The sequence below is a fragment of the Lissotriton helveticus genome, chromosome 1_1 (assembly GCF_964261635.1).
Source record: "Lissotriton helveticus chromosome 1_1, aLisHel1.1, whole genome shotgun sequence".
NCBI lineage: Eukaryota > Metazoa > Chordata > Amphibia > Caudata > Salamandridae > Lissotriton > Lissotriton helveticus.
The window spans coordinates 1,841,933,829-1,842,510,544 of record NC_136057.1 but is presented as its reverse complement, the minus strand read 5'-3'; the positions used below and the strand labels follow the sequence as shown (position 1 = coordinate 1,842,510,544).

Genomic DNA, 576,716 nt, shown 5'->3' with positions numbered 1-576,716 from the left:
GACAAAACTGACCTGACAGTCTTGTTTAAGTCCTGTGAGGACTTTTTAAAATCCATGCCTAGCACTTTGTCCAATATTTTCATGTCCCTATTGATTAATAAGGATATTGGGCGGTAGCTTTCACATTGTATTGGGTCTTTATTGGGCTTCAAGATGAGGCTAATAAGAGCCCAGTTACATTCTGGGTGAAGTCTGTTGTTTCCGCCTCCGTGTAGACTTGGTAGAGAAGTGGTACCAGTATAGATTTGTTTAATTTATAAAACTCAGCAGGAAAGCCACGCATACCAGGGGCTTTGTGGCAAGACATGGTTGAAATTGCAGTACAGTCTCCTCTTCATTAATCTCACCCGCTAATAACTGCCTACGATTCTCCGACAATGTTGTTAGAGGAATCTTTGCGATGAACATATTTGCAGAAAGTGGATTGGCTACGGGAAGCACCAGTTACAGCGGATATATCGCATCGCGCTGCCATTGCAACGCAGCTATTACATCGCGCCCGTCAACGCATCGCATGTCTTCAGGACGCATGCAAGTACATCGCAATAACATGTACATCGTGAACTATTACATCGTATTGCACAATTCAATGGATACATCGTGAACTATGAGCACCGCGTTAACGATTGCTATAAACAAGCGTATTAAACAAGCAGCAGAATTGTGTTTAAGCATGAGAATTGCGTAATTAAACAAGCGGATTTGAAGGAAAAATGCAAATTAAACAAGCAGCAGAATTGATAGGAGAATTGTGTTTATTTAATTAAACAAGCTGATTTGTGTCTACTTTATTAAATATTAACGTATTCAAGCACTTAGTAACTAATTAGAATTGTGTTTATTTCATTAAATATTAACGTATTCAACCAGCATTCGTGAACTATGAGCAGCACAATTGTGTTTAAGCACCGCGTTAACGATTGCAATACTGCAACAACAGATGGTCTGACGGCCGTGAACTATAACATCGTATTGCACAATTGAATGGATACATCGTCAACTATGAGCATTATTTTATTAAATATTAGCAAGAAAAGCAGATATTCAGCAATTACAGCGTCAATAACAGATCGTGAACTATGAGCGTTTTTATTAATTAGAATTGTGTTTATTTAATTAAATATTAACGTATTCAACCAGCATTCGTGAACTATGAGCAGCACAATTGTGTTTAAGCACCGAGTTAACGATTGCAATACTGCAATTATTTTATTAAAGGACGTGAACTATTACATCGTATTGCACAATTGAATGGATACATCGTCAACTATGAGCATTATTTTATTAAATATTAGCATGAAAAGCAGATATTCAGCAATTACAGCGTCAGTAACTGCACCAACAGGTGGTCTGACGGAAAGCTAGCCAGACTTTGGTGCTGTCAGACAAGGCTCGAGCCTCCTATCGTCCCATATATATCTTATAATTCATAGCATGAAAAGCAGAATTGCGTATTCAAGCAAAAATGAAAAGCTGAATTGTGTTTAGTTCAATAAATATTAACTATGAGCAGCAGATTTGTGTTTAAGCACCGCGTTAACAATTGCAATATGCGATATTCAGAATTGTGTTTATAAAATGGGGAGCAGAAATGATTACAGCGTATGGAAGCAAAATTGAGAAGCAGAAATGTGTTATAATTAACACATCAGATTTAATAAACATCTGCTACATATATATGTAACAATTACAGTGTCAATAACTGTAACAACAGGTGGTCTGACGGAAAGCTAGCCAGACTTTGGTGCTGTCAGACGAGGTTCGAGCCTCCTATCATCCCTTCATGTGAAGAGCATATATATTTTATAATTAACAAAAATATACATAAATGTGTTCAAATTCACATATCATAATTCATAAACATCTGCTAATGTTTACTTTTTTTTGCAAACCTACTATCATCCACTCATATCAAGATAATATACTTATTTTGGGTGGGTGGGCGGGATGGGTGGGTGGATGGATGGGTGGGTGGATGGATGGGTGGGTGCCTGGATGGATGCTTGGGTGGATGTGTGGCTGGGTGGATGGATGGGTGGGTGCCTGGATGGATGGGTGACTGGATGGATGGATGGGTGGGTGGGATGGGTGGATGGATGGGTGGGTGCCTGGATGAATGCATGGGGGTGGATGTGTGGGTGCCTGGATGGATGGATGGGTGGGTGCCTGGATGTGAAAACATTAGGCAGGAGGGCACACAAAAACGAGGGAAACAGAGGGCTGGGGTGCACGAAAAACGAAGGAAACATTAGGCAGGAGGGCACACAAAAACGAGGGAAACAGAGGGCTGGGGTGCACGAAAAACGAAGGAATTTGGATGTTTTGTGTTTTGGTGTGGTTGTCCTGTTAAATGAGTGTTGGGGGAAAGGTTTGCAGTAGCTCGTGTTGGGTATGTGGAATATATAATGGTGATTGTGAGGTGGGGAAGCAAAATGCTGGATGAATGTTATAGTACACATTGCAGTGTTTGTCAAAGCTCTGGTAGATAAAAGATCTGAGGTGGCAGTGGTTGCATTACAAACAATAATGTTTTTAAAACGTACATTCAAATTTGCTTAGGCTCCTGCTTGTAAATGTTACACAATTACTTTATTTTAACTGCAGTGCAGATACAACAATGGGAATTTGTGGTTAACCAGAAAAATTATTAATGCAGCCCAACATATCCCTACTAAGAATGTGGGTCTTTGGTGGGGGTGACTTGCACGCGCATGGTGGCGGTCGCATATGAGACGAGCTCCAGCGCCATACCACCTGTGGGGAAATTATTCGTACTTCCTCCCCCAAGGGCACCTGAACCCTAGTGTCTGGGAGGAGTGGTGGTGAAGCCTACCTCCCCTCGATGATGGAAGGGCCCCCCTATACGAAGCAGCTCGGCCCGGCAGCCGGAGAGAATAGCCCATAGTGAGCAATGTTGAGCAGTGCAGGAAGTGTGTCCCCCACCCCCCTTTTAATGTGGACGGCGGGGAGCGGTGAGGCTGGTACCGAGGTCCTCCTAAGTTGGCTGCAACACCGAAGTACCAGCAGATGCAGAACAGCAATCTCGGCACTCGTGCACTAGCTTAATATGTGTAAAGCTAAAGCGTGAGCTGGCGTTATAAAAAAAAAAAAGAGAGCAAATAAAAAATAAATGTTTGGCACAAATGGCTGCAGGCACGGCGGGCAACACAATATATAGCCCCCACCGCCCGAACAACCCATTGGCTATAACGAATTTGAACGTGCGGGCTAAACCATCGCGTTGTCATGTCGCGCGATGTAAGGTCGCCGATGTGACACGCGATCCTATTGCATGGCCGCATTTGCGTTGCAACGTCGTGCGATGCTAAAATGGCGATGTGACTGCAATTGCGATGTAGTGACGGCGATGTAAATTACCGCGATGCGATTAAGTGCGATGGATCGTCATACAACCATTGGCTACTGTTTCTACACTAGATAAATTCCCCAGGAATTGAGCAATGGTCTTGGCAATAGCAGTCGGATGTGTGATCAGTTTACCTTGCCGGTCTCTAATTGCTTAGCCTTGCCAAAAGGCTTTCAACTTAAGTACTCCTACAAGTTAGATGCACAAAATGTTCCATATGCTCACATTCAAGGGGTGGGGGATAGAGTAATACCAAACATGAATCGCAGATTAGGTTTAATTCTAGCTGCACACAAGTGTCTGACACTTCCATTGGTTGTGCATCCGGACGTGGATGTATTGCTGGACTCTTTAAAGGCCCACGTAGTGCAGTTTTCTCAGCGTATTTCCATGTTCATGTCGGCATTTTTGGAGCAACCACGGGATGCTTCCGCTCCTGTTGGATTGAACACCGGCTCTACTACAGGCACACAGGCTTTGGATGTTTCAAATGCTTCCTCAGCATCACTGTGGGGACTGAAGAAGATCACCTTGGCCGGATTGACCTGATCTGTGAGGTGTTACAGGGACCATTGTCTGCAAAGACAAGCAGCAGTGATGTTACGTCTCCCACGAAGGATACATAAATATTGGGCTCTCCGTGTGTGGGAAGAATTTAGCCTTTTTTCCAAAACGACCAAAATTGGAATTTTAAAACAATTAATTTTATTTTCTCGCTTTTACTGAGCACCATGGCTTTCAGGCGTATTCAGATCTGTGACTGGGGGTGAGTGTCTGAAATGTTTCAGAGCTCCCTCTATCATCTCCTTGTGTTTGCTTTGTTCGCCCTATGTTGGAAGGGAATGCCCATATGTGGGTCCCTTGCTCACCTTGCCACTGAATTCAAGCTAGCCTGGCTGATGAGGGGTATTACTCCGAAACCGATCCCAGCATACCTGTTTCCAGTCCAGGGAAGACCTGGCTTGGCAATTCGGGCTGGACTGTTCCCATGAGTGACAGGGTCAAGACTGATTTGCATATGGCTAGGTCTGAACTGGGGTGGCGGAGTGAGCTAAAGAATGATGATGGATTCAACCCAGATCTGTGACTGGGGGTGACTGGGGATGAGTGTCTGTTAAGTTTCAGCGCTCCAGCCATCATCTCCTTGTGTTTATGTATGGTCTATTCAGATATTTTAATTTTTTTTCAGATTCTTTGGGAACTCACATACTACATGTTAAGCCAGTTCTGCAAAGATTGAGCTCATCGGTAGTAACTGAGCTTATCTTCTGAAGAAAGATAAGAAATGCGAAGTTTGAGGTTGTTGTGTACTTTAGGCAGAATGTTGGTGAGCAGGTTGGTTTATGAGATTGTCCTCTCTTGTATGCTTTAGTTTCTGGAATAACTAGATTCATACCAAAACATAGAGATATATAGCTAAAATATATGCTTCCACACTGATGGTTAGACGGGCGGCTTCAACAGCTTGTTGCTAAGAGATCTTCTTTCTTCTTAAATACCCACTTCAACCTGCTGATATCAGTGCCCTGCAGAAGCAATGAGTCAGTGTGGTGTGTTCAGTGTTTCTTATCTCATTTGCCTTTCCCACTATTTGCCCACATATTATTGTGGTATGTGGTCACTGGTGGGTGTTGTGAATGAAAGAATGGAAACAAAAAATGTGTAAGCACAACGTTCGCTAGAAGGCATCTTGGCACTAATAAAGATGATAAAAGTATTAAAGATAGGTATAATCTCAGACAAAATCTATATAAACTACAAGAAAGTGCTCATATACTCTACTCAAAAAGATAAATTTCAGATTTTTGGGAAATGCTTTATGGTCTGATATATTACAGAGCTCCATAGGAAGTTGGTTAATAGAGAATGATTTTCATCCTACAAGATTGCTTAAAATGATGAACTGAAGCCATGACCTGAAGACCAAAGGAAAGGAGAATAGACAGGACATACCTAGTAATTCAAACCTGCAAATCTCCGTTATAAACTGTTTAAAACAGTCCCTTGCTTTGAATTAGGGAACTGAATGTGAATAAATTACAACACTTAAGTTAAAGCCATTCTTTATCAATGCCGATAAAGCAATACGATAAAGCAAAAAATACATTTTAAAGTCACAATATACTGATTCATTCACAGAATGAGAAAGAAAGTAGAAGGGAGAAGCAGCTGTCACAGGTGATCAATCTGTGACAGACAAATGTCCACATACGCTAATCACAATCATTCTTCAATTTCATAGTCAATAGGAAGACTAAATAAAAGCTGTAACAACCAAGTCTGACATTTTAGGCATGCATGATGGGGATTATTAGTCAGATTGCATCAAAATATTGTTAACTCCATCTCGTTATTGTGTTAAGCGAGAGTCCATATACAAAGGATCTGTTGAATGAAGTTTATAGAAATCAATCAAATTGATTAGACTCTGGCAAGGTAATGACTACTGTAGCGACCCAACTGGTGCTCTGTGTCTTCTTTGAATGTTTGTGTAACCACTGAAAGGCAAAGAAATTTATGTTGGGCTTCAGTGAAGTGGTCAAATTTACGCATCCCAAAATGTTCTGGATTAACTGCACTTTAGAAAACTACTTTGCAGACAGACCTATGTAGCAAACATTCACATAATCCAGCCTAGAGAGGATAGTAGCTGCCACCAAAGTCTCTCAGTGTTCTTGGAAAAATCACCATTAAACTTGTCCTTAAAAAGCTACATTTGATGGAAACATGCAGACACAACAGAATTTACTCTCACTTCAAGTCGAAGCTCCTTGTCCAGTCTGAACCCAAGACCTTTTACCCTGTTGGCAGTAAAGGAGGGGCCCACAGTTTACTGGAGCAAAAAGCAGCACTACAAAAATAATTTTGCCCACAGATAAGCATCTCTTTTTTTGTCAGGGTTCAGTTTTAGCATATTTCAGCTCTTTCAAGATTAAATTACTATTCGGGATTTGTTTGATCTCCATTGCACAGTCAATTTGATAAAAAAATGGATGGTATATGCATAGGCAGTACAATCCAGATCAAAGGATCCAATACAACTAAAAAGAGGTTGCATATTGATGTTGATTAAGATTATGGACAGTAATCATCCTTGGAGGATTCAGCAATCTCTTCATTAAATATAAATGAAAAGGAGGCCCTAGTTAAGTATCAACAACAATCTGTTGAAAAAGTAGAGGACCCTACCAGAGCGGTGCCTCCAAGTCCCAAGGCGGCCTGACTGTCAACCAAAATGGAGTGGTCAACCATATTAAAGACAGTATAGAGGTCAAGGAAAATGAGACCCATGAAATGGCCACTGTCGAGGCTCACTCTAAGCTCTCCGAGACAGATACCACTGCAGTCTCTTTGCCTGTTACCAGGGCAAAACCCAGCGTGAGCTATAGCCGCTATATTATACTAGACACAGTGATTTGATAGCCAGATATTTTCCTCTATTTTCATAATGGATGGATGGAGGGAAGCAGTGATTTAAGACTATAATTTCATATCAAACATGGATCTAGATTGAGGCTCCACAACACTTTTTGCAGTCATTAGTGACTTTACCAGAAGAGAATTAATTATTTAAGGAGAACTTAAGTGCAGAAATAACCACAGGGGCTAAATCATGTTAACTGACAGAGCAAATATTTTTGGGAGATCATGACTTAATGGACAGTTCCAAAGTAAGAGCCTTGAACAAAGTGAATAGTTTCAACTATGGGCACTTTCTGCAGAACACTAGCTGGATCTACCAAGTCTTCTTACAGTCCCAAGTTATTTTTGACATTATTAAATGCTAATTGGACTTTATTAAAAAACCAAGTAGAAAGTTTATCACATAGGACATGGGAGACTAAATAGTGCATGGAGTAGTGAGAGACAAAAGAGAGCATTGTTCAAGGTTTATCCTGAGCACAAGGTTAGTGCTTTCTGACAGCATTGTATCCTTCCTTGCCAAGCCTTGCGCTTCTCTTCAGCGGATATACTGGTTATCCCCAGATCTGGCAAGACCAGTAAAGGCACAAGCAGATTTTCTATGTAGGATACCACAGGAGAGAAAGAGTTACCCATTGTGTTGAGATCCACTGAATGTCAGAGTGTGTTTAGGAGTCTTTAAAACCGGACATGCTTGTGAGGCCTTTTAACAAGTTGTTTATTTGCCATCTAATCTAGCATAGGAGTTTGATTGGCAGCTCTTCTCTTTGTTGTCCTAGTACCAAGAAAACATTGGTAAACAAGGGCCAGATGTAAGACCGTTTTTTTGCGGATGCAAAGGGGAAATTGGGTCGTTTGCAACTGCAAAATAGGTCTGCCCTATTTACAAACCCTATTTTGCAAGTCGGTAGCCTATTACAGACTCACAAAACCGGGTTTGCGACTCGCTATTAGGAAGGGGCGTACCAAGGGCATCCCTTTCTAATAGCGACTCCTACTTCAATGTAACATTGATTGGCAGCCGCAAAACACTCGCAGTTTACCACCCATTTCAAATGGGTGGTAAGCCACTCGCAAATGGGAAGGGGTACATAGGGGAACCCTTACCCTTTGTGACTGGCCTTGAAAATATTTTTTAAGAGCAGGCAGTGGTCCTTCCGACCACTGCCTTCTCTTAAAAAATGAAACAGTACTGTTTCTTTTTTCTTTTTTAAATGCATCCTGTTTTCCTTTAAGGAAAACGGCTGCCTTAAAAAACAAGCATTTACAATGCAATAGGTCTCGCATTATTAAAGTTATATTTGTTGGGTTTGAAACTGAGTGTTATTGTAAAAAAAGATATCCATTCATGCAGATGACATGGAATATATGATATATAAAGTTGTTAAAAGGATGAAAGGGACTAAACAATATATTTAGTGATGACATTTTTATTGCTAAACAAAACTTTAATTTTTAGTAGCATGATATCGCTGTTACATTCCATAAAATAGTGAATATGACATGGTTATAGGTTTCACCGTAAAAACTGTTAGTCTGCTGTGATTTATCTTGTAATGTTTCCAATTACATTATTGCAGATTAAATTTGTATTTGTTAGCAAAACTTTTATTTTTTATTAGCATGATATTACTGTTACATTCAATAAAGTAGTAACTATGATATGATTATAATCTTCACCATAACGTTATTGTGGTGTGATTTCTTTTGTAGTTTCTGTCATTGCGTCATGACAGATTACATTTTCATTGCTAAGCAAAAGTTTACATTTTTATTCGCATAACATTACTGTAATGTTCAAAGAAGTAGTAAATGTACCATGGTTATATTTGTCATTGGAAAACGTAATGTTACATTCAATGGAGTAGTAAATGTCACATGGTTATACTTTTCACAATAAAAACGTTAGTCGAATGTGATGTCTTTAGTAATTTCTGTAATTACATCATTGCAGAAAATGACTTCTAAGGTTCTTGGAAGAAATGGTAATAGTTCATCTGATAATGCTTCTGCATCTGTACTTATCCCAAAGTAGTCCATCAAAGTGTCATTGTTTATCTTCATTGACTGATAATTATCACTATGTAAATAAGTGTAGTTAATGTGCAGGTCTCTTGGTCGGTCCACTCAATGCCATATATTTCAAGTTGAATAGTTTTCGAGGGAGGTTCTGTTACCTGTGAATAGATTGTAAAGACAAGATTATTTGCATGTAACATCAACAGTGAGGTAATAAAGTTTCTATATGTTTATACTTTGTAAGTAGTATTATAAAGGAAGGTGACATTGTAATGTACCAAAAGCTGAACTTTTTTGCTGATATTGTCATTTGACTAGCAAAATAGCATGTTAGAATATACATTCTCGATTTTTCTAGCTTATCGCTTTTTATTGGTTTTAGGTAGATGAAAGTTTTTTGAGAGTCGGCTAAAGTTAGCTTAAAGATATATACAGCAATATAGTTTAACTATGTGTTGATCAGGAGAAAATACATAAATGAAATCAATAATGGCATGCAAAACAAAGAGAAAGTACTTAAGAGACTTTAGTATTTCAGTTACTGCAACATCTAGTAAATAATGGCATATTTACAAGAATAGTGATAACATTATTTCTGCTTTGGTGGCAGGTAACTGCTGCTAAAGTGATAACAGGCTTGTTAATAGTCTCTTGAGAATTGTACACAATTTAAATAGAAGCTCAGTTTTACACTGGAACCTTGGGTTCTATTTGAATTGTGTGGATTTTGAAGAGCATATTATGAAGTCCATTATTGCTGTTTTAGTGGCACTTTTTTGCAGTTATACTGGGGCTAATGTTTAATGCTGTGTTTGTAAAAATGCTCTTAAGAAAATAAATAGGTTAAATATTACTTCGCATTGACTGGGTCTCGTTGTGTTCAAACCTTTTTCACCATTGAACTCATGTACATTCACGTGAGTTATTTTCACATATTGTCCAATATGTATTTTGAAAAAGTAATGTATTGAGGTGGCATAGAGTGGGGAATGCAAAATTGGCTATTAAGAACCTATAAATGTATATTAAAGGCAGGAGTTAATTAGACATTTTTTAGAATGATGAATAAAGTGTTTTAATATATAGAGTGTTGGTTAAAGTACTGCAAGATAGTAACAGAAGATCGCAATGTTGAACTAAAGATAGAAATGAGAAGATGTGTATTAAAATAAAACATTGAAATATGCATTACACAGAGGAATACCTTTTAGAGTAATTGTTGTTGCAGTACTTATCTGAACAACATAGAGTGTATTTGTTTTACATATCGCAAGTAAAAAAAAGGTTAGAAGTTATGTTTGTAGAGTAATTTATGGGACGTGTAACTAAAGATGAATAGTGTTTTAGAAAAGTGTACAGCACAATGTTTAAACACCACAAAAGAAAGTATGAATCCTTTGTGTAATAAGGAATATAATTGAGAGTAGTTGAGAAAATGATAATAGAATGTTTCATAAAAGTAGGCTAAAATTGTGGGTTGTAGTGGATGGGTAGGGCTAGTATATAGAGTAGTCGCTTGAAGTTGTAACTTTACGACTGATAAATGCAAGTTGTGGACACCGTAGTTATTAAATGAAGGATTTTTTTAGGTTCAGAGTAGTAAGGTACGAGTTTTAAGTTAGGAGTAATAAATGCTTTCTGCGAATATTGACAGTTTAAAAGTTGGGATTGTTGTTAGTTTAGGAGTACTAAAGTTAGGAGTTTGCAGTTTCTGACTTTTAGATGCTTTCTGTGCATATTCAAAGTGTTAAAGTTAGGATTTTATCAGTTTAGGAGTAGTAAAGTTAGGAATATTAAGTTTACTACTGTTAAAGTGAGAAAAATGCTAAGTTTAGGACTTTTGGTATTCACAGAAGGCATTTAGGAGTTTTTAAAGTTAAGACTTTTAATTTTACTATTTGTAAACTGAGAAAATTTTAACTTTAAGACTTTTCTTATTTGCAGAAGGCATTTTAAACGTATTAACTTAGTTTGGAAGACAGTTAAGGATAGTTATTGTTATGTGCAAAGATATGTGAGCTGTGCTTGCTATAGTTGATTTTGTTTGTATAAAAGGTAGGTTTTGTTTGTGTATATTTGGTGATATGTATAAAAGTGATGGGTGTCATGTTTGTAAGGAGTGATGGCTGTTGTAAGCATCATATATGTATGTGTATATACGTACCTCTGTTATTGTTCTGCAAAAAGTCATCATGGACTTCAATTGCGCTCCTTTTATTTCTTTTAAGGGTGATGCTGGAGCTGGTGGTGGTTGTAAAATCTTTTCTGCTTCTTTGATGATAAAATCTGATAATGTCATTGGAGTAATCTTTGTAATTTTCGTCTGCTTCGTAATTATAACCGCGTTGTTTTTTAGCACAAAATTCCTAATTAGCAATCCATTCTTGTCTTTTGTTTGGTCGTAAAACTCTTCATTATAGCATGTTGCTTTAATAGTCCCTGTTGGATCTGCCAATGTTCAATGATACAAGACTTTGTCGTCTTCCTTAGCATTTCTGTAATACGTTTTTTGGGAGCATTTGACAACGTTGACTTTTAGCGGTTTTTGGTATGGCTTGCTGTCTTCTGTTGGTTTATTTATGATGTCTTTAATAGTAAGCATCTGCAATATGTAAAAAATGGTAAGATTTTAAATTAAAACCCATAATGCTTTGTGATCACTATAATAGGATTCTATAGTTCCAAAGGCTTCTAGCTGTGCATTTGTGTATATGTGGTCTAATAACGATTGGTAGTTTGTTGTGTACGTGTTTATAAGTTGCTTGCATTGCAATTGTGTATTCATACACTGAAGTAGTTTTGTGTTTTTTGGGCATTTATTGTTTAAGTCTATATTGAAGTCTCCCATAATAATATATAGATATCCTGGGTAGAACTGAGTTATGCTTGTTATTGCTTCTAATAATGTCTGTAATAATACTTGTGGTGGTTTGTAAAATATTATCACTAAGTAGTTTTATCATTAATGTGTAGTGTGAAATGTAGAATATCAATACCTTGTTGTGTTTCATAAAGTGGTAGAATGAAAATGTTTTTTTTAAGTAAAATATAATGCCATGAGTTGTTTATTGATGATGGTATTTATCAAAAATCACATAATGATATTGTTCAATAAGAAAGGCATTCTGTGCTGCTGTTGTTGTAGTGTTTATTTCTGTTAAACAAATAATGTCAGCGTTCATAATGTTTGTATCTGATGTTAAAGATTTAAAATGTTTCTGTAGTGAACATATATTTTGTACAATGATATTAAAATGTTAAAATGTGTGTTATATATTCTTAATAGTGGTACAGATATTTCTAATGGCATGTGTGTTCTTAATCTATGCATTTCTTCTGTAACTTTTGGATGTACTATAATTTTGTGTTTGTTAAAGTTTTGAATGTATATGTTTAATATAGACTTAGCTCTGCTTAAAGCAACACAATGCAACTGACGTATTTTGCTGTTGTTAAAGTGAATATAAAGGGGTTCTATTGTTTCACCTTGCGTTCTACGTATAGTTCTTGCTGATGCTTGCCGTAATGTAAATTGCTGGCATATAATTGTAATAACAATTTTTGTAAATTGGAATTGCCTTGTGATTGCTTGAATGGATGTCCATTCTTTGGAAATATGTGACTGATATAAGTGTTTGTTCTGCTGATGTGCGTTTTTGCCAACTGTTTTATTATCAAATGCAACCCAAACTATATATGGTAAACCAATAATAGTTTCTACTAATTCTACTAAACCTGTAGCTCCATTAGTTAGGCCATCATTAACATCAACATTACAAGTTAAATCATAGCGTAGCTTTAAAGTTATGTGTAATGTGTGGGCAAGCCCCATAGTTTTTGTTGGATCTTTTGGTAATTGTTGTGATATTGTTTCTTTTACTTTTTGTGCTACATCTGAACTAACAGTGTCTTTTGCTATTGTAGTATAAACTTGATATTGCTGGCTATGTTGCATTAAAACTTTTTGATTTACTGCATTTACCTCTTTGTTAGTTGATTTTATATATGGTATATATTTTGCCATGCTATCATCTGGTTGTTTTTCACCTGTTTTATGTGTGATATGTCATCACTTGTATGTTTCCCTGCTCTCAGTCTGTTTAATAATTCTGCAAATACTAGGTCATGTTGTTGGCGCATTATTTTAGTTAGCCATAAGTTAGTTCCTAAAGGTACATATAAGTGTTTAGAATTTTCAAAGATATAGCTGTCAAACACTGGTTTTATTTCTTGCAGTCTGTTATGTATAAAATTGAAAATATTTCTTCCAACATTGATATTTCATCTATTATTAGTACTTTCAAATGCATTAATTGAGTTTGCAGATTACTTCTGTGTTTATGTGTTAGTGGTTTATAAGTCAAATTCTGTGACATGGGTATTTTGAAAGTGCTATGTAGTGTTTTGCCATTAACATTGTGTGCTGCTTTTCCTGTTGGAGCTGTAAGTAATACATAAATATTGTTAGGATTTTCACCAGCTGCGGTATTGTAATACTGTAGCAATGTTTGATAAAGTGCAGTAATTAGAAAGCTTTTTCCTACACCTGCACCACCAGTGTAAAATGTATAGCATAGTGTTTCTTTTGTTTTTATCCAGTGCAAATGATGATAAACAAAATGTAGTTGTTCTTCTGTTAAATTATGCATGATCTCATAATATTTGTCACCTGTTAGGATACATTGAGATAATGTTTAATTTTCAGCTATGCTTCTAATACCTATATCTAGAGAGGCTATATTGTAGTTGGTCTTCAATATTTGCAATTTCAATGCTTGCTGATTCTGAAGATATTATTGTTGAGTCTAGATTTCTATTTAGTATTTCATGTTCGGTCTTATCAGTAATTTCAGTAATAATTTCGCTGTTAGTATTATAATTATTATAATGTTATCTACAATTTCTTTCACTTGCATATATCTTTCATAATATGTAGGACTATTTAAGATTATTTTGCTCTCTTCTCTCCATGGGTAGTGAAGCATTAATAATTTGTTTTTGTTAAATCTGCAGTATCGTATAATTTTTCTAGATGAGCGTTTAGCGAAAGTACAGTTTGTATCTGTGTAGATACTTTGTGTGTTTTGCTGTATGGTTTTTATTTCAACTTCCTCTTCATCTGAACTATAAACATGTGTTTCAGTGAGTAAATCGTCATTGTCATTTTTACTCTGCTGTACATTTTTGTGGAGTTTGTAATTATAAGTAACAACAAAGTCAGTCAATGTACACTGTTCTAATGACTTTGGTAGCTTGCAATATTTTGCTATGATATTTTCGCATTGGATATTAGTTGATGTATCTGGTAATGAATTTATAGTATCTACATCTTTGAGTAAATAAGTTCTTTTTGCAGGGGGGCTAGTATTAATAAATACAAATGACCGAGAACTTTTCCGTAATGGAATTTGAAGTATCAGATAAGCTGCTTCTTGAGCACTTATTTCTGAACAGTGTAGGAATTTATTGCCTATGTGCCTCAGTTGTTCTTTGACATTGGTATTATGAGTTACTTCTTTTGCAGCTTGTGCTATTATTTTGCTCATTCCTCTTTGTGATTTACTGATATAGGAAATGATGTAGACAGCACAAGCATATGCATCTAATATGTACTGCAAATTTATGTTTGCTCTCTATGCTTTAAGAAGTATTGTATTATAGCTATTAATAAAGCATTCTGCTAGTAATCTTTTAAAAAAAATAGTTGTTTTATCTTTGAAAAATCTTAGACATGTAATATATTGCTTATTATCCATTTGGATTAGTTCTAAGAACTGAGTAAAATCTAGTGTATGAAACTGTGGACTATTCATTGCTTCATGAATAGTTTCAATATTTGTTTGCATCTGTTTGTCTGCAGGATCATTTGGTAAAGATTCAAGTATCATAGTTTGTGACATTGGATATCTTGGATATTGATATTTGCATGTGCGTTGGTTTTTTCTTCTGTAATTTTTGGTGTGTGCATGCTTTTGTAGAGGTAGCAATTTCTCTAAATCTGGTACTTGCGATTTACTGCAAGTTATATATCTGTCTATAAAGGTAATGACTTGTGGTAAGTTTGCTTTTCCATATAATGGTGCATTTTCAATCCACAATAATGCATGTATATTTGGTGAACCTCTTTGTTGCAATTCAACCCTGTAAAAGAAGTCTTGTAATTTTCCAATGGGGTTCGTTTTGTCCATTATCACGCAATTAAATAATTTTCTTACTTGAAAATCAAAATGCCTTGCAGAGGTAATTGGATCGTCCTGTATTAATTTACATTTTGTTTCCCATGACATTTCTTTAAACTCTTCTTCAGTGCATTCATGTAGATTTTGCACTCTTAATAATATAATAATGTGGTGCCATCTACTTTCTGCGGCAGATAAAGTGAGGAAAAATGTTGGTATTCCAAGTTGTCTGATCATTGCAAAGAGATCTTTTTTGCAGTGCTCCCAATATGGTGGTGAACTGCAAATAGTTTTTAATATTTTGTACCCTTCATTATATTTAAAGATGCTTTCTAAGTTATGTTTTATGTCTTTGGCAGTAATACATTCACCATTGTTGAAAAATGTCCTTAAAGAAATATTTACTTTCCCTTGTATTTGCTTGATGTGCAATTTTCTTAGTTTAAAGAAAATATTGGTAATAGATTTAGCTACTCTTCTATCATAGCTCCTTAATTCCCATTGCCATATTGTACTATCATGTACAGGTACGTGCCTATCATTATTATTAGGTCTTCGAGTGCCAACAAATATGGTTGGAAAAGCAAAGAATTCTGAATCTTTGTCTTCATATAAACCTCTAGGTGTGTTATGTTTAGCAGGTGCTAAACATAATACAATGGGACTATCGGTTGTGACTGTTTCATTTAATAATAAAGTATCTACATTTCCTGATTGTATGTTGTCTGAGGAGCTTATTGAATTATGATCTTCAGATGATCTACTACAATAATTTATTTCTTGTGGTATATATTCCCAATCTGGATTAAAAGTGACTCCATATTCTTTAAACATGTCACTGTTTGTTGCTAGCCATAGTGATGCTTTTTTGACTATGTTTGGTCTAACATTTTCATAATTGGTAAATGATTTGAAAGCTAACTTTCTTTTTAGTTTTATTGGAATTGTCATTTCATCATTGATCTGCCTTCGTAAAATTGTAACTGTTGTCATAACATCTGCAGGTACATTAACAACTGCCCCTTATAATGACTTTTGAGAGCCACGAGGTAATGTTCTAATTTGCTCAAAAGGAATCCGTGGAAAAAGTAATCTTTCTTCTAAATTGTGCAATTGTAATTGCATCGGTATATGTTCAAATTTCATTCCATTTATATATGAGCATGGTGGTATTTTATCATTGCTAATATGTCTATAGCAAGTGATACATATATAGTTTGTTTTATTTACAGTAATGTTACATTGCATAAATCTTGGATTTTCAGCAATACTGTTAGTATTTTTTAGTGATTACTTATGCCATAATTGGTTGCAAATAGTACAAATGTACTCTGGTACATACAAAACGTCTTTAAGAAAAGCACTTATGACTTCCATGATAAGTATATTTGTTTCTATATCTATACAATTGTTTACTTCATTCTGTCTTTTGTGTTGTACACATTGCTTTTTGGCTAATGGTATTGTTTAATTTACAGTAGTTGTGCATTTATTTTGTTGGTTTAAGCATCTATTACTGTCTACACTATTAATTGTTGTGACAAGAATATTTGTTGTTTGTGCAGGCATTGTACTTGATGGTTTGCTTAAGCTGTCAATGCCGTTAGTGCTAGAGTTTGCAGTACTTATTTGCCAACTATTAGTAAAGGGCATGGTAATATCAGGTATTACGTCTATAGTCTTTTCTGTTTTATGGACATACAGTGCTTTGGTTTCTTTTAATTGTACTACTTTTTTGGTTTTCTCTAACTGCATTTGGGAGAGGTTTTTTAGCTATTGTTTTCATGTGTATTGGAGTTAATTCAAATGCTACATGATTTTCATGTGGTGCTTTTAAATTGTTTGCAAGTTCTATAATCTACTCTACTAGGGCTTTAAAAGTGTTTTTTTCAATAGTATTGCATGTCCCATTAGGGTGAGGCATTCCTTTGTTATCTTGGCTATGCGAATCAAAGACAAAGTATGCTTCTTGATTTTTAAAAATTTGCAATGACATAGGCATTCATACAGAGTAAATTGCCAGTATTACGATGTATACATATATTTAGTGCATTTTGGATATATGGGTACGAAGGAGTCATACAATGTAGCATGTCACCATAATAAGGTTCTTTTAGTGATAGAGAGTATATGTAATTATTATGCTCTATCTATTTAGGTAAGTCATCAGGATGCATAAATATTTCATTATTAATAGAATGCATTTCAGCATATAAAGCATCCTAACTCCATAATAAAATGCAAATCATTGAAATTCCATGTATTCACTGGTTTACAATTATTATGTATAATAGCAAAAGTACTATTTGGTAAGCATTGTTTTCCTCGAGATATACTATTAAATTGTGAATGCCCTTGGTGATGCCTAGCTTGTAGTATTCTATCCATATTATATGTAATTGCTTCTATGTGTTAAGTATTATATTATATACTTGTTGAAATGGCTATTGCTGTTTAATAGCGTCTTGTACTGTATATACAGGTGATATCTAGTGTTAAGTAATTTGTACAATAATTTCTTACCTTTTATGTATTTCGTTGCCTTGATTAGTAGAGTAATCTGTATGAAAGGAGACAAAAAAGGATATATATAAACTGTTAATTTGTTAGTTAAATTCATTAATATTAAACTGTAACTAGTGTATGTAAAGATAGTAATTATACAAAAGAATAAGCATTTTAGTGACTTGTTTTATGGAAAAAGTAGCAATACTTTGTCTTATTATTACTTTTTGGACTGTGCTCACTGCAATGTAGGTAGTGGTAGGTTCAAACTTATAAAGTGATTTAGAGTTATTTACAATGTACATTGGAAAGCTTTAAGGGACTTAAAAGCTTTGAGGAGAGATGTGAATTTTGGTACCTAGCTGTTCATGTATTACTTTGCTAGCTTGTGAATGTTTGAGTGGTCGTAAAGGCTGGGCAGTTGTTTTATTTGTATAGATTTTTTAAGGAGACAGAATTAATGTACACTTTGTACTTGTGCAGGTAAAAGCTTTGGAAAGTGAAATTGTACAATAATGGTTTAATAATACTTTACTTTATGTAGCAGTAAACAACAAAGTGTTTAGACTGTAATCAACACTGTGTAACCATATCACAGAAGTATCTTGTGATGTTAATTATTATTGTTGGTTTATAGGGAATGGGGTGGAAGTTATGGGGGCTAGTTTTATTGGCTTGCGAAAGAAATAGAAACTGGAGGTGCAGTGTTTTATTGTACTAGTTTTGGTACAGAATAAAGAAAGAGGTCAAAGTGAATTATTACTAGTAATGACTGGAATAAAGTACAGTGTTTAAACAATACATTTTACAATTTAATCTGTGAAATGCAAGCAATCATGGGAACTGCAAAGTATAAGTTTAAACACTTATAGTTTATTAAATTAAACATAGGAGAAGATTTTATATAGGACACATATTGAAGGTATGTATTTGAAGGTCCTCGTATGTGTTAATTTGAGAAAAAGGAAGAAAAGTGAAATAGAACATTTGCCTAGAATTACACCATTTGGTTAAGTTGAGAATCTATGATTAGTTCAAAGCTTTTCGTTTCACATTGTACAATTCTGGAACTAGATGTATATGCTTTGCTTTTAATACAACCACCTTACTGACAAACTTTGAACATGAACCAGCTGGCATTAATGTAGGCATTGGTTACATCACACGCTAACCTTGTAGCCGTTGGGAAAGTTTTTGAATGAATACATGCATTAAAATATGACATATTGCACAATAGGTGACCAATTGAGAATAACAGAAGGCACAATTACTATGGGGACACACGTATGTGTTAGACAGAGTAAAGAAGACATACACTTTAGTGTTCTACAGTAATTTGAAAAATTTGAAATCCTGAGTCCTACACAATTAAATGATCAGATTTAAGAACAGTAACAACTATGCATACACGCAGAAAAGATTACTAATGGCAATAAACAATATAACTATTTTCAAACTCTTTAAGTAGGTACATGTTCATGTGTTCCAACTGTTCACTTTTATATATCAAAACAAGCAGTGTGCTAATATTATTAAAAAAAAATGTGAATGTAATGTGTTTTGTTTAGAATATGTTGTATGAACAACTAAGATTCAGATCTTACTAGTGTAAGGAATGTATAATAAATTTTATAAATTATTGTTTTATATTATAATAATAAAAACAGCTAAAAGTGGGTAATTTGGCAAAACATTTTTGCATATGTAATGTGTGTTAGGTGTTAACACCTTCAATTATGGATACAAAATGATTATAGAACTAGGAATGTGGTGTATTTGCTCCTGTAAATTGATTGATTAGAAATGTTTTAGATGTATTAGATGCTAGTATGTAGATATGCTGTAAAAAGGCAGATGCAAGGGTACTTGGGAAAAATGTGCATGTAGGTGAACTCATTTTAAACAGTTGACCGTTTATGTCTATAAAGGGTCAGAATATAATAAAAGTGGTGACCAGATATGAGACAGAGCACAGAAAAGGATTTCCTATTGGGTAACATATTTTTTGAGGAATTACATTTATTTTTTAACACAAATTAGCAAATGCATCCTCCTATGTTTGTATTTTTAAATTATTATTTTGCACTAGAGATGTACTCTGCATTGTTTTGTACTATCTTGGGTTTTATGCTTGTCCTTGCAATGACCGTATACATTAAAGAATATGGGGTAGCGAGCGATTAAAAAATGGTAAGTTTCTGAAAAAGTTTAAGTTTACTTCATGTGTGGCAGTATGCTAATATTAAATGGAAACTAACTAAATAAATGTAGCTAATTTTGTTAAATCCTGTATATTTCATGTATTGCGAATGTGATGCTATTTGTTTTTAATATGTGCATGTACTTTGTTGAAACTGAAATTCTATTTTTTTCTGTCCTAGCTTCCTGATTGTACCTGAGAAGTGATGCAACATGAAGGAGCATTGATGGAAGGTAAAGGTAAGTTTGGCCATTATAAAATGTTTAACTTTGTGCTATTTTGTTTGTTTAGCTATACAAAATCTCAGTGTTCTTTTAAAATTGATTTATGCTAAGTTTGGTTTGATGTTTCTTCTTTTTGTTACCAGAGTAAAGAAAATGGAGCAGAGAGGGACAGCATAGGTAAGTTGTAAAAAAAAAAAAGTTTAGTTTCCTTTATGTGTGGTAGTCTGTTAATAGTAAATAAATGGTATAATTAATTTAATGTGTTATATATATTTGTTAATACTGTCTATTTTAAATGTTTTAAATGTAATGCTATTTGTTTTTTAATGTGCATGTAATTTGTTGAAAGTGCTAATGAGAATGTTTTTGTTTTGTTCTAGCCTATCAAGTTGACTGGAGAAATGAGGAGACGGGGCACGAAAGAGCATTGAGGGAAGGTAAAGGTAAGTTTTATTCTCATAAAATATTTTAGTTTGTGCTATTTTGCAGGTTGTTAAATAAAATGTAAATATACTTTTTTTATTGTTTTAAGTGGTAGTTTGTTATTAGTAAATAAATGGTATAATTAATTGAATATAGCATATATTTGTTAATACTGTGTATTTTATATGTTTTGAAGCAAATGCTATTTGTTTTTTAAACGTGGGTGTAATTTTCGAAAGTGCTTATGAGAATTTTTTTTGTTTTGTTCTAGCCTATCAAGTGGACCGGAGAAGTGAGGAGACGGGGCAAGAAGGAGCACTGACGGAAGATAAAGGTAAGTTTTATTCTTATAACATTTTTTTTTTGCTTTTTTGCTGATTGGTATATAAAACGTCAATGTAGTTTTTGTATTGCTTTATGTGGTAGTGTGTTATTAGTAAATAAATGGTGTAATTAATTTAATGTGTTATATATTTGTTAATACTGTCTATTTTAAATGTTTTAAATGTAATGCTATTTGTTTTTTAACATGCGTGTAATTTTTTTTGGCTTTTTTGCTGGTTGGTATATAAAATGTAAATATACTTTTTTATTGTTTTAAGTGGTAGTTTGTTATTAGTAAATACATGGTATAATTAATTGAATGCAGCATATATTTGTAAATACCGTGTTTTGTATATGTTTTGAATCAAATGCTATTTGTTTTTTAAACATGCGTGTAATTTGTTGAAAGTGCTAATGGAATTTTTTTGTTTTGTTCTAGCCAATTGAGTGGACCGGAGAAGTGAGGAGACGGGGCACGAAGGAGCACTGACGGAAGGTAAAGGTAAGTTTTATTCTTATAACATTTTTTTTTTGCTTTTTTGCTGGTTGGTATATAAAACGTCAATGTAGTTTTTGTATTGTTTTATGTGGTAGTGTGTTATTAGTAAATAAATGGTATAATTAATTTAATGTATTATATTTTTGTTAATACTATTTTAAATGTTTTAAATGTAATGCTATTTGTTTTTTAACGTGCGTGTAATTTTTTTTTTGCTTTTTTGCTGGTTGGTATGTAAAATGTAAATTAATTTTTTTATTGTATTAGGTGGTAGTTTGTTATTAGTAAATACATGGTATAATTAATTGAATGCAGCATATATTTGTAAATACCGTGTATTGTATATGTTTTGAATCAAATGCTATTTGTTTTTTAAACATGCCTGTAATTTGTTGAAAGTGCTAATGAGAATTTTTTTGTTTTGTTCTAGCCAATCGAGTGGACCGGAGAAGTGAGGAGACGGGGCACGAAGGAGCATTGACGGAAGGTAAAGGTAAGTTTTATTCTTATAAGATATTTATTTTTTTGCTTTTTTGGTAGTTGTTTTATAAAATGTAAATATAATTTTTGTATTGTTTTAAGTGGTAGTTTGTTATTAGCAAATATATGGTATAATAAATGTAATGTGTTATATATTTGTTAATACTGTGTATTTTATATGTTTTGAATCTAATGCTATTTGTTTTTTAATAGCGCATGTAATTTGTTGAAAGTGCCAATGTGAATTTTTTTGTTTTGTTCTAGCCTATCGAGTGAACCGGAGAAGTGAAGAGACGGGGCACGAAGGAGCATTGACGGAACGTGAATGTAAGTTTTATTCTTATAAAATAGTTAAGTTTGTGCTATTTTGCTGGTTGCTATTTAAAATGTAAATGGGATTTTTGTATTGTTTTATGTGGTAGTGCGTTATTAGTAAATAAATGGCATAAGTAATTTAATATGTTATATATTTCTTAATACTGTCTATTTTAAATGTTTTAAATGTAATGCTACTTGTTTTTTAAATGCACGTGTAATTTGTTGATAGTGCTAATGAGCATTTTTTTGTTTTGTTCTAGCTTATTGAGTGGACCGGAGAAGTGAGGAGACGGGGCACGAAGGAGCACTGACGGAAGGTAAAGGTAAGTTTTATTGTTATAAATATTATTTTTTTTACTATTTTGCTGGTTGCTATATAAAATGTAAATATAATTTTTGTATTGTTTCATCTGATAGTGTGTTACTAGTAAATAAATGGTATAAATATTTCAATGTGTTATATATTTGTTAATACTGTGTATTTTATATGTTTTGAATGTAATGCTATTTTTTTTAAATTGCGCGTGTAATTTGTTGAAAGTGCTAGTGAGATTTTTTTTTTTGTTCTCGTCTATTGAGTGCTCCGAAGAAGTGAGGAGAAGGGGCACGAAGGAACATTTACGGAAGGTAAAGGTAGGTGTTATTCTCATAAAATATTTCAGTTTGTGCTATTTTGCTCGTTGCTATAGAAAATATTAATATAATCGTATTGTTCTATGTGGTAGTCTGTTATTAGTAAATACATTGTATAATTAATTAAATGTGTTACATATTTGTTAATACTGTGTATTTTATATGTTTTGAATGTAATGCTATTTGTTTTTTAAACGCGCATGTAATTTGTTGAAAGTGCTAAAGAGAATTTTAGTGTTTTGTTCATGCATTTTGAGTGGACTGGAGAAGTAGACGCAGCACAAAGGAGCATTGAGGGAAGGTAAAGGTAAGGTTTGTATTTTAGTAATGTTTTATGCTAAAATGATTATTTTTTTTAAATTAAAAAAACATCACCTTCAAGATCACTCTCAAGCACAGTAATGTCGGTTTCGAGGCGTACAAGTTCCTCACATTTAGCCTGCTTGGAAGCAGCAATCAAAGACAAAGAATGTCCACGGATGACCGTCTTGAAGGCCTCCCACAGTGAAATAGAAGAAGAAACAGACCCCTCATTTTCATCGAAGTAATGGTCAATAGATTTCAGTAGTTCAGAGCGGGTTTTAGGATTGCGGAGATACCAGGGATTAATGGGAGCCACTCTACCCTCGCCACCCACTCCAGCCCCAACACAAAGCCACAGGGGGGAGTGATCAGAAATACCCCATGGAAGATGACGAATCTCTCTGATGGAGGATGATTGCGTTGCTGGCATTAAGAAATAATCTAACCTGGAGAGACTACCATGGGCCCCCGAATGAAAGGTGTATTGTAGCTGCGTAGGGTGCAGTAACCTCCAACTATCTATAAGGTCAAAGGTCTCCAGCAGGTCAGCCAGCCACAGTTGAGACCTAGCTAAATCCCTAGGAGGGTAGCGATCCATAGTGCCAGAGACCACGGAGTTAAAGTCCCCACCCAGGATCAGAAGACCCTCAGGAAGCCCCAGTAAGAGCCGCCCTAAGTCAGCAAAGGTCGACGCCTGCATGCCTGGAGGGACGTACAGTGTGAGTATGGAAAGTGTCTTACCCTCCCATCTACCAGTGAGCGAAGCATAGCGCCCCCTGTCGTCGAGTATTACCTCATCAATTTCAAGGGGGAGAGAGGACCGGATTAGAATACCCACCACTCTGGAGCTGGAAGTGAATCCAGAGTGAGCGACCAGTCGGTAGCCACGTCTATTCATAGCCTGGCATGCGTTACCAATTAAATGCGTTTCTTGCAAAAGAACAATATCAGGGGAATGACGTCTAAGGAACTGCAGCACAACCCCTCGTTTTATCCTGTCACCCAGACCATTGACATTCCAGGACAGCAGTCTCAACTCACCACCCCCCATCCCCGGGAAGGAAACAGAGCACACCCCCAATGATCGACATAGACGAGAAAACAATACGATGCCTTGTGAACAAAAACAAACACACGAACACCCCCCCACCACCCCCCAACTCAAGCCCGTTACAACACCCCCCACCCTGCACCCCTGCGTACGACTCAAAAGCCACCCCAACTTGCAGTGTGCCTGTCGCCCAGTCAGAAAACTAATCTACACAAAGAACCCGGAGGAGGTTTTATGCTAAATTTGTTTATGCTTTTTCTTGTGTTTTACAGAATAAAGAAAACGGAGTAGCAAATGACGGCAAGGGTAAGTTAAAAAAAAGTTTAGTTTACTTTATGTGTAGCACTCTGTTAATAGTAAATAAATGGTATAATTACTTAAATGTGTTATATCTTTTTTAATACTGAGTATTTTATATGTTTTGGATGTAATGCTATTTGTTTTTAAACGCACTTGTAATTTGTTAAAAGTGCTAATGAGAATTTTTTTTCTTGTTCTAGCCCCTTGACTGGAGCGGAGAAGTGAGGAGACGCGGCATGAAGGAGCATTAAGGGAAGGTAAGGGTAACTTTTGTTGATATAAAATATTTAAGTTTGTGCTACTTTTTTTGTTGCTATATAAAATGTAAATATAATTTTTCGATTGTTTTAAGCTAAATTTTGGTTTATGCTTCTTGTGTTTTCCAGAGTAAAGAAAATGGAATAGCTAGCGTCGGAGAAAGGCAAGTTTTGAAAAAAACTTTGTTTACCATATGTGTGGTAGTCTGTTAATGGTAAATGGATGGTATAATTAATTAAATGTGTTATATCTTTTTGTAATACTGTGTATTTTATATGTTTTGATTGTAATGCTATTTGTTTTTTAAACGTACGTGTACTTTGTTGAAAGTGCTAATGAGAATTGTACTTTCTTGTTGTTGCCTCCTGACTGGACCGGAGAAGTGAGGAGATGCGGCAAGAAGGAGCATTGAAGGAAGGTAAAGGTAAGTTTTGTATTGTAGCAATGTTTTATGCTAAGTTTGTTTATGCTTGTTATTGTTTATTTATTTATTTATTTATAAGGTTTTATATAGCGCTGCTGGACCCAAGAGTATCAGAGCGCTTTACAAGGTAGGTAGAAATGTTAAAAATATTAAACAATTTACAATGTGCAGGAAGATTCACAGAAAGGTGAAAAACATTCACAGACAGGTGAAAAACATTGAATTGAATACGTGCAGTGCCTTCAATACCAAAGCAATCTTTGAGGGTGTTAAGAAGAGTGGGATGGTGGACAGTATCAAATGCAGCCGAGAGATCAAGGAGGATTAATAGAGAGGATTCACCTTTGTCTAGAGTACGATGAATATCGTCAGTAATATTGAGCATAGCAGTTTCGGTACTGCATCCTTTTCTAAAGCCTGATTGGAAAATGTCAAGGAGATTGAAGGAGCTGATATGGTTATCTAGTTGCGATAGGACACTTTTTCAAACGCTTTAGAGAAGAAGGGAAGGTTAGAGATAGGGCGCAGATTGCTAAGGTCATTAGAATTGTGTTTTACAGAGTAGAGAAAATGGAGCAGCGAGCGACAGCAAAGGTAAGTTGATAAAAAATGTTTCTTTTACTCTATATTTGGTAGTCTGTTAATAGTAAATAAATTAAATTTGTTATTAATCTTTTATAATATTGTATTTTATATGTTTTGATTGTGATGCTATTTGTTTTTAATACGCATGTGTAGTTTGTTGAAAGTGCTAATGAGAATTTATGCGCACGTGTACTGTACGGGAATTTCGATTGTTAATGCTATGCGCACGTGTACTGTAGGGGGATTTCCAATGTTGATGGTATGCGCACGTGTACTGTATGGGGATTTCAAATGTTTATGCTAATTTTCTGATGCCCCACCTACGTAATCGGTAGCGAGAAAGAAGGCGCTGCAAGGGAATCAAAAGGTATGTTTTGTTTTCTTTGGTTGTTACAACTATGTGTGTTAATTATTTTTCCTATTGTAAATGTTATTGGTAGACAATACATATAGATTTACTATTTATGAATGTAGTATTTTATTACGTTGCGAATCTGCTGTGTAGTGTTTGAATGTTATTTACAATAACTGTCAACGGTGATTTAATTGTTATGATGCTTAACGTGACTGAACAGAGCTGAAAAGAAGAGGGACCAGTAAGAAGAGAAAAGTAATTTTTTTTATTTTATGTTACCTCTAGTTATGTATTAGGTATGTGAATACTGTTAATGTATTTGTGCTATTTCCATTTTTAGTTGTTTATGTTATTGTTGTTATGCTGTATCATATCCACTGCATGCGGTATTTATTAATAGTGTACGTTGTAGCATTTTGCAAATGTGCTGTGTACTGTTTATTAATACGCACGTTATTTATGGTACATGCTGATATAGACATTATTGAACTAATGACCTACCCCAAAGAAGATGTAACCGAGTGAACTAAAAGGTAAGATTTTTACGGGAGTGGCATCATTTGTTGAAAAAGGAAGGAGGAATGAAGTGGGAGTTGATTGTATAATGGACATAAGCAGATACGATGACAACAGTTTTGAATTGAACAAAGAGTGCAATATGTGTGCAAAATATAATTACTAGAATGTACTTGCTTTGTGTTTGCATTATATTGTGTGGCAAAGGGGGATGCAGAGATAACTCGCTGTTAGCATAAATGTGACTTACATGCTTCTTAAAAGAGGTATTTGCTATGGTGTTTGCTTTTACAGCAACGATATTTTAATTTGTACCTGTGAATATGGATATCACTGTTTTATTTGTGTTTTGTAAGGGTAGAAGCTATACTGTTTTGGTTTCTACAAAGTATGAATATGCAGTCTAAAAAGTATGTTTTTACATTGCAAAATGTCTTATGGCTGAGGAGACCAAAAATGTGTTCATATGTATAAAAATTGTTACATGTGAATAGAGATATTTATAATTATATGGTAAACAATTCGTTATGCATATTAGTGTGTGTTTTTGAGATAAACACGGCAATGCTTTTTTTCTGTGATACTTTAATTAATGTACAATACTTTGTTACTTTTAACACACAGAGCTGAGTGTATTTTTTATAATATAGTGTGAACGTGTTACAAATACAGTTTACAAATAGTAGCAATTGGTGGTGGGCTTAGCTGTTGAGTAGTTATATAGGAATAAGAAAGAATAAGGTGGAGGATAGTAATGTTTGTATTATGGAGGGTGACAAATAAGTAAACATATTAATAAATAAAAATGAATTTTATTACGTGTACTGCATGCTCCAATGCCATGCAGTGCATGCATTAAAATTTGTTGTATTTATTTGTATATGTTTACTTACCTGTAATTCTATGTAGGTAATAGATTATTAACTCCTATCCTACTATTGTTTCTCCCTACCTTACTGCTGAGGAGTTACTTTTACTAAGAACCACTAATGTGTTCCAAGTATCATTTAGATGAACTAATACAATAATAATGCATGTAATTATAGACTGAGGTGTGTTAGTAATACGTTTATATGTTGGATAGAATATAGTGCATGTTGATTTGTATGTTTTAAGTAATGCACTGCTATTTGTGAAACTTATTCCTAAAAATATTTGATTAGATGATGTTTGCTAGGAGGTTTTATAGAATAGTGTGTTTTACACAAACAGTAACTATACACTGTCGCTGGTTAAAGGAAGTGACGTTAATTATTGAGACAAAAGGAGTATTGAGGTAGAAGCCATATTGTTACGAATGGTAACTGGAAGGATGTTAGGACTAAATAAGCATGATAAGTTTGTAGAATTGGATTACTGTGTGTTTGTATTATAATATGTGGCTGTAGGAATGCTGATTTAGGCTACAACTTTATAATGTGATAACTGGATGTTAAGTTTAAGTGCTACATGTATGCACTGTAAAGGATGTATTTGGTATGTTGTTTAGTGTTTTATGAGTAGGCAATGCTATGTATTTCGTACTTTATAATGTGGTCATTTTGAGTTTTTGTGCTTAAATGAGTAAGGAGTTGTAGTGAGTGGCTATGTATATTATGAATGTTGACAGTAAAGATTAGGTTTTCTTTAGTGCAAAAGTAATAGGTAGCTGCAACATTTTCTTTACATTTACTATAATTGTGTCCACAATCTCAGTAAACACTTATTGCACAGAGCAGGTACTTTAATACAAAAATAAGCAATAATATGCTAATATGTGTTTGTTATATCTATATGTGTTTAGTAAGTTATGATGCATGTTAGGTATTGTACTTTGAGTAAGGTACTGTCATTAATTGTAACATTTTTAGTAGGGATTGTATATGAATTTGTACAATACTAAAGCTGTAGTCTATGTGTGTCTATTTTGTGAGAAATAGACATATTGTTATTGTATTTAGAATTGCAAAGTAGTATAGTGTGCACACGTAAAAGTAAAGTACTTCATATGGTAGATTTATTTGTAAGCATTATTATAGAAGGTGATTGCTAACTGCTGTTACGAAGCAGTGTGTTTTTAGCTAGCAGTTAGTAAAGTAACTTGACCTGTTCGAAAAATCACATTAAATATTTATAGTAAAGGAGTAGCATGTATGTAAAATAGCAGAACTGTTGCTAAGTAGACGATTACTCTTAAAGGTTGCATGTATAAATATAACAAAAGTGGTGCTGAGTACACCATTACCCTTAAAGGTGCTATGTATGGGGCATAGCAGAGGTGGTGTCTAGTAGACCATTACCCTTAGAGATAGCATGTATAGGCAATAGCAGAGATGGTAGCAAGTATACGATAACCTTTAGAGGTGGCATGTATGGGGCATAGCTGGGTGGACTTTCGTGGCCTGTCTGTGTGTATTTGTTTGCCTCTGTTCATGTTTCTTTTTCAAAATGTGTGTCTGTGTTTTTTTGTTTGTAGCTCCTCCTTTATATATAGGGTTTACCCACATATAAAGAAGCAGCTACAAACGAAGAGACACACTTTGAAAAAGAAACATACATGCAAAGAATTGAAGGTGATGAGTGCACATGATGCTAAATAGACTATTACATTTAGAGGTGGCATGTATGGGGCATAGCATGGTGGTGCCAAGTAGACCATTACCCTTCGAGGTGGCATTTATGGGGCATAGTAGAGATGGTACTGAGTAGACCATTAATAATAATATAATAATTTACCCTTAGAAGTGAAATGTATGAGACTTAGCTAGAGGGACCTTGAGTAGACTATGTGTTTCTAAATGTCTGCTTTTGTCTATGTTTCTGTTTGAGAGTGAGTGTGTGTATTTGTGTCTGTTAGTTTGTAGTTGCCTATCTATATGTACATTGTACCCACATATAGAAGACCATTTACAAACTAAGAGACACAAAGACAGAGGAGCACTTTGAAAAAGAAACATACATGCAGACAACTAAAGGTGATGAGTGTAGATGGTGCTAAGTAGACTATCACCTTTAAAGGTGGCATGTATGGAGCATAGATAGGTAGGACGTTGAGCAGCTTGTAGGTTTGTATATATCTACCTCTGTATGATTGTTCTTTAGAGTGTGTGTCTGTCTTTCTCTGTGTTAATGTGTAGCTGCCCCTGTATATATAACTACATTTGATGCCTAGCTATACGTTTCTCTTCACTCAGGGGCAGACACACATAAGAACATGCAAACACAGACCTAATTTAGTGCCCATAAGAACAAGCATAACCTAAAGTAACATATGCATGTTTATTGTGCGCTCACATAGTCCCTCACACCATTATTGTTTTAACCGTGCAATAATAACAGTTGCAAAACGCATAGTATTTTTGAAGAAAAGTGCTCCTTCGTCTCCGTGAGTTGCAGCACGCCCGTCTTGTAGCAAGAACGGGAAGACCTCACTGATGAAGCATGACATCAAATGAGTATTTGGTGTGTGAGGGGTATCCTACAAATACACTGTGTATTACTGAACATTGCACTTCTGTGTTTGCCTCTGTCTATGTTTTTTTTCAGAGTCTGTGTTTGTGTTTGTGTCCCTTGGTTTGTAGCTGCACCTCTATATGTGAGTAGGTTGTGTGCTTCATTATATATTCCTGTTTATGTATGTGTCTTTATATATACATTTCTGTACGTGTCTGTCGGTCTGTGTGCATCTATTTCTTTGAGTATACATCACTGTGCGGGCATTGTGAACACATGGCAGGGTACGAGTCGCTGTTTGGAAAGGAGTATTTAAAATAGAGGATGCAAGTACAGCTGAAGGTAATGATTGCAGGTGGTACCAAGTAGACGATTAGACTTACAGGTGGCATGTATGGGGCATAGGAAAGTGATGTTAAGTACACAATTACCCTTAGAGGTAGCACATATGGGACATAGGGAGGTGATGTCGAGTACACACTTACCCTTGGAGGTGGCATGTATGGGGCATAGAGAGGTTATGTCGAGTACACAATTACCCTTAGACGTGGCATGTATGGGGCCTAGAGAGGCGATGTCGAGTACACAATTACCCTTAGAGGTTGCATGTATGGGGCATAGTCGAGATGGTGCCTAGTACAATATTTCCCTTAGTGGTGGCATGTATGGGGCATAGCAGAGATGGTGCCAAGTACTTATTACCATTAGAGGTGGCATGTATAGGGCATACGCAAGATGATGGCGAGTACATTATTACCTTTATAAGTAGCATGTATGAGGCACAGCTATCAGAACTCAAAGTGACGATCTCCTTCCAAGCAGATGACTTTTCACCAACTCCCACCGTCTGCTGCCAGCTACCGCAAATTATGCTGCATCTGACTCCAGATCGGGGGAAATGGGAAGTGGAATGACAAAACAAGAGAGACTGCCTCAGGTCACAGGTCTTCTTCTGAAATTCTCCTTAGAACATCCTAAAAACAAGAATTACAAAAATTAACTCCTCCCCACACTATTCGAATACTGATTTGTATGTTTTTTTTAATTATCTACCTTTTACCTGTGTATGTCTGAGATGCGCTCCTCTCTATCTGGTATGTCATGTAGTATTTATTTGATCAACTGTAAGAACTTCTGTCATCAGATTATTTGTATATAACTTCTTCTTGTGACCTTTGATATTTTAGTTCTTATTCTAAATTCTCCAGAGTTATTATTAACAATACAGATTCCTTGTAGCGTTCTACTGAACTCCTGCTCAAATATTTTTTGGTTGGACTCTTTGGAGCGTTTAATATTTTCTAATGCGTAAGTTATTTCTTTGTGACTTTGAAATTCAAAAATGCAGATGAACTGATGTTAAATAGAGTCTATTTTCTTCACAGCTTCACCTAGATACCTACAGCATCTCTAGCATCTCCGTTGCTTGCCGAAGAAAATAACCAAAATGAATACTCTTACTTGAGAAGGCAATTATAGCCGGCTTCTCTTCACTGAAGCGCAACTTAACTCCTCATACTTCTTTCTCTGTTAATCTCCAACCGAAGAGACTTGGATGCGAGCGCCTTTTCACAGCATAATGCTTTCATACAGCTGCACTCAATACAAGATCACTAAAAAAGAAGAAATCATTATAATTTTCATTCCGAACTGAAAACTAAGTATCTCGCTTACTTCCCTTAAGGAACTGGAACAAGAACTCGAATTCTATCTTCAACGCATTTCAAAAACGGGATCGCTGAGGAAAATCCAACTGCTTACTGTGACTTCACAGTTGAAGTGCGCAGAGCGAAGCTCGAGCATTGGAGACGCTGCAGCATCTCGAGCTCAACAACTAGACCGCGTACCTTGCTTCAAGGAGTGCACTGTCGGAACATTGGACTTTTGATGGGGAGCTCGCAATCCAAACAAAATGGATCCAGGGAAGCTCTCCAACGGAGCCCCATTCGCCGCCAACGCGGATATTTAGCCTGCTGTCTTCTCCTACAGGGAGCTGTCTGGGAAATTACATTAGCGCTGAAACAGAGATGAGAGTTCCTGACAGTACTCCCCTCCAAAGGACATCCCTTCATCTTGGGCTTAGGAGGATTAGCCTTGTGACAGTCTCGAATAAGTCTTGGAGCATGAATATTGTTATATGGTTCCCAAGACCGTTCCTCAGGACCAAAGTTCTTCCAGTCGACTAAATAATACAATTTGCCCTTTCTCCGAGTTGAATCCAAAATCTTGTGAACCTCATATTCATCCACTGAATCAAGCTGAATTGGCTTGGGAGGTGAACGAATTCTCAAGTGAGGGGGGCTTCTCTTCAGTAAAGAAAATGGAATACCAGATGTACCTTTAGATAAGCGGGCAAGTGAATTTTTACGGTAATTGGATTTAACATCTTTTCAACTCTAAGGGGACCAATGAATCGAGGTTGAAATTTACCATTTTCTTTTAGTTTAAGATTTTTAGTGGACAACCAAACTTTATCTCCGGACTTAAAGACTGGACTAACTCTCCTTCTCTTATCGGCCTGAGTTTTGTAAGATTTCTTAGCCTTCACAATATTTTCTTCTGCTTGAGTTAATGAATTCTGGATGTGTCATACAAACTCCTCTACTGCTGGTACTGGACATTCCTCCTTATCTATTAACAAGCTTGGATGCCTTCCATAATTTAAATAAAAGGGAGAAAATCCAGTAGTTGAATGCTTAGAGTTATTATAGGCAAACTCAGCAGCCCACACCAACTACGACCACTCATTCCTCTGATCTAATAAATTGAGTCGTAAATATTTTTCTAAATCTTGGTTGACCCTCTCAGTCTGTCCATCAGTTTCCGGATGAAAACTGGTGGAAAAACGAGCATCTATTCCCAATCTTTTTGTGAATGCCTTCCAGAAGTGGGAAACAAATTGTGAACCATGATCTGAAATGAAGACCTTTGGAATTCCATGCAACTTTACTATGTGTAGTGCAAACAGTTGTGTTAATTGAGGTGCTGTTGGTATACTTTTTAAAGGAACAAAATGTGCCATCTTAGAGAATGTATCTACCATGACTAAGATTGTGTTGTAACCCTGACTAGGAGGCAGGTCTACGATCAAATCCATTGATACGGTGTGCCATGGATGGTGTGGGCTGGGCATAGGCATTAGTAGACCTTGTGGAGCCATGCGATCAGATTTCCCCCCAGACATAATTCACAAGTGGTTACATACTGTCGTATCTGTGATTTCATGTCTGGCCACCACAAATTTCTTTCTACTAATTCCATAAGCCAAGATGGTAAAATCGAGCTATGCCAGAGAGGAGTATAGTTGGTATATTTTGGAATTGCTAGATGCTTCGATGCACGTTTCCAGATCTTCCATGAGTCAGTAATAATTTTAAATTTAATTATTTTGAAATATGAAGGCTCTACTTGCCTTAACAACAGCCCTCTAGCTTTGTCCCCTAATGCCAGTTCATATATTGATGGTATATTATATTCTAATAAAGCAGCTGGTGTTGGCTTGATGTTAAATAGAGGGACCATTTGCTGAAGGAGAGTCGCCCATAGGTATAGAGTCCGATTTGGAATGGCTAGCCCTCCCCTATATTGTGGTAGAGTCAAATATGGCATCGCCCGCCTGATTTTCCCATAGCTCCATACAAATTTAGACATACAAGAATCCATGATTTTAATAATTTTGTCATCGACCATCAGCGGAATTGCCCGAAATAGATATAATATTTTAGGGAAAACATTCATTTTGAGGTAATTCCCTCTACCTACAATTGAGAGATGGAGATTGTTCACTCTTGAAAGATCTTTTTTGATTTTCTTTATCAGTGGGTCGTAATTAAGTTGGTTGATATCTTTCACCTTAGAAGAAATACAAACACCGAGATAAGTGGCCTGATTAACTCTATATGGGCTTTTAAAAGAGGTGTTATCTGTGCATAGAACCATTGTCTTGTCCCTATTCAGGGAATATCCTGAGTAGGAACCAAAAGTCTGAGTAATTTGTTCTATCTCTTGGATTGCTTCAGTAGGGTTTGATGTTAATACCGCCACGTCATCGGCATAAGCCAGAATTTTGGTATGAAATATACCAACTGTGATGGGTTGAATTAGGTTGGAAATGAGGAGTTTTGAGATTAGTGGGTTAATGTAAAGGGCGAATAGTATTGGGGAGCACGGACATCCCTGTCTCGTGCCTCTTTGAATATTAATAAACTCCGATTCGATGCCCTTTATGGCAAGCCTGGCCTTTGGATCAACATATAGAGCTTTGATGGATTTAATGAAGCGCGGTCCAAAGTTATTTAATTCCAAAACTTGCCATAGAAATTGTCAAGAAACTCGGTCGAAAGCCTTCTCGGCATCAAGCAGGATCATCGACATCTGGCCCCCCGATACTCCTATGATGTCAAAAAGGGAGATGGCTCTACGGGTGTGATCTGTGGTGCCTTTTCCGGGGATAAAGCCATGTTGCCACGGGGAGACCAGATGTTCGATAATCCTGCTGAGCCGGTTAGCGAGAATCTTGGCATAGAGTTTCGAATCGGGGTTTATAAGAGAAATAGGCCGATATGATGATGGGAGCTCAGGGGGTTTTCCTTTTTTTGGGAATATGGCTATATTAGTAAATTTCCACGATTCAGGTGGGTTGCCGTGCCATTGTACACCAAGAAACAAGTCTAGTAAATAGGGCAGTATTTGCTTTCCAAGTATTTTATATCGATCCAGGGGAATTTTATCTGGACCGGCGGCTTTGCCGTTAGCGAGCTCGGAGAGTGCTAATTCGAGCTCGGTAAATGAGATCTCTTTGTCCAGATCTTCCTTGGTTGATCCATCAATCATCTTAAGTGAGTCAGAATCGCCTAGCCAGTCCCTTAGGAAGTCTTTAGTGGCTACTACTGCAACTTGGTCCTCATTCTGATAAAGCCTTTGATAATAACATTGGAAAGCGCCTGTGATATCTACAGGTGACGTGTGTTTCTGCCCCTCAAAGTCAATAGACTGTATAGCACTATAAGATTGTTTTTGGCGTGTACGGAGGGCAAGCTGTTTTCCCACATTTTCCCCATTTTCATAAACATTGTTTTGGTTTACCAGAAAAATTTCGGCTGCTTTTTGTGTCAAACCACTATTGATCTCTGTTTTTAGAACCAGTATTTTACGCAGTGTGCTCTCACCATCCTCCCCACAGTGTATTTGCGTGGCATGTTTTTCTTCTAGATTTATTAATTCAGTGTTAAGTTGTTCTCTTGCACTATCCTGGTCCTTCTTACGTTTGGCAACAAAAGCTATAGTTCCCCCCCTTAAGGCTGATTTAAAGCAATCCCAGACCACCAGTCATGGGGCACTATACTGATTGTAGTCAAAAAATTCCTGTGCCCAGAGCGTTATGTATGTTATGTACTCCTGATTTACCAAAAGCTTCCGGTCAAATGACCATTGAGAGTAGGGCCTTTTATAGTTGGTAATGTCAAGGGTAAGAGTGAGTGCGTTATGGTCTCACAATGCTTTGGGGGATTTAGTTCTGGCCGCGGTTATAGAGTTCCCTATAGATGTCATTATATATGCGATCCGGACATATTTATTGTGGGGAAAGCAGAAATAAGTATATCCGCGATCATATTTATTTTTCAGGTTCCAAATATCGATTAGGTTGTGACTATCCATAAGTTGCCTTAGTGCCCTATAGACTTTAGTCTTACGGCCCTTATAGATCTGCTGTAAGGATGCATTCTGTAATAGCCCGAGAGCTATATTAAAGTCACCACAGACCACTAATGAACCTGGCCAAGACGCAAGTTCTAACTCAAGATCATGGAATATCTGAGGATCGTCTTGGTTTGACCCGTACAGTGAGCAGATGGTAATGCCCAGTTCCAGTTGGACTATTGCCCACCTGCCGTGGGGATCAGCCAATCTACGTCTGGGTTGTGCCAAAGCGGTTTTTGCTAAGATAGCAACCCCTCGTGTCTTAGATGTTTGTGTTGTTAGAACAAGGACGTTATATCCAGGTATCTTCAACAATTCTTTATCTCCTACAGAAATGTGGGTTTCCTGTAAACAGAGCACATCATATGACCCTTGTTGAATTATCTGTTTGAATTGTGCTCTTTTACCCTTATCATTGAGACCTGCAACGTTCCAGCAATAAAGTTTTAGCTTCCCCATCTTAGATATCGAACAATCAACCAATCAACTGCATCATAAATCCCTATTTGTTTAAATAGAGAAAACATCCAACTCGGCTTTTTATCACTCCTTAAGCAAAATTGCATGCTTTTTGTATTTGGTTTTTGTATGGTCTTAGTGCATTTGAACTTGCTCTCTTTTTTGTTTTTTTGTTGCCACAACACCCCCCTCCCCTTCAGGGCCCACCCAGCCCTGTACCCCCCCTTTAGCCCCATAAATTGGGCAATGAGACTCTGTGAGAGTCTGTGGTGATGGAATAGTGTTACCTAACCGGTGCTCGATGGACTTAAAATAGTGAAAGAGGAAAGGAAAAAAATAAAAAAGAAGGAAAGATTACTACACAGGTATAAGAGAAACAGGTGGCAAGATCAAGATGGAGGGGGGGATAAGAGGAGGGGAAAAGAAAAGGAATAAGCGCAGATACGATATAGCTTCCAAAGTTGTTCTACCATATCACAACTATACATTTATTATTTTTCTCTATTAGGTACAGTTTCCAATCTATTCTCTCTAGTTCTCAAAGGCCGATAGATTAGTCTTAGTTACATTAAGCTTTAGAGGGTAAGAGAAAAAAAGGAAAAAAAAGGAACTAGTACACCACATACAACAATGCTGACGATCATAATGTAGAATTCTACGTGTACCTCTAGAGAGAAATATAACAATGCTACCCCCCTCTTGCACCCCATCCCCTCCCGATTCTTCAGTTAACCCAGGCTATCCAAATATTCTTTTGCCTTAACCTCAGAGGTAAAAAAAGCTCGTTTGACCCCTATAAACCACTTTCAGCCTGGCCGGATTGTTAAGATATGCCTGTGCATTTTTCTCTACAAATGGTTTGATCAATTGTCGAAGGCGCCATCTCCTCTCAACTGTGACGTGGCAGAAGTCTGGTCGAACGAAATATGAGATAGAATCTCTGCTACGTCGTGCCTCAGGCCTAGCTCTTTATAGAAGATGGCTTGCCTTAGGAGAAAATTCCTGAAGTACACAAGAATCGCACGGGGGTAACCCCCCGGTTTTATTGCAGATTTTAATGTCAGTGGAACTCTATGGGCACGTTGTACTTCCAGGTCCCAACACCAACTAGAAAGTTTGGGGAGAGTGTCCCGGAATAGCTGAATGATGAATGATCGAACATCGTCCCCTCGATTTTTTCGGGAATACCTAGGACGCGTAGGTTATTTCGACGTAAGCGGTTTTCACAATCTTCCAGCTTCCATCTTACGTCCTCTAGTTCTGCCCCGTGGGAGTCGACTCGTTCCAGGACTAGAGCGGCCTCAGTTTCGTTGGACACTATACGATCTTCCATCTCAGTCATCCGCTCATTAAAAGTGCCCACAGTTTTTGCTAGCTTGCGCACAACCCCCTAAACTTTGTGCAGGGCTGCCTGAGCCCTACGCCCATCTTTAGAAGTCTCCTCTCGATGTGAGGCAATGGCCTGGAGAACAGTGTCCATAACTGAGGTCAGCGTGGTCCCTGGTTGATCCGAATGATCCAGTGAAGGTAACGGTGGTCCAGAAAAATGGGAAAGATTGGCTTGATTTATAGCCTGCAGTGTTGGAGAATAATCCCAGGCCAGGTCTGTTGCGCCGTGATGGCTCTTTTTCTTTTTCAAGACTTTTTTCCAACCAACCCTGGGGCCATTTTCTTTTATATTTTGATCACTTTCGGTGGTAAAATCAACCTCAGGATCATCCACAAGATCCTCTTCGGTATCAGCCGACCAACCAGCATCCTCAGAAAAAGAATAGAAGTCTGTAGGGTCTCTAGCAGTCTCTACTATCTCAGCAGCTGTTTCAACAATACTAGCTATGCAAGGCCCGGTGCCACCTAAACACACCAATTTGTCACCTATTTCCTGACTAGCAGGATTAGCCTCAACAGCATTTAGCAGCTCTGAGACTACTGGAGGCTCATGAATGTCAGACTGGTGAGTAATATCGTTTGTTTCATTAGATATAGTGGCAGTCTTTGATAAAACGGGTTTAGGAAGGTTTGTTAATTGAGGGGTCATACCTTGTAACTGTACCGCTTCCCCCTCACCATCAAGCACCAAGACAGGAGCCTCCAGTTGATCTGTGGCAGCAGTAGTTGGAGAAATTCCTGTAGAGGCAGTATTAGCTCCAGTCCGCTCCTCCGCCGGTATTCCAGTCCTGGTTTCCACCTCTTCCTGTGCAATCGGCGGAGTTTGTGTGACAGGCCGAGCACTGTCATCGAGAGCAGGCAGCTTCAAGGGTGTTTTTGCGGTGGATGATCCGGGGGGTCTGCGGAGCAGATCTACGACTGAGGGGCCGGGCGTCACTACCAGTTGCTTGGTCCTCCTTGGGGTAGGAGTCACGCCTGCATCAAGCCCGCCTGCATCACCACTACCGATAGCTTCACCGCCGCCTGCCCGCTTCAACATCATCTCCCGATCTCGCAGAGCCTGCTTTGCTGCTCTGGTCTTCGCGGCTGCAGCCGCCAACGCCGCGGCGTTTTTCGAGGCCATGCCTACGCCGTCACCGTCAGTCTCAGCGTCCGACTTAGCGCCCAGGTAAGAGTTGTTCTCGCTGTCACTCCGCTGTGCAAAATTTCGGGCCGGCTTAGTTGTTCGCGGCCCCCCGAGCAGTCGAAAAACTATGATGCCAATCAGGGATGTAAAGAGTGAAAGCTGGGTTTTTAGCGCAGCCCTGGTGTCGTTATTTGTAGTTGCGAAGTTTTCCAGGGGGAGAGGTATTACCATTTTCATTGTATCCAGTTGGTTTAATTGTCATTTTCAGTACAATGAGCAGCGTCACCAAGATTCTTCTTAATTGGGCAGTAGTAATCCTTGATTTTGCCTATAGTCTCATTCCGTAATCTTCACTACCACCAGCACCGGTCAGGACGCACCTAACAGCGGTCTAGCAAACCGCCGCCATCTTGCCTACTCCGTCGCTTTCATCCCTTTCTACTAATTCCAATGTCTTCTGTATTCCTTTATATCCAGCTCGCAATTCATCATGACAGGACTTCAAGGCTTTTTCTTGAAGATCTTTAGTAGGCAAATACAGACAATCTTCATGATATGGAAGACCTCCACAAACCTTTCTCTCTGGTTTCTGCTTAACCCATTGAGTCATTTCTTCTGTAGTCAAGGCTTTTTTAATTTTACTAGAAAGATCGGTACTGAGCGTTGCAAGAGCAAATTTCTCCTCTGGAATTATCAGCTGTTTTAGTGGATTAGTTTCAGAAAAATCTAAACTTATTCTGGAGATAGCATCAGCCTTGACATTATCCATTCCGGATCTGAAAGTGATTACAAAATCAAAATCTGCAAAAAACAACGACCAACGTAGTTGTCTTGCTGTTAATGTGCGAGCTGACTAGAGAAATTGTAAATTTCTATGATCGGTGAATACTGTAACCTTGTGTTTTGCTCCCATCAAATAATGGCGCCACTCCAAAAAGGCGCACTTGACAGCCAACAATTCTTTATCTGCAATTGAATAATTGCCTTCAGGGGGAGTCAATTTTCTAGAATAGTACGCAACTGGATGAAGCTGACCCGTGTCCTTGTGCCGTTGAGACAAATTCCACCGATAGCAACATCAGAAGCATCTGCGTCAACGTAAAAAGGTTCTTCTGTTCTTGGGTGCAATAAAATCGGGGCCTGAGTAAATGATTTCTTTAAAAATTGAAAAGCTCTTTCTGCTTCCTCATCCCAAACAGCCTTCACGCCCTTCTTAAGTAGTCGAGTGATGGGACTCACTTTGAGGGAGAAATCTGGAATAAACCTCTGGTAAAAATTTGAAAATCCAATAAAACTCTGGATCTCTTTGACTGTTTTTGGGGAAGGCCAGTCTTGAACTTGTACATTAAATGCACATTTTTCCAATTTAACATAGAGATGATTTTCAAGTAGCTTGGATAAAATGGATCTCACATGAGTAACATGCTCTTCAACACTATCAGAGAAAATCAGAATGTCATCTATGTGAACAACTGCAATTCTGTCTTGAAATTGTCGAAGGACATCATTCACAAAGTGTTGAAATGGGGCTGGGGCATTGCACAACCCATATAGCATCACCTGGTATTCAAACAGACTGTAGCGAGTTCAAAATGCCGTCTTCCACTCATCTCCGGGAGCAATTCGGATCAAATGATATGCACCACAAAGGTCCAACTTGGTGTATATTTTAGCATTTTTCACTTGATCCATTAAAACAGAAATTAATGGATGGGGATATCGATTTTTAATAGTCACTTGATTTAATGCTCGATAATCAATGCAAGTTCGAAGATCTCCATACTTCTTAGGAATAAAAAATAAAGGGGAAGATACTGGAGATTTTGATGGACGAATAAATCCATTTGCCAAATGTTGATCCAGATAAGTCTTCAAATATTAATTTTCAGCTTCTGTCAAAGCATATATACGACTACAAGGCAAAACTGCACTTGGTTCTATATCTATCTTGCAGTCATACGGCGATGAGGAGGAAGTTTCTCCACTTCTCTTTTATCGAATACAGATGACAAATCCTGATACTCTAACGGAATCACCTTCGTTTCCAAGGAACAAATTTGGGCAGGATGACTTGCCAGACTTCTAGCTGAAGATTCTCCCATCGGTCTGGGATGTTCACCAAAACAATTTTCCAAGCAATAGGAGAATTCATCACCACCGTCCTCTTGCACCAATCAATACAATGATTGTGCTCTGTCAGCCACGGAGGCCCCAAGATTAACTGAAACTGAGGGGTGTCAATTTGAATGCTATCAATTCAGTGTCTCCATTCAGCCCAGAAGACATATTTGTCCCATCTACTGCTCTGACTGTCGCAAACGTTTCCTGTAGCTCCTGAGTCAATCCTTACAGGAACTCCATGAGCTATTTTTTCTTGAAATTTTGCTGAGAAGGTGACAACCAAATGAGGTGCTGAAGACTCCTAAGTATTTGCCACTTGCTGTGAAACTGGAGCGGACTTCAAATCTGCTTTCACCTGTGCAACTCCATCTACAGGTGAAGCTGACCTTTTCCCGACTGGGACAATTTTGGTTTCTTTTGGCAATCCTTAACAAAATGGCCTGCTTGACCACAATATAAACATAGTTGACTAGTTCTGCGCCTCTTCTTCTCTTCCTTAGTTAGAGGCCCTCTAATAGAACCAATTTGCATGGGCTCTTCTGAAGAAGCGTGCTCCACGGATCTATGACCATCTACCTTAGCCCGATCAAAACGAGGAGGTAGAGTTCGGAAATCCCTTTTCTTTTCATTACGTCTTTCACTCAAGCGATGACCAATTTGTAGAACTAAATCAATAAGTTCTGAGATTTCTGTTGGCCTCTTAGGGATTTGTGCCAGCGTATCCTTCAGCTCATCTCTCAAGCCTCTATAGAAGATTGCCGCTCTTTTTTCCTCTGGCCAATTTGATTCTACAATTAACTTATTGAAATGGGCTAAATACCCAACCAAACCCTTGTTGCCTTGCTTGAGCTCCAGTAATTCGTTATCTGTTGCTTGAGAAGCAAACCTCCGATCAAAGATCCTTAAAAATTCAATTTTAAAACGGTCAAAATCATACAACACTGGATCATTTTGAGTGACCAAAGACATGGACCAGGCGGCAGCATCACCATTTAAATACAACAGCATGAATGCCACTTTAGATTGATCTTCTGCAAAAATGACTGGTCGACACAAAAAATGTAACGAACACTGAGTGAGGAACATTTGAGCCTTTTGTGGGTCTCCACTAAATCTCTCTGGAGCTGCCAGAGGAATAATTGGTGATATAGAATGGATAACTTGTGTGGCAATATCTGAGGGAGATGAACCACTAGACAACCCCTGCGCACTCTTAAAGGCTGAACCAGAAACAGCTGAGGCCTCTAGTTCACTTAATTTCTGCCTAGTTTGAACTGATTCTAAGGTTACTCTTTTAACTTCTTCTCTAAGAGATGTATTGTCTTCTAAAGCCTTAGTTAGCTGAGATTGCATTCCATCTAGAATGGTTGCCAAAGTTTTTACATCAAATCCTTCAGCCATGCTGCTCAAAAGGAGATCTTAAGTCTCAATTAAGAGTCTTAATGTTATGGGCACTTCAATCTGTCAGAACTCAAAGTGACGATCTCCTTCCAAGCAGATGACTTTTCACCAACTTCCGCCGTCTGCTGCCAGCTACCGCAAATTATGCTGCATCTGACTCCAGATCGGGGGAAAGGGGAAGTGGAATGACAAAACAAGAGAGACTGCCTCAGGTCACAGGTCTTCTTCTGGAATTCTCCTTAGAACATCCTACAAAACAAGAATAACACAAATTAACTCCTCCCTACACTACTCGAATACTTATTTGTATGTTTTTTAAATGATCTACCTTTTACCTGTGTAGGTCTGAGATGCGCTCCTCTCTATCTGGTTTGTCATGTAGTATTTATTTGATCAACTGTAAGAACTTCTGTCATCAGATTATTTGTATATAAGTTCTTCTTGTGACTTTTGATATTTTTCGGATGGACTCTTTGGAGCGTTTAATATTTTCTAATGCGTAAGTTATTGCTTTGTGACTTTGAAATTCAAAAATGCAGACGAACTGACGTTAAATAGTCTATTTTCTTCACAGCTTCACCTAGATACCAACAGCATCTCTAGCATCTCCGTTGCTTGCCGAAGAAAATAACCAAAATTAATACTCTTACTTGAGAAGGCAATTATAGCAGGCTTCTCTTCACTGAAGCGCAACTTAACTCCTCATACTTCTTTCTCTGTTAATCTCCAACCGAAGAGACTTGGATGTGAGCGCCTTTTCACAGCATAATGCTTTCATACAGCGGCACTCAATACAAGATCACTAAAAAAAAAGAAATCATTATAATTTTCATTCCGAACTGAAAACTAAATATCTCGCTTACTTCCCTTAAGGAACTGGAACAAGAACTCGAATTCTATCTTCAACGCATTTCAAAAACGGGAGCGCTGAGGAAAATCCAACTGCTTATTGTGACTTCACAGTTGAAGTGCACAGAGCGAAGCTCGAGCTCGAGCGTTGGAGACGCTGCAGCATCTCGAGCTCAACAACTAGACCGCGCACCTCGCTTCAAGGAGCGCACTGACGGAACATTCGACTTTTGATGGGGAACTCGCAATCCAATATTTAACAACAGAAGAGTGACTGATAGAGCAACCTAAAAGAGGTCGCTTTGGGCAAAGAAAGAAAAAGGTGAGAACAAATTAACATAACCAGTGTTTGTAAAAGAAACCCTCACTCACCCATGACATGCTTCATCATAGGGTTCCACCAGAGAAGCCGAATGCTTCTCTGGTGTGCTTCTACGCCTGGTTTACAGCGGAGCAGGATATTCAAAGGGCGTGTGTGCACTAGTGATATAAGTAAAAAAGTGAGGTTAAAAGGTGTTTGGTACTGGCCGGTCAATTACTTTATTAAAGGCTGACCAAAGACCATTAAAAGAAGTGAGACGGACGTGGACCAGTTCTGTAAAGTAGCTGGTAACATCCGATTTTAGGTGTATCAGGAAGTGGTCAACATGTTTCTGCTTGTAGGCGCTATTTAGCAAAGCATTCGTCAGGACCTATACAAAGTACCACGGCGGTATGCGCTCTCTAAGGCGCACCCTAACCTGTGGAACAACACAATGCGGTACAACTCACGGTTATACCGAGAAGGTCTGGCGTGTTTTCGTAGACCTTTTGGAACCTGTAAAAAAGAGGGTAGAAAGGCATTTATGCAATTTAGGCCGTGAGGCCAAATTCGGTGCTCAAAATACAGGTTTTTGAAAAATCAAACATACTGGAAATGGCTTAGAACAACAGCTGCAAGGCACATCGGCTTAACTGTCTCGGTGATATGTCACATAATCGTTATTGGACTATGGTTGTTTATTAAAGTTAAGCTTGCTTGTGGACAAACTATTTTTAGGCCTATTGCGATTGAGGAACAAACAGCATCTAACTAATGTGCTAGACGGTAAGGCATATCAACCCACGTACACGTGTGTAGGGTTACAAAACGTTTTCAATGAACAGCTCAAGGACTTTCTTATTCTTTACAAATTACTTTCCAAGCGACTTAAAAATAGAAGTATCAAGCGTTTCTATCCCTTAGCACGGGCCAGGACAACACTGGTAAAACTAATCACAACAACAGCAGTGAAAAAAAGGCTTACGTTAATGGATGAAGTCAATTACTTCATGGGATCGTCAGGGAAGGGAACCAACACCCGGGTATCTAAAAGAAGGTACGATCGTGAATAAACGGCTCCAAAATTATCCTCGAAATTGTATTAAAGGAAAAAAAAGGGGGGCTTGGGGGGATCCTCCCAAAAGCCGACTTACTTCCCGTCTCTGTGATTCCAGCAAGGTACCTAGTCGAGTCCTCTCTGGCCTGAATATTGTCGGTTGCCGGGGCTTCCAGGTACTAATGCTGCTTCCGGGACACTTCACGACGTCAAAATGTGTGACGCGGGAGCGTGGAAGGGCTGAGGCGGCTTGTCGCTCGGGCAGCTACAGCGCCGACCTGGTTAGGTGTCAAGTTAAAAAAAACTTTATTTAACAACAGGCACCCCAGTTTTTGATGGGATTACCAATGAAGGTCCATACGTTAGAGTGATCAATAAAGATGTTCAAATTAGCCTAAAACCCTTTCTCTGAGTTTCATGAAGAGAAACGGACTTCATATGCCCTCCTGTTCAGAAAAGCTGACTTTGTCTTGCGGAAATTATTAGAAACAGCCCCCGTTATTGTGTGTCACTTCGGCATACAACTGTAATGTCAACAGTCGGTTGTTGTAACGTTGTTGTTGTGTGATCAGACATTTAGAAAACATACATATATATATATATTTATATACACAGAAAAAGTTACTATATATGTGTCTATATATATATAATAAACTGAAATCTCTCTGTGAAACCATGGAGGCATAGGATAGACGGGCACACTATATAATTGTGGAATGGTTGATTTGTGCTCATTTACACGACAGGTGAGAGGTAATTCTCTTTCTACTTACGATGATTTACCTCACCGCACCGCACCTGGTGCTTTTTAAGGAGATATATCAGAACCACAATGAGTAGGCGTCAAATCAGCGTGCCAGGACCGTGCCCCAAGGAATATTATTGTTTAATCCTACGAGGTTGGTGGACAAACAATAGATCCACCTTTGTTCCTTTTCGAATAGTGATTGCTGGGTGGTAGTACCAGTTGGCAAGTGTTCTATAACAGTCCAATGTAGATCGTTGGGGGTATGCTGATGATGGAGGAAATGGTCCGTCAGCTTTGTGCTGTTTTTCTTGCAGCGGAAACTGCTGCAATGCTCGCAAATGCGTTGTTTAATTTTGCGAGTGGTCATTCCCACATATCTCAGTCTGCAAGGACAGGTGATCAAGTACACCACGTGGGTAGAATTACAGTTAGTGTGTGATTTCTGTAACATCACTTTTCCTTGTTCCAGATCAAGATGTTTTGTGGTGGTTGTCAGATGATACACGCTACAAGAGCCGCAGGGGAAATGTCCCACCACTGGGGGGAGACCCTAAGCGTTCAAAAAAGTTGGTTGTTGATCAGATCGGTCAGGTTTGGGTAGTGTATGAACCAAAGTGTCTTTCAGGCTGCATGCTCGTTTGTATGAGAAGAGAGGTTTTTCCCAGTGATGACTATTGCTCTCCAAGATTCCAATCCAAACAGAATGGATCGCAGGGAAGCTCTCCAACTGAGCCCCATTTGCCGCCAACGCGGATATTTAGCCTGCTGTCTTCTTCTACAGGGAGCTGTCTGGGAGATTACATAAGCGCTGGAACAGAGATGAGAGTTCCTGACAAAAGCACAGATGGCGCCAAGTAGGCAATTACCCTTAGAGGTGACATGTATGGAGCATAGCTGGGGAGACCTTTAATAACGTGTGTGTATGCATTTGTTTGCATCTCTGTATGTTTTTTTTTCAGAGTATGTGTCTGTGTTTCTGTCTTTTTCTTTGTAGATGCCCTTCTATATATAAGTTGTATCCATATATAGAGGAGCAGGTATACACTAAGAGACACAAATACAGAGAAACACTCTGAAAAAGAAACATAAATGCAGAAAACTGAAGGTGATCAGTGCTGGTGGTGCTGAGTGGACTATTACCTTTAGAGGTGGCATAGCAAAGGTGGTGCAGAGCATTGCCTTTAGAGGCTACATGAATGGGGCAAAGTGAAGGTGGTGCCGAGTAGAACATGACCCTGAGAGACGGCATGTATGGGACATAGCAGAGGTAGTGCTGAGTTTACTATTACCCTTACAGATGGCATGTCTGGGGCAGAGGTAGTGCTGAGGACACCATTACCCTTAGAGATAGCATTTATGGCGCATAGCAGAGGTGGTGGAGAGTAGACCATTACCCTTACAAGTGCCATATATGGAGCATAGTCAGGGTAAACGTTCAGTAGCCTGTGCGTGTGTATATGTCTGTCTCTGTGTATGTTTGTTTGTCAGAGTGTGTGTCTGCCTTTGTGTGTCTTTGTTCATAGCTGCCCCTGATTTGTGAGTACATTTTGTGCCTGACTATACGTTTCTCTTTAGACAGGGGCATATATGCAGAAAAACATGCAAACACATGTGGAAAAGTAAATTGTGCCATGTTTTGTGTCCCTACGAGTCCTCCATCATATGTTATCTGTGCATGATTAATATGCTCATGTTCGATTAAAGACGCAATTATAGTTGTGTCCACCTTTAGTATGTCAGTTTCCAGTTCTCGTGAATACTACGAATATCAGGCCTATGTAAAGCTACGTTGCCATGTTTCTCAGTGTGCACGTTATTCCATTGTAAAATCTCCGTTTCTAGGCCTCAAAAGGGCCCGGACACCAGATTCAGCTCCTGTCTCCTGAAGCCTCGCTGAGGAGCGATACAGCCCCCGCCTGTATCCTCGACCCTTCACTTACTTCCTGCCTCGCAGTGCCCGGTTCAGCCTGGCTCTGCTTCTGAGTCTGCCAAGAGTATGTTATGATTCGAGTTATCAGTACAGCCCTCCTTCTCTGCATTCCTAAAGCTACTGAATCGCATCAATAGTTTCCGTCATTGTCTAGCCTCTACGTCTCCACGTTAGAGAAATACTGTATTTAATGATCATTTAATATTCTTCATCACGCACTACATGTAGAATAATGCATGCTCCAGTCTTAGAGTCTGTTCGCCTTTACCCCGATAACATTTGGATTCTATCAACATGTTCTCTAAACATCAGATACTAGATACTGCTTAGGTACATGTCGCCCTGACTCTCCAGACTTCAGTCTCTGCTCCTAGCACAGAGTTCGAAGCCCCCAGCTTCTCCTAGTAACACGTCATTGCCAGCTTGCGCGCACCATCAGGTTAGAGGTCCCGGCTCCTTAGGTAGCCCCCTCCATGGTTTCCACCCCATTCATGACATATTCTGTTACGTTTGCATCACATGTCTATGTATACGCCTCTGTTACACCTACTTTCACCCTTATCTTTCGCGACTGCTACGCGTCACGCCTATTGCTCCACCCACTGCTACGCCTATCGTATGTATTGTAATGCAACTGTTTTAGTATATATGATCGTGTATTGTTATTAAATGTTAGCGCGCTCATCCCAGATCCAGCCCCAGCAGCTGCTGGGCCCTGCCATCCTATTCCTATGCAGGTTGTCCTGTTCCTGTCCTTTATGCTGTAATAAACCTGCAAAACTCCTACTACCTCGAATCTTGACTCTTATTTATTGAGCTACCTGTTATTAATTTATTCATTAAAAATAGATCCGGTATTATTTATTTATTTACCACATAATGGCGCCCGAACAGGGACTTGCCCTTTCCCCACGCGTCGGTGAAGCCACGCCGACCCCCTGACCCTCTGCAGTCGTGACGGAACTCTTCTGCGCACCGGCAGATATTTCTGCTTCAAGTATCCCTCAGGCCCACGGAGGAGACGGAGGAGGCGGTCCAGCATCCAGACGAGACGGTGGAGGAACGCGGCGAGTCCCGACCAGAGCCCAAGCCGAGAGTCCAAGGTCCGAGGTATCCGGAGGCCCACCCGTAACAGAAGTCCGAAGTTCGTCCGTCCGGCGTCGAAGCAGTCCAGTCCAGTCCGAGGCCTTCCGTTCTTACTGCCCGGTGAGTACCATTACTGGGGTAGTATCTAGACAGGGTCAATTTAATTGACTCTGGTCCGTGGGTTGGTGGTACACAAGCCCACAAACGAAGTGTCCACTTCGGTGGATGCGGGTCCTGACGTGTCTCTTTATGAGACCGGTAAGTTTCGTACTGTTTCAGCAGTGCATCTAGTTTCTGTTCTAGTCAGTTCTGTTCTCGAGAAAATTCATGTATTCTGTTTTCCGTATTCCAGGTAGTATTCTGTTCGAACTGTTATTCTGAATGTTCTTCATGTATCTTGATGTCGTGGAATGAGTGTGAAGTAGTTATCGTGTTTATTGTGTATCGTATTGTGTCCAGATTATAGTTCAGTCATGCCGCTCTTTTCAAAACTGCGTCAGTTGAGAACTAGAAAAGGTCTGCTAGAAGCAGCAGTTCCTGTCCCGCCTAGGGACAGTCCAGGTCATTTTATGTATCAGAAGCATGGCATAAGTGCCATATTATATCTAGATTTATGGGTAGAGTATACCAAACAGTTAGAAGAAAAGTATAGATGGCCCGTATCGGGTACATGGGATGCCGAGTGCATCATGCGAGTAGAAGAAGCATTATGGAAAAAGAAAGCCAGACAGTCACAGAAAGATGCCATCGAGTTATGGCGCAAAGAATCTCATAAAAGAACCGAAAAAGAAATCAGAAAGTCAGAATTGAGTAGAGAATCCTTGGAACGAGCCCAAGAAAGGGAATTAATCGAGATTGGTGAACGAGTTAAAATCGAACAGTCAGACAGACAGAGGCATGCCCTTATTAAGGGTATGTATCCTCTTCTTGCCGAGGGCTTGCCAAAAGCGACCCCAGAGGCATCCAGTAACTTTCCGCCACCATTAGTTCCGACCAAGCTACGTCACAAACAGACCGCAGCTGATATTTTCATTTCGTCCTATTTGGACGACACAGTCCCAGAATATGCAAATCCTGTTCGCGCTCCGCCAGTCCCTGTAAATCAGGCACTTCCCGCTCCTCCAGACACCGGAGTACCTGTTACGGTACCCCCGGTCCAGCCCGCCATACAAGTCCAGCCTGCATTTCCATTTCCCACTCTGCCAGGACGAAGAGGATCAGTCGATGATTCTAGTTCAGGGGCCGCAGGAGGAGGTCCTCCTCAGACCCCGCCGCCACATAAGCGTTTAACGACAGCCGAATTACACGCACAAGCGTCACAGCGTACGCCCAGACATCAGTCTGTAGCAGAAATAAGAAAAGCCCTTAATGAATGCGGCTATGATCCAGTCCCAGGCGAGGATAATATGGTTTTATATTCATTACGTGTAAGAAAGGTGGCCGAGTATCTAGTCACCCTACCGAATATGAAAGAAGATCTAGACAGAATATATCGTTTCATCCGTACAGGGGATGATCCAGAAAGCATTGGCGAAGTCATGTCTCAAAGGAAAGCCGAGATCCAGCTCATGATACTAAAGTTTTTGATTAATTGTTTAATAAGAGAATAAGATTACCCGTCCAAAGATCAAGCCGAAATGAGAACCCTGACAAAGTGGAGTGATAATATAGCCGAGGGTAAGCACAGGACCATCAGTGCTATGGAAAGTATGTACAAGAAAATCCGTAAAGAAATAATAAAGTTACACGAACAGCGTAAAGCAGCACAAGTAAGCGAGAAAGAAAGTAACTCTGATACTGAAGAGGTAGACGACGAGAATCCCGCCAGAATAGCGTATATAGGAAAATCTAGATTTCCAGATCGCCATTTACGCCTAGAACACAAGTCTATTTTTCATCATCCAGCACCAGAACAAGGTTCTCTAGAACAAGTATTTCAAGCTACCGATCACATTCTGAAATCACGAATCGGTTATAGTGAGTTAAGTACTATGCATGAACAAGAACTGGTCCGATCAGCAGTCCGATGGATTACTGATTCTACCACTTTTCCAGACGAAATAGTGGCACAAATGTTTCTGAAAATGCCCCCAGCCGAGCAACGACTGGCGGGTATGTATATGATCCAGCACCTCATTACATTGTATGAGGGTCAACATTCTGATCCAGGTCCGTTACACGATGTCCTGAATGAGTTACTCCAGTATAAATGGAAAGGTTTAGGTACCGATTTAATTAGTGTCATTCTAGAACAGCGTCATAAATATAGAACGTTTTTGAACCCGCATTTTGTTCATGTCTCACCCCCAGAAAATAAACCATTTTACATAGAGAGACAGAATCCGTTACGAGAAGTCCACCCAGTTAGAGGAACGGGTGGCGAACTAGAACGAGTGTTTGTTTACACCCCGATCACAAAGATGGAACTCTTAGAGATGAAAAAATTAATCCCCTGTCATGATAAAGATCCAGCAGGGTTCCATCGAGAATTAAAAGACATGCTCCGTATGGGAGAATACACGTATCCAGATATAATTAAAATGTTAAAGGTCCTGCTGCCCGCAGGGGTGTATGAAAAGCTCAAGGAAAAAGAATGGGAGGTGGGAGAGAAAAAGATCGATTGGGCAGTTCTAGAAGCTGAAGATAAGGCACGAGTACCAGGTACCGGTCTTGGAGCGAAATGTAAAGAATTACCTGAATTATTGATTCAAGTTTTACCCAGATTATTAGCAACGAAAAAGGAAGACTGGGATGAAATCTCAGCCTGTAAACAGAAACAAGACGAAGACATTAGTGATTTTTATTCTAGATTTGAGAAATGTTTTAGCATCAACAGTGGCCTCAAGACAAGTAGTGAGTCATACCCTCATCTTTTTGTTACTAAATTAGTCGAGAATTCAAGTCCACAAATTAAAAATCGAGTTTTGAAAGTCGAAAGTACCTGGCAAGCTAATACCCCGTCCCAGATGTTACAGATGCTCCAATACCACCAGAATAGAATCAGGGAAGAACAAGAACACGAGAGAAAGCGTATGAAAGATACGAAAATGAAAGTACTAGTTGCACAATCTGTTCCTCAAGACAGTCAGAAGAGGGGTCCAAATCAAGCCAGTCATCCTGCAGCTCCCGTTAAAGGGAACTGCAATTATTGTAAACAGCCAGGTCATTTTATAAACGAGTGTGCAGTTCTGAAACACAACATAGCTACTGGTAAGACTAAAGAAAGACCACGTCCGCCTAGACAAGAACAAGTTTCACAGATTCCTCAGCCACAGAATGCACCACAGACAGTTACAGCACCGCAGCCCATCGCTGCAACACAGCACGTTACACAGCAGATGTACCAGTATGCACAGTCTGAGTATCCAGAGTACCAGCAGTATTCATGAAACAGCCTAGAGAGGGAGGTAGGCTTGCCTCTCATCGAGATACCTGTAGATCAAGAAGGTCCCTATGTTCACAGTCAAGTACTAGGGAAAGACAGAAAGTTTTTGATTGATACAGGGGCAAGTAGGACCACCATCAGTCACGCCGAAGTTCCAGGGGCTCCGCTCTCAGGCTCAAGAAATGTTTCCCTTGGATTTTCAGGAAAACCCATTGTAAATGAAATATCAAAGCCAGTTACTCTAGAAGTAGGTCCATTGTCCCGTACTACTGACCTGTTACTTACTAAGTCATGTCCAGAGAATCTATTAGGTATTAAAACACTGAAAGAGTTAGGTGCAGTTATATGCTGTTCCCCAGAGGGAATACGATTGTTCCTGCGTGACTTTAAGGGTCACTATGTATTACGAGATTTTGATCCCAGATTGTCCAATGTTCCGCAGCATCTATGGGCGCAAGGTCCAACTGATGTTGGTTATATGCAAATCACACCCCATCGTGTGACTCTCAAGCCAGGTGTAGTGTTACCACGAATCAGACAGTACAGATTGCCACCTGAGGCTGTAGCAGCCTTATCCAAAATTATTGACGAGCTCATGGCTCAAGGAGTGGTTGTAGAAACTGACTCCAATGTATGCAATTCTCCGATCATTCCAGTCATGAAACGTACTGATCCCAATGCACCCCCAGTATATCGATTAGTGATTGATCTCCGAGAGCTTAATAAATGTATTATTCCCCAGTATCCAGTTGTCCCAGATATCTCTTCCCTATTAACAGCCATTGATTCCGAAGCTTCATTTTTCACTGTCATAGACCTCAAGAACGCGTTTTTCAGTGTCCCCATTCATCCAGACAGCCAGTTCCTTTTCGGATTTTGTTTAAATGGAAGGAGCTATATGTTCACACGAGCTCCTCAAGGTTTCACAGAAAGTCCTAGTATTTATAGTCAAGCACTTAAGAGACAACTAGACAACATTCACATGCCAACTGACACAGCCCTGCTCCAGTATGTCGATGACCTCCTGATCACAGCCCGTTCTGAACGTGCTTGCGAGCGAGCATCACTCACAGTTCTGTATTTCCTAGCCGAGATGGGGCACAAGGTGTCCCCTTCGAAGCTTCAATTCTGTGTCCAGCAAGTGGTCTACTTAGGACACTTACTGTCCAAGAGGGGTAGGCAGTTGACACCTGACCGTATCCAGTTAATAGCGAGTCTTCCTCAGCCCAAGACCCAGAAGGAGGTACGTGCTTTTATCGGCCTTACTTCTTATTGCAGACAATGGATTCCTCAGTATGCATTTCTAGCCAAACCACTGATACAGTTAACGACACAGGAGGCAGCCGTATCGACTGTCCTCCCTTGGACATCTGAACATACACTTAGTTTCAATGAGTTAAAGAAAGCCCTATGTCAAGCTCCAGTTCTAGCTACACCGAACTACAGTAAGCCTTTTACACTTTTCGTCACAGAACGTGAAGGTACAGCATTATCTGTTCTCACACAAGATCAAGCAGGACAATACAAGCCTTGTGCTTATTTTTCGAGCACATTAGATCCTGTAGCCCAGGCTCTGCCTGCGTGCCTCAAGTCAGTTGCAGCCACAGCATTAGCTATCAGACAAAGTGATTCCATAGTGTTAGGACATTCCCTGACAGTACAAGTTCCACACTCAGTGGAAGTTCTTTTAAACCGAACACAAACTCAGCACTTGACAATTGCACGTTTAACAGGTTATGAATTGACACTGTTTCAGCCACACATAGAAATCAGACGCTGCAACATCCTGAACCCTGCTACACTGTTACCATCAGTTACTTTAAGTCCGGACACACACGACTGTGTGGAAGTAGTTAATATTACGACAAAGCCAAGACAAGATCTGACAGATATTCCATTACCAGATCCCGACCTGACACTTTATGTGGATGGTTCATGTATGAGAACAAGTACAGGAGAACTAGTCGCCGCGTATGCAGTGACTACCGACACCGAAGTTATTGAAACAGACCGCATTGACACCCTGTCCGCTCAAGCAGCAGAGCTAGTTGCTCTGACTCAAGCCTGCATACACGCCAAGAACCTGAAAGTTAATGTTTACACAGATTCGCGCTACGCATTTGGAGTCGTACACGACTTTGGAGTGCTATGGCAGGAGAGAGGTTTCATGACTTCTCATGGAACCAAGATTCAGCATGGTCTCCTTATTCAAGCTCTGTTAGATGCAATACATTTACCGACATCCATTGCTATCATGAAGTGCAAAGCACATACGAAAGTTACTGACATTATTTCCCAGGGTAACGATCTAGCAGATCGCACAGCCAAGCTTACAGCACAGACTCCAGACATTCCAGTTAACATGACACACACTCCAGATCCGACTACATGTATGACAGTTAAGGACCCTACTCAAGATGTCATAGATATCCAGTTACATGCTACTCCCGAAGAAATCAAGAAATGGTCCGAACAAGGAGGGGTCCAGACAGATCAAGGATGGTTAACGAAAGGAAAAGCCACTTGGTTTCTCCCCGACTCTATGGTTCAAGTCATTATCAATACCGCACATAGTCCAGCACATTTAGGAGAAAAAGCTATGTTAGACAGTATCCAGAACATTTGGTTCAACAAGCATCTACGAGCTGCAGCCAAGCAGAAAGTCCGTACCTGTATGATATGTTGTCAGTTTAATCCAGGTAAAAGTGTCCCGGTGGAACAAGGTGGATTCCAACCTCCTGACCACCCTTTTGAAGTCCTCCAGATGGATTATATTCAGATGGAGCGATGTCGAGGTTTCAAGTATGTCCTTGTAGTTGTATGCGCTTTGTCCAGGTGGACAGAAGCATATCCAGTCCCAGATTACACAGCCGCGACCACTGCCAAGCAGTTGGTTCGTGAGTTCTTCCCCCGTTATGGACTCCCTAGGGTCGTATATTCTGATAACGGCCAGCCATTCTCCTCAGAGTTAATGAAGCATGTTTCCCTTTTGTTAGGGTACCAGTGGAAGTTCCATTGTGTACGCCATCCTGAAGCAGCAGGTCTCGTAGAGAGACATAACCAGACCCTGAAAATCCGCATTGCCAAAGTATGTAAAGAGAAAGGTGTGGACTGGCTAGTAGCTCTGCCAGTTGCCTTGTTCTATATGCGTATGGTCGCACATTCCAGATCAGGTCTGTCCCCGTATGAGGTCGTTTTCGGCCGCCCCCCTAACATGTGGGGTACACCCAGACCCCGAAGTATTACCGATGTTTCAAGTAATATGCTGACAGATTACCTAGCTTCCTTGATGTGTGCCCTCAACTCTTGTCGTTCACAGGTTGCCGCCGCATTTCCAGACAACACCGAGGTGGCACCGCATGAAATCGTTCCAGGATCCATGGTCCTTGTCCGGAATTTTGACCGCTCAAGTCCGCTGGAGCCTCGCTGGAAGGAGCCCCGACAGGTCCTCCTCGCCACCCGTACAGCCGTGAAGTTGGAGGGACGCAAAGGCTGGGTGCACCTTTCGCACATAAAGAAGTTTTATGGACTGAAACCAGTCTCAAAGAACATTTCCCAGGATTCAAAGGACTGCCAAAGTATTATTTTTAAGGACTGTCCCGCAAAAGACATTGCTACGAACCCTTCCCAGTTAGAGAAAACTCCGCAGCAGGAGTATAAGTTGAAACTCCGGTCTAGTAAAATAAGTCAGCCAGTTTGATTGTCTAAGTCCTCCCCTAGGTGAAACGGTTAGACTGTTTCTGACATGTATAAAATAGACCCCCATAGTGAGAGAGTTAGTCAAAACTCAATCCGATGTATCGTTTTTCTATGTTTCATATTATTTCTCAGTATTATGATTTCCTGCACCAGTTATGCGTTTTACCTGTATTTTCCAGTCTCTCATGTAAATACGTCTTCTAATGTTACAGTAGAGCACACGTTTAGTGATCTGCCTCCTCATGAACTCTCTTACCGCCTCGCTATGCGAAATAATTCTTTCATCCGCATGTTACATTATTCACACCAGACCAGCAATGCCACTAATTGTTGGGTGTGTGGTCGACTCCCCCCTTTTCAGACACCGAAGGGAGTTCTGCCACTCTTTCCTTATCCTTTTTCACATAATGGTTCGTGTGGAGCATGGTCCACGTTAACGTCATCCTCAACAGATATGTCTTTTCTTAACGGTACGTGTTTTCCAGACAAGCAAGGTCTCCCCCACAGAACCGGGTTAGATCTAGAAAATGAAGTGTATAATTTAGGTAATTATTCTTCGAATTTCATGGTCCTGAATGTTCAGTCTGATACTACTCCAGACTTACCTGCTATTTCAGTACTACCAGTCAAAGGCGAATTATGTGTCCGAAATAATGGTTCCGTACATGTAGGACATAGTGATTGTACTACTATTGTCAAGTATAGTGACAGTGGGTAATCTATTTTCAAAGCTTCACGTCATTCTTATTTTATTTGTGGTCAGACCGCATATGTTCGTCTGCCCCTCGATTGGGAGGGAACCTGTTACATTGCCTTCCTACTGCCACCAGTTTTCCTAGCCCCACCTGATTATCATAGAAACACACATCTAGTACACATTAGACATAGAAGGGAGATCGAGTCCCCAATTGTCGATTATACTGAAACTGCTCTAGAACAGTATACAGATTTCAATAGAGGTTTCTTCTTCTTTATAGGACCTATCCAGAATAGTAAGCTAATCCGTAGGTTAACAAGAACCCTTGAAGTAGTAGTCAATGAGACTGCCTCTGCTCTAGGTAACTTAACCGAAGAGCAATCTGCTATGAGATTTGTCGTTTTACAGAATCGTCTCGTCCTTGACGTCATATTGGCCGATAGGGGCGGGGCCTGTAGAGTCATCGGATCTAGTTGCTGCATTTTCATTCCAAATAACGCGCCGTCTGTTTATTCAGCTATAACCAGACTCCATAAAATTGCCCATCTGTTACACCAAAATCCAGGCACCTGGACATGGTCCGGTTGGTTCTGGGATATAATTTCCGCTTGGGGATGGAAAGTCTTGTCTTTTCTAGGTATTGCAGTAGCGATCATATTTAGCTGCTGCCTCTGTATACAATGTGGCCCTGCGATTTGCGGAATTTGTGCTACCTCTTGTATTCCTAGTCCCAAGCCCCGTTCTAAAACCCGTTCCAAGAAAATTCGAGACGAGCAAATGATACTGTATGAAATGATAGATGGTATCATGAATATTGATGTTTCCTGAAGGAAACGTAGTGACAAGGAGGGAATGTGGAAAAGTAAATTTTGCCATGTTTTGTGTCCCTACGAGTCCTCCATCATATGTTATCTGTGCATGATTAATATGCTCATGTTCGATTAAAGACGCAATTATAGTTGTGTCCACCTTTAGTATGTCAGTTTCCAGTTCTCGTGAATACTACGAATATCAGGCCTATGTAAAGCTACGTTGCCACGTTTCTCAGTGTGCACGTTATTCCATTGTAAAATCTCCGTTTCTAGGCCTCAAAAGGGCCCGGACACCAGATTCAGCTCCTGTCTCCTGAAGCCTCGCTGAGGAGCGATACAGCCCCCGCCTGTATCCTCGACCCTTCACTTACTTCCTGCCTCGCAGTGCCCGGTTCAGCCTGGCTCTGCTTCTGAGTCTGCCAAGAGTATGTTATGATTCGAGTTATCAGTACAGCCCTCCTTCTCTGCATTCCTAAAGCTACTGAATCGCATCAATAGTTTCCGTCATTGTCTAGCCTCTACGTCTCCACGTTAGAGAAATACTGTATTTAATGATCATTTAATATTCTTCATCACGCACTACATGTAGAATAATGCATGCTCCAGTCTTAGAGTCTGTTCGCCTTTACCCCGATAACATTTGGATTCTATCAACATGTTCTCTAAACATCAGATACTAGATACTGCTTAGGTACATGTCGCCCTGACTCTCCAGACTTCAGTCTCTGCTCCTAGCACAGAGTTCGAAGCCCCCAGCTTCTCCTAGTAACACGTCATTGCCAGCTTGCGCGCACCATCAGGTTAGAGGTCCCGGCTCCTTAGGTAGCCCCCTCCATGGTTTCCACCCCATTCATGACATATTCTGTTACGTTTGCATCACATGTCTATGTATACGCCTCTGTTACACCTACTTTCACCCTTATCTTTCGCGACTGCTACGCGTCACGCCTATTGCTCCACCCACTGCTACGCCTATCGTATGTATTGTAATGCAACTGTTTTAGTATATATGATCGTGTATTGTTATTAAATGTTAGCGCGCTCATCCCAGATCCAGCCCCAGCAGCTGCTGGGCCCTGCCATCCTATTCCTATGCAGGTTGTCCTGTTCCTGTCCTTTATGCTGTAATAAACCTGCAAAACTCCTACTACCTCGAATCTTGACTCTTATTTATTGAGCTACCTGTTATTCATTTATTCATTAAAAATAGATCCGGTATTATTTATTTATTTACCACACACAGACCTAATGTAGGCCACATTAAAAAAACATAATCCAAAAGTAACATTTGCATGCTTGTGCGTTCGCATAGTACCTCACACCACTATTGTTTTTACCATGCAATAATATCATTTGCAAAATACCTAGTATTTCTCATAAAAAGTGCTCCCACGTCTCCGTGAGTTGCAGAACGCCCCGTCCTGTAGCAAGAACGGGAAGAGCCCAATGATGAAGCAATACATCAAATGAGTATTTGGTGTGTGAGGGGTATCCTGCAAATAAACTGTGTCTAATTGAACATTGCACTTATGTGTCTGCCTCTGTGTACGTTTATTTTTCAGAGTCTGTGTTTGTATTTGTGTCCCTTGGTTTGTAGCTGCACCTCTATATGTAGGCTGTGGAGTTTTAGGTTTAAACCTATAATAACTGATAAAACCCCACTGAAAGAAAAATAGCCCTCACCAGTGAAAACATATAAACACTGAAAAAAACACCTGCAATACCACAAACTAAATGCCATTCAAAGAAAAGAAAAATAGAGTGAAAGAGTCATTTTTTTGTCTTCCTGAAGGGGCCAATACAATGTAACTTTGTTATACAAGCTAGCAGTAAGAAAGACTGGGCTAACATTATTCTGCTTGAGTTTTGTTGTTTAGGGATGCCACTAAAATATTGCTTCTTCTTCCTTCTGCTTTTTTGTTATATGGTCTTTGGTCTAAAGATTTAGGGTATAGAAGCATGTTTTAGGACTTGTTAAATTATGTTATAAACTGTAGACAATCAGGAAATATCAAACTCATATTTGATATTTCAGCTGCATTTGATTCTTTCACCGATAGGTAAAATGGCTGGTTTCATAGGAATCTTTACTAAAATGTGTCATCACATTTACCCACAGAGAATGGGTAAAAACCCTTAATACATCCGCCCCCAGGTTCTAGTGGGTCAGTATTGATAGTAGGTGAATTGCCAACAACGCAGGCTTTAAACATTCAATGCAAGGTATAATGACAAGTATATGTTAAAAGAGCGCTATAATGACAAGTATATGTAAACAAAGCGCTATCACCAAGCATCTGGGATAGTGGTGAAAACATGACACCAGACTTTTGGCAAACATGGAACGCAGTGTCACTTGGAATGCTCTGCAAAAAAGATTCTTCCAAAGTTCAATGAAGATTGGAGTGATATTGTTTATATTTGCAGTGATTCAGCTGCGTATATGAAAAAGTTGTGTGATGACCTGTCAAAATTGATACCCGAGCTGGAGTCATTCCCTGTAAGAGATCCTTGCCACAGATGAAAGCGTCTTTACAATCTTTAGAGTTAATGAGGGATACTATTCTTGTGCACTGTTTTCTTATGCACAGGAACTAAAACGCAAATATTTATCATGTTGTGCTTTGTGTGGCATCAAAGAAAGAGTCATCACAACTGTGCCCCTTAGCTGATCCTACTCAGTCCAAGGGGCTATGAATGCTATATTATCCATGTGGCAACCAATTACAAAATTTCTGCTGAGTGATGATGCCAAAGGCAAGAAATGTGAGGATCTTTGGTCGCATATTGATAGTGCTGTTTAAAAATATCACTCCGCTGCATGTTTAGATTTTTACAGGAAAACATAACTGCTGTAGTGGACATAATCAAAAAGCTAGAGTCTGAAAACACCCTTGTCTGCAAGGTGTTCAGCATAATTGGTGTAGATGTGAAACTTCTCCTTGAGAGTAGCCTGGGCGACACCTTTAGTGACTTTGGCACTGCAACATGTTCCATGTTAGAGTGCTTGCCACTTGGTAAGCAAAGCAATGTTGAAGAGCAATTCAGGAACGTTTATTTTACTAAGTAACAGAAACGGCTTGCAATGATGCATAGAAATGTCCCTTCGCCACCAATGGCATTTGAAGTCAATGAAACCTCTCTGTGGTACTCTGTACAAGTTCTAGATCCCTTCAGTAAAAGGGAATTTCCTCCGTAGTTTCAAAAGTGCTACTTCATTTTTGACCGCTTCAATAACTCTGAGGGCATAAGCGCCCAGCTCAACGCAAATGTTGCAGAACCTGCCCTGAGAATCGCAATCTTCAAGTGCACCAGTATTGGCATGGAAAGCTATGTCAGTGGCCAGAGTTAACAAATTGTGTACTGGCTGTTTTGGAGTTGCCCGTCCCAAGTGCCAATGTTAAGAGCGCCTTTTCACAGACGTTTACATCGGAAAGAGCGACCGCACATGACCAAAGACTCACTGAAGAAGTATTGTATGGTATAATACTATAAGCTTAATTTGCAGAAATCTATTTGGACCTCTTATAAAATATACATGCACTGTCTATATACCATGTGCTATCAGTGCAGAAAGCAATCAATAATAAAAGAAAAACGTTCCATAAACACCCGAAAAACACTTTTCCCGTTGTTTGTAGTGGCACGAAAATGTGTAACCACTGATAACTGTTTTTATAAGGTATTGAAATCACTTCAAAACACTGAAAAAACCCCACCAGAATTTACCAAAAATAGAAACTGAAAACAAGAAAGCCTATCTATATGTAAGTAGGTCGTGTGCTTCATTATACATTCCTGTTTATGTGTGTGTCTTTGTATATACATTTCTGTAGGTGTCTGTGTCAGTGTTTGTGCATCTATTTCTTGGAATATACATCACTGTGCAGGTACTGTGAGCACATGGCAGTGAATAGTGCACTGATCGGAAGGGGGTATTTAAAATACACGACGCAAGTACAGCTGAAGGTAATGACTGCAGGTGGTGAAAGTAGACGATTACCCTTAATTGTGGCATGTATAGGGCATAGCGGAAGTAATACTCAGTGCAACATTATCCTTAAAAGTAGCATGTATGGAGAATAGCACAGCTGTTGCCAAGTACACGACTACCATTTAAAGGTGGCATGTATAGTTATAACACAGATGGGGCCGAGTACATTATTACCCTTAGAGGTGGCATATATGGGCATAGCAGAGATGGTGCCGAGTACATTATTACCCGTAGAGGTGGCATGTACGGGGCATAGCAGAAATGGTGTCAAGTACATTAATACCCTTACAGGTAGAGGTATGAGGCATAGCACAGATTGTGCCAAGTAGATGATTACCCTTAGAGGTGACAGTTATGGAGCATATCTGGGGAGACCTTCAGTAACTTGTGTGTATGTATTTGTTTACCTCTCTGTAAGTTTCTTTGTCAGAGTGTATGTCTGTGGTTGTGTATTTTTCTTTGTAATTACTCCTATATATATAGGTTGTGCCCATATATAGAGGAGCAGCTACAAAGTAAGAGACACAAAGACAGAGACACACTCTGGAAAAGAAACATAAATGCAGAGAACTTAAAGTGATGAGTGCAGGTGATGCTGAGTAGATTATTACCTTTACACGTGTTATGTATGGAGCATAACAAAGGTGGTGCCTAGTAGACCATTACCCTTACAGGTGGCATGTATGAGGCATTGCAGAGGTGGTGACGAGCAGAGCATTACCTTTTGAAGCGACATGTATAGGGCATAGCCGAGGTAGTGCTGAGTACACCATTACCCTTAGAGATGGCATTTATGGGGCATAGCAGAGGTAGTGCAGAGTACACCATTACCCTTAGAGATGGCATTTATGGGGCATAGCAGAGGTAGTGGTGAGTAGACCATTACCCTTACAGGTAGCATGTATGGAACATAGCCGGGGGAAACGTTAAGTAGCCTGCGCGTGTGTATATGGCTGCCTCTATGTATGTTTGTTAGTCAGAGTGTGTCTCTGTCTTTGTGTATCTTTGTTTATAGCTGCTCCTGTATATGTGAGTACATTTTGTACCTGACTATACGTTCCTCTTTAGACAGGGGCATATACACAAAAGAACATGCAAACACAGACCTAATGTAGTCCACATTTGAACAAACATAATCAAAAGTAACATTTGCATACTTATTGTGCGCTCACATAGTCCCTCAAACCACTATTGATTTCACTGTGCAATAATAACAATTGCAAAACACATAGTATTTCTCATAAAAAGTGCTCCCACGTCTCCGTGAGTCACAGCACGCCCCGTCCTGTAGCCAGAACGGGAAGACACCAATGATGAAGCATAACATCAAATGAGTATTTGGTCTGTGAGTGGTATCCTACAAACACACTGTGTCTTATTGAACATTGCACTTCTGTGTCAGCCTGTGTGTTCATTTATTTTTCAGAGTCTGTGTTTGGGTTTGTGTCCCTTGGTTTGTAGGTGCATCTGTATATGTGAGTACATTGTGTGCTTCATTATACATTACTGTTTACGTGTGTGTCTTTGTATATACATTTCTGTAGGTGTCTGTGTCAGTGTGTGTGCATCTATTTTTTGGAGTATACATCACTGTGCAGGCATTGTGAACACATGGCAGTGAATAATGCACTGATAGGAAGAGGGTATTTAAAATAGAGTATGCAAGTAAAGTTGAATGTGATGAGTGCAGGTGGTGCAAAGTAGACGATTAGCCTTACTGGTGGCATGTAGGGGGCATCGGAAGGTGGTGTCGAATATACTATTACACTTAGATGTGGCATGTATAGTGCATAGCAGAAGTGGTGCTGAGTGCACCATTACCCTTACAGGTAGCATGTATAGAGATTAGCAGAGCTATTGCCAAATACACGACTACTCTTAGAGGTTGCATGTATAGATATAACAGAGGTGGTGTTGAGTACAAAATTACTCTTAGATGTTGCATGTACAGGGCATAGCAGAGGTGGTGCCAGTACATTATTACCTTTAGAGGTGGCATGTACGGAGCATAGCAGAGGTGCTGCCGAATACATTATTACCCTTAGAGGTGGCATGTATGGGGCATAGCAGAGATGGTGCCGAGTACGTTATTACCCTTAGAGGTAGCATGTAGGAGGCATTGCACAGATGGTGTCAAGTAGACGATTACCCTTAGAGGTGACATGTATGGAGCATAGCTGGGGAGACCTTCAGTAACGTGTGTGTATCTATTTGTTTGCCTCTCTGTATGTTTATTTTTCAGAGTGTGTGTCTGTGTTTGTGTGTTTTTCTTTGTAAGTGCTCCTCTAAATATAAGTTGTACTCACATATAGAGGAGCAGCTACAAACTAGGACACAGAAAGACATAGACACAATCTGAAAAATAAACATGAATGCAGAAAACTGAAGGTGATAATGCAGGTGGTGCAGAGTTGACAATTAACCTTAGATATTGCATGTATGGGGCATAGCAGAGATGTTGCCAAGTACATTATTACTCTTAGAGGCAGCATGTATGAGTTATAGCAGAGATGGTGACGAGTACATTATTACCCTTAGAGGTGACATGTATGGAACATAGCAGAGATACTGCTGAGTACGTTATTACATTTAGAGGTGGCATATATGGGGCATAGCAGACATGATGCCAAGTACAATTTTGACCCTTAGAGGCAGCATGTATGTGGCATAGCAGAGATAGTGCAGAGTACATTATTACCCTTAGAGGTGGCATGTATGGGTATAGCGAGATGGTGGCAAGTACATTATTACCTTTAGAGTCAGCATGTATAAGGCATAGCAGAGATGGTGCTGAGTACATTATTACCCCTTAGAGGTGGCATGTATGGGGCATAGCAGAGATGGTGCCGAGTACATTATTACATTTAGAGGCAGCATATATGAGGCATAGCAGAGATGGTGAAGAGTACATTATTACCGTTAGAAGTGGCATGTATAAGCCATAGCAGAGATGGTGCCAAGTACATTATTACCCTTAAAGGTGGCATGTATGGGACATAGCAGAGATGTTGCCGGGTACATTATTACTCAATTAGAGCCGGGTACATTATTAACCTTACACGTAGCATGTATGAGGCATAGCAGAGATGGTGCCAAGTAGACGATTACCCTTAGAGGTGACATGTATGGAGCATAGCTGGAGAGACCTTCAATAACTTGTGTGTATGTATTTGTTTGCCTCTCTGTATGTTTCTTTTTCAGAGTGTGTGTCTATGTTTCTGTCTTTCTTTGTAGGTGCTCCTCTATATATATGTTGTACCCATATATAGAGGAGCAGCTACAAACCAAGAGACACAAAGACAGAGACACACTCTGAAAAAGAAACATAAATGCAGAGAACTGAAGGTGATGAGTGCAGGTTGTGCAGAGCAGGTGATTACCGTTACAGGTGGCATGTATGGGGCATAGCAAAGGTGGTGCAGCTAGACTATTCCTTTTAGAGGTGGCATGTATGAAGCATAGAAGAGGTGGTGCCGAGTACACCATTACTCTTAGAGGTGTCATTGTAGCATAGAAAAGGTGGTGCAGAGTACACCATTACCCTTAGAGGTGTCATGTATGAGCATAGTTGGGGGGGCGTTGAGTTGCATGTGTGTGTGTATATGTTACTAATTTACTTGCAAGTTTTTTAATCTTGCTAAAACATTGCTATATGTACATAAGATAACTTTAGTCAGTAATGTACTTACCAGAATTCTTATATTTTTTATAGCAGTGTTTCAATAGTTATCTGGAAGGACACCGTAGTGCTGTCTGTCGATAGTTTCTTGAGCTGTAGATTTAGATAAATAAACAGTGTTTATATATCAGAAAGTAAAAATAATTATAAAAATGCTGTCAACATTATTTGATCAATGTAAAATGCTAATATTTATATACATGGACAAATGCACAAAAGAAGTATAGAATTGTTAGCTAGCTAACGTTTTAAAAACAAAAGTTATGGAAAATGATATAACTATATAAAAAGATGCTTGTAAAGATAAAATCCACTTACTGAAATTCTCGAAGTATGATGTGCTTGTCGAAGTAGGAATTGCAGAACTGCCACGACAGACTTGAAGATCTGTATAAACTCAGCTTTTAGGAAAGATGTATTTTAGGGAGGTTATATAGATGAAAAGCAATTAATTTGCTGTAGAAGGAGTTGCTTAGTGACAAATAATGAACAAACTACAGGGGTAACCCATATAACCCATAGGCTTTTGGGTATCTAACAAGGAAAATAACAAGGTAAAGCCTACGGAAGAGTAATACATCTACCTGATTGTAAGACTGGATACTATCAATTATCCATTCTTGGATTAATCATTCTCAACCAAATTAATTGAGATCTTTTTAGATATAGAGTTTCTCCAATTGATAGCCATAAGAAGAGAGAAATGAATATCAAATGTATGGCTCAACTATTTCTTTTAAATAAACCACATTTAACCTTACATATTGGTCTCTCACATTGAACTCAAATATACAAAATTCATATATACAAACAAAACACATATATTTCTGATTTAACATATATATATATATATTTTTTTTTTAACCAAAATAACGGTTCTTTTGCCCCACTTTTTTGAACAAGGATGTCTATGTATAATTAATTCGCATAACATTCCTTCTCTTTAGATCACCAAAACAAAGACAAAGGGAGTGTACAAGGTTTAACCGCTTTTAACCTCTCTCCATCTAGCACTCTCTTTAAAACATTATTTCATCAACAAAACTCAAACAGGTTTCTTGTTTTGGAGTCTTCAAATAATGTGTGTCGACGCGTTTCAGCCTCTGTTTAATCCAGGCCTCATCAGGACTATGAGGGCAACTAAAATAGAACCCAGGTCCGGACCTGCTGTAGCCAAAATTCTGGATCCAACTTCTTACACAGGCAATTTCAATAGTAAGGGCTTTTGACTTGAACTCCTTCAAATTGGGCAATCACCCCAACGGAAAAGAAAGCCTCTTGAATCATCCTTAGGGTCCTCACACTCTCCACGACGGTAACATTTTTTGGGGGATAACTATTCCTTGTGACCCTTGCCACTTGGCTCAGAATGCCGTTCGCGTTTCCTGCATGTAAACAGCGATAACGGACTGCTTAGTGACAAATAGGCAATGGTAGCAAAGAGAAATAAAAAAAAAATATAAGAATAAATCACATGATGCACAAATGGGCGCAAAAAAGTTACTGTTTGCAACAGAGTGTTTAATGAACAACACTTTTACTTTATTTTTTTCTCAGACAAAGCTTGAATGTCATTAGTTTTACTTTACTTTCAGTTTTGCGATAATGCTTTGCATTGTAAGACGTATTGATTTTGAAAGTCAGATTTATTTATCCTACATTAAAGAATATGTAGATTGCATCGTCTAATTATTTGATAGGTCTTATATGGAGATGCAGTAACAGAAATAGACAGCCAGATACGTACAGACAGCCATGCATTGACTAATCCATTTTAAAGATGTAGAGACTGAGATGCATATATATAGATGCATACACAGTGACAAACACCAGAGCAAATTTTAAGTAAATCATTTAATTTTTTTTATAAGGTAGCTTTCGTTTTGTATATATTTTATTGGAACTAATGGATATATCCAACATTTTGAGAATTTTGTAATTTATTTTGTTTTAGGATGACATGTATTTATCTACGTGCTTCAGTGTATATTATTACTTGTTTAGTAGGTAGCAATAGTGTACGTGTTAGCATTTTGGCCCCAAAACTGCTAGTAGTGTGTTAATTAGCAACAGTTCCTGACACTGCGGAAGGAAACCTTAAAACATTGTTGCAAATATAAAAGTAACAAGTAATAATGGACCGGCAAAGTTGGAAAAACGGTAATTAGACACATCCGGAGGATGGAAATTTAATACATTGGAAGTAAAAAGAAGATTAGAAAAAGAAACAAATAATAGCGACTGGGCTAAGTAGGAGAATGGTAATTAAAGACATCCAGATCACAGAAGAGGTTAGAGAAGTAAAAGTGAAACCAATAGCGTTATTAGTTCCACAATGACTAAATTGGAGCCTTTTGCACGTGTTGTTCTTGTTCATGATTGTCGATGTTTAGCATTTTGTTTTTAACTATTTAATTACTATTGTGTGCAAAATAGCTTAAGGTGATGAATGCAGGTGGTGCCAAGTAGATGATTACCCTTACAGGTGGCATGTATGGGGCATAGCAGACTCGCTGATGAGTACACTATTACCCTTAGAGATGGCATGTATGGGTCTTAGCAGAGGTGCTGCCTAATAGACCATTAGCCTTAGAGGTGGCATGTATGTGGCATAGCAGAGGTGGTGCCGAGTAGAGCATTAACTTTAGAGGTGACATGCATGGGGCATAGCAGAGGTGGGGCAGAGAAGAACATGACCCTTAGAGACAGCATGTATGGGACATAGCAAAGGTAGTGCTAAGTACACCATTACCGTTAGAATGGCTTGTATGGGGCATAGCACAAGTAGTACTAAGTACACCATTACCCTTAGAGGTAGCACGTATGTGGCATAGCAGAGGTGGTGCCGAGTAGAGCATTACCCTTAGAGGTGGCATGTATGGGGCATACTAGAGGTGGGCCCGAATAGAGCATTACCCTTAGAGGTGGCATGTATGGGGCATAGCAGAGGTGGTGCTGAGTAGAACATGACCTTTAGAGGCGGCATGTATGGGACATAGCAGAGGTAGTGCTGAGTAGACCTTTACCCTTAGAAGTGGCATGTATGGGGCATAGCAGAGGTGGTGCTGAATACACCATTACCCTTAGAGATGGCATGTATGGGGCATAGCAGAGGTGGTGCTGAGTAGAACATGACCTTTAGAGGCGGCATGTATGGGACATAGCAGAGGTAGTGCTGAGTAGACATTACCCTTAGAAGTGGCATAGCAGAGGTGGTGGCGAGTAGACCATTACACTTACAGGTGGCATGTATGGAACATAGCCAGGGGAAACGTTGAGTAGCCTGTGCGTGTGCATATGTCTGCCTCTGTGTATGTTTCTTGTCAGAGTGTGTCTCTGTCTTTGTGTCTCTTTGTTTATAGCTGCCCCTGTATTTGTGAGTACATTTTGTGCCTGACTATACGTTCCTCTTTAGACAGGGGCATATACACAGAAGAAGATGCAAACACAGACCTAATGTAGTCCACATTAGAACAAACATAACCATTTGCATGCTTATTTTGCGCTTGCATAGCCCCTCACACCAATATTCTTTTCACCTTGCAATAATAACAATTGCAAAACACAAATTATTTCTCATAAAAAGTGCTCCCACGTCTGTGAGTCGCAGAACGCCCCGTCCTGTAGCAAGAACGGGAAGAACCCAATGATGAAGCATGACATCAAATGAATATTTGGTGTGTGAGGGGTATCCTACAAACACACTGTGTCTTATTGAACATTGCACTTCTGTGTCAGCCTCTATGTATGTTTATTTCTCAGAGTTTGTGTTTGGTTTTGTGTCCCTTGGTTTGTATCTGCACCTGTATATGTGAGTACGTTGGGTGCTTCAGTATACCTTCCTGTTTATATGTGTGTCTTTGTACATACATTTCTGTAGGGGTCTGTGTCACTGTGTGTGCATCTATTTCTTTCATTATACATCACTGTGCAGGCATTGTGAACACATGGCAGTGAATAGTGCACTGATGGGAAGAGGGTATTTAAAATACACGACGCACGTACAGCTGAAGGTAATGACTGCAGGTGGTGGCAAGTAGACAATTACACTTAGAAGTGGCATGTATGGGGCCTAGCACAGGTGGTGTTGAGTACACAATTACCCTTAGAGGTGGCATGTATAGGCCATAGCACAGGTGCTGGCTAGTAGACCACTACCCTTACAGGTGGCATGTATGGGGCATAGCAGAGGTGGTGCTTAGAACACCATTACCCCTAGAGATGGCATGTATGGTGCATAGCAGATGTGGTGGCGAGTAGACCATTACCCTTACAGGTGGCATGTATGGAACATAGCCGGAGGAAACGTTGAGTAGCCTGTGCGTGTGTATATGTCTGCCTCTGTGTATGTTTGTTTGTCAGAGTGTGTCTCTGTCTTTGTGTCTCTGTTTATAGCTGCCCCTGTATATGTGAGTACATTTTGTGCCTGCCTATACGTTCCTCTATAGACAGGGGCATATACACAGAAGAACATACAAACACAGACCTAATGTAGTCAACATTAGAACAAATATCAGCAAAAGTAAAGATTGCATTTTTATTGTGTGCTCGCATAGTCCCTCACACCACTATTGTTTTCACGGTGCAACATTAACAATTGCAAAACACATATTTCTCACAAAAAGTGCTCCCACGTCTCCATGAGTCGCAGCACACACGGTCCTGTAGCAAGAATGGGAAGATCCCAATGATGAAGCATGACATCAAATGAGTATTTGGTGTGTGAGGGGTATCCTACAAACACACTGTTTATTTTACAGAGTCTGTGGTTGGTTTTGTGTCCCTTGGTTTGTAGCTGCACTTGTATATGTGAGTACGTTGGGTGCTTCAGATTACCTTCCTGTTTATGTATGTGTCTTTGTATATAAATTTCTTTAGGTGTCTCTGTCACTTAGTGTGCATCTACTTGTTAGTGTACACATCAGTATCTCCATGTGTGTATAATTATATTTATGTGCGTTTAAGTTTTTCCTGTGTACACATTTCTGTTTCAGTGTATGCATTTTGTCTTTGCATTTTTATCTTAGTATGTCTCTCTATATGTGCATCTTTGTGCGTTTTTGTATGTCCTTCTGTGTATGCACATCTCTATTGCTTCGTCTCTTTCAGTGCGTCATTATCAGTGCGTCGTTATTCCTACATGTCTGTTACTGCTTCTAGCTTTGTGGGTCTGTGTGTGTGCGTGTTTGCATACCTTCATTTCGCTATTTATTTCGACTTGTAATGCCTATTATATATGTATCTCATTATTTAAAGCCAAAAAATCCTAATAGGTGTTTAATTCCAACCCTGCTTTAAATAACACTTCGTTCACAAGTTCAATTACACCTTCCCTAATGTTTAACAAAAAGGTAAAATTATGCCGAGCAACTACAAACTGTAAATGGCATTCGTTTGCTTTTTGTTAAAGCACGCCGTCATTTCACTTGAAACTGTTCACAAGTATAAGCGATAGCGATAGGGCAAATAAACAAGCTCGGAATTGGTAAATGCGCGCGCGCCACAGCAAAGCATGTGATTTCTATTAGCATGCCCGTAGCTGAGCACGATAATTGTTGCTCCTCCCACGGCCTATTGGTGTCTGTTATGAGCTTGGTGCGCATATTAGACACCAATAGGCCATGGGAGGAGCAATGCGCCCGCCTAAGGCCAATAGGGTGCAGTCTTTTATTATAAGAAGCACGCGAAGGCCAATGGGGTAGCACAAAAGGAAAAGCACACGCACAAGCATGTGCGATTCCTAGGTCAGTGATGAAACCCCGTTTTTCAACTACTAAATGCCTCGCGCGTGCACTGCTGCGCAGTGCAACGCTAGGCTCGAGACCTAAAAACTGCTTTATTCAAAAAGCAGTCACAGACATGGTGGTCTGCTGACCCCAGCAGCCCCCCATCCCTGGTATTGCTAGCCATTCTCAATGGGGTCGCAAATTGCACCTGCCTCATGCGACTCACAATTTGGAAGGGTCATACATCTGTCCCCAGATGGAAGGGTCAAACATCTGGCCCCAAGTCCTTTACGAGAGACCAAAACATAACTTAAAATGTTTTCAGCTAAATACATATTCTCAACTATTGCTAGGGAGGATTGGATTCGAAGTTTGGATTGTATTCTTTAGGCCTGACTTTGGACAAACACCTAAATATGCTAGACCACATTAGTGCAACCACCAGAGGAGCCAATAACTAACTCAACACATTAAGGAAACTCAAACCTTTCCTGCCGCCTGATGACATGCAGCTAGTAGTCCAATGCTAGTCATTTCCCGCCTAGACTTTGGAACTGTGACCCTGGTTGGGCTACCTAAAGTCCATCTGGCCCCCCTCAGAACTACACTGAACTCAGCCGCCAGGCTCATAACGGGGTCAAGAAAACGCAATCACATTACACCAGATCTAATTGAACTAAATTGGCTTTCTCTCGAAGCTAGGATCCGGTTCAAGAAAGTCTGCCTGGCGCACAAAGCACTTCATTACAACACTCCAACTTACCAGGCAAAAAAACTCGAACTATCTGGTCTGAACCGGACCATAAGATGCTCTAACCACAAAAATTCAAAATAAATAAACGTACAACCGCGCCTTCTTTCGGTCTTGCTCCAAGAATTTGGAATGCTCTTCTGCCTGAAATCAGAGCTAAACCTTCGACCGCCGCATTAAAAAACTAAGTCAAAGGTCTATTCTTGAAAAACTTCTTGCAACTATAGATCTGAAGTCACCAAACTAACTTTTGCCTCTTGTTCAGCATTGATCTACCTCTCAACTATGTAATGCTTTGACTCCATAAACCTAATATGATTGTTTAACTTCCTCTACGGTTTTGCCTATATGTACAGCACTCTGATACCCTATCAGGTCTTGTTCGCGCTTTTTAAAACTTTTCAAATAAATAAACCACCTGAATTCACAACTTTGCTTTTAAGTGAAAAGAGCACAACAGTCACCACTCAAACTCTGCTGGCTACATCTGAAACATAATTCTCAATGTTGGAAGTGTAAAAAAAGAAGCGCAGGGCATTTCTACATAGTTGTTAAAATGTGTACATTAGAATCCGGAAGAAAAAGATCATTTATATAGAGACACAGCTTTGTCCTCCTACCTTAATGCTGAAAGACCTCTCCTAGGTTACCAAATGATTATAAATTTCGTAATTGCTAAATTCCCAAAAGTCTGGTTGAGGTCAAGACAATTATCTTAATAATATGGAAACATTATAACAGTTGCATGTAGATGATTAGGCTAATGATTAACCAAAGAAGTAGCTCTAGAGAGACTATCCCATGGCCTCCAAGACGGTGAATCCTCATTTAACACCGCATGGCACAAATACACGAATCTACATTAGATTGTGCACTTAACCCTTGAGCTAATATGGGCTTGAATTGTAGTGGTATTAAACATATTCTGTTTTGTATACACACCAGACAAAACATGTTATTACACCCATCTCTGTGTTTACTGTGAACTAGAGGTTTACGTTGTTGTGTTCACATGTAATCTATCCTACTTTTATTATGTTTTGCTTAATCTATTGTATATATTGTTTTGTTCTGTTTTCCCTGCTTTAACAAACTTTATTTGTTAAAAAAGTTGCCTGTGCCATAAGAAATCTCACCTAATATCCCGTAAACCATTTTCAAATAAAAGACCCTTTTATCAATTCCACAGACCGTTTCACGCTGAATTAACACTCCCAATGATCACTTGAGCATCTGGTGAGATCAGGATAACCACATAACTGACTAAACAGGGCAGCCATTTTTACTTGTCAATTTGTTTGCAATCACCATTGCTCTGGCTAGTGTTATGAGCAAATCAAGGTAGTAAAGTACAATATTTAACATTCACTGTACAACTTTATATGCGAGTCTAAACATTTATGAAATGTTTATATTCTCAGATGTTGATTTTATGTATAAATGCAGTCTATATACTTTTACAGTTTGTCAAAAAATATTTGACAAATATGTCCTAGTGATCGGTGTATCAAACATGTTAGTTTAAGTATGCCTACTTTAAGTTAAGGTATTGATTTTTGACAACATTTGAACACTTCCCTTTCTTTCTGCTCTCTGTGTGGCATGTAGGCGACTCGTCTTTAAAAAGGTACATATGCTTTTTTGCCATTCTATGCCTGATTTTTGGCACCATGTTTGTGAGGATGAACCAGATAAAAGGATAACGACACTCACTACAAGTGGCCCGATTATTTCCAAAACGTTTGGTTACTCCTATACATATATTGGGATTATACATTTAGAGGTCCTTATTACACCTGGTACATACTCTGTGTGATGAAAACCCCATCCCTCATTAAAATTCGGCAGATCAAACCTGGCAGAATTTAAAGACAAAAAGAAGCCCGGAAAATACAGGGACATGTGGATGTTGACGCTACAAGCAACAATCTTTACGTTATGCTCTATTTTAGGGTAAAAACTGTGCACATCTCCTCTAAAGGTTAGTGGTTTATTTTTGAGGAGGCAAGCCCCCCAACCCCCCCTTTTTTATTTTTACCCTTTACCACACATGCCTTTACTACGTACATCGTAGTAAAAGTATGCGTGGTAAAAGCTGTCGTTGTAACCACGCATGCGTTGTAATGCATGCGTGGTTATGGTTTTCGTTGAAACTGCCTCGTTGTAGTGTTTTATTTTTTTTTAATTTTAAATTTTTATAAAAAGTTATATATATTTTTTTTTTTTCAAGTTTGTATGATTTTACAACGATAGTTGTATGTAACAACATAGTCGCTAGGCATTTGGCGCAAAAAAAGGGAGGCGACCCCAGGGGCAATAAGTATGTGACTATTTTGACTTCATGCAAACATATGTGGACTAAAACGTGGTAACAATGATATTACATATGTTTGCACTTTTATTGGCTTGGTATAGCGGTTAGCCTAAGTCTCTTAGTAACCAGAAACATAATTTCTTTCCTATATTAGTTATGCGGTTTTGTTTCATGACATGCATTTTTACGGCGTGACTCTAATTTTGAGAAAACTGAAAAAAATAAGCAGTAAGACAGATACCGCAATCTCTCACTTTGGCAGACAGTTCTAAAGTAGACTCTAATTGTGCGATAGCAAATTGATGAGCGAAGACGTAATGCTATTTCAAATTTACGCTACGTCGGTGAGACAAATTTGGTTACCGCACGTTTCTTTCATGAGAGCACATCTCTAAATGAATACCGGAGTAAAGCGTGGCTGTAAGGTTCAGAGTAAATGCTTGGACAGAAAGCATGCATAATATCCGAGTCATGATCATCAAAAACATATTTTATTGCATTTCAAAACCAAAACTTTGTACACAAATATAATACACGTTTGAAATTTGCCTTTGAGGTAAGGGACAAAGTAAAAAACCAAAATCCCTTGCACAGTGCATAAATTAAAGCAGAGAGAAGCACTCTCAACGTTTGCACTCTCGATTATTTACATGTTGAAACCGCAGCTTGTTCCAGTTTCCCTTTTTCAATCCCTGTGCTTAAAACCACAACTCTCCTGTGCTCATACAATTTTAAACAGAAAGGACAGTTGCGATTGGTCCTCCTTCTAAAAGCAGAGCTTACATTTTGGATAACTGCTACCCCCATTTTACCGTATGCAAACCCCCTGAATACTTTACAGCTTATTTCATTTAACAAATAAAAAATGATGTTTTAAATCAGGGGTGTCCAGTTTTTCGTCCACTTTTCAAGATCCACGTAAGATGTTCAAGGTAACCACTGACAATTAAACTGATTTATATTCAGAATAATTTGTTGTACATTTAGTTTATGTGGAGAATTGGCCTGAAATTTCGGCATTGCATGTACTAGGAGTTATACAACTTAAAAACCAGAAGCATCACTCATAATAAAAACCTTTCACGTTAAAAAATATACACCTATTCTAGAACTATGAAATGACAAATAGCAAAGCAAATAATTTATAATGTTCAACAGCAATGGCTTTTAAAAATCATCTTAAACTTGGGGACTGATTATGACATAGGCTGTTTTACCACCAGCCCACAGCAGTGGAGGTCGAGAAACCACTGTCAAGCCGGTGGCATCCTGACCGCTGTATTACGAGTTTCCAGTGAGGCTGGGTGGCGGAGTCATGCCGGCAGCACGTTTCAGCTCCAGAAATGAACTGGAAGCCAATGCCGGCCATACTGCAGTGCCTCCAGCCAGTCGGGCCCACTGATTCCTTGATTTCTGAAAGATTGCACACATCCGACTGGAAGGCTTTGGAGGGCACTACATGAGCACCAGCTACATTACACATGGGCACATTCGCCCTCTAGCCATTAGTGGTAGAATCATTTGTAAAATCATTCATCTGTGTAGGCACCAGCCAAAGCTTTCTAGGTGTTTCATAGAACAAAGGAACAGGACATTAATATATTTGACTTCTCGGCTATGTAACAGGAACATCTTCTGTGAGGGTTATTAAGACTCATCAAGGATTAATTAAAATGTGGCAGAAGGAAACTTGCCAAGTCTAAACTTCATGAGTAAGACATTGATATTTGTTGGTTCTAGAACGTCATGATAGTATTCTTTTCTTTCCCTGGTTAAAGTTGACGATCCAAACAGTCCCATTAGATAGTTTTGGTCTTTGAACTCTGTAAGGCACCTTTCTTGACTTGAAAATAAATGCGAATTTAGAGCCTCACCCAGATGTTCTATTGACTATTTTTAGGTAGAACCAAACCTTCTCTAGCCCAATGAAAACCTCGGGAGGAGTAATACAGTAACTCACCAAGGAAGGATGCCCCCTAAGTATGAAGAACATCGGAGTATACAGCACAGTAGAGCGCGAGGCACTCGGTAGCCAAATCCTGGACTGATATGAGTGGCCTGAATGTTGCACTGTGACCTATTCCTTTGGTAGTCAATTCTAAATGAAGATGGAGCATAATTGGGCCTGGGACAGGATACATATATTTATATTTTTAATAAGGCATTTTATTTAGTTTACAAGACCTTTACAAAGGTTTATATAACCCAGATTTCCACCCCACCTGTAGTGCAGAAGAGAACCCATGGATGGTAACCGTGGAATGCAATTTAAACATAATTTACAGAGAAGTAACTCTTGCTGATTTAGCAGCAACTTGGGAAAAAAAAGGAGTTTCCGGAGTACCAGGTGAAATAACCACTGTTTAGCCACTGCCCCCTCCCCTAGCAACAAGGTGATTTTTCAGTCCATGTTATTACAGTTTGGAGCACTCTTTCTGACTCCTGTGGGGGAACTGTAAGAAGCTGCCAGAGTGGTATGGTGCCAGAATATCATTTGAGATAAATATCATGCCCTAAATATTTCCTATAAAGTAGCTCCTCATTGGATTTAGTAATCAAGAGTCCATACCAAACAGGATAATATTTTATTTTCGTAAACAATATGTGGGACATGATATTTATGTCAGATAATATTTCTGTAAGAGATATTCTGACATACAACCACTATAACTCCCTTAAAGTAGCACTAGTCCTGCTAATGGGTCAAATTTAAAGCAGCCTTCTCCAACTGGGAAACCACCCGAATCTTAGCATCCATCACCATGATCGACTAATCACAGGGATTAGACCTTTCCAATGGTTTTCTGTTAGACTGCCTAGAGAAACCCGTTTGTGTGTTACCTTAGTCTTAGAAGTTCTGATCCTCAAACCTCTATGTTGGCAATACCCAAACAAGCATTGAAACTGCAATAGGTCTCGCCTTTGATTAAGTTAAAGCCATTTGCTTTGCTAATGGTATTGTATAACAAAGCAAATGGCTTTAGCTTAATGAAAGGCGAGACCTATTGCATTTTTAATGCTTGTTTACTTTAAGACGTTAATGTGGTCACTGACATTCACATAACTGTTACTTTAACCTTTTTTTTCAGAGAATATATGTACACACAAAAGTATGTGGATGTGCAGCACACAAACTGTTGATGATGTACATGACCTGACCAGTTTGATCAGTAAACCGTTGTAAGCAACACTTAAAACCCTATCCACAGACTACATTCATAGTATGCCTGTTAAACCCCCTTACTTGCTTTCCCCAAATTCCCTAGCCTTCTGAAGAAAGCACGCTGAAGGGGGGGGGGGGGGTGGAGGGGAGGGAGTTCCATTATGAGGTTAGAGTAATTGCTTACAATGCATTTCATGGATTGTAGTCAAACCTCTGTAGTCAGAACTCAGCGAAATTGAGGTAGAATAATTATTAGGAGTAAAGGTTAAACAAATATATAGGCCTATCATCTCATCCAAAATACACATCATTGAATCGTGTTGTGTAGCCTTTTTGTCTCTATCAGTTGTAAAATCTATTGTAAAGGGTAGAGCAACTATATTGTTGCTAAGATGCTAAAGGGCCATAATATGGCGCTGTCATAGTAAATTATTTTCAGAAGTGTGGAGAGCACCAAGCTACTTCCAGCTTTTGAGTGCCACTGTTCACAACTGCAGCAGCAAACAAACAATGGCATTATATCTACATTTGAATTACTTGAGAGCTTGGCTAAGTACCCACTCTCTACATTTTCAAGGGTCAATGATTGAGTAAATCATTTCAGTTCAGGTTTTTGATTTGCACTCCAGGTACTCGTAATTCTGATTTTGTAACGGGATATGGCAGCACTAAAAGTTACAGAATGCATAGCAAAAGCCTGGGCTCGATGAGGTACTCACTCGTAGACCTTGGTAACTAGAGTTTTCGCCCAAGCAGCCGCTCTCTCTAACTCAGACTACTGTGTTCCCTCAGAGTGGCAAGTAACATCTTGCCTTCTGCTCCGGTTCTGAAAACATCCCAGCGACAGAGTCTAAGGAGCAAAGCGGGAAGAGGTGAAGCAGGCAGGCAGAGTTACAGCAGATGAGTTACAGCAGATGCACAGAGCGGGCACAGCAGAACCTTCAAAGCAGCACGGAGTCTCAAGGGCTGATCCCACACAGGCTGCGGCGCAAAATGCCAGAACACTGGGCACGCCACAGTCGACTTGGACTCACCGTAAAATCAATGACACAGCTCTCTGACAAACGGCGCGACGAGGCACAGCAAGGGGGGCACCCATGGCTGCAGACAGCATGCCAGGCAACAAAGAGGCAAGGCTAGGTCGGAGGGCCATGGCGGCTGGCGGGCTGGGAAGCTCCTCCAAGTTATGGGAGAGAGGCAAGAGGCGAGGAGGGAAGGAGGCGGGCTGTGCGGGAAGGCAGTTACAGAGGGGAGAGGGAGGAAGAGGCATGGTGTGAGTTAGAGAGGTGGATCTGTATCGGAGGTATTTGATGCCATTTTAGAAAGTGCCGGGAATAAAGCGCCCGGTTCCGATGGGCTCTCTATTGACCAGTTAAAATGTGAGCCCGATTTCTGGGCCGCATTGCTTTGCAATGTTTTTAACAATTTGACGGACGGGCAAATTCCGGAAACATGGTCACGTAGCATTATTGTCCCCATTTTTAAAAAGGGCGACAGGCTGGATCCAGGGTGTTACCGTCCTATTTCTCTAATAGATAATACCTTGAAAGTTCTGGGACGGATCATATTTAAAAGGATTAGAACTTGGACTGATGAGAATAATATCCTACACCCTAGCCAGCTTGGGTTCCGTAGCAGTGTCGGAACGGTGGAACAATGCCTGAACTTGAACTTGATCATGGCAAAATATAACATTGCTAAGAAATCCCCTTTATATTTTGGTTTCATGGATTTGAGCTCGGCTTTTGATTTTGTTAACCGCTCCCGCCTCTGGTCTACCCTTCTTGAATATGGCCTAGATGACCATCTGGTACACTTTTTAGCTTTTTTACACCGTGATCTTAAAGCATGTGTACGTGTGAATCAAACGGGTGAAGTCTCTGATGATATTAGCATCGGTAGGGGGGTCAGACAAGGGTGTGTGCTGGCCCCCCTCCTGTTTATTTTGTATATCAATAAGCTAAGTGGCTCTCTGAGTATTCTAACTAGTGATGTACCTTACATCAATGGAGTCCCCATACCCACCCTTCTTTATGCAGATGATGCGGTCCTGATGGGCCGCACTCCCAAGGCACTCCGTATTTTAATTTCAGGCTTTGTCCTTTTTATGGCTGATTTAGGCCTAACAACTAATTTTAAAAAATCATTGATCATGAGCTGTGGGCCTAAAAATCACAAAATCTCACAGATCAACTCAGGGTCAAATGTCCTAAAAAGCACCAGCACTTTCCCCTACCTAGGGTTGCTATTTTCAAACAGTGGTACGTGGCATGCACATGTATCTTATGCCAGGAATAAGTTGGGTAAGGCTATTAACTGTGTAACCTCCCTAAGACAACCCAACCAAGCTGATGTAATAACTCCCCTGGTTAAGATATATCAAACCCAATGTATGCCAACTGGCACTTATGGGGCAGAAGTTTGGGGTTATACCAACTGCTCCCATATTCAAAGAGAAGAAAATAGATTTTGCCGTAAGATATTGGGGGGGGTTATTTGTTCACCCAATTATGTATGTCATAATGAATTAAATATTCCATACATAGAGGATTTCGTGAGATCTAGACCAGCCCTATTCTGGATAAAGATATGGAATAATACGGCTGCTACCCTGACGCGTGAAATTATCTTGGACTGTCTAAAGTGTGATAGGGGACACCACATACCATGGTTGAAAGCAGTAAAAGAGTGCCTTGTAAGTATAGGGTTGGGCTCTCTGTTTACATCACCAAACTTAATAAATCGCTCCCATAAGACCATCACTTTAAGGGCATTGTATGATTTATACAGTGAAGAGCGTAATAGAAAGAACCTGACTAAATGCACTGTTGTAAAATACTTGGCCTATTCTGAACCGCACACTAAACAACCTGGCCTACCGTATAGATATTTGCGCCTGCATCTTGGCAGATGGGTTAGGGGTTTACTGTTTCGTTTCCGAGATGGGAGTATAGTTAATCTACTGAACTTCCCGCTGGGATATAATAAACACCTCAAAACTTTAAATTGCCCTTGTAACCCTGACATGAAGCAAAATCTTATGCATTTCTTGTTCTTTTGTGGTTTCTATAAAAAGCTCACTGGACATTATCTTATGCCCTATTGCAGAAAAAATGGGTTGACTAACTTTAAATTAGCATCTCGGTCCCTCTTATTATTGGGATCAGATGAAGTTATTTTCAGGGTGAGCTGTTTCCTTAAAGCTGCTGTTAGACTGAGAACCACTTTAAATACTGAGGTATAACCTTTGCACACTGCACTTTCGATTATGTATTTTAGAGAATTTTTATCTGTCTGTTTTATCTTGTTGTAATAAAAAAAATTTTCATGTGTATGCAGATAAAATTTATGATAATGTGCTAGCCATCCTTTTTTTAATCATGGTTTTTAAAATTGTGTTCTTAATAAGTGTTTTTTAAAATAGCGTTTTTAAATAGTGCTGTAAAATACTTTCTTTTCCTTTTTATGAAGGGACAAATTTTGTATAGATGCGAAATTGTAAATGAAATTTGATCATGCCCGTTTGTCCTCGGATTTATTCTCCAATTGTCATTATTGAATTGAATGTTTTTAAATGTATTTTGTTTGTACTTTTATGGATGTTCTTTTATTCCGAATAAAGAGGGAATCTACTTGGACTTTTGCAACGCCACGGACCTCGGACCACGGACCTCTCTGAATCCTGCCTGCTAAGCCGCTGCTGCTCGCCGGACCCGCTGAGCGGGTCCCGCTTCGCGGTTTTAGCAGTGTGTAGGAACTTTGCCTGGGGCTTGTTGGGACACCGGCAGGGCTGCGAGGGTAGAGCGGGTGGACTCTGAGTTCCAGGAGTCCCCGCGCGCCCGTGTCAGCTGGGCTCCTCTCCCTGCCGGCCGCGCCCCCAACACAGCGGTACTTAATTACCTCCATCCCCCACACCAGCGGGAATCTACTTGGACTTTTGCAACGCCACGGACCTCGGACCACGGACCTCTCTGAATCCTGCCTGCTAAGCCGCTGCTGCTCGCCGGACCCGCTGCGCGGGTCCCGCTTCGCGGTTTTAGCAGTGTGTAGGAACTTTGCCTGGGGCTTGTTGGGACACCGGCAGGGCTGCGAGGGTAGAGCGGGTGGACTCTGAGTTCCAGGAGTCCCCGCGCGCCCGTGTCAGCTGGGCTCCTCTCCCTGCCGGCCGCGCCCCCAACACAGCGGTACTTAATTACCTCCATCCCCCACACCAGCGGGAATCTACTTGGACTTTTGCAACGCCACGGACCTCGGACCACGGACCTCTCTGAATCCTGCCTGCTAAGCCGCTGCTGCTCGCCGGACCCGCTGCGCGGGTCCCGCTTCGCGGTTTTAGCAGTGTGTAGGAACTTTGCCTGGGGCTTGTTGGGACACCGGCAGGGCTGCGAGGGTAGAGCGGGTGGACTCTGAGTTCCAGGAGTCCCCGCACGCCCGTGTCAGCTGGGCTCCTCTCCCTGCCGGCCACGCCCCCTAGTTCACCCTTGTACATCTTAAAAGAAGCAGTCTTTCCCGCTGCGCAGGAGCGCGCGGGAGAAGCCCGGGACAAGGGCGGGACCGTCTGTGGCCGTCCGGGGCCGGAGGAGGCCGGGCAGGGCCTGACCCCTTTTATCTTGTAGTTCGGAGGATAGTGTTTTATCACAAGTTGGTTATGGCAACAGAAGAGGTTACTCCGGGTAAAAATCCTAAATTACGCAATGGCTCACTGGAGAATTACTTTCCTAAGAAGAGTGAGGGAGAAAAGGACGCTATTCTAGCAGAGCGTAGGGCAGAGCGGCGCCGCTCAGTTGAGAATATGAAATACAGACCCCTCACCGATAGTTTACTTGTATTGAACCGGGAGGGAGATTCGACTGATTTGATTGATTTGAGTGAGGATAATGCAAGCCAAGACGGAGTCCCTTTACTGTTTCGTGACTTTGTAGCCACTCCCTGTTTGCCCTCGGATGATATTGTAATTTCCTCACCTACCCCTAGCTGTAGCCGCGTTATTGAGACTTCTAAATCTAAGCAACAGAAAGTTAAGTCCTTACCTGTAGCCCAGATCCACCGCCCTCCCCCTAGTAAAAGAAGGAAGAAACAAAGGATGGTACCAGGTACAGCCAAAACATCGCACACCGACTTTGGTAAAGGGATAAAAACTCTCCTTACAACCGAGACCCCATCAGCTGCAGAGCAGGATCATATACCACAGGGTGCGGTTTTACCGGTTCATTGCCCTGTTGTAGTAGCCACACACGATGTGGCTCCAGTTAACAACGATAGAGCCACCCCATCCGCTACTACACCCCAACTTCTCTCCTCAGTGACAGGGAACTTGGAATTTTTGTTGAGATCTCTTCTCCTTCCTATCAATGAGTCTATTAAGAAGGTTGAAATTAGATTAACCATATTGGAAGCTGCCATAACTAGTATGTCCACTCCTACCATTAATAAAGGAAGTGGGGCGGAGCATTCTATACCCCTGACAGGGCCCCCTCCCACTATACCTCAAAAGAAATCTGGAATTTCATCTGTCCCTGTTCAGATTAAGCAAACTAGCCAGCCTCAGGGTAGAGTTGTTCCCCCTCCACAAAACACATCGCCGCCTAGACATTTAAAAGCCCCAGCTACTGTATCGGGTGCTGTCTCCACCAAACCAACCTTAAAGGCCTCGACTAGTAACAATCAGAATGCACATGGGGATGGTGAAAATAGTAGAACATCTCATAAAAGGGTCCCACAAGTAGAGATCCCCCCAGAAGCTGTGCCCTATGTTGTGATTCTAACGGGGGTGCCACAGTTAACAGGAAACAAGAAGGAGGGATATGTTGACCTTAAAAATAAAATCATCCACTGGTTGAGGTTGCACAGGCCGATAGCGCCAAATATAGATGGGGACATAGTTCATGTTAGAAGGATTAACTGGCTGGGGAATACTACGAAAAATATAGAGGGGGATCTAGTGGTGGTTAACTTTAGAGACCCTCGGGCAGTTGAGTATATCTTAAACTGGCCACCTGGGAGCGGGGAAACCGGCATCACCCCACGGGCTTTAACATACTTCTACCCCAGGTTAGAAGTCACTACCACTAAATACGCAAACAGACCTCAGTCTTCTAGGCCGTCTTTTACACTACCCTATATTAACAATCATCCCCAGTATGGGCATCAGTCCACCAGGATGCCAGATTTACACTCCGCTTGGTCCATGGTTCCTTATAGACATACGTTGAACCCGGGCTCAAGGATGAATCACCTTATACCTTTTACCCCGCTGGATTCTTACAATCGGTTTTCCCAGCTGTCAGGGCTGGAAGACTGCGATTGAAGTTTGGGGCCTGGGGGGGGGGGATAATGAACTCCATGGAGTAGAGGATCCTGGACTACTCCGTGGGAATTTAGACGCAGGAGAAGTTAGTTTACCTACAGCCCTTATGGCCACCACCAATGACCCCATTGAAGATTCTAGGCTAGCTGGGCCTCTGAATATTACGGTTGGTTGCTCTGCAACCTCCGCTTCACTGGTCCAGGAGGGGGAGAGTCTTACGAGCAGGGTGGTTAATGAGAGTGTGTTTGTGGTGGGTAATACTTCTATGCCTAGAGGACGGCGGGTAATAAACCTCCTTTCTTGGAACATTGCCGGGTTAAAGAGGAAGCTCGAAATTCCGGAGTGGCATACATTCATTGAGCAGTTTGATGTTTGCCTCTTTCAGGAAACATGGAGCTTAGTTCCGTTATATAAATCGGGGTATACCACCCACTTTGTGCCTGCTGTAAGCAAAGGAAAGGGTAGACCAGCGGGTGGGCTCATAGTTTGGCTAAAAATAGATCTGAACTGGGTGGTTACATGCCACAATGTGGAGTGTAATGATATACTCCACCTTTCGGCAAGAGGACGGGAGGATGCCGTCAGGCTTGTCCTTTTTAATGTGTATGCGAGAGGGACACCGGGCGACTCCACCTCTTCGACCCTAACAGCTCTTGACTCGGCCTTAGCCAATTGCTCTTGTTCGGCTAAAATCCTTGTGGGGGGTGATTTTAATTGTACTTTCGAACCCCTCCTTGGAGATGATCCCTTAGGAATTGAAGAGGAGGATTCGAAATGGTCCATTCCAACGCTCTCCCTTCCCCCTATTAAGAAGTGGTCACCCAGGGTCATTCAAATTAATGCACTGACTAGGGACTACAATCTAAGAGCCCTTAATGGCAGGACCATATCCGACCAGTCAGGGGCATTGACCTTTAATAGACTCTCAGGGCCGTCCCGAATAGATTACATCTTAATGGACGTTGGATTCTGGGCGGACCTTATTGATATGGAGGTCTTTCCAAGTCAGGATAGTGACCACAACCCCCTGTGCTGTAAGTTCAATTGGGGTGTTTCTAACGTCAGGCGGGCGAGCGTCTCCTTAAAAATAACTAAAGAGGTGATCCCATCCAATAACAACCGTAGATTAAAATGGGATAAGGCTAACCTCAAGGAGGATGATATAGGTATCATTAAATCCCTGATTGAGGATCTGACTTCTAATTTAGAGATCTGGGAGGGAGATAATCGGATCATTGACCCTCAACACCCCTCACTTGACTCTGCCTACAAAGCGACAATAGATCAAGTTGGCCAATTCTTCATCTCGAAAGGGAAAGGTAATAGGGCTACCGCTATACCCTCTACTCTTTGTAAACCATGGTACACTGATCATTGTAAGAGCACAAGGAAAAATCTGACAAGAGCCTTGCTTTCAGGGGACCCTTTACTGGTTAGAGCGGCCAGGAAGGATTATCTGAAAGCATTATCACTGGCCAAACGGGAGTGGGAGGAACGGCACTGGCAGGAACTCTCCACGGCTGTGAGCAGTAGGAACCCGAACCTCTTTTGGGATTTGATTAATAAAACAAGGCAGAGAAAATCGCAACCATTGGCTGCTCATATAACTAGTCAGCAATGGTTTACTCATTTTTCATCCCTATACGGCGACTTAGAGGAAACACCTAGACTTGGGGTGAATGGTATGGGTGAAGGGGTCCATCTAGAGGACAATGCTCTGTTATTTTCGTCCTCAGAAGTAATGATGGCGATTAGACATCTAACCCCTAAGAAAGCCGCCGGGCAGGATGGGATCCCTGGAGATTTGTTGATGGCGGAGCCAGAGGCCTGGGCTAAACTAATTGCTAGAATAATGAATCTGATCATGAGGGGACACCAGGTACCTGACTCCTGGAAAGGGGCCGAGGTAGTCACCGTGTATAAGAAGGGGGCAAGAGATGACCCTGCGAAATACAGACCTATCAGTCTGATAGACATCATCCAGAAAGTGGTCGGCAGGGTCATCATCTCAAGAGTTGGCGACTGGATAGAGGAGGCTAGTATCCTCTCCCACTTACAAGCGGGGTTCAGAAGGAAGGTTGGCACGATGGACCAGGTCTTTCGTTTTTTTGCAATCTATTGGAAGGCGGTTACCATCAAGAAAGGCAGTTTGTATATGGCCTTCATAGATCTCAAGACTGCGTTCGACCTGGTCCCTCGTGCAAAACTTTGGCAAATACTTGGAGAGATGGGTTTTCCCAGCAGTCTTCTGAACCTAATCGTGAAGCTGCACGAGGGGAATTATGCGAGGGTTAGATGGGGATCCCAGGGTCAACTAACAGATAGGATCCCTGTGCGGAGAGGAGTACGCCAGGGTTGTGTCATGGCTCCGACCCTCTTCTCCCTATTCGTGAATGGAGTGGTGGACCATCTGAAGGGGGAAGAGACGGATGCCCCATCCCTGGCGGGGGAGAGAATCCCCACACTTCTCTTCGCGGATGACACCCTACTAATTTCTAAATCCCCGGTGGGCTTACAAAAACTTTTGAATCGGTTTAGCTCCTTCTGCACCTCCCGAGGCTTAACCATCAATACATCGAAAACTAAATTGATGGCTTTTGCCCCCTCAAAAAGATTTAAAAATCACTTTGTGCTTAATAATGCCCCCCTCGAGCTGGTCACATCTTTTGACTATCTAGGAGTCCGGATAAACAGCCGTATGACCTGGAAGGATCATCTTTCCAAAATGCTACTTAGTCACCGTAGAGTATCTGGGGTGATGTTGAAGGAGCTCCGGGAATCAAGTAGTAAACCGGTCTCTCCAGTCATGGCCATCTATGAGGGACAGATTCTTCCGGCAGCACTTTATGGCTCCGAACTGTGGGGGTTCGAAGGGGTCACAGATGTGATGGTAGCGGAAAACAATTTCTTTAGGAAAGTGGTAGCCCTCCCCGCTTCCACCCCAATGATCCCTCTAAGACTAGATCTGGGCAGAAGAACATTAAAGGACTTGGTGAGGTTACGCCCGTTGCTTTTCTGGTCCCGACTAAGAAGAACTGAGGAGCTTGCAAAGTACGCAGAAGGCCTGGACGATCTACTCCTGCTGGACACATCTAATAAAATAGGATGGCTAAATAAACTGAAAGAACTGGCCTTTAATTTGGGACTAAGAGAGGCATGGGAGTCGCAATCTCCGCCACCCAAAGCTGTTATTAAAAAACTTTACTGGGATTGGGTACAGAGTAATGCCACGAGGGCTATGAATGTGGGCTCTCTCACTGACCAATTTTTGTCAATTAAGTGTGTGAGAAAATTGGAACCCTTTCTAGACCTGATAACTAAACCGTTGGATCGAGCGCTGTACCTAAAATTGCGATATGGGACGCTCCCGGTGCATGACTTTACGGCGAAATGGTCGAATTCTGATGCCCTCTTGCGTACATGTCCTGGCTGTGCGGCCCCAAAGGAATCAGTGGCTCATCTGTTTTTCGCTTGTCCAGCCTACAAAGGGGCGCGGAAATTCTGGTTGAAACCCGTCTGTAGGGAACTAGGGTTGAGGTGCCACAGCCAGGCACTACGTGTCCTCTCTACAGATTCTTCATCTGTCATTATGATCTGTGGGGTGGCCAAATTTTTGGGCAATGCATGGTTGACACGTTCCCGCTTACTAAAACTGCTCCTGGGGGGTCTTACAGGTTGAGGTGGAACTTTTTGTGTAGCAAATTGTTGAAATGAGGTGCCCTTGCTTTTTATTTGTATTTTATAATCTTTTTACTGGTAAATTGGAAATGTACATATATATGTATTCTTTTATGGTGATAAATTGCCGAATAAAGATATTTACAATAAAGATCTTTTGACTTGACTTGAGGTGGAGAGAAAAGAAACTGGAGATGACAAACTGGTAAAAGGAGGAACGCGCTGCAGCCGATTTCTTGTCTTTATGGGGCCATGTGTTTTGAACACATGGCCCCAAAAAGATAAGAAACCTTTCAAGACACACGGAAGGCAGAGAGCCCGTCCAAGTGAGCCGTCTCAAACAGAGAAAAGAACACGTCACAAAGAGCTCTTTTCCAATGGCTGGCCACTGTGGAAAAGAGGGGCGGGGCTTAAAGCCCTTGACTGAAACTCCTCAGAAACATAAAATCGTGCGAGCGAGCTGCGCATGTGCGCAGTCACGCTAGCCAAGACCTAAAAAGAAAATAGGCACCTGTTGAAGGCACCTCAGAATGTTGAGAGACAAATGTTGCATTAACAGCAAGTTGGAATTTTGATGTCTATTCATGATCTTATATTGCCAACAGTTGTATAGCACATTTATACCAACACGATGGTCCCATTCTGCTTTTTAAGTCTGAGTGTGATATATGTTTTAGAGATTGCCTAACCACAACCAAAAGAGGCAAATGAGCCAACTGTTTCTGCCTCTTCTTCACATTCTCACTGTGCTTAGAATGAAGAAGAACAGCATTAAAGGCATTCTGGTTTACAGAGCTTATCTCAGCATTCCATAAAGTGTGCTAATAATAAATGAAAACAAGCTGTGGGCAGAGACACAATACTGTCAGCACACTGAGTTACTAGAAATCTTGAGTCACCTAACTAGTTGCTCATTCATACTTAAATACAAAACAAACACTTCATTACACAACCAAAAGTGGATTATAATCAGACAAATGAAATATACAAGGGTACGCTTCAATAACTTGACATATTCCCCACTGTAGTAGATGCAGCCAAAAGGCTATATCGATGGTTCCTATGCCTTGGCAAAATTGAGACTGCAATCTAGTTGAAAAGCAGCCATCTTCAGCCACATCTCATCACTCCTTAATTATAATGCTTCAAAACACTTAATAAGGCATCAATAAGGGATATGGGGCAGTTGCTGCTGGGATCCTTTTTACAGGCCATAACGATTTGTGCACCATTGCATGTTTCCAGTATTCTTCCCCCTCAAGATCCACTTTCACTATTTTTGATGTTATGGGTCTCATGTGTCTGGTTCACCTAAAGATACATCATATAGCATTGTAGTCAAATCAGGGGAGTAAGTATGTTTCTGAGCTCTAAAGAAATGTCCAGCTTCCCCTAAGTACAAGGGTCCACACCTGTGCTGATTTCATGACTCAACACCTAGGAAAGCTCTTAATCAGGTGTGTCCAGTCTAGGTTCAGGAGAGCCAGATCCATGGACCATTTCAGGAAATCTACATAATATACATTTAAGGAATACTGGCAAATGGTAATTATTTACATAGTTAGTGTATACTATTAAAATCTGTCTTGGATCCAAACTTCTGGAACTACGATGGACACCTTAGCTCTGAATCAGGACCAAACGGGCTGTAAAGTGATGATAAATAATCAAACCTGGCCTGTACTTGTGTTTCTGGTACTAAAACAGCTGCCATGCCACCCACAGCAGCACACTTCCATAACAATTTCTGACATTTAGTACATACTGCAAAGTTAAGAACCTGCAATTCTTATGTTCATTATTTTTCTTGCTAGCCCTATAGGTCTGCGTATAAGTGGAATCAATCAATGAATATTTGAAATTAAATAGGTTTAGAAACTATAGGAGGTAATGTTTTGCCAATCTGCAGTCACAAACAAATCATGCTGGTGGAGCATTGTTATCATATGCTACCCACCCATGTTACAGAGTCTGCTATGTTTCCAAATCAATTTTTCAGCCCTCTTTTACTACTTCCGTAACTGCAGACATGAAGTCAGCTCTGTTGTATAGGTAAGCCTGTCTTTATTTTTGTGCTAGTACTCAATCAGTTTGGAGTCTTCTGCAGACAGAGAGGGCTTGGGATCAGTAGGAACAAGACTAAATACATGGTATTGAACCCTTACAAGACGGCCAGATCACACCTAGTCCTCAATGGTATCCAACTGGAGAGAGACCACACCTTTGAATATCTGGGGCTTAATCTGAATGAGCAATTTAGCTGGTCACCCCAGGATTAACAAGTCCAAACTTAGATTAGAACATTATAGTAGTGGCTTTCTTAAAGGGGTCCAGATATTGTCTGATGTCACATGCATTGCAAATTTACAACCTGCAAGCCTTGCGGGTGGGAGGGGGTCTCTATATGGTGGGTACCTCTCGGGGCATGTTATGTCAACGATTTGGAGTTGCCGTAAAATCGTTTTCTCCGACTCCTCACCAATGGCCCGCAGTACTCCTTTGGTAGCACTTCATTTAGATCTTGGCATTCGCGCACTTATCCATGAAGTAAAACTCAGACCTTTGATGCACTGGAGGAGGATCTGGTCCTCAGTAGATCTATTACCCTATCAACAGAGCTTGGGGCAGATCATGAAACTACCCAGGGCCATTAGAATTCCATGGTTGGGGTATAATAAGAATTCAATCGAAGAGATCGGGTGCCGCAAAATGTGGGCTCATCCGGCATCTCCAAGTCTATGCTCAAGGAACGGTATTGAAGACACATAGACCGTACATTGCACCAGAATGGGGGCAGGTACTTTATTCTCTACCTTTTTTGGATTTTAAAGATACTTATCTTCTGGAAAGGTATATGGACATAATTGAGCCTACGGTGCTAAGACACTTTATATCAAGTTCCGAATTGGGACTTTGCCACTTAGATCATTTACTGCAAAGTGACGGTGCACCCTCGTTGATGCTGAACTTGACCTCAGCTGCCCGTTTTGCCCAGAGGTTAAGGAAACTATAGATCATGTCCTGTACTTTTGCCCACAGTATAATGTGCATGGGAGGAAATGGATCCTGCCTTTATGCTGTAACTTGGGCACCAGGGACTACAAATTAGGAACTAGGGTATTCAGGGCAAACACAGCTCAACCAATTGTATTTGCTGTCTTCGGGTTTCTTCTATGCATGTGGAGACACAGACAGAAAAAGACTGCCTCACTGTTGCCCAGCACATAGTCTGTGTAACAGTAGATAATCAGTATAGGAATTGTTGGATGGAATTCATTTTTGCATCTTAAAATTGTTGCGATGTTCCCCTATTTGCTGCTAGTTTTAACTGTGTTTTTAAAAAAATGTATTTCAATGATTTTACTTACATGCCATGTTCACCCTATATGCTGCTAGTTCTAATCGTGGGTTTTATAAACATCTTAACTATTTTAGATTGTACATGTTGTGTTTTTATTTCATGATCTTTATAGTTTTAACCTAACGATTTTGCTTTTATGGCAATTGCCGAAATAAAGCTTTGTATGATTTTGCTAGTACTCAATCGTTGTTTATTAGTATGCTGTAGCGTCCAGTTTTTTTTCAAATATATTTTTTATTCTTTTAGAATATATGGTCCTTTGTCAAGGTCACCATATGACATGTAATACCATTTCCACTGATGCCATCAAGTGGCAGTGTGTGTGTGATGTTAGTTTTGCTACTGCAATAATTTGTTAACCTTACACTGCTGCCCAAATATCAATACTAACAGGAATGTGGCAGAAAAAAATGGTCACTAACTTAATTTACAAGAGAATACAAGGAGTTCTGCTAGGAGAGGAAGAAGAAAGAATCTCCTTGTAATGAGAGCACTTAGGCCCTTAGATTACAACTATTGAGGTGACTTGTGTGACATAACATGATCTTTGAGCCCCCCTGAAAGCTTTATTGGGGCAATAAGACATGACCTTTGGCATTGTAGGTAGTGGACAAAAATATGTTAAAAGCAAAATAAAATCTATATAGAACTTTCAAATCCCACAGAAACTGGTGTCAATAATCAAGGGCACAAGGAGAATCCTAGGGTTCTCCTTTGCAACTCCTGGTCACCGCGGAAGTCACTACCATCTGAGACTGTAAGGTTAGTCATTAGTTAATTATTTGGTGCTTCTGGACTATGTGCAAAAATTGACACACATTTCTGCTCATGTGTTTGACTGATTGTAAGAAGACTGCGTATATGAAAGTTGACAGTCTAAGACATGTACCAAGCCGTAGGGATTTTACAAGGTCTCAGCTACAACATGGTCTTCTCTGCGATAACAGGCAACTACAAAAAGGCATCCATAAAAAGGAGTGGCTCTGCCTGGAAATGGAGAGCACAATGTGGGTACAGAGTAACCATGGAGAGATGCGATAATTTGATCTTCCTGTGAAGCCTTAATATTCCACATTAGCGCCATGTTTATTAATTTTCTTTCTAATGAAACATGGATATTTGCCATAAAGCTACCCTAGAGCATATGGATCTGTGAGATGCATTATACTCATACATTTCTTAGCCCATTACAGAGAATTCACAGTATTTGGTTCAGCATTACCTACTAGTTAATAACCCTTAACTCAATTAGTAATTTTAGGTATTTTATGTCATATTGAGCCTTACAAGCATAGTTCAGAAGACTGATTTATTTTGTACTTTTATGCTTATTACAATTTCTCCCAAAAAAGCACCAATGTAACTGAAACAGGGCTACCATGGCACGCTGAAATGAATCTGGCTAAGGAAGGTTATGTTAAATACCAATGCTTCATCTGTAGTGCCTTTATATCCTTAATCACTGAATACGTGACGGCTGGGTTCAAGCTGTAAATACAATAGTCGCAGCGGTTCCTTACAATGTACACAAAGTTTGGTGAATGGTCTCCATCGGGTTAGACCGCTGTTCCCCAAATATTTTACATTTTTATGTTTTCAGAAATAAACTCCAAAAGTGGATGGCTTTTCTGTCCCTCACTGCCACGTTTTCCTGGAGATGACGGACAGAAAAAAAAATTACACCACCCTAAATAGGGCAGGAGGTTTAATGTTCTTCCTTAGACGGTCCATACTCTGTTGGGTTGTTGGAGGAGGTTTTCCTTCAACAGAGCCAATGAGGGCACCGTCAACAGAAACCTTATGTCCACCCATCTATAAATGAGGCTGGTGGAGAGAGGGTCTGGCGGGTAAGGTACTCTGTCACATTTGCAACAGAGTGCTGTGTCCGCCTTACTCTAAATCAGGCCCATTGTATGTATTAAACTTATATTTTAGATTACTTAGGTTAAGTGAAAAAGTCACAAAGTGAAAATAGCACTGTGCTTTGAAGTGCTGGTACAAGCAAACAAGATAGAGCATTAATAAACATTGGTAAAAATAACTGGTGACACAATTATATACTGTGTGCAATGCATTTGTATTTTTGACACATCACTGAAAGGTTTGGGGACTCAATAGCCACTGTATATCAGTGGATAATGGTGGTAAGAGTGCCAACTTATTTTTTTCATTTTGTGGATATTTTAACTGACAAACATGCCATGCTTGTATCAGCCTCATTTGTATGTTGCACCACTGTGAATCTTTACTGACGTCTTCCTATAACTCATAGTAACTAATTATATTTCCACCCTTATTCTTTTGACATCAAACACTGCCATTTTGAAATGTTTCTCAAAAAGCATTACAGGTTTATGAATAGACATACTTCTTTGTGAACCACTCAGATGAGAAATCATTTTACCATTGCCATTCTGTACAAATTACCACTGTTTTCCACTGTGGGATAAAAAAAACTTTTTCAGTTTATTTTACAATTCTTTTTGAAAATCATATTTTTTCCAGAATTTGACGATTTTCATTCTTAATTGGTCCTATTTTAAAATATAAGATCTGTCCCCCTTTTCCAGAGACTCATAATATTATTGTATGACCCTCCCACATTTTTTACATTATAAAAAACAGATATGCTAGACAGACCAGAACCATTGTGAAGGAACAATTGACCGTATTCATTATTTTGTCTCCATTATATCTTCCATCTGTCCTTAATAGATGCTCAACAACTATCAGTCCTGATATGGACCAAGTATTTTTGCACTAAGCTTGATAGGCGTTCAGCTGAGATCAAGTGGCCATTGATTAACCAAATCATTCAATGACGTGTAAAAATACAATTGTATCACACATTGTCCATAAGTTTCTCATCACGTTTTCAACATAGTGCATACTTGTTCAACTAGTTTGCTTGCAGCAGTAATCAAGATCAATATCCTGCCAAGACTTTGCAAATTTTTCACAATAATTATGAAAGCTGAAATTTGGGGGGCGTGACTAACCACCTAAGATGACGGACGCCCTAAGCACTGGGATACTGCCGTTGCAGCCTCCAGAAGAGCTCCTGCGATTTCTGCCCGTCTGAGTCGTGGCTGTACAATCGATCTCTGCCACCCACCTGAGACCGCGGGGATTGCGGCCTACCCGTGGTGTGTGACGGAGCTGGAGGGACGCGCTTATTCCCTGCGCTCTGCGGCCTGGGACTCTGTGCGTCTCACCGCGAACCCCGGCTGGCTCTACCTGAACAGCGGGTTGTGCCAGCATTGTGGAACTGCCGGGCTGAGGACTGCCACGACGGGGCCTGAGTGGCAGAGCTTATCGACCTGGGGCGGAAGGGAGCTCAGGACAGACAGAGAGGGGGCGCCGCACGCCGCAAATCCTGCCTACCTCCGGCTGCCCAGGGTTTTGTGCCTCTCGCCGCGAGATACGGCTGGCCTTGTTCAGAGGGCGGATCTTACCAGCATTGAAGTCCCTACAGTGCTGAGAACTGCCGAGACGGGGCCCGGGCAGCGGAGAGGATGGGCCTGCAACACTGAAGGCTGCAGATAGACGGTGAGAGGGGGTGCTGAGCGCTGTAGCACTGAACTACATGGGGTTCGGTCTCTCTCCCCCGCCATGTTGATGCTTATGCACGGAGGAGTGTGGAACGGTGGAGACCCCACCGTGGATGCTGCTCTCGTTTACTGCGAAGAGGGTGAAGAGGTCTCGATAGACCGGCTGCTGCCATTTGGCGCCCGCTGTCTCGCTCTGCATGGTGCCCAGCGCATTACCTTGATACCGTTGGTCATCGAGGACACCGTGGGCAGAAGAGCGAGGGCCGCTGGGTCCTCGGGGCAGCGAAGAGAGTGAATCACTGATTCCAGCCTTACCAAGCGGTGCGATTGCTTCCAGGAATCGAAGTAGGCCCCAAGGGTTGGTCTTCTTTGGGAACTCAGGGCGCTGGAGCGCGGAGTGATAGTGGGCCACAGAGAGTATTGGGCAGCATTACACCCTGCGGACCTGCAACACAGACACATTCAAGCATACTGGGCCAGCCATCAAGCGCCACTGAGGATTTACCATCAATCGGTAGAGCTGCAGGGTGAGCGACATGTGGCAGACCCGCTCCCTCGGAGGATGTGACCTGGGGCAATACTAACTAAAATAAAAGTCATATCGAACTGTAATACGTGGTTGAGGCCTGGGTAGGCAGGCCAGGGAGTATTAGTAGCTGCGTCCTCAAACCTCCCGAGATTGACTAGTAAGACCCCATCACCATCAGTACACATATCCTTCAGGACAGCACCGCTGGGTTGGTGCGGTGTTGAGCGGCATCCCCTCTGCCGCTGCCACCCCACACATACTACCTGTACCCACCAGCCACAGGCAGCCATCATGGGAAGACTTAAGGGGAAGGTTCTGGACAGCACCACAATTGCGGGAGGACCCTTCGGGGCACCCGAGGGTACAGCCAGGCCTCCATCGATTGGCGCCTCCGCCTCTGAGTCAGGCGTATTATCCCCTGAAAAACTCGACCTGGTCCTAAAAGAGGTCAGAGATTCACGTGAAGCCATAGAGCAGCACATTGGGACCCTCACAACTGGCCTCACCCTCCAAGCGGATAATGGGAAACTAGCTTACACTACACACTAGCAGGAGCAAGCACAGTCCAGCATGGAACCTAAACTTGCATAACACGATACACAAATAAAGCAGCTGCAGCAGCAAGTCACCGGCCTTCAGGACAGAGTCGAAGAATCGGAGGGCAGAAATCGTCAAAATAATATACGCGGGGGAGGAGCCAAGATGGCGACCGGAGCAGACCTGTAGGCTCCCGGCTCCGCCAGTCCTTTTCAGCCGTGCCGATATCCTATTTCTGATCCTGGCGGAATTGACGGCAGAGTGGGTGCGATGCGGCGCTGATCCCGGCGGTGCTTTCCCGGACCCTCGACCTGCCCGGCAACCGGAGATAGCCACTTGCCAGTCCGTAGCCCTGGACCCCGCTTGTACGGGCTCATCCTGCCGTGCCTCGGAGACCTGCTGTCGGCCGGAGTGCTCCGTCGGCGCTGGCTGCTGGACCACCGGCGTGACCCTTGAGAGGCGCTGCCTGAGCCCAACCACCTGAAGGGATTCAAAGCGGGCGGAGGGACGGCGGCGCTCACGAAGCTGCATTACCCCATCGGAACGGCGCCTTTGTTTGAGGCTGAAGGTACGGGGAGAAGATTGCCCGGCCATGTTGGATTGCCCAGGACTGCCTGACCCCATGCCTCTCTATCCGGGATTGTCAGGGGGCGCCTAACCTGCACTGCGTGTCTCCCTGACACGGCACATAGCACCCCGCCAGCATTAAAAGGGCGTATACTAGTGCTTTAATTATCCTGGTGAACGTCCCGGGGTTTTGCCATAATGGCTTTGTGTGCTGACATGTTTTGTGGGGAGATGCGCCCGTCCTCGCCAGCGACCTGTGCTGCCCCGCCTGTAGGTGAGCCCGAGGTTCGAGAGATTCCCCCGGGACCTGTGGGACAGCCTATATTTTCTCTTGGCACCGTTCTGTCCGCTCTGTGCGACCTCCGTGCGAAGATGCACCACTGCTACGGAAGATTGGGAGGCAAGCTAGATGACATGGCGTCTGCGCTGCGGTGGGACAATAACGATCTGGTTCCGCAAAGCTGCCGCCTGCCCCCGCCTACACTGCACGAGGACACAGCGCTTTCTCCGGCCTGTTGGACACCTGAGCCCGCTTCCTATTTTGTTGGCACCCAAGATCGCCCGCCTGACAACTCCACCCGGGATACTTTGTTTTCCCTTACAGTGAAGAGTGATACATTGTGGCTGGACTTATTATCGTGTGCGCCTCGGGATCTATCTGTGGCATTGCTGGTTCTACCGTCTGCTCCTGTGTTGTGCCCCCTGACTTTGCTGCCTACAAACTCGTGTACTCCTGGTGTCTCTGTGGAACTTTCTGCTACATTCGACGGATTTCCTGGTGACTCTTTGCGGCCATTTTGCGCTCCCATATTGCTTTCGTTCTATCTCTCGCCATTTTGCTTCTTTGTTCTGCGGTGGGTGGGCCTCTCTGGGGAAGCGCATCTGGGGGTGTATCCACGTTCGGGCCAGGGCTAGGCTGCCTTTCCTGTTATCGGCTTCTTGGCTGGTTGACCGGGGTCTGGGATTGGTTTTTTTTTTTGGCATCCAGATTACTTGACCGCTGTGAATTGCTGTTTCACCTTTTCTCGCCGGCCATATTGTCTCTTTGTATCCGAGGGGATGGGTTTCCCTGGGGGACTGTATGCAGGGTTGCATCCACGATTGGGATAGGGCTAGGCTGCTTTTCTTTGCCATCGACTACCTGGCTGGCGAGAACGGGAATGGGACTGTTTTGTACATGCCTCGAGCGCGCACTGCGTGATGACTTTCTCCGCCTGTATTAGTGTTGCTATTTACTACTGTACTGGGTGTTCAGGGAGGAAGGTTTTGTGGACTGCGATCTTACTACCCCAGCCCTACTACGATGTCTCTTGCCCTAGGCGGCCAACAGCCTCGCCCTCAGCATTCATGGAGCCGCTGCTACAATAACTGGTTATCCTGGCCGACTGCGCCTATTCTGTGATGTTATCGATAAATTGTACTTTGCAACGCACTGATGCTTTGAATGCGCAGCTCCTTTTGCTTGATGGCGCTGTTTGGGAACGGTGGCGTCCATTTTGTCTAGGACCATCTCCTTTATGTTGAGTACGGCCATTTGGTCTCTTTGTTTTCAGTGGGGGCGGGCCCTCTGAGGGAGTCATGTTCTGGGATACGGTTGCGGACGGGCCAGGGCTAGGGGGCATTTTTTCTATGGCCGTGTGCTTGATTGGTGGGTGGGATTCGGGCTGGGGCGCTTCTTCATTGTGTGTCGCTGTTCTCTGTGCTGACTTTCCCCACTCTCTCGTGTGCTTAGGGCTGTCCTGTTGTGTTCGGGGTGGACGATTTACTTGTGGCCGGGGTGACCGAGAGCATATAGATTTGGCCCTCTTCTTAGTGAGGCTATGCCTGGGGGGGTTTTGTTGTACGGGCCGGGGCTGTGGGTGTTTTCCCCGTTTGTTTTGCTAGCCCGGCTGTGGGGGACCCAGATTGCACAACATTTTACTATGTTTCTTGCGTTGAATGTGCTGATTTTCCCCACTTCAGTTTGTAATTGCTATGTCATGTTCTTTACTCTTGCTGATGGGGGGGCGTACTTTGTGCTGGCCGGAGATCTGAGTGTGACTGATTCTGCCATTCTTTTGTACCTATCTCTTCCGCATCTACTGCTCTGCACGGCGTGACGGTTTTGTATGGCTGGGAGTCCGGGAGATCTGGTATTGGGTGGGCTCCTCCCCACCTTCTCTTTTTCTGGGAGTAGTGGATTGGTTTATTCTTTTCTCACTCCCTATATTTCAAGTGTGAGGGGTTTTCTTTCCTTTTTCTTCATTTTTCTTTTTCTTCCTTTTTTCTTGGTCTATATTTCAGGTTCTTTAATGGGCGACAGACACTTTGCCGGGGGGGGGGGGTAGGCCGTAGCCTCCGCATTGGTGTAGGGTGGGGGGAGGGTTTTATTTTTCATTTAGTTTCTATGGGCCTTATTTTTCTATGTTTCTGCGCTTTCTTGGTCTGTTTCTGTTCTGGGTCCGCGGTAGGGGTTGATGGGGAGGGGGTGGCGCTGTAGGTGGGGCGTAAATGCTGGCTAATTATCTTGTTGTTTTACTTTGCACCGCCATACTGTCTGTGGTCTTATTTTCCGTTGTTGTTCTCAATGATGATGCCACCTGCCTATGTTGTGATTCTAATGTGTGGACTCAGTTCCCCTTATCTCTTATTCTTTACTGATTTATGTTTAGATTGGGAACGAACTTAAAATTAACCTTTAATGCTCCTTTTCCTCGGTGACATGATTCTATTCAGTGTAACGTTTATTAATTGTTGCTATGTCATCCGCTGCCGCTGAGGAAATGTATTGCTTGCAATTGTGCTTCAAAGTGTCGTGGCCGGCCTGACGGTTGTGGGCCCGTATTTGTTCTTTTTCGTGCACAATAAAGGTTTTAAAAAATAAATAAATAAAAAAAAAATAAAAAAAAATAATATACGCGTCATTGGACTTCCGGAACGTATCGAAGGCACCAAGCCGGAAGACTTTATGGAAACATGGTTCCGAGAATATGTGGCCCAAGATGGATTATCCCCATACTTCTGTGTGGAGAGGGCACACAGGATTCCTACTGGGGCGCCAAAAACAGCAGATCCAATTCGAGAACCAGAAGATCTCGCTCTACCCCGATTACACCATAATGGTGCAGTGCCAACGGTCCTCTTTTCAAGTAGTCAAGAAACTACATGCAGCTCAACTCAAATATGCATTTTTGTTCCCAGCCCATTTAAAAATCATTCACAACCGGAAAACTAATTTTTTCGACCGCCCCAATGATGCAGAGAAATGGCTGGAAGTGATGAGTCTGGAATCAAGTCAAGACAGACTATCGGGCTCATCACGACGTGGTCCCACAAAACCACAAAAACGCGGCACTCAGCGTCAGTGACACCCTTGTCCCTAAACCAGAGGAACTATACAAGATGGCCCTAGATATCGGTCATCTACCACAATCCACCATGCAAGCTCTGGTCGTCTCCCTCCCCAAACTGTGACGAGATGGCACTGATTTATCTAGTTATCGACCCTTATCACAACTAGCGACTGAATACAAAATCCTCAGTAAAACCTTGGCTAACCGCCTACTGCCCGTCCTAAATACCCATATACACAGAGACCAATGCGGATTTCTCCCTGCATGCAGCACTTCCCTAAAAACTAGACGGTTACACCCACCATGTCATGGTGGCTACTCCGGCGGAATATACCAATGCGGGTTGTCTGGCATTGGATCTACGCAAGGCCTTTGACTCCATCACTTGGAGATATATGTTTGCAGCCTTACGAAGATTTGGCCTCCCTTCAGGTTATCTCCAATGGGTGCGCCTGCTCTACACCAATCCCACCGCCAGAGCACGCACTGGGAAGCATAGTTCCCATGAATACACTATACATAGGGGGTGCCCTCTATCCCCCCCTGCTGTTTGTCTTGGCGCTAGAGCCCCTAGGGATAGCCTTGAGGCAATCGGCCAAGAGAATGGGGATACCGATAGCTGGCACCGCGCATTTAATTTCAATTATGCCGATGACATCCTCATTTATCTACGTGACATGACAGCCGGGGCAGAACCTCTTCCCAATATATTCTCCATCTTTGAGCGTCTCTCTGGCCTAGCCATCAATAAGGGAAAGTCAAACGCCTTTTATTTTCGTGACGGACCACGTCCAGACATGCTTCCTTTCGGCACCTACAACCTGCCTGTAGCGCACAACACTTTTAAATATTTAGGGATCCAAGTATATAGGGCGCAATCTGTTCAACTTGATGGTAATTTAATGAGGGCAATCACCGCTATACGATCAAGTGTATCTTTCTGGACATCCCTACCATTATCAGCAATGGGGCGGATTGACATTTCTAAGATGGTGATGCTCCCCAGTCTTCTATATTTCTTTGTGAATTTACCCCTGGTAGTCCCACAATCCATATTGCGTACATTAGAAGTACTTCTCCTGGAGCTTATATGGGGGAAGGGCCGACGCAGCGTTAGCCTCAAGAAATTACCACTAGAGCGCCACACAGGCAGACTAGGGGTCCCAAACTTTAGGGCCTATTACTATGCATGCCAGCTGCAAAGGCTATCCTTCTGGACAGCAGGCAGGAACCTACAAGAAATAGGCTACAAAACCCGTGACCTAGAGCGTGGAACCCTGCACAGGATACTGATCCCCAAAATTAAAATTCCGCCGCATAGGCCTCCCTTGCTAAAAACCGTGCTTCATTGTTGGAAGAAGGCCTTACACTATACCTCGGGGGCTATCCCATATGCGAGGAATATCCCGGTATTGGGAATACCACTTCCCGGGGGAGGGCTAACGAAGGTATGGCTACAGGATTGGGCGGAGGCTGGAGTGGAGGAGGTTGGATGGCTCTTCGGCGATGGCACACTACTAGACCATGACACTTTTGTGCAGACCACGGGAGCACCAGATCGCCATTATTTACTATATGCTGCAGTCGCCCACTATACTAGGGAGACATGGGCACCCAAGCGCATTAAACCTACACAACATGAGCTAGTACACTTGGTTTATTATATGGGGAAGGGTGGCCATCTAGTTAAATGGCTGTACACTGGTATTAGGGCACAGGCATCTGTCACACTCACTGACCTCCGAGCAAAATGGGCAGAAGCCACTGACACGGATATAACGGACAAAGCCTGGGCGAGCATCCTAGAACATCCCAAAGGGGTATCCCGTATTGCCAGGCTTAAATTTATTTAAAAGATGGTACTACATAGGTCCTACTTAACCCAAAAGAGAATATAGCGTATGTTGCAAGAGGCACAGCACTGCTGCCTTCGAGGCAGGACAGAGGAGACGGACTTTATCCATATGCTATGGGCCTGTCCCCACCTCGGTGACTACTGGGGAGAGGTCCGGAGTGCACTCGGAGACGTTTCACATTTAACGATCCATGACAACATCCTGGAATGTCTGCTGGGTCTCCGCAAACATACCAGAGCCCTGAGAGTCCAATTGCGCTTCCTAGACTTGCCCTTATATTAGCCATAAGAGAGATCACCATGAGATGGAAATCTCCTAGATGCCCCCCATTAACTATGTGGCAGGAAGATGTGATCCGGTGGTGTGGGGCCGAGAGTGCGGCACTTGGACGTGAGGAGGTGAGAGGACTAAGGAAACACCCTAATTCCATGGAATGGGACCGCATGCTAGAGGATTTTAGAAAGATAGACCTTATACCTGGACATGTCACCCGACGCCACAAAGTATACATTTAATTTCATTACATAACACGCGACACAGACTTCTTATGGGCCAAATCAGCACAGAAATAGCATATCACCAGCAACTGGTAGCAAAAGGTATCTAGTTAGATGTACTGTATTAGGCTGAACGTCATACACAAAATGGCAGACCAGGAGGAAGGGTGGAGGGAGCGAAAGGGGGGGGGGGGGTCTAATTAACGGAACTGTTCAAAATGTATTTTGAAATGCAATCATTCCAAGTGATAACATTGTACCTTGTAAGCACACATTACTTGTCTTACAATTGTATTGATTGTACCATGATGTATTGATATCCACACCCAGACGAACTAGTCTGCAAATAAGAAGATGTTTGTTTAAGATGGCAAAACAAAAACCGAAAATGCCGTAATGTATCTGGCAAAAAAACATTGCAGTCACCTTTTGGTACTCAATAAAGTTTGTTAAAAAAAATGAAAGCTGAAATTTGATTAACAGATAGGTATCGTGTAAGTGTCTGTCTTTGTTCTAACCCTATAGTGCGCTTTTACCTGGGATCCAGACTTCAAACATTCAATGAAGCAAGTGTTTAGATAGAAACCACAGTTTCCTTTGTACGCCGAATTATGTGCTTAGCATCAATTTGAAAACCAGATGAACCACTGCTATTTGCCATAACAGCAACAGTTTGCAGATATGTAGAATTACTATATATTAAGGAGGTTTAGTAATATGGTAAGAGGTAAATGCTTCTGTTAAGCTGAATATTTTTGAAAGACATACATGGAATGGTGAAAAAATACTCTTAACAATCTGCAGAAATTACTTCGGTATTTTTAAGGACAGGAGACCTCTAAAATCGATTTCAGATTAAAAACAACTGTGCAAGTTAATACTCAAACAAAACTTTCAAAATGCAAATCAACTCATAATTGGAGTAATTACTCTTCAGATCAGGAAACAAAACTTGATTCTGCAAGGACGATCACTTCATGATAAGACTTGGAAAAATTAGAAAATAATTCGGGCAACTGTTTGCAGGAGATTAACATGTGCATTACCGTAGAAAATGTCAAGCAAGTATCCGCCAAACTACAAAAGTTGTTTCAGTTACAATGCATTTTCATAGATGGGTACATTCTCGCTGTATGCCACTTTTATCCATTGGCCACATTTGCCAGACAATGGTGAGGTAAGAAAGAGCTGCAGTATGTTACACCAAAAACCATCAACCAGATGATGGTATCACTTAAAAAAAAGATGTGTTCCAATACCATTAAAGTGGTAAACAAGAGGAGTGGTAAACAAGAGGTGGGCTATTTCTTTTGAAGTTAATAAGCAAGACAAGAATGGCGCTTGTTTTCTTGCCCTCGAGTAAAAGAAAGGCCAGCTGTGGAATAAAGGATAAATTATATCCTGCGAAGTACGATTCTATGGCAAAACCGTGCATGCGTTCCACAGGTATGTGATTGTTATAAGCAAATGTACTTGTTCCAGCGCAGGTTCTAGTCAAGCTTTCCGTTCTCCTCCGTTTTGGTTGGCTGCTCTCCAATGAGCTGCAAAACCTTAAGGCAGCCCTTAGCCATTTTAATCATCCACATAATATTCATGATGTCCAACAAAATGCTGGAGATGATCCAGGCACTCTGGGCACCAAGACCCAGTCTGATGAAAGCCTCTGTCCCAAAGGTGGAATACACTCGCCAGTAATACATGGGCATGACTGCTATCCTCACGACGAAGAAGGCGATCGTCATCAATACGCCATTAATGATGTTTGATTTGGAGGATTTTGCATACCCCAGCACTTCAAGAAACCACCTGGAAGAAAAAAGCATTTACAGGAGATTAATACTGTTGATATGGATATTTACTATGTTAAGGTAGTATAAATAAATGAAAGACCTCTTGGTGAATTAAATTCATAATAAAAGTGTAGTCAAGGCCAGATGCCTTAGTAACTACCTGCTTTGAGAAGTCATCTTAACTTCATTTAAATAGGATGTCATGGGAACTATTGTCCTGCTAGCCTCAGAAAACATGAAGACTTTTTCAGTAGTTCAGGAGCTGTGGCCTGGGGGAAACAATGACCACTCATTGCTCTTGAATATTATTATCAGTGTAACAGTTTGATAACAAAAGGTGCTGAATATAAAAGAAATGAAAGTATTCTGTAGGAAAACATAAGTTTGTGTCAGTGAATTATTTTGTGCTCTGTAGCCCTGATTCATTAACTCAATGAATAAATAAAGAAGGAAAGAAAATGATACGGAGCTGTAACATTTGGTTTCAATCTTGTTCAGTCACATGCTGTGCAACACTTACTGTGTCTCTAGGTGTGGGGATGGAATACAACTTGCAAATGTCTATGGGCCTGATTATAAGTTTGGTGGTGTGGGAGCGGGCTGCCATGCCACCACCTGCTCTCACACCGCCGAACCTCACTGCTGGCCTTCAGCCAGAGTACGAGTTATCTTGTGGTCTGGCAGGTGGTCCTTAGGTGTTCCAAGGGCAGTCCCTGTAAAGTCCATGCCGTGCAGCATGTGTCCCCCTGCAGGCACCTCATGGCCTTGAGGAAACAGAGGGCCCTGTAGGGCCCCCTTTGTTTCCTCAAGGCCACAGTTTTCATGGTGGCCTCACCGCCATGAAAACTCTGGCGGTGAGAAAACTCCTAATATGCTCGGCGGTGCCGCAGCGCCACAGCCAGCATATTAGGGCCTCTCACTGCCGCGCCACCGCTGCGTGATCCATGATCCGCGGTGGTAAAGGCGGGCCTGTGGTGGTCCCACTACTGTAATTGTAATATGGTGGGTGGACCACCAATCCGGAGATCTAGGGACTATCACCACGGGCTTCTCTGACCTCGTAATCGGTTCCTAAGTCTAATGTTGAAAATGAGAGTGTCAGAATGTTGACTGCCTCATGGCATAAAGCTGTAGAATCTCTGCTGCCTATAGTATTGTCAGAATATTATTTCGCCTAATTGATTCAGACCTTGACATTGCTGTAATTTTCCAAACTTGGCAGTCTGCAATGACTAGGTGTTTGATTCCCTTGCAACCTCCAGAGAGGATGGAGGTTGCATGAGCATCTACAATACTAAAAGCATCACACTGATTGCTACAGGAAAGTGACAATTTCTATGAGCAGCTTGTGTTGCTATAGATTATATATTAAGCGTAAACTGGAAAGTAGAACCCGTTCTAAAATAACATGGGTGGTGGGTACAATAAAGTTGCAGTGGCAGAAATCTGTACACCGGTGTTTGAAATCTTATGATTATGTATGTACTGATTATAACAGAAGCTGCACACCTGGGCACCTGGGCAGCAACATATTCTGTCATAAAAGCCTGCACTGGGCCCTTACGGAGCACACCATATAAAGGGTCTCTTTAAATGACAAATGCAGACATTAAAGGAACCCAAACGCCACGGAAGTTAAAGTGAAAATCAAGTTCCTGCTCAGGTGCTAGATGGTGATCTTCATCACATATGGCAGGGTTGGGCTTTGTATTAGCAGTTTACGTTCATATAAGAAATGTGTGCATAATGCAGCGGGCTATCTGGCAACAGCAAGTGCTTTTGGTTGTAAGTATGATACATTTTGTCTATGCTTAACAGTGAACGAAACAGTGAGAAAGATAGGAAGTGAAGGAAAATAACAGCTTCATTAAAATTCGGTGTAAATTGGAACCCACTAATTAAAGTACAAGGATAAGTTTCAACGGTTAAAGGTCAGATGTACGACACACCAATTTGCGACTCGCAAATTGTGTGACATTTGCGACTCGCAATTTGCGGCTTGCAAATTGGGATGCACAACAGTGTCTCAGACACTGTTTGCGATTCCTAATGGGGTCGCAAATTGCATGCCTTATTAATATTAATGAGGCAGGCGCAATTTGCGACCCCATTAGGAATGGCTAGCACTCCCAGGGATGGTGGGCTGCTGGGGTCAGCAGATCACCATGTCTGTGACTGCTTTTTTAATAAAGCAGTTTTTTAAAAAATGCAGCCCGTTTTCCTTAAAGGAAAATGGGATGCATTTATAAAGAAAAATTAAACTTTTCAGTTTCATTTTTTTTTAGGACAGCCAGTGGTCCCTGGGGAAAAGATATTTTCTCACATAGTCACAAAGGGTGCGAGTGGTTTACCACCTACTTGAAGTGGGTGGTAAACTGCGAGTGTTTTGTGCATGGGTTTGTATGACAAAGAGTAGGAGTTACCCAGATCAATCACTGTCAAAACAATGACTTGAACTATGTAAATACAAGGATAGACCTCTTTCAATTTTATACTTAAACTCAAACTGCTAAAAGTACACAAAAGTGTCTGACCTAAACAAATCTGAGATTTCTCTTGTGACTGAGGATGAAGGACCTTGGAAAGATGTGAACAAAGAGGGGCACTGCACTCCTTAAGATTTAAATTTAAAGAAAATGAAAACCTTGATATGTTTGTTTTTACTGATTTAAAGAATGAAAGCCACATTTTTGATACTTTAAATAGTATGGGCATAAAATCTAATGTGCATAGTAGGAGTGGCTTTAAACCCAGATCCCATACAGTTCCTAAAGTGCCCCTTGATTCTACAGATGTATTTCGTAACCTGATGGTTAAGGAATTGAAACACAGGAAGTGTGAACACTTTTCTAAGGTCAGGAAGAACCTTACATGGTTCCAGTATCAAATACTAAGGAGACTAGGGAATGATCCTGGGTTAATTATTTTTGTGAATTCTTTTTAAGTGGGTTATTGCAATTTTTTGCACATTTTGAACATAAACAGACGGCAAGAACTCTGTGGGAAACAAATAGAGGGCAAGACACACTTCTGTTTACCCAGTGCTGGTTGCCACTCTGTTGTTTAAGTTAGGACCAACTTACCATCGGTAATTCAATCATTCAATCAATCACTGCATTTATATAGCGCACTACTCACCCGGAGGGTCTCAAGGCGCTAGGGGAGGGGGGGGTCCGCTACTGCTCGAACAGCCAGGTCTTGAGCTGCTTCCTGAAGGCGAGGTGGTCCTGGGTCAGGCGGAGGTGGGTCGGGAGGGAGTTCCAAGTCTTGGCGGCCAGGTAGGAGAAGGACCTTCCCCCTCTGGTGGCTCTTCGGAAGCGGGGGACGGCGGCGAGGGCGTGGCCGGTCGATCGAAGCTGGCGTGTGGGAGCGTAGAAGTTGAGGCGGCTGTTAAGGTATCCTGGGCCTTGGTTGTGTAGGGCTTTGTGTGCGTGGGTGAGGAGACGGAAGGTGATTCTCTTGTTGACCGGGAGCCAGTGCAGGTCTCTCAGGTGTCCGGAGATGTGGCTGCGACGGGGGATGTCCAGGATGAGTCGTGCTGAGGCGTTCTGGATCCGCTGGAGTCTCTTCTGGAGTTTGGCGGTGGTACCGGCGTAGAGGGAGCTGCCGTAGTCCAGACGGCTGGTGACGAGGGCCTGGGTGACCGTCTTCCTGGTCTCGGTGGGGATCCACCGGAAGATCTTACGTAGCATGCGCAGGATGATAATGCATGACGAGGAGACGGAGTTGATTTGTCTGGTCATGGAGAGGGAGGAGTCCAGGATGAAGCCCAGGTTGCGTGCGTGGTCTGTTGGTTTGGGTGCGCTGCCCAGGGCGGGGGGCCACCAGGAGTCGTCCCAGGCGGAGGGTGAAGATCCCAGGATGAGGACTTCTGTCTTGTCCGAGTTCAGTTTCAGGCGACTGTTCATCATCCACTTGGCAACGTCTGTCATCCCTTCGTGTAGGTTGGCTCTGGCGGTGGTGGGGTCGTTGGTGAGGGAGAGGATCAGCTGGGTGTCGTCGGCGTAGGAGATGATGTTGAGGTTGTGTTGGCGAGCGATGGCTGCGAGGGGGCTCATGTAGACGTTGAAGAGGGTTGGGCTGAGCGAGGAGCCTTGAGGAACGCCGCAGATGACTTTGGTGGCTTCTGATCTGAACGGGGGGAGGCGGACTCTCTCTGTCCTTCCGGCGAGGAAGGAGATGATCCACTCCAGTGCCTTCTCCTGGATTCTGACGTTGCTGAGGCGCTGCACTAGGGTGCGGTGGCAGACAGTGTCGAAGGCCGCGGAGAGGTCTAGGAGGATGAGGGCCGCTGTTTCTCCGTTGTCGAGCAGTGCTCGGATGTCATCGGTGGCTGCGATCAGGGCAGTCTCGGTGCTGTGGTTGGCCCGGAATCCAGACTGCGAGAGGTCGAGGGATCCGTTCGTCTCGAGGAAGGCGACCAGCTGCTTGTTGACGGTCTTCTCGATGACTTTTGCAGGAAACGGGAGCAGCGAGATGGGGCGGTAGTTCTTGAGGTCGGCTGATGGCTTCTTAAGTAGAGCGCTGAGTTCGGCGTGCTTCCAGCTCTCCGGGAAGATAGCGGTGTCGAAGGAGGTGTTGATGATGTCCCGCAGGTGGGGTGCGATGACAGCGTCGGCCTTGTTGAAGACGTGGTGATTTGTTAGTTTGCTAATAATTTTGGCACAGTTTGACTAATCTTCATGAAAAATTCCCAAAAAATAAGTCTTTCCGCCTCAGCTTCTTCCTGGAAATTTTAGGATGATCCGTCAAGCAGCGATCGAGAAAAAAGGGGGTCCTAAAATGCAATTTCCTCGTGCCATTTTCTACAGGAAATTTGGCAGAAAGCAAGGTCTTAGTCCAGAAAAAGTGCTTTTTGTGATATGGTGTTGATCTGTTCTGTCATTTTTTATAATTTAAGGTTCCAAAGCTTTGTATATCTGGAAGGTCGGGTTCCTGGGAAGTTTGTGAGAGTCACACAATCATGCAACTTCAAATAATAGATCAACCTTCTTGGCCACGGGGGCTTTTTATCCATCATTCACTCCGAAATCCCATGAAAGCTTGCCCTCTGATTAGTTGACCGCAACAAGGGGAAATAATGCTACGTCCATTTCAAAGCAGAGGGGCTGAATTAAAAAAAGAAAAAAGAAAATGGTATAAGGTGCAGGGTAGGAGTACCTTGATCCCCCAGGACCTAGTGGAGGGGTCCCAGAGAGACTCCCCCTGGGCCAAATCAAAAAAATATGTTTTGGGGGTTTCTGTCATCCCGCACGGGCGCAGGAGTCCCGTAGGAGCACTGGGTCTGGTTTGTCTCACGAGATAGTAAAAATATAATAAAAAAAGGGGGGGGGGTCAGGGACTGAGCATCTACAGTTGGTTGCCATGAAGAGGAGAAAACCATGCGCAGTGGGGGGCTGATTGCCGCAGGTGGGTGACCCACGCCATGCATGGCTAAAGGCAGGGGGTTAGCCTAGCACACAGCGGTAAAAAAATAGCACTTTCCATTTTTTTTAAAAGCCTTGAAATTCAAGGTAACTATAACTTGAGCCTTCGCCATGCCCGGCTTACAACACTCATGACATGTTCTGTGACACCAATGATAACATTACTGATTGTAACTGAACTGACATCACAGGCGACAGCACAGGCAACAGCACTGCGCATGGAGAGGGTTCAAGTTAAAGTGTCTTGAAATAACCATAACTGTTGAATATGTGTTTTTTAGTTATAAACGTTATGTTTAAACTGACATTTTCACCCAACTATAACGTCACTTTAACCTTTGTTTTTTTCAGTGTAATTGTCATTTATTTATTTAGTGTTTACTAGCCCCGATGAAGCATTGAATCACTTTTTGGCAAGCAGCATGCTACTACGGAACCCAAAGTGGATTAGCGGTGGATTAGTATAAGAAAAATACATTTTTAATTTGAGTGGTGGACATGTTAGTTTGTTAGTTGGATTGCATAGGATAAATGGGGGATAGAGGAGGTAAGAATCTAGAAAATGTTACTAGGAGCTCACAGTAGTAAAATGAGGTTTGGGATGAGTCAAAGGAGGGATAGAGAAGGGAAGAGTCTAGAAAGTGTTATTTGGGAGATCATAATAGTAAAAGGAGGTTTAGGATGAATCAAAGGAGGGATAGAGGAAGGAAAAGTCTAGTCTTGTCTGAGATTATCTGAGATCTAATTTCGCATGTTGACTGCTCTAGCGCTGGGAGGCTTCCGGACAGCTATGCGTTATAAGAAGACTCCCGGAAAGAATCGAAAGTGTTATTTGGGAGATCAGAGCAGTAAAGAGGTTTGGGATGAGTCAAAGGAGGGATAGAGGAGGGAAGAGTCTAGAAATGGTTATTCGGGAGCTCATAGTAGTAAAATGAGGTTTGGATTAGTCAGAGAGTAGTGGTAGAGGACATACTGAAAGAAGCTGTCCTTAAAGACATGGGAATTCCAATCAAACTGCTCTATCTGGTGTACGGCTTCATGAAGACAACTTCGCCTGGTTGAGGTGGGGCTTACAGGGGCAACTCACAGACCGAATTCCAGTCAGCAGGGGAGTATGTAAAGGATGTGTACAGGCGCCCATGCTCTTTTCCCAATATATAAATGGAGTAGTGCAAATTGTCTCCGAAGAGCCGGACGATGCTCCAACCTTAAGCGGAGAAAAGATTGTGAACCTACTTTTCGCAGATGACACCCCTTTGGAGTAAAAAACCCCGGGGGGAGCTACAGCTACTCCTAAAGTGATTCAAAAACTTCTGCTGCATGCGGGGGTCTTGAGATAAATACGTCGAAAACTACATTTATGATCCTAAATCCCCACAAATCCTGTAGGGGCAGACTGACACTGGGAGGGGCACCTCTGGCAAGAGTAAGCACACTTGACTACCTAGGTGTAAAGCTATCAGAGAAATTGTGGTGGAAACCCCACGTAACTAAGATGGCACAGAAACAAAAGCAAATAACAGGGGCCTTGGGAAAGAACACCACTCCTCTTCTAGCAGACCGGTTGCCGCTGTCCTGTAACTCTACTATATAAAAGCAGTTAGTTATACAATGTACAGGTCAGAATTGTGGGGTTTCAACAAAATAGAGGAGCTTACTCGATCAGAGCACACATTTCTTAGAAGTCTAGTGATGTTGCCCCAGAGCACCCGACATCAGCCCTTAATGTTAGACATAGGACGACAATCCATTACAGATATATCTAATCTTCGCCCATTGCTATTCTGGGCTAGAATCAGGAGGACCCCAGAACTTTCGTCATATGCTGATGCCATGGCGGAAGTAACGCGTCTAGATAATTGTAACAAGATTGGGTGGTTAAGTAACATAAGGCAGCTTCTTTCAGGCATAGGGATTCCGGGAGCCCCTGGGAAAACTCCAATCTATCCCTGCTCCAAAGAAATACAGTAAAGAGGCACTATTGGGATTGTGTCACACAAGTAGATTGCTGCAGGTCCTCTTGGAGGAAGCTAACAACAGAATATTTGCTTCACAAACAGGTCAGCTCATTGGAGCCCTACCTCGACTTAATACAGACACCACACAACAGAAAGCAATATATTCAGTTCAGGATTGTCCCTCTCCCTTTGAACGACTTCCTAGGAAGATGGCACAGTAAAGCACCAACATTACGAAATTGTCCCGGCTGCAAGGCATTTACGGAATATGTTTGCCTGTCTGGCCAATCCTGTCCCAGATCGAAATGGCTAAAAACAATTAGTAAACAAATGGACACATACAACTGTCGGGAGGCCATGAAAATTCTTATCCCCTTCCATGCTGCCGTCGGCCATTGGCCGACGGCAGCACTACCTGCCCAGTGCTGCCGTCGGCCAATGGCCCACGCGGCCCGCTTGTTATGCGGAAGTGACGCACTTCCGCAAAATCGCGGGCGCATGAAACGGGTTAAAACAGATACTAGACCATTGTTTGTCTGTGCAGTCGCCAAGTTTCTTGGTCATATGTGGGGCACTAGGAAAAAGGCTCAAAAAGGAAGATCATGACGGGGGCCGGCGTTTCTTGTTTATATATTTTATTTTGCCTCTTTTTGTCTCCGATATAACCCTGAACCAACCATTAGTAACAGAACTAGGACACAAGTGAGAGTCCTACATTGAGTATTAGGTAGTGCTGATTAAATCGGTGTATTTAACCTAGAAGAGAGGTTGGCTCTGACAAACAAATGCTATCAACCAAGGAGGTTTGAATGTGTATAATCTGGCAACATGACTGTATTATTTTTTGTATATATGCATTTTCTAGGTCGTAAAGCATTTTAACCCCATAGATGTCACAATCTAATTTTACCATATTATTATTACTCATTTAAAGTCAAAATTGTGAAAAAAGCATTTTTATTCATGAGAATGTATTACTAATGATGGATTATTTTCTAAGTGCTGTGTATGAGAAAACGTTTATGGCATGTATGCCGAAATAAAGTATTTGGTATGAATTGAGTAGTGAATTGGAGAGAGTTGAAGTTTTTTTTCCCCTACAGTGGGAGTAAAGTAATAAATACATAGAGATACATAACCACATAGAAAGAGATATGTGTATATGGAAAATATTAAACAGATATAACGTATTTACAAAAAGTCCTTTAACCCCTTTAATGCTGCGCACGTTCAGCGGACGTCGCGTGCACTACCTCGGTAGTTGCTGCGCACGTCCGCTGAACGTCGCGGCCCCACCCGCGCAATAGAACGTTCCGCACCAGCGTGGATTGTTCAGCGCAGCAGAGGGGTTAAGTACAAGAATGGATAGTTATAGACTAAGACTTTCAAATGGTGCTGTACATAAAGCTAATTTATTTATGTATTTTTCATGTTATAATACTTATTTTTTTATTTATTTTTATTATAGATTTCGCCCCAGTATTTAAATAGTGAAGTACTTATAGATGCAATTGTTATGATCATGTTTACAGGTTGTGATATTTAAAATAAGACAGAGACCCATAAGCATATAATCCAATAACTTATATAATTTATCAGACATTGCGATAGATAAAAAATAAAACTGAGACCGTTATGCATGCAATCAAATAACTTCTATGTAAACTTTGAAGTGACCTACATACATGTTAAACATTATATCATTATATATATTGGGAATTTCAGGTACTATAACAAATATATTGTTTTGGTGATTTTATATTGGTTTGCATAGGATTACCATAGGACATTTCCAACTTCACATATTATTTTTGGTTGTTTATACTATATTCATGCAGCTGAGCTAAGTACCCTTTCTTCAGCGTTAAGCTGTTTTTGGCTTTACTGTGCTTAAATTGTAATTGCCGCTTAACTTTTGAATTGTGTTGTTTTAATTTGTTGGCGCAGAGCTGCCGGGCTCATTCTGCTGCTTTTCTGTCAGCGATCGACCGTGGGAGCGTTTTCCGCTCCTACGCGGTTTTCTTGATGCGGCTCATGGTACCAACTTCCCGCCGCTAGAGGGCGCTGGAGGCGGCGCGAAGCAGAGGCGCGCACGTTTGAATTCCTCTCAGAGGAATTCTCTCGGTGCACATTGATTCCCGAACCCGGTCTGAGGTGGACGCCCTGCTGAGGTCTGTACTCCGTTCGTGCAGCTTTCAAGATCAAGGCCGATCGGACCTTGAAATTGACGCTCTTCTGCCTGAAGCACAACAAATGTTGGCAGCAGACTCAGTATTGTGGAAAAAGACGCCCTTTGGGTCAGTATATTCAGGTCCCAGAGGCCTGCAGGGAAACTTTCCAGACCAGTTCTGCCTTTTGAAAAATATTTTCACCAGCTACAGTGTCCTGGGGCTGAGAACCCCCTGATTTGGCAACACACTCGCCCCATTAGATTTAGGTTGACACCCAGTCCCCATAAAAATGAAGGCCTGTGACCTTGATTTGGGCCTGGTGGTCTGTCACCTAGCCCCCCTTTATTGGTCCCCGACTGCTGGACTAGTTCAACACTTGAAATGGACTTCGAAGACAAATCCCAAGGGATGGAAGACCCTCTGGCCGACCTCCCTTGGGATGATTATTTTTACGAGGCGGTAGACGACTCCATTTACCGAGCAGTGGCGGAGGCCATGACTCTGTTAGTGGAGAGGCTGTCACGCCAGATTGCTCAGGCCTTTGAGAAGATGCAATCTCACCCCACAGCTCCTTTCCCGCTTCCCGAGGCCTCGGGTGTCACCGATGGAAGAACCGGCACCTACAGTACACATTTAAAGGCAATGATTTCATTGTAAGCATATGATATGATATAATGCTAACCAAATGAATCACAAAATTACATTTATGAAATGGCTCTACATACAGAAAAAAGGTCAAGACCAACCCATAACAGAATATATAAGCTAGTCTGATTCGTGTATTGGGTTTTTCTAGGAAGTGGATAAAGAATTCTTGTTCTCTAAGAATAGTTCTACTTTAAGCAGATTACTTTGTGCCAAAGTTCAGTGGGTTTGGAAAAAAGTCAAATAAATCCGTAGTGGAAGTAGATTTTGAAACTTTGGAAGCTTTTGTTTTGAAAAAATGAAGGTCTAATTTCAGAGTTCCGAAAGAACGCTGTGTGATAATTTCAAAAGTTATTCTCGGTGTCAGGAGAAAACATTAAGTCATCAAGGCTGGCAAAGAAATCATCTACCACAGTAGGTGAAAGTTCGACCACTTCATTAAGAAGGTTAATTGTGCACAGATGTGAAGCATCGCCATCAGCGTCAGCCGCGTTAGCAATGTTCATAGGAGATGGTACCTGTGTGCCTGTTGGTCCGCGTATCACACCTCCAGTCGGATTTGCCCATGAGATCTCAATGAATGCCGTCATCAGGATTGGTAGCCGTTGGGGGCAACACAACACATGAGCCGTAACAGGACCCAGTAATGCATCAGCATCCATTGGCATAACCTATGGTAGTGTTAGACAGATTTCCAACACGCATTCCTCTCCACAAAGCAGGCATCGTAGAACAGGTAAGATGCAATCTTGCCAGATTGGTCTGAATGACAGGAACCATGTGGTATTCAGATCTCTCAAACGAGACAAGCCAAGGATCTGTGTTATGCGTTCACGATACCTCATGGCCTAGAGCGCATCCTCCATTCTGACTTGGGTATCGCTGGTGGGCGGATTTGCCATAACGAAGCAGGAGGAATAAAAATAAGATCCCTGCTACGAGTCCCAAAATGAGAGGCCGGCCGCCGAAAACAGAGTGTACAAAATTAGGAAAAATGCCCAGGACTGCTTCAAAGGGTGCTAACAGTCTCGAAAAAATCGTCTTAAATACATTTGCAATACCGCAGGTATCAGACATGTTAAAGATACGACCTAACATTTCTGCGAAATGTATTGGGCAGTTTGTTGATAATAATGCATGTATCTCTGCAGAAGTCCTTGCAACTTGCAGATCATACGTCTCTCTGGACGAGGTCAGTGGCACAGCTTTTTGTAAAAGAATGGCTTTCATTCTGCTTAAAGTGTCAATTTGTATAGAAGAGATGTTCAGGGAAGGCCATAGCGGCGACTCCCCATCTGTCTTAGTTTTAGGAAACAATACTTGCATACAACAAGTGACCCTGGCTGACACACTAACGAGATAGCCTCATTCCACAACAGCTGTGATCATTTAACATAATGTAGCTACCATTGGAAAGCTGCCTGAAAATTGGATCTATCACCGCTGTGGGCGAACCTTGCAGGTGGCAAGAAAGGTTATTGGAAGAACCTTCGCAGGCTCCGTGTAAATTAATACATTGACACAATAGTGTACCGCTTAGTGAGTTTTCACAATTTTTACCACTAAGAAATACCTCCTTTCCCCCACTCCAACATTTGTGTGTGTATGGTAAATCCCAGGTCGACTTAATGTATTCTTTACCCAACCTTTCATACAGGCCTGCTGGTATGTGTTTTAAGCAATATTGAAACTGGAAAGTCGTCACTGGTATTGTGATGGTGCCATGTATGATCCATTCAACTGATGGTTTCAAAGAAACGGTCAAAGGTAATCTCTCCAGTTTTTATATGCTCAGCACCGTATAGTCTGCTCCCCTTTGTGCCAATGAGATTTGTTTATCTGTAAGGTTAAACACAGTAAACAATGACGTAGTATTGATTAAAGGCCAAGGCACATAGCCAGAACGAAGGTTTTGTAACGTCCAGCCTAACAGCATTATAGAACGTAATTGAGACTGGCCATGTTGTAACATTAGCAAGTCCTGTTCCATTACGTCTATGGCAGAGGATACAATGCTGTCCAAAGAATATATTCTGGATGACAGAGTTGTTAACCCATTGTCAACTACAGAGAGTGATTTCTCTAAATTAATATGATTGATTTCTCGTATTCTTTCAGCTGTTTCAATTTGCGTGACTTTCCATGCTTCATTGTATGCAGCGTATATACCGGCGAATATGAAACGTTTATGACGTGGATTACGAGGTCCCAGTAAGAATTCTGGTAAATCAACGCCATCTTTAAGCAAAGATAAGTGTTGTTTTATTTCTGGAAGTGTAGATTTCTGCAGCCACTCAAGGCATAGTTTACCTACACTATAAGTTGTCATTATCCCTGGATGTTGTCTTTCGATAGATCTTAGATCTGGCCGAGTTACTGTGAACCCTTGTGTCTTGTTCACAGTAACTTGTGTCTTGTTCAGGAATCCATCTTGACAGTTATTCGTGTCTGTGGGCCAGATTAACCATTTTTTCCATTCAGGATTTGTTCTGTTCTGTTGTAAAACATGGTTTACGTCTACCTCTACCTCCTCACTTGAAGTTAAATTACTATCAGGTGTGGGCGTAGGTATGGACGGTTTGTTTAAATCTTTTTGTTTAAATCTTTTATCTTAGCAATGCCAAGACAAGATGTCTGTTGAACTGTGTCATTTAAAAACATAATTTGTTCTGGGATGATCCAGGCTCTGAACAATGCTTCTAAACCGTGTACCTGCCAGTCCTTTGTGCCCCAAACAGTTTTTGTCTCAATGTTGTCTTTCCAAAAGTTAAAGCCTAAGGTGGACAATTGAGCATAAAAGGCCGCAGAATAAATTTGTTTAGTATTTGTCAACATACTTTTCATGCCGGTCTTATTAACATTTTTAAAAGTAAAAAACTTTCTGGGTTTGTAAATTAAAACCTGTGAAATATGGAAATTTTCCAATAAATGTTTTCGAACTACCTTTTGGAGGTGTTGGACAATGTTCCCATTGATTATAAGTTAAAACATTTCTAGGGTTTGCAGATTTATGCAAGTAATGATGGCCAAAATGATTAAAAGAATACATTTCTTCATAATTTGATGAACCTTCTAAGTATTCATGTTTTGTAAATTTTGCTGATTTCTAAGTCTGCCATCATGTTATTAACAGTTTCAAAGTCCCAATCATCAGAAAATGTGCTGGGTGAAATGAAGTAACTCAAGGAAACCTTAAATTGGTGTGGAATTTTCAGCAGCTTGACAGGGCCATAAATGTCATAATCAGTTGTATCCCAAGCTATTCCACCTGGTAGAGGAACCGCTGTGATGTTCACTGATGACAGGTCTCATTGTTTACGATGAGATGATTTGTGTGGCTTCAGGAGCAAGTTGATGTTCTTACTTGCTGTGTCCATTTTAATGTGTTTTCCATCTATCAGCTTTCCCAGACTTAAAAGAATGAGCCATAGCAGGAGAAAAAATACACCTAACCCAATCCAAAATTCAACCCATGGTGAAACCAGATATGTTTTAGCAAGCTCTTGACCAAGTTCCATTAATTTTTCCTTGAAGGTTTTATTTGCTGGCGTAGTTTCGGGTTCTCTGGGATCCTCAGAAAAGTTATCAAAGTTGATAAAATAGCCAGAGGCAGTTCTGTCAATAGTTGGTATTGCATCCGGATTCTTTAAAATCGCTGGAATAGCTTGTTCCCTTGACATGTTTGTATAGTCAGATGCTACATCATTGTAGACGCGAGTTTCTTGACAAACTGTTATTTGTGTTTCAAGAGGCACAAGTTCCATGGCTTTGTTGCATAGTACTTTTCTCACTTTAGAATCTTCAAAGGTGATGAGTCTTTCAGTTTGAACCTCTTAGATGGTAGCAAGATTTGGTCGTTTGCTACATCTTGGGAGCCCACTGGGCCTACTACTTATTATCGGCAACATGGTATGGTTTTACCAGGTCAATTGATACAGACCGGTTCTCCTTTCTTCCAGCAAGGGGCGGCAGTAGCACTGTTCTTGATCCGTGGATTGCTAGTACAGGTACTGGCTTTCTGTAAGAAGGCCCAAATTCCTTCTTGTCTGCTATTTTCTCCCTGACTAGATCCCCAACCTTTGGAATCCAGACAGGTCTTTCTGGGACAGGTGTTTTTCTTCAATGGTCGTTGGCTTTTCACTGGGGTTGCTTAGACTTCTTCTTGTTTCATTTAAGTCCTGTAAAACAGCCAAACGATCTTTGATATCAAATGGTTTTTGTTCCACCACTGAAGTGTGACGATCGAGGTCTTCAACCAACATTCTAGTACTAAAAAGGAGTTCATATGGAGTGATTCCACCCAGAGAATTTCTCGGCAGGTTATTAAGACTACGTTGAACATTTATTAGATGTTTGACCCATCCATCACCCGAACCCAATATCCTAGCTGTTATATACTGCTTTATGTCACGTTTTTTTCTAACCACAACCGAATTTCCCTCAGGATGGAAGGGACTCGAAAATCGCAATGCAACGCCCAAGCTGGCCATGGCCTCCTTGTAAGCCCTAGAGCTAAACGCAGGACCCTGGTCAGAATGTAGCGTGCCGATTGCGTATGTGCCGATAAAGACTCGCAAATCTTTGATAACAGTTCGGGCGTCAGCTGAGCGCTGAGGCCATATCCAAATGAATCTTGTGCATGAATCCACTGCAACCATGATGTATTTATAGTTGCCATCCCTTTGTAAGGAACCACAGTGGTCCAGGTAAACACATGCTAATGGTTTATCTGAAATTAGAAGGGGCGTCTGTGCCGGGCGTTTCACTGTTGAAACTTTCATTTTCTGGCAGATTTCACATTCCAAAACATAGTTCCTGGTTTGTTTCCTCATGCGCGGCCACCAGTATCGTTGTTTTAATAATGAAACTGTGGCAGAAACACCTGCGTGTGCAGAGGCAAGACCTTCATGTGCTACTAAGATTAGTTCTAACCTGTGTTCCATGTTTGGGATTGCTCTATCCCCCACTCCAGGGATTCGAGCAAACGGAACATTATTCACATCAGTTATATAGGAGTACTTGAGTGGATAGCCTTTTTGTAGTGTTTTACCACAGTCTTTTAGTGAAGCAGTGACTGCTTGCATTATTTCGCTGTCTATTTTTGTTTTTGAACGAGTAATTGTAGCTACGGAAGCCATTTGCACAGCTGCCTTTGCGGTTTCATCAGTCAATGAATTCCCTTCAACGTGAACGCCATCACGCCGATGACTCAGTGTATGGATCACGTGAGTCTTTTGTAGTTCTTTCTGCAAAAGAACTACCTGTTCCCAAAGCATTTTATGCTTTATTGTGCCACCTTTTGCGTCTTTAAAACCATATTGAACCCAGTTCTGCAGATATTCATTGTAAAATTGGACGCAGTAATACGAATCGCACACTATGAGTGTGGGAAATTCGCGAACGGTATTTTTAAGCGCCATCTTGAAAGCTTGGAGTTCAGCTCGCTGAGCTGTACAGTCTCCTAGAGATAGTGTTTTTGTGACCATAGGTCGGAATTTACCATCGTGCCAGCGAACTTTAACAATCACGCACGCTGCACTATAAGCTTGTTTACCCCCAATCGCGGGCTGTGCTGATCCGTCAGTATACATTATACAGCAATAATGTTCTAGAGGTAGAATTTCAGTAGGCAGAGTACATTCTTGTTCGTACTGGAGAAATTCTTGTGTCTTCAAGTAAGGGTCAAAAACGTATTCAACGTCTGTTGCAGCAAGAGAATCAACCCATTGTATCCATCTTGGAAGTAGAACTTTTGCATTTGGAATGCTTGCCTTTGTCACTGCCTCTAAGGCAGGTACAGGTGTAACAACTTTTACGCGCTTACCCTGTGCGAGGGCTCTCTCCTTTGCTACAGCAGTCTTAACCGCTGTCAGATTTTTTTCTGGTGAAGTGAATTTCATTTCAGCTTGTGAGTACAAGTGATTTGTAAGCTATTGGTACCTTTTCACCTTCATTAAAGGTTAGGTATGTGAATCCGCATCTCCCTGGGATGATTCGGATTATAAGGTTGCGTACATTGTCGTGTGTTTGTAAGTGCTTTGTTGCAAACATGTCTGTTTGTACTGAACGCAAAATTCGTGTGTTTTTGAGTCCAATTAGTTGGTTTGAAATCAGGTTTGATTAGTTTGTAGAGACGTTTAACCCTTTCTGCGTAATTCAAAATGTAAGTTCTTCCGAAGTTTAGGAATCCTAGAATTGACTACGTTTTTCAGCGTATTTGGAGGTTGGAGCAGCGCACATTTTTCTAAAAAGTTTGCTGCTAGGCTTTTGCCTCCACATGAAAGTTCGTATCCTAAGAATAGGACGTTTAGCTAGGCATTCTTGATTTTTTAAAATTGAATCTATACCCTTCAGAGGCGAATCCAAGTATCATGGTGTTCACCCTGTTCAAGTGCCTGTCCAAATCATCATCTGTAAGATAGATGTCATCAACATAAGGTAATGCCTCATCATCATACGTTTGTAGTAACTCTGTTACTCTGGCTGACAATAATCCAGGACTGTTCTTGAATCCCTGGGGGAGACGACAAAAGTGTAGTTGTGTCCCCATTATTGAGAAAGCGGTCAAATACCTGCTTTCTGGTGCAATGTTTTGACAGAAGAAACCGTTTGAAATATCTAATGTAGTTTTATATTTTTTGCGAACAATGTTATTCATCAGTGCTGTACTGTGTGCATTATGTACTGCAAACGTTTTGCAACAAGAGTTTAAATGTCTGTAGTCCAAAACTAGACAATATGTATTGTCTGGTTTGGAGACAGGAAACAAAGGATTGTTCATTGACGAGGTGCATGTTTCAATCACCTCTTGGTATTCAAGTTGATCTAAGATCTCCCTGGCTTGTTTTTTAGCATCCTACTTTACTGGATACTGCCTCTGAGCAGTAGGTTGATTTTTCGACTGGATTTTATGGTGAGGAGAGTCCTCATCCCATCCCACATGATTTTTATATAATGCTGGAGCCTGGGCCACAGCCCATTTCCTGGCATAGGTATATTTTTTATGAATAGGAATATGATTAGAGAAGGCTGGCATAATTATTTCTTCGCCATCTGGGCACTCCCTGACAAATTCAGGTGGCCAGTCTCTTTCAGCCAGAAGTATGTCATAACCCTTAGATAGTTTTTCCCAAAAGAGTGCTTTTTTTCTAGTTATGGTCCCCTATATCCGGAGTGTTACTTCATATATCTTATGGGGTACACTAATCCTGGTGTCAGCCGTTCCAACTTGAATGTACTCATTCAAGTCCACTATCTCCAGATGATACTTCAAGATCTTGCGAGCTATGGTGACCTCTGCTGAGCTGTATAGCATTGTCTGGGCCCACTCCCCGTTCTTGAGTTGTGTCCTCAAGATCCTCGGCATGTCTGATTTTAACACTTGCTACCTTCTTTTTGGAGAATTGACTTTTCTTATTTTTGGAACATTTTGATCGTCTTTGGACTTCACGCGTTCTTCTTTGTGTTCTGATCGTCCTCTTCTTTCGGATTTCTCAGAGGAAGTCTGAAAGGTACGAGATGATCGTGTATCAGTATCTTGATATCTATCAGGTTTTCTTAAATTATCCCTATTTCTAAGGTTATACCTCTTTTCAGAGTGTTCCTTTTGAGGAGATCTACCTCTGGACTGAGAGCGCTTCTCTTTAGGAAGTGGCTGTCTACTATTTTCACATTTCCTTTTAGGAGTAGTTAGATTATTTTTGATAAAAACTTTTTCAGGATTTTCTGTTAGTTCAGGCTTTACAGGTTTCCCTCCCAAACTATCTCTTCCTAGTTCTTCATAGGATTTTGCAATAATTCTGGCAAGTTCATACGGTTGCTCAGTAATATTGAGTTCTTTTAATTTTTGGCGGATTGCCACTGATGCTGCTTCACCTTTAATGTTAGCTAATAAGATAGCTGAGACCTGTTTGAAATCTTTCAGTAATTTCATACCAAGGTTCAAGGCTGGTTCTGGACCGTATTCATTTTGAATCTGTCTCAGAATGTCTGGTATTACCGCCATAGACGGGACACCATGTGTTTTTGTGTAGATTGAAGCAAAGGCTGTACCCTAAGTGTCACAGTCCTCCACGTGTGGTGCAATCCCCATTGGTAAACAGATTGTTAGAATCCTGTGTTTTTCATGAGATGTACTATCGGGAAATACTGCCTCTATTTGAGTAATTTTCTGGGCTAACCGGAATGGAATTTGTTCCCTTTTGCGGGCAATTTACCAATGACTGATTGTATAGTCTGTGGTGTGATTTTGTTTGTGTTCCCCTGATGAGGGTTGTGTTGTGGAATTCTAATAGCAGGTTGGACCGTTAAGGTCCGCATGACATATTGTACCAATTGCCTATGTATTTTAATTAATTGTTTTAGCTGAGCTAACAATTCTACATCTGACATTCTTTCAATGTTAGGATGTGGTGTATAGCTGGCTAGTACCGGCCATGTTGCTCCTGGTCTACCTAGTGGACCGAGCCTGGTAATGTGATTTTGATGTTGTAGGGCGCCTTTAAACCAGAGCTGATGCTCTTGGTAAGTTAGTGGAATTTCAACGTCCTCAAAAGGAACGTATTCCGCTGGATGTTACTCCATCTTGTAGAAGTGGAACACATGTGTTGTTGGATTTGCTTGTGGAAAGGCAATCCATGAATAGAATACCTCTGTTTGCCGATATTCATGTGCATCTATGACAAATATAACCGTACCACCTCTCGGTGATAGGCCATTTTCTATAAGCTTTATAGCTATAGCTTTTCTTACGTTTTCCGGGAGGACTATAGCATCCGGGTCATTTTGTTGGAGACCTGCCTCATCTAAACCCGGTCGGGTAATAGTGCCTGCAGGTCCACCGTTCTCTTCGTCGCTATCTTGCATTGTGTTGCAAGTTTTGCAGAGAAAGTTTCAAGGAATAAAGATAAGGTGCACAATATTTTGGAACACTGTATCCTTCAACGTTGAACAAACCAAAAACTAATACATAGGATTTTCGTCCTACTCAGTTATGGCGGATATTTTATCCTTTGACCCACTCCAGACGTCTATTGGAGTATTTTACGGGAAAAAGGGGTCTCTGTGAAAAGCACGTCTGAGTTACTCTAGTATCTAGCGTTAAATTAGTGCCTTACCAAACGTTGGGCGCCATGTAGTGTAGTTCCTATATTCCCAATAGGCTCTGCGCATTGGAATAATATATCCTATAGATTAGACGTAGGACTGAGGTCCACTAGGTCTCTATCGAATATACTAGACTTAATTGTGAGTGCCAGCTAGCTCAGAGGTCACTAGAAACGTTCTCGAATTCACAAGAAGGGATTTGTTTCTGACAACCGCATAAACATGACAACGTTGTTTCCCCAAGATAAAACTGATCATCAGAGTCGTGGAAACAATAGATATATATTTCACTCGGTCAATCGTGCATGCCTCGTTCCACCAGAGTTGCAGAGAAAAAGATAGACGGGCGTTTTCAATAAAAGGATTTATTGAACAGTCTTCTTTCTCAAGCATAAGAAATTAACTGCTACAATCGTAAAACTGGTTGTAAAATATAACGCATTCAGTATAAAAAGTAGAAAAAAATAATACTGTAAGAGCATTGTATGGTTCCTAAACCATAGAAAAATACATACATAAATAACAGAGGCTAAAAGTACTCAACTGGTGCTTCTAAAATACGCCTTCCCCGTTGTACCTAACCTAAGCTTAGTACGAGGGAGGAAGTAAGTGAGGTGTAGCATAAATGTAGTATTCTTTTGCCAAGAATCTGCCCAAGATTTCTCTACGGGTCTAATCAGCTCCGTACCTTAGTTTAGAATGGAGAAGGCTGGTCTCGGGACTCGATTTTCCAATAACCCGCAAGGGTAGCTTGGAAACACTGGAGCTGGATTTCTCGGCAGGAGAAAAGACAGCGTCTCTCTCAGTGCGTCTGCTGGAGGGTCGGCTTCCTTCGGCACTTGCTGTAGCAGAGTGCGTCGGGCAAGTAGATAGTCGAACTGCTCCAAACCACCATTTGTTTGCTTGGGCGAGTGTGGGCATATTCATACCTTGAAGGTGCCGAGTTTGACGTACAGTTGGACATAATAACGTCATCAAAGAGTCTCAGTTCTTTGAAAACTCCATGAATTCTTGGAAAAATCAATATTCAAACAAGGGGAAGTTCCCGACTGCTGAAGGCGGATTTTTCCAAGAAATCATTGTGGATTTTTGGAACTAGTGGACGTAGCCCTGCCGTATTTGGACTGCATGAGCTATGCCTAATATGGTTATCTATGCCTATATAAGGATATGGTGATTTTTACCTATATAAGGCATGAATCAGGAAACTTACAATAGGGTCCTAAAATGATACATAACACCCCAATATCCAGCTAATTGTCCCAGCGTTGCACAGGTATGACCTCAGGTCTTCACGGTGTCAGATTATCTGGTAATGCAGATCCTCCTGTATTCTTGCCCCATCCATAGGGTGCGCGCTCCCATTCAGCCGCAACAAGGGCTGCCACACAGCCCCCAGGGCCCACCGGCTCCCGCGGTCTTCACCCCGCACCTGCCCAATCCAGTGTGCTGCGCTCTGCTTCCCACCACGTCTCCCCTCCACAGCTATCAGCCAGGGTCAGTGGCTCTCCTCAAACAGCTCAGGGGGCGCCAAGGCATCACACAGCCCTCCCAACCGGTCTCTCTCCTCTCACCTTCCACGCTGCAGCAGGTCGGTGCATGGTAATGCCCTCAGCAAGGACCGCATCCAGCAGCAGCTGTCGCTCAATGTTCGTAGTGCCTCGCACCGCTCTGGTTGTCCCCCAGCCAGGGGGTCCGAGACTTCAGCACCAGCTCTGCTATGCTGCACTGTGCAGTCCAAGCCACTCAGGAAGGCCTACTGGCTCCCGCCGGCCTTTCACCGCATCTGCCTAGTACTGGGGCCCACGCACAACTTTCTGCTGCGGTTCCCAACAGTATTTGCCAGTGTCCCCCGTAGTCTCTGAAGCACCAAGAGCGTCACTCAGTCCCCCAAGCCAGCCTCACTCCTCTCGCTGCCTATGGCGCAGCAGTCCAGAGCACTGTAGTACCTTCTGCAGGGGCCACCTCCAACAGCAACTGATCCCTGCCGTCGATCTATGGCAGCAGCTCTTCACACCGTGTCACACGGCCCCCATCCAGGAGGCCCGAGAGCCCAGCGCTTCCTCAGTCAGGCTCCGCCACATATCACACTCCGCCCGGCCAGTGTTGCAGCAGGCTGCACCCAGGGTCGTCACTCGGCCTCCCCGCCTGCCAGTAGTCTTCAGGTCCCCCAGACCTCACGGGCTGCTGCCGACCGTAAAACAACTGCCACCAAGCCCCCACAATCACTGCTGATGAGGGACCGGACCTGTCCCGTATGCCTCCGTCTTCCGCTGAGTCGCCATCAGCCTCGCGGTCAGTGCCATCAGTCTTTTCTGGCGGCTTCGGAGCCCCCTCTTCTGCCTCCGATGGGCTTCTTATCGCTCCTCTGGGTGAAGGCGCTGCCAGCACCCCCCCGCAGTCCGCTGCCAGCCGGGTCCCAACCACAGGCGATTCTTCTGCCCGATGGCGTTCGCTCTCCGATGCCACAGTAGGGCAGCCGTGCACAGGCTTAAAATGCCCGTTCTGTGCCTCTAAGGGCCCCCAGAGACCTCACCAGGTCTGCAGGCTCAGTCTTGGGACTGAATGCCGATACGATGCCGGATAAATATATCGGCTTACAGAGATGTATGGCAGAGCAAAGCTAACGCACATCCACCATGCTGCCCCTTCAGGCCACGCCCCCTTGCTGAGACCTCTTTGTAATGATAGGTGTGCATAGTAGGAAGTGGGGAGGGACTGGGCTCTCCTTTCAAATCTCTCTCCAAGATGACGGGTGTGCGTACTAGGGTGTGGGGATGGGCTGCCTTCAACTTTTAGACCTCTCTCTCTCTCAGATTACGGGTGTGCATAGAAGGTTGTGTGGAGGGACTGGTCTCTTTGAAGAGACCTCTCTCTGTAATAATGGGTGCGCGTAGTAGGGGGTGGGAAAGGACTGGCCTTTCCTTTCAGACCTCTCTCTCTCTCTCTCTCTCTCTCTCAGATAATGGATGTGCATAGTAAGGTGTGGGAAGGGACTGGCCTTTCCTTTCAGACCTCTCTCTCTCAGATGACAGATGTGCATACTAGGTTGTGTGGGGGGACTGGCCTCTCTGTTGAGATCTCTCTTTGTACCTACAAGTGTGCATAGTAGGGTGTGGGGAGGGAGTGATCTCTCCTTTTAGACCTCTCTCTCAGGTGACAGGTGTGCATAATGGGGTGTGGGGGGACAGGCCTCTTTGCTAAGGCCCCGCTAGGACTAAACAGTAGCGGAGAACTGGCGATTTATTTAGGAGACTAAATACATTGGTTTTCATGTATTCCGGTTTTTATTTCTGTGCAATATTAGGATTCTGAGAATATGTCTGAATTTGAATATGCCCATGAATGTTTCTCATATTCCGATAGATTATTGATTCTGATTTTGTTTCATTCCTTACTCTGAGTTTTTTGGTTTGAACCTCAAAGTTGTGGTACTTGAATGTACCATATTGATCAATGATGTTTGGTTCCTTTTGATTTATCACAATGAACTTTTGTTGAATGTTTTGAAATTATGCTCCTGAATGAACTTAAGAGAATTTTTGAATTGTATAAGGTTTAATTATGAATTTACATATTGTTCTGCTTTGTCCACCATCTGTATGTTAATGTAATGAATTCTTTTATGAGGCAACAGTTCCATTCCCCATGAGGCTTCATGGGTATGAATATCATTTTGAAAGCCCAACCAGGGCATGATTGGAGCAATAGAGCCATGGTTTTACCAATAGGGGTTGTCACTGTAGTATTCAGAGGTGCATGAGCATGCAACAGCTCGTTCAGGGCGTAATTTGATAAAATCTGTATTTACAGACGTTACGGTTGATGAAACATTATTAAATAGTTTCCGTTGTGATTAGGATCAATACGCGATAATTATCGTATTTACATCTAGATATTGCGAAAGCTGTTTTGTGTAATTTATCCCTGTCTGTAAGCTCTAAAAACACAGTGGTATGGCGATACGATATGTATAGTAGAGCCTCTGGAATATAATCAAAATGGTGCTGATATTAGCAGTGGTTTGTTCACTCGTTCCCATGAGGATTAGTCCTTTGTTAGTGTTGCCTCAAGAAAATGTGACGTGTAAAATGGTGAATGGCCTTTTGCGGGAAACATCGACGAAGGCTGTTGCCGAAACGCGTCTGTGCCTGAGGTTCCTTTTTATTTTTAAACAAATTTTTATTAGTTTTGTCACAAAGCATACAGCAATAATAACATTGCCCCACAATCGTGCGTTACCCAGTCCACCCAAAGAAGTGCTAGGGGGTGCCATCCACGATGACCTGGCCATCTGGACCCTAGCCTGCTAGACCGATCTTATCCATGCATTCGTAATGTGCAAGATGGATACAAACTTTAAACTCAACTCCCCTCCGCCCCCCTCCCCATCCCCGCCATCGGTGCGTGTAATAGGACAGTCGTCGTGGGTCTGAAGCATGGACGTTGTCAGTTGGAATGTTATGCAATGTACCTGTCGTGCCTTAGGGGTACAGTCCGGTTATAGTGTTAATCCTCACGGTCCAGACGTACATCATAGTCCCGTAATGTTTGCACCAGAGCCTCCCACGCCTGCGCTGTCTCTAGAGCCTTGTCATTCTGCAAGCGCCGTGCCATTTCAAACCTCAATGTGCTCTTGCCACCCGCCCATTTAAGGAACTCATGTCGCCACTTAGTATCTGCTGGGCCCGTCTGTGATTTCCAATGTCGTGTGATTTCGCGCTTCGCCAGGATAAGTCCCATATCAATGAATTTGCTCGTAACCTTGTTTTTAGGGGTATGCGGAAACCAATGCAGGAGCCCTACAGCCATGTCGAATTATAGTTCGCGCTCTGTCACTGCTTTGAGTGTGTCTCCTACTTTCCCCCAGTAAAGGCCTAATCCAGGGCACGCCCACAGCATGTGGTCAATCTCCACCCCAACCGCCTTACATCTGGGGCAAGCCGCGGAATCCGCCGCAAAGTATTTTTTTTATCTTCCCCGGGGTCAAATATGCCTGGTGGAGGATATAAAAATGAACTAATTGAAATCGCGCATTGCGCGTGCTCTTCCAAGCTCGGCGCAGCAGCTGCGCCCAAACTGTCTCGGGAATTCCTTTCCCTATATCCGCCTCCCACTTATTCTTAAGCGACTTCAGTGGGGGCAGTCCCTCATTAAGCATTCTGGTATAAAGGCACGTGACCGCCTTAGTTGTACCAGCCGCCATCATAGTATACTGGCAGGCCATTGTTGTGCGCGGCTCAGCAAGCCCTTCCTTCCAGTGCGCCTGTATTGCCCTCATGAGCGCCGGGTGCAGCAGGAAGTCTCATCTAGGTAGGTCATATCGGTCTAAGAGCACTGGAAACGGCAGCAGCACCCTGTCTTCATACAGATCACCTAATATTTGTCCCCGCCTCCTCCCAGCTTTGCAATCTCGACCAGTCTCCGCCATGTGGCAATGCTGTCAGCATTCCCAGTGGAATTTCCCGGGTATATGGGTGTCTCACTCCCGCTCTACGTTGTGTTCGGTTCCAGCATAGTCTAAGTGTGCGTTCTTCCTGCGTGAGATCATTGAGGGCTAGTCTATGCTGCTATATAGGAGAGCACATGTCTAGGTATTCCAAGGCCCCGTCTATCTTCTGGTCCTCGGAACTCGCGTGCTACTTCCTGGATATAAATCTGTAACTGAGCCGCTAAGTAATACACTTCAAAGTCAGGAACGGCCAGCCCCCCTTCAGGTTTGGGTCTCATTAGTGTTGCAAGGGCGACTCTGCGCCGTCCCGTACCCCAGAGAAAAGCCACCATCAATGACCTCAAGAGCCGAAAGACAGCCGGAGGAATCCAAATGGGGAGCGTCCTGAAATAATACAGCAGACGTGGGAGTGCCACCATCTTCAGCAGCGCTATCCGGCCCGCTAAAGATAACGGAAGGGTGGCCCAGAAGGACATACTACCCTTCAGTGCTCTGATGCTACGAGAAACGTTGCCCTCCAAGAGGTCCGCTGGGGAATGATAGACATAGACCCCCAGATATTTCAGACAGCTGGGTTCCCACCTAATTGCCCTCGCCGTGGTGGGCTGAGTCTCTCCCTTCCGAACCGGGAATAAGCATGTCTTGGACCAGTTTACTCTGAGTCCAGATATTTCAACAAAGGTGGTCAATAACCTATCTGCTCCTATCAGAGCTCTGTCAACATCCTCAAGAAAGAGCAACAGGTCATCAGCATACAGAGAAATGAACTGCTGCCCCGTCAAGCCCCTCAAACCTCTGTAATGCGCTCCTGTGCGGATCGTCATCGCAAGGGGTTCCACTGCCAGCGCAAAGAGCAGCGGGGATAGCGAACACCCCTGTCTCGTGCCACGCTCCACCGGATATTGTGGAGATATCAGCCCACCCGATTTTACTCTGGCCTTTGCCGAAGCATATAACATAGATGTCCACTGCAGATATTCTTCTCCCACCCCGTAGTGCCTGAGCACCTTACCTAGGTATTCCCATTCGAGACTGTCGAATGCCTTTCCCAGGTCAACCGACAAGATCATGGGGTGGGGAGCTTCCGCATGGTCTGCCTCCAGTAGTCGTATTAGGCGGCGTATGTTCATAGTGGTGTTGCGTTTAGGTATGAAGCCCGCCTGGTCTTCATGTACTAGCGTGGTCATGTGCGCTAACAGCCGGGATGCCAAGATGCTACTCAAGATTTTGTAATCTGTCGTGAGCATCGATAACGGTCTATATGATGCTGTATCGCTGCTCTCCTTATCGGGTTTAAGGAGAGGGATAACTAACGTTTCGCGCATAGTATGTGGTAGGCGACCTAGTTCCTTTGCCTCTCTGTAGACTGTCAGCAGTTGTGGAGCCAACAGATCAGCGTATGTGGCATAGAATTCAATGGGCAAACCGTCCAACCCCGGAGTTTTATTGCGGGCCATGTGTTTTATGGCGCAGCGGATTTCCCCAAGTTCAATGTCTCTACCTAGGTCTTTCGCCTGTTCAGGGTCTAATGCTGGAAAGGGGAGGCCCTCCAGGAATTAGTCTATAGCTGGCGAGCCGACCATCAGTTTACTCTGATACAGCGTCTCATAATAGCTTGTGAAACAGCGCAGGATTTCAGGTTGGGTAAATACTTCAACACCCGTTTCCGCTCGCATGGATACGATAGGGGAACCACGTCTCGCAGGGTTTGCAAGCCAGGCCAACAAGGCTCCTGATTTGTCTCCCTCCGCGTGGGACCTGGTTATATATGTCTTGTGGTCAAAACTACGTAGTCTTTCTACCTCCACTGCTACTGCTTCTTTCGCTGCCACGCTTTGTTGTTGTAGCTCTGGGTGTCCAGGTCGTGAGAGCTCCAAATCTCGGAGTTTCCTGTCTGCCTTATCAAGGTCGTCTAACAATACCCTACGTATTCCTACCTTCTTAGCTATGCAAAACCCTCTTACAACCACCTTTAAGGCATCCCATTCCGTCGCTCTCTCCCCTGTCGTACCCCTATTCTCCTCAAAGTATTGTGTTATCCTTTCCTCCAATTCTTTTTGGAATGGCTGGTCTTCTAGCATCTCGGGACGCAGACTCCAGGTCGGGACACAGGAGGCGCCCGGAAATCACCGCACAGTAATCAGTAAAGGGTTGTGATCAGAGATCGTCCTAGTCAGATATTCAGTTTTTGCAATGGCTGGTAGCAGTGTGGAGGAGCAAAGCACCGCATCCAGCCGCACATGTAGTTCGTGCATTGCGGAGAAAAAGGAGTAATCTCGGGTGTGCGGATGCTGGGCGCGCCATATGTCAGTAAGGCCCCACCTTGATTGCCACTCCAGTCTACCTTTAGCTATGCGATGTGTTGGGGAGTCTGCCAGTGGGGGGTGTGACCTATCGAGGTCAACATCTAGGACCGAGTTGAAGTCACATCCTAACAGTAGGGGTCCTACCAAGAAATGGGCCAGTGAGCCCGACAGCGTCGCAAAAAATGCCAGCTGGTCTACATTGGGTGCATAAATGCTGCAGATTGTAACGTCTTTGCGTCCCAGTTTCCCCGCTATAGCCACAAACCGTCCTTCCAGATCTACCAACTGTTTGCTGACTTGAAAAGGGATTCCAGCCCTGATCCAAATCAGTGCGCCTCTCGCATAAGCTGAGTATGTAGTGTTGTAGAGCTGGCCTCTCCATCTGTGCTGCAATGCTATCCCCTTCGCCCTTGTTAAGTGTGTTTCCTGTGATAACGCTATCTGGACTCCTCTACGTGTTAAATAAGCATGTACTTTGTGTCGTCTCGTCATGGTATGTAGTCCCCGCACATTCCAGGTAATGCATTTCAAATTAGACAGTTCACCCATTATCCCACAACGTATAACGCCTCCTCCTCTCCCCCGTTTCCACGTGTTTCAAATGTAAAAATGCCCCAGCACCGATGGCGTACCCACCCTCCAACAGCATAACAGTTCCCAAGCCCCCCTCCTCCCCAGAACAGGACCCAAAGATCGCAATCTATTTCCCATCCAAACACTCCCAAAGGAAACAGTCATCTAGACTCAACGGTAGTCACCGCAGGTGTGCCTTATGGGCAATAAGGGGGTTCGAGCACCTACGGGAAGCCACCCTCCACTCGGACATCCTGTGAGCGATCGAGCCCTTAATAGAGTCATACAGCGCTAAGCTTCTCCCTCCATCCGCCCTTAAACTACTTATCAGGTCCCTCCCTCAGTGTTCAGCGATCAGTTCACCATTGTTTGTTCCCCAGCCGCAACAGCTCACCAATAGTCCTCACTGTTCATCTAGCATTCCTTCAGCCGTTTCCGGGGTGACCGATGGTAGCGGCACACTGTCGGTTTCCGAGTACTCAGTTTCGGAGCGGTCATCGCCCCTGCCGGACTCCGCACCCTCTGTCGTGGGAACATCCTGCGATCCCGATATACTGGATACCACTTCCAGAACACCTCGTCGCTCAGCCGCCGTTTCCAGCAGCGAAGGTCGCCCAAGTCCTCTGCGTCTGTTGTGAATCCGTCTGGACTTCCGTCGCAGCTGATCCTTAGGTATCTTTGCAAGGTGTAGACTAGGACCGTCTTTGCCAGCCCTGTACATTTCCAGCCAGGTGCATGTTTCATCCGGCGTATCGAAGAATTTGGTGGCATTATCTACTATTATTCGCAGTCTGGCCAGGAATAATAAGGAATATTGTATGCCCTCGCTTCTCAGTTCTCGTATGATCGCCAGAAAGGAGGTCCTTTTACGCTGTGTATCATACGTGTAGTCTGGGAAGATGTTGACTTTACTGTTGTCCACCTGGAAGGGACCGTTCCGCCGAGCATTTTGAAGCAGTTTGTCCCTATCCCTGTAGTGCAGCAGCCGCGCAACCACCGGGCGCGGGGGGCAGCCCTGCTGTAGCGGCCGGGACGGGACCCTATGCGCCCTTTCCAGAGTGTAAAAGGTGGATAATCCCTCCGGCGCCATCACTGTTCTGAGCCAGTCTTCGAGAAAACTAATCATATCTCCCCCTTCAATTTTTTCGGGCAGACCTACTATTCGGATATTGTTCCGGCGGTTAAGCCCTTCAGCGTCTTCTGCCCGCTTCTCCAGCTCTTCTATGCGACTCAATACGTCCGCCATCGTGGTGGATAGGGCCTTCTGCGCCGGCTCCAGGGTGCGAACTGTGCCCTCCATCTCTGTGACTCTATCAGAGAGTTTACCATGATCTGCTCTGAGTAATCCGAGCCCCGTTGCCACCTGCGCTATGTCCTGTTGGAGGGCCGCACGCGTATCCGTTATCGTCGTCAAGATTTTGTCCAATTGGTGTTGCAGGCACGGATCCGTGGTCTGTGCCTGAGGTTCTTACTAAATCTTTGAACCTGCCTCCAGCGACTGCTGTCCTCCTTGGGAGTGTTTCCTGGAGGAGTGTGTAGCATTATGGATATGTGGGAGCACCCTGGCATGATCGGCACCCGTCCACGAGCGCACCGAGCTGGTGCCTGAGTGGAGCAGTAATATATATTTATGTATATATAATTACCTAGTGGCAATTACCACAGTTGCTACTGGGTACTTCTAGTTAGGATCGTTTTTTTCATAGGAAATGACTTTTTTTGTGTTGCTAATAACTTTGGTGCCATTTGACAAATCTCACAAAAACTTCCCAAAAATGTCCTACTTTTACTGGTTTTCGCATGGAAACGTTCGGGGTGATTCGTCAACGTGGGTCTGAGAAAAAGAGCGTCCCAAAACATGCTTTCCTCATTCATTTTTCCATAGGAACTTTAGACATAGCTACAGCCTAAACCGCTGAAAGGTTTTACACCGAATTTGGCAAAAAACTAGATCTTGTTAGGTAGGTCGCTCCCCCTCCGCACAGCATCGCCTGTGCGCCCTGACCCTGCACCAGCTGCCGCTGCTGAGGAAAGTAGAGGCCCTCCTCCACCCGCAGGCTACCATCTGCGCCTCATCCCTGGTGACCAGTGGTAGGCCGTAGGTGTGTTCTATTGTCAGTGTCATTTATTGTATTGCCCTTATTGTTTTTTTTGCTTTCGCTGTCTGTAACTGCTATTGTCTGTCTTCCCCTGTGCCTGTATTTTCTCCTGTACCCTTATTTCCTTCTGTTTCCCATTGTTGCCCCTGCGATTCTGTGCCCTTTTTACTTCTGTTTCCCATCATTGCCCCGTGATTCTGTGCCCTTTTTCCTTCTGTTTCCCATCGTTGCCCCCGTGATTCTGTGCCCTTTTTCCTTCTGTTTCCCATCATTGCCCCGTGATTTTAAGTCCTCGCTTTCTGATCCCTTCGCCGCTCCCGTTCCCGCCGCTGCGTCCCCGCCCCCTTGACTGCCCATTCACTGCCCCTGCCTCCCGCCTCCCAGCTGCTCCTCACTCCCACCTCCCCATATATGGCAGACTCTGCACGGTGAGGAGAGCGACCCTTGACCTTGTTAGGTAGGTCACCCCCCTCCGCACAACACCACCTGTGCGCCCTGACCCTGCCCCAGCTGCCGCTGCTGAGGAAAGTTTAGGCCCTCCTCCATCCGCAGGCTACCACCTGCTCCTCATCCCTGGTGGCCAGTGGTCGGCCTTAGGTGTGTTCTATTGTCGGTTTCATTTATTGTATTGCCCTTATTGTTTTTATTGCTTTTGCTGTCTGTAACTGCTATTGTCTTTCTTCTCCCTGTGCCTGTATTTTCTCCTGTACCCTTTTTTTCTTTCTGTTTCCCATCTTTGCCCCGTGATTCTGTGCCCTTTTTCCTTCTGTTTCCCATCGTTGCCCCTGTGATTCTGTGCCCTTTTCCCTACTGTTTCCCATCGTTGCCCCTGTGATTCTGTGCCCTTTTTCCTTCGGTTTCTCATCGTTGCCCCGTGATTCTGTGCCCTCGCTTTCCGCTCCCTTCACCGCTCCCGTTCCCGCCGCTGCGTCCCCGGCGGCCCTGCCCCCCTAACTGCCCATTCGCTGCCCCTGCCTCCCGCCTCCCAGCTGCTTTTCCCTCCCACCTCCCCATATATGGCGCTGGTGCGCCGAAGGCGCGCCTAAGGCATGCCCGTCTGCGCCCGTCCGCGCCTGGACCGCGCCCAGAACCCCTGGTCCCCGCGCCCACCACGACAACCGCCGCCGCTACGATGCCAGCACACTGCGCGCTCTCAACTCCGGACGGACACACAACTGCATCAATGCCACCCCTAAACGCACACATGATCCCTTCACCTGCCGGAACGGCAGCTACACCAGCCTCAGAGCCGGTGAACCACCCGCCAAGAAAGACCTCAACCACCTCCGATGCATCCTACTGAACACCCGCTCTGCACGCAAACACGCCGTTGAGCTCTGGGACCTGCTCATCACATCATCCCCGGACGTCGCCTTCCTTACAGAGACCTGGATGAACGACTCCTCCGCACCCGACATTGCCATAGCCATCCCAGATGGCTATAAGATCACCCACAGAGTCGGAGGAGGAATCGCCATCGTCCACAAGAACAGCATCAGGGTCTCGACCAGCACCGACGACACTCTCAGCACTGCCGAACACATGCATTTTCAGATCCACACAGACCCCAACACCACCCTCAGATGGCACCCCCGTCTACAGACCCCCAGGACCACAAGCCCAATTCAGCGACTCCATCGCCGATTTCATCAGCACGCACGCCCTGACCTCCACCGACTACATCCTCCTCTGAGCCATGAACTTTCACCTTGACTGAGACAGCTCGTCACAACGCCAACCCATTCCGCCGGCCACACGCTCGACCCAGTCTTCTCCTCAAGCTCCCACGTCTCCTTCAGCCACACCACCGAACTCCACTGGACCGACCACCGCTGCATCCACTTCACCTTTCGAAACCCACCCCACACCACCGCACCCAACAGATTACCCGCCGCTGCTGGAGCAAAATCACAGAAGACCAACTACGTGCAAACCTTGCTCTCAGCCCACCCTCGCCCTGCTGGAGAAACCCACCCGCAAAGAAACCAGCAAGAGAGCCAGCTGGTTCACCCCAGAACTCCTAGCCTTCAAACGAACATGCCGGAAACTAGAGAAGAAACGACACAATGAAAAGACACCGGACAGCATCGCAGCTCACACAGACGCCATCCACAAACACCATCACCTCATCAGGTCTGCCAAGAGGACCTCTTTCGAAGACCACCTCGACAACAACGCACACAACAGCAAGGAGCTCTTCAACACTCCAACACCAACGACATCCCGCCGTCGCAAGCCCTGTGCGATTCCCTCGCCACCTTCTTCCACCGCAAGATCACGGACATCCACGACAGCTTCAACACCCAGACAGCCCCAACAGACACGGACACTCCGGACTCTTCGCACACCATCGACCACGACCCCCTGCCAGCCTGGGCCAATGTGAACATCGATGACACCATCAAGACCATGAGCACAATCCACTCCGGCTACCCGTCAGACCCATTCCCGCACCACATCTTCAACAAATCCTGCAGCTCCATCACACCCCACCTAAGCAATGTCATCAATCTCTCCTTCAAAACCGCGACCTTCCCAGAGAGCTGGAAACACGCCGAGAGCGACGCCCTACTCAAAAAACCCAAGGCGGACCCGAGAGACCTCAAGAACTTTCGGGCCATCTGCCTACTTCCTTTCCCAGCTAAGGTCATCGAGAAGATCGTCAATAGACAGCTAACCCGATACCTCGAAGAAAACAGCATACTGGATCCATCCCAGTCAGGGTTCCGCAGCAACCACAGCACCGAGACGGCCCTTATTGCTGCAACTGACGACATCAGGACACTGCTGGACAACGGTGAGACCGCGGCCCTCATCCTCCTGGACCTCTCTGCCACCTTTGACACTGTCTGCCACAGCACACTACACACATGCCTCCACAACGCATGGATCCGAGACAAGGCCCTAGAATGGACAACCTCCTTCCTCTCCGGCAGAACCCAGAGCGTCCGCCTCCCCCCATTCCGATCCGAAACCTTCAAGATCATCTGCGACGTACCCCAGGGATCATCCCTCAACATCTACATGGCCCCGCACAAGTCGCCCGACCTCAACATATTCTCCTACGCTGACGAAACTCAACTGATCTTCTCCCTCACCAAAGACCCCCTCACCGCCAAATCCAACCTCCACGAGGATTGAAGGCCGTCGCCGACTGGATGAAGATCAGCCGACTGAAGCTAAACACGGACAAGACGGAGGTCCTCATCCTCAGCTCCAACCCTTCAGCCTGGGACGACTCCTGGTGGCCTACGGCACTGGGGGCAGCCCGACACCCACCGACCACGCACGCAACCTGGGAGTTCTCCTCGACTCAACACTCTCCATGACCAAGCAAGTCAACGCAGTCTCCTCCTCCTGCTTCAACACCCTCCGCTTGATCCGCAAAATCTACAGGTGGATCCCAACAGATACAAGAAGAACAGTCACCCAGGCCCTTGTCAGTAGCAGACTCGACAATGGAACGCCCTCTACGCCGGAGCCCCGGCCATGCTCATCAAACGACTGCAACACATTCAAAACGCCTCGGCACGCCTGATCCTTGACATACCACGCCACAGCCACATCACCCCCCACCTGAGAAACCTGCACCGGCTCCCCGTCAACAAGAGGATTTCCTTCAAGCTCCTTCCCACACGGAGAAGGCACTCCACAAGACCAGCCTAGCCTACCTCAACAGACAACTTTTCTTCTACATTCCCAACCGCCAGCTCCGCTCCGCTGACCTCGCGACAGTCCCTCGCATCCAAAGAACAACCACCAGCGGCAGATCCTTCTCCCACCCCGCCAAGACCTGGAACACCCTCCCACTGAGCCTACGATAGACCCAAGACCTTCTGACCTTCAGGAGGCTACTCAAAACCTGGCTGTTCGACCAGTAGCGCCCCCCCCCTTTTCCCCCAGCGCCTTGAGACCCTCACGGGTAAGTAGTGCGCTCTACAAGTTCTTGAATGATGGATTGATTGATTGTTCCAGAAGGAGTGCTTTTTGAGTTTTGGTGTAATTTCGTGCAGCAGTTTTGGTGAAATTAAGATTTTTTTTTTTATAAATCACACCGTGGAGGATCAGCGGAGCCAACAAATCTCTAGCTGAGATCTGATTTACTGTCGCCATCTCAACCATTAAGCAGTGACAGCTATCTTAGGACTCGGGGCTCAAACCAGAGTCCTAAAAAAAACGCAACCAAAAAACATAGGGATAGCCTGACCCCCCTCAGGCCTGGTGGTGGGGTCTCAGAAGAACCCTGTGTGGGGCCTACAACATTTTTTGTAAGGTTTTGCTGGAAATTATCAGAGAATCTGCAAATCTGCAGCAAAATAAAAAAAAACAGTGGGACCCATGCTTGTTTAATTAACCGCTTCGAGGGGTGGGCTACGGCACGGTGGGCGATGCATGTGTTTTTTTGGAGCCTAATAAGGCCCTGAGAACCCCATCCCCTTGGGTTGAAATGCTTAAAAAAAGAGAAGGGGGCCGTTGGCCCTCCTCCCCAAGCCTAGAAAGGGACTGGGAACTCCATCCCCTAGGGCAGAATATTTACATATAGGGAGGGGAGCCTACTTCGGCCCTGGGACTTTATGCCCCAGGGCAAATATGTATAAAAATGGGAGGGGGCCACCCGGCCCCTATCCACGAGCCTTAAAACTAAAGTCCCTGGGGAACCCATTACCCGGGCCATAATTAAAACAGAAGGGAGGGGGTCCCCCTTGCAGAACCTTTAAAGGCTCAAGGGGACTCATTAGCCAGGGCTCACTTACTGTGACCAAGGGAGCCCAACCCCGAGGCACAGTCGTTTTCCTGTACGCACTGGTGCCAGCAGGTAAAAGTGTGTTTAGTTCTGTCTGGCGGGAGCATTTTTAAATATCCTGTCAAATGGGAGCAAACACACAGTTGTGCCCACGCCATGCACTGCTAATTAACCCACATATTACATCACCCATGACGTCTTCTATGACATCATTGTTAATATCACTGCAACACTTACAAGAATTTACTGATGAAAAAACTGTGCATGGAGGGGGCATGAGTTATAGTTACCTGAGATAAGTATAACTGTAAATTTCTGTGTTTTTTAGAGTTTAAAATATGAGATTGTTCCTTAACATTCCACCTAACTATAAGTACGAGTTACTTACCTTTGGTAACGGTGTATCTGGTAGAGACGATTCTACTGCAGATTCCTTAACGTAGGATTATCCCCAGGCGTGAGACTGGATCCGGAAAACTTTTTGCCACAACATCCTTGCACGCCAGGGGGACGGCATCACACGACTCCACCCAGGCATTGTCCGCATACGTGACGTCAGCGAAGTCACATAAGTCCCACCCCGGCGCACCTAAGTCAGTTTTCTTTGGAGAACTTTTCCGCGCCACAAAGCGGAGCCCGCAGGCAAAATTGTGAGAGTATAGGAACAGTGTCCGAAAGAGCAGAAAAAGGAATGGTGAGGAACAACACCATAAAGAGCAGTGCCAGGCACTGCAGTACCCAAAAGCAGGGAAAACAATAAAGAACAGAGCCCAGCCCTGAGCAGCAACCCTGCCAGTACGGAGATAGCCCCCCTTGGAGACAAAGAACGTATGTAAAAAATGTAATGATAACATGTAGCAGGACACTAACCCCAACCACAAACAATGAAGGGGAACCAGTCCGGGACAAACCAGGAACGGCCAAACTCCAAGACAGCCCCATCACAGAGTGTGACAACTCTCATAAGGAACACAGGGCCGAGGCACAGCCACAAGACCCCAACCTAGAGTATAGCAGAGGGCCCAGAACCCTAGTAATAAAGGGGAAGGGAGGGGGCGGGGTGGAGAGTACGCCCCAACCTGAAGCTACTAGAGCATAAGTAAAGTCCACATTTGTAAAGCGCACAATCACCCGTAAGGGTCTCTAGGCGCTGGGGGCCATCGGGGAGATTAAGCGAGCTATTGCCCAGAGTCACATGGTGCTGGGCTAACCTGCCGCCGGAGCCGGGGATCGAACCGTGGTCCCCAGATTCCAGCGTCAGTCGCCCTGGCCGCGGCGCCACACCTCTCCCATAGGGCACCGAAGTACCTATCCCCTATATGCCAAAAGGAAAGAAAAGGAAACAAACAGGAAGATCATACTGACAGAAAGAAGGAAAGAATGTACTCATAGAAGACACAGCCGCCCACAGGGAGGCGAGGGCAGAAGATCAAGCCAACAGTCCTCACAGACCGGGAAGGAAGGGCGGGCCGCGAAGGAATCTGCTGCTAGAATCGTCTCTACCAGATACACCGTTACCAAAGGTAAGTAACTCGTACATCTGATAGAGACTACTGGCCGCAGATTCCTTAACGTAGAATAGATACCCTAGCCATACTCAGAGGGGAGGAGGGTCTGCAAGAGGACCCCACCCGTTTGGACATAAGAGTCCCACAGGGGACGATTCAAGCGGACAGGGTGAAGAACCCCATCCCCCCCAGGCAAGGGGAACCCCTACACTTAGAGGACCACCGACCCCAGAGGGGATACAAGTAGACAAGAAAAGAGGTAACCCGTCCTCACTCAGCAGAGGCAAAAAGGGCAAGGCGAAAGGAGGCCAAAGCACCCCATGCCCATACGAGGCAACAGAACCTCCACCAAAGGTCACGACAACAAGAGGAGCACCGAGGGTGAAGAATAACCTAGAGACTCCAAGGAAAAGAGGAAGAGCAAAGGCAAGCCCCCCTCCCCCCCCCCCCACCGGGTACACACCCAGTGAAGAGAACGGCGCCACCAGCAATAAGCAGGCGGAAGAAGACAGGGAAATCCGAGGTCACCCAAGAAGAACCATCCAACCCTCCAACCCTCCGCAGGGATAGACTGCGCCCGAAAGGGAGACAAGAACACAAGAGCCATCTCATCCCCAGGGAGGAGAGGCAGAACTGAATGAATGAGGGCCCACTGGAAGAAGCGGACAAGGAAAGGGTGACTGTCCCACTAAAGCACCAAAAAGGCACAATGGTGCAGAAAGACAATAGGTCGGCACCAAGCCGAGAGCACCATGGAAGGGTGCACTCAGGGCAAACCAGACGTCAGCCGAAGACAGAGAGCAAGAGGGCAAAGAAGGGTCCGGACACACTCCAGGGAGGAGTCCACACACACAGCCCAAAAAGAAGTGGAACCAGACAGAGCCAAGGCGCCAGGCCGCAGACAGCAAGCCAGACCAGGTGACCAGCGCAGTGACCCCGGAGAAGGACACCCTGGGGCACAACTCAAGCCATTCCAACAAGAGGATTGCATCCGCAACATACCGTAACGCCACAGAGAGCAGTGGACCGAAGGCGACCACAGCTCCCCAGCGCATGACAGAACTATAAACCAGCTACCACTGCCCAACATAGGGCATGTTAAGTCCCAAGACATGGGAACCTCTTTAGGAAAAACGTCTGCAGCAGAGGACAAAGAAATACCCGCGGAAAAACCCGCAGAAGGCTTGTCAAGGAGCCAAAGAGAAAAATACAGAAGGCCTAGTCTCAGGGCCAGCATGGTGTAGAAACCTAAAGCAAAAACACAATCAATAAGGGCCGGCCAGCTGCCAACAGAACCACATTCGCAACAAGGAAGACTCAAATGCACATAAAGCACAGACCACACCACTGGGGCGACCCGCCCCAACGGAAGAACACCTCCCAAAGACCAGATCAACTCACATGTCACTGAGGGGGAGAAGGAGGAGGAGGAGGCCGAAGCCCCGCCAAGATCCTCTGAATGGCCGAGTCCGCAGGGGCATGGAACAAAAGAGCACCATCAAAAGGAAGTTCCACCAGGCGTTCCCGAACGTTCTCCGGGAACACACTGTCCCGAAGCCAGGCATGGCGACGAAGTGCTACCGAAGAAGCCATAGCGCGACCAAGCACCTCCAAGATGTCAAGAGCGGAGCGAAGAATAAACGCCGCCAGCTTTGGGCCATCCAACACATGGTGCCTCAAATCAACACAGGCACCCTCCTGAGAAGCGGCAGATATAAGGGACTCCGCCGAGTCACACAAGCAAGAAGTGGCCCTAGCCAAAACACACAGCGTGTTAAGGGCCTGCAGAGCCGCACTGGTTGAGGCGAATATATTGCGCCCCCAGGAGTCCAGCCAGCGAGCCTCCCGTGACGGGGAAGACAACAGAGGGAAAGGCATTCTGAAAAAGAGGGCCTCTGGTAGAGGGGTGGAGGGAAAGACACAACGGATCCCACATCGCTGGATGGTGGCGGTGCAGAAGGTGTTAGGGCACTGGGTCCCCTGTGGCGAGACAGACCCAAGTCCTCAAAATAGACTAATGGAGCGAGCGTTTGAAGGGAAGCAGCAGCTCCCTACCACCAGAGCCCTGATGGAGAACCTTCAGAAGATGAACCGCGGGGAAATGGGCAGCTGGATCACCCATGCGCAAAAGTCCCACTGCCGTGGAAATAACGCAAGCGAAGGCCGCACCGGCCTCCGTAGGGCCCCGCGGTGGGGAAAGCAGCTCTTCAATAGGCGACAGTTGCAAGCTAAGGCAGCCGTCCCCCAAGCCCACCGGAGGAAGGCAGGGCCAGGTCCGGAAAGGAGGAAGAGGGACCGAGGAGTGGGGGACCTGCGGCGCCTCCGGTAAAGACCGCGGCGACGGCGAGGAGCCTTCCTAAGAAGACGCCGGGGAAAAATCCACGACGCGTCGGCCCGTCCCCGGTGAGGATGACACCAGCAAGCGCCGAACCTCTGGAGAGGAGGTGTCCGAGGATGAGTCAACGGGCCAACGTCGGCCTGGCGCCGTAGTGTCCGCAATCTGAGGCAGGACATCGTCGTCCGAAGCCAGGGGAGATGCCGGAACGACCTCCGCCACAGCGCTCGGCACAGGAGACCGGGGCTGCGCAGGAACGGCACCGGAAAGGCGATGACCTGACCTTTGACGAGGCAGCCGTCTGCGTGGAAGGGCGAGAGGGACCCGGGGAAGGGCGAGGGGTCCCCGCCAACCTCGGCCCTTGACTGTTCAAGAAGGGCCCTCCGCCAGCCCCTGTGGCGCCGCCAGGGCCAGCAGCCACGGGCACCGAACACGAGTCCCCTCGGACGAGGCCACGACCTGTCCCGAGGACCGAGTGGGACTCAAGTGTGCGACCCGAGTCCCGGCGACCTCCCGCGACACCACAGGGACTCCCGCAGGAGTTTGCGGCGAAGCAGAGGCTCCGTGGGCTGAAGGAGGGACCCCGAAAAGGCCGCACCCCAACGGCACCACATCCTCCGAACCTGGATCCGAACCAGCAGGCGCCGGAGCCGCTGGCAACGCTGCAGAGGGCCCCGCACACTGCAAGGGATCCGCCAACGTCACAGGAGGGGAAGAAGGAGGAGAAGCCAGCGAGGCCTGCAAAGCCGCCGCATGTGTCTCCATCTGGGCTCTAGTTGCCCCCACCCCAGGAAATGGCGGATAGGGGGATGACACGCGGGGCCGCACCACGCGCGGAGAGCCCGCGCCCCCAAGGGGCCGAGAACCAGCCCTCGGGGACAAACTGCGACACTTACTGACAGGTGAGCGACGCTCTTGAGACCTAGGAGTGGGACGATGTCGAAGACTGAGGCGACGGTCCCGAAAACCCTCCGCAGGGGCCGGGCGTGGTGACGCCGCCGATCTGGACATGCGAGCTGAGAACTTTCATCCGGCGCTCCCGCTGGGACTTCGGGTTTATCTGCTGGCACGCCTCACAATCAGTGGATTCGTGGAGTTCCCCCTAACACCGCATGTAGATGAGGTAAGGATCCGTCGCCGACATCTGTCACGCACTAGACGAGCACGTCTTAAAGCCCGAAGGCATTCGCACACTGTTCCCACACACAACGCAATAAGCGAAAGGGAAAGGCCTGAACAGGCCCAGAGCATGAGCCGGATCCGCGTTGCACGCGGAAAAGGTAAAAAACTGACGTAGGCGCGCCGGGGTAGGACTTATGTAACCTCGTTGACGTCACGTACGTGGACAACGCCTGGGCTGAGTCGAGTGATGCCGTCCCCCCGGCGCGCAGGGATGCGGTGGCAAAAAAATTTCTGGATCCAGTCTCACCCCTGGGGATAATTCTACATTAAGGAATCTGCGGCTAGTAGTCTCAATCAGATCATTACTTTAACCTTTGTCTTTTTTAGTGATATAAAACAAACACTAAACTTCAACAGCTATAGCTCAATGAACTAAGTATAACTTGTGCCTCCGACATGCACTTCTTACGATCTCACATATCACAACACTCAGGACAATTTTCAATCACATCATGGATGGTATAGGTATAGCCTATGGCTTGTAGAGAAGTCTTCATAGACAGTCCACTCCTCCGGAAACTTTAACCCTTTTAGGTGGTCAAGCCTCAACTACGCACACTGTACTTATTGTACCCATTTTTTTTACAGAGCATGCTCCCTCCACATATTCATGTTCCATTAGTTGAGAAAGCCCGTAAAATACACAGGGCCAGATTCATAAAGGGCCTCCGCATTTGTGGTAGAGGCCCTGCAGTTATGGCAGGATCTCTGCAAAAAGAAGGCCCTTTTTTAATTGGGCCTACAGTGTTTGTCCTGCAAAGTTGTGTACAGAGAGATCAATTCCTTACTATAACCAAGCCCCATTATTTAGGCGAGTTCCTACTCTGCAGACTTTTTACTTTTGAGGAAGAGGTTAGAGAGCAAAATATGTTTTTTTAAATGTGAAATTGGACCTGCTGGATGCCAGCTGGACAAGTTAAGTACCCATAAAAATGTGTTATTTAAGGAAAAGAAATCAGAAAAGCCCTTATAACCAGCCGCCTGGATTATGGGAGTGTGTTCCTGATAGGAGTAAATGACACTCAGTTAACTAAGTTGCAAGCAGTGCAGAATACAGCCACATGGCTTATATGCAAACTTCCCGCATGTTCCTCCCTGGCCCCATTCTAAGGAAATTACACTGACTACCCATCAGAAAGTGGGTTGTTTTTAAACTTTGCTGTCTGAGATATAAAGCTCTTCATAAGGCTCGCCCAGCCTATCTGTTTTTGCTGACCCAGTGCACCCACACTTCAAGATTAGGTGGTAGATCTTTCTCCTATACGGCTGCATATCAATGGAACAACCTCCCGCTTCATCTTCGTACCTGCACAGACTTTACGAACTTTAAGAAGATGCTAAAAACCTGGCTGTTTTAGAATGTGTCTCTCCTTGTCATCAGCAAAAACACAATCAAGAAGGGCCGGCCAGCTGCCAACAGAACCACATTCGCAACAAGGAGGACTCAAATGCACATGAAGCACACAGACCACACAACTGGGGCGACCCGCCCCAACGGAAGAACACCTCCCAAAGACCAGATCAACTCACAGGTCAACTGAGGGGGAGAAGGAGGAGGCCGAAGCCCCGCCAAGAACCTCTGAATGGCCGAGTCCGCAGGGGCATGGAACAAAAGAGCGCCATCAAAAGGAAGTTCCACCAGGCGTTCCCGAACGTTCTCCGGGAACACACTGTCCCGAAGCCAGGCATGGCGACGAAGTGCAACCGAAGAAGCCATAGCACGACCAAGCACCTCCGAGATGTCAAGAGCGGAGCGAAGAATAAACGCCGCCAGCTTTGGGCCATCCAACACATGGTGCCTCAAATCAACACAGGCACCCTCCTGAGAAGCGGCAGATATAAGGGACTCCGCCGAGTCACACAAGCAAGAAATGGCCCTAGCCAAAACACACAGCGTGTTAAGGGCCTGCAGAGCCGCACTGGTTGAGGCGAATATATTGCGCTCCCAGGAATCCAGCCAGCGAGCCTCCCGTGACGGGGAAGACAACAGAGGGAAAGGCATTCTGCAAAAGAGGGCCTCTGGTAGAGGGGTGGAGGGAAAGACACAACGGATCCCGCATCGCTGAATGGTGGCGGTGCAGAAGGTGTTAGGGCACTGGGTCCCCTGTGGCGAGATGGCCCCAAGTCCTCAAAATAGACTAATGGAGCGAACCTTTGAAGGGAAGCAGCAACTCCCTACCACCAGAGCCCTGATGGAGAACCTTCAGAAGAAGAACCGCGGGGAAATGGGCAGCCGGATCACCCATGCGCAAAAGTCCCACTGCCGTGGAAATAGCGCGAGCGAAGGCCGCACCCGCCTCCGTAGGGCCCCGCGGTGGGGAAAGCAGCTCTTCAATAGGCGACAGCTGCAAGCTAAGGCAGCCGTCCCCCAAGCCCACCGGAGGAAGGCAGGGCCAGGTCCGGAAAGGAGGAAGAGGGACCGAGGAGTGGGGGACCTGCGGCGCCTCCGGTAAAGACCGCGGCAACGGCGAGGAGCCTTCCTAAGAAGACGCCGGGGAAAAATCCACGACGCGTCGGCCCGTCTCCGGCGAGGATGACACCAGCAAGCGCCGAACCTCTGGAGAGGAGGCGTCCGAGGAAGAGTCAACGGGCCAACGTCGGCCTGGCGCCGTAGTGTCCGCAATCTGAGGCAGGACATCGTCGTCCGACGCCAGGGGAGATGCCGGAACGACCTTCGCCACAGCGCTCGGCACAGGAGACCAGGGCTGCGCCGGTGCGGCGAGGGAACGGCACCGGAAAGGCAATGACCTGACCTCTGACGAGGCAGCCGTCTGCGTGGAAGGGCGAGAGGGACCCGGGGAAGGGCGAGTGGTCCCCGCCAACCTCGGCCCTTGACTGTTCAAGAAGGGCCCTCTGCCAGCCCCTGTGGCGCCGCCAGGGCCAGCAGCCACGGGCACCGAACACGCGTCGCCTCGGACGAGGCCACGACCTGTCCCTAGGACCGAGTGGGACTCAAGTGTGCGACCTGAGTCCCTGCGACCTCCCGCGACACCACAGGGACTCCCGCAGGAGTTTGCGGCGAAGCAGAGGCTCTGTGGGCTGAAGGAGGGACCCCGAAAGGGCCGCACCCCAACGGCACCACATCCTCCGAACCTGGATCCGAACCAGCTGGCACCGGGGTAGGAGCCGCTGGCAACGCTGCAGAGGGCCCCGCACACTGCAAGGGATCCGCTAACGTCACAGGAGGGGAAGAAGGAGAAGCCAGCGAGGCCTGCAAAGCCGCCGCATGAGTCTCCATCTGGGCTCTAGTCGCCCCCACACCGGGAAATGGCGGATAGGGGGATGACACGCGGGGCCGCACCACGTGCGGAGAGCCCGCGCCCCCAAGGGGCCGAGAACCAGCCCTCAGGGACAAACTGCGACACTTACTGACAGGTGAGCGACGCTCTTGATACCTAGGAGTGGGACGATGTCGAAGACTGAGGCGACGGTCCCGAAAACCCTCCGCAGGGGCTGGGCGTCGTGACGCCGCCGATCTGGACATGCGAGCTGAGAAGTTTCATCCGGCGCTCCCGCTGGGACTTCGGGTTTATCTGCTGGCACGCCTCACAATCAGTGGATTCGTGGAGTTCCCCCTAACACCGCATGCAGATGAGGTAAGGATCCGCCGCCGACATCTGTCGCGCACAAGACGAGCACGTCTTAAAGCCCGAAGGCATTCGCACACTGTTCCCACACACAACGCAATAAGCGAAAGGGAAAGGCCTGGACCGGCCCAGAGCATGAGCCGGATCCGCGTTGCACGTGGAAAAGGTAAAAAACTAACGTAGGCGCGCCGGGGTAGGATTTATGTAACCTCATTGACGTCACGTACGCGGACAACGCCTGGGCTGAGTCGAGTGATGCCGCCCCCCGGCGCGCAGGGATGCGGTGGCAAAAAGTTTTCTGGATCCAGTCTCACCCCTGGGGATAATTCTACATTAAGGAATCTGCGGCTAGTAGTCTCAATCAGATCATTACTTTAACCTGTGTCTTTTTTAGTGATATAAAACAAACACTAAACTTCAACAGTTATAGCTCAATGAACTAAGTATAACTTGTGCCTCCGACATGCACTTCTTACGATCTCACATATCACAACACTCAGGACAATTTTCAATCACATCATGGATGGTATAGGTATAGCCTATGGCTTGTAGAGAAGTCTTCATAGACAGCCCACTCCTCCGGAAACTTTAACCCTTTTAGGTGGTCAAGCCTCAACTACGCACACTGTACTTATTGTACACATTTTTTTACAGAGCATGCTCCCTCCACATATTCATGTTCCATTAGCTGAGAAAGCCCGAAAAATACACAGGGCCAGATTCATAAAGGGCCTCCGCATTTGTGGTAGAGGCCCTGCAGTTATGGCAGGATCTCTGCAAAAAGAAGGCCCTTTTTTAATTGGGCCTACAGTGTTTGTCCTGCAGAGTTGTGTACAGAGAGATCAATTCCTTACTATAACCAAGCCCCATTACTTAGGCAAGTTCTTACTCTGCAGACTTTTTACTTTTGAGGAGGTTAGAGAGCAAAATATGTTTTTTTAAATGTGAAATTGGACCTGCTGGACGCCAGCTGGACAAGTTAAGTACCCATAAAAATGTGTTATTTAAGGAAAAGAAATCAGAAAAGCCCTTATAACCAGCCGCCTGGATTATGGGAGTGTGTTCTGATAGGAGTAAATGACACTCAGTTAACTAAGTTGCAAGCAGTGCAGAATACAGCCACATGGCTTATATGCAAACTTCCCGCATGTTCCTCCCTGGCCCCATTCTAAGGAAATTACACTGACTACCCATCAGAAAGTGGGTTGTTTTTAAACTTTGCTGTCTGAGATATAAAGCTCTTCATGAGGCTCGCCCAGCCTATCTGTTTTTGCTGACCCAGTGCACCCACACTTCAAGATTAGGTGGTAGATCTTTCTCCTATACGGCTGCATATCAATGGAACAACCTTCCGCTCCATCTTCGTACCTGCACAGACTTTACAAACTTTAAGAAGATGCTAAAAACCTGGCTGTTTTAGAATGTGTCTCTCCTTGTCATCATCAGCACACCGCCCAAATACTCCTTCGGGAGTGAGTCTTGCGATATATCCACACCAAAATAAATAAAAAATAAATATTATCTTCCAAATGGATCTTTGTTACAGCAAGGTTCTTTTAAATTCCATTCCTAAATATTTAAGTTGCTTTGCCTGCCATTTAAGCCCAGATGAGCCAAATAGGCTAGGGTGGCATAAACCATGGATACGAAATATTTAGTTATTGAGAAAGCAATCGCAGGTGCCGCTAAATCAGCCTCTTATTTGGACATCAGTTGAACATTTTATCACTATATACGATTAAGAGAGGTTTTTGATTGTTTGTTATAAAACATTAAATGGAAGATTCTGATGAGCATATATAAATGATGTTGATTTGAAAATGTATTTGTGTTGGTGCTGGTAGAATGCTTATATAAAACTGTCACAGATTTTTGGGGTGAAAAGGTGGTGTATAGCGACTACCTACTTGCACCATTCATAACACTGTGAAGTTTATCAGCGGTTTGATTACCGAAAAATGACCCACTATATGATGCATTATTAGTGTTTTTTTAATGCCACAGAATGTTGTAAGGGTTTCAAAGCTTTGAAATCAGAAAATGCATTACAGCTATTAAATGTAGACAGATAGATGGTCTCTTATAAAGGAGCATATTTTTCTAGTGTAATGTGTGGCGAGTTTATCACAATGTTATTTGCTTTCATGCGTGCTTCTTGATATTTTCTCTCCTGTGTTTATTTCACAATTTGTGATGGTGTGTCTACTCTATCCAGACACCGAAGCCCCCATTAGGAGGCCATGTCCCTACTATGCAGAGTTTTTGCCCTGTGCAAAGCACTTCAGAGAGGCCAGTACCTCCGGATACACAAGTCCTATTGGTGGACAGTCCCCTACTATGTACACCTTAACTGTATACAACTCATTGAGTACAGTCCACTCAAACCTCATTAGGTGGACAAGCCCACATCAAGCAAAGCGTTCATCCTGTGTACAGATCTTCAAGGAGAGGCCTGTCCCTCCACACAACTATGTTGCATTACATTGCCAAGCACTTACTATGTAAAGCCTTTTCCGTGTTTCACAACTCTTCATGGGAAGGCCAGTCTCTTCAGATCCTCAAGCTCAATTATGTACAGTGTTATACCGCTGCACAGCTCAGTCACAGAGAGACCAGATCCTTTAGAAACACATGCCCCTTGGTCCTCCAATGGGATGCATGTCCACATGTCCCATTAGAGGACTTAACCTCTTAAATGGACAGCTTTCCCCCTGTGCAGGGCATCTTCATGGAGAGGCCAGTCCCTCCAGAAAATTAAGCCCCATTAGGTGGCCAAGAACCTATTATGCACAGCCTTCGCCCTATGCATGTTTACAGAGAGACCAGTCTCTTTAGACACCCAAGCCCAATTATTCAGCCATGCCTCTACTATGCAGAGGCTTCGTCCTGTGTAAAGCACTTCACAGAATTAAGAACCTCCAGACAACCAAGACCCATTACGTGGGAAAACCCCTACTATACACAGCCTTTACAGCCCTTCACAGAGTCCAGTTCTTCCTGACACTCAAGCCCCATTAGGTGGGCAAGCCCCTACTCCTCAAAGTGTTCATCCTGTGTGCTGATTTTCATGGGGAGGGCAGTACCTCCCCAGAACAAAGCCCCATTACACAGCCAAGCACCTACAATGCACGGACTTAGCCCTGTGCAAGGCTCTTTATGGGGAGGCCAATGTCTTTAGACACCCAAGCTCTATATGTGGGCAAGCCCATAGTAAATACACTGCTCCTCTTTGCACAGTAGAGTAAAGAAGAGGCCAGTTCATTTAGACACATGCCCATTAGATGATCAAGGCTGTTCAATGCACAACATTCTCCCTATGCAGTTCTTCTTCAAGAGTTTCACCCTCCGCAAAGCACTTCAGACAGGCCAGTATTTCTTGACACCTAGCAGTAATAGGCGAAAAAGCTCATAGTACATACATCCTTTTCTTTGTGGACAGCTCTTCATGGAGAGAGTACTCCCTTCAAGAAATGTTGCCCATTAACCTGAGAAGCCTGTACTACACACAGTGTTTGCCCTGTGTACTGATCTTCTAGGAAAGGCCAATCCCTCCACACAATTACGCCCCTTTAGATAGACAAACACCTACTATGCACACACTTTGCCCAGTGCACAGCGTTTAATGGAGAGGACTGTCCATTGAGACATCTAAGTCTCATTACATTGGCAAGCTCCTAGTACGTACAGAATTCTCCCTCTGCACAAATCAGTCATGGAGAGGCCAGTCTCTCTAGGCACACATTCTTCATTAGAAGGCCAAGCCAGTTCAATGCACAGCTTTCTCCCATGTACAGTTCTTCAAGGGGAGGCCAGTCCTTCCAGACAGGGAGGACCAATAGGGTGATGTCCTTAATGCAGATAACATTCAATCTGTTTACAGTTGTTTAAGGAGAGGCTCTCTCCAGACACCGAAGCCCATTAGATGGCCATGTCTTTACTATGCAGAGTCTTCACCCTCTGCAACGTACCTCAGAGAGAAGACAGTTACTTTAGACACCCAAGCTGTATTAGGTGGGTAAGATCCTACTATAAACTGCCTTTACTCTGTGTACTGCTGTTCACGGAAAGTACACTGCAAAAGGGAATCATGCCTCATGAGATGGAAAGCCTTTCCCACACAGTGTTCGCCCAGTGTACAGATCTTCATGGAGAGGGTAGTCACGGAACACAACTAAGCTTTATTACATAGCATACAGCTACCACACATACATTTCACCCAGGGCACAGCTTTTCATGGAGAGGTCAGCCACTTAAGACACCTAAACACCATTACACTGGCAAACTACTTGTACTTATAGTACTCTTCCTCTGCACAGCTCAGTCATGAAGAGGCCAGTTCCTCTTCACACAAAATCCTCATTAGATCGCAAAGTGTCTTCAATGCACCGTTCTTCACAAAGAGGTCAGTACTTCCAGAGAATTAAGAGTCATTAGCTCACCAAGTCCCTACAACACACATTTTTCACATTGTGCACATCTATTTACAGAGACCAGTCTCTCCAGACTATCCAGGTCCTATTAGACAGGCAAGCCTCTAATATGTACAGCATTTATTCTATGTTCAGCTCTTCATGGAGAGTGCACTCCTTCTAGACACCCACGTCCAATTCAATAGCCTTGCCCCTACTAAGCATACTCTATACCTTGTATAGTTGTCTTCACTGGAAGTCCACTTCCTACAGACATTGATGCCCTATTAAGAGCTCAAGTCCTTACGATTTAGACTATTTGTCTTCTAGAAAACTCTTCACAAAGAGCCCACTACCTCCAGATACCAAAGATGGTTACGCCCCTACTATATACAGCATACAAATTAAACATAACTCTTTATGAAGAGTCCGCTCTTTCCATAGACCAATGTGGATTTATCACCATGTCAATTGGTGAAAAGCTTGAAAGACTAGAAACATCAGTTTTCAGGTATAGCTAGTTTAGTAAAATTTCGAAACCTCGAAGGATATTGCAGGATAAACTTGTAATGTAATTTGAACGTAGAGGCGGGCCTAGTCAATGGAGCCATGGGAAATTAGTAAGACGTCCTCACATATCCCAATAAAATTGAATTTCTTAATGGTTTTGATCAGGTCTAACCATAAAGAAGAGCCAAAACAAATAGGTAAGTGCAGTGCCAAGTTCCTTTCACTCAAAAATCTCTGTTTGTGGAGAACAATGTCCTTTGTGTTTGGCCTATGCTGTCACCATTCGTAAATCACAAGGATTAAGTCTGGATGCACAATCATAAATATAGACCAGAAAGCTATTAAAGAAGGTATGTCTTATGTTGCACTGATGTGCAGCAGGTCACCTTCAGGGTTGTACCCTGAAGGAATTTGATGAGAACAAAGTAAATGCAGACAGCTCATGTGTTAGAGAGTACAACTAATCGAGAAGTCTGTATGCTCCTAATGTGGGTCCAAACCCAATCAATGGAAAACATGCTAGCTGTAACAAGCGTACTCTTGATAAAACCCTTGAAGGCAGGAATGTCACAAAAATTGGAAAGGTGAAGCAGGAACAAACGAAAAAGTTAAAAGTGGAAGTTATGCAGGATATGGAAGGGTCACAATGTTCATACTTTTTAGGAGTGAACTGTTACAGCAACAAAGTTGTAAATGTAGTATTTCAGTTACCCTCACAAACGGAGAAAATTAAGGAAAACACAGACAAGCTTCAATGCAGAACTATAGAAAATCAGCGTAGGTAATACATTTAAGCCTAAGTCTTGAAATATGCATTCTAATTTATGGTTACAGAGGCACCTTTTCATGTACGCTGCACAAAAATGGAGAGCATATGTCACAAAAATAAATAGTGATATCACCAACATTTAAGCAGGTTAGATATCATGATATAGAAAAACATACACTACTGCCGCCATCATTTTCCATGAGGGAGAGATTATTAGATCAGGTCACTCACTACACAGTCTACTTGATGCACAGTTATGGATTGTCTGAATGTAACAACACTTGCCTTACATTCAAAGAGATTTTGCCAGGGACTATACCAAGCTCATACCTCCTATTTCTGGAACCAAAACTCTAGAAAATGTACAGTCAGAGGTAGCTTTATAGTAAAACACATTATAAATATTGTGGATATACATTGTCATGCAACCTGGGAAGCATGACAATCCCTTTAGGTCTTAAATTTGTTTTGAGAAACACCTCAATTACTTTTCAGTGTTAAGTTAGGACACTGTATATAGAGCTGTTCAAGAAATGATGTCCTTTTAGCTACTTAGAAATAAGCAAACTTGTAGAGAAAATGGTGTGTGGCTAAAAGTGATGTGGAGGATCTGCGCTTTCTAGTTTCTATTCTGATATACCCAGTTGTTGTGGTTTTTTTTCTTCAAAATACAAACAATTTCTTCCCCAATAGTTCAGGGATGACAATTTCTTTGCAATCTTGACAGTGCTAAGCACAATTGGGCTCTTACAAACAGCACAGTTTGGGAACACAAACAAAACCCTTTAAAGTATTTCTAATGTTTAAATATAATACTTGTTGATAATAAAGTTAAACACACTTTTTAAAAACCTGCCTGATATTTTTAGATAATATTAAGATCATTAAACTGTTGTTTTCTCTAGGTTGAAGGTAATCACAGCCACAGTAATTAATAAAGCACACTTTAACTCCTTGAGGCGCGGTAGCCCTAACTACACACAGAATTTGCTATGTACATGCAGGCAAATTCCTCATCACACCTACACCCAGTTACGTGTGTGAACCCCTACTATGAACATGATACAGCCTGAACAGAGCTCTATTAAGTGGGTAAACTCCTGCATTGCAGAGACTTTGGTCTGTACAAAACACTTCACAGAGACCAGTTTCTCAAGAAATTCAAAGTATAACATGTGAGGAAGTCCCTACTACACACAGTCTTCATCTTGTAGACTGCTCTTCAAGCAGATGTCAGTCACTTATGGGAGGAGGGTCCATCGACTGGTGCTATATTAGCGGGGTGATGCACCCATGCCACAGATCGCACCTGGGTCAAGAGCAGGCCATTTGAGCCTGCCTGAGGCAGGGCTGACCATCTTTGTTGTTCGAGTTTTGATGATTGGATTAATTCTCCATAAATAAGGACCATGGTAAAGAGGGAAATCCACAGCCTCTGCAGGTAAAGACTCATCTATTTACAATTCTATAGTGAATTTTCTACCAAATCCTATGGGTGCAATAAATCAGGAAATTTACTCTGTGGAAGAACGTTGATATACAGCCATTAAGTCAGCCCCTGAAAAAGCATCTGCTAAAGCTAACAGCAAACTTGTTGATCTACCGCTGTTATACCCATTTCTTCTACAGAAGAGTAGAGGTCTGAAAAGTGAGCCTCATGCCAGCCCCCGACTGTTCCTTGAACATCGTAGAGGTCAGAAATTTGAATTCCAGTCTTAAGGGAAGGTGTGAATTGGCCTGTTCTTCTCCAACAGACAAATAAAAAAAAATAACGCTAAACACACCCAGCGTGGGAATAGGAAGCTCAGGTCAAGAGACTATGAGGGGGCTAAGGATCTCACTTCAGCCGGTACCAGATTGGAATCTTTAGAGGGCTAGTTAATAGCTTTCATGGACTGTATTATCAGCCAGTCAGGCTCTACTGGATCTCAAATATTGAAGCTGCAGACAAACAAGGTACATTCTATCACTATAAATAAATCTGACCCTTCTACCTCAACACCTATGGATTCGACTGATCTCCATGGACAAAATAAAGAATCCTCTACTCAGAGCTTGCATATTGAGAATGCTTTAGTCTTCTCTGCTCTCGGCTTTTGAACAGGGAACAATCCATCTACTGCCCCTTAGCCGCCCCACCTAAAAAACTCAAATATTACATCTTCCGCCTGAAGCAACCCCATATACCATCATCTTGTAAGGATTTCCAAACTGAGACCGTTTCAGGTTGAGATAAAGGACCAGCTGGTCAATACGGAGGCACCTTCAGTTATTGGGAAGAACTGGTGCTACATACTGACATATCCATGGTGCGAAGGATTGCATGGGTTGGAAGCATGCCGAAACAAAACACCCATGACTGCATGGTGATCAGTTTCAGAAATAAACTTGTCCGTGTCTTATTATATGAGCTTCTTTATTAGATTCCCCGAAACTGTAGTAGAATTCAAGCACTCCACCCCTTGGGTATTTTATTGTCTCACATAACAAGTGGTGGGACCTGATAATGCACAAAATATGTAGGGAAAAGTCAACATATTGCCCCACTTTAGTATCCCAGTTGTGTGGTTTGCAGCCTTAGTCCAGTGTGAATCTCTAGATTGACAATCGAGTATGGTGGCAGCTTCATCAACAAGGTATTAAATGTGGGTAATATGTCCTGGGGAAGGACATTACAAGGGTGAGGCCCAAAGATGGTCTGCCTCCCGCTTTGACATCTGTTATTAGTAGGCCTACAACTTGTCGGGACACTGGACACATGTGGTGTGATACTGTTTTTAAGTTTGCAACATGGAATATTTCAGGATTAGGGTCAAATCTGAATAACCCAAATTGGTTGTTCCTCATGAAAGGTCATGCAAGTATCTGCTGTCAGAAAACAGGGACTCTAGAAACACAATATACAGATGGATACAGCTCGTTCTTTACACCTGTGCCCCCCTTACAAGCGAGCAGAACAAAAGGAGGCCTGTTAACAATGATGTCTAAAGTTCTCTGGGAACGTTGTATGGTCTTAACTATGATCCCCATATTTTCAATGGTTGTAGTTTATTTGCAGACCAATTAATTTTATATTAACCAATTTTTATTATAATAATTTCGATTCACATAATGGGGGGGGAGTGCTCGGACCTCAACTCTGTTACAACAGTGTGCCGGGGAGCCTCTGCCATAACTCTGCTCCCGCCAATGCTGGGGAACTGCTTTGCCTCATCGCCCAGGATCATATCAGACCAACAGGTGGTGAGCCGCTGCATTATACAGCCACTGGGGGTCCTTCTCCCAGAATCCCCTGTTGCACCACCAGTCTGCAATATTGTCTATTTAACAGCCTCACTGTGTGGGCTGCACCTTGGTGAAGCCAGGGCCAAGGGCGAGCTATCCGCGCCCATCAGAGACCACCAAAGGCTGCCCCCACCCCCTTCTTAGCCCAAGCACTGGAACAACTCAGGGAACAGTAATTAGCATCTTAAAGGTTCTGTCAATGGGCATAAGTTCAGTTAGTGACTGGGTGCAAGACGTGCTTTGATGCATTTGTGAACCTTCTGTTGTGTGTTACAAGACTGAGAGACGTGGACACGTTGTGCTGTTATTTTTATATTTCCACTGTATATTTCTGTGTAACCTTTGTGAGTTAGTTGAGATCAGTTCCTCGCACCATGGGAAACGTTAGGCCATGGACCAGTCTAGGGTACTGCAAAGCATTCTAAAAACGCAGGAAAGTCAGATGATAGTACCCTCAAAGAAACTGATCACTTAATAGATGTTGAATCCCTAATTGGTCCTGATCCTCTCACACTTAATAAATCTATGGCTGACACTAAAATCAAAAACGTTGCTAAGCCACGTACTCCCACGGGGGCAATTCCTAAAAAGAAGAGCCATAAGAAATCACAGGACAAAAGAGAGTCATCACCTTAACAGGCGAAAAAGTCCAATACAATCTCAAGATATTTTGGTTGTTCAACAAAGTTAGTCCTAATATTGCCCCTAACTGTGCCAAAGACCCAAGTAACGCTACGCCCAGTCAGCTACCAGGCTTCCTTCCAATTTCCTATAGCAACCAATATTCATCCTTACCCAATTTGATCCAGACTACGGCACACCCAGAGCCAGCTATCAAGCTCACACTCACATCCCCTCACGCATCAGGAGGCATAGCTCTACTGTGTGAGCACATTAAGAAACTCAGAGGGGAGGTTGAGCATCTTAAGACACTGGTCTTATGCTTATCTGTCACACTAAATTGAGTAAAAGTAAATGCACCCCATTTTGTAGACAAACACTCAGGTTCCACTGATTCAGTGAATGACTGGTCCTCTTCTGGGTAACAGAATGCCATTGAGGTCAGGAGTTGGAAAGCATGTGGTGACATCACTTGTGACCCCTCCTGTAGGAAAACTCAGAATTGATGCTCAAACCTCACACTTGGTAAGTACCAACATATGCTTTAAATATAGTTGCCTTGAGTATGTACTCCAATCTGGCCTATACGCTCCTCTGGGTCAAGTTAACATAGGGTCACCCATCCGAGATATTGACTGACAACCACTGTGGCACCTGCTTGAATGACTCCCATCTTCTATTGCCAGTGAGCCCCTGTTGACACATCGCCAACAAATGACATGCTCACCTATACCATGGATTTGTTTGCCAATGGCCAAATGTGTTTGTGTGATATCCGGAACCCCCAAGCCCCTGCTACCATCCCTCAACCTTCTATCCTATCCCAAGTCAAACCCCTGACATCCATGATCTCAAGGAATGCAGTTGAACTCAGATCAAAGGTTGCCCTATTGGACTGGAACACCTTTATTGATCTAGATGTTATCCGTTTGTTCCAGGAAACCTGGTACACTGACCCACTATTCAAACCTGGATATTTAAATTTGTTTGTCCCTGCAATAAGTGGCTCTGTGGGTCATCCTGCAGGAGGAATGGCAATGTGGATCAGGCAAGGGATAGATTGCAAGATTCACGAGCTACACATCAGTTGTCCTGATGTCATGACGATATGCCTAGTCATCAATAACTTCAACAAAATCGACATTTACAACGTTTATGCCAGAAGAATAAGAGGAGGACTGAAATCCAAAACAATTATGTTTTTGGAAGAATATTTAGGAAATCATCATGACCATCCCCATCTAATAATTGCAGGGGGTGTCAACTCCACATTTGAGCCCCTGGATGCAGAGGACATCAATCTAGCTTCAGAGGAGGATGAGAAGTGGGGTGTCCCATGTTTAGAAATGCCAGCCATAAAAAATGTACAGAGGCAGTATTACAATTTAAGGCATTTCCCTCAAGTGGGGACTTAGGGCAGTCAATGTAAGATCCAAATCTGATAGAAGCAGGGCTAATAACAATAGCCATCGCGCCTGTCACATTGACTATATCTTATTGAACCTGAGGCTGTGGCCATTCCTTGAAGATACTAATGTCAAGGAAAGGCTGGAGGGTGATCACAATCCCTTGTGCCTCGCCATGGAATCAATTTGTGTGAAAACTGCAGCAAACCCTCACGCCTTAACCACAACCAAGGACTTACATCTATCAATTGATATGTGGCATGTTAAGTGGACTCAGGTCATTGACTCAACAGACACTATACTTGCCATAAAAGAGGACATCTCATCCTGCTTAGTAGAGAAGAGTTCATGGCCATAAAGTCATGAAAATCAAGGGTCAATTACAGATTTACAGGACACCCTTTCAAGATAAAGAAAACATATTTCCGTATCCCTGTATCAGCAGGACGCAAGTGCCCCCTGCCCAAAAAACCTGGTTCAACGAATGTAGACCCACATGCAGTTTATTGGTAATGGCAATAAAGGTCAAAGACATATCACAAATCCATTCAGCAAGGATATCTTACAAATCAACTCAGGATCAAGCTTTTTTTCGAAGCGGCAGGCACCGCCAAGCATTTCTGTGGGCTGAAGCCGCGAGCCGGTTTCCGAAGCGGCAGGAGCCGCCAAAACTTCTCCGCACATGGCTAAATGCGCCGAGCCCATTTCTATAATGGCAATCCTCGCACAGCGGAAGCAGTGAACGCTTTTCTCTATAACAGCAGAGGCAGCAAGTGAATCCCTAGGCAGAAGTTGAAGGAGTCACAAGTACAGTGCCAAACCTGGACCACGAGCGTGGTAGCTTTATCTCTTTCAAGAGGGGCACGGCAGGAGCCGGCAGCATCGCCTCCTACGCGAGGGTCCTGTTTGCTTCTGTTTGAGGTTTTGCGTTCAGTCAGAATCGACAGACAAAAGGAGTCGTTAGCACCTTTTCAGTCACCAGAGCACGAGCACGGGCACGGGCGCAGAACTCTGTTGCAAGCCAACTAGTAAAGGGCAACAAGAGAAGGTGGAGCGGCCGGAGCTAACCGGCACCATCAGTGTCAACAGTCAGCCACAATAAAGCGGCGAAGGAGCACCAGTACCACCAGCACCACCAGCGGCATCAACCATAAGAGAGGTGAGAGAGCGATTTGCCCTATTAGCAGCCACCCGTAAGCCCTAAGTTGCGGGGCTAGTCAGTGTAGGGCTGTTTTTTACTGAAGCACTGCCATCTAAGAGATCATCAAGTATTAGTGTTAGTGGAACTTAAGGAAGTCAAGGAAGTGCAGGAAGTGTACTCTGGCCGCCAGCACCCGGTTGCATGCAAAGAAACATAGCGCCGGAATTCTGCACAGATGCGATCAGGCACCATCCGCCAGGAGGCCTCAGCAAGACCGCGAAGGAAACAAGAACAGAAAAACAAAAACGCAAGAGGAGGAGGTTTTACAAACCTACATCTGGACGCAATAACAGTGTTATTAATAAAAAAAGAAACTCTAGATAGGCAGAGTGACACACAAAATCAACAAGTCACCTGCCACCGTAGCCCGATAATAGAGAAACTGGCTACATTACCGGAAATCCTACAAGACGTTTTAGGGGCAGCTAAACAGGCATTAAAACACCAGTGCCAAGGAACACCTCAAAAACTAATTGCGCAAGAGCAAACCTCCCACTTAACTAATGTCAATAACGAGGAAGAAAAAAATAAAAACGACGCTCAAATAAACTCAGACTTGGAGATGAATCTAATCCAACGCGAGGATCAAATATTGTCACCAGTGCCAATAACAAAGGCGGAAGTTAAAATTACCAACTGGGAAAGAAAGCGCGCAAGGAAGGCTAGGCTAAAATACAACAAACAACAAAACCCTGCCCCGGTTAAATTATTTCCACTTTTTACAGCACAACCTAAAACGGAAACGAAAGTAATATCTCGACCCTTATTTGAGGCAGAGAGCATAGAAAGGAATCAAGCACACTTTTCGCAGTCCTCTCTCGCAGACTGCCAAGACCTTAGGCACAAGGCAAAATCTTTTTCTGAGTCTCAAAACAAACATGGAGTCAGAAGCCCAGTTCGCGAGGATGAAGCGATTGGTAAAGAAACCCGGGTGGTGCAGCAAAAGAAGAATATAAAACTAGATGAAATCGAATCGGAAGAAGTAGCACACATGGAAAACCAGCAACTGCCGGGACACAGCAGCCCAAGGGGCGACAAAATACAAAATAGTCAACAATCAGCGGAGGAGCCAAGATGGCGGACGGGACGGACGTGTGAGCTCTCGGCTCCACAAGCTTTCCGCTCTCGCATTGATATCCTGACTCTTATCCTTGCCTACGCCGTGCTGGACCGGAGACATGAACGAGCTGTTCCTGATTGCGTTCTTTTGAAGTCACCGCCGGCCGTTTTGGTGCAGAATCCGCAGTGTTTGCCGACCTCCGCTGCTGCTCGTGAGACCTGTGCTGATCGCCGCTGCCGGACGCTTCGGGACGGAGCTGATGGGAAGAGCTGGAGTACTACTGTCGGCTGGGGGGGCATGACCGGTCACGGCAGCGGAGGGCGTAGACCTTCTCTATTATAGTGGGACTCCCTCTGCCTCCGGAGTGTGTGTTTGCCCGACGAGAGCCCTTCACACGGCCCTTCCCTTCACTACGCTGCTCGCACGCTGGACGGACTCCATTTTGGGGCGCCTCTTCGGCCGTGGTCCACCCCGTAGTCATCAACGGCGAGGAGACTCTCTCTTAGCGCGGCCCCCCTGACTGGGGGTCGCGTTTCCTCCGGTGGTTCTGAAGCTTGTTTTTCTTTGTACCGAAATTGCCCCCCTTCCTCAAAGGTGGACTCACTGACGGGGTGATAATGGCGCCTGCCTTTCCCGACGGAGGGAGGGCTCCTTCCTTGTCCCTACTATGTGATGTCCTGCCTGTCCCCGAGACGGAGGCTGCTCTGAATGCATCCCTGCGCGGTGCCGACCGATTCACGTCGCAGCGCGACCTGGCTTATGGGGATATCCTGGTTGCCCTTATTGACCTGGGGGCAACATGGCGGCGAACCATCCATGAGTTGATATGGAAGATTGAGAGAGCTTCGTTTGGCATAGCGCGACCGGAGCTGGCTGGCCCCCTGCTGCCTCTAATTACTTCTGGAACGGATACAGTGTTGCAGCAGGAGAGGGTGGAGGAGCGATGTGTCCCTGACAGTAATTTTGGATGTTTACGTATCGATGAGACTAAGGCTACAGTGTTTCCTTCCACTTCGAAATCCGGGACTTTGCCTGCGCAATGGCTACTGAGGCTCCACTTATTGCCAGTTCGTTTGGCAACCCCTCTTGTTGTTTCTGCCTCTGGAGCCTCTTTCCTGCAGTGGTGGTTTGTGTGTCATCCTGAGGTGGAATTGGAGTTTATCGTTTCGGACACTGACAATGTGCTGGACTGGGAACGTTCATTGCCTCCCCCTCTGCCTCTTCTTTTTCGGGAGCGGCCATCTTACTCCTTTGTTCAGCCTGACGCGTGCTTGCGGCAGGGGCCGTGTCTGAGGGGATTTTTTCGTTCTGGCCAGGGCTGAGGGTCTTTTCCTTGTTAGCTTTGCTTGATCGGCTGGCGGTGACCCGGATTGAACTGCATTTTGTTGTGTTACTTGCATTGAATGTGCTGATTTTCTCCACTAAATACTGTCATTGCTATGTCCTGTTCTTTACTCTGGTTGAGGGGACGGCGGGTTTGGTGTTACCCGGGATCTGGGTGTGACTGATTCTGACCCTCTTCTGGTTCTCTGTTTTTCGAATCTATGTACACGGCGTAGTAGTTTGATATTGCTGGGGAGTCCGGGAGATCTGATTTTGAATGGGCTCCTCCCCACCTTTCCTTTTTCCGGGAGTAGTGGATTAATTTATTCCTTCCTACTCCCTATATCTCAAGTGTGAGGGTTCTTCTTTCCTTCTTCTTTCCATTTTTCTTTTTCCTTCTTTCTTTCTTGGTCTATATTTCGGGTTCTTTACTGGGCGACAGACACTTTGCTGGGGGGGGGGGGGGGTAGGCCGTAGCCTCCGCATTGGTGTAGGGTGGGGGGAGGGATTTAGTTTTCTTTATTTAGTTTCTATGGGCCTCCTTTTTTCTATCCTTCTGCGCTTCCTTACTCTGTTTCCGTTCTGGGTCCATGTTAGGGGTTGGTAGATGGGGGATTGCGCTGTAGGTGGTGCGCAGATGCTGGCGGACTATCCTGTTGTGTTACTGTGTACCGCCCTTTTTGCTCGACGTATTGCCTTCCGTTGTTGTCTCCAGTGATGATGCCGCATGCCCGTGTCGAGCAGTTATTATACGGACTCAGTTCTCTTAATCCTTCAGCTTTATTGATTTCTATTTTGAACGAAAAACTTTAAAATTAACCTTACATGCTCCTTTGCCTCGGCGACGTGATTCTATATAGTGTAACGTTCATTGATTGTTGAAATGTCTCCTGATGCCGCTGAGGTTCACATTGCTGCACTTGTGCTTCAACAGTATTGCGGCCAGCCTGAAGGTTGTGGGCCCGTATTTGTTCTATTATTCATGCACAATAAAGGTTTAAAAAAAAAAAAAAAAAAAAACAATCAGCATGGCAAGAAGCAGAGACGCAAGAGGGGCCCAACCCAGCAGAATTGATGCAAAACAGGTCAGAGGGATTATTGTCAACCATCCCTCAAATTCCCCTGAAATCAATTGCTGTAATTCTAAGAGGGAAGGATCGTCACTGCAAGCTCTTAGTTCAGGAGCAAGTGGACCTACAAAAAAAGACGTCGACCCAAAAATATTCGGGCCCTCCAACTGCTAGGCTTGAGGGAAAAATTAAAAATCCGGCAGAGTACGAACGTGGAGGCAGGGGAGAACCTCTGCAAATCCTCCCAGAGCTAGGAGGAAGAAACAGTAGCGTTCCACAGTCTTCTGGAAAGCAAGAAGTAAAAGACTCGTGTGAACTGAAGCTGTCTTTTATCCCGGAATACTCATCAAAAGGTACCCAGGACACGCTCAACAGGGGAAACCTCTTGAGACTTTTTCATGAAATCCCTGAACTAAAAGGAATCTGTTCACGTGATTTAATTTCAGTGGAATTCAGGGAAACACCCCGAAGGGGGGTGGAGGAGTCCCTGACCACGTGGGCGTCCAAGGACCTGGTGGACAACATCATAGCAATGAGTGGAAGATTTGAGACATGGGGAATCAGGCTTCAGGCAGTGCAACGCCCAAGGTACCCGCATCCCTTCTTAACCAAACCAAATGAAGAGCAAAGCCCACGAAGACATCAGCACACATGTCTACGCGGAGCACGTTCTAATTCACCAACGACATCCGTGCGAAACATTAGGCACCTCAAAAACGACAGTATGGGTATACCTGGGGAAAGCCCACAGGACCTTAAGGATTGGGCCTGGATCGCAAAAACATTGAATGATAAGTATTCCTAACAAAGGAATACAAACACGGGAACCGGAAAGGGAAAACAAGGAATTAACCAACATCTCGCTCTGTTCATGGAATGTGCACGGCTTCAGGGACATGGGCCAAGACCAAGATACAGTAACTTTCCTAAATCAACAACAAATAATCATGCTTCAGGAAACATGGAACACGGGGCAACCACAATACCTGGTTTCATTGAACACCACTGCCTGGCAGAAAGACACTCAAAGTATGGCCATCCAAAAGGGGGCTTATCAACCTTCATAACCCAGAAACTGAATTGGGAAACCGAAGAAATAGATACAGGGGCAAATTGGATCCAAGTGACTAAGGTAATAGGCAAGGAACAAACTATAATTCTCCTCCTAATAAATGTTTACATCCACCCAGAGAGAAAGAAGCAAAATGGTAAACTCATAATTCTAACAAATCTGCTAAAAGTATTGCAGAAAAGCCACACAAATGCTCAACTGGTGATTGCCGGCGATTTTAATACCAATCTTTTGGCGACCAATCGGGGAAGGAACCGTAAAGTACCGAACGGTGCGTTGGAATTTGTCCGCAAACTAGAAGCACTCGACTTAATAATCATGAACGGTAAGGCCCCGTGGGACTCGCCTCCAGTGGCAACACACCTGAGTGGAAAAGTCGTTTCGACAATAGACTTTATTATTACAAGTACTAAACAGCCTTCAGAAATAAACAGTTTCAGAATAATTACACGACCTGAAAGTGATCATCTGCCGTTAATACTGAATCTGAAGAATAGAACAAACTCCGCTCAGAGGAACAATGCCATCACGCAGTATCCAGAAACGTTCAACCTGCGCAAAGTAAAATGGCGAGGAGAGGCTCCTGAACTCATAGTGAACAAAGTAAAGGCCTTTATCGAAATCCAAGGCCCAGTTCAAGAACGGGCGCACGTAAGCCACTGGGAGCAAATGGTCGAGTTTTTACTTCAAACCTTCCCGGTTACCAGGCCACAGAGGCCTTTTAACACAGCCAAAAGGGACCCATGGTTCAATCACGATCTCAAAAAGCGCAAAAGAGAGATCGCGAGAGAACTGCGACGTCTATCCCGAGAGGGAGAAAAGGAGCTAAAACAGGAAAAAATAAAGTTGCAGACCCTAAGGAGTGCTTACAGAAAAAAGTTGGAGAAAGTAAAATCAGAGTATAAAGAATCAATCTGGCAGCAATTACTAAAAGCTAGCAAAAAACCCAACAGTAGCGATTTTTGGGGGATTAATAATTCGTTAACAATGGGCCCAACACTTCAGCAACAGGCAGGAATCGGTGCAGACATCTGGACAGACCATGTAAAGACCTTGTTCAACCAGCACAGGAAGGATCTAGAACAACAACACCAGGGGCAACATCACGACCAAAAGGAGGCACAAGCCGAACAGAGACATGCAATTCCAACAGCTAATTCAGCCCATTTAAACTCCTCTTTTGAGGAGCAAACTCCGCTGACAAATGAGAAAGAACTAAAAATCCTCATAAAGAAATTAAAGTCCGAGGGAGCGGCAGGGCCAAACGGCATTCCAAACGCAATCTTCAGGAATAACCCAGAGTTATGGTCTAAAATCCTAACACCAGTCTTCAACGAGATTTATGTAAATTCTAGCATCGCAGCTTCCTGGAGGGGTACCGTCATACACCCCATACACAAAAAGGGATACCATGGTAAGCCAGGGAATTACAGATTAATCTCCTTGATTGACGTGGAAGCCAAACTATACGCGTCGTGCCTATTGAACCATCTGCAACGTTGGATGGAGGAACAAAACATCATACTCAACTTCCAAACAGGATTCAGGCAAGGCATGGGCACTCAATCGAACCTTGCAACCTTAGCTCTATTGACGGAACAGACGCAAAGAAGAAAAGTCCGCCTTTTAGCCTGTTTCGTGGACATCAAATCTGCCTTTGACAGAGTGAGCAGGAATCACTTATGGAATAAACTTAAAAGATGGGGCATACCAAATGCACTCCTCACCGCCATTGTAACCTTGCATACAGACACCTGGACAAGAGTCAAGCTGGGAAACGGGTCGAGCACCACCGGAAATATTCCTACACAAAGTGGTCTGAAGCAAGGCTGTGTCTTGGCCCCAAGCCTTTTTAATCTGTATTTATCGGATATCGCCCAACACTTTGAAAACCCAGACTGCCACCCCCCGAAACTGGCAAACAAACCAGTCGCAATCCTCCAATATGCAGACGACATTGTCTTGTTAAGCCAAACCCCAGTGGGACTACAAAGATCAATAAATAACCTGGCATACTACCTGGACTCGGAACAGCTAGAGATAACCAAAGACAAAACAAAAATCGTTCGTCTGGTTGACAGCAGGAAATTAAAGTTCAAATGGAGGGTTAAGGGCGCCCATGTGGAAGAAAAAAGTTCGTATAAATATCTGGGCGTAATAATCGGGCAGGGCACAAGTCACAAAGAACATAAAATGTCTCAAGGCAAAGACTCAGTCCCTGATCTACGCTTATAGATCCTTGCGTAAAAAATTGGACTGCCCTAACCATTCGCATTTGTTAAAAGTCATGGCTGCCCAAATCCAACCAAGTTTGTCATACGGCCTTGTCCCCTGGTGCGGCAAAGATTTGCATCTCCAGAACGTATTGCAGTCAAAAATTTATAAAGCAGTTTTTGATTTGCCAAAATGTGCTTCGCCCGCCCAGGTCAGACTGGAATTTGGTCTTCAGGATCTTAAATACAGGGCAATGAGTAACTTTATTAAATTCTGCCACACCCTCCGGCTCTCCGAAGCGGAAACTCTAAATAGACTCTGCTGGGACGAAGTAAGGTCACAGAATGAGCAAGATACCCCAAATTCTTGGGGGAGTTATTTGAGCTCATCTTTGGCCACTTTGGAACTCCAACCAGCTTGGGACAACAAGATGGACCGAGTGTCCTTTAATAAAACTGTGAATGTCGCAAGCAAAAAGAAATCTTTATTGGAAGATAAATTTGCGCTCACAAAGAGACGGCACGGATGGACAGTCATAAATTCATACAGGTCTCTAAAGCCACAAGCCTACTTATCTGCCCATTTTAGTTCCTATTTAAAGATGTGCTTTCTAAAGTTCAGGATGGGGGTGTATGTCTCTAAGGATTTATCCCCCTCTTGGGTGACAGGTTTTAACTCAGAACGTTGTCGCTTATGTGGATTCCAAAAGGGAACCTTGGCCCATTTGTTGTGCGCATGTCCAGCCATGTTGACCCAAAGGAGACAATACCTAAAGGCGATCTTTATCAATCTGAACATTCGCTCTAGCAGACAAGCAGTGATAAGCTGGCTGGAGGACTCGTCATGTATCTTGTCTTGCCGAGGAGTTAAGTTTATGAGATTAGTCAACAGCTGTCTATTGCAAGCGGATGATCTTTAACTATAATTGCATGTAACATATCCCCATAATTTTAATTTGGTTGGTATATAATTTTAACTCTTTGGTTGTAATCTGATTTAAACATAGTTTTAGAATGATTTTATAATAACAGAATTTTATACACTTGAAATGTATGGGAGATAGAGTACGGATGTAAAATGAGCACTTGCATAATGATATTTCTCGCAGTTTGAGTATATGAATCTCACTTATTTTATGTAGGGGGGTTTGTGATGATTTTAATTAATCAAGCAATAAACATTAAACTTGAACTTGAAACTCAGGATCAGGCAGAATGTGCCTGGGATGATGAGAAGTGGCTAGAGCTTAAAATGGCTTGCTCTGCCTAATACTCAGTTACTTTCTGGTCTTTAGTAAAGTGGGGTAGTGGAGGGCAAGCGCCACCCCCTCAAAAACTTAATTGCCCCCAAAACATGGGTTGACCATTTCTCACACTCATACTCTGGGACGAGCCATATGAACTAACTGACATTTGCCCCCAGCCCGACAGAATTGTCATTAAAGATGGTCTCTGTCCTTTCTGCACTTGACGCAGTCAGAGGTGGTAGTGCACAAGGCCCAGATAGTATACCTATTGATCTTTTCCTTGAGGATAGAAATAGTTGGCCTAGATACATCCTTGCACTGGCTAATGCTATAGTTAGTGGCGCCCCGATAATGGACTCTTGGCGTGGGGCCGAAGTAATTTGATATTCAAAAAGCAGACAGATCTCTTGGCCGGGAATTACAGACCAATTAGCTTAAACGATTTAATACAAAACGTTTGTACGTCTTATAAAAGCAAAAATCCAGGAATGGATCACAGACAATTATATCCTCTCTGCCCTTCAGGCAGGCTTCCGCGAGTGAGCACCATCAACCAGGTCCTTCATTTTTTGCTCCTCTACTGGCAGATTGTAGTGATCGGCAAGGGCAGCATGTATGCTGTCTTTGTCAACCTTAAATCAGCTTCTACCTGGTCTACTGCAAAAAGCTTTGGCTAGTACTGCATGAGCTGGGTATGCCCTTGGACTTGCTATCCCTGGTATTCCACTGCACACAGATAATCCTGCCCGGATGCAATAGGCTATCCAGGGCAAGCAATTGTTTCTTAATTGTATAGTTATGTTTCATTCCTCTTACACCCCCAATGCCCCTACACTGGATGGTCTGAAAATTCCTATACTGATTTTGCGGAAGACAGCCAATACATTTTTTTTAAAATCCCCAGCGGTCTGTAGAGCTCGCTACTCCAATGAGGAATTCTGTGGAGTGCGAGGCCTTGTGACGAATACTGAAAAGACCAAGTACATGTTGTTTAAGCAGCACAAATCCTTTAAGGGCACCGTAATGTTGAGGGACAAGCCAATAGAGAGAGCAGAGGTTCTCAACTCCCTGGGTATCACACCCGGCTTGAATATGTTATGGGAACCCCAAGTGGAAACAATGGCCATTAAAGCCGACAAATTACTGGTACACCAAATAAAGAGCTCAGTATTTCCTACTCCAAGCCAGTTAGCCCGGTCCCACAGATCTATGATGCTAAGACCTTGGACTCAGTTTTCTATGGCCCAGAATTATGGGGCTTTTCGAACATATCCACCCTCACTACCTCAGAAAATAAATTCAGTAGAAACGTGATACACCTCCCACCAGGTACACCTCTATAACCCCTGATTTTGGACTTAGGAAGGAAGGTGATAGCCAACACAGCAAGACTCCACCCAATACTATATTGGCGCAGGCTGTGGTCTACCCCATAGCTGGCCAATTATGCTACAGCCCTAAAAGATATCATAGAAGCTGATCGATATCACAAAATTGACTAGCTCCAACAAGTCAAAAAGACACTGATTGACATAGGAATGTGGGAACTATGGGACAATCCACCTGACGCTCTTATACCTTCCGCAGAACAACTGAAAAATCACTATTTGCTATGGATATCGCTTGATGAGCTACGAGGGGTGGCGGGCCCAACTTTGACTGGGAGGTTCCTGGAATTCAAATCACGCTGTTCCTGGAAGCATTTTGGGGCATTATATCTGTCCCACTTGATAGGAAGCTTTACTTCCAATTTAGGGTAGGATCATTAATCCTACGCAGACAAATGGGCCTCAGGAATGGGTGGCGTATGTGCCTCACCTGTATTGACTCTATGAAAACCACAGCCCATGTCTTGTTTGTTTGCCCTGCTCACAGAGGCCAACGTAAAAAATGTATCAAACCTAGAAGCAAATGCCTGGGGACAAGAAGTAACATCACAGCACTGAGAATTTGAAGATCAGATTCCCGGCCACTGTTTGCATGCTCAGTCGCCAAGTTCCTGGGCTGGATGTGGGTTTTAAGATCCAGGAAGTTAGCTTTGTGTTGAGCACAAGACCTCTCTAGACATAATCGACCTTTGACAGAGCAGTGCCCGCTATATTTGGAGCAGCGTGGCTCAATGGTTAGAGTGGCAGACCCTGATGCAGAGGTCTGGCCCGGGACCAGGGTTCAATTCCCGCCTCAGTGGCTCTTGGACTCAATTTCCCAGACCTGATAATTCACCCTCAGTGCCTAGTCTAATCATGGGTCCCACAGCAAAGCTGAATAGGTAGATTGTTATTGGAACGACTGGAGTCTTGGGCCAAGGATAACCAGATTATGTCTGATTTACAATATGGTTTTACCTAGGGCAGGGGCATAATTGAGCAGTGTGTCAGTTTTTGTTTTCTAATTAACAAATATAGAGTCATGTAAGTAGGATCAGGTTACATTGCATTAATGGATCTTAGCTCAGCCTTTGACCATGTGAATCGCAAAAAATTCTAGAACATTATGATAAATTTAGAGGTGGAAGCTGATACTATAAACTGTCTGAGACAAATGGATAGCAATGTAACAGCCAGTGTTAGATAAGGCCGAAATGGGGAGACAAACTTTTTCAGATCTCAAGGGAAGTCAGACAGAACTGTGTAGCGGCCCATTTTTTGTTTATTTTGTAGTTTATTTTTGAATTTTTTACTGAATTCTACCATTCACGCACTATGTATCAGTACTCTTCCCATACCCGCTCTGATTTATGCTGATGGAGTTTTGCTCAAGGGCCAGACCCCACTTGGGCTTCAGAGGTTGCTGGGCAGATTTTCTAATTTTATGTTGGACCTTGATCTTACTATAAATCAGTCACAGACCAATATCATGGTCTTCAGCCCAAAACATAACTTCTTTGTTGCAAATCATTCTAAGATCAGCGCAGTTTCCACCTTTTCTTATTTGTTTTTTGTATTGCACGATACTTGTGGGTGGTCCCCTTTGGGCCGCATCAGGGTGGGTGCGTTTGGGGGAAGTATAGAGACTATTTATATTTGCATCAAACCTGGGCTGTAAACCCATTCGAGAACTGATTACGGTTTCAAATCCAAGAGCCTCTCTATCACAATCGATGGTGTAGGACTATGGGGCAACCAGAATTATGAAATCATTTAGTGGAAAATAGAGTTGAGAAGTTTGCTGGCAGTCTCCAAGAGCGAGATTAGATTAATGATATTATCAGGCTTCTCCCAGCTCTTTTGTGGCTGTCTATCTGGATTAATACACAAATGTCTTTCACATGGCTGATACTGAAATATTGTGTGGGTCTGGATAAAGCTATGAAAATTCCGTGGCTAGCATATATTGCGAAATTAAGTTTCAGCTTGAATATATCAGAACCTTTTGATAACCCAGATGTTTTGGTTGGTTTTTATAAGAAAGTTTTAAAAGATGCATTTTAGATCAATTTCAAATCCAGAGATTACAGACTGAGATAAAAATATTACTGTGAGCAATTACATTTCAGTCACCACCAGTTCTTGGACTGATTCAGATCGTATTTGGATTCCGTGGAGCTGCCATATATATTTACTGGCACTTGTAAGGTTCAAAACTGTGCACTTTATGGTCACTTTTCCTATGCCAGTTTCTTACTTTGAGACTTTACTCATCTGTCTTTGCGACTAGTGTTCTCTCCAATTTACGATGCACCTTTTGTTATTCTGCAAAGTTTGTATAAATATCAAGGGAATCCTTGATATTTATACAAACTTTATCATCAATACATGTCTGCCGGGCAGTAGCGAAATATCGCAAGCATGCTATTAAACTAAGGAAAGTTTTGAGATAATGTTTTCCTTGCTCTTTCAGAACCTGCTTGTTATAGATACGTTAGTTGACGGAGATTGAACTGTGAGCCAGGGTGGTGCTTTATGGTGTTATTATTGGTGCGTGGCAATCAATTCATCTGTTATTTTAATAGTTGTAATCAACTGGCATATAAACACTCGGATGTTTTGGCAATTTGTAAGTTTTTGTATTAAAGTAGTACAATGGCTACATTTTTATGTATTTTTATTATTTCTTTTAAACCGAATATGATTTATACTGGCTGACGAATCACTATGTTATAAACCAACTAATGTGTTATAAATAGAAATAGAAATTTGCATTAAAGAAGTAACACAAACTATTTTTTAAAATGTAAGCTAAATCTATCTTCTATTATTAAAAAATAGACTGCTGTAGCAGACTAATATGATATAGAAACATGCCCTTCTCCTGTTGGAGGACTTGAGATAATACTGTGTCCACTGGTCCAGCTGATGGTCCTGTGCCAGATGTGGATACCAGTTCCTCGTCCTCCTGCTCTTGGCCTCAGAGCTCAGCAAGAGCAAAATGCCAGGGATGCATTACCCTCGTGTGTTTTCTCAAACTTGATGTGCCAAACGATTACTTCTTGGCAGTCTCCTGCTATACTTTTTGTTGCACTAAGTATAGGTGGCAAACCTGGCAGACACCTTTTATTTTTGACCAGGTGGATGTTGATAAAATTCAGACTACTTCAGTGCTTTTTTGAGTCTCCTCCTCTTCCTCTGTATCCTCTGGCCTCGCCTGCTGTAATGCCAGGTTTTCATTAATTAAAAACCCCTCAAAATCTGGAAGCAATCAACAAAAAAACACTGGCAGGGCTTAGCATAGCAAGTGACTACATATAGGCGTTTCTACGAAATGAGTTTCAAAGGGTGGGATCTTCCTGTAAATAAAGACAGGGATTACAACCAATCAGAAATCTTTTGTGCGTGTCATCGATCTCACTGTAGTGTCACGATATCACGAAAAAGAAATTATTTTTATACAGAAAAACTGAAGGGATCCTCACACTCTGGGGACTCACCAGCATTTCGGCAGCAGCTGGCTGTGTATTCAGGAGCACTCCAAATCCCAGGGGACTTCGGCACGACTCCGACTGACCCCTGCCCCCACCACGTCTTCAACAAGGCCAACTCCACCATCGCACCCCAACTCCGAGACGTCATCAACACCTCCTTCGACACCGCCACCTTCCCGGAGAGCTGGAAGCATGCTGAGCTCAGCGCACTACTGAAGAAACCAACAGCGGACCCCACCGACCTCAAAAACTTCCGCCCCATCTCGCTCCTCCCTTTTCCTGCCAAAGTCATCGAGAAGATCGCCAACAGACAGCTTGCCGCCTTCCTCGAGGCGAATGGATCCCTCGACCCCTCGCAGTCCGGCTTCAGAGCCAACCACAGCACCGAGACCGCCCTCATCGCAGCCACCGACGACATCCGAGCCCTTCTCGACAACGGGGAAACAGCGGCACTCATCCTCCTGGACCTCTCCGCCGCGTTCGACACTGTCTGCCACCGCAGCCTAGTCCAACGCCTCAGCAACACCGGCATCCAAGAGAAGGCATTGAAGTGGATCAGCTCGTTCCTCGCTGGAAGAACACAGAGAGTCCGCCTCCCCCCGTTTCGTTCCGAGGCCACCGAAGTCATCTGCGGCATCCCGCAAGGATCATCACTCAGCCCCACCCTCTTCAACGTCTACATGAGACCTCTCGCAGCCATCGCACGCCAACACAACCTCAACATCATCTCCTACGCCGACGACACCCAGCTGATCCTCTCCCTCACCAGAGACCCCGACACCGCCAGAACCAGCCTCCACGAAGGGATGAAAGACGTCGCCGAGTGGATGAAGAACTGACGCTTGAAACTGAACTCAGACAAGACGGAAGTCCTCATCCTTGGACCATCACCCTCTGCCTGGGACGACTCCTGGTGGCCCCCAGCCCTGGGCACCGCCCCCAAGCCGACAGACCACGCACGCAACCTGGACTTCATCCTGGACTCCTCCCTCTCGATGACCAGACAAGTCAACGCCGTCTCCTCTTCATGCTTTCACACCCTCCGCATGCTCCGCAAGATCTTCCGACGGATCCCAATCGAAACCAGGAAGACAGTCACCCAGGCCCTCGTCACCAGCCGGCTGGACTACGGAAACACCCTCTACGCCTGAACCATAGCCAAGCTACAGAAAAGACTACAACGCATCCAGAACGCCTCCGCCCGACTCATCCTGGACATCCCTCAACGCAGCCACATCTCCGGCCACCTGAAGAACCTGCACTGGCTCCCCGTCAACAAGAGGATCACGTTCAGGCTCCTCACCCACGCACACAAGTCTCTCCACAACCTGGGCCCCAAGTACCTCAACGACCGCCTGACCTTCCACACGCCCACCCGCCAGCTACGGTCCGCTAGCCTCGCCCTCGCCGCCGTACCACGCATCCGAAGAGCCACCGCCGGAGGCAGATCCTTCCCCTACCTGGCGGCCAAGACATGGAACTCCCTCCCCATCCACCTTCGACTGACCCAGGACCACCTCGCCTTCAGGAGACAACTCAAGACCTGGCTGTTCGAGCAGTAGCGGCCCCCTTCCCCCAAGCGCCTTGAGACCCTTCCGGGTGAGTAGCGCGCTATACAAGTGTTATGATTGATTGATTGATTGATTGACTTGCTCCCACCGTCTCGCGATTTAAAGCGCGCCTCATACTTACACAACATGGGGCACACACTGGCCACTCCCGGGTCAAGGGCAAGCCCGTCTACACCCGGTGGAGGCTAGGCAGGCCCACCCCCTTAGTTTAACTCCTAAAGGTATACTGTTAACCTCAACAGCAAGCTATTTTTAAGTATCATCTGTGCCTGTAATTGACTGCCAAAACGATCTAAATCCATTTTGTTGGGTACCAGGACCTCCCTGTTTGCCTACAAGTATAGTAGGATGTTTAAGTGACAGCAGGGTCCTAATATGGAGGGTATAGGTGCAAAAGAAAAATCAGTACGTTAGATGGGTATACTGAAAAGGTTGTGGGTGTCATCAATAAAGAAAGGCTGATTGCACAAAGGTGGTAATCAATTGTCACTTTGCCCAAGGACAGTCGGACGTCATCTATTTCATAAGCTGTACCCATGAGCCAGAAGGCTGACAATCCCGATTTGGGTGGAGTAACCTTGACTCACTATATGCTAGGTCAGAAATGTGTGGGTGGAGCCACCACTGACAAATGCGTCTCTCCCCCTAATCTGCAAGCTGTTAAATCAGTTATGTCACCTCGCACCAAACGAAAATGAGGGGCAAACCATAAACAAACAGCCAATTTAAGCAAGCCCAGACCCCCAGGTTTCTAAGTGTCTGATACTCACTTCTAATAAAGAGACCATTGAGGGTTATGCTCGCTCACTTTAGCAATGATGTTGCAGATCTCCTGGATTACAAATTACAGGGGCTGTATGAACGTCTGGGGTAATTGAGAAGAAATGAAGTGAACTGGACTTAAGGCCGGCTCAAGGAATAGTAGGGAGTGGAGGCTGACAAGGAGCCACAGCCCCTGGATGGGAGGAGGAGGCAGCAGCTTGTTTGTGTGCTAGGTGGAGCCCTTGTGGACAGTCCAGCTACACCCAGCTTCCTGAGGGTCTCTGAAAAACCCGGATTAAAAGCTGGGGCCCCTAGGACTTAGAGAAACACCCAATTACCTTCTAAGCAGGTGGGATCGGCAATAGGGTACGCCTCTAGATGTGACCTTCCTTCAGCAGCTTGCCCTTATGTTATAGTTATAGCAACCGTCCCAATCCTATGCCCAATGTAACTGAGACTGCAGTGAAGTTAAGTAATAAAACTACATACTGGATTCAAGGAAACATTAGGTGTCAGGGCAAAATAATCACTGAAGTCCTCATGGTGAGAAAAGTGGGTTGGATTGGAAATATGCACAAAGAATTTACGGGGGATTGTGTTATTGTCACCTTTAGAAGCCCCAGGATTGCAGGTGACTTTATTCGGGACTCTTACAAAACTCAGAATAAGTTTGGCAACATAAAGATACTGCCCCTTGGTTATTTCTATAGAGATTTGGTTAATAATGTTCAAGTACGGGAGGGCCTTCATTGTTCTATTTCAGCCCAGTCACTCCTGCACATTCCCACTCAGAATTGCTTTAATCCTTTGGGTGACCTGCCAGATAATGACTGACAAAGTGTTTGCGAGGCGACTGAGGTGACCCTCGTCCGTATGCCAGTTGTGGAGTAGGCTAACCTGTTGTCTGGCTCAGCCCTCCTCATGATTCAGCAAACAGTGGGTGCCTAACCGTTACTAAATCCAAAGCATGTACCTTAGTAACAGGAGCAGTGAATTTAGCCAATCCAGTTGACATTGCCCAAGAGGTTAACGTACTCTTAAGGAAGAACGCTGGTCTTGCTAGTAAAGTGGGTAGCGAGAACTGGGGAAATTGTTTACGCAAATATGATATCATCTTTTTCCAAGAGTCTTGGGGAACCAAACTTATCAGCTTGGACGGCTATATTTCACATATCGTCCCAGCGATTCCATCTCAGTCGGGCAGGGCGGGACTAGGGGCCTGGTTCAAAGTAACCTTGGAGTGCAAAATAAACTAAGTCCATACCAGTAGTGATCTAATCCAATCCTTAATATATATGTGACCTAATGGCCTGAACATTGTACTAATCAATTTCAACAATGGGTATTTTGAGTCTGATTGTAATGCTAATTTTAATATGTTATCTGATTTTATCTTAGGTCTTGAAATCAACCTTGCTTCCATGCACAAAGGGTACCAAATTGTTCTAGGTGGAGATTTTAATGCTAAACATGAATTAGCCCAGGAGACTGGTGCACCCAGCAGGATAAACCAGTGTATGAGCCATAGGTTGCCCCACCAAAGATGCCAGGGTCTTGTGCAAATGGCTGGAGGCTACAGAGGGGAGCAATTGTGCATTATAACAGAATTGTACGAATACTGATTATTATTTCCTTGTGTGAAGTGCATAATACCAAGTTGGTGCTGCTACTGTTTATAAGTGATTTGGTTAGGGGGATGTTTCTCCTTTTTTATAATGACCTCGACCATGACCTGTTGTTTTCCAAAAAGAACAATACAAACTTGTTTATCAAACAAAACACAGCAGAAAGTGAATGCACTATGTTTCATACCATTAATATAGGCTGCGAAAGCCAGCCCAGGGACCACAGCGGCCATGCTCGTTTTCAACATATTAAATTGTTTGATCTCACTAATGTTAGTGAACTCTTTCACCCATTCTATTCAGCTAAGGCCACATGTGAAAGGGGAGAGTCCTGCTCAGTCATTGAGTATACTTTTGGTAACCAAGATCTGTTGGCTGGGATTCCCAGGGGCAAAATTGTAGAAAGTATATACAGTGATCATAACCCTTTAGGTATTGGCGAATGTATCTCAAGGATGGGGAGAGGTGACAAGAGAGTGGACACACAATCTTTAAGTTGATAAGACTCAAGGTCTCCGCCTGGTATGGAGAAACACGACCCAAATTGCCTTACTGCTACCGATGACCATTGGGCTATGGCCAACTACTTTGCCTAGTTGGGCTTAGAAATGAGTAGTTTTCTCATGTAACCCATTAGAGTCAGAGATCACGAGGTTAAGTGATTTGATCAACCCTGCAGGAAGGCTTCGGCGAATTTACATGATGCACTGAAGTAAAAACCTAAGGATAAGATCACTACACCTCATACCTTCATTTCAAGGCCCCGGGCCAGGGTAGGTGTTTCCCTGGGGTTGAGTACCACCCCGTGCATGCATCCGCACTTCCTATACCCTCAATAGACCTCTCCACATCCTCTTCTGGAATATCAATGGCCTCTTCGACCGAATCAAGCTCGCGGCTGTCCTCCGCTCTGCCCACCGCCAAACACCGGACATTCTGTTTCTCCAGGAGACGCACCTCATGGGCTCACAATGCAATTTCCTAGCCCGCTACGGGTTTGACAGGGTCTGGCAGTCTGGTTTCACGTGGGGCTCCCGAGGGATGGACATTTTACTTAGAAGGGGCTTCCCTTTACCCTGACTAGGGCTGACACCGATGCGCAGGGTCTGTACGTGGCTATTTCAGGGATGATTGAGGGACACCCTCTGAACCTCTTGTGCACTTATGTTCCCCCCGCGCTCCTGACCTCCACCCTTCGCCGCCTCACGTTGGTGATTTCCTCCTTTCCACAGGGCCGGACTGTTGTTGGGGGGGACTTTAATGCAGTCATGCAGCCTTCACGTGACGCGACAGGCGCTCCGTCGCTCACTGTCTTGCCTCTGCGAAGAGCCTAACAGGTTGGTCGTCGGCCCTGGGCCTGTGTGACGTCTGGAGGGTGTGGAACCCTCGCAAATAACAATACAGTTACACCTCGATGGCTCACCATACCCACTCCCGTATAGACCTAATCCTGATGCCCGCAACGGATTGCCAGCTGATGTCTGGGGCTATTATATTGCCCAGGGGGATCTCAGATCACTCCCCCGTCTCTCTCCGCATTGGATCCTCCAGTGTTGGCCAACGGGCGACCTGGCGGCTGAACGCATGGTTCCTGCAGGACTCTGCGCTGGTGGAGTCTCTTGGGCAGGAACTACGCCACTACTTCTCAACTAATACGGGCTCTGTTCCCTCACCGGGGATGCTGTGGGAGGCCGGCAAGGCGGTCGTGCGGGGTGTGGCCAAAAGGCTGGTTCGCGCGAAACGGGTGCAGCAGTCCGCCCAGCTTGCGCCGCTGGAGGCTCAGGCGGAACGGTTGGAAAGATTCCAATTGACAGACGATGGTGATTACTCTTCTCGGCAACTTGCAATGGTCCGCAAAGAGATTCGCCGGATCTCGCTGGAGTCCGTTAAAAATGCTCTGGCGCTCTTCGGTGGCCCGTATTTATGGATGGGGCGATACAAATGGCATAACCTAGTGTCCTTTCCCAAAGTTAACCGCATTATTCCCGAGGTTCGGACGGACACTGGGGTCCACCAGGTGACATCCGCTGCCATTGCGCAGACCTTTGCTGGATACTACGAGACCCTATACGACGCGCGCCCTCCGGGTACCCCCCTGGCGGACTTGCTGGAGGAGACCGGTACTCAGTTGCCGTGTCTCCCACAGGAGATCACCGAAACCTTGGACCACCCCTTTACCCTGGAAGAAATACATGGAGCGATCTCAAAGCTACACCCAGGCAAGACGCCCGGGCCTGACTGCTACCCCCAAGAATACTACGCGCCTTCCGCGATAATTTGGTTCCCCATTCCCCATTACCACTATCGTCGTCATTCCAAAGACGCACCGCCCTCCCTGGATTGTGCGGACTACCGCCCAATCTCCTTGATCAATACAGAGGTCAAGATTTTTGCCACTGCGATAGCCCAACGGCTCCGCCCACTCCTACAAGACTTGGTCCATCCTAATCAGTGTGGATTCATGCCCGCCAGGGGAACCCGGCATTGCATTCGGCGCCTCCATCTGGCTATGGCTCACCGTCACCACCTGACCCTGTATCTGGCGCTCCTATTCATCGACTTTGAAAAAGCATTTGATACGGTGGATTGGAGCTACCTTGAGGAGGTGCTGGAACTGATGGGATTTGGTCTTCCCTTCCGCAACATGGTCAAGGTCCTCTACAGCAACCCCAGGGGCAGTGTCCTCATTAACGGTGAGCTTTCCAAGGGGTTCCCAATCCGGAGAGGTACCGGCAGGGGTGTCTGCTATTGCTGCTCTTATTTGCGTTGGCGATAGAGCCCCTGGAGGCGCTCATCCGCCAAGACCCTCTCATCCAGGGCTGGGCCTGGGACCAGAGTCAGATTGACAAGATAGCTCTCTATGAGGACGAAGTCCTGCTTTTTCTAGCGGACCCGGTTCGTTCTGGCCCCAGATGTCTAGAGGCCCTTTCTGCCTTCGAGCGGGTTTCTGGGCTGCGACTTAACCCAGCCAAATCAACCCTGGTCCCTGGTCCCTTTGCATCCCTCTCGGGCATGCTTTGATTGGCAGACAACTATCCCTCTCCGGAGGCAATCCTTCAAATTCCTCGGTGTATGGGTTACCCTCCTGTCGGAGCATGAGTGGGCCCTGAACATTACCCCAAACCCTAACCCCCTGGGCAGGAGTGCGCACTTTAAAATGAGGATCCTTCCCGGATTTCTCTACATGTAGAATTTCTCTACATTCTACAGAATGGAACCGTCCACCTCCCGGGTAGCTGGTTCCGGGACTTGGACGGCACTCTTACCCGATTCTTGTGGGGAGGAGGAAGGCCGAGACTGTCCCTGGCACACTGTTGTATTCCCCCCTTTGGCGGGGGCATGGGGGTGACCAATCTTCACCTCTACTACCTGGCCACGAAACTCATCGTGATCCACGATTGGTTTGCAGGCGGCTGGTCCGACCGAGCATACCGGGTGGAACTCAGGGAAATGGAATTCACGCAGATCCAGCCATTTCTATATGGTAGCCCGGTGCCGCAGGCTCTTCCCCCTGTCACCAGGATGGTGCTCACGGCCTGGAGTACAGCCCTTCGTCATGTGCAATGGGACAAGAGGCTTACTAGGCAAACGCCGCTGTGGAGTGGTGCATGGCTGCGGGAGGTCTCGTCCTTGCTGGATTTCCGTTGTTGGGACCTAGTTGGGATCTTGTTACTGGGAGACGTGTGGGTGGGAGACCACATTCGGTCCTTTGCTGACCTGCAACAACGTCACACCCTTCTTCCTTCCCAATTCTATAAGTACCTCCAACTCAGACACGCCCTCCACACTCACATTCCATCCCCCACCTCTCTCCCGGAAATCAGTCCCTTGGAGGCCCATATGATGATGGGGAACCTCTGGGGGGCCCTCCCGAATATACCGGTCACTGGTGAATAACGGTCCTGCGTCCCTGAACCGGATCCGGGATCGCTGGGATGAGGCGGATTGGCGGGATGCCCTTATTGCACCCAAAACCTTGACAACATCCTCCAAGTTACGCCTGGTCCAAATGTACTTCCTCCATGCAGCGTACCTCACTCCGGCACGCCTTTTCCGGGCCCGTATGCGACCCTCCCCAACCTGCGCGCTGCGAGTCTGTCTCAGCAGATTTTTATCACATGGTATAGCTGTGCCTGGCCCTGGAGCCGTTCTGAAGAGGGGTAGAACTCGAACTTACACAGGCCCTCGGATGGGAGGTTCCCCATGACCCGAAGCGCTTGCTGTTGGGAGTGTTTACTGGCCTTATTGGCTCCAGGGCTGACAAGCGCTTCCTGGGGACAGCGGTGGCGGTGGCGAAGAGAGATATAGCCGTGCTATGGTCTCAGGCTAAGGCGCCGACTGTGCGGAGGTGGAGGAGCGGGGTGGATTGATGTGGGGCGCAGGAAGAGCCTCTCTTTGAGGCCCGGGGGTGCTCTGAACTATTCGGTAAGGTGTGGGGCAAATGGTTCAATATGCTGCCTGTGTGAGGGTCCATTAGAACTTGTGCATGGCTAATGTTTTGGGATTGCCGCATCCAGTTCAAATGGGCCGACTGCAATGTTTGTCGAAAGTATATGATCGAATTTCCTTAATTGTAACGCTTGAACTGCTACCAATGAATTTCTTTGTTTTTAAAAAATGCCAATAAAGTTGATTATCAAAAAAAAAAACTACGGATATCTGCAATAATCCGACATTGCAAAGCAAAGTATCAGGCTGCCCAACGAAATAGGTGTAAAGAGACACAAAATGAATCTTGTGAGAAGCTGGTCATGGCAAGTAGAATGAAAGATATTTCGGCTTTTTGAGCTGTGGCTAATAATATTAAATCTGTGAGTGTAAAAACCAATTATTTTATCACCACCATAGACCTGAGGACTGGGCAAATCATTTCAAAGAAGTATATGGTTCTGACAACCCCAATCAGCACGATAAGGAGGAGGAGGTGGTATTTCCCCTTGCCTTGGAATTCACCCTTGATGAAATCACAGATGCTACCATTAAGAGCCCATCAAACAAGGCACCAGGACCAGATGAGATGTCCATGGCCCTGTATAAATCCCTCCTGGAACTGCAGGCACCCTTGTTGTGCAATTGTTTTAATGTCGTCTCCAGATCAGTACTCCCAGAATCTTGGCACACTGCCATCATTATGTCAATCGTCAAAAGAGGCAACCGCTAATCAAGAGGTGGCTATCGGTCAATATCCCTGTTGGATTCAGCATTGAAACTGGCAGGAAGAGCTGTTTTGGAGTGCATCTTGAATTGGGTCAGGGAAACAGACTTGTCCAATGTGCAGTACGGATTGTGTGAGGGACTTGGCATCGGGGAGCAATGCCTAAATTTGTATTTTGCTGATTAGCAAATATACCATTGCAAAGCAGGGCTCCATCTACTGATCTTCATTGCCCTGCGCCTTCGGCAACGTGGTAAGATCTACATTGTGGGAGATCCTGATTGACATAGGTGTGGATAGCGACTTAGTGAAGCTCCTATGAGCCCCTCAATATGATTTATCAGCCTCAGTAAGGTACAGCTCTTTAAGTGAGCATTCGGATAGTCGACTAAATATCTTTTCCAGGAGTTTGTAATCTTTATGGGATCACTCGGTCTGGCTACCAACCAAACAAATATTTTTATTATGTATTGCAGTCTTAGGCACCACAAGATGCGAGGAGTACATTTACACGGTCACCCTGTCACTTCTACTCAGGAATGTTCTCATTTGGGTGTTGTTTTTGATGTCAGGGGTAACTGTGGACACTGTACTGCCAAAGTGCACCAGAGATTTAGGAGTTTGGTTGGGTATATTTTTAATTTAGACTCCTGAATTGGGAACAAATGGTGGCTCCTCTGCTGGAGGTGTACAGCAAAAAAGTGTATCCGTATTTATTTATTTATTATTGCTATTTATTAAGCGCGAACGAATACCCGTAGGCATCTCGGCGCTAATGACTGACTACAGGGTCTCTAGAAGATACTTCTGGAAATTATTGGTTAAAGAGCCATGTCTTCAATTGTTTGCGAAAGAGCCTGAGTGTGGGACTTGTCCTAATTGATTGAGGTAGTGTATTCCATAACTTGGGAGCAGATACCAAGAAACGCCGATCGCCCCAAGAGATTGTTTTTGTGCGAGGAACCACTAGTTGATTCAGAGTAGTGGAACGAAGTTGTCTGGAGGGGGTATAGGGAATCAATTGATTCTTAAGAAACTGCGGTCCCTCGTTGTGGAGTGCTTTGTAGACTATAAATAAAGTCTTAAACTTAATCCGATTGCGGATCGTCAGCCAGTGGTAATTCCTTATTATGTCTGATATAGGTTTGAATTTAGGAGTTCTCGAAAGGACTCTGGCAGCCGCGTTCTGTATGGTTTGCATTTTATTAGTAACACGGATCTGAGCATTTGCAAAAAGACTGTTACAGTAATCCAACGAGGATAGAACTAAGGAGCTTACTAGAGTTTTTCCGGCTTTGTCAGGTAAAAAAGGGAGGATTTTGCTTACCAATTTTAATTTGTGACAGGCTGTGGCTGCCGTTTTATTGGCATGGGCCATAAAGTTAAGGCCCTCATCAAAGACCACTCCCAGGTTTCTTACTCTGGGAACCGGTTTAGGAAGCGCGCCAAAAGATGGGGGCCACCAAACTGATGACCAGGCTGGCGAGAGTGGTCTAAAAATGACCACCTCCGTTTTGTCGGAGTTAAGCTTTAAACAGTTGGAAGCCATCCACTCTCCAATTGCTAGCATACCTCCCTGAAAACGTTCTGCCACCCTGTCTCCGTCACTGTTTATGGCTAGAACCAGCTGCGTATCATCTGCGTAGGAGGTTAGGCTCATCCCATGGGCCAGAATGACTTTAGCCAGGTCCGACACATAGATATTAAACAGTGTCGGACTTAGGGATGAGCCTTGAGGAATCCCACACGGCAGAGATAGCTGAGGTGATTGAAAAGACCCCAGGGTGACCGCCTGCGTTCGCCCCGCCAGAAAAGAGGCCAACAGGTCTTTAGCCGCCCGTTGGATACCCATTTTTCCGACACGGTCGACCAAGATCTTGTGATCGACCGTGTCGAAGGCAGCGGATAAGTCAAGCATCACCAGGACTGCTGTACCTCCTTGATCCCGGATGACTCTGTCGTCGGCTGCTTTTATTAGCGCTGTTTCTGTACCATGGAATATACGAAATCCAAATTGGGTACTGTCCAGCTGATGGTGTTTCTCGATGAAGTCAGAGAGCAGTTGATTCATGGCTTTTTCAGCTACTCTTCCTAAAAATGGGAGGCTCGCTATGGGTCGATAATTTTTTAGATCGTCCTTGTCCAAAAGTGTTTTTTTTAAGAGTGGTTTTAAAAGGGTCTTTTTCAGTATATCGGGGTAAATCCCGGATCTAAACATGGAATTACAGACTTGTGTAATAAGCGTAACAAGAGAGTCCATCACTGGGGGCAAAATTTTAAAAGGGCAGGGGTCCAGGGCTGAACCGGATTTAATGGATGTAGTAATTTCCAAGGTTTGATCCTCAGTGAGATCGATAAACTGAGTCAATAACGATTGAGGGGGAGAGTTACAGCTAGCGTTTGAGTTGACATCTGTTCCAGAAGAAAAGGCTTGGTATATTTCGTTTACTTTCGTAAAGAAAAAGTTTGCAAGCGCATCACAGAGTGATTGGGACGGAGGTGGTACTAAATCTGGAACATTTCCAGCCAGCTGATTAGTGATCTCAAAGTTGCTTACTGGAGTTTTTCGCCTTTTCAATTTGTTTGGTAAAGAATTTCTTCTTTGCCTCTGCAATCATAGCTTTATAGATTGCGAGGATTTCCTTATAATTAGCTTTACTCTCTGAACTGTAGGACTTCCGCCAATGCCTTTCCCTGTTCCTACAGAGTTGTTCCTGTTTCCTTAGGTCATCGGTAAACCATGGGGCCGATGGAGTGGCTCTATTTCTTGATAATGTTTTTGAGGGTACAAGTGAATGTGTGGCATACCCTAGCCAGTCCTGAAATTGTAGAGTGGCCGTGTTTGGATCAGTAGATAAGGTAGGACGAGTACTGTCCAGTAGCTCTATTAAATCTGCTTTCTTTATATCTGTCCAGACCGTAAAAGATTCTGGCCTGGGAGTAGTTGCTCTTTGAGAGGGGCTATCTCTAATAGTAATTCTACCTATAATAGCATGATGGTCGGACCACGGCATAGGGAGGATATCTGTTATGTGCAGTCCATCCAGGTTGGAAAAGATGCCGTCCAATATATGGCCGGCCTCGTGAGTAGGGGATGTAACCAGTTGGTGAAGACCTAACATTTCCAAGTCCGTGAGTAAGGAAAAAGTATCTTTATCGTCAAGTTGCTCTAGATGGAAGTTCCAGTCGCCCATGACTGTATAGGACTCTTCGGTTACTAATGACTCCAGTATCGAGCCTAAATTAGAGAGGAAGCCTGTACGTGCTCCTGGAGGTCGATAAAATAACACTCCTTTAAAATTATAGGAAGGCGTTAACTTAATGACAAAGTGTAAGGCTTCACAGCAAAGGGACGGGATAGACGAAGTCCTTACTGTGTAGATGTCTCTAGCAATTATAGCTAACCCACCCCCTCTTTTACCCTTTCTATCTTGACGGTAAGCCTTATATCCTGGCGGAACCGCAATCACAAGGTCCGGATCGGACGCATCGTCCATCCAGGTTTCCGTGATTAAAAGGATGTCTAATTGCCTGTCTGTAATTAAGTCTGCTATTTCCTGTCTGTGCTTACCCAAGGACCGAGCATTGATAAGTGCTATACAAGTATTAATCGATTTTAGATTGGTCTTAGAGTTGGGGTTATCCCTTCTATTATTGATCGGGATAGAGGTATTACAATGAGGGCAACTTAATGAGGTAGCATTTATGGCAGATTCCAAATTATGTATTCTACAATGGGGTGAAGGGGATGAGCGTAACTCTTTCAAATCTGATCCAGAGTAAGTTAGCCGGTCGTCCAAGGCCATCGGGCGAAGGTTGGTGGCCCTTGGCCCGGTGCGGACGGGCGCAGACGGGCTTGCCTTTGGCGCGCCTGCTGCGCGGACGGGATGAGGAGGGTGGGAGGCGGCCAGCTACTAGAGCAGCACCCTTTCCTTCCCCCAGTATGGCGGCTGCTCACCCTCTATTCCCCGGCGTCAGCACGTAATCTGCTGCACTGGGGAGAGCGTGAGTGTGGGCAGGTTTCTGCAGGTAAGGCTCTGAGAGTTAAAATGACCAAAGTTGGAAAATCAATATTACAAAACAAGTAAAATGCACACTTTTTAAAATATCGAGCAAAGGCCCCGGCTTCCGCCTCAGGGGTGAGACTGTAATTCAATCAGCGCGGTCGCGCTCTCAGAATGCTTAAATAACCAAGGAGGGCGGGAGGCGGCCAGCTACTAGAGCGGCACCCTTTCCTTCCCCCAGTATGGCGGCTGCTCACCCTCTATTCCCCGGCGTCAGCACGTAATCTGCTGCACAGGGGAGAGCGTGAGTGTGGGCAGGTTTCTGCAGGTAATGCTCTGAGAGTTAAAATTACTAAAGTTGGAAAATCAATATTACAAAACAAGTAAAATGCACACTTTTTAACATATCGAGCAAAGCCCCCGCTTCCGCCTCAAGGGTGAGACCGTAATTCAATCAGCGCGGTCGCGCTCTCAGAATGCTTAAATAACCAAGGAGGGCAGGAGGGCGGGAGGCGGCCAGCTACTAGAGCGGCACCCTTTCCTTTCCCCAGTATGGCGGCTGCTCACCCTCTATTCCCCGGCGTCAGCACGTAATCTGCTGCACTGGGGAGAGCGTGAGTGTGGGCAGGTTTCTGCAGGTAAGGCTCTGAGAGTTAAAATTACCAAAGTTGGAAAATCAATATTACAAAACAAGTAAAATGCACACTTTTTAAAATATCGAGCAAAGCCCCCGGATTCCGCCTCAGGGGTGAGACCGTAATTCAATCAGCGCGGTCGCGCTCTCAGAATGCTTAAATAACCAAGGAGGGCGGGAGGGGGCCAGCTACTAGAGCGGCACCCTTCCCTTCCCCCAGTATGGCGGCTGCTCACCCTCTATTCCCCGGCGTCAGCACGTAATCTGCTGCACTGGGGAGAGCGTGAGTGTGGGCAGGTTTCTGCAGGTAAGGCTCTGAGAGTTAAAATTACCAAAGTTGGAAAATCAATATTACAAAACAAGTAAAATGCACACTTTTTAAAATATCGAGCAAAGCCCCCGGATTCCGCCTCAGGGGTGAGACCGGAATTCAATCTATTGTCGTATTGTCACCTATGGGTTGGGTATATGGGCTTACTCCAATGTCAACTCCCTCCAGGGAGAACAAAACAGGGTGCCCAGGCGGCTCGTGGGTGTTCCACCTTCATGTTCAACTTTTATCACGCACCAATAGCTCGGGTTGACTATGTGGAGGATATTATTAAAATGGCCCGCTGGTCTTGTGGTACTCGATCTGGGAGAACCCACAAGCCTCATTTAACAGGGAGATCATCACTTATTATCTAACATGTGATCAAGGAATGAGAATCTATGGCTCATTATATTAAGATGGAACCAACAAACCTAGGAATTCTGACCCTCCTTTCTAATCCCATTGGTATGACAAAATCTGATATGGTTTGGGTGAAAACACTTTTAAAATGATGAGGTGTTGTTGAAGGATGGAAATTGAATCTCCAAAAATTACTCTAAGAGAGCACACTACGTTCCAAATTACACCAGCCGTGGAGTCATATCTAGAGTGGGTAGATAGTACCTGGAATAGAATGCTATGAACCTGATTCAGGCTAGGCTTTCTAAGATGGCACCTTGGTTTCCCACTTGGCAAATTCGACCCAACCAAAATATTATTGCCATGTGATGAATCCTCCCCACAGAGTCTGCTTAATTTGACCTTCTTCTGTCAATTCAATTCTGTCTTTACTATAAGGTTTTTAATTCCAGTCATCAGGAGTATCAGAAGTTGTGGTACAGCCCTGGTTTATTTGCAACAGCTCAACTCCACATTTAACTGTGTAAATATATGTTCCTTTTTAAAATGTGGACGAGTACGAAGGGACCTCATGTGATCCCTATCAAGCTGCACAACCAAGTTCATGACTCAATGAATCAAATAAATCGAATTGATATGTTTAACCTTCACTTTTTCACTATTTACTCCGTTTACTTTTCACCTTTTCTCCTTTGTTTAATCGATTTGTTTTACTAATTTCCAGATTAAGGCAAAGTTTTTCATATAAGCACAGGAGCAAAGCCGTTTCCACATTTCACGTCTTTATTTAAAAGTCACCCAATTCGAAGTCAAAGTAGTCTTTATTTTGATAGTTTCAATCACTAAAGATACAATAAAATACAAGACATTATTCAATAATCACCACTATTTACATATTTTAGTAATACAAATAGTAAAGTGAAGTTAAAAATATTAAAATATTTAAAACAAAATAATTTAAAAATTGTTTGGCATTTCATGGTATAGCACTGATAATCCCTAATATAAGGTAACAGCCTTAGATATGAGTTTTTCGAAATCTCAGCAGATAAAGGGAACAGACCTAAAGTGCCAGTGAGTCTCAAGATAAGTTTAGCTCCAGACCTCCCCAGTTTGCAGAGACCATAATCCCTTAATTATTACAAACAGGGTCTGCATTCATAACACCTAGTTTATTCATATTATTTCTGTGAATGTCCCACATCAAAAACTCAGCCATTGCTATTACTATATCTTCCTGCAAATTTGTTTTCAGAATGCGGAGTGCAGTTATGCTTGATCTTGTGCCAAGATTGGAACAAATCAACTTTAACCATTGATTTCTGGGGCATTTATAAACTGGGAATACGAACAATATGTGCATTATAGACTCATCCATCAAATGGCAGGAAGGGCATTTAATATCTGTTGCATTTTGCCATTTTATCGTAAAAGATTTTATGGTTAGTGAGCCTACTCTGAATTGATGGAACAATTTCCTGTCACATGGCCTGGTAATAAAGTCCCAATATGCTTCAAACCTTGTTTCAAACTTATGATCCAGAAAAATACCGGTAAGGGAGGTGTTTTGTATGAGTGACAATGACTTAATGTTCACCATATTCCAGTAATCTTTTTTGGGTGGGAACATACTACCCGCTGAATCCTCCCACAGAGGGCTAAACCCCATATAGGCCAGCGTGCCCTTTATCTTTTGTAGCCATTTAATTTTACCTGACAAGTCAATTTCTTTTACATATTTCAATGCATTAGCATATGGTAACAGCTCCGGCGTAGTCCAGAGCCTTCTCCAATTCGCTCTGGGCCTATAGGAAGCGGACTCCTCCAATGCGGTATAACCCAGATCAAACAAGAGGGGTTTAAAAGGCCTTGATTGTGGGAGACCTGTAACGATCTCATAAACTTGTTTTTGGCTATAGCAAGCGATGTTACATTTTCAAAGCCCTAAAGTCCAGCACCATACAATTTTGAGGCCCTGGTCTTCGCATTATAGATCGTTATTGCCGGGTCCTACCGGCTTGCTTTGTGAGAGCCGATGCTCTTTTAGTAGGACACCTGCAAATTGAGCATGCCTTAGAGCCAATAGGTCAATCTGGGGTTTCCAATTTAACCTTTTTTCCCAGGGTAACTCCCAGATATGTGAAGGTGTCAGTTTGTTCCAGTAGGGCATTCCCATTACTACTCTCCCTTCCAATGGTTTATGTCTATCTAAGACCATGAATTTCGTTTTATCTACATTAACTACTAAATCGTGGTCTTTGCAGAAGACCATAAATCTATCCAAGGTTCATTGCAGACCTATTTGTGTCTTGGATAGAATCAAGCTATCGTCCGCAAACATTAGTAGTGGTACCTTTGAACCAGCAATTGAGGGTGCATCTGTTGGATATGTTAAAAAATAAGTAACAACCCTATTAATAAATAACGAAAAGAGGGTGGGTGCCAAAACACACCCAAATATTATTGCCATGTGATGAATCCTCCCCACAGAGTCTGCTTAATTTGACCTTCTTCTGTCAATTCAATTCTGTCTTTACTATAAGGTTTTTAATTCCAGTCATCAGGAGTATCAGAAGTTGTGGTACAGCCCTGGTTTATTTGCAACAGCTCAACTCCACATTTAACTGTGTAAATATATGTTCCTTTTTAAAATGTGGACGAGTACGAAGGGACCTCATGTGATCCCTATCAAGCTGCACAACCAAGTTCATGACTCAATGAATCAAATAAATCGAATTGATATGTTTAACCTTCACTTTTTCACTATTTACTCCGTTTACTTTTCACCTTTTCTCCTTTGTTTAATCGATTTGTTTTACTAATTTCCAGATTAAGGCAAAGTTTTTCATATAAGCACAGGAGCAAAGCCGTTTCCACATGTCACGTCTTTATTTAAAAGTCACCCAATTCGAAGTCAAAGTAGTCTTTATTTTGATAGTTTCAATCACTAAAGATACAATAAAATACAAGACATTATTCAATAATCACCACTATTTACATATTTTAGTAATACAAATAGTAAAGTGAAGTTAAAAATATTAAAATATTTAAAACAAAATAATTTAAAAATTGTTTGGCATTTCATGGTATAGCACTGATAATCCCTAATATAAGGTAACAGCCTTAGATATGAGTTTTTCGAAATCTCAGCAGATAAAGGGAACAGACCTAAAGTGCCAGTGAGTCTCAAGATAAGTTTAGCTCCAGACCTCCCCAGTTTGCAGAGACCATAATCCCTTAATTATTACAAACAGGGTCTGCATTCATAACACCTAGTTTATTCATATTATTTCTGTGAATGTCCCACATCAAAAACTCAGCCATTGCTATTACTATATCTTCCTGCAAATTTGTTTTCAGAATGCGGAGTGCAGTTATGCTTGATCTTGTGCCAAGATTGGAACAAATCAACTTTAACCATTGATTTCTGGGGCATTTATAAACTGGGAATACGAACAATATGTGCATTATAGACTCATCCATCAAATGGCAGGAAGGGCATTTAATATCTGTTGCATTTTGCCATTTTATCGTAAAAGATTTTATGGTTAGTGAGCCTACTCTGAATTGATGGAACAATTTCCTGTCACATGGCCTGGTAATAAAGTCCCAATATGCTTCAAACCTTGTTTCAAACTTATGATCCAGAAAAATACCGGTAAGGGAGGTGTTTTGTATGAGTGACAATGACTTAATGTTCACCATATTCCAGTAATCTTTTTTGGGTGGGAACATACTACCCGCTGAATCCTCCCACAGAGGGCTAAACCCCATATAGGCCAGCGTGCCCTTTATCTTTTGTAGCTATTTAATTTTACCTGACAAGTCAATTTCTTTTACATATTTCAATGCATTAGCATATGGTAACAGCTCCGGCGTAGTCCAGAGCCTTCTCCAATTCGCTCTGGGCCTATAGGAAGCGGACTCCTCCAATGCGGTATAACCCAGATCAAACAAGAGGGGTTTAAAAGGCCTTGATTGTGGGAGACCTGTAACGATCTCATAAACTTGTTTTTGGCTATAGCAAGCGATGTTACATTTTCAAAGCCCTAAAGTCCAGCACCATACAATTTTGAGGCCCTGGTCTTCGCATTATAGATCGTTATTGCCGGGTCCTACCGGCTTGCTTTGTGAGAGCCGATGCTCTTTTAGTAGGACACCTGCAAATTGAGCATGCCTTAGAGCCAATAGGTCAATCTGGGGTTTCCAATTTAACCTTTTTTCCCAGGGTAACTCCCAGATATGTGAAGGTGTCAGTTTGTTCCAGTAGGGCATTTCCATTACTACTCTCCCTTCCAATGGTTTATGTCTATCTAAGACCATGAATTTCGTTTTATCTACATTAACTACTAAATCGTGGTCTTTGCAGAAGACCATAAATCTATCCAAGGTTCACTGCAGACCTATTTGTGTCTTGGATAGAATCAAGCTATCGTCCGCAAACATTAGTAGTGGTACCTTTGAACCAGCAATTGAGGGTGCATCTGTTGGATATGTTAAAAAATAAGTAACAACCCTATTAATAAATAACGAAAAGAGGGTGGGTGCCAAAACACACCCTTGTCGTTCCCCTTTACTTACTGGAAACCGTTCTGTAACCTTTCCCTGAGATCGCCTGCGGACATAGTTAGACTCATGCATCTTAACAATCAAGAAAATAAGTTGTGAAGGCATCCCTCCTTCCTTTAACGATTCCCATGATTTGTTTCAGGGGACTAGCTCAAACGCAGATTTGAAGTCTATAAAGGCTGCGTATATAGTTCCCCTGGCTAAGATTATGGTTCTCCAGTAAATCATAAATCTAAAGACTTGATCTATGGTGCTAACATGGGGACGAAAGCCAGCTTGCAGTGTTGATAGAATGTCACATTCACCTATCCGTGTATTTATTCGACTCAGTATGAGCCTGGCCAAGATCTTTTGCATCGTATCTATTAAGCTTATTGGCCTATAATTTCTTGGACAGGTGGGGTCCCCTTTTTTATAAATTGGTATAATTTCGGTGCTGCGCCAAGAATCAGGGATAGGAGCCCCTCTGGCTATAGCATTTGCTAATATATAAATGTATTTAAGCCAGTTAGCTTTGCCATATCTAAATAAGTTGGCTGGAATACAATCCGGACCGGGCACCCATCCGGTTTGGGTTGCATCCAGGGCGATTTCAACTTCCCTGATCCCAAAGGTCAAAGTCGTCTCTGGGACTATTTCAAAATTTGTATTGGAGTTATCTGGCGGGGTGGAAAATTGTGCCTAGAAATAAGAAACCCACTGTTCTGGTGCTACATTGTTGACCGGGTTTGCATAATTTCACCACTTCCCCATTTTACTATCTGCCAGAATTTCTGCATGTTTTTCCCAATACTTGCTTTCAATAGTTCATTCCATCTTAATTCGTCAAACTACTTTTTAGCTAAGTATTGGGCTTTTTTATACGTAGTCCGTGAAATTTTAACCTCCTCTAGTGCTTTCCCCCTTATATCCTGAGACAAATGCATATACGCAACTCTACAGTCGTTATTGTACCACTTGGATGATTTTATAAGAACTCGGCTGCTAGGTTTTTTAATCTTAATGAAGAAACTTTTGAGCTTAACAAAAAGCTCTTCATGCGCCTTTGTGATCGCAATATCGCGGTCTACCTTGGAATCTAATGCTGAAATAGCTAATAGTGTGTTTCCACTGCAATCCTCATCTGCTCTAAGTTATAATCATTTCCCAGTACTGTTGAACAAGTTACTTACCTTCGGTAACGATATATCTGTAAGAAACAGTAGTTAGTATTAGATTCCTTACCTTAGAATATCCCCAGGCGTCAGACTGGATCCGGAAATTTTTGCGTAGCAGTACCCATGCGCGTCGGTAGGCGTCGTCTGCGGCTCCGCGTCCGTCGTCGGCGTCGGGATGACGTCGCCGGAGTACTTAGACGCCGCCCTCGCGCGCTGACGTCAGTTCTTATACACAGCTTTTCCGTGCCAGAAACGCAGAGCCATGTTAAAAACCAACACTGGTGCCATTGAAACTAGAGCCCTGAAAGGGGATGACCTTAATCCCAGATATCGGTTCGCAGAACGGGGAGGATGGGTGGGGCGGTAAGGAATCTAATACTAACTACTGTTTCTTACAGATATATCGTTACCGAAGGTAAGTAACTTGTTCATCTGAAAGAAACAGGTTAGTATTAGATTCCTTACCTTAGAATAGATACTCCAGCAATACCAACCCCGGTGGTGGGTCTGCGAACCAATAATCGCACCAGAAAGTCTGGAGGACAGAACGGCCAAAGAAGCTGTCCCTCCGGACTTGGCTGTCCAGGCAGTAGTGTCTTGCGAACATGTGCAGCGAGGCCCACGTAGCTGCCTGACAGATGTCCTGCAAGGGGACTCCCCGGCCCAGGGCAGTGGAAGCCGCCGTGGCCCGAGTGGAATGGGCCCTCAGCCCAACAGGAGGTTCATTCTTAGCCAAGGAGTAGCATGCCTTGATAAACACCACGACCCACCGAGAGATGGTCCGCTTGGTACCGCCCGTCCCTTCTTAGCGCCCACGTAACCAACAAAGAGTTGGTTATCCACCCGGAACTGGCGTGTGCGATCCAGATAAAACGAGAGCGCACGTTTTGGGTCCAGACGGTGGAGCCGCTCTTCCTCCTTTGAGGGATGCGGAGGCGGAAAGAAGGTGGGCAAGGTGATGGACTGCCTGATGTGGAAGGCTGTGACTACCTTGGGCAGGAAAGAGGGTCTTATCCGCAACACAACCTTGTCCGGATGGACAGAAAGGAAAGGAGGTTTGGAAGAAAGAGCCTGGAGCTCACTCACTCTCCTGGCAGAGGTGATGGCAACAAGGAAAGCAGTCTTCAGAGTAAGAAGGCGGAGAGGACAGTTATGAAGTGGCTCAAAGGGAGCGCACATCAGATAAGTAAGTACAAGGTTCACGTCCCACTGAGGCATCACGAATGGAACAGGAGGGAACATGTGTGTGATGCCCTTCAAAAACCTATTTACATTTGGGGACTTGAACAAAGATGGCTAATCAGGTAGCCTTAAAAAGGCTGAAAGGGCAGAAAGGTGGCCCTTGATATTGCCCAGAGCAGAGCCCTGCTGGGCAAGAGAAAGAAGGAAGAGGAGAACCTCAGAAAGAGGGGCAGAGAGGATTCACAGCCTTTGCTGTGCACCATGCCACAAATCTGTTCCACCTGCAGGCATATACCGACTTTGTGGAGGGGCGCCTGGCTGCCAGAATCACAGTACAAACTTCAGGAGGCAAGTCAAATGGCCTCACCTGTCGCCGCTCAATCTCCAAGCATGGAGGTGGAGACTGGACAGGTTTGGGTGGAGGACCGACCCCTGCTGCTGCGACAGAAGGTCCTCCTGAAGAGGCAGACGAATTAGGGGATCGACAGACATACTGAGTAGCTCGGGATACCAGTACCTTCGCGCCCAGTCCGGAGCCACAAGGATGACTTGGGCCCGGTCGCGCTTGATCTTCTTCAGCACTCTGGGCAGAAGTGGTATAGGCGGAAAGGCGTACAACAGACCGCAACTCCACTCGCGACGAAAAGCGTCTCCGAGTGAGTGCCGCCTTGGAAATTCCAACGCGCAGAACTGATGACATTGCGCGTTCTCTTCGGTGGCGAATAGATCTAACCAAGGCTCTCCCCACTGCAGAAAGAGGCCTTGCGCCACGTCCGAGTTCAGACGCCATTCGTGATCCATCATGCACCGTCGGCTGAGTTCGTCCACCCTGGCGTTCAGAGAACCTGCCAGGTGTTGAACCACCAGGGTAACGCCCTGATGTTCCAGCCACTGCCAGAGACGCAGAGCCTCCAGGCAGAGGGTCCATGACCCCACCCCGCCCTGTTTGTTGCAGTACCACATGGCAGTGGTGTTGTCCGTGAACACCTTCACTACACTCCCCAGACAGAGGGGAGGAATACCTTCAGTGCTAGACAAATCGCCCTCAGCTCCAGAAGGTTGATATGGAGCCGGGACACCGCCGGAGACCAGAGGCCTCTGATCTCCGCCTCTCCCATGTGGCCTCCCCAACCGAGGAGGGACGCGTCCGTCACAACTACGTGCTCCAGTTGGGGTAGGGAGAGGGATCTGCCGCTGACCCAATCGCGGTCCGCGAGCCACCACTGCAGCTGTCTCGCAGTGCCCTCCGAGATCAGGACATGGTCGGACAGGTTGCCCTGATGCTGGGCCCACTGAAACTTCAGATCCCACTGCAGAGCCCGCATCCGCCACCTGGCGTGATGCTCCAGAAGGATGCAGGAGTCCATCAGCCCCAGAAGCCGCAGCGTCAACCTGACCGGGATAAAAGCTGAAAGATTGGAATCAGAGCCTGAATATCCCGAACCCGCTGCTCGGGAGGATAAACCCGAAACTGCGCCGAGTCGAGAACCGCTCCGATGAAGAGGAGCTTCTGAGAGGGACAAAGGTGTGACATCGGCACATTGATGGAAAACCCCAGCTGGTGCAGGAGGTCTGCCGTCGTCTGGAGGTGGCTGACGACTGTCTGGGTCGAGCCCGCCTTCAACAACCAGTCGTCGAGGTAGGGGAAGACAGAAACCCCTAACCTGCGCAGATGAGCTGCGACCACCGCCATCACCTTCGTGATGCTGGTAAGGCCGAAGGGGAGCATGGTAAACTGAAAGTGCTCGTGGCCTACCGTGAACCGCAGGTAGCGCCGGTGGGCCGGCAGGATGGGGATGTGAAAATAAGCGTCCTGCAAGTCCAACGCTACCATCCAGTCCTGAGTCAGTGTCAGCATCTTGAACTTCTCTTTCCGGAGGAAGCCGTTGACGTTCCGTAGGTCCAAGATAGGGCGTAGGCCCCCTTTGCCCTTCTTGGGTACCTGAAAGTAGTGGGAGTAACAACCACACCCTACTTCTGGCCCAGGAACACGCTCGATGGCCCCCTTGGCCAAGAGGGCCGTAACTTCCTCTCGTAGAAGTTTCAAGTGATCCCCCGACACACGGTGGTATTGCGGTGGCATGGCTGGAGGGGTCGTCTCAAAGGGGAGGGAGTAGCCCCTTCGGACGATTTGCAGCACCCACCTGTCCGAAGTGACGGTGCGCCAGTGGAAGTGGTGATGGCGAACCCTGCCCCCCACTGGCGTCACATGGGCCTGAAAGCACGGACTAGGAGGGCTTCGAGGCAGATGCTGCAGGGGAAGGTGTGGACTGGCCTCGCCGTTGTCCCCGACCGCCGCCACGGCGGTTTCCACGGCCGCTACCGCGCTGGATGTTAGGCTGCGGTGCGTGGCTGGTAGCACGTGTGGGAGCGCCCCTTCCTTGGCCACGAAAGGAGCGAAAGGCACCCGTTTGCTGGCGCGGGGCCGAGAGGCCCAAGGACTTGGCCGTAGCCCTGGAGTCCTTAAAGCGCTCAAGCGCATGGTCTGCCTTGTCGCCAAAGAGGCGACGGCCATCAAACAGCATGTCCATAAGGGTGTTTTGGACATCAGCCGAAAAGTTGGCGGACCTCAACCAGGCGTGGCGACGAACCGCCACCGTCGTTGCCATCACTCTGCCCAGTGAGTCTGTGGTATCCAGCCCACACCGGATAGAAAACCGTGCCGCATTTCTACCCTCCGCAAGTGCTTGGGCGAGTTTAGTCTGGACCTCGCTGGACATTGTGGCAGCACGTCCGCAACCGTATCCCACAGAGAGTGGGAGTAGCGGCCCAAGTGTAGCGATCGCCCATGGTAGGGCAGCCTGATGCATCAGACATCGTGTCACACACCCCCTACGGAAAAACTACCAGTCCCAGAAGGCCAAGCGGCACTGGAGTTTGACACAATGGGAGGATCTTATATAAACTCCGCCCCTAGAATGAAACGGGGCTTGTCAATCTAGTTCCTGGTTTTCCTCATGTGTGTTTGGAGTTTCCTTCCATGGAGCGTCCGTGACTCGCCACGACGACGAAGAGCCTGGTGGTCAGTTTCCCTTTGATTCGCCACGACGACGAAGAGCCTGCGTGGTCAGTTTCCCTTTGATTCGCCACGACGACGAAGAGCCTGCGTGGTCAGTTTCCCTTTGATTCGCCACGACGACGAAGAGCCTGCGTGGTCAGTTTCCCTTTGATTCGCCACGACGACGAAGAGCCTGCGTGGTCAGTTTCCCTTTGATTCGCCACGACGACGAAGAGCCTGCGTGGTCAGTTTCCCTTTGATTCGCCACGACGACGAAGAGCCTGCGTGGTCAGTTTCCTCTGTGCATCACCGCGACGACGAAGAGCCAGTGCGGTCAGGTTCCTTTGCAGTGAGAGACGCTGTATACTGTCGGGTAGGAATCCTTGAAGAGAGCGGGCTCGCTCTCTTCCTCTACACGTTATCTTTATTTAGTTTCGAGAAACGTTTAGAACATTGTGCTGATTGCACCTTCCTTGTTTGTTAGACTTTGGGATGCAAACCTAACCTTCTCCTTATCAGAAGCCTTCTGGTATTCATAACTATTTGTACTCACAAGGAGTATTGTGGGTCTGTCTAGCAACGGTATCTTCCTAAACGCTTCGCGTAAAAAAAAACCTTATCGGCTTGCCTTGGCGGTCAGTATTCGAGAAGTGGAAGTAACTTTTCGACTCGTGGGCAAGACTCCCCCCTCACCAAGTACAGACTTCAGAATCGTTCACGGAGTATAGAATACAAGGAAGTGGTGAGTCTAGAAACATAGGGGAAGGGAGAAATTCTTTGACAGGACGGACCTATATTTCTCTCTCTATCTTTTCATCCATCTACAGGGAGGTCTTATCTGTGAACCGTTGAGGGTATACCTAGACTTGAAGATACCTGACGTACACCGCATCCCTACGTCAATTCACCTCGCGGCCTCTGGCTGTGCTCATTCCAATAGTGGTGGTAGTCCCATTGTTGAGTGTTGTACGGAGAGAGGTTGCGAGGACTATCATCTCCTCGTCTCTGCTGGGCATCGGAGTCAGGTTAGTGGCGCGTGCGTGTTCTTGCGCTGCTTTCAATCGCGACAGATTGACAAGCCCAAGAGCAACACCCAGCCCAGACTATGGATACTAATACCGTACTTACCTCCTTATTGGAGAGTTTCTCTGAATTACAAAGCGAAGTCCAGACATCCCGTGCAGAGAATCAAGCCTTATACAAGGAGGTGTCTGACTTGCGCAGAGAGATGTCCGATCTTGCCAACAAGGAGCCGAGTGTCAAACCTTTGATTAGGCCTGCTACCTTGCCCCCGCCTCCTTCTTTCCAACCTGGAGGTACGTTTGCAGCTCCTTCCACTTCATCTGACACAGCTCCAACGGTACATATACTTCAAACCCATGGCATACCTTTAGCCCCTCCAGAAAGATATTCCGGAGACCCCAAAAAGTTCGAGACATTCCTGAATCAATGTCGTCTACACTTCCTATGCAAGCCTCAAGTCTTTCAGGATGAATCATCCAAGACAGCCTTCGTAATGTCCTATATGGGAGGCAATGCGTCCAGTTGGACCATTCCTTTGTTAGAACGGAATGATCCCGCATTACACGATTTTTCAGTCTTTTGTCTTGAATTACGAAAACTATTCGATAGAAAGTCCCACATGATGTCCTTAGACCGTGAGTTGATGACTTTACGCCAAGGATCACAGGACTATTGTCATGCATTACAACATTTAATCGACTGATAGTTGAAACGGACTGGCCTGCTCAGAAACGGATTTCGTTGTTCTATCAGGGCCTCCGGGGAGAATTGAAGGATGTGTTAGCACAGGTGGTGCAATTGCCTTCAACTTGTGAAGAACTCATCGATTTGACAGTACAACTGGATCACAGGTTGTTAGAACGGAAAGGGGATAGAAACAGAGGAGACACTAGATACTCCTATCCCCTGGTCAGACCCCGGCAGGGGGGTGAAGAGAAAACCAAAGCCCAAGAAGGGCCTGAACCCATGCAAATTGGAGGAATCCGGGGTCCTCTCACCAGGGAAGAACGGGACAGGAGACGGAGACTCAAACTATGCCTGTATTGTGGCAAAGGCGGACATTTTATCAATGAATGTAGAGCTCCGAATTCTACTCCTGGAAAGAATACTTTTTCCAGAACACAGGCCACCATTAAGATGGAGGAGCCGTCGGAAAACTGAAGGTCTTGGATCAGAATGAGACCTCCGATTCAAGACTCCCGCATACTACGGTCTCCCCTTTTGTAGCAAACACCCTTCACCCAGCAGTCGCTCACATGAATAACAGCGTGTCTCTACAAGCGAAGAATCAAGAACCCTTTCGAGTCGACGCCTTATTGGACTCAGGGGCTACAGGGAATTACATCGATCAAGCATATGCGTTCAGAATGGGAATCCCCTGTGAAAAGAAACAGACGCCCGAAACCGTCAAAGCAGTGGATGGCACAGTCCTTTCGTCAGGGCCTGTGGTATATCACACTCTCGCGTTGTTAATGGAATACGGAGTGAATCACTATGAATACATCCAGTTTGATCTCATAGATGCCCCTCAATTCCGTCTTATCCTAGGTATGCCTTGGCTCACTTTGCATGATCCTTCGGTATGCTGGTCAACACGCTCGGTCAGTATGTCGTCAAAGTATTGCGAAGAACATTGTCAAAATAAGACTATTCTCACCATTTCACCTGAACCCTCACCCGCCACTTACTTGGCTGGGTCATGTGGTGTTGACAGGTTTTGCTGTGCCACGGCATTACCGGTTGAGTACCATGACTTTACTTCCTTGTTTGATAAAAAAAAGGCCACCCATCTGCCTCCACATCGGGCATACGATTGTCGTGTGGACCTTGTCCCGGGTGCGGATCTCCCTTGCAGTAGAGTGTATGCCTTGACTGAAAAAGAGACACAGTATCTTAAAACCTACATAGACGACAATTTGGCTACCGGGTTTATCAGACACTCCAATTCTCCTGTCTCATCACCCATGTTCTTCATACCAAAGAAGGATTGTGATGAGTTGCGACCACGTATAGACTACAGAGCCATTAACAAAGTGACGATCAAGAATCGTTATCCGCTGCCCTTGATTCCCGTTTTAATGGATCAATTAAGGGGGCACGTTATTTCACCAAACTCGACCTTCGCGGTGCATACCATCTTGTACGAGTAAAGACCGGGGATGAGTGGAAGACCGCTTTTAGAACCAAATTCGGCCTCTACGAATACCGAGTCATACCTTTTGGCCTTTGCAATGCCCCTGCCGCCTTCCAGTATTTTATGGATGAGGTGTTGCGGGGGTGTTTGGAATCCTTTTGCATCGTCTACATCGACGATATTCTGGTTTATTCGGCCACGCTCCCCGAACACATCACGCATGTGAAGAGAGTGCTGGAGAGGCTACAACGAAACTCCCTGTATGCCAAGCTCGAGAAATTTCTTTTCCACGTTCAACAGGTGGCTTTTCTGGGATATGTGATCGATGCACAAGGGTTTAGGATGGACATGAGGAAGGTCGAGGCCATACTTACCTGGAAAACACCACAGAACGTCAAATCCGTTCAGAGCTTTCTTGGCTTTGCCAATTACTATCGGCGCTTTGTTCAGGATTTTTCCAGGATTATACATCCTATCACGTCCCTCTTGAGAAAAAACGTTTTGTTCAGATGGGGAGAAGAAGCAGATAGAGCATTCCAACTCCTCAAGGAGAGGTTCACCCAAGCACCTATCCTTCGACACCCTGACCCACAGCTACCTTTTATTCTTGAAACAGATGCCTCACAATACGCTCTTGTTGGGGTTCTGTCACAGCGTCATCCGTCCACAGGACAGCTCCATCCAGTGGCGTTTTATTCGAAAAAGCTCACACCCTGTGAAGTCAACTACACTATCACGGACAAGGAACTCCTGGCGATTAAAAGAGTATGTGAGGAGTGGAGACATTACCTCCTGGGGGCAGTGCATACCGTGGAAATCATTACGGATCATCGTAATCTGCTGTTTTTGAAAACAGCTAAGGCTTTGACGCCTCGTCAATTGAGGTGGACTCTTTTCTTTTCGGACTATGACTTTGTAATCAAGTATAGACCCGGTTCACGGAATGGTAAAGCAGATGCTCTCTCCCGGCTGGGGGAGGAAGAAACATTACGGCCCTTCGAACCCCCTTCTATACTCCAGGGAATCGAGTACTCAGAGGCATCTATTGCCTTGATCACTTCAGACGACTTCCTAGAGGACGTCAAAATCGCCCTCACTGATCTTGATATACCTTCATGGGTCAGTGAAGAACCCACTCATCGCTGTGTAAAGGATCAACTAGCCTATCATTACCATGCCTTGTACATTCCCCGAACTGAGCTGCAAAACAAGGTGTTAGAATGGGCTCATGATTCTGTACTGGGAGGACACATGGGTATTTACAAAACCACCGCTAACGTGGAGCAGTCATTTTGGTGGCCTGGTGTCCGAACCGATGTCAAAGAGTACGTTAAGAACTGTGCGATTTGTGCTCAAGGGAAGTCTTGTCATGCTAAACCAGCGGGATTGTTGCACCCTTTACCGATTCCACCCAAGCCTTGGCACACCCTGTCCATGGACTTTATTGTTGAAATGCCATCCTGTGAGAAACAGACAGTTATCCTAGTAGTGGCAGACCATCTCACTAAGATGGGACATTTTATATCTTTACCAGGCTTGCCTACCTCTGGGGACTTAGCGAAAGTGTTCCTTCAAAACATTGTGCGACCACATGGTTTACCGAGTGTAGTGATAACAGACCGGGGAACGCAATTCACTTCTAGGTTTTGGAAGGCTCTATGTACCATCTTACAGATCGACGCTCGTTTATCATCCAGTTACCATCCACAAACGGATGGTAAAACAGAACGGTTAAACCAAACCCTAGAACAATATCTTCGCTGTTTCACTTTGCAAAACGCCACTGAATGGCCCACCCTTTTGTGGTTGGCGGAATTTGCCTACAATAACGCGGTACATACCACTCTGGGATGTTCTCCCTTCTTCTGCCTATACGGTTTCCACCCCAATATGCTTCCTTTTGAGTGGCCTGCTGAATCCCTAGTTCCTGCCATTCATGAACACCACGCTCATCTCCGGGCCATCCTGATTGAGGCTCGGAATAGTCTAAAAAGGCTCAAGACGCCCAAAAGCATTTCGCTGACAAAAGAAGGTCCCAAGAACCCGAGTATAAGGTGGGCGATAAAGTCTGGCTTTCCACACGCCATCTACACCTGAAAGGAATGAACAGATTGAAACCTAAGTATGTAGGTCCTTATGGTATCTGTGAGGTGATAAACGCGGTGGCCATGAAACTCTCCTTGCCCGCGACATGGTCTATACATCCCGTGTTTCATGTGTCGCTTCTGCGGCCTTGTCTACCGAGTGTCCGGTTACCAATGCGCCCGGGCCCTGAGGAAGTGGAGGGCCATGAAGAATATGAAGTTGGGACTGTCCTGGATTCTCGTATAGTGCGGGGCAGAGTCCAGTATTTAGTCGATTGGAAGGGTTACGGCCCCGAAGACCGCACCTGGGAACCCGTAAATCATCTTCATTGCCTCGATTTGGTTGCACGTTTTCACGAACTCAACCCTGGTAAGCCGGGACGACCGCCGGGACGGCTGTCCTCGAGAGGGGGTTCTGTAGCGATCGCCCATGGTAGGGCAGCCGGATGCATCAGACATCGTGTCACACACCCCCTACGGAAAAACTACCAGTCCCAGAAGGCCAAGCGGCACTGGAGTTTGACACAATGGGAGGATCTTATATAAACTCCGCCCCTAGAATGAAACGGGGCTTGTCAATCTAGTTCCTGGTTTTCCTCATGTGTGTTTGGAGTTTCCTTCCATGGAGCGTCCGTGACTCGCCACGACGACGAAGAGCCTGCGTGGTCAGTTTCCCTTTGATTCGCCACGACGACGAAGAGCCTGCGTGGTCAGTTTCCCTTTGATTCGCCACGACGACGAAGAGCCTGCGTGGTCAGTTTCCCTTTGATTCGCCACGACGACGAAGAGCCTGCGTGCTCAGTTTCCCTTTGATTCGCCACGACGACGAAGAGCCTGCGTGGTCAGTTTCCCTTTGATTCGCCACGACGACGAAGAGCCTGCGTGATCAGTTTCCTCTGTGCATCACCGCGACGACGAAGAGCCAGCGCGGTCAGGTTCCTTTGCAGTGAGAGACACTGTATACTGTCGGGTAGGAATCCTTGAAGAGAGCGGGCTCGCTCTCTTCCTCTACACGTTATCTTTATTTAGTTTCGAGAAACGTTTAGAACATTGTGCAGATTGCACCTTCCTTGTTTGTTAGACTTTGGGATGCGAACCTAACCTTCTCCTTATCAGAAGCCTTCTGGTATTCATAACTATTTGTACTCACAAGGAGTATTGTGGGTCTGTCTAGCAACGGTATCTTCCTAAACGCTTCGCGTAAAAAAAAACCTTATCGGCTTGCCTTGGCGGTCAGTATTCGAGAAGTGGAAGTAACTTTTCGACTCGTGGGCAAGACTCCCCCCTCACCAAGTACAGACTTCGGAATCGGTCACGGAGTATAGAATACAAGGAAGTGGTGAGTCTAGAAACATAGGGGAAGGGAGAAATTCTTTGACAGGACGGATCTATATTTCTCTCTCTATCTTTTCATCCATCTACAGGGAGGTCTTATCTGTGAACCGTTGAGGGTATACCTAGACTTGAAGATACCTGACGTACACTGCATCCCTACGTCAATTCACTTCGCGGCCTCTGGCTGTGCTCATTCCAATAGTGGTGGTAGTCCCATTGTTGAGTGTTGTACGGAGAGAGGTTGCGAGGACTATCATCTCCTCGTCTCTGCTGGGCATCGGAGTCAGGTTAGTGGCGCGTGCGTGTTCTTGCGCTGCTTTCAATCGCGACACCAAGAGGCATGCGGTGTTGGCTGACCGCAGTCCCAAACTCAGGGAGGAGAATATCTTTTTACCGTATTGCTCATACCTCTTGGATTCCCGATCGGGCGGAGCCGTCGGGAATGCGGTCTGGGAGTTAGAGGCCTGGATGACCAGACTCTCGGGGGGAGGACAGGAAGCAAGGGTCACCCGAATCAGGGCGGTGGCGTCTGGCCACGTTCCTATCTACAGGCTGACCTGTAGCGGGCCTGGACCAAGTGCCCAAAAGAACGTCCGTCAAGGCCTCATTAAACGGCAGCAGAGGCTCGGCCGAGCTTGACTGCGGTTTAAGGACCTCAGTGAGGAGGTTAGTCCTCACGGCCGCGATGGGGAGCTCAAGGGCCAAGGCCTTGGCTGCCCTCATCAGCACCACACTGTAGGTGGCCCCCTCCTCCGAAGCCACGGTAGGAGGGGAGACAAAACCAGTGTCTGGCGAAGTGTCCAGACCACTGGCATTCCCAAGCTCACCTGCCCAGTCCTGCTGAGACTGACACTCTCGTGTCAGAGGGTCCTCAGACCCCTCCCAATACTCCACGTCACCCATCTCCTGATAGTCAGGGTTGTCAAAAGGATGGGGCCGGTTCATTGAAGTAGAAATCTCCAAGCGACGTCGAGAGCGGCGCCAGAACCGAATCGAGGGAGGCATCGGGGACGGCGCCGCCCGGAGACGGCGCCAGAGGTGACACCCTGGGGGTCGGCGCCGGTATGGTCGTCAGGTCGACCGGCGACGACCCGGATCCGAAACCGGATCCAGTGGGGCTCTGCAGCGCCGGGACCGAAGTCGCCGGCGGCGTCGGGGCCAAAGCACCCGACGGCGTCGAGGCCGCTGGGACCCCCAGATGGGGCCGCTGGGCCCGAAGGCGTCGCGGAACCCGACGGAGGAGAGAGCGACCTCATGGCCATGAGGAAGCGCACGATCTCCTCTGGCGTCGCGTCCCGCCCAGGGACCGGTGGGTATGAAGCAGGCCGCGACGCCTGCGACTCCGACGGAGCCGCGTGGGTGGTGTCACCCGAACCCCCGGCCGCATTGCGCGAGCGTCGGGGGGAGTCGGAAGAGCGATGATGCCTCTTTGAGTTCTTGTGCTTACCTGAGGACTTCGAGCCTGAAGACCGATGACGACTCCCGGAGCTATGGTGGCTCCGACCCCGCGACTGGTCCCTCGCCCTCTGTCCGGACCGGGACCTCGAGTGGTGCGGGGCCGACCGCCGGAGCTCGCGCTGCTTGCGGGACCGCTCCCGCCTAGCTTTGGTCGTCAGGGCTCGGCAGTCGGGACAGGCCTTGTCGTCGTGGTCAAAGCCCAGACAGTGAAGGCACCAGCGATGGGGGTCGGTAACCGACATCAGTCGGTCACAGTCTTCGCAGCGTTTAAATCCGGGCATCTCTACTAGCACCGTTGGAGCCGAGTAGACTTCGAAAAGGATCAAAAATGATCGAAAAACTTTAGTGAAAAATTGACTAAGGGTACCACTTTTTCCGGATCGGCGCTTGCTGGCGCGGAAAAAGAACTGACTTCAGCGCACGAGGGTGGCGTCTAAGTACTCCGGCGACGTCATCCCGGAGCCAACGACGCCGGATGCGGAGCCGCAGACGACGCCTACCGACGCGCAAGGGTACTGCTACGCATACATTTCCGGATCCAGTCTGACACCTGGGGCTATTCTAAGGTAAGGAATCTAATACTAACCTGTTTGTTTCAGATACCCATTTTACCCTTCGCATGTCGTTTGTCAGAATTACATCTGCAATCACTATCTCAGTCTGCTCTGCCTGATTACCCAAACCCATTAACTGTAAAGTTAGCAGTATGGGGTTGTGGTCACTCTCAATTCTCGGTTGTTTTGCCATATCGATAAGTCGGGGCCATAACTCCACATTAAGAAGAAAATAGTCAATTTGACTACTTCTTAACCCATTATTGTAAGTATGCTGGCCCTCGCTATCCTATAAAGTCCTTCCATTTGCAGCCCTAATACACTGCTCCAGACACAGGCTTTTTAACTGGAGTGCAGCCTCTGTCCATTTTTTTTTATCGGTGGTAAAGTTAAAGTCGCCTGCGATAACCATACAGTTATTTCCCCTAAGGTTCTCAATAAGGGTATCTAATAGGGAGACCGTATTTGAGAGATTTCCGCCCGCCATCCCTCTTGCGTAGACATTAATCACTATTATGTCTAAATCATGTTGTGATCGTAGTATGATAGCCAAGACTCTATACCCTGGGTTTTGCCTTACCCAGATAGTGAGCCCCACCCCCCGAGGGTCTTCCCTTTTGACCAGTAATAGCGGGTTTTGCAAAGTTGAGGAAACCTGGGCGAAAAATTGAATTTTGTGTCCATGTTTCCTGAAAGACCCAGATATCATGCCCCTCTATCAAAGATGACCAATCTGAGGATGCAATCTTAGATTGTAGGCCAGCAATGTTGCATGGTGCAATAGTTAATGATTGGCTTACTGGCTCACCATTAGGGGAGTCAATGCCTTCCTGATTTACAATTCCCTGCATAGTAGAAGGGTTGCTCAATTTCATCCCCTTTACTTCAGCCACCCCTGGCGGCAGCTGCGGGGAAAGTGACACTAAACAATCGTGGTTTTGCTGTGTGTATAACTGATTTTTTAAACAATGTTTTAAGTAATTTCTCATTATATTCCTAAGTCCTGCTGAATGCCACATTTTGAGACCCCTGTAGTTTATTAGGTGACTGTAAGCTATCACCAACGATAGAGACCGGAAAGGGCTGATTCCCTCTACTCTCTGATTGATTTGATGGTACTACCTGTGCACTATCCCCAGTGAACGGGGCTACTGGAGACTGGCTTATGCTGCTCTCAATGTAATATAGTTGTGCTGGCTGTAGTCAGTCACATGCTTCTAAACCAGAAAGAGGGGCAAATCTATTTTCACAGCTTAGATTAAATACCCTGGGTAAATCTCTTGAGGCCGCCCAGGTCTGTCTCTCCAATGTCAAACATTGTTGGAGGGTCTCTGGTAATTGTTGGATGGATGGTCTAAACAAAAGGCCCAGTGGTAGCACAGTGATATTAGGATTCCTGTCTAAATCGGTACCCGAAATATCCAAAGGGAATTTTACAATAAAACCATTATTAACATTTAAAACCATACAGTCTCCCCACTTTTCTTTCCTTGTAGGCCCTATCCAAGTCACTCTCCTAGCCATAATCAATTGACTTTGTATATCCCCATCCCACACCCCACCCCCCTCAACATTTGGTCCACCCAGTGCATGGCTTTAGTCCTTACTTGAACTGTGGATTCAGCCTGACCCTCCCGCAATAAAGGCACATTTCCCAGTACCACCACCAAGGGGGCAGCTGACGGTGGCAGATGCAGAGTCAAAGTCTGAGTACCTGTCTTTAGTGTGCCTCGGTTGGATCTTTCAATTTTCGTATTAACTCCTGAGCTTCCCTGCCCTGAAGGTACTATACTCTGTCCAGTAGTTACGCAGTCAGTGTTGGCCATTGGTGGATTATTTAAATCAGCCACTTTATTTAATCAGTTGGCATCGGTTGGACTTGTAAAGATTTGGGCAAATTCGCCGGATGTATCAGCTATGATGTTAATTTCATCCATAGTCTTGGCTGAATTGGTATCTGAGGGGAGTGCCGAGCTTTGGGGTACAGACTTCGTCCTTGTGGGTATAGATGGTTTCGCAATAAGTGCCTGTTTACTTATCTCTTGAAAAGGACCCGATTTTAATTAGTAAAGCCTCTGTAGTGCGAAAGTTTGACTTAGCCTGTGATTCAAGACCATTTATCGTATCTTCAATCTGGGCCAATCTCAATGTAATGGGGTTTAGCATAGTAAAAACCAGGGTTTCCAGCCTCTGCCACAAAACTTCGTCAGTGGCCAGACAGGATGCTTGGGGAATGTCAGTGTTCGGTATTTCCGCGAAACTTGGGACTCCTCTAACATAGTCAGCTGTATCCTTCCCCCCTCTTCTAGACGGCCTTGCATATTTTGCATGTTTGGTTCTCTGCTCCCCCCCCTCTTCCTCTTCACAACGGGGTCAGGAATTAGTCCCAAGCTCGAGGTTTTAGTCATTCCTGATGCCCTGGTTGAAGCTCTTTGGATGGTATAGATTGGCTCTAGCTTGGGCACACACTCACAGGGTGTCGAACCAGTGAGTATTTCGGGGACTGTATCAGAGACTACATCTGATGCTATTTCGCTTACTTGATCAGTGCTAAGTCCGCAATCGTGACTAGTGAGGGGAGCCATACTCCCAAAGGAAGATCTTGTATTAGAAAAAGGCTCTTGATATCGACTTCGCACTATCTCGTGTTCAAGTACGGAGGTAGCCCTAATCAGAAATTGATCAAGTGTCCCCACAATACTCCCACCCGGCTGCACGCCCTTTCCCTTCCCCTCTCGCTTGTTCATCTTCGTGTTATGTTACTGTGACAAGAATATAGCGAACAAGGAGTCGGTGCTGATAACTCAGTGGTCTTAGAGGTGATATATAAAGTAGAGGAAACATCCACTGTACCTTCTTATGATGCAGATCTCGGGGAGGGGGGCAGCCTGGACTCCTCCGGTCTTGGCCCGGGCACACCCGCGCGCTTCCCGGGCTGCGGGAACCCGTGCCGTCTTTTGAGCGCGTCCTGGCGCTTCCCAGTGACGCAGATGATCATGCGCCACGCCGGGGATACTGGGAAATATAGTTTTCCAGCCGAGTAGACTGGGACAGTGGCGGCAAAAGCAGTAAAGACTAGTGCGTTGCGGTCAAACAGGCAGCGTGTGGCGTGAGAAAGTACGTTTAATGGGACCCAATTTGATTTATTTGATTCATTGAGTCATGGACTTGGTTGCGCAGCTTGATAGGGATCACATGAGCTCCCTTTGTACTCGTTTAATACTAAGCGTAATTTGGCAAAGCGGGAAACAAGCGAGCACACCTTTACAGTTCTTTAAAGTGGAGCATAGTTTACCTGGAGTACATCGGTGTGCATCTCCCCACCCTGGTCATTCATTGCCTTTTTAAAAGGAGCCATCAACAGAAGAAAAACTATGTTGTTCTAATTAGTTGGGATTTTTCTGTTGGGTGAGCACTAGCACATTAGCACATTAGGGACATCTTGTGGCTGCTTTTTACCTATGAAATTATTTTGTGTAGGTTTCGTGGATTTTATATCTCTGTTTTATATTTAAGTTCACATTGGGCCTTTGGAAACTCATTGCTACTCGCTGCTTGCACTTTATTATTACACTATTTGGAAGAAGGAAGGATTCCATAAGGATAGTTCTTGGTTTCAACTAGATATGATGGCAGACCCAAGAGGTTTTTTATATGTTATCTCTTACTGAGCCTATGCTATGTATTTGCTCCTGGAGTGTTTACATGTCGTATTTTGCACAATAGACTGGTATGAGCATATCAACGATGTGATTTTGAGGCACTTTTATGGTTACTAGTGTAACCGATGTAACGTTTTTGGCTGAATGACGCAATCTGATCCAGTTAAAAAACCTCTAGGCCCAAAGTCAAATAATAATCAGTCTTTCCTAAAAAACACAACCTTTTAAGTTTTTTGACAGGCAGGAAGTAAAACCCTCTTGCACAGGGCTGGACAGACTACCAGGCATTTCAGAGGGGTGGCAGAGTAGGGGCCCGTTTTGTTGCTGGGGACCTGCCAGCCACATCCCTACTTGCGAGCTTCAAATAAACATTGAAAAGAACTGGTTTTAAAGCGTACTTTGAAACCACTTGTTTTGTATTGTTTATTTAGAATGAATGCCTGATAGATTCTATACTATTATACATCTGCAACTCAAACTAGTTACGCTCAGTCTCTACCTTGTTTAAATGAAGTACCGCGTACACTTAAAATTGTGCTAGTAGTTCAGCTGTGCATCATATAAATTTGATGATACTGAATCACGCTTGTCTCCAGGACTATGCTATTTATATTTCATAGATGAACACATGTACATATAGTGAATGTAGCTGTATATATTTGTGGGTACTTTATTATTTACTTTCTTTTCTACAATGATCAATCAGTTTATTGAGTAATTGGAGGAGCAGTAACTTGGATGGAGTCATTAGTGATGTCATCAATTTTGTCATTTGAGAACTACTCAATTATGCCATTTACTTTGTCATGAGTGTTGTAATATGTGAGGTCATATGTTGTACATGGAGGGGAAGCAAGTAACAGTTATCTGACTGAACTGCAACTGGCAAATTTCAGTGTTTTTCGTTTAACTGTTAGGTTTCAACTCTCTTCAACACCCAATTATAATATTACTTTATACTTTTGTTTTTTGGGCGAATTTGTAGGTTTTTTCTTAACGTAAGTGTAACGGCATAGACCCGCCGTATACTCCTGTTTATGACCACGGAACATTGCAGGGGGTCTCACCACCTTCAAACCCCCTCTTCTACCCTTCACAGCCCATCGATACCGGACCCAGCACACAGAAGGACGAAACGATACACTGGCCCTTTAATTTTGGTGCAGCTGAAGAATGGGCGGGTCTGTACGATGAGGCGGAGACGTCTTATACGGAAGAACGCCAGAACAAGGTGTGCTTGTTCACCCGGAGCGAAGAGGAGTCAGGGAGGAAGAGTGTGGGGGTGCGGAGCAGAGTTGAAGAAGAGGCGGAAAGAGCGGAGGACATCGAGAGCGGAGGAGTAGCGGCGCCTGTGACGGAGGAGAAGCCAGGAGGCCAACGTCCACACGAGTCGCCCTGCCACACACCCGGGGGAGGTGTGTGGCTAACCCAGGTACGCAATACCATCAGATGCTGGGTGGGACATAAGGGCGGTTCCACAGTATAAAATTGGTATCCCCCTGTCCCGGTTTACCCTTCCCCGAGCACTTCCCCTCACATTTGGTACCTTGTACAAAAGAGTGTTGCACGGGTTATTGCTTCCTCACACCTTTTCCCCATCATCTGTACATTTCCGAACACCACTCTCACAAGACGTTATCTTTGTCTGTTTGTCTCGAGAGTCAAGACGGACACGGAGGAAGCAACGCCCCGACGGAGTCCTGAAGGCTATCGTCGACTCGACCCAACTAAGCTTCGCCATAGGAGGTCCAATAGAAGTCGATCTCCACGTCGATCTGTGTCCCTAAGGAAAACGTGTACTGATCATCTGTATGATACAATAAAACCCGTTCTAACTAAGACCCGCCTATTTCCCATTTCTCTCGAACCCCTCACAGTAAGCCTTGATTTTATTACCATAACTAACTATAGTGTCACTTTAGCCATATTTTTTTCAGTGAACATTTGTTTTTATGTTAGGCAAGATCATTTACTATACCCGACTACAACGTCTATTTATCTTTTGCTTTTTCACAAATTTCTAGTTTTTTAACAAATTCAGTCAACACCTTCACTGCACTGTTCATTCCCAATAGGTGGTTGGCACAAACCGCCCAGTGTTGGTGGCCAACCCACTGAGGCCTGCCCTCTATGGCTAGCCTGTTACTGCTGATCCTATAATGCTTTCCTTCTGTTTTCTATCTGTGTGACCTTGCCTGCATCTCCTGCCCTTGTTTGCTAGCTTGCTACCACTGCTCCCCTCTAGCCTGCTCTTTGTTCTCGGTCTGCTTGGCTCAGCCCCTCCTACCTGCCCTCAGAGGTCAGCTTGCTGTTGCCTCGTGTCCCTACCCCCTCTTGCATGCTTTTGTGGTCCACTGAGCAGCTCATGCTGGACTGCTATACATGGCCAGCTTGCTCTCCTTGTCCCGGGGGCAACTGGAGTGTTAACATTCTATATTTATGTCATACATTTGGCACACCCAAAATCATCTGGATGGAATCAAAACTGTAAAACTTAAAGTATGTCCTTTGAAAAGCAACAAAATAAGTGGTTCTTTTCCTCATAGCTTAGTATTCTAGACAGCTCAAATGAGGACACCTTTTCGGAGTTTTTTTTAAAGAGCGACAAAGCGCTCTTAAACTGATTGCTATTTTTATGTTTATTAGCCAAGTTATAACTTAATTATTTGCTGCAGAAGTTACTATAGTTTTTGGAGCACTATCACAGCTATATTTGGGGTACAATTGGGCCCTTTTGTCTGGTGTCACCATCTTGGGCATTTGTTTGTTATCAACCTCCCTCATTTCTAAATTTACTTTATTATCCTCTGTAGGAAATGAGTTCAGTTTTACAGCTTTAATTCCATCAAGATGGTCTTCAGGTGTACCACTCTTTTGTTAAAAATACAGAATCTTAGCACTCTAGTTGCTCATTAGAACACAGTGGTAAAAGTGCAGTTGATCACCAGTGAGTTAACGGTTGGGCTGCTGTTGGTGTTGAAAGTGTATGTCCCACTTTGCATGTCAGAATATTTTAATGAATTGGATGAGGAAGATATTGGAGAACGCAGCGAAAATGTGTTCTAATTTAGCTTTCTACAGCACTAACCATAATTTATATGACAAAATAAACCCCCTCATTTTGTTTATTTGTAAAGGAAATATTTCATGTTTTACAGCTGTAATTCAAATGCTTCAGGTTTGCAATACTTTTGTCATAAATAAGAATGTGAGTACTTTCGTTGTTAATTTTCACACTGTAGGAAGCTGCAGGAGAACACTAGGAATCAACTGATAGGCTGCTACTTCTGGTGGATTTGTGTTTTACTCAGGATTTCAGACTTTATTCTCACATGGCTGAGGAAAATAGTGTGCATTTACAGAAAATGTGCTCACCTTTTAGCTTCTCGAGCACCTACCTTAACCTCTAGGAGAAAATTATGAGAGAAAACGGTTTTCGTTCAAACCTGGTTCATCAAATCCCAGCAGAGGATCAGTATTTTAGACAGGGGAAAATTACCTTAGAGTTCACCATCATTTCTAATATTAGTACAGTACCACTAACAAATGACGTATATTATGACTAAAATCTGTTATCACCTTTTATATGTGCTACTTTGTGCTACCATGGCAAACAGGATTTCTCTACAATGTATTTCAAGAGGACCCTGCCCGAGAGTCCTGTAAAGGTTGGCACAACATGCTGTCCATTTTGTGGGTAGCTAATCAAGGATGGGGATCCCCCATGTGCCCTTTAGGGTCAGGGTATGCCTACACTACCCCTTATGTATTTATTGAATTAATTTTCAGGACACGGGGACCCAGTCCCGAGTCCTCCAGTGACTGCCACAACATATTGTTTAGGCTGTAACCAACTAATCTGATTGACGAGTCCCTTTTAAAGTGGCCAATCAGAACAGATGTGACCCAGACATCTCTATTTTAAAAACCTTAATTTCTCAAAAAACGGCTGAATGTATTAGCACAACAATCACAAAAAGTACATCTTCTGAGTAAAGATCTTGCTTTCTGCTTAAATTTGGTGTAATTCTATCTGCAGTTTTTGAAAAATACTCACTGGATAATGTCACCGGATCAATTTGAGATGTCATTAAGTAGGTCATAGAACGTGTAATGATTGATGTAATATGTGAGGTCATAAGCAGTGCATGGCACGGCACAAGTTATGGCTAGCACTAATAACTATAACTGGTGAATGTAAGCGTTCTTTTCTTAGTTTAAAACCTTACATTGTCTCTGAAATGTTCATAGTTTAACCTTTGTTTTTGCTGTGTATTTTTACGGTTTAAAAAAAAAATGTGAAGTAAATTTTATTTTTAACCATAACTTTACTTGTGTCGGCCTATGCTGACGATACGCTCTTGTATGTCAGAGTCCCAGAGACGAATCTGTCCCCGGTCCTGGGTGAGGTATGGGGAACTCTCTAGCCTCAAGATCAATTAGGCTAAGTCAACTATCTTTTCCTTGTCTCCGGCCATGATGCCTATTGAATTAGATTACCCCCTCCTGTGGCTTGCGACCCGGTGTGCTTTCTGGGCGTGCAGGTCCATATGGATTCAGAGCTGGTTCTCAGTGAGAACTATGGCAAGGCAATTGCTAGGCTAGAAGAGGAAGAGGATGAGGATTGATGGATTCGCCTGCCTTTGTCATTATTGGGGCGCATATCCCTTATGAAAATGGTGGTACTTCCAGGTTTTTATTCTAGTTTTTAAACATCCGAAGGTGCTCCCCAGGCACATGTTCAAGGTTATTCATTCTCTATTAGCGAGGCTGGCCTGGGCCGGCAAACATCCACACGTCAAATGGGATATTCTCACATTACCCTACTCCATGGGGAGATCTTGGGGCCCCGGATTTTGGATGATATTACAGAGTGGCGCGAAGCTCACACGTATATCACTAGATTCATGACCAGCTAGGCCTCTCACTCTTGCACTCTCTTCTACCACTACTGTTGTTTCATGCCCCCTCTAGGCAGTCTGGTATTCTGGACTCTGTTAACCTATTTAAGAGACAGGTGGGCACTGTCCTGTATTTTCCCTTGACTCCAGTAGAGTGGTGTCACTGGTTGCCGGTCTGTAGGGAAAGGGAAGTGGTACATGCTCTTGCGACATTTAATATCACTAAGGTCAGCGATCTGTTTTCGGAGGGCAGAGCCCGCGGGTGGGCCAAGATTGAGGTTGAGGGGTACGCTATAAATCACTTGCTCAGTTTCATTTTCACAGGGTGAGGCATGCTCTTCGCAAGATGCTTGGTGAGGATATATTGGAGCCACCTGAGTTTGGCTTTTTTCTTTCCTTCTGCACTCCGCCTCCCCCAGAAGGATTGTTTCCATTATTTATGACATGTCACGAGACTACAGAGGAATAATTTTACCAAGGCTAAATTGGAATGGCAGAATGATCTGGGGGTGGCTCTCGATTATGCCACTTGCCAGTACTGTTGTGAGGTTACATAATAAGTCTCCTTGAAAGGGAGGCATCGCCTTATCCACTTTAAATTTCTTTATAGAGTTTATTACACACCGGAAAGGAGGCATCACAATGGCCTGCGGGACACTGCGGATTGTAGAACTGGGTCAGCTGGGTGCTTGCACACTGCCTGGTCGTGCCCAGAGATTATGAAGTACAGGTGCAGATTATTCAAACATTGAGCAAAATCACGGGCCTTTTGCTGTCCCTGGACCCGCAGCTGCCCTACTGGGTTACACTGGGCAATTGCAGAAAGACATGCAGCGATTAATACATATGGGTTTGCTGCTTGCTAATTGTAGGATTGCGATACCATGGGCCTGCAGACCAGCGCCGTCTGTTGCAGACTGGTCCAAATATATGGTGTATTGTAATTAATGCTCCCTGTTTTCCGTTTTTACTGATTTTTACAGATAAATACAGACAGAAAACTATTTATTTTCTTGACTGTATATATTTTTTAATGTGGATAAAAGCGGAAATTGGGTGCTTTTTGAGTGATTCTTAATACACTTTGCCATGAATGCCAGGCCAATAACTTTGTGGATTGATAGGTAAGGAGGTTAAAAAAGAAAACAATGTGCATTGATTTATCTACTGCGGGTGTTCATATCACTGAAACCTGGCAGCACTGGCGTAACGAAAATTGAGGGGGCCTCCCTACACGGGCATGCAGAGGGGCCCCCTCCAGGCTCAATCAGGAGCTCTCTAGGCAGAGTGCAGTGCTGAGGGGGCCCTCTGGAGCTTAGGGCCCCCCCGCACTGCGGGGGACCTGTGTTACGCCCCTGCGCAGGCATTCAAGCATGACTGCATATTTATTGGCTAAATAAATGTGGAAATATATCCGTTTCAGCGTTATTTTTTCCACAAAACCCATAATAAATATGGATAAATACAGATAAAGTTGACAAAAAATAAATATGGATAAATACAGACGGAAAAGTAAAAAAATAATAATAACATAAAACCGGGAGCCCTAATTGTAATACACAATCTGAACTGTATAATGGTCCATTACACCCCCAAAACCGCCCCAAAAGCTTCTGGGGTCTCTATCTGCATTACCTGGTTGGGAAGGAAAAGGAAGAAGCTGAAGGTAATGATCCTGCTTAATCTTGTTAATTTGGCTGATGTATTGCACCACATTCTGGGTTGACGCTGGGCTGGATGGCTGACAACTGTATGGTTTGAAATTATTAATGTTCAATGTTACATTGGGTGTAGTTCTAGTACATATGGCTGCAAGGTCAGCTCAACTATTGCGCCCCTGGCAGTGTTGTTATATTCCTGTGTTATAAGCTGGATAGATGTTCTGTAACTAGCTCATGATTTTGTACACTGCAATGCTAATGTATCACTGTAATTCTCTTTTATTTCCAATAAAAATTTAAAAAATAAAAACTATAACGTTGCTTTAAACTTTGTTTTTCGTTGTGAATTTCTTGCTTTTTTTTCGTTAAATATGTTATTGGCATTTAAGATATATGTAGACAATCAAGCAAATACATCAGTGCATTATTCAAAGGCGTATACAATAGATGATATAGACCTATTTAGCAGTGGTATATCTTATACATCAACTTACAGGTTTCACGAACCCCTTGGTGTTTGTTGTAGTGTTATGCGTTGTGGCACATGTCCTGTCATCCCTTACTTTACTGGTTAATCGCTATCTTCTGATACCTGTTCTTCTAGAGGGGGTTCACAAATATCACTGAGGAATCGATTCCATTTTCCCCATACCGAACCCATTTTTTGAGACAACCCCGGTGAACATATACTGATTTCTCAGTTATCATCGTGCGGTCCATATCCCAGCTGATGTGACTGGGATTTATTGCTTTTTTTAACGTAAAGTATCATTTTTTTTATTAAACGCAACACCTAGAAGCACCTAGTAATTTTGAGAGCTTCATTGAAAACAATGGAAGTGCAGCAGGAAACTCGGAATAAACAACTAAGTTAAACCAGAAACAACGAACTAGGAGAAAAAAACAGTTTGGGAGGACATTTATGTTCCAGATCAAGCTTGTCACAAACTGTTTGGCTGAGCTCACGTAAAAATAATGATTGTGCTGAGCAGGCAGCATTATATTACTTTATTAAAGTAAGCTATGCTGGTATCAGCTTCCTTTGTTTCAACCTGTGGTGGTGTAGGGCGGCCTGGTTGTGCTCCTGCTGGTGTTCCAGAAGTGGATACTCGCTTCTCTGCAATTAAGCACAAGCTAAGCATGCTGAGTGCACAAAGTTTATATGGCACCACATTCCAGTGGTGCCAAAGCTGTACTGTGTTTTTGTGCCACAGGAAATCTCTCTATGGTGTAGCTTGCATACTACATGCTTGACAGCGAGTTTCTTTGTTCTTGGAGCAGTCCTTTTAATTATACAGTGACTACATATGTTTTCTCAAAAAACATAAATAATAGATTATCACGATACATTATGGGGGGCGTGGTTACGTGCCACAGCTTGATGGTCGCGTTTTGATGTACCTCCGAGCCCTCCGGCCTAAAACCCTTCCATCCGCAATACATGTTCGAGTCCCGAAGGTGGGACTGGCTGCCTGAAGTGACTGGGACCCAGCAGACCCGCTTTTTGATCCTGCCGAACGCTGCTTTGCGGAGCGCTGTCTGCCACGGCCTGGGGCCTTCCTGCAGCTTGAGGCCGCGTCCTGAGGTGATTGCTGGGGCCGCTGTGACCGCGCCTGAGTGCGGGCACGTGGCAAATCATCGCCGCGGCTGGCGACCTGGTCCGCGAGATCCCAAACGAGTGCGGAGTCAGCGGGGGCTGTCTCTCCCCTTCCTGGAAGTCGGAGATGCCTATCTTGAGTGCGGTGAGTCCAGTCGCCCGGGGGAAAGGATCAACGCAACTCGGGCCCTACGCCTCCATAATTGACCCCCCCCCTCTCAGCCCCCCCTGGGGCAGATGACGCGGTGCAGAGAAGGCAGTGGATCCTGGGGTGCCAAGCACTTATAATGATGTCCTGAAGTGATGTGATATGACCCTGAAGGACCTGGGAGATGGTTATGATCAGGAACTGCGGGCCTCTTGGCTTTCTGGGGGATACATTCGCCGCCTGAGTGGGGCCCTGTGCCCACCTGATCGTGGCAAGGTCTCCATTGATAGATTTGGGGGGAACCTGATGGTTGAGAGAGATACTGTGCAGCCTGAATCTCCCAGAATCAGTCGTAATGGCGAGCGTCAAGGTTCCAAAAAACATAGCAGCAAAGTAAACTGGATAAATATACCTGTCCCAGGGGAACGCCCCTCCCGGGTGGAAACTGCTGGTGGGTTGGACAGCAACACCCCTGAACTTTCCCTAAGAGACGTAATGGAGGCCATTGCGGGGGTGCGCACCTCCATGGAACAACGCACCGGCGCCATCACTGTAGAAGTGACTTATCAGGGCAGACCTCGCTAAAACACACGAAAAAGTCAAGCAACTGGAGATCACCACGTAATCTTGTAGAGGACGTCTCGCATCTCCAAACTGAAGTTCAGGCCCTTCAGACCTTTAAAAAACGAGCACTGGAGAAGCTTGATAATTATGAGGGGCGCTCTTGGAGGAACAACATTCGCATCCTAGGTATTCCAGAAAAATCCAAAGGGGAGAAACCAGACTTGTTTGTTGAAGACCTTGTGCTCAATCACCTCAAACCGAAGGGCCTTTCGAAGTTGTTTGTAGCTGAGATCGCCCACCGGGTCCCGGGGGGACCCCCATAGCCGGGGCCCCCTCGCCCGATTCTGGCGAGACTCCTTAACTTCAGGGACCGGGATGTAATATTACAAAGTGCCAGGATCTCCCCGCTGCTCCGGTTTGAAAACTCAACTGTAACCTTTTTTACGGATTTCACTCAGGCCGTGCCAAGGCAGCGTGGGTCGTTTCTGGCCATCAAAAAGACTTTGAGAGACAGAGAGATGAAATACGCCATGCTCTTCCCTGCCAAACTGTGAGAAGAGGTGAATGGAAAAACTTGGTTCTTCGATCATCCAGAAGCGGTGGCGGACTGGCTGGAGGGATGGCGAGACGCCGGGGAGCACAACCCACGCTGATCCTTGTAATTAGTGACACTACTTGTTGTGTCGAACCTAGCGTCAAATAGGCCCACTCTGGGGGTCCAGTGTAGCCTGATTATTTTGGTCCCGGGCCTGGTTGGTTGTGCTGCGGTGCGGAACTGTATACGCTGAGGTTGAGGACTCCGTATCCTTGAATGTTGAATTATGGCGGCCGCCCAATGGAGGACTAATTTCTTGTATTTTCTTCCCCCACCCCCTTTTTTTGAGGGGGAGGGTTTGGGGGTTAGGGGCCTTCTACACCGCTTTTGACTAGTGTTGGTTTTTTTTGGGGCAACAGACACTCTGCATAGTTTGTTTAATGGGCTGGTTGGTGCCCGGGGTGCAGGGAGGCAGGGAGTGGGGTGTTGGATTGGGGGTTGGTGGTAAGGGGTGGTTCGTTATTGTGTTATCGGCTTCACTGATGAATATGGCTTTGGGTTATGGAATTCCAGCTACTCACAATCATGGTTACGCACTGGGACAAAAGTTTTACCATAATCAGTTGGAATGTTAGTGAGCTGGGGGACAAGGTAAAACACACTATTGTCCTGCAATATATAAGGCGGCACTCCACAGCTGTCGTTTCCTCCAGGAGACGCACCTCATTGGAAATACGTGCAAGATTTTAAATAGGTGGGGTTACAGGTTCTTTGCGCATTCTGGCTTTACCTCTGGGTCTAGGGGAGTGGGAATCATGGCTAAACACTCCTTTCCCTTTTCGGTTCAGTCCACGCACACTGACGATCGTGGCAGTTATGTCGCAACCACGGGACAATGGGAGGGAAGGGCATTGACATTGGTGTCGGTGTATGTCCCGCCTGGGCTGCAGAGTCAGACTTTTGCAGATCTGGGGGCTCAGCTTCTTTCCCTAACGGAAGGCTTACTGCTGGTGGGAGGTGACTTTAACACTGTGCCATCCGGTATGCTGGACCGACAACCCCCCGTGCGATGGGCCCTTCAGGTAATTGGCTTCCCGACTTCCTGGAGGCGTTCGGCCTCTCGGACGCTTGGCGGACATTCCACCCCGGGGACTCACAATACACCTTTTTCTCGGGCGCTCATCGTAGCTTCTCCCGGATTGATTACCTACTCCTGCCCGCCTTTCAACTCACGCACATCACAGAGATTCGCCACCTTGCACTTGACATATCTGACCACTCTCTGGTGTGGGCCCGGCGGGTTCTAGGAGACCAAAGAATTGACATGGTGGCACCCATCAACCCTTGGTTCTTGCGACACCCAAGTGTTCGCAAGGACCTTTTGCAGGCGATTGACTTATTTCCAGGAGAACCCTGGCTCCGTTGTCTCCCCCAGACCCTTTGGGAAGCGTTCAAATCAGTGAATAGAGGGGCAGTCCTCTCTTTATAGCGGGAGTCAGGAAGGAAAACTCCAAAGAGCTAGACGAGATTGAACAGGAGGTCATCCAATTAGAGTCTGATACTGGGAAGAGAGATACCCCGGAAACAATTCACCTCTTGCAACTGAAAACAGATGAGTATAAAGCCATCGTTACGGAACGGGCCAAAACCTGGGGAAAGGAGAGAGATGGTAGAGTGTATGAATGGGGCAACAAAGCAGGCAAACTAATCGCCGGGTTGGACAAGAAGGAAAGGGTCAATTGCCTGGTGCCCGAACTGAAGGCTGACTCAGGGGCAAGGTTAACAGATCCCTTCCACATTGCCGAGGAGTTTGCTGCACACTACAGAACCGTTTATAGGTCGCTGTCGTCCCTCTTGGAATCGGACTCTGCTGACCTCCTTCGAGACATCCACCTCCCAATACTCCCTAAGGAAGACAGGAGTTTTTTAGATAGTGACATAACCAACGATGAAATTGCACAGGCAATCAGGCAGCTTCGACCGGGAAAGGCAGTGGGCCCCAGCGGGCTACCCACTGAGCTCTATAAACTGCACCCTGTAGGAGGAGAGTAGGAGAAAGGGAGAGTTACCGCCTGATCAACGACTAGCGTTGATAGTGATAATTCCAAAGGAGGGGAAGCCTAAAGATAGATGTGTTTCTTATCGGCCCATCTCCCTGCTAAATGCAGACCCGAAAATTCTTGGCCACCCGCCTCTCGCATCGGATTAATGCCTTGGTACACCCGGACCAGTCGGGCTTAATGCCCCACCGTAATAAGGCCCTGAACTTGCGGCGAGTGCATGGAGTGATACGGCGGGCCGACACTATCAGAGAAGACGCAGTGATCTTATCCTTAGATGCATCTATGGCTTTTGACACTATTGAGTGGCCCTATCTCTTTGCCGTCCTTCTCAAATTGGGGTTTGGGGCCTAAATTTATATCATGGGTCAGACTCCTTTATTCCGCCCCGCTAGCACAGGTGATAGTAAATAACAAACGGTCCGCCCCCTTTACTCTCGGTCGAGGTACCAGACAGGGGTGCCCACTGTCACCACTGCTATTCGCCCTATCCTTGGAGCCTCTCGCCGCCTGGATCTGGCGTGACTCGGCCATGCGAGGACTGCGGTGGTCGGCGGAATGGGAAGATCGCATCTCGCTTTATGCGGATGACATCCTTCTGTACCTGACCTCCCCAAGGAAATCGCTCATATGTGTCTTAGACATCTTCATATCCTTCAGTAGGTTTTCAGGTTATTCTATCAACTGGAATAAATCCCTGCTCTACAAACTGAGTGGCGAAGCTCCGGCTGTCCCCCGTGGCTGTCCAATACAGGTTGTAAAAGATGGGTTTCGATACTTCGGGATCTTTGTCACAGCAGACCCCAAGCTCCGTTATGAAAAGAATCTGCTCCCGCCCCTACAGCGCCTGCGTCGAGACGTAGCCAGCTGGAAAGCGCTCCCTCTCTCGCTGCTGGGTCGAGTCGCTCTTTTTAAAATGATGGCCATACCCCGCTTCCTGTACGCCTTACAAAACTATCCTGTTCTGGTGAGGTAGTTCAAAGACATTGAAGTTACTGAGGCAGTTGTTATGGGAGGGGAGACCGAGAATAGCGCTTCATAAACTAGTCCTTAACGGGTACGATGGTGGTATTAGCCTCCCAGATATTAAAAATACTATTGGGAGGCCCACCTTGCCGCCATTAACCAGGGCACATATCGCACCCCGGGAGATCCGGGCTATGCCATGGAAAGGTGGCTGCCGCTGAGCGGAACATACAGCAGAGCTCTCTATGCAGATCCCAAGAAGCTCTCCTTAACCGGCCCCGCCATGCATTCGGTCCGGGTCTGGCATTCCGTAAATAAGAGTCTGGGTTGGGACCGTAAACTGACACTAGCTACCCCACTGTGGGACTCAGAGAAACTTGGTAGCTTATATTCCTCCGAGGGTTTTGATAAATGGGACCTTATTGGTATCTCTCGAATTGGTGATCTCTGAGTGAAGGGTGATGTGCTAAGCTTTGACCAGCTGCAACAACAGTACGAGCTCGAGGTACTGAATACTTCCGCTATCTGCAGGTCCGGCATGCCCTCATCATGACCTTAGACAGGCTCCTCCCTTCCCGAATCATCCCCACTAGAGGGCAGATTATTGGATGGGCTGCTCCCGCAGAGAGCCATCTCGGTCACTTACAAAAAACTGGTCTACAACACACCTGACCCCCTAGTTGCATTCTGTGTGTCTTGGGAGAGGGATGGCTTGCTGCTTGACGATGAGGAGTGGAGGGAGGCAGTGGCCTGCCCTCGAGAGGTGACAATTTCCGCTCGTCTTCGACTGGTGCAATTAAAAATACTCCCTAGAACATACATCACCGGGCCTCAGTTGATCCGTAGGAGACGGGGAGAGAGTGCAGAAGATAATGTGGGCAGGTCGCCACCCTCAAGCATATTCTCCGGGAGTGTGAGCAGATACAAAGATATTGGAGGGAGATACACATAGTCATGAGGGACGTCCTTCACAAAAATATTCACCCGGAAGCTAAGAGATGTTTGCTAAACGTGTGGGAACCCACTGACTTGACAGGGGCTGGGAAATTGTGGGTCACCCTGGGAGCCGGTGTCGCTAAAAGAGATATCGCTCAGCTCTGGGGAGGGACCTCAACCCCTACTCTTGTCAGGTGGAAGACCAATCTTGATTGGTGCACGTTTAGGGAAAAATCAGTTTACGTGGCAAGAGGCTGCCTCCACAAGTGGGCCCGCGTGTGGACCAAATGGAATGCATATAGGGGAGAAATTTGTGTTCCACCAGCGACTACAGTTGAGGATGAGCCTGTGTCCCCTTAACGACCTTCTGCATCCAAATGCTATACGACTGTAATTGATTATGAATCCCAATGAAATGCCATATTAACTCATTTTTTGTGTATTTTTATGTGAAATGCCGATTGTTTTGTTTCTATTGTTAAAATGTATAAACAGATAATTAAAAAAGATACAGTATGAACAAAATATTACTAATTTAGTTGATTTACAATGCCACGAGCATCCCGTGAGACACGCGCAAGACTGCAAGAGTTTAAACACACCCATAAAACACATTTGATTGGTTAATATCAATGTTATGAGGGTTTGAGTTTGATCTTCATACGTAAAGTTATGCTCCTTTATACTCTTCCCACCGCCCGTCTTTGACTCAACGGCCAAATCTTCAATCCTATCCCTATCATGCGCGGCACGCTGCAGGGCTGCCCGTTGTCGCCAATGCTCTTCGCCATCACAATGGAGCCTCTTGCGGCTCGTCTGCACCAACATATCCCCCAGAGGGGCATCAGCTTCACGTCTCGCGCTCTTATGGTTTCTACGTTTGCCGATGATGCTACTTTATACGTCCGTCTCCCTCAGGAGAATCTTAGCCCTCTAGTCCATGAGGTGATACGCTTTGGTGGATACTCCGGCATCCAGGTGAACTGGAACAAGTCTGTACTGTTTCCTCTCACCGATGCTACATTGCCCTTTGATCCGGATTTTCCTTTTGTATGAGCTACTGAGTCTCGAGATACCTTGGGATCTGGTTGAGAAGGACGTTGACGAGCTATGAAGAGCCAACTTTGGACGTGCGGTGGATTGGTTGGAATCTAAAATCACCCTCTGGAGTTAGGCAGTCGCATAGCCATTGTCAAGAAGGTGGTGCTCCCGAAGTTCCTATATTTACTCCTCAATATTCCCATCCTCCTCACCGCTCACTTTTTTTGCAAACTCCGCTCCCTTGTGATTAATGTAATTTGGGCTGGCAGACAACCCAGAATTGCATATAATGTCTTAACTGTTCTGATGTCAAGCGGTGGTCTCGGCGCCCCTGACCTTAAACTTTTACCCTCAGCCCCCAGGCTAGCTTTCTTCACTTCTGGCTTCACCCCACTTTGTTCCAGCCCCATGTCGCGGTCAAGACTGACCTGACCACCCCGTCGCCACTCACCACCACCCTGTTTGCTCCGGCGCGTCCCCCGCATGCTGAGGTCGACACAGTCGAGACCCTTCGCTGGGCTTGGGATGGGCTCCGGACATTTTCGTGTTCAGACACGCTCTCCGCAGCTGCAATGCCCATGGCTCACCACCCAGCTTTTCCTCCTCTCCAATCTTCAGGGATGGCGAAACATGCGCTCTTCTTGGGCTCTCCTCCGTGTCTGACCTCTATCCTGAGAACACGTTCTATACACTTGCTCCAGATTCTGGCCCTTTGGACACTTTGCTGTATTATCAGCTCCGGGCGGTCTACAGGAGGCTCCACCCCACCTTTCCCCAATCTCCCCCCTCGATGGCCACTCTAAATTTTCTTTATACATCCCCTTCACCTCAGAAACTGGTCTTCAAAATGTACACCTCCACACTGGCAGCTTCCCCCATCTACACTGACAGGGCGCGCTTGGTGTGGGAGGTGGACCTAGGCATTGGTAAGGCCAAGTGGCTGTACTGCTGTACACAGATCAAACGCATCTCCCCCAACTATTGTCCGCGCCTTATACACTTTAAGTACTTACACAGGCTCTATCAGACCCATGTACAATTACACAAGATGGGACTCATTGCTAACGACAGGTGCCTGCGCTGCTCTGCACCCGCGGCTGACTTTTCCCACCTCACCTGGCTTTGCCCCAAGGTTTCTGCTTTCTGGCGTGAGGTATGCGCTATCATCTCTGAGATCACCTCCTTCCCGTTCCAACCTGACCCTCTGTATTGCCTTTTAGGCTTCGTCAAATTTTGTCCAAATGCCTCCCGCAAACTCATCACTATGCTTTTGGTTCTTGCGCAGCGCAGGATTTCCATGTGCTGGGGTCGCCGGCCCACGCCGAAGGTGGCCCATTGGCTTGATGACGCCTCCCGATGCCAAACCCTCTTGTCCAAATTCTGTGACCTATGCCTGCTAGTTCCCGCCCATTGGATATTTGGGTCCGCTAGTCTCCTACCTCCTAAGTCACAATACCCAGCACCCGGCGACCTCTCCCGCGCTCCCCGCTGGCGGCCGCCACTGGTGAAGGTCAATGAGTCACCTCCTCTCTGCTCCCTTTCCTTTCCTGTATCTCAGTGTCCCCCCCTCTCTGTCACACATGGTGCTGTGCATGTCAATTTCTCCGCATAGGTATTGGTGACTCCTCGACCTATTATAATGTCTTTGATTATGGTGTACGTATGTGCTATCTTTGGAACTTTTATGTTGGATCGCAGTGCATAATATTTTGTTATGGTGCAACTCTGTAATTCCGTTTTGTCTCAATTTTACTAAAGATTTTTGAATTAAAAAAAAAAATGAATCTTCATGTTCAACCAGGAGCTAGAAGATGGCCAAGTAGTTTTTTTCTCCCTTTTGTGGGGTTTTCTCTGAACTGGAAGCCTCTAAAGTTTCTTAAGTTGACACCTAACACCTTTTCTGTATGTTATTCTGTGCAGGATGGTGCACTGGCTACTGGTAGGTCCCGCCCTTTCCTCAAGCAACCAAGAAGGGAACTCAACAGACCGTTTCAGTGTCCAATTGTTGACGATCCTGTGTCATTGTAAAATATTTACTCTGCCTCCGCACTATTGCAAAATAGAATACACAAACCTGGAAAACATACGATTGTAGCAGTATTGCAAACATATTTCTGGAAAGCTTTGTGAATTCCTACAAGGAATCCTGCTGGTGCAGGTATATGGTTTACTATGTGAACTAGGCCCATATTGATGTATGATGTAAACAAAGGGGGTGGCAATTCACAAAAATAAACATCAACCACACTGGAAAACAAAAAACAAAACAAAAAGGAAGAATGTTATGATTTTTACACAAAGTACCCTCTTGATTAATATTAATGTCATGATTTTTACACAAAGTACCCTCTTCTCCTTTCCTCATTTGAGAAAGGTTTTTGGCTTCACTCATAGCTACTGCTGGGACCAGTCATTATCTTTTCTATCTATCTCCTGGAGGACATTGTTGAACATGTCATGTTTGTCAGATTCTAACGAGTAAGAACAGCAGAGCCTACCAAACCTAAGAAGGCATTCCTTGCTTGGCAAATTTTCGATATTCTTGCTGGAGCCAAAAAGGTGTCTGCAAAAGTTAGCACCTGCAAGCTGTGCCATAAAGAATTATTAAGAGGCACAAAAACACATTACAGCTTTGACACTAACGGTAAGGGGCGCCATATGAAGGCAGTGCATCCAGCACAGTTACTTCATGCCGAAATGCAAGAAAGTGCAACGGTGGTATCGACTTCTAGTGGAACAACTTTTGCACAAGCAGGCGATCAAGTACCTCCACAAGTACAAGCTTGGGAGGCAGACTGTAATCCTGCCTACGTAAACAAAGTACTGTACTGCCGCCTGTGCAGCACTATTATGTTTGCCTCTAATCTAAGCTGCGCTGCATGAGAGAAACTGGTGCAGGATCTTTTGCCTCTAAGTTGAGAGCGACTACGTTTTAAGAAGTTCTATTTTTTAGATTTCTCCCCATAAAACCAAAAACAACAAAAACATTACAAAACAATTCTACAAAACAAAAAAGCCTCCTTTTTAGAGCTATCCTACATGCTCAATATCCGACTTTTATGTTACAACTCTCTTCTCCAATTTTATGTAAAAAATAACACCTGCGGGAGAGTGAGTACCCAAACGGCCCCCTTCTACATATATTTATCCAACACCCGCAAGAGTCTTGCAAGCTCATACATCTCATCTCTAGTAACTGGCTAAGCAAAGTACAGTGTGGGAAGAGGCTGGCCTCTCTGCAGAGACCTTTTCCCAGTATGACAGACATGCACCATAGAGAGTTGGGAGGGAATTCACACCTAGCTTAGACATCTCCCCTGAGAAATAGGTGAGCCTAGTAGGGTGTGGAGGGGGACGGACGTCTACCCTGAGACCTCTCCCTAGGGTGACAGCTGTGCATACTAGGGTGTGGAGAGGGTCGGACCTCTCTACTGAGACCCCACTCCGGGCTGATGGGTGTGCATAATAGGGTGTGGGGAGAAACTGCCCTTTTCCCTGACACCCCTCCCAAGAACAACAGGCATGTGTAGTAGGGTGCGGCAAAGGACTCAACTCTCCAGTGACACCTTTCCCCCAGGTGATAAATCTGCATAATATAGTGTGAGAACAGACTGACCTCTCCGCAGAGATCCCCCTCCCCAGGGTTGCAGTCAAGTGTAGTAGGGTGCTACTGGCCTCTTTACTGAGACCTGTCAGTGGACATGTGTAGTAGGGTAAGGGGGAGAGACTGGCCTCTCCACTGATACCCCAGCCCACACTGAAGGTTGTGCATAGTAGTATATGAGAGGAGACTGCCCTCTCCGCTGACACCCCTCCCCAGGATAATGGGCATGCCAAACCTAACATCTCCACTAACACCCCTCCCTAGGTGGCAAGTGTTCACAGTAGGGTGTGGGAGTAGACTGGCCACCCCATTGAGACCTCTCCCCTGGGAAACGGATGTCCGTAGTAGAGTGTGGGGAGAAACTGGCGTCTCTGCCAAAACATTTCCCTTAGGTGACGGGTGTGCGTAGTAGGGTGTGGGGAGCTACTGGCCTCTCCTCTGAGACCCCTTCCCAGGGTGATGTCATGCAGAATAGCATAGGGGGGAGGGACTGACCTCACCACTAGGCAGCACAGTGGTCCACTGAGATCAGACCCCTCATTCACCTGGAGCTCACACTAGTTCTGTGCGATTACACTCTACTACAAACCGCTCTAATTCTCCTTCCACTATAGGAGGCCAATGAGATAGTAAACCTAAAATGAGTAGGATAAGCAATCACCCACTGAATGTGAAAAAATATGCTCTTTGTTCCAGTAGATAAATATCGGTTTATAATAATGCTTCAAATATTCAGATGCATTTAAATACATTAAACAAAAATAAATTTAGGAATATCTTAAACTTCCTTAGGTATCCACCTACCGTTGGTTTACAAAAGGTGTGGAGAACTCTGCCAGGAGGCGGAAATTCCCAAAATATGGCAACATCCCTTCTCCCTGAAAAGAAAAGGGCACAACAAGGCATGATTTCGATGAGTTGAGAATAGTCATTAGCATTCCATCTACGGATACAGCACCATGTCTACGTCAGGCACACTACACTTTATTGACATAGGGACCCACAAACTCCCAGCTCTTTCTTACTCTTGTTATAAAAGAAAACAACATAAAGTTGTTGGGTTGTAGGAATGGGTGATATGGTAATTTCAGATGCAATATTTAAACACACGTTGCATTTTGCTTTGGCTGCAGATTAATTTACGTAATGGGAAACCATTCCTTTGGGATAAAATGTCTGCAAAAACAATTCAGACATTGCACACATCTTCCAGAAAAATAATTTTCTATTGAGACACCTTCCAATAAAGGTGGCTTTTTGCTGAGATTTCTTTCCACAAGGTTTTTTTCCAAGCTTTATGAACTTTGCAAATCTTTCAAAGCTTTGAAAGATCTTCATGAAGCTTCCAGTGGAAGAACTCTTAGTAAAACCACAAGCGAAGGCATGATTAACATGTGGCTATTTTCCCTCCAGATAATACGTTTGAGCACTGTAAGTGGAAAGTGAACAATTTACGATGATGCATAGAAATCAAATTTCAAATTTATGTTATGTGTGTCAGCATTTTACACAACATAATGCAGTTCAATTTACTTGTACTTCTACATACTTGTAAATCCACTTTCTAACTGGGAACATATTCAAGATGTGGTAGAACATTCCATTACATCAAATATACTCAGGCTGCACAAAAGTAATACAGAAATCTATCAAATCTATAAAAATGGCATTCTCTCTACTTGAGGGTGGTAACAATATTAACCTTCCAAAACATACACATTTCTGCTTTGTGCATTAAACTGCTTTAACTTGTATTGGATTGCAAACCTGCTCCACGCAGGTTTTGAGATATACTTTCAAGGATGAAAGAACTTAGTGTTGTTTTTTTTAAATGTCATTGTTTTAAATACTCCGAGAATGCTGAAAGCAATTTGCTATATTAGTTTTCAATTAGATATTGGAAATTGCAGGTCGGCAAAATCAGAGCCCAGACTGGAGGAGTTGTTGTTCCCTGTTCTCTTCCATAATCTTCTCTTGTTAAACTGTGAACTAATTTACCATTAGCTTTAGCAAAAACGGTTTTACAGTACACAAATTACGTTGAAGGTGAAGAAAAGCAAGAAGAAGTAATCAAGATTCTTGAATTAAAGTTATTCAAAACGTCAACAGAAAAACAAGGTCACAACAATACACATCATAAGAAGCAATAATGCAATCATTTATATAAAAATCAGTGCAGTTTGGGAGAAAATAGCAAAATGAATAAAAAGTCTTACCTGGCGAGTGCATTTGCAAGAGAACAACTCTCAATCATACTTACATCTCTTCTGGTGCATTAAGGTCTATGAAATAAGCATTTAACACAACATACCACAAGGCCAGTTCAATTTGCTTGTACTTCTACATACTGGTAAGTCCACATTCTAACTGAGAAGTTATAATTGCCCAGCATAAACCAACAGCATCAACAAGAGACAAGACAGGAGTTATAGTGGTTCAACTGAATCATTACATTGACTTTGTTTTGCTTTTAGGGGATATGTTTTGAAAATCAGTCCATAAAAGTTTAGAACATATGTGTTCACAAATTATTTAAGAAAATAAGATTTTGTACATGGCATCTTACAACATTACATTATAGGGTATGTTGTCTAAGTGGCTATGCAAATTAGCAAATTCCTGAAGTTAAAGAGTTGCAGGGACATCTGAATAATTTACTTAAAATCACATTTCAATAATCTGCCCAAGTCCCATTCCTTGTATGTGCTAAATGTTGACTGATATAGATATTTGCTGCAACCTAGTGAAATGTGTTACAGATGTGCATCTTGATATATTTTTACAGTGACTGTCACTTGTTCTATACACATAAAGCCAGGACTCTGGTTATGCACAACACACTTACACATGTAATTTGCACTTCTATGTTTCTGAAAACGGGCATCATCGTCAAGAGTAAAATACATAATAGTGAGTGTAATTAGTTTTGCAAAGAATTGCCAAAATGTCTGCAATTAAACAGGACTGTCTCCTGAAGTAAGTATAACCTAAAAATATTTGTGACCCGGAACCTTCAATGTTTTACTTTATGAAAGATATTCTTATGTCAAGTAACAGGTGTGTGAAGATAAAATCTGGTTGATACTGCAGAATAATGGATCACTAACAGAGAAGGAAATGAATATGAAAGGATTGGTGGGGGATGCTCCAACTGTGAAAAGTCTTGTGAACACTCACAAACTCACAAAGGTTTTCTCTGATGTTTCCCACCCCCGAAGCACATAGAAAAATACTCCTGCAAATGAATGCACAGCTGGACTTCCAGGGTAGGGAAGACAATGTAACACCTCCAAATTGTACAGGGGAGATAGGGAAGAAGTTGGTGCTTAAGGAAAAATATTTTTCACATGGAGAAAACTAGGCTTTACAGAATAAAATTTTTGTTTTTACAAACATACTGTAAACCTGGTCCAGGAACTGGTTAAGATTAGAGTGTGGATGTAAAGTTTATATTTGGAAATGTACATGTCATACAGTTGTGAGTGCAATCCACTGGAATTCTGTTAATTATAAAAAAGCAAACCTAGACCAAACATAGATGTAAGTCTCCACATCTGGAGTTACTTCCTAAAGGAATTACCATAATTAGCCTCCTTAACATGGACTCCCCCTTTAGACCATGCCCTGGTAAATCTTTATTCACATACCTTCCTTAATAACTTCCTTTAGCCTCTAGATTCACATTAACCTCGTTCAAGGGCCTTGTGTGTGATGCAGTAAAATCACATCAATAACCCCAAACCAGGAAATACAGAAAATAACCGTAGGTACTGGTGTTTATGGTCCAATTCCAGAGTGTCTTTCCCTAGTTCTAGACCCATTTCCCTTCACATATTAAATGTGTGTAGAGGGTAACAGTCAGGAATGTGGTAGTCCTGCACGTTTTGTGATTTTGATTTGACCTGTAACTCTAGTAACCAGCCAAACTTTGATTACCTACCAACTTGTAATGGGGGGCTTATTAATCTCCTGTACTCGGAGTACTCTTCTTCTCACCTCTTGATTTGTGTCCCTTGTTGCCATAGCCTTACTTTCCGGTAATAATTCAAAAGTCACCTCCCCCCAAATATGTTAATGAATGAGGTGTCATATCAGATAGGTGATCATTCACAATCGTACTCAGAAGATAAACTTACTTTAAGGTTTCTACTGATTGAGCAATAATCACACCCATGAAGTCTTACAGCAGCAGTTCCTTTGGATGAACAGAGGATGGTTTATTGTGTGGCACCGTTTAACAGCCCATTAAAAAATGAAAAATGTGCAGGGTGTTCCATGTCTCCACATGATTTGTGTGGGTGTAGGGTGAGTCCAGACAGAAACCGGTCTGCATAAGGACATGATGGCAACTGCCATCTTTTCAAGGTACAAACATAATCTCTGTGGATGTTTGCTGATCTGACAGTGGTAACTATGCTATATGCACACCTTCATTGAGGCACCCTCCACCTTTATAACGTTTATAGTATAATTTCACCTAGCATACAATAACAACAATAACAATAATAATAATGTTAAATAGAACACAACTAAAAACAAGCCAAAAGGTCTACTGAAACAAACATTATGTCTGCTATTTTAACTTGCCAATGGAAATACTAATAGTGGAAATGGCTTACTAAAACAGAAGTGAGGTACTATTCCATGAAACAATACCTGTTTTGGGGATTATACAAATTCTCTTTTGCACAGAACTCGCTAGCCTTACACATATTATATTGCCTGCCTGCACATTCCACTTGAAAGCAACACATCAGGATTAGAATTAATACTTGGAAAATAAAATATGAAATACTTTTTATGAACTACAGTGATTTTGCAGAAGACATATTTAACAACGTTTCTTTTAGGGAATACACCCTAAAGAAAATGTACTACTGATTGAAAGTGCTATTTTTTTCATTTGTTGCTCTGTCCAACATATATAAACTATTAGTTTATAAAACATAAATGCAGCATGCTGTTATTGTGGAAGAAGGAGTGACATGCATAAAGAAAGGCTATGCCACATAAAACACATGCATTCGTTTTATGGGATGCAAGTGGCTCAGACCAATATAGTACTCCATGCAGTCATAACACATGCCAAGTCTGTAAGTGACCAAGAGTGAACAGTGGAGAAAGTTAACATGTTAAACTCTATGAAAGCTCACTTCCCCGTAAATACATGTACAAGAACAATATTGGCATGATTTCCCATAAATGTATGTACAAGATAACTATTGGCATCATCAACCTTACTTTAACCATGAATTAGAGAAGTGTGAATCAACAGTTGATTCCTTTTTTTAACTAAATCATACAAACATATTTTAGTCAGGTTAAAAAAGTGCAAATGTTACTTGGCAACCTAAGGTAGGAGTCTGTCTGTGTGAGTTTAAATCGCTCACAGGCATGTTAAGTGATATTATGGCAGACATGGATTTCCTACTCATTGCTACTTGTCAGGAAAAACGTGACTGATTCTTTTAAAAACAGGCAGGAACTAATGTGACAGCAAGAGGAGCAGTGGTAGCTGTGATCTATTTTAAGAAGCAGCATGAGCTATTATAGACTGTAGGATGTTATAGGGAAACAATAAAGGAAAACGATAACAAGGAAGCCTCTAGAGCACAAGAAAGGACATCGAAAAACAGAAGCCTGTAAGGGGAGAGTGATTTAGTTGAAGGAGTGTGGGTTTCGAAACTAAACCCTATTTGAAAAGATTAGCCAAGGACACTGAGGGAACAGAGAGTGTTTTGCAGCCACAACTCACTCCTCATACCAAGACATTACCAATACCAGTTTCATGTACCAATACAAACTTTATACTTATTTCAAGGCCAATTCATGTTCACTATTCATCACCCATTGAATACGACTTTGGTGTCTTTTTCCAAAATTCTAATTGAGTTGTTACTCTTTTTACATTTCTTAATAACCCTAATGGAGAGATACTGTTGTATGTGCATTGGTGGGTACTTTTTCTTAGTATAGGCACAACAAGCCGGGAATAGTTTGCCACGTGTCCTGGAGAAGTGTACCCTCTGATTTAAGGAAAAATATAACACATGATTACTTTAGACAAATCCTCACTTAGAGCTTGATAATGATGGAAAATCCTTTCATTTTTGGTGGAAACGATGAATCAGGCAAAATTGCATTGGTGGACTATAAGTCACCATGGCATGTTGCTGAAAATTCCACGGGTTGATATTCCTCGGAACTTAGAAGTCTCTCAAGAAATCTAACCTATTTATATGCAATTTTGTCAGTGCCATGAAATCTTTTGGAGGTAGTGCGCTTTACAAAAGCAGAAATAACAATGATTGAAAGTAGACACTTCTGACCCAAAGATAAGTGCAAAGGGTGATTATATGAATTTACAATTCACCTATCTCCATTATGTCCCTGTTGTGTCAAAGAAAGAGCACAGTCACTAATATGACATATAACATATAGCAGCAAAAGCAGCCTGCCTATTAAGTCCTCTGGACAGAATTTTAAGCAGACAGGATATATGGGGATTGATATGCCTATGCCAGTCCCTGTATTTTTTGCTAGAAACATTGATACTTAATAGTTAATGCTGACCCTCTGGTGTCTTTGAATGAAAGGGAATGGAGTGTCTGCGGTACTGTGAAGCCGAGTAAGAGACAGAGAGCTAAAGAACAAAAAACGTTCTCGCCGGGGTGCCTGCTACCTAAAAAGATATGTAAAGGTGTGCAACTGGTTAATCAGCAAATATATCTCTTGAAGCTTGGCAGTGACAAAGATTTATTCCTTTGGGAGGGCGATAGCAGCTGAGCTCTGGAGTGAGTCATTTTAATGGTAGTACTAAGTATAGTCTAATTGTATATTAAAAAAATATATATTTTGAAAGCGCATGTTTTGCCTTAAGCACGAAATATGTTTGCATATTTTGTGGCAGCCTCTCTGTGTGAATACAATTTTTAAATAATGACAGTGCTTTCTGTCACAGGCTGGGACCGGGTGGAACTATAAATACACAAGTCAGTGTACCTTATTGTGCCAACCAGGGTTCAATTCGGTGAGTCTCCGGTCACACATATAGGCATCTGCAGTTATTGCATTAACTAACTGAGGTTTCATAAAACAGTGCATTTTCACCCAATTACTTTAAATTTTATTATTTAGGATTTATTTTTTATTGAAGGAGTATGTATTGTTTTACATGCAGTGACCTGAGGGTAGAAGACCAACAAAATAGTTACAGAATATTTTGTGTTTTTTAAGTCACATCTTTGAATCCTGTATATCTCAAGAAGAGGCAATTGTCTGGTGGATTGGTTGGGGTCAAACGTTTTAGTAACAGAGATCACAGAGATCAAACTAAATGAGAGGAAACAATAACTGTATAGGCATAAAATGGGTAGCAGTAGCACTGATATGTTTAGTTAGAGCACAATAATGGGTGTAGGAAAGCACCGGATGAAGAGCTGGTGAAAGTTAAACAATTATGAGAAACGGGTAGATATAAATTGAGGTACCAAGAATAGATGGTTTGGCGTTCAAAGGTATGGTAGGTGAAATTGTGTAAGGTGTTAATAGGCTCAATTTCAGGAGAGCAGGCAGTGCCTGCCCTGCCGCTACTTGAAAATCTAATGCGGTTATCACACGCAGCGTATATAGCAACGAATGTCATGAAAAGAAAGCTATGTGTTACATTTGTGGCTCGGAAGATTGGGCATGTGCTAAACGATTGTAAAGTTAATGGAAGAAGTGACAAGGTGACAAGATAGTGGCCACTAAATGAGGCTTCCAGTAAAGGCGTGGTACAAGTCAGTCTACGCCATTTCAGCGCTATTGCACAGATTTTGGAGAAGGACTGAATTATGTGTGGGCAGTAGCGCAGTACCATTCTAAATATGTGCAGAGGCATTCATAAAGGGTTATGATGCTACAAAAAGTGTACCTAATGGGTTGAAGAAGAGAGCATACAGAATGATCAAAGACTGTGTGCAACTGGTGAAGGCAAGTAGATTGTCAAGTAAAACGTGGGTGTAAGAGATACTAGGGCGTGTTCTACAGTTGCTCACCTACTGCTAAGTGTGAGGCCATGACCAGAAAGAAGAAACCTAAGCCATGGTTGAATCCTGGATGTTTAGTTGAGGAAATGGACCAGGATGCTGGGAAGAGGAACACAGAAAGAAAGCAAATTGGATACACAGACTACTACAATGTGTGTGTGTGAAAGAAGTGCATTACAAACAGGGTGATATTGTATAAGTGCTGAAACCTGAGAGGGTGCCAAAGGGCCAGTCAGTACGTTTGTAATGTTGGGGGATACATAAAAATGGGAAGGGGTAAATGGTGTCATAGAAAGAAGTACCTTGGAAAATAGACTGGCTTGTGAAGGTACACAAGGCGGGACAGTGTGTGGGCAGGTTAGATTAATTGAATACTTTAATAAAATACTTAGAAAGTGGTTCTCTCTCCTCATTTGAACTTTTTAATTGATGCTATTCGTGCATATGTTCATTGTAAAATGTATTCGTATTAGCGATCTGTTTTGGTGTGTGTTCAAGGGGGACGTCTTGTACTTTGTGCTTGATGAATGTAAAAGTTTGCTCCTTTGTATGAAGACACCATATGAAGCTGTGCAGCATTCCATTTAGAAGCTGTGGCAGTTGAATGAGTAATACAACTGGGGCACACAGCTGGTTTGTCCCGGACTGGAAACTGGGACCCACAGCTGCTATGTCCTGGACTGTGTTTGCCCAGTCAAGTGCTTTGTAAACAATTTCATGATAAAATAAATTCCTTACTTCCATTGAGCTAGGCCTCTCGCAAGACTTCTCTAGAATGAGGCATCATTTGATGTTGAAATCAGGTTCTTACATAGGTATTGCACACAAAGTGCCAAACAATATCTACTCTATTTGTGTGTTGTTATTCTCTGAGGCGGAAAGCCGGAGAACTGTATTTCAACTCTGTGTATTTTAAATATTTCACTTGTGTCACTTTACCTTGATTTTAAACCTCGCTGAGCTCACCTGCAAAAAAGCCCGATCTAAAGGCGCTTTACAGCCCGTCACGACCACTCCTGAGACAGCGACCCCGCGCTGAACAGGGAAACGCCCAAAGGCGGTAGCCACGCCCTCTGCGAGGCCACGCCCCCTCCCAACGAGTACAAAACGCTGACTGGAAGCGGAAATCACTCGTGTGTTGTTATTCTCTGAGGCGGAAAGCCGGAGAACTGTATTTCAACTCTGTGTATTTTAAATATTTCACTTGTGTCACTTTACCTTGATTTTAAACCTCGCTGAGCTCACCTGCAAAAAAGCCCGACCTAAAGGCGCTTTACAGCCCGTCACGACCACTCCTGAGACAGCGACCCCGCGCTGAACAGGGAAACACCCAAAGGCGGTAGCCACGCCCTCTGCGAGGCCACGCCCCCTCCCAATGAGTACTAATGTGCCGCCCATACCAGCGCAGCGGACGAGCGCAGCGGGAGCGCCGTTTGCGCGCCGAAGGCGCGCCCAAGGTAAGCCCGTCTGCGCCCGTCCGCGCTCGACCGGGCACAGGGCCAGAACCCCTGCCCAAAGCAGCCAATCCTAAAGTAAGGTACTCACGCAGAGATCTCCTATGTCTCAGACCCCCTTCGCCCTCTTGCGAGTACACCCATGATCTAAATGGACCTTTTACTCGCTGCTCTCTATGTAAGCCAGTTCAGCTCTCGCTCCCCTCAAAACCGTACAAACCCGCAGCCCTCAAACTGGCCTCACTAAACTGTCGCTCACTCCCTAAACATTCAACACAAATCAACCATCTTATAGAAGACCTTGAGATAGATGTCCTCTTTCTCACGGAAACGTGGATTACCCCCCAATCACAATCTGACATGGCACTAGCAACCCCACCGGGCTACTGCATCCAGTCCCTACCCCGCCCGCTAGGCAGAGGCGGAGGTGTCGCCATTATCCATCGAGACTATCTCCACTGTAAAACCAGTGAGGCGCAGATCACGGACTCAGAAAGCCTCCACTTCACTATTAAACTGAACCCCACTAACTCACTAATAGGAATACTTGTGTACCGTCCTCCCGGTCCCCCAGGTCCCTTCGCTAGCTCCCTTCTGGACTCTGTCACAACCCAGGCTAACTCCCTATCCAACTTTATGATAGTAGGTGACCTGAATATACATCTGGAAGACCCGGTAGACACGATGGCTAACGACCTGATCCTTGATCTGGCGGCACTTGACATCCACCTACTCAACTCCGGAGCCACCCACATCAGGGGTCACCTACTGGACCCGGTGTTCACCAGCTCCCCCGCGATGCAAGCGAAGGAGGCCCTTCCCCTCCCCTGGACAGACCACTTCCTAGTCCTCTTCCAATTACCTGATACTCTCAGGAAACCCCAAAAACTCCCCACTTTTAGCAAGGACAGGACCTGGTCCAGACTTTCCACGGAAAAATGGGCCAATATTCTCGAAAGGACTACCCCTACTCATACAGAAGACCCGGCCATCGCAGACAAAAAGTTCAGGGACTGGATTACTTCCTCCCTGGACCTAGTACTCCCACTTAGAACTAGGGAAAACAAAAATGGCAAACCTGGGTCAGCCCCATGGTTCACCGCGGACCTCCGCATACTACGCAAAAACTGCAAAAAAGCAGAGCGGCTCTGGAGGAGAAACTGGCAGCATGCCGACAAAAAAGCCTATCAGACCACAGTTAGACTCTACAAAGAGGCCATCAGACAAGCTAAAACCTCGCATTACGACACGCGGATACAGGAATCTGCTAACTCAGCCAGAGAATCCTTTTTAATTGTAAAGGGGCTGCTTAAAGTCCCCATCACACCCTCTCCCACTACCCCCATAGTCGACAGAAGTAATGAGCTAGCGAATTACTTTAACGACAAAATCACTCGTATCCTAACATCCCTCCCCCCCTCTGGTTCCACCAGTCACATGGAAAGCCGCTTACCCCTAGACCAGGCGGAAAGTAACCCTCGACCCATACTATCAACTTTCCGGCCAGTAACCAGCCTAGAGGTTGAACAAACCTTCACGAAAATAAAAAGCGGATCACCTCTGGACCCAGCACCACTCAGGTTCCTTAAAACCGTAACCTCAGTCATCATACCCACTGTTACGGAACTCATCAACAGCTCGCTCGCCCACGGATCTGTCCCTGACAACTGGAAGAAAGCTGTGGTAAAAGCACTTCTAAAAAAACCTCAGCTGGACCCAGCGGATATGTCCAACTACCGTCCAATATCCTTACTCCCGGGTATTAGCAAAATAACCGAGAAACTGGTAAATACACAATTATCCCAGTTCCTTGAAACCAACAATCTGCTCAGACAATCCCAAACCGGTTTCCGCCTGGGCCATGGTACAGACACCGCACTTCTCGCCGTCATTGAAGAAACAAGGCGCATATTGGATTCAGGAGGATCAGTGGCAGTGATCCTCCTGGACCTAAGCGCAGCCTTCGACACGGTTAACCACCGTGTCCTTCTCAATAGACTGGCGGATGCAGGGCTTACCGCGACGGCACTCAGTTGGATTAAATCCTTCCTTACTGGGCGCACATTCCAAGTGTGGGATGAAAACCACCACTCATCCATCCTTCCACTCACAAGCGGTGTCCCTCAGGGCTCCTCCCTGAGCCCGACGCTTTTCAATGTATACATGGCCCCTCTTGAGGACGTGGTAACACCATTCAACATAAAAATGGTAAACTATGCCGACGACACCCAGCTGGTCGTCTCTTTGTCCCAACTGATCGACCACCCAGAAAACCTGACCAACTGTCTTACAGGAATCCATAACTGGATGAATCACTCATCCTTAAAACTAAATGGGTCAAAAACGGAGGTGATGCTCCTAGGAAAACAATGGACGACCATCCCTCCAGCACTTTGGCCCGACGTGTTTGGGGAAATCCCTCCCCCGAAACGTGAAATTAAGACACTCGGTGTGTGGCTCGAGCCAGAACTTACTATGAAAACTCAAGCAACCAAAACCTCGGGTACCTGCTTCGGGCTGATGCGCACGACCCGCAAGATTCTCCCCCTACTGCCACCTACCTCCAGGAAACTACTTATCCAGGGACTGGTATTGTCCCGCCTGGACTACAGCAACCTGGTCTACCTGGGAGCCCCTGAGGCCACACTGACGAAGCTCCAGCGGACACAGAACGCGGCGGCGCGCCTGCTCACCAATACCCCCTCCAGAATGTCCGCCAAGCCGGCCCTCAAGGCCCTGCACTGGCTCCCGGTGCGCCAAAGGGTGCAATTTAAAGCGATGTGTACTACACACAAGCTGATCAACGGATCTGGCCCTGCGATCCTCAGTAAAATGATCACTCCCTATACAGCAGCCAGACCCTTACGATCCCAGAATGAAAACATGGCTAGCGTTCCTAGATTCAAACGATCTCGGACAGGAGGACGACAATTCTCCGTTCAAGCTGCCGCCGGATGGAATGCTCTTCCCCGCTCCCTGAGACTGGAACCCAATTACTTGCCATTTCGCAAGAAATTGAAGGCACATCTATTCCCTAAATAGAATCCCCTCTAAATATCTCTCCCCTCGCCCTCCCCCTCATCAGGATCACAACCCTCACAGCGCGGGGATGCCCTTGGGTCACCAGGCGCTTTAGAAATCGCTAAATAAATAAATAAATAAAAATACATTTGGCTGTATACTGAATTTTTCAAATTAAGAATCTACACAAGGGTAAGTTCATTACCCAAGTTCTTTTTGCCTTCATGGCAACCAATTTAATTTAAAATATCGGAAATGCCTTCCATTTCCTCTACTCTTTGTGCTCACAGTTTCTCCAGTTCTACCTCATACTGACCAAGCAATACACATTTACCCTGATGTTGTCAATAACCAGTTACTTTATCACCTTCTTATTCCACCTATATTCCCTTCTCTGTCATTTCATTGTGCCGTTTTAATCTCTGTTGAATCACATTTTTCCACTTACTTATCCACACTGTGCTTCTACATTAAATCACTTCCAATCTACGAGTTTCTCTTTCTAGCCCTGTCCATAAATGGAAGTCTGCCACTCAACGTGGCCTGAATTTCTCTCAGTATTCAATTTTGTAGAGTCTGCATAGATTGTTGTCAGCTGCACAGTTAACATATATTAGTTATAATTCAATAAATAATGCAAGGTTTTAGGGAAATAGGGATCTTTCAAATAGAGTATTCTCTTGTTAATTTTAACAAGTTCTAGACACTTGCTATCAACTCTACCTACACATTTGTATGATGTTTTTATGGTATGTTCAACTTCTTTCCGTCCTTGTCTGTTTTTCCTATTTTTATAGTCAGTTCACCCTTGGTCACTGAGTCCCGTCTTGTCTGCTTGTTTTGCTATCATAAACACAGCACTCACCAGTACATAGTAGTAAGCATATAGAGCTGCCAAGTGATGAGTTATAAAATATTTATCACCAATCGCTTTCCAGTAGTAAACAATAAGTGACAAATCTGTGGAAAAAAAGGATATAAAGTCAATATCGTAAAGGGAGGAGGGTGAAAAGAAAGTGCATTTTTTCCCCACTCTAAAATAAAGTCAATCCAAATGATATAATATCACAGTTTACATAACAGATTTGAAATATGGCCAATTGAAATAGAGCATGGTTGTAATACATGATTTGTTTGAAACGAATCTCTTAAGAGTATATAGTTATTACATGAATGAATGATTCTCATCTCATAAACTTCCATGTGCCACATAACTTATTTGTTAAAGGACATAATGTCTGAGGTTGTTTTGGCAAAGACATTAAACAGAAAAAGAGAATACTGCCTATTTCTGAGAGAGCATTATTCCTGGTACGAAAGAAAAAAAAACAAAAGAAAAAGCAGGGAACTAACAACCACGTGTTAATTATATTTGATTTCTTTCTGTTTCTGCTGTTTGTATTTTAGTACTTTCACATAAACATGTATCCTCATGCACTATACATTTTATCATGCACCAACTATTACCTACCTTAGTGAAAAAGTGTCAACAATTTTTACATTAAACAGTAATTTACAATAGCAGTTTGTACCCCTTATGGTACGTATTAACATCGGGTTACTCCTCCCTTCATCTCTTAATATTAGAAGACTTACAACAGAACCAACAATCTTTACTGGAACTTAACTACTGATTCAAAAGCCCAAAACTTCAACCTCCTCCTCTCTCCATAGTGACAGTCTCTACTGTGCCTCCAAATTCTCACACATATGGTCTTAACTCTTTATCCAGAATTTGGTCTGTTTCATCATTCTATAAAGCAGTGGTTCCAGAACTTCACAAAACCACAACCCACTTTTTAAAACGGCAAACTTTTGTGAACCACTCACCTTTAATGCATAAGAGGAGGATCGATTTTGGAATTTAACTAAAGCATTGGGTGGTAGCACATTGTTATTTACAGACAGTACATTTTCATTGAAAAGACCACTAGCTTTGCAGACATACAGCTTTACTGATTAAACTAAATAGTACACAAAAGATAATATTTGGAAATTGGGTTTCTGTGAATATTAATCATTTGTGCATCATCAAGTAGAGTTTCTTTATTTGTTTTGATTTTATTAAAATCTCTGTTTCCAGCACACTTCAGAATTACACTAAATGTGGTACATTTTTGCTGTTCTAACTGCTGAATGCATACAGTTAATTTATAGGTATTTGTATTTTGTTGTGTGTTGCGAAGAAAGGACATCCTACAGCCTTTCCTTTCACACTCCCTGTACTCCAGCAAGATTGTCACATAATTCACTTTAAAAGCTCTATTCACTTTGCAGTCAGAGAAAGAAAAGAGGACACCAATCTCCATCAGCAATTCGTCAGAAGACGTAGCCTAACATTTGACCTCTGTCTCTGAAGCACTGGCAAATGTGACAAGATAAACACAGCATTTAAACGCATCTTTATTTATTGCTGGGACTTTCCCAACTCACCACAAATCAGCTTGCGACAATCCACAATTTGGTAAATGCTGGTATGAAGGATTCAACTCTAGTCAAATAAGTACACTGCTCTTAATCTCGGGACATGTAACTTATCTGCATTCATTCTCCATGTGTAATAAGTCTGGCTGCAAAATGTCTGTAAAGTTATCTCTTTCACCAGATGGCTTTGCAATTTCTCCATTGCCATGGTTGGGCACATTTTTGTGTGCAAGTGTGTTACCAATGGAGGTGTCATTCTCCTCCAGTTTCTGATCAACACAATTTTGGTCTCTTCCAGTAACTGAAAGATATGTTTACATTCTCTCACCATTGACTCCCAGGTGTCAAGTTTTGTCGCAGGGATTCTGCTCCTACACAGAACTGTGCATAGAGACGTAGAACCTCAGTGAATTAGGGTGTACCAAAACTCACCTTAGTATCCAAAATCCCCTACCAGACTAGCAATCAGTGTCTCATTGGTTCTTCCATACCCCCAATGATTAGACAACCCAGAACATGGACTTAGAACCCCTCAGGTAACGTGGAACACATGAACCCTCTTTTGTTATACCAACATGCCAGTCCAGAACGAGGAGTAAATGAAGACACGTGCAAGTTTGAAATATTTATTTCTAATGCCGTGTTCTCAGGCGCAGTATCTTAGCTAATACAAGCAAACATATTATAAGCAACAAGGTTATCAGCATAATTACTATTCCATAAAATACAACGGGAGAAAGCATGTTAAAATGCTAAAGGAAAGAAGGCTAAATGTCACCTCAGTCTTACCCTCCCTTGCTAGTATATTATATTATATCTACAGAAGGTCTCTTTGGGTTTTAGAAGGGCGGCCCGTTACCTCTGGTTTTAGTAGAAAGGGATCACATCATCTTCTACACCAGCTCTCTGCATGCAAATATTCATCAAGTGTGAGTGCATGCTCTGCGCAGTGCATTATTAAATGCGCCAAAAACCAGAGTTGGCCACAACTGCATATGTGTTATGTCTAGGACGTGCGCTGATCAGACCGAACAACAACCACTGTGTTGAAATAACCTTGAAGGCCTCGGCACTCACTGTTCAGACATAGTTTACCGCTGATACAATAGTAAAACGTATTATTCTCGGGAGAAGCAAAACATTCTACCAGGCTCAAAGCATTAATAACAATATGTGCTATGTGCAGAAGCAGCAGATAGGAAAAATGGCGTTTAAACTTCTAATAAGCTCATGCTAACTTAACACATTGTGAAGACAAAGCCTATCTCCATGACACCCTCCCTTGATCTGAGCACGGATAAGTTAAGATAAGGGGCAAATTTTGGAAAGCAGAGTTCAAGAAGGACAGTCAGAACCAGTTTCAAATTTGCACAAGGGAAAAAATAATAAGAAAAAATGTTGTCTTTAAAAATCGTCATAGTCCAAGAAGAATGCGAATCCAATACATTTAGTCATTGGCCGTAGCAAAGTCAATAGGCCTGGGGCAGAGAAAATTTTTTGTAGAGGCTTGAAAAATTTTTTTTTCAATATCCAATAAATGACCTCAGTTATGGGAGAGAGAAGCGATGACATAATTCATTCTAACAATGAATATGCAAAATATGCAGCAACAGCCTCGAACAGGAAGTCACTGTTCTCATCCGAAAATAGTTCAGCCATCCAATTTAACAGTGGGAAAGAACATACATGTTCTTCAATTATCGGAGCCTCTAGCACCATCAGAGGGCAACTCGGTGGGTTTTCAATGAAGCTGTGTGCCAAGAAATCTTGCGCCGCTGCGAACACATTCCAACGACCCACAACTCCATGCATCGCTGCAAATGCCATAATCCCTCCGTCAGAACAAAGCAATTCATGAGCAATTTAGGGGCTCATAAGCTGATTATAATCCACATGGGGAGACACCGTATTGTAGAGACACAAATCCAGGGCCCAGGCGAAATCGCAACTCAGGCAATGAAAGACAGGCTGGACACATGTAAAGTAGGAAAATCGAAACGATAATCCATAAGCTGTACTCAAAGTCGCAAGAGGCAGTGCTCCATAGTACTCAAGCATTCTGTTGCGAAACAGCGCCAGTCGTGACAGCTCGTCTCGAAACACAGGACGTGCATCCATTTTGAATTAAACAAAACAGTAAAAGAATGCCTGCAGCTAGAGCCAGCAGTAAGGGAAATCCACCAAATAGGCTGGAAAAAAAATCGAATGAAAGAAAGCAGGGAAGACACCGAATATAGTTTGAAAAGAAGTCACAAGGCCACTTTTGGGGTTTCTGGTGTTAAGAAGACTACTCCATTGATTGGGGCTCACCCCTCTTTCTAAAAGAAGGACCTCCCAGAATATGGCTACCAATTTATGCACTGGGTCTCCTTTTTAGGTTTCGCCTGTCGAAAGCTGCGCACTGCGCATCCTTTCGCGCAGGGGAAATCTTATGTCTACAGTATGTGTGCGTTGTCCCGCCCCTCTGTTCCATTGGCTAGCTCCATAAATGGAGGCTAGCCATTGGAACAGAGATCTGTTCTTCAATGCCGGAGCAGATTCGTGGGCGTTCCCGAGAATTTTAGGCTTTTGCCCACGTCATGCGGCGGTGGGCGTGTTTATTTATTTATTTATTTTTGGTCGTCATGTTAGGTCATTTTTGGAGTGTCTTTTGCAGGAGTGGGCTGCACGATTGTAGTCTCCGTGGCGTTTCTGTCTTTGCGAGCTCCTCACCCCCCCCTCGTTGCTTGTGTTCAAGGATAGAGAGTGATCGCATAAGGCCTGCCTGCATCGAAAGTAGAATTATCTGTGAGGACCAACGTCGCGCAGGCTCTGGAAAGCCGTACTGATGGCAGGACGTGCTCCCTGAGCGGAGGGCGTTTCTAGATACGACGCTTTAATGCGAGGAATGCTGCCCACGACCCAGCTCTCTGTACATAAAGAAGTGCCATGAAGTTGCGAGGGTGGGGGGGAGTGGGGGGCGCCCCTCCCGGGATGCCAGGCGTTCTTGGGCTTTCAGCTGTACTCGCGAAAAGCTGCACTAATCCACTGGGAGGCTGCACTTCATTAAAGGGCACGAGCAGCCACGCGACAATCCGGGTCTATAAGCAAGCATCTCGTGCACGCTTTAAACAGCAGTCCTATGCTCTGCTGCTTTATGTTCCATTGCGATATGTTTAAAGCGCTAGGTTGCTTCACGGCACTTCTTGCAGTTGTGAATGCGAATGGAGGGGCAGGCTTAGTTAGCTGGGAAAAGTGATGCAGGAGTCGGTTGAGATATGGAAACGGTGCAAGAGAACCTATGTCTGGATGCACAGTATGCTCGAAGCGCTATAAGTGTCGATTTGTTTATATCGTTTTTCTTACCAACCCTTAGCCCATTTCTGAACCTACTCTCCGTTTTCAGAATGGGAACTGACTTATGGGAAGAAAAATTACCCAAGACCACACAATGCAGCAAATGGGACACAGGATTTTAGAACTCTTGTTTCTTGAATACTGTAGTCATTGTTTTTGCAGTCGGACCAAACATGAAAGACATTGTCATCCTGCCATTTCTCCTTACGTCCTGAACAGGATAGTAAACCCCCCCCCCAACCAATCCTGTTCAAAACACACCCCACTGCCCTCCCCACACTTACAGTGGTGCACTTGCCCCTTATACTCTCGCTCATAAATCACCACACTCGCGCAGACATAGCAGCACTGACCTTAAGCTGCAAAGACGCTTTGTGTTGAGCACGTCCCTTGTGGTACAGTAAGCGCCACGAGGGAACGACGAAAAGCGTATACAAACACAATAAAACAAAGGCAGACTCTGAGCCGTGTCTGCAACGGAACAGTGGTTGGATTTGGGAATTAACTAAAAGAACAATCCCTGGTTTAAAAGGGGGGGGGGGGGGGAGTCCTCGGACTGACCTTTGCAGGCATGTTTTTTGGTATTTATTCTGGTGTAACAGCGACACTGTACACTAACACTTGTGTCATCAGACCCCGGGAGCCGAGCTGTGTTTCATTCTTCCTTCAGGCGGTTCCTTTACTTATTACACCCCCCCACCCAAAAAACCCCTCCTTCATCCCGGTTTATCCCTCTAGTTTACTTTAGTTACAAGTTTTTGCTGCTTTCTAAGACACCTGGGACACTTGAATGCAAGCTTACTACTTTTAGTTATTTGCCAACTACTTGCTGTCCAGCACGACTCACACTCACGCATAGCGATCTCCGCACCCGGAGACAACGCAACTGTGGCAGAGAACTCCGCACACCTAAGCATAAGGAGTCGTAAAACTCCGTATGTAGTTCCTGAACGCCTACAAGTATTACACTTACAAAAACGTGCACGTTTACCTTTGTGAATCAAGGGGGCAAAGTCTGTGATCCGATGTGTAGAATTGACGAGGAGCCCCCGTATCTCACATATGTTTACATGCTTTCCACCGACTGGAGCACCCCTGAAGGTTGCCTCCCCCGCCTTCCCTCGTGGGCTGCATGGGTATGCGTTATGTTCCTGGTCCCAGCCCTGCAGAGCGGTGTATGTACACCTTTGTACAGCGCAGCGCACACCCAGGTTGCTTTAGGAGCTATAGATACGAGTTTACTCAGTTAAAGAGACTTTGCACACGCATGCTGGCTATTTATTGATCTTTATATGCATGGCACCGGTTGCAGCCTCTCGTTCCTCCCCCTTCTTCACAGTTTCTGCCTGTTCCCCCTGTCCCTGTTTGCTTTCCCCATACCGCCCTGCCCATGTTTGTGACTGCACTCACTTTTACCTGCATCTCCGCTCTTCTCTATTGCCGACTCTTCGTGATGCCCGACTGCCCCCCCCCCACCTGTTCTCCCTCTCCCTATTTATTTCTTGCTATTCCTTGCCCTCTGGTCTCCGCCTTCTCTCCCGTGTGCTTGCATCTTCCTTTCTTCGCCCTGGGTGTTTTCCATGTGTGTGCCTTTGTGTGTGTGTGTGTGTGTGTGTGTGTGTGTGTGTGTGTGTGTGTGTGTGTGTGTGTATGTGGCTCTGTGTGTATGTGTGGGAGCAAATGCAATAGGTCTCACATTTGCGAGAGATTTAGCTAATGGCAATGTAAATGACAATGCCATTTATTTATCTGTTTTTAAAACCAACACATAAATACAAATTTTGTCATTTACAATGCCACTAGCTCTAACTTTTCCAAAGGCGAAACCATTGCATTGTAAATGCTTGTTCCTGAATCCTTCCGGCATCTATCAAGATAATCTGGGGATATTTTTTGTAGCCTTTCCGGGGTCATGTACCAGCCCGTCATCATCTTAATGATCTATTCTCTATGTAGCATTGATTTGTTGTTAGTAAATATGTCATGCCAATCTTTCCAATGCTTCTTGACGTTTTTATTTCCCCACTGTGCGGTCCCACTTGCTTTTGTATTTCCCTTACTTTTGCTCCTTTGGTGTAAATATTAGTTTATATATTGTTGTAACTAACCCTTAAATGTCTGTGCTTGTATGTATGTATATATCTATGCATATCAATCAGGGAATTGTGAAGCTCCGGGTCAGTCGAAGAGCCAGGTATTGAGGCTCTTACTGAAGGTGTGCAGAGTGAGGGCGCGTCTAATGTTGATAGGGATCTAGTTTCAGGTCTTTGCTGCAATGTAGAAAAAGGCTCTTCCATCCATTCGTGCTCTGTGTATGCGCAGGGTTTCGGCGAGGGCGAGGTAGGTGGATCGGAGGTTTCACTTTGGTACGTGGATGGAGATTCTTTTGTTGAGTTATTGGGGTCCGGTGTTGTGGAGGCATTTGTGGGTGTGGGTGGGTAACTTGAAGGTTACTCTCTTCTCGACGGGGAGCCAGTGGAGGTGTCGCAGATGCTGGGTCATGTGTTCATGTCGAGGGATGCTGAGGATGAGTCTGGCTGCGGTGTTCTGAATGGTCTGGAGCAAGCGGAGCAGGGATTTATTGATTCTGGCGTAGAGGGCATTTCCATAGTCCAGTCTGCTGGTTCGGAGTGCGTGGGTGACGGTCTTTCTGGATTCAGGGGGGGGGGAGGGGGCTGCTCATCCAGGAAGGGACATCCTTCATTGCTTTCTGGAAGCTGAGTCTGGTGGTGTGAGGGTCCTTGGTGAGGGAGAGGATGAGCTGGGTTTCATTGGCGTAGGTTGTACATGATGTTCAGTAGCGCAAATCTAGCCAAAAGGTGGCTATTCACTGCGAGGAGTCAACCGTAAACATAAAATCAGCGAGTGATAGTAGAGGTAACTGAGTTGTGGATGCTGAATTGTGACATCGTTTTTTTAAAGAGGTAAATCTTCAACATTTTTCCTAACTTGGAGCTGTGTTGGCCGGCCCTGATCAATACATAGATGTTTCAGATTCTGGGTAAATAGATGAAAAAGGCTTGCTGGTTTCATTTTTCTTTTTTACACTTCTTATAGGGTGCAGTCTGATGGTGTCCTTTCTGTAGGTGTACTGAGAACCAGCAGAGATGGTGAGCTTGACTGTAAGATGAGGAAGGATGCTGGTCACGAAGGATCTGTAAATGATGCAGGCTGGAAAGGGCAGCCAATGGAATTCCCTCAGGATGGAAGTGGTGTGATCATATTTAGTGCAGGCCCTGGATGAGACATTATGCAGCATGTACGATGCCCTTAAGGGTGCTAGTGCAGAGTCTAGTAGGCTGGTTGCCAGGGTGATTTACTCCTTACTATTGCTCTTCTATTTTATTGGTGCAGCGCCCAGTATCTAAGCTGATAATTTTAGAATCTTACCTTCTCTGCAATCTTAAATTCTTTTTACAGCTCTCAAATGAGTAATCTGGTCTTCTTTACACAGATCTGCTAGTATTCGACAATTTACTTTCTTCAAGACTGAACTAGTTCAACTATTATTGTCAGTATGAAGTCTGGGTTGCCATCTATTGATGGTAAATGGGGTTAGGAAAGTCAATGATCCAATCCAGATGGCCACTGCAATCTAAATCTTCAGGACTCATATCAGGGGCAGCTGGTACACTTTCAAAGAGGTGGGGGCAGGTGGAGTGCCTTACCATTTCCCAAAAAACAAAATAAAAATCACCCCCACCTCCAAAATCCCAAAGTAAAACACCTTTCCTCCAAAAGCCTAAAATAAAATACCCACCACCTCCAAAAGCCCAAAATAAAACCCATCCCTCCAAAAACTGAAAAAACCCAACTACAATAACATTTTAAATAAATTAAATAAATGGTACTTAACCATAGATGCACGTCCAACTTGGTGCTCCACTTCTGAATCTGCAATTTCATGTCGAAGTCGAGCTCCCCTAACCAATCCAGACACTGCTCTCATGCTACTGACCAGCAACTGGATTGGATGGAGGGGGCTGGTTGGATGATCCTTCAGGCCCTTGAGGCCTGTGCTTGGTCTCCACACAGCTGCCTTAACCAGCTGGGTAGGGAGCTTTAAAGTGCGCATGTCACTTTGGTAGGCGCAACACAGTCAGCCAAAGTGACATGCGCAATTTGCAGTGTATGGCCAGCCACTGCTTCAGTCCACCATGCTGCCAAATGGCGGCAGAGGGCACACCCAACATGTCTCTGGTCTCAGGGTAGACTGGCTGCTGCAGTGCGCACATCGGTTAAAAAAGTGCAATGAAATCTTTTCTTTGCCATTTTATTTTTTCCTGCATGGCTCACAGCGGACGTGGGGGGGTGGAAAGGGGTTGACGTTCCCCCGCACTCATGAAGAAACCACCGCTAATTCATATGCTTGCCTCTTTGGTCAGTTTCTTTTTTATTGCTACATTTTCCTCCATAGCATTGATCCTGCCACTGCTCCGTCCATATGCACACAGTCTTTACTGGTGCACCTCATCAAGTATTCACCTACAATTATCAATTGGCCTCCGTGTGGAAACTCCAACCCTCTGCTCCCCAACTCATGCGGCCAGTGATAACATTGTTGACAGATATTGATTGACTGGACTATCTATACTAATCAGAAGGTCCTGGAATACTCATAATAATTTAGGTACCATCATACTTTTTATTGCTGTGATTCAACTTAACCATCAAACGAACAAGTTACTTACCTTCGGTAACGCTTTTTCTGGTGGATACAGTATCTGCCTGTGGATTCCTCACCTTGTGAATATCCCCCTGCGTCAGCAACATTCGGAAATTCTTTTTGTAGCTTCGCGTCGACGTCACAGAAGCACGGCATCGCGCGCGGCTCCGCTGACGTCACCGACTGCATAATAGGCCCCCGTTGGCATGATGACATCAGTTCCGCCCTTTTTTCCGTGCCCTCGAGGCACACGAACGGATCAACAACAGTAGATATACATACAAAGTACACAGTACCAAATAATCAAAATAACACACACCGTGTGTAGTCAATGCAGGAAAGTAATAACATCAACACATCTCCTTTGACAATAAAATATTAAAATTACAGTAAAACAGGTATAGAAGAGTGGACAACAGGGAGGCGGGTGGGCCAGTGAGGAATCCACAGGCACATACTGTATCCACCAGAAAAAGCATTACCGAAGGTAAGTAACTTGTTCTTCTGATGGATACATCTGCAAGTGGATTCCCCACCTTGTGAATAGAGTCCCACAGCAGTCCCGCTCCCGGAGTTGGGTGTCCACTCTCCTATACCAGAAAATCCTGGAGGACAGAACGCGCAAAGTGGCCTTCCCTCCTCACTTCGGAATCTAAGCAGTAATGCTTCGTGAAAGTGTGGAGGGAGGCCCAAGTCGCCGCTCTACAAATGTCCTCAACAGGTACACCCCTAGACAAAGCAGATGTAGCAGACCTTGCTCTAGTAGAATGAGCTCTTAAACCTTCAGGAGGTTCCTTACCCGCTAGAGAGTAGCAAATCTTGATACACAAGACAATCCATCTTGACAGCGTGCGCTTGTGCACCGCCTTGCCTCTTTTAGCTCCAACAAAACCAACAAAGAGCTGGTCATCCACTCTGAAGACTCTGGTTTTGTCCAGGTAGAAGCTCACCGCTCTCTTAGGGTCCAAGCGGTGAAGTCTCTCCTCCTCCTTGGAAGGGTGAGGGGGAGGATAGAAGGTAGGAAGGGTAACGGACTGCCTTAGATGAAAGGGAGTTACCACCTTAGGCAGAAAAGCGGCCCTTGTCCTGAGAACCATTCGTTCAGCATGAATTGTCAAGAATGGGGGCTTAGAACTAAGAGCTTGAAGCTCACTTACCCTCCTTGCCGAGGTAATTGCAACCAGGAAGACCGTTTTTAAAAGATAACAGTCTCAAGGGACACTTGTGCAAAGGTTCAAAAGGTGAACCCATCAAGAAAGTAAGTACAAGGTTCAAGTCCCATTGAGGCACAATAAAGGGAGTAGGAGGAAATGTATTTGTAAGTCCTTTTAGAAACCTCAAAACGACCGGAGATTTAAATAAAGACGGCTGATCCGGCAAACAGAGAAATGCCGATAGATAACCTTTGACTGTAGCTACAGCAAACCCTTGCTGAGCCAAAGAAAGCGCAAACTGAAGAATGTCAGATAAACGAGCCCTCAAAGGATCGGTGGACTTCTCTCCACACCAAAAAACAAATTTAGACCACCTATAAGAGTAGATAGACTTGGTGGAGTCACGCCTGGCCGATAAAATGACATCCACCACATCATGTGGGAGAGAAAAGGAATTCAGGTTGCCCCGTTCAATCTCCAGGCATGAAGGTGTAAGCTCTGGAGGTGGGGGTGTAGAACCTGCCCCTCCATCTGAGAGAGGAGGTCTGCCCTGAGAGGGAGACGGAGCGGCGAGCACGAGGAGAGCTGGAGAAGATCTGTGTACCACACCTTTCTTGGCCAATCCGGGGCGATCAATATGACTTGGGCCTGGTCTTGGCGTATCTTCCTCAGAACCCGAGGAATCAAGGGTATGGGAGGAAATGCGTAAAGGAGTCGTGAGTCCCAACTCAACTGAAACGCATCCCCCGACGCTCCCTGCATCGGAAACTGGAGGCTGCAGAATAACGGGCAGTGAGCGTTCTCGTGAGTGGCGAACAGGTCCACCTAAGGAGTCCCCCACGTCCGAAAGACGTGACGAACTACCTCTGGATGAAGCCTCCACTCGTGGTCGGCTGAGAACTGCAGACTGAGACTGTCTGCACGTATGTTCAGAACTCCGGCCAGATGATTTGCCATCAGACAAATGTGATGGTCCTGAACGCAGGACCAGAGACGCAGAGCCTCTCTGCAGAGACACTGCGACCCCACTCCTCCCTGCTTGTTGACATACCACATCGCGGTAGTGTTGTCAGTCAGGACTTGAACAGACTGACCGCGAAGGGAAGGGAGGAAGGCCTTGAGCGCCAGAGGTATCGCCCGCAACTCTAGAAGGTTGATGTGAAGCAACCTTTCCTCTGGAGACCAAAGACCCTTGATCTCCAGATCCCCCAGATGAGCACCCCACCCTAGAGTGGATGCATCAGTTATCACCGTGGCCACCGATGGAGGTAGGTGGAAGGGCTTTCCTTGAGACAGATTGCCCTCCACGCTCCACCAAGACAGATCCGCTTCATTTTCTCTGGAGATCCTGATCGACTACCTGAGATCTCCGTTGTGTTGATACCACTGCCTGCGGAGGCACCACTGGAGTGCCCTCATGTGCCAGCGTGCACGGTTGACCAGCAGAATGCAGGAAGCCATCAGACCGAGCAGACGAAGGACCTTCAGGACTGGAACGACCGCTCCATTGTAAAATAAAGGAATCATTTCCTGTATGTCGCGAATCCTTTGAGGAAGAGGGAATGCACGACATACAGTTGTGTCCAGTACAGCACCTATGAACAGGTTGCACTGGGAGGGCACCAGGTGAGATTTGGGCACATTTATCGAAAAACCCAACCTGTACAACAACCGAGTTGTGACTTACAGATCATGGAGCACTTTCTCTGGAGATTTTGCTTTGATCAGCCAATCGTCCAGATAAGGGAATACTGGAATCCCTGACCTTCTGAAATGTGCAGCCACCACAGCCATCACCTTGGAGAAGACTCGAGGCACAGTAGTAAGACCAAACGGAAGGACCGCAAACTGGTAGTGTTGCGAACCCACCGTAAAACGGAGATACTTCCTGTGCGACTTCAGGATAGGGATGTGAAAATACGCATCCTGCAAGTCGATCGACACCATCTAGTCTTCTTCCAGCAGCGCTTGAAGAACCTGCGCAAGGGTGAGCATCTTGAACTTCTCCTGCTTCAGAAAAAGGTTCAAGATCCTGAGATCCAGGATCGGACGAAGTCTGCCATTCTTCTTGGGGATCAGGAAATACCGGGAGTAGCATCCGTGACCCCTTTCCTGCACCGGAACCACCTCTATCGCACCTTTTCTTAACAACGCCAGGACTTCCTCCTGCAGGAGTAGCAGGTGGTCCTCTGAGCAAAACCCTTGACAAGGAGGGTAATTCGGAGGGAATTCCCGAAAGGGAAGTGCATACCCATTCTCCACGAGATTGAGAACCCAAAGGTCCGATGTGACCGATTCCCAATCCCGTAGAAAATAGGTAAGCCGACCCCCTACAGGACCCGCATGATCCGGAATGGCGGATCTAGGGCTGCTTTGCTGATGTTGAAGGGGATTGGCAAGAGGAAGAGGAGGAGGAGACTTGACATCCTTTCACAGTTCCTCTGGACTGTAGTCCCAAAGACCTGGCTGTAACCCTGCTGTCTTTAAACCTCTCCAAAGCTGCATCAGCCTTTTTTCCAGAAAGACCTGAGCCATCAAAGGGCAGATCCAATAAAGCAGCTTGGACGTCCGCAGAGAAATCAGAAGACTTCAACCAGGCTGCTCTTCTTGTAGCAATTGAAGTCCCCATAACTTTCGCCACCGAGTCAGGGGTGTCTAGTCCACTTTGTATGACTTGACGTGCAGCAGCTTGAGTGTCAGCCAGCACCACATTAAAATGTTTCCTGTCCTCCTCTGGAATCTTAGGGGCCTCCCCAAGAGACATGTGGCATTCGTTGACTTAAGAGCCATACTCGCCGATGAAAACACTTTCTTCGCAGTTTGGTCCTGCTTTTTTGACTCTTTGTCCCCATGCACCTGAGGGAAAGCTCCCACAGATTTCTTTGAATAGGCTGCCTGTATTACCAAGCTCTCCGGTAAAGGGTGCGATGATAAAAAGTCCGGGTCACCAGGCGCCACCCTGTATCTCCTTGCAACACCTTTAGCAACAGCAGGAGCAGTGAGAGGTCTATTCCATACTTCCAAAATAGGTTCCGTCAATGCATCATTGAAAGGAAGCATAGGTTCCACAACAGAAGACGGGGAATGGAGGACTTCTGTCAACAAATTAGACTTGAACTCAGCAGTAGGAAGACTTAAATTCAAAAGTTCTGCTGCCTTTTTGATGACCACATGGTATGGTGCAACGTCCTTTGAAGGGGAATCCGACACAGAGGATAGCTCCCAGTCTGGAGATAGTTTCAATCCGCTATCCTCCCTCAGATCATCAAAATAGTCATCCTGCAGCTCACCTTCTTCAACCTCAGCCTCTCTTTACCTCTGTTTTTCGAGAAGACGCTGAGCACACGCCTCAACCTCTCCTTCAAGAGCAGCGTCGGCGGATCCGCGATCGACTCCAATGGAGCCAGAGCCGGCGTCGAGATTGGATCCGGAAGCACAAGTCGAAGCTCTCGAGGTCGGGCCGGCGACGAAGGTATCGGCGTCAAAGACCCCGGCAGCGACGAGAAATGCCAAGGCGGAGTCGGCGCCGGCATAAATGGCATAGACGGAGCTGAAGCATAAGACTGGGGGACTCCCAGGTTGTATGCCAAAGGACCCATGGGACCTGCCGGTGCTCCAGAGGGGTACATAGCTCTCGAAAAGACACCATACATGGCGTTTAAAAACTGTGTAGGGTCTTGACCTGGACCTGGAAAAGGAGGGTAAGGACCCACAGGTTGCCCTCGAGGAGGCACCGGATTTGTCTCCTCTTCTTCGGGTTGGTGAGCCGGAGTCGTCGAACCCTCAGGCAAGGGAGCCTCTTCTTCCTTTTGAACAGGAGATCGAGACGGCGCCGGAGAGGGATTCGACACCGGAGCCGGTGAATGCTCCGGTGACTCCACAGGCAAAACTTCACCTACCGGATCCACAACTGGAGAAGGGGATTTCTCTTTACGACGTCTCCTACTTGGCGACTTCGGTCTCGAATCCGAATCCTTCCCAGTGTGATGTCGTGATTCGTGCTTTCTCTTCTTGTGCTTCTTCTTTGCTGATCTAGAAGCATGCCCCGGCGATGACTTCGAAGGCAACGCCGTGCGACACCTCGACCGCCTCGAACGCGACCTCGAAGACTTCTCCTCTTTTTTACCTTTCAATTTGGCAACCAGAAGCTTCGTCTCTCTTTCACGAAGGGCTTTTGGGTTCATCTTCTTGCAGGAAGAGCACCCTTGAACATCATGGTCCGAACTCAGGCACCAAAGGCAATCCTCATGCGGGTCAGTGAACGACATCTTCTCACATTCTCCGCACGGCTCGAAACCGGTCTTCTTCGTAGACATCTCGACAGGAGACAAAGAAGCAAGAAGACACTAATGGAAACAAACAGTAACAAAGTTACTAAACACCTACAGAGGATCCCTTGAAAACCGTTAGCGTCGACGACGCGGAAAAAAGGGAACTGATGTCATCACGCCGACGTGGGCCTATTATGGAGTCGGTGATGTCAGCGGAGCCGCGCGCGATGCCGTGCTTCTGTGACGTCGACCACGTCAGCGCGAAGCTACAAAAAGAATTTCCGAATGTTGCTGAAGCAGGGGGATATTCACAAGGTGAGGAATCCACTGGCAGGTGTATCCATCAGAAATGCAAATGTTTACATTTGTTCAAATCTTTTTTTCTATCCTCAAAAAAAGAAACAATGTTAGCTGCATGGAGATCTATTACTTTGGATATGATATTTAGCCCAAAGTTCCTCATGAATCAATGATACATCCTGATGGGAGTCTGGATCTTTATAAATTCTCTTTTGGCTGCTTCTACCCCAGAGGCAATAATACAGATTTATCAGTGATCACCTAATGCTTTAATATTTTGACAAATATTCCTAGTAGTGTCACTTGGTGGTATATCAACTGCTATGGGTTAGTTATGTATAAAAGTATGCTGTCTACAAAAAGAGAGAGCTTATTTTTGGATACTGCCAAAGTCTAACGCCTTGATTTCTTTTTGCCTTCTCGTAGTCATCGCTAGAGATTGCATCGCTAGTATGAATAGTAAGGGTGACATTGGGTGTCTCTGCCTCGCTCCAATTTGGATTTTAAAATCTTTTGAATATTCTGGGCCCACTGCTATTACCATCTTTATCCAGATTTCTCCCATACCATATCTTTCATGCACTTTCCTGAGGAAGGACCAGCTCACCTTTTCAAATGCTTTCTCTGCATCCAATGGCACCAGCAGCTATGCTATCTTTTTTGTTAATTTTGTGGACAAGGTGAACTGCCCTTCTGATGTTGTAAACGGTTGTCCATTTACTACAAACCTAGATTGGTATTCATGTTTGATGTCTGGTAATATGGACACCAGAATAATGTCCAATAATGTGCTGTAAATGTTATGATTTATGTAATGTCTTTATTTGAACGGGAAGCAACTAAGGTCTAGATGTGTTCTATACTACATCAGTAACAATTGTATTGTAAGCACAATGCTTGAAGTGACTATAACTTTATTTCAAATGCTATGGTAACTTATTACAACATATTTTGTTGGCCTTTTACCATAATCATGTTGCTACAAAATTCAAATAAAATATCAATTATAATACCTGAAATGAGGTAGCCTGAGGTTACAGCGACGTTCAGTTTTACCAGGAAGGGGTCCCCCCTAAAAATACATTAACACAGAAGGGCAATTATATGGAGTGACATAGATCTAAACATGCAGTATGTATTACACATATTCATTACACAATAATCTGACTCTGTACAAAACACAGAGAATTTGACAGACAGTAAAACAATGGCATGAAAAAATGGAAGGACTCACATTTCCACAGCAGGATCAAATTCTCAGTGTAGCTACGTGGTCCTTGACCCATAAAGAAGAACTTGAGACGTTTGCAGCTTTTCACAAATATCAGATCATTACACCTATCCTCAACAGCACAAATGACATACTTTTGTGGACAAACGTGTTAAAATAGGAAAACAAGAAAGGTGAGGCTAGCTTTGAAGGGCAGATTTTAATTCAATGCACAGTCATCTACGTGTTTATAACACTACTTCCTTTTATTCCAAGTGTGTAGAGGAATGTAAAATTGGAGACAGATTACATTAGGCCTCTGGAAAAATTTCATTAGGTATTACTTGAAAGCACCAGGAAACACCCAGGTGGTTTTACCACATGATAATTCCGACCATGTTAGAATGAAGCTGCATCTGTGCTTATGTATTTTATATATTGGAAACCATGCAGTGATTTGATAACAGGGCACGAGGACAGGTCTCTGGGTTGGGTATGTTTCAGAATTTTATACAATAAAGAGAATTTCTGTTGCTGGGCTAACAGCCAGAGGAGCCGTGTGGCCCTGCTTGAGAGTCAATGCAGTGTTCCATGAAGAGGTGAATTTTAAGTTCCTATCTGAATGATAGGAATGATGGTGCAAGCTCAATGGGAGAGGAAATGCTGTTCCAGATCCTAGTGTATAAAAAATAAAAACCGTTGCAGCATTAAATTCATAAGCAATAAAATGAAAGTAACATAAAATCTTTATTCAGTGTGTTACACTTGATCATTTTTATTGTATTATCTTTGAGTAGTCTTTCCAAATTAGCACCTTTCTAAGTAAAAAGCAATTAAAGGCACAATAGATTTCTTAACTGATATGTGCAAACTTAACATATAATGAAAAAAGTGATACAATATGCATTAATAATACATATTAATGGATTCAGCCACAGGAATGTATAAACAGTATTAATACAGGAAATTGATGCATTCACAAAATAAAGATACAGTTCATGTGGTACCTATTGAGGGCAATGTATTTCTTTGACTCGAACACCATTTCCCACTAAATTGACAACAGATATAAAGTTCATCCAATGAAATCATGCTCCGCACAAATTATGATGTGCAATGCATTTCAACCTGCGATGTAAGGGACAAAGTTCAAACAAAGTCTTCCTCAGGCCAAGATAAAGTTACCTTTCAGGACATTTTGTGCAAAACTAAATCTAATCAATGCTTTTGTTCATTAGAACTACTCTAAGAACATATGTGGTCAAGTAACTAATCATTCATACCGGTAACCATCCTTTGGATGGACCACTGTGGACAGAAGCAAAAATAATTCCTTAATTAGCAACCAACTTTCTGTAAATATTTTAAGGTGCGAGACCCACCACGTGCAACACTTGTAATTCTATTTCTTAGTCTTACCTGGGCACTTTAAGACTCAGAGCTGAAATGGCTGAAAAATAACATACTGTATATGTGTACTGGAACTTACATAAAATGAATACAATGTTCCCAATGTGGGGTTGTTCTCATGTGTACCTGTACTACTTGCAAACTTCTACAGGCCTCTGTTCTGGAAGAGGTGTGGCGCCGCGGCCAGGGCGACTGACGCTGGAATCTGGGGACCACGGTTCGATCCCCGGCTCCGGCGGCAGGTCAGCCCAGCACCATGTGACTCTGGGCAATAGCTCGCTTAATCTTCCCGACGGCCCCCCAGCGCCTAGAGACCCTTACGGGTGATTGTGCGCTTTACAAATGTAGACTTTTTTTATTTTTTAAAGCCGCAACATACGGAAAGGCCCCCACGTTCCTTTGTGAGTGGTCAGAGTCAGTTGCCCAATGTGCAGTCAGTTGTGTTCTGTGTTTGGGGTGAACAGAGTAAAGCTCAGTTGCCCGTCACAGTCCTCTTAGTCAAGGGTGTGGACAGAGTGCCTCAGCATTGCAAGTTGTCACATATTGCGTACCAGTGCCAGTCTACGTTACTGTTTGTGGACGTCCAATGTGATAATACTTGTGCATCATTCCACTTGGTGAGGTATGCCAGTGCCGTTTGGCCAGGGAGTATCTTCTGAAAGATTGTGTGTCATAACTCAGCTCATTGGTGGGTTTCATACACTATGGGCGAAGAACACCAGCCTCTAGCAATGGAATATGGGGCCCTAGTCATCTGCTGCTGTAAAAAGAACAGAACAGAGTGCACGTGCTGCTATCGATTCTCTTTTGCCTGAATGCTTTTGGCTAAAACATCTGAAATGAAACCAATGTTTTATGTGCAAATAGTCACTTTTTATTTTAGTTTTCTTGCGTCAATTATTTAATTTTTGACTTTTTTGAAAATTATTTCAAACAACGTTTTCGTTTTTACGACCTTATGTACAACACAACAAATATTTACAATATTTACTGACAATTTTTCATCATTCAGACGACAAACATACCTCTTCCATACAATGCACTATATACAACACTTGAATTCCAAACAAACAAAGAAGAAAATATAACAATTATTTTCAGTTGAAACAATGAATTATTGCAACAAAGCCATATACAATTTATACAAAAGGATGAAAATTTGTACAATTTTTATGTCACTCTAGATTTTTTGGCTTTTCCAGTCTACGCGTTTCGAACTCGTGTATCTATGGAGTTCTCATCAGTTCTTAAGAGACCATACTGGATTCAATTGTTCCCGTCGTAAGAAATGGACTTATTTAGCGGACCTCTTTTTTGTGCTGTACTGTTTTTTCTATCAGTGTACATCCACTAATGGAGAAATCAAGCTCCGTGGACCTTAGGGTTCTGTGCGGGTGTAGCGTTCTGTCTCCCTCGTTAGTCAGCCGCGTTCTCAGTGTGAACGTTTCCGGGTCCGCAAAGGATCATGGGGCATCCTTTGCGGACCCGGAAACGTTCACACTGAGAACGCGGCTGACTAACGAGGGAGACAGAACGCTACACCCGCCTCGTCCGAATCAACCAGATCGGACAAAGGCACAGAACCCTAAGGTCCACGGAGCTTGATTTCTCAATTAGTGGATGTACACTGATAGAAAAAACAGTACAGCACAAAAAAGAGGTCCGCTAAATAAGTTCATTTCTTACGACGGGAACAATTGAATCCAGTATGGTCTCTTAAGAACTGAGAGACTACGGTCCTGATGAGAACTCCATAGATACACGAGTTCGAAACGCGTAGACTGGAAAAGCCAAAAAATCTAGAGTGACATAAAAATTGTACAAATTTTCATCCTTTTGTATAAATTGTATATGGCTTTGTTGCAATAATTCATTGTTTCAACTGAAAATAATTGTTATATTTTCTCCTTTGTTTGTTTGGGATTCAAGTGTTGTATATAGTGCATTGTATGGAAGAGGTATGTTTGTCGTCTGAATGATGAAAAATTGTCAGTAAATATTGTAAATATTTGTTGTGTTGTACATAAGGTCGTAAAAACGAAAACGTTGTTTGAAATAATTTTCAAAAAAGTCAAAAATTAAATAATTGACGCAAGAAAACTAAAATAAAAAGTGACTATTTGCACATAAAACATTGGTTTCATTTCAGATGTTTTAGCCAAAAGCATTCAGGCAAAAGAGAATCGATAGCAGCACGTGCACTCTGTTCTGTTTATAAGTAGCTTGTGGCAAGCTGTGCTGTTGGGTGCCCAGACCCAGTGGTGGTGTTAGTGTAAAAAGAACAGAGGCCAGTAGAATTTCACAACTTGTACAAGTACACATGGCAGTCTCCCCATGTCAGTTTCAATACACTTCTACAATATGCACATTTTTCAGCCATTTTGATTTTGAGTCTTAGCAGCTGTCCAGGTGAGACTACCATAGGGAATAACACGTGTTGCACCTTGAAGGGTCTCACACCATAAAATATTTAAATAAAAAAGTGTATGCTAATTAAGACACCAATCTATCTTCTCCCCACAATGTTCAAAGTCAAAGCAAGGTCAATGTTATTAATGGGTAATTACTTGATCATATATGTTCATAAAGTAATATTAATGGACAAAACCATTAATTACGTGTTTTTGCACGAGGTACAGCTCATTTGAACGTTGTCCCTTCAGATGGCAAAATGCATCAGTAAGTTATAACTTATGAGGAGTAGGATTACATTAGATGGACTTCAAACCTGTTGTCAATTTAGTAGGAAACAAAGTTTGAGACAAAGAAACACACTGCCCTCATTCCGGACCACATGAACTTGTGTATGCATGTGATGCTATTAGGAACAGTACATTGACCATCGATTATTTTGTATAACTGAGGGATGAGCGCTTGGTGCTTTTCACAGAGTTGATACTGTTTTTGAAAGAGAAATGTCCTGAATGTATAGCTCTGTCTCGGTGTCAAAACACGGAGGTGTGGGAAGCTTCCGTCTTGACCTCGACACAGACTGGTAAGGTCAGCCTTGGTTTTGCAATAGATGAAGGGAGAGGGAATTTCTAGAAGTGTCTCTTGGTGTTAGTGAAAGGTATTAAAAGGTGGGAAACCGTGGCGCTTTAACAGGAGCTCGATGTGGAACAGACGTGTTGCTGCAGGGAACATTGAGGGTCCTGATCAGTACTTCTGCTTGACTGTCAAGGTCTCCTCCAGTCCCTGGCCAGAATGTTGACTGATCTTGTTGCAGGGATTCTGCTCAGTCACAGAACTGTGCACAGAGACTCAGGACCTCAGTGAATTAGGGTGTGCCACAAACTCACCTTAGTACCCAACATCCCCTACCAGACTAGCATCAGTGTCTCATTAGTTCTTTGACCTATAGCAAAGTCACCAATGATTAGACAACCCACAACATGCGACTTAGGATACCTCAGGTGAGGAGGGAAACCTGAGCACTCTTTCATTATACTCTCATACCAGTCCAGAACAGGGAGTAAAGGGAGACACGAGCAAGTTTAACATTTTTATTTTAACGCTGTGATCTCAGGTGCAGCATCTTAGCTAATACAAGCAGACATGTTACAAGAACTAAGATTGTCAGCATACTTACTATTCCATAAAATACAAAGGGAGAAAGCATGTTACAATGCTAAATGGAAACAGGTTATATATATATACCTATATTTCACCCTCCCTTGCTAGTAGGTTATTTTATAACTAAAGAAGGTCTCTTAGGCTTGCATAGGCTACCCCATGCCTCAGAGATTAGCAGAATGAATCACATCGAGTTCTGCACAAGCTCTCAGTATTCGAATGTTCTCCAAGTGTGTTCAATCATGTCTACACAGTGTATTATTAAAGGCGCCAGCATCTGAGCTGTCCACAGCTGCATATATGGTATGTCTAGAACGTGCGCTGATCAGTTCGAACAACAGCAACAGTGTTGATAACCTTGAAGGCCTCAGCACTCACTGTTCAGACTAAGCTTACGAAGCAAGTCTAGCAATGTAGAAAAACAAGTTATTCTCATGTGAAGCAAAACACTCAGCCTAACGCGAAACAATATCTAACGTGTGTGTCGTGTGCAAAAGAAAGCAAAAGGTAAAATGGCGTTTAAACTTCTAATAAGCTCATGCTAACTTAACACTGTATGAATGCAAGGCTCAACCCCACTACAATCTTTAGGTGATGCATTGTGGAGAAGTGTGGCTCAGGGGTTAGAGGCAGCAGACCCGGAAGCTGAGATCGGTCCTGGACCAGGGTTCAATTCCCCGCCTCGGCGGGGTCTTGGGCTAAAAATTCCACGGACTCGATAATTCTCGCCCCGGTGCCTCCTCGACTCACGGGTTCACACTCTGCGACTCTGGGCAATAGCTTGCTTAATCTCCACAACGGCCCCTCGCGGCGGGATGCCTGACTTTCACCTTGTGGATACCCTGCTATCTCACAGGGGAATACCAGGAAGGGTTCCCTAAGCAAGCGCCGGGAAACCCACTGCGGGTAGCTGTGCGCTATATAAGCTCAACTACATTTACATTTACATGCATTAGTTTTATTTACCTCATGTATATAAACTATACATTTCATTATTCTGTGTACACATTTCATACTACTTTTATCTGCTTTCTCGTGAGTGTTTTATTATTACTTATGTTGTTTCACCTGTTTCATTTGACAACTGGGAAGGTCTTTCTGCTAGAGAGTTTTGTATTAAGAAAACGGATTGCACTGGCTGTCGTTGGTAAGATGAATAAGGCACTGGTGCAGTACAATTAGAAAAAGAACTCAAAGCTGCAGAAGAAAAATACAACATGATGAGGGCTAGATCTTACCTTTGTAGAGAAACGGTCCTTAATTGAGTACAGTTATAGCGAACAAATCTGAAAGGGCCCTATTATTATTGAGCAGGAAAACTTACGAATACAGCAATAAAGGACATAGGGCTTGATGTACAAAAGTTAGGAATAGTGATTTCTTAATTGTGATTCCCTACGAATCACAATTAGGAAATCGCTACTCCTAATGTACAAAACGCTTTTCAGTTTCATTAGCGATTCGAAGTGGGTTGCAAATAGACCTACCTCTGGAATATTAATGATGTAGGTCTCGATCTGTGACCCACTACAATTTGCTGCCATCGCATATATGGTGGCCGGCTGGGGTCAGCAGAGCACTATGTCTGTGATTTTAAATAAAGCAATCTTTTGTCAAAACGCAGACCGTTTTCCTAAAAAGAGACCGGGATGTGTTTAAAAAGAAATAATGATAAGTTTAAGTTTCATTTTTTAAGAGCAGGCAGTGGTCCCTTGGGGACCGCTTACCATTTGCGAATGGGTTACCACCAACTTTGAGTTGGCAGTAAGGTGAGAATATTCTGCGACCATATTTCGGCCTCAAAACATTCACATATACCAGTGTGAATTGTACCGGTGTGGATCGGTATTTGGAAGGGACGCCCCCAAATACGCACCTCCAAATACCGATTCGCAAACCAAAACTGCGATTCGGTAACAGGTTACCGAAATGCAATTAGGGCTTTGTACATTTGTAAATCCTTTTTTGCGTTCGCAAACAGCCTGATTCGGCAAATCAGGCAGTTTGTGACCACAATAGGCTTCATACATCTAGCCCATATTCTTTTAGTTCGTCCCCCGCAAACAAAACACAATAGGGAATCTATTCTGGATATTGTGAACGAGAAGGATAAAAAGAAATCTTCAGTGAAAGGGAAAATGGAGCAGCTTTTCATGAAATCTACCAAAAGCTTCATATGTGGGATGGGGATAAATCAGAGGATCAACTGGCAATCCTCACAGGGCTATGGTACCCTACTCTGACAGAGGAACAACAAAGTTGCCTCTCCAACCCTTTCATGATTGAAGAGGCGCTGACAGATGCTAATGCTGTTAAATGCCAAAAAATCTTATGGTGCCAATGGTTTTAGAGGAAAATTCTGCAAAACCTCTGCAAACTACCTGACACAGGGTTTCCAGTCAATGGCAGATTTCAGGAAGGGGAGCGCAAACTGATTCTATTTTTGTGGCAGACGTGGTACTGCTACTAAAGCCAGGTAAAGACTTCTCAAAGTGTAGGTCGACTGCATTAATGAATATTGACATTAAGCTATATATGGAGATATTAGCTAACAGATTAGCATGGGTCTTACTATACTTGACACATGAAGTTCAATCAGGCTTTATACATGACAAACAAACATTTACTGGTATCAGAAGAACGGTGCAATTAGTCAGAAACTCCAGGAAAAGATAGATACCACAGATCTTGTTACTATTAGCTACCAAGAAGTCCTTTGACAGGGTGAGCGGGTCTTTCCTACAATAAGTAATGCGGAGGGTCAGGCTGGCAGAGCACTGGCTCAGTAAGGTAATGGCTCCTTATGCACACCCGAGAGCTAGAATTATGTATAATTTTTTCCGATAGTTTCTGATATGAAGCGGAACAGACAAGTGTACCTGAGGTAGCCACTGCTATTTGATACTGCAATAGATACTGTGGTGCTAGGAGAAAGACAATATTCAGAAATAGAAGGATTAGGGTTTGGTGGGATGGAACATAAGATTTCACTGTTTACAGACAATGCTCTAGTGTATTTAACTAATCTGACAACCACTCTTTAAAGCAGTTTGGAAAAGCATCCATATTTAAGGTTAACACAGACTAGTCTCAGATGATGGTATTGCAGACGGATTGGTGCCCCAGTAAATGTCTAAGGACACCTGTAGGCACCTGGGCACCTAGCTTGCCTCTTGCCAGTGGACTGCGTTCCTGCTTGTTCCATCCTGATCCAGTTGCCGCCTTTTGACCGAGTGACACTGTCGCTGTCTGGGTTTTCCCGCCTGAGTTATTCCGATCACCGTTCTTCCCGCCCACAGAAGCCCCACCTACCGCAGGACCTACATAAAGTAGGCCGTAGCGCAACCACATTAGTAGGCAGCTGGGCACCTATCTTGCCACTCCACAGCCCTCCTCAACATCCTAACTCTGACTCACCCAGCTCATCTAAGGACTAACCCACACAGCAGGCCACATCCTTGACCCTATGTTTTCTCCCAACAACAGGCTCACCACCACCAACACAACCCAACTCTCATAGTCAGACTGCTGCAACATACATTTCAAGAGACCCACCCACCAAGCCACCCTACCAGAAAAACCTAAAGCACCATCAGGACACTGGGGCAAAATATCCAAAGGAAATTGGACCAAGACCCTACAGGAAAGCCCACCCAACCATACCTGGAACCTCGATGTCGACACTAAGCTCTTCAATAAATGGCTCACCAACTGAACCAACCACACTGCTCCCACCAGAAAGAAGACCTACAAAAAGAACAAACAACCCACCTGGCACATGGAAAACCTCAGGGAGTCCAAGGGCCACTGCAAACAACTTGAAAGACTATGGACACTTGAAAAAACACCACCGCAAAATCCACATACAAAGCTGCTCTTAACCTCTTCCACCAACAACTACAAGACACAAAGAAAACAACATCATCCCATCCAAAGCAGTCTGCAACAACCTCTCAAACTTCTTCGGCAGAAAATTGCAAAGATCTACAACACATTCGACCTACAGCATACCAATAAAAACTCCCCCAACCAGCCAGACACCTTCTTCAACACCAATCAGCAGCGAAGCCACTAGAAACCCCTCTTGAACGAAAAAAACACAACCCTAAGGAATACCATCTACTCAGGAGACCCCCTCAGACCCATGCCCCCACTTCATATACAACGTGGAAGAATCATTATGTTCCCTGTGCTTACTGCTATCATTAACACTTCCATAACCCCTGCCACCTTCTCGTCTTGCTGGAAAAATGCAGAAGTCAACACCATATTGAAGAAACCAACAGCGGACCCCAACACCCTCAGCAGCTACAGACCCATCTCGCTCTTGCCTTTCTCAGCTAAAGTCATGGGAAAAGCCATCAATATCCAACTCGCAGTCCACCTAGAACGACATTAACCCCTCGACATCTCTCAATCAGGCTTTTGCACCTCCTTGTGGCCATCGATGACATCAGAAGCATCCTTGACTGAGGAGAAACGGCCACACTCATCCTCCTCGACCTCTTCGCTGCTTTCTATATGGTACTTTTCATGTCACTAATCAGAAACCTTTAGTACTTGGGTATTTGCGTACTAGCCCTCAAGTGAATATCGTCCTTCCTCACAGACTGAACTCAATGAGTTAGATGCCCCCCTACACCTCAGAACCCAAGAAACAAATCTACCATGAAAGGATTGTCGCTCAGCCAAACACTCTTCAACGTCTACATGATGCCCCTCGTGGACATTGTCAGAGCCCATGTAATCAACATAGTATCCTACACTGATGACAAAAAGCTCACCCTCTCCATTACTGACTCAACCAGCACCCGCAAAGAAAACTTTATCAACAGCATAAGCAACTTCACTGCATGGATGAAAAACAACTACTTCCAGCTCAACACAGACAAAACCAAAGTCCTAATCTTCAGCAACACCCACTCCCCCTGGCACCGATCTTGGTGGCCCTCCGAGCTTGGCACACCACCCACCTCTACGGACCACGCCAAGAACCATAGGGATCATCCTGGACACCAACCTCTCCATGAGCAGACAGATCAACGCCGTCTCCTCATCATGCTTCCACATCCAGGAAATGCTACACAAGATTTTGAAGTGGATCCCACTGAACACCATACAAACCATCACCAAGGCTCTTATCACAAGTAGAGTTGATTGCAGAACCACCCTCTACAAAGGAATCATAGCCCATGTACAACACCAACTCCAAACCACCCAGAAAGCCGCCAGACTCATCCTGAGCATCCTGCAAAATAACCACATCTCTCCACAGCTCCACAATCTCCACAGGCTCCCAGCGCAGGAAAGATATAAGTTCAAGCTACTCACCCACGCCTATAAAGCGCCACACAACACCAGTCCAGCTTATCTCAAACACTGCCTCAACTTCTACCAATCCACCAGACACCTTGTATCTGTGTTTCAAGCAAAAGCACACCTTCCTTGCATTAAGAAGACCAGAAGCGGAGGACGTTCCTTCTCCTGCCTCACAGCCAAGACCTGAAACGACCTCCCAAAACATCTCAGTACCCCCCTCACTTATGGACTTCTGAAGGAAGACATGGCTCTTCCAGATAAAACAGAAATTATCTCCTCTTCCCCCCTCAGATCTGCCATACTCAGAGCCTGGATACCCTTACAGGTGATTAGCGGCGCTCTACAAATTCACATAACATAACATAGCTTTCCCTTCAGATGTCAGAAATGTACTGTGAATATTTTGGCATGCATATTACACCCCAAATACCTGCCCTTTTTGGAGCAAATATAATGCTACTCTTGAGAACATAAAGACTCGTGTGTGGTACAACCATCACATCTAGTAGTGATAACACTAAAGCTTCCTTATCCTGCTCAGCTTTTCCCAATATATGTAGATGGGGAACTTTTTAGACGTTGCAGAGGCTTTTAGATGTTCTTGATATGGCAGAAGATAACCACTAGGCTCTCGAAGAAGCGGCTTTTGGAATCTACAAGAATGGGAGGTAAAGGAATATTAGAAATCAGATACCAGTATAAGGCTGCACAACTATAGATACAATGTGAATTAGCACAGCAGGCAGCCAGTAATCACTAGGTTCATATGAACAGAGCATCAGCTGGTATGCCTATATGGCACATCTTCTGGGTCCCCAGGCATGCCAGATCATTGAGATTTGCCTGGCGTATAATCTCTAAGATGGTTGTGAAGATTTGAGATTCAAGAGCAGAATCAAGGGTACTAACAATATTTCCTACACCTATTTAAAGCTATGTAAAAGTTACCCCAGCTTATGTGGAAACCTGGTATAAAAAATTGACAAGACAAGGAATGTTAATTATTAGCAGATATGCATAAAAGGGGTTACATTAAATTGTTTGAATAGTGCTACACCTTTAGGGTAACAGAAAAGTAAAGATCCAGACATTGTCTAGTGAAGCACTTAGAAAGATTGGTGACAACCTTAGAAGGTTCCAATGGTATAGTAACACAACTATGTAAAATCCTTGCTAATCTGGCAGCACATGGACAGTGGAACTACATGAACAGGTGGGAAATAATAAGGAATAAAGATATACCACAGGTCGCATGGAAAACTTTGTTGAAAGATAAATATGTAAACAGAAAATAAGAGTTCCCAAGAGAATCCTCCATTAGGATCATGATGAGTTGGTATCTCCCAGCAGGCAAACTTCACAACATGTTCAAAAATAACAGTGACAGATGGTGGGGGGAAAGTGGAGAGGAATGCAACCCACTTCACGTACGATAACATTTTCCTGTACTTTCCATTTTTTTGTGAGGATGTCCTATTGGCCATAAAAGAAATTATGAGGTTCCCAGACCCTAATGACCCAGGAGCTTGGGCGGTAAGAGGGTTAAGATGAAATGGGAATCGAATTCCTACAAAACATAGACTGGTCATTGATGTTTCAAATAATGGTATCAGCGAAACCAGTAATAAACAGAAAGCAAAAACAAAAGGCAGTACCAATGAGGAACTATCCTGTTATCTTCCAAGAACAACAAGCAAGAAACAGTCCAAACCTGGCTCAATGAAGATGGCTTCACATTCACCTTTTAGCCAAGTCATTTGGATTTATACTGGATACCATTCTCACCCACAAGCAACACTCTGCCAGGAAAAACTAGACAGCCTGGAACTAGCTCGCTCTACTAAGGAAAGTGAAATGTTCGTTCCAGAAGGTTACTTCAGAACTGTTGTTCAAGCTGGTGCCCTCTTGCTTCTAGATGGGGAAATACCCTATCTCTGGCCTCCACACTGGCACTGTTTTAAGGGCATCATATGTGTTGCAGTTTATCTCATTCATGAACTGAAGAAATATGACCACATCCCTCCATGCTGGTGAAACTTCAGAGGTTCCCCTTGCTGACCCGCGCCATCTTTAAAGCTAGCTGCGTCATTTACAAAGCCATCACAACAAGCAACTGTGCTTAACTGACCGAAAAGCTCCCCTCATCCAGGACAAACTAGAGTCAAAGATGAGTAAAAAGAAAAAACAAGGTAAAATGCACTTTCCGTCAAGGCACCTTGTCTATATGGAACAAAAGACCTAAATAGAAGCAGGGTTGGAGTGCTCCTGATGCCAAGACTTGAAAACACACCTCTTTAAAGAAGACTAAGTCACGAGGCAGTAACAGTACATTTTTGCTTCCAGAAGTCAGTTGCCGCTCCAATTATTCAATGCTGGTATCTTTGCTCTAGACCCTGTACAGCAATCCACTTCCTTTTGGCTAGGTTTGCACTTTACAAATAACACATACACACATAATACAAACACATTTATTTGGCTGCCAGCTTTGAACTATATGAACAAAGATTGTAGAGCGGTCTCATGCCCTTCACGGACGAGAGGTGTACATCGATTTGATTAACCTTGAAAGAAATATGCTAAGACACAGTCTCACAACCGATCATCTAATTGGACTACAATAAAGGCAGTGTATAGAGTCAGCTAGCCTAGCCATAAATGTATGGACGGTCTGAAAGTTGTGGGGCGTAGCTTAGTTTTTCCTTGCAAAAAAATCTCTGAATGTAACTGGGCAAAATGGACATCATGGTGCAGAAAAATATGAACTTTTTAATAATATCATCGAAGTACAATTTAAAAGAAAACAGCATAGCCGAAGCAGATTTTGCAAATATTTAAAAAACATATATTTCTGATAAACTGATCATAAAATAAATGTAACTTGTGTGGAAGTGTTTGTAAAGTTGTGGCCTAAGATGATTTTCTTTTCCAATAGAAGCTCCAATTTAAAAACTTTACTTTACTACAGAATAATGACCATATTAAGATGTCATATTAGTTATTCATGACCAGGCATCATTAACATACACTACTTTATGTTTAAGAAAACTGATATGTCTTTTTTTGTTTCATTGGTTTCGTTTAGGCTGGAACACTTGGAAGAGTGACTAGTTTACCATACCAGCACTTTTTCAGAAGCGCAGAAAGATGGATACTACACTGAAGCCTGGGTCAAGTGTTAGTAAATAAATTTCTTTATTTATTCCTTAATTTTTTAACAGCACCAACATGTTGCTTTCTAGCGACTTCATGGCATCTGAAAGTTTAAAGGTGTAAAAAATGTGAATGACTTCCAGTTAGCCTGACCATTACCTTGGTGATCTGTCGCATCTAGGCTCAGTTGATGTGCCTTCCATTGATGCTGTGCGGTATTCTGTTGGGCCAGGTCTGTTCACGTGGATAATTTGGGAGGGATCATCCTCTTCAGAGGAAAGCACTCTTCAGTAAAGGCTAGCAACTCTTCTAGGTGGGAACAGGTAATGAATTTAGCAGTGGAATGGACTGAACGGCTTGCTTTGTAAACAGCCCTCAGAGTTTTTATAGAGATAGTTTACATGGCTTCTAGTGGTAGCTTCAAAAGGAGAAAAACGGGGGGCGGGGTTTCGGCACTGTACAAGATGGCCACCTGAGGGGGGAGCTTCGTTCCATTGGAACTTCTGAAGATCCGCTGGTGAGTTATTTCGCACCCTTTCTTCCCGTAAACCTCTGCTTCTAAAATCGGACAATGTCAGGATTCCGGTGAGCTGTTTCCTGCGTCAAGCGCACTGTGCTTTCATTATTTATAGCCGTGGATGACTTTTCTACAATGCGTCCGCCATTTTAGGCGTTCGCCGGCTCCTCAACATTGCTTCATATGAATTGCCTACGTTTTACCCCTTTTTCAGCGCTCTGTCCCTGAATCATAGCCCTCATGCCTGCAGCCAATCTCTAGAGGGGAAAATGCATTATACCTTCTGACTCACAGCGTTGGCTGACATCTACCCTGTTGTTTTATTCACCTCAGAGCACCCTCCATTTTGTCCTCAATGTTCTATCAGCTGCTTTATTGAAGGATATGCAGCGCTAAGTTTTTCAAGATATCTCTCTTTTTTTCAAGGATTCTGTCATTCTTATATGATTTGTCTGACTGGAGTTTTGCTGCTTTACATTTCATGTTATAATTTTGCTTGCATCATTTTTTGGCACTCTTCAGTCAGGTTTGTTTTTTTCCAGCTACAAGTCATACCATGCCTTCCATCTTATGACAAGAATAAGCAGCATTTCAGTTATTTCCATTGGTCATCTCTTCTGAATGTTTAAATATCACGACTTTTGTTAGTTCGTGCAACGAACTCTGCACTACTTTGGCGACTCCTATATATGAGTATACTGCATAAGCCGCAATTTGTCTTTGTGCCTAAAAGACGTACCTTATCAACATCTTCTCTTCCTGGACTCACCATTTACCGCAGGATCGATGGATGGGGTGTCTTCCAATCACTCTTCCTCATCACAGTCTTCATCTAAATCATCTACACCGTCTTCAGCTTCTAAAATTCTGAAGCAGGGACCTCCTCCCGACAAGGTGTCCCCTCCCATCTCCATGGAGCTGCTGTTGGAGGAAATTTGCGCCTTGCGTCCGTTTGTAGAGGAAACAAACAGCAAGATGCAATTCCTGGAGGAGAAATGGTCTACAATGGAAACTAGAGTATCTTCAATGGAACAGCAACTTTCGGTGGTCCAAGGCGACTTCCAGAGACTCTCTTCTTTAGAAAAGGAAGTCCGTAATTTTAAACAACATACCGAAGATTTGGAAAACCGAAATAGGAGGAAAAATATACGCATTCATGGTCTGCCTGAAGCTTTGGAGGGTGACGATCCTGTCTCCTTTTTTACAACCTTCTTGCCGAAACTCTTAGACATGCCTTCTACCACATCCCTCAGCATTCAGAGAACACACAGACTTGGTCCTCGTCCTACACTCTCTCAGTTTCCGGTCAGACCAAGAGGAGTCAGCATCCCTTTCCTAAAATTCACAGATCTGCTTTCAGTCCCCTCTGCAGCTAGAGCTAAGCGACAAATTTCTTGGCTTGGTCAGATTTGTTTCTTTCTCAAAATGTCTCCAACGCTACAGCAGCTAGGAGGAAGGAGTTCCTAAGTCTTCGTCCGCCTCTTCGATCTATTGGAGCCAGATACGGCATTTTTCATCCCTGCATATTTAAGGTGATGTTTCAAAATCGAACTTGGTCCTTTAAAGAGCCTGCGGAACTTAAAAATGTTCTTCAATCTCACACTGCAAGCAACACGGACACTGCTGGCCCTTCTTTTTTTTTTCACAACAAATTTTATTGGTAGGATCAGGCAAGGAATACGCGTGGCTCCCCACAGTCAGGAGAACACCACTAAGCATCATGTTACAATCGCAGCACAGGACCAAGCGTCCAACCAAGCAGTCAAGAAAGACAAATATAAAGGAACATCACTATGCCTTCTCCCACCCTTATAAACCCCAACTACCCACTCCTCCCAACTCCACCCCTGTGTCCCACCCTACCCCCTTGCACGCGTGTAGAAATCGCCGTTGTGTCTCATCATGATATAAGATTCGTAGCATAATGCAAGAACTTGCCAAGAACATAATTCTAGAGATCTTCCTCCAGTTCCGCTGGAGGGTCAAGTGTCAGCCCCCTATACTCAGCCCACCTCTTCCATATCTTGAAATGTTTGCGAGGGCAACCCCGTGCTTCAAAAATCTGTCGTTCCAGGCCCATGCAAAAGTCCAGTCCGGCCTTCCAAGCACACAGGGGGGGGGCCCTCACATCCTTCCAAGCCCGGGCCAGGTCCCTTTTGGCTATCACCAGTCCCAGGAGCAGCAAGTGTCGTTTATATATGTTTCCCCCAACCCCCTCTAAGATGTGGAGTAGACCCAGGCGATGGGTGCGAGGAAGAGTCCAACGCAGTACCTCCGACAGGCAGCCCCATACACCCCTCCAGAAACCTACCAGCCTCGGGCACGACCATAACGTATGGAGCAAACCGCCCACTGCATTCCCGCAGCGCAAACATTCCGGGGACCCAATCAAGCCAGCCTTCCACAGTCGTTCACGGGTGAAGTAGGCCCTATGGAGAATTTTGAATTGGATTAGTCTAAGCCGTATAGCAATGGCTGCTCCCTTAGGGGACTCCAGAGCCTCCCTCCAGTCATCTTCGTCAAGGGGGCCAACATCAGCTTCCCAAATCGCCTTTAACGGAAGAAGGGTGGAGGAGCAATGAGTGACCAAAGTCTGATAGATGCGGGAGACTTTCTTATCTCCCAGATCGCCCATAAAGACTTTTGCCTCAATGGGACTAAAATCGGGGAGGGGAATCCAAGTTGGCAATACTGGCCATCAGTGCGTGTCGAAGTTGTAAATACCGAAAAAATTGGGACTGGGGCATATTGAACTCAACGCTAAGTGCCTGAAAGGACTTGAGCGTCGTTCCGGACATCACATTTCCCAGTTGCGAAATCCCAATCGCATCCCAGCCGTATAATCCTGATAAGGCCGACAACTCGGGTAACAGACCATTGTGCCATAGCGGCGTCTCAGCGGTCAGGCGACCCCACCAGCCCATGCGGCGCAAGGCCTGCCTCCATATGGCAAAAACGAGGCACGTGACCCTCGGCAGACCCCGCCGCAAGCGGGCCGAGTAAAGGACCGTGTGGAGCGTGTTGTCGCCCATCAACGAGCGTTCCAGGGCATAGGCCGGATCCCCTCTGTCGCCATACCACCAATTGTTCAGGATAAGCAGATGAGCGGCCTGGTAATAGGATAACAGGTCCGGGGTGGCCAGGCCTCCGCAATAAGTGGACAGGAAGCACGTACGTAGTGCCACTCTGGCCGTCCCCCCAGCCCATAGAAAGCGGCCCAAGATCGAATTGACCTGTCGGAACCACTGGGGTGCAATCGGATAGGGCTGATTCTGCAATTGGTAGAGGAGACGTGGGAGTGCCACCATCTTAAAAATTGCGGACCTGCCAAATATAGAGAGGGGCATTTGAGACCAAGTCTTGACATCTGACTGTACTCGATCCCAAACTGGCACTACATTGCGCTCCCAAGCAACGTCCGCCGATCTCGACAGGAACACCCCCAAATATTTCAGGCCATGCGTAGCCACCTGCAGCCCCAGCATCCAGGGGTCCGTCACGTCGTCTCCATCAAGCACCCAGAGGGTAGATTTACGCAGATTCAAATAGAGACCCGAGACTTCCCCAAAGACTCGCATAATTTCCAGTACACGCGGCCCCGAGCGCTGCAGATCGGTAAGAAAGAAAAGGACATCGTCCGCGTAAAGCGCAATTCTATCCGTTAAGCTGTCGTTCCATACAAACCCCCGCATTTGCGCATCTATACGTACCCAGGCAGCCAGCGGCTCCATAAGTAGAGCAAATAGATAGGGGGAGAGCGGGCATCCCTGTCGAGTCCCTCGACCAATTTGAAATGTCTCCGATACCGCCCCTGCAACCCGCACCGAGGCCGTATTGTCCGTGTATAGTAGCCTGATATAGGACAGGAAAACCGGGCCTAGGTTTAGACGGGACAATAGTGCAAACAGGTATTGCCAGCTAACAGAGTCAAAGGCTTTATTAATGTCAGCTAGCAACAGAGCCGCCCGCTCCCCTGTGGCTCCCATGGCGTCAACCGCCGCCTGTGCGCGTCTGATGTTGTGTCGCGTCGCTCTATGAGGCATGAACCCGGCCTGATCCGGATGCACTAGGTCTACTATATGTGGGGACAAACGATTCGCTAGAGCTTTAGCCAGAACTTTAGCCTCAATATTAAGTAATGAGATGGGGCGATATGAGTCGTGCCTCTCCGGGGGTCTACCTGGTTTCTGAAAGACAACGATTTCGGCATGTCTCCCGTCTCGGGGCAGCGTGCCCTGTTCACGCGCAGTCTCAAGCGCGCAGTGATAATGGGGCCCCAGCTGTACATGAAACATTTTAAAGAACTCACTCGGGTAGCCACTCGGGCCAGGGGCTTTCCCGGTATTAAGCTGTCCCAGGGCATCGCCCAGTTCCTCAGCCGTAAGGGGCGCATCTAGGGCCTTCCTAGTTTCCTCAGACACTACCTTGGGGGGCAGGTCCTCGATAAATTTAGTCACCTCGTCAGCTGACAGGCGGTCGCATGGGGCGTATTGGGTAGCAAAGTATGCGGCAAAACTCGCTGCTAGTTCGACTGGATCAGTAAGGACCTCACCGTCGGTGGACGTGAGTCCTGGCAGCGCAAGCGGCTGGAGGTGGCGTTGGCAGAGTCTATGAAGCATCGTACATGACTTGTCCCCCCATTGGTATATTCTACTGCGAGTGGCCAGCCACGCCTGTTTAGCCTCATCGAGCAGGACAGATGCATAGGCCTGTTGAGCCTGAAGAAGTAGTCGCAACCCGACGTCATCCCCCCCCGCGCGGTTTTGCTCTTCCAAAGTTTCTACCTGCGTGGCCGCTTCTGCGATCAGTTCCCGCCGCTTCCGACGCGCCGCGGCACACCACGCAATGTCCACTCCACGGATAGTGGGCTTCATGGCCTCCCATACCACCCCGGCATCGATGTCCCCTACGAGATTCTCCCGCCAATATAGGTCTAACGCTTCCCGTAAGTGGGTCACGTAGGCAGGCTGCTGGAGATGCCACGAGGACATCCTCCATCGAAACGGTTGGCGTTGTCGGCGGAGTTCCACCCTAATCGATACCGGGGAATGGTCGGACAGACCCCTAGGCAAGATGTTAGCACTCTTCACTCTACACAAGCAGCCGCTAGGCACAAACACACAGTCCAATCTCAAATAGGAGCCATGCACAGCAGAGACATACGTATATTCACGTGTGGTAGGGTGCATGTGTCTCCAGGTATCCGACCAGCCCAGTCCCTCAGTCATAGCATGCAGTCTGGTGTGGGCGGGGGGGGGGGGCAGCGTCAATCACTTCCCGACGCCGCCGGCGGTCCACACTCGCATCCATCACGTCATTCCAATCACCACCAACTATCGCCAGGGATTCGGGGATGTCCTCCCACACTATGAAAAGTTTCTCAGCTAGGGCCCATTGCAGGGGAGGGGGGGCATAAACACTCCCAAAGACCACAGATTCAGTGCCCACCATGCCCTTGACAAAGATATAGCGACCCTGCGGGTCAACCCACTGTTTTTCATGAACGTATGCCACCCTGCGATGTATCAGAATGGCCACTCCCCCAGATCCCCGGGAAAATCCGGCATGGAACACCTGGTGGTAGCCAAACCTCTGTAGGCCCAGCACTTTCGAGCCCATCATGTGGGTTTCTTGGAGCAAGAAAATGTCAGCACTCTCATTTTTTCCCCATCGCAATACTGCACCACGCTTTATCTTGTCAAGCATCCCCCTGACATTCCATGTGATCACCCGCAGAGACGCCTCGGGGAGTCTATGAGTCCTATCAGCCATAATCCAGTGGGACCCATCCAACAGAACGTCCTCGCCATTGCCACTTACTACGCACAGGAAAGAACACTACAGCAAAACACACGTGCAGTCCCACCCTCCCGCCCCAGAACCCCAAGAGAACACGACGAGCAACTCTCGTCCCACCCCGAACCCCAGAACCAACCATCAACTGAATGTCATCATTGTCTTGATCAAATTGCAGTCCCAACTCAGTGGCCCTGTCTCCAGCCACCCGCACCCCACCACCCCCCACCCTATACCTCAAAAAACCATGAAGTACCTGTCGCGGCATGGGTGACCCCGAGTCCAGAACAGAGAGCCCTGAGCCAGCCATGCCAATGGATCCCAACTCCCCAAGAAACAGTAATCTCATCCCTCCTCCCCCTAAACCTCCCACATTCGCAGGAGAGCAGTAGCCCCTTATGTGTAGTCCCCGAACCCCCACTCACAATTCCCCTTCCCGTTCAGTGATCAGTCGCAAAGCAATCCTGAGGCAGCTATGATGCCACCAGTCCATCGAGCCCCAATTGCCCGTACTCCTGTGGCCAAAACCTGCAGTGACAAGTGTTCAGAGGAGCGCAGAATCATCAGATCTGGCCATTATCCACCTCAGACTGGTCCGATTCTTCGGTCCTACCACTGGCCTGGGCGCAGCTGAGGGAGGCCGACCGCTTGCGTGACCTGGATCGTCGGTTCCTCTTGGGCTTGGTCCGCTCCTGTGACGACCCTCTCGAAGGCCCCGGATTCAGCCCCGGCTGGGGATTCGGCCGGACCCTAACCGTCTCGTCGGTCCATTTGAAGAGGTCCTCCGGCGTATCGAAGAACAGTGTACGTGATTGGAAAATCACCCTCAGGCGCGCTGGGTACAACAGAGAGTATTGGAGTTTAGGACCTCGCAGTTTCGCCTTGGCGTCCATGAAGGATTTGCGCTGCTGCTGTACTAGCTTCGTGTAGTCGGGGAAGATCATTATCTTACGATTTTCATAAAGAAGGGATTCCCTGGTTCTCGCTTCTCTTAGAATGACATCCCGGTCATGATAATTCAGCAGTCTAGTAATCACTGCCCTAGGCCGTTCACCCTCCGGTGGCATCTGCGACAGGGCGCGGTGTGCGCGTTCAATAACAAAGCAGGTAGATAAAGCCTCCGGGGGCAGCCAGGTCCCCAGCCACTGCGTGAGAAATTGTTCCATGTTACCCTTCTCACATCGTTCTGGAAAGCCAATGAAGCGGAGGTTGTTGCGGCGTGTGCGCCCTTCAGCGTCCTCAACGCGAAGCGCCAGGCCTCGTTGCGCCGTCTCCATTGCCGCCATTTTCTTCTTAAGTGTGCCGACATCATCCTCCACAACCGACACCCTGGATTCAGTCTCCGTGATCCGTGCCACAGCATTCCGCAAGTCTTGACGCAAGAGGGTGACATCTGCGCCCACCGCTCCTATTTTGGCATCGAGCATATCCCTTGATTGGGTAATGGCCGCCATTAGTGCCGCGTTGTCCGACCCTGCTCCTTGTTGCTGGCCACCACCTGACGACCCAGGGCCCCCACTGGGCCCCGTGAACTTGTCGATCGTCACCTGCTTGGTGGGGCCGCCACCTCCCCTGGTCATGGCTGCAAGTCTCTTGCGTACTGTCTACCACGTATGTGGGGACGGCCGTTTAGGGACCTCAAGCCCCTTCACCAAGTATAGCAGGGGAGGGCCGTGTGAAGGCAGCTGGTCCCTCAGCGGGCCCGGATAACTGTATCTGCGGTGAAGCCCTGTGGCCAAGCAAAGTCCAGACAGGCCCCGAGACCAGCACTCCACCCGCTGACAGTCAGAGACCCCCAATCCCCCGTGGGCTGTGTGGCGTCCCTCTCACACCATTCCCGGGCTCCTCAGCGTCAGCCCCAACTCCAGCAGAGCCCGGGGACCCAGGGGGGGGGGGGGGTACTCACGGTTTGTCCATGGGCACTTGGCCAGCCAAGATGCTCCGAGCTGTTCGCCGTCGTCCAGCCACCGCCGGGGCTTCCAGGGCAGGCGTGCTCCGAGCACCGCAGGGCAGCAGCAGGTGGAGGCGCAGGCTCAATCGATGGGGGTGCGCAAAACTCGAGGCCGCGGCTGCAGCCCGATCACAGGGCCGCCGCAGCGGAGCATGCAGTGCTATGGCACCAGGAACGCACACCTCTCCCGCAGGTCCCCAGGAGGAGAATCTCCGATCGTCCCTCAGCCCCAGGGCAGCAGAAGTTCAGCGGCGAGTGGCGGGCCAGCCGACCCACCCATAGGCCGTTCAGCCGGGGACCGCCAAAATCGAGGTCCCGGCGCCTCTCCGGGATACCAGGCCGCACTCGTCCGTCCCCCGTCTCCGCGCGTCCAAGCACCAAGGGTCACTGCCGACGGCACCGGAGGATCCTCGGCGCCACCAGGAATGTCCGCCCCACAAGTGAGTGAGCAGTGGGTACGGGGACTAGGATAAATGTGTCGGATGAAGTGCGGGCCGGCGGGAGCTCTAACAAGCTGCGACCGCCATTGCCGCTCGCGTAGCCACGCCCCCTGCTGGCCCTTCTAATGGTTGATTAGTTTTTACTTCTTTAATTGTAATGGTACTTTTTCAATACGTTTGAAATGTTTTATGAAATGGTTCATTCTGTTGACTTAGTCATGTAATTTTTGGAAGAAAAAAAATTCTGGTTTCCTAATGGATGGTGCCGATCCTTCCCAGGATCGATTAGTTGTCTCTTCGCTGATCTCTGTGTTTCTATTTATTTCTTTATTTGTTGTATCTCTTCCAATATTGTACAATTAAGATTGTACCTGTTGCTTATGTTTGTTTTACTTGCCTATATATATGATGTTTACCGTTTTTCTTTCGTTTCCCCCTATAGGTCCTGTTGTGTGTCGATTTAGATACTGCATATAGGTTTCCCGATTTATGCCCTTATAAAAGGCACAATTCACATTGCCCTTATTTAGGCATAGAAATCCTACCGTTATTTAGGCATTATCCATGCAAACCAAATACAGGCATGGCCACCTACATCCGTCCATCCCCGTCACAACGAGTTCTTGGAAAACCAGACTCTTAAGTCTTTAGGACTTCCCCTTGCTTATTGATTTTATTGATTTCTCCAAGAACTCATTCATTATGCATGAACATCTATTCCTTAGGGGTTCATTCATGACGTTCCTCTGCCCGATTGTTACATCAATACTGGCATTCCTAAACACCTTCAAGGTGTAAATATACCTACACTTGCCATGGCAAACCACGGTACAGTTCGGCTGCATACTTGCACGACACGGCTTGCCACTTCAAGTTCGGAAGGAAGTTGAGTTCCCGCCTGACGCACTGACCAGACGCTGTCATCCTCCTCGCAGAGAATCTAGCTCCAGTGTTTCTGACTCCCCTTGCGGGGTGTTAGAGATCGAGCCCCAGAAAAGAGATTCCAACCTCTCTCATTCTAAGGTATGGAGCGGACTAGAACCTAGATGGACTTTTGGCAAATCTTGGCATCACGAATCTAAACTATAGCTAAACTAGACCATAGACAAACAGCACCTACTTCTTACCTCGCACTATACGTAGGTTAGGTACACTGGGGTAGACCTAGCTAGAAGCACCAGATGAGTATTCACATTTTAGCCTGTTATTTATGTATCTATTTTTATGAATATATGTCATAGCTACAAACCATGATATTGCAGTATTATTTCATCTTACTGCTAACACTGTAGGTATTATACTTCGCATTCTGTCTTACTATTGTAGCAGTTCATATCTCTTGCACGAGAAATAAGACTGTTCAATAAACCCTTTTTATTGAAACGCCCGTCTATCTATTTCTGTGTAACTCTGTAGAAACGAAGCATGCACGATTGACTGAGTGAAACTGTTATCTATTGTTTCCACGATTCTGAGACTGTTCCGATTCTAAGGGAAACAAAGTTGTCATGTTTATGCGGTTGTCAAAAACTAATCCCTTCTTGTTTATTCGAGAAGTTTCTAGTGACCTCTGAGCTTGCTGGCATACACAAGTAATTAAGTTTAATGTAATCGATAGAGACAGACTGACCTCAGTCCTATGTCAAACCTAAAGTGTATATTATTCCAATGCGAAGAGCCTATCAGGGATATAGGAACTACACTACAGTCCGTTCGTTCGTGTTCCATAACATGGTTCCGTTTCCCTTCTCTTCCTTGTACCGATGTGGTTCAGACTCCCTGTGTTCGGGTGTCCCATCTTTTAATGTGTCGTTCATACCCCAGTTTTTTTTCGCTTTTTGTCCCTTCATGTATGTTCTTTCATTCGTCCTTTTTGGATATGTACTGTCTCTTCTTCTTGTTCTCTCTTCTTTTTCCTTTTCCCTTATACTCTTCTTTTTTCTTCTCTTGCCTGATTCTCTCTCCTTCATATCCTGTCTCCTTTTTTCTAACTACCTTCTGTTTTTTCTTTTACTGATGCTGGAAGATTTTGCTATTTTCTTAACTTTCCTTTATTTTCCACCATTCTCATTTCACTTCTTTACTCTTTACCATTTCATCTTATTACTATTACCTATTTTTTCAATTGCTCATTCTGCATTTTATGCTTATTTGCATTTTTTCTCAATATTATACTGTTGTTTTTACGATGTTAATCTTTTCCATTCAGAGGTATTATATGGAATGTAAAAGGTTCCAATAATCCTATAAAGAGGCAGCGAATTCTCTCACATCAAGCCTCATATAAACCTGATTTAGTTCTGTTTCAAGAAACTCACTTATCTGAGGCTGAAGCTCTCAAACTTAAGCGTAATTGGGTTGGCTCAGTATTAGTCTCTCCTACCAACACAAAAAAAGAATGGGGTTGTTATTTTATGCCATAAAAAATTTAAATGCACTGTTACACAAGATACTGACTCCGATGGAAGGTGGATTCTGGTTAAACTAATAATTAATAATATTCCTCTCACTGTGTTTACCTCTATGGTCCAACTCAACCCGATTCTTCCTTTTGGCCCACTATCACAGACAAGTTTTTTCAAAATAAAGATGACTTTTTTATACTTGGAGGTGATTGCAATCAAGTTGCAGACCCTTTTTTTGATCGCAAATCTCAGGTACGTTTTATCCCCCACAAAACCCACAACAATTTCTGAACTCTATCACACAGACTCAATTGGTCAATGCCTGGAGGCTATGCAATCCAGACCAATCAGAATTTTCCTTTTTTTCCCCCTCCACATGGATGCCTATCCCAGATTGAATACATATTTCTTTCTGAATCCTTGGCCCAAAACCTTGTTTCCTCCTCGATTGAGCCCATTTTGATTTCTGATCATGCTTCAGTGGTCGCTGACTTCGATTTACTTCCTCCTCACTCTAAAATGTCTAGGTGGAGATTCAGTAATTATCTTTTACAAGACCCAGTTCTTTCTTCTTCTTTCACCTCCTTTGCTTAAGAAATTTTCTCTATTAATGAAGATGCCTCTATATCTCCAGTTTCAGTGTGGGATAGTTTTAAAGCCGCTGCTCGAGGTTTTGTTATAGATTTTGTTTCTAAGGAAAAGAAACAGTCCTCTAATAAACAAAGCTTTATTATCTTCCATTAAACACTTAGAACATCAGTTTTATACTTTTTCACCGAACTCTACTCTGCAACAACTTATCCATGCTAAGATGGAATTTAATAAAATTTCTACTGATAAGGCCTCTTTCACTTTGCTTCGTAGCAGTGCCAGATACTATGGTGGTCGAAACAAGGTTGGCTCACTTCTTGCTAATTATTTAAAATCTGGAAAAGAGAAAACATTAGTTGAATCCATTTAATCTACTGACGGTAAACACCTTTTCAAAGATAAAGATATATCAGCCGAATTTACAAAATGTTATACCGGTCTATACACACCTGAGTTGCCCCCAACTGATACACTCATTAATGATTATCTTAGTACAATTCCTCCTCCTTCCTCTTCTGATCTAGATTTCACCTCTCTAGATACAGATCTATCATTACAGGAAATCTCCACCTCCTTGAATTCTTTAAAGAAGAATAAATCCCCTGGCCCTGATGGTTTCTCCGTAGAATTTTATCTTCATTTTTCCAATCTGTTATTACCAAAACTTTTTAACCTTTTCCAACATTTTTGCTCCACAGGTGCAGCAAGTGGTACTTTTCTAGAAGCTTCTATTTGTCTTATTCATAAGGAAGGCAAGGATCCAACATTTTGTAAACACTATCGCCCCATCTCTTTGATAAACGTTGATTATAAGATCTTTGCTAAACTCTTAGCATTGCGCCTTGAATCCTTCCTCCCTCATTTGATAGGCCCGAACAATGTGGATTTGTTAAAGGTAGACTAATCTCTGATAACTCTTGTCTATTTTTCAATGTTCTTAATAAAGCTCCTTCTTTATCTTTTCCTCTCGCAGCGATTTCCATTGATGCGGAAAAAGCTTTTGACAGGGTAGATTGGTCCTTTTTGTTTAAATCTCTTCGATGGCATAGTTTTGTTACTAAATTTATCTCTCTTATCTCTTTTCTTTACTCTACCCCCTCTGCTTCTACTATCATGAATGGTCAAATTGCGCAACATTTTTCACTCCATTGAGGTGTAAGACAGGGTTGCCCATTATCCCTTTTGTTTGTTCTTTCTCTTGAACCTTTTTTTTCCCGTATTCGTCAGAAGCCCTCTTTTTTTGGATTTCCATATGGAGATCACTATCTGAAATTATCTGCCTATGCTGATAATATTTTGCTTTTAATTTCCAATCCAGATTCTTCTATCCCTTCGTTATTACAAGAAATCTCCGATTTCTCACCTGTATCAGGCTATAGGATCAACTCTGATAAAACAGAAGTTTTACCAATTAAAACAGTTTGCCTCAAACAACAATTTGAATCTACTGGCTTCCATTGGAACAGTTCTAAAATCAAGTATCTTGGTATTTGGATTTCCATCTCTATTACAGACTTGGTTAAACTGAACATGAATGTAGCCCTAGATCGTATCTCCAAACTCTTCTCATCCTGGAATCCTCTTTTTCTCTCCTGGTGGGGTCCTCTTGACTCCATTAAGATGATGAATACTCCTATTTTATTATATTATTTTTCAATTATTCCTATTCGTATCCCCGTAACCTTTATACAAAAAATAGACTCTTCTTTCTCAATTTCTAAGGAAGAACAAAAAATCTAGAATTTCTTTTTTTCATCTCAGAAAACCAAGAATTGTAGGTGGGGTAAACTTTCCAGATTTTCGATTATATCTTAAAGCTTTTAGCTTAAAACAAGCTTCTCATTGGCTTCTTACGGAATCCTCTCCTTTTACCACTCTAGGGGTCACTATTGAACTTTGTATGTTTACTCCTTTCTCGACCAATGAAGTTCTTTCTTTTACTGCCAAAATTGCCCACACATCCCTCCCACTATTTAAACACACTTGCTCTTTGTTAAAACCCCATTTTCAGCCAAAATTAATATCCAGAAATACACCTTTCTACATTGTCATTTGTGGCATAATCGTCTTATAACCATTAATAATAGACCTCTGTATTGGGCCTCATGGAGAGTTAGGGGGATTGCCTGAGTTAACGATTTATTTGATGGCACTTCTCCTTGATCTTTTCCTGATTTTCAAGCTACATTCAATGGACCTCGTTCTTTTTTACATACATTTTCCATACTTATGGAATTACTTTTTAGCATTTTTTATTCCCTCCCTTCTGATGAAGCTTCTATCACTCAGGACTCACTCCTTAAAATCTTAGCATCTGTTCCAAAAGCCTCCTTTATTTCATACATTCTTTTACACCACAAATCCAGAACGAGACAAGACAAGTTGGAACTGGCTTGGGAATCAGATTTAGGTTTTCAGTGGAACACTGACATATTAAATAAGATTTGGGCTCGGTAACTGAAGATTTCAAGATCCGCTTTCACCACTCAATCTATGTTTTTTCTATATCACAGATTATATTTCACTCCCATTTCTATAGCTAGTTTCACACACATAGACAATAAGAAATGTTGGTCCTGTGATTTTCCATCAGCAGATCTCTCACATCTCCTTTTTTCATGTCCCCCGGCTCATTCTTTTTGGACACAAATCTGGGATCGATTGTCTAAAAATTTTCGGAACCACACACCACTTTCCAATATTCTTCTCTTTATGGGAAGACTATCAGAATCCATTCCTTTACCTTCCTATGAAAGATGGTTGTTTGATCTTATGTTGGCTTTAGCGTTTCAACAAATTACAATGGACTGGAAAGGTTTGACCAAACTTTCAACTAAGTCATTGTGGAATACTGTGTGTCAATACCAGAGGTTAGATGTGGCATATGCCTCCCAATGCAATGTACATGTAAATAGAGATGTTTTTTGGTTGCCATTAACTACTTATTTAAATATGGTTTCTAACAATAATGTCTCTCGGCATCATTCTGAAAATTTCCAACCCCCTTGAATTCCTTCCTCTTTGTATTATCTCTCCTCTTCTTTTACTATTTAGCGAAGTTTTTACTCAACAGTTATTTGTTCTTCACATTTTACAATTCTTATGAGCATAGTTTGGACGTCTATTTTAGTGTTTATGATTATAAATATATTTTATACCCTGTCTTTTACTTTCCCCTTTTTTCCTTTCCCTTTTTCCCCAAAATATAAATAGCTTTCTACTATGATTTACTGCCTACTCTATTTTGCTTAAAAGATATTCTTACATTGTTATTCTCTAGGCCTTTAATGTATGTTATTGATTTTTTATGATTCAATAAAGCTTAATACACGTTTTAAAAAAGGAGAAAAAACATGGTCACCCAGATTGAAATATCTCTGCGTGGGAAAAGATAATCAAGAGGGAATTCTTGGGCAATGGTACTGCATCATAGTAAGACTCCAAGGAGCCAAAAAATGAACTAAAGAAGAGGCAGGATTCAGAGGTCCTCCTTTTTCAAGAAGGTTGCTTACAAGGGTCCACAGTGATTAATTAGCCTTAACACCACATGAAGTGCTGAGCGTTAATGCCTAGGATAAACAGTGGGAAGCTGGTAGGCAGAAGGCTTATGGGTTCAAGATTGTGCAACTAGATAGGGTACCTCACAAGAAAAAAACTACTGCAAAGAACTAGTAAATTTGTAACTGGTAGATAGGTTTTAGGACATTCACAGACAACAACACATGAGTACCAGGAAAATAAGTAATGTCACAGTAATAAGACTACTATAGTGACATTGTATATCTATCTGTACATGAAGACATTATTGATAATCTGTGGTTAAAAAATTATATTTCACTGTACAGTTGTGATATTTATTTACAAACCACATTTGGTATTGGTGTCAGGAGTGGCGTATAAAAGATCGCAGTTAATAAAAAAAGAAAGTCATTATAAAAGCCAAATCCTTCAAATAGTATGATTATTCCATCACTGGGACACCGACCAAAGAGGATACCATTAAAAGAAGACACAATATAAAAATATAAATTGAAGTAGCATTTCTTACCATACCGGGTCAGCATTCACAGCATCATCAAAGCATAAAATATATAAACAGAAGCATCCAACCACCAATGCATGGAATGAGGACACAGTGCTGAAAAATAAATGCAGTGGTTAGGACTAATGTAATTCGTAGTATTACAAGTAGTGTGTGTATAGAATATCTGCATAAATATTAAAGTCACAAGTTAGAAAGAAGCTATGCATTAGTGGCCCTGACGCTAATCTACTGTGGCCTATATACTTGTAAGCCACAATTACTCACACCATATCAATGAAGAGCTGTCCCTCATACTTGCCCCTGAAACCACTGCCCCTAAGTTTCAAACAGGTGGCTTGTGTTGTCTCCCTATACTTGATCCGTAGTTCGCAGTAGGGAACCAGAGATAGGCGCAACATCCACATCACAAACAAGGTTATCCTTTTTCCACTGGTCCCAGTGGAAAATGTGCGTATTACGAAACGCTTACAGATCCTGTACAAGAGTCCGCACAGATTTCTCTGCAAAGCTACTGAGGTACCTCTTCCTTTTTTCTTTTTTTCCTGTTTCCTCTCCTTTTTTATTTCTTTTTACTATTTTCCTTTCTGTGACGTGTTCTCCTAATTTAGACTAACCTCCCCTTTATATATATGTGAAATTATGTACTGACATAAAACTGCTAATTTGACTGTAATATTACAATCAATGGATATACCACGAGGTCTCTCATAGATTAAGGACATGGTATTAGCCTTCAGCCAGAACAGTCTATAAGGATTTCCATTCTTAGATGTGTTGCACATGGTCTGCTGAAAGATCATCAGTCTTAGATGGGGAGCAACTGTGACTAATATTATCCCCGCCCTCCCTTGCCTATTGACTTCTATTTTTGATCAGCTTTTTCAAATCTGATGTTCAGTTCTCAGTTTTTGCCATCTGTGCTAGAAGTCTACTATTCTAAATGTATTGTCCTCTCATTCACCATTTTGATATCTTACCTAACTGTTCTCAATTCTCTCAAGGTAAAACCATAGCCACTCAGGTGATGTGTGCCTAATGACACATGGTCATCTATCTTCAGTGTTTGCTTCTGGCCTCTCATGACAGACATCCTCTCTGCCCTCCTTCTTAATGTTTTCTACTTCTGGTTTTCCAAGGCATGCTGACACAAATGTGTCACTAAAATATTCAAATTCTATGCTCGAGCCTTCTTGAATGAATTATTTTCACTTCATGCTCTCTGGGTCGCAGTGTCCAGCTGGAAGGGGCACTGTCATGAGAGAAAACATTTTCTCTCCAGGGAGAAATATCATGCCAGTCAAACCCACAAACTCTGGTAGTCTGTTCCCAAAATATTCCTAATGAGCACAATAGCACAGATTCCTCAGTCCTCCCCTCGATGGGATGGCTGCTCTTTCTAGTTGAGGTCACATTCCACCCTCATGGATTTGGCATATTCTCTTTCAGGCAATGTGGTGTCCATTCTCAGGAGAGCACAGGAAAGGTCAGAGGCAAAAAACTGATGTGCAGGATCTAACAGGGTATGGAGGCCCATGGTGTTGAAGGAAGAGCCCCTTCCTAGAGTGAACAGCCCACCACTGCCCCCAAGCCCATGTAACTCTACCTAACTTATCACCAGCATTCCCCAATCCCTAACGCACCATGCACGTTTCACAATTAGCAACTTTAAGTCAGAAATGTCTCAGTAATGGGATGCTCTGTCAAGTAACTGTCCTCTGGTCAAACAGTTCTGGATAGCCCTCACTCAATGCCCAGCAACTTCCCAGGCCAGGCTGCCCTTCAAGCACAATCAGCAAGATTCTTGCGGAGAATGCAGCAGCTTGCAAATCAAACCTCTTTCTGTTCCCGTTTGAATCTTGTCTGTAATCTTGCAATCATTGCGACTTTCTTTTTTGCCTTAAATGCTGCTCATGTATGACTTGCCCAGTCATAAGAATAGCTCAGGTCTGGAGAAATCTTTTTGTTGTTTTGTGTTGGATTGCACAGTAAACAAAACAAACCTACAGCACTGAGCAGTAAAATGTAAAAAACAAACAATGGTAAAAAGAATACATTGCTGGTTCACCACCAAGTAATAATTTACCGTGAATTCCATTCAATTTTCTGCTTAGAGTCCAGCCTCTTAAATCCAGACGTTAAGCGAGATGAAATCCAAGCGCTAACGACATGGAACAGTAGCTGAAACACCACAAAGCTTGTTACTGAAATGCCAATTGTAAGCTTACTGAAGGTCGGCATGATTCACAAGATCTGAAACTGAAGAGAAGATATACTCAGCGTAAGAAGATTGTGTCAGCAAGCAAATCATAGTCACAACCTTCTTTACTATGCGACATTAATGATTCTCTTGATCAACATTGAACGTTTTGTTTTATAGAGGAATGTTGTTGACATGAGAACCCAAAGTTTAACTTTATTTGTTGTCTATTGCTATCCATCATAAAAAATATAATACATTTTGTGTCAGCTTAAGTCACTTTTACTATGTTACTTCTCCAACTCTTAGACTGTGAAGTCTTTTTAACAGATTTTAGTCCCACAATATTTGTATTTACTAAGACCCAATTAATAGCGCCCTGGAGGAAGGTGAAATTTTCATCACACCCAATAAAGTCCGAGCCCAGGCATTAATTTGGTGCAATAAATAGCCCCTATTCCTAGGTTTGGGGAATAACAAGCAGATATTGGTGCTTTCCAGACCAAAATCCTCATGTCCCTGTATGTACCGACATGTTTACTCTAGCAAATTTCAGCAGATTTGATCTGGAACTATGGGGATGGGGTGCTTTATATGTGGAGTTTAATATGCAAATTTTATTTGCATACAAAATGCTTTTACTAATAATGTGCAAAGCTTATGTTTAAGTAAAACATATGCTAGATGCAAAATTAGTAGTAGGTGATCATACTTAAATATTGTAGGCCTAAAATGAATTAAAAGTGCTGATTTAAGTTAGCCTAAATATCAACACCATGCTAAATGAATAATACATTACCATTGAAAGGCCTGTTTTTCACATTGAATAGTTGTTTGTCCACAATGTGTTTCTCTTTTTTTCTAATGCTGTACTTTTTCATAAGCCTCCTATTAGCTAGTGATTAGGTGTTTGTTTTGTATTAGACAACTGATAGTGAGTTCTCACCGAGAGAAGAGGTGACTGGAGGAATGACTCATGGGAAGAGCTGTCTGGACCGCAAAACATAAACAATGTAACTTTTTAAGTTTTAATATCTGAAAGCCTATTGTGCACCCTTGAAAATATGGGGAGATAACTTATTCTCAGGAGTTTGAAAAACCCCCTTACAAAGAGGGAACGAAAACGCTTGAGGAAAGCAAGGAAAAGTAAATTAAATAAATCCTGCCCACAAACATCATTGATACCCATCCAGATTGGACATAACAAAGAAGAAGACATTTTCTGGGGTGCAGCCAGCACATTTGACCATAACACCTTAACAAAAGAGGCTGTCGTTCCAAGAAATCCTAAACCTCAAAAAAATGAAACCCAACCAAAAAGTTAAATATATGATATATTCAAACCTCGGTTAGGCAGGAACCTAGTAACATAATAGGCAACAACATTCAAATAATTAGCACAATTCAAGCTTCACATGAAATAAAGACAAAACAAGTGAAATCAGTACTCAGGATGCTGATATCAGTGGGATTGGAGCAACAGAGGAACACCGGAGCAACAAAGAATCCAAAACAAGTTTACAATCCCTTAGAGACAGAGAGGCAGTTGAACGCACTGAACAGAATCAAGTTGAACAACTCCATTGAGTGGCATCATATCAAGAAGGTCCAATGGAATAATCAAAGAGGACCCCAATTGACCGAACAAAAACACAACCGATTGCTTCTTATACCAAATGTCATGAACAGATAGAGCTGGTCCCACATTATATCTCGAGGGGAGCCCACAACGTATTAAACAGAAGCGCAATATTAAGGCTACTAGAAACTCTCGTAGCCCAGAGACACATTAAATCCAGAGACATTAAAAGAATGGATTTCAAACCTAATCCTAATCGAACAGGGTCTGAAACCACAACAGCAACTTGGATAGATCACTCTAACAGATTCTGAGGCACAAGGAGACCTCTGCAACATGGGGAGTAGTATAAAATGATACCTATCGTCACCATTCATTTTTTGACAGGTGGGAATGCCCCCCGCAAGAGATGTAGGAGCCAGAAGTCCCGCCCAAAAGTCCCGCTCCGGAAATCCAGGGCCGGAAATCCAGCCACTGAGGGTCGGCCCCTGAAGGGCAGCCCCTAAGGGGTCCAGGTGAAGTGCGAGTACCCTGCACACTGGAAATAATGGATGTGTAGGTGTGTCATAGGTGTAGAGTGATGGTGTGGGGTGCCTAGGGCTAACTGCAAGGCAGGCAGTAGGGCCTACTAGGGGTGTTTAGGGTTGTGGGATGAATGAGCAGAGACTTACCTGTGTGCGCCATGTTTGTTGGGCAAGCCGGGACATGTCCGGGCATGCAGGGACATGTCTGGGCATGTTCAGCGCGTAGTTACGGCTGCTGGCTGGTGTTGCTTGAGCTGCGGCGATGTTCATCTGTGGAATGGGAGCCCTAGAGTGTTGCTGGGTCTTTTTGGAGGTAGGCCAGCCCCCTAGGAGGCGTCTCTGATGCCTAGGGAGTTCCTGAATGGTGGCCTCTGATGTAGGGGCATAGCATAGCAGGCCAAGGGCAGGAATTCCATTGGCCCAAGAAGTGGCGGGAAGCTAGACTGTTGGTTTGCTGGGGCAGTAATTTTGCCGCCTAATTTTTAAAGGTCTGGACTGTGAAATGCCAGTAGTTATGAAAATAAAATAAAAATTAAAGGCATGTGTTGTGCAATTATGGCTTCTTTCTACGTGGGAGTAATATGTTAGGGATGATAAATATGGACAGTATGTAAACCAGCAGATGGGGGCCGTGTAACATGCCTGGGCACTGCTTTGTAACATGGGGGATTGTGCTGCAGCAAGCCTAGACATGTAGTTTTCCAATGCAATATTTTGCACAGCCTAACTGTAAAGTCTCTGGTGTAAAATGATGCCAGTTATGAAAAGGAAAATAAATAGAATAAAAAATAAATGAAGACAAGTGTTATGCAAATGTGGCTTCTTTCTCAGAGGGAGTAATGTGTTAGGGGTTATAAACAGGGGCCAGAATGTAAGACAGCTGGGGGCTGTGTAACAGCCCAGTGCATGATTCTTTAACAGGTTAATGTGTTGTCACATACCTAAACAGTAAGGTTGCTAGTGCAACATCATACACAGCCAAAGTTGAAAGTCTCTGATGTAAATGACACTAATTATGAAAAGAAAAAATAAATAAAGTCCTGTGTTATGCAACTGAGGCTTTAGCTCGACGTCTGAGTGTGGGGACATGGCTGAGAAACATGGCATTCTTATACAGCAGGCGTTAGTGTTCAGCAACATGTACAGGCATATTTTTGTAACGGTAAAATATGCTGCCACAGCCCAGAAAGGGTTGGATGGTGCAAGTTCCACAAAAGGCGGCAAACCAACCAGTCATGGAGATGTAACAGGGCGAGAAAAAAATGCTGCTGCAGCCCAGAAAGAGCGCGACGAACCAGAGTTTCATAAGAGCTGCAAAACTAAAATGTAAGTTTGCTGGTGTAACATTTTTAGCGCCTAATTTTAAACCGCCTAAAAGACTGTTATGACACGAAGAGGCTTCTACGTGGGAGTCAGCTGTCAGGGACTGATAAGAACGACCGTCTTGTGAAAGAGTGGCGCCAAATGTGCACATGGGACTCTTAGGCGGGGACAGTGCATACGAGGGGCAGTGAAAGTATGACATTTTAAAGGCGCTCTTTTACATCTAGGAGTGTGCAGAGGAAAAATTTAAATAGGGAGGTAACTACACATGCACTCTGAAATTTGTTGGAGCACCTAATTATATCTTTGCGAGTAAACAGGCTTTGGCAGAAGACTACAGAGTTAACATGGAGCAGAGGGGAAACAGCCACGCTGATGAAGCACACTCAATACTTAATGTAAGTATCTATCGATTTTGTTTTTATTCTATAAGGCAGTTCTGGTATTTGATAAAAACTTTAGACAAGGAATAACTGTAAAATAAGCATGCATATAGGTATTTTTGTAGTACTATGTCATAGAGACCTAACAGCTTTAAGAGGGTAAAAATTACAAAATAAAACAATGCCTTTTAAACACATACCTTAAATGTTGGTGGTCTCCGGCGTCTGCTGTATTACAAGGGGCCAGTTGTGGTAGGTGCACTGGCTGCTGCTCTGCGCACTTGTTCTACCCCAGACACTACATTTTATTGACTGATTGCCTTCTCCTGCTGCATCTTCTGGGAGCACACTCCTCAGCATACTGATACACGATCTTTACGTAACACAGCTAGCATTCCAGTACTTGTAGTGCTGGCTATTCTCAGTCTCATACTGTTTAGGGGCAGTATAGTAATGTTATTGGGAAATCGACAATGACAATACTTCCTTTCAGCATTCTATGCATGTTTGCATTCATTTGAGAAGACTACTGATGTTTTCAGGGTGAGTGTGCCATGATGCTGTTAGTCTAATACATTTGTATTTTACAGAAGCCAGGATACAAAGTGCACATCCGAGTGCTCAGACAACACCACTGCATTTAACAATTATAGACATGGCATTACATTCCTCAGCACCCTGCCAATGTATCCCCTTATTTGGCACCGCTGATAGCCTCCTCGTGATTGCCTTCTATTCAATCCATTGCAGTATTGACAACACTTGTTTATTGTAGTTTTACTGCTTTGACTCCATGTCTCATAGATACACAGGTTTTGCTCTCTTGATCTCAGTTGCAAAAATTGTACTCGGTCGACCATTCTTTGCAGTGGTTAATTTGTAAAAAAATAAGTGCTGGGGCTCTTGTCAGGAGGCAGCTTGTACCAGCCCATTTCTCCTTTTAGCACCGCCTAAAACAGAACCAACTACCAACCACGAAAGTGGGGAGAGGGTGTGGCGTAATGACCAGAGTTGCTGACTTCGGCACAGGGGATCCAGGTATGAGCCACGGCATTGGCTCAACATCCTGCGATTCCGGACAAATCACTTAATATCCCTATGCATAAATGAATGTGTCCTTAACTGGTGCTAATGAAAAGCACTGGTGTTGATGATTAAGCGCCAACTGAGCACTGGAAAACAACGGCTCAAATTAAGCACTGCTTCTTTGTGCTAGAGCTAAAACATACATGAACCTGTCTATCTGTGGAAGCTATTCCTAAATTAAAGTGCCTTGAAGTACATGAACTGAGGCAGGAGGACAGATCCATACTCCCATACACAGAGTATACTCATTGTGTTGTACATTCCCAAAGGTGCCATCCAGTGTAGATAGAAAAACACAAACCTCATTTTGTCCACACCTATATCACTCACAATTACCAACAACTGGTGCCCCGGGTGTTGGAACTAGGGGTGCAGCAGGTGCTACAGCACACCCAGACCTGGAAGGAGTTAAGAAAGGTGATGGAAAACAGTGAAGCCTTTCAATTTGTGAAATTTTCAAACAGCATTAGCTGTGTGCTCAAAAGCAGTGAAAGATCAAGGGAACTTAAGGAGAGCCCAGAGAACAAAGGTATGCCACTCTTTTGAGAGGGTGATATCAGATTACAAGAACGAGCCACATGAAAGGTACTAATGTAACCAATAGTTCCTTTTTAAAGTTTCAAAAAAGAATAACTGGATGCACAGCAATTCTCGTAAAAGCTGTTTGAGCTTTATGGTGCTCCGTGCTCCGGGGTAGCGCCCTCCAACTGAAGGCGTAATGGATCACTGTCTAAGGTTGCATTTCCCTGTTGGGAGGTGTCCCCCGGGCTACACACTTGTCCTTAAATAAAGGTTTCAATTGCGTCTTTCCACAGTTTTGTTGACTAGGTAATAATATAAAAGATTACTCGTTTACGTTTTCATCTTGTTTTATTCACAAGCGTGTATTTTCTTATTATTTGTTTATTCCGTCACAATTCCAAATGAATGCACTCTTATAATCCCAATGCATTTCGGCATGTTTGAATGCCTTCTTCTGGGGATATATGTTCTATAAATGAAAAAAGAAATATACTCGATATACATGTAATAATCTTCAAATTATGTCTTAAAGTATTAGCAGCTATCATATAGTTCAACTTATATTAGAAAGGGAAAAATTGAAGCATTTCACCGTGTGGGAATCGCTATCATAAGTGACTGGTCCTGACAGGGTAACGTGCTGTGGTGGCGTTGTAGCGAGATATTGAAGCGTGATTTAAAAAGTGATGTGACCGAAAGTGCTCGAATGCTGATTATTTGGTCAATGTGCTCAAAAATCAAGTAGACCACAAGAAACGCGAGTTAAAGAACCAAAAGTGCTTATATTTAAACGTGCTCATGCTTACAAGTTCCAACACCGGTATTGTAAACGCGGCGACGGGAGTCTTACCGTGGCGTGCAGACGCTAGGAGGTGAAAGTGGGTGTGGCTCGATTCTGTGCCGGGTTAGAGCATGGCTTAACCTCGGAAGTGTATTAAGCTGTGTTGGTTGCTAGGAAACGTCGGATTTCTCGGCTAAGAGGCGTGGTACGCTGGTTAATACTGCCGTGATGGGATGCGTGTAGTAAACGGGTAATGGTGAGTGTTAGTATTAGAAAGAGGCGTGTTAAAACAAGAGTGGTGAATGTTGATCGAACCGGTGTGTGTGTACGTAACTATGGATCACAATACTATATGGCTGACCATTTCATATAAAAGAACGCTAGGTAGCATACAAGTATATACGATTCTATCGAACAAAAGAAAATTGACATAAAAATTCAACATAAAAGAATAAAAAATTAACATAAAAAATAAACATGAAAAATTATCCATCAGTCGCATGTAAGTCCATGAATATATTGTGTTTTATAAATAGCATGAAAATTCCACACGGTCATTAAGGCCGAATGGTTTCATGCTTGAAAGCAAAAAAATCCAGTAATTTTCCCTTTTGAGTAGTTCAGTGTGGTTGTCTTTGCCTTCTTGCTTGACGATAGTTTCCAATGCGCAAAAGCGCAATTGGCTGATGCCATGCCCTGCTTCCAAAAAATGTTGTGCTACAGTGGATTTGATATGCTTGTTTCTTATGTTGGACTTATGTTCATTAAGACGTGTTTTGAGCTTTCTCTCAGTTTGACCAACATAAAGTTTGCCGCATGGGCATTTCAACACATAAACCAAGTTGGATGTGTCGCATGTTGCTGTTGCTCTGATCTTTATTTGGTGTCCTTTCATTGGATGACTGATGGTTTGTCCTTTCATCACGCTGTTGCAATGGTTGCAATTCCAGCAGGGACTAGTTCCTTTGAATTTGATGATAGTGCGATCAGAGTGTTTGATAAGCTCTCCTAGGTTTTTTGCTCTTGTGTAGGCGAAGGTGGGTTCTATGTTGAAGATGTTATTAAAGTCAGGTTCAACTCTGAGGATATCCCAATGTCTCTTGATGATTTGCTTGTATTTTTTGCTGGCAGTGGAGTATTTGGAAACTACCGTGATGGATTCTTTTTTGGGAACGCTAGCACTTGTCAATAGTTCACTTCTGTTTTTAAGTGTGCAGCGTTGTTGGGCCTGCTCGAGGACTTGGCGTGGGTAACCACGCAACTTGAATCTCTCTGTCATGATTTGCATCTCTTGTTCAAATTGAATGGTGTCAGATGTGATTCTCTTGGCTCTGATTAGTTGACTGTATGGCAGATGATTTTTAAAAGGCTGCGGGTGGAAACTTGAATAATGTAATGTATTATTTCTGTCTGTTTGTTTCCTGAACAAACTGGTTACAAATCCAGTGGTTGTGTTGGTAATCCTAACATCAAGAAAAGCTATGGATGTAGTTTGAATTTCGTGGGTGAACTGTACGCGTTGGTCGATGGAATTAAGTAGAACCAGTTCCTCTTGTAATAATTCTGATGATCCTTGCCATATTAGGAAAATATCATCGATGAATCTTACGAACAGTTTCAGATGGTCTGTCCACAATGGTTTAGAGAGAATGTGATCTTCTTCAAATCTATGCATGAAAATATTCGCATAGGCAGGAGCTGCCGAATTTCCCATTGACGTACCTGTCAATTGTTGGTACCACTCTTCTTTCCAGACAAAGTAACTGTGAACTAAAGTAAATTCCAATAGTTCCATAAGGAAGATCTTAAGATCATCATCCAGTTGCGTTCTTAACAGACAATACTCTATTGCTTCTATACCCATGGAATGGGGAATGGATGTATATAGGGATGTCACGTCTACCGTGCACAATAGAATGTCACTGTGGTCTTCAATGGTTACAAGATTGAGTTTGTTGAGGAAATCAGAGGTGTCTCTTATGAAGGTTGGTGTTGCAGTAACTATGGGTTGAAGGTACTTATCCAGAAATTTTCCTACTGGCTCATGGATACTTCCGCAAGTAGAGACTATCGGCCTACATGGCGGTTGATGTAAATTTTTGTGAATTTTGGGAACCAGAAAGAATTTAGGACTCTTGGGATGTTGGGTGGTAAGGTATTTTTTAGTTTTGTCAGCAATCACTCCTTTATCCAGTGCCGTGTTGAGAATTGCATCTAGCCTCTCTTTGAATTGTGTAGTTGGATTGAATTGTAGTTTAAAGTATGTATTTGTATCCGCGAGGTGGAGGGATGCCTGGTTGTCATAATAGGTCGTGTTGAGAATAACAATTGCACCGCCTTTATCTGCCTTTACGCATGTTATTTCTTTTTTGTTTGAAATGGACTTCAAGATATTGATTTCCTTAATAGTGAAATTTTTGTTCCTCGATCCAGATTGGCAATTGAGTTTTATTAAATCATTCTTGACTAAGGTTTCAAATGTGTCCAGGCTTTTGTGTGAAAGCGGAGCTAAGAAAGTACTTTTTGGACGAAGTCCTTTGAGTTGATCATCTTGAGTTGAAATGGGCGTTTGTATCACATTCTCAAAAAAATGTCTTAGCCGTAATTTCCTCATTAGTTTGAAGAAAGAAATTTCGAGTTCCAACTTGTTTGTTCGAGCTGTAGGTATGAATGACGTGCCTTTTTGTAAGGTGTTGATTTGTATTGGGCTAAAATGAAAGTCTGAAATGTTGATGACCAGGTTCATGTTGTTTCCCCTTGGTTTTCTCTTTCTTGCTCGTCATGTTCCGTGTTTGAGGGGGCTCTTTGGTTTTTTCTTTTTGCCCTCCTGGGTCTTCGTGTAAATCTTGGCCTACCTCTAAAAAAGACTCCGTAGATGTAGATGGTGTTTCAGATGAAATTGCGGTGGTCTGAATGTTACTGGTTTGTTTTGGTGGAGGAAATCGTCCTCTCCTTCCCTGTTGATTCCCTGTGTCGCCTTCCAAGGAGGACGTGTCTGTGTTGGCAGTATAGGGTTTATTTTGACGGCGTTTAGCATAGATGTCTGCCCATGTGTAGACCTCTCCCATCTTATAGTCAATGGTGTCTCTACTTAGTTTCCTTGCTTTTCGTTCGCTTACCTCAGCTGAGTGTTTAGCTAGTTGTTGCTTGATATCGTCCATGATTTTCGTAAGTTCCTCAGCAGAATAAGTGCTTTCCAATTCGGTTTTTACTATAGCTATGTCTCTGGATAGTTCTTCTAGGATGCTTGACAATTCCTCAATTATCAACAATATTAGATCTAAACTGCATTTGTTTAGGATGGCATACCATCGGTCTTTGAACTTCTGAACGTTTTTACATAAAGAAGGCTTAAGTGGTATCCTCAGGCCCCTCGGGATCCTTTGTGCCTTGTGGTACTTGACCATTGTGCTCGCATGCAGGCGTTGGTTTATCATCTTTTTGGACAGATATAACAATTGTCTTACATTTTGTTCTTTAGTGCGACTGGTGGATAATTCCGTGGTTTCTTCATCAATGAGTGCATAAATTCGATTAACTTCCTCGGCGGTGTAAGCAAAGGTTTCTGCTCTGGTATCCGTAAGATTAAAGATTTCATCCATGTTTTGGGTGCGTGCTATCCGGTAAATGTCAGATAAGTAGAATGATCAAAAAGGAATAACTGGATGCACAGCAATTCTCGTAAAAGCTGTTTGAGCTTTATGGTGCTCCGGGGTAGCGCCCTCCAACTGAAGGCGTAATGGATCACTGTCTAAGGTTGCATTTCCCTGTTGGGAGGTGTCCCCCGGGCTACACACTTGTCCTTAAATAAAGGTTTCAATTGCGTCTTTCCACAGTTTTGTTGACTAGGTAATAATATAAAAGATTACTCGTTTACGTTTTCATCTTGTTTTATTCACAAGCGTGTATTTTCTTATTATTTGTTTATTCCGTCACAATTCCAAATGAATGCACTCTTATAATCCCAATGCATTTCGGCATGTTTGAATGCCTTCTTCTGGGGATATATGTTCTATAAATGAAAAAAGAAATATACTCGATATACATGTAATAATCTTCAAATTATGTCTTAAAGTATTAGCAGCTATCATATAGTTCAACTTATATTAGAAAGGGAAAAATTGAAGCATTTCACCGTGTGGGAATCGCTATCATAAGTGACTGGTCCTGACAGGGTAACGTGCTGTGGTGGCGTTGTAGCGAGATATTGAAGCGTGATTTAAAAAGTGATGTGACCGAAAGTGCTCGAATGCTGATTATTTGGTCAATGTGCTCAAAAATCAAGTAGACCACAAGAAACGCGAGTTAAAGAACCAAAAGTGCTTATATTTAAACGTGCTCATGCTTACAAGTTCCAACACCGGTATTGTAAACGCGGCGACGGGAGTCTTACCGTGGCGTGCAGACGCTAGGAGGTGAAAGTGGGTGTGGCTCGATTCTGTGCTGGGTTAGAGCATGGCTTAACCTCGGAAGTGTATTAAGCTGTGTTGGTTGCTAGGAAACGTCGGATTTCTCGGCTAAGAGGCGTGGTACGCTGGTTAATACTGCCGTGATGGGATGCGTGTAGTAAACGGGTAATGGTGAGTGTTAGTATTAGAAAGAGGCGTGTTAAAACAAGAGTGGTGAATGTTGATCGAACCGGTGTGTGTGTACGTAACTATGGATCACAATACTATATGGCTGACCATTTCATATAAAAGAACGCTAGGTAGCATACAAGTATATACGATTCTATCGAACAAAAGAAAATTGACATAAAAATTCAACATAAAAAAATAAAAAATTAACATAAAAAATAAACATGAAAAATTATCCATCAGTCGCATGTAAGTCCATGAATATATTGTGTTTTATAAATAGCATGAAAATTCCACACGGTCATTAAGGCCGAATGGTTTCATGCTTGAAAGCAAAAATATCCAGTAATTTTCCCTTTTGAGTAGTTCAGTGTGGTTGTCTTTGCCTTCTTGCTTGACGATAGTTTCCAATGCGCAAAAGCGCAATTGGCTGATGCCATGCCCTGCTTCCAAAAAATGTTGTGCTACAGTGGATTTGATATGCTTGTTTCTTATGTTGGACTTATGTTCATTAAGACGTGTTTTGAGCTTTCTCTCAGTTTGACCAACATAAAGTTTGCCGGTGTTGGAACTTGTAAGCATGAGCACGTTTAAATATAAGCACTTTTGGTTCTTTAACTCGCGTTTCTTGTGGTCTACTTGATTTTTGAGCACATTGACCAAATAATCAGCATTCGAGCACTTTCGGTCACATCACTTTTTAAATCACGCTTCAATATCTCGCTACAACGCCACCACAGCACGTTACCCTGTCAGGACCAGTCACTTATGATAGCGATTCCCACACGGTGAAATGCTTCAATTTTTCCCTTTCTAATATAAGTTGAACTATATGATAGCTGCTAATACTTTAAGACATAATTTGAAGATTATTACATGTATATCGAGTATATTTCTTTTTTCATTTATAGAACATATATCCCCAGAAGAAGGCATTCAAACATGCCGAAATGCATTGAGATTATAAGAGTGCATTCATTTGGAATTGTGACGGAATAAACAAATAATAAGAAAATACACGCTTGTGAATAAAACAAGATGAAAACGTAAACGAGTAATCTTTTATATTATTACCTAGTCAACAAAACTGTGGAAAGACGCAATTGAAACCTTTATTTAAGGACAAGTGTGTAGCCCGGGGGACACCTCCCAACAGGGAAATGCAACCTTAGACAGTGATCCATTACGCCTTCAGTTGGAGGGCGCTACCCCGGAGCACCATAAAGCTCAAACAGCTTTTACGAGAATTGCTGTGCATCCAGTTATTCCTTTTTGATCATTCTACTTATCTGACATTTACCGGATAGCACGCACCCAAAACATGGATGAAATCTTTAATCTTACGGATACCAGAGCAGAAACCTTTGCTTACACCGCCGAGGAAGTTAATCGAATTTATGCACTCATTGATGAAGAAACCACGGAATTATCCACCAGTCGCACTAAAGAACAAAACGTAAGACAATTGTTATATCTGTCCAAAAAGATGATAAACCAACGCCTGCATGCGAGCACAATGGTCAAGTACCACAAGGCACAAAGGATCCCGAGGGGCCTGAGGATACCACTTAAGCCTTCTTTATGTAAAAACGTTCAGAAGTTCAAAGACCGATGGTATGCCATCCTAAACAAATGCAGTTTAGATCTAATATTGTTGATAATTGAGGAATTGTCAAGCATCCTAGAAGAACTATCCAGAGACATAGCTATAGTAAAAACCGAATTGGAAAGCACTTATTCTGCTGAGGAACTTACGAAAATCATGGACGATATCAAGCAACAACTAGCTAAACACTCAGCTGAGGTAAGCGAACGAAAAGCAAGGAAACTAAGTAGAGACACCATTGACTATAAGATGGGAGAGGTCTACACATGGGCAGACATCTATGCTAAACGCCGTCAAAATAAACCCTATACTGCCAACACAGACACGTCCTCCTCGGAAGGCGACACAGGGAATCAACAGGGAAGGAGAGGACGATTTCCTCCACCAAAACAAACCAGTAACATTCAGACCACCGCAATTTCATCTGAAACACCATCTACATCTACGGAGTCTTTTTTAGAGGTAGGCCAAGATTTACACGAAGACCCAGGAGGGCAAAAAGAAAAAACCAAAGAGCCCCCTCAAACACGGAACATGACGAGCAAGAAAGAGAAAACCAAGGGGAAACAACATGAACCTGGTCATCAACATTTCAGACTTTCATTTTAGCCCAATACAAATCAACACCTTACAAAAAGGCACGTCATTCATACCTACAGCTCGAACAAACAAGTTGGAACTCGAAATTTCTTTCTTCAAACTAATGAGGAAATTACGGCTAAGACATTTTTTTGAGAATGTGATACAAACGCCCATTTCAACTCAAGATGATCAACTCAAAGGACTTCGTCCAAAAAGTACTTTCTTAGCTCCGCTTTCACACAAAAGCCTGGACACATTTGAAACCTTAGTCAAGAATGATTTAATAAAACTCAATTGCCAATCTGGATCGAGGAACAAAAATTTCACTATTAAGGAAATCAATATCTTGAAGTCCATTTCAAACAAAAAAGAAATAACATGCGTAAAGGCAGATAAAGGCGGTGCAATTGTTATTCTCAACACGACCTATTATGACAACCAGGCATCCCTCCACCTCGCGGATACAAATACATACTTTAAACTACAATTCAATCCAACTACACAATTCAAAGAGAGGCTAGATGCAATTCTCAACACGGCACTGGATAAAGGAGTGATTGCTGACAAAACTAAAAAATACCTTACCACCCAACATCCCAAGAGTCCTAAATTCTTTCTGGTTCCCAAAATTCACAAAAATGTACATCAACCGCCATGTAGGCCGATAGTCTCTACTTGCGGAAGTATCCATGAGCCAGTAGGAAAATTTCTGGATAAGTACCTTCAACCCATAGTTACTGCAACACCAACCTTCATAAGAGACACCTCTGATTTCCTCAACAAACTCAATCTTGTAACCATTGAAGACCACAGTGACATTCTATTGTGCACGGTAGACGTGACATCCCTATATACATCCATTCCCCATTCCATGGGTATAGAAGCAATAGAGTATTGTCTGTTAAGAACGCAACTGGATGATGATCTTAAGATCTTCCTTATGGAACTATTGGAATTTACTTTAGTTCACAGTTACTTTGTCTGGAAAGAAGAGTGGTACCAACAATTGACAGGTACGTCAATGGGAAATTCGGCAGCTCCTGCCTATGCGAATATTTTCATGCATAGATTTGAAGAAGATCACATTCTCTCTAAACCATCGTGGACAGACCATCTGAAACTGTTCGTAAGATTCATCGATGATATTTTCCTAATATGGCAAGGATCATCAGAATTATTACAAGAGGAACTGGTTCTACTTAATTCCATCGACCAACGCGTACAGTTCACCCACGAAATTCAAACTACATCCATAACTTTTCTTGATGTTAGGATTACCAACACAACCACTGGATTTGTAACCAGTTTGTTCAGGAAACAAACAGACAGAAATAATACATTACATTATTCAAGTTTCCACCCGCAGCCTTTTAAAAATCATCTGCCATACAGTCAACTAATCAGAGCCAAGAGAATCACATCTGACACCATTCAATTTGAACAAGAGATGCAAATCATGACAGAGAGATTCAAGTCGCGTGGTTACCCACGCCAAGTCCTCGAGCAGGCCCAACAACGCTGCACACTTAAAAACAGAAGTGAACTATTGACAAGTGCTAGCGTTCCCAAAAAAGAATCCATCACGGTAGTTTCCAAATACTCCACTGCCAGCAAAAAATACAAGCAAATCATTAAGAGACATTGGGATATCCTCAGAGTTGAACCTGACTTTAATAACATCTTCAACATAGAACCCACCTTCGCCTACACAAGAGCAAAAAACCTAGGAGAGCTTATCAAACACTCTGATCGCACTATCATCAAATTCAAAGGAACTAGTCCCTGCTGGAATTGCAACCATTGCAACAGCGTGATGAAAGGACAAACCATCAGTCATCCAATGAAAGGACACCAAATAAAGATCAGAGCAACAGCAACATGCGACACATCCAACTTGGTTTATGTGTTGAAATGCCCATGCGGCAAACTTTATGTTGGTCAAACTGAGAGAAAGCTCAAAACACGTCTTAATGAACATAAGTCCAACATAAGAAACAAGCATATCAAATCCACTGTAGCACAACATTTTTTGGAAGCAGGGCATGGCATCAGCCAATTGCGCTTTTGCGCATTGGAAACTATCGTCAAGCAAGAAGGCAAAGACAACCACACTGAACTACTCAAAAGGGAAAATTACTGGATTTTTTTGCTTTCAAGCATGAAACCATTCGGCCTTAATGACCGTGTGGAATTTTCATGCTATTTATAAAACACAATATATTCATGGACTTACATGCGACTGATGGATAATTTTTCATGTTTATTTTTTATGTTAATTTTTTATTCTTTTATGTTGAATTTTTATGTCAATTTTCTTTTGTTCGATAGAATCGTATATACTTGTATGCTACCTAGCGTTCTTTTATATGAAATGGTCAGCCATATAGTATTGTGATCCATAGTTACGTACACACACACCGGTTCGATCAACATTCACCACTCTTGTTTTAACACGCCTCTTTCTAATACTAACACTCACCATTACCCGTTTACTACACGCATCCCATCACGGCAGTATTAACCAGCGTACCACGCCTCTTAGCCGAGAAATCCGACGTTTCCTAGCAACCAACACAGCTTAGTACACTTCCGAGGTTAAGCCATGCTCTAACCCGGCACAGAATCGAGCCACACCCACTTTCACCTCCTAGCGTCTGCACGCCACGGTAAGACTCCCGTCGCCGCGTTTACAATACCGGTGTTGGAACTTGTAAGCATGAGCACGTTTAAATATAAGCACTTTTGGTTCTTTAACTCGCGTTTCTTGTGGTCTACTTGATTTTTGAGCACATTGACCAAATAATCAGCATTCGAGCACTTTCGGTCACATCACTTTTTAAATCACGCTTCAATATCTCGCTACAACGCCACCACAGCACGTTACCCTGTCAGGACCAGTCACTTATGATAGCGATTCCCACACGGTGAAATGCTTCAATTTTTCCCTTTCTAATATAAGTTGAACTATATGATAGCTGCTAATACTTTAAGACATAATTTGAAGATTATTACATGTATATCGAGTATATTTCTTTTTTCATTTATAGAACATATATCCCCAGAAGAAGGCATTCAAACATGCCGAAATGCATTGGGATTATAAGAGTGCATTCATTTGGAATTGTGACGGAATAAACAAATAATAAGAAAATACACGCTTGTGAATAAAACAAGATGAAAACGTAAACGAGTAATCTTTTATATTATTACCTAGTCAACAAAACTGTGGAAAGACGCAATTGAAACCTTTATTTAAGGACAAGTGTGTAGCCCGGGGGACACCTCCCAACAGGGAAATGCAACCTTAGACAGTGATCCTTTTTAAAGTTTGCCAACATCGCAAAGAAGAATCATTTGAGTCTTTAAATTGGGAAATGTGGAGACAGACATGTGTTAAAGTAGGGTGCGAAAACAAACCAATCCACAAATTATTTTACCCTTGCATACATGCATGGCTAAAACCACTCTGATTTATTAATGGTCTCTTCTAACTAACTCATTTCTTTAATATATTTTTTTTTAAATAAATTGACACAATGTATTCACATGTTTCATAATATCGCACCATGATGCAAACTGAACCACATTTTCACTAAAAAAGGTCTCCGACTATCATTCACCCTCTTCCATCCCTTCAGGTCCCCACTTAATACTTTTTGTCATGCTCATTTGATACACTTACTTGTTCAGTAACAGCAGGATGCTCTTAGAACACCTACAGTTTTAGCGTGCTGAAGCCCCTGGCCAGCATTCTGAATCAGAAAAGTGTTCTAGCATCACTGATGGCTTTTCAGAGCTCATGTGACATTGTTCACCAGATGACCCCTTCCAACTTCCCTGGGAAGCAGATCCTACGTTGGTTTAGGGCGTAGAGCACTACTGCGGATGAGTCTAGACCTTCCACATTCTAGATGACAGAAGATTTTTGTTTTCCAAATCCTTGTGCAATTAAAAGTGTCTCAGACCAAGGTAGACATCCCTCCATCGCAATAACGACCTTTAAAATCTACATACTTAGTGTGTCAAAATAGGACTTTCTATGGTGTATTGAGCCGAAGAAGAAAATGGACTTTGATATCCAGAAAGTGGGGAAGTACACCTGATACTGTGTTAGTAGCAACCGTGTAAATAGGAAAGAACTCTTTGTTATGTTATGGTAGGTGTTTTTATTTAGCCACCCTACACTGTTTACATGGTCTGTTAACACCCTTAAGTGTTATGGCAGTTTGCTCTCCAACAGAAGGTTCATTTATTGGGGAAATCAGACTTGGGTATTCCTGATTTGTTGTCAGTGTGTTTGTGGGGGCTTTGCTCAATTTGCACGGTGGTGGTGTGTCTCTATCCCTGAGCCTCGAGTTTATTGTTTGTCCATTTGTGGATGTAAGCAAGTAGATGCCTCTGGGTGAGGGCTGTGTGGTTTGCATTATATTTTTATATTATACTACAGCTCTGTTTGGCCCAGCAGTGTGAGGTTTTGCTGGAAGAGATTTGCCATAATAGATAGATGGTTTATACTAGATGTTGAACACCCTCATTTTCTGTGTAAGACTTCTGTCTTGTTGTAACTTGTGTAAAGAAGCAGGTTGGTATGGTTTAGACTGGTTGTTGTTGCAGTGGGTGTTGTAGGTTGGTGTGGCGAGTCAAGTGTGGTTTTGGCTATTGTACTACAATGAATTGTATAGTAATTACATTGCAATTTAGTGTGGTAAGGTAACATATGGTGTTATGAAGCATTTGGTGATGTGGTACACAGATCTTTAAGGTGAGATGTAATGATATGGTATGCCAAGGTCTGAGAAAGTGTGGCATGTTGTGGTATTGAGTGTGTTGAGAGTGGTGTGGTACTGAGAGATGTGGTGTTGAAAATTGGGGCCGTGACATGATGGCATATGTTAGTGTATGAGCTGTAGTGAGGTAGACTGAAGTGGAGTGGTGCAATACGAGATTGTCTTGTGTGGTATGTTGGTGTTCGATGGTGCGGTGTGGTGATATGTACTGAGTGAACTTTGTTGTTGTATAGTTCTGCTGTGCTGTGATGTGCAATGCAATTGCTCTTATATGGATAGTTGTGGTATTGAAGGGCACGTTTACTGCATGGTGTGGTGTAGACTGATGTGGAACCATAGGGAACGATGGGAGGGGTTGATAGAAGGGTGGGGTGCAATATGATTGCCTGTGATGTGGCTTGGTATAAAGTGTGGGATGTTGTAATCTGGTATAAGTATACTTGTATCCGGTGGTGCAATGTGTAGGATGTTGCATTTTGGTGTGGTGTAGATTGGTGTGGTGTACAATAGTGTGGTGTTAGATTTTGTGGTGCTATGGCTTATGTGGTATGGTGAACAGGGAGGTGTGTTGTGGTACAGTAGGGAGGGTTGTATATCATAGAATGTATGGTCCTGTGTGGAGGTATTAAGTCAAGGAGGATGCTGTGGTGTGGTTTTCCTAATGGCAAAGCCATTGTACACTTCAGCTGAATTGGGGATTGTTGGTTCCAAATATATATTCCTCAAGTAATTTATCTATTACCCCTCACAAAGCTTCCTTGGTGTGCCTTCCTGCTGGCAAAGGAATAAAATCTGCCTAATAATTGATCATATCTCCATAAGCACAGATTACACAGACTCCTGGTTCCGTTCTTTGTTGTGTGTAGCCACTATAAGGTGACAGTTTTTTTTATCTCCTGCATCTACTAGCGCTTGGACTTGTCTCCTGATAGATCTAAAGCCTGCTTGAAAGGAAGAGCTTGTGCTTCTGCAAACAACACAATGCTTCCTGAAAAACATGTTTGAATGTTTATGCTAGTGTTTCCTAAGACACACTCAACCAAGATGACCCATTCACCACAATCAAAAGCATTGTGGTCCTTGAGAGATTAACATTAAAGGTGGCCTATTTTTGGAGGTGTTCTTCGCTGCTCCATTTTGGAAATATTGAGCCATTAGAAAAAAATCTATTCTTGGAGAAATAAGTGGACCTTTACAGACATTAGGAGTGGGTGATAACTTCAAATATTTCCCAATTTCCAATCTTGAGCACAAGGATTGGCGCAAGCTTTATTAATGGCTTCCTGTAGGCCTACCCTGGTATGTTGCTTTGCTCATCTTACAGTACTAGAAGGTAAAATATCTATGAATGACTCCATATATATGTTATCTATAACCTTCACTAGCCAAACCCATCTATACCATGTTTCCTCAGTCTTTGACTCTAAAGAATAATGCCTAGGGATTTCCTTATAAGCCCACATTTCTCACTGAGCACAACTCAGTAATTCTCTTTATTGAGCCCTATTGTAGCTAACATGGCTTATTTAAGGTGTAGCACACACAGGATTAGCGGCCTGACTTGCGGCTTGGACTTCTGCTGATAAAGGAGGTATATTGGCCCCTCAATAGTGCCTAAGAGGCTGCATTCTTAGCCACACCTTCAAAATGAATGAATAAATAAGTAGAGTACTTCCTTGGAACCTATTTTTGTACGATGGAAGATGGTACTTTAGGGTGTACTTCGGGTTTAGCAGCTGATAGTCTAACTAAGGCAATATTTTTTGCACTGTCATTTTGTGCATATATAGCAGTCTAGCCGTGAAGGCTATGTGAAAAGCTTGCTTTCTTGTAGGGCCTTTTGAAAATACTATTTAAGAGCTATTGAAAATGTCTTTGACCTACTGCCACTTGGTACACTGTTGGATCCACAACGGAAGCATCTTCAATCCCACTTCTACCACTACCTAAACATGATTAGAAGGGGTGACACACCAATTGTTAATGTAATTATATAATTAATTAACTCTGTTTCCGGTATAACATGGTCTTCTACTCAGACTGCTATGTTTTCAGGGATCCTAAAATAAGTTAAAGGATTTTTGTTGTTCTGCTATATGATAACAGCATTCACCACAGCACACTCAAAAACACCTCCAGACTATACAATATTAACCCGCATCACTGCCTCCCACAAAACATCACCAGTGCAGCCAATTCCATACCATACTACATCATCACTACACCTGGCACACAATATAATCAGTAAGCTTAACATCACACTATAATGTGTTCAGCACAATGCAACTCACATCACAAAACGTTAGTCCAGATCAATTCTCACCTTATCGGATAGCACCCAGATGCTGGGGAACAAGGGTGAAATCCTAAATGAGACCACCATCCGTCATCTCACACAACAACTCTACACTGCAACCACTCACTACAACCATATACCCCGTCACATTGCCGTACCTCACATAACCCTCGTTGACTTCATACCTTCACACAGGACCATACATTCTATGATATACAACACAACACACCCTACTATACCACAACACACCTCCCTGTTCACCATACCACATATGCCACATAGCAACACAAAACCTAACGCCACACTAATGTACACCACACCAATCTACACCACACCAAATCGTAACATCCTACACATTGCACCACCGGATACAAGTATTCTTATAAAAGATTATAACATCCCACACTTTATACCAAGCCACATCACATGCTATCGTATTGCACCCCACGCACCCATTAACCCCTCCCATAGTTCCACATCAGACTACACCACACCACGAAGCATACATGCCATTTATTACCACAACTATCCATATAAGAGCAATTACATGCAACATTACAGCACAGCAAAACTATACAACAACAAAGTTCACTTAGTACATATCACCACACCGCACCACCAAACACACCAACATACCACACAAGACAAGCTCATATTGCACTATTCCACTTCAGTCTATCTCATAACAGCACATTATATCATGCACCAACATATTCCATCATGTCACATCATCATTTTTCAAGACCACACCTCTCAGTACCATACCACTCTCAACACACACAATACCACACCATGCCACACTTTCTCAGACTTTTGCACACCATATCATTACGTCTCACCGTAAAGGTCTGTGTACCACATCACCAAAGGCCACATAACACAATACCTCACCGCACCACACTAAATTGCAATATAATTACTATACAACCCAATGTAGTACAATAGCCAAGACCACACTTCACTCCCCACACCACCCTATACCACCCACTGCAACACCACATCAGTCCAAACCATACCAACCTGCTTCTTTATTTACATACGTTACAGCAAGACACAAGTCTGACACAGAAAATGAGGGTGTTCAACATCTAGTATAAACCATCTATCTATTATGGCAACACTCTTACCGTCACTTTGCCGCACCTCACAGCACCCTCGTTGAGTTCATAACTCCATACAGGACCATACATTCTATGGTGTACAACACAACACACCCTACTGTACCACAACACCCCTCCCTGTTCACCATACCACATATGCCACATAGCAACACAAAATCTAACACCACACTAATGTACACCACACCAATCTACACCACACCAAAATGCAACATCCTACACATTGCACCACCGGATACAAGTATAGTTCTACCAGATTACAACATCCCACACTTTATACCAAGCCACATCACATGCTATCATATTGCTCCGCACCCATCAACCCCTCCCATAGTTCCCTATGGTTCCACATCAGACTACACCACACCATGCAGTATACACGCCATTCAATACCACAACTATCCATATAAGAGCAATTACATTGCACATCACAGCTCAGCGGAACTATACAACAACAAAGTACACTTAGTACATATCACCACACCGCACCACTGAACACACCAACATACCACACAAGACAACTTCATATTGCACCACTCCACTTGAGTCTACCTCACTACAGCACATTATATCATACACCAACATATTCCATCATGTCACATCATCAATTTTCAACACCACATCTCTCAGTACCACACCACTCTCAGCACACACAATACCACGCCATGCCACACTTTCTCAGACTTTGGAACACCATATCATTACGTCTCACCCTAAAGGTCTGTGGCCCACATCACCAAATGCCAAATAACACCATACCTCACCTTACCACACTAAATTGCAATGTAATTACTATACAACCCAATGTAGTACAATAGCCAAAACCACACTTGACTCCCCACAAAACCCTACACCGCCTACTGCAACACCACATCAGTCTAAACCATACCAACCTGCTTCTTTACACAAGTTACAGCAAGACACAAGTCAGACACAGAAAATGAGGTTGTTCAACATCTAGTATAAACCATCTATCTATTATGGCAAAACTCTTCCCGTTACGCTACCGCACCTCACAGCATCCTCCTTGACTTAATACCTCCACACAGGACCATACATTCTATGATATACAACCCTCCCTACTGTACCACAACACACCTCCCTGTTCACCATACCACATAAGCCACATAGCACCACAAAATCTAACACCACACTATTGTACACCACACCAATCTACACCACACCAAAATGCAACATCCTACACATTGCACCACCGGATACAAGTATACTTATACCAGATTACAACATCCCACACTTTATACTAAGCCATATCACAGGCTATCATATTGCACCCCACCCCTCTATCAACCCCTCCCATAGTTCCCAATGGTTCCACATCAGTCTACACCACACCATGCAGTAAACGTGTCATTCAATACAACAACTATCCATATAAGAGTAATTACATTGCACATTACAGCACAGCAGAACTATACAACAACAAAGTTCACTCAGTACATATAACCACACCGCACCATCGAACACCAACATACCACACAAGACAATCTCATATTGCACCACTCCACTTCAGTCTTCCTCACTACAGCTTATAAACTAACATATGCCATCATGTCACGTCCCCAATTTTCAACACCACATCTCTCAGTACCACACCACTCTCAACGCACTCATTACCACACCATGCCACACTTTCTCAGACTTTGGCATACCATATCATTAAATCTCACCTTAAAGGTCTGTGTACCACATCACCAAATGCTTCATAACACCATACCTTACCTTACCACACTAAATTGCAATGTAATTACTATACAATTCAATGTAGTACAATAGCTAAAACCACACTTGACTCCCCACACCAACCTACACCGCCCACTGCAACACCACATCAGTCTAAACCATACCAACCTGCTTCTTTACACAAGTTACAGCAAGACACAAGTCTTACACAGTAAATGAGGGTGTTCAACATCTAGTATAAACCATCTATCGATTATGGCAAAACTCTTCGAGCAAAACCTCACACTGCTGGGCCAAACAGAGCTGTAGTATAATATAAAAATATAATGCAAACCACACAGTCCTCACCCAGAGGCATCTGCTTGTTTACATCCACAAATGGACAAACAATAAACTCGAGGCTCAGGGATAGAGACACACCACCACCGTGCAAATTGAGCAAAGCCCCCACAAACACACTGACAACAAATCAGGAATACACAAGTCTGATTTCCCCAATAAATGAGCCTTCTGTTGGAGAGCAAACTGCCATAACACTTAAGGGTGTTAACAGACCATGTAAACAGTGTAGGGTGGCTAAATTAAAACACCTACCATAACATAACAGAGTTCTTTCCTATTTACACGGTTTCTACTAACACAGTATCAGGTTTACTTCCTCGCTTTCTGGATATCAAAGTCCATTTTCTTCTTCGGCTCAATACACCATAGAAAGTCCTATTTTGACACACTAAGTATGTGGATTTTAAAGGTCGTTATGGTGATGGAGGGATGTCTACCTTGGTCTGAGACACTTTTAATTGCACAAGGTTTTGGAAAACAAAAATCTTCTGTCGTCTAGAATGTGGAAGGTCTAGACTCATCCGCAGTAGTGCTCTACGCCATAAACCAACGTAGGATCTGCTTCCCAGGGAACTTGGAAGGGGTCATCTGGTGAACAATGTCACATGAGCTCTGAAAAGCCATCAGTGATGCTAGAACACTTTTCTGATTCAGAATGCTGGCCAGGGGCTTCAGCACGCTAAAACTGTAGGTGTTCTAAGAGCATCCTGCTGTTACTGAACAAGTAAGTGTATCAAATGAGCATGACAAAAAGTATTAAGTGGGGAGCTGAAGGGATGGAAGAGGGTGAATGATAGTCGGAGACCTTTTTTAGTGAAAATGTGGTTCAGTTTGCATCATGGTGCGATATTATGAAACATGTGAATACATTGTGTAAATTTATTAAAAAAAATATATATTAAAGAAATGAGTTAGTTAGAAGAGACCATTAATAAATCAGAGTGGTTTTAGCTATGCATGTATGCAAGGGTAAAATAATTTGTGGATTGGTTTGTTTTCGCACCCTACTTTAACACATGTCTGTCTCCACATTTCCCAATTAAAAGACTCAAATGATTCTTATTTGCGATGTTGGCAAACTTTAAAAAGGAGCTATTGGTTACATTAGTACCTTTCATTTGGCTCGTTCTTGTAATCTGATATCACCCTCTCAAAAGAGTGGCATACCTTTGTTCTCTGGGCTCTCCTTAAGTTCCGTTGATCTTTCACTGCTTTTGAGCACACAGCTAATGCTGTTTGAAAATTTCACAGATTGAAAGGCTTCACTGTTTTCCATCACCTTTCTTAACTCCTTCCAGGTCTGGGGGTGCTGTAGCACCTGATGCACCCCTAGTTCCAACACCCGGGGCACCAGTTGTTGGTAATTGCGAGTGATATAGGTGTGGACAAAAAGAGGTTTGTGTTTTTCTATCTACACTGGATGGCACCTTTAGGAATGTACAACACAATGAGTATACTCTGTGTATGGGAGTATGGATGTGTCCTCCTGCCTCAGTACATGTACTTCAAGGCACTTTCATTTAGGAATAGCTTCCACAGATAGACAGGTTCATGTATGTTTTAGCTCTAGCACAAAGAAGCAGTAGAATCAGTGCTTAATTGGAGTCGTTGTTTTCCAGTGCTCAGTCGGCGCTTAATCATCAACACCAGTGCTTTTCATTAGCACCAGTTAAGGACACATTCATTTATGCATAGGGATATTAAGTGATTTGTCCGGAATCGCAGGATGTTGAGCCGATGCCGTGGCTCAAACCTGGTTCCCCTGTGCCGTAGTCAGCAACTCTGGCCATTACGTCACATCCTCTCCCCACTTTCGTAGTTGGTTCTGTTTTAGGCGGTGCTAAAAGGAGAAATGGGCTGCACTTATTTTTTTACAAATTAACCACTGCAAAGAATGGTCGACAGAGTACAATTTTTGCAACTGAGATCAAGAGAGCAAAACCTGTGTATCCATGAGACATGGAGTCAAAGCAGTAAAACTACAATAAACAAGTGTTGTCAATACTGCAATGGATTGAACAGAAGACAATCACGAGGAGGCAATCAGCGGTGTCAAATAAGGGGATACAATGGCAGGGTGCTGAGGAATGTAATGCCATGTCTGTAATTGTTAAATGCAGTGGTGTTGTCTGAGCCCTCGGATGTGCACTTTGTATCCTGGCTTCTGTAAATACAAATGTACTAGACAGCATGACAGCATCATGGCACACGCACCCTGAAAACATCAGTAGTCTTCTCAAATGAATGCAAACATGCATAGAATGTTGATAGGAAGTATTGTCATTGTCGATTTCCCAATAACATTACTGTACTGCCCCTAAACAGTATGAGACTGAGAATAGCCAGCACTACAAGTACTGGAATGCTAGCTGTGTTACGTAAAGATCGTGTATCAGTATGCTGAGGAGTGTGCTCCCAGAAGATGCAGCAGGAGAAGGCAATCAGTCAATAAAATGTAGTGTCTGGGGTAGAACAAGTGCGCAGAGCAGCAGCCAGTGCACCTACCACAACTGGCCCCTTGTAATACAGCAGACGCCGGAGACCACCAACATTTAAGGTATGTGTATAAAAGGCATTGTTTTATTTTGTAATTTTTACCCTCTTAAAGCTGTTAGGTCTCTATGACATAGTACTACAATAATACCTATATGCATGCTTATTTTACAGTTATTCCTTGTCTAAAGTTTTTATCAAATACCAGAACTGCCTTATAGAATAAAAACAAAATCGATAGCTACTTACATTAAGTATTGAGTGTGCTTCATCAGCGTGGCTGTTTCCCCTCTGCGCCATGTTAACTCTGTAGTCTTCTGCCAAAGCCTGTTTACTCGCAAAGATATAATTAGGTGCTCCAACAAATTTCAGAGTGCAAGTGTAATTACGTCCCTATTAAAAAAAATTCTCTGCACACTCCTAGATGTAAAAGAGCGCCTTTAAAATGTCACACTTTCACTGACCCTCGTATGCACTGTCCCCGCCTAAGAGCCCCTTGTGCACATTTCGCGCCACTCTTTCACAAGACGGGCGTTCTTATCAGTCGTGTCCTAGCAGTCTTTTAGGCGGTTTAAAATTAGACGCTGAAAATGTTACACCAGCAAACTTATATTTTAGTTTTGCAGCTCTTATGAAACTCTGGTTTGTCCCGCTCTTTCTGGGCTGCAGCAGCATTTTTTTCTCGCCCTGTTACATCTCCATGACTGGTTGGTTTGCCGCCTTTTGTGGAACTTGCACCATCCAACCCTTTTTCTGGGCTGTGGCAGCATATTTTACCGTTACAAAAATATGCCTGTACACGTTGCTGAACACTAACGCCTGCTGTATAAGAATGCCATGTTTCTCAGCCATGTCCCCACACTCAGACGTCGAGCTAAAGCCTCAGTTGCATAACACAGGACTTTATCTATTTTTTCTCTTCATAATTAGTGTCATTTACATCAGAGACTTTCAACTTTGGCTGTGTATGATGTTGTACTAGCAACCTTACTGTTTAGGTATGTGACAACACTTTAACCTGTTAAAGAATCATGCAAGGGGCTGTTACACAGCCCCCAGCTGTCTTACATTCTGGCCCCTGTTTATCACCCCTAACACATTACTCCCTCTGAGAAAGAAGCCACATTTGCATAACACTTGTCTTCATTTATTTTTTATTTTATTTATTTTCCTTTTCATAACTGGCATCATTTTACACCAGAGACTTTACAGTTAGGCTGTGCTAAATATTGCATTGGAAAACAACATGTCTAGGCTTGCTGCAGCACAATCCCCCATGTTACAAAGCAGTGCCCAGGCATGTTACACGGCCCCCATCTGCTGGTTTACATACTATCCATGTTTATCATCCCTAACACATTACTCCCACGTAGAAAGAAGCCATAATTGCACAACACATGCCTTTAATTTTAATTTTATTTTTATAACTCCTGGCATTTCACAGTCCAGACTTTTAAAAATTAGGCGGCAAAATTACTGCCCCAGCAAACCAACAGTTTAGCTTCCAGCCGCTTCTGGGGCCAATGGAATTCCTGCCCTTGGCCTGCTATGGCTATGCCCCTACATCAGAGGCCACCATTCAGGAACTCCCTAGGCATCAGCCACGCCTCCTAGGGGGCTGGCCTACCTCCAAAAAGACCCAGCAACACTCTAGGGCTCCCATTCCACAGATGAACATCGCCGCAGCTCAAGCAACACCAGCCAGCAGCCGTAACTACGCGCTGAACATGCCCAGACATGTCCCTGCATGCCCGGATATGTCCCGGCTTGCCCAACAAACATGACGCACACAGGTAAGTCTCTGCTCATTCATCCCACAACCCTAAACACCCCTAGTAGGCCCTACTGCCTGCCTTGCAGCTAGCCCTAGGCACCCCACACCATCACTCTACACCTATGACACACTTACACATCCATTAATTCCAGTGTGCAGGGTACTCACACTACACCTGGACCCCTTAGGGGCTGCCCTTCAGGGGCCGACCCTAAGTGGCTGGACTTCCGGCCCTGGAGTTCCGGGGCGGGACTTCTGGGACGGGACTTCCGGCTCCTACGTCACTTCCGGGGGGCGTTCCCACCTGTCAAAAAATGAATGGTGACGAAAGGTATCATCTTATACTACTATGGGGTATAGAACTAAAAAAGGTGGACCCCCCCCCCCCCGCCCAAGCCCATTACAACAGTCCTATTGTACAGGGGGTGTATTAAAAGGAGCAAAAAGGTCCCGAAAAATCCTGATCCCATGAAAGGTGACGGCCAAATAATAAGACAAACTACGATTACAATTTCACACCCAGAAACAGCTAGCTTTGAGGATAATCCGCAGTTTAACCTATTAAAAATGAATCAAGGACCAGCATGAAAAAAAAACCATAAAAACCCAACAACAGTCCAGGGCTCCAAGATTTGTTCATGGAATGTGAATGGTTTGGCCTCCAAACTAGAAGAAACTGACTTCACAGAATTCATCCTACAGTATCACATACTGCTATTTCAAGAAACATGGCAGTCAACAAACTCCCCAATAGGGGGGAAAAAGAATACTTGAATCCAGCCATTAAGGAGGCAAATTATGGAAGAGCGAAAGGCGGCTTATCCACTTATATATCAACAGACATGCTTTGGTTAGTAGAATACATCGACCTAGACTTCCCTTGGATGCAATGCATTAAACTTGCAGCTTCGCCTTCCCGCATTTTGCTAATCTTGAATACCTATATTCATCCCGCCTACGAGCACAAGGGGAGAAACATCCAGCAATTGACTGCCACACTCAGGACGTTAAAACTCACCTACCCACATGCCAACAGAATACTGTCCCAGGAAAAGAACCTACCAACACACATACAGGCTAGGCACGGTAATACAACCAGACGTGATACTTTGGGCAAGAGATGAGCTGCATTATTGGAGAAACTTCCATTGTTCACTTTAAACGGACGAGGTCTGCTGAATGGCCCGGAAGCCAAGAGTGACAGCCAAATCAGGAGCAATCATTGATTTCACCTTGGCGGATCCGAACATTCTCTTTTATATCGAACTTCCAAATAAAGGAAAGAACAGACAGCGACCATTATCCTCAAACCTTTCTACTAATCAATATTCAGGAAAGGTCTCGGCCAGCCAGTGCCCTTACATCAACTCAACTTTATAACCTCAAACGACTAACATGGAATAAAAACAACGTAGATGCAATCATGGAGTCATGCTTTGCCTTACTTGCCTCTACCGATGAAAAGCCATTAGCGACACCTTAATTACAGGCAACATCTATAACTACGGAAAGTAAAAGCAAAACAGCTACTATTGGCATTTAAAACCTTGCAAAAAAAACCTCAGTGACTGCTAAACAACTCATTTACTAAAGGTCGTGGAAGCAACGTTTTTGCCATCAATCACGTATGGATCGGAACTCCTAAATACAAAGGGCTCAACAGTCTTAAACACCGCACAAACTAGACTTCTTAAACATCTATTTTGGAATTCGCGCCACATCTCACAAGCCCTGATCAGATTGGAGTTTGGGTTAAAAAAACAGATACCAACAAGACAAGGGGCCTTTGTCAAATACTATTGGAGAATGAGGGTAAGCAGAGGAAGACAATCTAGCACACTACTGCTGGCTGGAGGTTGAAAAGCAATCCAGATTGAGCAAGTCAGTTTATTTATTTTTAATACAATCTGTTGCAGCTCTAAAGCTAGAGGATGCTTTGAACACAATATCATCCTATCCGGAGTTTAAACGAATAGTTAATAAAGCCATCAATCGAAAATCCCAGGTCACAGACAAAGCCTCCTTGATCTCCAAAAACAACGTATGGGTGGTGATGCCAACATATAAAACGCTAAAACCTCAAACACACCTGACAGAACATTTTGCAAATCAAAAAAAGCAAAATTGATTTTATTGAGACTGGGTGTTAATCCATCGAAAGATCTTATCCCAAACTGGTAACGGTCATGGCTCACAATGGAGTGCCGCCTTTGTGGACAAGGAGACAAGACATTACTTCACCAATTATGTATATTCCCGGCATTATTATCTATATAGAGAGTCCTCCTACCGCCAATACTGAAAAGAGAATAAATAAGGACTTGTAGATCTGCCGTAATAAAATGTTTAGGAGGCTCGACAGTTCAATTGGCATGCAAGTCAATAAAGTTTTCAAGCCTGGCGGGAAATGAACTAGAAAAAGCGACAGATAACTCGAACTGGTCGAGGATCGCGAGGTGATAAAGTTCAACTGAACACTCTGTAGTTTACTTGTTTACAGCATTATGCACTTTATCTTGGAGAGATATAAGAGAAACTTTCAACAGCACCAGCATCTTTTTGGATAACTAATTCAAACTTATCTTTATCCACAGCACTTTATAATAGAAACATAACTTGACTTTGTCTTCTATAACCATCCTTTTTACTGAAATGAACACTGTTAAGCAAATTGGTCTACAGCTCCAGGCCTTCTTCCAGAGATTATGGCTACTAATAAGACTGTAGGAAACCAGTTTAAACTGTTTTAATTTGTTTTTTATTATACATTTTAATAGGATTCAAGGCAACTAACAAACAGGAATATTTGCATGAGAATGTAATGTACATTGGTGGATGTACCACCCTTTCATGATTTAAACCAAATCAAATAAAAGTAATTTTTCATTTAATTTAATTTCATATTCCCAGGAGTTTACTGAAATTCTATTGGAGGATGAAGAGGACGAAATAAAATAATGTTGCAACATAGAATTTGTGAGTTTAGATTACTGCATGTTCCTACAGTAGCAGCCAGACTGCTAGATTCTAAGATTCTTTCCCCAACTCTGACTGGATACTCGCATGCGAGTTTCTGATGCCTTTTCTTTGAGAGGATGCCTTACTTCGATTATAAAGAACTGTCTGCTAACAACTCGAACTGAGAATACTTTTCGGATTATTATGCAAAGGCTTTATGCTTGTGCACTGATTCTCTCATCAGTACTCCTTATGGGTACCTGAACTGACACATTTTTCTCTCTCAATATTCCAACTTAATTTGGAATAGGGATTTTTCCATTATGGAACATGATTGCTGTATTACTACTTTATTAACTGTGATTCTAACTTCGTTTCTTCTATTTTATAATCAAATACCAATTGATGGATTAATTAACGTTTAATGCTGAAATCTTAATACCTAATGAATAAACAGATGAAAGATTAAAAAATGTGAAAATAAAACCCATTAACTCACACTAATTCTCTTTATTGACAGAACTGAAGGTCTTTAATGATTTACACACATCGAAATTGTCTATGGCAAAGTGGCAAACAATTGCTATACATATCAAAATTGCAACTTGCTACCCGCATTAGTTTTTGATATATAAATGTCCAATGATTTAACCTGGTGATTATTCCACAGCAAGCTACTGCTATACAATCCACTACTGACACTTAATTGCAAAGCAAACATGAGATCTAAAGTACAGTCCCTAATCTCTAAAAGTGGTCCTTTCTATAACATACTGTTATTCAAAATGACACATTACATTTGGTTATCAGAGTAGTAGTATTTATAGTTTCAAAAATCTAACTCATCGAATTACGTCACTACATTGAAACTGAGCCCAATAAACATGCCAACACAATGGAACACAGCAATACTTCAGAGACAGAATCTTTTAACTAAATGTGAGAAGAGGATTACTTGGCAGTTCATGCAGGGCTTTAAGCGGGATGAAAAAAGTGAGGGGTCCCTGAAAGGGGCAGGGCCTATATAATTAAGGGTGTGGATTAAGCATATACACTAAAATGTGCATATAGTACCACCCTACCCACACATTTGAATGTAGTCACAGCTGTAACTGGCATACATGACCATTGGTATGTGTGCTTTGCAGAGGGGCCAAGGATTGGATGACCAGGTATTCAGATTTCGCCCCTGAGAGCCACTGAGAGAAATGTGCGCTGCCTTCAGCCACAATTCAAATGTGCCTGGTTATATATTTAAATTATGCACTAGACAGGAATAATATACTGCATGTATAAAAACAAATTAAAACAACATCCTGGAAAAGCAAACACTCATAGGGAATGCAAGATAAGTAAACCATGAACGGGAACGACATGGATTACCGTAAAGTTTTTTTGCACTCATTGTTAGGAAAATAATCAGTGTTTTTGCATGAAAAGTTAAGTTAAAGACATGAATACGAACCGTTTCAATGACCCTTTCAAATCACTCCCAGACCGGAGACCCGGAGGGACCCGAACCACTTAATGCCCTGAGAGGATGGTAATGCTCTACAAGTAATAATGTCCCTATTATTATTAAGCGCAAAAATTGGTTTCAGTAACTTACGCCAGGGCTTAACTCTTGGTAAGTATGGCTCAGAGCAAAAACACAATAAAAATCCCACTCCAATTTATAAACATATAGACATTTTACTGAATAAAATACATCAAGATGACAAAAATCCAATAATGGGAACCGGAGATTTGAATTTTTAAAGTTTTAAACGAAGGCGGGAAAGTTTCAAGCAGGCGAAGTCCGACATCCATGCATTGGAAGGTCTTTGTGTCACTTTCGGTGAAGTCCTCTACATTCGGTCTTAGACACGTTTCTGGAACTCAAATTTTCTTATGTGGGACAAACCAGCAAGTTTAATCTGACTGGCGATTCAACTGTGGACCTGGTGTCCTGGATGCTTCGTTAGAGAAAAACTGGCCAAATGTTTTTTAGTCCCCTCATTTGCAGTTCGGCCAAAAAGAGTATACTCCAATACATATCTAAGGGCCCGAGGACCTAAGGGACACCACTTATGGGTCAGGACCCACTCCAGGAGAAGCCACAATCAAGGCCTAGGGAAAGTCCAGTTAGAACTGACCAGTTCTAATCCATTTTAAGATTCTGTGTCTGACCTATAGAGCTCTCGAGGATGGACCTAAGGGCGCTATTAGCTCCCTGCTTACTCGTTACCACCCTACATGGTGTCTTCGCTCTTCGGGACTATTCCAGCTTGTTGTCCCTCGTTTCAAGCTCACCAGATGGGGAGCCAGGGCCTTTTCTGTTGTCGCTCCCCAGCTCTGGAACATTTTGCCTATGGAGATTAAGACTCTACCCTCTTTAGTTTTGTTCAAAAAGGCATTAAAAACGTGGTGCTTTTCAAGGGCCTACACTGGCTGAATTGTAAGGTCTTTGTTATGAGCTGATTCTGTAATTAGGCGCCTTGATGCCCACTGGGCTAAGTCCGCGCACGATAAGATCCCTTTTATTATTATTATTATTAGTTGGGCTCTACAGAAAAGGGGGCTTCTTGCAGCTTTTGTGTCCATGTAGCTTAACAAGAGGACAGCTAACTGGCCCTTGGAACCCACTTCTTGGCCCTGGGTGCTAGTGGGAGGAGATGCGGAACTTAGGATTATTCACGCAGGTCAAAACAATAGGTGCAGTCCTTCTGCCTTCCATAGGTCCAGCAGTGAAGTGGGTATTGGGAGTGCCACATGTATGCCCAGTGCCAGCCAGTGGGTGGGAAAATCCTGGCCACTCACTAACCAATTAGGTAGAAGTTCCCTGGGATGATCTTACCCAGCTTTTGAAGCACTTCCTGTGTGTCTTACTGTAAAATTTCACGCAGTGCCCCTCTTTACCTATAACCAACATGGTAGAACCTTTCTTCTCAAGCTATGATAATGGACAAATCCTCACTTGTGGTCAATGAGAACCAGTTCTGGGGGCAGCTCCTCTCCCACTCGGAGGGGTGCATTGCTAGATAATAGAGGGAGCAGGTCAAGGTGTGAACTACATCTGCCAGAGACACAGTAGACATCCTTTGAAGTTGAATTAAGTTACTGAGCACAGCCCAGATGGCCATTCTGTTGAGGGAATGTTAACTCCTCTCCATTTGTCTCATCTCTGGGTGCCACTTCATGGCAAGAGGTTCATTTTGGCATGTCGAAGTGGCAGTTTTAAAACTGCATACCCAGGCTGCAGTGGCAGGCCTGGAGACATGCACTCTATTGTCACTATTGTGAAGGCACAATATGTGCGGCATTCCACGAGCTACATTTAACTTACAGTGACATTTAACTTACAGGCCTAAGTACACAATGTCCTACTGTATATTAGGGATTATAGGTAAATTAAATATGCTATTCAGGACTGTAGCCACATTAGTGTTGTAAGCCACCTACCTGGATCCCAGGTGGTTCCGATGGGGCGGCAATCCTAGTTCTCAAATCCCCTTGAGATATGCCCCCAGTGTACAGAAGGAGACACTGATCCAGTGGCATATCCCAGGGGGAAGGGGGTTGGGATGGAGCGAGTGTGTGGAGTCAAAAGATACTGTGGCTCACCTACTCAACTGCAATACAGCAGCAAACATTCACATCAGTCTGATGAATGGTACTGGCAGATATGTCATCTACAAACAAGCAAATAATAAGACTTTAGTCTTGCATTAGCTAGATCTTTTAAGGCATCACCTCACAAAAAAAATTCTATCTCAACCAACCTTTAGTTTTGTTGTCAGTTACTTTTAGATAGCCCATAGAGGTTCCTTCATCAAAGTTTGGAAACTGAAGTAGGATTCCAGCATCAAACTAACAAGCTAATTTGGACGGGGTTAGCTTCACCCAAGTCCTTTCCCAAGTCCTTTCTGGCAAAGCCCTGCCAACAAATAGTACAAGTTGAACAAAAACACTGGTTACCTTGTCTGTAAGCACGATGTTGGTACTAAGCACGTAACAAAAACAAGTCTGTTAATGCATCTCTCCTTTTCTTCTTGTTTTTCATCCGGGTGCAAGACTAATGCGGGACGTCCTTTGGGGTGAGGTCGAAGTGAATGGAACAAGGGAGCTGGCAAGACAGACTCCTGGAAGCCAGGAAACACGGGTAGTGGCAGGCAAAGAGACTAAGCGAAGGGGAGAAGTGTGGATGGTCTTTAAACAAGACTGCTTTAGAATGTTCACAAAGGTCGAGTTCTTATTGCTTATAGCATGGAACAGGTACAGATGAATAATTTGATGAGGCTGTCTTCTAGAAGGTGTTTTAGAATGTTCACAAAGGTTGCATTCTAATTGCTTAATGCAAGGAACAGTTGCATGGGATTAATTTGATGAGGGCTGTCTACCGGAAGGTTCACGTTGAGGTCATTTATGCGGGTTGCTTGATGCTTATTCTGGTGGATTTTCTGGATATTTCCATTGTGCCTGAAACCTGAACTTGAATATGCATGGTAAAATTTTTTTAAAAGTTGTTAAGCATTTCCAAACAAACTGGGGAACACCAGCAGCAGCTAGCTATTATCAGCAGCAAGTAATATGAATCAACAAACGTCTTATACCCTGACTTTTGACCATAAGTGTTGGGAGTAATGATATGAGTCATGCCAGTATATTGTGATAATCAAGAGATGTGAGCTGTGGCAGGAATCCTGACATTTAGACAGGTCAGAGTGCATGCACTGGGGCCTGGTTAGCAGTGTCACAGGGCAGAGAGTCAAAGAAAAAACAGACTTTTTCCAAAGAAATTACACTAAAGCCTTCTTATTTCAAATTTTCTTTATAGAAAATAGATAAACTTTCAAAATTGAAAGGGCTGGTAATGGACCAATGATACAACTCACAGTATAAAGGTTACTGATGACAACCATACCAAATATGGTGAAATATTTCAGTGAAGTTAGGAGAACTTTATTAAGTTTTAGATTGAAAAATCTCCAGATAAGACTGCAGTTGAGAGAATATCACACATTAGAAGTAAACCTACACATTATGTGGCAGGGAATTCAGAATTTAAATCATGAACTTTCTGTATGTACAATAAATTTGTTTCAGTGCATAACACATGTAAAACCTTTATTTTTAAGACGTGAAATTCAAACTGCGAAGAATGCCTACCAATTTATATATAAGTGCAATAATGAAAAACTTGGATAACATGAAATTGTTTTTTGCATAGGTAGGAACACATTTTGTTAATTCTCACCACAAGATGTGATAGCCCTTGGGCATTAGTTTCAGTACTTTGAATGATACCTATCCTACAGGGCTAAAGAAATGTTAAAGGTAGGCGCCTCACTCACCAAATAAAGGCATGCTTCATCATTGGTATGTCCCCTCACCCAAGTAGGTCAATGCCACCTGGATGGGCACAACCAGGTATAGGAGCTCCTACATAATCGATTTTCTGAGCAAATGCAGTAATCCAACTCAAATAAAATTGATTATGAGTATACCCTACAAATATTTTTATTCAATGAGTACTATTATCATGCTTAAAACTCAAACACAGGATGTCCCATGAAAAGGTAATGGTTTTGACATCCTATACTACCAACATGTTTCAGTCGAATAAGGTGTTGCTAAAACAGGTAACTCGGCTTTCATCAGGGCTCCTAGACCTCCCTGCCTACCCCTTCCTAATTATAGAGGAGTGTATAAAAGGAAGAGGGATAAGGCTCTCCTACCTGACCAAATTATAAAAGCAAAAAAGGGAATAAGAGAAATATCCACAGTACTATAGTTGTGTAACATTAGTCCCAATTAGGGCAGCCTAGCTTGGAATGCGACTGTTTCTCCCCTCATTTGCATAACTGAATGCAGAGATAAAATCAGAATACATGATACATGGAGGAGCCAAGATGGCGTTCGACACAGACGTGTAAGCTCCCGGCTCCGTATGCCTTTGAGCCCCGCATGACGATCCTGCGCACGATTTTGATATTACATGGTGGCGGGGCGGAGGTGAAGACGCGCTGATGCCGGCGGCGTGATTCCGGTGTCTCGCCCGGCCTCGCAGGCGGATATATTGGCGGAGTTTCCCGACTGCCTTTCACGACCTTGTGCCCAGCCCTAGCCTGCCGAACATGGCCGGACGCTGACTCTTCGGCGGCAGCCGGCAGAACCTGGGCGGAGTTGGCCCGCCGGGACACAGCGGCTCCAGAGCGATTCTCCCTAAGAGTGCCCCGGCGGTCGTATGGTGCGGCTTGAGTACGCCCTCGGCTTGGTGGCTCGTCGGAAGTGTTCTTGGCCGCGGAATCAGGGAGGTGAGCTTTTTGGCTTTGTTTACTGCCCTGCCCGGTTCTCATGGGACGTTCCCGTGTATAAGCCTGTGGTTGATTTGTGGCAGAGATGGCCATTGCTGCTGATTGCTGTCTGGGTCCGCGTTCTGGAAGCCCTCGATACTCCAGCAACGATCTGCCCGGGCCGGTCTTCTCCCCACCCAGCCTTTGTTCTCCTTTCCAGCGGGGAGCGCCGGACGGGTGCCTGAACGGGATGGGGTATCACCCCTTGTCCACTGAGGTGCTAAGTGAGATCCAGTGTGCGGCAACGAGTGACTCTTCGAGGTGGGGGCTCCGACCTGTGCTATCTAACAGCGACATCCTTGCTGCCCTGAATGACTCTCAGTCTGCTTGGAGTGATGGCTGCCGGGCGCTTGGTGAAAGGCTTGACGATCTTGGGGTCTCACTGGGGAAACTGCGTTCGGAGGTTCACAAGTTTTGTAAGGATTTGCCCCCACCTACGTTTGAGGAGGATACTGTGGTTTTGCCTGGAGTTGGAGGGGACTGCACGATTCAGGACATTGTGGGTGTCTGGGACGGACTGCCTCCATGTTTCACTTGTTATGGAGGTCGCCTTTCCCATCATTTGCCTTTGTCCCCGCCCGATATAACACCACTGATTCCCCAGGAACTGGTTCAACTACTGTTGCCTCGTATGTCGGCCACCTCCTTCCTCACCATTGTGTCTGTGCGGTGGTATGTTTTTTCGGACTTGGGACTGGGAGTGATCATCTATGCTGGAGGGGATTCTATCCGTGGCCGGCGGCATCCATTTTGTGCTTGCGAGTTGTGCCCAGGCCAGGTGTGGACATTTTGTCTTCCTTTGTCTACGGAAACGGCGTCTCCTTTGTGGACATGGCACGGGGGACTTACGAAAAAGGGCCAGGGCTAAGTGATTTCCGCTAATGTTTGAGGTCTGTGGGGCTGGGGGAGATACGGATCGGCAAGCTCCTGTGATATGATTAATAGCGCGCTACGTGATGTTTCGCCCCCGTTTTTATGGTGCTAAGATATTGTGGTAGTTTATTGTTTCCTTTGGGGTGGCGTTTACGCTCATGGTAGGGGAGTCCGGGAGCCTGTTGGGTTAGCCCTCCTCCGGTATTATATTACCTTCTTTTCTTTTCTCTTTTTCTCCTTTCTGACTCTAAATTTCGGGTTTCGTTTTCTTGGGCGACAGACACACTGCTAGGGGGGGGTAGGCCGTAGCCTCAGCATGCGTGTAGGGTGGGGGGCGGGGGGGAGGGGTTTTTTGTTTTGTTTACGTTCCTATGGGCCTTATTTTTCTCCTTTCTTTCTTGGTACCTTTTTCTTTTCTTTCCTTATCTGGGGTCAGCATGATGGCTAGGTGTAGCGCTGCGTGTTGTTCCTGTTGGTTTTATTCTAACATGGGTTGCGATGTTCCACGTCCATGGGGCGGGCAATGTCCAGTGGGTGCTGTGCTTGTATGTTATTATCCTGATACCTGTCTTTTTATACTGATTTGTCGGTTGCCATTCTTCATTTTGTCGACTATTGGCTGTGATCATTGCCCGCTATGTGCCTTCAACGGATTGTCTGAGCCTGATCCTTCTCATTTAAAAACTTTTAAAATTAACCTATTTTGTCCTGTATCCAGCGGTCCCTTTTCCCATATGTCGCATTCTGATTGCTGTTTTCCGTCTCTGCGACTGTTGGACTGTTTCAATCCTGTGTTTTGTGCTATTAATCGATTTCGAGGCCGGCCAGAGTGGTTGTGGGCCCGTATCTGTATGCCTATGATACACAATAAAGGTTTAAAAAAAAAAAAAAAAAAAAAAAAAGAATACATGATACAGTCCTTCTCTGCAGGCTAAAGTAAGCCAGTTCCCAGCATTGCCTTCTTCACAGTCATGGGCTGGTTAGGATCTAGGGGAAAATCCTTTGCTTCCAATTTCCAAAGAAATTATTTTTAAAACTATGAAGAGATTCTCAGCTTTGGCTGATGCTTTTTTGCATTTACATGCATTCCATATGCTGCAGAGGAGGTGCCCCTCAGCATTACATCACAGACGGTAATTTTAAGACAGACCAGTGTCCAGAGGGATGGAGACAGGTATTGGTTCCACAACTTAATTTTCATCGGGGAATTCAGTTTCTGGTTACAAACATAACATTCTTGTTTTTGTTGTTTATTTCAAATAATCTTTACTGATTTTGCAATAAGGATAACCAAACACAAGGACAGTTGAGAAAGGCTAATAAATAAGAGATAGAATGTGCTCTACAGTGCGATCAATATTACACTTGTATCAGATAAGTTACTAAGCACAACCATAACATTCTGGATACAAGCATACAGTACTTTTTAAATAAATTTGATGGTTCTGGGTAGGGGATCCTCCAGTCACACTTGAACAAAGAGTAATACTAGGTGGTAGATGCCTTTTGAACACAGCAGCCAAACGCAGAGTTAAAAATGTGTTCAAAAAATTATTTTAAATGCCCTAAACTTTACAGGTTAGTGGATGGTTTTTACAAAATTACAAATTTACTGGAGTGAATAACTGCTTTACACACTACACACAATCCAGGAAATATATTTTGCATCGGCATGCAGCAAATCTTAGCCTTTATATCACGTGATTCTGGTGAAACTAAAAAGGAGTTTGGTGTCATGCTCATGTCAAATGCAGTGGAACAAATATAAAACATTTACAATGACTTCTCAACGCTTGGAGTTTGAGTCCTATTTCATGGAGAAACCATAAGTTACCATTCATAAACACCTTGTTGGAAGGCTATTTTAAAATATTCTCATTTCACTTGCCAAGGTCTTTAGTGAAATTTTGTAGTGCTTCCACAGTAGAGCTACTACAAGCATTTTTCCTTTTATTATTTCGAATTTGTATTAAACAATAAAGAAGATACATCTGCAAATGGCTGTATGCCAGAATACAATACATAAAAATCTCAAAACATCCTCCAACATTAATATAGTGTCTTAAATATCATTTACAAATATATCGTCTCAGATATATAGATTTTCTGTTGTTAAGTCCAATAATGCAATATTTTAGTTGCCATTATTTAAGATGACATCGATTTGTCAGACCATATTCTGATGCCACACCCAGCAGACTGTTTACAGCTGTGTGCTAATTGTATTTCTATTCATTTTGAGTTCCTACTATAGAACGATAATTTTCCCTGCTACCAAATTAGACATATGTTTCCAAGCTGCAAACATTTCTGGTACTACCGCGCACTTCCTTGTAATTTTCATGAATGTCCCTGGCAATCTTCTGCTACCAGATGTTAAAGTTAAATGCAGAAATTACTAGCAGTAACAATTTCACTGGAAATGGTGGTACCATTTTCACCTTACTTACTGGGCTGTAATCCTATGATTATTCCATTGCCCTGTGTGAGAGAAGTTTGATTTACGGTGTGGAAATGTGGACTTATGGTTTAGAAATGGAAAAAAAAAGCAGGTGAAAAAAGGACTTTGGCTGTGAATTCTGGGATACCGAGGGTCTCTGGAGAGTTCCTTAAAGGCACAGTATCCCTTTTCAAGACACATAATGGCAGCTTATGGGGGGCTTGTCTGTCCAACCCTTCCTCTCTATCATTTCAAGGATTTTGGTGAAGGGGAGTTTTCCCTGTGAGGAAAACTTGGTAAAAAGTGTTAAGCCGGACATGGTGAGCTATCCTTTTCACTGTTTAGATAAAGTGGTTGCCTTTGTAGCCTTGTATATGTTAGGCTGCATTATTTGTCTTAATTCTCTCTTAAGTGTCTATGCAGGACTGCAAAGAAGACAGTTTAAGAGATTAATTTTGATTGCTCCGGGGTCCACGCACATGGGCGGGACTATTCACTAGATTATGACTATACACAGAGATCCCCTTCTACAGAAGTATTAATGCTAATCACGCTTATCCAGAGCTCATTTAGAGAAAAGTCCAATGGTCTACTCGACCAACATACAAAAAATGTGTCATGTGTTGGCTCCATTGTGTGCTAAATTAGTCCCATGTTGGAGATAGTTAAAAGTAATTGTAGGTAATCTTCTATTGTTTCTTTAACCTGTAGGATTAGATCCTAATTTCCAGTCTTTCGCAATTTATTAGCTAGTGAACCCTGCTGGTGTGGTCAAACATTAAATAATGGAAGCCACATTGAATGTAAAAAAGCTTCAATTGCTAAATGTGCTAGCAAAACAGCTTGTGGATGTAATGAGCTAACCTAACTATGTAACTGTAAAAGCATAGCACATCGGTTTAATTATTGCTGCCAGAGGCGGTACCACACGTTCCTAACTCACTGGATGCCCTTACTTTTACAAAATGGATTCTCATTACTGGCTGCTTTTTTGTGTAATAAATAATAAATAATAACAGAGTGATTTCTGTGCATGTTATATGTCACATGAGGTTAGCTTTATCCACTGTTAGCATTTAGTGAGGACTAGATGAAGGTAAGATATGTCTAAATATATAGTAATAGCTTATTTAACAATCATAAATCTATACTTTCCTCTATATAATTATCTTCACAAGACTATTATCAATGACATTTTGGCCAAGACATGTTGGCAGGTCAATAGTAATATCTTAATATTGTGGTAGAAAGTCAGGGACTCAAGTTACAGATTAACACTGTGCCACTGCTGTGGTTGGAGCTAGGCTGGAACCTAAAGTACACCTCCCGGGTTTAATAAATTCCACGTTTCTCAAAACTGGCTGGTCATGTACATCTTTTTGATTGACAAGCACCCAAGGAGCTTTGGACTCTAAATGGACAAAGGGAGATACAATGGGATTCCCACTGAGCTGAAGAGGTCTCAGTCACACAGATGCTTTTTGGGGAAATGTTGGCTGGTAGGGCTGCAAGATTCTGGTGACTGATGGTAATCCCCCTCCATCCAGATGAAGCCCTCCCAGACTTTGGTCAGTCAGCTCTTGTTCTTTGTCGATTTGGGGAGGGACCTGCTCATCTACGTACATAGTGAGGTAAAGCTCCCACTTCTGCTAAGGCAAACATACAAACTTCCAGGTCACAACAGAAGGGAATCCATAGAGTTATGGCCTATTCCTGGCCTTCAAGGACACAGTAACTAGCATGTTCTGCCTCTGGCAAATAGTTATCTGGGCACATCCACAAAGTGTCCTTCTGCATCTCACAATAAGTGCACCTACTCACTAGATGGCACCAGTATTTATCCTGATTTGGAGATGCTGACTTGAACACTTGATAAACCTGTCTCTGGCAAATATTTCTCAGGGCACGTCCACTAAGTGTCCTTCTCCATCTTATACTTAGTGCACCTACTAAAAAAATTGCACCCGTGTTTATCCTACTTTTGGGATACTGACAGGAACGCTTAGTAAACAAAACTAGAAACTTTGTCCAAAATACATTAAGTCTGTGTGGAGTACATCTTTTGGTTGTCTGGAGAGGCAGAGAAAGGATTAGCCACAACTGGTCAAGCTATGTGGATTAACCAGTAATTAAATGCACACTGCCTCATACATTGCCTCTTTATTGCTGGGCAAAGTTCAAAACAATACAAAGGGGCGGAGCATTTAGGTAATGTTGCACAAAGGACTAGTTGGCAGGTAAATATAATTCAGCCCACCTAACATCTACAGGATCTCCGAAGCTGACCCGCAATTTCAAAGTTTTTCAATTGCCACAGCCACCAAGAAAGACAACCTTAATAGTAACTACCATTTTATGCATGCACTCAACTAATCCTACTTTAGACACCTTTCACAATCCAAAATCTCCCAGATATACAACGTATGTGTAGCATTACACGCACAAACCAGCATGCAAGTGCATGTGCACATGCACACAAACATCCAGGGGGAAAGTAAGGCTCTGTGATGCTGGGCCTCCCGGTCTAAACTCCTTGCTCATCCCTGAACAGCATTTCTCCTTGGAATGTTCCAGTTCCGCTCCCAGTCCGTGCATCAGTATTGCTCCTGTCCTTACACTAGTTCTGCTCCAGTCCTGCATCAGTCCTCAGATCCAGTCTGCTGTCCCAGGATCAGTTCTAGTTATCAGCCAAATTCAGCCTACAAGCTCCTGCTGGGTATTCACTTGGAAGACTTATACCAACTGGATTTTCCTTCCCGGGGCTCATTCCTATAGCACTCGGCCTGATGTTTCCCAGTACCAGCAGCATCGTGGTTACAGGCAGACCTGGACCAAGAAGTTGGGTCAGGAGAGGACTCATCTTAATTCAAACCTTGACAAATTGCAGCACCACAGATGTGAAAAAGAGATGGAACCTTCTCAAGCCTACGCCCATTCAACAACAATCCCAGAAATTATAACTCTTGCAAGATGAGAATTTGCCTTTAAGAGAGGTCCTGACTACAATACTCTGTGGACCTCTCAGCTGTCTCCCCATCCACTCCACATATTTTTATCTGGGGACCCGAATAAGGTGAAAGAATTTCTTGATTCTTTAACTATATTTGCTCAAGATCAATCTAAAGTAGACTATCTGATTAGAGCATTGGCCTGGGCTACCTCTTGCTAACTTCTAACAATTCCACTCTCACGCACTACCAAGAGTTCATAAGAGCCTTTAAAAAGATGTTTGAAAGGCCAGATTTGGAACCTTCTGTTGAGGAAGCCCATAATGATGTACGGTAAGGATGTTCTGGCATTCTGACCTATATCACTAGGTTCCGTCAACTGCGGAGACTGCATGGGTAAATAGAACCTTAATGACTCTGATTTGAAGAGGGCTGAAGGAAGAGATAAAGGACGAGCTGATAGAGTCGGCTTGCACCACCTCGTTTTCTGAATTGATAGGCTCAGCTCTACTGTAAAGTCTGGGCCCAGTGTTTCCACACCTGGAATTCTCAAGTCTACAGTTTGCAGAGCTAGTAAATCAGAGCCTATAGATACCAGATAACCTAGAATGAACCAGAGCAGTAACCTCCCCCAATTTTTAACTAGGGGTGCCCCAGTAATAACAAAGATCAAGAGGAGTGCTAGTAATGCCATCAACCACATCCCTGCCTCCAATGTAGCAGTAAGACCAGCGCAATCTGATCTTCTCCTGCTGCTCCCCAAGCAACCTAAGTAATGGTATGAAACCTAGAGGTGCTTTGGGCGCCGCCCCTGTTGGTGGAATAAGGGGCTGTCTTGTATTTTCTTGTCATTACACAGACCTCCCTGCATCTGAACAGTAATTCAGCTTTCTCACATTTATAGTTTATTTCCAAAGAAAAAGATATTTCTTACTATTTTGAGACTGTTCCTATGAAATTGTTCTTTCATCATCACACAAGGCTGGTTACACCTTAAACACACCTTAGCATATTTTAACAGATTATCAATTACTATTATTGGCAGAGCTAAGAGTTCACCTTCGACCCCTAGTGATAAAGTTCATACCTGGGGCCCATGCTAAGGAAATATGTCAAATTTGGATGGTTTTCGGGACTGACCATAAACTGGAGTAAATCTGTAGTATTCCCGCTAACTCCAGCGGCTACGCCACACGACACAGAATTTCCACTAATGTGGTGTAAGTCATCCCTTAAATAACTGGGTGTGTGGGTAGATAGAGATCCTGAAGTGGTCATCAGGATGAATTATGGTACTGCCATCACCAACCTGAAAGACGCATTGGATACGGCTTCCACTATCGTTAGCCGATAGAATAGCACTAATAAAAATGGCAATCTCTCTACATTTTTATATTTTTTTGTCAATATCCCCATACCTTTAACACTGGCATTTTTTAAAACATTGCAATCCTGTTTGGTCACTCTAACCTGGGCAGGCAAACAATCTAGAATTAGCTGGCAGACCCTCACTCGTCCATACGCCCTCAGAGGATTTAACGCGTCGGATCTATATTTATATTACTTATGTGCCCAAGCCCACATTGCTCAATATTGGTTCAACCTCACAACTTTATTGCACATGTGGCGGTGGAGGCTGATGACGCTCACCCCATTCACATCAACGAGGTGCTTCTTCACGAGCGCAAGGTGTCGAACCTCAAGGCTGCCAGTCCAATGGAGAGCACAATCAGAGTCTGGAACACGCTAGCAGCACGAGCGGGGAAATTGCCAATATACGCACATAATTTACCATTACTGTGTCAAACCTCATTATGGGTTATGAGTGAAGCAGGAGCATTAGCGATATTACAAGAGGCAGGTCTTTACAATATAGGAGATGTCTTCCCCACGGGGGAGTTCCTATCACTAGAGACATTCACCAACGGCCGCCCGGGTGACCTGATGCAACACTTCGTATACCATAGATTAAGACTGGCCATGAAAAAACTATATCACAGCTTCCCGCGGGAATCGCCGGAGCTACTGTCGCTGAGAACCATGTTGGGGTGTAAAGATAGGAAAAACTTGATAGCTAATCTGTACAGAACTTCACAAAAAGAAATGTCTACCCCAATAGACAGCCCCAGAGAAAAATGGAATAAAGTACGGAACACACAACTCACGCCTGATGACTGGGAAACATGCTACGGGTTATTAGATAAACTTACGTGTAACTGTAACTTAAAGATTATACATTTTAAATACCTACAGCGGGCTTATTACACCCCACAACAAATACATGAGTTTGGGCTGCAGCAGGATGCAATATGTATGCGTTGTAAAGTAGATGATGCAGATTTCATCCACCTCGCATGGCTGTGCAAACCTATAGCAACGTACTGGTTACAGATAACAGGCATACTGGCCGAGATGATAGGGGTGGAGATCACATGTACACCAGAATTAGGTCTATCAGGCCTGCTGAAAACAATACCTGGGGTGCATCGTAAGTTAGTAGCGGTGGCCCTGCTATTGGCTAAATGCCGAACATCAATTTGCTGGGCCGGTAAAAAGACTGGTTACGGGATGTGGCCTACTGTAAAACACAGCTGGAAACCTATGCAGAAGAGCTACTTGAAGCCTCACGATCTTTAGATATCTGGGTCCCATATGTTGTTTATATGATGACCGCAAACTCAGATCTAACGAGCTAAGACGTAAAATGTGGGGATAATACAATGTACTGTGATGGGTAGCGCATGTTTTTATCTTTTTATTTTTTTTTATTTTTTTATTATTGGAGTTCATGGTGCAATAAAAAAAAATTAAAAAAAATAAATACATAAGTACATAACCATAAGAAAGGTTTAAGAACATCTGATACATATGTAAACCATTAAAGAACACAATATTTCATATGGGGGAGAAAAAAAATATATATATAAAGATCTGTCAATAAATATAGCAATACAGTACATTACATTTCAATTTCTTATTCTATCGTCCATCCATTTCTTAACCGGGGCCCATAATCGTCTTCCCATTTCTTGTTTTTTAACACCTTTAAATTCATAGAGGCCAGACTCAATATTGTAATGGCCAAAAATCTGGACATCCACATCTGAAAAGACGGGGCTGTTACATTCTTTCAACCGGCTGAAATCATGATTCTAAGCACGGCGACCGACATAAAAACCAAAGCAGCCTCGTCATCTTTTAAAACCAATTTAGAGTCTGAGCCAAATAACATTAATGTTGGGGATAGATCGATCTTATGACCTAGCAGCCCCTCCCAGAATTTTGTTATTCCATCCAGGACGGGGGTCAATCGTTCACAACTAAAGAACATATGTAGTAGGTCAGCTTGTCTCTTATTGCATCTCGGTCAGCAATCATCCTTCCTAACACCCCAAGCAAATAATTTAGCTGGTGTATGGTACAGATTAAAGACTGTTTTAAAATGTTGTGCTCGTAAGTTGGACGCCCGAAAAATCTTTTTATTCAAGCTTAATGCTAGGTCCAAATCTACATCCGGGTTTCCCAATTTAGTTGCCCAATCACTTTCTACTTTTCCTACATCGTCCTGTAATCTGAACACCAGCATGTTGTAAATATCTTTTATCTTTCTACACCTTCTTCTCATACCCTCAACCAAAACATGCGCTATGCGCTATGCGGGTAGCGCATGTTTTTATCTCCGTCTATTGTTAAATATAATGTTATTACGGGCAGCCCACAATAGCGAAATGGACTATGCTCAAACCAAAGAGTCATGCAAAATGGAGATTGTTATTACTGTTATTGTTTGTTTATGCAAATTATTTGCCATTGCATTGCACAGTGCAACCATATGCTATGTACTTGGACATGTAAAACTTGGCAATGTGAAATTGTAACAAAAATCCTTTGTTTTTGAAATTCAATGACAGAAATAATAAGATTAAAATGTACTATTATTATTATGACAATTGTTGTCATCATCGACATTATTACATTAACAAAGAGCTATCCTAGCAAATGTGAAGTGAAACCGCATTGTGAGGAACAATGGGCTAAGGAATGAGTTGACATGTCTCCCGGCACCGACACCACTGCTACCTAACAATGTTGAAGACCCATTTTCTCTATGGATAGTCTTCCGTTAATTTTTGACATTAAGTTGCAGGACGTGCCGAAGAACCTTCCCATATGCAACTGTTTCAGCAAGTGAATGACAGCTCATGTTATTGCATCCACATCACACTAACTAAACAGACATTTAGCAATAGATGCAAGAGGGATTCACATATTTTGTGAAGCCAAGGTGGATAGCGGTCGGTCGGTTCAAATGAATGTTGATGCAGGCTGTAACATGCGCAAATAAACTGTGCAACAATAAAAGGTCAAAATAACCTGGCACCCAAAACAAAAACTAGTAGTAGAATTATATAATTATGCCCAATGAATGATATGAAAATTACTGTGCAACGTACACCACAAAGCAAACACAGGGCGATGATGGACGGAGAGCTGAAACTTTTCAGATACTCACTCCAAGTCACAGCTCTGGGTTGAATCCATCATCGTTCTTTAGCTCACTTGGCCACCCCAGTGCAGACTCGGCCATATGCAAATCAGTCTTGACCCTGCTCCTCATGGGAACAGTCCAGCCCGAACTGCCAAGCCAGGTCTTTCCTGGGCCGGAAATAGCAACGTACACCACAAACCAAGATGAATGCACCCAAACTCACCAAATCGGGTGGCTTTCAAAATCATCCAGCCACTGTAATGGCAAAATATAAAAACTAAAATATCAAGGGCTTCTTTTGGGAATAATAACACTGAAAGCTTCTTGCTTGATAATGCATTTTAGAGTGAGAAAGAGTAGTTCAGCCGACCGAAGGGAAGCAATCTAGAAGCTTAACAGCACCCAAGAGCGTTTACACATTTATCAATTCATAGTGATGGGGGCTGCGGCTAGAACTGCTGAATGCGCACTCGAAGATGCTGGCTTGATTGAAAATAGAACAACAAAATCAACCCAAGTAAACCCTGGCAAAGGTCCATGGTTTAAAGCACAGTCTACATCTCTTCAGACAAAAAATGTAATATTCAAATACAAATGTGCATTACTGTACGAGGGCTAGAAGTAAAATTTGTATTTTTATAATTTGTTAGAGCATGAGCTTGATGTTCTTAAAGTGATGCATAGAATATTTGCATTGTAGCAGGCGCCATCTTGAACAACCATGGCCGCATTTTAAAGTCCCTCTTAAATCCAAATTTGCTGGAAATGGGAGTTACTGGTTGAACTAGGATTACAGGTTGTATGTCAATACAACGCGGTGTTTACACCGCACTACCATTACAACGCTGGTTTTACAACGCAAGTCGTTACCACGACTTGCGCTGTAGGGTGCTGGACTTAGGAATAGTAAGATTTACTATTCCAACACCAGCCTACGTACAGTAGGGAAGGTGTTGGAATAGTACATCTACTATTCCTTAGCCTAGAGCGCCCTCCAGCGCAAGTCGTGGTAACGACTTGCGTCTTAAAACCAGCGCTGTAATGGTAGTGCGGTGTAAACACCGCGTCACAATGGATGTTCCCCGGATTACAAGATCTACAGATTGGGAGTACTTCACCCTGAGACTGCCTGCTTATAGCAGGTGAAGTCTGTGGGAGAGGCGATTACTGGCCTATTTTGTTTGACTTTGTAACTGAAGAACAGACAAATGAAGTGATTAGCCCGAATAACAAGAAATGTGGTCAAGTGCTGATGCAGGGATTCGAATCCAGATCTCTGCGGTACAAAATAAGCAAATAGGTCATCTGACTACATCTCCTCCATCTACGTCTGGATTATACAGGCAAGCTTTATAAATAATTGTGGTTCTGCAGGTTTCAAAATTGACCACAGTTGCAGGCTGCCCTCGTGCTTAATTGCTCATTTTGGGCTCGTTCCAGCCCTGTGGGGCTAAGCGGAGTCGCCATCTTGGGGAAACTCTAGGTTGGCGGGCCAGCTCTTCGCCTGGTCTACCTACAAATGCGCTTGCTCAGGCGACCGCACAGACTCCTGAGGCTTGAGCTGGGAGACTGCTGTAGCGTGAATCAGCATTATTTGCTAATTTACACAAATCGTTGTTTTTAGGACTGCCTGGAATGCCCTGATTTTAGGTGCTTTTTAACTTGTACTTTCACTGTATTTTAACTCGTGCTTATTCCAGTTACGTATTGAGATTGTGTTGTTTTAATTTGGGAATCTGGTTTTGTGGGACTCTTAAAAACTTACCTGGGCTCTAAGTGATCTCCGCTGAACTGCACGGTCGCAGGATGCCCTCGCGCTTAATTGTTCACGTTGGGCTCGTTCCGGCCCTGTGAGACTAAGCGGAGCCTTCATCTTGGGGGAACACTAGGTTAGCGGGCCAGCTCTTCGCCCAGTCTACCTACAAATGCGCTTGCTCAGGCGACTGCGCAGCAGACGTGCGCAGCGGGCGCGCCAAAGGCAAGCCCGTCTGCGCCCGTTCGCGCTCGGATCACCCTCAGCGCCAGTTCCCCTGTATTTTCCAAATCAGTAGTGGCCCCCGTCCTAAGTTACACTAACGTACAGTTATTAAAGGAGAGACCAATTTATAAATCTCCTGGGTTTTTGTGTCTGACGTGGGAATCATGTCCTCCCATTTCCTTGATCACCTGTACGAACTGTTTTTGCACATTACCCAAAATTCTGTACCAAAATGCTAACCCCATAGCAACAAAGAAGCAAATCGATATAGTACCGGAGAATATAGCATTTAAATGTATTTTGCTGAATGCCAGATCTTTAGTTAAGCACAGTATAGAATGCGCGGACTTAATTGAGGAAAGAGACATTAAAATGGCGTTTATCACTGAAACATGAACTGAATAAGCCTCGGCCTGATATTGTCAAGGCAACACCTCCAGGGTTTCTCTGCCACACCTTAAATAGCCCGGTCAGGAAAGGTGGTAGCCATAATTTATCACAACTCTTTGAAGGCTGGTTTTTGCATTGCTTCGAACTTTCCTTTAGCCTCTCTTTGTCTGATCACCACACTTTTAAGGGCATCCTACTTTACCGACCGCCTGGGCCCAGAAACAACTTCATTGAGTCCATTGGGAATCTGTTGGAAGTAGGTTTATGCTCTGACTCCTTCACGATCTTAGGTGATTTTAATTACCATTTGGAGGCACTCTTGGAACCCGATACACTGGCTCTTATTGATACAATGGAGAGCGGGGATCTAAATCAAAAGGTAACAGGACCTACGCACATAGCAGGCCACACTTTGGATGGTATTTTTTGTAATCACCCTCAATTGACATGTATGGGCGTGCTTCCCCTTACATGGACTGATCATTCAGCAGTACTTTTTAAACTGACCTGTCCAAGTCACGAAGCCAGCAAGGGGGGCACTAAGAGACAAATTGAGAGTAGGTCATGGAACAGCATTGAGGGCAAGGAATTAGAGGCGGCACTTATAGCACCTTCGGGTCTGCTTCCCACAGGAATAGATGAGGCAACTACTTCTTACACAAACTGGTTGGGATCAGCTAGTAATAAACTAGCCCCTATAAAACTTCGATTCCCTAAAAGATCTCACCCAAAAGCCCCCTGGTATACGGAGGAGCTGAAAAATCAGAAACTCATATGTAAGTACCTTGAGCGGAACTGGAGAACAAAATATGAGGAGTCAGATAGAAAGAGATACAAACAGAGTCTTGTGGCATATAAGGTTTTTATTGTCAGTGCTAAGAAAAGTTTCTTTGCAAATCAAATCAACCTGGCAAGAAACTCGGCAAAAGAACATTTTAAAACTGTATCTAATCTGGTCTCCCCACGTCCAGTAAAAATTGAATCTAGTCAGGAACTATGTGAGGACATCGCGAGGTTCTTCCAGAACAAGGTGGAGGTCATTTTTTCGGCTTTTAATCTTTAAGTGCGTCAGATTCGGTGGTTTTGCGGGAAGGAGTTGAGCCGTTGAGGGACACTCCCTATGTCTTTAATACATTTACAGATATAACTGTAATGGATACCAAGAAACTTCTCATGGCAGCGAGATCAGGCTCGCCCTTCGATCCCTGCCCGGTTTCGGTGACTAAACTCGCCCGACTCCTGTAGCGCAGGCGCTTACTTCCCTTTTAATGGCATTTTCGATACTGGGCATTTCCCAAAATTGTGAAAATTCGCTTCAGTTCTACCACTGCTAAAGAAGCCTAGCCTCAATCCCAAGGACCCAAACAAATTTCGACCGATCTCTCGCCTCCCACTACCAGCGAAGATCATTGAGAAGGAAATGAATATGCAACTCAGTGTCTTCCTTCGGGACAACCACTTGTTGGACCCCACGCAATACAGTTTTAGAGAGGTTCACAGCACATAGTCAGCATTAATAAAATCGAGAGAAGAGATCAGGGAAGCTTTAGATAGGGGAGGTAAGGCTGCCCTGGTCTTGCTTGACCTATCAGCAGCCTTTGATACGGTCCATCATGGCTTACTGATGGACCATTTGTTGGCTTGCGGGGTTCAAGGTAAAGCCTGGATGCTTCTAAAGTCTTTCTTATCGGAGCGCTCACAAATAGTTGCATTGGATAATTTTCACTCCAAGCCTTTTACCCTGCCCTGCGGAGTGCCCCGGGGGTCTTTGCTTAGCCCCCTACTTTTCAATGTTCATGTTTCATCACTTGCTACATTGATTAGCTCCTTTGGTTTTAAATTGACATCTTACACTGATGACAAACAGATTGTTGTGTCACTGCGGGCAGGCCAGGATACTGAACTAGATAATCAGTTCCACGATTGTATGGAAGCTGTGGGGAGGTGGATGCCACAAAATTACCTTAAATTAAACTCAGGCAAGAGGGCGGTTATCCTTTTTGGGAATTATGCTAATTTTTTGACCCCTAATTTGTGGCCAATAACACTCGGCACTCTTCCCATACCGTCAAGGAAGGTAAAAAACGTAGGCATCCTGATAGATGATAAGCTCAATTTTGGAGATCAGATCAACTGAATTTCATCTGCCATCTTCCATGTACTTAGGATGATAAAAAAAATTCTCCCCTTCTTACCTGACAGTCAACGAACAGTGGTCACAGCGCTTGTCCTGTCTAAGACCAATTATTGTAATGGCCTCTATCTTAGCCTACAGGAAGGCTTTATGAATAGACTCCAAATGCTGCAAAATTCAGCAGCAAGGTTGTTGTCGGGCACATCCAAATTTGCGTCCATCTCCAAGGAAATCAGTAAACTTCACTGGTTGCCTGTCAGGAAACGGGTGTGTATCAATGCCTTGTGTATTGTGTTCAAGGCTCTTCAGGGTACAGGCCCTGAGTTTCTGAAACAAAACATTCGATGGTACTGGCCTAAAAGGACGCTGCGCTCCATGGACGCCAAATTGGTTACGGTACCACTTATAAGAAAAGACTCCTGGGGCGGAAGAAGTTTTGTTATGCGGGCCACAAAGGCCTGGAATGCCCTTCCAATCTACCTAAGAAAAAGCCCAGAACTCATCGCTTTTAGGAAGAGTCTTAAGACCTGGCTTTTTAACCTGTAGTAGCAGTTCACTGTCTCTTACTTAGGAATAATAATCAGCTCCAGGACACCTCCGGGTAATCGTTGCGCTATATAAGTCCCCTTAACAAAACATAACATAGCCACGATTAAAATCTTGTTTGGTTGGTTTCTTCACAAATGTCAATATACCAAGAAGTGTGAAATAGGATGATATTTATGTCTTATCAACCATTGCTTGTTGTAATGCTGTATACTACTACTGACGTGTATTTAACAAAAAAGAAGTGTAAAAAAATATATTGTTTAGTAAATAAGGTGTAAAGGATTTAGCCAGTAATACTGTCCTGTCTGCCATACTTGGATTTGGTGTAGTTATTTGAGGAATAACCAGCAGAAACATTGTTTCGACAATTATTCTAGAGGTAATGTCCCGCAGCAATAAGCTGCTGGAGACATTTCTGAGAACTGTTTGGCATTATCTTGTCCTCTACAGATATTACATTTGCCTATTCCTTTAATAAAGGAGATGGTTTGTTAATGGTAACCCGATTAGCAGACATTTAGTCTGCTCTGAGAATTCTTCCTCATTTAAAATTGGACCTTTGGGGAGAGCATTCTCCTTTCTGAGCTAGGCTCAAGCTCAAAAGAGGCTACTGAGTAAACAGATGTCTATTGCAGGTTATCTGGAGCCAAACAGATAGACCATGAGTAGGTGATGATCATCGTTTCAATCAACCCTCATTTTTAACGTCAGAATAAAATGTGAACAGTAGGAGTCGAAAGGTCAAAGATTACCATAAAGTGTAGGATGTGCACTCCCAGATGAGGAGCCTTAACATCTGCAGGGCCCGAGATCCTCCCACCACTCACTGTGCCCTGATTGCATCGCTTACGATTCTAATTGGCTGCTCCGCTTTCCACATTGTTCTCAGTCTCAAATGTAAGAAGACAGGCGGATTTTTCCAGGCACTTCGTTCAATCGCACACCTCCATCTTTTTTGCCAAAGAAATCATCTACTCCCTATTTATTGACAAAAATGTAAAACTGGTAGGACTAGTGATTTCTGCGCCCCAGGGCCCCTATATAGTAAGTCTTTCCCTCGTAAGTCACTTAGCTCCATTCATTCAGTCACCCAGTGACTCCTGTTCCCAAAACCCGACTGCAGCAAGCACGCATACACTGCTTGGTGTACAAACATACAAAGGTGTGTATGAGGCATGGCGTGCGATGGTGCATATATTTTGGCATCAAAACACAGAAAGGTTGCTGAGCATTTTACGGGGAAGATATGAGGGGGAGACCGACTTCTATGTGTGCAGGCCACAGAGACCTTGATGTGAACGAGTGGGACAGAACATCCTCATATTTCAATACACTTGTTTTCTGAACATTCAGGAATGATGAAATAAATGCAGAGGTCACTTTGACGGACAATTCTCATTATTTCTGGCATTTGTCTACAAGATATTTACATGATTTTCTACTGTTGGCTCTACAGATTTTTCCAGCAGAAATTAAAAACACTTAAAAAACAAGCAGATTTTGAAGTTTTTGGGCAGATCTGAACTGCCTATACGATACGCAGGAGTTCTCTGAGAGCCAAATCTGTACTCAGATACCATTCTCCTTTCATTCTCTTTGTTTTGGATAGACTAACTAATCAATTTTGAACTTTAAAGCCGAGATTATGTCAACAGGGTCACCTGAACAATTTTTGAGTCCTCAGGAAAGGCATTTTATGGGCCCCATGTTCACAACTATTTTTAATTTTATTGCCCATTTCCTGCTAATTCAAGCACACACAACGCCATACAGTATTGATGCATACCGTAGATTTTCACAGAAGGTGTCACCTAAAAACTGCTGAAATAGGTCTTGGCTGGGTACCAAAAATTCTTACGGTAACACTGGGTAGAGACAGAGCCTGTGGTAGAGGTAAGCAATAGAGGGCTGAGATATAGAAATAGAGGTGCTATAGACAGAGGTTGATATAGAAAAATCACTTTCCAGCTGGACTCCTTGGAAGATGGGGCCCTGGCCAATAGCCCACTATGCCCATGCATTGAAATTGCTCTGCATTCCACCCTTAACACGTAGTCGGGGTTAGACTGGCACACACAGCAATCTGCCACTGCCAGAATGGCTGGTCTGACAAGACAGTGTGTAGGTCATTTTTGGCAATTGTGTGCCTGTTTTATGGTCTGGTGGGACAGTTTCTATGGTTGGTTCCTCTAGTATTACCACAAACATTGCCTGCAGCAACCACAGATAACTTCAGTCTCCCATACCTTGCAAAACACCTATACAGGTTGGATTTACAACTTCAAAACTACCCCAACTTGCAAATGTGGGCCACTTTCTCAGCTATCTATCTAGCTACGGGGGAGCCCTTTTTTGAAGCCCGGGTCGGTTTACTGACCCAGTCCGACCTTGCAAGTAGTATTGGTTCATCTCACATATATCTCCTTGAGCTCAGGGCCAATCACAAAAAGCCCCACACCCACCACAGACACTTGAAGATACCTCGAATCTTCACATACACAGAGCCTCGCTATCGCATGGGCTCAACAAAGGATACTGCATATCGTAGAGTGGAAGGGCATGGAGTGGGGTAAAGTGTTATAGAGTTGAGTGGTGTGGAGTCGAATAGAGTGCTAGTGTCATGGAGTGGAGAGGTACAGAGTGGAGCAAAGTAATGGGGAGTGGCGTAGAGGGAGTTGCGTAGAGTGGAGTAGAGTGTCTCAGAGTGTCGTAGAGTAGCGTAGCACAGAGTGGTGGAGTGTAGTACAGTAGAATGGCACAGAGTGGAGTATAGTGTTGTAGAGTGAAGTAGCATAGAGTGGAGTACAGTGCCATAGAGTGGAGTGGCGTAGATTGGAGCAGACTGGCGTGGAGGGAGTTGCCTAGAGCATCGCAGAATGGAGTAGTGTTGTACAGTGGAGCAGCGTAGTGTGCAGCGGTGTAGAGTAAAGTGGCATAGAGAGGAGTAAAGTGCCAGAGTGGAGCGTCATGGAGTGCAGTAGACTGGAGTATCATAGAGGAGAGTGGCCTAGAGTAAAGTATCAGAAAGTAGAATGGTGTGGAGTGTCTTTGAGCGGAGTGCACTGGCGTAGAGGTCATTGGCATAGAGGGCACTGGCATAGAGTAGAGTGTCTCCGAGTACAGTACAGTAGCATAGCATAGATTGCAGCGGCATAGACTGCAGTGGTGTAGTGCACAGTGGTGTGAAGTGCAGTGGTGAAGAGTGCAATGGTGTAGGGTGGAATTGAGTGGAGAGGGCAGTGGCCCACAGTTCAGTGGTGCAGATTAGATAGTTTCAGAGTAGACTGAATTGGTGTAGAATGGAGTGGTGTAGGGTGGAGTGGCATGGCACAGGGTAGAGTGGAGCAGTGAAGAGTAGCATAAAGTGTTGCAGAGTAGCATAAAGTGTCGTAGAGTGGCATAGAGTGGAGGAAAGTGTAATTGAGTGGCATAGAGTGGAGGAAAGTGTCAGAGTGGAGTTGCATAGAGTACAGTGATCTAGAGTAAAGTACCAAGTGGAGTGGTGTAGAGTGGAAGAGGCACAGAGCATCGTGGAGTGTCTCCGAGTGGAGTGTGGTAGAGTGGAGTACAGAGGCCTAGAGTGCATTGGCGTAGAGTGCACAGACGTAGAGTGCACTGACATAGAGTAGTGCAGAGTAGAATGGGACAGAGAAGAGTGTAGTGGCGCAGTGTGGAGTGGCATATAGTGGAGCAGAGTGAGAGAGTAGATTGTTTCAAAGTAAAGTGAATTGGTGTGGAGTTGTGCAGGGTAGAGTGCAGTGTGTGTAGAATAGAGTTGCAAAGTTCAGTGGCATAGTGTGCAGTGGGGCACAGTCGATTAGAGTAGTATACAGTGGATCTGCGTACAGCGCAGTGGTGTAGTGTGTAGTGGTGAACTTGCATTTGTGTAGCATGCAGGAGAGAGGCATATAGTAGACTGGTGCAGAGTAGAGTAAAGTGGCATAGAGTGTAGTCGTGGAGAGTAGAGTGGCGGAGAGTTCAGCGGCAGAGAGTGCAGTGTTGCAAAGTAGAGTGTCATGAAGTGCAGAGGTGTAGAGTTCAATGGTATACAATGCAGTGGAGGATAGTGAAGTGGCGGACAATGCAGTAGAGGAGAATATTGTAGAGTAGAGAATAGTGGAATAGAGTGCAGTGGTACAGAGCAGATTGGCATTGAGTGCAGTGGCATAGAGTGCATTGTTTTTTTTTTAGTAAAGTGGCATTGAGTGCAGTTGCTTAGAGAGCAGTGCTGCAGAGTAGATAGCGCAGAGTAGAGTGATTCAGCGCAGAGTGTAGGGCACAGAGTAGACTATCTCAGAGTAGAGTGAATTGGTGTACAGTAGAGTGGTGCAGGGTAGAGTGGAGTGGTGCAGGGCAGAGTGGAGTGGTGCAGGGAATTAGAGTATAGAAGAGTGCAGTGTTTTAGTATACTGTGGTGCAGAGTGGCTTAGAGTGGATTAGTGTAGAGTGCAGCGGTGTAGAGTGCAGTAGGGTGGAGTTGAGTAATGCAGAATGGAGTGATGCATAGTAGAGTGAAGTGCAGTGCTTGGTGTAGAGTGTAGTAGAGTTAAGTGGCATAAAGTGCATTGGCGCAGAGTGCCATAGTGTAGAGTAGAGTGGTGCAGAGAAGAATAAAGTGGCATAGAGAGCGGTGGCCTAAAGTAAAGAGTTGCAACATAGAATAACGTGGCACAGAGGATAATGTTGTAGAGAGGCATAGAGTGCAGGGATGTAGAGTATTGTAGAGGAGAGAATAGTGACGTAGAGTGCAGTGGTGCGAAGTAGATTGGCATATTGTGAAATGGTGTAGAGTGCATTGATTGGGAGTTAAATGGTGTACAGTGAATTGGTGTACAGTGCGGTGGTTAGGGAAAACTGACAGAGTGCAGTGGTGCAGAATTGTGCAGAGTGGAGCAGAGTGGCGTAGAGTGCAATGACGTAGAGGGGTAGAGTAGATTGTTACAGAGTCGAGTGAAGGGGCATAGTGTGAAGTGGTGCAGTATATAGTGGAGCAGTGCAGGGTAGAATGCAGTGGTGTAGAGTGGCATAGAGTGCAATGGCATAGAGTTGAGTAACAAACTGCAATGGCATACAGTGCAGTGGTGCAAAGTAGATTAAAGTGGCATACAGTAGATTGGCATACAGTGTGTTGTGTAGAGTGGACTGGTACAAAGTTAGTGCTTTGGTGCAGAGTGCAATGTGGCAGAGTAGAGTGGTATAGAGAGCAGTGGCGAATAATGCAGTGGTGCAGAGTAGAGTGGCATAGACTGCATTGGCTTAGTGTAGAGTGGTGTAGAAAGCAGTTTGAGTGCAGTGCCGTAGAGTGGACTGCTGCAGAATAGAGTGCAGTGGGTTGGCATGGTGCAGAGTAGAGTGGCGCAAAGTGGAGTGTGGTAGCAATCTGCCATTACAGATTACATACTTTCAATTGAAATGACCATTACATTTGTACAGCCAAACAGTTCTACTGATGAAACTACACAGCCCACAAACAATGTATGGAAATGACATCACCTAGTGTATCGATTTGTTTTGATCGTATTAATATATTAATTTCCACTATCAGAATGACCAAAAACTGCTTCATTTGTGCTTTCCTAATTCGGATAGGTTATGTAATATCTGCACAGTTCATTTACAAAAATAAAAATGTTGTTGTGTACTAGAAAGAAATAACATTGTACAGCCTTCCTCGAGCACACCCCCAGTTACAGCAGAATAGTCACATGCATTCTCTCACTTTGAAGTCAGAGAATGAAAAGAAAACACCAAGCTCCCTCAGAAGACTGAGCATGACATTTGACCTCGGTCTCTGAATACACAGCAAATACAACAAGGTAAGAACAAGATCTAAAGGCCTCTATATAGAAAGGAGCACTGATGGAAGAATACAAGGAACTCTTGTAAAAAGTCAATGCTCCATGGAATGGATGAACTCAAGCTGGATATCCTAAAACAAATAAAGGCAGCAAATAGAAAGCAACCAAATGTGAGTTACGAACCACAAAGCCAATGGTAAGCAATGAGAGGAATGCATCCCCAGGGAAGCTTTTCAAATGTCAACAAGATGTCTTTAGCAAACCAAACAGTTGACTGTCTGGTAGGCTTCGACCTAAAAATCACAAATAATTTATAAAAACGTGTTGAGACCTAAAAATCAACCAACATACGTTTTTGTCGAAATGCACTCAATGTTATAAGCGGCAATCTTTCTATTCTTTCCAGCCAAATGGCTGGGGGTTTTCCCGCTGCAGCACTGACTTCAAAGTCATTTTTTACTTTTTAGTTGAGACCATTTAAAATATAAATGGGTCACTAAAACAGTAAAAGAGCCTCCCGATTTAGTATTTTTAAAATAGTGTGAATTTTGGTGAAATGGCAAGAGAGTGAAATCTGGGTGCACGCACCCACACTAGTAAAGTTGCTGACATTTTAAAAGTAGAAAAACGAGAAGGGTTACACAAAAAAGAGATCAAAGACGAGATTCTGAAATAGTGAGCTGGCTGTAATGTCTCAGAAAAGCAAGTGGTGAGTGCCTTGTGCTGTGCATATGGTGGCATCATTGGTGGTGTAGTGATGACATATGCAGGAGTAGGCAGCATCCAACAAAACAAATCCAAAATGTTTGAGTCACTTGTTTGGGTATCCTCCACATCTACATATAGCAACAGTGCAGCGTACAATCAAGCTCCTCCACCCCAAGGAAATAGAAGATCTTGCTGCTGAACTGTAAAAGATGCAGAAAGCAGAGGCATCTCAGAAGACAAAAAAAGAAAGAAATTATCAATTGCAGAATTTGTTAATATAATATGGGGGCCCACTGAAAAAGGCGGCAAGAGGCCCAGCTCTGAGTGAACCAGCATTCATTTGTTTTTAAAATAGGGAAGAACACTCAACCACTTTTATTAAGAAAGGTAAAACCTCACCATGAATTTTTCTTGCCCACATAACCATCATATTAACCTAGAAATGCATAAACCATTGTAAAAGACTCTGGGACTTGTATGATTTGTAGTTAGAGAGAGTATAAGTCAACTAATTGATATGCTAACACAAGAGACAGGCAAGACCCAGTAATGTTGGCCAAAAAAATCACAGGGGTAGCAGGTTTAGATGACACCTTTTTTAATTATTATTATTAACTTGTTGCTGTGGCCTGGTTATAAGTGAAAGATTACGGGCACAGAGGACTACTTTTACATTTAGCAACAATTAAAGGCATTTTTACTTTAAAAATATCAATTGTCAGAGTTGTTTAATCACAAAGGGACAGTAATGGATACCCCTCAATAGCACTCAGTCCTCAGAATTGGTACAGTTCTAGCTGTGAGCAGTTGTGTCAGTGCTTTACCCTGCCCTAGATCTGCTATGCTCATCCATCAGGACTATCTACCTTTATCACTATTTTTTGTTGTGCTATTGTGCATCTGGCAACCAATAATTTAGACCCATGTAACTTTAATTCATCATTTTACATTTCTACATAAGCTGTTGGCTAGAACATTTCTTATTTAGAATGTCTTTCTTACCTCGGTTGGATTACTTACGTGGACCCTAGTACCAACTTAACCTATCATATGCTCATCCATCAGGACTATCTACCTTTATCACTATTTTTTGTTGTGCTATTGTGCATCTGGCAACCAATAATTTAGACCCATGTAACTTTAATTCATCATTTTACATTTCTACATAAGCTGTTGGCTAGAACATTTCTTATTTAGAATGTCTTTCTTACCTCGGTTGGATTACTTACGTGGACCCTAGTACCAACTTAACCTATCATAGATTTTTCTAAGCTCTACTGTTGTGAACTAGATGACCTTTGGACTTCCTTTGGCACATGGATGAACATAGGTGTCTCTAGTTTAGAACCTGAATCTGGTACTCCTCAGTCCCACACTTCCATATGAGGTGACCTATGAACTTGTAAGATACGATCCATTTTAACTTGGTTGGCCTTTGGTTTCTAGTTAGGTATAGGTAGCACCATCATTCCTGTCTGGTTATTATGTGGTAGGTTGACTTTCCTCGATAGGGTGTCGGATGAGCTTGACTGCATGCAGAAGCAGGACAATTACACATGATAAACATGCGTCTCCAGTAACTTCCCCAAATAACTTTGCAACCGTTTCTCCCTGCCCTCTTCACTGGATTTTCAAAGCACCAAAGCCAATTTCCTTATGTCAGAATTGAGAGCGGAACACTGTCGCTTACTACACATTTTATTACCACAGCACATAGTTCTTATCTAGCTGACAGTTGCAGCATCTCTCGCTTTTCAGCTCAAATAAGCTCTGTATTTAAGCAGCTGCAGGTCACAGCACACAGGTTCTAGACTGAAATTACCATCATTTGGTTTCCTTGGCTTCCAGACGCTCCCCAACACTCCTGGACTTCATCTTTTACCTTGCTACTCTAGGCAGAGAATGCAAAGGCAGGTTCATCTTATTGTCAAGATTAGATCAATGTTACATACAAACAGTGTTAACTAAATGCTGTCTGGTGCCTACACCGCCTTTTTATTCCAGTTACTCATGTAGTAGACTAGGAAGCAAAAAAGACCTGGAATACATGTTAGAACCAGCCCCAGGCTGCACCAAGCTAGCAAAAGCAATGACGGCACCTGGCCTACACAATAAACATCAAGGTATCCCTCTGTTTGAAGAGATAAACTAAAGGAGGGTGATTGGTACATGCCACGCCTGTACACCACCTCAATAGGAGGCGGTAAAAAGGAAAAATAATTCCTTTTTTTTTTTAGAAATAACCCTCACCCACCCTAATAGTGGCAGGCTCCATCAACGGGTTCACCCTGAACGCTATAAGTCAGGGTGGGCCCAACCATGTTCCAGGGAGCTCTTTGAAAATTACTGTATAGGGGGACGGAACGTGTAAATAAAAATCCCAAATCCACTTCAAGGATATCCCTTTATTCGCGGGGTGGATGGGAAATATTAAAAATTAACTGTGAAAGGGGCAAAGAGGATACTACGGTCCTATGACCCTTATAGCGCCAACATGTTTTTGCCCAATACTCCTGCCCGTTCAAGGTCCTGGGCATTCGTCAGGGGTGGGTTTGTTTTTCTAGTACTCCTGACCTACAAGCACTTGGGGATTACTCCACCCAATAACGGTTTTGAAATTATTGACTAACAATGCATTTTACATCTCTAAATATTAAATAGATTGGTTCTAAAGCAGCAGATTATACAGTCATTCCGGGAGGAGTATATTTAAACTAGTTCAGCATCCCTCCTGCAGTTCAGAAGAAGCTAAAGACCCATCGCTTCAAGGGCCACTATTGCATACACAACAGAACTCAGCTATTAATCGCTTCTCTATACATGAGTCTGTTTTGTAACCCTGAACTCTCACCCTTGTTCAGACCTTCACTGCGCCCCACTTTTCACACCATGTAATGCACCACAGCCAGGCCAGTTTCCACAATTTTGCTTATATAAAGATCTATTGGCAAGCCAGTCTCTACAGCCCCACTACAAAAAGTATGCTAGTCAGCCCAGTTTCCATAGTCTGCAGTATGTAAAGCAGCATCTTTGGGCCATTATCCACAATGTGCCAGTTTGCAGAGCAGCCCAGAGATGCCCTTATCTCCCAGGTATGTAAAGCATAATAAACACACCTGTTTGGCTCCACGTCATAAAACGCAGGTGTCAGGCCAGCTTTAATAATGCCCATCATGTAAAACACCACAGCCAGGCTAGAATCTACAATTCCTGAAGCACCATTTAAGTCTAGTATCCACAAAGGCAGAGAACGTAAAGGATCATCCTGCATCAGTTCCCACACAGCTCCAGTATTTAAAGCAAGCTCCCTGGGCCAGTAAACATAATAAACAGGGGCCGCATTTAAAGTTTGGCGGACAGGATACCCGGTCACAAAAATGATGGATGTACGGTCTACCATATTACACGTGCATTGAAGCCTTTGGCACTTGCAACATGGCAGGCATAATATCTGCCATTTTAGACAGAGTACGCCATCCGCCAAACTTTAAATAAGGCCAAGAGTATGTAAGGAACCCTCCCCTACCAGTATCGAAGGTCATTCAGTTTATGATGCACGGACTCCAGAGCAGTATGCATAATTCCCAAGACTGGACAGGAACGAGCACCTGGAGCTAAAGAAAAAGCTGTAAGTGAAATCAGCTGAGGCCAATGGAGGTTACACAGCTGCTTGACCTACATGGTGGTTTTCTACCAGATGGTTCTTCTAACATGGGTGGTTATCTACAGAAAAAGGAAATCAAACTGGAAAGAATCACAGTCTGTGTCAGAAGCTTCATATCAACTAAAGTGCAAGCAAATGGCAAAGTATGCAAGATCCTCAGATTGGCGCAGCAGAATTTTCCAGTCAGTTCTCCTAGATGGAGCTCCATACAGCAGCTTCTCCTTACAAACATTAAGGCTTTTAAACAGCTCTCAGTGAGAAAATCATGAAAGGAGGAAGACTTTCGGATCGGATATGGCTTCAATCCAGAGTACAGAAGTTAAAAAGTTAAAAAGTAGCATTTCAAGTAAAATTAAAAGCACTTATGTTTCCAGAGAATACACCAAGCTCTCCACTCCCACGCCAAGTTCCCCACCAAAATCAGTAAGCACTAAGCCACAGATTGATGCATACTGATCAAGGGTACAGAATTTACTTTCACTAGAGACAAAAGAGCAGAAGGTGACAGACAAACCAACTAATAAGGAAACAGACCGCGTCATCAATAAGTAGGTCTGCCAAGGGAACGTCAGGCTTATCTGAGGAAAGGCAAGAAAAAAAAATCAAACAGAGAACAAATACACAAAAAACCTCACAGAACTCCAAACGCCCTGGTCTGCCACATAGTATCCGAAAAGAAGAGCGGCATAACATCAAACCATTCTTCTCAGGGATACCTTACCAATTGACAAGATTCATTACTTTGATGTTAAAGGAGGGATATTGATCAAACCCAATAATCATCAACATTTCTGTTGTCAGGAGAAATACTGAAGAAGGGTAACTTTGGAATGGTGGAGCTGGACAGTAACAAAAGACAAGTTAAGACAAGGTTTATACACAAAGACGCACTGGATACATTTTTATGACATATGTATACACCAATATGACACTGAAGGGGTTTATGAGCATTTAAATGTTCTCTATGAAAAGAAAACTAATGGATCTTCCTGGAGGATGCCTGACAAATTGGGCACAAATTGGGCACAATCGTGTAACAAAGCCATGGTACTGAAGTGAAAAAAGAAGCAAGAAATTGTCCATTAACATTGAGAAAACACAATATATGATCTTAAACCAAAAGCTGTGAGACAATTTCAAGGTATACAAAACACCCCTGAATCAAGTATCCACCTACGACTATTTTAGTATCCGATTGGATGACAAACGTAAGTGGTCTCAACAGCAAATAAAAAGAACCATCACATTGGCCCAGCAAGCTGGAGCAGTACTGAGATTTGCAAATTCATCTGGGAATCACTCAGTGAAGTCAGCAATGCTGGTCCACAAAATGAAAGTAAGGGCTGCTTGTATATACTGCACTTAGGTCTGCGGATACAAGAAAATCACAAAAATACAAACCACTGATAACAACTTCATTCAATGGATACTACATCTGGGGCGTGCTACGCCAAAGCTGGCTTTGAGGACTAATCTACATCTAGCAAAAATTGAGGACTATATTGCCTTGGCTCCACTATAATATTTGCTTCGCATATGGTCCAGGGACAAGCTGGTATCCTATAGACTCACTTTACAAGACATTATGAATAGGCAAGACTATCATAAGTTACCATGGTTTGTTCATTTGTCAGATGCTCTAATCAGTATTGGCCTAAAGAAATATTGAGATCATCCTGAAATGATCACGAAGGATATGCAATGATGTGGTAATGAAGGCATACTGGCACCACAAACAACAGACACATTTTAGCCAACTAGGGGCCTCGTCAAATCGTTACTTTCCCTGTAACCAAGACCTGGCCCCTACTGATTGTCTCGATTATATTTAACTGGCAGGAAAAAGAGTTCCCTATTTAAAATTTAGATTAGGAACACTACCAGTGTCTTCCGTGATTAAAAGATGGCTGAAATCATCAGGTGACAAATCGGAGCAGTGCCCCTGCCCCCTGGGAGGCTGTGAGACACTATCATTTTCTTCTGTTGTGCCACTTTAAGTACCGCATTCATAGATAATACTTGTGACCATTTTTCTAACATTGAAGCTCAGAACCTGCAAAGAGGCGGAGGCTTTCTGCATGAGAACTGATAATAGAGCTATCTCTACGATGGATGCATGCATGCATGCAGCATGGAAACAAAGAGCAGAAGCACTCTAAATTGAACATTGATAGACAAATCTGGACAATGTCTAATGTAGTGGCATCAGATTGGACTAGCACGCAAGCCCTTATTCATTATTTATTTATTAGCTTGACCGGCAAGTATAGCGAGCAATGCCACCGGTACTATTGTTGAAAGCATGTGCAATGATAAAACAATTGGCTTAGCGTTAAGAAAGCTTGCCTCTAAAACCTACCGCTTGTTCAGCATGAGAAACAGATGATAAATTCTTAGCACAGGAATCATGATGATTTTAAAGCAATCACACAGTTTTCAAAGAATTATTAATTGTATTGTAGTATTTTATTCGGGGGAACGCTTATGAAAAATTGTGTTGTATATTGAATTTTATTTGTTATGGCCAGTTTGGCTGAAAACAATAAAACATTGACATTGAAGTGAAAAAGAAAAGTTCCTATATAGTGGAGGGGCCGGGAGGGATAGGCACTATGGCCCTACCACAAGAGGGGTACTAGGGACGATTACTGAAATTTTGAGAGTGACCAAGGGATAATGATGGTTGATAGACTAGGAACTGATCACCCAAAGCACCATCTCCTCCACAGAACTAGTTAAAGCCTAAAGCCACTATTAGTATTGAAATATCTTGGCTAATATATATCTAATATAAAATGTATTCCCTCCAGTTCATTCAAAATCTGCGCCAAGGACACACCTCAGCCAGAAAATAACAGGTGAACACCGTGCCTTTCCTTATTTACATATTTTTCTACTGTCCACGTGGTTCAAGAATCCAAGATCATCAGCTCACTAAATTCCACTGCCCCCTCAAATTAAACCTTGAACATTAAGGTTATCACAACTGTGCCATCCAACCCTAACAAACCTGATTAAACAGTTCAATGACAGCGATTGTGAGATGTCCTCCAGCATTTCATTAGTGCACTGATTTCTTGATTGCTGAAGTAGACAAATGCTGACAGAGAGACCCTGGCTAACAAGTGGCCAATCATCAGTCTCTTCTTGATCTTAAGTTTTGGTAAACAGAAGACCTTCCCTCTGTCTTCAAGTTCTATTCTAAATTTAGCACGAAGAAAAGTAATAACTGTGAATTAAGAGATGTTTACTTACCTCATTTAGACCGATGCCAGGACTGCTCTTTGATCATTGTCTTATTATACATGTTTGACCGCAATTAACTTTTCAACAAACTTGCGCCAACTTGCAGCGTGGGAAGGATAGCACTCTGGCGTTGACCTCTTTGAAACATATCTCACCGGCTCAAAGTGGCACCTATCAATCACCCTTCACTACTGCTTCCCACAAAATAAGTATAGGCAAGAGTTTTTTCTCTAGGCTTTTTTTTGCCAAGTTCCCAGTTTTTATCCTTCGGGAAAGTTGTGAAGTTTCCCAATTTACCTTTACTTGAGCAAAGTTTGTTTCCAACATATTATTTATTCCTATTAAACAATGACAAGCTGTAAAATGTATGCTGAATATTTCCAAGAATGCTTTATTTATCAAAGACCTTTTCTATGCAGACGGTCAAATATTTACAAACATTTTCTGTGCAAGTTTACAGTTTGGAGGGTGTTTCTGTACTCAAGTTACAAAGCCAAAACTTTTTTTACATGTGTGAAGTTGCAAAGTTTTATTTAGAACTCTCTGAATATTGTAATTAAAAGCAAACATGGTAACTTCACACACTCCTACCGCACATCCAACTGATCGCCGACCCTCTGTAATGCGTACATGAGCATCCTGGACACCGCTATAACCTAAGTCACCAAATGTACGCAGACAATAGTCAGATACACATTGAGGATCCAACGAGCTTTTGGATCCTCAGCAATTCATGAACTGCTAAATGCATGCTGAAAATGACAGAGGTCTTTCCACTGAGACTGACTGAGTGATGTTTAGCAAGCTCACTTGACAATACTGAGGATTGCGCTTGTTCTGATGATGGCGCCACACATATTCAAAACCAAGTGCAAAACATATCACAACCACCATCAGGAAGGAGAATGAATTGTAAATTGGATTATGGTTCAGAAGTGTTGATTATTTAGTTCTATCAATTCTAATGTATAGAACTGCTTTTATCATATCTCTGTATCCCAGTTGCTTTTACATTCATGTTTATGGGGGCGTGCACATCTTCGGTACAAACAATCTTCCATATCTTTTCGTCTCCCTAGCGTCAAACCTTAAAAATAAATGCAAGGTGAATGGAATTACAAGCTGAACGATAGGGCTCCAAACCAATGCACCAAAATTAATTTAATAAAAAATATATAATACAAAACAAGAATAATAGAATAAATGAACAGTAAATCTCTAGATACTACACAACAGTTAACCCATTTTAAGAATTTCCATAGATTTCATGTATAGAGGCCCCTTTCTCCTTTGCGATATAAAGCGTCCCAATACAACTGAAAATATTACTTTCTCACTGCCACAATTTCCACCAATTACCGGTGGAAGAAAAATATACTTTGATCACAGCTGGAATCAAATCTAGATTTCACAACCAATTTTGATAGTCAGGGTCATCAAGACTTTCGAAATGGTGAAACAAGTGCCTCACCTGCGGCACAAGTGACATTTTCATATCAAGGACAAAACCTCTCAAATTTGGGTATGTATTATTGGAGACAAATCTGTTTTTCTATTCTATGAAGTTAAGACACCTGGATAGCAAGGTAGAGTTGAAGATCTAAAGCTAGGCCATCACACACTGGGTGAGGGGGGACCCTACTCAAGCAGCAACCACAATCCAGGTCAGGGTGAGGCAAAAGCAAACCTGAAATTAACCTATGCTCAACCCTCTGATAGGTTGGCACAAATCAGTCAGGCTTAGATTAGAAATAATTGTAAAGTATTTATGCAGCACTTCAAACAGTAATAAAGTGACAACACAACACGAAAAATACCACACCAATGTAGAAAATATAGATCAGAATTTAATAAATAACTAGACCAAAATAACAAAAAGACAATCGGTAGAACCGGATATGCAATTTTGAAGATTTAAGTGAAACTAGTGCCAAGAAGCCGAAAGCGGCACTCACGTCTATCTGGTCATGCAAGACTAGGAGAAATCACAAGTTGAGGCCGACTGCGATGGAGCATGGGTCAGATACAGACACCAGGTTACTCCCACTGAAAAGTTACCTACTCAGTCCAGCACAAAGAGTACTATTCGGGAAGGGGGATACAAGGAGCAGAGAAACATCGTGGACGGTTGTTTGGACTCAGGGATTGCGATCTGACAGAGGAAGGTTTTCAGTGTGAATTTAACTGCGCACTCCAGCATTGTAGATTGGTTTCATTGCCCCTGTTCTGAGGAGGAAAGAGGAAATTGGCGGCTGAAACGCGTCCGCATCGACAGCTTCTTGTAGAGGAGTCTCTATTAATTCAAAACATTAATGTAATAGCAGCAGCACATAGAGTGGAAAGGATAGAGAGGTGTTTCACATCAGGTGATGTAAGGACTACCTCTGAGTGTATCACCCAGATCTAATGAGTGAACACTAGCTATCAAATACCCTGTTGGGGTATTGGTTATATAGAGTGTGTGTATATATATATATATATGTATATATATATATATACATACAGAGTTTCCTTTCGTTATATGTACATGAATTGTACGTTTTTGCATTGACGTACGTTAGAATGATTTATGGGCAGAGATCGGTCCCATGGCATGTAAGTGTGTTGAATTAATTTTGATAAATGGTCCGTGTAGAATTATATACTCATGTTAGGGCAATTAATTGTGCCCTTCATTGAAAATAAATTGGATAGTAATTCCTGCGTACTCTTTTTAGTTGTTTTGTATGACTTTTCTAAGAGAGGCATTTTCAAAATTTGAAATCAAAAGTCACAGTGAAAGAGAGTTTTTTATTACAATTAGAAAGATATCAAACATTAACTGGTTTGAAAATGATCACTTATTAGATGTATTATGGTAACCCTACTGTTATCATATAAGAGAGGTAGGCCTTGCAGTAGTGAAACATGAATTTAAGAGTTTGTAAGTATATGTCCAATTTTTTTTAAATACAATGCACCCTGCCCTCTGGTCTGTCCAGTGCAAGGGTCTCCAACCTTTTCGATAATAAAAGCTACTTATGCTCAATGGAAATCATCCTGAGCTACAAATATTATTAGTGTTTTAATAGTGACCATGTCAGACAAGATTACATTAGTCACCCATGAGATATTACCAGCAGTGATCACCTCAATGCCATTGGGCAGTGTTCCCAGAAGGAATATAATTTTCAATTTGGAAGCCTCGACATGGGTAGTACATGACAGCCATAGATGCAATGCTGCTAGCACCCAAGTAATAATATTACTATTATTGCATGATTTATCATCAGCTTATGAGTTCTAAAGATGTACAGATTTTCATCTTGAAAAATACTCTTTTCAATTCTGAGATGCATCTATTAATTCAACCAAAGTACAGCTTTGTATTTAGGAGCTGGGAGGCACACAGGAGAGGTACTTCCAGGTAGCTGGAGAGCTATCAGCAGCTCCTGAGCTATTTGTTGGAGAAACCTGGTCCAGTGCCTACCCTAGGGTTGGCTTATATGTATTAACAAGCATTTGCAATGCAATAGGTCTCGCATTAGGAAAGTTTGAGCTATTGGTATTGTAAATGGCAAAGTTTTTATATATGTTTTTTTTTTTTAAATAGCTAAATTAATAGCTTTGTCATTTACAATGCCAATAGTTATAACTTTCGCAAATGTGATACCTATAGCATTTGTAATGCAATATGTTTTGTATTTACATGACTTAGATGTATTGATATTACAAATAACAATGGCGTTAAATTTTTTTTAAATAACTAATACTTAAATAGAAGTTATTGTCACACCGTTCTCCCTCCACTCACCCAGTGGTCACATGAGCCCACCGCTCACTCTGCACTCAGTGATCACTGTGCACTCACAATGTACTTGCGCTGTTCACCATGTACATCAACCTGCAGTCATACAAACACACTACTCACCCTGCACTCATGTGACACTTCACTCACCTGTCCCCCTCACTGCTCACTCTGCAATGTCACTCAAACAAGCCCATCACCAACCATACATTTATTCGTCCCACTCTGCACTTACATCCTCACCCAAATTCATATGGGGCCATATGCATCACCACATTTTCCCATAGACACAGAATGGGCAAACCCCTTTGATGCATGTGGCACTAAGTCACCTCACTCCCCCTGCAGTCACTCCTCTCACCTTTGAGTCGCACTATTGCATGGCTCACCGTGCACTCACATGGGCACTCCTGCCACCCACACAGACCAGAGGGTTAATGTGCTTGCAACAAAGAACATGTATCATTGAAATGAAAGAACTGAGTGTGAGTAAACAATGAGTAGCCCTATAAAAAAATTAAATGTTTGTCAGAAAGGGGCTATTGAGCGATGAGGTGCATTGTTTGCGAGTGGTAGTGAGGGAATTTGTGGAGGGAATGGGGAGGGGGCGGCAAAATAAAATGTTGCACTGTGTGTAACCAGTGCTAGGGCCAGCCCTGGCTGGGAGTCTTAGCCCCCCTCCCACCCGAAGTTTGGGTCTAGCTGTACCCTGGGTCTCAGCAACCACTATTTGATATGAACCACCAGCAAATACCAAGCACAATGTTCTCAATCCACCCAGTCACTGGTCAATAGTAGAATCCAAGCAATTAATGGATGTCTCGATGACTAAAGAGCGACGAGGCGAGCTAGATAGTAAAAATGTACTACATCGATGGTGTATCACAACAGAAAATTCAAGCAGAATTCATGTGTTCTCTTTTTAGCAATCTGCTGCCGGTTCTAAAACTCCATTTATAATCTTACATTAATAACTGCATTACTTTGTATTATTGTATTTTTATGACTATTATTATTATATGTCGTATTATATATTTTGTATAATTCTATTTTATATTATTCTTTTTGAAAATTAATAAAAACAATTTGAAAAAATAAATAATAACTGCCTTTATTGGTTTTGCCATAAATGTAATTTCTTTTTAACTATGCGAGGCTAGTAGGTGGTGCCACAGTTGTAAATATAAGCTGTTAATGGGGGGGGGGTTAAATATTTGAAATTAAGATTCCAAAACGTTTATTCCAACATAGCGAATGCTTGTATGAGTTTGTCAATGGCTGTGTCAATCCTGTACACTTTCAACAATGTTCTGAAAGCTGCAGGGGCGCGTTCTACAACTTTCTTCTGGTCAAGTGCAAGAGCTTGCTCGGGGATTTTAGTCAAAAGGTCCAATACTGGAGTCACTGTCCCCTCTTCACCGACATAGATTTGCCAGACAATTATTAATTCACTCCCGAGTAGCTGTGGATTGGTTACAACCATGTGATCTGCAGACGATCCTTCTGGCAGCCGGATAAGGACAGGATACCGTTCCTTGAAACGACGAAAAGTGTTTTTACGACGCATACAGCATTCAGAGAATGCCGAGAAAGCACAAAAGAAAAGCAATAGGTTTTTCTTCTCTTCTATTGCGGATACAAATGTCCTTAGCTCGGAATCACCTTCAGAGTCAAGAATTAGGATGTTTAAATCTGTAACAACAGCCGTAGTGTCATTTTGGAGATTGCAAAGGAGCTCAAACTCGAGGGTAAAAGACAGGCAGCCGCAATTCCCTGCTAGCGTGTACTTGTGCAAGGTTTGGCTGTCGTTTCTTTCTGCTGATTTCCTCGAGTATTCTGTGAATTCAGTGCCTGTCAGCTCTTTGAGGTAGGCCAGCTCCAACTCCAACACTTCAAGCTCTCCCTCCAGATCTGTTGCATTTTGAAGCTCTCCCTCCAGATCGGCTGCATTTTGATTCGTTTTAAGCGGAGTCATCGGAAGGTGTTCACCCTCGTGATGCGTGAATTTCTCTTGGCTGCGGAACTTTTCTGTTAGCTGGTGGATTTCATCCTCCAAGGACCGGATTTCATCCTCATACTGGCGCAACATTCCAATGGTCAACTCTAAAGCGCAAATATTTCAGAGCCTGTACTTAACTCGTGGGCTTTCACGTACAATGGCGCTGCTTTCAAAAAGTGAGGGGCTTTCACGTACAATGGCGCTGCTTTCAAAAAGTGAGGGTAACACAACAGTCATCATAGATAAAGACAAGGGACTACGCAAAAAACAAGGTTTTCAATCCCGGGCGGAAGTCAGGCAGGCCGGGGGCGGGACGTGAAGACACACCGGAAGCCCGGGCGGGCTCCCGTGAGGTGAGAGAGCCTCGCACGCACAGAAGGAAGAGACCGCCGCCGCCTGCAACGAGCCCTCGCCTGAAGACAAGTACCGGTGAGTGGGGGCCTTTACTGAGCTGCGAGGGCGGGGGGCATGTGTGTGTGCGTGGGGCGGCGGGGGGCTCTGTATGTGTGTGAGCCTGCGTGTGTGTATGTGTCTTGGAGTCTGTGTGTATGCGTGCGTGTGTGTATGCGTGTGTGATGACTGCGGGGGGGAGGGAGAGAGTGTGTGCGAGCGAGTGTCTGTGTGTGTGTATGCGCATGCATGTGTGTATGTGTGGGGATGTGCACGGCGCGGGAATTCTTGTGAATGTGGACGGAGCCGACGTGCGCGTGCAAGCAGCTGAATCCAGCCGGGGAGAAGCGCGTGCACCTTCTCGTCCGTCCTTCCCTCCAGACAGGTGACTATACGTCTCCGTCCCTGGAAGGCATCCTTTGGATGCTTATTCCAGGGCGAGACCTAAAAAGGAAGGTTTGGACCTGGCAAATGGTTTATTATGCCAGTTTGAAATGGCAGTTTAAAACTGCACACACAAGCTGCAATGGCAGGCCTGAGACATGTTTAAAGTGCTACTTAAGGCGAGGGGTTCCCCGCGGTACCAACCCATCACGTGCGACTGCCCCTGGTCATGTCAGGCCCCACACACCAGCGCTATTGGATTTCCCATAGGTAATGCATCCCACCACTTGTAAGGTACTGACCCTATAGTGCGGGGCCTTAACAACCCCGTCAAACGAAGAGCGATTCTGTCCAGCCTGGAAAATGCACACGCAGATATATGCCTATTGCAAGAGACTCATTTACTAGCACGACACTGTCACCGGCTACGCTCCCGCAAATTCCCCACACAGTTCTTCTCCTCTGGTCCGACCAAAACTGCAGGGGTGGCAATCCTGGTGGCGCGACACTTCAAGGGGGAGGTATTACATAAGAGCGCGTAGATCAAAGGGCGGCTGCTCGCATATCGCTTTACCTTGGGGGGGTCTAACGTTCACGGTGGGATCAGTGTATGCCCCTAACGAGAGCCAAGAACGATTCCTTCACACAGCCATCACCGACATCACAGCCACACTGGACAGACACATTATACTAGGAGGTGACTTAAACTTAGTCTTTGACAACGCACTGGACAGGTCGAGCCAGCACACCCACCAAGTAGGAGCGGTTGAAAGAACTGGACCTCCACGATCTTTGGTGCACACACCACCCCGAGATATAGAATACTCTTACTACTCTAAAGCTCACAAAACTTATGCCAGATTGGACTACCTTGGCCAACATGCGCACTAACGACCTCGACAGAGATAGGAGTGCTTTCACTCTCAGATCAAGCGCCAGTCACCGCCACGCTCACTCTGCCACCTACATCTTGCCCCCCAAGAGTATGGCGCCTTCGGGACACATTATTACACAGGAAAGATACGATAAAGCACATTCAAGACACAATCAGGGATTACCTTTCCCACATTGCCAACCCCGATACGTCTTTAGCGACACAGTGGGCAGCGTTGAAGGCTTTCCTCCGTGGGAAATTTATAGCCCTATCCTCAGCCGACAACAGGGACAGACAACGTAAGCGCGACGAGCTCACGCAACACGTGCATGAATCAGAACAAATGCACCAGAGGACAGGGGCCCCGAGAATCTGGAAGCAACTGAAGGCCAAGAGAAAACAGCTGTCGGCCCTGGACATGGACCATGCAGAATTTGCGGCGCTGAGGTTGCAGCATGCATATTATACAGGAGGGGACAGATGTGGCCGCCTGTTAGCTAATCGGTTGCGGGTCACACGTCAGCACCAAAAGGTTAAAGAAATTATCCGACCCGATGGAGTAAGCGTCTCGGAGGACGCGGACATTGCTGATGCCTTCTGCAAGTTTTATGCTTCCCTCTGTACAGGAGATCCACCCGGTGGCCCGGATGCTACGGACTACCTAGGCTCGGTCCCACTCCCCTCACTGACGACACCTCAAGCAGACCACCTCGAGAGGGACATTCAGGTGGAGTAGGTGATCGCCGCTATCGCCAGGCTCAAACTCGGGAAAGCACCGGGGCCAGATGGCTTCCCAGCCCTTTTTTACAAGAAATTTTGCACCACATTAGCACCGCTCCTCACTAGCCTATTTAACACATTTGCCGAACCCGGCGCGATACCGCCCGACCTCCTACGGGCGTTAATAACGGTCATTCCCAAGCCAGGGAAGGATCCGAGAAGATGAGGGGCCTACCGACCGATATCACTGCTAAATGTGGACCTCAAACTCTACACGGTGATTCTGGCGGCTAGCCTAGTGCTCCATCTACCAGGTCTCATAGATCCAGACCAGGCCGGCTTTATTCCGGAGCGTCAGACGGTAGATAACACAAAGCGTTTCACACACCTGATAGAAAAAGCAACCCACATTCCGGGAGAGAGACTGATGCTGGCGGTGGACGCTGAAAAAGCGTTCGACCGAGTCCATTGGCCCTATCTAGACATGGTCTTAGCAAAGATAGGAATTGGGGAGAAATTCCGCAACCTCATTTTTAATTGTTACAGACCCCCCACTGCAGTGGTCCGGGTAAACGGATATAGCTCAGCCAGTTTTCGCATTGAGAGGGGCACGAGGCAGGGGTGCCTGCTCTCGCCCCTCTTATTTGCTCTTTACATGGAGCCTTTCGCCCAATGCGAGCGTCAAAATCCAGAGATCACAGGGATAAAGTTCGGTGGATTCACAGATGCCGTCAGCCTATACGCCGACGATATATTGCTCTCCTTAGACAGTCCGCGAACGGCTTTACCAGCCTGTATTGGGGAACTGGACGCATTTGCCGAAGTGGCGGGCTTCAAAATGAACCCAGACAAATCGCTTGCACTAGACCTATCGCTATCCCTTCCCACGAGAACTTATCTACAAGGATTATTCCCCCTCCAGTGGGCAACGGGCACGGTCCCTTATCTGGGGATCCAACTGACCCCCTCACTTACCACTATGGCAGTGGAGAACTACACTGCGCTCTGCGGGAGGAACTGGGACGCTGGCGACACTTCCCACTCTCCTGGTTGGGTAGGATTGCAGCAGTTAAAATGACCATCTTACCCCAAATTCTCTACCTCTTTCGGGCCCTACCCTTGCGACCGCCGGCCAGTTGGATACGGCAAACGCAAGCCGAACTTGCCCAATTCATCTGGCAGGGGCGGAAACCGCGAATGTGGAGATCATTAGTCACTTTGGCCCCAGAATCCGGAGGCCTGGGAATACCGGACCTGCACAAATACTATCAAGCGGCGCAATTGCGCTACCTGGTAGAATGGAGCAAGTGGGAGTCAGAGAAGCACTGGCTCTTCCAAGACCAGGCTGTAGCAGGCCGACCACTGCAGGAAATCCCCTTTCTTCATAGGGGCCACAGGCCTGCAAATTTGTATGCCTCACTCATCACACGCATCCCTATGGAGGTGTGGGACGCCACTAGCCTCACACACGGCCTCACAACTTTCCAGTCTCCCCTCACACCGCTGGTAGATAACCCAGACTTTACCCCAGGCATGGAGAAATCGTCCTTTGCGCATTGGAGGCCAGCGGGTTGCCGCTTTTTATACCACATTTACAGCGCGGAGGGAGTGCTTCCATTTACACACTTTAAACAAGAGTACACCCTGCCAGAGACAGACCGGATGCGGTACCTTCAAGTCAGACACTGGGCACTTCAGCCACAGGTGCGGGCAGATGCAGACAGGCGGCTTTTACCGTATGAATGATGGCTATTATCCCGCACTTCAAATGCTAAACTCATATCTGATCTATACAAAATGCTGCAGACACCACAGACGCACATCTAAAACCCCGGTAGGGAGTGATGGGAGAGGAACTGGGCATTGCTTTTAGCCATAAAGAGTGGGAGAAGATCTCTTACCGGGCACGACACTCCGCATACCACATAGGACTTACGGATACACTTACGAAACTAACGACATATTGGTACTACACCCCAGAACGCCTGCACAAGATGGACCATAACAAAGGGAACCTCTGCTGGCGAGGTTGTGGCCAGATTGGTAACCTGGTCCACCTGTTGTGGGAATGCAGCTCTCTCCAAGCGTACTGGACACAGGTACTAGACGAGGTAGACAAACACTTCCAAACAGAACTCCCGCACTTCCCAGCATATGTACTGTTAGGGCTGCCTAACCCCCTTACCTATCCCTTACGATCCCGCAGAGGCCCCCAAATGGCCATTGCACTAGGCTCAGCGGTGCAAAACATCCTTGCACACTGGCGCACCGACACAGTCCCTTCCATCACCGGTTGGCTGTATAGGCGGTGGCACGTGCTGGGCATGGAAAAACTATCACTCACCATGGCGGGGGAGGGAGATCAATATGAGGAGCTTTGGCAACCATTTTGCTCACTCTTAGTCACGGAATTCAGGGAACTCACCTGCCGAAGGTACCTCCGGCTGTTGAGGCTCACGGAGCCGCGGGAGACGGATCCCTAAGAGCAGAGAGAGAGGGAAAGGACCAGCGGATCAGAGAGAATGGGCACATGGGAACTGTTGTGAGCACCGGAAGGGGACGGGAAGGGGAGCGGGGTGGGGGGTGGGGGGGGTGAGTTCTTTTTTTTTTACTATCACCAAGCTAGGCATGTCAGCGGCTGGGGGTTTCTTAGGCTATACATTGGAGACCGCAACGTTACTGCATTAAACCTCATCCGCTTTTATGTCATTGTGCCTGCATATGATAGAAGGTGACTGTTGTATTTATTGCTCTTCCTTTTGATGACATTTTCAATAAAAAGAGTTAAAACATAAAGTGCTACTTAAGTGGGTGGTACAATCAGTGCTGCGGCCCACTAGTAGCATTTAGATTACAGGCCCTTGGCATAGGTAGTGACACTTTATTTATTTATAGTATTTATAGAGCGCTCTGCAACCCTATGGGCATCCTAGCGCTATGTTCATGTAGCTGATAAACACTGTGCATCATGGGCAGAAGGGATATCATGAGTTGGAGTTAGATTTTAGGGAAAAGCCACGTTTTCACCTTTTTTCGGAAGGCCATCAGATCATCTGTTTTCCTGATGTCAATAGGTAATCCATTCCACAGATGAGCTGCCGCTATGCTGAAGGCTCTGCCACCGCAGGTGGTTTTCCTGATCCTGGGTATGCTGATAAGATTGGATGAGGAAGAACGAAGGGACCGAGTGGGTTCATACCACTTAAATTTGTTTTGAAGTGGTCGGGGGCCCATCCCATGTACTGCCTTAAACACAGTGCATAGGGATTTAAAAAGAATCCTCTGGTGTACAGGTAGCCAGTGTAGATCGGCCAGAGCAAGGGTAGTAGAGGATCTTCGCCCTCGGGAGAGTGCAAAATTTTGCTGCAGCCGCCTGGATGCTCTGAAGTCTGGAGATCAGGTAGGCAGGGGATTCCAGTAGCAGAGCGTTACAGTAGTCCATGCGGCTGAGAATGGTGCTCCTAACTATGGTAGCTCTAACCTGTGTTGGTAAAAGGGGCAGTAGCTTTCGAAGTCCTCGCATTAGGGCGAAGCAGCTGCTTACCTGCTTATTGATATTGGTCTCTAGGCTCAGACTGTCATTGAAGCTGACTTCAAGGTTCCTCACTGATTTCACTGGGGTCAATGACTCCCCTGGCTCCAGAGGCCAGAAGTCCGTGGGTAGACTTCTAGTGATTTTACCTACTTTGCAATGCATTATTTCGGTTTTGTCACTGTTAAATTGTAGTGAGTTCTGATTTAACCAGGATGACATTTCTAGCATACAGGTGTGAAAGGTCTCAAGTGAGTCTGCGGGGGCACCATCAAGAGAAATCATCAGTTGCGTGTCATCCGCATAGTTGATCACGCTGATGCCATGGGCCTTGATGATGCCCATCAGGGGTCGCATATATACATTAAAAAGTATCGGACTGATTGCAGACCCCTGTGGGACCCCATGTGGAACTGTAACAAACTCAGACTGGTACGGAGGGATTGCTACTGCCTGCCATCTGTCCGTCAAGTAGGAGTGAAACCAATCGAGCGCCGCTCCCCCAACTCCAATGCTTTTCAGTCTTGTCAGCAGAATGTCGTGACTCACCGTATTGAATGCGGCGGACAGGTCCAGCAAAATTAAGATTGCTGATTCTCCCCTGTCCGCCCTCATTCGTAGGTCGTCCAGAAACGTCAGCAAAGCTGACTTGGTTCCATGAGCTGGTCTGAAACCGAATTGCTCCTCTTCAAGGATGGTGTTAGTTTCCAAGAAGAGGGCTAGTGACCTGCTAACAAGCCTCTCCATGATCTTGATTGGGTATGGCAGGAGCGAGATAGGTCGATAGTTTTTGTGGCAATTCGGGTCTAGATTTGATTTCTTCAGCAGGGGGGTGACAACCGCCAGTTTCCAATCTTTTGGTACCGTGCCTGTGTTAAGGGATTGATTGCACAGCTGCCGAAGTACTGGAAAGAGTTTGTCCCCGAACTCCTTTACTATTTTATGGGGTAAAGGGTCCAAAGGGGATCCTGATGTTATATTAAGGGCTGTTCTTCTAAATTCTTGTTCTGTCGGGGTCTCAAAGTTCTCCAAGATGGCCTTTGGAGTAGGGCGTCTTACATTTCCTTCGCTCTTCTCCCTATTCTCAGTATTACTAATGTTCTGCACTAGAGGGATGGAGACCTCCTTCATACCCTCGATGATTTTGGTTATTTTTTCCTGAAAGAAGGATGCTAGACCATCGCATAATTCTTGTGAGGGCTTGATTTGGCTATTAGCACACTCAGGATGAGACAGCTCTTTGACTATCCTGAAGGTGTCACGAGATTTGTTTGAACTGTTTAATATGAGGTCTGCGAAGTAGTTCGCTTTGGCTATGGTGATCTCTTTTTTATACTGCACAATTGTCTGCCTCCAGATCAGTTTCTCCTGCTCCAGATAATTTTTCCTCCAATGCCTCTCCGTCTTTTTACAGGCGTTTTTCAGTTCTTTCAATTTGTCCGTATACCAGGGCGCGGAGGGTTTTCCTCTTTTTCTAATTGCTTTCAGTGGTGCAATATCGTCAAGCTTCCTGGTTACCTCTTTACAAAATAGATGATAATTTGTGGTAATATCGTTCTCTAAATTAAACGAGTTTCCTGCTTGACAGAAGTCGAACTTCCCTTCTTCTTTCCTTTTTAGCAGACCCTTCCAGTCCCGGCTAATGAAGGTCCTAGTCTGTGTATTTATTGGTCCTGTGCTGATTGAGGTATGGATGTTAAATAGTAGGAGATGATGGTCTGACCAATCTACTGGTAGTGTTGTTCCCATCGTAATAAGTTCCTCTGCAGCAAATATTAAGTCCAGTATATTTCCTTGCCTATGTGTGGGGGTAGTTATCCATTGTTTCAAACCTAAATTGTCACAAGATTCTGTGATATTATAGAAGGCCGTGCGTAATTGGTCGTTATCCCACAAGTTAAAATCTCCCAGTACCATCAGTCTGTTATGTGAAATTGACATGTTGTTAATAACAGTGATCAGCTCCTGCTGTTGTGTTACATTCATATGCCCCGGTGTCCTATAGCAGATTAAGCTCGTGAGGCAATGGCCTGAATCGTGTCTGATTGATATCCCGAGAACTTCGGCACATGAAACCGTATCAATATCCAATGTTACAACATTTAACTCTTCCCTAAAAATAATTCCTACTACTCCCCCTCGTCCTATGGTCCTAGGTTTATGAACAATCTTATATCCCACTGGACATGCCGGCCCCAGCTCTGATTCCATTCCCACCGCTGTCCATGTCTCGGTTAGAAATAGAATGTCCAGGTTGTTGGATTCAATCAGTAGCTGTATTTCGGTGGCATGTTTCGGGAGGGATCTGACATTTAGTAGTCCACTGATTAATTCTTCCTTTGAAGTGTGCTTATATCCAGCATGCTTTTGCGGGATACACCTGTTGTCTGGGATCTGGTCAAGTTTAATTAATTAATCCAGTGGGAGGGGATTTATATGTGGTAAACGCCCTAGGCAGTTGGGGCAGGGTTTTTTGTCCTCAGATATTATGTTAGGGGCTAGGCGTGGGCAGGTAGCTCTGCCAGCCAGTGGATCCAGTAGCATCAGTGCTTCCCTACTATATCTGTAAGCCTCAAGGTCTGGGGACAGTCGGGCAGGGGGGGTTGCCCTGAGCCCGGTCTCGGCGCGGACGAGCGCAGACGAGCTTGCCTTAAGCGCGCCATAGGCGCGCAAACGTCGCGCCCGTTGCGCTCGTCCGCTGCGCTTCCGGCAAAGACACATCCTTTATGGAAGTGGGAGTAAGTGGAAAGGGGCGTGGCTGGTGTCAGTGGGCGTGCCTTAGAATCCGGCCAATGGCGTCCGGTCTTCAGAAAACACCCGCCCGCGTCAGCGTTCTGCTCGCTGTGCGGGGAAATAGTGCCTTAAATCCTTTTTAAAAACACAATTTTCACACAAGTTATACAAGATTAAAACTTTCAGGTGTCCCTACTCCCGGCTGTGCCTCAGGAGAATCAACTAAGACGCTGCGCTCTTAGTCAGCGCGCGTTTTGTATCAGGTAAGGGGGCGTGGCTGGTGTCAGTGGGCGTGCCTTAGAATCCGGCCAATGGTCTTCAGAAAACACCCGCCCGCGTCAGCGTTCTGCTCGCTGTGCGGGGAAATAGTGCCTTAAATCCTTTTTAAAAACACAATTTTCACACAAGTTATACAAGATTAAAACTTTCAGGTGTCCTTACTCCCGGCTGTGCCTCAGGAGAATCAACTAAGACTAAGACTTTACTAGGGACTTAGAAGTAAAATAAATATGCCAATGGGGTATAAGCCAATTCTTTCATGTTTTCAAGGGGAGAGAAAAAAAACACATTAGCAGTGGAAAAGTGTGCAGAATTTTAAAGCCAGAAAAACACAAAGTCAGTAAAACTGGTCAGAAACTAAAAAGTTAGGGGGGGAAACCACGCCAAGGATGCCAGGTCTAACATAGAGGTTGAGATTACCTATTAATTTTGACTTTGTGTTTAGGCCCAAGAGCTGTGTTTAGGACTAGGGTTATGTTTATAGTTAGTGAGAGGAAGACTTCAGCAGGTCTCTACAGATTTCTCAAACCCTTCCGCCCCTCAACCCCCTGATTTTGTTATCATCTATGTTCTAATGCATTTAGAAAATCAGATGTTCAAAGAATTGCTTACTTGAAATGATGAAATATTCTGGGAGCTCACTTGAAACTAAGCTATGAATCATCTGAGAAACGTTTTTTTAACCACCCACCATATTTCCACCTTTTCCACATTAACCACATTTAGGGTGTGCCACAGGCTTCATCAGTTAATTCTCATCCTTTGAAATGATTTTGGAGCACTAATCAAACAAGGGGATCGCAAGCGCACATGAATGTGTTATAGTAGGCTGTCCGGTTTTAGGTTTAAACCTATAATAACTGATAAAACCTCACCGGAAGGGAAATAGCCCTCACCAGTGTAAACATATGAATACTGAAAAAAACCTGCACAACCACAAGCTAAGTGCCATTCAAAGAAAGGAAAAGGAGAGTGAAAGAGTCACTTTTATTTCTTCCTGAAGGGGCCAATACAATGTAACTTTGTTATATAAGGTAGCAGTAAGAAAAGACAGGGTTAACATTATTCTGCTTGAGTTTTGTTGTTTAGGGATGTCACTATAATATTGTTTCTTCTTCCTTTTTTCAGTTTTGTGGTCTTTGATCTAAAGATACAGTGGGCAGAAGCATGTTTTAGGTGTTGTTTATTTATTTTATATCATATTTGATGTTTGGGCTACGTTTGAGTCTTTCACAGATAGGAAAAAGGTAGGTTTCATAAGAATCTTTCCCAATATGTTCCATCCCATTTACCCACAGAGAATGGGTAATACCCATTGATACATCAGCCCCCTTTTCTAGAGAGTCAGTATTGATAGTAGGTGAATTGCCAAACACCCCAGGCTTTAAACATTCAATGCAAGGTATAGTAATAGGTATATGTGAAAAGAGTGCAGTCACAAAGCATCTGGGATACTGGTGAAAACATGACACCAGACTTTTGGAAAACATGGAACGCAGTGTCACTTGGAATGCTTCTGCAAAAAGTTCTTACCAAGTTCAACATAAATAGGAGTGCTTTTGTTTGTATTTGCAGTGATTCAGCTACGTATATGAAAAGGTTGTGAGATGGCCTGCCAAATCGATACCTGAGCTGAAGTGTTTCCCTGTAAAAGATCCTTGCCACTTGTTAGATGGGATGATGAAAGCAACTTTACAATTTTCAGAGTCCATGAAGAATGCTATTGACTTTTTCGGTGAACTGTTTTGTTATGCACAGAAACTAAAACACAAATATTTCTCATTTTGTGCTTTGTGTGGCATCAAAGAAAGAGTCATCCCAACTGTGTCACTTAGCTGGTGGTTCTCAGTCCTAGAGGCCATGAATGCAATGTTATCCATGTAGCAACCGTTTACAGTACTTTTGCTGAGTGATGAAGCCAAAGGTAAGAAATGTGAGGAACTGTGATCACATATTGATAGTGATTTGAAAAAAAGTACACTCTACTGCTTTCTTAGATTTTTACAGGAAAGCATGACTGCTGTAGAGGACATAATAAAAAAAACTAGAGTCTGAAAACACCCTTGTCTACCAAGTGTTCAGCATAATTGGTGTAGATGTGAAACATCTCCTGGAGAGTAGGCTGGGCCACACTTTTAGTGACTTTGGCATTGCAACATATTTTATGTTAGAGTGCTTGCCACCTGGTAAGCAAAGAAATGTTATGGAGCAATTCAGGAACTTTTATTTTACAATGTATGAGAAATGGCCTTCACCAACCATGGCATTTAAAGTCAATGAAGCCTCACTGTGGTATTCTGCACAAGTTAGAGAACCCTTCCGTAAAGGAAATTTCCTCCTGAGTTTCAAAAGTGCTGCCTCATTAATGACTACTTCAATAACTCTGAAGGCATATGCGCCCAGTTCAATGCATATGTTGCTGAACCTGTCGCAGAGAATCACAATCTTCAGGTGCACCAGTATTGGCATGGAAAGCTATGTTAGTGGCCAGAGTAAGCAAATTGTATACTGGCTATTTTGGCGTTGCCTTTCTCAAGTGCCAATGTTGAGCAGGCCTTTTCACAGATAAAAGTTTACATGGGAAGGAAAAAGCGAGCGCGCATGACAAAAGACTCACTGAAGAAGAATTGTATGGTGTACTATGATAAGTTTGATTTGTAAAAATGTATTTGGACCTCATTTACACTGTATGGTTACCGTCTATATACCATGCACTATCAGAAAGCAAGCAATAATAAATGTAACACGTTCCATAAACACAGGAAAAATACTATTTCTGTGGTTTTTAATGGAGCGAAAATGTGTAACTACTGATAACCACTGTTTTTTTAACGCGTTTGCTGCTTCGAACGGTGAGCACCACTGCTAAACGTTCGAAGAAACAGGTGTGACCGCGTCGGCCGTTGGACGTGCGCAGCACCAGGGAGGTAGCTCGCGCGACGTCCAACGGCCGACGGCAGCAGCGAACGGGTTAAGGTACTGAAATCACTTGAAAACACAAAGAAAAAAACACCAGAATTTACCAAAAATAGGAAACGCCTAGTTATAGTGTGGACGATTCAATTCCTTGGAACTATTCGCATAGGGATGATCATGTAAAATGGTAGTCCTTGGCCCACATTACAGACTATGTAATATGTGTTTATAAACATGCGTATTTATACTAACTTTATATTTCGTATGGTTTCTGATATGCTAAAGGACTGAGACAGAGGTGTGTTACAAATAACATGCAAAGGTTTAAGGCAGGTTCATCAAGCATAGAAACTAAATTAGGGATGTGGACGATCACCAGGTTTAGGAGTCAATTCAGACAGATAGCAGTGTCAAATCAATGATGAAATGGGGCAATCACCATTTTATAAAAAATTAATGGAAAGAAGCACCCTGTTTACAACTCAATGGGGGTCAATTGTGAAGTGTCTACAGGAATGGCGGGGTGGGGCAACTGACATGTATAAATTAATAAGGGGTAGGGACAAATTAGCACAAGCACAAACCAATTGGGTGGGGGGAGGGTGGATCACAATCTGTATAAATTAATCACGGCGGGCTGTGTTGCGAGTCATTGAAGTTTTGTGAAGCAACTTTCAGTATCATGATGAAGTAGATCATGATACTTGCCAGAGCCCATCAGCCACCTGCACCTTTCTAGACCTAACAAACAGACCCCTCCTCTCACACTTGAAAGTTGGCAAGACTGGCAACATCTTCAATCTGGCGTCAAGATCCGGTCCAGCTACTATGCAATTCCATCTGAGAGCAGAGACCTCAGCTTAAGCTAAACTGTGGCACCAACAAAATAAACCTCGATGTCTGACTCTGATGGGTCAACCATCCGTTTTGCTTTTACCATTTGGGAGAAAGTTAAAAACATTGTCATCTCATCCCAATTCTTAAATAGAACAACATGCTACATTGTGATAAAAAAACTTTTTTATGTGGTGTGAACACCACTTATGTTTACAATGTCTAGTAACATGAAAATAATAAGCCACATGTGCGTGCGGGGGGACACGAGGGCACTGTTCGAAATACACATCTGCACTGTGGTTAGTGTTTCTACCTGGACCTAATCAAGACACATCCATTTAGTGTATTCCTTAAGAAAAATTGTTTCAACCGGTGGGTTGGGGGCATGGCACAGGTGGACCAGAGAAGAATAAAATTCCCCCACACACCTGCAACTTGCGTAGTGGAGCTATGACCATTTCAAACTATGTACCCGTTTGTTAGTCATGCGTGGGAAAAGGTTGGGGAGGTTAAATTAGAATACAAGTGTACACTAACCAAATAAGCATAATAACATAAAATAAATCAAAAAAGGAATAATTAAAATACAGAGTCACCACCTCGACGTGCCATGCTCGATAATCACCAGAGCACACAATCTACAAATTATATTTCTATCATAACTTAACAATGCTGCACAATTAAGTGGATTATTCTGTAGTGGGCCAGGCCACCACGACTGCAGTGTAAAACAACACATGCGTACTCAAGCTGTCTGAGAAATAGCACATTCTGTCTAGTTCAGAGTTGTAGCAGGTTGTAGTCACTCCTTGCATCTGTTCTCAGAGTTGTAGCAAACTTTAATCACCCATTGCAACTGTCAAAATCCTACTATTGTATTTTAAACATGTGGGGAAAGGGCTGTACCAATTTTCTGTATCATTTAGAAAGACGTTTTCACCCCCTGGCATCTGCCAAGTATAAACTGTGTTTGTATCTGGTTTGCATTTTTTACTACTTTTTGGAACTCCTTCACAGAGTGGCAGTCGGCCTTTTCTACACAGGTTTCTTTCCTGGCTGGGCAGGGCTGTTGCCCATTCGCCCCTTCTACCTGCCTTTGTTGCCCCTTCTCCCATGATGACCTCCATTATCTAATCGCACCTCAAACTCAAACCAGCCTTGGTTTCAAGGTACAGGGAAAACAGATTAAGGGCAACTTTCATAGGTGACTTGCACGTTTGGGCTTACTAGGACCACGTGGCAGTCTTGGCCCGACTGACCGCAAGATATCATCTGCCCTAATAATCTTCCTTTCATGCACATGATCGTGGTTACAGGTTTCCTGGGTCACACACCACTGCTATGGAGTAGACCGGCAGACCCATGTACAGTCTGTGTTTTACTTTTCCGTGTGTCTGATCGATTTCCTTCATTCACAGTCTCTTGATTCCTTGGTTGCACCTCTGCCACACATTGGTGTAGTCCCTAGACAATGTACTATTCTGAACTGCATAATGCTCAGTCCTATGGATTGCTTCCTGTTATCCCATGGTAAACTCTTCAAGCATACTAGAACTGGTTGTAGAACAGTTGCACCTCTGTTACTTCTGGGTGGACCCATCAGAGAATATGCTATAGCCTGTTGCATAATGCCCATATGTGCAGGATAGTCCCTGACCCACCAGGGTTGACTATTCTGAGCATAAAGTAGTTCTAATTGCATAATAGCTAATCTGTGCCATGGCTGGGTAGACTTGGCAAACCACGTGCTGCAGCTAGTGACAGAATGTCCACTCCTAAGGATGAACCAACCCACACCTGGTTGAATTGTTCAGGCATTTACTAAGGTTGGTCATAAAATGACAGCTTCTCTGTCACTACATAGTGGAGCCATCAAAGCATAAGCTATGGCTGTTAGTATAATGCCCATTGTGATGTGTTGCTCCCTCACGCTTCTTGGTGAATTCCTTGGGGCATAAAGCAACGTGGCTGGTTGCATATTACCAATTTCTACAGATGGACCCGCTGCTGCCCCTATAGATTGACTTAAGTATACAAAAAAAGTGACACGTGGAATGGTTGGATTAATCTCAGCCACTGGTAATTATTCAGGGTTGCAACCCAGTACATCGTTAATTTGGAACCATGCCACCTTAAGTTTGGACCCAGCAATGTGCTAATCAGTCTTGGCCAAGCCCCAATGGGAACAGTCCAGGGAGAACTGCCAGGCCAGGTCTTCCCGGAATCGAAACACAATAAGTATGCCACCGTAAGTGGGATAGACATGCCCAGACGTGGGTCGCTTGCACACTGTTTCACAGGAACCGGGCTATACTTGGCTGATGAACCCTAAGCAGAGTGAAACCGGTCCTAGCTTGCTTGTGTTCCAGTTCAGGAAGGACCTGGCAGTTCGGGTTGGAGAATTCCCTTTGGAGAGGGGTCAAAGCTGATTTGGCTGGGTCCAAACTGAGGTGGCATGGTGTGCATAATAACGATGGACTGGGATGCAGTTCAGAGTAATTACCAATGGCTGAGGTTAATTTTAACATCCCATCCATTACTTTTTCTATGCTCTATTGATTGAGGTTTGCATTCAATAGGATTGCACCCTTCATCTTCAAGCTCTTAACTGTGTACAAAATGTAATGTGGTGTACACCTTACAATATAGACAACTCCAAGATGTTAGGTTCCAAGATAGTAGGTATTGGCATACGTGATCATGTTTTTTCCTCACACTTTCTTTTTCATCATGCATATAAACAGGTAAAGGCGTGCTGTGACAGACTGCACAGTCACTGACTCACATGCATGACACCAACACACTTCCACACAGACTACACTGCACTCGCACACTTTCTATTAATGCAAATATTAGTATTTAATCCATACACATCCTATATCTCACACCTTTTCACTTTAAATTCATACATAGATGCAACAACAAAAAAGCACAATGTGAGTGCCTCTCCGGTCTTCTTGCATATCAAAACATCACTGTAAGATCTAGAGTTTTAGCGTGGTGAACTCTCCCATCAACACACAAAACTACCTCCTAGTTAGGAAACCTATTCCTTTAGACAGTCTTGCCTATTCACAGATTTCCTTTGAGAGGGTCTCTGGCGTGCGTCCTTAAGGCAAGCAGATTCTTTGGTCACTCAGTGGAAGTTCAGTCTTAGATGCTGAAACTAGCATCTTCCTCATCCACATGAGAGTTCTTCCTCCAGCTACATGCTCACAGTGAGTGGGGAGTTGGCTTTGTCTCTCACTCCCAAGTTCCAGAAAAGATTTGTTGCACGAACCAGAGCCAAACCAGTTACAACTGATCTGCATCTCAAGACTTATCCTCTATGGGGCCCTTTTGTTGGGCCTGCCTGAAATCAGTTGAATCCGATCCTCTTCTGGAGCTGACAGTTCTTGATGTGGGCGATAATAAACTTCAGCCACCGTTCAGCAGTCTTGCGTCTGCTTCCAAGTCGTGTACCTCATAAGTTCATGGTCTGGCTCTCTCCTGGAGTGTTCAGATTTTCAGCCATATTCTGTTCTCTTTGAAGCATGCAGAAGATTTGCCTCCAGTGACTAATGGGCTTTACACAACCTTCAACTATTTGCTTCCGGTCAGGGATGTATGTACGATTCCTTCCCTGCACCCTAGCAGACTTAACCAGATGAAGTTCGCAGGTGTGATTCCCAATCTTCATTCTCCAACACCATATAATATAACAAATCTAGCAGCAGTTAGGATGTCTCTTCTCAGATCCTCTACCTCCTTCCACTCTCTAGTTTCCAACAGGTTTTTCACTTATGGCCAAAACTCAATTCAAAGAGTTCAAATGTCACAGCTCTTAGCAGTAAAAAGTGGGATACCCCCTAAGAAAAGTTATTTACATGTGTTTCCTCCACTAGCAAGCCAATGCTGTTCTCTTAAACCAAACTCCTTAGAAGACCAGGCCCAGGATAAATATCTTGTCTTCTCTATTCTCTTCAGGGAAACCTTGGAAGCTACAGGGTTACGCAAGGCTGCCCAGCTGTCTCCAACACAATCCTCTCCAAATTAATATCCATCCGTGTGCTACTATTCACGAGTTTTGCAAAGGGAGCAAACATGCCCCCCCCAGCCCTACTCCCCCAGGGAGATGCTTTCTTAGTACGAAAAATAGGTAGGTTTGTGCACCTGCAATACTAAACAGAATGTATGTTTTTACTGACATCTACAAGCCCTCCTATATGGATTCTTTCAATCTCCCTTCACAATGTACAGGAAGTACATGCAACAAAAACCCAACTGGTGAACTCTCAATGTGCAAAGCCAAGATACCAGCCACCCAGTCAAAAAAAAGAAACAGGCAGAGTACACACCAACAGTGGTGAGATTTCTCATAACCACCCATAAAAGCCTTGTGAAAGGCACACACTCCCATCTGTAGCACTCTCAAGAAGTAACACGCTACCCATATGCAAATGTCCTTTTGGCACTTTGAAAGGAATAGGACATGCAAGCAAAATGCAGCTTCAATACATTACAATGAAGTTGGCAACTGGCAGTCTGCAGAAGACCATTGACTATGCCAAAGAAAGATCTTGGTCACTTGGCACATGACCAGCCATCACCCGGTAAACGTTCAGTGTCACTAACCCTCCCTTTCCAAAGGACTTTGCCCACTGGGGTCTTAGGTGGAAGAAAATATGGGAGAATCCATGTGCTATTTGATAGCTCAGTTATCTGCAGAGACCTGGTGGAAACAGCTCACAGTTCAGGCAAAGTAAATTCAGACTCCTCTTTCTCAAGTTGATAAAATGAGTTTCACCAAGTAAGGACATAATTATACCTAATGCTAAATTGTCAATATACAATTGCTCTGTGGTGTGTGACACACTAATGGTCACTGAAAAGCAACGTTGTTTCTTTCTATACACTTTGTAGGCTTTTTAATCGCTATCAAACCAACCAACATGGCATAATATTCAGTGGTGGCTACCATGTACGAGGGGGGGGGGAGCGAATAAAATAAAATAAATCAATAACACCGACTCCAATGTAGGACCCAGCAGCAAACTCCCCTCACCAATCCTGAGCAGCTCTCACCAGCATGAGAGCAGCGACAGGACTGGAAGGGGCGGCCTTATTCAGCGTTCCTAAGCGCACTGGAGGCCTGCTCTTTCTCTAACCCAGCTGTCTCTAACAGGTAGGTTAGATGCGACAGCCAGCCAGTCATGTGCAAGACAGCTGGCCAAACACACAAGCACATTTTAAAGCGCACAGCTCCTTGCTGCTGCCACACGTCTGAACTGGGGTGGCAGAGTGGGCTAAAGAACGGTGATGGATTAAACCCAGATCTTTTGACTGTGTGTGAGTGTTTGATTGGTTCAGATGCTCCGTCCATCACCACCCCCTTTTGTACCGCTTTTGGCCGCCATAAGTGTGGCAGGGTATGCTCAGACGTGAGTCCGTTGCTCACTTTGCCACTGGATTCAAGCAAGCCGGGCTGAAGACGGCTGGAATGCCAGAAACCGGTCCTCGGAAGCTTGTTTCCGGTCCAGGGAAGGCATGGCTTGGCAGTTCGGGCTGGACTGTTCCCATGAGGCACAGGGTCAGACTGATTTGCATATAGCCATGTCTGAACTGGGGTGGCAGAGTGGGCTAAAGAACGGTGATGGATTAAACCCAGATCTTTTGACTGTGTGTGAGTGTTTGATTGGTTCAGATGCTCCGTCCATCACCACCCCCTTTTGTACCGCTTTTGGCCGCCATAAGTGTGGCAGGGTATGGTCAGACGTGAGTCCCTGGCTCACTTTGCCACTGGATTCAAGCAAGCCGGGCTGAAGGCGGCTGGAATGCCAGAAACCGGTCCTCGGAAGCTTGTTTCCGGTCCAGGGAAGGCATGGCTTGGCAGTTCGGGCTGGACTGTTCCCATGAGGCACAGGGTCATACTGATTTGCATATAGCCATGTCTGAACTGGGGTGGCAGAGTGGGCTAAAGAACGGTGATAGATTAAACCCAGATCTTTTGACTGGGTGTGAGTGTTTGATTGGTTCAGATGCTCCGTCCATCACCACCCCCTTTTGCACCGCTTTTGGCCACCATAAGTGTGGCAGGGTATGCTCAGATGTGAGTCCCTTGCTCACTTTGCCACTGGATTCAAGCAAGCCGGGCTGAAGACGGCTGGAATGCCAGAAACCGGTCCTCGGAAGCTTGTTTCCCGTCCAGGGAAGGCATGGCTTGGCAGTTCGGGCTGGACTGTTCCCATGAGGCACAGGGTCAGACTGATTTGCATATAGCCATGTCTGAACTGGGGTGGCAGAGTGGGCTAAAGAACGGTGATGGATTAAACCCAGATCTTTTGACTGGGTCTGAGTGTTTGATTGGTTCAGATGCTCCGTCCATCACCACCCCCTTTTGTACCGCTTTTGGCCGCCATAAGTGTGGCAGGGTATGCTCAGACGTGAGTCCCTTGCTCACTTTGCCACTGGATTCAAGCAAGCCGGGCTGAAGACGGCTGGAATGCCAGAAACCGGTCCTCGGAAGCTTGTTTCCGGTCCAGGGAAGGCATGGCTTGGCAGTTCGGGCTGGACTGTTCCCATGAGGCACAGGGTCAGACTGATTTGCATATAGCCTTGTCTTAACTGGGGTGGCAGAGTGGGCTAAAGAACTGTGATGGATTAAACCCAGATCTTTTGACTGGGTGTGAGTGTTTGATTGGTTCAGATGCTCCGTCCATCACCACCCCCTTGTGTACCGCTTTTGGCCGCCATAAGTGTGGCAGGGTATGCTCAGACGTGAGTCCCTTGCTCACTTTGCCACTGGATTCAAGCAAGCCGGGCTGAAGACGGCTGGAATGCCAGAAACCGTTCCTCGGAAGCTTGTTTCCGGTCCAGGGAAGGCATGGCTTGGCAGTTCGGGCTGGAATGTTCCCATGAGGCGCACGGTCAGACTGATTTGCATATAGCCATGTCTGAACTGGGGAGGCAGAGTGGGCTAAAGAACGGTGATGGATTAAACCCAGATCTTTTGACTGGGTGTGAGTGTTTGATTGGTTCAGATGCTCCGTCCATCACCACCCCCTTTTGTACGGCTTTTGGCCGCCATAAGTGTGGCAGGGTATGCTCAGACGTGAGTCCCTTGCTCACTTTGCCACTGGATTCAAGCAAGCAGGGCTGAAGACGGCTGGAATGCCAGAAACCGGTCCTCGGAAGCTTGTTTCCCGTCCAGGGAAGGCATGGCTTGGCAGTTCGGGCTGGACTGTTCCCATGAGGCACAGGGTCAGACTGATTTGCATATAGCCATGTCTGAACTGGGGTGGCAGAGTGGGCTAAAGAACAGTGATGGATTAAACCCAGATCTTTTGACTGGGTGTGAGTGTTTGATTGGTTCAGATGCTCCGTCCATCACCACCCCCTTTTGTACCACTTTTGGCCGCCATAAGTGTGGCAGGGTATGCTCAGACGTGAGTCCCTTGCTCACTTTGCCACTGGATTCAAGCAAGCCGGGCTGAAGACGGCTGGAATGCCAGAAACCGGTCCTCGGAAGCTTGTTTCCGGTCCAGGGAAGGCATGGCTTGGCAGTGCGGGCTGGAATGTTCCCATGAGGCACAGGGTCAGACTGATTTGTATTGTATTGTATTGTCATTTATATAGCGCGGTTGCTGCCCAATGGGCGTCCAAGCGCTGAAGCATAAGACAGAACTGAAGAAGACAGGAGGGTTAGAATTCGGTGGACCTCGCAAACAAGTAGGTTTTCAATTGTTTGCGGAAGGAGAGTAGGTTTGAGTTAGTTTGGAGCTGTAAGGGGAGTGAGTTCCACATCTTAGAGGCGTTTAAGGAGAACATCCTACCCCCTGATCTAGCTCTCCTTACTCTGGGTACTACGGCCAGGAAGGCCTCCGTAGATCTAAGGTTTCTCTTAGGGTGGTATTGCGTGACTAGTTTTTCAAAGATGGCTGGACCCGACTTCCAGAAAGCCCGGTGGGCAATACATAGTGCCTTGAATGCCACTCTCTGTCTCACTGGAAGCCAATGTAGACTGTTCAATGCGGGTTTAGCCGACTGAGTCCGCGGGATCTGTAACAGGGTGCGGGCTGCACAGTTCTGCACCACCTGTAGCTTTCGCAGGGTCATCTCTGGAGCTCCAACATACAGGGCGTTGTTTGAGTCTAGCCGAGACTGAATCAAACCCTGTATTGCCACTTGTTTTGCTTCCATTGGTAGAAGGGGGAGAACTTTTCTTAGTGTTCTTAGTAGGCCGAAACATGTGGCGGATAGTTTGGTGGCCTGAGTGGAGAAGGAGAGGTTTTTGTCAAGCCAAACTCCTAAACTTTTTACGCTGTCCTTGGGAGTTGGCAGGGTACCCAGGCACGGAGGCCAAAGGGGGGTGAGAGACACTGGGGATACTGAGCCCAGGAGCATGAGCTCAGTTTTGTCTCCGTTAAGTTTTAAGGAGGAGCGTGTCATCCACTCCTTAACATCCTCCAAACATTTCATCAGGCCTGCTGAAGTGTGCCTGGTACCCTCCTGAGCCAATGAGACCACTAGCTGGGTATCGTCGGCATACGATACAATTTTTATGCCGTATGGTTCGACGATCCCGGCCAGTGGTCTCATATATACGTTAAACAACGCAGGGCTCAGTGAGGAGCCCTGCGGTACTCCGCAGTTCAGGGATTTACTGGCTGATACTGTGTCCCCGTCAAAGATCTGGAAGGATCTGTTGTTAAGGAATGAGTCAAACCACCTTAGAGCATCGCCTGTGACTCCGATGTTACATAAACGGTTCAGCAAGGTGGCATAGCTGACCGTGTCAGAGGCCGCACTAAGATCAAGGAGGATCACTGCCACTGATCCTCCCTGATCTAGTATCTTTCGTGACTCTTCGGTGATCGCAAGTAGGGCAGTTTCCGTGCCGTGCTTGGGCCTAAATCCTGTCTGGGTTGGGTCCAGGAGCAAGTTATTTTCCAGGAATTGTACTAGCTGGTTATTTATGTACTTCTCCAGCACCTTACTTACCCAGGGAAGTAATGAGATTGGGCGGTAGCTGGAGTGGTCTTCTGGGTTGAGAGAGGGTTTTTTTAACAGTGCCCGAACCATGGCTCTCTTCCACCCAGTGGGTACTGTACAGGAGGAGATGGAAGAGTTGAGTAAGTCCAGCACCACGGGGAGTGTGGCTTGGCTTGCCTGGAGTAGTATCTCCGGAGGAACAGGGTTGCGGGGGGAGCCCGATTTAACTTGCCGTGCCAGTTTATGAAGGGTGTCCAGGTCCAGTGGAGGGAAGCTTTCCCGGGTAGGCTGATCTGGGGGGGGGGGGGGGGGGGGGAGTTCTCAGGGGAGTATAATTGAGTGTTCCTGAATTGTTGGCTGCTATCGGGAAAGAGGAATATATTTGAGAGACTTTGTTATAAAAAAAATCTGCTAACTCGTTGCATTGTTCCGGCGTTTTTGTCGGGGGGGGGGCAGTATTCACTTTAATGCAGTTTTTTACTAAGTGGAAGATCTCCTTAGGTTTTGAGTTAGCTGCCATAATCTTATCTGCGAAGTAAGAGGCCTGCGCCGTCCTGATCCCATTTCTATAGGTTTTGATTACCTCTTTATATTGGGATTTTTTGTCCGGATGAAAATCAAGTCGCCAGGCTCTCTCTTTTTTCCTGCAAAGGCGTTTTTGGTCTCTCAAGGTATCTGAAAACCAGGGTGCAGTTTTGTGTGTCCTCTTTGGTATAGATTTCCGTAGAGGGAGGATAGTATCTAGTGAATCCCTGATCCAACTCTCGTAGTTTTTATTTGCTTGGTTGGGGTCTGTGCAGGATGGTGGGCAGGAGCGCTCTAGGTTCGTTACCCACGGCTCTATAGGGAGTTTTTTCCAATTACGCTTGGTTACGGGTTGGGGGGTGGGTAAGGAGGACTTGTCGGTGAGCCAGGTGAATGGGACAAGGAAATGGTCCGACCAGGGGAGATGGGTGGGTTGCCCCACTATGAGCTTAGTGCAGTTGCTAAATATTGGGTCTAGAAGATTACCCTTTTCATGGGTGGGGGCTGTGACCAGCTGGATCAACTGTAGGGCTGCAAGATCGTCTGTTAATTCTCTAGCGGTGAGATCTGTGGGGGAGTTAAAATGGAAATTGAGATCTCCTAAAACCGTGTGGTTGGCAGAAGTTACAATTCGGTTGGCTATGATATCTGGTAGGGATTTGTGAAACAGCTTAGCTGGTTCTGGGGGCCGGTAGATCAGAGTACCAGAGAAGGAGATGTTCGCAGTGAAGTCTATGCTGAATGCTAGGCTTTCGCACTCAGGAATAGCTTCAGTAGTGGTGCGGCAGCAGTATATGTTTTTTAAGATGATAGCCAGGCCTCCACCTCTCCCCTTAATCCGGTCTAGTCTATGAATTTGGAACCCGGGGGGAAGGGCAGAGACCATATCTGGCTCTGAATGAGGCGTGAGCCATGTCTCCGTCAGGAATATGGCATCTGGGTTGTACTCCTCTAGTAGTAAGGCCATTTGAGTGCTATGCCGCGGTAGGGATCGGCAGTTAAGCATATACATACGATATTCCTGCGTCGTGACTGACAATACAGTATTGTCGAAAGAGTGGTTACAGCCGGGGCAGCGGGTGGGGAGATCGACTGGGGAATAGGAGTGTGGGCATAGTGCAGCTGTGGTATTCCTAAGATTTTGAATGGCCGCCGAGCTGTAGGTCTTAGCCTGGAGGAAGTTGGGGGCAGGGGTTGTGGCCCCTGGTCCCGTCTGCTCGCGGACGGGTGCAGACAGGCTTGCCTTTGGCGCGCCTTCGGCGCACCGCCGGCGCGCCCGCTGCGCCCGTCCGCTGCGCTTCCGGAAGCTGCACATTCTTTTGTATCAATGAAAGGGGCGTGGCCAATTTCAGTGGGCGGAGCCCGGGGGGTCACGGTGGTTGCCCTGCAGCCCGCTACAGCGCCTGACTCGGCTGCGCGGCGAGGCAGTCACCAGGTAAGCAAGGAGCAAAAACGTTTTAAAAACACAGTATTTAAACACAATACAATCTTAAAAATCAATCTTTCAAGATATTTCCTAGCTCTCGGCTTTCCGCCTCAAGAGCTCTGTCTAAGCAGCGCTGGTCGGTGAGCGCGCCCAGATATAGACAAAGGGGGCGTGGCCAATTTCAGTGGGCGGAGCCCGGGGGTCACGGTGGTTGCCCTGCAGCCCGCTACAGCGCCTGACTCGGCTGCGCGGCGAGGCAGTCACCAGGTAAACAAGGAGTAAAAACGTTTTAAAAACACAGTATTTAAACACAATACAATCTTAAAAATCAATCTTTCAAGATTGGCATATAGCCATGTCTGAACTGGGGTGGCAGAGTGGGCTAAAGAACGGTGATGGATTAAACCCAGATCTTTTGACTGGGTGTGAGTGTTTGATTGGCTCAGATGCTCCGTCCATCACCACCCCCTTTTGTACCGCTTATGGCCGCCATAAGTGTGGCAGGGTATGCTCAGACGTGAGTGCCTTGCTCACTTTGCCACTGGATTCAAGCAAGCCGGGCTGAAGACGGCTGGAATGCCAGAAACCGGTCCTCGGAAGCTTGTTTCTGGTCCAGGGAAGGCATGGCTTGGCAGTTCGGGCTGGACTGTTCCCATGAGGCACATGGTCAGACTCATTTGCATATAGCCATGTCTGAACTGAAGTGGCAGAGTGGGCTAAAGAACAGTGATGGATTAAACCCAGATCTTTTGACTGGGTGTGAGTGTTTGATTGGTTCAGATGCTCCGTCCATCACCGCCCCCTTTGGTACCGCACACGGCACGGCAGTACTGGACCCGCCCCATCCGGTCACTCAGTCCAGGACAGGTTGGTTGATGAAAAATAAAACAGTAATAACGTTTATTACAGTTTTATTTTTCAGCTCTGGCCTGGGGCCTTCTAGATGGGGCGACGCTACTCCACTCAAAGGGAGGAGCCTTCACTGATAATATTATACTATGTTCTTCAGTCTCCGCCATGCATTCCCTCCCTCACTGACAACTTATTTTTTAGCCTGATTACTGTTGTGCTTTGAAGTGGCCTAATTGTGATGTGAAGAGGTAAATAAGAAATCTAATTATAAAAAAGAAATAGGTACTCTGTGCAGATATATGACTTTATTTGTGAATCGGGCACAGTCAAATGTACGAATTAGACACTTGTAAAAAAAAAAGATTTTATAAACATACAAAATGTGTAACTTTCAAGAATTCACAAAGTTTTTCAAGCATATGCCGTGAAAGCTGTGATAGTTGGAAATGTCCAATAGTTCTTATGGAAAACTTTTTTTAGTTCCTGTTTGTGATGCCGCCGCGGCATTTACATGCAATGAAATGCTATTGGTTATGTGCAGTGGCATTTTTTGAGTTTCCTCTTCCATCACACATTGCTATTTTGAGAGTGTTAGCTTATCCTTTCCAGGCTTAAAATTATTCACTTTTGCTTTAGCAGGAGTAAATCTTTGATCACTTACAGGATGCGTAAGGGGGCTAGAGAAGAGTCTGCGAATACCAAACCTTCTGAGGAAATCCCACCCTGGAATACCCCCTCTCCACCACTCCTTGGATTTACATATGCCCAATATTAGTCTATTGAGGGGTAATTTTGTATGAGTGAAAAGACTTACAACTGCATGGTCATCTTTGTGAATACACTGTAGGGGGCTGCTGTGCCTATCTGTTCATCACTGGGGCACATTGTACTGATTGGTTTTACACTGTTGGGAGACTCATTGTTGGCACCAAGGGAGACCTGTCTTCACTTGCGGGGGGAGCCACTGCAAACAACAGCTGATGGGGCTACGTGTCCCACAATCCCCACCTGCAGCCCCACCTGGCATTCATCAAGCACTACTAAAGCGCATGGCAGTCCCACAGCACGGGACGTGTCCGGGCATAGCGTCCGCGGCCAGATTAGGTTCACCCTCTTGGTATTTTGTTTCTCCTACTGTCCTCAAGGTTGGCTCTATTTCGTCTTGTCCTTCTTCTGAGAATTTCAAATGATTTTTGCTATCATCATGCAACTTGTCAACTATGGGGAGGAAAAGACTCCCCCAACCTTCCTCTAAGGGCTCCACGTGTGTAGTATTGTTTCCCTTAATAAATTCTTATTTAAGCAACGTGATAGGTGCTATTTCCACAGATCTTGAACTGATTGAAACCAGTACAGAAGCTATGCAAAGGATGATTAATGTCCCGTCACGTCCATTATCTCTCCCATTATTGGAGGGAATTGCTGACTTACCAGGTACCACCTTGATAGCTTAACAAGCTACTTCTATTTCCTATGCAAACTCATGTGTTGTGCACGTCACCGCGGATTATATAATCAGTGCTTGCCCAACTGGATCGCCTTTAAATGCCACTAAATCACCCCCCCCCCCAAACACAAACCTACTGATAAAGCAAGAAAGGGAGAGGCTAGGAGCCGTAAGACTAGTTCTAAAGAGGCTTTTTCATCTGCCTCATTGTCTTCATCATATGCCCCTGACCACGTTTTTGATACAGCCATTCATACTGTGTGCAAACCCTATTTTAACAAAGTGGAATTACCGCTGACGGAACTTCAGTCTTCCATCTTGTCACATCTGACGCTTTAAGCAACAAAGTGTAGGTCCTGTTTGATCATCATGAAAAGTCAAATCAGCCTCGCTCTCATCAGCTAATGCAACCTAAAATTTGTCACACATGCCCTGTCCCTGCCCCCAGCCTTCCTACAAATCCCAGTTAATCAAATCCTCCATTGCTGGCTCGAACTATTCCGCTGACTGTTCATCACACTGAGATCAACAATTCACAGGGTTTCTAGCCCAAGGTCAACTTGTAACATAAAAACTGTAGGAGTCTTGAAGCTCAATTTACCTCTTCGACTGTTCATCCTATTGAAACCAACAACTTTCAGGGTCCTGTATCCAGCGATAAACAGCAACAAGTGAAAATAAGGGGCTCTTATACTATTGATCTCCGCCACCCTGATCGCCTTCAATTACCTCCTGAGTGTACCCTATACATCATTGTTGTCACCAGTGTGCCTCCATTATGTAATGATAGCCAGGAAGATTGGTTCTCCCTCAAATGAAGAGCTGCCCACTGGCTCATGTCTAAATCCGGTTGGGGCTAAAATTTGATTGATGACATTATCACTGTGCGCAGGGTTGGGTGGGTTGGTTATGTCCCACAGTCACTCCCAAGAGACCGTTTAGTTGTTAATTTCAGGCATCCATGGTTAGTGGATACTTTACTGCAACGCTTGAACTCTGCGGTTCCGGAATATGCAAAGATCGTTGCACTACTCCTTGGCTACTTCTACCGCCCATTCGCTATACTTGGGCAGCCAAGAAGGTCACCTGGGTGTGTAGCAGTGCCTCGTAGTAATATTGCAGACCCTTTCACACATGCAAACCGATTTGCTTCGCTGTCCAGTCTTTCAGATAATAACTGACTTTTATCCCCAAGACCCACGATAGTCCACCTGATGCCTATGTCTCACTTCGTTCCTCTAGCTGAGCCCATTTTGGAGGACAATATTGCTCCCAGTCCTCTCTCGGCATCCAGGACTGATAGGTTAATTTTTTTTTCCTGGAAAGTTGCAGTCATAGCCAAAAAATTGCACAATGTGGACTGGTTAGATGCCATCAACCAGTTTGATGTTGTTATCTGTCAAGAAACTCGGGCCTTAAAAAAGTTTATTACGAATGGTATTGTGTTTCTGGTATACCTTCTGTGCCAAGCCGCCCTATGGGCGAGGTAGGAGTGTTAATCTCCCTCAAGTCCACAAAAATAGCTGTTTTAAAGTCTACCCCATGGTATTAGACTGTGGCATTGAGCCTTCCTGGCTTTCCCACTTTTCTTTTGATCGTATTCTGTGCCCTTTTCTGTGCTGAAATAGTTCCTGGAAAAAAATCAATTATTTACCCGATTTTTAAAAAGGGTGACAGAGGAGATCATTCATGTTACCCTCCAATCTCACTGTTGGACTCCTCTGTCAAAATGCTAGGAAGGGTAATTCTCGAGAAAATAGAGGCGTGGGTGAAAGATAGAAGTACAATATGGTTTCTGATCATGTGTGGGTATGGTTGAATAGTCCCACAACCTGCTCCGGATAACAGTACACCAAGGCAGGCTCTTTACATCTTGCTTTCATGAACCTGTCTAGCGCGTTCGACCTCGTGGACACGGGCAGGTTGTGGGTACTCAAGAACCGAGCCGAGATGGACGCCTGCCTCGTGAGACTTCTTAAGCACATCCATTGGGATACTTTAGCCAAGGTACGTTTCGGCCATGATGGAGGGTGCACGCCTACTTTCAAAGTTGATAAGGGGGTATAGGAGGAGTGCATTTTAGATCCTTTTCTTTTTTTATATTAATTCCCTTGGTCTAACTCTACAGTCTAAGGGTAACGACCTGCCTAGGATAGGGGACCAGACTGTGAACGTACTAGTATATGTTGACAATGCTGTGCTGCTATTGGGCTACAGCTATTATTGGATTAATTCAATTATTTTATGTTGAATATGAAGTTGAAGTTAAGGGTTAACCACAAAAAATCATTTATTAGGACCTACGGCTCCAGAAATACTCCCTCACATAGGAATACCATGGACGGTATTGTTAACATGAAAGTTTAAAAATTTAATTATCTAGGGATTTTGTTAGACGTCGAGAAAGCCATCAACAGCCAACTTTCCACATTCATCGAAGAGTACAACATCCTCGACTCCTCCCAATCCGGCTTCAGAAAAAAACACAGTACGGAAACCGCCCTCTTCAATGCAAAAGACGACATCTGCTCCCTACTGGACAAAGGAGAAACAGCAGCCCTCGTCCTCCTCGACCTCTCAGTGGTGTTCTACACAGTCTCTCACCGCACCCTAATACGCAAACTCCACGACGCAGAGATCCAAGACAAGGTCCTCAACTGAATCTGCTCCTTCCTCTCTGGCAGAATGCAGCGGGTCAGACTCCCCCCTTCCTCTCTGACCCTACACATACCACCAGCGGAGTCCCCCAAGGTTCCTCCCTCAGCCCTACACTCTTCAAAGTCTACATGGCTCCGCTCGCCCCCAGTGTCAGAACCTACGAACTCAACATTGTGTCATACGCAGACGACACCCAACTCATCCTCTCCCTATCGAACGAACCCAATACCGCCAGACACAACTTTCGAAAAGGCATGGAAGCCGTCGCCAAATGGATGAAAACAGCTGCCTATAACTAAAGACCAACAAAACAGAAGTACTCATCATGGGCCCAAACCCCGACTCATGGAACGACATCTGGTGGCCCCCAGCCCTCGGAAGCCCGCCCACCCCCACAGACCACGCACGTAAACTGGGAATCATCCTGGATTTAGAGCTCAAAATGAACCGCAAGATCAACTCCGTCTCGTCCTCCTGCTTCCACACCCTCCGCCTCCTACGTAAGACCTTCAAATGGATCTGCCTCAAACACAGAAACACCGTCACTCACACCCTTGTCACCAGCAGACTCGACTACGGCAACGCACTCTACGCCGGAATAAACAAAAACCTAACCCGCAAGCTAGAGAACATCCAGAACGCCGCCACAAGACTGGTCCACGACCTGCCAAGACACTGCCACATCTCCCAGCACCTGCGCACACTCTACTGGCTCCCCATCGAAGCTAGAGTCACCTTCAAGATGCTCACCCACACGGCCCTCCACAACACCGGACCAGCATACCTTAACAACCGACTCAAATTCCACGCACCCCAGAGGACCCTACGATCTGCCCAGCTCTCCGATGCTGTGGTCCCCGCACCAGAAAGACCAGATCAGGAGGCCGCTCGTTCTCCTTCCTCACGGCCCCAGCCTGCAACGCCCTGCTGCTCCACCTCAGACAGACAACATCGCTCCCAATCTTCGTAAGAAACCTCAAAACCTGGCTCTTCAACAGACACCCCCCCTTGATGGACTGGAGCCTGCTAACCCCCCACCCCGACCCCCAGCGCCTTGAGACCCTTACGGGTGAGTAGTCGCTCTTAACAAATGCCTGATTGATTGATTGATACATTATAATTGGGCCAAAATTCTGGACCAGAGAGGGTATACAATGAACAGCCCAGTCAAGGCCATGTTTAGTTTATCAAGGAAACTCAAGCAACAAGCACTGGCATAGCCAATAGGTCTCACCTTTGGGACCTTATAAGTGTTTAGCCACGCAACAGTTAATGTTGTTGCAGGAGGGATATTTTTCTGCATAACTAACTACTTATAAGGTCCCAAAGGCGAGACCTATTGGTTATGTCAATGCTTGTTTTTTTTTGGGGGGGGGGGAATGTATGTTTCCTACTTGTAAGATGCCTTTTCACTACATGCATTCCCCCACTGTGGCAGTAGAAATGAAATAAAAAGTAATAAATAGCGAATAGGCAGAGTGGGGACACATGGGATACTGGAATCAGCGAACAAAACCTCCTTAACCATTTCCAAAGGAATGTAAATGCTCTTTTGAACACCTGTGAAAAACGTGTGTCTGTCGGAGATAAGATGCCAGAAACAGCATCTCGAGCTGCAGCAGCAGACGGGCTGAAACACACGCGGAGGAGGGCATGGGGGGGGGGGGGGCCGGGGGGGGGGGGGGAGGGGCAGGGGTGCTAGATTCTCCTGGCCCAGCACTTTCATTTTCGGATATCTGCTCATAGTCTAGGGTGGGCTTGGGCAGGCTCTCCCTCCCCCACAGAAGAAGCAGTGATTTCCTGGAAATGGCTGGTTTATATGAAATGTTGGGAGGGTGGGTGTTTAAAGCAGTAGAGAGAAGAGAGCAGGGCAGGCAGGCTGCGCGGTAACAGACCCGGGCTGGCCACGGGGGTACCCCCAGCGCGGATAATACCCCGGACTGCGCGTGGCAGGTGGGTGCGGGCGAGTGGGGGGAGGAGGGGAGGACACTGCGTGTGTGTGGGCAAGTGGAGGGGGGGAGACACAGCTTAAAAAACACCATCACCCACTGCCGAAAGTAACCCAAGTTATGGGAGCTCAGAATCAGGGTGTGCTGATAGAAAGCAAGGGGGGCTATAACGAGCCAGTCTCCTACCCAACATGTACATTAAAATAAAACATCTCTGCCCCAAAGTAACCGACTGCACGGACACAGGTGATATAAATTTGCTGGGAATAACCGAATTGGGCAAAAGGCACGACAAGTAAACCTATGTTATGGGGCTATGGCTGCTGCCAGAGTTCTGTGAGTACTCACCAGGTCTACCGTACCGCAGCAGCAAGGTAGCCCCGCTGGTTAATGTGCCTACTGCAGAGATGTGCAGTGCCACAATGCTCCATAGAGGGGCAGTGCCAGTGCTGCAAAGCACAGAATTAACACGCTGGTCTGGGACTTGTATTGCATGTAGATAGCTTAGTGGGTCACAGATTGTGTTGCTGAGAATGATGTTTGTGTTATCTGAAGTCCTAAATTACAATTGTTTGATCTGTGCAGCTTACTGAGGTATGAACCCAGTGCTTATTTAAGTACTGTTTGAACTCTGACCCGGAGGAGCTGTTTCTTTCTGGGTGATTTGTTTTATGTAGCGCTTTCAACAGAATCAGCTGCTTCCCGGCACTGCAGCAGTCAGCACTATACTGCAAGTATCAGCTTTAGCAAAGTTTTTTGGTCACGTAGCGCACCGGAGCTGTTGCAAAGCATTGCGTGAAATGTTTTTTTTAAAAGTGCCATGACGCAACCGGCGCTAATGTGATTTAAACAAGCATTGGCCGTGCGGAATGCATAGATGGGGTCTGCAGCGGGTGAGAGAGAGGTGGAGGGAGTTGTGTGCGTGTGTGCTGTGCGCGAAAGCACTTAATGAGCCATGACGGCTCGTAACTGTAAAACAAGGCTTAATGAGATAAGAAAGGCAGATGGCGGCTGCACGCGTACACGCGCACATGCACGCAAGCTTTAGGCCAGGAAGAGCTTGTGGGTAGCACTTTGACAACCCCATTACTAAAAGTCACGCAAGCAGCGCATGCGCTGCTCTAGGCTCGACCTAAAAAACGATTAAAGACGTCACCTCCCTCTATACACCAAACGGTCTTCCTTTGGGCACCTATGGGGCGGTGTCTGAAGGTATGTAAATTGTGACTGTATTCAAACTTCTGAAAACAAATTTCTCTCAAGATTGTTGGTAGTCCCCAACAGTACCACAGCTATCATTATCTATATAGAGGTTGGTTTGTTGTATATTGAAGATGCGATTGGAGTTCGCCTTTCACTAATTTCTCCCATCTTGAATTATCACATTGCATTAATTTAGATTATGGTGATAAAATTGCTTGGTTGGCATACATCAGGAATTCTTCAGATCTGGGAGTCCCATGCCTTTTCACTCCCCCATCGTGATAACTAAGAAGACCATGATCTGTTACCTCTTTCAGTCAAATAGTGAACTGAAAAGGTTTAACAAGACTCGTTGTTGGATACTGTATGCTTTTTTATTTAACACGCTTTAGGATGTGCAATGTCCATTTTCTGGTTGCTTTCCCTCAGTAGGACAGTTTGTTTCCAATTTTGCCCCGCTGTCCCTGTGACAAAACTAGTCTGCAATCTACAATGCACTTTATGTTTTTTTTTAGTTTTTACACAGTTCCTAGAATCCAACTTTTACTTTCCATCCTATGACTGACCAATTGTAGATAGGCTTGGCAGAGCCTAACATTTTTGCAATGTTTGACTTTTGAACTTATCTGCAATGCTATAATTGTTTTTTTTCTTAATTCCTTAAGGATCACAAGAGATATTAGAATATCGGCGAATTGTCAGCTTTGAATTGTTTTTATTGCACCCTTTGTTGTTCTTAAACTGTATTTTTTGTACATACGCTATTGTTACTTTGTGACAATTAGATCTGGGATTTGATATGCATATTACTCTGGATATGGGCTTCTTGTTAGCCCTGGCATCTGAATTTTATTTTATTAATGTCTGTATTTTAACATGCTTTTTACTTTGTTTTATTCTCTTTCATGGTTGAGTTAGCCGAATACAGTTTGATTGACTTTACTGATTATCAATACACAGCACTTGCAAATCAAGTCATTTGTGCGTGGAACACCGATTTACAAGCACAAATGGCTCTGTGAACATGGCCATATTGGTACATATGTACACTCCATAAACCCTGTGTGGTAGAATTCAACCAAATCAAATAAAGGACTAGGTTTTTACAGCACTACTTATGTAGGTATGAGCTTTATTGTGCATTTCCATTACAGTAACTAGTACCAGAAGATCTTAAAGAAAAAAAGTATTACACTGGCACCATCAACCAACACCATGTTGTTTTTGAGCAGTGGCTTTATCTGGGTTACTATATGGCCGTGGCCGTGCTGGTGGTATTCCTCAAAAGTGCAGGCCTGCTGGAAAGGTTGGACTTCTAGCTATGTGCTTTTACCATGTTCCATTTGCAAAGCCCTCCAAACGTTATGGGGAGCAGCGGAGATGAATACAGTTTTCGGTTTCCTTTTCAGGAGGCGCTGACACTCTCAGCTCTTCCAGCCAAGCCCTTAGGTTATTTGCCAAAGTGGCAAAGTCAGTCAGGTATGACCTTTGGTGTTTGTTCACTGGTGCTGATCATGAATGGTTCCAGGCTCAAAGACCGCCCTTGAACTGGGATTAGATTTATTCTGGTTGGCAGAATATCTTGGCTGCGTCTGCTGGCAGGTGGACGGGAAGTGCTTCTAGATCCATGGTGCTAAAGGCATCCTTCCAAACCATTCTTGCAATATTCTAAAACATTCGTTACATTTACAAATATATAGCTGTATGGATAATGTCTTTCAAAGTCTGATGAATAAAAACAGCTGTACCTTTATCCAGGGTATGTGAAAAGCAGTCCCACTGCATGGCCCCCTTCGCAACCATCGTCAAAAAGCACGGACTCAACATAGTCTCGAACGCCGACGACACCCAACTCATCCTCTCCCTCACCAAGGAACCTGACATCACCAGGCACAGATTCCAAGAAGGGATGAAGGATGTCGCATCCTGGATAAGCATCAGCTGCCTGAAGCTCAACTCTGAGAAATCAGAACTCCTCATCCTTTGATCCACCCCCTCCTCTTGGGACAACACCTGGTGGTCCCCCGCCCTCGGACACCCACCCACCCCTAAGGACCACGCTCAAAACCTCGGCATCATACTCGACTCTTCACTCACCATGAACCACCAGATCAATGCTGTGTCCTCCACATGCTTCAACACCCTCCGCATACTCCGCAAGACCTTCAAATGGATTCCCCTGGACTCCAGGAAGACCGTTACCCACGCACTCATCACCAGCAGACTGGACTACAGAAACGCGCTCCATGCCGGAATCAACAAAACACTGCTCCGCAAACGCCAGACCGTCCAGAATGCCGATCCCAGACTCGTCCTCAACATCCCACGAGATGACCACATCACCCAATACCTCTGCAACCTCCACTGGCTCACCATCGAAAAAAGAATAACCTTCAAACTGCTCACCCACGCCTACAAAGCCCTCCACAACACCGGACTCCAATACCACAACAAAAGAATCTCCTTCCACGCCCCCAAGAGAAACCTCCGCTCTGCCAACCTAGCCCTAGCCACGGTCCCCCGCATCCACAGGACCAGAGCGGGTTCCAGATCCTTCTCCTACGTCGAGGCCATGACCTGAAACAAACTCCCCCTCCGCATCAGATAAAGCCTGATACTGCACCTATTCAGAAAGGATCTCAAGACCTGGCTCTTCGGATGACCACGGAGCTGCTCGAACCCCCATCCCTCCCCCGCCACCTTGAGACCCTCATGGGTGAGTAGCGCGCTTTAAAAATCCCTGATTGATTGACTTCAAACAAAGGGTCATTAATCCCAATGAATCCTCCCCGCTGATCCCATTTTAGCCATTTCTATTTATGGTTTTTAGTCCACTAGTGGAAATTCCAGTTGGCCAGTTAAAAATAGTTTCTACAGGATCCAATTGTGGTATGTATATATATGTATTTATTTATGTGGGGGCACTGGATTACATAAAACCCGAAAAATTAACACAGAAAAGTCTTAAATAAAACCAAAGGAACGAAAGCTGCCGTATTGCCCATTTGTCTTGTGTGGGACGCTCAGTTAGTCGTAGCTTTTTAGTCCTCTGGATGTTGAATTTTTTGCCTCGTACTAATTTTTCCATTCCTTTCTATTGTCATTTACTTCTTATACCTCAATTAATTTAACATTTCTTGCATACATAGTCATATACATGTTCAATGAATGAAGTTTACAGAGTTGATGACCGTTTAACAGTGTCATTAAACAAGAGCATTCAGGATTTATAAACCTGAAGATATCAAACCTTTGTTATAAATCAATCTCTTTTGCTTTATATTATTCTTAAACTCTTAATTGTGCCTTTACCATTGATTATGACCCAGAAATTCCGCCTTGCATGAAAATATTGCCTAACAAGTCAGGGATAGCAGAAAGAGCCAGTGTCACTAACAAGTATTTAATTGATTATCAAAACTGAAAGGCTCTATTTAGAAGTGCTCAATGGGACTTTTGACTGAGGTTACCACATAAAATCCACAACCTTTTTTCGAGATAAAATCCTAAAGCCCCAGTCCTAAATTTTTGAAAGTCATTCCACTTTTTGGAAGTTAAACATTTCCATGACACATGACTAAATTATGTGAACATATGACCTCCGCAACAAACAAATGAAAGGTACTGACTGATCTCGCTTTTCGATGTGTTTCATTCAATCTAGGAACAAAAAACGGAAGGAGAAACATCTAATGGGTTTTATTTTTTTTAAGCCCTAATCGGGGCGCTCTGTGTACAGCGGGAGTCTGCGACCGCGAGCCATGGAATTCAAAACTTTGGACTTCCGCCCGTTTAAAAATGCTTCTGGGACTCCAACTTTTGAAATCTTAATTTAAACGCAGTGGATGCATTCGCCTTTACTAGCTCATGTTTTGGGAAGTTTGTACCAGTTTCTGTGTTTAAAAAACATTATAAGTGACTTACGTGAAATACTGCAAGCAAGTTACGAGGGCGGAGACGTGTTCAACGAGGACGGCAGATAAGGAATGCAGCCCAGCCTGGAGTACACTTCAGCCGTCTGGTCACTTGCAGTGCACGCTGCAATGTGGGGTGGTACTCCGCCCTACCATGTTTCCGCGAGGGCCCCACTGACTGTCTAACGTAACACCACGTCATGGCGCATTCCTGTGCATTGAATTATGTGTGGTGTCCAAGAACATTCATTCATTCCAATATGACTTCTGAAAGGAAACACTAAACCCGTGCCTGCCCCTTTAAGAAACCACCTTTGCTGGCTTCAATCCAGGAAGTGGAACTCCGTTAAAAACGTGGTAAATACTAGGAGGTATTTACAATTGCACTGGGTGAAACTGAAAAGGAAGGAAAACAAATTGGTCTCGAAATTAAAGGTTGGAGAATTTCAACATTTAATTCGGCTGAACTCTGGTTCGAGAGCTGCAGCCTTAATTTGGATAGCCACCCCCCCCCCCCCAAGAAATACACATATTTCCGTTTGTAATTACTTTTCAGAAAACAAACATTTAATTCTTTGTTTCGCGGTCACGGATAAGCATAAAAAGCTACATTAATAAGAGGAATATTAGATAAAAAAATAAACATTTACATTTAGAAACGTATAATTCATAAAACCAGGACGACTATTGTGCGTGATGACGCAGCACGCGCAGTGACCATTTTGAGTGCCGACAGTGCGCGTGTATAGCGCGAGTTGGGAAAATAACGGAGAGCACCAGACGCGCGGCGCTCTCCAGCTGGACACAATAAAGCCCTTTATATTAACTATAACTTATGTCTCCTGGCATCATTGGGCAACGGACATTACAGTGGCGACAAGGATGGGGCCCAGAGAAAAAAAAACGGACCCAAACAAGGAGCAGACAAAGGAGGAGAGGTCACAGCATTGCAGTGCCCCCCACAAGGAATAGCCAGGAGAGTCAAGGAACGGCCAGAAGAGGAACAGCTACCAGGCACAACCAACAGGAGAGCCTGGCAGAGGCGCAGGGCCACGAAGACCGAGCAACAGGAGCAGAAGCAGAGTGCCAGGTACAAGGGACAGAGTGAGACAGGTGCGAGGGGCTAGGGACTGGCCACAGTGATTCCACCATCACGTGGATGGGAGAGAGAAAGAAGAGGACACTTCACGGAGGGGCCACCCCATGAGCTAGCGGCAACAGACAAGTGAGGCCCTGGCAGAGCAACAGAGAAGAGGAGAAGGGGGCGCAGAAGGACCCCAACAGGCGCGGGCACACGGCGAGAGTGCAAGCGCGCCAGGCAGCCCTAGAGATCAGGAGACGGATCCACGAAGACGCGCCGAAATGAGTGCGCAAGCGTCCTCACACATGACGCCGATCCCGTTCCTGCCCAAACCAGGAGAACCACTGATGAAGTGGGTGGACTGGAGGGAGTACTTTATGAATTACATAGAGGCTCTGGAAGACGAAAATGGGGAAGCCTTCCCCAGTCAGAGGAAGAGAAGGATACTCCTGCACAACCTAGGCCCTGAAGGGATCAGGGTCTTCCAGAATCTAGTGCCCGCTTCCAGGCAAGCTGCAGATGATGATGTTTTCAAACACGCAATAGAAGATCTTAACAACCACTATCGGCCGGCTGTGTGCACATCCATTGACAGATATAATTTCCAGCAGAGGAAGCAGGAAGTGGGTGAATCTATAGACGACTATGTAGCCGCACTCAAGAAATTGGCGATAACGTGCAAATTTGGAGCTCTGCATGACGAGTTCATCAAGGATCAGATAGTCATGCATACCACAAATAAGGCGATCCAGGACAAACTATGGGTGAATGGAGATGCCACGCTCAAAGAGGTGATCGCCATGGTAAAGAAGGCAGAGCTCTCCAAAAGATGCGCAGATGCAGCGAAGAGAGAAGCCACCCAGAAACCCATGGTTAATAAAGTGGATAATGCCGAACCAACAGGAAGGAACAAACCCACAGCCGTGGAAAGCAAAGTTCCGAATAGATGGACAGGGAAGCCAACGCAACAGAGAAGGCAGAACAGAGAAAGCACAAACGCGTGCTACCGATGTGGAAGCCTATCCCATGCAGCCCATGATAAACGCTGTCCGGCGTTCCGAGCCAAGTGCATGTTCTGCGGCATAGTAGGGCACTACGAAAAGGTGTGTCGCTGCAAGATAAGAAGGCTCACAGTGAAGTATGTGGAACAGGATTGGGAGGAAGGAGAAGAAAGAGAACAGGATAAAGAGGACAACATACTGTGTGTGGAAGGTCAGGTACTGGGCATCGAGTGCAGGCGATCCCGTAAACCACAATGTGAGATGGTGATTGGAGGACTACAGATCAAAATGGTAGCAGACTCGGACTCCCCGTACACCATTATTCAAAGGACGGTATGGAATGAGCAATTCAGACCTGGTCTAGGGTCACGTCTAGAACCTCCGGACATAAGACCAGTCACCTTCACAGGAGAACCTATCCCCATGGTAGGATACAGAGTTTTAACCTTTGAGTTCAAAGGGCGGAGCGCAGAGTGTAAGCTGTATGTAGCGGAGAAGGGCCCGTCGGTACTAGGGTGGATGGATCAAGGTGACCTAGGGATACAGTTGAATCCAGGAGGAGACACGCAGGTGCTAATGACAGGTGCTGGACACTTGCCAGACTTTGAGAAGATGAAGGGTGAATTTCCCAAAGTATTTGGCGGGAAGGTCGGCAAGCTGGAGAAGTTTGTGCATCGGATAGCTCTCAAGGAGAACTCCACGCCGGTGTCCCACAAAGTGAGGAACATACCCATAGCGGTAAGGGAGGCAGTACAACAGGAATTGCACAGACTGGAAGAGAGCGGGATAATTGAACCGATAGACAGTGCAGAGTGGCTGGTGCCCCTAGTGGTGGCCATGAAACCCAACAGCAAGGTTTGGCTCTGTGTGGATTTGTGCGAACTGAACAAATGCATCATTGTGGAGAAGTTCCCGCTACCCCGGATTGAAGAGATGTTGGCAAGGACGAAGGGGGTGAGATGGTTCTCCACGATTGATCTCACATCAGCATACCATCAGGTAGACCTGCACCCAGCGAGCAGGAAACTGACATCGTTTATAACACCCTTTGGATGCTACCAGTTCCGCCGCAAGCCCTTCGGCCTGGCGTCGGCAGCAGCAGTATTTCAAAAACGAATGCACCGGTTGTTTAAGGACCTCGAAGGAGTGCAGTACTTCCAGGACGACATATTAGTGATGGGGAAAGATCTTAAAGACCACGACAGGAAACTAGACACAGTGCTTCGAGTCCTGGAAGACAGCTGCCTGACGGCTGAATGGGAGAAGTGCCGGTTTGGGATGAACTCGGTCACATACCTAGGGCATGAAATCGGAGAACAAGGCATCACACCGAAATTTGCCAACGTGAAAGCAATCTGTGACGCACCAGCACCGAACAACAAAGAAGAAGTGAGATCCTTCCTAGGAATGGCTGCGTACTACAGCAAATTCATGCAACACTTTGCCACCAAGACCCATCACCCAAGACAACTCATAAGGGACAAAACTGTGTTCAAATGGACTGAAGAAATGCAAAAAGAATTTGAAACCATAAAAGGTGATATCAGCAAGGCGATACCGCTGCAAGGGTATGACCCCCAAGGAAGGTCGGTATTGAAAACAGACGCCAGTGAGAAAGGATTGGGAGCAGTCCTTATGCAGGAAAAAGGAGATGGAACAATGGAGACGCTCAGCTTTGCATCGAGATCCCTATCGCCCACAGAGCAAAAATACAGCGTGATAGAGAAGGAGATGCTGGCGGTAGTGTGGGTCATGGGGAAGTTCCGCCAATTCCTATGGGACACGAGATTTCAACTCAAGACTGATCACAAACCCCTGGTCAAAGTTCTCACTTCGAGCGGGCATGCAAGCGCCACTCCCCGCATTGCGAAAATGACTTTGAAACTACTGGACTACAGGTACGACGTGGAATATATCCCCGGGAAGAGAAACAAAGTAGCCGACTACCTCAGTAGGGCCTCGGCGATGGAGGAGGCCTCCAGCAGCGCGGAAGAAGGGGAGGTCATGGTAGCTCTTACCGAAGACCCAGAGAGAGTGATAAGCAACCAGGAATGGAGAAAAGCCTATGAAGAAGATCCTGACATGGAGGAGGTCAAGGAATACCCACTGAGAGGTTGGCCAGAAAAGAAACGCCTGCGGCCAGCACTCAGGAAACTTTACGAGGTGCGGGAGGAACTGTCCGTAGGGGACAAAGGGATATTCGTGTACAGAGGAGACAAAGTGGTTCCCCCGGCGACGTTGATTCCCCACCTTCTAGCAGTATTACATGAAGGGCACCTGGGAATAGTAAAGACGAAGATGAGAACGAAACAAATGTACTGGTGGCCGGGAATGGACCTCCATGTGGAGAGACATGTAAGGGAGTGTGACCAGTATCAAAGAGCAGACAAGACCTTGACACCCCTGAGACCAGCGTTCATCAGTCCGATGAATCCCTGGGAGGAAGTGTCTATAGACATTCTAGGACCCGTATTGGACAATCAGGGCACGCCTAAATACCTGTGTGTTCTCATCGATAGATATTCAAAATGGCCGGAGGTGCACATACAAGAAGAGATGGACACAGAAACAGTCCTCCGGTTTCTCACAGCCACCTTCCTCCAGGAAGGTATTCCCCGATTCATCTTGAGCGACAATGGGCCGCAGTTCACATCGGAGAAGTGGAACAAGTACATGGAGAGAAATGGCATCAAAACCAAACACACCTCCATATACCACCCTGCCGGAAATGGACTAGTGGAGCGGTTCAATAGAGTCATTATGGGATCCGTTGAAACTGCCATCACGATGGGCAAGGATTGGGAAAAGGAAGTCCAGAGCATGTTGTGGGCCTACCGCATCACTCCCACGAGCACGGGGTACAGCCCCTTCCAGGTTCTAACAGGGCGCGACCCCTTTACCAAAGACAACCTAGCATGGAAGGAAAAGACAGTGACCAGCAAGTGGTCCCCAGCGGTGGTACAGCACAATCTGGAGAACGCCTAGAGGATATACACAAACAACTATAACCGGAGAAGGAATGTGAAAGACGCATCTCTTGAGAGAGGAGAATGGGTTAGAGTCAAGCTAGCCATGCTGCGGAAGAAAGGTGAAAGCAAATACAGTCCACCTTTGCAGGAGAAGGAGGTGTATGACAGAGCAGCGCTGCTCAGTGACGGAAATGTGTGGTCCCAAGACCGCATGGCCAAATGTAACAAGATCCTACAATGGTCCAACGACAGAAATGGGAAGACCTCGGAAGAACAAACGCCACCGGAGAGTTAAGAGACACTTCCAGAAAGAGAAGGAGGTTCTGGAGCAGGAGTGAGCAGCGGGGTACTCAGAGACTGGGACATGCCTGAGATTGATGAACACCTGGGTATGGAGAGTGAAACCCCGAGGAGAGGAAGTCCTTGTGCAAATGAGGACAAGGTGGTGAACCCAGCAGAGGACAGTTCCAGGGAAGGTTCTTCCACTCCGGTAAGGCACACACGAGCAGGCCAAGCGGTGGTGAGGCCTACCAGATTTCAAGACTTTGAACTAGGACAAGGAAGATAAGTTGTTTTACTATACGTCTGTTGTTTTCTGTTTGGAATAAAAAAGAGGAGATATGTAGTGTAGCGTTCTAGTCGCCGCGCACTGCGTGATGATGCAGCACACGCGGCGACCATTTTGAGTGCCGAGAGTGCGCGAGTATAGCGAGAGTCGGAAAATAACGGAGAGCACCGGACGCCCGGCGCTCTCCTGCTGGACACAATAAAGCCCTTTATATTAAGTATAACTTATGTCTCCTGGCATCATTGGGCAACGGACAGGACATTACTATCTATAGAAAAAATTACAACATTGAAACTAAACATATTCAAGAGATATAAAAAGGTTAAGTCCATAAAGTGTAAGTTAAGAGCACATGCGAAATACAAAAAAAATATTTCCCAGCATCCCTACTAACAGAATATATATCGACAAACCACAACTTTCTTCCACCTTATCCTTCTATGATTTTTGGCAGGGGCGTTGTGAACCCCAGCTATAGTGGGGGTGGATTTCTCGATGGGCATCTTCTGTCTGTAGCTCAGCAGACAAAGGCGTTAAAAGGTGGGTGGGTAAGTAAGTGGATAGATGGATGGATCTGTAAGTGAAAGGATGTGTAAGTGAAATTTTGGATGGATGGGTGAGTGAGTATAAGGATGGATGGAGAGGGCTGGATGAATGAATGAGTGAAAGGAGGGATGAGTGTGAGGATGAATGGCTGAGTGAAAGGGTGGATGGATGGATGCATGAGTGAATGGATAGATAGATTTATAGAAGGGTAGACAGTAGAGGAGAGGGTTGAGTGAAAAGGCAGAAAGATGAATGAATCAAAGGGTGGATAGATGAGTGAAAGGGTGGATAGATGAAAAAGCGAAAGGATGGATAGATAGATTTGATTGATAGATTTGGAGATGATGGATAGATTTGGACGGGGCAATGTGCACCCCCTTTTAGCAGCTATAATGGTGGTGGAGTTCTTGATGGCCTCTTCTACCTGTAACTTGGCAGACAAAGGCTCATGATTAATGTGAAAGGGTGGGTGGGTGTTTGAGTGAAAGGATGGATGGTTGTGTGAGTGAAAGGGTCAATGGATGGATAAATGAATGGATGAATGAGTGACAGGGCGGTGTAAGGCTGATGAGTGAAAGGGATGGTGGATGGATAAATAAGTGGAAGGATTGATGTATGAGTGAAAGGGTGAATAAATGGGTGGGAGGGTAGATGGATGAGTGAAAGGAAGGTTGCTGGAGTGAAAAGATGGATGAATGTGTGAAAGGGAGGATGGATGGGTGGATAGATAAGGGAGGATGGATGGGTGGATAGATAGAGGAGCGTAAGGATGGATGGATGGAAAGGAAGATGGAAAGATGGATGACTGAAAGGATGGCTGGAGTGATAGATGACTTAAAGGGTGGAAGGATGAATGGATGTATAGGTTTGTGGGATAGGTTTGAATATGGATGGGCAGTCTTTCAACCATTCTATTGAATGGTGAAAGACTGAATGAATGGATGACAGAATATAAAAGTGAAATGGTGGATATCAGTAAGTAGATGGAAGGGTGAAAGGATGAATAGATCGATGCATAGTTGGAAGAGACAAGAGAGCTCTTCTTTAGATGGTTGCAATGACCTGCTTTGCTTGCTTGGTGCCGTAAGAGCTTTGGTTCAAAGTCAGGGTATTTTAAATTTCCGACTACTGCCTTGATTTTTAGTCGGACTTCCTAAAAATAACTGTTATTCACGCAGGTATTGACTGTCCTATAGAAAAACATATTCATACATACAACGGACACTTGCGAGATCTATTTTTGGCTACTTTAAAGTAACCCTGAATTGAATTAGAGTGGACATTAAAGATGACTTTTACGCAATGTTATGGATTCTTCTAAAGCGTACACTCCAATATGACTTTTGGCACTATGGAGGAGAGCTAAAGGGCAAATAGAAAAAACTGGACAGGGTGAACTGCTCATATTTGACAAGGAGCGTCCCCACTAGATATGATTTTCGAAAGACAGTACATACTTTTGAAAAGACTTCATGATTTTTTCCCGCCACGTGCTTAGATACAGTTAAACAGCTTTATAGACTTTGTCAAATATTCATGCTTACCCCTAAACACCCATAAAATAACTTCTGAAACATTGCAAATCTGAACTAGAGTTCTGAGCGGCACACAAGGGAAGGGGCACTCCAAGAGGAGTGGGCATTGGACAATCACCCAAGGAAAAGGCTAAAGCACGAACTGATAGAAAAGATAGACCATGCAAAAACATGCCAGCCCCAAAAGTACACAAGAGGTCCAGCAACTAGACAAGATCACTTTTTACGGTCAAACTTACTAGAGCTTACTAGTGCTTGCGCTAGCGTTTCACTTGAGAGACACCGTTGTTAACAAAGGACTTGAAGCCCGCCCGTTGCTTACCATTTCTTGGCTCGCATGGCACTCTTCTTTACAGTCTCGTAATTTGTCAAAACAGGTTTAACATAATGTCCATTACTCTCTGTAGAGCAGGGTCCAAGCACTGATTTGATTCAATTTAATCAGTGCCCGTCCGCTGCCCCCGATGTGATTGAAGTACTATTTTGTTCTTCTTAACTATTAGTGCCCTGCCAACAGAAGGCATGTGACTGGCAAAAACGTACCCTGCAGGACAAACAAAAATACAAAGATTAATTTTCTTTTATTTTGCTAAGTCTTCCCTTCTCACTTTGAACTCATGTTTTCTTTTGGGTTTTTTTGCTCAAAAGATGGGGATTATTGCATTGCAAAGTGACATTGTTTCTTTCTAATGTTAAATTTCTGGGGGGCGCTAGAGAGCCTGCGGCAAGATGGCTGCACTGTAGTGAGGCTCTGCCGGTCGGGCTAACTATCCATCAATTATCTGCGGACCCGCTTATCATCGGACCATACCACCAACAGAGTTCTGTGTTGGAAGCCCGGGGGAGCAGACCGGTGTGCGGCAGAACCAGGCTACATGAATGTGGAGGCAAAATTGTGCCACTAAAGTTCCAGCCACGACCTCGAGGGAGACCAAGAAGCGCTCTGGAGCCGTGGAGCAACTGACATTGCTGCGCAATCCTGCTAGCTGGGCTGTCGGATAGGTGACCTTCCCCATTTGGTCGACATAACTCAGGGCTGACGAGAAACGGTGCGCTGCGACAGCAGGAGCGAGGTATGGCTGCGTTGGTGGCTACTTGCCTGATTGAACGGGTGAGTGAACTCCGAGCGCTGAATGCTGCGGCTGTCCTGCTGTGTCTATTCAGGCGCCGTAGCTGAAGTAACACTACACTGGAGCTCCATGGACTGTTCCCGCGTGCACATCGCCTGCCCGCCGGTCTGAAGAAGCGCCAGGACTGTGAATGATGTGGGGTGCCACACACCTGCAGAAGTGAGTCCTGTGGACATCTGCTGATGCATACATCCTGGGGTGATGAGCGTGGAGAACTGTGTGGGGAAGGAGGTAGATTGCAGTGCCTAGCGGTCACGCGAAAAGTGGTCAGTTGCAGGAATTGCCATACCAGGCGCCGACTTGCGGAACAAAAAGACGGCGAGACAACTCTGAAGTCCTGTCATGTCCAGGTGCTTGTGCATTGCGGCAGCCCTTAAGCGCGGGTCCTGGTGTGCTCCAGTAGCGCCAAGACGGTGCGAGTACGGGATCAAGCTCCGCTGAGTGGCGGCAATGTACGAGTGCCACAGCAACCTTTGATCTACAGTTAAATGAGTTGGGCCACTGCTGTGGAGAACGCTGTTGCAGTGTCAGTGTGCCCTATAAATGATCACGGTGTGTGCACTTACAGTACCATATGAGACAACAATTCGACATTGGTCGGGATACCCGAGTGTTGTGAAACCAGGCATTGAAGACGGGTGCATGGGACATTTGAACTGGCTGGTGAGTGGGTTATAGGTGCTTGTTGCTCTACACCTTGCCTGCACACACTGACGCTGCCCTGACGGCAAGACTCTCAGTCTGGAGGGAAGCACTTGGAGGGAGATACCGGAAGTGCACTGCCAAGCATTGAAACTGTAGTATCTACCTATAGCCAAGTTTCAGTGACAGCGCACTGCAGGCGGCGTGGCGGCTCCGGACATTGGACAAGCCCTTCAATAAAGAGGATCGTGAAGCATTGTCCATTAGGGCAAATTAATTGAGCACAGAGTCCTGTATCAGAGTGGGGTACCTGAGCCTGCTCATTTACCTACCAGCATGGGTAAGACAGACAAGCAACAAACAAAACTATCCTTTGACTCCCGTCGGTCGTCCCGTCCAGCAGGCACGCATTCAGACACAGAGCTGGAGCAGCCGCCGCCACAGTCCTCCACCGTAGAGGTCACGCTGCAGGCCATTCAACAGAGCCTACAAGCCATTAATGGCAAGATCAACGAACTGTCCCTTCAGATGGACAAAATGTAGGCCATGCTGGATAAGCAGGGTGAGAGACTCACAACGGCTGAGCAACGAATATCAACGGTGGAAGATGAATCTCGTACCATGACGGGCCAATGCTGGGAAATGGAGAAGTTCCTGGAGGTCATCAGAGCTAAAAATGAGGACCTGGAGGCATGCTCTCTGCGGTGCAACTTACGAATAGCTGGTGTTCCTGAGAGTACGAATATGGGCAGCCTCGAGGACTATGTAGAGGCAATGCTAAAACAACTGTTTAGTTGCGGTATTTATCGCAAGTGCTAATTGTGGAGCGCGTACACCGTTCATTGGCGCCCAAGCCGCCTCAGGGAGCACCAACGCGTTCTATTGTTGCAAAGATCCTAAACTATAGGGATCGTGACTCGGTCCTTCGGCTGGCACAGGAAAAGCAAAGCACGTGTTATCAGGGCAACGTGGAGTCCCTTTTCCCTGATTTCACTATAGCAGTGGAAACGGCCCATAGGGAATATACTGAAGTGAAAAAGAAACTACGCGCACTGGAGATACCATACGCAATGTTATATCCTGCCAAACTGAAGATCACGATGGACGGAAAGGTAAAGGTGTTCCATCCAGTCTCCGAGGGCAGCACAGGATTTCATCAGGCAGATTTCATCTCAACAGAAAGCGTCAAAGAGCGACACATCCCTTACACATTCAGCAAGATCGGACACGGAAGACTAAAGAGTGTTTCCTGCCTCATAAGACTTTGGATTGGTGTCTGTGAGGTGGCGGTGCCACCTCCATCATTGGTCGCTTCCTGGCCAGTGGGGTGCTCCTACTGGTGACGAGCGGGAGTCGTGGATCTGTCTGTGTTAGTGGGGGGGCTGCCCTTGGGACTGTAAGTGCTTAAGTTCTTACTAACTGTTAGGCAATGGCCCCCTGGGCAGTATGATTGGGGTTTGAGTGCCACAAACAATGTGCTTCTGTGTGAGCTCAGGACAATGCTCTACCCTACCGCAATGCCTTACAATATTTAAGGGGTTTGTCCCGGGACTGGGGGGGTACTACCGTTCACTTCTGCTTGATATCATGTTCTATTTATTAGATGTCGTTATGCCATAACTGTTGATTTTCGCAATGTTATATACTGTTAATGTTTGCGGTATAGTTAGCAATTCAGGACATGGCACCTGGCATTTTTCTACCGAGGGCTGAACCCAATGGGACATGTTCTATGCTTATAACAGGGTCCTGGGCAGTGGCTGTGCGAGTCTTCGATTATTCGGCAGAGCAGATTATGAGAAGGGAATGGTCTTGCAATTAGCTTGGGTTCCTATAGAACAGTGCTTTACTCTGTCACGGAGGATTCTGCATCAGGGTCAAACTTACCAATAGTGTGATAAACGTCAATGAGGTCTATTACTGCTGATGGGTTGAAATGGATTAAGTGATGCTACACGCACGAGTACGGTGGGTTCCCAGTGATTTCACCCGGCCACGCCTGCTTTGCATGTGGGGAAAGGGTACCTGGCTGTCCCCCATGTGGATATTACCCAAGTTGGTTGCTAGTTTTTACTAATGTTACTGGGGGCATGTCTTTGGCATGATTGAGATGCTGAAGTGGGTGGGGTTTATCTGTTTTTAAAGTGTGATGCAATAGGTACAGCAGGAACATATGTCTTAGAGGTTCACAGCACGCGCAACAGTACAAGTGCAACATTTTCTCTACACAACAACTGGGGTGAAAGAAAGTGATATTCGTCTGGTGACCTGGAACGTTAGGGGACTGGAAAATCCGCATAAAATCAAGCAGGTGTTTGCTTATTTAGACAGACATCATGTCCAGTTGGCTCTTCTACAGGAGACGCACATGACATAGGTGGGGGAGGGCAGGGTAGGAGGCAGATGGGCAATGGTAAAAGCAGTCGCTTCTTATTCCAACTATGCTAGAGGTGTAATGATACTGATCCATTCAAGCTACTATCAACGGAATCAAATCAACTAGGGCGCTTCACCCTGGTGCTTGGGAACCTGGCAGGAATGGTGCTTACGATTATAAACACATATGGCCCCAATGTTGATGATGCTGACTATTTTCGCTGCCTCAAAACTAAATTATTCCAAATGCAATCCGACCTAGTGCTATGGGGAGTGATATGAATACATACTTAGACCCAGATACTGACACGCCTTGGCAGGGGAAACGGTCAAGTAAAGTAATACATGATGTTATGCATACATTTCACATGAGAGATATCTGGAGAGATAGACATCCGAATGCTACTAGGGAGGGCACCTTTATATCGGTGGTACACAAATCATGGTCCAGGCTGGACTATTGGATTATCTCTGGGTCATTAGCGCCTTGGATAAATGGGGTTAAATATATGCAGCAAACACTCTCAGATCATGCCCCTGTAGTGTTGGATATCAACATCCCGACCAGGCATCATCAACCATTCCTGTGGTGCTTGCAACCATCTTCCTTACTGGATCAGATCTTTAGGGAAGGAGTACAACAAGCCATAGAACTGTTCTTTGAGGAGAATTTCGGTACCGTCGAGGAAGCAGGCACGCTATGGGAAGCCTTCAAGCGAGCATCAGAGGGACCTGCATTGGGCTTAAGGCTGGGGTTCTAAAAGCTTTACGCTGCAGTATGAAACTTCTTGAGGGTGAGATAATGCACCATGAAAGGGAGTACAATCACACATTGAACGCATACGAGCTGGCAGAGATCAGGCTGCTAGTGACTGAATATAATGAGACAGCGGAGCAAGAAATACAGCACATGTCTCGGCGCTGGAAGGCTAGAAGGCGGGAGAGGAGTTGGCCTAACGGCTAGGGCGCTCAACCTCGGACCTGGGGATCTGGGTTCGAGTCTCGGTAATGACGCCAAAACCTCCTGTGATTCTGGCCAAATCACTTAATCTCCCCGTGCCTAAAATGAATGTGTGTCCATCCTCATGTAACGTAACTGGTGCTATGTAAAGCGCTCTGATACCTGATTCGGTTCGGGTCTAGTTCGCGCTATATAAAACTCTGCAAAAAAAAAAAAAAGATTGTATAGTGAGTGTGGTCGCCTGGGTCACACACTGGCAGCAAAACTCAAAGGGGGAGATCTCAAGTGTATGTTACCAAAATAGTAGGGCCTGATGGGACAATTCATCATCACTCCCCAGATATCTTGGGCTGCTTCAGAGACTACTATGCCTCTCTTTGTGGATCAGGGGATGATGCAGACAGTGAGGAAATCTGTGAGTTTTTTGAGAAGATAGCACTAGTCTGGCTGTCTAATGTTAAACGGGAGTATCTAATGCAATCACTCACAGTAGAGGACGTAAAAGATGCCATAGTGTCGCTGCCGTCTAGTAAGGCTGCGGGCCTTGATGGACTGCATGGGAAATTCTACAAGGAGTATGTTGATCTAATGGCCCCTCATATGGTTAATATGTATAGTGAAGCATATGAAAAAGGCGTGCTCCCACCCACACTCCGAGAAGGGTTAATCGCTATGTTGCTGAAGCCCGGGAAATGGGCAGACAGTTGCGTACCGCCCCCTGTCTTTGCTGAATATTGATACTAAAATGATTGCTAAAATTATTGCCACTAAATTACACCCTCTATTGCCAGTCATGGTCCTACCGGACCAATCAGGCTTTGTGCCCTCTCGTTCAACGTCCCACAATCTGCGCACTTTGTTTGCGGTTTTGTACCAACTAGACCCGGAGTACAGAGCAGTGGCGGTGTTGCTTGACACCGCTAAGGCTTTCGATTCGGTCCGATGGGGGTATATGCTTGCCACACTTCGTAGGATGGGTCTGCCATTTCCATTTCTAAGATGGATAGAGATTCTTTACACGGCACCGATGGCGAGGGTGCAAATTAATAATTGCCACTCGCAACCCTTTAAAAATCATAAGGGGACCAGATAGGGTTGCTCGCTGTCCCCCATTCTTTTTGCCATCGTGATGGAGCCTTTGGCTTGTGTCATGAGACAGAGATATGCGAGAGCAGCGTTGCAGTTCAGCCAACGTCTCCTGATCATTTCCATGTATGCAGATGACAAGGTTTTATATATTCGCGATCCAGAGGAGAACTTACATGCTCTCATCCAGGCATATCGGAAATAAGAATACTTATCTGGGCTTAGAATCAACTGGGGGAAATCCTCTGTCATTCCCATCACGCCGAACACGTTACAGTTCCCGATGGAGTATCCTCTAGAATGGACGATGGAGCCCTTGAGGTACCTCTGGGTCTGGGTGCACTCGGATCCAGAGACAGTGCTGAAAGAGAATTATGGTAAGGTCCGCTACAGAGGACCAAGTAAACAGATGGTTGGGATTGCCTCTCTCACTAGCGGATAGAATAGCAGTAATAAAAATGGTCATTCTCCCTCGGTTTCTGTACCTGTTCGCTAATGTCCCTATCAAATTAATGAAGGTCTTCTTCTCTCAACTCCGTTCGATATTACTACGCTTGATCTGGCCGAACAAGGCCTCCAGATGTAGCTGGGGGACGCTGACCAGGCCGTATTCGCAGGGAGGATTTGCAGCCCTTGAGCTATACTTCTATTTCTTGTGTGTACCAGCCTAATTTGCACACTATTGGCTCCTGAACCCTTGGTGGCCCTTATCTCGAAGACAAAGCTCTCTCACCCGTTTAGAGACATGTGTCCTGCAGACTGTACGGCACAGGCGTGGCGGGCAATGGCTTCCCACTCCAGAGTATCTTGGAATATAACTTCTGATAATACATACAATCATACACCCTTAAGGCCCAGTATTTTTCGATAGGCATCAGCCTAGGAATAATAGGAGTTGATGATTGGAAGATACATATTGACAAACCCGAGCTATGATTAGACATGAATATGGGTTTTGAGTACTTACTAATGGAGGGCATTTCTCTCTCCTAGATTTACTCCATATCATAATCTACCCGTTGATCTCGAATCTGATGCTTGCTGTACCTTTCCTGCGACAGCAGGTGAGCAAGGAACCACATACAATACCACAATGATGCATCAATCTCGTCAATAATAATGAAGGATTATTAACTAAACTGACTACCTGTTTTTAGAACCATAACCCGAGGAATTCACATCCCTGAGCTACTCATAAGACGAAGGATTCCGCCTACAACCTGGGAGGACCCGCTCTGGGCACCCAGAAGTGAGTTAACTTCTCTTTACCTAAGCCATATACTCAAGATGTAAAAAAAACCAATCCTGACCATAATCCACGTTTTGTCTAAACAGGTGACCCACCCCACCCCATCCTTTCTACCACATAGTTCTGATGAAGAACCTCGGTGACCCACACACAGGGCCGTTATTGGGTTGAAACGTCGACGAAGATATTTGAATCGGCCTTATAGACTCTGTGGAACAGCCAACAGATGTGGCCCACAGTACAAATTGTGAAAAGTGGATTTGACTGACCAAACCCCCCCTCCCCTCCTCACTATATATGAGTCACAATTATATCACTGCATGATACTTCACTGAGCACTTGAACTTCACTGTTCTCACACCTAATGCGCCGTTTGAATTATTTAAACTGTGACTTTTGTCAATGCAAACAGGGTATTCATGAATGCAAATAATTCATGTAAAATAATCGGATATACCCAATATGGTCTGGATTTGTTTATTTGTTTAATGTAATTGTTTCAAATACAGTTTGGCCTTTGGCCCCCTTTTTTTACTTTAATTGAACCTTTGAAAGAAATAGAGTATTGACTATTTAGTAGAATGTGATAATAAGCTTGTTCTTACCCGACAGGACCACTGTTGTTATACATTATCATAGCCCAGGTTCTGAGGGATACTGGGTTACCCCATTGTGAATAATCATCAGCAAAAAGAGCAAAATCTTTTTTTTGTACTTGGATATCACCCATGTCAATGGAAGTCTGGAAACAAGAACTCATTTCAAGAAGACAGCAAAGAATTTGCTGCTCCATTTTTCCAGCTTCCACCCTGTACATTGAGGGAGAAATTACCGTACAGGCAATACCTGAGATTACGTAGAAATTGCAGCAACGTAGCAGAGTTAAATAACAAGCTCAGGATCTAACCAAAAAAACAACAACAACCTGGGTACCCTGACAGGATTACGAACAGAGCAAGGAAAAGGGCCCGTAATCAAAACAGAGAGAGCCTCTTAGAAAGCACACCCAAAGAAAAAACCGCAGTACCACTCACTTGTGTGACCACATATAATAACCCTGTGTCGTGCCAAGTGGCCAAAATTGTCCAAAAACATTAGCAAATACTCAACACTGGCAAGCACCAATGGGAGAAACCCATGTTTTCCTACAAAAGAGGAAGAAGCCTAAAGGACAGTTTAGTTCACACTAGACCACTCCAAGTGGACGTACCTATAAACACCATACACAATGCTTGGGGCCTCCCTAGGGTCACTGGCCACTACCCCTGCGGTGACTGCAGCATCTGCCATCTGACGAAACCAGTGAAAACCCTGAACCTGGAACCAGGTAAAGTGTGGGGAATTCGCACACACACCAATGGTAACACAAACAACGCAATCTACATGACCACATGCCCATGTGGCCTCCGGTATGTGGGCATGACAAGCCGAAAAGTGAAGACTAGAATCTGTGAACATAGAACTACGATCCGTTGCAAGCAAAACACAACTCGGATGACAAGCCACTTTCTGGAACAAGGTCATACCACAAACGACATGGAACAGGTCATAATTGAACATCTTATAACACAGAGCGTGAATATCCAGCAACAGTTGTTAGACAAAGAACAACGTTGGATTTGCCGATTATCTCCCCACCACAGAGGTTTGAATGACAATATACCGTGGAACAGCTTGAATAGATAGACAATTTTCAAATACAGGATTAGCTTGGGCAATTAGACTTTGCATTTTCAGGTTTAGCTTGGGCTTAGCAAATAGTTTTGTATAAAACACCTAGATCTTAAGAACCTTGATATAAGAAACATCCACGGACCCTTGCTCAAACAACTTTTACTGCGTTTATTTCTCAAGGCATTCAGTCTCTTTGAACAATAGAACCTACCTACAAGTAACGGACACCTTAAAACAACATGTTGTTTCTCCCCTTTTAACAATAATTAAGGCATTCAAGATCTCCAGTACAAGGTGTAACAAGAGGGAAAGGCCATTGACAAGGAGCTCGTATATATCCAATTCTTAAAATGCACCCTGCTTAGTTTGCACCACAGGCATTATTTTGTAAAGGCAATAGAATCCTAGAGTGTTTGCATAGTTATGTACATTAAATAGACTCCAATAGCGCTAAGCCGTTTATCATACAGGCCGAGCCAGTCTTTCTACACAACTTTTGGAGCTTTATCAATACCACGTTCCAAATTCTTTATTTAAAAACGCCCCCTGTCCCGGTGCATCAAGGGTATAGGGAGTTTATTTGTATCCATTGTCAACGTTCGCCTCAGACTGTACTATGCGAATAAAGTCAGCTTTCTAGTCATTTTCACAGGAACCTGGACACTAACGCCGTACAAGTCATCACGGGTGTGTCACTTCCGGCGGCCCCAGCTTCCGACGTGCGGCGCGTTGAGCAATGGTTAACGCTCTAGTCTTTTTGCGCGCAGGTGCCACCAATTTACCTCCAACGCTCCCGCCCAAGTACCATTCTTATACAGGGACCCTATGGTTAGCGGCGATCATCTCGTTCCAGAGGACGCCGAAGTAGGTTTAGAAGCGAAGGAGCACCGAGACAAAGTAAGAACTTTCCTTTTAAAATGACAAGTGGTCTATTCAGATACCACTTTATTACAATGCCCTGACATTTTTCTCATCTATACCCCATCATTTTAAAACACCACCCTCTCTTTCTTTTCTTACAGTACCAATTAGGAGCTCTTTCCGCCCTGGAAATGTATGACCATGGGATTTCCGTGATTTACGTAAATACTAAGTAGCCTTTCCTTATGCCTAAATGCGTAGACCAATCGCTTAATCACCGCCGCTTTAGTCTCATGCAGATTAGGGGACACTGTAAAAGGCCGCCACGAATTTAAGCGCGACGCTCACTCCTGGGCCCCTCACTTTGACATGCTCACCGATTAGGGCCACAAGCATGCAAGTCTATTTAGCGAAGACACGTCGCTTAGTTCACTGAGGCAATGGACAATCTGTGTAGCATGAATCCATGACCTGCTCAAACCGCATGCATGCTCACAAAAGGTTGCGCGCACGCACTGTTTTTTAATTGTTTATTTTACTGCTCATTTGAATGTTCTCGCACGTATGAGTGACACCGGTTGTGTATTTCACCTTTGGATGTGACTGTAATCTACAAACATATTTTTATATGTTACATGTCGTTCTGTCTTGTAATTTTTCTCTCCACATGGATTTTTTACCGCTGAACCTACAATTATGGTCAGTTCATCATCGCATGGTAAGCACACCTTAGTGAGTGTGTAAATATGCGCTACACACGTGGTTAATTTTTACCACCCACTTTTTCTATTTACCGATTCCTAAATACCGAATTTTACCGATTCGGTATTTAAGAATCTGTAAATAGAATGTAGGTAAAAAAATCTGTAAATTTTACCGATTCTGTAATATTCGTTATTAACGATTCGGTATTTACCGAATCGGTAATAAGGAATACCTTCCCATTCATTCCTATGCCTGGAGGCCCATAGGAATAAATGGGAAGCCATTCACTATTACCGATTCGGTAAATGCCGAATCGGTAATAGGGGGAGCATATTCAAGGGTGGCAGGGTGTCACATTGACACCCTGATGCACCCCTGAATCGTGCATGTGTGCACATGTGGTGCACATACATGCCCTGAGGGCATGTATGTCTGCCATATGGCACTTTAAAAAAAGCACAAAATAGCTTTTTTAAAGGTATTCGTTATTTACCACCAACTGTAGTTGGTGGTAAATAACGAATCCTTAAACCAAAAATGCACTCACTTGAGTGCTTCCTACATAGGATTTAAGGATTCGGTAATTTGCCGATTCCTTAAATTAAGGAATCGGTAAATTACTGAATCCTTAAATCCAGCCTCCTACATCGCAAAGAGCTAAATACCGGTCGGTAACAGGAAATTTACCGAATTACGGCCGTTACCGACCGGTATTTACCCACCTACATCTAGCCCTATATTGATAAGGTGCCGAAGAAAGCTCAATTGAATTTTTCTGATGAGCTGAAACATGTCGACCTGATCTAAGGATAATCCAGACACTTAATTATAGTCCTGTAATATTATCCACCTCATTTTTAAACATACCCCAGGCCACTGGGAATAAAGTATCATATAGTGAGTTTCCCAGAGGTATTTTTAACATCACCACTTTCACTATATTATCACACAAAAACCAAAAACCAGCTCCACTGTAATCAGGTGTCGCAGCACAGTTGAGTAGCATTCGGCTACCCAACTGGGAACTGATTGATGAAGCATGACACCAACTATGTTGGTGTGTGAGGGTTCTTTAAAACAATTCCTGTGGTGTCAGACACTACTTGGTTAACTAGTCACTCTCTAGTGGCCCATCTCCGTTGGTTATTTGATTACTATATTTGGACACAGATGGCCCATGTACCGTCTGTGTCCCAATCTCTTGTTTGTTTTGGGAAATTTTTTTAAATGCAAAAATAAAATAAAAAATAAAAAAATATATTTTCTGAAATGATGCTTTAACACAAAATCATGTTTTCTTACAAAATATCCCTTGAGGAATTATTTGTATCATAACTAAGTTCAACAATTTCTCATGGTCACAAATATGATCCAATTTGGTTACTTACAGTACCAAAAAGTTATCTACATGGATGTATTCAAATATTTTTACTTCATTTATCTCATTATATATTCGATTCATTGTACAAAACATCCAAATTGTTTTCACGCAAGCATTATATACAAAATATACTGATAGCAACACTGACACCAACAAAACAATCCCTACAACTTTCTCTTAATTTTCTAAAGGGGTTGATGGGAGTGTAATCACCCTATTTCCACTTAGTACAATGCAGATAACATCTAATAGTCCATTAGATCAAACATTCAAATATTTAAACAGATGAAATGTCAATAAATTAAAGATCTTTCAACGAAATAAGAGTGCATTGTCGATGTTTCGGTCTTATGTGGCCAAAAAGGTCCACAAGACCATCCTCAGGACTCAGCGTTGCACAAGGAATAATGACTCCTGTAAACACTAATCCAACAAAACAATCCATACAACCTGTGACTAAATATATTGCCTGCTCACAATAGATCGCCAGTGACCAGTATACCAAAACATGCAAGAGTGTTACTATCACCATATTAAAAATGCAAAAAAGGGAGAAAAAACACCATATGTGCTTACTTATTACACACCAAATTTGACCTATATCCAAAATGTCTATATTACAACCATTCAAAATGCAAAACAATATACCTTGCTTCTTTCTTATTAAACTTCAAAACCATTGGGCAATCTGTGTATCCAATACTAAAAGAAAAAGAACCTAAACTTAATACCAGCGATGTGGCATAAAGTAGACTTAAACAGCAATCTATGAAGCCTGAAGGAAGATCTGAATAGAAATGAAAAGAATTAACTTTTCTTACCGACTCCCAACAAATTAGCATCAACTCAATTAGAGTCAACTCAGCTTGAATAAAGATGCAACCACGCGTTAGACAATCCAACACAATACAGATATACAATTCACACAAATCCGCCTTACCCAATCCAAACCACCACAGACCAATCCAATCACCCCACCCCACTCCAATCCAAGTCACTCACCCCAATTCAAATCCACCACACTATAATCCTTCCAACTCACCCACTCCAATCTACCCCACTGCAATTGGCCCCACTCCAATCCAAAACAATCTGCCCCACTCCAATCCAAAACAATCTGACCCACTCCAAAACAATCTGCCCCACTCCAATCTAAATCAATCTGCCCCATTCCAATCTGCAACAATCTGCCCTACTCCAGCCCAAAACAATCTGCTCCACTCCAATCTGCAACAATCTGCCCAACTCCGATCTGCAACAACCTGCCTCACTCCAATCCAAAACAGTCTGCCCTACTCCAGTCTATAACAATATGCCCCACCCCACCTGCCCCACTCCAATCCAAAATAATCGGCCCCACTCCAATCCAAAACAAGCTGCCCCACTCCAATCCAAAACAACCTGCTCCACTCCAATCCAAAACAATCTCCCCCACACCAATCTGCCCACTACCTCAATCCACTCCACCCTACCCAACCCCACTGGACTTACGCCACTCCAGGCTACTCCACTCTATGACACTGCACTCTACGACACTCTCTACTACTGAACCACTAAAATCTACAACTGTCTACTCAATGACACTCTACTCCCCCTACTCCACTCTACAGCAGTTAACCCAAAACAAATCCAGTCTACGACACTCTACTCCCCAGACTTCACACTAGGACGCTCCACATCACTAACTTTTTGCCATGCTGAACAGCAGCAACACTGGTGTACAACATGGCAAAAACACATTGACAAAGCCAATAGCTCTTGTATTGGCGAGACCTATTAGCTTTGCCAATGCTTGTTTGGCCTTCTTAAATGTTCTTGGGGGGGTCTAAGCCCCCACCCACGAGTGCTGCAGCCCAGAGGTGACTGCATCATGGATATGAGCTTTGCTGGTCTACCCAGAAGGGCGAGGAATGTGCTCGCGCGGTTGATAAAATAAGACTGTTTACTATTGGGGAGAATCCATGCATTACCTGAGTGGAGGGGTTCGTCTACAGCGACGTGCAGCCCGTAGGCATGCCGCGTGCAGCAGCAGAAGGGCTCGAAGGGCTCTCCTCCTCGCCGCCTGCTCTCATCAGCTGCCGCAGTGTGAACCAGTGACAGGGATGCTTGGCGCGGTGACTGCTGCCGCTGGAGAGAGAGGGAGCCCCTGCCAGGCTACAGGGAGCCCCAGCACTGCTCTTCCTGGGCGAGGAGATTGAGTTACTCGGCGCTTGCCGTCTTAAAGGGGCCGGCGGCTTGTGCATCGGCTGCGCCCCGGCATCCCCCTCTTCCACTGCCACCCCTGCCTGCTAGTGAGTCAGCAATGGTTTTCGCTCACTTCGTTTTTTCTCTCTCAAATATTAGGAAAGGGTTTGATCTAGGGGCCTCTAGATGCGACCATGCACTGCTGCACATATACCCTGCCAGTCACCCTGTTTAATAATTAATTTAGCAGATACTGCACATTGTAACCAGGGTTGTCGCCTTTCTCAGATAAAGGTTGCAGCTGTTCGTTCATGTTTAAGATTATGAAGGGGCCAGAAGCTGGTACTTCAATAATAATGTCTAACATTGTAATTATTCCTCTGTTCCTTTTTATACTCAAATAAGATTCGTTTAGACAGCGTTAAAATGATTTTGAAGTTGTTTCTAAATATTTTTGTTCCGTTTCTTTTATTTTAGATATAGGAAAAATATAGTCTTTCTTTCTTTTTCCTATTTTCTACTGGACCTGACATGAAAATACCAGCCATGCCAGTAAAATATGGACAAGGTGACAACCCTAAACACTCCGCTGGTGTGGCTCACTGATGTTTGCAAACAATATTTATATCCATTGTGCTTCACTAACGCGCAAATAATCCCTACTGGCAGGACTCTGGCATAAAAATGCTCGTATTTTCAATTGGAAAAAATCAAGCACACACATATCCCCACCTCATTAACTTTGGCCCCCGCGGTCTGGGGGGTGGGGTGGGGGGAGCATTCTGCGGCTGAGTTCACCCATCTTCCCACAAGTTATTGTTCCTGTCCCAAAAAAGGAGATTGTTTACGCCCCACCCCCTTTGAGTGACAATTACATAGTACATTTCTGTCCTTGGTGGTAGTTCTTGCAGGCTTGACCTGCTGCCGGTGCTAGTTGTTGGCACACCCCATTATCTGGATTTAAGGTAGTATGTTCCACGCTGACAGTTCTTAGCAACTTGGCTGGAAGTTTCTGCCCTATATTTATACTAAATGTTGAGCCATGAGTTGTGTTAGAAATTGGGTTTCTGATTGGCAGAGGTATGCACCATGTCCAAGCAGGAACTGCAGTTCTAGTCAGGGTAAGCAAGATACACAATGAAAGTTAACCTGTGCTCAACCTCTGGTTGTTTGAACAGAGCAGTCAGGCTAAACTTAACAGGCAATGTGTAAAGTATTTGTGCAGCACAATGAAAACAACACATAAAGACTCTACATCAGTTTAGAAAATAGATTATGATTATATAAATAAAATAAGACAAAAGCGTCAGAAATCCAATGAGCAGAAGTCGATATATGAAGTTTTAAGGAATAAAAAGAGTTCTAGGGTTTAGAAGCAATAAGCACCAAACTTAGTTATCTAGTCGCCCCCCAATCGGGATAAAGTCAAGAGCTCAGGCCACACACGATGGTGAGCAGGCTGGCTACCGGACCACACGCAGGGCCCAGTGAGCAAAAGTACCTTAATCCTTGTCGCTGTATGAGATGCGCTGATGATCCCCACGCAGTGGGGCGGATTTCTCCATGAAACTGCGGCGATGCGTCAGGTCTATTGAGCGAAGTGCTGGTTCCAAGTGTGGAGGTTCTAAAGGCGATGAGCCGTGGTTGATCCACGCTGGCGGGGCGATGCATCGATCTTCTCCATGCAGTGGCAGCGATGTGTTGGTTCCAAAGTAGTGATTCCGGATGCAATGCGGCGGTTCCAAGTGCGATGTGCAGACAGGAGATGCATTGATTTCTCTGGTGCACGTATCTGGGTCTACTTCTCATGAACCAGGCACAGGAGCTGGGGCAGAAACCTTGATAGCCCTAAGTCTCCAGAACAGAAGGCAGACCAATAAGCCCTTGGAGATCACTCTGGGTTCAAGGCAAAGCCCAGCTCTCCCTCAGCAGGGTCAGAGTGCAGCAGGCAGCATGGCAGCACAACAGAAAAGCAGTTCTTCCAGAGAAGTAGTCCAGCAGAGTGACAGTCTGTGTGGCAGCATTGCAGTTCTTCTGGCAGAGGTTCTTTTACAGGTCCAGAAGTGTCTGATTTGGTGAGGTCAGAGACCCAGTACTTATACTCAGTAGTATCTTTGAAGTGGGGCGACTTCAAAGAAGGGTCTTTGAAGTCCACAGAAGCCCCTTCTTCCCAGCCCTGGCCTCAGACTAGCTATAATGGATAATCAGCTCTTTGTGTGGGGATGGGAACTGCCTATTCAGGTGTAAAGGTCAGCCCTTCCCTCCCTTCCTGCCAAGGAAGAGCAATTACCAATCAAAGCTTTATTCGATATAGAAACATCTTAAAAGCACAGAACAATAAAAATACAATATATGTTATTAGTTAAAACACTTAATAAATAATTAAAAAGACAAGATAAAACAGCATTAAACCATTTACAGCTTTGAGTTAGTAAAGAAAAAAAAAGGGGGATCGCCTGAGAAAAAATTCATCACATAGCTTTGAATCTAATCACCCACGCCCAGCTAAGAAATTTAGCTACCCCACAGGCCAGTACTGTATTAGGATCGGATTGTAAGATTCTTAACGCTGGGGTATAGCCTCTAGTCTCAAGTAGGCGACAGACGGGTTTTAGCCATTTGGATCTGGGCTTGTTATAGGCACTGCAAACAAAAAAGACATGTGGGATAGTTTCCAGTTCAGCGCTGCAGTGCGGGCAGGTGGCAAGCGTCTGATGGGGGGGTTTCCATTTGGAGGTGCGTTCACGGACTGGTAGAGTTCCCATTCTAAACTGGATATATAAGGCCCTATCTTTAGGTTTTCTAATGAAGTCCATATAGGGTTCAAGCAAGGGTACTGTCTTGTGCAGACGAAACTCGTCTGTGAGTCTACCCAGATTATCCGCTCTAGATTCTTGGGCGTCGACCCACAACCAGTATGCCCGCTTAACCTCCAGTTTAGATATTGAAGCACCGGACTCCCATACAACCCACAGGCCAATGGCCATTAGGAGCTCCTTCACTTTAGAGAGCCAAGCAATTTTGTGAGACCCCTGCAAGTTCATGACTTCTTTAAGGCCATCTGCGTAGCTCTCTAGCTCTGGTGTGCGCCACAGGCGGGCCCAATAAAGAAGCGGACGCAGAATTATAAGATCTTTGATAGATCTGTGTCCAAGATCGTATTGAATGGGTTTGCTTGGGGTACTCCTAGGGACAGACAAAAGCTCCTTATAAAATGTATTCTCGGCCATTACGAGGGAATCAACATTATTAAAACCCCAGAGCTCTGCTCCGTACAGTGCACTGCCTACTGCTTTTGCAGAATAAATCTCCAAAGCGGGAGCTATGGGTCTTGATAATGAGGATCTATGCTCCCTGCCTATGACGCCCACAACCCGTTTGTGGTTTAAAGCCATTTTTTCAATGTGAGAGTTCCATTTAAGTTGGTCGGATATCCTAATCCCAAGATAGTCAAACATTTTAACCCGCTCCAATGGCTCTTCATTAAGTGTGAGCGGGCGATTGGCTTTCCTACTGGGATTAATTTAGAGGAGCTTGGTTTTAGAGGTGTTAATAACCAAGCCCCTTAAATTACAAAAAACACAGAACCGATCCAGCAATGTTTGGAGCCCCATGGGCGTTTTGGAGACTAGTAGCGTATCATCAGCAAAAAGCATGGCGGGGACTTTCACACCGGCCAAACTAGGGGCATCAGCATTAATATCAGATAAAAAAGAATCCACCCCATTGACAAATAAAGAGAAGAGGGTTGGCGCCAAGACGCATCTTTGGCGGACACCTCTGTTCACCGGGATTTTTGCAGTTTTCTGCTCCTTCGTGCCCCACCGAATGCATCCATACGTACCATCATGCATGCGGGCCAACAGGTTCAGAATGGGCAAAGGAAACCCCATCTCATGAAGAACCGCCCACAGGCGCCCTCGAGGGACCAGGTCGAACGCGGTCTTCAAATCGATAAAGGCCAAGTACAATTACAATACAAGGGAGTACTCAGACACATCTAACCTTCTTGTTTTTGTGGTTGTCTAGAGGGAATGCACAAAGTGTAACTGTCACTCACTCCAAATGTGTATTGGAGACAGGCTGCAGGCACACAGAACAGAGTAATGTCCAATTTATAAAAGTGGCATTTCTAAAATAGTAATGTCAAATCCAACTTGACCAGTAAAGAGGATTTGTCATTACCATTCTAAAGATATGAAATATTATATAGCTACTCCTTTCTAACCAGTAAAAACAGCTTAAAAGTGCATTAAGGGATTCTCAATGTTAACCTATGAGAGGAGTAGGCCTCACAGTAGTGAAAAATGAATTCCGGGGGTTTCACTACCAGGACATGCAGAACTTAATAGTACATGTCCTACTTTTTACTTACATAGCACCCTTCCCTATGGCTAACTAGGGTCTACCTTAGGGGTGACATAAATGTCATAAAAGGGGAGTTTAGGGCTCAGCAAAGGGTTTTAAATGCCAAGTCAAAGTGGCAGTAAAACTTCACACACAGGCTCTGCAGTTGCAGGTCTGAGACATGTTTAAAGGACTCCTTGTGTGGGTGGCACATTGGGCACAATCAGTTCTGCAGGCCCACCCCCTTTTGTACCGCTTTGGCCGCCATAAGTGTGGCAGGGTATGCTCAGACGTGAGTCCCTTGCTCACTTTGCCACTGGATTCAAGCAATCCGGGCTGAAGGCGGCTGGAATGCCAGAAACCAGTCCTCGGAAGCTTGTTTCCGATCCAGGGAAGGCATGGCTTGGCAGTTCGGGCTGGACTGTTCCCATGAGGCACAGGGTCAGACTGATTTGCATATAGCCATGTCTGAATTGGGGTGGCAGAGTGGGCTAAAGAACGGTGATGGATCAAACCCAGATCTTTTGACTGGGTGTGAGTGTTTGATTGGTTCAGATGCTCCGTCCATCACCACCCCCTTTTGTACCGCTTTGGCCGCCATAAGTGTGGCAGGGTATGCTCAGACGTGAGTCCCTTGCTCACTTTGCCACTGGATTCAAGCAAGCCGGGCTGAAGACGGGTGGAATGCCAGAACCCGGTCCTCGGAAGCTTGTTTCCGGTCCGGGGAAGGCATGGCTTGGCAGTTCAGGCTGGACTGTTCCCAGGAGGCACAGTGTCAGACTGATTTGCATATAGCCATGTCTGAACTGGGGTGGCAGAGTGGGCCAAAGAACGGTGATGGATCAAACCCAGATCTTTTGACTGGGTGTGAGTGTTTGATTGGTTCAGATGCTCCGTCCATCACCACTCCCTTTTGTACCGCTTTGGCCGCCATAAGTGTGGCAGGGTATGCTCAGACGTGAGTCCCTTGCTCACTTTGCCACTGGATTCAAGCAAGCCGGGCTGAAGACGGCTGGAATGCCACAAACCGGTCCTCGGAAGCTTGTTTCCGGTCCAGGGAAGGCATGGCTTGGCAGTTCGGGCTGGACTGTTCCCATGAGGCACAGGGTCAGACTGATTTGCATATAGCCATGTCTGACCTGGGGTGGCAGAGTGGGCTAAAGAATGGTGATGGATCAAACCCAGATCTTTTGACTGGGTGTGAGTGTTTGATTGGTTCAGATGCTCCGTCCATCACCACCCCCTTTTGTACCGCTTTGGCCGCCATAAGTGTGGCAGGGTATGCTCAGACGTGAGTCCCTTGCTCACTTTGCCACTGGATTCAAGCAAGCCGGGCTGAAGACGGCTGGAATGCCAGAAACCGGTCCTCGGAAGCTTGTTTCCGGTCCAGGGAAGGCATGGCTTGGCAGTTCGGGCTGGACTGTTCCCATGAGGCACAGGGTCAGACTGATTTGCATATAGCCATGTCTGAACTGGGGAGGCAGAGTGGGCTAAAGAACGGTGATGGATCAAACCCAGATCTTTTGACTGAGTGTGAGTGTTTGATTGGTTCAGATGCTCCGTCCATCACCACCCCCTTTCGTACCGCTGTGGCCTCCATAAGTGTGGCAGGGTATGCTCAGACGTGAGTCCCTTGCTCACTTTGCCACTGGATTCAAGCAAGCCGGGCTGAAGACGGCTGGAATGCCAGAAACCGGTCCTCGGAAGCTTGTTTCCGGTCCAGGGAAGGCATGGCTTGGCAGTTCGGGCTGGACTGTTCCCATGAGGCACAGGGTCAGACTGATTTGCATATAGCCATGTCTGAACTGGGGTGGCAGAGTGGGATAAGGAACGGTGATGGATCAAACCCAGATCTTTTGACTGGGTGTGAGTGTTTGATTGGTTCAGATGCTCCGTCCATCACCACCCCCTTTTGTACCGCAGGCCCACTAGTAGCATTTAATTTGCAGGCCCTGAGTATATGGTATACAACTTTACAAGGAACTTACAAGTAAATTAAATATACCAATTGTGTATTCACCAAAGTTACCACATTTAGGGAAGAAGCACATGCACTTTAGCACTGGCCAGTAGTAGTAAAGTGCTCAGAGTCCTAAGGCCAACAAAAAGAATCAGCAAAAAGAGGAGGCAAGCAGGCAAAGAGTTTGGGGGTACACCACCCTAAGGCTGACAGGTCTAACAAATTGTGAATTACAACAGTGTGCCCTGAGACCGGTTCTGAGCAATTCCGACCATTTTGCTTGTTCCACGCAGACTAGTCCAGCCAAGATCTTTGACAAAGTGTACTAGTAAGGAAGTGGGGTGAAGCTGGAAGAATCCTGTGAGAGATGCCCCTCTAATGTCCTGGAGGAGCCCTTGAATTCACATCTTCTATCTGGGCTCTCCCCAACCCAGCATCTTATGCACCACTTGAATGAAGCAAGTAACAAAACTGATTCCTATGAGGATATGCCCACTTGTGTTCCACCTGCTCCACACACAGATCTTTTACACACACAGACAGGCACACAAACACATTTAAGATCTATTTCTGCCATGAATAGGCAAAGGACCCAGTATCATGGGACTGGCAGACCACTTTAACAATGTGGGAGGGGGGAGGAGCCTAGCCTGGAAACATGATGGCCGCCTAAACCCTCAGCTCCGCCGCCTCGCTCTTCTTCCCTCCGTACCGCTGCATATCCTGTTACCTATCCGTTCTTCTTGAAGCGGTATCGGACCCGGGAAGTTGCGCTGATTCCAGCGGTGTGTTTCCCGATGTGATCCCTTTGGCAGGACTGATCGAGCGTCCCTGTTTTCCACGACAACGGCCACGGACGGCGGAGCGGAGTCGATCAGCGGGAAGCGGCGACCGCTTGGAATATCTGCAGTGGCGCGCTCTCCTTCATTTTCACCTCGGCACTTGCTTAGTCTCACAGCTGCCGGTGCTACTTTTGTATCCCCTGTTCCTTCCCTTTACGGAGCAGTGAGGAGGGGCCATTTTGTACCGAGTGCTCGGTGATTGTGCTGGGTGGCTTCACCAACTACTGAGGGTGTCTATCTCGGCCGATTGCACACTACGTCCGTGTACCGCATTGGTATGGACCTTGCTGCCCATGTCCCTGTGACCTCACTGTTCTTGCCGGGGCGCCCATGGGAAGACGAACTGCGGGAAGGGGATGCCGACATGTGGTCTCGAGGACTGGCCCTGGTTGTCGACCCTCGTCTGCATAGAGCTGCGTTATCCTCCTCTCCGGAGGTTCCCCTCCAGATCGCTTCGATTCTGGGCGCCCTGGCTGCCTTGCGTACTGCTTGTGTTGGTCACGCCCGGGACCTGGGGGGCCGCTTGGACTCCATCTTATCTACGCTATCCTCAACTATCCGAGATGGAGAACGCATGCAGAGCACTTCGCCATACCCTGAGCCCGAGCACTGTGAGCTATCTATCCTGATGTGCATAGAGACGCTGGAGGTGCGAGAATTGAATGCCGCGGCGACGCTGTCTGCAACCATCGTGGAGGGATGTGCGAATCCTGGACTGGCGCAGCTGCGGGGTGGTCAGCATTCGGCGCCATGTCTTACACCTAATTCTGGACCTGCTGCTGCTTCTTCCTCTGGTGTCCTGGGTGCGCCGCTTCTGCTTCCACTGTTCACTTATGGAGAACTGCTATTGCGCACCGCTCTTCTTAGTTCGCCTATGGCCCACATGGCTTTGTGTTGGACTGGCCTTTGTGTACGACGCCCTGTCCGGCCATGGCACTTGCAGCGGTTCACGTTACTCTGGTGGGCGGTTTTCTTTTTGATTTTCGCTGCCACGCTGGATCGTCAGGGACAAGGTTGACATTCCTTTTCAATTTGTTTACTGCTGTTTGCTAACTGGGACTGTGATGTGTAGACGGGGGATCTGGACGCTGGATCTGTTTTAATTGGGGTTCGATGGGTTGGGCGGCCGCGAATATCCTGTTGGTTTCTTTTAAGCTGTGTAAATTTGGCCCTCCTCCGGTTTCATATGTGTACTTTTTCTTTCTTTCTTATCTTTCTGCATTTCGGGTATTCTTTATGGGGCGACAGGCACGCCGTTATGGGGGGGGTAGGCCGTAGCCTCTACGTGTGTGCAGGGTGGGGGGTGGGGTGAGGGGTTTTTGTTTTGTCTTTTGTTCCTATGGGCCTTGTTTTTTCCTTTTTCTTTTTATCTCTTTTCTTCTTTTTCCTTGGGTCAATGTGTGGGTCGGCGTGGGGTGGGTGGTGATCGGCGCACGGCTTATTATGCGGCTTTCAGTCCTTTTTCAGTTGTTTCTGTGCTGCCGTTTTGCTCCTGTCTTCATGCTCGTTTACTTTCCTGCTTAACGTCGCCCGCCTCTGATCTGGATGTGTATTGTGACTTTTGATCCTTTCTAATGTTTATTATTTTCATTAGTCTTATGAACATTATAAAATTAAACCTTGCTTTCTCCTGCCTCTCGGTAGTGCAAATGTTTCTGCGAAATCTGGACTGCCTGTCTTTGTATTTACATTGCTACTGTGTTGTCATATTGCTTGCTACTGTGCACCGTTTCTGTCGAGGCCGGCCAGTCGGTTGTAGGCCCGTAATTGTTTACTTTTCTGCGCAATAAAGGTTTTTAAAAAAAAAAAAAAAAAAACAATGTGGGAGGGCTCAGGAGGTAACTCTGTCAGGCAGGGACAAAAAAATAAAGGCTCGCTTTACCAATGTAAATGGTATCGTTGTCACCACTGCCAGTCCATTGTCAGTCCTCTACAGCCTGGTGAGCTGACATTAGCGACACTTTGTAAAGAGAAAGTACACAATATACCCCTCCAAACAAGAGAGCTCAGCTCTAGTTCTCAATCCTATCAATGTGTCTGTGCTGGTTATATTTTAGTGTAACCAGCACAGACACATGATCATAGAATGTGCTGAGGCAGAGGTTAAAGAGCAAAAGTTACTATTATGAACTCGAGACAACAGTGGGCTCCCCAGAACCCAGCTCCAGACCTATCACAGAGATGTGGAGATTGGTCTTTATTTTTTTTTAAATTACTTAAGATTTGCTACTGGTAAGCGATTCCGTCTCTCATCTGCAGTGAAGGGCACATTTTTTGCATTCCTTGCAATAGACACTACAGTTGAGAGTTTGATGGCCTATACACCTAAAACTAAATTTGTCTCTGATTCTAGCATAAGCTCCATTAGTTTCAGGGCGTGAAGGGCACCTGTTAAGGCATACTCTGAACACACTGATGGTTTGAGCTGGACTCAATGTGCACTGGTTACAGAGCTTGGCCAAAGGCCATATCCTGTCCCCCATAACAATGTGCACTGGTACCGGAATGCGTTTGTGAATCCAGTTGACTTTGATGTGCCATATTGTCCACTGCTCCTATAGCTGCAATGGCTGTTTTAAAGCTTTTATTGAATGATAGTAATACAGTACTAATTACATCTGCAGTTGATACACTTCTTGAGGTGCCTCAATTACTCCTAGTGATTACATTGATCTGTTCAACATCTGTCTTTCATACCATTGCACATTTCATATTTAAAATTCCCTATTGTTACAGCCATACCAGATAATCTAGTGAGGGAGGTTGCTTGTCCATAAATCTTTATTGACATGAGATTCTGCCCGTGTATTTGAAAAAGTCTGCTGAGTCAATTCGCTTTGTCTACAGTAGCTAAATATTTTCAGTAGGGGCCAAATATCTTTTGCCCTGGATTTCAACTGCTGCATGTCTCCAAATATTTCCTAAGTTGTATTACACACAGAATTTTTTTTTAGCCATCTGGCGACAGTAGGTCCCAGACCTCTTATCCAGTGCATTGGAATTTCCCTTTTAATTTCAAATTTATTTTTATTGAGTTTAAGAGTAAAGAAGACAGGCAATGCAATGCAGTAGATATGCAGTAGGCTTATATGGCGAGCGAGACAGGCATACATGTCTTCTCTATGAATCGTCAAAGAAGCAGATAAACCATGCCCACATTGAGATGCGTTGCCGACATTCCGATGAAGGTACCATGTAAGAGTGGCAATCGAACAGAACAATAAGAAAAGCCCAACCCCCCACCCAACACCCAACGCCATCCCCCTCCCTCCACCCCGACCAGTATGCCAGTTGTCCAGAGCCTCCATCATAGCACGTTCAGGTTGGTGTGCATCAAGGTGTACAAGTTCGTGGTGGGTCTCGTGGCTGTTCCGTGAGCCGCAGAATGCGGAGATATTTTGGGCATGTGATTTCGAGAAATTCTCTGGACAGGAGTGACAGGAGCGGTTGCCAGGTTTTCTGGAATGAGTCAGCAGAGTGTGTGAGCGTGGCCTGGATAAGTTCCATGCCTAATGTGAACCACAGTTTATGCAGCCAGCCAGTGTGGGTGGGTAAGGTGGTGGATCCCCATAGTGACAGGACGTGGTGCGACGCCGCTTGCATGGCAATGCCCATCTGTTTGCCACGAGGTGACCTCAAGGGAAACGTGAGCGCGTTGGGCAGCCCTAGGATTGTGTATGCTGGGAAGCGCGGGATTTCAGTTTCAAATGTGGAGTCGATATCATCTAAAACTGCCTTCCAGTACCCCTGCAGAGCACGGCAGTCCCACAGGAGATGGGTCAAGGTGCCCCTTTCGCCACAGTCCCTCCAACACAGCGCGCTTCGAAGAGGGTTGCCCTGATTGAGTCTTGCCGGGGTAAGATGCCAGTAGATGGCCAATTTCACCGCCGATTCCCTGGCACTAGTATTGCGAGTAGTGTGTGCAGCTCTGTAGTGTATGAATCCACATTCTTTGGGCGATAGTGTCCTTCCGAGTTCCGATTCCCAGCGTTTCTGTCCCGCCGTCTTAACTGGGTCGGCCTCGGGGGATAACATCTTGTAGAGGTCTGAGATAAGGTGCTTGTCCGAGTCCTTCGTCACCAGCCAGTGTTCGAATGGCGTCATCCGCCGACCGACCAGGGAAGCACACTCCGGGCGCAGGAGCCAGTGGCGGAGTTGGAAGTATTGGAACATGTGGGGTTTGGTCATTCCGTAGCCCCGCGTGATATCGGCGAGTGGGAGAAAACCCTCCAAATCGAAGAGATGGCCGGCCGAGCGGCAGTCCGTATCACGCCATTGTAGAAAGGCGCGAGGATCGGTGCCCGGTGGGAATTCTGGGTTATCAAAGAGTGAAGTGAGTGGGGAAGGGAAGGTCGTCAGGCCCCTCCTGACCGCCACCATGTCCCAGGTCTTCATGATGGTGCGTGTAATAGGGGAGCGGAGGAGGTACCGTGGTCTATGCTGGCGGGCAAGAAATGGGATCTTCCACAGCGATGTCTGAGCCATCGCCCTGTCTTGAAATAGCCATCTCTTCTCGGACTCGGGCCTGTACCACTCCACTAAATAGCGGAGCTGTGAGGCCTGAAAATATTGCAGGAGGTTAGGGATCCCGAGGCCTCCCTCATCGACACTCCTATGTGCCACCCATTTGTGTAGACGTGCACGTGTCTTTTCCCAGATGAACTGGTGGATAGCATTTTGTAGGTCGGCAAGCGCGCCTGGCGGCGGCAGTACCGGGAGGGTCTGGAATATGTACAAGATCTTGGGTAAGGCTGACATTTTTACTGCCGCTATGCGGCCGAGCAAGGAGAGGGGTTGTTTCGACCAACGCGCGAGGTCGGCTCGGATTTGGGAGGACAGTGTTTTATAGTTAAGGGTCACCGTTGAGTCTGTGGAGGAGGTAAGAGTGATCCCCAGATATGGGAGCTGCGTGGAGGTCTGTAGATCACAGCCAAAGTCAGGCGTTGGGGCGTTAGGGTGGGCGTAGCTGCCTAGGGGTAATATCAGGGATTTCCCCCGGTTGATTTTGAAGCCAGACACCGCTCCAAAGCTCTCCAGTTCCTCCAGGAAAGCAGGTATTGAGCTGGACGGTCGGTCTAAAGCAGCGATAATATCATCGGCATAAAGCCCCACCACGTGGGGTTCATGGCCGAAGGAGACACCGCTAATGCGAGGATTGTCTTGAATTTTCTGCACCAGGGGTTCCACGTACAGGGCGAACAGAAGGGGCGAGAGAGGGCACCCCTGACGCGTGCCCCGTTGTATCTCGAAGGGGTCCGATTTAAGGCTGCCGAGCCTGACCCGGGCCATCGGGTGGTGGTAGCAGCTCGCGATCCAAGCCTGAAATCGGTCGCCCAAATGGTATCGCTGCAGGACTGCTTGCAAGTAGGTCCAGTCGACGCGGTCGAATGCTTTCTCCGCGTCGATAGCCAGTAGTACCGAGTCCGAGTTCTGAAAGTGCGTTTTATCCACGAGGTGCAGTAACCGCTTAGTATTATCGCTGCATTGGCAGTTTGGGACAAAGCCCGACTGGTCCGGTTCGAGGATTCCCGGGAGGCAAGGGCCCAGACGGGCCGCCAGTACCCCCGTAAATAGCTTCAAGTCTAAGTTAAGTAAGGAGACGGGGCGGAACGCGGAGCAATGCGTCGGGGGTTTACCCGGTTTGGGCAACACCACTATGTCAGCCGCCAGCATGTCCGGCGGTATGGAGCTTGGACCCTCAAAGGAGTTAAACAGCCTCGTGAGTATTGGAGCTAGTATCTGGCCGAAGGTTTTGTACAAGCCCGACGAGAAGCCATCAGGGCCTGGCGATTTGAGCGGGCGGAGGCGTGAGATGGCGGCCAGGACTTCGTCAGGACGAATAGGAGCGTCTAGGGCCTCTGTTTTCGCCGGACATAGCGGCGTGATTCCCGCCGATTGCAAATACGCGTCAACAGCGGTTGGCGACACTCTATCCACGCTATACAGGGAGGCGTAAAAGGAGCGGAAGGCGGAAGCTACCTGTACATCTTCGGTAAGAGTGTTACCGGTGTCGTCCAGGAGAGTGGTGATTTTTGAGCGTTGGGTCTTGGCGTTTAAGGCGCTGGCCAGGAGGCGTCCGGTGCGGTTACCGCCTACGTAGTACGTATGGCGGAGACGAAGAGCGGCAAACTCCGCTCTGTCAGTGTCGAGACTGGCCAGTTGAGCCCTGGCAGCTTTCAGCTGGCGCCAAATTCTCGGGGCACATGTGCGGCTATGAGCCCTTTCTAGTTCAGCTACTTGTGCTGTGAGGTCAGCTCTCTTCTCTTTGCGAACCTTGGCGTCAGCGGCAGCAATGGCTATCAGTTCCCCCCTAACCACGGCTTTCAAGGCCCCCCAAAGGGACGATATCGAGACTGCAGGGGTATCATTAGTGGCGAGGTAATCCGAGATGCATTTATGAAGTTGTTTGATAACGGCTGGTTTCTGCAAAAGGGGTTCATTGAGCCTCCACGAACCAGGTGTGCGTGGCGACTTGGGCATTCTGAGTGTCAACTCCACCGCAACATGGTCAGAGAGGGCCGCTGGGACAATGGAAACCTCGGTGATGTGAGGGACTAGTTCCGAAGAACCCAAGAAGTGATCTAGACGTGCGTACGTGTGGTGTACATGGGAATAGAAGGTGTAGCGCGCTGTGTTGGGGTGTGCCGTCCTCCAGAGATCTAAGAGGCCCCTCTCCTGCAACCAGGATCTGCCTGCCTCTGAAAGCGCGCCAGTATCACCATAGCGGTGCCCAGACCTATCTTTATTCGTGTTCATGACGAGATTGAGGTCCCCCCCAATGAGCAGCTGAGAGTGAGGTGTCTGTAGTGCTTCGGAGATTGCAGTTTTCAGGAATGGTTCTTGACTCGTGTTGGGAGTGTAGATGGAGCCTATCGTAAGTGCGCAATTTCCCATATAGAAGGTGTATGCCAGGAGGCGTCCCTTGATCTCCCCCGTTTTGGCTCCCACCCGGCCCCGGAAACGTCGGGACACAAGAATGGCCACCCCTGCTTTCTTGGACGGGAGAGAAGAGAAGTATTGCTGGGGAAAAGCCCGGGAGCGCATCCTGTGCCAGTCTTTGGTCAGGAGGTGGGTTTCTTGCAACAAGCAGATGTCAGCTTCTGAGTTTTCCAGGTAGGAGATGACTGCCCTCCGTTTAATCGGATTGTTGAGGCCTTTTACATTGAGAGACAGTACTTTGAGTGCATCAGTCATCATGTGAGAGTGTGGAGATAACCGAGCTTGGCAGCGTTGGTCGCTGTTGCGTATGAAAGGCTATAGGTAGCACTTGAACCCTGTAGGAATTCCTTGGCATACTGGTCCCCACCCCCGTACCCTGCCCCTCCCTGCCCACCACACAGTTCCCCCCCCAACCCTCAACCCCAACCAACCCCAAAGGACCACCCTAACCCCAACAGAGGGAACCTTCCCAGTTCCAACAGAGCCCCCTTCCCCCCCCACGTTAACCCTCCCAGAACAAACCCCCCAACTAGAACAATTCAAAGTCTTGGGCCTACTTGTGTATGACACAGGTCCGTAGTAAGTCAATAGAAAGGGTACCATGGTAGCGGCCGGGTCGGCGCCCCCCCGGCCTGTCGCCCCAGGAGGTTACAGTTTGAAAGAAAAACCCCCCAGGGTGACATTGTCTTACAGATCGGTTGTGGTGTTGTCCGCCACTTCTTGCACAGCTGCTTCACGCTCTTGAGCGACTGTCGCCGGGTCCGGTTTCGGGATGGATCTTGGGGGTCGCCTCCGACGTACCGTTTGCCAGCCGTCCCCTGTACGCCGTGAGGGGTCATCCTGTGATCTGTGCGGGGAAGTATCTCTAGAGCCAGACCCCTCCGGCATTTCAATGTCCAGTAGAGCACAAGTATCACGGAGGGATCTGAGCTGGTGAAGGGAGCCTTTCCATTTAAAGATCAGGCGGAACGGGTGACCCCAGGAGTAGGGTACGCCATTGTCCCTCAGGAAGTTTGTTGCTATCCGGAAGGATTTGCGTTTCTGTAGGGTGATGGTGGAAAGGTCTTGGAAAAGAGCCACGGGCTCATCCCGGAAACGGATAGGCTGTGCCCTTCGGGCCACTCGAAGAATGCGTTCTTTCAGAGGAAAGTCTGGGAGGAAGGCCAAGATGTCCGGTGGAGGAGCTGGTGCTCGACGCGCCATGCCTACCCTGTGAGCTCTGTCGATCCGAATAGTGAATTCTCGAGGTTCACCCAAGATCTCCCGGAACAAGTCTTGCAGGTATTCGACCAAATTGTCCTTCTCGGCTTTCAACGGGACTCCACGGACCCGTATGTTGTTCCGCCTGGAGCGGTTCTCTAAGTCTTCTGAGTGCGATTGTAAGTCCACCTGTTGGTCTTGAAGCCTAAGAATCTCTTGTTGCAGCCTCTCCACCTCCATACTGCGGGATTGGTCCGCTTCTTCCATCGAAGCCACCCGCTCGCCCAGGCCGTCTATGTCTCGGAGCAGCTCCCGCTGTTCCCCGGCTAGCTCTTGCTTCAGGGTTTGAAAGTCCTCTCTCAGGGTGTTGAAGAGGGAATCTAGGAAGGCCTTAATGATGGGGGCGGTTTCATCTTCCTGTACCTGGGGGCTCGTCGGAGGCTTCGGAGATGCCATTGTCTGAGACTTCTCCCCCTTCGGTGCGTTCTTGTGTAGGAGGTCCACGATGTTCCGAGTCCCTTTGTGATTGGAGTGAGCCATGACGTCGGGGCAGGGACCTGCGGATCCGGGCTGGGGCTCGGCAGACGTCCTCTCGATAGTTAGGAGGTGTAGAGTCCTCGAGGTCTGGCGGGCGGTGCGGAATCGTCGTGGGGACGGTGCTGGGGGTAGGACGTGGCGCCCGGTAAGTAGGGCAGCCAGAATTCCTCAGGCAGAAGGTTGAAGTCAGATGGGATGTCCGTGGCAGGCGCTCTCGAGGAGATGTGCAGGCTTCCCCGGGCTTCAGGGCCGGGCTCTCACAGTGTAGCAGGGTGAGGGGAAGAGTGCCAGTCCTTTGGTGTTGGGGTATACATGCCTGTCCGGGGGCAGGGGATCCTGCCAGAGGGGGCCCCCAGCGCGCAGCAGCACACGTGGGCGCCAAGAACGTCAGTCCTCTTCAGATGCCCATGAACGGGCCTCAAGCCGGGGAGTGGGGTAGCAGGCCGGCCGCCTGCCAAGCGCTGTGTTCCTGGGTGCAGTCGGGCCTTCTGAAGCCCCCAGAGGCAGTCGCGCCTATAATGTGTGCCGTGGCCGGGCAGAGCAGCTCCGGGGTGCACGCAGGCGCGTCTTCGCTGATCCGGGCTGGGAGGCCTCAATGGCGGAGCAGGGTCTTGCGAGGGACGGGTCTCGGCAGCGGGCCCCCGTGGCACCGAGACCGAGGCAGGCCGGAATTGCGGGCGTGGAAGGCGGCGCGGAAGGTCACCTGTGCAGGCGCAGCCTGGGTCGGTCCTTCAGCATGCGCTAGAAGCGCTCGAGAACCCTTGGTCCGTCGCGGCCCTGTGTAGCAGCGGCAAGCCTCGCGCCGGGGTCTCAGGCTCGATGTCCCTCCAGCGGGGGGGCAGGTCGCAGTGGGTGGCGCTCCGGTCCCGGAGCGAGTGTCTCCGTCAATGCTGTCACCAGCGGAGGGGCCGGGCGGATTGCAGGCTGTGGGTGCCCGGGGGGCGAGGCGCAGTAGCTCCGTTCGGGCCCGCCTCCGATGGATGGGGTCCCGTCTACCCCCAGCGCAGGCCCAAAGCCGGGGACTAAAGTGGCAGGGGGCCCTCTGGAGCTACGCGCGGATTTCGGGAGCACTGACCGCCCAGCGCCGGCCGTGCAGTTGCCGCTGGGAGCTGGACGCCTCTCACCTCACTCCGCAGGACAGCGCCGCAGGCCAGCAGACCGCTCATCCGTCGCGGGCTCCAATGGGCAGTGTCAGCTCTGCGCCGCCATTGCGCCGACCCCGCCGGCGGCAGTTATAGTGGGTTGCAGGTGTCCGCCGTCGTTCTGAGACACGGCCAGGAGCGTGCCGCGGTGGGGTGTCTCCCAGGGGGGTAAGTTTGAGCAGGCTTTAGGGGGATTTCAGCAAATGATACCGTGCATTGGGGCATAGGGCCGGGGAGCCACACTAAGCACGTCCGTTCAGGCCGCCATCTTAGCCACGCACCCCGGAATTTCTCTTTTGATTAGCAGAAACAGTACTGCCATCAGAATTCGGATTCCTTTCGGAGTCTTCTCAACATACCCCAGCAAAGCAATGTTCACGGAGCAAGCCCGCTGTCCCACGCCACATTCAAGTATTTGGAATCCCTCCATCCAGAAGGTTTTAATTTGTAAACATTCCCATGCTAAGTACTTAAGATTTGCCTGCGTCACATGATGTCTAGGGCATTCATCTGATCTGGAGGGGTCTATCTTATTTATTTAAAGAACAAAAGGACACAGCCCTAGCAAACTTCAAGGGTTGCATGACAGACATCTCTCGCTGGATGAACAATAATAAGCTGAAGTTCAATGCCAGTAAAACGGAGGTACTATTCTTTGTGAAAATTTGCCCTCCACCCACGGAGCTCTGGTGGCCACAGGAAATGGGCCATCCTCCTACCCCGGCAGCATCACCAACAAATCTAGGGGTTAAATGGGAGACAGACCTCTTCCTTTCAGCCCAGATTATGCAGGTGTCAGCAACCTGTTTTGGGAAATTAAAACTATTGCCTGAGGAATGCCGTCGGGTGATCATACATGCCACGGTGACGTTAAGACTGGATTATGCCAACAGCCTATATGTAGGTCTGCCAGCCTACCAGATGAAAAGACTGCAAATAGTCCAAAATGCAGCAGCAAGAATGATAAGGAGAGTACCCTTCCGGCACGACATTTCGCCACATATTAAGAAACTCCACTGGCTGTCCGTGGCTAGGAGAATAGAATTCAAGGCACTTACCCTTGCTTTCCGGTCTCACAACGGAAACTGCCCTAACTATTTGAAACTATGTTTGTGTAGCTACAAACAAAATAGGACCCTGAGATCTAACGCATAGAACCTGTTGAGCGTCCCTAGGTTCAAGAAGGCGGATCCTTTGGGACTGTGGCCTCTCAAAGCTCTAGAATGCGCTGCCCAACTTTCTGCGGCAGATCAAATCGGAACCCGTCTTTAGGAAAGCCCTGAAGACGTGGCTTCTTAGTCTGGATCCTTAGTTCGGGACCACACCTGCAGGTCTAGCAGTCTCACCCATGTTTCTTTCTCAGCGCCGGGACACCTCTGCTTGAGGTAACTGTTCGCGCTCCTATACATTTTGCTATTATTATTATTTGCCCAGAAATTAAGGTGCATCAGCTTATTGTCTGTAGGCTATTGAGATGGTTTGCAACTGCGCACAGCAGTAAGCCCATTTGTGTACGTCCCAGAGGTGCCCAAGGTCTTTGTCCCATAGAGCCATTGCCGCAACATTCGTCAGGGTTCTAAGGTTGTTGGATATATATTGATTGCAAAATCCACCTCCCACTATATTCCACTGTAATCACCTTCGACAACAGGGTACATTCTATGGGTTCCCATGGGAATGTCTGACACCAGTATTTCACCACATGTCTGATTTTGTGGTATATGAATGTGTCTAGGGGGTTTGTGTCTCGGGGCTGTGAATTATGCCAGTGTTACACACTTACCTCAAGCACCCGTACTGCAGCGGGTGGCAGGCGCCGCAGGGAAGCAAAGCGAGAAGCCAGCGGAAGCCACCGCAAGTCGGGCGCTACGGGCATGGGGGAGCGGCGAACATAGGAAGCGGGACTACAATCCCCAGAATCCTGTTCAGCGCGTTGCGTGCCCACACAGGAAGTGACGACGTGGACCGCTGAAGACGCTATGAATGCCGGGAATCAGAGACGATCGGGGTAGATTATTCATGAAGACGCTGCCATCTCCTGACCGGTATCTGCATTTCGCCCAGGCCTTCGTGAGTGGGGTGCTGGGTCCACGCCTGGTGCGGTAAGGGTGCCGCAGACACCAACTCCTGCTTTTTGAGTGCACCATAGTAGAAAGGGCCCGCCGCCTATTTCAGTAACAGCAAAACGTAGTCTGGTCATTTCAGTTGTATTTGCTTTCCGGAGGTGCTGGGCTTATAGCTGCGACCAAGAGGCTTATCAAATGTATACCCGTTCTGGTAACTGGATACAGAAACCTTTTGTACCAGGTGGTATAAGGAATTTATGTTTTAAATCATACCCTTTCCGCAAGATATTCAGCTTGATTACAAGCATTGCATTATGAGAACAGTATTGTACAACAAGTGATCCTTCAATTGAATCTGGAATTTTGTTTTATGGTGCATGTGTGTGTTTATTTATTTATGTAGCAGGGGGACAGTGAGAGGATGAACATTGCATCCTTCCTTCCTCCCTTGTGACGTGGATTGTTAGAAAGGCGGTCCCTGGGGAGGCAGAAGATGTCTGACTGACTGCCACGAGACCCACCTCCCCTTATGGAATTGGCCGAGCGCCGTCGAGAGGCCTACTGGATGGGGGTCCTCTCCTAGAATCGTCACAGCAGAGCAATCACACCACTACAAAGGGACACCACACAAGAGGGTAACTTCTCAGAATCTTTATCAGCAATCACGATTGGTCCTTTCGGCAATATGTACAAACGGATCGAGGGATCCTTAGGGTCTCGGTAACTGGGGGAAAAGGGTAGCGGGACAGTCTTGGTACCAGTCTGGCACAGGGATACCCTACGCTCAGCTCTCAATCCTCGAGCTGGGGGGTTCCGCGAGGTCGGGCCGCGGCAGCGCCAGCAGGCTCCGAAGATGGTTTCAGCGAGGTTGGGCCGCGGCAGCGCCAGCAGGACCCGAAGATGGTTTCAGCGAGGTTGGGCCGCGGCAGCGCCAGCAGTACTCCCAAGGTGGTTTCAGCGAGGTTGGGCCGCGGCAGCGCCAGCAGGCTCGTAAGGTGGTTTCAGCGAGGTTGGGCCGCGGCAGCGCCAGCAGGACTCCAAAGGTGGTTTCAGTGAGGGTGGGCCGCGGCAGCGCCAGCAGGCTCCAGAGGTTCAGGGTTCAAAGTAGCGAGTTCTTCTCAGGGTCAGCCACGACAGCGTCAGCAGGGCTCTCGACTCCAGGATACAACTACTGACCCAGTCCAGAGCTGCCCCAGATATAGGTCTGGAGTCCTTTGATGTCCGGACCCTCGCGCCTGGGGGTCAGAGGGGCCGGGATGAGAGCGCCCAGACACCCAGCAGGGGGGTGGGGCCAGCACCCAGGGAGGCCGGAGGGCGATCGAAACCAGGCGTCCGGGGACGGCTGGGGGCCCAGCGAAACCCCCCTCCTCCTTGATCCGTCAAGTGGCCGCTTTACCACCTGGTTGGATGTTGGTGCCTCGATGTCGGGGCTTCGCGGGGGCTGTGGCCGAGGTCGGGCCGTGGTCACGTGGTCCGGACGTGGAGGGTCCAAGATGGAGTCGGGGCCTGAAATGGTGGCCCTGGATTGGGGTCGGATCCGCAGAGTGGGGCGAGTAGGGGTTGCCGGGTTCCCAAGGGGGAGAGCCGGGGGTCGCCAGGGGTGGCGGCTCTCGTGAAGGTTGGAGGGAACAGCTTTAGGCCGGGGGACAGGGGTCGATGCTGTCCAGGGCCCGCCATGCGGGAAGAGTGGGACCACGCCACGAGGCCGGGTCCAACACACGTCCCCCCCAGCTGAAGGCGGGGAGAGTCACCCATCTTCTTGGGGGTTCTCCTCGTCGAGGCGGAAGAAGCGGGACAGGCCGTCGGCGTTGGCGTGGTCGTTGCCGGGGCGATGTTCCACAGTGAAGTCCATCCCTTGGAGGGAGATGGACCATCGCAGCAACTTTGGGTTCTCCCCTCGCATTTGCATCAGCCACCGCAAGGGCCGGTGGTCAGTTTGCACCCTGAAGTGGGTGCCGAAGAGATAGGGTCGGAGTTTCTTGAGGGCCCACACCACGGCGAAGGCCTCTCGTTCAATGGTGCTCCAGCGTTGCTCTCGGGCCAGCAGACGTCGGCTGATGGAGGCCACAGGTTGATCAACTCCTTCGGCGTTGAGTTGGGAAAGGACCGCCCCGACACCGTGCTCCGAGGCATCTGTTTGGACGACGAATTCCCGGCTGTAGTCGAGGGCTTGGAGCATGGGGGCGGTACACATCGCTGTTTTCAGAGTCTCAAAGGCGGCATGACACTCGGGGGTCCAGTGCACCTTCTGGGGCTGCCTCTTGGAAGTGAGTTCGGTGAGGGGGCCAACAATGCTCCCATAGTCCTTCACGAAGCGCCGGTAATACCCAGTGAGCCCCAGGAAGGCTCTGGCTGCTGTCTGGGTGACCGGGGGGGAGTGGAGGACCCGGAGGGGGTTCCTGGGGGACTCCATGTCCATGTCCATGTCCACCAGGTAAGTGACAGGGCTCTTGCGCTCCACCACCTTGAAGGGCCCTGTCCACTTGTCCTGGAGGGCACAGGGTTCGACCGGGGACATGACCCAGACCTGTTGGCCCGGCTCGAACTCAATGGAAGAGGCGTTTTGGTCATACCAGCGTTTCATCTCCTCTTGGCTGGCCTCGAGGTTGGCTTCTGCAAGTTCCCGGAACTTCCGAGTCTGATTTCGGAGGGTCAGGAGGTACCGGTAGACGTTGGGGGGAGCATCTTGGACTGCGACCTCCCAGCCTTCTTTGACTAGGCTGATGGGACCCCAGATGGGGTGTCCGTACAATAGTTCGAAGGGGCTGAATCCCAGGGATTTCTGAGGGACCTCCCGATAGGCGAAGATGAGGCAGGGCAGCAGCACGTCCCATTGGCGACGCAAGGGCTCTTCCAGGCCCATGATCATCCCTTTGAGAGTTCTATTGAAACGTTCCACCAACCCATTCCCTTGGGGGTGGTAGGGGGTCGTAAACTTGTACGTGACCCCGCACTGTTGCCACAGGGATTTCATGTATCGGGAGATGAAGTTCGTACCCCGGTCACTGACGACTTCTCGGGGGAAGCCCACTCGGGAGAAGATCCCCATCAGCGCCCGGCCCAGCACGGGGGCCGTCACAGTTCGGAGAGGGATGGCTTCGGGATAGCGGGTGGCATGGTCCACCAGGACGAGAATAAACCGGTGTCCTTGGGAGGTGCGGGGCTCCAGAGGCCCCACAATGTCTATTCCCACCCGCTCGAAGGGGGTGCTGACGACTGGAAAGGGTTGGAGGGGGGCCTTGTGCTTCCCTCCACTCTTCCCGCTGGCTTGGCAGGTGGGGCAAGTCTGGCAGTGGTTGTTCACATAATTTTTCATTTTTGGCCAGTAGAAATGGGTCACCAGGCGGCTGTATGTTTTGTCCTGCCCCAGGTGCCCGGCGAGGGGCACGTCGTGTGCCAGGTTCAGGAGGAAGTCTCGGAATCGGAGGGGGACCACCAGCACCCGGCTGGCCCCTAGTTCGGCAATCTTTTGCTCACTGTAGAGGAGATCGTGGTCCCAATAGCCCCAGTGGGACCCCGAGGGGTCTCCGGCGGCTTGAGTGGCGGCTTGCTGTCGGATTCCCTCGAGGGAGGGACAGGTTTTCTGCTCTTGCCGGAACTGTTCTCGTGTGGGGCCACCTTCTTGGCGCCATTGGGCTAGTTCTGGGAGGTTGCCAAGCTCAGCAATTTCTTCACTGTTGGGCCCCAGTGGGTCGGGCTCTGGGTCGTTGTCTTCGGATACGGCGGGCGGCGGAGGTGCGGGCCACTCTGGGTCTTCAGTCGGGGTGGATTCAGTCGGGGCGGTGGCCCGGGCGGCCATGGATCGGGTGGTCGCGCAGGCCCTCTCGGGAAGGCCTAGCATCCCCAGATGCTCTCTCCGTTCGACGCCGGCCCAGGGGGAACTTTCTAGGTCGTTCCCGAGGAGGCAGTCCACGGGGGCATCATCCCGGACGGTCACTTTCAGCATGCCCGACACCCCTCCCCACTCGAAGGGGATACGGGCCATCTGGCACAGCCTCTCTGAATTGTCCGCCGACCGTACGGGGCACAGCACATCGGGCAGGATCTGGTCAGGGGTCACCAAGTGGCAACGGACGGCCGTCACGCTGGCTTCGGTGTCGCGGAGGGCCTCGGCCCAGTGCCCATTAATGGTGACCCACGGGCGGTACTTCTGAGTGTTGCCCGGGAACGGGGCCCGGGGGATCATGTCTCTTTCGCCTAGACATACCAGGGACATAGCGGCAGGCTCCCACTCGGCCTGGTCGGGGTCATAGTCCTCTTCTTCGCCCCTTTCTTCTCCCAGGGCAGCGGCGGCGATCTGGCGGCTTGGAGGACCGGTGGTGCCGGGTCGTTGGTTCATCGGGCAGAGGGGGTCATTGGCATAATGACCGGGCCGCTGGCATCTGTGGCAGGTAACGTTCGGGTGGGGCCCCGGCCATGCTGGCGGGGCCCCTCTTCTGGCCAGAGATGGTGAAGTGGAGGTCGGTGGGCGGCCCCGCGGGGGAGTCGCGGTTCCTGTTCTGGCCCCACTCGCCGCCTCGTGGGCGGTGGTTCCCCGGGGAACCTCGGCCGTAGTCTCCCATCGGGCTCCGGGGGACCCGGGTGCTCACCCATCGATCGGCCTCGACGGCGAATTTACGTGGCTCGGTCAGTTTGCTGTCGAGGAGATGCTGCCGGAGTTCGATAAAACAGTTGTTGGAGAGGTGCTCCCATACAATGAGGTTGAACAGTTGCTCGTAGGTGGTGACCTGGCTGCCCTTGATCCACCCCTCTAGGGCTCTACTATAGAAGTTCACGTACTCCACCCATGTAGTACCGGGGAGTTTTTTACAGTCTCGGAATCGCTGCCGGTACATCTCGGGGGTGAGTCCATAGCGAGTAAGGAGGCCGGCTTTCATGTGTTCATAAGAGGTCATCTCGGCGTCGGGGAGCTCTAGCAGGGCGTCTCTCCATTTGTTGACGAACTTCCCCCACAAGCCGGCACCCCAGTCTTTCTGGGGTACTCGATGAGAGGCCATGGCTACCCTCGTAGGCCTTAAACCATTGTTGGATGTCGTAGTTTTTATAATATTCCTTGACGACATCTTTGGGGATGTGGACCTTCGTGTCCGCAGGAGGAGGTGGGCTCCGGTTGGCCTCCCCTGTTTTGGCCTTGATCTCAAGTTCTTTTAAGCCACGCTCGTGCTCGAACGTGAGCTTCTTCTCCTCCAAGTCTCTCTGCCTTCGTTTCTCCTCTAGGTCTCCTTGCAGCCGTAGTTGCTCAAGGGCTATCTTTTTCTCGGCCAGCTGTAGTTCTCCGTCCAGACGGAGTCGGGCGAGCTCCAATTCGTGGAGCCGGCTCCTTTCTCGCTCTCGGGCGTCTTCGTGGGAGAGGCCCGTGTCTATGTTTGTAGGACTTTCCCCCGCTGGGGTTGCGTCGGTCTCCGGGTGCATGTTCGGAACTGTGTTGTTTTCGCTCTGGGGTGGCGTTGCTCCTGCCTCCACCCACGTTTGTAGGGCCTGCTTGAAATCCTCCTTGGTGCTTAGTCCAGTGGTAGCGATGCCCAGGTCCTTGCAGAATTGTTTCAATTCTTTGTGGTTATATTCTTCCAACCGTTCCTTCTGGAACTCTGCGGTCGGTCTGGTTTCTTTGGTCGTCATGGTGGCGGTGTGTTTCTATCGGTAGTGGGTGAGTCACTCTCCGTACGATTTGCGTCGGCTCGGATCCCACCGCTGCCACCAATGTTAGAAAGGCGGTCCCTGGGGAGGCAGAAGATGTCTGACTGACCACCCCGAGACCCACCTCCCCTTATGGAATTGGCCGAGCGCCGTCGAGAGGCCTCCTGGATGGGGGTCCTCTCCTAGAATCGTCACAGCAGAGCAATCACACCACTACAAAGGGACACCACACAAGAGGGTAACTTCTCAGAATCTTTATCAGCAATCACGATTGGTCCTTTCGGCAATATGTACAAACGGATCGAGGGATCCTTAGGGTCTCGGTAACTGGGGGAAAAGGGTAGCGGGACAGTCTTGGTACCAGTCTGGCACAGGGATACCCTACGCTCAGCTCTCAATCCTCGAGCTGGGGGGTTCCGCGAGGTCGGGCCACGGCAGCTCCAGCAGGCTCCGAAGATGGTTTCAGCGAGGTTGGGCCGCGGCAGCGCCAGCAGGACCCGAAGATGGTTTCAGCGAGGTTGGGCCGCGGCAGCGCCAGCAGGACTCCCAAGGTGGTTTCAAAGAGGTTGGGCCGCGGCAGCGCCAGCAGGCTCGTAAGGTGGTTTCAGCGAGGTTGGGCCGCGGCAGCGCAGGCAGGACTCCAAAGGTGGTTTCAGCGAGGGTGGGCCGCGGCAGCGCCAGCAGGCTCCAGAGGTTCAGGGTTGTCAGGTCCCAGGTGTCCTCAGGATTGTACGATGCTATATGGGTTCCACCTCTCGACAACCCCTGGGTCTGAATACTAACAGACACGCAGAAGCGGTCAAGCGAGGGATAACAGGAACGGCAGGAAGGGAACGGCAGGGCGAGGAAGCTGAAACGAGAACAAGACACTATGAGTCAAGCCCACGCTGTAGAAACCATGTACACATAGCACCTTGTAATTCCACTAGAAATGTATGTATTCAAGCACTTTTACCTGGAGGGAAGAAAGAGATAGGCTTTGCCTGGCAATCAGTGTGTAGAACTTAAATCACAACCCTAGAATGCAAGAAACTATATGTTATTGGTTTGATACACTGTATGATATCTGTGAACACTCTAGGGTGACATACACGTACCAGTTGTGCAAAATACAGGGCTTCAACAGAGGGCAGAATGGTAAATAGCCAGCCAGGCGAAGCTCATTATACCCCTGTTGTTAGAAAGGTCAAAACAAATACGAGATATCCGTTATTTCCAAACAACCATAATGTCCAGACTTCTAGGTTAACGTCACCAGAAGAGCATGCAGTTATCTGGTGCATCTGGGATATCCCGCTGTAGAAATACTGGACCCAGCATAGACCAGCATGCAAAACCACTCAGCGTACCGAATGCTTCTTCAGTACAATTGCTAGAGACCTGTAGCATGACCTGGGTTCTTCCCCGGCCGGTGTAAGCATATCCGAAGACTCAAACAATAGGAAACATAAATGATGCCACAGCCCGTGGCCACAAAGAAAAGCAGTCAAATATGAAGGTTCAGTAAATAGAATTTCCCCAAACTCAGTGCGCTCCAATACGGGAGTCCCAACTTGTAATCAGGAAATGTCTCCGACCAGGAACCCTTCAGGTCCGTCAAGACGAAGCCACATAGAAAAGGCTCCGCCACACACCAGGAGATCGTTCCGCTAAGAACGCGCAGAGCGCACAGCGGGACACACAAGGAATCACATCAGAAGCGAGGCAAAGGCTCACTAGAAAGGATACACTGGATACACGCAGGGAAATCTGTATCCTACCGTGTCTTCATTCTGGAACCAGAATAAACGGCAAGGCGTTGTTGTCACCACTCCGTCTTGAAGCTTCCGCGATGTGACGTCATCGGCCTGATGCGTCGCTCACCTTGCAGGAATCATGGGAACTGTAGTTTCTTCCCTGTAATACAAGTCTCGAGGCAGTGTTCAAGACTCCCCACCGCCGTGGGTCGTGACAAGGGTTCAAAGTAGCGAGTTCTTCTCAGGGTCAGCCGCGACAGCGTCAGCAGGGCTCTCGACTCCAAGATACAACTACTGACCCAGTCCAGAGCAGCCCCAGATATAGGTCTGGAGTCCTTTGATGTCGGGACCCTCGCGCCTGGGGGTCAGAGGGGCCGGGATGAGAGCGCCCAGACACCCAGCAGGAGGGTGGAGCCAGCGCCCAGGGAGGCCCGAGGGCGATCGAAACCAGGCGTCCGGGGACGGCTGGGGGCCCAGCAAAACCCCCCTCCTCCTTGATCCGTCAAGTGGCCGCTTTACCACCTGGTTGGATCTTGGTGCCTCGATGTCGGGGCTTCGCGGGGGCTGTGGCCGAGGTCGGGCCGTGGTCACGTGGTCCGGACGTGGAGGGTCCAAGATGGAGTCGGGGCCTGAAATGGTGGCCCAGGATTGGGGTCGGATCCGCAGAGTGGGGCGAGTAGGGGTTGCCGGGCTCCCAAGGGGGAGAGCCGGGGGTCGCCAGGGGTGGCGGCTCTCGTGAAGGTTGGAGGGGACAGCTTTAGGCCGGGGGACAGGGGTCGATGCTGTCCAGGGCCCGCCATGCGGGAGGAGTGGGACCACGCCACGAGGCCGGGTCCAACATGGATCCTTGCAAATACCGTGGTGGGTAATTAGTGAAAGATATGGGGCATTTGAGTTTGCCTGTTGTTTTTTCTATGAGTAAGGTATAATCATTTGGTTTATGTTCACAGTAAGCCTGGCGCAAAGGTTAGCGTCTAGGAGGAAAATTGATCCTTCTGCTTATGAAGTCACTACAAGGATTGTGTTCTTTTTCTTTACAGGTATAGAAGTGTAGCGTTTGTAAAATTATGAGAACTGCATTGCGATAGTAATATATAGTTTGTAATATGGTGTTCTTCTTTCCTCAGGTCTCCCTCCTTGCTGTCCCCTTCCTTTCCTTCCCCCGATTGACCACCTTAAGCTTCCGTGCTATGATAGCATGTCGGAATTAAGGGTGTCAATAGGTGGACCATTTTGAGCAGCGAACCGATCCTGAGAGGCCTCCGAGGGACGGTGACAGCCAGGGATATGAATTGACTGTTATTAAAAAGCTGCCCCATAGTTATCATTCCATGTTTACGCAAAGTATCCATAGCTAGTTCTTTAAAGGTTTTTGGATTGGCAGGATTTTTGGCGAAGGAATGTAGAGACAGTAGAGAGTAATCAGCCGTGCCAGTTTACTCAGGTCTCAGCAGGCCCTGGAGGTTAGTGTAACTGTATCAATTATTTGCCTGTGGTGTCTGGCCGGTTGCATTAAGCATGTTTTCAGGGAGCCCATTTTAATTGTTTCGATTTCCACCACCAGGTGAGGTGAGGGAGAGGAGGGTTGGTGCAGGTACCAGTATATCTAAAAGTAACCTCGGGCAACCATTTGAACTCTTTCTAGGTCAGGGACTGCTAGACGTCCCTTATCTAATGATTGCTCCAGGATCTCCCACCTCAAGCGTACCCGTTTTATTCTTTGGGATCTTCTAAGTTCATGGCAAACAATTTATTTTAGAGGAACAGGGATGTTTATTAAGATAGATGCATTGTTGAGATTATTTTTTGCTAATGTCGCATAAATGGTAACCATGTGAAGTTCCTGCTCCCAGTCCCAGCTATGTATGTCCCTGGTTCTGCCTGTTGCTGTAATCGGCTTCAACCCCCAGATTCATCAACAAACAAATTTGCGATTCCTTAATAGCGAAAATTACCGATTCGCTATTAAGGAATAGCAAAATGCTATTCATCAAGAAATCACTAAAAAAATAGCGATTTCTACTAATTCCTTAATTGCGACTCGCAATTAAGTAATATCTCCCCATTCATTCCTATGGGCCTAGAGACCGGTAGGAATGAATGGGAAGACAATCTCAATTTGCGAATCGCAATTAGCGATTTGCAAATTGAGATTGCGATTTCAAGGGTGCAGGGATGTCGAAAGGACACCCTGTTGCACCCCTGAAATTGATGTATGCACATATGTTGCGCACACACATGCCCTTAGGGCATGTGTGTGCGCAACATGAAACTTTGAAAAATGCACTTTAGTGCATTTTTCAAAGTTTTTGCTATTTACCACAGAGTTAGACTTCGTGGTAAATAGCGGCCCCAGATTGCGAATTCGCAATTTTAAAATGGGTCATGAATTGCATTTAAGGTATCTCAAATTGAGATTCCTTAAATGCAATTAATCGCAATTTAGCGATTTCTAGGATTGCGATTTTTGCATTTGGGATGATGAATCCCAAATGCAAAAATAGCGCTCGCAAAGGGCCAGATTCTCAGAATCTGGCCCTTTGCGAGCCGATTTTACTTTGATGAATCTGGCTGTAAGTTCCCATGGTTCAAGACTGTTTGGGCCCTGCTGCCTAATGTACCCAGCTATCGTAGAGACCGCCTATGACCGTCACTCTGTGTGTGCCCTCTTGAGCGCCACACAGAACGCCTCTGGAGACATCCCACCCTTTGTGCTCCCAGTGTTCTACCTGAATTTATAGGGAAGACCACTGTGCCCCAGCTAACCCCCATGAGCAGTTATCCTTGCTATGCTTTTTGTATAATGTCGGATTGTGGTTTATAGTTTCAGAAATGACAATGAAATGCTTCCTGGCCTTGGTCTGCTTCTTATTTTGATTATTTTCAAATTGGTACACTCCTTGTACGGACAAATGTAACCATCATGTTTTACTCTGTCTCTAAAAAGCCTTTTGACTTTTTAGTTTACCAACGTTTTGTGGGCTGTCTGACACAGAGGTGCCACGCAAACTGGTGACCCTTATCACCCTGTAGTCTCAACATGGAAGCCAAAACACCTGTAACTCCCTCTTCACATGCCCTGGCTGGATGAAGCATCCACAAGAGATGCCTACAAGCTTTCCAATATAAATTACGACCAGAGTTTTGGGGCAGAAGGGTGACCCTCGGGGTTTATTTTTTAAGAAATGCAACGCATCTCATCATTGAATACGGCACTGCTACAACATACTTTGTGATAATTAGAACAAGAACACTCATTAAAAGCAACTATTGCCAGTTCACCTGTCATTAGAGTAAGCCATCATAATTTGTGAACATTTACTGTGCGAAAGAATGGCGTTTACAAGATGTAAGATGGATGCTGCCCACAGAGAACATGCCCGTATTTTCCTCCGAGTTCTTCTTTGTTACAGGATTGCTGCGGGAGATCATATAGTTTTCTATTAGAGTAGTTCCAAGGAAGATGTACCTTGTCGAGTGTATGTAGGCAGCGACCAGTACAGTGAAGTGTGAGAAGATGACCTTCTCAGACTCCCCTTTGAAGAGTCAAAGAAAGATCCAGCTTGATTGAGTGACTCTTCAAACTTCAGAAAAGCACCTACTGATTTCGGCAGTGATCCAGGAGGCAAGTAGGTCTTCCTGGTTCGAGTAAGCTCACAAACTCTGAGACACTTGTCAACTTTCTTAGTTGGTGCAACAATTACAGTTTGGATTGCTATTTTTTTTGTCCTCATCAAGCAGTATTTATAGAAGTTTGGAGGAGTCAGAGGCCCCTTTATCCGTTATATACCAAATACCCTGCAACCATACGGTGGCCCGTATGGGAAAACTAGCCTTGTCCTCTGGGGCCCTTTTTGTCCATCTTTAGGCACACGATTTGGGGGGGGGGGATAGCTAGTCATGCTGACAACTCAATTCAAGGCACAGCTTGAAATCGTTGTTACCTTTGCCTTAATCATTGGACGCCCTGATGTTCAAGTGGATGTATCTTTCCCAAATATTCCAAAATGTGTTTTTCTTACTATCCTTCCCCTTGCTTGTCTAGTTTATAAAACCTTAGTATGGAGTTTAGCCATTCACTGTGTAATGGTGGTGAGGGTTTTACCCAGTTGATACATATTTCCCTTCTGGCTAACAATGTTAGTTAGAAAGTGATGTTTTCTTGGTCCTTAGTCATTCTAGGAATGAGTGTGTTATCATAAATCCCAAAGATAACCATTTCCATGCTTACCTCTATGGGTTGTTCCAAAATATCCGAGAAAGTCTTACCAATCTGTTCCCAGAATTTCTCCAATTGGATGCAGTCCTGGAACATGTGCAGGTCATCTGCCTGTTCATCCCCACATTTAGGACACTTTTTTGCATTGTTGCTGTTGAACTTTGATAATCTTTTTGGGGTCTAATAAGATCTATGCACCGTGAAAAGGTGTTTTTTCTTCAATGGGGCGGATTTTACTACACGGCCAAAAATTTCCATTGAGGTTTTCCAGTAGTGTGCAATGTCTAGCTCTGGCATGGCTTTTCCCCAGATTTCATGTGGGGCTTTGTATTCTGTTTCGCCAGCTCTTATAAGGGCCCAGTACCAAGTTGGAATTTCCATTTTAAAATGTTTTGTGCTCAATAGCCTTTGCTCAATGTCGTCATCCCCATGCAATATTTCCTTTATGCCCTTTATCCAACTATTTAATTGGTAGTATTTGAATCTGGCTAGCGATCCCTGAGTCCATTCGTTTAGGGTCTCCCATTCTATGATTTTGTTATTTTCTATCAACTGGCCCCAGTAGTTTATATTTCCATCCCTCAGGGGGGTCACTAGAGCGTCTTTTAGGCAGTCGGAAGTGCCAGGGGAATCCCACATTGGTGCGTACTTGCTGTAGTAGGAGATTTTTAGAGTCGTCCTTATTCCATACCAGGTTTTTTCTGCTGATTTCAAAGTCCTTAGTTTTATCTTTTTGAAGTATTTAGGGTGTCCAAATTTGCAGAGATAATGATCCCCGTCAGGGCTTTCAAGTACGTTGGCCATGTTTCCCATTTATCCAGAAGTCTCCTTATATTTTTGAACTGGAAGGCTCTGCAGTACTCAACTACATCTGGGCTGGCAATACCTCCCTGGGCCTTGTTTCTTCTTAGCTTTTTCCATCCAATTCTTCCCCCCCTTGGCTGCCCATATGAAGCTAGATAGCTCCCCTGGCAGCTTGTTTATCTGCTCAGTCTTAAAATCTAACAGGATACAGCTAAATAGGTATGTAAATTTTGGCAGTATTCTCATTTTAATTAAATTAGACTTCCCTAAAAAAAATAGTTGTAAACCTGACCAGGCCTTGAGAAGTTTCCTTGCATCCTTATGGATTCTAGCAAAGTTTATGCTAACGATCTCTTCGATATCTTTTGTATACTCTATTCCCAGGTACTTTATTTTATCCTTCACCAGAGGGTTTCCAGAAAGTGTGTTCCACTCTAGTATATCAGATTTTGTTTGGTTCACCAGATATCCAGAGACTATCCCAAACTGGTCTATAATCTCCTCTATCTTTGGGAGTGAGATATTTAGGTTAGCAGTAAAAATCATTAAGTCGTCCGCATACAAAGTGACGTTTTTTTCCCCAATCTTGATGTTTAAAAGGTGCAATCCCCTATTCGTTTCTCAAGAGACACGCTAAGGGCTCTATGTACAAATTAAAGTAGAGAGGGGAGAGGGGGCACCCCTGCCTTGTACCTCTCCTAATCTGTATGCTGTCTGTAAGAGCGTCGTTGACCAAGATTCTGGCAACAGGATTTTTATATATATTTATTATTGCGCTCTCAAAATTATCCCCAAGATTAAACTTGCCTGGGGTGGTGTTCAGGAAAGGCCAGCTAACTCTGTCGAACGCTTTTGCAGCATCAAAAGTAATAACTGCCAGTGGTGTGAGATAGTGGGTTGCGATGTCTATGGTACTAATGAGCTTGTGCGATAGCTCGTAAATTTGTCTGCCTTTAATGAAGCCTTTTTGATTTGAATGGATCAGGGACCCTGCCACTGCCCCTAACCTTTTGGCCAATATCTGTGTGTAGATCTTATAATCTGAGTTTAAAAGAGAAATGGGCCCGTATGATTCACATTTGGCTGGGTCCTTTCCTGGTTTTAGTATAACACTCTCTATTGCTTCATTCCATGAGTTTGGGAGATCTTTCTTTCTTAGGAATACCTCAGTTAAGAGATCTGTAAGGGGAGATAATAGCACTTCCCTTAAAGACAGATACATTTCATTTGGTAGTGCGTCTGGGCCTGCCGCTTTTCCTCTCTTTAGGCTTTTTATTGTGTCTGAAACGTCTTCTCTGGAAATCTCCTCGTTGAGCTCTACTTTCTGTTCTGGGGAGGCCGCAGGGATCGATATTCTATCTAAAAAAACTTGTATTTGCTCTTTGGAGCGAAATACTTCTTCCCTGTAAAGTTTGTCGAAAAATTCTGAAAATTCTTGCCTGATTTTGGAATTTTCCAAGCAGTATCCAAGTTGACCTTCCTTCTGTATCCTTGTGACCCTGTTCTGTGTTAGTTCAGTTTTTGTTTTCCACTCCTCCCACAACCCTCACCGTACTCGTATTGTGATAATTTACTGGCCTCCCACTTGTCCTTAACTATTGTTTCAAGGAAGTCACTTAATTCTGCCTTTTTTCCTTTATTTTTTTCCTCTATTTCTGCGCTTTCTTTAGTGGTGGTTACTCTTCTAAGCTCTGCCTCCAAAGTCCCAAGTTCTCTTTCAGCTTGCTCAATAAAGGTCTTTTTTTTCTTATGTTTGTGCCCCCGCAATGCTAACGATTCTCCCTCTGATGAAAACTTTATATGCATCCCAGGCTATTTGTTTTGTTGTACCTTCTTTGTTCAATTGGAAGAACAGTTCTGTCTCTTCGGCTAACTTTTCCGTGCAAATGGGTCTAGAATATACTTCTATCTACTGTCCACCTCTGAGAAGAGGGGGAAGTTTTTAGGATCAGACTGAGTTGCACTGCTGAGTGGTCTGAGATGTGCTCTGGTATATGCTCGACTTGCATTGTACATTCCACAAGGCATATGCTGACCAAAAAGAAGTCAATTCTGGATGCATGGCCAAGCCTTTTATTTTAAAAGGTAAATCTGTGGTTTTTATTTCCTTTTTCCTTCCACACATCTACAATCCCCAGATCCTTAATGCACAACCCAACCCATTCTCTCATTCTCTGTACATAGGGGAGGTTTTTTGCTGGGTGACGATCCTCTTTCGGATTTAATAGAATGTTAAAGTCCCCACCCAATATTATTGGCGCATGGGCTGACAACAGATGAGAATACATTTTTCAAGTGGTTCAGTGTCATCCAGATTTGGGCCATAGTAACCCGCCAATGTGTAGGAGTTGTTGTACAAGTTTGCTTTCACAATAACCCATCTTCCCTTTTTATCTATTTCTGTTTTCTCAATGACTGCTTTGAAGGATTTTTTTAAATATAATTGCCACACCTTTTACATTGCAGTCTTGATTTGTGCATATACAATGTTCTATCCAGCTTTGATTTTTACAGATCATTCCCCATTCTTCCTTTGTTAGGTGTGATTCTTGTACTATGATTATTTTACAGTCAATGTTTTTTAAGTATTACAGGGTCTTTAGTCTTCGTTTTTTTATTCTTAGCCAATTTATATTCCACGTTAAGATGTTAAGCCTCTTTTCTTTGAGCTCCTTACCAGTGACTAGCATCTTTTTTTAATATGCTGTGTTCCAGTTGTGGGTCCTTCTCCTCCTCTAGATTTGTCTTTAGGACTTTTTTTTTTCTTTTTCCCCCATTTTGCTCCCCACCCAGTGCTGTGATTATTTTTTCTTTTTCAAAGTTTTTTGGTGAGCATTTTGTACAGTGTGCCTCCCCCCTCCCAGATTTTCCACCCTTTTGAGCTCCTTGCCCTTCAGTTAGAATATGGGTTTTCCATCTATCACAGTCGTGGGCTCGCCTTATGCCTTGTGGGTCTTATGTTTATGCCCTTAAGGGTTGTCTTTCTGATGCGTTTTAATTTGCTCAATGAGGCTTTCGACTTCCTTTGGGTCTCTCATATTCAGCATTTTATTATTCCACATGATTCTCAATGAAGCTGGGAAGCGCATTTGAACATTAGCACCCAGTGTCCTTAGTTGTGGCATATGCTGGCCCAGCTCCCATTGCTTGTCTTGAGTCGTTCTTGATATATCTGACCTGATTCTGCAGGATCAGTCATCTTTTGCAAAAGAGACGGCTTTTAGGCTGTCACTCAATATCTTCTCCTTCAGGGAATAGGTCATAAAGTTGATTAATATTTTCCTGCGGTTCTTTCTAGACTTCCCATTCTTGAAGGGGTCTCGGTGTACCCTCTGAATGTCCTCAGCGAGGTTGGCAGATTTGGTCCAGGGGATTTTCTCCTCTAGTAGCCGGATCGTGAATCCCTTAATATCATCTCCTTCAATGCCTTCCGGCACATTTAGAATTTTGAGGTTATTCCTCCTGGCGTGGTTTTCCAGACATTCCATTATTTCACTAATCTCGGTTTCTCTGGTCTTTAACCTGGTTATTTCCTTGTGGTTCGCCTCCGTCTTCTTGCCCAGTGCCTCTACTTCACCCTCCACGTGCGTCACTCTGTCTATGAGGGTGTTTAGTTTTTTGATCTAGTGCCTCACAGGCTTCTTGTATCTTGGTCTGATTCCTTTCCAAGATCGCAAACTTAGCTCTCATCTCCTTCATCATTTCTTCCAGGAATTTTTCCGCGTGAGAGCCACTGGATGGTATTGGTTCTTGTCTAGCACATGATGTGCTGTGTACTACTCTGTCAGTTTGGACTGCTATTATGTTTGCTTTCTCACTGTGCAGCTTTAGATGTTCATTAGCACTTGAGTTGCAAACCTTAAATGCAACAAAGTGATAGGGGTGTGGCCAGAGAGGCCATCATAGCGGGCGCTCTGTAACATAAGCTCCGCACCGATGCCCCTTCCATCCTGAATTTACCCACTCTGACTCTAGCTGTGACCTAATGACAGAGGCGAGCTGAGGTGCGGGCTGCCACGGGACATGGTCGCCCCGTGAAACACTCACCCATACACTGAGAAGAGTTGTTGGTGAGCCGCGGACCGGGCGGACCGCAGTGTGCGAGGGGTCGTCGTATATGCAGAGCATATAGAGGGTAGAGTAATGGTAAATTGAGCTAAGGTTCATTTTAGGGTTGTAAGCATTTTTTGTGTTGTAGTCTTAGTTTGCGTTTATCAAATTAATTAGACAAACATTGAATACAAATGATTTGTGAGTTAGAAGTATATGACTGAAAACAATGTCTGTGTTAACATGGAGGGAATTTGCCATCCTACACAAACAGGCAAATGCTTCTCGTACCTCCAGAAAGCTTCTTAAATGGAATGATGTCTAGACAGAACTGCTGGAATTTGGATTGAAATCACCAACTCTCCAATCTGCAATCCTCATGTCCTTTGCACAGCAGTTTGGGGATGCCATATCAAATGGAACTGTTAAAACTAAGTTTCATCATCTCAGACAACTGAGTAAGAAAAGTGAGGAAGATAAGCAAGAGTAGGTTAGCATAACAGAAATCTACAAGAACTGGTGGCAAAGCAGAGACTCAGGATTCATCAGGATGCCATTTAATCAAATTTCAAAATTAGGCTGTTCAACAAGATGCCACCTTTCATCCCAGACAGAATGGAAGCTGGTTGCGGTCAGCGTAGCACACAGCCATCTGATTCATTGTAGCTCTCTCTGGGCTAATCTCTCATTTAGTCTATTAGTGCAACTACACAAAAAATGTGGCAGTGATGCTGGCTGTCGAGTAGAGCAACAGCAACTCATCAACACAAGCACCAGGTCTGAAATTGGCTCACAGGTCAGCGTAAATCAGCTTTAATGTGTTTGCCTCTTTCACAAGAGTTGGTTTGCGCTTAATGCGGAGATCAAACCCTATGTGCCTAAGAAGGAGCTAGGCTCCTTCTTCCAGGTTCACAACCACCCCCAATACACAATTAAGTACAAATGGTGACCACAGATAATGCATTAAATGATCTGTGCATTTCACCCAATCAAAGTCCTAAAGAGGTGATTAAAACATGTATGTTCTACTTATGACAGTATGTTAAACTTTTCATTGATAAACTCCAATTTTCCTTTTGTAATTTACATTTGAGAGCTGTGTCCCAGAGCACCTTAATTCTGCATATTTATACACTAGTTCTAGTTTAGAATAGAATGCTCAGGGGTGTAAGCAGACCTCTGCAGCCTTTCGGTACAGGGGGGCCCACTGACTCTCTAGGGGGAACCTCAACCCTTCAGAGGGCCCCCGTCATCCGAAAGCCAATGAATATCTGTGAGATATGGGCAGCCAAGGGGCCGCTCATCACATTCTGCAAGGAGCCCCAATCTTTTTAGGTTATGCCATTTGGAATGATCTGGCTCCATCAGGGTCCAGGAGATCCAACCACACCAATCTGCCGACCACCTGCGGTCTTAAGAAAGGTGCACTGTGTTCTCATGTCACGAGGCCTCAAACAGTTGAGGAAGCAGTTAAAGTATTTGGCTATAATATTAAACTCGAAACACAAACGTAAAAAGCCTCACCTCCCAGAGCCTTCATCTCTGGCTGCTATCAGTGGCATAGCCTGGGTGTCTTAGGCTCTAGTGAAAGAAACAAAACGGGTCCCCTGTTTGAAGTGTGAAATAGAGCATTAATCCGGTTTCAGTAGCCCCCTCCAGCCTCTGGGCCCTGGTGCCACTACACATGCTTCACCCTGGTATCTCTTGTCTTCTGCTGGGTGCATGAATGCAATATGAGAGGAGGGCCCAGGTGAGAGGAGTGTGTGCAGAGTGAGAGGAGGGAGTGCAGGATGGTGTGAGCAGTGTAAACGCAGGGTGAGTAGTGTTCCAGGGTGTGAGTGAAAAGTAAGCTGCAAGAGTGAAGGGTGAACTGTAAGAGTGCCTAGTGAGTGCATGGTGAGAGGTGTTAGTAGTGCAGGGTGAGCGGTGTGTCCCTATAGGCTCCGGCAGACTATTGTGCCTGTTCTCAGGCAGGGTGAACAGAGTACCTGTATGAGTGCAAGCTGAGAGATGTGTCCGTATGAGTACAGGGTGAGAGGAGGGAGTGAAGGGTGAGTGCTGTGACTCCAGGGTGGGTGATGTGCTTGTTTGCATGGTGCGAGTGCAGGGTGAGTGATGTGCCCATAATGAGTGAAAGGTTAGCTGTGGGAGTGCTTATGTGAATGTATAGTGAGCGATGTGCCAGTGCGAGAGTAGGATGAGAAGAGTGACTGCAAGGTGAGTGATGGGACCATATGAGTTTGTGCAGAGTGGGAGGAATAAATGCATGGTAAGTTTTGTGCTTGTTTGAGTGAGATTGCAGGGGTGAGCAGTGAGAGTGGCAAGCGAGTGAATATCACATGAGTGCAGGGTGAGTAGTGTGCCCCTGTGACTGCAGGGTGAGTGCAGGGTGAACAGCATGAGTGCATGGTGAGTGGTGTGATTGCTGCGTGGTCACTGTGAGTGCAGGGTGACCAGTGTGCTCGTGTGAGTGCAGTGTAAGAGGAGGATAAGTGATGTGAGTGCAGGATAACAGCATGAGTGTATGGTAAGCAGTGTGAGTGCAGTATGATCGCTGTGAGAGCAGGGCGTGCGTGAGCAGTGAGAATGAGGAGTGAGTTGTCTGAATGCAGGTTGCATTCCCAGACACTTGGAGTAACTCAGCATGTTATTGACGGTTGGAGAGTAGGGTTTCAGATATAAGTTAAACTATTGCTATAATGGCATCAATCAGTGATGGGGGTGGAGGAAAGAAATCATTTTCTGATCCTGTAACAAACAAAATCTTGTGATTAGGGTGGCCAGCTGACCGTATTTGTACCGGCACCACAGTATTTTGATGTCCCAGCCAGTACGAAAAGCACCTAAAGCCGACATTTTTAGCCCTCATCTGTGCATACACCAAACAGCACATATAAATAGAAAGTACTTTTAAATGTGTTCCAGAGTTGCACTAATGATCCATAACAAATAATGAAAGGAAACAAAGACAGAAAAGTCATGTTAAAAATAAATACATACACATGTATTTACAGCCCTATTTTGTATCACACCCAGGTCTTTGCAGACTCCTTAAACAACAACTGGCTGATATGTACCTCTTGGAAAGGTGTCAACCCTACTCCTGATATGCCTTTTTACTAAATGGCTTCTCCCTCTGTGGCAGTAAAAGTAAAATACAAATTTAAGGAATAGGCAGAGTGGGACCCAGTGGGTACTGGAACCAGTGAAAAGAAACCAAAGCCTCATTAACCAGATCACAATCACATGTAAATGGTCTTTTAAAGACCTGTGAAAAACGTGGGTGTGGCTGAGATAGGACGCCAGACACTGCCCAGCCGAGCCCACAGCAGCTCAAGATCACCACAATGTTCGGCTCTATGACACAGAGAAAGAGGAAATTAACGTGCATTTTGCAATTGGTTTTATGCCGTGACTGGGAGGGCCGAAGTGATATTTGGGTGGGCCTGGCCCACCCAGCCCACCCTCTAGAACCGGGCCTGTGGAAGTGGCGATTGATGTACCCATGCAGGGCTGTGCGAGCTGTTGGCTGTGGGCGTGGCCCCGGTAGTGAAGTGTGGCCTGCCGGCGCTGGTCTCTCTTCGGGCTCTGGAGCAGTCTGGGCCCTATGCACACAGAGGGTCCCTTCACTGTCTGAATGCCGCGGAGATGCCTATTCGTTTCACCCCTGTAAGGGAGTCCCACATGGCTGTTGTGAAGATCAGGGGCAGAAGTCATTTCTGGCCTGGACGAAGGCCTGCACTCCGGGCCCAAGAGACAGAGGAGGCAGCAACTTGGAGGACCCTTGTTCCTAGGGCGGTCTGCTGAAGCGGGTATGCCCGAAGGAGGGAAGGGACCCTCCCCTTGAATACCTATTGTGGCACAACACCATCTGGGTCTGGAGTCCTGCGTTGGAAAGAGCACTCCCCAGGAGACCCACACTAAAGGAGTGCAGCAGATGGTTGTTTGGAGGCCTTGTTGGACCTGCCTCTCCCATGCCTGAGACTGTGTGGCCAGGGTGGGTTTCATCAGGTCCGTGACCAATGAGGAGGGCCTGGGATGAGAGGAGCTACCCCAGCAGGGTATTCATACTACCTGACAGAGTAAGGGTACTTTAATTTGCCATACACTGGGGCCAAGGACATCTCTTGCATCCACAACTTCTGGATAAGTAAGAATCATTACCCACCACTCTTCATTGCTGGTAGGGGAGGAACACTGCTGAGTCTTGCTACCTGGGGCTGCGCTACATTACATGTTCAATAATACTGGTGAGCGTCAGTAGGCCACCCTGCTGGTAAACTATACTGTCAGGAGGCCTCACAGGTATGGACCTAGTCGGCCGACCTGGAGCACGGGCCGACACCCCCTAACCTCAGCGGCATGATGAATACTGTGGAGACCCCACCAGAACCTCTTACACGGGCGGCTAGAGATACACCCTCGAGGCCTAGACTACCTTGTTACTGTCACAGATGGGGAAAAGGGCCACCCTATGGTGCCTATATCTTTGCGGGCGAGCGATGCAAACTGAGTCTAAAAAAACAGTGACTGAGCCTCTCCGTCTTTTCCAAGCCCCAGTTATTGACAGCGGTTCACACTGCAGAAAAAGTGGAAAGATGGACCCGATAAGTGAAGTTAATGTGAGAGGCAGTCTTGCACGACACAACATTATTTGGCAACATCAGGCTTCTTTTGATATACTTACTACCTATAGTGTGAATCAAAATGGCTAAAGATAAGGAGTATCATAACAACTCGTAAGAGAGGGTCCGAGGGAGGTGTTTAACGACCAAACAGGCTAATACCCCCTGTACAGATAAGGAGCCCAAACCCCAAAGACAAGATAAGCTGGATCGATACGCGTTATTAACCCCCATAATGGAGGCGGGGAAGAATACCTCAGCCCTACCAGATAACGCAGCCCTACTATTGGCAATCCAGTCTTCACGGGAAGCCCTTGAGGGGTGCATGGGAGAGGTCCAGTCAGAGGTGACTCTCCTATGTCATGATCTGCGGAACGTGTCGGAGAGGGTGACCATGGCGTAGAGAAGGATCTCTAAGGTTAAGGACACAACCTGTGGCTTAAGTAAGGAGGTTTCGGAACTTGGAGCGGTGGTAAAAGCCCTTAGCTTGAGAGTGGACGATGTGGAAAACCGAGCTAGAAGATACAACCTCCGCTTCGTGGGATTTCCGGAGGGGCTCAAGGGATCCAATGCCGGGGCCTTCCAGACAGAGTGGTTATGGGCCTCCCTTTCAACTGAACAATTCTCCTCATGCTTTATCATAGAATGCACCCAGAAGGCCTTTACTCCCAAACCACCCCCTGGCACCTCCCCCCGTCCAATGATAGCACACTTCTTAAACTTCCTGGACAGGGATATGATACTGAGAGCGGTTAGATGCCTGGGAGAAGTATGTCATGAGAACAGCAGAATCATGCTATTGCCTGACTACTATCACAGAGGTTCAAAGACCGCGTCATATTTTTGATTCTGTTATGGTCAAACTGAGAGCCCTACAACTTAGATATATGTTGCTGTTCCCTGCGAAGCTCAAGGTAATCTTTGAGGGCAAAGTGTTCTTCTATCACTGTCCATAGGAGGTTTGGACCTGGCTGGATGAGCACTCGCTCCAACGAAACACAGAAGATAGCCGGAGAGAGGTGGAGACATCCGATACCCGGGAGATGCAAGGCCCAAGACGCGCCGATATGGAAGATAGAGGGGAAGTTGACCTGAGGGAACGTGGAGAAGAGGGACCCCACTGGCAGTGACCCAACAGGAACAAAGACATGGAATATTCTCGGACATGGAAGGATACGCATCCTTAATATGTAAAAAATAAAGAGCATTGAGAGATTGTTGTAGTCGGCCCTTCTCAAGATTCTGTCGGGGTTGTTCCTCGGACACAGATAGGCCACATTCATTGGCTCAAGCAATTACATAGCTGGAAGGGGGTCAAACTGGGACAGAGTCGCTGGTAAGGAATGACACACTAAAAGAAGATGAACCTGGCAACTAAATGGTGGCATGGAGACAATATTGCAAGGGTTGGGGATAATTGAGCCTTCACCTCCCCCCATCAGACTCTGCAGAGACTCCTCAGAGCAGCTGTGGTGAAATGTATTGTTATTGTTTTCCACTACTTATACAGTTTTGAAGTAGTAAGGGGGAGGAACTAAGTGGGTTGGGGGAGGGGCTACAGACCTCTATGGCTTGTGCCATAACATGATTGCCAGGTTGGCGAGTTGGGGGAATGTACAGGAGGTGGGGAGAGTAATTTTGGGGTGGGGGAAGGAGGAAATGTTGGTTAAGGAGGGTAAGTTATGGCTACAAGCGGGGCATGCATAGAAGCTATGTAGACGAGACAGGGAGACTCAACATACGAAGGCCAAATATCACTAAGAAACGTGAATGGCGGGACCAAGCCAATTAGATAGTCGTATGTATTCGATAATGTCATGGATTGTAAATGGTCTTGGTAATAAGATAAAGAAAGGGCTGGTGACCAGATAGATTAGAGGAACAAACCTGGTGTATTCTTCTTACAGGAGACCGATCTAAGAGGCACTTAGTGCAGTTTCCTAAGGAGGGGGGCCTACACGACTCTGGCCTGTGAGCTTTACCACAGGGTCCGGTGGGGTGGCCCTCTGAATCGAGAAAACTCCCCCTTTTCACATAGAGAAAACTTGGGCTGATACAAATGGGACATATGTGGCAGTGAAGGGCCTCTAGGATCGGAAAGCTGTAATGTTAATTAATGTATTTGCCTCTCCAAGACACCAGAGAGAGGCAGTACGGGGATCGTGTTGGAAGCGGACTCCTCTTTACACATTATTGGGGGTGACTTTAATGATGCGCTCAACCAAAACCTTGATGCACTAGCCTCACGAAGGGACCGCAGAAAGAAACATCCCTGGAAACCTTTGCGACAACCATGGGCCTTACGGACCTTTGGCCTCGACAGCACCCCTTTGATTGTACTTGCTCATACTACTCTGGAGCTCATAGAGTGTTTTCCATATTGGACTACATTTTTGCACCAGCAGGTGAAATAAGAGGGGTGGAAAGAACTGAATCCCCAGCTGCGGGTCTTTTCGACCACTCCCTACTCTGGTTGACATTTGGGGTGCAGAAAGATAGAAGGGTGACAACTTAGAGACTAAATGCTTGGTAACTCAAAGGCGCTTAAGTCGCTAGAGAAATTAGAGAGGACACAGAACTGTATTTCACTGAGAATAAGAACTCATTAACGTCCGTCGTGATCTTCTGGGAGGCCTACAAGTTGGTGCTTAAGGACAGGGCACAAAATATCATAGTCCAGAAAAAGAAACAGGAGATACAAGAGATTGAGGAATTGTAGCAAACCCTTAAGGAATTAAAAGAGAGGCCCGGAGCCCACTCAGACCCAAATGTCCTGCGTAAGATTGACATAGCACGTAGGGAATACCTGCCATTGGCACAGAAAGAAACCAGGGCTATGATCCTGCCCCAGCAACACCGTCTGTATGACACTGGGGATAAAGCAGGACATTGTTGGCATGGCTGGGCAGGAAGGCAGTTGAGGCTAGATGGGTAACTGAGAATCATAGGAGAGTTTAGAGAAACCTTTACTACAAGCCAAGTAATTGCAACCAGGTTCACAAGATATTACACGGCCTTCTATAAGATGCAGCTTCTAGCAGCAGATATCTAAATAGTGGAATACCTAGCAGAGGTCCTGGCCCCCACCCTGTCATGAGATGAAAGGGAAACATTAGAGAAGGAGTCGTCTTGGCTGCCATTAGTCAATTAAAGTGTTACAGCAAACAAATTATGGACGGAATGCGGACAATGCAAACATTCTGCCCCAGTCAAAATATCTGGGTTAAATCCATCGTTCTTTTGCCCACTACGCCACCCCAGGTTGGACCCAGCCAAATGCAAATCAGTCTTGACCCTGTGCCCCATGCGAACAGTCCAGACTGAACTGCCAGGCCAGGTCCTCCCCGGACCGGAAACAAGCATTCTGGGACCGGTTTCAGGGTATGTCACCCTTCTTCAGCCAGGCTAGCTTGAATCCAGTGGCACAGTGAGCAAGAGTCCCATGTCTAGGCATACCCATCCCACTTAGGGTGAAAAGTGTTACAGCAAACAAATGATGGACGGAATGCTGACAATGCAAACATTCTCCCCCAGTCAAAATATCTGGGTTAAATCCATTGTTCTTAGTCAATTAAAGCCTGGGAAAACTCCAGGACCTAATGGAATACCAGGGAAGGTTTTTAAAAAGAACGCCGGAGTCCTGGGCCCACATCTACTCAAGAGGTTTTGTGAAGAAATGGGAACTCTACCTACAGACCTGCATAGTGCCACTGTTGTAGTGATTCATAAACCAGGCAGGATGGCGATGCAATGCAGCTCTTATGAGCCAATATCTCTCCTCAATACAGAGATCAAACTACTAGCCACTATACTGGCTACTAGACAGATAACACTGATCAGTGGTTTAATACATTTGGACCAATCGGGCTTTATGCTCCGGAGTTTAACCAGACACAATCTCCGTTGATTGTACAATTGGATTGAGACTGTCTGATACAGGAAAGGCCCCCACATAATCCTGTCATTAGATGCTGAAAAAGCATTTGATGCTGTACATTGACCGTTCCTGAGAAGAGTACTGGTAAAATTCGGTTCAGCGACAACTTCATAGCCTGGATTGACCTACTCTATAACAACCATGTTGCCAAAGTTAGAGTAAAATGTGATATATATGCTAAATTCTCCATAGAGAGGGGCACAGGATGGAGGTGCATGCTATCATCCTTTTTATTCGCCCTAATGTTGGAACCCCTGGCACTCATAGTCAGGGCCCACCCGTGTGTAGTGGGTTTCAGACAAGCACAGGATGACCTAAGTGATGAACGGATATCGCTATATGCGGACAATATCCTTCTATATGTATCTAAACCATCGGTGTCTCTCCCGGCTATATTCCATATTGATAGCAACAGGGGACATGCAGGATACCAAATCAATTGGAATAAGTCCAGACTATACCTAGCGCTTGTCCCTTCAATGAATAGAGCTGTCCCAGACAGCTACATATTGACAGGTGGGGATTTAAATATCTAGGTGTCCATGTGACCTCTGACGCTGAAACCAGTCTAGACCACAATGTTCGGAGAATGACTCAGGATTTCCACAAGGATGTAGAAAGATGGAGAATGCTGCCGTTGACGACATTGGGACAGGCGACTATGTTCTAGATGGTATCACTTCTGAAATTCTTGTATGTCCTACAAAACACCTATTATAAGTTCCCTGAAGACGTTTTTGCTAGGATCCATAGTGAAACTCGAATGTTATTGTGGAATGGGAAACATCCTGGGGTGGCATTGTGGACATTTCACTCCTGAATCTACAGGCCTATTACTTGGCAGCACATCTAATAGTGGTCAATGAGTGGGGATATCAGCCCAGAAATCACCCATCTTACGTGCTAGAGAGGACCCAATTTCAGGCGCATTCATACTTACATTACATCTATGGGGGTAAGGGGTCCAATAGTTTATTGACAACAACTCAAGTGACCATAGCAGCATGGAAAGTGGCGGAAAGACTAATGAAATGAGAAAAGAGGCTATCACAAGGAACGTATTTATGGGTAGGAACACGCTTCAAAGAATTTGGAAAGTTAAAGGATTTCAGAAAGCGGGACATGATTGCCATCTCCAAACTTGAGGACCTTATAGAGGAGGGTACACTGATTTTCTTATCACCCTGCAGCAGGAATACTATTAACACACTGCACAATATTTTAATATCTGCAAATAAAACATGCCTAGCAGGCAGAAAATATAGTGATAGAGGACCTCCAGGAAAATACCCCCCTTGAAGGGAGGCTCCTTCAAGGGGAATTAACTGAGAAGGCAACATCTTGGACCTATAAGATTATCCTAAATAATGTCCCTGACACCCTGACGAAACTGAAAGAAACCTGGGAAAACAAGGTGGGCGAATTGGACTACACAGACTGCGAGGCAGACCTGATGCACCCTAGTGAGGTGGCAATCAAATACCGACTGTAACTTATTTAATTTAAAGTCCTCCACAGAGAATGCAATGCTAGGACCCAACTGCATAGGTTTGCTAGGGTTGCCACACCCAACTGTTTGAGATGTGGAGATGAGACAGGGTCCTTCTTACACACGATATGGTCATGCCCTGAGATAAGCACCTACTGGCACAAGATAGCAGAGGAACTTAACAAGATACTAGAAGTCACCCTACCGATAAACTTTAAATGAATCCTGCTAGGAATACCCACAGAAGTGGACATACCCAGAAGAAAGCTCCTCTTTGGAAATCTGGGTATGGTAGTGGTGAAACAGGATGTGCCACTTTACCGGGGAGCCCCTGAACAACCCTCCCATCAGGAATGGAAGCTCGGAATGGACCTGTACATGGCTGCTGAGAGGGTTACATATCAGGCAAGAGGCCGTCCTAGGAAGTTTGGCAAAGGTGGCACCCCTGGCTTAAATACTATAACCTCGATATGAATGGAGGTGACACAGAGTTTTCAGAGGTACAGGGCCTCTGAACGCCAAGGTCATAGCCTGTTGAGACTTGTACATGCAGAAGATAGAACACTTGGGTTTATACTGACAATGTACTGTATCACTGCATTACTAAAGGCTCTGTATGCTCTACCCTATGTAGCTTCGTTGATAAATATGCTGTTTTGTGACATGTCATGTTCAATGAAAAAACTGAATAAAAACATTGTTTTAAAAAAATCCATTCTAGGGCTTTGTCGTGGTTGCCAGCATGATGGAGTTTTGCCTAGAGGGTGCGGTGGAAGACGATGTCCAGGGCGGCTGAGAGGTCCAGGAGAATGAGTGCAGCAGTCTGTAGTGATGAGGAGAGTGGTCTCGGTGCTGTGGTTGCTTCTGAATCCCGATTGGGAGAGGTCCAGAATGCTGTTCATTTCGATGAACTCAGAGAGTTGGGCGTTGATGGCTTTCTCAATGACTTTGGCTGGGAAGGGGATCAGAGAGAGATGGGTCTGTAGTTTGAGATCATTTGGGTCGGCAGAAGGTATCTTCGGCAGGGGGTTGATCGCTGCATGCTTCCAGTCTTCCGGGAAGATTGCAGACTTGATAGAGCAGTTGATGGTGCAGCAGAGTTCGGTGTGATGGAGGTGCTGGCTCTGTTGAAGATGTGGTGAGAGCAGGCATCCGAGGGGGCTCTGGATTGGATGCTCTTCATGACCCTGAGGGTGTCGTCAGAAGTGAGGTTTGTCAAGTTGGTCAGGGTCTGCTGGGGGCTGGAGCCATTGGGTGCGGATGTTGCGGGTGAGTCTTGGGTTGTGAAGCTGTTATAGATTTCCTTGATCTTGCGGTAAAAGAAGGTGGCAAGGTTGTTGCAGAGGTCTTGAGATGGGGGATATCTCTTTGCTGGGTTTAGCAAATTCTTTGACCATGCCGAAGAGTTCTTTCCTGTTGTGTGCATTGGCATTGATTGATTCCTCGATGGCTGCTTTCTTTGTTGTTCTAATGAGGTGGTGGTGTGCGGTGATGGCGGATTAGAAGGCTATGTGGTCTTCCTTAATGTTTCTACTCCTCCATCTTTTCTCGCGCCATTTGCAGGTGCGCCTGGACTCTTGGAGGGTGGGGGGGAACCAGCTGGCTTTCTTGGAGGGCTTTTTCAAAGTAAAGGGGTTTTGTTTCTAATACATTCGTAGTTATTCACTTCAATTCAGAGAGTAAGTCATGTGCGATCAAACTCAAAGGTGTCCAAAAGACAACCACACCAAATGTAATTCAAAAATATATAATGCACACGGGAAATCCTATTTATATAGAAAAGGTTTTTTTATATTTTTATATATCAAATTTGAACGGGGTACATTAGTAAAACAAGATATCAGCAAAAAATGTCATGAAAAGATGTACAAATTAATTAAACAAGCAGTTCATAACATACATCAGTTCCTAACATAATCAAAGAGCAACTGTTATCCAACAATGAATAAACGTTACTAATAAGACAGTGAATTTCTTTGGAGTTGATGGAGAAGTCGACGTTTCGGTCTTTGTGGCTTCAAAGACCGAAACACGTCACACGTCTTTGTGGCTTTCTTGGAGGGCGGCTTGTCTGAGGGTTTCCTAAGGGGAGCCAGTGTGTTGGTGAAGTTGGTGATCCAGTGGTGGAGGTTGCGTACAGAGGTGTTGTCTGTGGATATCTATGTGGTGAGCTGGTCTTCGCTGAACTTGTTCCAGCTTCTGCGAGGATTGTGGTGGGCATTGTAGCATGCGGTGGATTTGGTGAAAGAGAAGTGGATGCAGTGGTGGTCAGTTCAGTGTGGCTCAGAGGTGTGGCTGATGGAGATGTTGTTCCTTGCGGGGAAAATGGGGTTGAGCGTGTGTCCTGCTGAGTGGGTTGGTGTTTTGACCAGTTGTTTGAGTCTGATGGTGGCGAGGTTCTTCAGTAGGGATGAGGTGTTGTGGTCTTCGAGGTTGTCCAGGTCGAAATTGTGGTTGCCAAGGAGGAGTTAGTTTGTTGAGGCAAGAGCACGGTGAGCAATGAAGTCGGTTATTGCTTTGCTGAAGGGGGGGGGGGTCCGAGAGGCCTGTAGACGAGGGAGCCGCAGAGGCTGGCATTCAGGTTGGTCTGGATCTGGAAGTGGAGGTGCTCCATGTTGGGTGAGTGGTCGTTGGAGCAGGTCGTAAGGCGGAGGGTGTCTTTGTGTACAAGGATGATGCCTCCTCTCAGTCAGTTGACGCTTTCTTTGTGGATGATTTTGTATCTGTCACGGATGCGGTTGCAATATCCGGGGCTGAGCTGGAGTACATCAGGGGAAATGGAGTCATGCAAGTCCCAGATCTCCGCAGCATGTCTTTTGAGGGAGTGGGTGTTAATTAAAATGCATCTGAGGTGGTCTGATCCGGTTCTTGAGGGTTGTGCGGTTGGTGGATCTGGTGTGCAGAGTCCAGTGAAGGTGCAGTTGCAGTTGCAGCAGGAGAAGGGGCCCTGGGTGTCGTTCGGTGCCACGAGATGGCAGGTGGAGTGGCGTCTGGTGTTGAGGGCATGGAGGATTCTGGTGTCGTACCAGTGGATGGTCCGAGGCACTGGGTGCGGACCAGGCGCAGACGGGCGCAGACGGGTCATGGGCAGCAGCTACCAGGCGCAGCTGTGCAGGACGGGAAGCAGTTAATTGACAAGGTCAGTGAGATTACTACTTTCACCGCGTAGCGGCCACCATTAAGTAGTGTGAGGGGGACGGCTGGACAGCTGAGAGGCAGGAAAGTGTAAAGTGGGAAATTATCACTGGAGGGAGGTGGGGACAAGCAACGGCAGGGATATGGAGAGAAAAAAGGAGCAAAAAGAGAGAAATTGACCAAAGTGAAACAAAGTGACAAAAAGCAGAAACGATTAAAGGAAGGAAAAAAGAGATCAGAGGAGAAAAAGGCAGAAAGCAGACAGACAGAGAGCAGAGTAACAGCATAGCAGAGATGTTCCCCACTGGACCACCAGGAATGAGGTGCTGGCGGGTGGAGGAGGGCCTCGAACATTCACAGATCTGCAAGGGTCAGGGGCAGCAGCTACCAGGCGGAATTGTGCAGGAAAGGTAGCAGTTCACTGACAAGGTAAGTGAGATTGCTCCTTTCATTGCCAGCAGCCATCATTAAGTAGTGAAAGCAGGAAGGTTGGACAGTTGGGAGGAGGGAATGCGGCGCTGGCGGGGGCGGGCCGCAGGGACACCGAGAGTTAAAAGGTGCAAAAAAAGAAAATGTGACAAGTGAAAAAAATGTCAAAAAGCTGAAAAGATAAAAGAATGGAAAAAAGAGATCAGAGGAGAAAAGGGCAGAAAGCAGGCAGACAGAGGGCAGAGCAGCAGCTGAGCATAGATGCTCCCTACTGGACCACCACTTATGAGATGCAGACAGGTGCCTGCGGGTGGAGGAGGCAGTGGAACACACAGACCTGCAAGGGCCAGAGGTAGCAGCTACCAGGCAGAGCTGTGGGGAAGGGAAGCAGTTCACTAACAAGGTAATGTGTTAATTTAGCATGTTTGAGAGTGAAAAAGCTTGAAACACAGTGAGTGAGTCTGACTAAGTATGAAGAAGTGAAGACAGGGGAGTGAGAAAACCCAGTGAGTGAGTAGGAATGAGTGAGTGAGGGGGAGATTGTGAGAGGGAGTGGAAGGAAGTTAGGTGTGGCCAGTGGTTAATTTGAGCCTGTGGTTTCTGGTGCTCAGCACCAGCACTTATTTTAAAGGGCCAGGCCTAAATGTTTTTTCTCCAGCTAGTGGTGGTCCAGAACTGAAAATAAGATTTAAGATGTAACTCGCTCGATGAATCACTTGCTAAATCGTCCGGCAGGGCATGTTAATCCAGGATCTAGGCAATGCGGTGATGATGTAATCACCCCTGACACGGTGACCAGAAGAACTTCCGTTCTCATCTTACTCTAGTCTCCGCCTTCGTCACTGTGCCTGGTGCACTATATTGCTGTCTTGGTCGTAGCCTCCCATTTGATAATTCTATAGCAGGACCGGAGGCTTCAGTTTATGCTGTTTCAATTTCTTTACTGACTCACAGCAGCCAATGAAAACACAGTAACATTAGTAAAAAACGTCACTTCCCATGAGGCTTTGAACCACGCCTCCTGTAACAACCAATAGTCACACATTACATTCTACAAAATAATGAGGCACCATCTTGGCTTCCTCTTTCTTTGCTGCTCCGCAGGCACGATAAGTGCCTTATTATTTTGTCTCCAATTCGAATTGCCTTTTTGCTGGTATTTACTATTTGTAATAGTTTTAATGCTTGTATTGCATACGAATTTGTATCATGATTGATTTACCTTATTGCGGCGCCGCGCGCGCATTTCTATCGTGGTGTTAATTAGTTTGATTTCACAGTGCGTGTTGCGCTGTTAGCATTTTCCCTCTCAAGATATTGCCCCCTGCCGCTTGCAACCTTTTCTCTTTTTAGGTTTTGCCTCGCCAAAAAGATGCGCTCTGCGCATCTTTTTCGCGCAGGCGAAATCCTGATGAGATCTGTAGTGTGGCTTTGGTTCGGCCCTCGTCATTCATTGGCTGGCTCCATAAATGGAGCCTAGCCATTGGACGAGGGGCCTGTCCGTCAATGCCGGACCAGATTCGGGGGCGTTCCCGACATTCTTTGGCTTTTGCCGACGTCACGCGACGCCGGGAACGCCCCCGATTCTGTTCCGGCATTGCCGGCACCTCCCTTGCTCCCCCTCCCGCTTGTTTCCTGGTGCCCGCCTTCGTGCTCCGGCCGGCCGTCGTCAGCGTCTCTCCTCCCCCTTTCCCGCCCCCTCCCGCTTGTTTTGGTGCCCGTCTTCTGCTCCGGCCGGCCGTCGTCAGCTCTCTCCTCCCCCTTTCCCGCCCCCTCCCGCTTCTCTCTGATGCAACATTAACGAGAGTCTTCATTACACGGAAACAGTCAGAAATAAAACAAAACACATCAATTTATGCACCATAGAATGTTAAGCGTGCACAACAAAATACTCTGCAACCCACACATCAGGTGTGGGGGCGATCAGTCAGTGACAGCAGCATCACGGGGGCTGCTCCTGATAGCCCAATGATCACGCCGGAGGCATCAGTGCCAAGAGCGGCTCTCGCTCTCCCCGGGCTCAAAGGGGGAGTAAAGTCCACGATCCCTCGCTCTTCCGTGTGTGACAGGTAGCTCGGGCTGTGAGAGCACGCGTGGTGGTGACCTACGGGAGTGAAGACCCCAGGGAGCTGAGTCAGTGCTCGTGAAAGGTGCGGGGCCCGCTAAGGTGCACTGGCGCTGCTTGGTCAGCGCTTACCCAACCCACCTCATCCTGCCCTTTCTCTGCCCGAGCTCACCCGCCGTTGCTGCCTGCCGCCCTCTGTCCCTTGTCATCCTGCCCTTGACCTTGATCCCTCGGGCTCACCCGCGCTGGTCCCCCCCCCCCCGCATCTACGTCCTGCCCTTGATCCTGCTTACCTGCACGATGTGTGTGACAAACTGCAAATATTAGATCGACAACACATAAAAACATCCAATAAAAATCAAAGAACGACAAGCCCAATTAAACAAGGCACACGTAGGGCCGTGGAGCTTCAGAGTGCAGAGTGGAGCTTCAGAGTGCAGAGTGGAGCTTCAGAGTGCAGAGTGGAGCTTCAGAGTGCAGAGTGGAGCTTCAGAGTGCAGAGTGGAGCTTCAGAGTGGAGCTTCAGAGTGGAGCTTCAGAGTGGAGCTTCAGAGTGGAGCTTCAGAGTGGAGCTTCAGAGTGGAGCTGCAGAGTGGAGCTTCAGAGTGCAGAGTGGAGCTTCAGAGTGCAGAGTGGAGCTTCAGAGTGCAGAGTGGAGCTTCAGAGTGCAGAGTGGAGCTTCAGAGTGCAGAGTGGAGCTTCAGAGTGCAGAGTGAGCTTCAGAGTGCAGAGTGGAGCTTCAGAGTGGAGCTTCAGAGTGGAGCTTCAGAGTGGAGCTTCAGAGTGGAGCTGCAGAGTGGAGCTTCAGAGTGCAGAGTGGAGCTTCAGAGTGCAGAGTGGAGCTTCAGAGTGCAGAGTGGAGCTTCAGAGTGCAGAGTGGAGCTTCAGAGTGGAGCTTCAGAGTGGAGCTTCAGAGTGGAGCTTCAGAGTGGAGCTTCAGAGTGGAGCTTCAGAGTGGAGCTTCAGAGTGCAGAGTGGAGCTTCAGAGTGCAGAGTGGAGCTGCAGATTCAGAGTGGAGCTGCAGATTCAGAGTGGAGCTGCAGATTCAGAGTGGAGCTGCAGATTCAGAGTGGAGCTGCAGATTCAGAGTGGAGCTGCAGATTCAGAGTGGAGCTGCAGATTCAGAGTGGAGCTTCAGAGTGGAGCTTCAGAGTGGAGCTTCAGAGTGGCGCTTCAGAGTGGCGCTTCAGAGTGGAGCTTCAGAGTGCAGAGTGGAGCTTCAGAGTGCAGAGTGGAGCTTCAGAGTGCAGAGTGGAGCTTCAGAGTGCAGAGTGGAGCTTCAGAGTGGAGCTTCAGAGTGGAGCTTCAGAGTGCAGCTTCAGAGTGCAGCTTCAGAGTGCAGCTTCAGAGTGCAGCTTCAGAGTGCAGCTTCAGAGTGCAGATTCAGAGTGGAGCTTCAGAGTGCAGAGTGGAGCTTCAGAGTGCAGATTCAGAGTGGAGCTTCAGAGTGCAGAGTGGAGCTTCAGAGTGCAGATTCAGAGTGGAGCTTCAGAGTGCAGATTCAGAGTGGAGCTTCAGAGTGCAGATTCAGAGTGGAGCTTCAGAGTGCAGATTCAGAGTGGAGCTTCAGAGTGCAGATTCAGAGTGGAGATTCAGAGTGGAGATTCAGAGTGGAGATTCAGAGTGCAGATTCAGAGTGGAGATTCAGAGTGGAGCTTCAGAGTGCAGATTCAGAGTGCAGAGTGGAGCTTCAGAGTGCAGATTCAGAGTGGAGCATCAGAGTGCAGATTCAGAGTGGAGCTTCAGAGTGCAGAGTGGAGCTTCAGAGTGCAGATTCAGAGTGGAGCTTCAGAGTGCAGAGTGGAGCTTCAGAGTGCAGATTCAGAGTGGAGCTTCAGAGTGCAGAGTGGAGCTTCAGAGTGCAGAGTGGAGCTTCAGAGTGCAGATTCAGAGTGCAGAGTGGAGCTTCAGAGTGCAGAGTGGAGCTTCAGAGTGCAGAGTGGAGCTTCAGAGTGCAGAGTGGAGCTTCAGAGTGCAGAGTGGAGCTTCAGAGTGGAGCTTCAGAGTGGAGCTTCAGAGTGGAGCTTCAGAGTGGAGCTTCAGAGTGCAGCTTCAGAGTGCAGCTTCAGAGTGCAGAGTGGAGCTTCAGAGTGCAGCTTCAGAGTGCAGAGTGGAGCTTCAGAGTGCAGAGTGGAGCTTCAGAGTGCAGAGTGGAGCTTCAGAGTGCAGAGTGGAGCTTCAGAGTGGAGCTTCAGAGTGGAGCTTCAGAGTGTCAAGAGCAATGCCAATAGCTCTAACTTTAACAAAGGCAAAACCATTGCATTGTAAATGCTTGTTTGATGCACGTTATCGGGGATTGCCTACAACCCCCTCACCCCCCCCCCCCCCCGGCCCTGCGAAGGAGCGAGGCGCACGCTTAGTCCTGGCCGGGATCTGTGCGTTCGTCTCGGGAGCCTGCACACGTCTGTGCACGCATGAGGCCCTGATCTTACTAGCTGGTGTGACGCCTTTCTCCCGGGCTGAATTGGGATATCCACACGCCTGCAGATTTTGATAGCGCTTTTCACAGCAGTTGCAAGCATTTAAACATTAACTCTTTCAGGCCCAGGAGTGGCATATAATAATTTTTGGAGGCCCTGAGCCTAATTAGGCTATCAGGGGCCACACCCTCCATTAGTCCTATTGGCCAGGAGCACTTTTGGTACCTTTTTGGCCCCCTCTGCTCCAGCTTTTGCTCCTACTTGACGCCCTTGGTTGTGTGAACTTATTGGGCTGCATAATTAAGCCTACCTCTGGGGACCTGTGATTTCTCTTAGCTAAAAGAGCTGATATGTCGGACTGTGAAGTCTATCAAGAGGAGGTGATTGTGTGTGATGACCCTGAGGATGCAGGGTTCGACTATGATGAATCCATGGAGGAGATTATTGTTAAAAATTTGGATGCTAAGCTGGGAAAGGTCCTGTCCTCCGCCCTCTTACCATTAAGCCAACGTATAGAAAAACTAGTTACAGGTACGCCCATCCCCTCTGGTAGCCCTGCTCCAACCCCCCTCCCACACCCCAAACCAGTGGGTTTTCCCTGGCCTCACGTTAAAGTTTACTCCTCTCTATACAAATCCAAAGAACAGACCACAAAGGACGTCCCAACTACCTTTCCCGCCCCACTGAGCACTGTCCCTGAAACCACGACTGACGCAGGCACAGATACCGACTCCTCAGGAATCCAAGCCTCGTAAACGCGCCAAGAAGTGCAAACACTCTTGCTCTCCCACTCTGCCCTGTCCTTTCTCCTTTGATCCCACTGACATTATCCACCCCGCTCCACAGACTGGGTTCCCCCCACGGAGGTAGTGGAGTAAATGCAAACTCACCTCAAGAGAAAAAGAGAGAAAGAAAGTAAAAAAAAGCAGGCAAAGTTTTGACAAAGAGGTTAGTGCCCGTTTGAAATCAGAATGTCCCCGACCGGACCTGGCACATGAAGTGGAGGTTACCCCTGAAATAGACTCTTCAATGACCACTTTTCTTAAAAAATACAAAAAAGACCCCAAGTAGGGAATAGATCGCGCCCTTTGGGCGTGTCAGGACAAGGTCCTGGATATTGCTGGTCCTCTGGACAAGATACTGGAACTGGCATTGCAAGCTCAAGAAAGTGGTGCGTGCATTCCACCGAGGGGTCCTAGCTGGCTGGACCCAGAGAGCTATTTGCCTCCTTGATAATGCCAACTGCGCCCCTGCTTCTGAGCGACGTAAGCCTGTCCTGTTGGGCATTGATCCACAGATTGTAGAGTTGTCGACGGCTGAGCCAGGCCCGTTGGCTGAAGGGCAACTGTTTGGTGAACGGTTCGTCAAGAACATTGCCAAGATTGTTAGCACCTTCGCCTCTCTGGATAAATCCCAATCTTCCCTTAAGAGAGTGTTCCAGCAGGTCTTTGGTAGGACCGGGTGTTCCAGAGGACGCTCGACCGTCCGCTACATCAATCCCAGTCCTCAGCGAGGGTTCGCCCCTCGACGCAGGGGGTACACCTAAGAGCCTGACCAAGCTGGCTTCTACCCATCGAGATCCGGTGGGTTCCGAGGACCTTTTAACAGAGGTGTCAACAAAGGCAACAAAAATGTTGATGCCCAGTCTTCTGGTAAGTCCGCAGTTGTTTCCAATGATTCCCCTCGGGGGCAGATTGTTTCACTTTCTAATGAATTGGACACACCTGACCTCAGATGCGTGGATTCTTCACACAGTTCTGGGCTACCAGATAGAACTCTTAGACTCTCCCTGTCAGATGACCCCTCCCCGTCCTCTCCTTTTTTCCCTACAAGAGCAAGCTTTTATAGATTCCGAGCTGCAAGAACTTTTGACCAAGCAAGCCATTACCCTAGGACCCTTCCTTCCCAGAGGTTTCTGCAGCAACATTTTTCTGGTACAAAAGAAGGGAGGAGGTCAGAGATTGGTGTTAGATTTCAGAGAGTTCAACCCCTTTGTAGTATACAGACATTTCAAGATGGAAGGGATCCATCTGTTGAGAGATCTTCTGTTGGAGCAAGATTGGATGGTCAGACTAGACCTGAAAGACGCCTACCTCACGGTCCCCATCTGCCCTTGCCATCAGAAATTCCTTCAATTCTCCTTGAAAGGGCAATGGTACCATTATCGCTCTCTTCCCTTCGGCCTGTCCTCAGCACCTTGGGTGTTCACCAAACTGCTGAAATCAGTGGTGACAGGCTTGCGAGAGTTGGGAATAAGGTTGATAGTTTATCTAGACGATATGTTGATCCTAGCCCAGGATCGGGAACTTTTTCTCATCCATCTGGAATGTACGATGTCCTTGCTGCAGGAACTAGGTTTTGTAATAAATCTAAAAAAGTCAATGATTATCCCGAATCAACAGATAGAGTTCCTGGGGTTTCAGATAAATTCGATCTCAGCTCAGCATCTCCTGCCCATGAAAAAGATCAGATCTACCAAGAGGGAGATAACTTGAACTCTTCATCTTCAAATAGATGATTTTGTTAAGAGTTCTGGCGAGGATTGTGGACCTTCTGGTGTCATCTATCCATGCCATCTTTCCAGGCCCCTCCATTACAGGGCTCTGCAATGACTAAAGATCCACTATCTGCAAAAAAGGTTTTCTTACGATCATCTGATTCCACTGTCCCCAGACACTCGAGAAGAGCTTAAGTGGTGGTTGGAACACATGACGGCGTGGAACGTAAGAGCTATTTTGGCGCCTCTCTGGACGTCATAATATAGTCCGACGCCAGCCGATGGGGTTGGGGCGCTCGATGTGGGGACTTTGCCACTGGGGGACGTTGGTCTGCCGACGAGTTGAAGTTGCACATCAACTGCCTAGAATTACTGGCAGGCTCATTCGCCATAAAGTCGATTTCCCCAATGAAGAGCAATTACTGTATCCTTCTTCGGGTGGACAATGTGTCCACAGTGAGATACATCAAAAGACTCGGCGGGACGAAATCCCAAATGTTAGCCAACATTGTGAAGGAATTTTTGCATTTTTGCCTGGATCACAAGATCAGTGTGGTGGCGGAGTATCTGCCGGGAAAACTCAATCAGGTAACGGATTGGAACTCCAGGTTCCTGAGAGACTACAGCGATTGGAGGCTTCACCCCTCCTTGTTTGCAGAGATCATGGATATGCGAGGTCCGTGTCTGATAGATCTATTTGCATCCCGCCTCAACACTCACCTTCCTATCTTCTTCAGTTGGAGGCCGGACCTGATGGCGAAAGGAACGGATGCGTTCCTTCAACATTGGGGACCACAGACGAATTATGCCTTTCCACCATTTGCTCTGATCCCAAGAGTGGTGGCGCACATTTGCCGGCAGGTAGCATCAGTAGTGTTGGTCACACCCTTGTGGAAGACTCAGCCTTGGTTTCCGACACTATTTGAGTTATCGGTGGATTTACCGTTTCAGCTCCTGATATTTCAGATGCTTCTCCCGGACCCAGTGGGAGCTCTACATCCGCTGGTCCTGCAGAACCAGCTGTCCCTCATGGTCTGGACGCTCTCAGGCGACAGAAGCTAATTGAGGGCCTTTCAATGGCGGCTGCCGAGTTTATACACCAAGCCTGGGCTCCATCCACCCGCAAGCGGTATTCAGCTTCATGGAAACGATGGATGGGTTGGTGCCTTCAACGGCAGGTGGATCCCGTGGGATCAGATATAAAGGAAGTATTACATTTTTAGTCTGAATGTGCAGAATCTGGTCTGTCCTACAGGTCTGTGAATAATTTTTGGTCTGCCCTTTCAGCTGGACATAATCATGTTGATGGTAAACCAGTGGGGATGCATTCTCTAGTGTGTAATTTACTCAAAGGCATTAGGGTGCCTAGACTGCCACAACCTCGTTATACCCCGTTGTGGGATGTTTCTAAGGTTTTATCATTGTTGGAATCTTGGCCTGTTAATAAAGACTTATCCTTGAAACAGTTATCGGCCAAGCTCAAAATGCTCTTGTGTCTGATCTCCTGTTGCAGGGTTTCAGATGTTCGTGCATTAGATCTGGTTGGAAGAATTTTTTCCCCACAGGGTGTCTCGTGATGAGGAAAGAGACACCCATGTCACGTTCGGTTGAGTATCCAGCTTTTCCGCACAATGCTAAATGATATGTTTTACAATGTTTAAAGACTTATGAAGAGCGTACTTTAGCCCATAGAACTGACCCTTTAGGTCAATTATTGATAGCAATATAGAAACCATTCCGGCCTGTTCTGCAGCCACGTTGGTGCGTCGGGTAAGATAGGTTATGGCAGAATCTGGCATTGATGTTTCGGTGTATGGTGTTCATTCTTCCAGAGGCGCTATGGCCTCTAAAGCATATATTTTAGGATCTAGATTGGAAGACATCCTTAAGGCGGTGGATTGGTCTTCAGATTCAATGTTTAAAATGTTTTATTACAAGTCTATTTCGCGTGTTTCTTCAGTTGTTGTTGGTGAGCTTTCAACCAGCATAATTTGAAGCCTCCGGTCCTGCTATAGAATCAAAAAATCTTGTCGCGATAGCTGGAAAATGTTGTATTGTTGCTGGGGGCTGGCTCGTGGCTGAAATGGGGCAGGGGAGTTTTTTAAAGAGCAGGATGAATTTGGCAGTCAGAGCATGTGCAGGAAACAAGCCGGAAAGGCGGCTGTGCGCTTGGTGCATAGCCAGTGCAGCTGTAAACTATCTTTGAGGTACTGGAGGTGGTCTGAACACTGGCATAACAAAACTTGAGGGGGCCCCCTGCAAAGTACAAGGATGGGCCCCCTCCAAACTCACTCGGGAGCTCTCAGGCCAGGGTACTGTACTGAGGGGGCCCATGAAGCTCGCCCTCTCCCCGCACTGCAGAGGCTGTGGGGGCCTTTATTACGCCCTTGGCCCACAGCCAATGCAACCTTTACTCTTCTCGGACTAAGTAAGCGACCCTCCCCCTTTTTTCGTGTGCTGCTAGCACTGGCTGCACATGGATGTTTTCTATCTTTCGTTTGATCTGTACCCTCTCCCTCTTGAAATTCCCTCTAGTTAAGTTGGGGCTCACTTCTCTTGCTCCCATTACTCCATATGCCCTCCCTCATCTCTACACAGAGGCTCTCTCTAGTCTGCATTTTAATCCTGATTCACGACTCGCCATTCAGGCTCTCTCTGCTCTCCGTCTTTGAGCAAGCTAGGCCCCACCTGTTGTTATGCCTCTCTTATCAGCCACTCTTGATATGGACTCTTCCCTCTCCAGTTCTCCATCTTACTTTATTCAGTCTGTCTTCATTTGAACCCACTCTTATCTTAGTCAGACTGTGTTATCTCTTTCCATCTTGCTCGCACCTCACTGTAGGCGGGGGCTTGCTCTCCAGATTTTCCTTTATCCATTGGTATTCGTTCCTCTTTCCATTCAGGTCCTTTCATTTCTTTACTTGTCCCCTCTCTCTGTATGTGACTATGTAGCATCCTTTCTTTCTAATGGGTTAATATACTTTCCGTATTTGAGTATACTTATGTCAATTTAGGCATTCCTCCCTTGATACATTACCTCTAATCAGGGGCGAACTGGGAAGTGAAACCTGCCCTGGCAAAGAGCTCAGCGATACAAAAGGGGATGATGGACGGAGCGTTTGAGCAAATCAAAAACTCACCCCCAGTCAACTGATCTGGGTTTAATCCATCACCATTCTTTAGACCACTCAGCCACCCCAGTTCAGACATGACCATATGCAAATCAGTCTGACCATGTGCCTCATGGGAACAGTCCAGCCCGAACTGCCAAGCCATGTCTTCCCTGGACCGGAAACAAGCATCCTGGGACCGGTTTCGGATTCATAATCCTCATCAGCCAGGCTATCTTGAATCCAGTGGCCAAGTGAGCAAGGGACTCACGTCTGAGCATACCCTGCCACACTTAGGGCGAACAAAGCGATACAAAAGGGGATGATGGACGGAGCGTTTGAGCAAATCAAACACTCACCCCCAGTCAACTGATCTGAGTTTAATCCATCACCATTCTCTAGCCTACTCAGCCACCCCAGTTCAGACATGACCATATGCAAATCAGTCTGACCCTGAGCCTCATGGGAACAGTCCAGCCCGAACTGCCAAGCCATGTCTTCCCTGGGCCGGAAACAAGCATCCTGGGACCCTGTTTCGGATTCATAATCCTCATCAGCCAGGCTATCTTGAATCCAGTGGCCAAGTGAGCAAGGGACTCACATCTGAGCATACCCTGCCACACTTAGGGCGAACAAAGCGATACAAAAGGGGATGATGGACAGAGCATTTGAGCAAATCAAACACTCACCCCCAGTCAACTGATCTGGGTTTAATCCATCACCATTCTATAGCCCACTCAGCCACCCCAGTTCAGACATGACCGTATGCAAATCAGTCTGACCCTGTGCCTCATGGGAACAGTCCAGCCCGAACTGCCAAGCCATGTCTTCCCTGGACCGGAAACAAGCATCCTGGGACCGGTTTCGGATTCATAATCCTCATCAGCCAGGCTATCTTGAATCCAGTGGCCAAGTGAGCAAGGGACTCACGTCTGAGCATACCCTGCCACACTTAGGGCGAACAAAGCGATACAAAAGGGGATGATGAACGGAGCGTTTGAGCAAATCAAACACTCACCCCCAGTCAACTGATCTGGGATTAATCCATCACCATTCTTTAGCCCACTCAGCCACCCCAGTTCAGACATGACCATATGCAAATCAGTCTGACCCTGTGCCTCGTGGGAACAGTCCAGCCCGAACTGCCAAGCCATGTCTTCCCTGGACCGGAAACAAGCATCCTGGGACCGGTTTCGGATTCATAATCCTCATCAGCCAGGCTATCTTGAATCCAGTGGCCAAGTGAGCAAGGGACTCACGTCTGAGCATACTCTGCCACACTTAGGGCTAACAAAGCGATACAAAAGGGGATGATGGACGGAGCGTTTGAGCAAATCAAACACTCACCCCCAGTCAACTGATCTGGGTTTAATCCATCACCACCCCCTTTTGTACCGCTTTTGGCCGCCATAAGTGTGGCAGGATATGCTCAGACGTGAGTCCCTTGCTCACTTTGCCACTGGATTCAAGCAAGCCGGGCTGAAGACGGCTGAAATGCCAGAAACCGGTCCTCGGAAGCTTGTTTCCGGTCCAGGGAAGACATGGCTTGGCAGTTCCGGCTGGACTGTTCCCAAGAGGCACAGGGTCAGACTGATTTGCATATAGCCATGTCTGAACTGGGGTGGCAGAGTGGGCTAAAGAACAGTGATGGTGTCACGGTAGCACTCCGCAGGATCCACGTGCAGAAGAAATGCTCCACCTCCGGACCCCCCAAACACCCCGAATGTATATCACAGGGTGTTCAGGTGATACGGTGAGGGAAAAAACCCAAAAGGGGAAAAAACCCAAAAGAAAAGGATAGAAGGAAGGGTCAGCAGTGGAATAGAATCTGCAACAGAAATACACAAGAATAAATAACGTTATAAATGCTACTCTCATTACATTCTCGCTAAACAGAACGCAGCCTGATTCACCTGTAATGTCACAATGTTTGCCCCTTCATACAGCAGTATCTTCTCTTGTCCCTCTTGCCCCTGCACAACACAAGAAGCACAATTATGTTTAAGGCAATTGAAACAACGACCTTCCTATATAATGCTGTCGCTCCAGATACATACCCTACAAGGTAGTAAAGTTAATTCTTAATGAGAATACTCCAAAGGAAAACGTCCGTGAGCATTCCTTGGGATATGCAAAGATGACATAAAGTAACTCAAAAGAAAATAAGCAGACTCCTCCTCTGCTAGGGAAAACCAAAGCCAGGTCCCAGATAAAATCTCTAGTTCCAAGAATCATCTAAACACGGCATGCTGTAGTTGAAAAGCACTACCAACATCCGCTTTAGTAATTGTAATCCGCTAATGGGTGAATCAATATCCTGAAACACTTTTCCTTCGTGCCGGCATTGCGGAGGACTAACCCCCCCTGCAATCCGTCACTTGTTCAATAAACTACAACCCCCAGCCGGAGGTTGCTCGATGGCGATAAGCAAACATCCTTGTAAGTCCAAACACTGCACAGTGAAATGTTCCTCGCAGCCGCGAGGCTCTGAATGACGCGAGCAGCAAGCTCCCGGTCAAATGCCAGATACTACACCACAAATGCGCAAGCGCGCGAACACGTTACCCGACTGAATCTCCCTTTAGCGAGCTACGGGTCTTCTCAGTGTTCTTCAATTCATACGCCACAGGCGCACGGGAATATAACTGGAAACGGAAGGCTCCGTCAGCAAACAACCAAAATCACGAGCGCTTGTTCTTGGGTCATGCCCCGCTATATGTAGTAGTAGTAGTAGTAGTAGTAGTAGTAGTAGTAGTATACTTGTAAAGCGCACAGCTGCCCCAGCAACGGGGCGTCCCGGCGCTGTATAACTCTGGGGAACCCGTCCTGGCTTTCCCAGTGGGATAGTCCCTTGCTGGGAGTCCCCAAGGTGGAGCCAGGCATCCCCGGAATTGGTGGGGCAGTTGTGGAGATTAGGCAAGCTAATGCCCAGAGTTGCCGAGTGGAACCCCTGATTAGAGTAAGCACCGAAGCGAGAATTATCGAGTCCGCTGACCAAGGTCCACGACCCTGCCGCGTCGGGAATTGAACCCTGGTCCCGGGCCGACTTCTGCTCTCAGGCCTGCTGCCTCTAACCAGTGAGCCACACTACTCCACATATCCTGTACTGCAAAGGATCATGGGTCCCGTAGTTCTTGGCCCACCGAACAAGGGAGTTGTAGTTCAGGCAGGCGCAGAACGGTCTAGACCCTGACAGTACACCCTCCTCCCAGGCGCCTCCTAGGACCCGGCTTGTTGGGGAACCGAGCATGGAAAGACCTGACCGCCCCGGGGGCATGTACATAGTGCCACGGCTCCCAAGAGTCATCCTCAGCTGTATACCCTTTCCATGAGACCAAATACCAAAGCACCCCCCTTCGGAGTTCAGAGTCGCGAATAGCCTTCACCTCGTACTCCAGACCACCCTCGGAGAGTACCGGAGGCGGCGCCTTCCTGCGCGAGGAGAGGGCTTTTTTCAACAACTGCACATGGAACACTGGATGTATTCCTAATGAGGAGGGCAGCTTCAACTTGTACGCCACAGGATTTACTTGACGCACTATGGGATAAGGACCAATGAACCGAGGATGAAAGACACCCTGTCACCCACCTGGAACAGAGGACCCTGAACCCGATGTTTGTCCTCCCATTTCTTGTACACCTCCTTAGCTTTCATCAGATGTTTTTGAACCCCCCTATGCACCTTCCTTAAGGCCATGATACGTTCTCTCACAGTGGGTTGATTGGCCAACTCAGCGGGGATGTCAATAGGCAAAGTGTTGGCATCATAACCAAAGTTTGCCTTAAAAGGCGACATACCGGTTGAACTGTGCCATGTATTGTTATAGGACAACTCAGCCATCCACAGTAAATCCACCCAGGATTCATGGGCTGCCTCAGAGTAACAGCGCAAGTACTTCTTCAAAGTCTGGTTCAGGCGTTCAGTTTGCCCATCCGTTTGAGGATGGAAGCTGGTAGAGAGCGCTGACTCTACGCCCAATGCCTTGCATCACGTTTGCCAAAAGCGAGCGATGAACTGTGGTCCCCTGTCTGACACAATCACCCGTGGAATGCCATGTAACCTTATGACCTGCGAGGCCAACAATTGAGCTGTCTGACCTGCCGTAGGGAGGTTTAGACAGGGTATAAAATGTCCCATCTTCGTCAGATTATCCACCAACACGGCTGAATTGCCCTGATTCAAAGGTAAGCCTGTTATAAAATCCAGACTTATGTTCTGCCAAGGGTGAACGGGGGTGGGCATAGGCATCAATAGACCTTTCCGTTTGGTGTTCTCTCCTTTTGCTCTGGCACAGGTCTCACACTTCTCTACCCATTTAGCGACATCCAAGACCAAAGACTCCCACCAGAAATGTCTTCTAAGCAGTCGCACAGTCTTGGTAACCCCTGGATGTCCTGCTGATGGAACTACATGACACCAACTAAAAGCTTTTGGCCGCAATTCCTCAGTAGGTAGGAACAAACTCTCCCCCTGAAAAGGCAACCCCTGTCTCAACTTTCTGTCTGGTTTCTGAGCCGCCCATCGCTCCCACGATCTCAGAGACCTCGAACTCCTGATGTCTCCCAAGAACCTCTCAGCGCGAACCGCACACACTACCTTGGTAGGAGAGATTATGGAGTGCTGTACTTCCTCAGACAGCTCTGTACATATCTCCTGCCTGGACAGTGCATCTGCTTTCCTGTTCTCTACACCAGGACGAAAAGTTACCACAAAATTATATTCAGAAAAGAACAGCATCCACCTCATCTGTCTTTGCGTTAAGTGTCTCGCTGAGGACATATATTGGAGATTCCGGTGGTCGGTGTATACAGTCACCGCTTGACTAGACCCCCAGAGGTAAGGTCTCCATTCTTGAAATGCTCGTTTAATAGCCAGTAGCTCTTTCTCTGCTATAGTGTAATTGACCTCTGCCGGGCTCAGTTTCTTTGGCAAATAAGCAACAGGATGAAGCTGGCCATTATCTGAATCTCTCTGGGATAGGATAGCCCCTACGGCTGCATCAGAAGCATCCGCTTCGACTATGAAAGGTTTTTCCAGCACAGGGTGTGCCAGCACTGGGGCTGTGGTAAAAGCTCTTTTCAAGGCCTGGAAAGCATTGTCAGCCTCAGAAGTCCACACAAACAGTGTTCCCTTTCTTAACAGCCTTGTGATGGGAACCGCCGTCTGAGAGAAGTGCAGAATGAACCGGCGATAATAATTCGCGAATCCTAAAAAACTCTGCACTTCTTTCACATTTCTCAGGGCTGGCCACTCCTGAACAGCCTGTACCTTTCTTTCAGACATCTGGAGGCCATGAGGACTAAGATTGACCCCCAGAAACTCCACTTCCTGCACCCCAAATTCGCATTTGCTCAATTTTACATACAAACTATGTTCTCTCAGTTTGTCCAGAACTTGGCACACTTGGGCTGTATGACAAGCAACATCATGAGAATATATCAAAATATCGTCAATGTACATTACTACAAACCGATCCACATAATCTTTCAATACGTCATTTATGAAAAATTGGAATGCTGCCGGAGCATTACAAAGCCCGAAGGGTATTACCAAATATTCATAAAGACCGAATCTTGTCTTGAACGCAGTTTTCCACTCGTCCCCCTCTCTTACTCGGACCAGGTGATAAGCCCCACGTAAGTCCAAACGGGTGTAAATTTTGGCCTCTCTCACCTGGTCGAGCAAGACAGAAATGAGGGGAAGAGGGTAACGATTGCGTACAGTGTTTTTATTTAATACGCGGTAATCTACACACGCTCTCAAATCCCCATTAGCCTTTGCAATGAAAAACAGGGGAGACGCCGCTGGAGAGCGGGAAGGCCTAATGAACCCCAAACGCCCATAGTGGTCTAGATATTCTCTCAAGTGGGTGGTTTCAGGCACAGCAAAAGCGTACACTCTACATGTGGGTATTGTAGCCCCCTCCACCAGATCTATACGGCAGTCATATTCCCTGTGAGGGGGTAAAGACTCCGCTTTACTCTGACTGAATACATCACTGTAAGCCCTATATTCAATGGGTAGTTGAACATCTTTTTCTGCCGCTGTAGCAGCCAAAAACGGGGTTGTTAACACCGCCACATGAGCTGGGACACATGGAACTAAATGGTCCTGACAATTTTCGGGTACGAAACGAAAGGTCTTTGTCTTCCAATCCACCACAGGATTGTGTCTGTGCAACCAAGGCATGCCAAGGATGACCTCATATTGAGGAGCAGCTATGATGTTTAATGTCAGATTCTCTGTATGCACATATCCATGCAACACCAAGGACAGCCCTATTTCGCTGGTTCTTTCGGTTATTTGACCTGATGTTAATGGTTGCCCATCGACAGCCAAAACATCTTCGGGGTTCTCTCTGGGGACACGAGGCAACGCCAAACGTGTTACTAAGCTGTCATCAATAAAATTGCCTGTGGCTCCGGAATCCAACATCACCATAACTTGATGTTGCACATGATCACTTTCAATAGTCATAACTATCACAAGATGCGCTTCTGTTTCTTCTGGTCCGGCGGAGGACAATGAGGTGAGTTTCCATTCCTGTCCCCCCTCAGCCCTGGGTTTATTTTCTTCCCTTGCTGAGATATCTAACATGTTGGAAGATACCGCCACCTTCTTGAACCTGTTAAAGCCACCAGAAGTCTTAGGTTTGGAGGGGCACTCTCTAACGTAGTGCCCCTTCTTCCCACAGTACATGCATAGGCCCTCTATTCTCCTACTCTCCCTTTCTTCTCTTGACAAAGGAGCCCTAAGAGCTCCTATCTCCATAGGCTCAGGAGCGGATTCTGATCCGCCCGGACTTCGGCGAGGGGTTCGTTCATAACTATAGGTTCCTTTGTCCCAACGTCTTCTACTACCCCCTCTCTCTGTTAAACGGCTATCCAATCTTAACGCCAAATTCACCATGTCCACATATGTGGTGGGCTGGGGATCCACCTGAGCCACCACGTCTTTCAACTCCTCTTTTAACCCTAGATAAAAAAGAGACATTCTTTTTTCCTCTGGCCACTCTGCTTCGGCCACCAACCTGTTAAATGCAGTCAAATAAGGAACCAATTCTCCCTTACCCTGGCGTAATTCTAGTAGTTCTCGATCTGCACTACAAGATGTAGCCCTCCGATCAAAAACCCTCTCAAATTCCGTTCTAAAAGCTGACCAATCTGACAGGATAGCGTCATCACGTTTCACTAAAGGCACTGCCCAATTAGCAGCATCCCCCACTAAATATGAAATAGTGAACGCCACCCTAGAATGATTCGTAGGAAATGAGGACGGTTTACATGAAAAGTGCATAAGGACCTGGGTCAGGAATACCTGCACCTTTCGTGGGTCACCTGAGAACCTTTCAGGATTAGCCAAAGGTATGGGAGGTGGTACTGTAACCTGTACTGAGGAGGCCGGGGCAGAAGCATTAAAAGGGTTACTCCCCAACCTATCCACCTTCTCCCGTAGAGCAGCAGTCTCTGCCTTAGAGGCAACCAACTCCTGCTGCACCAACACCAGAGCGTGCAACACATCCTCCATGGACGCCATTACTCCCACACATGGATCAGGCAGAGTGAAATTCTTGGGCTCGTGATTCTGTCACGGTAGCACTCCGCAGGATCCACGTGCAGAAGAAATGCTCCACCTCCGGACCCCCCAAACACCCCGAATGTATATCACAGGGTGTTCAGGTGATACGGTGAGGGAAAAACCCCAAAAGGGGAAAAAACCCAAAAGAAAAGGATAGAAGGAAGGGTCAGCAGTGGAATAGAAGCTGCAACAGAAATACACAAGAATTAATAACGTTATAAATGCTACTCTCATTACATTCTCGCTAAACAGAACGCAGCCTGATTCACCTGTAATGTCACAATGTTTGCCCCTTCATACAGCAGTATCTTCTCATGTCCCTCTTGCCCCTGCACAACACAAGAAGCACAATTATGTTTAAGGCAATTGAAACAACGACCTTCCTATATAATGCTGTCGCTCCAGATACATACCCTACAAGGTAGTAAAGTTAATTCTTAATGAGAATACTCCAAAGGAAAACGAAAACGTCCGTGAGCATTCCTTGGGATATGCAAAGATGACAAAGTAACTCAAAAGAATATAAGCAGACTCCTCCTCTGCTAGGGAAAACCAAAGCCAGGTCCCAGATAAAATCTCTAGTTCCAAGAATCATCTAAACACGGCATGCTGTAGTTGAAAAGCACTACCAACATCCGCTTTAGTAATTGTAATCCGCTAATGGGTGAATCAATATCCTGAAACACTTTTCCTTCGTGCCGGCATTGCGGAGGACTAACCCCCCCTGCAATCCGTCACTTGTTCAATAAACTACAACCCCCAGCCGGAGGTTGCTCGATGGCTATAAGCAAACATCCTTGTAAGTCCAAACACTGCACAGTGAAATGTTCCTCGCAGCCGCGAGGCTCTGAATGACGCGAGCAGCAAGCTCCCGGTCAAATGCCAGATACTACACCACAAATGCGCAAGCGCGCGAACACGTTACCCGACTGAATCTCCCTTCAGCGAGCTACGGGTCTTCTCAGTGTTCTTCAATTCATACGCCACAGGCGCACGGGAATATAACTGGAAACGGAAGGCTCCTTCAGCAAACAACCAAAATCACGAGCGCTTGTTCTTGGGTCACGCCCCGCTATATCCTGTACTGCAAAGGATCATGGGTCTCGTAGTTCTTGGCCCACCGAACAAGGGAGTTGTAGTTCAGGCAGGCGCAGAACGGTCTAGATCCTGCCAGATGGATTAAACCCAGATCTTTTGACTGGGTGTGAGTGTTTGATTGATTCAGATGCTCCGTCCATCACCACCCCCTTTTGTACCGCTTTTGGCCGCCATAAGTGTGGCAGGGTATGCTCAGACGTGAGTCCCTTGCTCACTTGGTCACTGGATTCAAGATAGCCTGGCTGATGAGGATTATGAATCCGAAACAGGGTCCCAGGATGCTTGTTTCCGGTCCAGGGAAGACATGGCTTGGCAGTTCGGGCTGGACTGTTCCCATGAGGCACAGGGTCAGACTGATTTGCATATAGCCATGTCTGAACTGGGGTGGCTGAGTGGGCTAAAGAACGGTGATGGAATAAACCCAGATCTTTTGACTGGGTGTGAGTGTTTGATTGATTCAGATGCTCCGTCCATCACCACCCCCTTTTGTACCGCTTTTGGCCGCCATAAGTGTGGCAGGGTATGCTCAGACGCGAGTCCCTTGCTCACTTTGCCACTGGATTCAAGCAAGCCGGGCTGAAGACCGCTGGAATGCCAGAAACCGGTCCTCGGAAGCTTGTTTCCGGTCCAGGGATAACATGGCTTGGCAGTTCGGGCTGGACTGTTCCCATGAGGCACAGGGTCAGACTGATTTGCATATAGCCATGTCTGAACTGGGGTGGCAGAGTGGGCTAAAGAACGGTGATGGATTAAACCCAGATCTTTTGACTGGGTGTGAGTGTTTGATTGATTCAGATGCTCCGTCTATCACCACCCCCTTTTGTACCGCTTTTGGCCACCATAAGTGTGGCAGGGTATGGTCAGACGTGAGTCCCTTGCTCACTTTGCCACTGGATTCAAGCAAGCCGGGCTGAAGACGGCTGGAATGCCAGAAACCGGTCCTCGGAAGCTTGTTTCCGGTCCAGGGAAGACATGGCTTGGCAGTTCGGGCTGGACTGTTCCCATGAGGCACAGGGTCAGACTGATTTGCATATAGCCATGTCTGAACTGGGGTGGCAGAGTGGGCTAAAGAACGGTGATGGATTAAACCCAGATCTTTTGACTGGGTGTGAGTGTTTGATTGATTCAGATGCTCCGTCCATCACCACCCCCTTTTGTACCGCTTTTGGCCGCCATCAGTGTAGCAGGGTATGGTCAGACGTGAGTCCCTTGCTCACTTTGCCACTGGATTCAAGCAAGCCGGGCTGAAGACGGCTGTAATGCCAGAAACCGGTCCTCGGAAGCTTGTTTCCTGTCCAGGGAAGACATGGCTTGGCAGTTCGGCTGGACTGTTCCAATGAGGCACAGGGTCAGAATGATTTGCATATAGCCATGTCTGAACTGGGGTGGCAGAGTGGGCTAAAGAACGGTGATGGATTAAACCCAGATCTTTTGACTGGGTGTGAGTGTTTGATTGATTCAGATGCTCCGTCCATCACCACCCCCTTTTGTACCGCTTTTGGCCACCATAAGTGTGGCAGGGTATGGTCAGACGTGAGTCCCTTGCTCACTTTGCCACTGGATTCAAGCAAGCCGGGCTGAAGACGGCTGGAATGCCAGAAACCGGTCCTCGGAAGCTTGTTTCCGGTCCAGGGAAGGCATGGCTTGGCAGTTCGGGCTGGACTGTTCCCATGAGGCACAGGGTCAGACTGATTTGCATATAGCCATGTCTGAACTGGGGTGGCAGAGTGGGCTAAAGAACGGTGATGGATTAAACCCAGATCTTTTGACTGGGTGTGAGTGTTTGATTGATTCAGATGCTCCGTCCATCACCACCCCCTTTTGTACCGCTTTTGGCCGCCATAAGTGTGGCAGGGTATGGTCAGACGTGAGTCCCTTGCTCACTTTGCCACTGGATTCAAGCAAGCCGGGCTGAAGATGGCTGGAATGCCAGAAACCGGTCCTCGGAAGCTTGTTTCCAGTCCAGGGAAGACATGGCTTGGCAGTTCAGGCTGGACTGTTCCCATGAGGCACAGGGTCAGCCTGATTTGCATATAGCCATGTCTGAACTGGGGTGGCAGAGTGGGCTAAAGAACGGTGATGGATTAAACCCAGATCTTTTGACTGGGTGTGAGTGTTTGATTAATTCAGATGCTCTGTCCATCACCACCCCCTTTTGTACCGCGGGCAAAGAGCTCAGCAGGCCCTGGTGGGGGGGAGGAGTGTGCTAGTGGAAAGCTTTGCCCCACATTTGCAAAACCGGCCCCCGGTAACAAAAACTCCCCCCCCCCACCCCCAGGGGTCTAAAACCAGCCTCCGCCCTGGCGGCCCACTGGGAAAATGCCCAGTGCCCGCTATGGCCAGTCAGGCCCAGTCTGTAATCTTTCCTTTCATTTTCTCTTCACCATCCTGTCAAATCCTCTCTGTTCTGCTTCTCTCCGTTTCCGGGGGCCGGTGTCCGAGTGCTGCTGTGGGCCTCTTTTTTTAGCAGTCTGGGGGGCCATTTGGGCGCTGTCTCTATTGTTCGAATACAGCCAGCGGCCCAGTAGGTGTCTGAGTGGCCTTTCTAGAGACAGATGGGCGCTCATTACCTCCGTTTAGCCCATTGATGTGTGCACATACTGAATGGTGGCAGGGGGCCTGAGTAGAAGTGGCTTAACTTGTTTCACCACTGTAAACTAACGCGTGCAATATTTTTTTACCCCCCCTCCTACAGTTTTTTTTATAAGTTGATGCCAAAGCAGTGATCTGAGGAGTGATTATGCAAATGTGGCCCGATTTTTTTTTTTGCGTGCCCGGGCCGATTTTCAATCCCAATCCAACCCTGCCCCCCCCCCCCAGCCTCCATGCAGATCCCTCCTCTGTCCATCTTCTGCTGGTCCCACTGCTTAATTGGGCTTTCTAATCTATCTATTGTCGTCCTTTCTTTCCATTAAGGGAAGGAGGGGGTTCTGCTCTGGTTCCGTCAATCTAGGCTCTCTTTAGTATCTGTGCGTACCTGTGCATGTATGTACTTGAATAGTGGGAGGAGGGGGGGGGGGAGGAGGGGGTTTGCTGGCGAGGTTTAGCCAATGCCCCGCAACGTCAGCTTTGCAGAGGGGTGGTGCTTGCCACCCCAAAACGGCAGGTAAGCTTGGGAGGAGGCAGCCGCCCCAAAATCTTGTGCCACCTGGGCGGACCGCCCCCTTTGGAACGACACTTCCCTCCACCCCCATTTGTACAGGGTTTCAGCCTCACTCTGCAGGTGTGACGAACAGACACTGATGAGGCAGGATATTTCCACAGAATACCTTCGGACAAGAATGATACAGGGGTGTAGCACTGAATTGTGCAGCAGGTACAGTGGCACTGAGGTCTAGGATTCTTTAGGGCCGTCAGCACCCAAATTATGCCAGTATTTTACTACCCAAATGGGAGGACCATTTCCATGATTGCATAAAGCTCATGTCACTCTTCCTACACCACTGGAGTGACTGATATAGAGTATTTAATGTAAAGTGTGGGATAGCTCAGAGAGTTATGGTTTCACTGCTACAATTTGAATATATATAGTCAGCATGTCAAAGGCTCGAGTTCTTTGCACGTCTGGTTGTTTCATTCTTCCAAAAACCTAAACGATTGAAAGTGTGGCCTCTGGTTATATTACCATCTGCGGCCACATACATAATGCAAAAAAAAAAAACTGACGCACTGCAAATATACATCGACCAGTACAGAAACAACCCAGGCATTCAGAAGCGGCAGGCTTCTGGTGAAAATGTGAGCCCTGGCACCTATTGTTTCACAAAAAAGCACTGGGTGTGGAGCTATTAATGATGCAGGCTGCAGGGCCCAGGGGCCTCAGGAATCTATTGAAACCTGTTTATTAAAGAAGAACATAGGGGTCGATTACGATGGCGGACGGACCTGCGTCCGTCCGCCACCACCGAGGTGGAGGGACCGTCCGCAGGGGCAGCGGCGGTCCCTCCGTTGGAATTAGGATGTGACCGCCACCCTGGTGGTCACATCCCGTATACTTAACATTGCGGTGCAAAGTTAAAAATGCATGTTTTCCTTTGACATGCACAACGTGGCGGGCACCGCGTGGTGCCTGCCACTTTGGGCATGCCAAAGCAGGGGGGTACCATAGGTACCCCTCATGTGCACCCCCCACCCCCCAACACCCTGGGGGCCCGCAAGGGGCCCCTAGAAGCAAAGGTCCACATGCTTTTCTACGGCGGAGAAGCCGCCGCGGAAAAACATGTTTCCGCGCCCATCCTAATGTGGGTGGCGGTGTCTTACAGACACCGCCACCATATTGCGGTCCACACCCCGCGGATCAGTGGCGGACAGGCCTGCTGTCCGCCGCTGATCCCACCACCATCATAATCTGGCGGTGGGTGTTTTCTATGCCGCAGCGGTGAATCCACATCCTCCGGGCCGGCAGTGGCTTCCACCGTCCCGGAGGATGCGGATTCACCGCCATCGTAATCGACCCCATAGTTTGCATTGGGAATGATGGCATGCAAAGACTTGCGCATACTAACTCCAGGGCATGGCTGCATGCTGTAACTTGAGGATATTGTTGCAGTGGCAGTCTGCACAGGTTATGGTTGCAGGCTGTGCCTTCTGAACAGAAGCGCATAGACTGCATATCTGCAGTACCCACATAGTATCTCCGCAAGTTCCCTGAAACAAGTTCTGTTGAAAAGACCCTATGTTTATGAATATGGTTATGATTTAAAAAAAACATCAGAAACCACACATTCCATTGATTTCGTTAGTTATACAATCACAAACTCCCTCAAGTGCACCCTAATGATTTCATACATTTATCAATAATCTCAGAATTGATCAGCTGGCCGAGGACAGCAGAAATAAATGGCATGTCTTTCGGTCATGTCCATTGTGTAATAGCATAGGGAATAGCACAAGACTCCTACAGGTGCTGTGCAATGCATCTCAGTCTGAATCTACGAGAAGAGTAGCATGACTAGTGATGTCATATGCTACACCAGCATCAGAGTTCTGCTCCTTGCTTTGTCACTACTCTGCACACAAATACATCTGCATGCCATGCCCCGTGCAAAATGCAACGATCAAACTCATCATAATTGGTCATGTTATATAGGATGTCATCAGTGCAGAATACTGGAAAAAAAAGTGGCAATAAATCAATTACAAGTGAATATCGAGCAAAATCATCTACTCCATGATCCCCAGTCACTATTTTGACCTGAAATTGGCGTGAACTTTTGACAAAGGCAAGCAATGAACCTGGGTTCCTATTTTGTGAGCCTGTAGTGCTGTTGTTTATGGTTTTCTTTTATCCAGACGAAGTGGCAGGAGATTCCCATCACCTCAGAAAAGGATGAGTTAATTCCTTCATGGTAGGACTCAACAAGTCAGTATGGGTTCTACAGAATGCACCTCACTTTCTTTGCATGGTTTCCTAAGGCTCTACATTCTCCCAAGTGAGCCCTTTCTCATCACTGCAAAATACCCTTTAAGATGGAGTGAGATGACAGATAGGTCTGCATCTGCCGGGGGGGAAATGTAGATGGCCATGACAACATCATCAGTTGTTTAGACCATATACAACAATGGATGAGAGAATGTGTCCATTGCTTAAGATACCTAGAAAACATAAATCCTTTCTTAGGAGGAAAAGACAGCACATTTTACCGCTTTGCAAGCTTCTAACCCTTGAACTGAAGCCTCCAAGAAATCAGAAAACAAAGACTCTGGAAAATGGATTTGACTCAAACCTCTGATTCCCCTTTCCTTGGTCAAATAGGTCAATTTTCACATCTCCTTGAGCTGCAAAACTCTTTCTCTCTTACAAATCGCTTGTGGAATGGAACCAAAAAGATGACTGGTCTTGGGATAGCTGGATTACTGTGAAGTGATTTACGCAGGTCTGCCAAATTATTTGTCTGACAGATTCCTGAGACTCCAAATTCAAGCCGCCAAGATGTGCCTAAGCCTTGGTATATCTGACCATTCCAAGCTGTGTCTGAAAGTGCTCTGTTGACTTCCAGTGGATGCGAGGATTAAATTCAAGTCACTGTGCATAATCCAAAAGATGTATTGGAACAAAGGCCTACATAATACAAAATTGGCTTCTTGTGATATCCCTTTTAGAAAAATTTGGTCAGAAACATCACACAACATCACACTTGATTACTCACCATGCCTTTGGCCATCATAAGCAAAGATGACGTTACTTAGGAGTGCGGGGTCAACTTCTATGGAATGTCTTGGACATCCAATTCAGAACTCAAACTAACTACCTGGAGCTCAGAAAACTCCTCCAAATCAAGCTATTTCAGGTTCCACAGCATTTGCTTAGGGCATTACCTGGTTAAGAAACTGAGTTATATTGGGTATGACGCCCATCACTTTCCACGGGACCTTAACAACCCTGGTATTTTTCTCTCTACTGCATGCACTATGTGTATATTCTTCCTGCTTCTATCTATAAGGGTACCACTTGAAACTATCACAAGATGAGTAGGTGCTCTACAAAACAACTCAATAAATGAATAAAGAAATATACAACCCTATACAAGCTCTATGTGAAAAGTCCCAAAAGGGCAAGTAATTGGTCAATATGTTCTATAAAAAACCGTGTGACACTGTATAACAATTAAATCAAGCATTATAAGGGCTGCCATTGACCTGTAGCAACACCACAACAAAATAGGACAGTGTATAAATCATGTGTCAGGAAAGGACAAATTATGCAGCGTAATGTGGCACATGTTCTAATAGCTTTACTTTATTATTTTGTTATTTTTACACATGCTAACACTTCTGGCCAAAGGTTTCACCTCACCAATACCAGTTTAACAACCAAAAGCAGCAAACAGAAAGATGACCAGTAAACCTTTGTGAAGGTGTCCACTTCACAGCAACATGTGTAGCTGCGTTTTGTAACTTTTGATCTATTTGAGCTAGAATTTTTTTTTGTTAAAATCTGCAGATTATGCAGCAGGCTTATTCGGAAAGTCCGATCCCACCCCGGATATTTGGTCCGCACATCGAATTCGAGAAACACATTCTAACGTAACCTACAGGAGACGCCATTATCCATCCCCGTGATCCTTGTGGAAACCTGTAGGTGAGCAAACACTTTTCCCGCTGTCTCGAGATCTTCTCGACTTTGCCGATTCCAACTTTGCCGTTCCCGACCGTGCTAATCCCGACGGTCCCAGAAAACCCCAGTATAGCTGTGCTCCGTTTCTCTAATAGCAAATGTAACCTTTTTTAAAAATGTGACCGTTGAATACGAACTCACCCTGGGAACTGCCTATTGTCTGAAGCCTTACAGACTTGTCAAGTTAAACCTTCCCCTGAATTCGAACCCCCAGCTAAGTGGGAGATTTAGTTCGCCTTCTACCCTCTCTACCAAGAGAACATCCTTTCTCCTGTGGCCCCAGCTCCCCCTTCACTTCACCTCCGCCCGGATGAAGGTGTAGCCCGGCCCGGGCTATACACCGAAACGCGCGTCGGCGTTTGTTCCACCCTGGAACCCACTAAAAAACCTCTTTGGGATTGTATGCCATCTTTCCCATACTCATCTATGGCAACTGTGTGAAGCAAAGTGTGAATGACTGAGAATGACTGTTTGTGTGCCTGGTGATAGTTCTTGCGGAAACTTGGGCCCTGTTTAGGAAACAACCCTAATGTTTTATTGTATATTTATTTTTGCCATTGTTGCACATATTTCCTTGTATCTAAAAAAATACTAAAAAAGAAAAAAATGAATCATAATAACCTATAATAAACTTTTTTGATACAATTCTAGTTGTGATGCATTTATGAGATATCCTCTTAGGGTTCAGAGTGACACTTAATTTGGACCTATTATAGGCCAACCTTTTAAACCTTCGAGCAGGTTCTCTTCCTGTTTGATACTTTATTCGGAAAGCGCAACAAATCTATAATTATGCGGAAAACGCTGCAGCCACAAATTCAAATTATTCCTGTGGCACTGCCCATTGGGTGACAAACCCCGGTCACTGGGCCATATTTCCTACACTCTGGAAAAACACTTCAAATGTGGCAAGCAACGGCCTAACATGAAGGTCGTAATTATCAAGGGACAGAATAGGATGGGTCATTTACTGCATCCTCTAAACCCCAATACCATGGTTTAAGGCATTACTGTGAATAGAAAATGCTTCGTATTCACAGTATTTTAGCTCTGGAAATGAGGCATTACCTGTGGATTCGATATTTATTTGCACCAATATCCAAATGTTTTGACTTTTTACTAGTACATTTACACTGCAAGTATCTGAAAGCGGCAAACAGCAGAGTGCGAAAAATATTGCATAACCTTTAATTACTATCCACTCGCAAATTCCTGTCTGCAAACTCAGGCCCAGATTATAACTGTAGGCTAAATTCGAATCCCTAGGCTACTTTTCAAATTACTTTTGCGTAGTGAGATAATTTTCACTCTAATCCAACCGACACGAGCAAGAAAATGTATGCGGATCTTTTTTGTCTACAAGTTTACATTTTGCTGAGGTTTTCTATGCTCAATGCATTGCGCAGAACGCCAACAAACATACTTTATGTTAAGGAGAACCATTTTGTTAGCATTAAACAATGATATATACAAGACAAAATCTTGTGCGAAGCATTATTTTCACGAATGCGGCAAACTGAAGTAATTTTCAAAGGATATTCAAAAAACCTTGGCCATTTTCTAAATCACTGACTAATGCAAGGCTCAGACATTACATGGACAAATAAATGTAAATCTAGGGCTCTACGTGCAGGGTGGAGTAGTGCCTGGTGCAGTCACACCTGAAAGGCCCAAGGCTATTGAGGGAAGGCCTCAAGAACATGGAAAGCAGGGCAGGATTTAGCTATCAGCGGTGCAGAAGGTGCAGTGGTACCGGGGCACACGGGTTAGTGCGGCCCACCACACCCTCGTTATGACTCTGTTTTATTACTCTATAACGTACAGTGTGGTGGGCCCATTTACCATGTTAGCATTAGGGCCGATGGTTCCTCTTTCACGATAGCGAAGCAGGGCGCTGTTCCCTTACTCCTATTTATTTTTTAATTTTATATAGAGTATTGAGCAATACAGCACAGAGGTAGTCAAAACAGTCACAAAGGTATATAACAATCCAGCATGAAGATCAGGGAGTTTGTGACAGATTAGAGACTGAGCGAGTCAGGCGGCCTCCTCAAAGGGTCTTGTGGATGGGGATTGGATCCTTGGGAAACACTGTTCAGTTTGGAAGCGTGTTGAAGTAGTTGTTGAGTAGTAGAGGTTTAAGTTCTCGTTTGAAGCAATAGAAGGAGGGGTTGCAGCCGAGCTCCTTAGGTAGTGAGTTCCAAATTTTAGAGCACGCCTGGGCAGATTTCTTCATCGGCTTTGGGGGAGTAAGTAAAAATCAGTTGGAGCTTCTCAGTGCCCGGCCTCTCCCTGCTCTGAGTCATGAGTGCCGGAACTATGCAGATTATCCAACATGACACAGTGTGGTGGTACACTATGTGGTATCACATCCCACAGAGGGAATCGCCACATTGGGTTGGTCCGGATTGTCTCAACTTCAGAGCCTGCACTGGTATTTCAAGTACTGGCAAACTTTTTTTTTGCATAATGCTTCAGCCCATTTGAGCACTCCAAGCGAAAACATGATGGCACCCCAACATTTTTTTTTTACTGTGACTTTCTGCTCATCAATGTTCATTAGTTCTGAGACGTTACCAATCTCAGACTTGCAGAGCACAGTTGTTGAGGCCAAGGTGGTGCCAACCTCTGAATGGGCAGTCAATGAGGGAGGCAGCATTTTAAGTGCACACTAAGTTCTGGTCCCTTCCGCAAGGATCTGAATTTTGAGCAAAGGGACTTTTACCACATGGGTTATTTAACCCGGGGTGAGTTATTTACCACATGAGGCGATTACAGAACTTTAGACAGTTTCCCCAAACAAATTCAGGGAGGTGAAACCTGCCTAAATGTGATGGAGAAAAGGTCTGCAAAAAAGGTAAAATGTGAGAATTTGGCTTTGTAAGTAGCCTCTGCATAGTATTCGTCATTTGCAGGCCGATAACTTGGAATATTAGTTATTTATTGCACCCAGTAAATACAAAAAGCTGGTGTATCAGTATTTACTCGTGCTTTAGGTACCTCGCCCTCGGCCAGCAGCTCCTAATCAAAGCCATGGCAAACAGGAGTAAACAGACGGGTTGGAATTCTGATTTGTCCTGTTGTTACGCACAGGGTATTTACAACAGACTGAGGTATTTCCTGCATGAGGTAATTACCGCACTCCAAGCATTTTATTCCCTGACAGATTTTGACAGGAAAAAAGAATAACGAAAGAAACCTACTGGGAAAAAAACTGGAAATGGGAAAAACGCACAGAAATACAGGCAGTAATATCTGATGTCACATGCTATGCCTAATTCAGGCTTAGAAAAACTTAAAATTGGAGGTATTTCCCACACAGGCTAAATAGCTACCCTAGGGTAACGCCCAGTATAAACTGGTGCAGCAAGCACCAACATCTACAAGCTATTCCCCAAGAAGTCGTAATTGACTGTTAGTATCGCACTCAAAACATTCTAACTCAGTGGATACAGATTTAATCAGGTGAGATAAATATCACACCTCTTACTGGCCTGTACGTGTCGGGGTTCTTGTAAGAAGAGCCTGATTTCAAAGTTTCCATATATTGAAACATATGCAAGAATAATACTGAATTGATCTGAATTTGACAGCAAAAAAGATGCATTCATTTGAGTCACAAGTGAATTCCATTCAATTACTATTTAGCTTGCTAGTGCCATTTTCGTGGTCTGTTTTGTTTCTCTCCCTGTACTTCGAGTCATTGATACCGCACACAGACCACACCCCTCCATTGCTGCGAGGCCGTTCTAGACCACGCTAAAGGTGAGATACTGGGTTTCTATAGCAAGCCCATAATAACCTAGTGAGTCGACGTGAACCTGCAGCCAATGCTCAGGAGTCTGGGCAGTGCTCATTAGGCCGACGAAGCCCTGGTGTGCCCGTGAATGGCCTAGGACATCCCAGTAGCATAGGAAGGATACCTTGCTCCCGGTACAAGCACTGACTGCTGTTGGGGTAGTACACTACAACACTTATCAGGATTCAATGGGCATATCAGCGCTTTGGGCCCCGTGTCACTGCACCTGCTGCACCAATGGCAGCTACCCTCCTGTTCCTTCTGCAAAAGCATCAAATGCTGCTTGGATGAGCGGTTCAGGTTATAGACGTGAGTGAGAAGAAGGGAGAAAGGAAACGGAGGAGGAGATAATGAAAGGGGAACACAAATAGATAGATGGAGAAAGAAATTGGGTGAACAGAGATGAGAGAAATGGGGGAAATGAATAGATGTTCTGGCACCGTGAGACTACTTGAAAGAGCTAGTGGGGTGCAGTCTTCTCCCTATATTAGCCGTTTCTTTGGCACTTTGCAACAAGTGAATTGCCTTCTGGCCCTTTAATAATGAATAGATTACTTATTTGGCAACTCAGTGAGATGATGAAATACGGATTTGATGTACCCCAGACCTGAAGCTTTACCAAGGACTGCCTCCACCTTACATCGTTCTGTCAGACGCGGCTCCACACTAGATAAAGTTCTGCCTCTAAGCGCTCCTGTACGAAAACCCTTCTTTTATCGCCGGAGGGGGAGATTTCCACCCCCTCGGATTCGCTCTCCCCCACCGGAGGGCCTGGCTCTACCTCGGCCTCCAGAGCTTCCCATGACCTACCGTGAGTGAAGGTCATGGGTCTCTGACCCTACCAACGGCAGCTTCTGTCCCACTGGCACCGCCCACGCCTGCCGCACTCACACTCCTACCCTGAACGCTGCTCGGGCCCATCCTCAGTGCCTCCAGCTTGTTCTCCAGGCCCATGGCGGAGCGGTCCATGTGGACGCAGCTTGTACGGAATCAAGGACCGTCCTGCTGCCTAGACCCCCACGGAACCTCCCATCACCACGGCAACGACGCTGCTGTCGCGTGAGGTCATAGAGCCAGAGGACATTAGAGTTGCCAGGGAGCAGCGTGCGAACGTCACCAGGAGTGAGGTCACAAGCTTCGATGATGTCACGGTCAGGGCGAACAAGGTAACACAGTGTGGCCGAGTAGGCCTGCTGTGATGAGAAAGAGGGACAACCTCTCTGTCTGTTCGCACAGGCCACTCTTCTGGTCTGTCAGCAAACAGAATGGTCAGAGCTGGGAACATAGTTTTCTCTCTGTGACAGAGGCCGTGAAATGCATCTGGGTTCTGTCACGAGGCTGGCACTGGCAGGCAAGCGGCGTGGACACCTCTTGAGATGGTGCCACTTGCCCAACGGGGGCGCGTTCTTACCTGAGCTAAGACCAAATAAGATAGGGAAGACAGTGGGTGGCAGCCCCGGTTGGCATAAAATTAAAATCTGTATGTTACCAGATTATTAAAATTAAGATAATTTTCTCATAGATTTTTAACCCATTAGGATTTCAGTGCCTTGTTTGAGTTATGTAACCCGTACGTACAAGGGCGCAGCTATACCTCAACTTCGGGGGGTTGGGGGGGACAACGACGACACTAACACTCCCAGCCAGGGCCTTAGCACTGGTCACACACTGTACAACAGTCTTTTTTGCGTCCCCTCCCCCATTTCCTCCTTCTCCATGAATTCCCTCACTACCACTCACCAACAATGTATCTCATCTCTCTATAACACCTTACTGACAAGCACTTCCTTTTTTATAGCGCTACTCATAGTTTACTCACACTCAGTTCTGTGATCCGCATGGTACATGTTCTGTGTAGCAGGCACAATAACCCTCTGAGCTGTGTGGGTGGCATGAGTGCCCAAGTGAGGGCACAGTGATTGATGCAACAGTGTGAGATTAGGGTAAGAGACTCCAGGGTGAGTTAGGTGACCATATGAATTTGGATGTGGATATATGTGCAGAGTGGGACGAATGAATGCATGGTTAGTAATGGGCTTGTTTGAGTGAGATTGTAGATTGAGCAGTGAGGGGGACAGGTGAGTTAAATGTCACATGAGTGCAGGGTGAGTAGCAGTGGTGGCTCCTAAGCTATGGTGGAGGAGCGTCGGCCCACTGCTTTCTTGCAGTGCGAGAAGCGAAAACATAAAATGGTAATAACTTTTAGTTATCACCATTTTATGTTTACTTTGCCGAAGTGCGGGCTGCTCTGCCTACAGAGTTGTTTGCCCACGCCTGAGTGAGCCATGACTGTTTGGTCGGCCCTCTTGGGCCGCCCAAATAAGTAATGCGCATTTCCCCCTTCTAAAAGCAGGTTGCATTGCAGCCTGCATGGAGAACATGCCCACCTCTCCAGCCCCTGGCTGAGTGCCATGCCACGGTGCTCAGACCAATCATGATGCTGCATTGCCACGTTGTGATTAGCTTAGGGGAGGGAGCCTGGCTGCCTGCCTCCTGTGCCTGTCGGAGGCAGGAGAGCAGGAGCAGAGAAGACGCAAGACCCAGCATCGTGTTAAGTTTATGTTTTTTTGTTTCATAATGACCCCCGTGATCCCCCCGCGCCCGCCCCCCCACCCGCGAGCCACGCCGGCTGCAACTGGTGAGTAGTGTGCTGGGTGACTGCAGGGTGAGGTACAGGGTGAACAGCGCAAGTGCATTGCGAGTGGAGTGATCACTGTGAGTGCTGGGGGAGCGGGTGAATGGTGTGAGTGCATGGTGATCAGTGTGAGTGCATTGTGATCGCTGCAAGTGCATGGCAAGCGGGAAAGTGAAGGGCCAGAATGAGGACTGAGTTGTATGAATGCAGGGTGCATTAACAGACACTTGACGTAACTCAAGCATGTTATTGATGGCGGCATAGGGTTTCAGATATAAGTTAAGCTATTGCTATTTTGGCATTAATCAGGGATCAATGGTAAAGGAAATAAATAATGTGCTGATTCTGGAACAAACTTCCAGTCTCATGATTTGTGTTGCCAGCTCATTACTTTGATGTCCCAGACTGTTCAAAAATAAGCAGTCACCTAAAGCCGTATTTTCAGAACTTATCTGTGCATACTTCGAACCGAAAATAGAAATAGAAATCACTTTTAATTGTGTTCTAGGGCTTCCTGAATGATCCATGACTGATAATCAAAGGGAACAAAGACAGAAAAGTCACATTACAAATGAATACATGCTTTTTTATTTATAACCCTATTTAGTGTCAAGACGGGTTCTTTACGTGCTCTTTAAATAACACATTGCTGGCATTTTTCTTTTAACACCACTACTTTATATTCCTTTTTACGAAATCCATTCTCACACTATGGGCAATAAATATAAAATACAAATGTAAGCAATAGGCATAGAAAAAAAATGAAGCCTCAGTAACCAGTTTTACAAAGGTATGTAAATGGTCTTTAAAGTGCGTGTGTTGGAGATAAGACTCCAGACACTGCTCAGTCGAGCCCACAGCAACTCGAGCTGCATCAGCCCAAGCTGAGACACACGACGGGGGGGGGGGCTGAAGCACTTTTAGCCCAATGGGCATTGTGCGCCTGCGTACGTACCAAAGGGCGTAGGAGACACTACATTTTTGTGGGGAAGTAACAGATTCAGCTTTCAGCGAGGTGAGCCAGCGGTCTAGCTTGATTCCAAGAGACAATGAGCCAAGCCATCAAAAGGTATAAACCAGGCAACACATGGCATGAAAATATATGATAAACACTTTAGAATGAAAACAATGACAGTGACAGTGACACACAAAGTTTATTTAGACCATAGTCTATAAACCATACATAGAACAATGGATCGCATATCGTGATAAGACATTTTAAAATCATAATTAATTTTACACATTTACAACACTTATAAAACCATAAGCGTAAAATATTTAAAACCACAATTCATTTTATACAATTACCACACTTATAAAAACCATACACATAAAATTGGGATGCTCTATTATTTTCAAACTCTCCCATTCTCCTTTATTGCCTCCGTTACATATTCTCGTATTGCTTTCAGAAATTTCCCCAACGCAATTGTAGTATCCTAAGATGACATTTCTGTGAGGAGGTCAATAGCATCAGCCCGTGAGGACACCTCATATTTTAAAAAAATTGGACGTAAAAATGTTTTCCGAATTGCTAGAATACACGTACAATCACACAATATATGTAAAATATCATTTCTTACTCCTAGACCACATTTGCAAATTCCATCCGGATGGATCAGGGCCACTCTTATCTTTCTTTCAATCTTCCATGGATTTAGTCCCACCCGAACCTTCAAAATTTCACGTCTTAGCCATCTACTAGGCAGTAAATCCAGGTATGGGAACCGGACCTCCTTTTCCCAATCATTTTTTACCCAATTCACGGATTTTTTTAGCCTCAGATAGTCCATATCTTTTGATCTAGAGTATTCAAGCCCTTGGTCTCTAAGCATCTTTTTAGTGCACACTATTTTCAATAATGAAGGGGAAAAGCTCAGTTTCAAGTTCGCAGCTACCGTCTGGAGGGTTTTCTTCACGTCACGCGCCCAGCATAAGCTGCTTACTCGAATTTCCTCTCTACACCAAATTGAAACCTTCTCATCACCACCAGGCTCCAGTCGGTTCCAAAATCTTATTAGAGACAATTGGGACTTTACTTCCCATGATGTTAAACCCACCTCCATTCTAATTGCTTGTATCATGGAGCTATTTGGTAAGGACAACAACATTTTCACAATTTTTCCTTCTTCCCGGTCCCACCCTCTTTTACCGCTCAGAAAAAGCACCTCTGCTCCATAAAGCACTTGTGGGGGGATCATAGCTTCAAAAGCCTTCAGAAGCGGTCTGTGTGACATATCTCCATAATCTTTGTTACATTTTTTCAGCCCACAGACCGACGAGTATGCCTTTGCCTTCTGTGCCTCCAAGTGGGTATTCCACTTTAATGCGCCATTAAACCAGAGGCCTAAATATTTATATTCATGTACTATGTCTAGTTTATCCTGTCCTAAAAACCAATTAAAATTATTTACCCTCTTTCCAAAACATAGGATCTTTGTTTTTTCCATATTCACCGTTAAGAGCTTTTTTTCACAGTACTTATTGAACACATTTAGTTTCCTTTGTAGGCCCATTTCTGTTTGATCCAAGATCACAAGATCATCGGCGTACAAGAGACATGACACTTTATTATTATTCATACGAGGACTCGCACTTTTTTCAACTTCCAGAGTCGCTGGGAGGTCTGCCAAGAAGATTGAGAAAAGCAAGGGTGCCAAAACGCACCCTTGTCTCAAACCATTCTTTACTGGAATTTTCTGGGTTAGAGAGCCCTTTATGTCTCTAATAACCTGGGCCCAATTACCACTATGTAATTCTTTCAAGATGTTCAATATACCCTGTGGCATTCCATAGTTTTCCAGTACCTCCCATAGGCTATTTCGGTCTACTGTGTCAAACGCCGCTCGGAAATCGACGAAACAGCAAAATAATTTGCCATTTAGTTCCATCGATTTCCTGGCCAGGGCCCACAATGCAAAACAATGATCTATCGTGGAGTGGCCTCCTTTGAAGCCCCCTTGTTCAACCGGAATGATAGATCTATGTTCCGCCCAAACTTTTAGCTTACTAAGAATTATTTTAGAGAAATTTTTTTCTCCTATATCCAATAGGTTGATTAGCCTATAATTCTTCGGGGCATATACATCCCCTTTCTTGTGTAGTGGTCTTATTATGGCTCCCTTCCAATTTGGGGGCATAATCCCTTGGTCTAAAATTAAGGTAAACATTTTCGCGTAGAATTCCGCCCACCAAGTCTGATTTGAATTTAATATCAGGGCTGGTAGATTATCTGGGCCTGCTGCCCTAGTTAGGTTCAATGTCTTTATTGTTCTAAGAACATTTGTTGTTAAACATTCTTGTTTTAGATCCTCTACTTGGCCATGCCAGTCCCCAGCTACCTCATTTCCAGTCCCTCTCCTTGGGGCATATAATTGCTGTATATACTGTGTCTTCCACTACGCAAATCATCGGGGCAACCGAAGGTACCATTGCTGTCTGGATTAACTTCCAGAACTGCCGTATGTTTTTGGCTTCGATTGCTTCTAATAATTTGCCCCAACACATTTCTTTATAGGTCCTTTTAGCATTACGGATTAAGGTAATATATTCCTTTTTTATTTTTATTAGGTTTTCTGCCCTGGTTTGCACGAATTTTTTCCGTAGGCTACGTTCTTCTCGCCTAACTTCTCTTTTCTTTAGTAAACATTCCTGATTAAACCAAGTTTCTCGCTTTGCTTGTGACCTTTCGTTGTTCTTATTGGCGCTTACATTATACCTTAATTCTACGCTTATGCTCTCCACTACTTGAGTTATTTTTTCAACATACCAAGGTAAATTTTGGCCACACAAGTGACCTAATTGCACCTTTTGTTGCAACTTAGTCAACCTCGCGATATATTTTTCAGTTAAACGAGTGGTTATCCGCTTTGGGTAATCCATCTCTTGGGGGATAACTATATCACATGCTAAATGTTGGGCGATTACAAGCTCTAGTTTTAGCATTTTATGATCACTACATTCCGCCGGCACAATCCTAAAATCTTTTATCAACTCAAAATTCCAAGCCAACATAAAAATATAATCTATCGGGCATATTTGCGTCCCATAATTGAACGTTTTCTTTGCGGGACAATCCTGCGTTATCCTCCCATTTAGACAAAATAAACTTTTTGTCGCCAAGAAGTTGCCCAAGTTGGCCGCATCAGTTGTTATTTTAGTTTCCAGGAATTCTGCTTTTTTCACATCACAAGCATCTAGAATTTCAATATACAACTGATCAGTCAGTTTTGGGTTTAATTTGTGATTAAAATCTCCTAGTAACAACATTAAATCATTTCCATACTTATCACACAGCATATCCATATCATTCTTAAAATGTAACAGTTCATCCCCATATTCCTTCCTTGAGCTCCACTGCATATACACATTTAGGATCAACATGCGTTCATATTTTTTATCAGCAAATGATGTTTGTATTCTGCAAGCCAAAAGCCACTTAGATGTCACAGGTATCTGAAAAGCTGTTGTTAATAAACATGTTGAAATCAAGGTCAACAAACCCCCGGCAGGGCGACCAGACGTAGATTTTTCTGCTGGGCGGTAAATTTGTTTAAACCCTTCCACTACTGGGGGTTCCCCACAGAGCCAGGTCTCTTGAATACAAATGATTTCACACTTTTTTGCGAGTTCCTTCAGAGTTTCCTGTTTTACTTGGGTACCCATCCCATTTATATTCCAAGAGACCGTATTTGTGCTCCGTGGTTGCCCCCTTACCTATTCTACATCGCTTAAGGGATCATTTATTTCTGATTCTTCCCTATAGCTTTGTGAGGGGCCTGCCGGGCTTTCAATATTGCTCCAATTTTTCCAGGACTCTACTAGGTCCGAATTATTTATCACTATATTGATATTTTCCCGCCCTTGTTCCATTTCTCTTCCAGGTAATTTCACTTGTCTCTTTCCTAGCCCTGCATGGTATTTTAGAAAGGTTCTCTGTTGGGGCACCATCTGGCCTAGTCCTAGCTCTTCTTTGGGCACTAGTCTAATCCCCTCTTTTTGGATCTCCTGTTCTGCGTTTATTATTGCCGTTACGGCCAGGGCGGAGTAGAATTGTACCTTAGTAACCTCCTTGCCGTCGCCATTTGCCTGGAAACCCACCTGTTTCAAGTCTTCTGTACCTATGCTTTTTAGGTTTGGGCAAAGTGCGAAAATGTTGAGAAGGTGGGACCTATTTAAATAAGCGCACTTTTTTGCTTTTTTTCCGCCCTTTCTCAGTTTTACTCGTTCGAAGTAGAGTAGCTTATTCCCTTTATCCATCTCCTCTCCAAATTTACCCTCTCCCTGGTGTAGTTCTGTATTAATTCTACAACCTTCCTCAAGGATAGTTTCCCAATATACCTTCTTTTTAGCTGTGGCCTTCCGGGCGGGTGCAGTCACCTGCTCTAAGGCCACCTGTCTCTTATGTTTTATCGCCTTTTCCTGGAGGGTTTGCTTTCTACAACTGCTTTCCTCCTTTGCTAAGCTCCTGCCCCAATTCTCTGTACTTATTCTCATTGAACTAGATTCACTCGCCATCTTGTGCGGCTGGGGCTTGGGATCATGCACTACTACTTCTATTAACTCACGCCTTTCTTTGCAGTTTTTTATCACTCTTTTACTTAGGTTCGCTTTCACCCTCCTTCTTGCCACTCTTACTCTTTTTGGTACGCCATAATTCCTAAATTCACTTCTTCTTTTTACAAGCATTGGCCATCTTGACACATAAACTTGGTTTTCCCCGGAAGGGGCTAAGTCAGTCTGACTTGCTGATCGGGGTTTAGTTGTCCCACCTTCCTCTTCCCCTACCCCCCCTTGTCTCATCACCACCGAGTCTGCGACAGGTCTTAACATTGAGGGCATTTGCTCCCTAATCCCGTGTAATTCTCTCTCAATTTTAGATAGGTGCATTTTTTGACTTTTCAGAATGTCATGATTTAACATTGTTACTTCTAGCAGACCTTGTAACGATTTTTGCACCATTAACATCAAATCCAGTATTGAAGATGCTGGTGATTCCGACGACTCCAAGTTTATCTCTGGATGCTGGTTTTCCCCATTTATAACGCCATTTTTGACCAAGCACACAGGGTCATTGCTGCTTGAAAATACCATTTTTCCTGAACCATCAAAACTTCCATCTAAGTTTGGGGTTTTTTCTTCACTGTGCCTCGAACTCAGGCTTACTACCTTTTCCAGCGTCTGATGTAAGAATCGCGGGGAGGAAGAAAGTCGCGGTGACATTATTGTCCCCTTTTGGCCTGGCAGGGACTGTACTGATCGGTCAACTAGATCTATTGAGTCTGCCAAGCGGTCATCAAAGATTAGAGACGTGCCCCCTTTCCATAGGTCCTCCTCCTCTTCAGTAGCATTAGCTTTAGCCGGTGAAAAAAACATTTTGAAATGCTTTCCCACAAATTCTTTGATTGTATGGGTTGCTACATTCCCCTTACTTCCTCCCTGTTGGGCTTCTTTGTTCTTTTGGGGACGTTTTGTTTTTCCCTTGACCACAGGTGATGTTGAGCTCTCTTGGTCATCTTGTCTATTTTCGCTGTTAAGCTTTGCTTTCCTTATTGTTCCTAGAGTGCTCTTATTTCTCCGTGGGGCAATTTTAGTCCTTAATCACTTTCCCTTACGTGCTTTAATTTAAAAAAAAAAAAAAAAATACAATTTAATTGAATTAAATGAAAATTCTTTCCACTTACCTCTGTTGTGCCTGGCCCTTGCGCTCGTGACCCGTGACCTTATCCACTTTATCCTTAAAACAATGTATGTCCTGGGTTAAGCGGGTTGTTCTGCCAAGTAGTCCAGGTTTTCTCTACCACCTCCTCACTTACGGGGGATGTAGTCAGACAGGGTTCCTCCTTCTCAATATTTACGGAGTTACTCCTTAACCTTCACTTCTCCCTTTTTTCTTGGCCTTACCAAGGCTTGATTTGCCACTCCTGACCACCCGGATTGGCCTATACTCCGAGGGTGAGGGCTGGAGCACAGCCTGGACACACGGGTCCCACAGGCACTGGTTGCCACGCTCCTCGCTCCACTCACTCCTCGCGCCTCCTTTGGACTGAAATTATGCCCGCATTCCCCATTCAACTCGTGCTTCAATTTGCGAGTTTTTCTTTTACAGTCTGCCGCCCGGCACCCGGCTCCAGCAGCTTCAGCTCCCTTCGTGCTCCTCGCTCTTTGCGCACTGAAACGCGCGTCACGGGGTCACGGGGTCACGGAGTCACAGCGGCGGTTCGGCGGTTCGGCAGTACGGCACAGTATTTTTCAACATTTTTCCCGAGTCACTCATGTACATACGATTATATCGCCGACTTGCGTGACATTTAGTGAAAGTAATATTTTTGTATAACTGAGACAACAAGAATACCCCCATGGCAGGTCGATGCTGCCACAAGTTACCAAATATGTGTCTGTTTGTCGTGTTCTATATATACATAGCAAACACAAAAAAATTAAGGACAGAGTGCTGAAACATTAAAAAAAAAAAACACCCCCAGTCAACAGATCTGGGTTAAATCCATTGTTCTTTTGCTCACCATGCCAACCCAGCCTTATGCAAACCAATTTTAAACCTGTTCCCCATGGAACTGTACAGCCCGAACTACTCCCAGGCCAGGTCCTCCTTGGACCAGAAACAAGTATCCTGGGACTGGTTTCGGGGTATCTGCCTGTGGCTAGGAAAGGAATCAGAGTCCGTCCTCTTTGAGGAAGAATCTTGAGCTCTTTAGGTGATCTGTACAGTGTAGCATACACTACTCCACTAATGTTCTGCTTTCAAGGCAGTGAAGAAATATATCCCAAAATAAGGCTGAGTTTCATAGAGCCTTCATGTAACCAGGTACAGTTACATGCACACCGTCAAAACTCATCTCTTTTAATAATCTGTCACTTATCTGTGCTACCTTCTCTCTGCATTTTGTCTGCTCGCAGCGCCGGGACGCCCCTTGGCTGGGGCAGCCGTGCGCTATATAAATCCCCATAACATTAACATTAACATAACAGTGACATAACCTACGAAACAATATGAATCTCTAATTTCTACGCATGTAGCTGGTTTGCCTGTAAGCCACAAGATCAGCCCCCAGGGGTATATCAATGATAATAACCTACAACTAGAAGACTGCAGCCACTGGGAGAAAGCCTCATGGTGAACAAGTGTGAGACCACACCACCAACTACCAAGTCTCAAACAGAGCAAGACATACACATTAGATGAATAAGGGAAAATTGGGTCAGGATCAGCTAGCACAAGTAAAGGTTTTTTTGTATGTATTTTAATGAAATTTTGAGAATTTAGATTTTTTTTGTCAGATGTTACATAGAAAAAAGTCTAAATTACAATAACATTGAATTGATAGTAGCTGTACGAACACTGTCATAGGTTGAAACTTATGGCTACGAGACCTAATCGCAGTTTGGGTCAACTGATTACCATGCTTAAACTTCAAGCAGGGCCAAGGGGTCATTGGACACAGTGGACGTTGCACTAAATAAAATCTCTAAATATTGATTTGTAGGCATCTGGTTTGGAGGCCGTGGAGAGCCACCAACAATATCCTCACTATGCCTTACCTTTTCACGTTGATGCGCAAAACCAGAAATCCTTCACTAACTCTTATTTTTAAAGTGACAAAACCAAAGCTCATCCCTACTCTCGCATATGTCGCAGAAGTGTTCCCTGACAAACTTGGATCTTTCTTAAACACTTCTCAATGCAAAGCTTACATTGTGTTGAAACTAACGCAAAGTTAATGTCAAGTGTAGATTAGGCTACAACTAGGCCTGACAGGCCAATACATGGCTTTAAAAACATAATTTCTAAAATACAATCAAGAACCGAGACGTGCTCATAACCCCTTCTTCAAATACGACATCTGGGAAGAAATTAAGCCAGGACCCGCCAACACAAACAACTCAAGAATGCTTTATGTGACCACCACCCTAGCATACTTGTGGGCCAAAGATCTCAAGGGTATCTGATCTCCCATACACCACTTGCAAGAACCTGAATAAACAGAGAAAACAAACATTTTTTTGCAGCAGATAAGCCAACTTTCAGAAAAAGAAGCCACGCATAGTCAGTGAATCCATTCCTATAAAGCCCCACACCCTCAGAAATACTTAAAGGATGATTTTCAAGTGTATTACATAATAAGGCTAATATAAGTATGCTCTGGATTCCTCCCTTCTCTTAATGTTCGGCCCTAATGGATGGGGACCATCCAGCCTTGCAGGAATGCCGGCTCTGTAACGTGCATCAAGAAACCTTGGCTCATATACTATATAACTGGTCAGTTCTACCCAATGAGCGCAGGTTGTGGTGTGGCCTCTTTTCAATCAGTTCGGGATCGGCACTTTCCATCATGCCGTTACTTTTTGTCTGCAAGGACAGCATCCTCAAGTGACGACCAAACAGGTTGCTAGCTAGATCGCCCAAGCGACTGCTACCTCCCCTTGTGGCAAGTCACTAATAACCAATTAATGCAGTGAATGGGTGCTCTCTTCCTGCTATCTTTTAAACTAGGATCAGCGACGTTTCTGGCATCCTACCTTTTAACTCTCAACTTCAGACTACTTTTCCTAAACTTAAAAAAAAGGCATTATATTTCTTTTTTGTGTTCATTTCTTATCTTGAACGCAATGAAATAAGAGACTCTCTTTTAATGTTGGTTTTTATGAAATGGTTTAAGTTAATTGAAATAAAATAAAAATCATCATAAACTAAATAAAAGTTCTGTATTTTTAGCATAAATAAACAACCACCCCTCCACTCACTGCAAAAAGTGTGGTGAGACAGTTGGGTAACTCTCCTGGATAAAAGAATGCAATGCAAACAAAATTCATAGACCATCTATTGTTATAAAATAAAAACAAGTCAACAAATGTGAAAAAACTCGCCTGGTTGAGAGAATCCAACACATTCATTGAGCGTTTTTTTTTCTGAAATATAAACACAAGTCCGCAGTTGAGGTGAGAAAACGAGAAATATGTCCCGCTTGGACAGAGGCATTTTTAATCAAAACATGAAATAAATTCTACTCCCCAGTAAAGAAATGCAAATCAAGAAGATTTGATGTAGAACTTGGAAAAGGATCTCTCTAGGCTCAGTGAAGTTAAAAGTGCCATTAATTCTGGCTTGGCAGTTCGGCTGGACTGTTCCCATGAGGCACAGGGTCAGACTGATTTGCATATAGCCATGTCTGAACTGGGGTGGCAGAGTGGGCTAAAGAACGGTTGTGAGAAGTTGGCCTGATATGCAGTGCTCACTATTCTAGTGATCACTATGTATCAGTCCAAACAACCCTTATTGATGATTGGTTGTAAGTCAACCTTATAGACCAGCTATCCTAGTAGCATGGATACGAGCAGTCTAAGGCTAAGACTCTAGAGGGCGTGTTAAGCCAGCTGTTTTACCATCACATTACCCCTTGAACACCCAGTGAAAGGACACCACACAAGTTGTTAGGAAAATAAAGTGTATTTATTTATAACAAGTTTACCCTGAACTCTTTATGAGTCAGGGAGCTAAGCACACAACAAAACTCTTACGAAAATACTTTAAGTCGCACAATTTACACAAATGCCCTAGGGGCACGAAAAACCATATACTACAAAAGTGGAATGCGAATTACTAGCAGGTAAGTAACGATTCTCAGAGGCTTTAGAACCGCTAGGCCTACAATACTGAACACTCAGGTTAGGAGCAGGAGGCCTAGGGACGCCACGTGCAGAGTGGGAACTCTCACGCGTAAGGCGGGAAAAAGTCTATGGAAGCTAGAATTCACAAAGTTACTGTTCTCGGGCGAACCCGACTAGCTGGGACGAAAACAGGAGTGGATCCGAACACTTGGAGTGTTGGACTATGCTGGGGCACCGGAGTGCTGGATTTACCTAGCCCAGGGGCTGCGGCTGCATAGGGTTCAAGTTGCGTCGGAAACCCACGTTGACGGACCAGGAGCCTGAAGAAGAAGTTGCTGGCAGGCGGCCAGTGAAGAAAAGTTCGAAGAGATCCAAGACTGGATCAGGGAAGAAGAAAACCTGAAAGCAGAGGGGACCAAGTTCTGAATCACTAGCCAGTGATTAAGTGGGCACCAGGATGGCACCGGGCGAAGTCACCGCAGTCAGGTGAGTGGGCGCTGCTGGGCTCTGCAGTCTCTCGGACCAGGAGGCGTTGTCGGCGACCAGGATGGAGGGGCGAGCTGTCCCACGAAGTTTCTTGCTGTCGACGTCGCTGGACCCAGGATTGGGCAACAAGTCTTGGCAAATGCAAGGCCCACGCGGTGGACCTAAAATGGCGTCTTGAGTGGACCAGGAGGGTCCAGGGTGCTCCTCTTTTGGAGGGGAGCACGGGCTAGACTGGAGCAACCAGACCAGCAGTGTTAGTTGTCGTGGAGCGTCGTGAGGGGGCCACTAGCCAACGGGCAAGCGACCTGGACAACGCGGTGAGCAGCAAAAAGCAGAAGGGCCCCACGCCGATCTCGTGGATGCAGGGGGGCTGGACTTCGGTGCTGGAGCTGCTCAGTGTCGGGGCTTCTCTTACCCCAAGGCACTCAGTCGAGGGTCACTCAGGCGTCGTGCTGGACAAGCGTCGTGCAGTTCTGAAGATGGCCAGTCCCTCGAGGTCTCGTCACACCCACGGATCACAGCTGGGCTGATGATGTAGGTTGAGGTCAGAGGTGCCAGGGAAGCCGGTTCTCGTCGTGCTGGAGCAGTCTTGATCCGAAGGAGAGACTGGCAACAAACCGCGATGCTTGGTTGGTGCCTGCTGCTGCAGGGTGACTACTCCTTAGTCACAAGGGAGAAATCTTAGGAAGAGTCTTGAGTTCCTTCTTGAAGAAAGTAGTTTCAGGATTCAAAGATGATCTGATTTGGAAGGGGGCCAGTTCCTACCTTTATCCTGCAAAAAGGGGCTGGCACGCGACTAAGTCCTGCCCTATGGGTGGGACTAGGAGGGGGGTGGTTATGATGAAGCAAAGCTTCGCATATTTTGCGGCTTGCCGAAGTCAAGAACCTCGTTTATGTGTAATAAGGTAACAAAAGTGTATGTTTTACTAACATTTATTTTGTTTAGGCAAAGTTCCCGAAGCTTGCCTATGTGTATTTCTAATGAATTTAATTCGTGTCCTCTAATATGGCCGCCGCTTGTATTTTAGTTACTGCGCATGCGTCAGCCACACTCACGTGTCCTGACGCGTCTGCAGAAGTGGAGGGAAAGTTATGCGCATGCGTAATTCATAGCTGTGCTTATCATGTGGTACTGCTCGTGCCACTGCTCTTGTGATTGTGTCAATGTAGCTAACATTTAATGCAATAATTTTATTTCTTGATGATGAGTTAAAAGTACAAACCCTATGATGTATTTTCATAATGACATTATTATGTATTAACTTGTTTTCGCTTACTTTTCATGTACCGCGGGGAATGGGGGTCCAAACTGATTGGGAGCCATATTGACGGTCTCTTCTGCGCATGACCAGGGAGCATTGAAAGGTGGCCACTTTGGACAGTGGAACTCAGCCAGCTGGCAGCCACAGTCAAGATGCGCCTGGGAAAGCCACCTCTGCGCTACGAGAACGGCGAATGTTGCTCCTCATGTGTTACAATGTTAATTTCCTGCACAGTTCTCATGAGAACCCCAAACCTGCTAGGCGGTACCCAAATATGTTAATGAAGGCTTCAAATCGTGTATTGTGATTGGTGTGTTACCCAAATCCTACCTTAGGACCAATCGAAATTGAGGGATTCTGACACTTTGCAACATTGGGGGGTGGTACACTGTCCCCAAACTGTATATCTACCCTGGGTTCACCTAGTGAACCGTCCGACTTGTCTGGTTTAGCTGACCTGTCACTGACCCAACGCACTCAATAGGTGACTGAAGATACAGAGCGCTGCGGAGCACTCTGTCCGAATTTGACCATAGGCTAAGGTTCTACTGAACCTTAAAGTGCTGGCAAGGCACTTAGCTGGGAGTTCGCTGACCCAATCGGGGTCTTGATCGATAGCTGCAGAGCGGGTGGAGCGCAGGCGTTGCTTCCGAACTGTGGGTTCCGGTCCTGTCCTGAAGAGGGTCCTGTCCTGAGGGTTTGCTGTCCTGTCCTGAGGGTCCTGTCCTGATTCCTATTCCGAGGGTATCCTGTCCTATCCTGGGTGTCCATTCTGCACCTGCTGTCCTTTGAGGGATATCCTTCCTTGAGGGTTTCCTGTCCTTAACTGACCCGTGGCCAGGGTTTGGTTTCCACACCTTTCTAGGTAAATATTGCTCTGAACCTCTTGAAATTCTTGCACCTTCTGAATTTCTAACTTTTGCTTTAATAAAATTCAACATTGCATATGTTATATTTTCCATGCCTTTCTGCAACTATTGAAAGTCATTTATATTTTTCCATAAGTTTATTCCTATGTCTTCTCATTTGTTAGAAATTATATTTTGCATAGCAGTGTGTCATTTCCTGGTATGGTCTAGAACTTCATTGCCTAGATTGTTCAAAGGCCCATTCACCTTAAGTGAAGCGTGTTATTCATTTTAAACTCTCCTATAGTCACCCACACTTAGGCTATCCCTGTTCAGATAATACTGACTTGCATAGTATCTTTTCTCGTTACAAGTTATTAGTACTTTGATGATTACTCTGTCATTATTTCTTTATGCCTATGTGATTTATGTTATCTTGATTATTGATTGCCTTGTTTTATTGTACCTCATGCAAGAAAATAATGAACTTTAGATAAACATTTTAAAACTTCCAGTTGTCCGTGGTCATTTAAACAGTATTTGAATGTTATTGGTTGGGTTTGTATTTTGCTGCCTTTCTTTTACAGCTAGCTCCCTGATTCATTGTGGTCATTAGGCACCCGCATCGGTGGATGGTAAGTCGGGTGCACCGAAATTTGGTAGCAGGGAACACACACACACCAACTTGGTAGAGCTCGTGAAGTCACCTGATCGATGTATATGGTGATTTGAAAAGTATATGGGCCCTGAAGCCGGAAACGGCGAAAACTATTGGTCGGGTGGCCTCGCGCGCTCTATCAGTTTTCTGGTAGCTAGAGGATGGTTAGGGACTAGTTGAGAGTAAGGCAGGGATTAGTTGGACTAGTTAAGTCGGAAGCTGCTATTATATTAATGCTGCTATAAGAGCGGCTGTTCTGAGGGAACTGATCACTCTCTTGTGAATACGCTGCTGAAATTCATGAATTACTGTATTGCCATTATTCTTGTTCTTATATTGTGATATGTACTAATCCATGCAATTGTAAATCGTCTAGTTGTATGTTGTCCGAACTCCCCGGGGAATTGAAAGGGCAAGTGGTGAATAGAATCCATTGTCCTGAGGTCACAGGTTCGAGGAAAGTTAGGTGCAGGTTAGGATAACCGGGAAGCACTAACTAGGGTTTTCTGAATACATGTGTGAATAAATGACAGTAACGGGGTTCATTGGCAAAATTCCCATAGTGGCGTAACCTAGTAAGGGTCACATCGGAAGAGTAGCAGGTTCCTCGGAGCTAGCGTGAAAGCAGAGGGGTCCGCTGAGAAACCTTAAACTCGGAATATATCCCGGAAAGAAGTGGATGAGTTTAGGGGAATAACAGGTTCACCGATGCTAGAGTGAAGGGTAGGCGGAAGAGATCTGCCCGCAGCGAGTGAAAAGTAAATGGAAGTAGTTTACTTGCAGTAAAACAATTCTTTCTCTGTCTAGACACTTGAGCACTGTGGCGAATGTGTATTTGTTGTAAAATAACCAAGCACTGAGCACTTTAAAAGAAAGAAAGTTTCCGTTACCTTGTGAAGGGAGGGAGTCAGTCGCGAAGCGCCTCTGACGTCACTCTGTGCCGCGCTGGGATTGGTAGAAGCAGCGGGCGGGTAGCGGAGCTGGAATTGTAAAGGAGGGGTGAGCGCCGGAGCGTGGGAACTGTCCCACGAAGGGGCCGCGCACCCATTGGAGGAGCTTATTTAGTGTCGCGCACCCATTGGTTGCACGAATTTCTGAAGCGCGTTCTGATTGGAGGTAGTTTGTAAACAAAGTTAGCGCAGAAGTCGTATGTGGCACTCGCAGACTACAGGAACTCGACCTGATCCAAGGCACCTAGGGTTTGAAAGGGATCAGTGGAAGACTAATAGATACGATATTATGTACGGAACCAAGAGAAAAATGTCCCTTGTAAGTAAGGTGAAAAATTATTTTAAAACGGACAAACCGATTAAATCTAGGGAAGGTGTTCTTGTCCCAGCACCCAATACTCCCGCCTCATTCATGATGTTTGACCGAGGGTACAATACCTGTGTGTGGTTGGAGAATTGGGTGAAGTACACAAAAGATGACGGAGTATTGGCTTTTCCGTTAGATGGTACTTTCAATGGTAGGATCTTATTTAATTTAAGAACCCGAATGAATGAACTGCATCCCAGACCGAGACTAACGCAGTATGAGGCATTAGAGGAATGGGAGATTGAGGCTTTTGAAAGAGAAAGACCCCGAATGGACAAGGGTTTGACCAAGTGGTACCCCAGGCAGAAACAGGAATCCAGGGATAAAAGGATGAAACAGTGGAGGCAGAGCATGATTGTTGAGGGTCTGTTTCCCATGATGCCGGCATGTCATAACATTGGAGCGGGTGAGAAAAGTACTGAAAAATGTAAGCATTGGGGGGCCCTGGGGGATTCAGATGATGAACTAATAGATGACATCTGTACCAGAAGTCCGCCACCCTACAATGAGGGAACCCGACCTTCCAGTGTAGGAGATGTTCCCCGACGCCACTTCCTAAAGGAAGAAGACAGGTCCCTGGGACTGGGAGGGGGTGGTCAAGTATTGCCCTATCCTGAAAAACCGGAACTGACGGAAACAAGGGATATATATCCCAAAGTGCCCGCGAGCCAGGAAGAAAAATATTCACGTACGAAAATCTTTTTTCCCAGACCCTTGTATGAAAGCGAAGAGAAACCATCGAATTCAGGACTGCCTTTTGTTCAACCTCCATATGGGGAAGAGCGCAGGTCCTTTAATACTGGAACTTTATTCCCGAAACCTAATTATGGGGGAGGACCAAGTGAAACGCATCCTACTGCCCCGAGTTTTACTCCTCCGTTGACCCCACAGATATTACATGACACAACTTTAAGAAGGGTACTAGTGGAAAAGGAGCGAGAGGCTCTAGCTAGACAAAGGACAGAAATAATTCAGAAAATTTCCCAGTTAAATACCAGTCCTGAGGCATTGACTATTCCAGTAACTATTGGACCGGTGGTCCCGTTATACGGAAATGGTCAGGGAAATCCGATTACTCCAGTTATGACCCCAGTCATGGCAACCCCGAGACAGGAACCGATCATCATAGATGATCAGTCCAGTGAGTGCGAGTCTGAAGTTGCGTTCTTGGAATTACCAAACAAACAGACTGGAAAGGGAATACAGCAGAGGCATAACCCTTTTAATACAAAAGAAATTAAATTAGAGACAGCAACAGGTACTAGGAATGTCTCTCTGGTAACTCCGGATGAAATTGAGAGTTGGAGTCGTGAATTAGAGAAACAGACTCCGCAAACAAAACCTTTAGACCTCTACAAGCTGAGGGTCGAAATAGAAGAATTAATGGCAGGAAATGTGGGGTTGGATCGATTGAATACCTACTCCGAAGAAGAATTGTCGTTCATATGTAAAAGCTTTACAAGGAACACCAGAGTGCTCCACGAAAAACTGACCGAAACAGCAGTTAGTATGGGGGTAGATATCTCAAAATCCAAGCCCTTACAGAAACCGTACAGAGCAGACTTCTCAGACAAAGATATAGAACACCTGAATGTGGCAGGGAAGAAGTTGCAGATTAAAGAATTAATGGGGGTACTGCAGAAATGGGGAGATGTGGAAAGATGGAGAAGCAGGTGGGCGAAAAAGAGGGAAGAGGTTCGCTCCCGACAAGTGACTCCTGAGTTTGCTTTAAGAGAGGTAGAAAAACCTGAGCAGTTATGCCCCATGCGCGAAGTTCCAGGAGGGAAATATGTGCATGTGCCCTGGTCTAGGCAGGATATTGTGTCCTTCACGAACGATTTTCCAAAATTACGAGAGAAACCAGTTGACTGGTACAGGCAGGTGGAAAGGTTCGTGAAGGTACAGAAATGTCTGTGGAAAGACCTGGATGGGTTTTTCGACATTGTGGTTCCAGTAGATTTATGGACCCAGTGTAAAATAAACATAGACTGGCCGAGTGAGGAGTACCCAAGAAATAAAGAAACAGGGGAGCCATCAAAGGATGTCATGCGAAAATATGAGCAGGTAATTCAGCACTTGAAAGAAAAGGTGCCCGCAAAGGAAACTGATTGGACAAAAATAGATAGAACAACACAGGAAAGGGACGAGACAGTGCACTCCTTCTATGAGAGGTTATTGCAGGTATTTAAAACATACAGTGGTATTGATAACATCGACCTGAAGGATATGACGCACTTTATTTACAGGTTTGTAAATGGTTTAAGACCTGAAATTTGTCAGTGGATAAAAGATAATAAAATCTGTTGGCATACTAAGAAAATGGATGAGGTCCTGCGGTACGCTAAGTACTGCGAGGATGAGATGGCAGAAAAGAAAAAGGCCCTCAAGGAAAAGGTGATGTGGGCTCAGGTGAAGCTCGCAGAACAGCAGGAAAAACAATTGAGTAACATGGTTAAAAATGCTGAGAACAAAGGTCCTGGGGGAGGGGGTGGAGGAAAGCCCCGGCCCAAATTTAGCAGGGAAGAGGCTATGAAAAAATTTCCCTGCCATCAGTGCGGCGAAATTGGACACTGGCGAAACGAGTGTCCCCAATTAGTAGATATTAATGAAAAAACTCCTGATTTAACTCCACAGACGCAGAAAGAAAGACCAAGAAAGACTCAACCCCAGGTAAAAACAGTTCAGGTGCCTCGAGCACCCAAGCAGGTATACAGGGGAAGACAGGCAGAAGATGAAGAGATAGAGGTTTGGGAAAGCGGGGAGAACAGAAATACAGCAACTTCGCAGTATCTGCTGAATGATACCTTCCTTTGTAATGATCAGGACTGACGGGGCCTGAGAGGGGAGGACGAGGAGTGCGTACTTGGCGCTTCCTTGCCGGTAGACCAGTCTGGACCATATATTGAAGGAAAGGTTGACGGAAATGATGTCACCTTTTTGTTGGACACTGGCGCTACCCGTTCTACTGTAAGAACAGTGGACGTTCCAAACCTACCCCTCTCGGGAGAAAATATCCAAGTAGTGGGTGTATCTAATCAATTGATTAGTACTCCTGTTACCGAACCAATGGAGATTTCAATTGGAAATTTTAAACAGATGCATAGATTTGTCGTCTGTGACACCAGTCCAGTGAATCTACTGGGTCGTGATTTGCTGTGCAAAATGAACTGTACCATCTTTTGCACACCAAAAGGTGTTGAAATACAGACCCCAGATGAAGATGGCATTTATAAATTATTGTTGCTTAGACCTGACTCAGAAATTAAAAGATTGACCCTGCAGGACTTGCCCCAAGAACTCCAGGAAGCCGTAAAGCCAGAGGTGTGGGATTTCACTGGAAAAGATGTGGGGTTGATGAAAGATGTGGACCCCATACAGATAGCCATCAAGGACAATGCAGTATATCCTAACACTAGGCCCTACCGAATGAATGCTGAAGTGAAAGCAGGTGTCACTCTGGAAATACAAAAATTATTAGAAGGAGACATCATACAGGAAGTGATGAGCAGCCCATGTAACTCACCGATTATGGGCATCAAAAAGCCTAGTGGCAAGTATAGGGTAGTGCAGGACCTGAGAAAGGTTAACAAAATTGTAGTTCCTTGCTGCCCTATTGTCCCGAACCCTGCAGTGATATTGTACCAGATTCCTTGGGATGCTGAATGGTTCACTGTGATTGATTTATGTCATGCATTTTTTTCGATACCCCGACAGCAAATTTCTTTTCTCATTTTCCTTCGAAGGTCACGTGTATTGTTGGAACCGGGTCCCTCAAGGGTATACAGAGAGCCCCTCTATCTTTAATCAGATCTTGAAAAAATGTCTAGAGACTTTGATCTTACCTGGGAACTCTGTGTTAGTGCAGTACATAGACGATCTTCTACTGGCGTCTAAAAGTCACAGGGACTGTGTAGTTGACACCATTGCCCTCCTAAATCATCTGTGTGAGAAAGGGCATAAAGTGGCCCCTGACAAACTACAGTTCTGTGCGAAATCAGTAAAATATCTAGGACACCAGATAGAAAAGGGTGTCAGAAAAGTCACATCAGAAAGAGTGAGAATAATTCAAAAGATGCAGTTGCCCCGTACTCAAAAAGATGTCAGAATGTTCCTGGGGGTATTAGGGTACTGCAGACAGTGGATTCTGGGATTTGCAGCCTTAGCCAGGCCCTTGATAAAAATGACCACAAGAGGAATGCCAGATGTTGTAGAGTGGGACGATGAAAGTCTAATGGCTTTCACAAGACTGAAAAACTGTCTGTGTACGGCCCCTGCGTTGGGAATGCCAGATTATTCCAAAGAGTTTGCCCTATTCTGTGACACTCGCGATAATTGCGCATTGTCAGTCCTGACTCAAGAACATGGCACGACCAGAAGGCCTGTGGCCTATTTCTCTGCCACTTTGGACCCAGTAGCTGCTGGGTTACCAGGCTGTCTGAAAGCAGTAGCTGCTACCTGTGCAAGTTTGGAACAGAGCGAGTCCATTGTCATGGGACATCCTGTGACCGTGTATGTTTCACATGGAGTGGTAATTCTATTGACCAGAACTAAAACACAGTATCTCACCCCTAGTCGGCTGACTAAATACGAGAGGATTCTTGTGGGTGCAGCAAATGTAAGCATTGTTAGGTGCGGTATTCTGAACCCTGCCACCTTACTCCCCGACCCCTTGGAAATAGAAGGTGGGGATGATGATGAACATGATTGTATTGACCTGACAGAGTTCAGTACTAAACCACGCCCAGACATAAAAGACACGCCATTGCCTGAACATGATAAAGAACTATTTGTGGATGGTTCCTGTCTAAGACATGAACTAGGAGGCTTGAGTGCTGCTTATGCAGTAGTGTCTTTCACAAAAATTGAAGAAGCAGGTTACCTATATAACATCAAGTCTGCACAAGTAGCCGAATTGATAGCCATGATAAAGGCTTGCAAAATTGGGAAGGACTTACGCATAACAGTGTATACTGACAGTCAGTACTGTTATGGAGTTGTGCATGACTTTGGCCAATTATGGCTACAGAGGGAATTCATGACTTCCTCAGGTACTCCCATTCGGAATGCGAAGGTTGTTCATGACCTTTTAGAGGCCATCCAGTTGCCCAAAGAACTGGCAGTGGTAAAATGTGCTGCTCATCAAAGGAGCATGGACAAAGTATCACTGGGAAACGATTATGCTGATCGAGTGGCCCAATGGTGTGCCAAAGATCGGTATATTGTAAATCCAAAACGAGGGGGGCCAGGAACCAGCTGCCAGCTTCAGGTGTTTGAAGAAGTGCCTACGTGGGATGAAGTGAGAGAGTGGCAGGAATCGGCTCCCTGGCAAGAAAGAGAGAAATGGAAGGAGGATGGGTGTAGACCGAGACGTGTGGATGGTGTGATTTTGGGCCCAACTGGTATGCCTGTGTTACCCCGACACTTGCTTGGCACAATGGCAAGATTAATACATGAAGGATCACACATTGGTAGGGATGCCATGATTCTGGTATTTCAACAGACTTGGTACAGTAAAAAGTTCAGGAAGGTAGCAGAGTCCCTCTGCCAGAGGTGCCTGTCATGTCAACAGATGAACCCAGGCAAGAGGACAATGGTTGAACTGAGCAGGATTGGGAGATCAGGGGGTCCCTTTATAAGGATACAGATTGATTTCATCACCATGCCCCGTTGTGAAGGGAAACGATATGTCCTTGTCATTGTTTGCGTATTTTCAAAATGGGTAGAAGCTTACCCTACTCCTCAAAGTGACGCACTGACAGTAGCGAAGTGTTTACTAAAAGAACTGATACCTAGATTCGGAATACCATACATTATTGAATCAGATAAGGGTGGACATTTCCAGAATGAAATACTGGCTGAACTGTGTAAGGCCTTTGGAATAAGGCAGAAACTCCATTGTGCATACCACCCAGAGGCTTCTGGAATAGTGGAACAAGTAAATGGAACTATCAAAAACAGACTGGCAAAGCTGACAGATGCTACTGGCATGACCTGGGTGAAAGCCCTGCCCCTGGTCCTGATGGGACTGAGAAGTGTTCCTGACCGCAAGACAGGCCTAAGTCCCCATGAAATCATTATGGGAAGAGTGATGAGACAAGCATGGGTGCCAGGAAGCAAACTGTTGAGTATTACTGATGATTTGGTGCTTGAATACTGCAGAAGATTGGGTGACCAAGTGCGTTCTATCTCTCGCCAGATTGGAGACGACGGCATCCTCAATCCAACGACTCCTCTCCACAGCTTGGTTCCAGGAGATTGGGTCAAAATAAAGAAGCACACTCGATCGAGCTGTCTGGCACCAAGGTGGGGAAAGAAACGCCAAGTAATCCTGGTGACAACCACTGCAGTGAAGGTCGCAGGTGTTCCCCAGTGGATCCACGCTGGACACACCCAGAAGGTATTGCCAGACAAAGGATTTGAAGAAGAAGGGCAACCAGCAGAGGACCCTGAAGGAGCCAGACCAGAAGCAACTGACAACGAGCAGCCCAGCACCAGTCAGGTTGCAGGAACAGCAGACGTTGGCCCAGGAGTAGTTGACTACGAACTGCCAAGAAACCAGCCTGTGGAAGAGGTCCCGGAAACTGAGCCAGGAGTAGCTGAAGACGAGCTGCCAAGCATATGGCCAGAAGAATGGATACCGATGATTGATCTGACCGAAGATCCTATCAGAACAAGAGAACGACTTAGTGAAGGGAGAGAGTGGACTAGTCAGGAAAAGCAAGGCACAGGCGAAGAACCTCAGCCGCTTGAGATTCAAATCAAAACTGAGGAAGGAGAAGGTCAGACAGGGACAGAGCAGGTATTCGATACACCACCGCTAACACCTGTTGCAGATAAGGGAGAGACTAGAAATAGAGTGATAGTTCGAGCAGAAGAAAATCAAGAGATCGAAGTGCTTGAACAGGATCAGAGAGGGTTAAAAGAACGGGTTCAGGAAACAGAAACAGAAACAGAGACAATCGAAAGCCAAAAACAAAATATTCCTGAACAAGGCCAGATTAGCAACCAGGCAGAAGAATTTGATGCTAGCCCTGGAACTAGTCAGATAAGGGAAGTAGGAGAAGAAAGTGGAGAAGAATTACCACAAGATAAAGAGAACAAGAGAATAAGAAAAGAAAGTGAAGTCCAAGTACCGACTAAGAGACTAAAGAAAAGAAACAACCTTGAGCCTAGGTTTGTAAAAAGATTGAGACTAAGGATAAAGACAGTGGAAGAAAAACGTGCAGAAGCAAGAAGAAGTGCTCGGATAGCAGAGCAAGAAGAAGACTCTTCCAAAAGAAGGAGTGAGCGAATAAAAAGACAAAACAAAAAGTACAAGTCTCCTGAATGGACACTGGTTTTGGAGGAGCTTGAAGATCTTGATATAACTGACGTGAGCGACGGAGAGCCCGTCCCTGAGTACTCAGCTGAAGAAGAAGACGAACCACCGTGAATTTGCACAAAGTAAGCTAGTTGTGTAAAAAAAAAAAAAGCCAAAAAGAGGGGTGAGAACACTCCTTCTGAGCCAAAATGTCTGATTCAACGGTGAATGGTAGACCTAGTTGCAGCCGTTTTAAGACGTGTTGCAAGGTGTGTATATGTAGTGTAGTAGTACTGATAGTTATTTGGATAGGATTAACAATTTTCATTCCCTTTGCTGTAAGTAAAGATACTAACATTGTCCCTACTGAAGTTGTAAATACTGACAATGAGGAGCTAACAACACAGAGTGTAGCACGACATGAAAGAGCTTTGAGACAAACAAAACAGAACTTAGAAGCATCAGATGAGGGAGGACTACATTATCATGGAGTTAAGAACAAGACACACTTAAACGTTTTCGCAAACTTATTAATACACTATGTAGAGACTATGGAAATTGAAGATTGCTATGTCTGCATGAAGCTACCTACTTCTGTGGCTGAAGGCGTGACATACCATCACCTGCCATTGACATATGGAATCTCCTGTAGTATTTTAGCCAGTTTATTTTACAAAAGGGGACCGTTACAGTATTATTATTCTAACAATGACGTGATCTTTTCTGAACTTCCTATACGTGGGAACTTGAATCCTGTACATACCAAAACTGACACCATAAGATATATGGGAGACTACTTTCTGACTATAGGTAACATTGACATAGCAGACGCACACAGAGATAACTTGACTTGTTCTTTGCGTGAGCAGGAAAAGATGTTCCTGAACATGGCAGAGAAAAGGAGAATTAAAATTCAAAAGAAGGCTAATGACGAAAGTCAGAAAAAGCCAAAGTGGGCAGAGAACATGGAAGGCACCTCATCTGGTGGAGCGGGTCCTGCTCTGTTGCTGGATTTTGAAAAGAAAGGCAAGCTATGTCTTCACCGCGAGAAGACTAGCTATTATAATAATGTTTTCATTGGTTCCAGTGAATGCGAACATAATTACAAGGTAATTGGAGGTTGGGGTTTCAAAAATGGGTCAGAGCCTGTGTTTCCTGGAATTTATTATATTTGTGGGGACAAGGCTTATTTCAAATTGCCGGATCACTGGTATGGAAGCTGCTACTTTGGCATTGTCTTCCCGAAAATATACCATGTGAATGGAAAAGCTGGAAGCAATGAAGATACTAATGGCTTAGTGCGTAGTAAAAGAGAAAGTATAGGTGAAATTATGGGTAGTATTTTCAGTGCACTGATACCTGGAGTGGGAGTGGTTCTGAACACTCACAGAATTTGCAAATTGTCTACTATAGTAGATGTGCTGTCTACTGAAACAGCTCATGGATTTCTGCTGGTCAATACCGAAATGGTTGCGATCAGATCAATGGTTTTACAAAATCGACTTGCTCTTGACACCTTATTAGCGAAAGAGGGCGGAGTCTGCCGGATGTTGAAGGCGCAACATTGTTGCACTTATATTCCGGATAAAAGTGTACAGATCAAAAGATATGTGAAAAACATTACTAATTTGGCAAAGGAACTCAAACCACTCGAGGTTGATAGTGCCTGGAAGAGACTGGTAGATGGTCTCTCAAATGTAGGTCATTGGCTTGCTAGCATAGGTAAAAGCTTATTATTCAAAATTCTGATGCCAATTGGTATTATAGGTCTTATTATACTTTCCATTTTCTTATGCTGTAAATGCCGCAAGCGCACCAAAAAGCACGAGGTAAATGCAAGAGGAGTGAAACGAAGTGTGGATGAGATTGAATTAGAAGAAGTGAATGATCAGATATACAAAAAGGTGAAGACTTCTCACCCTGCTAAAACTGAGAGAGAAAAGTTAGAACGGTTGCTGGAAGAAATAGAACTTTATAAGGTATGAAAGAAAGTTGGCATCTGGTTCCATTATAATTTGTGATGATAGTAAATATCATCAAAGAGGGGATTGATGAAGCAAAGCTTCGCATATTTTGCGGCTTGCCGAAGTCAAGAACCTCGTTTATGTGTAATAAGGTAACAAAAGTGTATGTTTTACTAACATTTATTTTGTTTAGGCAAAGTTCCCGAAGCTTGCCTATGTGTATTTCTAATGAATTTAATTCGTGTCCTCTAATATGGCCGCCGCTTGTATTTTAGTTACTGCGCATGCGTCAGCCACACTCACGTGTCCTGACGCGTCTGCAGAAGTGGAGGGAAAGTTATGCGCATGCGTAATTCATAGCTGTGCTTATCATGTGGTACTGCTCGTGCCACTGCTCTTGTGATTGTGTCAATGTAGCTAACATTTAATGCAATAATTTTATTTCTTGATGATGAGTTAAAAGTACAAACCCTATGATGTATTTTCATAATGACATTATTATGTATTAACTTGTTTTCGCTTACTTTTCATGTACCGCGGGGAATGGGGGTCCAAACTGATTGGGAGCCATATTGACGGTCTCTTCTGCGCATGACCAGGGAGCATTGAAAGGTGGCCACTTTGGACAGTGGAACTCAGCCAGCTGGCAGCCACAGTCAAGATGCGCCTGGGAAAGCCACCTCTGCGCTACGAGAACGGCGAATGTTGCTCCTCATGTGTTACAATGTTAATTTCCTGCACAGTTCTCATGAGAACCCCAAACCTGCTAGGCGGTACCCAAATATGTTAATGAAGGCTTCAAATCGTGTATTGTGATTGGTGTGTTACCCAAATCCTACCTTAGGACCAATCGAAATTGAGGGATTCTGACACTTTGCAACATTGGGGGGTGGTACACTGTCCCCAAACTGTATATCTACCCTGGGTTCACCTAGTGAACCGTCCGACTTGTCTGGTTTAGCTGACCTGTCACTGACCCAACGCACTCAATAGGTGACTGAAGATACAGAGCGCTGCGGAGCACTCTGTCCGAATTTGACCATAGGCTAAGGTTCTACTGAACCTTAAAGTGCTGGCAAGGCACTTAGCTGGGAGTTCGCTGACCCAATCGGGGTCTTGATCGATAGCTGCAGAGCGGGTGGAGCGCAGGCGTTGCTTCCGAACTGTGGGTTCCGGTCCTGTCCTGAAGAGGGTCCTGTCCTGAGGGTTTGCTGTCCTGTCCTGAGGGTCCTGTCCTGATTCCTATTCCGAGGGTATCCTGTCCTATCCTGGGTGTCCATTCTGCACCTGCTGTCCTTTGAGGGGTATCCTTCCTTGAGGGTTTCCTGTCCTTAACTGACCCGTGGCCAGGGTTTGGTTTCCACACCTTTCTAGGTAAATATTGCTCTGAACCTCTTGAAATTCTTGCACCTTCTGAATTTCTAACTTTTGCTTTAATAAAATTCAACATTGCATATGTTATATTTTCCATGCCTTTCTGCAACTATTGAAAGTCATTTATATTTTTCCATAAGTTTATTCCTATGTCTTCTCATTTGTTAGAAATTATATTTTGCATAGCAGTGTGTCATTTCCTGGTATGGTCTAGAACTTCATTGCCTAGATTGTTCAAAGGCCCATTCACCTTAAGTGAAGCGTGTTATTCATTTTAAACTCTCCTATAGTCACCCACACTTAGGCTATCCCTGTTCAGATAATACTGACTTGCATAGTATCTTTTCTCGTTACAAGTTATTAGTACTTTGATGATTACTCTGTCATTATTTCTTTATGCCTATGTGATTTATGTTATCTTGATTATTGATTGCCTTGTTTTATTGTACCTCATGCAAGAAAATAATGAACTTTAGATAAACATTTTAAAACTTCCAGTTGTCCGTGGTCATTTAAACAGTATTTGAATGTTATTGGTTGGGTTTGTATTTTGCTGCCTTTCTTTTACAGCTAGCTCCCTGATTCATTGTGGTCATTAGGCACCCGCATCGGTGGATGGTAAGTCGGGTGCACCGAAATTTGGTAGCAGGGAACACACACACACCAACTTGGTAGAGCTCGTGAAGTCACCTGATCGATGTATATGGTGATTTGAAAAGTATATGGGCCCTGAAGCCGGAAACGGCGAAAACTATTGGTCGGGTGGCCTCGCGCGCTCTATCAGTTACACCCCTCTCCTTTGGCAGGCTTTCCCCAGGTCAGGGGCTGGAGTGCCCCTGGAACTGGTTCCAGCCGGCCTATGCACAGTGAGCACCGGGGTGCCACTTGCAGTCACCTTCCTCTAAAGCCCTGCCTACCTAGAATACACAAAATCCTGTCTGGGACGGTGCTGGTACCGCCCCTGGCAGGAAACCCTTTGTCCTTGCCTCCTGCTCTGGGAGGACTCCCAGCAGCAGGAGGGCAGACTTGTGTCTCGGTGGCAGCATCCATTTTGTGGAGCTAAGGCTCTGTCTGACTTTAACCGGGGTTACAGGTTACATACATGTCGTGTCCCTCTAGAAGGGTGGAATGCTAACCCCGTCGCCAGAATTGGCGAGGGGTTAGTATTCCAATTCGTATGACACCTTACTCGACATGTTTTGATAAAGCGATACCAGAGTTGGCATATAACCGCGAGGATTATAATGCACTTAAGAGTATATGGTATGCGATATCATGGAAACGGCTAAGGGATGGATCCCGAAAGCCGCAGACAGGCTCAGCTCATGCCAGAGCACCATCTCACACGATTCCAAGCACTCTGCCTTCAGGATTGTCAAGGCCTGCCATAGAAGTGACTGATAGGAGATCTGTGTGCCCATTTAGGTTTAGATATAGGAATACTATATCTAAAGCAAGGGGTGATTACACCACCTTGCCCCAGCTGTCAAGCAGCCAGTTGTGTCAGTTTTGGATGGCCAGCCAGGGGTGGCATAATACATGCTTCAGCCCCTGGTAGGCCCTGGGTACACCTATGCCCTGGATACCTAAGGTATACTGTACAGGGTCTGATAAGGTGACTCAGTATCCAATTGGATATGTACCTAGGGTACATGGAATCCATTTTAACAGAGAGAGCAGTGGGCCTGGGGTCCTGAATAGCAGGGCCCCAGGTCAACTAAGTCAGAAAACCAGCAAAACACCAGGCAAAAAGTTGGGGGCAACCATAGTCAGGGATCTACCTTCCTACATAACCCCCCCCAAACGAAAGGAGATAAGGCTATCCTTGCCAGGTAAGCCTATATTGCCTGAGTGGCCATATAAGGAAGTACCAGCACTGGCATGGTTACCCCCTATCTCATGGTCCACTAAGCAATCCCTCACCCTAAGGGTATCTGAGGGTCTCCACCATAGGGAATCTCTACCTGTGGTGTGTTTTGGCAAAGGAAAAGGCTGGTGCTGAAATGGAGTACTGAAGTGAGGCTCCACTAATTTTGGGCTCAGCTTCCTCCAATCATTTTCCACCATAGAGGCCTTTCTTTCCAAGACTGAGTTGTTTTGGGCTCTCAGGGTCAACCTCTGGCTACCTACAGCTGGAGGTTGGGTCCCTCTGTTTGGCTTACTGGAGGGACAGGTCAGGTTTGGGGCCCTTAGGTCCCAGGTCTGGCTGTGCCCAACAGTGTCCATCTGTGGGAGGTCCCTAACTAAATTTAAGGGGGATCCCTCAGGAGTTTGTTTTATTTTCACTTGGCTAGGACTGCTAGCTTCAGTGCCCTTAATCTGCTGATTGGGGGATTCTTTTGGACAGGGGGCCCTTTGGGGTCCAACACTGGCCTCCCTGACCTCTACAGCCCTGGGCTGACTGAGGCAGGGTAGAGAGGGGCAGGTTACCTGCTCCAGACTGGGTCCCACCTTGGAAGGGTCCACTGACATCAGGGGTTCTGCCAGGCTAGGCCTGACTACCTCTGTGGCAGTTTCTTCACAAGGGGTCAGATCAGTTCCCTGAGGAGGCTGACCCTTTCCTAAAGTCTGGTGGGAGGGAGATTTCTCTTCCTCCTCAATGCTCTCTGTCTGAGTGGAGTGATCCATAGTTTCAGGCTTCACAACACTATCATCTGTCTGAGTTTGAGCTGTGGCCATCACAACTCTCCCAACCTTTTCAGGAGGGGGCTCAGTTTGGGTGTGGGCTGTGACCATCACAGCCTTGACAACCTGTTCTGGGAAGGAAGTTGTCTGAGATTGGGCTGTGACTGGCACAGCCCTCCTGACCTGTTCAGGGAGGACATCTTGGACTGGGGCTGTGGCTATCACTGCCCCACTAACCTTACCATGGATGTTTACCATTTTAGAATGGGTTTCTTGCTCTACTTCAGCCCAGGCTGAGAGCTCTAAATCATTCCCCAGTAGGCAATCTACAGGCAAGTTTGGTGACACTGCCACTCTCTTGTGGCCAGTGACACCTCCCCAGCTGAGATTGACCACTGCCATGGGATGATCTCTCTGTACTCCATCAATATTGGTCACCTGGTATGTGGCACCAGGTAAAAGTTGCCTTGAGGGGACTAGACTCTCAGTCACCATAGTGATGCTAGCCCCTGTATCTCTATAGGCCTCAACTTTTATACCATTGATGAGGGGCTCCTGTCTGTACTTGCCCAAAGTGTTGGGACAAGTTGTGAAGTTGGCAAACCCCATGCCAGTCTCACAGACAAGAGTATCTAAGTTTGGGGACCTGGTTAGGCCAGAGTCCCCAGGAACTCCCAAAGTAAATGCACCCAAATTCTTGGGGGCACTCCCACCACCTGGGGGATTACTACTAGTAGTAACAGGAGGCTTGGGAATGTTACTTGGGGGTATGTTCTCCTTATTGTTATTCTTTGGGCAACTGCTGTCAGTTTTCAAATGACCCACCTGTTTACAGGGATAACAATAAGGTTTCTTCTGGTTATTAGAAGGATTCTGGGACCCACGCCCCTCAGAGGATTTTTGGGGCCCTGATGTGGTTTGATCTGGAGATTTATTCCCACCCTTCTCTTGAGGCTTGGTTGATTCCTTTTTCTGGTCACCACCTTGGTTCTTGGGCCTAATCCTGGTTCTGACCCATTTGTCTGCCCTCTTACCCAATTCTTGTGGAGAGGTCAGATCAGAGTCTACCAGGTGCTGGTGTAATAACTGGTTCTGACAATTATTTAAGACTTGCTCTCTCATAATAAGATTATACAATCCTGTGAAGTCAGTAACCTTGCTACCCAGTAGCCAGCCTTCCAAAGCCTTAGTGGCACAATCAACAAAGTCAGACCAGTCCTGAGACTGAGTTTTCTGGGTGTCTCTGAACAGCAACCTGTATTGCTCAGTGGTTAAGCCAAACCTATCAACCAGTGCATTTTTCAGGACTTGGTAATTGTTAGCATCCTCAACTCTAGTAGTGAGGAGCTTATCTCTACCTTTGCCATCAAAGGAGAGCCACAGTATAGCTGCCCACTGACTCTGGGGAATGCACTGCACAGTGCAGGCCCTCTCCAAAGCAGCCATCCATTTCTGGATGTCATCCCCTTGCTTAAAGGGGGGCACTATTTTTGTCAGGTGTTTAGTATCTAAACCCTTCTCTCTATCTCTTGGGAGATTGCTGCCACCAGTGGGAGCTACCCCACTCATCTGCTGCTCTCTAGCAAAGGCAAGCTTTTCTTTGGCCAGGGCAAGTTCTTCCCTTTCAATCCTCAGAGTAGCCTGTCTCATCCTAGCTTCATGCTCCATTCTCTGAGGGGAAGTCAATCTCCTCTGTGGAGAGTTCCTTCTCCTCTGAGAAGAGGCATTAGAGTGCAGAGATCTATTGGAGTCCCTAGAAAGAGATCTATCTCTCCTAACTCCAAGGTTAGGCCTACTTAGGGTCAGTACTGGGGGTCCCCCAGATCCTAGCCCAAGCAAGTCTATGTTGGCCCGAGTTAGCCTTCTGACTACCTCAAGACCTTTGTCTACCTCATCCCCAGAGAGTTCCTCAGGCTCCTCCTCCTCAACTGCATTTACAGTGTTGTGGAGGTCTGGATCCCCAGTGGTACCCTCTAAGGCTGGCATATTCCCGTCTAGCTGAGAAATCTTTCTCGCATCATAAGTCTCTAAGAGACCTATCAGAAAGGGAATGGTGGGGTTAGACCCCTGTTTCAGTTTCCTGGAGGTACACACTTGTCTCATCTCCTGGAAACTGAGAGCTGCATATCTTGAAGTGACCTGTGGAGGGTCAATAACCACAAGGGGGGTCTCAGTAGACTCTCCTTGGGTAGACATGCTTTTCTAGTGAGGTGTAAGTGGTGCACTTACCTACACTATATGTTTGCCTACTGATCCCTTGCTAGAGTTGTAGTTTAGGGTGTGCTAGGCCCTATGAGCTACAACAGCTGGTTCAGTAGAACTCAGAGTATTCTAAGCTAAGTTATATGTACCTTAGTACTTATGTGATCTTTCACAAGATATTCTTAGGATATGTGTGGTAAAACAAACAGCAAGCTCAAATCCCAACCGCTGCTCACCAATGTGAGAAGTTGGCCTGATATGCAGTGCTCACTATTCTAGTGATCACTATGTATCAGTCCAAACAACCCTTATTGATGATTGGTTGTAAGTCAACCTTATAGACCAGCTATCCTAGTAGCATGGATACGAGCAGTCTAAGGCTAAGACTCTAGAGGGCGTGTTAAGCCAGCTGTTTTACCATCACATTACCCCTTGAACACCCAGTGAAAGGACACCACACAAGTTGTTATGAAAATAAAGTGTATTTATTTATAACAAGTTTACCCTGAACTCTTTATGAGTCAGGGAGCTAAGCACACAACAAAACTCTTACGAAAATACTTTAAGTCGCACAATTTACACAAATGCCCTAGGGGCACGAAAAACCATATACTACAAAAGTGGAATGCGAATTACTAGCAGGTAAGTAACGATTCTCAGAGGCTTTAGAACCGCTAGGCCTACAATACTGAACACTCAGGTTAGGAGCAGGAGGCCTAGGGACGCCACGTGCAGAGTGGGAACTCTCACGCGTAAGGCGGGAAAAAGTCTATGGAAGCTAGAATTCACAAAGTTACTGTTCTCGGGCGAACCCGACTAGCTGGGACGAAAACAGGAGTGGATCCGAACACTTGGAGTGTTGGACTATGCTGGGGCACCGGAGTGCTGGATTTACCTAGCCCAGGGGCTGCGGCTGCATAGGGTTCAAGTTGCGTCGGAAACCCACGTTGACGGACCAGGAGCCTGAAGAAGAAGTTGCTGGCAGGCGGCCAGTGAAGAAAAGTTCGAAGAGATCCAAGCCTGGATCAGGGAAGAAGAAAACCTGAAAGCAGAGGGGACCAAGTTCTGAATCACTAGCCAGTGATTAAGTGGGCACCAGGATGGCACCGGGCGAAGTCACCGCAGTCAGGTGAGTGGGCGCTGCTGGGCTCTGCAGTCTCTCGGACCAGGAGGCGTTGTCGGCGACCAGGATGGAGGGGCGAGCTGTCCCACGAAGTTTCTTGCTGTCGACGTCGCTGGACCCAGGATTGGGCAACAAGTCTTGGCAAATGCAAGGCCCACGCGGTGGACCTAAAATGGCGTCTTGAGTGGACCAGGAGGGTCCAGGGTGCTCCTCTTTTGGAGGGGAGCACGGGCTAGACTGGAGCAACCAGACCAGCAGTGTTAGTTGTCGTGGAGCGTCGTGAGGGGGCCACTAGTCAACGGGCAAGCGACCTGGACAACGTGGTGAGCAGCAAAAAGCAGAAGGGCCCCACGCCGATCTCGTGGATGCAGGGGGGCTGGACTTCGGTGCTGGAGCTGCTCAGGGTCGGGGCTTCTCTTACCCCAAGGCACTCAGTCGAGGGTCACTCAGGCGTCGTGCTGGACAAGCGTCGTGCAGTTCTGAAGATGGCCGGTCCCTCGAGGTCTCGTCACACCCACGGATCACAGCTGGGCTGATGATGTAGGTTGAGGTCAGAGCTGCCAGGGAAGCCGGTTCTCGTCGTGCTGGAGCAGTCTTGATCCGAAGGAGAGACTGGCAACAAACCGCGATGCTTGGTTGGTGCCTGCTGCTGCAGGGTGACTACTCCTTAGTCACAAGGGAGAAATCTTAGGAAGAGTCTTGAGTTCCTTCTTGAAGAAAGTAGTTTCAGGATTCAAAGATGATCTGATTTGGAAGGGGGCCAGTTCCTACCTTTATCCTGCAAAAAGGGGCTGGCACGCGACTAAGTCCTGCCCTATGGGTGGGACTAGGAGGGGGGTGGTTACACCCCTCTCCTTTGGCGGGCTTTCCCCAGGTCAGGGGCTGGAGTGCCCCTGGAACTGGTTCCAGCCGGCCTATGCACAGTGAGCACCGGGGTGCCACTTGCAGTCACCTTCCTCTAAAGCCCTGCCTACCTAGAATACACAAATTCCTGTCTGGGACGGTGCTGGCACCGCCCCTGGCAGGAAACCCTTTGTCCTTGCCTCCTGCTCTGGGAGGACTCCCAGCAGCAGGAGGGCAGACTTGTGTCTCGGTGGCAGCATCCATTTTGTGGAGCTAAGGCTCTGTCTGACTTTAACCGGGGTTACAGGTTACATACATGTCGTGTCCCTCTAGAAGGGTGGAATGCTAACCCCGTCGCCAGAATTGGCGAGGGGTTAGTATTCCATTTCGTATGACACCTTACTCGACATGTTTTGATAAAGCGATACCAGAGTTGGCATATAACCGCGAGGATTATAATGCACTTAAGAGTATATGGTATGCGATATCATGGAAACGGCTAAGGGATGGATCCCGAAAGCCGCAGACAGGCTCAGCTCATGCCAGAGCACCATCTCACACGATTCCAAGCACTCTGCCTTCAGGATTGTCAAGGCCTGCCATAGGAGTGACTGATAGGAGATCTGTGTGCCCATTTAGGTTTAGATATAGGAATACTATATCTAAAGCAAGGGGTGATTACACCACCTTGCCCCAGCTGTCAAGCAGCCAGTTGTGTCAGTTTTGGATGGCCAGCCAGGGGTGGCATAATACATGCTTCAGCCCCTGGTAGGCCCTGGGTACACCTATGCCCTGGATACCTAAGGTATACTGTACAGGGTCTGATAAGGTGACTCAGTATCCAATTGGATATGTACCTAGGGTACATGGAATCCATTTTAACAGAGAGAGCAGTGGGCCTGGGGTCCTGAATAGCAGGGCCCCAGGTCAACTAAGTCAGAAAACCAGCAAAACACCAGGCAAAAAGTTGGGGGCAACCATAGTCAGGGATCTACCTTCCTACAACGGTGATGGATCAAACCCAGATCTTTTGACTGGGTGTGAGTGTTTGATTGATTCAGATGCTCCGTCCATCACCACCCCCTTTTGTACCGCTTTTGGCCGCCATAAGTGTGGCAGGGTATGCTCAGACGTGAGTCCCTTGCTCATTTTGCCACTGGATTCAAGCAAGCCGGGCTGTAGAAGGCTGGAATGCCAGAAACCGGTCCTCGGAAGCTTGTTTCCGGTCCAGGGAAGACATGGCTTGGCAGTTCGGGCTGGACTGTTCCCATGAGGCACAGGGTCAGACTGATTTGCATATAGCCATGTCTGAACTGGGGTGGCAGAGTGGGCTAAAGAACGGTGATGGATCAAACCCAGATCTTTTGACTGCGTGTGAGTGTTTGATTGATTCAGATGCTCCGTCCATCACCACCCCCTTTTGTACCGCTTTTGGCCGCCATAAGTGTGGCAGGGTATGCTCAGACGTGAGTCCCTTGCTCACTTTGCCACTGGATTCAAGCAAGCCGGGCTGAAGAAGGCTGGAATGCCAGAAACCGGTCCTCGGAAGCTTGTTTCCGGTCCAGGGAAGACATGGCTTGGCAGTTCGGGCTGGACTGTTCCCATGAGGCACAGGGTCAGACTGATTTGCATATAGCCATGTCTGAACTGGGGTGGCAGAGTGGGCTAAAGAACGTGATGGATCAAACCCAGATCTTTTGACTTGGTGTGAGTGTTTGATTGATTCAAATGCTCCGTCCATCACCACCCCCTTTTGTACCGCTTTTGGCCACCATAAGTGTGGCAGGGTATGCTCAGACGTGATTCCCTTGCTCACTTTGCCACTGGATTCAAGCAAGCCGGGCTGAAGAAGGCTGGAATGCCAGAAACCGGTCCTCGGAAGCTTGTTTCCGGTCCAGGGAAGACATGGCTTGGCAGTTCGGGCTGGACTGTTTCCATGAGGCACAGGGTCAGACTGATTTGCATATAGCCATGTCTGAACTGGGGTGGCAGAGTGGGCTAAAGAACGGTGATGGATCAAACCCAGATCTTTTGACTGGGTGTGAGTGTTTGATTGATTCAGATGCTCCGTCCATCACCACCCCCTTTTGTACCTAAATTCCAACCCCAGCAGTTGACAGGATGACCAGACTGACCAGACTGACCAGATGTTTGTGACAGACCATGGTTACCCAGATAGAGAAATACACAAGATGACTAGAGGGCGCCTCCAGACTGGGCAGACTAGAACAAAAACAGGACCGACCAGCATCTGAAACATAGAAACCTCCCCTCAAGAATTTTCTTTACCAACCATCCACAAACAACAGTATCTCACACAATCAACACAACCACATATAAAACACAGAAGCAATGTATTGTGAACCAGTTGGTGCAGTCAGAGGTCAATTCAGCTCCTGTATGCAAGAGGGGCGGTGCCTGCATGTGGGTGGAGGAGCGTTGCCCCACTGCTTTCTCACAGTGCGAGAAGCAGAAACATAAAATGGTATTTTAAATACCATTTTATGTTTCTGCTTCTCGCACTGCGAGAAAGCAGAAGGCAGGGATCGGTTGGGGAAGGGGTGGTGGGTGGCCGGTCCTGCTCCAGGCAGGGGAGGAGTGGCTTGCCCACTATTGTGGGCGCTGACTGTTTGGTTGGCCCCAGTGCCGACCAAACCAGTCTTATGGACTGTGCATTTTCTCTATGTAGGCTGCATGCAGCCTACATAGAGAAAATTGCCTCCCCATAGATGCCTGTGGGGTCGGCATCCCAGGCAATGGCAGCGTTGTGATTCGCTTAGGGGAGGGGAAGAAGGCTGCCTGCGGCTGCTTCCTGTTGTAGGACGACGCAGACCATTGACACAAGACGGGCCGGCAAAGGTAATTTAATTTAACTTCTTAAATTTTTGTATTAATTAAACCTCCCTCCCCCATGCAATTCTCTCTCCATGCTCCCCCTCGCCCCCTCACTCGTGAGCCATACCAGCCGAGACTGTGAAAGGACACTCAGGAACCAGATAAAGTCATGCATGTCTCCAGTCAATTTAAAGTATCGCCTGTCATGAGCCAGATGGTATTAGTTTACACATTTCTTGAGTCTCCCTAAAAGAAAACCTTAACAGGCATGAAGGAGCCAACTGTCGTGCTCAAAGGCTCTTTGCAGAATCCCTGGGTATTGCAGAGCTATGTTCATTGTCAAACTGTCCAAGCCCATGTCTACAGAGGGAAAATGCAAACATCCTGTACCACTAGACAGCATATGAGCCGGTAATCGAAAAAGACAATTATAAACATTTACTTAGTTCTAACTTCTAGTTATTATCAGTAGGACTTCCGAGTGGCCCCTTAATTTTGATGGGGCTGTTAACTGGAGTTGCCGGTCCCATCTAAGTTGTACTGGAACATCACACAAGCTATTCCACCTGGAGTTTTCACCTCCTGCAAGCAGGAGAACTATCTGTGAAAAAATACTGGGGAAAGAATGCAGTAAGCAGATACCCATATGCTATTCCCCAAAATCACATAATACCTACTTTCTGCTGCCCCTTCACAGAATTACTGGAACCCCTGGTGTAGTGCTAGCGGCACTCTTGTGGTTTGAGACCCTGTGATGACCTTTGACTACCATTATTTTAACTGACTGTACTGTGTTATTTCACCCTAGCCTGGATGTACAATGTCCTGCATATTCCTGCTTCTCTTAAAAGTGTTGTTCTTGTAATCTTGCTGTCTTTCAGTGGGAGCTGTCACGGAGTAAGAAAGTCTTGCCAATAGCAGAGCGTGTGGGATGTGCATTTGAAAGCATGAAAGGGAGGGAGAGGTGTGGAATGTACGCTTTGGTTTCGAAGTGTAGTGGGCAGTGATGCACACATGTGCTCGGTGTTGTACTATTGGATTTGACATGGCCTCATGTCATCTTGTTTTCTGACTTTGCCTTGCTTCAACTTTTCTGCGTGCACAGCAGCGCTTGCAAGTTGTTTGGGTTATTATGAGTGCTTACTATTAGCTTTGACATGGCCTCATGTCAACCTTTTTCCTGACTTTGCCTTGCTTTAGCTTTTCTACGTGCACAGTAGCGCATGCAAGTTGCTTGGGTTATTCACGTTCAAGGTCTTTCTGTTTTAGTGAGGCATTGTTTGTGTTTTGAAAGGCTATTGTAAGCTTCATCAAGATAGAGGCTGGAACATGTGCGATTTGGAGAAGGGAACGTAAGAGCTCCTTCCTGCCATGGGAATCCTTGCTTGGAACTTTGACAGTCCTGGTAAGATTCCTCTGGCCCAGGGGAAGGTCTCCCTCGAATCTTCTAGTGTGTTTAAAGCTGAGAGTTGTGAACTTAGAAAGCTGGAGTTTGGAATCCGAGCGAGGACAGACGCGTCTATCTCGGAGTTTGGACCCTGGTTTCTGATGCTCTCAATCACTGCTGTTTACTTCCCCAGTCTGAGATGCAGTGTTCTTGCACCAGGTGATGTATTGAGTTTTGATTATTGCCATTGTGATGTGAGCCAGTGGCTGTGATCATTTGATGTATCAGTGTGTGTCTTCTCTGTGATGTGTGAGTGAGTCAAGGTGCACCTCCAAAGTACTCATTTGATGTATATATAGCTTTCTGATCTCTTGTAGGACGTCCAGTATATTTGCTTGAGTCTTATCTCATATTATTTGATGCTTGTTTATTCATCAGTATTATTCATGTATTATATTTACCAAGTGTGTTATTATTGCATATATATATATATATATATATATATATATATATATATATATATATATATATATATATATATATATATATATCTCTTTGTGTATTTGAATCTTGTGTATTTGGCATCTGGGAAAGCCTTTGTTAGAGAGCATTGTGTAAAATAAACCCCAAGCCTTACTCTAAAAGAGAGCGAGTCCTTGCATTTTGTAAAATAAAACCCTTTTCTAAAGGTGCTGTGTTAAAGTGTTTTGACTGTGCCAGGTGTTGGGCCACCGTGTGGAAGATTCTGAGATTATCTGATAGGTGCAGTCAAAACACCTGGTAATGTTAATTCCTGCAAGAAGGGGGTGGTATAATGGGTACTACACCGGCCACACGCAATGAGGGCCTAGTTATCTTACACCAGCTATCTCTAAAAACTGTGAAAAAAGGGCCTTTTAAAGAACGGGGAAGTTGGGGGATTCAGTGTAGGTGGAGATGAGTTTTGAAATTTTTGTAAGTGTTTCTGGGAGCTTCCATTTACTAAGTTGCTGTGTGTTCTGGGGCAGTTGTTTTGTTATGAAGAAAACCATGTCTAAAAAGTACAGTCTGCTACTCCTCAGTTTATACAATTGGAAATCTGTTCATTGAAACAAGTTCTCTGGATATTACTGAGCTGCATAGTTAACCATTTGGAATTATTCTGTGGACACAGCAATGACAATGAGAAACGCGCATAAGAGTAAGAAGGAATATAAACTAAACTACGATAAACATTCGCAACACAGTTAAACAGATAAAGTATCAAAAAGGAATCAACAGGGAGGCCACAGTGGGGGATATAAGCATCAGGCAAAACAGAGAAAACTTCTCCGGAGAGAAGATGTGGTGGGGAGCTCTTGTAGGAAAGTTTACACCTTGTGAGTGATTTTTAGGCTTCGCCTTAGACAGTGCATGTGCTGTCACTTGTAAGATATATTGTTCCTAAAAAAAAAAGAGCGTAGTGCTCATCCATTACTTACCATTGGTTGGCTTCATTGTCACTCTTATTTCCTTGCTTCTCATTGATCACAGCATGGTAGTTTTATTCTCTTCTTTTTTTGACTCTCTGATGGAGCACGTAACAAGTACTGATTAATTTTTTATTAGTCAATCAATCAACAGGGTGGGTAAAGTGCAAATACTCACCCGTGAGGGTCTCAAATCGCTAGGTGGGATGGGGAGGAGGACGGCTCCGTTGAGTGCTGGGGTCATTCGAAGAGCCAGGTCCTAAGAGTCTTCCTGAACTGGGGCAATGTGAGAGCTTGCGGGAGGTGGAGGGGGAGGTTGTTCCAGGCATTGGCTGCAAGGTAGGAGACGGACTTTCTTCCCATTCTGGTCTTGTAGATGTGTGGGACGGTGGCCAGACAGATCGGATGATCAGAGGTGTCTTTTGGGTGCGTGGAAGGAGAGGCGGTTGTTCAGGTATGTGGGTTCGGTGTCGTGAAGAGCCATGTATCCAGATTCAGACCGGAACACAGCACGGAAACCACCATGCTCCACATCATTGATGATGCCCTCCAAGCCCTTGAGCAAGGCAAAACTTGTCTTCTAATCCTCCTCGATCTATCCTCGGCCTTCGACACGGTCTACCATGGAAAGTTACTCGAACGCCTCAAACTCAGGATGAGATTAGATGGCTCTGTCCTAGAATGGTTTAGATCCTTCCTCCAAAACCGATCTCAGAGATTCCTAATTAACGGCAACCTGTCCGCTCCCTCTCCGGTCACAATTGGAGTCCCTCACGCATCAACGCTGTACCCCACCCTCTCAAACCTTTACCTAGAACCGCTTGCCGATGTCCTACACACTGTAAATATTTCCTACCATATGTACGCTGACGACACTCATATTTACATCAAAATCTCACAAAATAACACAGTACAGTCAGTTAAAATAATGGTAGTCAAAGATCATCACTGGGTCTCAAACCACAAGAGTGCCGCTAGCACTACACCAGGGGTGGCAGTAATTCTGTGAAGGGGCAGCAGAAAGTAGGTATTATGTGATTTTGGGGAATAGCAAATGGGTATTTGCTTACTGCATTCTTTCCCCGGTATTTTGCACAGATAGTTCTCCTGCTTGCAGGAGGTGAAAGCTCCAGGTGGAATAGCTCCAGCGTGTGATGTACCAGAAGGTTCAGGCAGCTGTTCTTCATCCAGTTGGTGACGTCTTTCATCCCTCTTGGATGATGTGCTTGGTGATGTTGGGTTCGTGGGTGAGGGGATGATAAACTGGGTGTCATCGGAGTAGGAGACGATGTTGAGCACATGGTTCATGACGATGCTTGTGAGGGGGCGAGATAGACATTGAAGAGGTTGGGGCTGAGGGAGGAGCCCTGGGGCACTCCACATTTGGTCTCTTGTGGTTACGAGAGGTAGGGAGGGAGTCTGACCCACTGAGTTCTGCCGGTGAGGAAGGAGCATATCTAGTCAAGGGCCTTGACACGGAAGCCGGCGTTGTGGAGTCTGGTGGCTAGGGTGCGGTGGGAGCCGGGGTCGAAGGCCACAAAGAGGTCCAGGAGGATGAGGCTGCCCTTTCGCCCTGTACGAGGAGGGAGTGCATTTTGGTGCTGTGGTTGCTGTGCAACCTAAATTGGGAGATGTCCAGGATGTTGTTAGCATCAATGACGTTTGCAAGATGGGTGTTGATGTCCTTTTCGATGACCTTGGCTGTGAATAGAAGCAGGGAGATGGGTCTGAAGTTGGTCCGTCGGGTCTGCGGAGGGTTTCTTCAGGAGGGGTTTGACTTCGGTGTGTTTCCAGTCATCAGGGAAGTTGGCGGCCTCGAAGGAGCAGTTGATCGTCCAATGTAGTTTGGGTGCGATGGCCGAAGCCGCTCTGTGGAAGATGTGGTGTGGGTAGGGGTCTGAGGGTGCTCCAGAGTGGATGATTTTCATGGTCTTCAAGGTGTCTTTTGTCATGAGTGGGGTCTATTTGAGCAGGGTCTGTTGGTTGGCGTTGGAAGGAGGGGGAGCTGGAGCGGTGAGGAGGTGTTGGTTGTCGAAGCTGTCATAGACGTTCTTAATCTTAAGATGGAAGAAGGTGCTGAGTCTGTTGCTGGGGTCTTGGGAGGGTGGGATGTCTGTTGTTTCACTGCAGGTTTTGGCAAATTCCTTGATGATGGAGAAGAGTTCTTGGATATTGTGAGCGCTGGTGAGGATTTTGTCTTGGAGGTATTTCTTCCTTGTGGATTTAATGAGATTGTGGAGTGTGGTGGTGGCTGCTTTGTAGGTGGTGTATTTTTCTGGGGTTTTGTTGTGCCTCTTTGTCTTTTCGAGTCGTCTGCAGGAGTGTCTGGATTCTTGGAGTCCAAGGGTGAACCAGCTTGCTTTCTTGATGTGTCTTCCTGTGGTTTTCTAGAGGGGGGAGAAGTGTGTCGGCACAGTTCGTTATCCAGCTGTGGAGGTTGCATGCTGCGGTGTTTCCGTCTGGTGTAGTCGGTGGTGGGGTGCTGATGAGGGCAGAGGTGAGCTCGTACTCGGTGACTTTGTTGCAGCTTATACGAGGGAGGCATTGGGCGTGCTTGAGTACAGTGGGTTTTTGAAGGAGAAGTGGATGCAGTGGTAATCTGTCCAGAGGGTGTGGCTGTAGGAGACGCGAGTGTTTGAGGGCCTGAAACACTCTGAAACAGTGAGCTCAAGGGGCAACACTAAGTAGTGAAGCTGCGCGGGGGGAAAACAGTCCCACTGACCAGGTCAGTGGTCTTCCTCTTCTTGCCACGCAGTGGCCACCATTAAGTAGGGATGGAGGGAGGGCGGTTCAGCTGGGAGGCAGAAAGGACACACTGGAGGGGATAGGGGCCATGGGGGCAGCAGCGACAGTAGAAAAAAATGCAGTAAAAGGAAAGAAAAAATGCAGTAAAAAAAGAAAAAGGGAAAGACAGCGAAGGAAGAGAAAAAAGAGGGCACTAAGGAAAGAGGCAAGAGAGAAAAGATGGCACGTATAGGAAGAACAGCAGAAGAGGAGCGTGCTTTTTAACTGGACCAAAAGGGATTATGCGCAGGCAGGAGCTTGCAGATGCTGGAGAGTCTCGAGCACCCTGCAACAGTGAGGTTAGGGCTCAGGGGGCAACTCTCAGTGGTGGAGCTGTGTGGGGAGAGAGAAGTCACACTGACCAGATCAGTGGTCTTGTATCATTCCACTGCTCACGCTATGGTTGAAGTATACAAAAAAGTGATGTATCTAATATGCTCAGATTGAGGTGTTTATATTTTCTTTTCTCCGTCCCACTCCATTACTTGTTGATGCCATCCCTCCCGTCCAGTGTTTTTGCCCTCAGTGATGTTTTACTTCATGGGCAAAGTGGGCTCTGGCCCAGGGCCCCCGCCTTTCAGGGGGGGGGGGCCCTGATAGAACCACCTCTTTACTGCATTGAGTTTTGCCCTGATGACCTTGAAAACAGATTGTAATAGACTCTCACACATCACCCATATTCAAAATAAATGAAACGAAAATGGTATTTGAAACAGACATTTTGCAGATGGTATTTGAAACAGACATTTTGCAGAGTAATGTTGCGTTTAAGTTTCATTCTTTCAGATCAAAGCAGGCAGGGCCGGACTGGGAACAAACCCAAACCGGCCCTGGCAAAGTGCTCGGCCGGCACCCCCCCACCACCACCCCCCCTGGGTTGTGGGTGCTGCCGAGCTCTCTGCCGGGCCGGTTTTCGGCCGATGTTGTTATCAGCCCTGTAACAAAATTGGTACCATGGGGCCCCAAATCGGCCTCCACCCGTGCGGCGCACCGGGGGATTGCCCAGTGCCCGCTACGGCCAGTCCGGCCCTGAAAGCAGGGCCTCCCATGTTCCCATGTCACAGATTATTTGCAGTAATGTTAGTGTGCTGCTTCTGTTTTATAATATTGAAAACACACCTCACTATCGCTAAAATGTAGATGTAAACGCATTTAGAATTTGGACCAGTGTGCCTGAGCACTGTCAGTGACCTGGCCAGAAGGGCATGAAAGAGCTGAAAATAGATCATAAATTCAAAGCTGTCCTGAACAGGGGGCCCCAAAATACATTTATCCCAGGGCGTCCAAAATCCTTAAGATGTCCCTGGTTGCCCCATCCCTACCTCCTACTCTCCTCCTGTACCATTGCTTCTTGCCCTCTCCCTTTTGCCCCGTTGCTTGTGGCTCCTTCATTTTACTCCATCCCTCCCATCTACTTTGCCCATTGCCCCATTCCTCCCACTCGTCCCTCTCACCACAGTGCATGTTGCCCCGATCTTCTCACCACCTTCCTCCCGTGCCATTGCTTGCTGTTGCCGCAGTTGCTCCTGCCACCATCCCTTCCACTACGTTGCTTCTGTGGGGAAGGTACTTGATCTTTTTGGGCATCCCCCTTAAATGCCATCTGAGCTGCCATTTGTCAGTCCTTGGCATGTACCCACTAAGTACCACTATGGGCAGGCTGGCTTCTCTGGCCCATTTCCTCTCAACTATTTTAAAATAAAGTTTAGCTAGTAGTTTTCTTGTTTACTGCACATAGCCCATCTGGGAGTTTGGTGCTGGGTGCCCTTTTAACCTCAAAGTGCAAACACGCTGTGCTGCCACAATATATTTTCTCCCTGAATTTCCATATGAAATGCATTTTTTTCAGCTGGGCTTGTGTAAGTGCCTTTGTCTGCAATCAGATGCTGGTACAGGACATGGTGATCTGAAAAAGAGCGCGACCCAATGGAAACAAAGTCTCCTTAACATACAAGCACTGGCAAAGCCAATAGGTTTAGCCTATGTGAGATCTAACAGCTTTGTCAAAAAAAATTATAGCCATGTTGTAGAGCAGTGAGACTGATGTGCAGCATGGGTGAATGTAAAAAAAAAAAAAGTGCTGTGATGCGGTCAACACTGACCTTGTCATGGCACATTTTATTTCTACTTTCAACCATGCTGCACAGCAAGCCACACTGCGGTACAACATGGCTAAAAAATACTTTGACAAATCCAATAGATTTTGCATTGACGAGACCTACTGGCTTTGCCAATGCTTTTTGTTCTTGTTCTTTGTCTTCGTTGTTTTCTTGTCCTAGTTCTCTCATTTCATTGTCCATCCAGAGTGGGACTCTGAGTTATGTTTCAGTAGCCTGTGAACTTTTTAAAATGGAAATTACTGTCTTTTTGCCATTTGGGTCGGTATAGCGGACTGTGACTGTTGAGGGACATATTACAGTTGTATTGATCTGTGTATTAACATACGATCCTATGGTTTCTTAATAATAAAGATTTGAACCTGAAAAAACAGAAAAGGCCTCACAAGCAAAAAGCGACAGAACAAAATCGCCTTTATGTTGGTAAACAGGGTTGAGTATTAGGGTGAAGGAGAGTGGGACAACTTCCAGGCACTCATGTCTCCCATCAGAACCAATCACGATGACCTGTAGACCAACACTAACTCCCTTCAATCCCACACTACTACCCTTCTCCCATCAAGCTTCTCCACATATGCATTAAGAGTCCTTCACCTCCCCAAGTTAAGTTCACCAAGGTCAGATTTCTTTAATGCTGTACCTGCTCAGTAAAAGCACCACATTAGCAGCCTCTACCCACCGCACATTACCAGCATTAAAGCACACTAAAGCTCAGAGCACCAGTACTTTAAATTCAGCCTATAGTAATCACATTCCCACCAGGGCTTTCAGTTGGACAGAATCCTGCCAGGTCTGAGCACTGGCAGTAATTAAAAATGTTGAATCAAATGGGCACACGTCGGTCTCTATATTTAGCCCTTTATTTTACCGAGCAGAAAGAATTAATTCTGTCTTTCAGATCAGCAATGCTAGGTCTGAGAGGAGGCGAGTGAAGGAAATGGATGCATTTGTTTTTCTTTCTATTGTTTTTCTTCCCACCTGCGGCAGCGCAGCAGGACTGTGGCTGAGTCTCAAAAGAAAAGAGCAAAATGAGAATCTGAATATTTCTCAAATGGGAGAAGGATGCAATTCATCTCCGACCCTTGCCTCGATGTTCTTTTAGCCCTGTGTTCATTTTCTGGCTTGTGCCCTGATGTCCGTGTGCCTTCCAGCGTCACAATCAGAATACAAACGAACAATGTGTGGGGCATAGGAGTCTAGATTCACTTAATTTAAACAATGCCCTATATAAGGCCGCACCCCATTTAAAGAACTCCTGGTCACACCTCTTCGGAGCTCCCTTTATAGACACCCCTTCCCCACCCTGCCCCCCAGTTGTATTATCCATTTACAGTCCTGCTTTCCACAGTATCTAACTAGCATGGCTGGAACGTGGAATGTTGGGCTAGGCCCTGCCTCATTTACCACACTCCTGCCCTCTGACCCCAGTCAAGGTCTGTTCACAAAAAGACCAGCTGAGCCAAAGATAGCCAGGGAAAGCAAATCAAAGAGAGAGGGAAGCATATAGATAGTTCGCATTTTTTCACCACCGACTAATTTAGTCTTTCCTCCAAACTGCACAGATGTTCTTTCTTGTTGGTGATCAATTTCTATGAAAAAATGTTAGTCAGCCAAACATTCTCATTAAATATAGAAAGGTCGAACCAATCTCCAGCAGCCTTTGATCAGGGCCCCTGTGTCTTCTACCTGCTTGTTGCTGTCAAGCTTCAGGGGGAATTACGAGAGGAGGAGGACCATTTTCAGGATTGTGCATTCCTTAGCTTTCACTTTCCTTTTCTGTGCTCTTGTCCCAGTCAGGGTACAGGAGTGTTTGACATTTGTATCCGATTAACCATAACTTAAGGTTCAGAAATCTTGCAGGTCACTCCCTGGATATGATGTGGTTTGATTATTGCACACAATTCCGTGAAACATTTACACACTAATCGATGTTTTTAAGAATATTAATGAGACAATAAAGTATGTTTTCTCCCTGTAGTCTTTCTGGATAACAATTTTAATAGGTTTGGACTTTGGAGTGAATAATGATGTTACGTTTTCATTGCTGCTCTTGCACTGCTAATGGGATTGTATGGATCTGTGACATGCTTTTGCTGTGAGTTCATAATGAACTGGAGAGCTGGGCACCGCAGAAATGGAAATTTAAATGTTTATTATCAGTGCTGCCAAGCGGCCCAGGAAACCTTGTCTTGTCTGGCACCACAAACCTCTTCGGCCGCAGCATTTGATTTTACAATGAAAAATAAATACCTACTCGATGGCCTTGTGTAACAAGCATTTGCAATGCAATAGGTCTCGCAGTTACACGAGTTAAAGCTTTTGGAATTGTATATGACAATGCCTCTTATTTATGTTTTTAAAACGAAAACACATATAAACAGCATTGTTATTGGCAATGTCAATAGCTCAAACTTGCGTAAATGCGAGACCAATTGCATTGCAAATGCTTGTTATTTTATAGGGGGGCCCAGGGGTGAAAATAACCACATAGAATCCCATAAACGGATCACTGACATAATATTGACTCCAAAAATATAAGCATTTAAAATATCGACTCCAAAATATCGACTACAAAAATATCTAAGTCCTATCTACAAACAGGTAAGTACAAAAATATCGAATCAAAAATATCGTTTAAAAATATGTACTTTGTAAAAATATCGAATTTATTTAAATTAATGTAAAATTAAAAAAATATTAAAAATAAATAACTAAAATATACTTAAAAATACTTAAATAACCTTACAATTATTAAATAATTCCATATACAATTTTATTTGTTAAAACACATATATATATTAACATAATAGTATTAAAAAATATACAATATTATTACCGTAGCATAGCAAGAGTGTTAAAATTACTATTCCCACTCCAATGAGTGCAACAGTAGGGAAAGCGTTGGATAGCGTAGGGGTAAAAATTACTATTCACACTCCAGTGAGTGCAACAGTAGGGAAAGCGTTGGATAGCGTAGGGGTAAAAATTACTATTCCCACTCCAGTGGGTGCAACAGTAGGGAAAGCGTTGGATAGCGTAGGGGTAAAAATTACTATTCCAACTCCAAAGAGTGCAACAGTAGGGAAAGCGTTGGATAGCGTAGGGGTTCAAATTACTATTCCCACTCCAAAGAGTGCAACAGTAGGGAAAGCGTTGGATAGCGTAGGGGTTAAAATTACTATTCCCACTCCAAAGAGTGCAACAGTAGGGAAAGTGTTGGATAGCGTAGGGGTTAAAATTACTATTCCCACTCCAAAGAGTGCAACAGTAGGGATAGCGTTGGATAGCGTAGGGGTAAAAATTACTATTCCCACTCCAGTGGGTGCAACAGTAGGGAAAGAGTTGGATAGCACAGGAGTAAAAATTACTATACCAACTCCAGTGAGTGCAACAGTAGGGAAAGCGTTGGATAGCGTAAAGGTAAAAATTACTATTCCCACTCCAGTGGGTGCAACAGTAGGGTAAACGTTGGATAGCGTAGGGGTAAAAATTACTATTCCCACTCCAGTGAGTGCAACAGTAGGGAAAGTGTTGGATAGCGTAGGGGTAAAAATTACTATTCCCACTCCAAAGAGTGCAACAGTAGGGAAAGGATTGGATAGCGTAGGGGTTAAAATTACTATTCCCACTCCAAAGAGTGCAACAGTAGGGAAAAGCGCTGGATAGCGTAGGGGTAAAAATTACTATTCCCACTCCAGAGAGTGCAACAGTAGAGAAAGTAAATACTTCATATATTATTTATAAAAATATAAATTAATATCTATAAAAAATTATTTAAAAGTAATTTCCAATTTAATATAATATAATAATTAAGCAATTAAAATTACAAATTAAAATTAATTATTACAATTAGTTACCTATTAATACAAATTAATTACAAATTAACAATTAATTAATTAACAATTAAAAATGAATTAACAATTAATTCAAATTAAATACAATTAAATAAATTGAATTATTTAATTAATTATAAATAAATTACTTCCCACCCTACTCCCCTATAAACCCACAACCCGCTACAGAAAATAAATTAGTAAAATTAACATAATTAGCAATTAATCAATTAAATAAAATTAATTGGCAATTAAAATGTAATTAATTACCCATGGAAAATTAATTAACAATTAATTCTGAATACATACCAATAAATAATTTTACATATTTAATTAATTATAAATAAATTACTTCCCACCCAATTCCCCTATAAACCCACAACCCGCTACAGAAAATAAATTAGTAAAATTAACATAATTAGCAATTAATTAATTAAGTAAAATTATTTGCCAATTAAAATCTAATTAATTACCAAATATAAATTAATTAACAATTAATTAAAAATGAATACCAATAAATAAATTTACATATTTAATTAATTATAATTAAATTACTTCCCACCCTATTCCCCTATAAACCCACAACCCGCTACAGAATTAAATTACGCAAAAATTAAAAAAACATAATTCATTAATTAAAATAAATTATAACATAAATACACACTTTTCACACATATAATAACATAAAAAACACTATAAAAAATTCGACATTATTAAATATTCGATAATTTTAATAACCTATATTATATACTTTGATATTTTAACTTTCTATATTTTTAACATTCGATATTACATTACTTACCTTAAAAACGATATTTTTGATGTCTATATTCTGTCCATTCGATATTTTGTCCATTCTATATTTTAAACTCAATATTATGTCCATTCGATATTTTGTACTCGATATGTTGACTGTTTTCCACCTATAAACAGCCCCAAGTCAACTCTTAAATGAGGAAGATTGTGAGAAAATGTGTTTAACCCTTCACACTGGTACTATGCATACATAGGTCTGGGGCATGAATGAATAAATACTTACAGACGATAAGTGAGTTTCTAGACGGGTAATGCTAAAACTTGTTTGTTTAGTTTTTCGGGTGTGCCCCAGGATGATTTACTGGGATTTCAAACATTTCAACTGGTGACCACACCTCCAAACGTTGAAGACTTCAAGTCTGTCCGAGTCCAGACACCAAGAGCCTGGTTCAAAAAGACGTGTTTGTTCGAGCCTGTTGCTGCAAAAGCAAATTTCAAATGAGGACTTTAAAACGATAGGCCTTGAAAGAGACCAATCACCGACGCCCTCCGGAGACTCCCTTGAGCTCCCCCTCCTGCATGTCGATAGACTACGCTCTGCTTTGGTATGCTGCCTGGCATGCAGTCATTCACAAGCGCCTTTCACGTGTACGAATGCCTTTTGTAGCACTAAAATCCGGACATACTGGTTCTGCTAGTGCTGGAACAAAGTAAAATAATGGCTTTCGGTATACATGAGGATTGAGTGTTTTTTTGATGCAAGTCAGGCCTGCATTCCAAGAAATACTTCCTGGAAGACAAAAATACCATAGCTTGAAAATTCCCTGGGTAAAAAGTAAAGCTCACTGTGCCTATTTTAAAGAGCTGGTAACAATAAGACTTGCAGACAGCTGCTGTGTCAGACCAGACGTAAAACTGGCAATGGTCGAGAACTGAAACACGGAAAATAAAAAAAATGAAAGTTTTGTTTAATAGACAAGGACGAATGTGGATTTTTTTTTTATCCCTGGGGGTGTTTTTAGTTCGGCGCAGGAACAATTAATCAAAAACTGCACGGAATCGAGGGAGGAGCTTTTTTTGTTTTTTTTTAAAAGACTCTTATTCGGCACCAAATAGAATGCACAGTAGGTTACAACAAACCAGAACAATAGATGCGTATTATTGGACGATGCCATACACGTCAATTGAAGAAGAGCAATGCAGGAGCGGGATAGTTCAGGCATGGTTGATCAGAAATACAGAGTGCCATTTTCCAATATAGGAGAATTATAAAGTCAAAAAATGAACAAAGTGCAATAAAAACAAGAAATACATAATACAGCAAAGGAAAATAAATCAACAAGCATGCGAGAGTCAAGAAGGCAAGTCGGGCAGCACAATTACAGGTAAGTAGTGAGAACGCCGTGGTGGCCTAGGACATAGCTCACGCATCTCGCTACAGGTCCACCATCGCAGGTCTCTCCTCAGTAAGGAGCGAAACTCCACCGGTGACAAGCATCATACATTGAAACAATCAGATCTCATGCCCACACCCCACCCTCCCATCTAAGTCAAACCACAGCGCCGAGCCAAAAGTGGTGAGTGTGACATCCGATGGCATCGGGCGGGCGGAGGGGCCGCTCACAGCCTAACCCACCCCTTCCGGGACAATGGAATGAAGGGATTGGGACTGCGCCTTCTGGGTCAATTTTTCGACATAGCTGCGGTACGGCCCCCATATGTCTGTCGGACGGGAGGCCGAAGGGAGCAAGGCCGAAAATTCCACGCTGTTAACATTGCAGTGGGCCACACTCCTCAGCCATGCGGCAACCGTCGGAGCGCGGCGCGCGCCCCAGAGCAGCGCAACCTCCCTCTTGGCAAGAAGGAAGCACAAGGAAGCAAGCCTACGGAGAGGTTGTGGGAAGTTAGTCACATAGCCCAATAAAGCAATTTCGGGGGTGGGATGTAGTGTCAAGCCCAGTATTTCACCCAAGACCCGGTGGACATCCAGCCAGTAGGCGTGTATCTTCGGGCACGTCCAAGACAGGTGGGCAAAGTCAGCATGAGGAGAGGCGCACCTAGGGCAACTGTGTGGTCTGGCAGCGTCTATTTTATGGGCAAGCGCGGGGGTGTGATACATCCTTCGTAGAAACTTGAAATGAAGAAGCTTGTGCCTACTATTCATGGACACTGTCTTGGTAACAGCGCAGCATGCCTCCCACTGGTCATCAGTAATCTGGTTGCCCAAGTCCCTCTCCCACGCAGCGCGCACCGCGGTGTCAAAAGAGGGAAGAGATGTCATACACAGCTTGTATAGTCGCGACACCACGTGAGCGCTCGTTTGGGATTGTATGACGAACGTGAGTGCCGGGTCCTCGGGCGGTGACAGTGGGAACGTTGGGAATTCAGCGCACAGCATGGAGCGGAGCCTGGCCAAGGTGAACGCGTCCATAAACGAGCGGTCCTCGAAGCGGGGATCCTCCGTCAACGAAAAGGCATGTCCCTCAGGGAACAGATCGCCAATAGTGTGCAGTTGGAACTTGGACAGTGTGCGGTCAACTATCGCCTCACCCGTGATGGGGAGCCAGTGAGGGTTGGGGAGAGGGAGCGAGGGAGAGTACAACTTGTCCATGCGGAGTAGTCTCCGTAACTTATCCCAGGCCCAGCTAGTCGTGGAGACCGGCTGAATGTCCTGTGGATCGCGGGGAAGTCCCTTGGGAAGTATGGAACAAAGCGGCACCGGAAGAGCCGTATCGGCCTCAGGTCGCAAGAAGGGGATCCTGGCATCCGGGTGGAACCAGGAGTGCGCGTACGAGCATTGCGCCACCAGGTAGTAAAGGTGAAAGTCCGGCATCCCGAACCCTCCTCGTTCATAAGGTAAGGTTAACGTGCGCCAAGCAACATGAGGGTTTTTGCCGCCCCATACCAGGCGCAGCAGGGCAGAGCGAAGCTGTGCAAAGAAAACCTTGGTCAGAGGGATCGGGATATTAGTGAACAAGTACAAGAATCGAGGGAGGACAACCATCTTGACAATGGCAATTCTTCCAGCCATGGACAGCGGAAGACGGAGCCAACGCTCCGTACTCTCCTCCAAAAAATCCAGGGCGCGCCCATAATTCAGTCTCACAATGGATACCGCATCCAGGTGGATGTGTATTCCAAGGTATTTGACCGAATCGGTGCACCACTCCAAAGGGAAGGGGCAATCCCATTGCGCCGTGGAGGGTGTCAAGGGAAAAATGAGCGACTTGTGCCAATTAATCTTCAGGCCAGAGTATGAGCCGAATCGTGCGATCTCATGGATCAAGGGTTCCAAGTTCGTACTAGGGGTGCGGACATACAGGACTGTGTCGTCCGCATATAAAGAGACAAGTAGAGGACCCGTGCGGAATTGTAGACCTCCGTGGAGGTGCTTCTCCTGAAAATGACGGACTAAAGGGTCCATTGCCAGAATATAAAGGAGTGGGGACAGCGGACAGCCCTGCCTGGTACCTCGGGAGAGCGCAAAGTTTTTAGTTATGGTGCCGTTTAAACGGATACGTGCCGTGGGAGCAGTGTATAGCAATTCTACCGTGGCCACATACATCGCAGGCATTCCCATTCTGCGCATGATGGATAAAAAAAAGGGCCATTCCAGTGTATCGAACGCTTTCTCAGCGTCTAGGAAGACCGCAGCAGCCGGGACGGAGGGGTCTATTTTATGTAGAACCGAGAACAGCGTACGGAGGTTGAGGGAGGTGGACCTGTGGGGGACAAAGCCGGATTGAGCCGGCGCGACCAGGGAATCTACAAGAAGCGCCAAACGGATAGCTAGGGCTTTCGCTAGGATTTTATAGTCAAGGTTGAGGAGGGACAGGGGGCGGTAAGAGCTACAGTGGGAGGGATCACGGCCCGACTTGGGAAGCAGAACTATGACTGCCTCACGGAGGGTGGGGGGGAGCACGCCCGTCTCCAACGCCTCCGCATAGACCTCCATCAAGCGTGGCACCAGCTCTTCTTTGTACTCCTTATAAAAATCGGCAGTAAACCCATCCAGGCCAGGCGCAGAGAAGCACCTCATCGAGTCTATAGCCTCAATTATGTAGTCCGGAGTGATGGGATCCGCCAGAAAGTCTTGCATATGTTTCTCGAGGTAGACCATGGCTATTTCGTTAAGGTAGGGCCCTGGGTCGCAGTTGGCATCAGTTAGCGATGAAGTGTAAAGACGGGTGTAGTAGGATAGAAAGGCATCGCAAACATCGGGAGTGGAGTAGTGTCTAGTGCCCTGAGCGTCGTAGATGTCGGTTATGTACGCCGCTTGGTATGGCGGGCGGAGCATCTGCGCTAGCAACTTGCCCGGTCTTTCCCCCTCCCCATACTGTCGCGCTGTGTAGTGCTTACCCAGAAATCGGAGCTCTCTATCCGCAGCGTCCCTAAAGTCTAGCAGGAGTTCCAGGCGCCTGGCCTCCCGGTCCGGGGAGGGATCCCCAAGTATCTCCCTATCCAGTGCTGAGAGGTCGGCCTCTAGGCGGGTTAGAGTGGTGCGAGTGTCACGAAGGGCCCCAACATGTTTGGCGATACAGACCCCTCTGATGGTAGCCTTAAAACCCTCCCACAGTGTTGCCCAGGAGGCCACCGAACCCGTGTTAATGTCAAAGTAGTCATCAATGGCTGTGCGGACCTCCTCCGTGAAAGTCGGGTCAAGCAAGGCCTTGCTTGGGAAACGCCACTGCCTCTCATACCCTCCCAGTCTCGGGACTGCCAGTGTCAGTACCACCGGTGAGTGATCGGACAGAGTGCGCGGGGGTGTGGAAAGGGAGCGCATCCAACCGGCCACTCCTGGAGAGAGCAGCCAGTAGTCGATTCTGGTGCTGGTGTTATGGTAGCCTGAGTGGTGTGTGTACGCAGGGGATTGTGGGTGCGCCCTGGCCTCGACGTCAATTAGGGAAAAGTGGGAGCAGATGTCCGCCACCACTGCGCGGGAAAGAGGTTTGCAATCATGGGAGAGGGAGGTGCTGTCCCTGTCGGGGGTCATCAAGAGGTTAAAGTCACCCCCCAACGCCAGTAAGTCAATGTCAGAGCGAAGTAGCAGAAGCTGTATGTGTTGAAAAAAGGCAGGGGAGTCGACATTAGGGCCGTACACACACGCCAAGGCTATTTTATACCCATGCAGCATTCCAGAGACAAGCACAAACCTACCCCCTTCGTCAGTCATGCTATCGAGCAAAACAAAGGGAACACGATTATGAACCAGTATCGCCACCCCTCTTGCGTATCTACTATAACATGAAAACACCCTATGCGCACCCCAACCCTTAGCCAGAGACTGAGTGTCCGAAGGCAACAAATGGGTTTCCTGCAGGAACAGCACATCTACCCTGTGGCGCACAGCATAGTTCAGAACCTGTCTGCGCTTCCGTGTGGTGTTCAGACCACGGACATTCCAAGTCATCATCGTTAGCATGGAGGGGCCAGCCCTAAGACCTATCCCGGCCATGGCATCACATCAAGAATGATCAAGAAAACAGCGTATTCGGCAAGCCCGGCCAATGAGTCTTGCAAGAAGATGCAACCAAAAAAAAAACACAAATACAACACACAACCCATCCCCCACCCGCCACCCAGCCTCCCAACATCCCCAGGAAGGCAGACCCCCATCAAAGGGAAAAACACATCAAAAATTGACATGTATGAAAACCACAATTGCAAGAAGTACAGATTCGAAAAAAAAAAAAAAAAAACCCAAACCCTTAAAGCCAGTGAACAAGCAGGCGTACACCTTGGGGGGTAGCAACGCCTCGCCACGCGGGCCATCCGGCAGAGCGAACACTATAGCAATGGTCGTGCAACAAACCAGAAAGAATGAACCATTAATTCCATATCGGATAACATACAAAGAGGAGAAGAGTCAGGAGAGTCAGCCTCTGTCCGCATCCGCAAAAAGGTCGGCGCTGGACTGCGTGTCAGTGCGCGGGGGAGAATGTCCTCCAGAGCCAGAGGGGGACGAGGAGCGTCGCCGCTTGTAGCCGGCACAAAAGTCCTGCGCCTCAGCCGGTGAGTCAAAAATGCGGAATCTTCCATCCGCCTCCACCTTCAATCTCGCAGGATAGAGCATGGCGTACTTCAGGCCAAGGTTACGGAGAGCGGATTTGACGCTAGTGTACTTACGACGCGCCTCCTGCACCATGAGCGTGTGATCCGGGAAAAAAGACAACCTGCTGCCCTGCCACTGCACGTCTCCCGCCTCACGTGCAGCGCGGAGTGCGGCGTCACGATCGCGAAAGTTCATGATGCGAGCTATTATAGGCCTGGGTGGAAGACCAGTGCGGGGCTTGGGCCCCAGTGACCTGTGGGCGCGCTCGACAACAAAGCCAGCAGTGAAGGTGTCTCTCCCAAAGAGCTCTATGAGTAGGTGCTCCACAAATGTGTCAAACCGGCCAGTAGCAGTCGTCTCCGCAACGCCCAAAATGCGAATATTATTGCGCCGGCTACGCGCTTCCAAGTCCTCATTCTTGATGGCCACGGTTTTAAGGATGGTTTCGACCCTCTCCAGCCGCTTCAGGGACTTCGCAGCCCCATCCTCAATGTCCGAAATTCTGGACTCCGCCAAATCAAGCCTACGGTCATGGGCCTGCACTGCAGTGGACATGTCTGAAAGACGCTGGTCCAGGGCATCAAACCGAGTGTCCAGCGCCTTGAAGCCAGCGCGCATCTCCCCCATCATGGCGGCCATCATCGCTGTGGCGTCCCCCGCCTCCGTTGTGCCAGCGGCCCCAGTGGCCGGTCCCGGCGGGGGGTCAGTGTCGGGGAGAGGGGTCTTGTCAAACGTAAGCTTCCGTTGGTTTGGGTCCTTCTTGCCCATCTTCAAGGCCGAGAGGGAGTGGTGGCTGTAGCAGAAATGGAACGCAGCGCCAGCACACAGGGCAGGCGGTAACAGGAGGGCAGCAGGTCCGAGCCTCGGCGATCTCCAGAGGAGAGAGTACTGGTGGAAAGCGGCAAGTGAGGGCTGCAGAGGATCTGTCCACAAAGATAGCGCCCTGGAGCCTGGCAGCAGTCAACAGCAGCGTGCAGGGAGCAGGAGGATTGCAGTGAGGACCAGGAGTAGGCAGCGTCGCAGGGCCAAACTCAGCGATCTGCAGGGCAGGGAGCGACCCTCTCCTGAAGTGAGGTCAGGAGGAAGGGGGGGAACAGCCGTCCCGCCAGGCGCGAGTGGGGCAGGGTCGCCGGAAGCCACTGGCGGGCGCCGCCGGCAAACGCGGCCGCCCCGAGTCCCACCGTCCCCAGTCAAGCGCCCCCGCCGGCCGCCCAAGGAACCCCCGCACCAGGCCACCAATCGAGGCCCCGGTCACAGCGCGCTCACAGGCCCAGGGCCCTGGAGTGCGACAGGAAGCAGGCGCCCCAACCGGGGAGAGGGCACGGAGGTAGGGGAGCTCGGTAGGGGGCCCCGCGGGTGCAGCAGAGAACCCGAGGCCCGGCAGGCGAGAGCCGAGCCGCGCCCGCCCAGAGCACCAGCCCCGAGGGGAAGATGGCGCCGAGGTCCGGAGGCCTCGCTACCCCTACGCCCCACTCACCGCCGAGGCCGCTCCCAACGATGGAATCAGGCTCCGAAGGCACCAGGCTGCATCAGGAGGCTCCGCAGGTAAGTTGCCGCAGGATAGGCGGGCGGATCATGCCGTGTCCGTCTCCGCCGGGAGCCCGCCTGGAGGAGCTTCACCAAAGTGCGGCCATTCCGCTCTCCGCCGTGGCCACGCCCCATCGAGGGAGGCGCTTCGCGGCATCTAAGATGGCCGCGTGAGCTAGGGGCTCCCGAGACCCTCGTACCCTCCCGCATATATCCTGCTACATATCCTGATTGCTGTGGATGTCTCTGAGTGTATGAACCATGAGAGAGATGAAAGCTGAAAACCGCGTCCCGATCGGACCCCGGGAGCCGAAGTTGTGAGGTGTAGAAGTTTGCGGCCTTCATCTCCCGGATGCCCGGTGCTTGGGTTGGCAGAGTCCCCGAGGTGTAATTGAACAACATCGGCATGGACTTGCGGAGGAGGCCGGCACAGTCTCCCTTTCACTTTCGTGTTTGACACTTGGACTGGTCTTGGAATCGGAAGACGCCTCATTGTGAAGGCGGCTCCTACCCCTCTGGGCGATTACTCGTATTTAACAAATATACAAATTATTTGACTTTCGCCTGAGGGGTTCACCGTTCTTCATTTGGGCCACTTTGTGTGTCGAGCCCGAGGTACGTCTTGAACTTTCCGGATCTTTTCTATATCCTGTTTGCCCGGAGACTGGTTCCCTCCTCTCCAGCCCTGAGACTGTCCTGAAATGGCGAGCAAACCGGATGGGGACAAGCAGAAGTTGAGAACCAACAGAAGGGGTGGATATACCCAGTCCAATGTCATGGATAGATATACCCATGTTAAAGGATCGCCCGGTAGCCCGGGAAAGTCTCAAGATGTGGCGAAGGATTTCGCTGCTTCGAACACCGAGCCAACGTTGATGGACGTTATGGGTGCAATCGAGGGGAGTCAGGTCAATCCTCGGGCAACAGATTGAGGCCCTTGCCCATAAATTGGACACTGTGGCTATAGATGTGAATTTTATGCGCACGGACCTTACAAAAACAAACAAAAAGGTCAAATCACTAGAAATTAAAACGTCGAGTTTAACCGATGACGTCGTGGAGCTACAGACTGAAGTTTGAAATCTGATGGCCGTGAATGACACAGTTGTCCGTCGCCTGGAGGATTTTGAAGGGAGGACCCGAAGGAACAATGTCCGTATAATCGGAGTTCCGGAGAAGGCTGAAGATCAAGCTGCCGACCTCTTTGTTGACGACCTTATCTCTAACCATCTGCAGCCCAAGGGACTCAGTAATTTTTTTACCGTGGAACGAGCTCATAGAGTCCCTGGTGGAAAACCGAAAGTGGGCGCCCCGCCGAGGCCTATCATAGCACGGATCTTTAACTTTCGAGACAGAGATGTTGTTCTTCAGGCTTCTCGTGCGAGTGGGCCCTTGCAGTTTGAGAACTCGTCTATCAGCTTTTTTCTGGACTTCACTCAAGCGGTTCAAAGACAAAGACTCAGCTTCATGGGGGTGAAGAGACGACTTCGGGACATGGGAATTAAATACGCCATGCTTTTTCCATCCAAGCTGAGAATCGAACGTGATGACAGGACCTATTTCTTTCACAAGCCCGAAATGGTGGCCGACTGGTTGGACACGTTGCCGGCCCGGCAAGACCTGGAGGGACAATCTGGTGGGGCTGAGAGTGGACATATGGACCAGGAATAAGTCTCGCTCATTTGACTCCTGGGGTCGCCAGGGTATTTCCTATTGCAGTGGTTCTAATTGTTATGTGCAGTTCCATACAGCTGAAATGGAGAGGTTACTGAGTTATCGGAGGATCTCTCTCCTCCTCAGCTTTACTTTTTGTAGTTTAGTTTAGATGTGGGGGCGACAGGCACACTGCGAGTTGGGGTGGCTCTATAGTCGAAAGCAGGGGTGCAGGGTGGGGGGTATTGTGTCGAATTGTTTGGGTAGAGGTGGTGGGGGGGTGTTGGTTCTTTGTTTCCTTTTTCAACAAGGCGCTATATTGCAAACAACTTACATTGAGGTGCTGGACTCGGAGGGGGGATGGGTCTTCTTTCTGTTTCATGATGGGGGTAGGGGGTTGAGGTTGATAAGCTGGAATGTCAATGGGTTAGGGGACAGGATTAAGCACAGGGTGGTGTTGCAGCTTCTGAAGCGACACTTCCCGGACGTGGTTTTGTTACAGGAAACGCACTTGGTTGGTAATACATGTCACGCCATGAATAGAAAGGGATATCGTTTGGTTGCTCATGCTGGGTTTACATCCGGTTCCCGTGGGGTTGGAATCCTCCTTAAGAACTCTCTTCCATTTGAAGTGGATTGAATGATCCTTGATGAGAGAGGGCGCTATGTGGCTCTATCAGGGCGGTGGGAGGGCCGCACACTTTCCTTAGTGTCTGTTTATGTTCCTCCTGGCTTACAGTTTACTACCTTTGCCGACCTGGGTCAAGTTCTACTGGATCTCCCTGGGGGTTTCTGATTCTGGGGGGTGATTTTAATTCAGTGGTATCTGGTGTGTTGGATAGGTACCCACCTAGGGATCTAAGGGGAGCTCAAGGCTGGCTACCTGACTACATTGATACGATGGGCCTAGTAGACTGCTGGAGATTGCTTCACACTACTCAAAGGCAATATACGTTTCTTTCCGGCGTTCACGGTAGTCTCTCCAGGATAGACTATGTACTAGTGCCGGCTGCACAAGCTTCCTATGTTGCGGAGGTCAGGCATTTAGCTTGGGGTATTTTTGACCACTCCCCGCTCTGGTTTCGATTTGAATTAGTGCCTGGTGCTGGGGGGAGGGTGGCTCCTATTAACCCTTGGTATCTTCGTAATCCCAAGACTCGTTGTGCACTGATTAAGGCATTGGAACTTTATTTCTCCGAAAATGAGGGTTCGGTTTCTTCCTTCATATCGCTATGGGAAGCTTTCAAGACTGTCATTCGAGGTCAAGCTCTCTCTTTTATTGCTGGTGTTAAAAAACAGAAGGAAGAGGATGTTGTGAGGATAGAGACGGAGATAGCTGATTTAGAATTGGAATTGGAACAGGAGGTTACCCGCTCTAGACTACATGTCCTGCGCTTGAAGCAGTTGGATTATAGAACATTGGTGACAGACGGCGCGAAGGCCCTTAGTCGAGAACAACAGGGGCGTCTCTATGATGTTAGGGATAAGGCGAGCAAATTGATTGCATGGCTGGACAGAAAAGACAGAGCCAATCGTGTAGTGCCGGAGATCGAGGTAGAGGGCGGTGTTCTGGTCACCGACCCACAGGAGATAGCGACATGCTTCGCTGACCATTTTCGATCTGTGTACTCTTCTGTGTCGGACAGACCGGAGGAGGACTCATGTTTGTTGTTACGAGACATTGCGCTCCGTGCCTGTCTGCGGAGGATAGGGACCTTATGGATAGTAAGTTCACTGCAGATGAGGTGGCGTTGGCTATGCGCTCTCTGAATTCTGGTAAGGCGATGGGTCCCAACAGTCTCCCGATTGAGCTCTATAAGCTTCGCCCGGATAGGGTTGCTCCGTATTTGAGGGATATGTTTTTGGAGTCCCGAGACGTTGGTCTCCTTCCTCGTGAACAGAGATTAGCTTCGATAGTAGTGATTCACAAGGAGGGAAAACCTAGGAATAGATGTGCCTCGTATAGACCGATATCATTGTTAAATGCTGAACCTAAGATTCTCGCTAAATTGTTAGCTAATAGACTGATAAAGGTTATTTGCTAGTTGGTTCACCCAGATCAATCGGGCTTTATTCCGCACAGGAATACGGCGCTGAATCTTAGACGTTTGCATGGAGTACTCGCGAAGGCCTCGACATTGCGTGAGTCGGCCATTTTGGCGTCATTGGACGCCACGATGGCTTTTGATACTGTTGAATGGCCGTATTTGTGGGCGGTACTGGCTAAATTCGGTTTTGGTTCAGATTTCATTGGCTGGGTGCGTCTTCTTTACGCAGACCCGCTCGCTCAGATTGTAGTCAATGGTTGCGTCTTGGAGCCTTTTTCGCTCGGGCGGGGGACTCGCCAGGGTTGCCCGCTATCACCTCTCTTATTTGCCTTAGCCCTCGAGCCTCTCGCGGCCTGGATCCGCTGGGAGCCCTCGATGAAGGGTATTAGCTGGTCTCTGCAGTTTGAGGACCGTATCTCGTTATATGCAGACGACATCTTGCTGTATTTGACCTCCCCCAGGAAATCCTTAATAGTACTCTGTGATGTTCTGGCCTCCTTCGGCAGAAACTCCGGCTTGGTCATTAACTGGGCGAAATCCTATTTATATGTTCTCAGTGGCGAAACACCGACCCCACCACATAATTGTCCTATCCAGATAGCACGGGATGGGTTCCGATATCCCGGAATCTATATTTCAATGGATTCGGCAGTCCGATATGAGAGAAACCTTCTCCCTCCCTTGACCCGGTTAAAGCAAGATGTTGCGAACTGGCGGAAACTTCCATTATCAATGCTTGGGCGTGCAGCCCTTTTTAAAATGATGTCACTCCCTCGTTTTCTTTATGCTCTTCAAAATACCCTTGATATCGTCCCAGCGAGTTTGTTTCGTTCTGTGGAAGAGCTACAGCGTAGGCTGTTGTGGGATGGAAGACCGCGTATTGCGCTGACCAAACTAACATTCCCGTGATATGACGGAGGTATTGCCCTCCCTGATATTAAGAGATATTACTGGGCTTCACAATTAAGTGCTTTCAATCATGGTATGTACGGCCCTGAGTTAAACCCTGGTTTTGCCATGGATAGGTGGTCACTTCCTGGCGGAAATTATTATAGAGCTTAGTATTCTGGATCAGTGTTGAAGGCTTTGTCGGGGCCAACTAAGACGGCTGTGCAGATCTGGCGGGACGCCACTAATTCGTTAGGATGGAAAGACCGTCTGACTTTGGCTGCCCTGCTTTTTGGATCTGACAAATTTGGCAAGCTGTGGAACACTAAGGGGTTTGACAAATGGGATCTTATTGGCATTTCTAAAGTTGGAGAGCGGTGGGTGAAGGAACGGGTAAAATCATTTGTGGACCTCCAGGCTGAGTTTGAATTGGGAAACTAGGAGTATTTTCGGTACGTTCAGATTAGGCATGCGTTGACGTCTGTCTACCCGGAAGGGGAGGTGATACCGGAGTCTACCCCTATAGAGGATCGTATTTTGGATGGCCATATGCCTGACAGTACCATTTCCCTAGTGTACAAGAAATTGATTAATCAAAGGGCGGACCTTCTCTTGTGTCTGCGTGACCAATGGACCAGTGACGGCCTTGAGCTTGATGATGAGGACTGGTAGGTTTCTTCACCAAAAGAGGTGGCGATTCCGGCACGATTGAGATAAGTCCTGCTCAAAATACTGCGTAGAATATATGCCACCGGTCCCCGACTGGGCCGTATGGGCTTTTCGGAGGAGGGTCTGTGTCGTCGGAGCTTTGGTCAGCTGGGGACGTTCCTCCACATCATCTGGGAATGTCGGGAGGTATCGGATTATTGGAGAAGGGTCCATGAAACGATGCAAGAGGTCACGGGTGTGGAACTCTTGCCGGAACCCAGACGTTGCCTATTAATTGTTTGGGAGCCCACTGATCATAATGTGGCACAGACTCAGTGGGTGACCCTAGGTGCCATGGTAGCTAAAAGGAACATTGCACAACTATGGGGATCCCCAAGGCCTCCTACCCTTGATGTTTGGGTGGAAAACATGGATTGGTGCATGTTCAGAGAGAAAACAGTGTACTTGGCTCGGGGTCGCCCCCGAAAATGGCATAAGATTTGGGGCCCCTGGAACCGATATAGAGGAGATATATGTGATCCACCCGAGCCTTTGGTCCCTGATGTCTTGCTTTCCCCCTGACCCTTTGCTATTGTTGCTTCTGATGTTCCCTTTTCCTCCCCCCTTTCCCTATCACTGTAATATTAACTGTAATGATGGATAATATGACACTCTACCCTCGTTGGGTCTCTACAATCTTGGATCCTGTATATGCCTTGCTTTGTTTTTTATTCAATAAAAAGAAATATAAAAAAAAAACTGCACGGAATCAATTAACTAGTGACAGTTCTTCAAAATAGGAGAGAAAAAAAAAGCCGCAAATGAAAAGAAGGCAATGCCACAAGATTTCGTAGCAGGTTTATTTGTGTCGCTTTAGTTTGTCATCAACAGGAAACCTCCACCCACTGCTTGTGCATAGCACAGAATAGGGGAGAGGCCATCCCACATTCCAGCAGCTGGGTGGAGGTACAAGGCCTGTAAGGGTTAAAAGCGTTGCGCCGCCAGGAGGGCAGGAACAGGACGAAAGTTTGGACACGGAGTGTGCACTGGAGTCAGAGAGTACTCCCCAAATAGGAGGGTACCCGGATACATTACCCGTAAGAACAGCGGCAATTCACAGCACTGAGCACCCTGCAGAAACCTTACAACACAGCCGTGAGGGCTAGGGGTTTAAACTCCCACTACCCCCACCGTTTTCCGCTGAACATTTGCCTTCTTCCCGAAGCTTAAACAAGCTGGGTTTGTTCATCTGTGCCTGTCCACAGATGCTTAGTTATAGGAGGGAGCGGAGAGCGTGCATATGTTTTGTCCTGCGTGCGGAGAGAGGGAGCAGAGCGCATGCATATGTTTTAGCAGAGCGTGTGCATATTTTTTGTCCTGCGTGCGGAGAGAGGGAGCAGAGCGCGTGCATATATTTTTGCAGAGCATGTGCATATGTTTTGTCCTGCGTGCGGAGAGAGGGAGCAGAGCGCGTGCCGTGGTTGTGAACATGGGCTGTCCGGGCGCTAGCTGGAAGAGGTGCCATGAAGATGCACATCAGCTGTCTGAAAGAGACGCCGTGAGCGTACACATGGGCTCTCCAGGCGCCGTGAGAGTGCACATCCCTGTCCCCCTTCGGTCACCAAACCGACGACTATATGTCTGGCCAAGGCGAGCAGCGCATGCACTGCGTCCCTAGGCGAGACCTAAAAATTACCTACTTCCTGAGCTGAGAACTGTTTATGATCCAAGATGCCGACAGGATCTCTGCGATCGTAGGAAGTTAAAAGAAGAGTAAGATCAGGTTATATGTTCTGGCTTCCAGGACACATGTGCACATCGTATTCCTGTCAGAACAAGTCATGTCAAGTTGTTCTTTCAATCTAAACTTGACCATGGTATTCTGAATTTCAATGGGGGTAAGCAAGACAATAATGGCCATCCTGGCCAAGCTGTTTGCAGCACTGGATTTACTACCCTGACCCACCCTTGAAAGCTCCTATGGCCCATTCTAGACGTGGCCTCCTACAGCGTGGGGCAGCTTTGAGCCTTTTTGTTGAGGATTATTTTGGTTTTCTGTCCCGCCTCAGAGGAAGGTTAAGGAGCAACACAAGAAAATATTCTTTCAATAATAGAGCGATGACTGCATGCAACAACAAACGACCCGCAGTGAAAGAATTAACATAAGCATCGACAAAGCCAATAAGTCCTGCCTATGTAAGAGCTATCATCTTTGCCAAGGTGTTTTAGCCTTGTTGTACACCAGCATGGCTGCTGTTCAGCAAGTCTAAAAGTTTGTGGTGTAGAGCAGAGTGGTGTATAGTGGCATAGAGTGTTGTGGAGTCTCATGGAGAGTTGTGGAGTGGCATAGAGTGTCGTAGCGTAGAGTGGTGTGTCATGGAGCGCATAGAGCATCATACATTGGAGCGTTGTGGAGTAGATTGGAGTGTCAAAGAGTAGAGTGGGTAACAGTGGTATGATGTAGAGTGTAGGAGCGCAGAGTGGAGAGGCAGAGAGTGGAGGCGCGTAGAGTGGAGTGGAGGGGCATAGAGTGGAGTAAAATGTCATAGAGTGGAATGGAGTAAAGTGTTGTAGAGTGAAGTGACATACAGTGAAGTAGAGTGGCGTATAGTGGCATGGCAGAGAGTGACGTGGAGTTTCGTAGAGTAGAAGGTCATGAAGTGTTGCAGAGTGGCTCAGAGTGATGTAGAGTGAAGCATTTCAGAGTGTTGTAGAGGAGAGTACTATAGAGTGGACTAGAGTGAAGGGGCCTAGAGGGGAGCAGAGTGGAGAGGCATAGAATGGAGTGCTGCAGAGTTGAGTGGAGTGCAGCAGAGTGCAGTAAGGTGTCAGAGATGAGTGGCAAAGCGTGGAGTGATGTAGTGTAGTAAAGTGGCATAGTGTCATAAAGCGTCTAAGAGTAGACTGTCACAGAGTGGAGCAGAGTATCAGAGTGTCTTGGAGGGTCATAGCCTGGAGTGCCGTAGGGTTGTGTTGTAGAGTAGAGTGCCATAGAGTGTTGTGGCATGGAGAGCTGTAAAGTGTCGTAGAGTGGAGTGGAATAGAGTAAAGTGTGATGGAGTGTCCTGGAGGGTCCTAGATTGGTGTGGAGTGGCATAGAATGGTTGTGTAGTGTAGAGTGGAGTGGCGTAGAGTGTTGTGCTGTGGAGTTGAGTGTTGTAGTGTGGAGCATCGTACCGTGGACCAGAGAAGAGCACCATAGAGTGGAGTGGAGTGGTGCAGAGTAGAGTTAAGTGTCAAACAGTGGAGGCGATAGAGGGGATTGGCATAGTGGTGTCGTAGAGTCGAGTGGTGTAGAGTGAAGTTGCACAGAGTGCCATAGAGTGGCAGAGTTGTGTAGAGTGGAGTGGCATGGAGTGGAGTAGAATGGTGTAAAGTGAAGTGGAGTGGCATTGAGAGGCATTGAGTGGAGTGGCATTGTGGGGAAGTGTAGGAAAGTGCCCCTTTTTACATGGTTGCCCCCACTTTTTGCCAAACTGTTGATGTACTTTGACCGAGTGTGCCCACGGTTCCTGCCAACCAGGTACCCAGGGCCTATGTTCTTTCCCTAAACTGTACTTTTGCAAAAACCCAATTGGCAACTCTCTGGTCACATGTAATTCCTTGTAAAAGGTACCATAGGTACCAAGGGCACTGTGACCAGGGAAGGCCTCTAAGGGTGCCACCCTTAGAGACCCTGTTTCTTTACACACACACTGTCCTTGCAGGCTGCGTGTTTTGGTGCAGAACAAAGTGAAGAGTCGACATGGCACACATCCCCGTGTGCCATGCCTACAACCCACTGCTCTGGCATAGGTAAGCCACCCCTCTAGCTGGGTGCACTATACCAGTGGTGAGGGTACAGGTGCATGAGCCCTGTGCCCCTACACTGCCTCAGCTAATTCTTAGACATTGTAGGTGCAGTAAAGCCATTAAGAGTATATGGTACTGTGAGTTTGTCATTAAGAACTCCACAGCACCATAATGGCTTCACTGACAACTGGGAAGTTTGGTATCAAACTTCTCAATACATTAAACCCACAATGATGTCAGTGTGGGAGTTAATGAACAATGCACTCAGAGGGCATCTTAGAGATGCCCCGTGAAAAACAAACAAAGTAGAATGTCCTGGCTGAGCAGCTGCTTACCAGCTGCCACCACCAGACATGTTTCTGGACCCTTGAATCGAAAGCTTGCCCCTCTCGGGGTCCTGAAACAATGCACATCCAGGAACCAGGTTCCAAGCCTCCTCCCCCAGGTTGGGCAGGGTCCACAAAGGGAAAGCTTCAAAGGCTTGCTGCCTTTGTGAGCTACCCCAGCCATTTGCTGCTCCCAGCATCTGGCCCTCACTGGTTCGGACCCCCACTTTGGGCGGGATAATTGCCAGGAAAATCAAGTTAGGAGGAGAGGTGAGTCCACCTTTGCCAACCCCACCCCTCAGGTGGGGGAGCAGAGGTGAAGCACAACTCTCAGTCCCCACCATATTGCAGATGTGGGGACCCAGCCAACCACAGTGAGGCATCTGGCCTCTCCCACTGGAGAGTGGCATAATAAGGGATGTACCCACTCCAAGGAAGGGACCCATTGGTCCTGACCGGTTCCTACCTGTAATGCCACTAAATTTAGTATTTAGAGGCCACCATGAACCTTGCCTCCTCAGACAAGAAGAGAGAAGAAGGACCAAAGAAGCTGTGCTGAACTAAGAAGAGGAGGATGCCCACTGACTTGGCCTAAGCCCTACCGGCCTGTACCCACCTCGAACCTGCTCCAGCGAAATCCTGGTGTATTCTGCAGCCAGCAGCCCCCAAGAACCCGGAGGACCTACCCTGCCTTCCCAAATCAAGACTTTGTCTCCAGTGAGCACCAGATTTGTTCACTCACAGACTCTGGCCAAATCCGTGAGTCTGCACCACTCTGCACCAGACGCCCACGGCCCAAGTTTGAGTGGCCCAAAACCACGAGGAGGTCTCTCTGGTGAACCTGACCAGATATCTGGTGATCTCGGACCTGCCTTGAATCTCCAAACGACGCCTGCAGCCCCTTTATGGAGGATCCCCCCCGACTGCGACTGGAGCTGGTAAGAAAAACCTGACTCCTAAAGACACCCTTGCACCCGATGTCCCACGGCCTTGGGTGGCCCAACCAACAGTGTACCAGCATCCCCAGGCATCTGAACTTACCTCTCCAACCGGTGTTCGCCTCCAGAAGATCTTTGTCCCCGAGCCTGCAGTGTTTGTTGAAACCGGAGAATCCCCATTTAAGTTAACAGGGCACCCAACGCCAAACCAGCACCTTGCACCTGACTGTCCCTGTGCCGCTGTGGGTGCACCTTGTGTGCTAAATCGGAACCCACTTTGCCCTGAGCCGAACACCTGGAGCTTTGCTACCAGAACCTTGAGGCCTGCTCGTGAGCAGCCACCAACCGGAGTCCACCATTGGAGAACATTGGGCCTCAGCACTCTGCACCCGCCCGCTTAGTGCTGCTGAGGGTGCTTTGAGAGTGCATCCTTGACCCTGTGGGAACCCTAGTTCTAAACCCAGAAGCCCATCTCCCACAACCAAGTACTTACCTGTAAACCGATAATTTCATTTCCTCCCATAGGATTGCATTGACTGCTTTTCTGGTTGTGGAGTTGGTTTGTAAGAAACTCTAAAGAAACTGCAAATTTACAAAAACTGATTTACTTACCTTTTCTTTAGGAAGTGTCCCAGTATGATATCTAGGCATATCATATAGAGTAGAAAAAGTAACTTAAAAAGTAATCTGCACAATAATCAATAGTAATCTAAAAGTAATTTCACTGGTATTCAAAGTATTTACAAACATGTAACAAAGTCATTTTCATTTAGCTTGCTTGTATACTTTGAAAAGTAGTATTTACACTTACCTGTGCCAGGCTTGCTTGGTTCTAGAAAACAAATATAACTAAATAATATTCTTATACAAACAAATTGGTCTGAGTTCAGTATTTGAGTGTGTGACATCATTTCTTGCCTGAATGTGTACAACAAAATGCTCAACACTACCCTCTGATAAAGCCTTACTGCTCACCCACACTCCCACAGATAGAGAGTAAAATATTATCTATTTTTACCTCTGCCTACCTTTGGGGTTCCACTGGACTTTGTACACACTATACTTTACTTTGGTATAGTATATACAAAGCCAGCTTCCTACAGGAAGGAAGTAGAGTGTAATAGTGGCCATGGAGTGTTGTAGAGTAGAGTGGAGTAGAGTGTCATACAGCGGAGTTGCATAGAGTAGAGTATGCATGGTATGAAAGCGCCCTTCCATTACAGACAACACATTTTCAATTGAAATGGCCATTATATTTGCACAGACATACAGTTTTACTGATAAAAAGATGCAGTGCACAAACAATAATGTGTGGAAATGGCATTACCATGTATATTTGGTACGAATATATTGGTTTGATCATATTAAAATATTTGTTTCTTCCAAACTTCAGGATTACAACAAAAAATGTGCTTCAGTTGTGCTTTGCAAATTCTGATATATTTGCACATTTACAGAGATTTACATTTTGTTTTGTGCTAGAAAAAATATCACCTTACAGCCTTTCGTCTCACAAGGGTGCTTAGAAGGGTTAGCACATAAATCTCTCACTTTGCAGTCAGAGAAAGAAAAGTAAACACCAATATTCCTCGGAAGACGGAGCCGAACATTTAACTTCCATCTTTTTTTTAATAAATCTTTTTTTATTAAATCATTGACATTTACATACTGTATGAAGGATTTGGCATGTATGCTGACAGAGAGAACAAACAGTGATCATCAATAAATACATCTGTATAATGGAAGTTATGGGGTGAAGGCAATATCACAATCAATCCAATTGGGTGGGCTACAAATATCCCCGTATAGGTGTTCCATTGGTCCCAAATTTTGGACCATTTTCGGAGGCAGCTGTGAGCTATATAGACTGATTTTTCTCTGAACATGCACCATTCGAGGTCTTTTTTCCAGTCTGCATTTGTTGGTGTATTTTTGGCACCCCAGAGCTGTACAATGTTCCTTTTAGCTATTGTGAGACCCAGGGTGGCCCACTGTGCCTGATAGATATTTAAATCGGTAGGTTCCCAGATGTTAAGGAGGCAACGGCGTGCCTCTGGGCGGAGTGAGATTCCCAGGACCTCACTAAATATCTCATGTATTTTCGCCCAGTACGATTGGATATGAGTGCAGTCCCAGATGATGTGGATAAATGTACCTATCTGATTGCAACCCTTTCTGCAGTCTCCCCCTTCAGTGACTCCCATATGTAGCAGCATGGGCCCCGTCACATAGACTCTATGAAAGATTTTTAGCTTTATTAGACCCAAGCGCGCTGGGATAGCAACTATCCTCGGCGAGGATACCGCTTCCTGCCATTGTTCATTGTCCATTTCAATCCCGTCTCCTGCAACGCATGGAGGGGGCAGTCCATATTGTTAATACGTTTTTTATATATGAGGGATATGGTTTTCTTTGGCAGATGTCCGTCTAGTATTCTGTCCTCTAGGGGAGATGCGTCCGGAGGGCAGAGTCCCATTGGCAGGCGTGATTGTAGTGCGTGCCGCACCTGTGTATAGCGAAAGCGCTCCGAGTCTGCCAGTTCATATTGGCTCTGTAGTGTAGAGAATTATTTAACCTCTCCCTTAACCCAGAGGTCTCGTATCCGCGATATCCCGATTAGGTCCTGCATATCAAACCCCTTCGATTTCCAAATATCACCCAGCATCTGGGAGTCCCACACCGGAGTTGCTAGAGTAATTGTCTCCCCCCCAACAATCTATTGGCTGCGTGCCAGACATCCGTTGAATGCTTTGTAGGGCCCATAAGAGGGTGTCTACCCAGTTTTGAATATAATACTTGGGTGTAGTTCCCCCCCCGGGAGGAGCCATCTGTCCATGTTATAGCCTGGGTCTTCCGGTCAACCGTAGGTACCATGGTTGACCCCAGCTAGGTGTAATTCCCAATAATACTATCTAATGTCTGGCAGGCTAATTCCGCCATCGTACCAATTGAGGGTTAGTTTTTTTAATGCAATTCGCGGTTTTCCCATCTATAAGAGGTCTCGCTGTAGCCACTCAATTTCTTTAAAATAGGAGTTAGGGACCGGATCAAGGGAGTTTTGTAATACATATAAAAACCGGGGTAACAACATAATTTTAAAAAGAGCTGCTTTGCCCAACAGTGAGAGAGGGAGCAACTTCCAGTGTAGCGTGCTCGTTTGAGTCTCTGCCAAGGAGGGACAAGATTGTGGGTATGTCGAAGCGAACAGTCAAGAGAAACATAGGCCCCAGATATTTAAAACCTTCCTCTGAGATTTGTAATGGGCACGCACGTGGTATCTGGGGCAGCTCGCCACTTAGAACACAAGGGAGGGACTTTAGCCACTTTATACTGAATCCAGAATACCTGCCAAAAATTGCTAAGATATCAAGCACTGCAACCAGGGATCTTCTAGGGGAGGTCAAGTACAACAGACTATCGTCTGCCTAAAGGGAAATACGGTCTTCCCAGTCTGGAGACCACCACAAACCGTGGATCACAGGACCTCTCCGGATCCAAGCCGCCAGAGGCTCAAGGGCCAAGGCAAATAAGGGGGAGAGGGGGCACCCTTGGCAGGTACCCCGACTGAGTTGAAAGGTAGCAGATTTTTTGTTGTTGACTACAACCTGCGCCATAGGTTCATTATACAGGCGACGTACCCATTGGATAAAGTCTGGCCCAAACCCAAACTTAACAAGCGTTGCAAAGAGATAGGGCATTCTACGGTATTGAACGCCATGTTGGCATCCAAGGAGACAGTAGCAACCTGCTCCAGAATAGTGGATGCTCTCCCAATAACACTGTGGACCCTGCGTATATTCAGTGCTGTATTTCTGAGTGGCATAAAGCTGGACTGATCTGGGAGTATTAAATCACCTATAATTTTAACTAACCAATTAGCTAACAGTTTGGCTAGAAGTTTGGGCTCCGCATTAAGGAGTGAAATTGGGCAATATGAACTACATTGAGTTTTGGGTTTGCCTTCTTTGTGAATGGTAATTATAGAGGCTATTCTCTGGTCAATCTGTAGCAGTTCCCGCTCTCGACTCTCGTCGAACATAGCTTTTAGATAGGGAGCCAACTTGTCTGACTTCAATTTGTAGAGCTCGATAGGGATACCATTAGGGCCTAACGCTTTGCCTGAATGCAATGAGCGTCTTGCCAGAGATTTTTCGTCCACTGTCAAGGTATTTACGGTCTGCAGCCGAGAGTGTGGTGAGAGAGATATCTCTTAGAAGTGCAATAGAATCGTCTTCATTGTATGGGGCTACTGAGGTGTAGACAGTATGAAAGTAATCAGCAAATTGATTAACAATGCCTTGTGGGTCTGTCAAATGGGATCCCTCGTGTGTCACAAAGCTCAGGGGCCAGTCTATTTGCCCACTCCTTCCTATCCAGCCACGCTATTAGATTCCCTGCTTTATTGCCCAGATTATACAGCCTACCCTGCTTGTACCTGCCCATGGTTTTGGCCCTGTCCGCCAACAACGCCCTATAGTCATCATGTTTAAGACGGAGTGTGTGGATCACCTCTGGTGTAATGTCTGCAGGCATGTCTTGCTCTAGTCGATAAATCTCCGCCTCTGCATCTGAAATGTCTTTGTGTGTGTCTTTTTTCACCCCTGAGATAAGAGACAGGGCTTGACCTCGGATTACTGTCTTAAAGGCCTCTCACAATATTTGGTGAGAGTCCACTGTGCCCTCATTTTCCTGGAAAAAGTTGTCAATGGATTTAATAAGTTCTTTACGAATTTTAGGGTCTCGGAGATACCATGGACTGATGGGTGCAATCTTCCCCACTTGCGTGTGACTGAGGACTAAATGTACCCACAGTGGGGAGTGATCGGAAATTCCTCTAGCTAAATGTATATGGGTAATTTGCGGTCCGGGGACTATAATGTAGTCGATGTGGGAGAGACTAGCATGGGCGGCAGAGTAGAATGTGTGTTGTATTTTGACTGGGTGACAAATCCTCCAGCCATCAACCAGACCCATGGCATCGAAGAAGTTTGCCAACCAGTTGGATGACTGTCCAAGCACCCGGGGGGTGGTGATCTAGGGTACCCGAGACTACAGAGTTGAAGTCTGCCCCAAGCACTAGCAGACCACCCGGTACCACCAGCAATAGGATGCTTAGATCTTTGAATGTAGTGGCCTGTAGTCCCGGTGGAACATAGATCGACATGAGTGTGATGGAGTAGCCCTCCCAGGTCCCGGTGACTCCAATGTATCTACCCCGGTCGTCAACCCAAGTAGAGGTTACAGTGAGAGGGAACGTCTTTTTAATCATAATCCCAACTCCGCGTGAACTGGAGGGGAAGCCAGCATGAGCTACCATAGTGTACCCGTACCTGTACATTGCTTTACATGAGTTTCCAACCAAGTGTGTTTCTTGTAACTTTACTACATTGGGAACGAGCCGTTTAATGTGCTGGAAAACCACACTACACTTTATCTTGTCTCCAAGCCCATTCACATCCCAACTCAATATTTTAACATCTTTGTCCCACTGTGCACACATTATAGTATATAGCACGTTTTGTATCTGAAACAGCCAAAACAGCCTACATTGTCAATGAATAAAACCACTAATAAACAAACCACAACCCCCAACCCCATGCAACCCATTACCCAACTACCTCCCACCCTGCCTCCCTGCACTTTGGACGCTGAACTGCCCATTTTAAACTTGCAGAGCGCCTGTCACCCAACTGTTGAACTAAAAGAAGAAAAAGTAGGGGGGCGATAACCACCCTCCTTGCCCTCCCCCTCACAAATACAGTTGTATATAACCCAAGTAAATCACGTCCTACTTGTATGATGATCAATTACCCGGAAGAGGCCCACACCCCAGAGATGATCCCCTTAATATCCTAGACATATATGACACCAACAGTGTCTCAGTCTTCGTATAGGGGTGGAAATCGGTATCCGATGCCCATGTCAGTCTCCATGTCGAACTGCTGAGTGTTCTCCGCGGTCGTGTTGTCCAGGATTGTGATCTATCTGGCTGTCAAACCACTCTGAAGCCGCCTCTGGTTGTTCAAAGAACCAAGTCCAACTCCCTGCCTCTACTCTTAATTTCGCCGGGAAGAGCACTACACATTTTACACCTCGGTCTCTGAGACGCTTCTTCACCGCTACGAAAGACCTTCTCTGCCTCTGCACCCTCTGTGTAAAGTCCTGAAAAAAGGTAATTTCGGCATTGAAATAGCAGAGAGGGGAAGTCATTCTGGCATTTTGTAGGATTACATCTCTGTCCCTAAAGTTTAACACCCTAGCGAGCATGGGACGTGGAGGGGCTCCCGGTTTCGGCCGCCCTCTGGGCACCCTGTGTGCTCTTTTCCCAACGAAGAATTTGCTGAGTACTTTTGGCTGGAGGTGCTTCAGGATGAGGTCCTCTACGAAGAGGTCCGAGGCTTGCCCCTCCACTTTTTCAGGAACTCACAAAATGTGTACGTTGTTTCTCCTGAGGCGACCTTCATAATCATTCAGCTTATGCTCCGTGGATTTACGAACAGCCTGTAGGTCACGCACACTCTCTTGAAGGTGTGTTACATCGTCCACGAGACTCACCGCTGTGATTTCAACCGGCTTGATCTTCTCAGTGGCTTTAGTAAGATCACCCCAATGAGGTTTACTTCAATTGAGAGGGTGTCCATCTTATGTTCCAAGGAGGTTCTGATTCCTGCGATTGCCTCCATGACACCTTTGAGCGTAAGTTCTTGGTTATCTCCTTCAGCGTCGCCCCACAGGCGTAATGAAAACTGAGGGGGCCTCCCTGCACAGTACACAGAGGGGCCCCCTCCGGGCTCAATCATGAGCTCTCTGGCCAGAGTGCAGTGCTGAGGAGGCCCCCCAGAGCTTCGGGCCCCCCCGCACCGCAGGGGGTGCAGGGGCCTGTGTTATGCCCCTGCGTCGCCCATCGTCCTGCTCCTCAAGCGATGCATTAAGTGTATGTCCAGTAGGATAGAACAGGAGTGGTACCAGGGAGTTATTATCACTACAATTTGTTTACCCTAGGTCCTGATGAAAGGCTAGTAGGGGTATGGCTTGAAACATGTTGACCCTTTAGTAAACTAGGTACATGACACCTCCCCATACAATCCTGCCAAGTACTGCGCATCAAGCGTTAGACTAACGCATTTCAGTGTGGTGCGCCGCATCACCGCACTGAAATGCATTGCCATGCATATTTGCATGATACATTTCTGTCAATGAAGCACTGCAAACACGTGTTAGGCTGATAGCAGCAGGCGGCGCGGGCTGTTCCCGCAGGCTTGGGGTGTTCCATGAAACTTGGCAAGACTGCATGCTAAGAGATAAGGCTGCCCTGGCAAGTTCACAGTCAGTGCTGCAATGTATTATAGTTACTCAATTCCAGCGGTGACGCTCTGCCTGTGCAGCTCAGAGTCACTTGAGGCAGCTCGGAGACAGCCTGATGTCACGGCAAGCCTGGTAGTATGCCCAATAGCTACTAGAACTACTGAGACTGTCATGTTGTTTAATACATTGGCCGTGGCTCCGTGGAGGGACGTCATGTCATGCCTCATACTAGACGGTGCTCCGCGGGTGCAGGAGTATGATGGCCGCCGGGCCGCAATCTTTATGGCACTCCTGGCTCTGCTCACAACAGCCCGGTGCTGAGCAGTGATGAGGGACTACGGCTAGCACAGGCCGGGCCGCCTCTGGACAATTCAATTTAGCTGAGCTTGGTTGTGAGAGTGCCGTGTAGAGCGTCGTCGGAGTCATGACCTGTGACTGATCGCCATACTCACGGACCATCCAGTTCGGCTGCAGCGGCTGCCAGGAGAGGACTCGGACAGGCTGCCTTAACTAACCGAGCACATTGGTGGCATTAAACCGAACATGATTGATTTGGGGGGGTGGCTTGAGGCAGCCAGAGCCTTCTGTCTGCCTGCCTACTGCAGAGTCAGTCGCCGAGGCCAATCACAAAGAGCTGGAGATGCCTGGCTGAAGATCTGATCACCAAAAACATTTAATAAATAAAGTAGTTAACGCTTGCCACCACCACCAAGTGTCAGTGTACTAGGTTAGTGGTGCCCTTCCATTTCTAGTGCTGTGCAGTAATTTTAAGATCTTCTTAGAGTTTCTCATTGCCGAGATGAGCTTATTTTCTGATAAATGTATGCTTCCCTCATCTTTATTGCTTTATTTTGCTTGCGAGAAAGTGGCACTCATAGTCGCTCCAATGTCACTCATGTTTACACCAAAGTTATGAAAATGTCACACATACCAATCTGAAATCTTGGCAGCTATGTCGTTTTTAGGTCTCGGGCCTAGCGTACACTGCACAGCAGTGTCGCGCAGCCAGAGTCCTTTTCCTGGGGTTTTGAACATGGACCTGGAATTCCATGCAGCTCGTGCGTGTTATTTCCTAGGTCCATTTTTATTGGCCTTTGCGTGCGTGTACTTTTAAAACAGAACACGCAATAGGCCATGGGCATTCGCGTAGCTCCACCCATGGCCTATTGGTGTCTGTTACGCGCACCAGAGGCCCTATGTCTTCAATAACGCGGCCGTCATGGCCGCCAATATTGAAGACATATGCTCACAGTGGCGCGTGCGCACACCACTCGCTGGCTTTTTTTTGTTTGTTTACCATTGGATCGCTTTCGCGATTGCTTGAAGTGCAGTTTTTTTTTTACAATAGGATCACTTTCGCTGGATCTGGGAGAGGGGTAAAAGGCTATGCTTGTGTGGACAGGCAGCTCCAAAATTGCAGAAAATACACAAAAGGAGTCTGATAGACTCTCACGCTCACCAGTCTATTCAGTACAACAAACAAGGCACTGCATCAATGCGTTTACCAATCATGCATGTCAAAGATATGGAGGAGGACAAATACTCGGGTATGGTAGACTCAAGAGAACTTTACGGATCCCCGCTTTACACACGCTGCTCCTACGCCTCAGCTTCCAGTATGGTAAGCTGGCTGCTCTCTGCCAGTGTTTTTTTATTATTTTATTAATTAACGGGCTGAGGAGAGGGGAGTCCGGTGGTAGGGGGGGTGTTGGTGGGAGTTACAGAGACGTAATACAGTGCAATATTAGGGATGCGTGCATTCCAGGAATAAACGCAGAAACCAAGCCTCTGGGGCAATTAACATGATAAAAAGAGGGCAGATTCAAGGTCAGAACACAACCCCCATCGAGGTCCGTGTGCTCTCCTGCTTCCCTCTCAGCCCCGTGTGCTCTCCTGCTTACCTCTCAGTCCCATGTGCTCTCCTGCTACCCTCTCACACCTGTGTGCTCTCCTGCTCCCCTCTCAGCCCTGTGGGCTCTCTTGCTCCCGTCACAGGCCCGTGTGCTCTCTTGCTCCCCTCTCAGACATGTGCACTCTCTTACTCCCCTCTCACACATGTGTGCTCTCCTGCTACCCTCTCTGTGTGCTCTCCTGCTACCCTCTCAGCAGCCTCGGCCAGTAGTGGGAGTACCGGCCGGGCGGTGACATGGGGAGGGGGAGGGGCAGGGTGGGGGGTAGTAATGTATGGATTACGGACTTTAAAAGGTAAGTAAACATAGAAATAAATAAAAACGAATTTAGTTGCACACACTGCATCGCATTTGGTGATGCAGTGTGTGCAGCGAAATCCTCTCAGCCCCGTGTGCTCTGCTGCTCCCCTCTCAGCCCTGTGTGCTCTCCTGCTTCCCTCTGAGCCCCGTGTGCTCTCTTACTCCCCTCTCACACCTGTGTGCTCTCCTGCTACCCTCTCAGCCCTGTGTGCTCTCTTGCTCCCGTCTCAGCCTCGTGTGCTCTCTTGCTCCCCTCTCAGACCTGTGTGCTCTCCTGCTGCCCTCTCAGCCCTGTGTGCTCTCTTGCTCCCGTCTCAGCCTCCTGTGCTCTCTTGCTCCCCTCTCAGACATGTGCGCTCTCTGACTCCCCTCTCAAACCTGTGTGTTCTCTAGCTCCCCTCTCAGCCCTGTGTGCTCTCTTGCTCCCCTCTCAGACATGTGCGCTTTCTTACTCCCCTCTCAGCCCTGTGTGCTCTCTTGCTCCCGTCTCAGGCCTGTGTGCTCTCTTGCTCCACTCTCAGACATGTGCGCTTTCTTATTCCCGTCTCAGGCCTGTGTGCTCTCTAGCTCCGCTCTCAGCTCCGTGTGCTGTCCTGCTCCCCTCTCAAACCTGTGTGTTCTCTAGCTCCCCTCTCAGCCCTGTGTGCTCTCTTGCTCCACTCTCAGACATGTGCGCTCTCTTACTCCCCTCTCAAACCTGTGTGTTCTCTAGCTCCCCTCTCAGCCCCGTGTGCTCTCCTGCTCCCCTCTCAGCCCCCTGTGCTCTCTTGCTCCCGTCTCAGGCCTGTGTGCTCTCTAGCTCCGCTCTCAGCTCCGTGTGCTGTCCTGCTCCCCTCTCAGCCCTGTGTGCTCTCTTGCTCCCCTCCCAAACCGGCTAGAACAGCACAATCCCCGAAGCACACCCAGCGTAGCCTTTGGCCCATAGACGATCTGGGGCGTGTTTAGAGGTGAGAAACAAAAAGTTAGACCTGAAACTGGTAATTCTCCTTTTAAATGCCATTTTCCTGGAGGCTTCTTTGTGAGTGTGACATGTCCTTCAGGCTCGGCCAGCCCTTCTTGTCAAGTCACTCACACATTAAACCCGATCGCACTAATTGTGAGAGATACACAGTGCTTGGGGGTGGCAATAAGGGGAGGATGGAAAGTCACCCATCGTCACATCTACTACTAGGCCTTAACAAAATCAAAAGTGCCTGTGTGAAGTGGGCAGATACAAACATCTCTCCTTGCACTGACCACACCACAGTGCTTACTCTGTACCACTGGGGCACCCCCTGCTCAGACAACGTAATACAGCCAGTCCTCACAAGAGGAGAAGAAAAGGTGCCACTCATGCCCAAATGCTTGCCAGTCTGCCCAGGGAACAAGATCACAACTTGTGGGCTGTCTACGCACACACACACTCATCCCATCTACCCGCCACGCACACACACACACTCATCCCATCTACGCACCACGCACACACACACTCATCCCATCTACCCGCCACGCACACACACTCATCCCATCTACCCGCCACGCACACACACACACTCATCCAATCTACCCACCACGCACACACACACTCATCCCATCTACCCGCCACGCACACACACACACTCATCCCAACTTCCCGCCACGCACACACACACACTCATCCCATCTACCCGCCACGCACACACACACACTCATCCCATCTACCCGCCACGCACACACACACTCATCCTATCTACCCACCACGCGCACACACACACTCATCCCATCTACCCACCATGCACACACACTCATATCCCATCTACCCGCCATGCACACACACACTCATCCCATCTACCCGCCACACACACACTCATCCCATCTACCCGCCACGCACACACACACTCATCCCATCTACCCGCCACGCACACACACACTCATCCCATCTACCCGCCACGCACACACACACTCATCCCATCTACCCGCCACGCACACACACACACTCATCCCAACTTCCCGCCACGCACACACACACACTCATCCCATCTACCCGCCACGCACACACACACACTCATCCCATCTACCCGCCACGCACACACACACTCATCCCATCTACCCGCCACGCACACACACACACTCATCCCAACTTCCCGCCACGCACACACACACACTCATCCCATCTACCCGCCACGCACACACACACACTCATCCCATCTACCCGCCACGCACACACACACTCATCCTATCTACCCACCACGCGCACACACACACTCATCCCATCTACCCACCATGCACACACACTCATATCCCATCTACCCGCCATGCACACACACACTCATCCCATCTACCCGCCACACACACACTCATCCCATCTACCCGCCACGCACACACACACTCATCCCATCTACCCGCCACGCACACACACACTCATCCCATCTACCCGCCACGCACACACACACTCATCCCATCTACCCGCCACGCACACACACACACTCATCCCAACTTCCCGCCACGCACACACACACACTCATCCCATCTACCCGCCACGCACACACACACACTCATCCCATCTACCCGCCACGCACACACACACTCATCCTATCTACCCACCACGCGCACACACACACTCATCCCATCTACCCACCATGCACACACACTCATATCCCATCTACCCGCCATGCACACACACACTCATCCCATCTACCCGCCACACACACACTCATCCCATCTACCCGCCACGCACACACACACTCATCCCATCTACCCGCCACGCACACACACACTCATCCCATCTACCCGCCATGCACACACACACTCATCCCATCTACCCGCCATGCACTGTGGTAGGTTTCCACTTCTTAGAACCAAGAGCCATCTTCCACATGGGGGTCTTGCAGAGAATAGATACCAGTGTTTACTTTTCAAACCTGCCGGCCCAGCTTAATATTTCTATAGTGTGCAACAGGGGGCTCGCTTTTGGTACTGGAGTATTAATTTCAGCCTGGAGGCAGTGCTCCTGATAATCATATTACAGGATAGGAAATATTTCAGTGCTTAATTTGTAAATAAATATGTGCCAGAGACCTAGTCATGAGGCCACTGCAGCTTGCACCACCCATGGCCTCTGCCAGCGCTGCCAAGTGTGACAATTCAGACTGTTCTCAGCCCCTGAAGCTATAAGAATGGCTTGGGTGAGGTGTAGTCTTTTTCAATGCACATTGAATTAATAAACAACTGTTTACCACACACATAAATACACACAACCACACCTAACCACATGCACAACCACACACACAACCACACGCACAACCACACGCATAACAACACGCACAACCACACGCACAACCACACACACAACCACATGCATACACACAACCACACGCATACACACAACCACACGCACAAACACTCCACATCATTTGACATCAATCCACATAATTCAACTCAACAACACAATAACACAACACACCACATACATCTAATCCACACTACAGAATTCCACATCATGCCACAAAATTCTACAGCACACTACATAATTAAACTCCACCACATACCATTCCACAGCACAAAATACCATTACACATAATTACACTCAATAACACACAATCCCACTCCACACAATTCCAGTAAACTCAATACCACATAATTACTACCCACAACATTCTACCATACCAAATCATTTCACTACACAAATACAATCCACACCACACAATTCCACAACTAACAATTCCAATCCAACCCACATAATTCCACTACACACCACATGCATACACTCCATAACACATGGCTAAAAGACATTGTCATTTACAATGCCATTAGCTCTAACTCAAATAAATCCGAGACCTATTGCATTTCCAATGCTTGTTAATCATACCGGCTAGAGGTCAGAATTAATAGGATAAACCTACTAGGAAGGTATTTTCTAAGACTCACTTGAACAGACCAACAACCCCGCCAAACTCCTATAGTTTATACCATCTCCTTTACCACTGCATAGTCACTTAAGTGCTCCCACGTATTTCGTAGATCGCAGCACGCCCCGCTCCGCAGCAGAACAGGATGGACCCGATGATGTACCATGTCACCGAGGGGTAACCCTGGTGGGTGAGGGTTTTACAAGAAAACTTTGATTTCAGCAGTAGAGGGTTGTTTTCCTCTGGACTGCTGGCTTCTTGTTACTATGTAAATCATGGCGCAAACATGTAAAATATGATAAATTCACTTCGAAATTCAAAAAAATGTATTTCATTAACATGTGAAAGCTTTGACATTAATATGTCTCATTAAGGCACTGCACTGAAATGTCCTTTATTAAAAGTTATATTTTTTAAATATGAACCATCAGTGCAGTAAGAGACAAGACAATTGACATGTAAACCCTGTACATAGCCTTGATGATTATAGAGCAACAGTATAGTCTATTAAATCAAACTCAATAGGTTTTTGTACAGCTCGTATTCTGAACTCACATATTTGAAAGTGTTTTCATACGCCATAATGAAGAGAAAAAAAGGGTTTTTGTGGAATAAAATATGTGCCTGAGATCACACAGTTTAAGCAGTGAAGCCACGATTTACCAAGTTTTGCGGTTCCATTTTGTACAAATCAGCCAGTAAATGCATATGGTCTTTCTTCATTTGAAGAC

At 45.4% G+C, this 576,716-nt stretch overlaps 1 protein-coding gene and 1 pseudogene across 4 annotated transcripts; both read right to left on the bottom strand.

The window, feature by feature from the left end:
• Positions 1-101,223: 101,223 nt before the first annotated feature.
• TLCD4 (TLC domain containing 4) lies at positions 101,224-495,309 on the bottom strand. Of its 4 annotated transcripts, none has more exons than XM_078641293.1 (7): positions 495,209-495,309; positions 286,088-286,260; positions 284,008-284,097; positions 254,611-254,669; positions 238,312-238,406; positions 225,746-225,819; positions 101,224-102,226 (listed from the first exon to the last, which is right to left on the bottom strand). In XM_078641293.1, exons 2-7 carry the CDS (start codon positions 286,240-286,242, stop codon positions 101,911-101,913), a joined length of 789 nt encoding a protein of 262 aa, XP_078497419.1. In that variant the 5' UTR covers positions 286,243-286,260; positions 495,209-495,309; the 3' UTR covers positions 101,224-101,910. The 4 variants fall into 4 exon arrangements, with proteins under 4 accessions (XP_078497419.1, XP_078497415.1, XP_078497411.1 ...); XM_078641289.1 differs by lacking the exon at positions 495,209-495,309 and adding an exon at positions 415,316-415,757; XM_078641285.1 differs by lacking the exon at positions 495,209-495,309 and adding an exon at positions 393,591-393,815.
• On the bottom strand, positions 357,210-358,115 carry LOC144775100 (centromere protein P pseudogene; annotated as a pseudogene).
• Positions 495,310-576,716: the final 81,407 nt, after the last annotated feature.

Bases quoted from the DNA above. Each gene is read 5' to 3' on its own strand.
- TLCD4 (XM_078641293.1), bottom strand. From the start codon at position 286,242: ATGCCGACCTTCAGTAAGCTTACAATTGGCATTTCAGTAACAAGCTTT. The intron at 238,407-254,610 runs GTATTATAATTG...TTTTTTCCACAG, and splicing joins CTCAGGCTACCTCATTTCAG to ATTTGTCACTTATTGTTTAC. The intron at 102,227-225,745 runs GTAGGTGGATAC...TTTTTCTTCCAG, and splicing joins ACACCTTTTGTAAACCAACG to GTGGTTTCTTGAAGTGCTGG.